Source organism: Scyliorhinus canicula, chromosome 20, assembly GCF_902713615.1.
Source record: "Scyliorhinus canicula chromosome 20, sScyCan1.1, whole genome shotgun sequence".
NCBI lineage: Eukaryota > Metazoa > Chordata > Chondrichthyes > Carcharhiniformes > Scyliorhinidae > Scyliorhinus > Scyliorhinus canicula.
Genome location: NC_052165.1, coordinates 35,216,320 through 35,629,116, shown reverse-complemented (window position 1 = coordinate 35,629,116; position 412,797 = coordinate 35,216,320). Strand labels below are relative to the sequence as shown.

At 47.2% G+C, this 412,797-nt stretch overlaps 6 protein-coding genes and 1 long non-coding RNA gene across 20 annotated transcripts; 3 read left to right on the top strand and 4 right to left on the bottom strand.

Moving 5' to 3' along the window:
• Window positions 1-40,255: 40,255 nt before the first annotated feature.
• LOC119955196 (tetratricopeptide repeat protein 41) lies at window positions 40,256-142,387 on the bottom strand. 7 transcript variants are annotated; one of them, XM_038781184.1, is made up of 16 exons: window positions 142,300-142,387; window positions 134,376-135,452; window positions 129,535-129,757; window positions 127,461-127,666; window positions 107,223-107,386; window positions 101,422-101,890; window positions 91,192-91,431; window positions 81,964-82,162; window positions 77,328-77,485; window positions 72,100-72,239; window positions 66,309-66,489; window positions 65,678-65,825; window positions 63,210-63,359; window positions 61,874-62,007; window positions 41,159-41,285; window positions 40,256-41,084 (listed from the first exon to the last, which is right to left on the bottom strand). In XM_038781184.1, exons 2-16 carry the CDS (start codon window positions 135,175-135,177, stop codon window positions 40,346-40,348), a joined length of 4,080 nt encoding a protein of 1,359 aa, XP_038637112.1. In that variant the 5' UTR covers window positions 135,178-135,452; window positions 142,300-142,387; the 3' UTR covers window positions 40,256-40,345. The 7 variants fall into 7 exon arrangements, with proteins under 7 accessions (XP_038637112.1, XP_038637119.1, XP_038637118.1 ...); XM_038781191.1 differs by having other exon boundaries at window positions 129,535-129,739; XM_038781190.1 differs by having other exon boundaries at window positions 134,376-135,449; window positions 142,300-142,371.
• Window positions 142,388-142,594: 207 nt separating this feature from the next.
• On the top strand, window positions 142,595-155,211 carry hsp90b1 (heat shock protein 90, beta (grp94), member 1). The gene is made up of 18 exons (XM_038781192.1): window positions 142,595-142,802; window positions 143,333-143,420; window positions 144,242-144,383; window positions 145,313-145,429; window positions 146,065-146,396; window positions 146,576-146,687; window positions 146,760-146,870; window positions 147,659-147,775; window positions 147,914-148,051; window positions 148,509-148,586; window positions 150,334-150,399; window positions 150,661-150,930; window positions 151,041-151,286; window positions 153,085-153,221; window positions 153,532-153,610; window positions 154,470-154,625; window positions 154,745-154,840; window positions 154,943-155,211. The coding sequence occupies exons 1-18, from the start codon at window positions 142,751-142,753 to the stop codon at window positions 154,970-154,972; spliced, it is 2,367 nt and encodes a 788-aa protein (XP_038637120.1). The 5' UTR covers window positions 142,595-142,750; the 3' UTR covers window positions 154,973-155,211.
• Window positions 155,212-160,397: 5,186 nt separating this feature from the next.
• Window positions 160,398-184,187, bottom strand: c20h12orf73 (chromosome 20 C12orf73 homolog). Of its 3 annotated transcripts, none has more exons than XM_038779974.1 (3): window positions 183,897-184,187; window positions 174,596-174,745; window positions 160,398-161,122 (listed from the first exon to the last, which is right to left on the bottom strand). In XM_038779974.1, the coding sequence occupies exons 2-3, from the start codon at window positions 174,701-174,703 to the stop codon at window positions 161,027-161,029; spliced, it is 204 nt and encodes a 67-aa protein (XP_038635902.1). In that variant the 5' UTR covers window positions 174,704-174,745; window positions 183,897-184,187; the 3' UTR covers window positions 160,398-161,026. The 3 variants fall into 3 exon arrangements, 2 of the variants coding, with proteins under 2 accessions (XP_038635902.1, XP_038635900.1); XM_038779972.1 differs by having other exon boundaries at window positions 183,784-184,181; XR_005458283.1 differs by lacking the exon at window positions 174,596-174,745 and having other exon boundaries at window positions 183,784-184,187.
• Window positions 184,188-184,418: 231 nt separating this feature from the next.
• On the top strand, window positions 184,419-221,722 carry LOC119954633 (G/T mismatch-specific thymine DNA glycosylase-like). 2 transcript variants are annotated; one of them, XM_038779970.1, is made up of 10 exons: window positions 184,419-184,576; window positions 184,678-184,796; window positions 189,829-190,061; window positions 193,588-193,657; window positions 193,796-193,931; window positions 194,015-194,097; window positions 200,323-200,417; window positions 201,254-201,425; window positions 206,384-206,512; window positions 219,298-221,722. In XM_038779970.1, exons 1-10 carry the CDS (start codon window positions 184,518-184,520, stop codon window positions 219,438-219,440), a joined length of 1,239 nt encoding a protein of 412 aa, XP_038635898.1. In that variant the 5' UTR covers window positions 184,419-184,517; the 3' UTR covers window positions 219,441-221,722. The 2 variants fall into 2 exon arrangements, with proteins under 2 accessions (XP_038635898.1, XP_038635899.1); XM_038779971.1 differs by lacking the exon at window positions 219,298-221,722 and adding an exon at window positions 211,258-211,295.
• A 5,973-nt stretch (window positions 221,723-227,695) lies between these two features.
• glt8d2 (glycosyltransferase 8 domain containing 2) lies at window positions 227,696-287,602 on the bottom strand. 3 transcript variants are annotated; one of them, XM_038780924.1, is made up of 11 exons: window positions 287,373-287,602; window positions 281,324-281,376; window positions 278,412-278,461; window positions 266,706-266,798; window positions 263,698-263,911; window positions 251,535-251,652; window positions 242,361-242,445; window positions 233,632-233,744; window positions 233,283-233,449; window positions 230,392-230,504; window positions 227,696-228,104 (listed from the first exon to the last, which is right to left on the bottom strand). In XM_038780924.1, exons 3-11 carry the CDS (start codon window positions 278,428-278,430, stop codon window positions 227,932-227,934), a joined length of 1,095 nt encoding a protein of 364 aa, XP_038636852.1. In that variant the 5' UTR covers window positions 278,431-278,461; window positions 281,324-281,376; window positions 287,373-287,602; the 3' UTR covers window positions 227,696-227,931. The 3 variants fall into 3 exon arrangements, with proteins under 3 accessions (XP_038636852.1, XP_038636850.1, XP_038636851.1); XM_038780922.1 differs by lacking the exon at window positions 281,324-281,376 and adding an exon at window positions 267,319-267,417; XM_038780923.1 differs by lacking the exon at window positions 281,324-281,376.
• A 28,477-nt stretch (window positions 287,603-316,079) lies between these two features.
• LOC119954696 lies at window positions 316,080-322,140 on the bottom strand. The gene is made up of 2 exons (XR_005458292.1): window positions 321,902-322,140; window positions 316,080-316,364 (listed from the first exon to the last, which is right to left on the bottom strand). It is a non-coding gene; the product is annotated as an uncharacterized LOC119954696 (long non-coding RNA).
• Window positions 322,124-412,507, top strand: LOC119954695 (host cell factor 2-like). 3 transcript variants are annotated; one of them, XM_038780174.1, is made up of 25 exons: window positions 322,124-322,303; window positions 325,649-325,797; window positions 332,102-332,262; window positions 337,912-338,114; window positions 352,447-352,531; window positions 353,934-354,040; window positions 355,466-355,645; window positions 356,585-356,872; window positions 358,060-358,241; window positions 363,174-363,398; window positions 374,991-375,098; window positions 380,501-380,720; window positions 386,217-386,353; window positions 386,777-386,927; window positions 388,635-388,858; window positions 390,202-390,448; window positions 392,910-393,070; window positions 394,968-395,370; window positions 396,241-396,513; window positions 397,834-397,919; window positions 398,286-398,423; window positions 399,197-399,382; window positions 399,647-399,944; window positions 409,019-409,076; window positions 410,611-412,507. In XM_038780174.1, exons 1-25 carry the CDS (start codon window positions 322,144-322,146, stop codon window positions 410,648-410,650), a joined length of 4,470 nt encoding a protein of 1,489 aa, XP_038636102.1. In that variant the 5' UTR covers window positions 322,124-322,143; the 3' UTR covers window positions 410,651-412,507. The 3 variants fall into 3 exon arrangements, with proteins under 3 accessions (XP_038636102.1, XP_038636101.1, XP_038636103.1); XM_038780173.1 differs by having other exon boundaries at window positions 358,060-358,247; XM_038780175.1 differs by lacking the exon at window positions 322,124-322,303 and adding an exon at window positions 322,391-322,538 and having other exon boundaries at window positions 358,060-358,247.
• Window positions 412,508-412,797: the final 290 nt, after the last annotated feature.

Here is a 412,797-nt window from a genome sequence, read left to right as displayed (position 1 = left end):
AATCTGGGTGGGTGTGGTTGGGGGGGGGTGGGGTGTCATGCGAGGGAGACATTAGGAACTTGGGTCCAGAAATGAGACCCTAATGTAGCAGGCAATTTAAGCATTAAACAGACGCAGGGTAAAAAAAGAACCTGCTAGCGCACAGGCGCCAGAATGTGGCGACTAGAGGTTTTTCACAGTAACGTCATTGCAGTGTTAATGTAAGCCTACTTGTGACAATAAAGATTATTATTATAGTCAGAGGGATACGCCCACACCTGGCCGAGTTACATGTTCCAGTCAGATTTAAACTTGTTAATGGGAATACACTGGATGCCCCAGATCCATTGTTCTTTGGGACACTCCTGTCTGACCAGCTATTAGACCATTACAGAGTCTGATGGACTCTTTGTCTGTCAATGGGACATTAGTTGCATATCAATAGCATGGCTCTGTTCTTTTGTATAAACAGGAGTGGGCAATCAAACAGCTCAGCTAATGCTGACGGGTTCAAGCCTCGAAACTCCAGCAGAGAACCTTTGTTTGAGCTGCTGGGTGGAACTTGGAGAGAGAGAGAGAAAGAATGCTGTTCTGAACAGTTACAGGAAAAGGCATTGGAAATCGAGAAGGTCATGAAAGTTGCCACCGAGGTTCCGGTGGCGGCAATGCGGAGCTAAGCCGCACGATCGGCAGCTCCCGCGAATAACGGACTTTGGGGCTCTTTTCAGGGCCCCCAACGGAACTTTGTCGACAAATCCCGACGTGGGAAGGGGACTGGAGTCGATCCCTAAGGTCCTATGATCCGATTAGGAGTGGGGTAAGAAGAAAAACGGTGGAAGCACCCCTGGAAAAGCAGGGAAAGAGAAACAAAATGGCGGCCGGCGGAGGCCTTGTGGAGCTGAGGTAGTGGGCGCAGGAGCAGCGGGAGACTCTGCTGCACTGCTTCCAGGAGCTTAAGGTGGAGCTGCTGGAGTAGCTGAAGGCTACCACCAGAAAGCTGATGGAGACTCAGACAGCCCAGGGGGCCGCGATCCGGGAGCTGCAGCAGCAGGCCTCCGAAAGGGAGGATGAGGCCGCGGACGTCGCGGGGAAGGTGGAGATGCATGAGGCGCTCCATAAAAGGTGGTAGGAGCGGTTTGAGGAGCTGGACAACCAGTCGAGGCGGAAGAATTTACGGATCCTGGGCCTCACGGAGGGGCTGGAGGGGTCGGACCTGGCGGCCTACGTGGTTGTTGTGCTGAACTCGCTGATGGGAGCTGGGTCCTTCCAGGGGCCCCTGGAGTTGGAGGGGGCCCACAGAATTCTGGCTAGGAGGCCCAAGCAGAACGAGCCGCCACAGGCGGTGTTGGTGCGGTTTCACCGGTTCGTGGATCGTGAGTGCGTGCTCCGGTGGGCCAAGAAGGAGCGGAGCAGCAAGTGGAAGAACACGAAGGTGCGGATCTTCCAGGACTGGATTGCGGAGGTGGCTAAGCAGAGGGCCGGGTTTAACCGGATGAAGGCGGTGCTCCACAGACGGAGCGTGAAGTTTGGCATGTTGCAGCCGGCGCGTCTGTGGGATACCTACAAGGACCGGCACCATTATTTTGAGTCCCCGGAGGAGGCGTGGGCCTTTGTGCAGGCCGAGAAACTGGACTCAAACTGAGGGTCTAGGATGGGGGATGTTGTATGATAATGTACTTGTGTTTGCTCTGTTTAATGCAAGATGTGGGTTGGCTTTAGGGTGTGTGGGGTGATGTCGTTATGTCTTTTTGTATGGGTCTGGTGGACGGGTTTGGGCAGGGAGGTAAACGGGGAGTGCGGGGAGCTGGTGGGGGGAGTGGCAATGGGAGTTGCCCTAGAGGAGGCGGGGTTGGGCAGGGCGAAAGCGCGGGCTTTTCTCTGGTTTCCCGCGCTGTGGGATGATGGGGGCGGAGTCGGGGCCGAGAAGCGCGGGCCATTGCTGGCTGTTATTTTCCTGCGCAAGAGCGGGGGGGGGGGAGGAGGGCATGCTGATGGGCACGAAGGAAGAGGGGTAGTCCCACGTGGGGAGGAGTTGGAGGTAGAGCGGGAGTCGCCGGGGTCAGCAGAAGTTAGCTGGTGCCATGAAGGGAGGGGCGCGGCTAGGTGGGGTCCTAGCCTGGGGGGGGGTTACCGGGTTGCTGCTGAAATGGTCAGGAAGGAGCTGGAGGATGCAGGGGGTGCTGGAGGGGGGGAGTTGCCGCCGTGGGGAACTGGCCAAGCGGGGGACGCTGGCCAGTGGTGGGCAGGGGATGGGAGCAGGGAGCCCTCTGATCCGGCTGATAACCTGGAATGTGAGGTGGCTGAATCGGCCGGTCAAACAGGCCTGGGTATTTGCGCACTTGAAGGCGGCTGAAGGCGGATGTGGCCATGCTCCAAGAGACACACCTGAGAGTGGTGGACCAGGTTCGGCTGTGGAAGGGATGGGTGGGCCAAGTATTTCACTCAGGGCTGGATGAGAAGAGTAGGGGGGTGGCGATCCTGGTGGGAAAGAGGGTGTTGTTTGAGGCGTCAAATGTGGTGGCTGACAGTGGCGGGAGATATGTGATGGTGAGTGGTAAGCTGCAGGGGGAGCGGGTGGTGTTGGTGAATGTTTACGCCCCAAATTGCGACGATGCGGGGTTTATGCGGCGTATGTTGGGCCGCATTCCGGACCTGGAGGTGGGGGGCCTGATCATGGGGGGGGAGACTTCAACACGGTACTGGATCCCCCATTGAATCGATCCAAGTCCCGGACGTGTAGGAGGCTAGCGGCGGCTATGGTGTTGAGGGGATTTATGGACCAGGTGGGGGGGGGGTGGATCCCTGGAGGTTTGCGAGGCCAAGGGCCAGGGAATACTCGTTTTTCTCCCACGTACATAAGGCCTATTCGAGGATTGATTTGTTTTGTCCTGAGTAGGGGGTTGGTTTCGAGGGTGGAGGATGTGGAATACTCCGCCATTGCCATTTCAGATCATGCCCCGCAATAGGTGGACCTCGGGCTGGGGGAAGAGAGGGACCAACGCCCGCTCTGGCGCTTGGAGGTGGGGCTGCTGGCAGATGAGGAGGTGGTCGAGAGGGTTCGGGGGTGTATCGAGAGGTACCTTGAGGCCAACGATAACGGGGTGGTCCGAGTGGGGACGGTCTGGGAGGCATTGAAGGCGGTGACTAGAGGGGAGTTGATTAACATAGGGAGAGGGGGGAGCAGAGGGAGAGGGAGAGACTGATAGGGGAGATGGCGAGGGTGGATAGGAGATATGCGGAGGCTCCAGAGGAGGGATTGCTGGGGGAGAGGCATAGCCTTCAGGCCAGGTTCGACCTATTGACAACCAGAAAGGCGGAAACTCAGTGGAGGAAAGCACAGGGTGCGGTGTATGAATGTGGGGAGAAGGCGAGCAGGAAGCTGGCACACCAGCTCCGAAAGCGAGGTGCGGCCAGGGAGATTGGGGGAGTGATGGATGGAGCTGGGAAGGTGGTGCGGAGGGGGGTAGATGTTAATGGGGTCTTCAGGGACTTCTATGGGGAACTGTACCGGTCTGAACCCCCAGTGGAAGGGGGTGGAATGGGGCGCTTCTTGGACAAGCTGTCCCCTTCGGGGAAGGCGCCGGGGCCGAATGGGTTTCCGGCTGAATTTTATAAAAGGTAGGCGGACTTGTTGGGCCCCCTGTTGGTCCGGACCTTTAATGAGGCAAGGGAGGGGGGGGGGGGGGCTTTGCCCCCAACTATGTCACGGGCGCTGATTTCCTTGATCCTGAAGCGGGACAAGGACCCTCTGCAGTGTGGGTCATCTAGGTCGATCTCGCTGCTATATGTAGACGCCAAGCTGCTGGCAAAGATCTTAGCCACAAGAATAGAGGATTGTGTGCCGGGGGTCATTCATGAGGACCAGACGGGGTTTGTGAAGGGAAGGCAGTTGAATACAAACGTACGAAGGCTCCTCAACGTTATTATGATGCCGGCTGTGGAAGGGGAGGCGGAGATAGTGGTGGCATTAGATGCGGAGAAGGTCTTTGATAGGATTGAGTGGGAGTATCTGTGGGAGGTGTTGGAGTGGTTTGGGTTTGGGGAGGGGTTTGTCCGTTGGGTGAGGTTGTTCTATGAGGCCCCGATGGCGAGTGTAGCCACGAATAGGAGGAGGTTGGAGTACTTTCGGCTGTACCGGCGGACGAGACAGGGGTGTCCCCTGTCCCCCTTGCTCTTTGCGTTGGCAATTGAGCCCCTGGCCATGGCGTTGAGGGAGTCAGGGAACTGGAGGGGCCTGGTGCGGGGTGGGGAGGAGCATCGAGTGTCGCTTTATGCGGACAACCTGTTGCTGTATGTGGCGGACCCGGTGGGGGGGGATGCCGGAGGTGATGAGGATTCTTAGTGAATTTGTGGGCTTCTCTGGGTATAAGCTGAACCTGGGCAAGAGCGAGTTGTTCGTGGTGCACCCGGGGGATCAGGAGGAGGGGATTGGTAGGCTCCCACTGAAGCAGGCAGGGAAGAGCTTCAGGTACCTAGGAGTCCAGGTGGCTGGGAGCTGGGGGGCCCTGCACAAGCTCAACCTCACAAGGTTGGTGGAGCAGATGGAGGAGGAGTTCAAAAGGTGGGATATGTTACCGCTGTCACTGGCGGGGAGGGTGCAGTCCGTTTAAGATGACGGTGCTCCTGAGGTTTTTGTTCCTGTAACATTGCCTCCCCATCCTTATCCCAAAGGCCTTTTTTAGGAGGGTCAACAGGAGTATCACGGGATTTGTGTGGGCGCATGGGACTCCGAGGGTGAGAAGAGTGTTCTTGGAACGGGGCAGGGATACAGGGGGGCTGGCGTTGCCCAACCTCTGTGGGTACTACTGGGCTGCCAACGCAGCGATGGTGCGTAAGTGGGTAATGGACGGGGAAGGGGCAGCATGGAAGAGGATGGGGGTGGCGTCCTGTGTGGGCACGGGCCTGGAGGCGCTGGTAACGGCGCCGTTGCCGCTACCTCCAACGAGGTATACCATGAGCCCAGTGGTGGCGGCTACCCTCAAAATTTGGGGGCAATGGAGACGGCACATGGGAGAGGTGGGGGGCTCGATGGAGGCCCCGATACGGGGGAACCATCGGTTTGTTCCAGGGAGCATTGATGGCGGATTTCTGGGCTGGCACAGGATAGGGGTTAGGAGGTTGAGGGACCTGTTTGTGGAGGGGAGGTTCGCGAGCTTGGGGGAGTTAGAGGGGAAGTTTGGGCTCCCCCGGGGAACATGTTTCGGTACATGCAGTTTAGGACGTTTGCCAGGCGGCAGGTGGAGGGGTTCCCCTTTCTGCCCCCACGTGGCGTAAGGGACGGGGTGGTCTCGGGGGTGTGGGTTGGACGAGGGAGGATTTCGGACACATACCGGGTAATGCAGGAGGTAGACGAGCCCTCGGTGGAGGAACTGAGCTGGGTGAGGGGAATGAGGAGGGGATGTGGGCGGATTCCCTGGAGAGAGTGAATTCCTCCTCTTCCTGTGCGAGGCTTAACCTCATACAGTTCAAGGTGCTGCATAGGGCCCACATGACTGGGACGAGGATGAGTAGGTTTTTCGGGGGCGAAGATAGGTGTGCTAGGTGCTCGGGGAGCCCAGCGAACCACGCCCATATGTTTTAGGCGTGCCCAGCGCTGGGGGAGTTTTGGAAGGGGGTAGCAAGGGCAGTGTCGAGGGTGGTGGGATCCAGGGTCAAGCCAGGCTGGGGACTCGCAATTTTTGGGGTTGCAGTGGAGCCGGGAGTGCAGGAGGCAAAAGAGGCTGGTGTTCTGGCCTTTGCGACCCTAGTAGCCCGGCGGAGGATTCTTCTTCAGTGGAAGGATGCGAGGCCCCCAAGCGTGGAGGCCTGGATCAATGATATGGCGGGGTTCATCAAATTGGAGACAGCGGTGGCAGCCTTTCCTGGACTTCCTGGCGGAACGGTAGGGAAATAGGCCGGCAGCAGCAGCAACCCGGGGGTGGGGGACGTGGGGGGGGTTTGGTTCGGTGGGAGGGAGAACTGTGTACATGGGTTTGTGGGATGTGGCGGGTGTTATCTCTTTCCCTTTTGTTGTTTGCTTCTTTTTTTTCTTCTTCTTTGTTTGCAGTTGCTTTTGTAGTTGGGTGGGTGTTGTTCTTGGGTTTTTACCATGGTTGTTTTGTTAATATTGTTTTGTTGTTTATATTTTGTGAAAATCTTAATAAAAATTATTTTTTAAAAAAAAGAAAGTTGCCACCGAGGCAGGTTTTGGAAAAAAGGTTCAGAACTAATGTCCCCACCAGAAGAAACATTGCTTCGTAAATGCAAGTATTACTTTTCTCTGTCTATGAAAGTGGCATGAGAGCAGCATGAGTTTTTTAATGGGAACTAGTGTGTTAAGGTTAAGACACTGCATGTGGTTGTTATTGTTAAGGTTGAAGTTTAAAAGTTTAAATATTGTTATTGCACCTGGGACAAATCGATCTTTCCGCACCGTCTTCAACCTTTAAAAAATTAGGGCATCTGGTCCAGTCACTTAGCCACTGTTGAGAGCTGACCAGGCTCGCATAACAGGGGAAAGACTCTCCACTTACTGGAGTCAGACCTACAACAAAGGGAGATGATTCTGGTTGTCGGAGGCCAATCATCTCAGTCCCAGGACATCAATGTAGGAGTTCCTCAGGGTATTGTCCGAGGCCCAAACATCTTCAGCTGCTTCATCAATGACCTTCCTTCCATTATAAGGTCAGAAGTGGGGATGTTCATTGATGTCTGCACAATGTTCAGTGCCACTCATGATGCCTCAGATACTGAAGCAGTTTGTGTCCAAATGCAGCAAGACTTGGACAATATTCAGGTTTGGGCTGATAAGTGGCAAGTAACAATCATACCACATAAGTGCTAGGCAATGACCATCTTCAACAAGAAAGATTTTAATCATCTCCTCTTGACAGTCAACGGCATTACCATTGCTGAAACCCCCATTATCAACATACTTTATAAAAATTTTAAATACCCAATTCTTTTTTTACCGTTAAGGGGCAATTTAGCATAGCCAATCCACCTACCCTGCACATCTTTGGGTTGTTGGGTGAGACCCACCCAGACTTGGGGAGAATGTGGAAACTCCACACTGACAGTGACCTGGGTCGGGATTGAACCCGGGAACCTGGGGTGGCACGGCGGCACATCCTGACTGGAAATATATTGCAGTTACCTCACTGTCTTTGGGTCAAAATTCTGGAACTCCCTTCCTAACAGCACTGTGGGTGTACCTACACAGTTTGGCCTGCAGCAGTTCAAGAAGGTGACTCACCAATACCTTCTTAATGGCAATTTAGGATGGACAATAAATGCTGGTCTTGTCAGACACACCCACATTCTGGGAAAGAATTGAAATCCTGCCAGTGAAATATTTTTGCAATTTAATCATTGTCCTTATATAGGAACCAATATGTACACACCAAGATCCCACAAACGTCAATTTTTTATGAGATAGAATTTATCATAGAATTTACAGTGCAGAAGGAGGCCATTCGGCCCACCGAGTCTGCACCGGCTCCTGGAAAGAGCACCCTACCCAAGGTCAACACCTCCACCCTATCCTCATAACCCAGTAACCCCACCCAACACTAAGGGCAATTTTGGACACTAAGGGCAATTTATCATGGCCAGTCCACCTAACCTGCACATCTTTGGACTGTGGGAGGAAACCGGAGCACCCGGAGGAAACCCACGCACACACGGGGAGGATGTGCAGACTCCGCACAGACAGTGACCCAGCCGGGAATCGAACCTGGGACCCTGGAGCTGTGAAGCAATTGTGCTATCCACAATGCTACAGTGCTGCCCTTCATGGTGATTACGAAGTAAGTGGTGGAAGAACATTATGGTATAATTCCTAAATGTAATACTTAAATATCTTGCTAATCTCGTGCAATGATAATAAAGTAAAACCCAACTGACTTCTGTTTAAGTTGGTACTTCTATTCCAACCAGGTTTTCAATTGAGCACAGCGGCTAACCACAGGAGTTGTCCATTCTGGTTGGATCCAGGATCTCCCACCACCACCCAATTACTTTAATAACCATTGTTCTGGGCACTGACTTATCTTGCCAAATTGGTACTGTAATTTCTGAGCTGCTTCTTCTGATTCCATTACTCTTGTAGTTTGGTATCATTTGTATATTTGTGTGTCAATCCAGACCCTTTATGTAAATTGGGCAGCACAGTAGCACAGTGGTTAGCCCAGTTGCTTCACAGCTCCAGGGTCCCAGGTTCAATTCCTGGCTTGGGTCACTGTGCGGAGTCTGCACATTCTCCCCCTGTCCCCCTGTCTGCTTGGATTTCCTCCAGGTGCTCCGGTTTCCTCCCACAGTCCAAAGAGGTGCAGTTTAGGTGGATTGGCTATGATAAATTGTCCTTAGTGTCCCAAAAAGGTTAGGTGGGGTTACTGGGTTACAGGAATAGGTTGGAAGTGTGGGCTTGGGTGAGGTGCTCTTTCCAAGGGCTGGTGCAGACTCGATGGGCTGAATGGCCTCCTTCTGCACTGTAAATTAAATGATAGGAACAGTACTGTCCCAGCACCAAACTTTGATGCATTCCATCCCATATGTTGGCCTTTCTCCGTTCCAACTCATTTCTGAGTTGGCAATGTTTCCTACCCTGAAGCCAGTTTCCTATCATTCTCAGGGTTTAATCCTCAAGATTAATTCCAAATCTGGCATGTGAAACTTCACTGAAAGCCTTTGGAAAGTGGACATAACCCACCTCAGAGGGCTTATCACAGTCCATTTGAAAGCCTCTTCCTGAAGAGGTTGGTCAGGCATGCTCTGCTCTTCTTTTGTTGTTGGCAAGGTTTTTGTTCTGCAGCTGATCGTCACATTCACGTTTAATCATCTATTTCGTTAATTGAATATATATTTTACGTAAGGCATATTAGTCTGCAAATGCATATATTCTGTCCCCATCTGTTCCCTTTGGAGCAGAACAAGTTAAGGAGACATACAGGTGTTGAAATATGATGAAGGGTTTTGCTGGAGTGAACATTGAAAACAGTGAAAAACTGTTTTTGATGGCAGAAGGGTCAGTAATCAGAGGACACAGATTTATGGTAATTGGCAAAAAAACAGAACAAAATGTTTCCTTTTCATGCAGCAAGCCAGGGCCAGGGCGCAAGAGAAATCATAGGCACCAGCGCTTCTCCTGTTTCTGGGCCCCTTATTCCTCCCACACCCCAAACTTTAACCCTCCCCCTCAATCATGCATGATATTTTTTCCTGTTCAAGGTTCACCAATCAACTCACCAAAGAATCGCTGAAAGATCCTGGCAGATTGATGATGCCCGTTGTTGGCATCTGGTTACAAATATTATCTGACAAAAAGGCTGCATTGGGTCATTAAAATTAAGAGAAACAATGATATAATAGTGTTAGTTTGTGTATGTTGATCCCACTGTGAAGAACAAATTTTACTTTAACAGCATCATGCAATATTATGAATATGACATTCGTTATTTATAACTGTGCTGACAATAACACTGATTTTGGTGACTGCTTCAGCCCTCATTAACATGTTCTGCACATTGCATCATATCAACACGATGACAGTAAATTTATATTTGGGGCATACATTCAATACTTGCAACCCAGATAAACTGCACAAGAATCTTTTCCATTCTCTGGTGGTAGAAGAAGACCTTTTTTTGCTTGAGTGCATGATAATTATTCAATATAATTTTTTCATATAAGGGTTGTAATTTGCTTCTATTTTACCAGTAATCTCACAGGTTCGAAAAATCAAATGACGCCTGAGCAACAAAGTGGATCGATTGAATAACATTGGACTTCACTGTCAATAGGAAGCATTGGAACCCTCAGGTGTCTCTGTGCGATATAGATTTTCGGAGACCAGTGGACAACGACTTATTGGTTCTCAATTGTATCTGTGTTTTCTTGATCAGCATAACTCTGCTGATCGCTGCTTATCATTACAATATATTTTCTATATTTTCTATGCTAAAAAACTTTATCACAATATTTCAATACCTCAAAAAATTCATAAAAATCGCCAAGATAGAGTGGAATAATAGGTAAATAGACAAAAGGACAAGATTGAAGTCAATGGAAAGGAGTCTTCAGAATCATGTGTAGTATAAAGCAGGTTACTGATTTACTGAATCTATTGTATTATGAGCAGGAGTAAACCATTTGGCCCTTCAAGCCTGCTCTGCCATTTAGTAACATTGCTTACATTATAATCAGTGACCACAACTCCAAAGTACTTCATTGGCTGTAAAACGATTTGGGCCATCATGAAAATTGCAGTGTAAATGTTGGTTTTCTCTTTCTTTCATTACACCTTCATGTGGTAGGCAAAGTGGCCCTTAATAATGGTGAACCTGGAGGCCCAATATGGAAAACTAATCACAGGGAAATCAACTGATGTTAGGAAAGTGACTACAAAGATATCACATTTTACAGAACAATTCAACTCTGCAGTTATAGAATCATGGAATTTACAGTGCAGAAGGAGGCCATTCGGCCCATCAAGTCTGCACCCAGTGACAATCCCACTGCACCACCGTCTCCCCTTAGCACCCGGAGGAAACCCACGCAGATACTGGGAGAACGTGTAGACTCTGCACAGACAGTGACCCAACGGGAAATCGAACCTGGGACCCTGGCGCTGTGAAGCCACAATGCTATCCACTTGTGCTACCGTGCTGCGCAAAATTTACAGAAGCTGGAATCCCCGCTTTCTAATTCCCAGAGGTGAAAGCAGTGATTGTATCCAGTCAGATGAGAGGCTCCCATTGCCTTGTGCTGTTTGAACCCAAGCGCTGCTGGTCAATTTCAGTCTAACCCGCCCCGAAATTCCAACATCTCCTGCTTGCATTTCCCACTCCCGCAAACCCCCGCCCTATCTTCCCACAAACCCCCGCCCTCCCAACACTAGTAATCCTGAGCCTCAAGTAATGGTTTGGGGAGCGGTTTGAATCCAACTATGGTAGTTGGTTGCATTTGAATTCGGTAGGGATCTGGATTTCAAAGTCTAACGATGACCAGAGACTATCATTGATTGTTATAAAAACCTACCTGATTGCCTAATGCTTTTTAGGGAACAAAATCTGCTGTCCTTAGGTCTGGCCTACATGTGATTCCAGATCTACAGCGATGTGTTTGATTCTTAAATGCCGCGGGCAGCACGGCAGCGCAGTGGTTAGCATTGCTGCTTCGTGGCACCAAGCACCCGGGTTCTATCCCAGTCCTGGGTCACTGTCCGTGTGGAATTTGCATATTCTCCCTGTGTCTGCGTGGGTCTCACCCACAGAACCCAAAAAGATGTGCTGGGTAGGTGAATTGGCCATGCTAAATTGTCCCTTTAAAAAAAAAATCGCGTATTCTGAATTTATATTAGAAAGAAGACTCTTTAAATGCCCTCTGAAAGGTGTTAGTAAACCATTCAGCTCGAGGGCAATTTGGGGTGGGCAATAAATGCGGGTCCAGCCAGCGATGCCCACATCCCATGAATGAATTTTTAAGAACTTCCCTCTAACTTCACCCTAAACGTTCACTCAGACTCCCCCCCCCACCACCCTCACCACCGCAAATACATACACACACACACACACACACACACATACACAAGATAATGCTCAGTGTTCCTCTAACTCTCCGCCATTGCTTTTTCTCTTCCTACACCTCTTGGTGCATGGTGTCATCTGATCACATAGCTGTTTTTTTCCTGGAACAGGTCACTAGCTTGTCGTCAGAGGCTTACAGCTTGAGGGGCACCACTCTGGAAAGAGTAAACCGTTGGATAAAGGAACTGGAGGCCGATTGGGTAAGAATTAAGGAGGGCTCCTGCATGGGGACCTCCCTCTAGGCCCTGGTCACAGCAGAGCTCCCATCCTCACCGACCAGGCACTCAATGAGCCCAGTGGTGATAGCCACACTCCGGTCGTGGAATGAACTACGACAACACATCAGTCTAACCAAGTTGACCATTAAGGCCCTATTTGCAACAACAACAGGTTCGCGCCAGCTAAAATGGATGCCACCTTCAAAATCTGGAGACAGGACAGGGGGATGTTGACAGTTAGGGATGTACACAGTCAACAGACTGACAACACTAGAGGGACTGGCAGAGAAGTTCCAACTGACCGAGGCAACAAATTAAGATATATGCAAGTCAAAACGTCTTATGTCGGGAAATAAAGACATACCCATGGCCACCACAATAATCCCTATTCGAGAACCCACTGGAAGCGGACATCTAAGGGAGGGGAAACTGCAGGGACTTGTATGGGTGACTACTGGTTTAGCACAGGGCTAAATAGCTGGCTTTTAAAGCAGACCAAGGCAGGCCAGCAGCATGGTTCAATTCCCTTACCAGCCTCCCCAAACAGGCACCGGAATGTGGCGACTAGGGGCTTTTCACAGTAGCTTCATTTGAAGCCTGCTTGTGACAATAAGCGATTTTCATTTCATTTCATTTCATTACTAGGAAGGGTGCGCAATGGACGTGACAAGGGAATAATTGGAGGAGGACCTAGGATTCAAAATAGGGTGGGGACTCTGGAGCGAAGCACTGCACAGGGTCAACTCCACCTCCAGTTGCGCGAGGCGAAGCCTAATGTAGCTGAAAGTGGTACACAGAGCCCACTTAATCAGAACCCGAATGAGTAAGTTCTTCCCGGAGGTTGAGGACAAATGTGAATGGTGCTAAGGAAGCCCGGCCAACACAGCCCACATGTTCTGGTCATACCCCAGACTTGTCGGGTTCTGGCCAGCCTTCTTTGAGGCAATTTCCAAAGTTGTGGGGGTGAGGGTGGAGCCATCCTCTTCGGGGTATCAGAACAGCCAGAACTCATTATGGGAAGGAAGGCCGATGCCCTTGCCTTTGCTTCCCTAATCGCCCGCCGGAGAATCCTGCTCGGCTGGCGATCAGCAGCACCACCCAAAGCTGCAGACTGTTTGCCCAATCTAGCTGAATTTCTCCAAATGGAGAATATCAAATTTACCATCCGGGGGTTGGAAGAGGGCTTCACCAATCTGTTCCAAGACCTATTTGTAGCCAACAGCAAATAATCCAGAAGGAGGGGGTATCCACAGAAGAACCACAGACACAAATGGAAAAGGAGGGGGGGACAGGAGGGAAGGAGGAAACAAAGAGGCACAGAACCTAACTATACCTAACATGAAACAGCATACATAGCCCCATGCCACCCCAACACTTCCAGGTTGGAGGGTCCAATGAACAAAGAAGATAGCAAGAGGGGAGGGAAATTGAGAGGAAAGCTGGGGGGGAGGGGGGGGGGGCTGGGAGCAGGAGACCTAGTCAAAATTAGGCACTTACTGGGAAATATAAATTGTAACTGATGCATATAGTGAATGGTACCCGATGTATATAGTTCCTGTGTATGTTCACGTTCACCTTTGCTTTGTATAGAAAGAAAAACCCTAATAAAAACATTTTGTTTTCAAATTACGGGATCTAGAGAAACAGAACATATGGATAACCTGCAGGAAGTTCTTTGACGGCTTTCCCGTGTCGGTGTCCAGCTGAAGTAGAGCAAATGTGTGTTCCACACTAAAATGGTGACCTATCCCAGTTACAGGGTGAACAAGGATGGTCTACACCCAATGGAGGATAAGGTTTGCACAATAAAAGGGGCCCCGACCCTGAAGAACACCACGGAACTCTGGTCGTTTTTGGGTCTGGTCAATTACTACGGGAAGTTTATTGCTAATTTGGCCGCTCCATGTGCTATTTCTCGTGCTATTATGTTATTCTGTTTAGGCTGATATCTCCTCCCCTGTCGTGAAAGTGTTAACTCTTTAATGGGATATAACTTTGTGGATGCCCTGCAGGAACTCCCCATTACCTCGTGTGACATGTGACTATTATTTGTATGTGAGTTTAACATTGAGAATTAGTAGGTAATTTTGCTGAACTCGCAGTTGGTCCAATCCAGTCCTCACCCAGTATTCAATATACCCATCCTCTCCAGTAGAGATGACGTGGTACAAGAACATTGATTTACTTTCTCTTCCCCAGTATATCCGCAGTCTGTTTTACTCTTCCCCCAATGTTATTTTCTATCAGTTTAGCTGTTGAGAATATTTCTGCCAGCATTAGAAGTTGAAATAAATCCCCTCAAGTGCACAGAAAACATTTGGGGAGGTTGTGGCATAGTGGGTATTTTCACTGAACTAGTCATTCGGAGACCCAGGGCGGGATTCTCTGCCGGCGGGATTCTCCATTTTGCCGGCGCCTGGGGGTTTCCCGACGGCGTGGGGCTGCCCCACAATGGGAAACCCCATTGACAGGCCGGTGTAACGGAGAATCCCGCCAGCGGGTCGGGGCCAAAATGTGGCGCGGCAGGGCGGAAAATCCAGCCCCCAAGGTTTGGGTACCCAGTTCGGATCAGATGCTGAAATTTAAATTCAATAAAAATCTGGAATTAAAAGCCCAATTATGACCCTAAAACCATTCTTAGTTGTTGTAAAAACCCACCTGGTTCACTGAGGTCCTTTCAGGAAGGACATCTGCCATCCTTACCTGATCTGGAGATCCACAGCAATGTGGTGGATTCTTAAATGGCCGAGCAAGCTACTCAGTTCAAGGTCAGCGACACACACATCCAATACATTTCTAAAAATGATATCTGTGAAAGTTTTCTCCCACGACACCAATAGCAAAGTAATCCCAGTGCAGTGGGAAGCTCTGACAAATTCCCCTATCATTGATTTTACTCTAGTGTAATTTATGTATGTAAGTTATAAGATATGCAGAACATTTATATTTTTCCAAATGAATATTCATATGTTTATGTGAAAATTCAAATCCATATTCTGAAATATCTAAGTACTTTTAAAACTACAATAGAATGGAAACTGCTGACAATCTCTGGACGCCTTATTTCAGAGAGTATTTTGCTGGCTATAATTATATGTATATAGTATGGAAATCATGATTTCTGCATTGCATATCTGTAAGATTGAATGATAAGGCTACAAAGTACATGCTAATCACTGAATTCAGACAGAAAGCTAATAACTTCAAATAAACTGTGCAATATTTCAATTTGTACAACGGGGCAGCACGGTGACCCACTGATTAGCACTGCTGCCTCGCAGCGCCAGGGACTCGGATTCGATTCTGTCTTGGGTGACTGACTGTGAGGAGTTTGTACATTCTCCTCGTATCTGTGTGGGGTTTCTCTCGGTGCCCAGATTTCCTCCCACAGTCTAAAGATGCGCAGGTTAGGTGCATTGGCCATGCTAAATTGCTCCTTAGTGTCCAAAGGTTAGATGGATTTACGAATATATGGCGGGGAAGTGTGCCTAGGTAGGGTGCTCTTCCAGAGGGTCGGTGAGACTTGATGGGCTCAATGGCCTCCTTCTGCACGGGAGGGTGTAGCCATCTAAGGTGACCACCTGCAAAAGGACCATGGGAATTATGGCCAACAACCCAGGACTCAGACAGATACAGAGCCAATGTGTATTTGAAACACAGGTAACCAGACCTGATCGAACCCCCCCCCCTTTTGCATTTTAATGGCCCATTTTCCAGGAAAATAGAACTCCAATCAAGAAACCGGTACAGCCACAAACTGATCGGCACCACTCCCTTTACTCAGAGAGCCCAACTGCCAAGGTCAACGACTGCTAAGGACCTGCCCAGCTACCAAGGCACCTATCCCTTTATTGGCCGATATCGAAGACAGTGATCAGAGCCCTGTCGAACTATTGGGCACAAGGTTAAGGACCGCCCCAAAGAGTGCGAAATCCCACAGGGATAAAAGAGGACACAGCCATGTGTTCTGTCTCTTGGATCCGGCCTGTGCCACACCAATTGTAGCAGGAACAGCCAGCCAAGTTTAAGACCAACGATCGCTACCTGACGGATGAGCCCAGCAGAGACAGAGCCACTTTCTTCGAACCAGCCAAGTGAAATCCAGATAAAGGCCTTATCCATTTGCACAGTGCCGGTTGCCCTGAAGTTAAGTATAGGTTATTGTAGCTGATAGGTATAGTTTAACTCGTAGTAGATATTGTGTTTGCATGTCGAGGTAACTCTTGTGTATGTAAATAAACCATCTTTTGAACTAACTCACTGGTTGTGTGGTCATTTAATCGATATAAGGGAAGGCTTGTGGTTCACCAACATCATTAATATTAGCAACAGTATTGGCGACGCTGTTGGGATCGAAATGGGCGACAAGGGATTCTATCAGAGAAAATGCCTCAGGAGAGGATATTGATTGGTATTCAAATGCCCTAATTTTGATTTGTAGAGTTTTAAAAAACATGTCATTACTCAATTAGGAAAATAAGTGTGGCCAGGTGGGGGAAACTGACTGCAGTCACTGTTGAAACAAAGTAGTCAACATCCGTGACAGCATGCACACTTCAGTCTGCCCTGTCATTCCCCTCCATCAATTAGAAAGATAAGTACGATGACCAAGAAGTATTCCTCTTGTTCTCTGAATTTATAATTCATAAATTCGGTGACTGTATCAGCAGGAGCTGTAAAAAGATGGTTCTCGAAAGTCAGTGTCCTTGGCTGTTCAGTGGGACGTGGTGTCATTATTGCAATTTTACTCTGTGGCACGTTCTCCATCTCGTGCACCATTCAGAAAAGTTCTGAATGTAGTCACGTATTTTCCTGGGAGCGAAGAACAATCAGAGGCAAAATCAACCAAGGCCACTTTCACATTAAGATCTAATTAGATCTTACCGATGGAAATATATACTTGCCTTTTGAAGGAGAGCAGTGAAGGTTCATCAAACTAATTCCTGGGATGGAGGGATTGTCCTATGAGAAAAGATTAAATAAACTGGGTCTTTATTCTCTGGAATTTAGAGGAATGATAGGTGATCTCTCGCAATCAAAGATACAAAATTCTTACAGGGCTCAGCAGGGTAGATGCAGGAGGGATGTTTTCCCCTGGCTGGGGGGCCAAGAACCAGAGGATACAATCTCAGACTATGGGGCATGGATTACCTTGGCTGGGATTCTGACTACATTATTCTAGGTGACTGAGGTACGAGGAATTTCTTCACTCAGACCATGGGGCTGTGGAGGCACAGTCATTGAGTGTGTTCAAGACCGAGATCAATAGATTTCTACATATTACAAACATCAAGGGATGCAGAGCTATTGCAGAAAAATGGGGCTGGGTTCTTCGAACTTGAGGCTGTGTCCAGAGGAAGTGTCTAGTTTTACGACAAAAAAATCGCAAGGCCCCTCCGGCCAGTGAGGGGCTAGCGGCCGCGCCACGTAAAACACATGGCCTTCATGAAATAAACAGCTGGGGAATTGCCGGATCCGTGGCTGTGCACAGCGATGACCTGAAGCGGTTGCGCCATAAAACATGGCACCAGCCGGGCGCGGCCCCAACCTGCCAGATAGTGCCCCCCCTGGTTAACCACTCGCCACCCCTCGGCCACCCCCCACCAGTCCCCCAACCCTTGCCGAAACCCCCCTGGCCAGCATCACGGCTCCCCCACGACTGTGGCGGCGCTGGACACAGTCTGCAGCAGCCACACCGGGTTCACGAAAACTGAGAGCACTAGTGAACCGTGCCGTCGGGAACTCGGCGCATGGGGGGGGGCGGAGCTAGGGCCTTCAGGTAACGACCTGAGGCGATCCCAACAGCAAGCAGTGTACTCCTCAATGATGCCGGTTTGGAGGGGCGCAGCATCTGAAAACAGGCGCCGTCCCCAATTCGATCGTAAACAAGGATTCTCCGTCCGATTGCCGATTACGATATCGGCGTTGACCAACAGGGAATCCAGCCTATGGTGTTGATGTAGAAGATGAGCCATGATCTGATTGAATGTTGGAGCGGGCTCCAAGAGCTGAATAGCCTATTTCCTGCTGAAATTTCTAATGTTATGTTCTAATTCCATGCTCCCAGTCAGGATTGGTTCTCAGTGAGAGTGTATCATGATAAATCTTGGTTGCGCAGCCTATTATTTTCCCCTCCTTAAAATTAATGGGTTGCAAGAATAACATCTGTCCGCCAAGTTCCCTGTGATCATTGATCCCCACCTGGATCATTGCATTGGTCGCACAGTTCCAAGTAGCTCAAATTTCATTCTTGGAATATTGACGTCGCTAGGTATCGATGTCCAAAAAGGTTAGGTGGGGGTACTGGGTTACGGGGATAGGGTGGAGGGGGGCTGCTCTTTCCAAGGACCCGTATAGACTCGATGGGCCAAATGGCCTCCTTCTACACTTATTCTATGATTCTGTGATAGCATTTACTTCTTGTCCCTGGTTGCACACGATAGGGTGGTAATGAGCCATCTTCGAATAAATCTGCAGGAAAAGCATCACTACCTTAAGAGAAAATAATTTCGCTTTTCCTTCAGTCAATCTAACCTAAAAAACCAAAAATGCAGTGGGTGGGTTCCCTTTGCAGTTTAGATATCTGAAACGTCTATAAGTAGAGGTTTGTCACTAAAATAGCCTTTTTCTGGCAAACTCAATTATCAAATACTGTACCTCAACTGGGTCAAGTACAAAGTATATCAGGGCCTTGATGAAAATCTAGTCAGTCTGGCACACGATTGGAAGTTGGATTACCGGGGCTGGGATTCTGACTACATTATTCTAGGTGACTGTATAAACACAGATCCTTCTCTAGGTCACCATAAGAAACCAACGTGCTAACTGGCAGTGCAGTCCTAGCTAACAAACGTACCTGAAAGCTAAGCAACATTTTGTAGTTATAAGTTTCATATTTCTCACTGGTTAAGCCCAGCAGCATCTTGATTAAAGCTGGGAATCCACTGGACCTCACTCTACTTGCTTGTACATCAACGCCATAGCCTTGATTTTAATCCTGCAGTAGATAAATTGGGCACAGAAGTTGGTACAAAATCTAGGTGAGCGCTATATTACCTAACCATAGTAGGGTGGGATTTTGGTCACTTTAACACTGAGACGACATCAGCATGTCCAGAGTTAGCAGACTGCCTGAAAAGGGCAGGAGTGACATTCACAGTTGCAGGGTACAGGGGATGGGATTCTCCGATTAGTGAGGGGCTGAACGCGGCTACCCCGGCAATTCTCCACACTCAACGGGCTGCGTGCCCGCCGAGTCACGCCGGCGTCGTTCATTTGTGGTCCTGACCAGCGGGACCTCGGCATCCTGGCTGCGGTGGATGTCCTGGTGGGGGAGGGGGGACTCGACTCCAGGGGGGGGGGGGGGCCTCCACAGTGGCCAGGCCTGCGATCGAGGGCTACCAAACGGTGGGCGGGCAGGGGGGGTGTGTTCCTCTGCGCCGGGCCCCTATAGGTCTCCGCCATGTTACGTGGGGGCCGGCGCAGAGATGACAACTCACGCGCATGCGCGGACACGCCCCGGCCGTGCTGGAATGGAGAATTCCATCCAGGGTGTTTCAGGAGATCCTACTTTCATGCATAGGTTAAAAAAATAGAAGCAGGAGGAGACCATTCGGCCCTTCGAGTCTGCTCTACCATTCATTATGATCATGGCTGATCATCAAGTTCAATACCCTGATCACGCCATCCCCACATATCCCTTGCTCCCTTTAGCCCCACGAGCTATGTCTAATTCCTTCTTGAAACTACACAATGTTTTTGCCTCGACTACGTTTTGTGTAATGAAATTCACAGATTCACCTCTCTCTGGGTGAAGAAATTTCTCTCACCTCAGTCCTAAAACCCCAGATCCTTAAATTCTGCGCCCTAGTTCGGGACACCCCCACCATCACGAACATTCTTTCTGAATCTACTTTGACTAATCATGTTAGAATTTTATAAGTTTCGAAGAGACCCCCCTCTCACTCTTCTAAACTCCAATGAATATAATCCTAACCGATTTAGTCTCTCCTCACATGACAGTCCCGCCATCCCAGGAATCAGCCTGGTAAACCTTCGCTGTACTCCCTCCATAGCAAGAACATCCTTCCTCGGGTAAGGACACCAAAACTGCACACAATACTCCAGGGGAGCGATTCTCCGAGCCCCGCGCCGGGCCGGTGAATCGCCGCAACCGTGCCAGGATGCCCCGACGCTGGCACGCGATTCTCCGAGGTGCGGAGAATCGACACCATTTGCGCCGGCGCGTTTGGACCGCCAATTCTCCAGCCCGGATGGGCCGAGCGGCCGCTGCGATACGACAGAGTCCCAACGGCGCCGTTGGCCCCTGGTTGCTGCCAGCAGGAATTCTGTGGGAATGGTCGGGGGCGGCCTGTAGGGGGGTGAGGGGATCCTTCACCGGGGGGGGGCCTCTGATGGCGTCTGGCCCGCGATCGGAGCCCACCGATCAGCAGGCCGGACTCTCCCTCCCCCGCGCCTACTTCCTGGCACGGCCGGCCCCTGAACACCGACCCCATGTTGGTCGGGGCCGGCGCGCAAAAGAAGTCCCCCACGCATGCGCAGTTTGGCGTGGCCCAACTGCGCGTGCGCGGGTTGGCGCGGTGCCCATTTGGCGCCCCCTGTGTGGGCCAGAATCGTATGTAACCAGGCCCGGTTCGTGCCGTCATGAAACGCGATGGTGTTCACGACGGTACGAACTCTTGGGCCAAATATTGGAGAATCGCCCCCTTGGTGCGGAAATTATCCGACTCCCAGCGGGAGGTCACACGGGCGATGATGGCACTCCTTTTCAAAAACGTGACGCTGGTTGCCATGGCTACCGAGGGCAAGTGAGGAAGTGAGTAGACATTTCCATTTTCAGGCATGCAGCTCCAGGGCACCAGAGCTGCTGCCCCACTGCTCGGGGATATTTGGGGGTTGGAGCATTCGGGGATCTCCACTGGGCCAGGGCTTTGCATCTGTGAGGCCTTCAAGGCATCTTTAAGTATTGTGGAAACCCATAACAGGGGCAGCTGCAGTCTGTCTGTCCAACCAAACTCTTCCAGGGAAGAACCCTGCTGGAGATTCGTTCCTGAAAGTCAATTTCACCCCCTTTGACTGAGCAGTCTATTGTTTCAGTTTCAAATGAGGAATTAGCCTTGTTAGTTGTGAGAACACTTCACACTTCTGAACTCTCAAGTGCCATCTCGAAGGCACAGGTGCCATGCCTCAGAGGATTATTATTGCACTTCATGTCCAGCAACCTTTGATGCCTGAACAGTATGGCTGAGCTCAAAAAGCATCAGTACCATGGAGGCAGCTGCCAACAATCAGAGCTTCACCACTGAGGAGCCTCTGGGCTTCCCGTCTGAGGATCCTCTCTTGACCAAAGATTAAGTATCTAGGTGAGCTTGGACAGCTGGGCATGGCCTACCTAATGTTCCCGGGTAGGTCTGGGGTCTAGGGGCTCCTAATGTGGCCAGAGGTGAGTGTGTAAAGCGAAGTTTGCCAACACAACTGACTTTCTGGATGGCACTCTGAGAGAAGGCAGGACAGTCATGTTAAGGGTGGGGGGACTTGGCAGATTTTGAGGTTCCCAGGATGGTAGCCCTGACTGATTGTTGGTCTTCCTCCTTTTCCAATTCATTCCAGATAAAATAATGTTTGCTGGTGCAGACCCTGCGGAGGCTGCCCTCGCTGTGCTTGTGGCAACTGAGGCGGGCAGACACCATCGAAGGCAGCAACGCCAACAAAGGCTGGAGGCGGCGCCACATGTGCAGGGGGGCCGCCGCATACCCTGAAGACCCGGCCATCCATCAGGCTCAGGAGGGAGCCAGAAGAGGAAGCCAGCAATGACTCAAGGTGTGCAGGCAACCTTGGTCCTTCCATGAGCTGATGGACCATATGCCACTGAAGACTGTGTCTCAGCACAGAGAGAGTGAGGCACCTGTGCCTTGACTCCGTGGAGATGGCACCCCGTGGAGGAGAAGGACATCCATTCCCAGTTGCCATGAAGGTCACTACAGCCCTAAACCTCTATGCCACCGGGTCATTTCAGGGCTCGAGCAGGGAGTGGTGTGGCATATCGCAGTCATCCGCCCACAGGTGCATCTTGGAGGTGACACTTGCTCTGGATGACCAGGCATTAGACTATATCAACTTCAACCTCAACCAGGCCCACCAAGGTGCCCAAGCTGCAGGTTTCGCCACCATTGCTAGCATGCCCCAGGTCCAGGGGGCCACTGATGGCACTCATGTCGCCCTGTGATAACCGGTGCATCAGGGAGTGCCCTATATTACAGGATGGGACTCCACTCCTTGAATGTTCAGATCGCGTGTGACCACTGCCTCAGAATGATGCACATGTGTGGCCACTGGCAATGGTGCGTGCATGGTACATCCTGGCGCACTCGGAGGTCCTCGGTGTCTTCAAGGTCACCCAGGATGACAGATTGGCTTGTGGGGGACAAGGAATACCCTCTGAGGACATGGCTGATGACGCCAGTGCGAAGGCCTGAGACAAAGGTGGAGATCCGTTATAATGAAGTCCACGTTGCCACCCGTACTGTCATTGAGCAGTGCATCGGGCTGCACAAGATGCGGTTCCGATGCTTTGACCTCTCTGGCAGAGTCCTCCTGTACACCTCCAGAGGGTCTCCCACTTTGTGGTCTGCTATGCCCTCCACAATCTGGCTCGGCAATGGGGCGACATACTGGAGGAGGAGGAGAATGCGGACCAGGAGGTGCTGAAGAACGGGCCTGAGGAGGAGTTGGAGGACAGGCTGCGGAGATGGTCTGACATATGAGGACTAGGGAGGCCCTCACCTTCTCCAGATTCTTCTAGGACAAGGCTGTGTCTATCAGATGACGAGGGAGCCAGGAATATAAGAACATAAGAACGTAAGAACTAGGAGCAGGAGTAGGCCATCTGGCCCCTCGAGCCTGCTCCGCCATTCAATGAGATCATGGCTGATCTTTTGTGGACTCAGCTCCACTTTTCAGCCCGAACACCATAACCCTTAATCCCTTTATTCTTCAAAAAACTATCTATCTTTACCTTAAAAACATTTAATGAAGGAGCCTCAACTCCTTCACTGGGCAAGGAATTCCATAGATTCACAACCCTTTGGGTGAAGAAGTTCCTCCTAAACTCAGTCCTAAATCTACTTCCCCTTATTTTGAGTTCTACTTTCACCTGCCAGTGGAAACAACCTGCCCGCATCTATCCTATCTATTCCCTTCACAATTTTATATGTTTCTATAAGATCCCCCCTCATCCTTCTAAATTCCAATGAGTACAGTCCCAATCTACTCAACCTCTCCTCGTAATCCAACCCCTTCAGCTCTGGTATTAACCTAGTGAATCTCCTCTGCACACCCTCCAGTGCCAGTACGTCCTTTCTCAAGTAAGGAGACCAAAACTGAACACAATACTCCAGGTGTGGCCTCACTAATACCTTATACAATTGCAGCATAACCTCCCTAGTCTTAAACTCCATCCCTCTAGCAATGAAGGACAAAATTCCATTTGCCTTCTTAATCACCTGTTGCACCTGTAAACCAACTTTCTGTGACTCATGCACTAGCACACCCAGGTCTCTCTGCACAGCAGCATGCTTTAATATTTTATCATTTAAATAATAATCCTTTTGCTGTTATTCCTACCAAAATAGATAACCTCACATTTGTCAACATTGTATTCCATCTGCAAGACCCTAGCCCATTCAGTTAACCTATCCAAATCCCTCTGCAGACTTCCAGTATCCTCTGCACTTTTCACTTTACCACTCATCTTAGTGTCATCTGCAAACTTGGACACATTGCCCTTGGTCCCCAACTCCAAATCATCTATGTAAATTGTGAACAATTGTGGGCCCAAATCGGATCCCTGAGGGACACCACTAGCTACTGATTGCCAACCAGAGAAACATCCATTAATCCCCACTCGTTGCTTTCTATTAATTAGCCAATCCTCTATCCATGCTACTACTTTACCCTTAATGCCATGCATCTTTATCTTATGCAGCAACCTTTTGTGTGGCACCTTGTCAAAAGCTTTTCTGGAAATCCAGATATACCACTGGTAATGTCCTCAAAAAATTCCACTAAATTAGTTAGGCATGACCTCTTTATGAACCCATGCTGCGTCTGCCCAATGGGACAATTTCTATCCAGATGCCTCGCTATTTCTTCCTTGATGGCGAAGAATGGCGAGATTCATGTGGGGGCTCATTTTTGGCAGTAAGTGCCGTTGAATACAGGCTGTGATATTGCCAGTGCAGGCGACGCAAAATACCCCGCCAAATGAGCCCAAAAGCAGACTTTAACTTTTGCTGCCGGAGTCGCGTCCCAAGCCTTTGAAAGCAAGGATTAAAATTTTAAAATTAAGGTGTGGTAGACTGGGAGTAAGCAACTGATAGATCGGTGCGTAGGGGACAGTGGTGAGGGGAGTGATGAGTTAATGTGACTTGGTGCAAGGTAGGATATGGACAGCAGTTTTGTATGAGCTTAAGTTTATATACGTGGAACATGGGAGGCTGGTCAAGGGAAGACTGGAATAGTCGAGAGTGTAGGTGACAAAACAAGGTTGAGGGTTTCAGCAGCAGATGAACGTAAGCTGCAAAGGAGACAGGCAACATTGCAAAGGTGAAAGTAGAAAATCTTGGTAACTGTGGTAAACCACTGTTGCACCAATATTAGGTGATGTATGGCAGGACCTGTACTACAGGTACGTCGGTAGTCCCTGCCTGCTTGCTCCGGAGTATAAATATGTCTGTCCTCCATGCTGCAGCCATTTCGCCATCTGCAGTGGGAGGCCACACATCTTAGAGCAATAAAGCAATAAAAACAGTAGATGAGACACTGCCCTTTCAAGTAGAGAGCGATGCCTCAGACGCCACCCTCAATCAGGCAGTCAGACCCGAGGCATTCTTTTCCCACACCCTTCATGCCTCAGAAATTCAGCACTCATCCGTCGAAAAAGAGGCCCAAGCTATCATAAGAACATAAGAACATAAGAACTAGGAGCAGGAGTAGGCCATCTGGCCCCTCGAGCCTGCTCCGCCATTCAATGAGATCATGGCTGATCTTTTGTGGACTCAGCTCCACTTTCCGGCCCGAACACCATAACATTTCGTTGAAGCTATGCAGCATTGGAGGCATTACCTGGCCGGCAGGAGATTAACTCTCCTCGCTGACCAACGGTCGGTAGCCTTCATGTTCAATAACACACAGCGGGGCAAGATCAAGAATGATAAGATCTTGAGGTGGAGGATCGAGCTCTCCACCTACAATTACGAGATTTTGTATCACCCCGGCAAGCTCAACGAGCCCCTAGACACCCTATCCCGAGGTTCATGTGCCAGCGCACAGGTAGACCGACTCCGGGCACTACACGACAGCCCTTGTCACCCGGGAGTCACTCGGTAGTACCATTTTATAAAGGCCCGCAATCTGCCCTACTCCATCGAAGAAGTACGGACAATCACCAGGGACTGCCAGGTCTGTGCGGAGTGCAAGCCGCACTTCTACCGGCCGGCCGTGCTCGCCTGGTGAAGGCCTCCCACCCCTTTGAGTGCCTCAGCGTGGATTTCAAAGCCCCACCCCCCCACCCCCCTCCACTGACAGTAACACGTATTTTCTCAGTGTGGTCGATGAGTACTCAAGATTCCCCTTCACCATACCGTGCCACCGTCATCAAAGACTTCAACATAACCTTCGCTCTGTTCGGCTTCCCCGCCTACATCCACAGTGACAGGGGATCTACATTCATGAGTATGAGCTACGTCAGTTCCTGCTCAGCAGGGGTATCGCCTCCAGCAGGACGGCAAACTATAACCCCCGGGGAAACGGACAGGTAGAGAGGGAGAACGGAACGGTATGGAAAGCCGTCCAACTGGCCCTACGGTCCAGGAACCTCCCGGTCTCCCGCTGTCAGGAGGTCCTCCCTGATGCACTATACCCCATTCGGTCACTACTGTGCACCGCCACTAACAACACACCCCATGAATGCCCTTTTTCCTTCCACAGGAAGTCCACATCCAGGGTGTCGCTCCCGACTTGACTCGCAGCTCGAGGACCCATCCTGCTCCGTAGGCACGTAGTGGAAAGGGTGCAATTGTTCCATGCCAACCCTCAGTATGCCTACGTGGCATACCCCAACGGCCGCCAGGATACTGTTTCCCTCAGGGACCTGGCACCAGCAGGTTCCACACACACACACACACACCCCTCAAGCCCGGCGCCACCCTCTCCTCCCCGGCGCTCCCAGCAGCAACGCCCTAGGACCATCCGTCCTTCCCCTGCCCACGCCCGAGGATGAAGAGGATTTCGGCACGCTCCCAGAGTCACCGAAGATCAGACCAGCATCGGCATTGCCGCCACTACTGCGTCGCTCCCAGCAGCACATCAAGGCCCCGGACCAGTTAAACCTCTAACTGGTACACTGGACTTCAAAAGACTTTTTTTTCTTTCCAATATTGTAAATGTATAACTAATTTGTTGTATATAGTTCTCCACCACCCCCGCTGGACTCAATTTTAACAGGGGGGGAATGTTATAAACCACTGTTGCACCTATATTAGGTGATGTATGGTAGGACCTGTACTACAGGTACGTCGGTAGTCCCTGCCTGCTGGCTCTGGAGTATAAATATGTGTGTCCTCCATGCTGCAGCCATTTCACCATCTGCTGTGGGAGGCCACACATCTTAGAGCAATAAAGCCTCAGTTGTACCCAACTCAAGTCTTTGTGCAATTGAATGTGCATCAATTTATTACTCTAAGATTTTCAAAAGATGGACCTCGTATCAAACCGGATCGCCTGCAGCTGGATCCGCATTCAAGCGACGCCAAAAAGGACTTTCAACACTGGCTAGCTTGTTTCGAGGTGTACACAACTCGGTGCTAAGCCCTGTCTCGGAGGCTCAGAACGTACAGATCCTGTACTCAAGGTTGAGCTCCAGCTTCTTTCCGCTAATCCAGGACACGCCGAACTACGCCGAAGCCATGACGCTTCTCAAAGAGAATTACGCTCAGAAGACGAACACGCTCTTTGCCAGGCACGTACTCGCCACTCGCTCTCAACTCCCTGGTGAGTCCATAGAAGACTTCTGGCAGGCCCTAATCCCCCTTGTCTGGGACTGTCAGGTCGTTATGGCCACTGAACATTCAAACCTCCTCATGCAGGGCACGTTTGTTACGGGGATTGGGTCAGACCTCATACACCAGCGACTGTTAGAAGGGGCCACGCATGACCTAGCAGAGACAAAGAAACTAGTGCTCTCTATGACGGTCGCCTCGCGCAACGTTCAGGCCTACACCCCCAGCGGAACGGCCCACCCCTCCTACGCATCGTGGACCCCACAGACAGCCGCCCCAGCGAACCCCCGGGGTCTCCGATGTTAGTTTTGCGCCCAGCAGAAACACCCCCGCCAACGGTGCCAGGCCCGCGCTGCCCTTTGTAAGGCTTGCGGCAAGAAGGGGCACTTCACCACGGTGTGCCAGGCCCGTGCAGTTGCCGCTATCGACCCAACCCCCTCGTTTACGGACAATGGGCGCGCCATCTTCCTTCCGAGCAACACGTGCGGCCCATGGGCGCCGCCATCTTGTTCAACCCCCATCACGTGCGGACCATGGGCACCGCCATTTTGTCCTCCTCAAGATCTTTAGGCGCCGCCATCTTGTCTCCCCGCGGCACATGGGCACCGGCAGCATTCCTGGACCTGTGCCCCCCCGGGCTCTCCATTATCCGACACCAGCGACGACCGACCATGACTTGCCTCAGTGACCATCGACCAGTCTCGTCCGCGCAACCTGGCCACCGCATCGACCAGCATTAAAATCAACGGACACGTGACCTGTCTGCTGGACTCCGGGTACACCCTGCCGATCCGGGGGTACTGTACGGTCACACTCACTGTCCAGGGCTTGGAATTCAGCGGCTTCTGCCTCTATGTCCTCCCTAACCTCTGTGCTGCGCTACTACTCAGCCTGGACTTCCAGTGCAATCTCCAAAGCCTAACCCTGAAATTCGGCGGGCCCCTACCACCACTTACTGTGTGCGGCCTCGCGTCCCTAAAGGTCGATCCTCCTTCACTCTTCGCAAATCTAACCCCGAACTGCAAACCCATCACCACCAAGAGTAGACGGTACAGCACCCAGGACAGGACCTTCATCAGGTCCGAGATCCAGCGGATGCTTCGGGAAGGTATTATCGAGGCCAGCAACAGCCCCTGGAGAGCCCGAGGTAGTAGTTTAAACTGGGGAGAAACACAGGATGGTCATTGACTACAGTCGGACCATCAATTGGTACATGCAGCTCAATGCGTACCCCCTCCCACGCATATCTGATATGGTCAATCAGATTGCACAGTACCGGGTCTTCTCAACGGTAGACCTCAAATTCGCCTACCACCAGCTCCCCATTTGTAAATCAGACCATCCATACACTGCCTTCGAGGCAGACGGTCGCCTCTATCACTTCCTCAGGGTTCCTTTCGGCGTCACCAACGGGGTCTCGGTCTTCCAAAGGGAGATGGACCGAATGGTTGATCGGTACGGTTTGCGGGCCACCTTCCCGTACCTAGACAACGTCACCATCTGCGGCCATGATCAGCAGGACCACAATGCCAATCTTGCCAAATTCCTCCCCACCGCCACTCTCCTAAACCTCACCTGCAACAAGGAGATGTGCGTGTTTAGCATGACCCGCTTAGCCATCCTCGGCTATGTGGTCCAGAACGGAGTTCTGGGTCCCGATCCTGACCACATGCGCCCCCTCATGGAGCTCCCCCTCCCCCACTGCCCTAAGGCCCTCAAATGCTGCCTGGGGTTCTTTTGAGACTGCGCCCAGTGGGTCCCAAACTATGCGGACAAGGCCCGCCCACTCATACAGTCCACCCATTTTCCCCTGACGGCTGAGGCACAACAGGCCTTCGCCCGTATCAGAGCCGATATTGCCAAGACCGGGATGCACACAGTAGATGAGACACTGCCCTTTCAAGTAGAGAGCGATGCCTCAGACGCCACCCTCAATCAGGCAGTCAGACCCGAGGCATTCTTTTCCCACACCCTTCATGCCTCAGAAATTCAGCACTCATCCGTCGAAAAAGAGGCCCAAGCTATCGTTGAAGCTATGCAGCATTGGAGGCATTACCTGGCCGGCAGGAGATTAACTCTCCTCGCTGACCAACGGTCGGTCGCCTTCATGTTCAATAACACACAGCGGGGCAAGATCAAGAATGATAAGATCTTGAGGTGGAGGATCGAGCACTCCACCTACAATTACGAGATTTTGTATCACCCCGGCAAGCTCAACGAGCCCCTAGACACCCTATCCCGAGGTTCATGTGCCAGCGCACAGGTAGACCGACTCCGGGCACTACACGACAGCCCTTGTCACCCGGGAGTCACTCGGTAGTACCATTTTATAAAGGCCCGCAATCTGCCCTACTCCATCGAAGAAGTACGGACAATCACCAGGGACTGCCAGGTCTGTGCGGAGTGCAAGCCGCACTTCTACCGGCCGGCCGTGCGCGCCTGGTGAAGGCCTCCCACCCCTTTGAGTGCCTCAGCGTGGATTTCAAAGCCCCCCCCCCCCCTCCACTGACCGTAACACGTATTTTCTCAGTGTGGTCGATGAGTACTCAAGATTCCCCTTCACCATACCGTGCCACCGTCATCAAAGACTTCAACATAACCTTCGCTCTGTTCGGCTTCCCCGCCTACATCCACAGTGACAGGGGATCTACATTCATGAGTATGAGCTACGTCAGTTCCTGCTCAGCAGGGGTATCGCCTCCAGCAGGACGGCAAACTATAACCCCCGGGGAAACGGACAGGTAGAGAGGGAGAACGGAACGGTATGGAAAGCCGTCCAACTGGCCCTACGGTCCAGGAACCTCCCGGTCTCCCGCTGTCAGGAGGTCCTCCCTGATGCACTATACCCCATTCGGTCACTACTGTGCACCGCCACTAACAACACACCCCATGAATGCCCTTTTTCCTTCCACAGGAAGTCCACATCCAGGGTGTCGCTCCCGACTTGACTCGCAGCTCGAGGACCCATCCTGCTCCGTAGGCACGTAGTGGAAAGGGTGCAATTGTTCCATGCCAACCCTCAGTATGCCTACGTGGCATACCCCAACGGCCGCCAGGATACTGTTTCCCTCAGGGACCTGGCACCAGCAGGTTCCACACACACACACACACACCCCTCAAGCCCGGCGCCACCCTCTCCTCCCCGGCGCTCCCAGCAGCAACGCCCTAGGACCATCCGTCCTTCCCCTGCCCACGCCCGAGGATGAAGAGGATTTCGGCACGCTCCCAGAGTCACCGAAGATCAGACCAGCATCGGCATTGCCGCCACTACTGCGTCGCTCCCAGCAGCACATCAAGGCCCCGGACCAGTTAAACCTCTAACTGGTACACTGGACTTCAAAAGACTTTTTTTTTCTTTCCAATATTGTAAATGTATAACTAATTTGTTGTATATAGTTCTCCACCACCCCCGCTGGACTCAATTTTAACAGGGGGGGAATGTTATAAACCACTGTTGCACCTATATTAGGTGATGTATGGTAGGACCTGTACTACAGGTACGTCGGTAGTCCCTGCCTGCTGGCTCTGGAGTATAAATATGTGTGTCCTCCATGCTGCAGCCATTTCACCATCTGCTGTGGGAGGCCACACATCTTAGAGCAATAAAGCCTCAGTTGTACCCAACTCAAGTCTTTGTGCAATTGATTGTGCATCAATTTATTACTCTAAGATTTTCAAAAGATGGACCTCGTATCAAACCGGATCGCCTGCAGCTGGATCCGCATTCAAGCGACGCCAAAAAGGACTTTCAACACTGGCTAGCTTGTTTCGAGGTGTACACAACTCGGTGCTAAGCCCTGTCTCGGAGGCTCAGAACGTACAGATCCTGTACTCAAGGTTGAGCTCCAGCTTCTTTCCGCTAATCCAGGACACGCCGAACTACGCCGAAGCCATGACGCTTCTCAAAGAGAATTACGCTCAGAAGACGAACACGCTCTTTGCCAGGCACGTACTCGCCACTCGCTCTCAACTCCCTGGTGAGTCCATAGAAGACTTCTGGCAGGCCCTAATCCCCCTTGTCTGGGACTGTCAGGTCGTTATGGCCACTGAACATTCAAACCTCCTCATGCAGGGCACGTTTGTTACGGGGATTGGGTCAGACCTCATACACCAGCGACTGTTAGAAGGGGCCACGCATGACCTAGCAGAGACAAAGAAACTAGTGCTCTCTATGACGGTCGCCTCGCGCAACGTTCAGGCCTACACCCCCAGCGGCACGGCCCACCCCTCCTACGCATCGTGGACCCCACAGACAGCCGCCCCAGCGAACCCCCGGGGTCTCCGATGTTAGTTTTGCGCCCAGCAGAAACACCCCCGCCAACGGTGCCAGGCCCGCGCTGCCCTTTGTAAGGCTTGCGGCAAGAAGGGGCACTTCACCACGGTGTGCCAGGCCCGTGCAGTTGCCGCTATCGACCCAACCCCCTCGTTTACGGACAATGGGCGCGCCATCTTCCTTCCGAGCAACACGTGCGGCCCATGGGCGCCGCCATCTTGTTCAACCCCCATCACGTGCGGACCATGGGCACCGCCATTTTGTCCTCCTCAAGATCTTTAGGCGCCGCCATCTTGTCTCCCCGCGGCACATGGGCACCGGCAGCATTCCTGGACCTGTGCCCCCCCGGGCTCTCCATTATCCGACACCAGCGACGACCGACCATGACTTGCCTCAGTGACCATCGACCAGTCTCGTCCGCGCAACCTGGCCACCGCATCGACCAGCATTAAAATCAACGGACACGTGACCTGTCTGCTGGACTCCGGGTACACCCTGCCGATCCGGGGGTACTGTACGGTCACACTCACTGTCCAGGGCTTGGAATTCAGCGGCTTCTGCCTCTATGTCCTCCCTAACCTCTGTGCTGCGCTACTACTCAGCCTGGACTTCCAGTGCAACCTCCAAAGCCTAACCCTGAAATTCGGCGGGCCCCTACCACCACTTACTGTGTGCGGCCTCGCGTCCCTAAAGGTCGATCCTCCTTCACTCTTCGCAAATCTAACCCCGAACTGCAAACCCATCACCACCAGGAGTAGACGGTACAGCACCCAGGACAGGACCTTCATCAGGTCCGAGATCCAGCGGATGCTTCGGGAAGGTATTATCGAGGCCAGCAACAGCCCCTGGAGAGCCCGAGGTAGTAGTTTAAACTGGGGAGAAACACAGGATGGTCATTGACTACAGTCGGACCATCAATTGGTACATGCAGCTCAATGCGTACCCCCTCCCACGCATATCTGATATGGTCAATCAGATTGCACAGTACCGGGTCTTCTCAACGGTAGACCTCAAATTCGCCTACCACCAGCTCCCCATTTGTAAATCAGACCATCCATACACTGCCTTCGAGGCAGACGGTCGCCTCTATCACTTCCTCAGGGTTCCTTTCGGCGTCACCAACGGGGTCTCGGTCCTCCAAAGGGAGATGGACCGAATGGTTGATCGGTACGGTTTGCGGGCCACCTTCCCGTACCTAGACAACGTCACCATCTGCGGCCATGATCAGCAGGACCACAATGCCAATCTTGCCAAATTCCTCCCCACCGCCACTCTCCTAAACCTCACCTGCAACAAGGAGATGTGCGTGTTTAGCATGACCCGCTTAGCCATCCTCGGCTATGTGGTCCAGAACGGAGTTCTGGGTCCCGATCCTGACCACATGCGCCCCCTCATGGAGCTCCCCCTCCCCCACTGCCCTAAGGCCCTCAAATGCTGCCTGGGGTTCTTTTGAGACTGCGCCCAGTGGGTCCCAAACTATGCGGACAAGGCCCGCCCACTCATACAGTCCACCCATTTTCCCCTGACGGCTGAGGCACAACAGGCCTTCGCCCGTATCAGAGCCGATATTGCCAAGACCGGGATGCACACAGTAGATGAGACACTGCCCTTTCAAGTAGAGAGCGATGCCTCAGACGCCACCCTCAATCAGGCAGTCAGACCCGAGGCATTCTTTTCCCACACCCTTCATGCCTCAGAAATTCAGCACTCATCCGTCGAAAAAGAGGCCCAAGCTATCGTTGAAGCTATGCAGCATTGGAGGCATTACCTGGCCGGCAGGAGATTAACTCTCCTCGCTGACCAACGGTCGGTCGCCTTCATGTTCAATAACACACAGCGGGGCAAGATCAAGAATGATAAGATCTTGAGGTGGAGGATCGAGCACTCCACCTACAATTACGAGATTTTGTATCACCCCGGCAAGCTCAACGAGCCCCTAGACACCCTATCCCGAGGTTCATGTGCCAGCGCACAGGTAGACCGACTCCGGGCACTACACGACAGCCCTTGTCACCCGGGAGTCACTCGGTAGTACCATTTTATAAAGGCCCGCAATCTGCCCTACTCCATCGAAGAAGTACGGACAATCACCAGGGACTGCCAGGTCTGTGCGGAGTGCAAGCCGCACTTCTACCGGCCGGCCGTGCGCGCCTGGTGAAGGCCTCCCACCCCTTTGAGTGCCTCAGCGTGGATTTCAAAGCCCCCCCCCCTCCACTGACCGTAACACGTATTTTCTCAGTGTGGTCGATGAGTACTCAAGATTCCCCTTCACCATACCGTGCCACCGTCATCAAAGCCTTCAACATAACCTTCGCTCTGTTCGGCTTCCCCGCCTACATCCACAGTGACAGGGGATCTACATTCATGAGTGATGAGCTACGTCAGTTCCTGCTCAGCAGGGGTATCGCCTCCAGCAGGACGGCAAACTATAACCCCCGGGGAAACAGACAGGGAGAGAGGGAGAACGGAACGGTATGGAAAGCCGTCCAACTGGCCCTACGGTCCAGGAACCTCCCGGTCTCCCGCTGTCAGGAGGTCCTCCCTGATGCACTATACCCCATTCGGTCACTACTGTGCACCGCCACTAACACACCCCATGAATGCCCTTTTTCCTTCCACAGGAAGTCCACATCCAGGGTGTCGCTCCCGACTTGACTCGCAGCTCCAGGACCCATCCTGCTCCGTAGGCACGTAGTGGAAAGGGTGCAATTGTTCCATGCCAACCCTCAGTATGCCTACGTGGCGTACCCCAACGGCCGCCAGGATACTGTTTCCCTCAGGGACCTGGCACCAGCAGGTTCCACACACACACACACACACCCCTCAAGCCCGGCGCCACCCTCTCCTCCCCGGCGCTCCCAGCAGCAACGCCCTAGGACCATCCGTCCTTCCCCTGCCCACGCCCGAGGATGAAGAGGATTTTGGCACGCTCCCAGAGTCACCGAAGATCAGACCAGCATCGGCATTGCCGCCACTACTGCGTCGCTCCCAGCAGCACATCAAGGCCCCGGACCAGTTAAACCTCTAACTGGTACACTGGACTTCAAAATACTTTTTTTGTCTTTCCAATATTGTAAATGTATAACTAATTTGTTGTATATAGTTCTCCACCACCCCCGCTGGACTCAATTTTAACAGGGGGGGAATGTTATAAACCACTGTTGCACCTATATTAGGTGATGTATGGTAGGACCTGTACTACAGGTACGTCGGTAGTCCCTGCCTGCTGGCTCTGGAGTATAAATATGTGTGTCCTCCATGCTGCAGCCATTTCACCATCTGCTGTGGGAAGCCACACATCTTAGAGCAATAAAGCCTCAGTTGTACCCAACTCAAGTCTTTGTGCAATTGATTGTGCATCAATTTATTACTCTAAGATTTTCAAAAGATGGACCTCGTATCAAACCGGATCGCCTGCAGCTGGATCCGCATTCAAGCGACGCCAAAAAGGACTTTCAACACTGGCTAGCTTGTTTCGAGGTGTACACAACTCGGTGCTAAGCCCTGTCTCGGAGGCTCAGAACGTACAGATCCTGTACTCAAGGTTGAGCTCCAGCTTCTTTCCGCTAATCCAGGACACGCCGAACTACGCCGAAGCCATGACGCTTCTCAAAGAGAAGTACGCTCAGAAGACGAACACGCTCTTTGCCAGGCACGTACTCGCCACTCGCTCTCAACTCCCTGGTGAGTCCATAGAAGACTTCTGGCAGGCCCTAATCCCCCTTGTCTGGGACTGTCAGGTCGTTGTGGCCACTGAACATTCAAACCTCCTCATGCAGGGCACGTTTGTTACGGGGATTGGGTCAGACCTCATACACCAGCGACTGTTAGAAGGGGCCACGCACGACCTAGCAGAGACAAAGAAACTAGTGCTCTCTATGACGGTCGCCTCGCGCAACGTTCAGGCCTACACCCCCAGCGGCACGGCCCACCCCTCATACGCATCGTGGACCCCACAGACAGCCGCCCCAGCGAACCCCCGGGGTCTCCGATGTTAGTTTTGCGGCCAGCAGAAACACCCCCGCCAACGGTGCCAGGCCCGCGCTGCCCTTTGTAAGGCTTGCGGCAAGAAGGGGCACTTCACCACGGTGTGCCAGGCCCGTGCAGTTGCCGCTATCGACCCAACCCCCTCGTTTACGGACAATGGGCGCGCCATCTTCCTTCCGAGCAACACGTGCGGCCCATGGGCGCCGCCATCTTGTTCAACCCCCATCACGTGCGGACCATGGGCACCGCCATTTTGTCCTCCTCAAGATCTTCAGGCGCCGCCATCTTGTCTCCCCGCGGCACATGGGCACCGGCAGCATTCCTGGACCTGTGCCCCCCCGGGCTCTCCATTATCCGACACCAGCGACGACCGACCATGACTCGCCTCAGTGACCATCGACCAGTCTCGTCCGCGCAACCTGGCCACCGCATCGACCAGCATTAAAATCAACGGACACGTGACCTGTCTGCTGGACTCCGGGTACACCCTGCCGATCCGGGGGTACTGTACGGTCACACTCACGGTCCAGGGCTTGGAATTCAGCGGCTTCTGCCTCTATGTCCTCCCTAACCTCTGTGCTGTGCTACTACTCAGCCTGGACTTCCAGTGCAACCTCCAAAGCCTAACCCTGAAATTCGGCGGGCCCCTACCACCACTTACTGTGTGCGGCCTCGCGTCCCTAAAGGTCGATCCTCCTTCACTCTTCGCAAATCTAACCCCGAACTGCAAACCCATCACCACCAGGAGTAGACGGTACAGCACCCAGGACAGGACCTTCATCAGGTCCGAGATCCAGCGGATGCTTCGGGAAGGTATTATCGAGGCCAGCAACAGCCCCTGGAGAGCCCGAGGTAGTAGTTTAAACTGGGGAGAAACACAGGATGGTCATTGACTACAGTCGGACCATCAATTGGTACATGCAGCTCAATGCGTACCCCCTCCCACGCATATCTGATATGGTCAATCAGATTGCACAGTACCGGGTCTTCTCAACGGTAGACCTCAAATTCGCCTACCACCAGCTCCCCATTTGTAAATCAGACCATCCATACACTGCCTTCGAGGCAGACGGTCGCCTCTATCACTTCCTCAGGGTTCCTTTCGGCGTCACCAACGGGGTCTCGGTCTTCCAAAGGGAGATGGACCGAATGGTTGATCGGTACGGTTTGCGGGCCACCTTCCCGTACCTAGACAACGTCACCATCTGCGGCCATGATCAGCAGGACCACAATGCCAATCTTGCCAAATTCCTCCACACCGCCACTCTCCTAAACCTCACCTGCAACAAGGAGATGTGCGTGTTTAGCATGACCCGCTTAGCCATCCTCGGCTATGTGGTCCAGAACGGAGTTCTGGGGCTCGATCCTGACCACATGCGCCCCCTCATGGAGCTCCCCCTCCCCCACTGCCCTAAGGCCCTCAAATGCTGCCTGGGGTTCTTTTGAGACTGCGCCCAGTGGGTCCCAAACTATGCGGACAAGGCCCGCCCACTCATACAGTCCACCCATTTTCCCCTGACGGCTGAGGCACAACAGGCCTTCGCCCGTATCAGAGCCGATATTGCCAAGGCCGGGATGCACACAGTAGATGAGACACTGCCCTTTCAAGTAGAGAGCGATGCCTCAGACGCCACCCTCAATCAGGCAGTCAGACCCGAGGCATTCTTTTCCCACACCCTTCATGCCTCAGAAATTCAGCACTCATCCGTCGAAAAAGAGGCCCAAGCTATCGTTGAAGCTATGCAGCATTGGAGGCATTACCTGGCCGGCAGGAGATTAACTCTCCTCGCTGACCAACGGTCGGTAGCCTTCATGTTCAATAACACACAGCGGGGCAAGATCAAGAATGATAAGATCTTGAGGTGGAGGATCGAGCTCTCCACCTACAATTACGAGATTTTGTATCACCCCGGCAAGCTCAACGAGCCCCTAGACACCCTATCCCGAGGTTCATGTGCCAGCGCACAGGTAGACCGACTCCGGGCACTACACGACAGCCCTTGTCACCCGGGAGTCACTCGGTAGTACCATTTTATAAAGGCCCGCAATCTGCCCTACTCCATCGAAGAAGTACGGACAATCACCAGGGACTGCCAGGTCTGTGCGGAGTGCAAGCCGCACTTCTACCGGCCGACCGTGCTCGCCTGGTGAAGGCCTCCCACCCCTTTGAGTGCCTCAGCGTGGATTTCAAAGCCCCACCCCCCCCCCCACCCCCCTCCACTGACAGTAACACGTATTTTCTCAGTGTGGTCGATGAGTACTCAAGATTCCCCTTCACCATACCGTGCCACCGTCATCAAAGCCTTCAACATAACCTTCGCTCTGTTCGGCTTCCCCGCCTACATCCAGTGACAGGGGATCTACATTCATGAGTGATGAGCTACGTCAGTTCCTGCTCAGCAGGGGTATCGCCTCCAGCAGGACGGCAAACTATAACCCCCGGGGAAACAGACAGGGAGAGAGGGAGAACGGAACGGTATGGAAAGCCGTCCAACTGGCCCTACGGTCCAGGAACCTCCCGGTCTCCCGCTGTCAGGAGGTCCTCCCTGATGCACTATACCCCATTCGGTCACTACTGTGCACCGCCACTAACAACACACCCCATGAATGCCCTTTTTCCTTCCACAGGAAGTCCACATCCAGGGTGTCGCTCCCGACTTGACTCGCAGCTCGAGGACCCATCCTGCTCCATAGGCACGTAGTGGAAAGGGTGCAATTGTTCCATGCCAACCCTCAGTATGCCTACGTGGCATACCCCAACGGCCGCCAGGATACTGTTTCCCTCAGGGACCTGGCACCAGCAGGTTCCACACACACACACACACACCCCTCAAGCCCGGCACCACCCTCTCCTCCCCGGCGCTCCCAGCAGCAACGCCCTAGGACCATCCGTCCTTCCCCTGCCCACGCCCGAGGATGAAGAGGATTTCGGCACGCTCCCAGAGTCACCGAAGATCAGACCAGCATCGGCATTGCCGCCACTACTGCGTCGCTCCCAGCAGCACATCAAGGCCCCGGACCAGTTAAACCTCTAACTGGTACATTGGACTTCAAAAGACTTTTTTTTTCTTTCCAATATTGTAAATGTATAACTAATTTGTTGTATAGAGTTCTCCACCACCCCCGCTGGACTCAATTTTAACAGGGGGGGAATGTTATAAACCACTGTTGCACCTATATTAGGTGATGTATGGTAGGACCTGTACTACAGGTACGTCGGTAGTCCCTGCCTGCTGGCTCTGGAGTATAAATATGTGTGTCCTCCATGCTGCAGCCATTTCACCATCTGCTGTGGGAGGCCACACATCTTAGAGCAATAAAGCCTCAGTTGTACCCAACTCAAGTCTTTGTGCAATTGATCGTGCATCAGTAACAAAGAGAATGCAGACTGGAAGCTTAGCTCAAGGTCAGAGCTCTGAACAGTCAGATTCAGTCGAGAAGAATCTGGTCTAAACTGAAACAGTAACTAGGGAATGAGATGGTACTGGTGGCCAGTAAACAGAGTTTGTGGCAGGGACTGAAGGCAATGGCTTTAGTCTTCCCAATATTTAATTGCAAAACTCAGTAACAGAAGTGAGAAAGAAACCCAGACAAAAATAAAATAGTTCATGACAAGAGTGGAAGATATAATTGGTCAGACAACTCTGCCATTGCATAATATGATGCAAAAGGCAAGAGTTGGTAATAAATTGTGCAATTCTCCATCAGTGTTGTGCAATTACTTTGGGTATAGAAATTAGAATTGATTCAGTTTCCATAGAAATGCTTAACTTGGTTGTTTCTGCATCAAAATAATACAGAAGAAAATTTACACCAAGCATAAAAGCATTTGTATGAAGTAGCACCAATTATAATTCTGATACTTATATGTTACATACTCAGTGTCTTGTTTTACATTCCAAATACAAAACTTGAATTTGATGGAGGGTGTTTCTTTTTCCATTGTGGTTTATTTTTATTGCTAAGGCAATCTCGCTAAATATCTAAAGTAGCAAAAGGAAGAGAAGGAGAATCTGAAGGATTCAACTCGAGCAGTTCTCCGAATGGTTATTGAACAGCTGCATTAGGAAGGATGAAAAAGACAGGTATCTTCCCCCCCCCCCCCCCCCCCCCATCCCCACAATCCCAGAAGAAAGAAAGATTTGTACTAATGCAGCACCTTTCATGACCCCATGACATCTCAAAGTGTTCCACAGCCAACAAAATACTTCTGAAGTGTAAAATAAGAATTGCAGAAGCCAATTTGCACAAAGCAAGCCTGATAACCTGTGGCAATGATACTGAGGGATAAATACTGGCCAGGTTCCCAGGGTGAACTTCCCTGCTCCATTTTGAACAGTGCTACTTTGAACATCCACTTTAGAGAGTGGGATTAATAGCTTGAGAGTATTCTGAGAAGATCTGAGAGTAGACTTGGTTTAACATCTGATAGAATCTTTTGGCTTGAGAAAGTGTGTGATGTACAAAAGAACAAAGAACAATACAGAAAGTAACAGGCCCTTTGGCCCTCCAAGCCTGTACCAATCATGATACCACCCGTGGCCAAAACCCTCAGCACTTACCAGTGCCGTATCCCTCTATACCCTCCTATCCATGTATTTGTCGAGATGCCTTTTGAACACCGTTAATGTATCTGCTTCCACGACCTCCCCTGGTAGCGCATTCCAGGCACTCGCCACCCATGTAGGAGGATATAAAAATAGGAAGGGACTCCTTTTTAAATGCATCAAATTAATTGTGACTGCAGCCTTAAAACTTTTAAATGTAGCTCCTCTCCGGTAGATTGTAACAATGCTATAGAAAATCCTTATTTACAAAGAATTCTATCTGGTAGGTTTTTCAGTGACTCTTGTACTGAATTTCATAATGGATTAAAAAAATTAAATCATGTTTGTCTCTTTACTCTTATTTATTGATTCATTACTTAGCAAACATCGACATTCAATTGCACTGCTGATAAAATGTTAGGGGATGTATTTTGTCCTCCAAACTGGTAAACAAATGCATGATATTTGTTGAGTCACTGTCCATTATTTCCTTCCTTTCAGTTTGAATAAGCACCTTGCTGTATGGTCTTCGCTAACAGCAAAGCAAGTCACGGTAATGGGAATCTCAAATGAACCTACTGTGTGATAGTCAAGAAGAAATTGAATCATATTGGATTTGAAACATTAACTTTATTTTTCTCTCTCCACAGATGCTGCCAGATCTACTGAGTTTTTCCAGCACTTTCTGGTTTTACAATTGCTAGATGGCATTGTTCAACAGTGCAGTATCATAGCCCAGATTCTGAGCTATCCCAGTATCCTTTCTGATCAGATGTCTTTTGGGCTGCTGTCCTGGTGGATGATGCCAAGCTGATTGGTAGATGTTTCTCAATCTTTCTGAGCCTACTTTGGTCCTTAATGGTGGTACTGAAGTGTTAATGCAAGGCCCAAATGTAGATGGTTTGCAGATAGTTAATGGCCTGCAGACTGAACCAGACAAGGAGCGGTTTTTGATTGGTGTTGACAAATTCCTGTTAGTAACTGGACTGCGAGATTCTTGGTGATCCGTCAGCAAAGTTGGCCTTGGAAGCAATGCATGCTTAGAAATATATAACTTCGAACCAGATTCTAAATTGCCAAAACATTCCTCTTCTAGAACGGCATTATCTTCTGGTTTACCCTGTTCGAGTACGACTGGCGCATCAGACGATACGTTAGAACCATCATCTGCTTGTGTCTTTTCTATTGAACAATCATCAGGATGTGTTGTTTTCACAGACTTGAAACTGTCAGTCACCTGCCGATTGTCAGCTTGGCTGCTAACTAAAGTCTTTGAATGAATATGGTTCTTCGATCTTTCATGAGCAGAGTGAAAACTAGGTTTTGCCTGGCTAAAATTCTTCGTTAGGGGACTGAAAGGTTTTCCAGAACTATCTGCCGCCAATCTCTTCAATAATATTTGATCTTTGTAGATTTGTATCTCTGAGTGTTTCAGCAGCCTATGAGAAGAATATATTAATGAGATATCACACTTTATATGACAGATAATCAATAAAACTCAAACATCTCATACCTTTGCACCTCCATTGTTAAGTCATGTTTAGGCCCCAACAGCTCAGTTAGTAAGCCGAATGAAAGCCGTAAGCTGTCATTTGCTTCTTTTCTCGCCTGAAAATTGCGATTATCTTGTAATAGCCTACCTATTAGAGAAATAAGAAAATGAAAAGTTCCAAAAAGCAGATTTTATGCTTTCCACTGTACAAATTATGATTTTCTGCAGGATATCCACATTTAGAACTACATGTCATCACCCAAAAGCAACAATGCATTCAAGCTTATAAAGAATTGGATTTTCACAAGGTCAGTTATTATGGACATATATTGGATCATTGGAGGAAGTCAGCCCATCTTTGTTGTCGGTGTTCTGATAGTTAAATTTAGAAAAAAGTACCAGTTATGGACACTGGAGGGACATCTAATTCAGTGGCGAAGCATGTGCTTAGTTCAAAATGTTAAATCTATTCCACCACTCTTCCTCTCTTCCAACCCCCACAAGTTCCGTCTCATCGTGGTCATTACTTTGCTATGTACATGAAGACAGGAGTATTTGTTGTAGAAACAAAAATATTTGGCAAGCCTCTTTGCTGTTTGAAAATGAGTTTCAATTTTATTTGGACGATAACGACACGCAACAAACTAATGTATTATCAGATCATACAAGCGATAAGTTTATATGTTTAGAGAGGAAAACATTTCCAAATAGTCTTTCATGAAGATGATAGCCTTTTAACAAAATAATCATCATCAGCAGCAGCACAGAAGGGTTATTTCATCAATGCTTACAAATTCAGGCATGGAACAGTGATTGTTACTTAATTGCTCACATGCACAGTGACTCTTCACACTGATATACTTGCTATTTACCTGCAATAAGAAACCTGCACAAACAAAATAATCATATTTCCTTAGCTGGAAGATCCTGCACATAATTGATCCATTGTTTACAGCAATTATCAATTGTTGAACAATTTTATAGTAAATATTTTAATGGACATGATTCTAGTGTAATAAATCTAAAACATAGTTAAAAATTAAGAAAGTTCGGAAATATAGCACAAGTCTGCCAGTATCCGTAAAAAGATGGCTGAAGATCCAAAGATGATTATCAGACCATAAGAAATAGCAACAGGAGTAGGCCAGTTGGCCCATTGACCCTGCTTCGCCATTCTATAGTCCACACACAACCGTTGGGTACCGTCTGGTTTCGGTACCATCACTATGGGTGAGCTCCATTGGCTGCATCCCTCTTCAAATATGCCATTTTTAAGCATGCTTTCAATTTCTTTGTTAACCTGTTTTAAAGGATGTTGTTTAATTGGAACAGCATTTCCCACATCTACATCATGTATAACCATTTTAGTACTTCCCAAATTATCTCCACAAACTTGCCCATATGATATCAATAACTCTTTCAGGTCAGTTCGTTTTTCCTCTGGAAGGTAACTCAACAATTTATCCCAATTTTTTTTAGAACATCCTCGTTTTAAAATTTAATTTGAGGAATGTCAAATTCAAAGTCATCTTGATTTGGTTCTTCACTTTGAGTTAGACATTAAAACCTCCTCCTTTTGCTCTCCTTCCCTTTCAAAGTACCTTTTAAGCATAGTCACATGACGCACTCGGTGAGCTTTCCTTCTATGTGGCGTTCTTACCACATAATTCACCTCACTTAATTTCCTTTCAATCTGATACGGTCCACAAAACCTTGAATTTAAAAGTTCACCTACCACTGGTAATAATACTAAAACTTTACCTCCACTAGCAAAACTACGAACTTTTGCTTTCTTGTCCACTACCCGCTTCATCACATGTTATGCAACCTTTAAACATTGTCTAGCCAATTCCCCTGCTCTATTTAATCGTTCCCTAAAATTTGACACGTAATCCAATAATGTAAGTTCCGACTGCTCACTCACCAATTTTTCCTTAATCAATTTAAGTAGACCTCTTATCTCATGACCAAAAAATAGTTCAAAAGGACTGAATTTGGTTGACTCATTAGGTGCATCCCTAATTGCAAACAGTACGAATGGAATTCCTTTATCCCAATCCTCTGGGTAATCTTGACAATAAGCCCTCATCATTAAATAAAAGAAAATTACTGCGGATGCTGGAATCTGAAACCAAAAAGAAAGTGCTGGAAAATCTGAGCAGGTCTGGCAGCATCTGTAGGGAGAGAAAAGAGTTAACGTTTCGAGTCCAATGACTCTTTGTCAAAGCTAACAGACAGAGAAAGTGGGAAATATTTATACTGTGGAGTGAGAATGAAAGCCCTCAACATTGTCTTTAATGTCTGATGTCACCTTTCTAACGCTTCCTGCGATTCTGAATGGTACGCAGTTGATTTAAATTGTTTTATTCCTAAGCTATCCATAACTTCTTTGAATAACCTTGAGGTAAAATTTGATCCTTGATCCAATTGTATTTCTGTGGGTAATCCATATCTAGTTAAGAATTTAAGTAACTCCTTCACAATCTTTCTATCTGTAATATTGCATACTGGAATGGCCTCTGGAAACCTAGTAGACACATCCATTACAGTCAAAAGATATTGATTCCCACTTTTCGTTTTAGGTAGCGGTGCTATGCAATCAATTAAGAGCCTTGTAAAAGGTTCCTCAAATGCTGGAATGGCTATTAAGGCTTTTAAGGGCACTGGTTTTATCACTGTTTGAGGTTTCTCTGTCACTCGACATGTGTGAAAAATTTAACTACAGCTTTATGTAATCCAGACCAATAAAATGTTTTTGCTTGAGTTTTCCTTCCTACCAAATGACCTCCAACTGGTACCTCATGTGCTACTCGCAACACCTCCTTTCTATACCCCACCGACAATACCATTTGATGAACGTCTGCCCACTTTTCATACGCCTGCATATGTAAAGGTCTCCATTTTCTCATCAGGACATTATTTTTATGGTAATAACATTCTGGTATACACTCAGATTCCTCTTCCGTGTATGTTTTCTGATACATCCGTTTTATTTCTAAATCTTTCTGTTGTAACTCCGCCAATTTTCCTGAACTAAAAATATCCGCCTCATCCACCATCGGTTCTTTTCCCACCATCTGATTAAAAATCATTTCTGATAATTGTACTTCAACTTTATCTTCACTCTTTGATTTCTCCTCTTGTCTTAACCTGTGACTTTGCAACCTTGTTACTACACAATCCGGAAAAATCCCAGGATATTCATCCTTCAACACATCAGTTGTCTGATTTTCCACTGGCCTCTCCAGCTGTATCATTAACCAAGATAAACTGTATTCCTGGACAAGATAGTTTCTCTATTACTCCTACTACCACTTCACCACTCTTCACTGGACTTTCCAACCTTACCTTATATAATGGAACACTACTCTTCTCACCCTGAATGCCACATATTACCACCGTTTCTGGCAATATTCCTCCCAAACTGCATAACTCATCTCTTATCATCAGATTGACTAGCCCCCACATCTCTTAAAATTGCGACTTCTTTACGTATTCCTGGTACACCTGAGTAAACTTTACCCACACAAGTAAATTCTTTAAAGAGATCTGGCACCTTCTTATCAATCACTTGATCAAACTGTACAATCATTTGCACCTACTTCGCTTCACTTGGGCTTTCCTTTATCACTTTAACAAACCTCACTGACTTATCCTGTTTTATCACATCAGCCTTACCAGTGCTTTTCTTCAACCACCAACACTGTGACTTTACATGGCCTAGTTTATTACAGTGAAAACATTTGAAACATTTCATTTCTCTTCCACCCTCGTGGATTTTTTTTTAAATCTGAGGTACACTCTCCTAATTATCTCCCATCAGATCTCCTTTACCTCTACTACTTGAGTATTTCTCTTCCTCAGTTTCTATCCCTCACAGGCTGAAACTGATGTCGGAAACCAAACTTTGGTTTATGAACTAATTCATAATCATCTGCCACTTCGCTGCTAACATTGCAGTTTTAACCTTCTGCTCTTCCACATGAGTTCTCACTACATCAGGAATTGAATATTTAAACTCCTCCAAAAGTATAATTTCTCTGAGAGCTTCATACGTTCGGTATTTTTTCAAAGCCCTTATCCACCTATCAAAATTACTCTGTTTGATCCTTTCAAACTCCATGTATGTTTGACCAGGTTCTTTCCTTAAATTTCTAAATCTTTGTCTGTAGGCTTCAGGCACTGTTCATATGCACCTAAAATGGATTTTTTCACCTCCTCATATGACTCAGATACGTCCTCTGGTAGTGATGCAAACACTTCACTAGCCCTAACTCCCAGGTTTGTTTGAAATCAGTAATATCCACATGTCCTATGGCCATTTCATTTGTTTAGCCACCTTCTCAAATGAAATGAAAAAGGCTTCTACCTCCTTCTCATCAAACCTTGGCAATGCTTGGACATATTTAAATAGATCCCCACCAAGACTTCGACTATGACACTCTTTCTCTTTATCTTTATCAATATCCTCAAACTCTACGTTTCCTTTTACATCCGCCAATTTTAACTGACTGTCATGTTTCATGGCCATTTTCTGAAGTTCAAACTCTCTCTGTATTTCCCTTTCCTCACTCACTTTTTCCCTTTCATCTCTTTTTCTTTTTCCATGATCTGTACCTCTCTTTCTCTTTCTTGATGTTCTGCTAGGGCTATTCTATCTTTTTCCCTCATTTCGTATTCAAGCTGCTTTAATTCTTTTTCATGTTTAAGTTGTTTAATCTGTAACTAAATTTTTTGCCATTTCTAATGAGTCAGACTGTAGCTCAGGCAATTTTAAATGCTCAGCAATCGCCGAAAGGACCTCTTCTTTTCGAATGCTCTCAGGTAACGTTAACTGCAATGTTTCTGCCAAATCCAAAAGTCTTCTTTTAGTCTCTGTTCGTAAGGTACTGTGTGTGACTTTCTCCACCCCCAAAAACTTCCGAGCCTCTGAAACAGCCATTGTCCACCACACACTCCCTACTTAACTGGAATACTACACCTGAAAAGCAAACACAAATATGCTCATCCAGCATTGTCTTTAAGTTCACTAAGTCAACCCAACCACGAAAGATAGACTTTTATCCCATGAGCCCCCAATTTATTATGGGCCAGGGTTTAGAGATCACCAATGTATATCATGGAGTTCACCTGACCCACAACTTTTAATAGATTTTGGTTATGGGGAGCACATTTATAGGTGTGATGCAACAGAGATCTAAAGTATTTTTAAACAAAAACAATGTTTGTTCTATGAATCCAGTTAACATTTTATAAACACACAGTCAACATCTTATCAACTACCAACATTGATACTCCCCCAATACAATACTCCATTGGTAACCCTTAATAACTTTCCTAACAACATCCATAAGTCAAAAACCCTTTTTAACAAAGACCAAGGCTTTGCATTCCTTACAGAAACAGGTATTACTTTGAAATCATCAAGTGATCTGGAGACATTTTTTGGTACGCAGAGAGAGAGATCAATACACATCTGCTTGGTTTGAATGCAGCTCTCCAACTACCTAAAATGAAAGTGAAACACAAAGCAGCTTCCAGCTCAAAACAAAAGTAAAAGACAGAATCACAGCCCTGCTCCACCCACACAATGACATCACTGCAGCCATTTGATAAAACACACTTTTCTTCAAGGGACTCTCACATGACACTGCTCACATAAACCTTGACTCTCTTGTAGATCAAAAATCTGTATAAATGAGCTTTGAATGTAATAAATGCCCTAGGCTTCACTAATCCCTGTGGAAGAGAATTACAAAGAGTAACTATCCACAGAGAGAAGTTATTCCTTCTCATCTCCGTCTTAAATGGGAAAAACCCGTATTTTAGACATAGACATAGAATTTACAGTGCAGAAGGAGGCCATTCGGCCCATCGAGTCTGCACCGGCTCCTGGACCCCACCCAAGGTCCACACCTCCACCCTATCCCCACAACCCAGTAACCCCCACCCAACACTACGGGCAATTCTGGACACTAAGGGCAATTTAGCATGGCCAATCCACCTAACCTGGACATCTTTGGACTGTGGGAGGAAACCGGAGCACCCGGAGGAATCCCACGCACACACGGGGAGGATGTGCAGACTCCGCACAGACAGTGACCCAAGCCGGAATCGAACCTGGGACCCTGGAGCTGTGAAGCAATTGGGCTATCCACAATGCTACCGTGCTGCCCGCCATTTTTAATGTTTTGTTTGTAGTCTCTCAAAAGATACGATGGCTTATAGCTCAAATTATATATTTTTTCCTTACAGGCTGCTATCCTTTTTGTGCATCATCTTGTTTTACCCATAGCTTGTGCGGTTTCTTCCACTTAAATCTAAACTACACACATGTAGAAATGTTAACAACCGTGTACAGAGACAAGTCATCAACAGTACTATCAAGCGGCACTTACTCAGCAATAACCTGCTCAAGGACACTCAATTTGGGTTCCGCCAGGGTCACTCAGCTCCTGACCTCATTATAGCCTTGGTTCAAACATGGACAGAAGAGCTGAATGCCAGAGATGAGGTGAGAGTGATTGCCCTTAACATCAAGGCAGCATTTGACGGAGTGTGGCATCAAAGAGACCTAGCTAAACTAGAGTCTATGGGGATCAGGGGGAAAATCCTTCACTGGTTGGCCTAAAGGTCGATGGTTGTGGTGATTGGAGGTCAATCATCTCAGCTCCAGGACATCACTGCAGGATTTTCTCAGAGTAATGTCCTAGACCCAAACATCTTCAGCTGCTTCATCAATGACCTCCCATCATACGGTCAGAAGTGGGGATGTTTGTGGATGACTGCACAATGTTCAGCACCATTTGCAACTCCTCAGATAATGAAGCAATCCATGTCCAAATGCAGCAAGATCTGGACCATATCCAGGCTTGGGCTGACAAGTGGCAAGTTACATTCACGCCACACAACTGCCCGGCAATGACCATCTCTTACAAGAGGATATGACCACCGTCTCTTGACATGAAATGGCATTACCATCGTTGAATCCCCCACAATCAACATCCTGGGGGATTACCGTTCAGCAGAAACTAACTAGTCATTTAATACTGTGGCTACCAGGAAAGGTCAAAGGCTAGGAATCCTATAGTGAGTAACTCACCTCCTAACCCCTCAAAGCCTGTCCACCATCTACAAGGCCCCAGTCAGAATTGTAATGGAATATTCTTCACTTGCCTGGATGTAAGGTGCAGCTCCAACAACACTCAAGAAACTCAACAGCATCCAGGACAAAGCAGTCCGCTTGGTTGCTCCCCCTTTCACAAACATTCAAACCTTCAACTATCGACGGAACAGTGGCAGCCGTACGTGCCATCAACAAGATGCACTGCAGCAACTCCCCAAAGTTCCTTAGACAGCATCTTCCAAATCCACAACCACTACCATCTAGAAGGACAAGAGCAGCAGATACTTGGGAACTCCACCAACTGGAGGATCCCTTCCAAGTCACTCACCATCCTGACTTGGGAATATATTGCCGTTCCCTCATTAACAGCACAGTGGGTGTACCTGTACCTGAAGGACTGCCACGGTTCAAGAAGGCAACTCACCATCACGTTCTGAAGGGCAACCAGTGATGGGCAATAAATGCAGGCCTAACTAACAATGCCCACATCCCGTAAATTAATTTTATAAAAAGTTTCTCAGTCTACAGTATCTTATTTTAAGTCAGTAAAAATGTAATCATGTTTTTCTGTCATTATTTGGCTTCATAAATTGCCCACCAGTGGTTTCCAGTCAATTTTACTATGTTAACTGTCACAATGTATTTGCAGACTCTGAACACCAGATGGCTCTCTGTGGAGTAGGTTTCTGCAGTTTCTCTCCTGCAACTCTGTTGCTAGTTTGTGTATGATTTTTTAAAATTAACTGGTTATTGTAAATGGAGGCGGGATTTTTTGGTCCCGTGACAGCGAGGGAAAATGTGGAGAATGGTCAAAAACCAGTTTTCCGCTGGTGTAAAGAAAGTTCATGGGCGGGATTCTCCGTCAGCCGATGACGAAGTCGGGAAAGGTGATTGAAGAGAGAATCGGTTTTGATGCCGAAATGTGGTGGGCGCCGGGTTCACGCCAAATTGCAATTCTTTGGTGCCTTGATAGCGGCATCAATGCGTTCCACTCTGCACGTACAGTAAACACCATTTGCATATCATTAGCGGGCCCGATCTGGTATTTTCCAGAGCCTCCGCGATTCTCCACCTCCACTTTGGGGAATTCCTGATGGCGAGGTTCACTTGTGCTTTTAGAAATCAAGAAACAGAACATAGCCATGATAAGGAAGTGGGTGGTGGGTACGGGTCTATCTGGGAGCGAGTGGAGGCGGCTTCGTGCAGGAGCACCACTTTGGCAGCCCTGGTCCTCCACCAGCCCGGTAGTGGGGGCAGCCCTGCGGATATGGGGCCAGTGGAGGAGGCATGTAGGGAGGTAGGTGCGTCTGTCTGGGCTCCAATATGTGATAACCATCGATTCGCCCCCGGGAACGTAGATGGAGGGTTTCGAACATGGCGGCGGGCGGGGGTGAGCGATATGTTCCTGGAGGGGAGCTTTGCGAGTTTGAGGGGCTTGGAAGAGAAATTTGGGCTGGTAAGGGGAAATGACTTTAGGTACATAAAGATGCGGGACTTTGTACGCAGACAGGTCCCATCCTTCCCACTCTCCCTGCAGACAATGGATATTGGAATTCAACCAGCAATGATGGCCTTCCCCCTTTTCCCCCTGGGGAAAGCACTGAGTCAGAGTTGCTCGAGGAGGTGGGAACTGCAGCAGCTCCAGAGGAACAGGAGGCAGCCAGTGACGATGGAGAGCCATCTGCTCAACAGGCAAAGGAAGCGCCGCATGAGTGCTTGTGTGTGCCACCACTGCATCTCATTCAAGGACCTGCCGTATCAGCATGTGGAAGACACAGGCTGAGCGGTGGAACAGTGCAACATATCTGCCCTGACAGGGGAATGTGAACAAAAGAACAAAGAACAGTACAGCACAGGAAGAGGCCCTTCAGCCTGATGTGTTGGGTACTCTGGATCTGTGGAGACTGTGTTTACCTTAGCAGTAACATAGACAGGCTTCCAACACTTGTAATAGTACAACTATATTTTATTAATTTAAGAGCTGTTGAACATACTTGCACTGTGGGTCGACACTATGTTAGATTGATTGAAGACCTATGCCTAACCTGACCAGACTATACTGCTAGCACATGGTGGATGTTTGTGCTACTGACTGTGGGCTTTGTCTGTCTCAGAGGCTGTATCCCGAATGAGCGGGAAAACTAGTGCTCTCTGGTTTTATAGTGACCGTGCCCTAACTGGTGATTGGTTACTGTATTGTGTGTGTTGATTGGTCTTGCAGTGTGTCAGTCAGTGTGCGTCTCTGCACCATCATACACTGATGTGTATATTATGACATCCCCTCTTTTTTTTTTAAAAAGTGTGTCCGTGGTAATAAATAATGTATGATGTGAATGTTCCTAATTATGTGTGGCATTTGTGAGCATATTTACAATATTATGTACATAAACTCTAAGATATTTACAGTGGAAGGTGTCTAGTGCAGATGGATAGTATGTAACAGAAAAATAACTAGAACAACAGTATGTACAAACTAGTGAGTTAATCAAACAATGCAACAAAACAATCAGTTAATGAGTTCAGAGAGTCCATGAATTCAGGCAGTTCATAAAATCAGTCTCTGAGGTGGGTGACGAATTCTGGTTGACCGCATCAAGGGTGGGTCAGCGGCCGCCTCGTCTGAAATGGGCGGGACTGTGTCAGACCCAGAGGGTGGCAGAGCGAAAGGGAGATCTGCAAAGTCCTTAACGGGCTCGTCGTGATGGCGAGGCAGGACATGATGATCTGGTGGCGAGCGAGGAAGGAGTCGTAGTGCCCGCATATTTCGGCGCAGATGAGAGCCGTCTGGTAGACGAACCAAAAATGACCTGGGGGCCACTTTTCTGAGCACCACAGCGGTGGCGGACCAGTCACCATCTGGAAGTTGGACACGGACCTCGTCATCAGGAGCCAGATCAGGGAGATCCGTGGCACGGGCGTTGTATGCAGATTTGTGCTGGGCCCAAGACAGCTGCATTCGGCGAAGGAACGGAACATTGTCCAAGTCCGGGACATGAATGGCCGGCACAGGTTTGTGAGGCCGAGGGCACGTGAGTACTCTTTCTTCTCCCACGTACATAGGGTCTACTCTCGGATAGATTTCTTCGTGGTGAGTAGGGGACTGATTCCGAGAGTGGAGGAGGCCGAGTATTCGGCCATTGCAATCTCTGACCACGCTCCGCATTGGATAGAGTTGGAAATGGGGGAGGTGCGAGACCAACGTCCATTGTGGCGGTTGGATGTGGGGCTGTTGGCGGAGGAGGAGGTGTGTAGGAGGGTCCGGGCAAATATTGAGGGGTACCTTGAGGTGAATGATACGGGGGAGGTTCAGGTGGGGATGGTCTGGGAAGCCCTGAAGGCAGTAATTCGTGGGGAGCTGATATCCATCCGGGCACACAGGGAGAGGAGCGAGAGGAGTGAGAGGGATAGACTGGTGGGAAAGATGCTGGAGGTGGACAGGAGGTATGCAGAGGCACCAGAGGAGGGACTGTTGGGGGAGAGGCGCAGCCTGCAGGCTAAATTTGATTTGCTGACCACTAGAAAGGCTGAGGCACAGTGGAGGAAGGCACAAGGGGCAGTGTACGAACATGGTGAAAAGGCGAGTAGGATGCTGGCTCATCAGCTCCGTAAGCGGGATGCGGCTAAGGAGTGAGAGACAAGAGTGGGAATGTGGTGCGGAAGGGGGTAGAGGTGAATGAGGTCTTCAAGGACTTTTACGGGGAACTGTACCAGTCGGAGCCAACGGGGGAGAGGAGGGGAATGGAGAGGTTCCTTGACAGGCTTTCTTTCCCGAAGGTGCAGGAGGAGAAGGTGGAGGGGCTGGGTGCGCCGATTGAGCTGGAGGAGCTAGTTAAGGGGATCGGGCAGATGCAGTCAGGGAAGGCACCGGGGCCGGATGGGTTCCCGGTGGAATTTTATAAAAAGTTCGTGGACCTAGTGGGCCCCTTGCTGGTGCGGACACTCAACGAAGCGTGGGAAGGGGGGACTTTGCCCCCGGCGATGTCACGGGCGCTGATCTCGTTAATTTTAAAGAAGGACAAGGACCCCCAGCAGTGTGGGTCATACAGGCCCATATCTCTCCTCAACGTGGATGCTAAGGTGCTGGCAAAAATCCTGGCCACCAGGATAGAGGACTGTGTGCCAGGGGTTGTGCATGAGGACCAGACAGGTTTTGTGAAGGGAAGGCAGCTGAACACAAATGTGCGGAGATTGCTGAATGTCATTATGATGCCGGCGATTGAGGGGGAGGCAGAGATAGTGGTGGCGCTGGATGCGGAGAAGGCCTTCGATAGAGTGGAGTGGGCGTACCTATGGGAGGTGTTGGGGAGGTTTGGATTTGGTGAAGGGTTCATTAGATGGGTAAGGCTGCTATATGAGGCCCCGATGGCGTGCGTGGCCACAAATAGGAGGAGGTCGGAGTACTTCCGGCTTTACCGAGGGACCAGGCAGGGTTGCCCCTTGTCCCCCTTGTTGTTTGCACTGGCAATCGAGCCGCTGGCAATGGCATTGAGAGATTCAGAGAGGTGGAGAGGCTTGGTGCGAGGTGGAGAGGAACATAGGGTGTCGTTGTATGCCGACGACCTGTTACTGTATGTGGCGGACCCGGTGGGAGGGATGCCGGGAGTGATGGAGTTACTAGCCGAGTTTGGGACCTTCTCAGGTTATAAATTAAACTTAGGCAAGAGCGAGGTGTTTGTGGTGCACCCTGGAGACCAGGAGGAAGGAATTGGTAGGCTCCCGCCTAGGCGGGCAGGGGAGAGCTTTAGGTACCTGGGGGTGCAAGTGGCCAGGGACTGGGGGACTCTCCACAAGCATAACTTTACCAGACTGGTAGATCAGATGGAGGAGGAGTTCAGGTGGTGGGACATGCTGCCATTGTCGTTGGCGGGGAGGGTGCAGTCCGTCAAAATGACAGTGCTTCCGAGGTTCTTGTTCCTTTTTCAGTGCCTGCCCATATTTATCCCCAGGGCCTTCTTTAGGAGAGTGACCGGCAGTATTCTGAGCTTTGTGTGGGCACATGGGACTCCGAGAGTGAGGAGGGTATTCCTGGAGCGAGGAAGGGATAGAGGCGGGCTGGCGCTGCCCAACCTTCTGGGGTACTATTGGGCAGCCAATGTGTCAATGGTGCGTAAATGGGTGATGGAGGGGGGAGGGGCGGCGTGGAAAAGAATGGAGATGGCGTCATGTAGAGGTACAAGCCTGGGTGCCATGGTAACGGCACCGTTGCCGCTCTCCCCCAAGAGGGTTACCACGAGCCCGGTGGTGGCGGCGACCCTAAGAATCTGGGGACAGTGGAGACGGCATCGGGGGGAAACAGGGGGCTCGATGGAGGCTCCACTGGGTGGCAACCATCGGTTCATCCCGGGGAACACGGATGGGGGATTCAGGGGATGGCAAAGGGCGGGCATCAGCAAATTGAGGGACCTGTTTATTGGCGGGAGGTTTGCGGGCCTGGGGGAACTGGAAGATAAATTTGGCCTTCCCCAGGGGAACATGTTCAGATACCTGCAGGTAAAGGCGTTTGCTAGGCGACAGGTAGAGGGATTCCCTTTGCTGCCCTCGCAGGGGACGATGGACAGAGTGCTTTCGGGGGTGTGGGTAGGAGAGGGGAAGGTGTCTGACATCTATAAGGTAATGCAGGAGGTGGAGGAGTCGTCAGTGGAGGAGCTGAAGGCTAAATGGGAGGAGGAACTCGGGAAGCAGATAGAGGACGGGACTTGGGCGGAGGCCTTGGAGAGAGTCAACTCCTCCTCCTCATGTGCGAGGCTTGGTCTCATCCAATTTAAGGAGCTGCACCGGGCCCATATGTCCGGGACTAGGATGAGTAGGTTCTTCGGGGGTGAGGACAGGTGCACCAGATGTTCGGGGAGTCCTGCGAACCACGCCCATATGTTCTGGGCATGCCCAGCACTGGAAGAATTCTGGAAGGGGGTGGCGGGGACGGTGTCGAGGGTGGTTGGATCCAGGGTCAAACCAGGGTGGGGACTCGCGATTTTTGGGGTTGGGGTGGAGCCGGGAGTGCAGGAGGCGAAAGAGGCCGGTGTCCTGGCCTTTGCGTCCCTAGTAGCCCGTCGAAGGATTCTGTTACAATGGAAGGATGCAAGGCCCCCAAGCGTGGAGACCTGGATCAGTGACATGGCGGGATTTATAAAATTGGAAAAGGTCAAATTTGCCCTGAGAGGATCAATACAAGGGTTCTATAAACGATGGCAGCCTTTTCTGGACTCCTGGCTCAGATGTAGGCAACTGGGTCAATAGCAGCAGCAACCCGGGGGGGGAGGGGGGGGTGCATTATTGTAGTGTTTATTCTGTAACTTTATAGTGTGTTAATTTGCGTTGTTGTTAAAATGCTGGGTTGTTCATGGGGATGGGGCGAATGTATATGATTGTTAATATTATTGTTATTTTCGGTATTTTACTAAGGTGCGTTATTGTTGTATAAAATCAAAATTTCTCAATAAAAATTATTTAAAAAAAAAAAAATGAATGGCCGGCACCGTCGTCCGTAGCGTGCGATTCATCAGTAATTGAGCTGGTGGCAGGCCGGTGGACAATGGAGCGGATCTGTAAGCAAACAAGGCAAGGTAAAAATCGAATCCTGCATCGGCCGCCTTGCACAGGAGTCGTTTTACGATGTGCACCCCCTTTTCTGCTTTGCCATTGGATTGGGGGTAATGGGGACCGGACGTGACATGCGTGAAGTTGTATTGTTTGGCAAAATTGGACCATTCCTGACTGGCAAAACACGGGCCATTGTCGGACATGACCGTGAGCGGGATGCCATGGCGGGTGAAGGTTTCCTTGCTCGCACGGATGACCGCAGTTGAGGTGAGGTCGTGCAGCCTAACTACCTCCGGGTAGTTTGAGAAATATCCACTATGAGGATGTATCCCGGCCAAGCGCTTGGAACAGGTCGATGCCCACTTTGGTCCAGGGGGACGTGACCAACTCATGGGGTTGCAAGGTTTCCCTTGGCTGAGCAGGCTGGAATCGCTGGCATGTTGGGCAGTTGAGAACGGCATTAGCTATGTCCTTGTTGATTCCAGGCCAGTACACTGCCTCACAGGCCCGTCGGCGGCATTTCTCCACTCCCTGGAGGCCCTCATGGAGCTGCTCAAGGACGAGGATGCACATGCTGTGCAGGATGACGATCCTGTCCAACTTGAGTAGAATTCCATCTACCACCGCCAGGTCCTCATTAACATTATAGAATTGAGGGCATTGGCCCATGAGCCACCCGTCTGCCACGTTGGAGCAGGGGATCGTTGGCCGTCTCGCGATGAATTTGGATGAGTCATTCATCCGTGGCGGGTAGATTGGATGCGGCGAATGCCACATGAGCATCAATCTGGCACATGAAGCCCGCTGGGTCGCAAGGTGTGGTGACAGATCGGGAGAGTGCATCGGTGACGATGAGCTCCTTACCCGGGTTGTAGACTAGCTCGAAGTCGTATCGCCTGAGTTTAAGGAGAATGCGCTGCAGGCGCAGCGTCATGTCGTTAAGATCTTTTTGAATGATATTGACCAGTGGCCTGTGGTCTGTCTCGACTATGAACTTTGGGAGTTCATAGACGTAGTCATGGAATTTGATGACTCCGGTAAGAAGGCCCAGGCACTCTTTTTCAATTTGCGCATAGCGCTGTTCGGTGGGCGTCATTGCACGTGACGCGTATGCGACAGAAGCCCATGAAGAGGCATCATCACGTTGAAGGAGCACTGCTCCAATGCCGGACTGACTGACACCCATGGAAATCTTTGTTTCTTTGGCCGGATCGAAAAATGCCGACACCGGGGCCTTGGTCAGCTTCACCCTGAGTTCCCGCCATTCTTGTTCGTGGGCGGGGAGCCATTGGAACTCTGTTGTCTTCTTGACCAGGTTCCTGAGAGCTGAGGTGTGGGAGGCGAGGTTAGGGATGAATTTCCCCAGGAAATTGACCATGCCCAGGAATCGGAGGACCGCCTTCTTGTCCTCCGGTGTCTTCATGGCCTTAATGGCCGACACCTTGTCAGCATCCGGCTGCACGCCAAACTGTGAGATGTGGTCTCCGAGGAATTTACTTTCTGTTTGACTAAAGGAGCATTTGGCCCTGTTGAAGCGGAGGCCATGCTCATGGATTCGTCGGAAGACGCGTTGGAAGCGATCAATGTGCTCCTGCGGGGTGGTAGACCAGACGATTATGTCACCCACATATACTCGAACCCCTTTGATACCTTCCATCATCTGTTCCATAATTCTGTGGAACACTTCCGATGCAGAGATGATGCCAAACGGCATCCGGTTATAACAATACCGGCCAAATGGGGTGTTAAAGGTGCAGAGCTTCCGACTGGATGCTTCGAGTTGGATCTGCCAGAACCTCTTGGATGCGTCTAGCTTGGTGAAAAATTTGGCGTGAGCCATCTCGCAGGTGAGTTCTTCACGCTTTGGAATGGAATAGTGTTCTCTCATAATATTGCGGTTGAGGTCAATACATATACGTAATTCGCCGGATGGTTTTTTCACATACACCATTGAGCTGACCCAGTCAGTCGGTTCCGTAACTTTTGAAATTACGCCCTGGTCCTGGAGGTCCTGCAGCTGCTGCTTAAGACGGTCCTTAAGGGGTGCTGGTACCCTGCGAGGAGCGTGCACCACAGGCGTGGCACTTCGTTTTAACAAGATTTTAGAAGTGTATGAGAGTTTGCCATGTCCTCGAATACACCATGGTATCGGTTGATGATGACGTTCAGCTGTGCCCGAAAGTCACCATCCTGAGATGCGGAAGCTTCAGCGGCTGACAGGGAGTGAACCCTTTGGACAAGGTTTAGGAGTTTGCACGCTTGAGCACCGAGCAGGGAGACTTTAGAGGATCCCACTATTTCGAATGGCAGGTTAGCCTTTAATGACCGGTGTGACACTTCAAGCTATCAAGAGCTACTGGCAGCAATAGCATTACCATTATAGTCCAGAAGCTGGCAGGTTGACCGCGCAATGAGGTTGGCTGAAGCGCCGGTGTCCAGGCGGAAGCGGATGCAGATCAGTTGACCGTAAGGGTGGCTCACCACTCATTGTCCGGATCAATGCTGAATATTGTGAGACTTGGCTTTTGGCTTCGGGAGCATCTTGTGTTTGGTGATAATGCCCACCCGAAATGGTGCTTTAGGGTCCTCGGTGTCAAGGTCCGGAATCAGGTCGGAGTCGGAATCGTTGACTGGTGGCTGGATGGCTCGGACATCACTGCGCGGCTGGTTGAAGCGACGAGAGGTAGTAGGTTGAGCAGACCTGCATAAGGCAGCATAGTCGCCAAGCTTGCCACATTGGAGACAGCGTCGGGATTTTGCAGGACATTGCCACTTTAAATGGGCGGAGCCACAGTTGCCATACGTCGTGACGTCAGAACGTTCGGTGCACCACTGCGCATACGCGGTGCGGTCGTACATAGTGCGCGCCTGCATAGTGCGATCTTCGGCGTCGCCGTCCCCTCGGTCAGTGCGCGCACGCGTGGGAGTCCCCAAAAAGCGCGCGAAATGGCCGCCCTCATCCAGGCCTAGGCCCTGGAGTTGTTTAATGTCTTGCACCCGCTCTGCCTCGTGGGGACCTTGCTGCGCCGTTTCAGACGCTTGAACGTGCGAGTATCGGTTAGTGGCATGTTCCTGCAGAACGCAGGTCTCGATGGCTATTGCAAGGGTGAGCTGTTTAACATTGAGGAGCAGCTGGCGTCGGGTGTCCGATTGCACGCCGAAAACGATCTGGTCACGATCATCGAATCGGAGGTGGAGCCGTAATTGCAGAACTGCACGAGGATGCGAAGGTGGGTGAGGAAAGATTGAAAAGGTTCATCCTTACCCTGCAAATGTTGTTGAAAAAGATAGCGCTCAAAACTTTCATTTACCTCGATGTCACAGTGACTGTCGAATTTGAGTAGTCTGAATTTGACTGTCTTGAACTTGGACTTGTCTTCACCTTCAGCGAAAGTGAGAGAGTTGAAGATATGGATGGCATGGTCTCCGGCCGTGGAAAGGAAGAGAGCAATCTTCCTGGCGTCTGAAGCAGCTTCCAGGTCTGTAGCTTCGAGGTAAAGCTGGAACCGTTGTTTAAAGATTTTCCAGTTCGCACCGAGGTTGCCGGTGATGGGGAGCAGCGGTGGAGGGCGGACGCGGTCCATACTACCGGATGGCTGATTGCTGGTGGAAGGCAGATCACTTGAAGGTAGGTCTATTAAACTTTAACATCACGTACTGGTACCATGAGGTGTTGGGTACTTTGGATCTGTGGAGACTGCGTTTCCCTTAGCAGTAACATAGACAGGCTACCAACACTTGTAATAGTACAACTCTATTTTGTTAACTTAAGAGCTGTTGAACATACTTGCACTGTGGGTCGACACTATGTTAGATTGATTGAAGACCTATGCCTAACCTGACAGGCCTATACTGTTCACACATGGTGGATGCTGGTGCTACTGACTGTCTGTCTGTCTCAGAGGCTGCATCCTGAATGAGCAGGAAAACTAGTGCCCTCTGGTTTTATAGTGACCGTGCCCTAACTGGTGATTGACTGCTGTGTTGTGTGTGTTGATTGGTCTTGCAGTGTGTCAGTCAGTGTGTGTCTCTGCACCATCATATACTGATGTGTATATTATGACACAGCCCTCCAAGTCTGAGCCGACCACGCTGCCCGTCTAAACTAAAATCTTCTACACTTCCTGGGTCCGTATCCCTCTACTCCCATCCTATTCATCTATTTGTCAAGATGCTCCTTAAATGGCACTATTGTCCCTGCTTCCACCACTTCCTCCGACAGCAAGTTCCAGGCACCCACTACCCTCTGTGTAAAAAACATGCCTCGTACATCTCCTCTCAACCTTGCCCCTCGCACCTTAAACCTATGCCCCCCTAGTAATTGACCCCTCTACCCTCGGAAAAAGCCTCGGACTATCCACTCTGTCTATGCCCCTCATAATTTTGGAGACCTGAAGGACACCTGCTCCCGGTAGCCGTCAAAGTGATGGTCGCCACGAAGTTCTAAGCCACATGGTCCTTCCAGACGGTGAGCGGTGAGCCAGGGGTGCACAGGTGCATCCGCGCCATCATGGAGGCCCTATTTGCCCAGTCTGAAAAATATATCCATTTCAATGTGGACCATGCCCACCAGGATGTCCGGGAGCAGGGTTTGCTGCCATCGCCGAAATGCCCAGGTCCGGGGGTGATCGTCACCCTACGAGCACCTGCAGATGGTAGTGTTCTACAGGAAGAGGGTGAACGCCAGTCATCGTTAGTTGAGGAAGACAATGGGCGGCACGGTAGTACAGTGGGTAGCACTGTTGCTTCACAGCTCCAGGGTCCCAGGTTCGATTTCCAGCTTGGGTCACTGTCTGTGTGAAGTCTGCATGTTCAGCCTGTGTCTGCGTGCGTTTCCTCCGGGTGCTCCGGTTTCCTCCCACATGTCCCGAAAGATGTGATGTTAGGTGAATTGGACATTCTGAATTTTGCCTCCGTGTACCCAAACAGACGCCGGAATGTGGCAATTCGGGATTTTTCACAGTAACTTCATGCAGTGTTAATGTAAGGCTAATTGTGACAATAAAAATTACTTTTTTAAAAAGATGCAGTGGAGGCTGAGGATGGGCAGGACATGGGGCCCAGGCAGGCACAGGAGGCCGCACAACATGTGCACCAGGGTCAACACGTATAGGAAGCTCTGATTGGGTTCACCCACTGGGAGGGGGTGGGGGGGGGGGGGGGGGGGGGGGGGCGGAGGAAACTGGGTAGGGGCATGGACACTGCAATCCACCCCATACCCTCCCCCCCTCCCAATAAACCCCCTCCATGATACATACCTGCCGTACTTTGGGGTGTGGACTGTGGGTTGGCCGTAACAGAGGGTATGGTCCATGGGATGGAAGATGATGATCAACCGTTCTGTGGGTCTGGAGCTTGGAATGGAGGATGATGATGAGTTCTGGTGCTCCACATTGTTTGACAACGTCTGACTCCTGCCCAAGGTAGCGCTTTCCACCATTCACCTGGGTGATCCCTGCATGTGAGCTGGCCATTCATCCCACAGTCCTATCAGATCTCTGGGGTGGTGATGATGGGGGTTGACACCCATGCAGTGAGCCAAGCCCACCCCCAACATCTGCCCATTTCCCATCCCCGTCCCTCTGCAGCCAGATAAGACCAGCCCACTTCTCACACCCTTCTGACAGAACACCGAGGCAGGTTGTAACATTGTGCACAGGGTGTTTAATGAGAATTTGTGCTCTAGCCCCTATCGCTAAACTGTGCCCTGCATATGTGCCAATTATCCACTTTTCTAGCCTTACGGGCCCTAACGCTATGCCTAGGTGGATCCCCAGGTGGTACATCAGGAGTGGAGGCGGCCTGCTGCGATTCTTGCCATGTGACCTGGGTTCCTCTTTGCGGCCGTCTTCTGGAGTGACCAGACCTGGATGGGCTCTGCTGCTGCTCGGGTGTCCCAGATAGCGTGGTGCCGCTCTGGTCTGACTGCTGCCCATGTGATGCACTAAGGACAGGAATGGGGGAAGGTCCGAGGTGCTGCGGGAGTCACCGGCATTGGCCCCATCATCTCCTCCTCTCTCGGCATGACCGATGGCGCCCAGGCTACTCCATGAGACGGGGGTGCAAACAGAGCTAGCCCATGAGGCCTCTCCACCACCTAGCGCTGCCAGTCAAATGCCTTCGAAATCTGGAAGTTTTGAGAGTTTAAATTTTCATTTGCCAGTACTTCCCTGCATATAACACACATTGGTTTGCATCCTGAATTGCATTGGCTCAATTAACAAAGACATTCCTGAAGAAAACATCTTCATACTGCTTTGATCTCGATTTCAATTTTTTCTTTGTTTAAAATGATCCATTTTCAGTTCTTCACAGTCCTGTTACTTTCTTGCTCGGAGCTAGGAAATAGAGAAATCTCCTCTCTGTGATTTTGCAGCAAGAACACGGTCATACAGGGTGGGTGATGTCAGAGTACATGGCCTGCTCTCTGCCGCAGCTTCTGGTGTCCAAAAGATGATCGGATGAGACAACGGGAGGGCCGACGAATCCCAGGCTGCTGTGCCATGAGATACGGCGTATTTCATGTTCATGCATATTGAACTAGCTTAAACGTGGAATATCTGGCACGGAAACATGTCACGACAGCCAGTGGGAAACGCACAACTTTTCCCAGCCCCCCAGTTACCGTAGTAGAAAATTCTGCCCAGTGTCTGCCATATAAAGGGTTAACGTGGGACTGAGAACAGTACCACCCATACAGTGATGTAAGAGAACACATGACCTGCACCTAGGGGTTAGTGTAGTGTTGGACAGAACTGTGTGTAGAACCAAGCATGGAGACAGCTCCTAGCTTAGACCTTCACTTACTCTCCGTATGTAGTTTCTAGTAGTTAATGAATACTTACTGTTGAACTACTTAATACTACAAATACCTTATAAGACTGACCCAAATATGCTCAACACCTACAAAACTGGTTGTGTGCAAAGTTGTGTGCAATTTATGATTTGTGAATAGCTCACCTTGTACCACTACTGTAAAGTGCACAGAGCGACAAGTTAAAACTATTAATGAAATTACTTATGCACGTGGAAAGAAAAGTGGCAATTATCTAAATATGTGGTTATCTTACCTAGTTTATAAATAGTAAGGGCTCGACTGAGATTGATCTGATCTCTAATTTGTGAAGATCTGGCCCGCTTCATACTGTCCTCTTGAATTTTGGCTACTTGTCTGTAAAACTCTTCTGCTTGACTCCAGTCTAAGCTGCAAATTAAGGAAACAACACTTACAGGATATAGAGACAATCTATTGAATAGCCAAGCTGCCCAATGAATAGCCTGACCTCATAAACTGCAAGCAGCAGAACCATGTGTGGTTGTGAAAGCCATACTCAAGGCTAATCTGTGGTGGAAAAGGCTCAAGAGTTATACCTTAGCTTTTATTGAATTCATTTGTATGACCTTCCTAATTGGTTTTGTTTTTCCCCGCTAGCACAAGTGGATAGCACTGTGGCTTCACAGCGCCAGGGTCCCAGGTTTGATTCCCCGCTGGGTCTCTGTCTGTGCGGAGTCTGCACATTCTCCCTGTGTCTGCGTGGGTTTCCTCCGGGTGCTCCGGTTTCCTCCCACAGTCCAAATATGTGCAGATTAGGTGGATTGGCCATGCTAAATTGCCCTTAGTGTCCAAAAGGGTTAGGGGGCTTGTTGGGTTGCGGGGATGGGGTGGAAGTGAGGGCTTAAGTGGGTGGGTGCAGACTCGATAGGCCGAGTGGCCTCCTTCTGCACTGTGTGTTCTATGTTCTATGTAGATGGAAGGGCACTCGTGGGTGTCTCCCAAGGGATTGGAGGCCCCCAGCTGCATCCCTTTTGGGTAGGGTGGTGTCCCAGAACTGCTGGTACCACTTGGGTGATAGTCTGTCACCCAGGCAGCCAAGGTACCCAAGTGGCATTGCCAAGATGCCAGGTTGTCACTGCCAAGGTGCCAAGCTGGCATTTTTTGCACACGCACGATCGGGCTAGGGTTGCCTGGCGTGTGTGTTGGGTGGTGCTGGGGGAGATGGTGGAGTACCTTCCATACTGCATTCGGGCTAGGGGGGTGAGGTCGCTGATTGTTACGGGGACCTTAAACGGGGACTTTAAAAATGGCATCACAACCTCTCGCTACAATGGGGAATTCTGGCAGACAGCTCCTCACTGGACAAAATGGGGCTATATGCGGCCTCGGCCACGTGTTGAATACCCATATGTTTCTCGGCACTGCGATTGCTGGGAAACACGCGGCTAAACGTGCTCTCAAGGGGACTTTGTTCTCTTTTGGGAGAATGACACCTATGCGACTACAGTAATGTACTTGTGCTACACAATCATGGCACTACTGCAATAAAATTGGTATCAAGTCAGATTTTCACCATAAAATATTTCACAGTTTTACTTTTTTTAGGGAGGGAGAAATATTATACCATTTACCTCCTTGCGTATTCAGGATAGCACAGCAGATCTGCCAGGGGTTCCAGAACCTCAGCAACGATGGGATGCAGTTTACCGTACCATTTTTGTCTGATATCTAAAGCCTGCTGAAAATATTGTTCGGCTTCAAAAAGTTTACTGACATGGATTCTAAAAAGAAAGAAATTTTAATTTTAATCATACATCTTATTGAGGCTTAACCTTATTTAAAAGTGATGCACTAGAATTCAAAAAGTTGGAAAAGACAAATTTAAAAGCTTTATAAAGAAAATGTGAGTTTCATTTAAATAGCACCTTACACAATTTCTGGATAGCTCAAAGCACACAAAACCAATGAAATTCTTTTGAACTGGAGAAATTGCTGTAACATTGGAAATGTAGCAACCGATTTGAGAGGTTCCACAAACAGCAATGTGATACTGACCAGGTCACTTGTTCTTTTTAGTGACATTGGTTGAGGGGTAAATGGTGACCAAATTGCTCTTCTTAAAAATAGTGCTGTGAGTGCTGGTCTTGGCCTTTAAGATGGGAATGTGAGGCTGTGAGGAATGAATGGAGCAAGACATGTTTTGAGGAGTGTTGTGCAGGAGAATTCTGAGAAAGTTGAGTGTGGAACTCGGCACCTGAAAGTGTTATGCAACTTCACCTTCTGACTCCCTGAAGTCCTTAAACCTCTTGGAGCACCGCATCCAGGATTGAAGAACCACATCTGATGCTGACATAGTCACTTCCATTGGAGCCTGCTTTGATTGACAAAACCACGGTAGCACCTTACTTTCACAACTCCAGGGTCCCAGGTTCGATTCCCAGCTGGGTCACTGTCTGTGCTGAGTCTACATTTTCTCCCCATGGGTTTCCTGAGTACTCCAGTTTCCTCCCACAAGTCCCGAAAGACGTGCTGTTAGGTAATTTGGACATTCTGAATTCTCTCTCTGTGTACCCGAACAGGCGCCGGAATGTGGCAACTAGGGGCTTTTCACAGTAACTTCATTGCAATGTGAGCTCACTTGTGACAATAAAGATTATTATGATTATTATTATTAAAATGGCTTCTTCCTCCCTCACCTCACTAAAGTCTCAGATCTCACAGCAGGACCTCTAGATAAGAGTTAGAGTCTTGTGGTTAGTGAAGCCTCAGGAACTGATGTACAGCGCAGTCATTCTGTCTCCTGCCAGGGTCCATTTAACTAGAGATCCTTCCTTTGACAGATACACACTTCATCACACACACACCCTCTGTCAAAATAGCTATGGCAAAGCCCGCTTCAATTAAAAACTACACCACTCATTAAAATGAGCAGAATGTTTATCTTCAAAAGGATCATAACTATGTGGAATTTCCTTTCCCAGAAAGCAGCGGAGGCTGGGTTATTGAATTTCTTCAAGGCAAAGTTAGACAGATTTTTGATAGACAAGGATGTGAAGTGTTATGGTGTGCTGATAGGAAAGAGCAGTTGAGACCATAACCAAAATAGCCATGGATGATGGAGCCAGTACTGGCTCTGACCTACCTTAAAGACTCGGGGGATCAGCTTGAGTTGTCACTGGGCATAAATGGGCTGTAGTCAGGATTGTTCATGATGTAGTTCACTCGGGGATGAGGTGGCAGACAGATTCTGCTGCAGAGGCCTCAGATGAAGACCTTGATGGGGTGCCATGCAGAAGAACGTTGATTGGTATGCACTCAAAGATGTTGGATGCATTGGGAGCATGGTGGACAGCTTCCTGCCACCGTCATGAAGCACAGAGGCTCCAACTGACAAGGGGCATCATGAAAATGAAAAATGAAAATCGCTTATTGTCACGAGTAGGCTTCGAATGAAGTTACTGTGAAAAGCCCCTAGTCACCACATTCCGGCGCCTATTCGGGGAGGCTGTTACGGGAATCGAACCGGGCTTGCCTGGGTCTGCTTTCAAAGCCAGCGATTTAGCCCAGTGAGCTAAACAGCCCCATATCATGTCAAGCTTGTCCATTTTGCAGCATCTATCCTTCCTGTGAGGATACAACAATTTTCCCCGTCAAAACCAGGAATCCTCCAAAAGCACTTCAGAGTACTTTCACGCACTTTGCAATAGCAAAGAGTCTTCAAAATTACTGTACTTACAACTTGGCTACCTGGCTTTTTTACATAAGTCAGTGCAGAGCACTAACATGTGCAAATTCATCGAATGAACCTGCATGGTCTAAATAGGCGTCACACAGCCAGTAAGGGTATGAAATGTCATGATAGCATGGGTCAGTTGCTTCTGGCACTCAGAAGGTCATCTGCACAACTGCCCTTCACAAGGTGGTGTGTCATATGGGCTGTGTTGGAAGCAACTGGTGACGCAGTGTGCACCCCAGGTGGACAATCGCCTTGAAAGCACCTCTCTGGCATTGACACAGATCCAAATTTCATGCCTGAATCCTTTGATGGAAAATGCAACTGAATGAAAGACAAAGAAAAATAACAAATAAACAAACTCACTTTCGGAAACCTTCAAGAATTTTTAAATTTGCTTCTGCACATGGATCACAGATCTTTTTAGTAGCTCTCCTGGCCTTATGCAGGATGTCACCAATCTCAGTTGATCCTCCTCGCATAATTAAATTAGCCAATTTAAACAACAACTGTGCTGTAAAGACAAATTAGTAATGAATTTGGTTTGTTCATTAACCAACACATTTTTAAAAATGTAACTTAAAAATGCAGCACAATTATACCAATTTATTGCTACAAATAAAGTAAATCAGTATATGCTTTGCGTGAATCCTGATGCTATTTAGCAACACAGAGACTCAGTAACGTTGTTCAATCCCATGTAGTACCTAAGACTTCCATTAATGTCCAGTTGCATTTAGGGGAAAACTGAACAAATCTTCATTCATATGCCTCAAAATGAAATCAAAGATTCAGAACAAATATATATTCCCTGCGTGAAATTAAAATCAGACTGGTGAGAGATTTGTTACATGAATTAGGAAGCCCTGATGTAAATTGGCTTATTGTGGTTTATAGTATTAACAGAATTTTCAAAAGCATTACATCTTTATTAGTGTTATCAGGAATCTGGTGCAAAATACATTTTTCAAGTGATACATAATATTACTTGCATTACCTGTGGACTTTATTATATCCAGATGTTTCCTGATACCTTTTGGTGCATAATCGATACTGTGCAAAGCCTTTCGAAAATGCTTTTCTGCGTCCTGTAAGTTGCCCACACTGACACATTGCTTTCCAATGCTGTACTGCACTTTAAAATACATTTCTGTATCCTTCAGGCTCAGAGGGCATGACTGAAATCAATAAAGCACATGTTCCATATTTAGATGCTATTAGACTTTCCAAAAAGACAAGAATGATATGTAAAGACTGTGGGCTGGATTCCCTGAGCCTCCACGCCAAAATTGCGGAGAATGGTCGCCAAACCGGAAATTCGGACCGGCGCCGCTCCCGCGATTAGGGAGCCATTGGCAGAGCCCCCCCCCCCCCCCCCCCCTCCCCGGTTAGGGAGCCATTGACAGAGGGCCCCCCCGCCATGATTCTCCTCTGGGACTCGAACCAGCTTCCTCTCTGTCCCAAGGTCAACCCCCCCTGGGCCCTATGGGCACCGACTGGAAGGAGCGGGCACTGAATGCCAACCCAGACCCACCCCATGGAGTGGCTTCTCCGAGTTCCACACCTTAGATAAGGCCATGTCTCACAGGCAGCACCCGGAACAAAGCTCCATGGCTGTGCAGCCCCAGAGACTCAGAGGACGCCTGCCGGGGCATTGAAGGCCACGGGACGAGGTAAGCATCTGATGTGCATCCTGGAGAGACACCTAGATGTATTGGTAGATCTAGGAGGGCAAAGCACATCGAGGAGCACTCAAGGTACTGGGGAGGGTTAGTTAGGGGGTGTGGGGGAGGGGGGGGGGGTGTCCACCATCGGGAGAGTGGGGAATTGTAAAACACCTAAACATCCTTGACCACAACCAGTATTATGACTCTATCACTTTCTTCCGCAATGCGAGCCAACCTCCAAACCCTTGATGCATGCCCCCCCCCCCCAATCCCCAGGCACACCACATGCAGGTGATGGGTGTGAACGAACACTCAGTAGACAGGCAGGAATCAGACTATGGCATAGATTGAGGGGCACTGGTGCTCAGCTCTGAGTGGGTTTTCCCTCGACAGTGACCCGCTGACAGCCTCAGCACCTTGGAATGCTGTTACACAGACCTGGGAGGGTGGGTGATGGGAGTGGGGGGAGGTATCGTAGACTGACCAGACCATGTCCTATGTAATCGAGTGAGCATGAGGAGCTCCCTAGCCCTCCGTGTTTTCCAGACACTCACCGCTGCCATCTGTCCTGCAACCTCCGGCTGGTGCTATAGTTCCTCCATGGGATCATCTTCCAGCCCCTGCTGTCCGGCGCTGTGTCATCATCCTCGTCCTCCTCCTCGGACGTGGCCACATTTTCCTCATCACCAGCTCCGCTGCTATGCGAGGTTGTGGAGGACACAGCAGACCACCAAAAAATGGGCGACGCTCCAGGGGTGTACTGGAGTACACCACCAGAATGGTCGAGGCACCGGAACCGCATCCTGAGTGGTCATTAGCCAGGTCCTCAGGGGGTACCCCATTTCCCCCAAGAGCCACCCATCCTAGGGTGATTCTCAAACAGGCTGTGGATGACCCAGGATGTAGCTGTCGTGGGCATGCCTCAGGAAGCGTGCACACACGTGCATGATCTTCATCTGGTGATCACACGCAAGCTGTATGTTCAGGGAGTGGAACCCCTTTCTGTTAACGTAGGGCACTCCCAGATGGCCCGGTGAGTGCAAGGCGACATGCGTGCCATCCACTACCCCCTGGACCTGTGCCATCCCAGCAATGGTGAAGGAGCTGCTTTAGCACAGTGGGCTAAATAGCTGGCAGAACAAGGCCAGCAGCGCGGGTTCAATTCCCATACCGGCCTCCGCGAACAGACGCCGGAATGTGGTGACAAGGGGCTTTTCACAGTAACTTCATTGAAGTCTACTTGTGACAACAAGTGATTATTATTATTATTATTATTATTATTATAAACCTCCTGCCCGGCATCCTGATGGGCTTGGTCAAAGTCAATGTAGTTTTCCACCCAGGCAAACAGGGCATCCATGATCCGTCGGACGCAGCTGTGGGTTGTGGCCTGCGAGAAGCCAAATAGGTCCCCGCTCGAGACCTGGAAGGATCCTTAGACGTAAAATTTCAGAGCTGTGGTGACCTTGATGGTCCTCCTTCTCTACATGGTGCCAATTCCGCAAGGACATGGCACAGGTGCCGCACCATCTTCTTGTTGAGGCGGAGCCTCCTGCGACATGCGCTGTTCCTCATCTGTTCCATTTCCTATTAGCAATAGCCTTCAGCCACATGGCCAGATGCCTCAGCAGTCAGGGGAGGCCTCACAGCTGTGACCACCTGAATGTCCTGGGGGGTCCAACAGGCCTCAAGGTTCACATGGGCATCCATTTGCCCCAACACATGATGAACCCCACTGATGCTGATATTAAGGAAGGGCGAGGGCGAGGGCAGTGACCATGTAAAGCGATGAGATGTGATGGACAGCAGGCAATTGCTGGCCACCAGAGACAGTGTAGGATAGTCAGCTTCACGGACCAGGACGACAAGGGTTATTGGAAGGGATAAAGGATCACAGGATGGATCACTTAACTGAGCGTCTCTCTTGTTCTCCCTTTCCTCCCAGATGACCAATTTGACTTGGTATGGCAGCACGGTAGCATAGTGGTCAGCACAATTGCTTCACAGCTCCAGGGTCCCAGGTTCGATTCCCGGTTTGTGTCACTGTCTGTGCGGAGTCTGCACGTTCTCCCCGTGTGTGCGTGGGTTTCCTCCGGGTGCTCCGGCTTCCTCCCACAGTCCAAAGTCCAAAGATGTGCAGGTTAGGTGGATTGGCCATGATAAATTGCCCTTAGTGTCCAAAATATCCCTTTCTGTTGGGTGGGGTTACTGGGTTATGGGAATAGGGTGGAGGTGTGGGCTTTGGTAGGGTGCTCTTTCCAAGAGCCGGTGCAGACTCGATGGGCCGAATGGCCTCCTTCTGCACTGTAAATTCTATGATCTATGATCTATGGAACCAAGTAGAGCTCACAATTTTATGGCCTCTCTCATGGTGCATTTGGAGTTAGGGAGGGAATTAATTAGGTCAGATGGTGGTATGTGCACACCCCACAACCTTCCTGTCTCCGCAACAGATTGGAAGTTAGCAAATGTAACATCACACTTCAAGAAAGCGGGAAGAGAGAAAACAGGGAATGAGAGGCCAGTTATTTTGACATCAGTCATTGGGAAAGAGCTGGAATCTCTTATTAACAAACTCTTAGCGATGGATTTAGAAATGATTAGAACAAGTCAACATGGTTTCACGAAAGGGAAATGTTTGACAATTTTATTATAGAGATTTTTGAGGAGGTAACTAGTAGGGCAGATGTAGTATACTTGTGTCTCTAAAGGTATTCAATAAAGTGTCACAAAAATGGTTAATACACAAGATAAGGGATTATGGAGTTAAGGGTGATAATATTTTTGTGGATAGAGGACTGGTAAACAGACAGGAAGCAGAGAATTGAAGCCATTTTGGTTACGTTGGGCCTGTTTTGTTCACTTTAATAATAATCTTTATTATTGTCACAAGTAGGTTTACATTAACACTGTAATGAGGGTTAGTGTGAAAATCCTCTAGTCGCCACACTCCAGCGCTTGTTTGGGTACACTGAGGGAGAATTCAGAATATCCAATTCACCTAACAAGCACATCTTTTGGGACTTGTGGGAAGAAACCGGAGCACCCAGAGGAAACCCACGCAGACAAGGTGAGAATGTGCAGACTCCACACAGTGACCCAAGCGGGAATCGATCCCGGGATCCTGGCGCTGTAAAGCAACAGTGCTAACTTATCACTTATTTGTCTTCCCGAGGGGAACTACCACGGGGGCCTCGCTTCCATCCTGGTTGAGGACACCCCCGCCGGACTTGATTTTTTAACAGGGGGTGAATGTGGTGAATGTGTAACCACTATAATTCACACTGTACATTACTGTGTCCCTGTGGGCTCCATCTGTGAGCCGTTGCGCGGCTCTGCCCACAGGAGGAGATGAGGAGCATGTACAGGGCTCCGCCTCCATCAGGAAGTATAAGTGCTGCGGTCCTGCGAGTCCGCCCTCAGTTCAGCACAGTCCCAGGCAGGCTCAGTTGTAAGCCGATTAAAGCCACAGTTTACTTCAACTCGTGTCTCTGAGTGAATTGATGGTCGCACCACAGGGTACCGGTGAAGTGTTGCAGGGATCAGTGTGAGGGTCTCAGCTATTTACAATCTTATTAATGACTTATTATCTAGGTTTGTTGATGATACAAAGCAGGTTTATGCAAGGCCCAACCTGGAATCCAGATGCGGCCCTCAGGGCGTTTAAAGAAGGTATGCCATGTCGTTGTCATACAGGGGTTTGTTTTATGAAGAGAGATTGAGCAGTTTAGGCCTATACTCTCTCGATTCAGAAGATATTGAGAGATCTAATTGACATATATTAGGGTTAAATACAGACAGTATTTTAATAAAAGCAAATTACTGCGGATGCTGGAATCTGAAACCAAAATAGAAAATGCTGGAAAATCGCAGTAGGTCTGGCATCATCTGTAGGGAGAGAAACGAGCTAACATTTTGAGTCCTTTGTCAAAACCCTAACCAGCATACTTCCTTCCCAAAAGGAGATCAACTTTCAATTTTAAAAACATTTGTTGAGTTCAAATTCCACCAGCTGCTGTGGTGAGATTTGAATCCATGTCCCAGTCCGTAAACCTAAACCACTAGTCCAGTGACATTACCATTATACCATCATCTTCCCATATTTAAGGATATACTTGCATTGGAAGAGGTACAGCGAAAGTTCACTAGTTTGCTCCCTAGAATGAGAGGGTTGCCCAATGATGAAGGGCTGAATAAATTGGGTATATATTCTCTGAAGTTTAAAAGACTAAAAGGAGATCTCTTTGAAGCATTCAAGGTTATGAAGGGACTTGTCAGGGTGGGACTAAGAACTTGTTTCCCCAGGCTGGGAAATTTAGAACAAGGGGACACAGTTTCAGGATAAGAGGCCGATCATTTAGGACTGCAATGAGGATAAACTTTTTCACTCAAAGGATTGTGAATCTTTGGAATTCTTGACCCCAGGTAGTTTTAGATGCGCAATCATTGAATATATTTAAGACTGAGATAGAAAGTTTTTTGGTGTCTCAGGGAATCGAGGGATGTGTGTGGACAGAAAATTGGAGTTGAAGTCGAAGATCTGCTATGATCATACTGAATGGTGAAGCAGGCTCGATGGGCTATATGGTTTTCTCCTACTCCTATTTCCTCTGGTCATAACGGAGCATAAAACCTCTTTCTGTGCTGAACCATTGTATGATTTATGACCCCCTAGTTTTAGATTCCCCAACAGTTTTCCTACATCTAGGCCTGAATTTTCCGGTCATTCTCTTTGGTGGGATTTTCCTGCCCCGCCAATAACAAAGCCCTGAGGTGGGTTTTGCGGCAGCAGGGGTGTATAGAATGGAAAACACTGTTGACAGCGTTCGGATCAGAGGTTTCTGGCGCCGGCCAATGGTGGGCCCACTCCACCACTGCGTAAAACATGTTCTCATTAATTAGATGTACAGTGCTTCGTGGTTTCCATATTCAGGGGTGTGAATATTTGTTCTTTTAATGGAGCTTATAATAAAATTGTACCTTAACAAAGTTTGTCATTTTATCCCAAAATATGTGAGGCCAATAATAATTATTAAAAACTGATCATAGAGGTACTAACTTATAATTCTGAATATTATACATGTATTTGAATGCAATCCTATTAAATAGTGTTAATTTTACCTCTGGTAACAAAGCTTGGGCAATTAGAAGCAATTCTCCTGCTGCTGTGGTCTTGTCAAGTTCTTTCAGAAACTCTGCAGTAAACCATATCAAAGTAGCTTGGCTGTAGCTGTCATAGCTCAACATTTCACTGTCATCATCTGTAATTACAAACATTACATTTTGCAGGTCCAGTGAGTGCTTTTCCGTTGTGAGGGATGGGTGCATGCTATGAATGAATGAACTGCTTGTAATGTGTTTAACAAAAAAAATTGCATTTATATGGCACCTTTCACAACCTCGGGCCCCCCTAAAGTGCTTTAGAGGCAATGAAGTGCTTTTTGAAGTGTTGTTGCTGTTGTGTGGGATGCAGAAGAATATCCCCCACCACAAGCTAAATGTTTTGCTGTGGAATCCCTGTGGGAACTCTCGGGAAGGGGAGGCTTGAGGATTGAGAGGTCCAGTGTAACGCTACTGTTCCTCCTGGCTTAAAAAGAAACTGAAGGAAATGTTTATTTAAACTCATCATGCTGGTACTCCTCTGGCCTGGAATGCTGTTCGTGAGATCAGAGGCCAAGCTGTACAAAGTGCAGCTTTAAAAAGTAGCCCTGCTAGCCGCTGGTGAGTATCCTTCTCTCCTGCAATTTAAAATTGCAGTTAGTTACATCAGGACAGGGTAGGATGTGGCAACATCTCCTGTTTCATTTTAACTGAACCCTCCTCCCGCCACCCCCCTCCACCCCCAACCACCCAACTTGCCTGAATTCATTCAGGCTGAGTATGGTTACAAAAACACAATCTCAAAAAATGGAAACAGAATAAAAAGTGGCAAGTAGGAAGGTAGAAAGGTAAGCAGGAAAACTGGCAAAGTGGATCAGGTACCACTGATCCAAGAGTCTGGTAGAAGAAAAAGCATCAAAGGTACTAGCCATATCATCAGTCTGGTGTTCTGATGGAGGAGTGGAACTGGGACCAATTCCAGTTTCCAACCTCTTCTTCCACTCATCTCCAGAAACACTGGCCCAGCTATCCCACACTGCCAACAAAACCTACCAGAGAAAGCTATAGTTAAGTTTTTAAAGTCAATATGAAGGCCAGAAGACAACAAAATGCTACCAGAAAGGTCCAAAATAACTTTTGAATTTGTTTGTAATACTTTTTTTAAAAATCAAGAACCTGCTACAGAAACACATATTTTGAGCTATTGATTACTTTTTAAAGATCATCAGGAAACCAAAATGAAAGGTGAAACCACCTTATAAGATATTACTATAGATGATGAAATGACAAAAGATGAAGTAAATCAGCCAGTGGTCACTAGGTGAAGCCAAGCTAGAAGATGTTTTGAGAGAAGAAAGAATGAACGATAAGGGCCCCAATATTGAAAGAGAGCATTGATAGCTGAAAAATGATTGAAGGGCTAGGCAAAACCGAGGACAGGAGATGCTGTTGAACTGCAAGACTTCATTAATATTTTTGGCTCCACTTTCTGCCCGGCACTTAGCCAGACTGACAGCCTGGTAGAGTTCCAGGCTGTGGTGAGCCTTGATTTTAACATAAGTGAGAACAAGAGCACATATGAAGGAGTGCAACACTGAGAAAAGTGGGCTATCAGTTTCAGCTCATTGGCAGCACTCCTGCCTGGGGAAGCGAATCATGAGTTAAATCACCACTCATGAGCTCATAATCTAAAATGACAGTTTGTGTAGTATTGATGGAGGGCTACATTGTTGGAGGTGCTGCCTTTTGAATGAGACACTAAGCCAAGAGCTCATCTATCCTACCAGGTGGATATATCTGAAGGACAGCAGTAGAATTCTCCCAGTATCTTAGCCAATATTTGTCCTTCATTAAAACAAAATAGCTGGTCATGTATCTCATTGCTGTTTGTGCAGCCTTTGACTACTACTTCAATCGTGCTTAATTGGCTGTAAAGCACTTTGGGACATCTTAGGCTTATGAAAGGTACTAAGAGTACAATTTTTCCAAATTTGCAGTGATGGTTCAGGTGAGGAAACCTGTGTGAAACTCGTTGGCTTCACAGATGTCTTTTCTCGCCTGATTTAACAGCACTCTCAATTTTAATATGCAATTTCAAAGTGCGGGCAAAAATCAGACAGCCAGCTGGGGGTTGGGCAGGGCTTAAACATGTGAGCAAAGCTGGGTTTTTGAGATCAGGGCACCAGTCTCAAAGTTACATTTAAGGCCCCTGTCAAAACCCTCCATGAGGAGCACGGAGAAACCATTGTCGATCTCCCCCTGGGACTCGTGGAGTACGAGCTACCCACGTAAGGGGCGGAGGCCACCTAGCTGGGGCTGGTTAGAACTCAACATAATAGCCGGCCCAGGCAGAACCCGCAATTGATGGTTGTCCTAGAGGGGACTGTGATTGCGGGGAATTACTGCCTTGGGCAGAGTATTGGAAATAGTTTAAAATACATAGAAACATTCATGGAAAATAGAAGCAGGAGGAGGCTATTCGGCCCTTCGAGCCTGTTCCGCCATTCATTATGATCATGGCTGATAATCGTTCACTACCCTGATCCCGCCTTCCCCCCATATCCCTTGACTCCTTCAGCCCCAAGAGCTGTATCTAATAAATCCTTGTTTCCCTCCCGCTGGCTTTCTCAGTCATCAAACTCACAACGAGAACAAAGGAGACTCCAGACTCATTTGTGGAAATGCACAGCCACCCTGGTTGATCACCATACCGGAACATGTGAACATAAAGTTTGAATATGCCACTATTTGTAAGCTAGAAGCCTTTAGCGCAGGGCTAGAAGATTGGAGCCAATACACTAAACATATGAGGTATTTCTTCGAGGCTAAAGGTATCTTGGCAGAAGACCGTCAGAAAGTGATCCTCCTGACCGTCTGCAGAGCCCAGACTTTTGGAATTATGAAGAGTCTCACTTACCCGGCTGCACCAGACTCCAAATCATTTGATGAGCCGGTTGCTGGCTGAACATTATGATCCTAAACCTTCTGTTATAATGCAACGGTGTAAGTTTGACACAGCCGTGCGGTCTCTGGGTGAATCAGTCACTGACTTTTTGACCTGCCTTATCACAGAACATTGAGTTTGGGCCGCCTCTCTTGAAAATATTGAGACATAGACTGTTTGGTAGAATAAACAATACGGCCACTCAAGGAAGTTGTTGGCGAAGTCACTTAGACTTGAAGAAGGCGATTGAGCTGTTGCTGTCCCGTGAACATGCAGTGAAAGGAGTGCAGGAACTGCAGGGGTCTATGGACTATGGCGTCCATAGTTTCGCCCTCTCTCTGTTTTGAACTCCCACTGTATTGCGGGGCAATGCCGGACTGCCAGATCACTTCCCAAGGGGAATTCTGGCTCTCAGGAATCGTGTTAGAGAAATTAGGCTGGTCCCCTATAAAGTTAAAATTAAAATGGAGAGTTCAGCCGAAACATGTGAACCACTCCAAGCAGTGGGAGCCTGCATTACATGACATTCAACCAGTGGCACTGACGCATCCTCCATGCTGAGAACTACCCCTCAGCCATCAGGACCCCCTAATTATGTCCCAGCGCCGCGACCAACAGGAGGGCAATGGTTCCGGCTTGGAGATGGACACAGGAGCACCTGTGCATATGGACGAATCGTGCCAGGGGCCGGTGTTCCAGTGACAACCCTTCGCAGGTCAGCCAGAAAGAGGTGGTCGATGAAGCGATATACACCACCGACCCAGAACTGCCGCCAGCAGACGTGCAGCCTCAGTCAAAGCAGCGCAGAAGGCCCCCACCATTGGCGGTAGAAGAGGAAATTTCGGACTTTGGGGAGGAGGTGTTCATAACCCCCACAAGGACCACAGGGAAACCATTTTCGATCTCCCTGTGGGACTCGTGGAGTACGACCTTCCCAGGTAAGGGGTCGAAGGCCACCCATCTGTGGCTCGTTAGAACTGAACATAAAAACCAGCCCAAGCAGGATCTGGAGTTGTTAGTTGTCCCAGCAGGGACTGTGATTGTGGCAAGTTACTGCTATGGGCAGAGTATTGTACATTGTTTAAAATAAATCCTTATTTGTCTACAGCTGACTTCCTCGGTCATTAAAACACCCTCCATCCAGAGATTGGGACTCCTCCCATGGAGATGGGATCCCCCATAAAGCATAGAGGCCCCCTACCTACCGCGCACCAACATCGGGATACACCGCCCCTCTTGCAGGCGTCAGGGCTCTCTCCCCCATCACATATAAGCGGAACCCATTGCAATTCAGGAGGGTTACTCCCCTCTTCCTTGGCACTGCCTACTCAGGTGCTCCTTTGGCACAGCTGCCTGGTAATACCAGGGAGCACCACCAGGGTGTCAGGGGGACTTGTCCCTCAACCCCTAGGCCTACAGCCACCTCCGTGCCCCGGCTAGGTCATCACAACTAGTTTTTGCTTTTGAAAAAAACAGTAGTAATTTGTGCCGACGTGATGTCACGGCGCAAGGGTGGAGGACATGTGCAGACACTATACCGTCAAGCCCATTCATTATATTAAAATCGCTGGGTGGAAACCTGATTACGTCACTGACGGGGAGGATCTCAAACAATATTTAGCGGCCATTACACCCACATCCAATGGGACCACGAGATCGCACCCTATATAACCTTTAAGAGAAATAAGAAGGGAAATACAGATAACAACAAGAATAAACGAGGAAAGGTCAAGGGAATTCCCATGAGGAAGAAGGGCAAAAAGAGCTACGATGGGAAATCAGAGTTTTTTTTATTTTTCCAATTAAGGGGCAATTTAGTGTGGCCAATCCATCTACCCTGCACATGTTTCGGTCATGCAGATGAGACCCACGCAGACACAGGAAGAATGTGCAAACACCACACAGACAGTGACCCGGAGCCGGGATTGAAGCTGAGTCCACGGCACCATAGGTAGCAGTGCTAACCACTGCACCACCGTGCCAAGATTGGAGGTTAAAAGTGAAAAAGCAACTTGTTATCAAACAAGTTTTTCTTGTATTTGGCATAAAAGTGCAAGCAATATGCGAGAAGATATTTTTAATGAATGGTGAATACACAAAATATCAGTTGAAACCAATAAGCCACCACTTAATGAAACACTGTGGAAGGTTATATAACAGAGCCGTCTGCTGGTAATTGATACATTTGTACCATTCACCAAGATTCATGTAAATTGAATGAAAGTTTAGTTTAAAGTTTTACATCAATTAATCAGGGAGAATATATTTTCATGGTAACTGTAAATGTAATTTTCAAATTTCCTACTTTCTGATACTTTGGGTGTGACCAGCAACTCATTCACCATGTCATGATAGGCAACTGCAGGATCGAACCCCGAGTCCAATAACAAATCCCAGTAATGAAAAAGGTCCAGTTTTGAATGATACGAATGCTTCGAATTCTGGTAAATTAGATCCATAATTCTAAAGAGAAATGAAAAAAATAGTGCATTTTATTTTTGAAATTTGTTTCAAATCTTACCTGTGAAAGTTAGATCATTCTGCCGGCATTGATATTAATCTCTCAAAATAAAACCCATTTTTAATATACACCTGGGCTGCTGGGCATTGAGGATGGATGGGGGAAGGGGTGATTTTGACGCCAGCAAGTTGGTGATTGAAAGCCTCTTGCTGGTTTTGATTAGATTCCCGCCCATCGTAGCAAGAATGAGGACACACTGTTTTTTACTCTTGAACATCATGAGCATTTTAGGTGGGGATGGGGCTGGAAATTGTGCCAGCCTACGGCCCTGAGGCAAACATGAGGACCAGAATTCTGGAGCAGTGAGGAGACGAGATGGTAGTGGAGGGTGCAGAAAGAGTTTGAGGAAGGCTGAAACTGTGTTCATTGGTTTAGAGTTTCCACAATGGTTCAGGAATAAAAATTATACTGTTGGAGTACTGTGTCTTCGACTGTTTGCGACAAACTTATTTTTAAAATTTAGAGTACCCAATAATTTTTTTTCCAATTAAGGGGCAATTTAGGTTGGCCAATTCACCTAACCTGCACATCTTTGGGTTGTGGGGGTGAAATCCACGCATGCACGAGCAGAATATGCAAACTCCACATGGACAGTTGCCCAGGGCCGGGATTCGAACCTGGGTCCTCAGCGCCATAGGCAGCAGTGCTAACCACTGGGCCACGTACCACCCTATTTGGGACAAACTTGATGGATCAGCCAATCTTTTCCCATCTGTCTTTTCATATGGTTGCAAGTGCATTATCGAATGATCTGTCCAAACATGCAAGTTAATTAAACCTGAAATGTTCTCTTTAAAGATCGCTACTATGTAAATAAAATGAGAAAAAACAATTTTGGTCCAGTTTCTGCTGATAGGACTTCATCACATTGGATTGGATTTGGATTTGGGTTTATGGTCACGTGTACCAAGGTACAGCAAAAAGTACTGTTCTGCGTAAAGTCCAGAGAGATAGTTCCATACTTGAAAAAACATAGGACATCCGGTGAAGCATATGGAATTTAGTACTAAGTAGAGAAGATAATATAAGGTGTAATTTTCCTAAAATTGTAGAGTGTTTGATCAGTCGAGAAAAGCTATGTGAAACTCACTGGCTTATTTAACAGCACGCCCTGCAACTTCAAAGTGCTGGAGAGGACCACACAGGCAGTTGGGGCTGGGGCCTAAAAATGCCGGCAAAGCCAGGGTTTTGAGATCCGTGCGCTGTTTTTAAAGGGCACCCCAATCTCATAGCTACATTAAAGGCCCCTCATCCCCAAACCATGGAGATCAGTACCCCAATTCCCACTGAGACCAGGACCCCCCAGGCAGCGGGGAACACCCCACCTCCTCACTTCAACAACACCGGGGCATCCCGCCCCCTACCAGACATCAGGGATCTCCCCTCCACCACACATAAGGGAAACCATCTCCCCCCATAACTCCCCCCTCCCCCCACCAGAGACACTGTGGCACTGCCAGGGGAAATGCCAGAGTGCCAGGGACACTGCCCAGCTTTGTCCCTCAACCCTTGTGGCCGACAGGCACCTCCGAGACCCCGCTGTGGACATCACGACTGTTTTTCACTTTTGTAACCCAGTCACGAATCACATCGGCGTGATGTCACGCTGCCGGGGGGGGGGGGGGGGGGGGGGGGGGGGGGGGGGGGGGTTATGTGATGGGCAGACAATACAACATCAAGCCCATTAATTATATTAAAATTTATTTAAATATGTGGAAATCACATCTAGCGCAAACCTGATTATGTCACCAGAGGGGAACGGGGAAGATTTCAACCTGAGATCGCTAGATCGAGCCCAATGTCTTTTCATTTAGACTGATAGAACTTGGGGATTTCACTCAGAAAGGTCGTTGAAATGTTAAGGTCAATTTACTGCAATCTGAGGCACTGATTTCAGTTCAGGTTAAAGTAAAAATAGGAAATGGTGAAAATACGAAGCTGGTCTGCTGGCATTTCAAAAGAAAAATAGTGGGGCATTGTGTTAGGTATAGATTTCCCATTACAATTGTTCTGATGCAGGGTTTACATCTGTACTGATAAACTACCCATTTTCATAGAAGTAACTTGCTGTGGATAAAGGGAAACTGGTGAATCTACTGTACTTAAATTTCCAGAAGGCATTTGATAACGTGCCACATTAATGGTTATTGCACAAAATAAAAGCTCACAGTGTAGGGAGTAAGATATTGATGTCACACGAGGGAATGTTTATGTGTGGGGCGCGATTCTCCGCTGCCCATGACGGGTCGGAGAATAGCGGGAGGGCCTTCCCGACATTTTTCCCGACCTCCCGCTATTCTCCCCCCCCCCCACGGCCACCCCACGACACGAATCGCTGCTCGCCGTTTTTTTACGGCGAACAGCGATTCTCCCGAGTTCCCAGGCCTTTACGGCCGTTTTCATGAACGCAAACACACCTGCTCTCACCGTTCGTGAAAACGGCCGCAAAGTGCCGTTCCCGACAACCATGGCACCGATTGGTGGCATGGGCCCGCGATCGGTCAGCACCGATCGCGGGCAGCGGGTCCGAAACCCGTGCACTCTTTGTTCCTCCGCCGCCACGCAGGATCAGTCCGCGGGGCGGCTGAGGGGCATGACGGCCCGCGCATGCGCGGGTTTGACGCATATGCATGATGATGTCACCTGCGCATGCGCGGGTTGGAGCCGTCCAATCCGCGCATGCGCGGCTGACGTCATCGTGCGCGTCAGCCGCCGTGACCCTTGGCGCACGGGCTTAGCGACGGTCGCTAAGCCTGCGATGCCATGCTTCGCGGGGCCGCGCTGCTAGCCCCTACCCGGGGGGGGGGAGAATCGGGTCCCGGGAAGGGGCGCGGAGGTTGCCGTGAAACACGGCCAGTTTCACGGCAGCCTTTACGACTCTCCGCATTTGCGGAGAATCGCGCCCATGGTATTTTTAACAAATCCTGCACAGTACCTTGCAGACTGCTGTGTGGTCATGCTACGTCAGTGCAGTCTTACAGAAACATTAGTAGCTAAGTCATTAATTTCAAAGAAAAATAGATTTTCTCATGTATCTCATTAAAGAATTAACTTAATTTATTATCAATTAGTTTGATATTTGAGGTCAGCTTCAATAAAGTTGAGTTTCAATTTAATCTATTTAAATTACTGTTTGAATACATTGGAAATAACTTCTTGGAGAAATGTTGCTAAAAATAGTAATTACAGGAAAGACACCATCAAATATTGATAAGCATCTTACGAATACAAGAGAAACTTCACAAGGCCTGAGGACTTGCTTGTCTCTCCCTGCCTCAACTCACCTTTTGCTGAAATCCTCGTTCATGCCTTCATTACCTCTAGAATTGATTATTCCAATGCCGTCTTGGCCAATCTCCCACATTCTAATACCTCAGCAGACTGGAGGTCATCCTGAACTTTGCTGCCCATAATTTAATTTGCACCGTCCCATTCCCTAACGCCCTGTGCTCAATGACCTAAATTAATTCCCAGTCAAGCAATAGCTTGATTTTAAAATTTCCATCCTTGCTTTCAAATCACTCCATGGCTTGACCTCTTCCTATCACTTCAATCTCCTCTCGCCCCACAACATTTTGAGATATCTGTGCTCCTCTCATTCTGCTTCTTCTGTGTTCCCAATTATAATTCCTCCACCATAATCATAGAATCATAGAATTTACAGCGGAGAAGAGGCCATTCGGCCCACCAAATCTGCACCGGCCCTTGCAAAAAGCACCCGACTTAAGCCCACGCCTCCACCCTATCCCCATAACCCAGTAACCCCACCTAACCTTTTTTTTTGGACACCAAGGGCAATTTAGCATGGCCAATCCACCTAACCTGTACATCATTGGACTGTGGGAGGAAACCAAAACACCCAGAGGAAACCCACGCAGACACAGGGGGAACGTGCAGACTCTGCACGGACAGTGACCCAAGCCGGGAATCGAACCTGGGACCTTGGAGCTGTGAAGCAACTGTGCTAGCCAATGTGCTGCCATGCTACCATTGATGGCTGTGCCTTTGGTTGCCTAGCTCCCAAGCTTCTAAATACTCTCTCTACCTCACTTTCCTCCTTTAAGACCCTCCCTTAATATCTCCTTATGTGGTTCAGTGTCATACTTTGTTTAATAGTGCTCCTGTGAGGCAAGTTTTATTACATTAAAGATGTCACCTAAATATAAATTGTTACTTTGTGTTCAAAGCCCTGAAAGCATTAAATTTTACAGTGTGCCAGAAGAAAATGATGAGGTAAATGAGGAAGAGAAAAACACATTATAAAATGTAATCTGTATTATAAAATGTAAAGTGAAAGCAATTTAGCAAATTTTGCAGAATGGTGTGATGCTACTTAATAACAATAGTATAATTATTTTGACTATAAGTTGCAAATGCCATAATTGAACAGTAGAACAAATAAGTGAAAGTTTTGACTTACAGAGGATCAGATACAAAGGTACACAAACCACTGAGGTTGCCACTCATTGTCAGATGCCAAGGTACTTCTTGGTAAAGCTTCAGGGTGTAATTCTGCTGTGAAAAGTACTCTGCAAGTAGTTGGTGAATATGGGTCTTTTTACAATTAAAATGACTTTGAAAGGATTTGAAAGTGCTTTCATTAACTGGGGTAATAACACCTGCAATTTAGAACAACAGACATAGAACTAAGCATAGATTTTTTTTAAAGTTACAAGCATACTTTCCTCACTGCCATCAAAAAAAAATTTGTTTAAATTCTGGAGACATTCTTTACTTTATCATTGCAAGGCCAGCTATTACTGTCCATTCCTAATTGCCTTTGAACTGAGTGGCTTGCTAGGCCCATATTCAGAGGGCAGTTAAGAGACAATTGTTGTGCGCCTGACATCATATTGTGGGCCAGACAGGAGGGCGGATTAGTGGACCAGATGGATTTTTAATGACAATCAATGATAGCTTTGCGGTCATCATTAGAGAATGAGGGCAGCACGGTGGCACAGTGGGTTATCCCTGCTGCCTCACGGCGCCGAGGTCCCAGGTTCGATCCCGGCTCTGGGTCACTGTCCGTGTGGAGTTTGCACATTCTCCCCGCGTTTGCGTGGGTTTCGCCCACAACCCAAAGATGTGCAGGGTAGGTGGATTGGTCATACTAAATTGCCCCTTAATTGGAAAAAATGAATTGGGTACTCTAAATTTATATTATAAAAAATAAAATCATTAGAGAGTGGCTTTCAGTTTAAATCCCACTAGGTGTGCTATGTGAGATTTGAACCCATGCTCTTAATTTGTGAGATATGACTATTATGAAGGAACATGCTGATGTGTTGGGTAGGCTGGATCTATGTGGACTGCGTTTGATGCAGTGTAGCGAGAGACAGACTTCCAACACTTGATGAGATGCAACACGATTTTATTTAACATCTAACTATTTTACATGCTCAACTATGGGTTGACACTATGCTGACTCGAATGGAGACCTGAGGCCAGCCTGACCAGACTAAATGACTACCACATGGTGTTTGCAATGGCTAATGCTCACGAGCTCTGACTGTCTCAGAGGCTGGATCCCAAGAGAGCAGGAAAACTGGTGCCCTCTGGCTTTATAGTGGTCGTGTCCTGTCTGGTGATTGGCTGCTGTGTGTGCTTACTGGTCATCCTGTGTGTCAATCGCTGCCTGTCTGCACTCCATTATATACATAGATGTATATTATGACACATGCAACTCAGTGATGGTGCTCTTACCTCAATGTCAGAAGGTTGTGGGTCTCATTCATGACAGATCAACACAAAATCCAGGCTGACACAACTAGTTCTGTAATGAGGGAGTGCTGCACTATTGGAGATGCCATCTTTTGGATAAGACTTTAAACTGACCCCCCTGTCCTCTCAGGTGGGCATAAAGGATCCCATAGTACTATTTCAAGGAACTAAGCGTCAGATTGGAAAATAGAAACTGTGACTCCTCAATTCAGGAACGAAGGGAGACAGAGAGCAGGAAATTACAAGCCAGCTAGTTTAACATCAGTCAGAGCGAAAGTGCTGAAGAGCTCAATTAAACGGGAAAAAAAGAATCCCGCTTTGGGCACGTTTAGTGGGTTGCTTCTCAGCGATAATGACGCTGCTATCAAACTGGGCTATGTTTCTTTTCTGGCTTCGGGAAGGAGACACCCCCAGGTGCCATTACGCCTTGTCAATGTTTGTGTGGACCAGTACTAAATGGCCCCATGGCAAGGTCTCCCAGGTATGAGCATTAGTTCTCGGGCCTCGGGAGAATCGGGCACCAACATTTTTAAGTTAGCTAACTGCTCACTTAAATATGTAAATCTGGATCAGACTCAGTGAGGGCGAGATTAAGATCTCGTTAGATCTCGCAAGGCATTCCGAGCGTTGCAAATCTTGCGAGAGGTTTAACGGCCTTGTCACGTCACTGGTTGGGCATGACGAGGCAGTTCAATTACACCAGAAAGTTATTATTAAGGAAGAAATAGTTGGGTATTTATAAGATTATAATATCTTCAGGAGTTACACAAAGAAGGTTTGGGCACGATTCTCCGGCCTCACTGGGGAATAGTAGGAGAGGCCGAAAACGAGAACCGTACTAGGTGGCAAACAGTTTGCGATGAAACCAGTACGCTCCGTAGGGGAAATCGGGATCTTGCTGTGGCGTGGCAAGAAACCAATTATCACCACTTAAGCCCTATTTTCATACAATTAACGGGAGCGACCCTCCAATGGCCTCCCCTGATGCAGCGACCTCCACAGCAAGCAATTAGTACTCCTTTTTAAAAACATGAACCTGGTGGAAGGGTTCCTGCAGGGAGCTAAGGAGGTTAGTAGCCATCTTTCCTCACAGGCAAAGAGCCCGGAGGCACAGGGCTTGCCATCCCACTGCTCGGCGGGGAGAGTGGGGCACTCTAAGCTGGGGGGGGGGGGGGGGGGGGCATCATCTGCAGGGGTGAACCATCATGGGAGAGTGGAGGGGGGTGGGGGGTGACCATGCTTGGCTACACCATGCCAACCTCTGGACCGTGTGTACCCTTTCCCTTGCCTGTCTGCCCCATCGACCACTCATAACCCCCACAGACTGTCGAGGCCTCTGGCCATGCGACAGAAGGCTATTGCTAACAGGGAACTGACAATTGTAGTCAAGTGAGCACTTCACACAACCCAAGTGGATTCCGTGGTTGGGCGGGCCATGTAGCACGTGGGAGTCATTGCCTAGCATCCTATTCAGAGCGGGATCCTGGACACTGTGCCTGCGGGAGGCAACACCACGGACACAGCAAGGTCACTGCCCACACGTGCACCCGACAGATCACGATGCCCTGTTTCCCAGACGGAGAACCATATAAAATTTGACATGGACCAAGCCGACAAGGTGCCCGCAAGGGGCTGACAGACTGTATGCATGTCGCCTTGCACACACCGGGCCATCTGGGAGTGCCGTACGTTAACAGGAGGCGGTTTCACTCTCTGAACATACAGCCGTGTGTGACCACCACATGAAGATCAAGCACGTGTGAGCATGCTTCCCAGGGAGTGTTTACGACAGTTACATCCTGGGGCAGTCAGACATCCCAGGCCTCTTCGAGGGCCACCCCAGGATGGGCAGCTGGCTTTTGGGGGATATAGGGTACCTGCTGAGGACCAGGCTAATGAGGCCAGTACGGAAGGCGGAGACCGAAGAAGAGGCTCAATACAATGAGGCCCATGTGGCCACTCAGGCTGTCATTGAATGGTGCATCGGACTGTTTAAAATGCGTTCTGCGCCTCAACCGCTCCAGTAGTGCCCTACAGTACACCCTCCGGATTGTCGCCCACTTTGTAGTAGTCTGCTGTGTCCTCCACAACCTGGTATAGCAGCGAGCGACGTGCTTGAGGTTGGGGATGAGGAACATGTGCCCACCAAGGAGGAGAAGCAAGAGTTGGACAAAGATGAGGAGGCGGGGCCAGAACCAGCAGGGGCTGGAGGGCAAGCCCAAGGATGAACCATAGGACCAGCCAGAGGCTGCAGGATAGGCGGCAGCGGCGAGGGTCCGGCAAGCCTGGAGGGCCAGGGAGGCCCTCATACTCGTCCACTTCACGTAGGTCCATCATTGCTATCTTCCGCACCGCACCCCCCCCCCCGCCCCACACCAATTTCTCCCCCTTCCAGGGTATGTGTAACATCACTAGAGGGGAACATGGATGGGTGCTTGGAGAGATGGACAAAGGGTTCCAATGAGGTCATAAATGCAGTCAGGCAGAGTCTGTTTTGTGAAAGGGAAATCATGCGTGTGATTCTCTGGAACAATATCATCTTTCACCCTCACCAATGTCAGCTGCCCAGTCTCACAGTTAAGGTAAGGGGTTGAAACTTTAAGGGCTCAATTCTCCGGAAAGACTTATAAGTGTTGTAGCGAGCGGGATCTGCTGCAGGCTTCCCAGCGCCAGCAACGCAATGAAGGCTCGCCAGCTGATTCGCCGGCACCGGACTAACAAGGTTGAGCAGCACTTAAGCAGCTCTTGCTCAGTCAACCCCAACCAGCTCACAATAATGGCACCCAGGAGACCAGCCCCATGATTCTGGAATGCAGTCCTGGGGAGGCTGCTAGATGTTGTGGAGGCCAGGAGGGATGTTCTGTTCCCCCGAGGGACCAGGAGGGTCAGCCATAGGGCAGCCAATGCTGCCTGGGACGCGGTGGCGGCGGCTGTCAGCGCCTTGAGTGTGACTAGGAGGACTCTCCTCCAGTGCAGGAAAAAGGTCAACAACATACACTGGCAGCACGAGTGAGTAAGCACCAACCCCGCCCCCAACCCCCCGCCGAGACCTATCAGCCCCCACGGGACCTTGCAGCCCCCAACTCTCCATGCCCCTCCCTCCACTCCCACCCTGTCCCTTCAAACACCAACCCTCCCTTCACAACCCCCTCTCCCACCCTGTGAACCATGCGTATTGCTCATGATGCCCTCTCTGTGTCTCCTCAGGAAAAGCTCTCCCACAATCGCCAGGAGAGGGCCCAGACTGGGTTGAGCAGGGGTTGCTTAGCTCACAGGGCTAATCGCTGGCTTTGAAAGCAGACCAAGGCAAGCCAGCAGCACGGTTCGATTCCCGTAACAGCCTCCCCGAACAGGCGCCGGAATGTGGCGACTAGGGGCTTTTCACAGTAACTTCATTTGAAGCCTACTCGTGACAATAAGCGATTTTCATTTTCATTTTCATTTTCACTGGCAGTGGTGTGCCGGACATCAAAATCCTCACCACCTTCGAGGAGCGTGCTCTGGAGGTGACTAGTGCCGAGGACAGGGCGGTCACCAATGCGGAGGCTGGCGGATGCCACACTGGTGAGGACCACCGGGCTCCACTTGGGGGAACCTGTCAAACGTGAGCTGTTATTGCTTTACTGACTGACTCATCCCTCCCACTGACCACATGTGCATTCTCCTGCAGGTCCTTCAGCCAACGGTGCTGGCCCACCCCTGGTGCATCTCTCTCTAGTCTTCCATGAGACCACCATGGAAGAGAGCTCTGAGGATGCCACTATAATAGTCGCTTTACAGCTGTGATTCCCCACCCTCCACCAGCACAGATACACACACCTCAGTGGGAAATGTTAATGGTCAGGCTTCTGATGAGCACCACACTGCTGCTGATGTACATCAGGTGGAGGCAGGAACCCCCAGGAGAGACAGCAGTTAGAGGTCTGCTGGATCCTAGGAAATAGCTGGGTCCCAGCCTGGTGCTGAGCCTGTGCAAGAGGTCATCCCGGAAGCTGTTTTCAGAGGGAGATGGCAGAACACTCCAACAGATCCATAGCCACTTATCCCCGAGGCTACGGGCGCAGGAGCTGTCACCGGCAATGCATGGCACCGAGGGTGCCATTGCTAGGGTGGCGACCGCAGTGGAGAGCCTGGAGCATCATGTTGGCACCATTAGTGAAGGTGACCAAGGTGTCGCACAGTCAATGATGGCCATGGCGGAGGGTCTCGGCAGAATGTCCGACTCGCTGGGGCACATGGCCCAGTACCAGGCTGACCTTGATGAGGTTCTGCAGGACATGTCCCGCTCTCAGATGGGCATGGCAGAGTTGCGGCGGAGCTTGCCCCAGTCACAGATGGACTTTGCAGAGCATGTCCCAATCTCTGAGGAGCATCACCGAGGGCGTTGATACAATGGTGCAGACTATGGGGAACCGCCAGGGCTGGCAGAGCCAGATGACGCAGGAGCAGCCGGAGCTCAAATCAGTGCCCTCCGTCCCAAGATGAATGCCAGGGTCTTATGGACATCATCAGGAGGAGGCGCTGGCTGCCAACTCGTCCCATGGGGTGGCGACGGTGGCCACCAGCTCCCACCGAGTTCCACCCCTCTGATGAGGTCACGTCTCGAAGTCAGCACACAGGACATGTGCCGCCGTCAAATGAGCCGGGGCTCTCCGGCCTCAGTGCCTGCAGAGGAATCCCGCCAGGGGCATCAAAGGCCGTGGGATGTGGTAAGCAGCTGGCTGCCACCACCTCAGATGTGTATCATGGGGACACACCTAGACGTGGTGGTAGAGCTAGGAGGGCAAAGCATATCAAGGATCACTGAGGATGCTGGGGGAGGGAGGGGTTGGGGGTAGGTAGGCGGTGAGGGGGCTTGAGGTGGGTGAGGGGACAGCACCATCAGGAAGGTAGGGAATTGTAAAACACAATAAACACCTTTGTGCACAACTAGTATGATGCCTCTGTCACTTTCTTCCCCAATGTGTGCCAATCTCCTAACCCTTGGTTCATCTCTCCAGCAGCATCCCACCTCCCTGCTGTACTCACCCACCCTCCAGCCATGGACATGTCCCCAGGGCTCTGTCCCATCTGTGTGTGTGGTGTTGCCTCCCACCCTGTTCCAGCATAGTGACCATGCATCAAGGTGTGATTGGGATGCTAGACAATGACTCGCACATGCCAGGTGGCCCACCCAGCCACGGGAATCCACTTGGGTTGTGCGAAGTGCTCACTTAACTACTATGCCAATTCCCTATCAGCAATAGCCTTCAGCTGCATGGCCAGAGGCCTCGGCAGTCTATGGAGGTTATGGGTCGTTGGTTCAAGGGTTGTCTCCCGGAACGGGTACACACGATCCAGGGGTTGGCACGGGGGTGCCGATAATTGGTTTCTCGCCACGCTACAGCATGATTCCGATTTTGCCTACAGGAACGGGCCGGTTACATCAAAAACTTTTGTTGACTGGTGCTTCACGTTTTCTGCCTCTCCTGTTATTCACCAGCCTCGTTTTACTTGAGCGAGAGTGTAACAAGGCCATGAATCGTGTCCCATGTCTGACTAGCTTATTCGAGTTCTTTGAGGAAGTAACAAGCAATATAAAGGGGAACCGTGTGGATGTGCTGCACTTAGATTTCCAGAAGGCATTTGACAAAGTGTCAAACCAAAAATGACTAAGCAAAATAAGCACCCGACTTACTGGTGCCATTCTGTTCTGCCCGCTGCCCTTTAGTCGGTGTCAGGAGGGGGGAAATTCGGAAGAACTAGAAACTGCCATTGTCTCCTTGGTGGCAGGCCCCAGGTTGGCCTCCAGCACTTCCTCTTCCAGTGGAGCGTATGCATGGTGCCCTGGGAGCAAGATCCTAGGAAACACGGACTAGGGAACTGAAGGATCCAGGGAAATGCGGTCCCAGGGGTGCTCTGCCCATATGGGGTGAGGTGTGGGGAGCTCGAGGCTGGGTTTGGGGTGGGGGTTAAGAGAGCCAGGATGCCATTTCTGAAAGCTGAGCTCCTCAATGTAGGAAAATTCAACCCCGCTGAGGCCCCTTTGCAGGCCTCCATCCCTATTCCCCCCCCCTTTCAGGACCCCCACACTTAACCTCCAACCTTTATGAAGCCCCTTTATACCCACCCTTCACCCTCCCACCCTTCATACCCTCCTGCATCCCCCTTTCATGGACATGGCCTCCCTCAGGCCCTGACCCTTGGCAGTGCCACCCTGGCACCCTGGCACTCCCACCCTGGGAGTGGCCTTGCCAGCCTGGCAGTGCCAAGGTGCCCAGGTGCCAGAGGGAGAAGCAACCTGCCCTATCTCCAACAACCCAGGGGTCTCCAAAGGCCGGAGAGACACCTCCCAGATTCCGTTAGGCCTGGTCCATGTTTGTGCGAACCAGTACTAAACGATGCTTGGTCCAGGCCTTGCTGGGGAGGCCCTTAGTTCCCAAGCACCGAAAGAATCCAGTGCAGACATATTGAAATGAGCCGTTCAGCTCGTTACGTCTCGTGAAGTTTGGATAAATCTCGCGAGACACCTCAGGGGTCACAAATCTCGCTTGAGGCCTCTCGCGAGTTTCATCAGCCTCGTTGCGTCACCAAGTCAGGCGTGACAACATAAGAACATAAGAATATAAGAACATAAGAACTAGGAGCAGGAGTAGGCCATCTGGCCCCTCGAGCCTACTCCGCCATTCAATGAGATCATGGCTGATCTTTTGTGGACTCAGCTCCACTTTCCGGCCTGAACACCATAACCCTTAATCCCTTTTTCTTCAAAAAACTATCTATCTTTACCTTAAAAACATGTAATGAAGGAGCCTCAACTGCTTCACTGGGCAAGGAATTCCATAGATTCACAACCCTTTGGGTGAAGAAGTTCCTCCTAAACTCAGTCCTAAATCTACTTCCCCTTATTTTGAGGCTATGCCCCCTAGTTATGCTTTGACCCGCCAGTGGAAACAACCTGCCCGCATCTATCCTATCTATTCCCTTCATAATTTTAAATGTTTCGATAAAATCCCCCTCATCCTTCTGAATTCCAACGAGTACAGTCCCAATCTACTCAACCTCTCCTCGTAGTCCAACCCCTTCAGCTCTGGGATTAACCTTGTGAATCTCCTCTGCACACCCTCCAGTGCCAGTACGTCCTTTCTCAAGTAAGGAGACCAAAACTGAACACAATACTCCAGGTGTGGCCTCACTAACACCTTATACAATTGCAGCATAACCTCCCTAGTCTTAAACTCCATCCCTCTAGCAATGAAGGACAAAATTCCATTTGCCTTCTTAATCACCTGTTGCACCTGGAACCAACTTTCTGTGATTCATGCACTAGCACACCCAGGTCTCTCTGCACAGCAGCATGCGTTAATATTTTATTGTTTAAATAATAATCCCGTTTGCTGTTATTCCTACCAAAATGGATAACCTCACATTTGTCAACATTGTATTCCATTTGCCAGACCCTAGCCCGTTCACTTAACCTATCCAAATCCCTCTGCAGACTTCCAGTATCCTCTGCACTTTTCGCTTTACCACTCATCTTAGTGTCATCTGCAAACTTGGACACATTGCCCTTGGTCCCCAACTCCAAATCATCTATGTAGATTGTGAACAATTGTGAGCCCAACACAGATCCGTGAAGGACACCACTAGCTACTGATTGCCAACCAGAGAAACACCCATTAATCAAGGACAAGGACAATGACAAGAATCATTGCATCAGGAATAGAAATTTCTTGCACCATTCTCTAAGTGTAATTGTTTACTACCGTTGCCACAGATACACATTTTACTTTGAGGTCATTGTTTACCACTTAAAGTATAAGTACAACAACAATGAACAGCTCTGTTTTTATGAATATGTCAACTGTTTGATTGAAGATAATACAAAGAAAATATGTCACAAAAAACATAATTGTTCCTTTCCAATTTTAGCATAAAACTATTTTACCTAGAAGGAGAAATTCGACAGCATCTCGTATAGTTTGGTGAGTGAAATTTAACAATCCATCCGGCCTTTCTTGTATCCATTCCATGGAGGCAGTACGAAAAACAGCCCAGTCAAAGTTACTGACCTCATTAGTCCCTTCATAGCCAAGATATTTAAGAAGCTGATGGATGTCTTTCTCATTTAATCCACACCGAGATATACTAAGCAGGCAAAGGATATCAACTATCCACCCCTTCATTCCTGCATTGTGGTGCAAAAAGAGTTACAGGAACACAAAGAAAACGGAAAAGTTTTAAGATCTGTGGTAATAATCAAAGAGTTACAGTAGGTGCAGTTGATTTTCATTCCTTTAATTCCCCTAATTCTTACTGCAACTTTCTTTTAGAGGAATGAGTAAATTTTGTTAAGCCTTGTGCCATCAGTGATTCTGCAACATAGGAACAGGAATATAAATTCAGCTCCTTGAACTTGTTCTACCATTGCATTAGATCATGGGTTCTCTGCATCTTCACTCCATGTCTCACCTTGGCTCCATTGCCCTTAATAGCCCTGCCTAACAAAAATCTGATTGATCTCAGTTTTCAAATTGAAATTGACCCCAGAGAATGTTCCATATTCCATTTTGTTTGAAGATGAGTTTTCAAGCATCGCCCTTGAATTGCCAGTCTCTCATTTTAATGAGAGATGATCCTGTGTTCTAGACTTCCCCAGCAGAATCATTTTTTCTCCACTTACCTTTTCAATACTTCTGATCGTTTTGAACACCTCAGTTAGATCACACCTTAATCTTCTTTATCCAAGGGAATACAAGCCTATTCTGACTTTCATCATTTAACCCTTTTAGCCCCAGTATTATACTGGTGAATCTGTGCAGCACCCCATCCAAGGTAAAAATATCCTTCTTTAGAACTGAATGCAATACTCTAGAGTTTATTTTACTAATATACCGTCACATTATCCCTGCAATTATTCACTGTGTTGTGGATTATATGCGACAGTGCAATACCTTACAAAATTTACTGTTATATGATAGCTGCCTATTAGCTCCATAAATATTAGCATGATTCTACTTGTTGAAGCTGATAGGGTTTGTGCGGAAGAGCAATCTTTCATTTAGAAATATTAAAAATTCTTGCAATTGCATATAGTGTTTTACATATATAATTTATAGTACAGAAAAAGGACATTTGACCCAACTACTCTGCTCTGCTGAAGCCTCCTCCCTCCCTCCTCTACCTCACCCTATTAATGTATCCTTCAATTCCTTGCTTTGTCCTATGCTTATCTAGCTTCCCTTGAAATGCTACTATCCAGTTACATTCACACAATGTAACAAGCCACATTGTTCTTTCTTCAGTAAATTTAATCTCAAATACTGTTGTATGAAAACACAAGAAGGAAAAATTAAAATAACTCATTCAGGAGTTCTCAGGCCCATTGACACCAACTGGACAACGGGGGTGCATGAAAAATCAGTCAAGGACAGGGTAGAGCTCTACTGTGCCGGTTCATATCTATATATTCCCCGTCTAGTCTGTCATACAAAAAAGGGCATGTGAGCAAGGTACTGGAAGGCAGCTAAATTCTGTTGGTAAATAATTGATTTGAAATGTTAACTCTGTTTCTATAGATTCCATAGATCCCTACAGTGCAGGAGGCCATTCGATCCATCGTGTATGCACCGAGCACCTAGGCCCAAACCTATCCCCGGAACCTCGCCTAACCTACACATGTTTGGACACTAAGGGGCAATTTAGCATGGCCAATCCGCCCAACCTGCACATCTTTGGACTGTGAAGGAAACCGGAGCACCCAGACACGGGGAGAACAAAGAGACTACATACAGTCACCCAAGGCTGGAACTGAACCCGGGGTGGTGGCGCTGTGAGGCAGAAGTGCTCTCTCCACAAATGCTGCCAATGTCTCCAACGTTTTCTGGTTTTATTTCAGATTTCCAGCATCTGTGTTGTTTCGTGTTTGAGGTTATATCAGGCGTGATTTACCAGCCCCGTCACACTTGTTAGATCGTGGGAGAGGCCAAATTCGGGAACCGCGCCAGGCGGCAACTGGTTTGCGATCTAACCGGCCTGCTCCCCTTGATGAGAACAGGATCCTACCGCGATGTGGTGAGAAATTAATAATCACCAATTGAAGCCAATCTCCATACCTTTAACTGGAACGAGCCCCTATCTAACAGCTTTCCGTGAACTAACCATTCCCAGCAAGCGTTCACGCGGCAGCCAATTAGTACACCTTTTCAAAAGGTGCTCAGTGGGCTAGATAGCTGCCGAACAAGGACGCAGTGCGGGTTCAATTTCCGTACCGACTGAGGTTATTCATGAAGGCCCACCTTCTCAACCTTGTCCCTCGCCTGAGGTATGGAGATCCTCAGGTTAAACCACCACCAGTCAGCTCTTCCCCGCAAAGGGGAAAGCAGTTTATGGTCATCTGGGCCTATGGTGACTTTACCTTAGTAGTGCCTCCTCTTGTCCGTTTTAAATCTACCACTTCTCAACCTATATTTGTGACCTCTTGTTCGACATTGGCCCACAAGTCGGAGCATTTGGTCTACATTTACTTTTTCAATCCCTTTTAGTATTTTGTATACCTCAATCAGTTCCCCTCTCATCCTTCTAAACTTCAGCGAGTGTAAGCCTATAAGCCCATTCTGTTTAATCTCTCCTCGTACGTCAACCCCATCATCCCTGGAATCAATATGGTGAACCTTCTCCGAACTGTTTCCTATGCCACCACATCCTTCCTCAAATAAGGAGACCAAAACTGGACACAATACTCCAGATGTAATCTCACCAACACCCTATACAATTGTAACAATAGTTCTCTACTTTTACATTCCAGTCCTTTTTCAATAAATGCTAATATTCCATTTGCCTTTCTTATTACATTTTGTACTGGCATACAGACTTTCTGTGATTTATAAACAAAGAAACCTTATTTCCAACTGCCCAGAGGTATTTTGAACCTGCTTTCCATTTAGTTAATAATTTGCCTGACTATTTTTTCGGCCAAAATGGATAACCTCACACTTATCTACATTAAACTCCATCTTCCAAATTTTGGCCCAATCTCCTAGCTATAGGAGATCTCTATATCTGTCTGTAAAATATGTATCTCCTCTTCACTGCCCGCTTTCCCACCTATTTTAGTATCATCCCCTCATTTAAAACACATCCAAGCAATTTTCCACTGTTGGATTGATGCTAACATCATGGGTGGGATTCTCCCGCAACCGGCGGGCTGGGCCGTACCGGCGCCAAAGAGTGGCATGAACCACTCTGGCATCGGGCCACCCAGAAGGTGCGGAATCCTCCGCACTTCCGGGGGCTAGGCCGGCGCTGGAGTGGTTGGCACCACACCAACCGGCGTCGAAGGGCCTCCGCCTGCAAGTTGGCATATGCGCAGGAGCGCAAGTGTGTTCTGGCGCATGCGCAGAACCGCTGGCATTTTTCCTCCACAGGGGGTTTCTTCTCCGTGCCATCGCAGAACCTTACACAGGCCAGCGCGGAGGGAATGAGTGCCCCCACGGCACAGGCCCGCCTGCAGATCGGTGGGCCCCGATCGCAGGCCAGGCCACCGTGATGGCCCCCCCCTGGTTCTGGATCTCCCTGCGCCCTCCTGAGGACTCTGCAAGCCACCCTCAAAGCCAGGTCCTGCCGGTATGGACCTTGTCCTTTTCACACCGGTGGGACTGGCCAAAAACAGGTGGCCGCTTGGCCCATCGGGGCCCGGAGAATCGCCGGGGTGGCCACTGCCAACAGCCCACGACCGGTGCGGCGCGATCCCCATCCCTGGCCAAAAACCGGCGCCGGAGAATTTGGCAGCCGGCGTTGGAACAACGGAGCGGGATTCACTCCGCCCCCCCCCCCCCGGTGATTCTCCGACACGGCGGCGTTCGGAGAATCCCTCCCCATAGCTGTATTGGATTAGCTTGGCTATGGCCCTGTTAGTCACAGCGTTCAGATTGTCAGCACTAGAGCTAGGATGTAGTCAAGGCTATGGCACAGCCACTCTTAACGTAACATGAATCAACCAAATGGCTAGACATTGGCAGCCATGAGAGTGAGCAAGTGGGATCAGCTTTTGCAAGCATTTCAGCCTTGTCCCTTGTTCTCACCCTTGTATACCTGATGCTGCTCCTGGTTAGCTCTTCTATACTTCCTATTAAACCATTGTTGGTCTCCAGGCTTCCTGGATGATGCACGATCAATTGCACAAAAGACTCAGATTGGATAGAACTGTGGCTTTATTGCAGTCAGATGCGTGGCCTCCTACTGCAGCTGGCGATATGGCAGATCAATGGAGGACACGCATATTTATACGGCTCTTTGTGGGCGGAGCCAGCCGGCAGGGGCTACCAGCGAACCTGTAGTACAGGTCCTACCTTACATCCCCTAATACAGGTGTACACAATGGTTCAGCACATTCACCCCCTGTTAAGAATGAGTCCGGCGGGGGTGGTGTGGAATTATATACAATGTTGTGAATTATGCACAGTGTCTCATAAAATGATGTGGAGATGCCGGCGTTGGACTGGGGTGAGCACAGTAAGAAGTCTTACAACACCAGGTTAAAGTCCAACAGGTTTGATTCAAACACGAGCTTTCAGAGCGCAGCTCCTTCCTCAGGTGGGGAAGGAAAAAAATGTCCATTTTGACAGTCCGGTGCCCATCAGAGGTCAGTCGATCTGGTGCTTTGACAGTTCGCTGGGAGCGACGTAACGGTGGCGGCAATGTCGGTGCTGGTGGTGCTGGTGTCGCCGATGTCGGTGCTGGCCAGTAGTCGGATGACCCCAGGAGCGTGCCGAAATCTTCTTTGTCCTCTTGCGTGGGCAGGGGAAGGAGGGATGGACCTGGTGGGGTTAATGTTGGTAGCGCCGGGGGAGGGGAGGGTGGCGCATGGCTGGGGAAGTGTGTTGGGGTGGAACCTGACGGTGCCAGGTCCCTGAGGGAGACAGTATTTTGGCGGCCGTTGGGGAACTCCACGTAGGCATACTGGGGGTTGGCGTGGAGCAAGTGTACCCTGTCCACCAAGGGGTCCGCCTTGTGGAGTCGGACGTGCCTACGGAGCAGGACCTGGAGCTGCGAGCCAAGTCGGGAGCGACACCCCGGATATGGACTTCCTGGGGAAGGTAAAAACAGGTTCATGGGGTGTGTTATTTGTGGTGGTGCACAGTAGTGACCGGATGGAGTGTAGTCCATCAGGGAGGACCTCCTGCCAGCGAGAGGCTGGGAGGTTCCTGGACCGTAGGGCCAGCTGGACGGCCCTCCAAACCGTCCCATTCTCTATCTCTACCTACCCATTTCCCCGGGGGTTGTAGCTGGTCGTTCTGCTGGAGGCGATACCCGTGTTGAGCAGGAAATGTCGCAGCTCATCGCTCATGAATGAGGATCCCCTGTCACTGTGGATGTAGGCGGGGAAACCGAACAGAGCGAAGATTGTGTTGAGGATCTTGGCAGACGTCATATCGGGGCATGGGATGGCGAAGGGGAATCTGGAGTGCTCATCGACCACACTGAGAATATACGTGTTGCGGTAGGTGGAGGGGAGGGGCCCTTTGAAATCCACGCTGAGACGTTCAAAGGGGCGGGAAGCCTTAATCAGGCGCACACGGTCCGGCCGGTAGAAGTGCGGCTTGCACTCCGCACAGACCTGGCAGTCTCTGGTGACTGCCCGTACTTCCTCAATGGAGTAGGGCAGGTTGTGAGCCTTGACGAGGTGGTACAGTTGTGTGACCCCTGGGTGACAAAAGCTGCCGTACAGGGCCCGGAGTTGGTCTACTTGTGCGCTGGCACATATACCTCAGTAGAGGGCGTCTGGGGGCTCGTCGAGTTTGCCGGGGTGATACAAAATCTCGTAATTATAGGTGGAGAGCTCGATTCTCCACCGCAAGATTTTATAATTTTTGATCTTGCCCCGCTGTGTGTTATTGAACATGAAGGCTACCGACCGTTGGTCAGTGAGGAGAGTGAATCGTCTGCCGGCCAGGTAATGCCTCCAATGCCGCACAGCTTCAACGATGGCTTGGGCCTCTTTTTTGACGGATGAGTGCCAAATTTCAGAGGCATGAAGGGTGCGGGAAAAGAATGCCACGGGTCTGCCTACCTGATTTAGAGTGGCGGCAAGGGCAACATCTGAAGCGTCGCTTTCTACTTGAAAGGGCAGTGTCTCGTCTACTGCGTGCATCCCGGCCTTGGCTATGTCTGCTCTGATACGGGCGAAGGCATGTTGGGCGAGATTCTCCGCAAATGTGGAGAGTCGTAAAGGCTGCCGTGAAACTGGCCGTGTTTCACAGCAGCCTTCACGCCCCTTCCCGGGACCCCATTCTCTCCCCCCCATCGGGGCTAGGAGCGGGACCCCAGGAATCACGGCATCGCGGCCTTATCGACCGTCATGCGCGGTTCCGCATTTCTCCACCGCCGCCCGACAAGATGTGGCGGCTTGATCTTGTCGGGCGTCGGAGGGGAAATAGTGCGTTCCTTTTGGACGCAGGCCCGATGATCGGTGGGCACCGATCGCGGGCCTGTCCCCTCCCGAGCACAACGGTGGTGCTCCGGACCAAAACGTGCCTCTGGATGCCCCAAACGGGCATCCAGCGCCCGTTTTTACAACGGCAGCAAGCAGGTGTGTTTGCTGCCGTGGAGTAACGGGCGTAAAGGCCCGGCCGCTCGGCCCATCGGCCGCGGAGAATCGCCGCTCGCCGTAAAAAATGGCGAGCGCCGATTCGTGACGTGGGTCGGGTGAGGTGGGGGGAGAATAGCGGTAGGGCGCAAAAAATGTCGGGAGGCACTCCCGCTATTCTCCCAACCGGCGTGGGCAGCGGAGAATCGTGCCCGTTGGTCCTCGGCCGCGAGGGGAAATTGAGTGGATTGTATGAGTGGGCGGGCCTTTTCCGCATAGTTTGGGACCCACTGGGCATAGTACGAGAAGATCCCCAGGCAGCGTTTGAGGGCCTTGGGGCAGTGGGGAAGGGGGAACTCCATGAGGGGGTGCATGCGTTCAGGATTGGTCCCCAGAAGTCTGTTTTGGACTACATAGCCGAGGATGGCTAAGCGGGTCGTGCTGAACACACATTTCTCTTTATTATACGTAAGGTTGAGAAGAGTGGCGGTGCGGAGGAATTGAGCGAGGTTGGCATCGTGGTCCTGCTGATCGTGGCCGCAGATGGTGACATTATCCAAGTACGGAAACGTGGCCCGCAAACCGTACCGGTCGACCATTCGGTCCATCTCCCTTTGGAAGACCGAGACCCCGTTAGTGACGCCAAAGGGAACCCTATGAAAATGATAGAGCCGACCGTCCACCTCGAAGGCAGTATATGGACGGTCCAATTTACGGATGGGGAGCTGGTGGTAGGCGGATTTCTGGTCAATTGTTGAGAAGACCCGGTACTGCGCAATCTGATTGACCATATCAGATATGCGTGGGAGGGGGGTACGCGTCGAGCTGCATGTACCAATTGATGGTCTGGCTCAGGTTCACAACCATTCTGTGTTTCTCCCCCGTTTTTACTACTACCACTTGGGCTCTCCAGGGGCTATTGTTGGCCTCGATGATACCCTCCTGAAGCAGCCGCTGGACCTCGGACCTGATGAAGGCCTTGTCCTGAGCGTTGTACCGTCTGCTCCTGGTGGCGATGGGTTTGCAATCTGCAGTTAGATTGGCAAAGAGGGAGGGGGGGTTCAACCTTGAGGGTCGCGAGACCGCAAACGGTGAGTGGAGGTAGGGGCCTGCCGAATTTGAGGGTGAGGATCTGGAGATTGCACAGGAAATCCAGGCCCAGCAATAGTGTAGCGCAGAGGTTGGGGAGGACGTAGAGACGGAAACCGCTGAATTCTACGCCCTGGACAGTGGGGGTGACTGTACAGAATCCTCGGATCGGGACAGAGTGGGATCCGGAGGCCAGGGAGATCCGTTGATTGGCGGGGTGAACCACGAGGGAGCAGCGCCTTACCGTATCCGGGTGTATGAAGCTTTCGGTGCTCTCGGAGTCCAGCAGGCAAGAGGTCACGTGGCCGTTGATTTTCACCACTGTCGAAGCGGTGGCCAGGTTGTGTGGACGAGACTGGTCCAGCGTCACCGAGGCGAGCTGCGGGTTGTCATCAGAGGCTTCGGATGGAGAGCGTTGGCGACCCAGATTGTGGGATGTAGTTTGCGTTCCAGCCCCGTGAGGAAGACAAGATGGCGGCGTCCGGAGGTCCTGTGGGGAACAAAATGGCGGCGCCCATTGCGGGGGTGGGACAAGATGGCGGCACCCATGGGACGCACGTTGGTGGCGCTGGGCAAGATGGCAGCACCCATGGGACGCACGTGGACTGAGCAGGGAGATGTCGGTGCCCACTGACCGCACGTGGTGGGGTGAACCACAAGAGAGCAGCGCCTTACCGTATCCGGGTGTATGAAGCTTTCGGTGCTCTCGGAGTCCAGCAGGCAAGAGGTCACGTGGCCGTTGATTTTCACCACTGTCGAAGCGGTGGCCAGGTTGTGTGGACGAGACTGGTCCAGCGTCACCGAGGCGAGCTGCGGGTTGTCATCAGAGGTTTTGGATGGAGAGCGTTGGCGACCCAGATTGTGGGATGTAGTTTGCGTTCCAGCCCCGTGAGGAAGACAAGATGGCGGCGTCCGGAGGTCCTGTGGGGAACAAAATGGCGGCGCCCATGGGGCATACATTGCGGGGGTGGGACAAGATGGCGGCACCCATGGGACGCACATTGGTGGCGCTGGGCAAGATGGCAGCACCCATGGGACGCACGTGGACTGAGCAGGGAGATGTCGGTGCCCACTGACCGCACGTGGCCCCGGGAGGAGATGATGGCGGCGCCCATTGTGCGTTTGGCAGGGGGGAGGGGGCGATAGTGGGCGTGATAGCGGCGACTGTGCGGGCCTGGCACACAGCTGCAAAGTGGCCCTTTTTACTGCAGGCCTTGCAGGTGGCAGCGCGGGCCGGGCAGCATTGGTGGGGATGCTTCGGTTGACCGCAGAAGTAGCAGCGGGGACCCCCGTGGTTCGCGGATTGGCATACGGCGCAGGCATATTGAGTAGGCAGAGCCCCAGCTGGGGGGGTCGTTTGCGGGGTCCACGAGGGGTAGGACGGGTGGACAGAGCGGCGAGAGGGGTAGGCCTGGACATTACGAGATGCAACCATCATGGAGAGCGCTAAAGTTTTTGTCTCCGCTAGGTCGAGCATGGCCCCTTCCAGCAGTCGTTGTCGGATGGTGTCCGACGCAATCCCCATTACAAACGCATCGTGCATGAGGAGATTAGAATGTTCGGTGGCCGTAACGGCCTGACAGTCACAGTCCCGGACGAGTGGGATTAGGGCTCGCCAGAAGTCTTCGATGGACTCACCAGGGAGTTGAGAGCGAGTGGCGAGTACGTGCCTGGCGACAATCGTGTTCGCTTTCTGCTCATCCCGTTTTCTTTTAGGAGTACCATCGCTTCCGCGTAACTCAGGGCGTCCTGGATCAACAGGAACACGTTGGAGCTTAACCTGGAGTACAGGACCTGTATCTTCTGAGCCTCTGTCGGCGTGGGGGTCGCAGCGTTGATGTAAGCCTCAAAACAAGCTAGCCAGTGATTAAATCCTTTCTGGCGTCGGGCGAGTGCAGATCCAGCTGCAGGCGATCTGGTTTGATTCTGATATCCATTTCGTTGAAAATCTGACTGCAATAAATTGATGCACGATCAATTGCACAAAAGACTCAGATTGGGTACAACTGTGTCTTTATTACAGTCAGATGCATGGCCTCCTACTGCAGCTGGTGAAATTGCAGATCAATGGAGGACACACATATTTATATGGCTCCTTGTGGGCGGAGCAGGCCGACAGGGTCTACCGGCGAACCTGTAGTACAGGTTACCTTACATCACCTAATACAGGTGCACACAGTGTTCACCACACTGGATGAGGTGGTTTTTACAGAGTTGACAAAGTTGAGATCACATGCAGACATTTGCTTTTTGAATAATAGCTACTTTTGATCACTAAACACTACAAAAGTGGCCTTATCCACTGTTCTTGGAAGATAATTGAATTTGGCTTTCAAGAGCAAATTAGAACACAAAATGGAACAAAGTTGCAAATTTAATAGATAAGTAACGGCTGTGTCATACCTTCTTTGTATTTATGTGAACATCTTGTCAGATTTTTTGGTGGGTTTTGCAAGCTTTACGGATTTTTTTTAAAATGTCACATAAAATATAGTTACTAACCTGAGATGGAAGAATGAGGACAGGAAGAATGAGGGATGTATTTTTCTCTGCTACCAGTTCTCTCCTCGGTAACCCAACTGTAGTCTTCAATCCACCGCCTAAATACGGCAGCCCACAACTCCTGAACAGAATGACAGTGAAGATATTCCTCCAGACAATCTGTCTCATTTCTGAATGCTCCACATACTCGAAGCTCATTAGCCAATATAACTAGGGCAAGTGGAAGTGTGCTCAATTTTCTATTCATGATATTTTGGATTTGGTGCTCATTTATCTCTTTGTGGGGCATGGCCAGATGGTTCTTGAAAATATGGATTCTGAATTTATCTTCAGTTCGATTGGAAAGCTGCACCACATTAACTTCTTCATGCTGTGACAATGATTTGTAGGCAAGATTCGAAGAGGCACTGGTTACAATAAGCTTGCAATGAGCTGGGAGGGGCCATGGAAGCCATGAGAATTCCTTTACCTGTAGGAAGAGGTGTAATTACGTTAGTAGTAATTAATTAATGGCAGGACAAGGCTTATTAGCTATTCAAAATGACCATACATTTTTTTTTCAAAACACTTTCGAAGTAGAAATAATTACTTACCAAGCTCCTTGTATTTGAACTTTGTCAAATCAATGATGAAGTCAAAATGGATCATGAATGTTACAGTCATAAACTGTGTAGCTTCTGCATATTTCTGAGACAAACACCACTTTCTTTATGTTGTCATTGAATATTAAAAGTGGAATATACAAGAGTCCCACAGCACCATTGTAATATATATTTTATTTCATATAAAGCTTGAATTTGATTCTTGGGTGAAATTTTACAGTCCTCTGGTTTGAAGGCGGCAGAGCAAGGCCTGCATGCTACTTATCTGCCCACCCTGACCTGTCTACCTTTTTACAAGGGGGCAGTGGAGGTGTTAGGTGGCCCAACTGCCCTTGGGCTTATTGAGGCCCTTAAGTAGCCAATTAATGGCTACTTAAGTACTTCATCCCTCACCCGTCACTGTTCTGTATTACCCATGGCAGGATCGGACCACATCAGACAAGTAGCCCTGCAGCTTTTACCGCTTGGGTTGATGACAGGCAAGTGTGAAGGCATCTCCTTTCGGTGTCCCCAGTGCCCATCAGAGGTACCACCCCAACAAGATCATGGACCGGATTCTCCGTTTCAGAAAATATGTGCCCCACGCCGTCGTGAAAAATCATGGGCGCGATTTTCCGCCCCCTACGCCGGGTGGGAGAATAGCGGGAGGGCCTCCCGACATTTTTCATGCCCTCCCGCTATTCTCCCCCCCACCCCCCCCACGCCCGACCCACGCCGCGAATCCTTCGAGGCCGATGGGCCGAGCGGCCGGGCCTTCACGCCCGTTTCAACACGGGAGCAAACACACCTGCTCTCTGCCGTCGTGAAACGGGCGCCAGATGCCCGTTTGGGCACGGCAGTACCACGGCCGTGCCAAGGGGGACATAGGCCCGCGATCGATGCCCTCCGTAACGGACGCACTCTTTTCCCTCCGCTGCCCCACAAGGTCAAGCCGCCACGTCTTGCGGGGTGGCTAAGGGAAAAGACGCCAACTGCGCATGCACGGGTTGGCGTTGTCCAACCTGCGCATGCGCGGCCGACACATCGGCCGCGTCAGCCGGCGTGACGCTTGACGTGCGGCCTTGACGACCGTCGTCAAGCGACTACCCGCAACTCAACGCAGTCACACTGGACCAATCGCGCCCAAAACATCTCCACAACTCTATGACGACGGTCCAAATCAATGGGTACAGTACACCATGCCTTTTCGACTCCTGGAGCACCGAGAGCTTCGTACACCCAGATCTGGTAAGACGCTGTTCGCTCCCTGTTTTTCCTGCACGGCAAACTATTTCCCTCGCTTCGGGTTCCCACTCTGTCCACATCCAAGGATGCACCATCGCGACTCTAACGATCCAAGGCGCTAGTACGTCCTGCCCGAACTCTGCGCCGCACTTTTACTGGGACTCGATTTTCAGTGCAATCTCAAGAGTCTCACCCTCAGCTTCGGCGGACCTCTACCCCCACTCACTATCTGCAGCCTAGCCACGCTGCGAATCCCCCCCCCCCCCCCTCCTCTCTTTGCCAATTTCACTCCGGACTGTAAACCCGTAGCCACTCGCAGCAGGCGGTACAGCCTAAAGGACAGGGTGTTCATTCGAACCGAGGTCCGGAGGCTCCTACGTGAGGGGATCATAGAGGCCAGTAACAGTCCCTGGAGAGCTCAGGTGGTGGTCATCAAGACCGGGGAAAAATTCCGCATGGTCGTAAACTATAGTCAGACTATTAATCGGTTTACGCTGCTCGACGTGTACCCCCTCCCCAGGATTGCAGACATGGTGAATCAGATAGCCCAGTATCAGATTTTCTCCACGGTGGATCTGAAGTCTGCATACCACCAGCTCCCAATCCGCCCGGAGGACCGCCACTTCACGGCGTTCGAGGCTGATGGCCGCCTCTTCCACTTCCTCCGGGTTCCCTTTGGCGGCACAAATGGGGTCTCGGTGTTCCAATGAGCAATGGACCGAATGGTGGACCAGTACGGGCTGCGGGCCACTTTTCCGTACTTGGACAACGTCACCATCTGCGGCTATGACCAGCAGGACAACGATGCCAACCTCCACCAATTTCTCCAGACTGCCCAGAAACTTAATCTCACGTACAACAAGAAATGCGTTTTCCGCACATCCAGACTAGCCATCCTCGGCTATGTCGTGGAGAACGGAGTCCTGGGCCCCAACCCGGACCGTATGCGCCTCTTAGAACTCCCTCTCCCTCATTGTCCCAGGGCCCTCAAACGGTGCCTGGGATTCTTTTCATATTATGCCCAGTGGGTCCCTCAATATGCGGACAAAGCCCGCCCACTCTTTAAGGCCACACTTTTTCCCCTGTCAGCTGAGGCCCGTCAGGCCTTCAACTGCATTTTTCACCCGAACCCTCTCCGCTTCGGAACTTCGATACTCCTCGGTCAAAAAGGAAGCACAAGCCATTGTGGATGCTATTCATCACTGGAGGCACTACCTCGCAGGTTGAAGGTTCACCCTCATCACCGACCAAAGATCGGTTGCCTTCATGTTTGACAACTCGCAAAGGGGCAAAATTAAAAATGATAAAATTCTGAGGTGGAGGATCGAGCTCTCCACCTACAAATACGATATTATGTATCGATCGGGGAAGCTCAATGAGCCCCCAGATGCCCTGTCCCACGGCACGTGCGCCAGCACGCAGAGCGACCGCTTAAAAGCCATCCACAATGACCTCTGCCACCCGGGGGTCACCCGGCTCGCCCACCACATTAAAGCCCGAAATCTGCCTTTCACCACCGAGGAGGTAATAGCCGTCACTAGGGATTGACCGATCTGCGCGGAGTGAAAACCGCACTTCTACAGACCAGACAGGGCCCACCTGATCAAGGCTTCTAGGCCTTTTGAACGCCTCGCTGTCAATTTCAAAGGGCCACTCCCCTCGACTAACCGGAATGTGTACTTCCTAAATGTCATCGACAAGTTCTCCCGAATCCCTTTTGCTATCCCATGCCCCGACATGACCTCCCACACAGTCATCAGGGCCCTGCATAATATCTTCACCCTGTTTGGTTTCCCCAGCTATGTACACAGCGACCGGGATTCGTCCTTCATGAGTGACGAGCTGCATCAGTACCTGCTCGACAAGGGCATCGCCTCGAGCAGGACTACCAGCTATAACCCCAGGGGGAACGGGCAGGTGGAAAGGGAGAATGCGACGGTCTGGAAGACCGTCCTACTGACCTTCCGGTCCAGAAATCTCCCGATCTCCCATTGGCAAGAAGTCCTCCCAAACGCGCTCCGCGCTATTAGGTCCCTCTTGTGTACCGCCACCAATCAGACCCCTCACGAGTGCCTCTTTATCTTTTCCAGGGGTACTACCACGGGGGTTTCGCTCCCGGCATGGTTGAAGACACCGGGCCCAGTGCTCCTCAGGAAGCACGTCAGGGCACACAAAACTGACCCGCTTGTGGAAAAAGTGCTGCTACAGTACTACACTCGAACCCCCAATACGCCTTCATAGAGTTCCCTGACGGCCGTCAGGACACCGTATCCCTCCGGGACCTAGCGCCTGCAGGATCAAACCCCACCACTACCACCGCCGAGGTACCCCTCACACTACATCCCACCCAACTCGTAGCGCCCCACGCCCCCGCGCCTACCAGTTTGCTACACATGTTCCACACGCCCACACCCGCAAGCTCCCAGCATCCCCACTCCCCAGTCGAACCAGACGAGTACGAAGCTCGGATAGAATCACCCCTGGAGTCCGCCATTGTACCCCAACCGACCGTGATCATCCAGCCACCAGAAGAGACTGCACCCCGGTGCTCCACCGATCACAACGGACAACTCGACCACCGGACAGGCTCAATCTGTAAACCATCACCCCCGTCGGACTTGATTTTTTTACAGGGGGTGAATGTGGTGAATCATAATAGCATAATTCATACTGTTATCACACATGTTGTACCATGCCTCTGTAAGCTCGGCACACGAGCAGTTGCATGGCTCTGCCCCTAGGGGGAGGTGTACTGGGAATGTACGGAAGTTTGTACTGGGCTCCACCCTTGGCTCCGCCCATGACTCCTCCCCCCCACTGGCTGTATAAAGCTTGGCAGTCGGAGCCTGCCTGCCAGTTCATCTAGAGTTCATCTCGTCACAAGCAGGCTCTGTTGTAAGACGATTAAAACCACTGTTCACTTCTAACCACGTGTCGCGTGAATTGATGGTCTCATCACCATGGATGGAAATAGTGTCCCCGATCGGCCTCACACCCGACCCAGAACGCCCGCTCAAAACGACCCCATTCCCGAAGGAGGCCTTCCCTTCCCTCCAATCGGCCCGCCTCCGTCTGTGGCGGCCACGGACTGAGTCCGCAGCCACCATGCGAAATTCCCGAACAGCAGGACCACATTATAAATATGCCGTAGTTGTGGTGAACTCCACTAGTGGTATATTATATGTATTACAAGACTGCCTGTATTTTAGAGGTACGATGGTAAATCCCTGCCTGCTAATAAAAGTGCGTGCTCTCCTGTGCTGCAGCCTTTCTGGTTCCAGCTACAGGAGGCACACATCTTGTTCAATAAAACCTCGATTGTTCCACCATTCTCGTCTCGTGGTATCTGACGGTACATAAGTCGAGAATTCGGCCGGCAGGGGGCAGGGAATAGTGGGGCGGGCCCCTGGCAATGGACTCAGGTGGTAGATACTCTGTGCGGCGTACTCTCTGAATACACCGCTTTCCGGGGCAGAGAATCGCTTAAACCGCGCCGGTCCCGATTTCATGTGGGAAACTGGATTCTCCGCCCTGTTGCTGAACGTGATTTCAGTGTCGGGGTGCGGAGAATCCAGCCCCATATCCCCCTTTTAACGCTGTCCCATAGCCTGTCAAACCCACCCCCCCCCACCCTTCTCACCCCACTGACTGTGGCCTCAGTCAGGTCCCACCGATAACCCGGACTTGGCTGAAGGCTTAACATCCATAACATTGTTTTTATTCAGGAGCTGCCAGCAGTGGCCACCTCTTCAGTCTGACACTTCTGGCACTACAACGCTGCCGGCTAATCGGTGAGACTTTCTCCCTAGGTGGGGGTGGAATTCTCGACCTGAGGTAATTAATACCCTTCCCAGGGTTAATTGCTGTGGGGCACTTCGCAGAAAACACCACCATTTGAAAAATCTTTTCTTTATTTTTAAAAAGCACCAAAGATCTGTTTTACTATCAAATTAACATTAATAATGAGAAGAATACCTGGCTTGCTGACATTCCATGAGTTCCAGTTAGTTGATCAGCACCATCTAGCACCAGCACACATGGTTTTAAACCAATCGCTGCTATGAAGGCTTCGCGGATCATCTGAAACATCCAAATATCTGTAGGATTTGCACTGAAAGCATCTGGGTGATGTTGAGCTCCTGAAATTCAATTATAAAAATGTTTCATACACACTGTGCACAAGTCATATTCACTTTTCAATGAACAAATATCGGGTGAATTCTCCCGTCTATTCCCATAGCGGGTGCCGGGATGGAGATGACAGGTCGACAGGAAATCCCGCGGTATCTTCCATCTCCAGCCTCACTAATTATGCAGCTTGGGGCTTTAATAATAATAATCTTTATTAGTGTCTTTATTAGTGTCATAAGTAGGCTTACATTAACACTGCAATGCGGTTACTATGAAAATCCCCTTGTCGCCACACTCCGCTGCATGTTCGGGTACATTGGGGGAGAATTCAGAATGTCCAATCTAACAGCAAGGGTGGGATTCTCCGACCCCCCGCCGGGTCACAAAATCACCGGCGGGGGGGTGGCTTGAATCCCGTCCCCGCCGACTGCCGAATTCTCCGGCGCCAGAGATTTGGCGGGGGCGGGAATCGCGCCGTACCGGTCGGCAGCCTCCCCCCCGGCGATTCTCCGGCCCATGATGGGCCGAGTGGCCGCCTGTTTTTTTGCTGGTCCCGCTGCCGTAAATTTGAGTAGGTCCTTACCGTCCAGACCTGGCGGCGCGGGCAGCCTCCGGGGTCCTCGGCGGGGTGCGGGGATCTGGCCCCGGGAGGTGCCCCCATGGTGGCCTGGCCCACGATCCGGGCCCACGGGCGGGCCTGTGCCGTGGGGGCACTCTAATGTTCATCGTCGGCCGCTGTGGTCCTCTGCCATGGCCGATGCGGAGATGACTCCCCACCCCCCTGCGCAGGCGCTGGGATGATGCCGGCACACACTGCCACTCACACGGATGCGCCAACTTGCACCGGCCAGCGGAAGCCCTTTGGCGCCGGTTGGCGTGGCGCCAAGCCCCTTCCCTGCTGGCCGGTGTGGCGCAAACCATTCCGGGGCCGGCCTAGCCCCTGAAGGTGCGGAGGATTCCGCACCTTAAGGGTGTCCCGACGCTGGAGTGGCTCATGCCACTCCTCGGCGCCGGGACCCCTGCGCCATGTCTTTCGGAACTTGTCTGAGGAAACCAGAGCACCCGGAGGAAACCCACGTAGACACGGCGAGAACGTGCAGACTCTGCAGACTGTGACCCAAGCCGGGAATCAAACCCGGGTCCAAGGCGCTGTGAAGCAACCACTGTGCTACCGTGTTGTGACCTGTTCCATGGTGGGGTGGGCTGAATGGCGTGTCTCCCGCCGTCATATCTAGGTGCCATTTTTAAAAAGCGCCCAGACATCCCCGCAATACTAACACTGGGATGTCTGGAAGGGGAGCTAAGAGGCTAGCCCCTAACTTTAGTGGCGCTTCCTTATGCATTCTCCTGGACCATGTGAAGGTCTGGAGGAGGCGGCGAAGCAGGGAGATCAACACTGCATGGGCCATAAGTGCCCAGGGGGTATACAGGATGTTGGCCATACAGTGTCGGTAGAGGGTGAATGACTTTATTCACTTGACCGGTGTACGTCTCATCAGATGATCACATAAACTGCAGTGTATCCACTCTGTGATGGGGTGATTACTGGGGCTCTTTCACCGTTTAATTAACATAGAACACTGCATGGAAGGATGGAGAAGCAACAGAAGGAAATTAGACTTCGGCACAGATAAAACCAGCAACCTCCACAAATCAGATCCCTGTCAGAGCCTTCCCCTTGCACGTGGATGGGCTCAGCACTCTGGAGGGGGCTGGTCCACAACCCAACGGCATAACCCAATGATGGCAGAAAATCCTGGCACAAGTGCCGCCTCTCCAAGGAGACATAGCGGCACTGTGCCATGTCCTCACAGACTTGGCATCACGTGGAGAAGGAGGACACCCACTCTCTGTGGCCGTCAAGGTGACTGCAGCCCTGAACCTTGGGAACTTCCAGGGCTCGAAGGGGGAATCTGTGTGAATCTCGCAGGCCACAGCTACAGGTGCATCCAACAGGTCACGGATGCCCTGTTTGTCCGGGTGTAAAACAATATCAACTTTGACATGGACCAAGCACAAGATGCCCGGGCAGCAGGATTTTCTGCCATCACCACGATGAACCAGGTCCAGGGCCTGATAGACTACATGCATGTCACCTTGCGCACACCAGGCCAGCTGGCAGTGTCCTACTTTAATAGGAAGGGGTTCCACTCCCTGAATATCCAGCTTGTGTGTGAACATCACATGCAGATCATGCATGCTTCCCAGGGAGTGTGCACGACAGCTACATCTTGGGGCTGTCAAACATATCTGGCCTCTTCGAGGACCACCCCAGAATGACCTGCTGGCTCATGGGGGATAAGGAGTACCTGCTGAGGGCCTGGCTGATGACACCATCTCCTGCGCCCGTAGCTTCTGAGACTTCTCCAATCGGCTATGGACCTTCTGGAGTGTCGCTGACATCTCCTTCTGAATGTCCTGTCCGCTCCCTAATGTCTCCATCGGCTTTGGGATAGAATGTTCCATAGGCGCAGAATCTGGCTGGGGCCCAGCTGCTGGAACACCTTTCGGTTTGTGTACAGTTGCCTGTCATCTGCAGGTGCTCGTAGGGCGACATGCATGCCGTCGATCACCCCTTAGTCCAGGGGCATGTTGGCGATGATGGTGAATCCTGCTGCCCAGGCATCCTGGTGGGCTTGATCCACTTTGAAATGGATGTATTGTGCCCACTGGACATATAGGGCCTTTGTGATGGCGCAGATGCACCTGTGCATCGAGCTCTGTGAGATCTTGGATAGGTCCCCACTGGGCGCCTGCAAGGACCCCGTGGCGTTCAGATTCAGGGTGATTGTCACCTTGATGGCCACCGGGGTGTGGGTGTCCTCCCGCATTTCCCTGCGGTGCCAGGTGCTCCACGATCCAACAGGAATGTCGCACAGTGCCCCTGCTCAACCAGAGCCTTCGATGACATGGCCGGTCCGGCAGGTCAGGCGCTACCGGTACACGTAAGGCCTCATGTGGTGTCTCCTTTGCACTTCCTCCTCGGCCTGTTGGGCGGCCGGCTGTCCATCATTAATAGCAGCCTCCTGCTCTGCTGCTGTACACTCTGCTGCTGCACATTCCGCTGCTGCAGCTTCCTCCTCCTCGAACAGCTCCAGGTTGTACAGCCACAGGGCATCCCCCAGGGCTGCAATGACGAGCAGGAAGGCCACCATTGCTGGTTGTATTCCAATATTCATTGACTGCAAGGCCGACATGTTTGCATGGTGCATACTCCCGTACGCAACCAGGTCCAACAGGCTACACGGTGGCCCCAGTTGGCACTGCAGACTTTGCATGTCCCTGCATGTCACCCCAAACTCCGCACTCCTGGCCTCGTCAGTGCCCAGCATCGTGGGGGCCCTCTGGCCCTGGCGCCCATCCCTGCTGCCAGCAGTGCGCTCTGCCGCACCTGCCCTGTGCCCCCGTAGGTTGCCTCTTCGGGGAGAGGCAAATCTGCCAGGAGATTTAGGAATGGTTGCCATCTCCTGAAAAACCCCTGCACTGACCCCCTTAGGGCAAATTTCACCCTCTCCAATTTAATAAACCCTGCCATATCGTTGACCCAGGCCTCCACGCTTGGGGGCCTCGCATCCTTCCACTGAAGAAGAATCCTCCGCTGGGCTACTAGGGACGCAAAGGCCAGAACACCGGCCTCTTTCCCCTCCTGCACTCCCGGCTCCACTGCAACCCCAAATATTGTGAGTCCCCAGCCTGGATTGACCCTGGATCCTACCACCCTCGATACCGTCCTTGCTGTGGTGAATGTGATTCACACTATATATAGTTGCCAATATCACTCCATGTATATATATTCGTTATCTACCCGTTGTAAGATCAATGCTGTATATAGTTGCAAATATAACTCCGTGTATATATGTTCACTATCCACCATTGTAGGTGCAGTTGCACTATCCGACCACCAGGGGGAGTCGCTCTGGGAGTACGCGAGAGTTTGTACTGGACTCCTCCCTTGGCTCCGCCCAGGACTCCTCCCCCTGGGACCGATGTATAAAGATCAGTGCCTTAGAGCCAGCCTGCCAGTTCATCTGAAGTTCAACGACGAATAGGCTGGCTCTGTTGTAAGTGTATTAAAGCCTCTGTTCAGATCCAACTACACGTGTTCGCTGAATTGATGGTTCCATCAATTTAATACACTTAAGAAGCTGCCGAAGTAAAGCATGGAATCCGCTCTAAAATCAGGACATCTAGAACTCGATCCGCAGGATGCAGAGGCGAAAGAAACCTTCTGCCACTGGCTGAAATGTTTTAAGGCCTACCTGGCCGAAATCAGCACCGCTGAAACTACGGAGGAACAAAAGCTCAGCCTACTGCACGCGAGGGTAAGCCACATAATTTCTACACAACTAAATCCAGCTGGTTCCTACACCGCAGCGCTGGCGATTTTGGACAAAATGTATATTAGGCCCATGAATGAGGTCTTTGCCCGTCATGTGTTCACGACTCGCCGACAACGGTCTACTGAAACTTTAGCTGAATTTGCACGCGAGTTGAACAATCTCTCAAATGACTGCAATTACCAGGCCGTAACCGCGGCCGAACATAGGGAGCTTGCTGTGCGGGATGTTTTTGTAGCGGGTCTTCGATCTAGCTATGTACGCCAGAGACTATTAGAAAATGGGGCCCAGGGCTTAGAGACTACCGTAGAGGCTGCTATCACGATGGAAGTTTCCTTCCGCAGCCTCAACTCGTTTCCCGCGGACCCCGCATGGGCCCCCGACCTGATGACCCCTCAAGTCTGTGCCGCAAGGCCCCCCAGCTATCGCGCTGCCACAGCCGGTCGCCCTACTGTCCCAGTCAACTACTCAAGCTATCCAGCTGCTCCAGCTAATTACTCAGCTTCCCCAGCCAGCTACTGAGCTTGCCAAACCAGTTATTCAACTGCTCCAGCCTGCCACTATTCAGCTCCCCAAACCAGTTATTCAACTGCTCCAGCCTGCCACTTCTGTGGACAAAGCCAGCACCCGCGGCAGCACTGCTCAGCCCGATCTGCGACCTGCAGCAGCTGCAGGAAGAAAGGCCACTATGCTAGAGTGTGCCTCGGCAGAAGGGCCCCAGCCCTCAACACCCCAACAGTCCAAAAACATCGCCCCCAGCACCAGCAGGTCCGCGGGGCCCGAAACGCTATGGCCTACACTCAGGCCCCGCCCCCTCCCGCCACGTGCGATCCATGGGGGCCGCCATCTTGGCAAACCTCCACCATGCGGCCGGCCACGTGCGATTCATGGGGGCCGCCATCTTGGATGCCATCTTCATCACCACCCTCCACATGCGATTCACGGGCCGTAGCTGCATCCCCAGACTCAAACAGCTCATCGGAGCAGTACGACCTTCCCGGGCAGTCAGCACATGGCCCGCAACTCAGCGCAGTGTTCCTGCATCAAGCTCGCCAGAACGCAGCGGTATCTACTCAACAGGATGCCCGATCAGAAGAATTTGACTCCCCCGGGCACCCACCACGCGGCCCGCAACTCAACGCGGTCACCCTTCGACCAATCTCGCCCCAAGTATCTGAGAAATTCGATGACGGAGGTCCAGATCAACGGGTACAACACATCGTGCCTCTTCAACACCGGGAGCACAGAGAGCTTCATACACCCAGAGCTGGTAAGACGCTGTTCCCTCCCTATTTATCCCGTCAACCAAACTATGAGCCTCGCTTCGGGCTCCCATTCCATCCAAATCCAAGGCTGCACTACAACAACGCTAACAATTCGAGGCGCTAGCTATTCCAAATTTAAACTGTATGTCTTGCCCGACCTCTGCGTGCCTCTCCTCTTAGGCTTGGATTTCCAATGTAACCTCAAGAGTCTCACCCTCAGCTTCGGCGGGCCCCTGCCCCCACTCACTATCTGCAGCCTCGCCACGCTGCGCATCGCCCCCCCTTCTCTCTTCACCAACCTCACCCCGGATTGCAAACCGGTAGCCACCCGCAGCAGGCGGTACAGCCTGCAGGATAGGATATTTATCAGAAGGGAGGTCCGAAGGCTCCTCAGTGAGGGGATCATAGAGGCCAGTAACAGTCCCTGGAGAACTCAGGTGGTGGTCATCAAGACCGGGGAAAAATTCCGCATGGTCATCGATTATAGCCAGACCATCAATTGCTTTACGCTCCTAGACGTGTATCCCCTCCCCAGAATTGCAGACATGGTAAACCAGATCACCCAATATCGGGTATTTTCCACGGTGGGTCTGAAGTCTGCATACCACCAGCTCCCAATCCGCCCGGAGGACCGCCACTACACGGCGTTCGAGGCCGATAGCCGCCTCTTCCATTTACTCCGGGTTCCCTTCGGCGTCACTAACGGGGTTTCGGTGTTCCAACGAGCAGTGGACCGAATGGTAGACCAGTACGGGCTGCGGGCCACGTTTCCGTATCTGGATAATGTTACCATCTGCGGCCATGACCAGCAGGATCACGACGCCAACCTCCACCGTTTCCTCCAGATGGCCCAAAAATTAAACCTTACATATAACAAGGAGAAATGCGTGTTCCGCACCAACAGACTAGCCATCCTCGGCTATGTCGTGGAGAACGGAGTCCTGTGCCCAGACCCGCACCGCACCACTCCCCCTCCCCCATGGCCCCAAGGCCCTCAAACGGTGCTTGGGGCTCTTTTCGTACTACGCCCAGTGGGTCCCCCAATATGCGGACAAAGCCTGCCCACTCTTCAAGGCCACACTATTTCCCATGTCTGCTGAGGCGCGCCAGGCATTCAGCTGCATCAGGGACGACATCGCCAAAGCAGCCATGCGGGCGGTGGATGAATCCACTCCCTTTCAGGTTGAGAGCGAGGCCTCAGAGGTAGCGCTAGCAGCCACTTTAAACCAAGCAGGGCGGCCCGTTGCATTTTTCTCCCGTACCCTATCCGCTTCAGAACTCCGACACTCCTCAGTCGAGAAGGAAGCACAAGCCATCGTGGAGGCTCTCTGACACTGGAGGCACTACCTCGCACGTAGGAGGTTCACCCTCATTACCGACCAACAGTCGGCCGCCTTCATGTTCGACAACTCGCAAAGGGGCAAAATTAAAAATGACAAAATTCTTCGGTGGAGGATTGAACTCTCCACCTACAATTACGATATCAAATATTGACCAGGGAAGCTCAACAAGCCCTCGGATGCCCTATCCCGTGGGACATGCGCCAGCGCGCAAATCAGCCGCCTAAAAGCCATCCACGATTACCTCTGCCACCCACGGGTCACCCGGCTCGCCCACTACATAAGAGCCCGAAACCTGCCTTTCTCCAACAAGGAGGTAAAAGCGGTCACCAGGGACTGCCCGATCTGCGCGGAGTGCAAACCGCACTTCTATAGACCAGACAGGGCCCACCTGGTCAAGGCTTCTAGGCCCTTTGAACGCCTTGCAATCGATTTCAAAGGGCCACTCCCTTCCACTAACAAAAACATTTACTTCCTTAACATTATTGACGAGTTCTCCCGATTCCCCTTTGCCATCCCATGCCCTGATATGACTTCCCACACAGTCATTAGTGCCCTGCATAGTGTCTTCACCCTGTTCGGTTTCCCCAGCTACGTGCACAGCGACCGGGGTGCGTCCTTTATTTTTTAAAATAATTTTTATTGAAAAATTTTGAATTTATACAACAACAACGAACCGTAATAAAATACCAAAAATAACAATAATATTAGCAATCATAAACATTCGCCCCACCTCCATGAACAACACAGCATATTAATAACAACGCAAATTAACACAATATTAAGTTACATAATAGAAACTACAATAAGGAACACCCCCCCCCCCCCCACCCTCCACCCCTCCCCCCCCCCAACCCTTCCTGGGTTGCTGCTGCTATTGACCAAGATACCTATCTTTGAGCCAGGAAGACCAGAAAAGGCTGCCATCGTTTATAGAACCCTTGTATTGATCCTCTCAGGGCAAATTTGACCCTTTCCAATTTTATAAATCCCGCCATGTCACTGATCCAGGTCTCCACACTTGGGGGCCCCGCATCCTTCCACTGCAGCAAGATCCTTCGTCGGGCTACTAGGGACGCAAAGGCCAGGACACCGGCCATTTTCGCCTCCTGCACTCCCGGCTCTACCGCAACTCCACAAATCGCGAGTCCCCACCCTGGTTTGACCCTGGATCCAACCACGCTCAACACCGTCCCCGCCACCCCCTTCCAGAATTCTTCCAGTGCTGTGCATGCCCAGAACATATGGGCGTGGTTCGCTGGACTCCCCGAACATCTGGTGCACCTGTCCTCACCCCCAAAGAACCTACTCATCCTAGTCCCGGACATGTGGGCCCGGTGCAGCACATTAAATTGGATGAGACTAAGCCTCGCACATGAGGAGGAAGAGTTGACTCTCTCCAAGGCATCCGCCCAAGTCCCGTCCTCTATCTGCTCCCCTAGTTCCTCCTCCCATTTAGCCTTCAGCTCCTCCACTGACGACTCCTCCACCTCTTGCATTACCTTATAAATGTCAGACACCTTCCCCTCTCCGACCCACACCCCCGAAAGCACTCTGTCCATCGTCCCCCGCGAGGGCAGCAAAGGGAATCCCTCTACCTGTCGCCTAGCAAACGCCTTTACCTGCAAGTATCTCAACATGTTCCCTTGGGGAAGCCCAAATTTATCTTCCAGTTCCCCCAGGCCCGCAAACCTCCCGCCAATAAACAGGTCCCTCAATTTACTGATGCCCACCCTTTGCCACCCCCTAAATCCCCCATCCCTGTTCCCTGGGATGAACCGATGATTGCCACCCAATGGAGCCTCCATCGAGCCCCCTGTTTCCCCCCTATGCCGTCTCCACTGTCCCCAGATTCTTAGGGTCGCCGTCACCACTGGGCTTGTGGTAAACCTCTTAGGAGAGAGTGGCAACGGAGCCGTTGCCATGGCACCCAGGCTCGTACCTCTACATGACGCCATCTCCATTCTTTTCCACGCCACCCCTCCCCCCTCCATCACCCATTTACGCACCATTGACACATTGGCCGCCCAATAGTACCCCAAAAGTATGGGCAGCGCCAGCCCGCCTCTATCCCTCCCTCGCTCCAGGAACACCCTCTTCACTCTCGGAGTCCCATGTGCCAACACAAATCTCAAAATACTGCTAGTCACTCTCCTAAAGAAGGCCCTGGGGATAAAGATGGGCAGGCACTGAAAGAGGAACAAGAACCTCGGAAGCACCGTCATTTTGACGGACTGCACCCTCCCCGCCAACGACAATGGCAGAATGTCCCACCTCTTGAACTCCTCCTCCATCTGATCTACAAGTCTGGTGAAATTATGTTTGTGAAGAGTCCCCCAGTCCCTGGCCACCTGCACACCCAGGTACCTAAAGCTCTCCCCTGCCCGCCTAAGCGGGAGCCTACCAATTCCTTCCTCTTGGTCTCCAGGGTGCACCACAAACACCTCACTCTTGCCTAAATTTAGTTTAGAACCTGAAAAGGTCCCAAACTCAGCTAGCAGCTCCATCACCCCCGGCATCCCTCCCACCGGGTCCGCCACATACAGTAACAGGTCATCGGCATACAACGACACCCTATGTTCCTCCCCACCTCGCACCAAACCTCTCCATCTCTCTGAATCCCTCAACGCCATCGCCACGGCTCGATTGCCAGTGCAAACAACAAGGGGGACAGGGGGAACCCTGCCTGGTCCCTCGGTAAAGCCGGAAGTACTCCGACCTCCTCCCATTTGTGGCCACGCACGCCATCGGGGCCTCATATAGCAGCCTTACCCATCTAATAAACACTTCACCAAATCCAAACCTCCCCAACACCTCCCATAAGTACCCCCACTCCACTCTATCGAAGGTCTTCTCCGCATCCAGCGCCACCACTATCTCTGCCTCCCCCTCAATCGGCGGCATCATGATGACATTCAACAATCTCGGCACATTTGTGTTCAGCTGCCTTCCCTTCACAAACCCTGTCTGGTCCTTGTGTACAACCCCTGGCACACAGTCCTCTATCCTGGTGGCCAGGATTTTTGCCAGCACCTTAGCATCCACGTTGAGGAGAGATATGGGCCTGTATGAACCACACTGCTGGGGGTCCTTGTCCCTCTTTAAAATTAACGAGATCAGGGCCCGCGACATCGTAGGGGGCAAAGTCCCCCCTTCCCACGCTTCATTAAGTGTCCGCACCAGCAAGGGGCCCACTAGGTCCACAAACTTATTATAAAATTCCACCAGGAACCCATCGGGCCCTGGTGCCTTCCCTGACTGCATCTTCCCGATCCCCTTAACTAGCTCCTCCAGCTCAATCGGCGCACCCAACCCCTCCACCTGCTCCTCCTGCACCTTCGGGAAAGAAAGCCCGTCGAGGAACCTCTCCATTCCCCTCCTCTCCCCCGTTGGCTCCGACCGGTACAGTTCCCCGTAAAAGTCCTTGAAGACCTCATTCACCTCTACCCCCTTCCGCACCACATTCCCACTCTTGTCTCTCACTCCAGCAATTTCCTTAGCCGCATCCCGCTTGCGGAGCTGATGAGCCAGCATCCTACTCGCCTTTTCACCATGTTCGTACACTGCCCCTTGTGCCTTCCTCCACTGTGCCTCCGCCTTTCTAGTGGTCAGCAAATCAAATTTAGCCTGCAGGCTGCGCCTCTCCCCCAACAGTCCCTCCTCTGGTGCCTCTGCGTACCTCCTGTCTATCTCCAGCATCTTTCCCACCAGTCTATCCCTCTCACTCCTCTCGCTCCTCTCCCTGTGTGTCCGGATGGATATCAGCTCCCCACGAATCACTGCCTTCAGGGCTTCGCAGATCATCCCCACCTGGACCTCCCCCGTATCATTCACCTCGAGGTACCCCTCAATACTTGCCCGGACCCTCCTACACACCTCCTCCTCCGCCAACAACCCCACATCCAACCGCCACAACGGGCGCTGGTCCCGCACCTCCCCCATCTCCAACTCTATCCAATGCGGAGCGTGGTCGGAGATTGCAATGGCCGAATACTCGGCCTCCTCCACTCTCGGAATCAGTCCCCTACTCACCACGAAGAAGTCTATCCGAGAGTGGACCCTATGTACGTGGGAGAAGAAAGAGTACTCCCGTGCCCTCGGCCTCACAAACCTCCATGGATCCACCCCACCCATCTGGTCCATAAACCCTCTCAGTACCTTGGCCGCCGCCGGCCTCCTACCCGTCCTAGAGCTGGACCGATCCAGTGATGGATCCAACACCGTATTGAAGTCCCCCCCATGATCAGACCTCCCGCCTCCAGATCCGGGACCCGTCCCAACATACGTCCCAATTTGGGGCATACACACTAACAAGTACCACCTTCTCTCCTTGTAGCCTGCCCCTAACCATAACATACCTACCCCCCCTTATCCGCCACCACCTCCGATGCCTCAAACGACACATTTTTCCCCACCAGAATCGCCACTCCCCTGTTCTTCACATCCAACCCAGAGTGGAAAACCTGCCCCACCCATCCCTTCCTCAGACGGACCTGGTCCGCCACCTTCAGGTGGGTCTCCTGAAGCATTGCCACATTTGCCGTTAGCCCCTTCAGATGAGCAAGTACCCTTGACCGCTTCACCGGCCCATTCAATCCTCTCGCATTCCAGGTGACCAACCGAATCAGAGGGTGTCCCGCCCCCCTCCCCCGCCGACTAGCCATAGCCCGTCGGCTGCCCGCCCCAGGCCAGCACCTCCTGCCCGACCCAGTCCCCACAGCGACAACACCTCACCTCTGTCCCCCCAGCCCCCACCAGCTCCTTCCTGACTCTACCAGCAGCAACCCGGTATTCCCCTTCCCCCCCCCCCCCCCCCCCCCCCCCGCTTCCCCCCCCCCCCCAGGCTAGGAACCCTCCTAACCGCGAACCGTCCTCCATTGTACTTCCGTGGGTCAGCTAACTTCTGCTGACCCCGGAAACGCCCGCCAATAACCCGACCCCTCCCAAAGTGGGATCATCCCCCAATCTATCCCTCCTCCATGCACCGCTCCAGCGCGGGGAAGTGCCAGTTAAGGCCCCGCCTCCCCCCGTCATCGTCTCCACCCCCCAGCCCCGCAGCGCGGGAAACCAGAGGAATGCCCGTGCTTTCGCACTGCTCCACCACACCCTTCTGACGCAGCTCCCAAATACCAGCCCCACTCCATACCCCCAACCCGACATAGAATACAACAAACACCCCCAACCCTCCCCGCAAGATACAAAACTCAAACAATGCCCCACAGCAAAAAAAAATAACAGAACAACACCCCCATAAATAACCGTATCAAAATTGCAAAAGTACAAAAAAAGAGAACACAGCAACAGCAGAATCCAGCACTAAAATATTACAACTGACCCCGCAACCCCCAACCCCTAGTTCAAGTCCAGTTTCTCCGTCCGCACGAAGGCCCACGCCTCCTCCGGGGAATCAAAATAATAATGCCGGTCCGAATAAGTTACCCACTGGCGCGCAGGCTGCAACTTTCCGAACTTTATCTTTTTCTTGTAAAGCACCTCTTTCGTCCGATTAAACCCGGACCGCCGCTTAGCCACCTCCGCACTCCAATCCTGGTATATCCGTACTACCCCATTCTCCCAATTGCTGCTCTTCACCTTCTTGGCCCAGCGTAGCACACACTCCCGATCACTGAACAGGTGGAACCTCACCAGCACCGCACGCGGGGGTTCATTCTCCTTAGGCCTCCTGGCCAGTACTCTGTGTGCTCCCTCCAGCTCCAAGGGCAGATGGAAAGACCCGGCCCCCACTAGCGAGCTCAGCATCGTAGCCACGTAGGTTGTCAGGTCCGACCCCTCCAGCCCCTCCGCAAGGCCCAAGATCCGCAGATTTTTCCGCCTCATGCGTTGATCAAGCTCCTCGAAGCGTTCCTGCCACTTCTTGTGGAGTGCCTCGTGCCCCTCCACCTTACTCACGAGGATCCCGGCCTCCTCCTCTCGTTCAGTGGCCTGCGTCTGCAACTCCTTGATGGCAGCACCCTAGGTCGTCTGAATCTCCGAGAGCCTTCTGTTCGTTTTCTGCAGAGAGCTCAGTACTTCAGCCCTGAAGTCTGCAAAACAGCGCAGGAGAGCAGCTTGTTGCTCCAGGGCCCACTGCTTCCACTCCTCTGGAGCTCCGCCGGCCGCCATCTTGGATTCCTTCCCCCGTTTTTTCTGGGGAGCTGCTGCCGTTTTTTCCCCCTTTCCACTCCGAGTTCGAGTCATGGACTGCGGGGAAAGTCGATCAGCACACCTTCTCCCACCGGGAGACGTCGAAAAATTTCCGCTTTGGGCTCTAAAAAGAGCCGAAAAGTCCGTTTAAAACGGGAGCTCCCAAATGTGCGGCTTCCTACGTCATCGCTGCCACCGGAACGGGGTGCGTCCTTTATGAGTGACGAGCTGCGTCAGTACCTGCTCGACAAGGGCATCGCCTCGAGCAGGACTACCAGTTACAACCCCAGGGGGAACGGACATGTGGAGAGGGAGAACGCGACGATCTGGAAGACCGTCCTACTGACCCTCAGGTCCAGGAAGCTCCAAGTTTCCCAATGGCAGGAAGTCCTCCCTGACGCGCTCCACGCAATTAGATCCCTCCTGTGTACAGCTACCAACCAAACCTCCCACGAGCGGTTCTTCATTTTTTTCAGGGGCACTACCACAGGGGTCTCACTTCCGGCGTGGCTGAGGACGCCAGGCCCGGTTCTCCTAAGGAAGCACGTCAGGGCGCACAAGACCGATCCCATTGTTGAAAAGGTGCGCCTGCTTCATTCCAACCCACAGTACGCATTTGTTGAGTTCCCGGACGGTCGCCAGGACACAGTATCCCTCCGGGACCTGGCACCCGCTGGATCCAGCCCCCCATCTACCCCCACCGAGGAACTCCTTTCCCCGTTCCCTATGCGGCCGCCCCCTTGCGCCCCTGATTCTGCGAGCTCACCCCACCAGTCCCGAGCGCCAGCACCAGCCCGGCCCCCGCGCCCCCAGTCTCCATTTGACCAGGAGGTGTATGAGGCTCGGACAAGACTCGCCCCGGAGCAGGCAACAGTACCCCAGACCTCGACGCCCGCCCAGCCACCGCAAGAGGCTGCAACACCGGTGCTCCGCAGATCAAAATGGACAATTCGTCCACCAGACAGGCTGACTCTTTGAGCCATCACCCCCGGCGGACTTGATTTTTTTAACAGGGGGTGAATGTGGTGAATGTGATTCACATTATATATAGTTGCCAATATCACTCCATGTATATATGTTCGTTATCTACCCGTTGTAATATCAATGCTGTATATAGTTGCCAATATGACTCCGTGTATATATGTTCACTATCCACCATTGTAAGGGCAGTTGCACTATCCGACCACCAGGGGGAGTCGCTCTGGGAGTACGTGAGAGTTTGTACAGGGCTCCTCCCTTGGCTCCGCCCAGGACTCCTCCCCCTGGGACCGATGTATAAAGATCAGTGCCTTAGAGCCAGCCTGCCAGTTCATCTGAAGTTCAACGACGAATAGGCTGGCTCTGTTGTAAGTGTATTAAAGCCTCTGTTCCGATCCACCTACACGTGTTCGCTGAATTGATGGTTCCATCACTTGCTACACCCTTCCAAAATTCCCCCTGCGCTGGGCATGCCCAGAACATGTGGACATGGTTTGCTGGGCTCCCTGAGCACCTAATACACCTGTCCTCGGTCCCAAAAAACCGGCTCATCCTTGTCCCGATCATATGAGCCCTATGCAGCACCTTAAACTGTCTGAGGCTAAGCCTCGCACACGAAGAGGAGGAGTTCACCCTTTTTAGGGCATCCGCCCACGTCCCCTCCTCAATCTCCTCACCCAGCTCCTCCTCCCATTTATCTTTCAGCTCCTCCACCGAGGCCTCGTCGACCTCCTGCATCACCTGGTACACTTCCGAGATCCTCCCCTCTCCAACCGATACCCCCGAGAGCACCCTGTCCTGGACCCCACGCGGCGGCAGCAGGGGGAACCCCGCCACCTGCCGCATGACAAACGCCCTTACTTGCATGTACCTAAAGGTGTTCCCTGGGGGAGCCTGAACATCCTTTCCAGCTCACCCAGGCTCACAAACTTCCCATCTATGAACAGGTCAACCAGCCTCCTGACACCTGCCCTGTGCCAACTCAGGAACCCGCCATCAATCCTCCCCGGAAAAAAACGGTGGTTCCCCCATATCGGGGACTCCATCGAGGCCCCCACCTCCCCCCTGTGCCGCCTTCATTGCCCCCAAATCTTGAGGGTAGCTGCCACCACCGGGCTCGCGGTATACGTCATCGGAGGGAGCGGCAGCGGCGCCGTTGCAAGCGCTTCCAGGCTCGTACCCACACAGGATGCCATCTCCAGCCTTTTCCATGCCGCCCCCTCCCCGTCCATTACCCACTTACGCACCATCGCTGTGTTGGCAGCCCAATAATACCCACAGAGGTTGGGCAACGCCAGCCCCCCCCCCATCCCTGCCCCGCACTAAGAACACCCGTCTCACCCTTGGAGTCCCGTGTGCCCACACAAACCCTGTAATGCTCCTGTGAACCAGCCTGAAAAAGGCCTTCGGGATAAGGATGGGGAGGCACTGGAACAGGAACAGAAACCTCGGGAGCACCGTCATCTTGACTGACTGCACCCTACCCGCAAAGACAGCGGCAGCATGTCCCACCTCTTAAACTCCTCCTCTATTTGCTCCACCAGCCTTGTGAGGTTTAGCTTATGCAAGGCCCCCCAGCTCCTGGCCACCTGAACCCCCAAGTACCTGAAGCTCCTCTCCGCCCTTTTCAGTGGGAGCCTCCCAATTCCCCCCTCCTGGTCCCCCGGTGTACCACAAACAGCTCGCTTTTCCCAAAGTTAAGCTTATACCCTGAGAAATCCCCAAATTCCCGGAGAATCCCCATCACCACCGGCATTCCCCCCACCGGGTCCGCCACATACAACAATAGGTCACCCGCATAGAGCGACACTCGGTGCACCTCCCCACCCCGGACCAGCCCCCTCCAATCCCCCGACTCCCTCAGCGCCATAGCCAGGGGTTCAATTGCCAGCGCAAAAAGTAGGGGGAACAGGGGACACCCCTGCCTCGTCCCTCGGTATAGTCGAAAATACTCCGATCTCCTCTTATTCGTGGCCACACTCGCCATCGGGGCCTCATACAACAGCCTCACCCAACTGACAAACCCCTCCCCAAACCCGAACCTTTCCAGCACCTCCCACAAGTACCCCGACTCGACCCTATCAAAGGCCTTCTACGCATCTAGCACCACCACTATCTCCGCCTCCCCTTCCACCGCCGGCGTCATAATAACGTTCAAGAGCCTCCGTATATTAGTGTTCAGCTGCCTCCCCTTCACAAACCCCGTTTGATCCTCGTGGATAACTTGCGGCACACAATCTTCTATCCTCGTGGCTAAGATCTTTGCCAACAACTTGGCGTCCACATTCAGGAGTGAGATCGGCCTGTATGACCCACACTGCAGGGGATCCTTGTCTCGCTTAAGTATCAAGGAGATCAGCGCCCGAGACATCGTCAGGGGCAAAGCCCCCCCCCCCCCCCTCGCCTTGTTGAAGGTCCTAACCAACAGGGGGCCCAGCAGGTCTGCATACGCCTTGTAAAATTCAACCGGGAACCCATCCGGCCCCGTCGCCTTCCCCGACTGCATGTTCCCTATCCCTTTAACCAGCTCCTCAAGCTCAACTGGCGCCCCCAGACCCTCCACCCGTCCCTCCTCCACCCTCGGGAATCTCAGCCGGTCCAAAAAGCGCCCCATCACCCCCTTCACCGCCGGAGGTTCTGACCGATATAGTCTCTCATAAAAGTCCCTGAAGACCCCATTAATGTCTACCCCCCTCCGCACCACATTTTGTCCCCGGTCCTTAACTCCACCAATCTCCCTAGCTGCATCCCGCTTACGGAGCTGGTGTGCCAGCATCTTACTCGCCTTCTCCCCATACTCGTACACCGCACCCTGAGCCTTTCTCCATTGAGCCTCCGCCTTTCTGGTGGTCAACAAGTCGGACTCAGCACGAAGGCTGCGCCGCTCCCTCAGCAATCCCTCCTCCGGGGCCTCTGCGTACCTCCTGTCCACCCTCACCATCTCCCCCACCAATCTCTCCCTTTCTCTCTGCTCCCCTCTCTCCCGGTGGGACCGAATGGAGATCAACTCCCCCCAAACCACCGCCTTCAGCGCCTCCCAGACCGTCCCCACTCGGACCTCCCCATTATCGTTGGCCTCCAGGTAACTCTCGATGCATCCTCGAACCCGCACCCTCACATCCTCATCCGCCAGCAGCCCCACCTCCAAGTGCCACAACGGCCGCTGGTCCATCTCCTCCCCCAGCTCGAGGGCCACCCAATGTGGGGCATGGTCAGAAATGGCTATCGCCGAGTACTCAGCGTCTACTACCCCCGCAATCAGCGCCCTACTCAAAACAAAGAAGTCGATCTGGGAGTAGGCCTTATGCACATGGGAGAAGTATGAAAATTCCCTGGCGCTCGGCCTCGCGTACCTCCAAGGATCCACCCCTCCCATCTGGTCCATAAACCCCCGCAGGCCTCCGACCCGTCCTGGAACTGGATCGATCCAGTGGCAGATCCAGCACCGTGTTGAAATCCCCCCCATTATCAGGCCCCCCACCTCCAAATCTGGAATCTGGCCCAACATGCGCCGCATGAAACCCGCATCATCCCAATTCGGGGCATGACCAGCACCACCCGCTCCCCTTGCAGCTTGCCGCTCACCATCACGTACCTCCCGCCGCTGTCTGCCACCACACTCGACGCCTCAAACGACACCCTCTTCCCCACCAGGATCGCCACGCCCCAGTTTTTTGCATCCAGCCCCGAATGCAACACTTGGTCCACCCACCCCTTCCTCAACCTGACCTGATCCGCCACCTTCTGGTGCGTCTCCTGAAGCATAGCCACATCCGCCTTCAGCCCCCTCAGGTGCGCGAACACGCGGGACCGTTTGACCGGCCCATTCAGTCCCCTCGCATTCCAGGTGATCAGCCGGATCGGAGGGCCACCTGCCCCCCTCCCCCGTCAACTAGCCATCACCCTTCCGTAGTCCGCCACGTGCCCGCGCCCCCCACTCAGTCCTCAGCGACAGACCGGCATCCTGATCCCCTCTGCACGCTCCAGCTCCTTCTTGGCCATTCCAGCAGCAACCCGGTATCCCCCCCCCCAGGCTAGGGCCCCCCCAGCTGCGTAACTCCGGTCGTTGTACTTCCGTAAGTCAGCCGACTCCTGCTGACCCCGGCTGCTCCCACCACCCAAATTACCCTCCCAGTGTCCCCCAACCATTCCCCCAATGCCGACCCCGCCCCCTGCTTCTCCAGCGCAGGAGAGAGGCCCGCGCCCCCATCCCAAGCTCCGCCCCCCCGACCCAAAACGCGGGTAGACAGGCACATGACCCAACAGGGCCACGAACCCCACCCAAACCCGTAACCAGTGAAATAATAAAAATCCCAACATGATATAAAACACCCAAGTAAACAGATAACAGTCCCGAAAAGCAGATAAGAAAAGGCAAGACAGCAAAAAAAAAAACATCGTCCAATAGAACCAAAAAGAGCGAAAGGACATCAAGGAGGACAAAGCCTCCGGGCTGCGTATAACGTTCCCCAGCCCCCTGTCCTCAGTTCAAGTCCAGCTTCTCTGCCTGGTCAAAAGTCCAAGCGTCCTCCGGGAGTCAAAATAAAGTTGGCGGTCTTTATAAGTGACCCACAGGTGTGCCGGCTGTAACAGGCCAAACTTGACCCCCTTCTTGTGGAGCACTGCCTTCGCCCGGTTAAACCCAGCCCTTCTCTTCGCCACCTCCGCACTCCAGTCCTGGTAAATCCTGATCTCCGTATTCTCCCACTTACTACTCCTCTCCCTCTTCGCCCAACGAAGCACACACTCACGGTCGACCAAGCGTTGAAATCGAACCAGCACCGCCCTGGGTGGCTCGTTCGGCCCGGGCTTCCACAGCCGCACTCAATGGGCACCCTCCAGCTCCAGGGGTCCCCGGAACGACCCCGCGCCCATCAGAGAGTTCAGCATCAGGACCACGTAGGCCCCCAAATCCGAACTTTCCAGCCCCTCCGGGAGGCCCAAAATTCGCAGATTCTTCCGGCGGGAGCGGTTCTCCACCTCCTCCATCCTTGCCAACCATTTCTTATGAAGTGCCTCGTGCGGCTCCACCTTCACCGCCAGGCCGAGGAGTTCGTCCTCGTTCTCCAAAGCCTTTTGCTGCAGCTCCCAAATCTCCGCCGCCTGAGCCGTCTGAGTCACCTGGAGCCTGTCCAGCGATGCCCTCAACGGCTCTAGGATCTCAGCTTTTAGTTCCTGGAAGGAGCGCAGCAGCAGCTCCTGCTGCTCCCTCGCCCACTGCTGCCATGCTGCCGGTTCCCCGCCTGCCACCATCTTGTCCTTTTTGCCTCGCACCTTCTTCTGCTGCAAAGTTGATTTTCTGGTCGCTCCACTTCTAGCCCAGCCCATCCACCGGCCGCCAAATGCCGAGGCTGCGGTCCCACCTGGGGAAAAATCAAATCAGCGCCGTTGCGGGCCCTTAAAAGAGCCCTTGGTGAAATATTTTCCAGTTGTTCCCTTTGATGCTAGAATCCAGCTTTCACAAGGGCCCTCAGGTCAGCTTGAGGCCTCTAACACAGCCCTTCCCCCACCAGCATGCTGAATAGGCTTTTGTCTCTCTGCTGCAGCCCCAGCCAAATCCTACACTGTTTCTGCGGGACTGAAAACCAAGAAACATATCATTCCTGGGTGAAAAACTCCTCCTACATTCACCTATACTTTTTCATAAAAATTCCACTCCATATTGCTTAAAAAAGAGCTCTTTTCTGTGATCTTAGCAGGAGCTGCCGTGTGTGTGACCACTCACTCCATGGTGCACACCGGAAGTCCCTTGCTTATCCAAATTTTTGGTTATGGTGTCCAATAGTAAACATCACCACTTATTTGACATACCTTTAGAAAAATACTTTCTACATTCAAGTACTACTGCCATCTTAACATCAAAAGGAAATGGACATATGCATGATGAACAGATGCTGAATGGCTCCATTTTTATACGAATCCAGACATGCTGTTTATACTTTATTGACTGACAAACAATATATCTTAACAATGTCCATAAATATTTATCATGCTTGATTCTCAAAAAATTATAATTACCAAAATATTCATGACGTAGTTTTAAAATACAGTGCCTCATGAAGGACATGATGTCATGGCTGGCACAGCTACTTCCCACAAAGTGAGTTATCATCAGGGTATTTGGGTTTTTCTGTGTGAAGTGTTTTAGCCAGTTGCAGATCACTGCTGACTTGCCACAGCCTTTCTCTCCGCAAAGTAATAGAACAGATGTACCACCTTTCAGTCTACAAATCAACCAGAAGAAAAAATATCAGAAAGCGATCAACTTAGAATCTTAAAAAAATTACAGCACAGGAGGCCATTCGGTCCACCTTGTCCATGCCAGCCTGAGGACACCCAGGTGCCCTTTCTAATCACACCTTCCTGCAGCCTGTCCATATCATGTAGCTTAGAACACTTAAGGTGAAAGGTCAGGTACTTTTTAAAAGAGTTTAGGGTCTCTGCCTCCACCACCAAATTGGGCAGCGAATTCCAGACTCCATCTACCTCTGTATAAAAAACTGCCTCCTCATGTCCCCTCTATACCTTCTGCCTCTTATCTTGAAACTATGTTCCCTGGTTCTAGAATTCTCCACCAAGGGAAACAATGTTATCCTTTGAAGTTTAACCCTCCCCACCTCTATTCTTTTTTTACTTTTTAAGAGTACCCATTATTTTTTTCCAATTAAGGGGCAATTTACCTGGCCAATCCATCTACCTTGCACATCTTTGGGTTGTGGGAATGAAACCCACACAGACACGGAGAATGTGCAAACTCCACAGACAGTGACCCGGGGCCGGGATTGATCCCGGGTCCCCAGCGGCGTAGGCAGCAGTGCTAACCACTAAGCCACCGTGCTGCCATTTTTACAAAATAAATTTAGAATATCCAATTTTTTTTTCTCCCCAATTAAGGGGCAATTTGGGATGGCCAATCCATCTACACTGCACATCTTTGGGCTGTGGGGGTGAGACCCACGCAGACACAGGGAGAATGTGCAAACTCCACACGGACAGTGACCCAGAGCCGGGATCGAACCTGGTACTTTGGCACTGTACGGCAGCAGTGCTAACCACTGCGCCACCGTGCTGCCCTTTACTTATTATTCTAACACGACATCCATGATGATTCCATGAAGCTGCTAATAAAGTAACTGTTCAATATGGATTTCCCGGCACTGTAGCATGGATTATTTCTCACAAATGTTTTAAATATTCTTGATCTGATCAAAGAGAAAATCGCAACAGTATATAGTTTTTTTTCTCAACGTGGTGCTCCTTCAGATCTTGTAGAGCAGTTGTAGCATCCCTACCTTTAAGCCAGGTTAATTATCAGCCTGAGAATCCTCCCAGTACGCCTGAGGGCAGGTAGTGAGAGTGGGAAATTTTCCTGGTCAACCATACAGTAGCACACATGGATCAATGCAATACAAGTTCATAGTCGCTAACACCCTCTTAGGGCATTGTGCCTGAAGGAGAAGGAGAAGGTGTTCCTTCCGGATTAAAGTATTGCTCCTTCCCTGTAATTTGTGACTTGTTTATATCCAGGACTTTATTCAGTTGGCTCGGTCAAAACAAACGTTACACTAATTCTTCATCCAGTTCTTTAGAAGGAATTTGAAGAACGATTGAATGCATAAATTTAACATTTAAACTATGTATATATTTCTGCATTTTATTGTAAAATTTCCACCTCTCCCCATTTTAAATTTCATCTTCCACAAAATCATTTTCTGGTTGCAGGAATGCATAGAAATTGATCTGCATTCATAATTGTTGTTTCACACACAAATTTATCATCATCCAGTATTGCGATCTTAGCTGCGATAGATTTGAAGTGCCAGACTAATGAAATCATTGTCATGGCAGTATTAGCACCAAGCATCAATTATTATAAAAGAACATATTAAAACTAACAGTTTGGAAAAATATTGAGAGAATTAACAGCAAGAATAAAATCGGTATCAGCGAATGGAAATGTAATAGAACAAGACCAAGAAAGGAATTCAAAATATAAAGCCACAAAGTTTAATGATCTTATGTCATGTTCTTGAACATTACAATTGCACACGCCTGAATCAAATTCAAGGTTTTCTCTTTTTGTCTACTGCACCTTGGCATCATTGTATATAAGACACTGGCACGCTTCAAGTCAGGTAATCCATTGTTGGCTTCAATTTGAATGTCACGATGGGAAGCAACGGCAAATGTGTCTAGAATTTCAAAAACCTTCTGTGTTTCTGTTGTTCGCACAAAAACTTGGCAATACCTTTGAGAAAATGCTTCATGATAACAAAGTTCTAGATAACTTTCATGATCTGAAAGAGAGAACATTCCTGGCAAGTTTCATTTATTCCAATGCTACACAGTTCAATGACAACAGTTAATATGTGCTACATTTGGTTTAATTAAAATTACTATAGGATGCTGTAATATATCTTCAATTACAATATTGCAAAGTAGACTCTATAAAGCCAATGTTCTAAGACATCCAGTCTAACAATAACACATAGACTAAAATCTTCAAAAGGTCTATTGTGGAGTTTTTATAAGTAACCTAATTTTATAATGCACTGGCTATTACTATATGACTATGTGACACACTGTTTTTTTAATTCAAGGCACCACAGCTGGACAACAGGATGAATGGTTTATCATTAGCTTCACATTACAGGCAAATCTAGAAGCTAATCTGCCGTATACTATTATCAGTGAATAATTCTTAAATCCATTCATTTCAAATGTATATTGATGGCCGTTTCATTCTCATCAAAACCAGGGGGTGGATAATATGTCTTTTGCGGGCTTTCATTCCTGCTTTCTCTCTGTAAATGTCAATTTTATTAATGTGATATGTTAACTGTCCAATCAAAATATGATTTTATGCTGTTCTGAGGAAACTGCTAGCCCAGCACCTTAAGAACTGTATGATATTTTTCACATTTCAAATTTGACTAAAATAGATGTTCCATGCTGTTTTTGTTTATACCCACCAAATAAATCCTACCTTCTGTTTAATGATTATGCAGTTATCAGTATGATAATGTAATGGCAATAATAAAGTCATGGGACGGGATGCTCCGTCCCGCCGCGCCACATTTCTGCCTCACCCCGCCAGCAGGATGCTCCGTTACGTCGGTCGGTCAATGGGGTTTCCCATTGTGGGGCAGCTCCATGCTGTCGATAAACCTATTTTGGCATCCCGGCGGCGGAGAATCCCGCCCAAGTTGTCTTAGGTTCCGCACTCCCTGAGGTTAACTTAAGCATTTACCTTTGGCTTGTAAAAAGGAAATAAGCACAACTATCAGAAGTGTTTATCAATTTATCATTAATTGTTGTTGTTTATTATTAATTTGCCTATTTATTATAGAATAATCAGGCATTATCAGAAATACCTAAATGGTGGAAAGCAAGAAACCAATAAATATATTCCCGTCATGTCTTAAGGTGTATTTATTTAATTATTTCATGGGATGTGAGTATCATTGGCTAAGCCAGCATTTATTGCCCACCCCTAATTGCTCTTGAGAAAGTGGCGGTGAGCTACCTTCTTGAACCGCAGAAGCCCATGTGGTGTAGGTACACACCCAGTGCTGTTAGGGAGAGAAATCTACAAGTAGAGAAACATTCAAATGGCCAATTTCTGCAGAACTGGCTCTGAAGTGTGGTTTGACACCATGGGCGCAATTCTCCGCAAATGCGGAGAGTCATGAAGGCTGCCGTGAAACCGGCCGTGTTTCCCGGCAGCCTCCGCGCCCCCTCCCGGGACTCGATTCTACTGCCCGGTCAGGGCTAGCAGCGGGGCCCCGTGAACCTCGGCATCGCAGGCTTAGCGGGCGCGCCAAAGTTAACGGCGGCTGACGCGCACAATGACGTCAGCTGCGCATGCGCGGATTGGACAGCTCCAACCCGCGCATGCGCGGACGACATCATCACGCATATGCGTGAAACCCGCGCATGCGCGGGCCGGTATGCCCCTCAGCCGCCCCGCGGACTGATCCAGCGGGGCAGTGGAGGAACAAAGAGTGCGCGGGGTTCGGACCCGCTGCCCGCGATCGGTGCCCACCGATCGCGGGCCCATGGCACCCTTGGCACGGCCGTGGTGCGGCCGTGCCAATCGGTGCCATGGTTACCCAGAACGGCACTTTGCGGCCGTTTTCACGAACGGTGAGAGCAGGTGTGTTGCCGTTCGTGAAAACGGCCGTAAAGGCCTAGAAAATCGGCCCATCGGCTAGGGGAGAATCGCTGCTCGCCGTAAAATAACGGCGAGCAGCGATTCGTGTCGGGGGGCGGGCGTGGGGGGGGGGGGGGGGGAGAATAGCGGGAGGTCGGGAAAAATGTCGGGAAGGCCCTCCCGCTATTCTCCGACCCGTCGTGGGGGGCGGAGAATCGCGCCCCATGGGCGAAATTCTCCCCCCCCCACGACGGGTGGGAGAATAGCGGGAGGGCCTTCCCGACTTTTTTGACGCCCTCCCGCTATTCTCCCACCCCCCCGCCGAAATCCCGACACGAATCGCTGCCGCCGTTTTTTTACGGCCGGCAGCGATTCACAGCTGTTAGAAGGGCCGAAGTCCCAGCCCTTTACGACCTTTTTACGAACGGCAAACACACCTGGTCCTGCCATTCGTAAAAACGTCGTGACCACCTGGAAAAAAATAACCATGGCACCGATTGGCACGGCAGTACCACGGCCGTGCCAAGGGTGCCATGGGCCCGCGATCGGTGCCCACCGATCGCGGGCAGCGGGCCCGATGCCCGCGCACTATTTGTCCTTCCGCCGCCCCGCAGTATCAATACGCGGGGCGGCTGAGGGGCAACCCGGACCGCGCATGCGCGGGTTTCGCGCAAAAACGCGATGACGTCACCCGCGCATGCGCGGGTGGAGTCTTCCCACCTGCGCATGCGCGGCTGACGTCATATGACGCGTCAGCCGGCGCTAAGTCCGACAAGCGGGCTTAACGATTTTCGTTAAGCCCGACTTGTCGGGGCCTCCGACGTCGGGCTGCTAGCCCCGACGGGGGACCAGAATCGGTCCCCCGTCGGGAAGGGGCGCGATGCCGTAAAACCCGCCCGGGTTTTACGGCAGTTTGACGATTTCTCCCGTTTTGGGAGAATTTCGCCCCATGTGCTTCATTTTCAATCTGGGACTGGGAACTCGGTGCCTGGATCATTTTTGGGTCCTGACTTTGCATCACCTCTCGTTTGCATCAGGATCTTTCAAATGCAGGTCTCCTATTTGGACCAGAGGCAAGTTTGTGTTCAATTAATGGTGCAGAGTGCTGCCAAGAGGTGGGAGCTGACTGCTCAGTGCAATCCTCAAAGACTGATGACAGCCAGAACTGGGCTTGCCCTCTGCCTTGCAGAATAGGGGAGGCAGGAGATCAGAAGTTCAGCAGCCTCACAGGACAGAAGTAGCCAAACAGCAAACAAAAAGATACTGCACTATTTCTGGGCCAATAACCCATTTTGCCAAAAGGTTTTGACAAACTTGACTTGATGGCTCCCCTGCATTGTAGCCAACAATGGTGCTCCAGAATGTTTGGGTCCGCCAACCTGCAATTTGAAAATTGCATTCTAGCCCTCTCCCGCCCTTTTTTAGACTGATGGGCAGTAATTGGCTGTGTTAGATTTGTTCTGTTTATTTGTCTGCATGACATGCCTGGGCAATTTTCCACATTGACGGGTAGATGCCAGCATTGTAGCTATACTGGAACAGCTTGGCCGGAGGTGCGGCATGTTCTTCAGTACTATTGCCAGAATACTGTCAGGGTCCATAATATTTATAGTACCCTGTGCCTGCAATGTTTTTTAAAATTTTAGAGTACCCAATTAATTTTTTCTAATTAAGGGGCAATTTAGCGTGTTCAATCCACCTACCATGCACATCTTTTTTTGTGTTGTGGGGACGAAACCCACGCAAACACGGGGAGAATGTGCAAACTCCACATGGACAGTGACCCAGAGCCGGGATCGAACCTGCGACCTCGGCGCCATCAGACTGCAATGCTAGCCACTGAGCCACCGTGCTGTCCTCTGCGACCGTTTTTTGATGTCACATGGAGGAATTAATCGAATTGGCTGCAGACTTGCAGTGATGATGGGGACATCTGGAGGAGGCTGAGATGGATCATCATCTGTTGTTTAATTGTTCACCATTCACGACTGGATGTGGCAGGACTGCAGCACTTAGATCAGATCCATTGGCTGTGGGATCCCTCAGTTCTATTCATCTCTTGCTGCTTTTGCTGTTTGGCATACAAGTAGTCCTGTGTTATAGCTTCACCAGGTTGACACCGTATTTTTAGGTATGCCTGGTGCTGCTCCTGACATGCCCTCCTGCACTCTCAATGATCTAGGGTTGATCCCCTGACTTGGTGATAATGGGGGCATATGCTGGCCTATGAGGTTAAAGATTGGGTTTGAGTATAATTCTGCCACTGCCGATGGCCCACGGAGCCTCATGGATGCCCAATCTTGAGTTGCTGGATCTGTTAGAAATCAAACTCATTTTGCACAGTGGTAGTGCCACACAACACGATGGAGGGATTGCTCAAGGACAGGAAGTTCTTCATATTCCATTGTCCCTCAATACCACTGACATTAATGGCAAAGAGGTGTGCAGGGCCAGTACATTCTCTTCAATGTACTTCCCATTTCATTGGCTAAATTTACAGATGTCAAACAAACATCATGAGCTATTAAATCAGCTTAGTAAAATTTTAAAATTTTCTTTTCCCTATGAGTTGATAATGTCATAATAACGATTCAGAGGAATTAATCTTTACAAACATTGACTGGGAAGTTATTTTTCACTATTTTGACTGAAGAATAACTTCCAATCTATGTCCTTCAGGAAGAAACTGCTTCAATGACACCAGTGGTCAATTGTGCTAATAGCTGAGCCAAGAATAGAACTGTAGTTGACATTGTTACACAATCACACGATAAGCTTACCTGTTTGCAAAGGAACTAAATCCATGGGATACAACTGGTCAATAACATGTCTACAGTTTATCAAGACTGCTTCTCCGAATTCTTCAATTGTCCTAAAAATTTCAACAGGTAATCCTTTATTGACTATCTTTTCTTTCAGCTCCCCCACCCGCTGTTCCTCATAATGATCCCTACTTTTATATTTACTCGCTATCATTTCCCTTTCATTTTGCGGGACATGGAGAAGAAAATTATCGATATACTGGGAATCTCGGAAATAAAAGAAGCTGAACCCAGAGTCATTCAGTAAAGCTGCTTCAGTTATCTCAAGCTCCAGCAGACTGCAGTCTTTGTAATCTTCATGCAATATCCAAGAGTAACCATTTCTTGCTGCAATATGTATATTTTTTTCTACCTTGGATAAAGCTTCCATATCTGTTCCATCTGCTGTAAAGCACTTTGCATCCGGTGAGCAATAATCACCATATTTCTGACCTAACATGCATATGAAGAAAGGTAAGCGTTTGGTGATGATGTCTAGTGAAACCTTTAGCTGGTGGGAATCTGTGCTCTGGTGATGACGTCCTTCTTGTGATGCCCAGTGCACATCTAATACCTTTAAGCAGCTTCTTCTGGTATTACAAAATTCACTTAGAAGAGGAAAAATATCATTTTCCAAATAGTTTCTTTCCTCTTGGAAATCCTCAGACGTTGAACAGAGAAAAACCTGAATGGGTGGTCTATAGGTGAAACCTGGGTGGCATGTAAGACAGTCACTTTCCTCTGTCTCAGAGTTCCTCTGTTTTTTTATATATTCATTCATTGTTGAAAATTTTAGAATATTTTCTGAAGATCTTTTGTATAAAGAATGAGCACTGTTTTCAGGGTTTTTTTAAAATCATAAAACTTGCGACTTTTCCTTTAAAATTGTAGAATGTACAAATGGAATTATATACAGCTATTTTGTTTGTGTTCATCAACTTCTGCAGCAATTCCATTGGAGATGTGAAATAAGTATAGTCCTTTGAATGGGTTCAGAATTCCTTACATAATAACTTGGATTCCATGTTGCTGATGACTTCAGCTTTTTCACAACTACTAAAATTGAATAGAAATTTGGGTTATAAGAAATCAGTGCAAATTTGTAGCTCTAATGCAAAAGGCACATATTTCCAATTTTCTTTGACAAATGTGTACTGCATTTCAACATAATTAAAGTTATTTGTAAAAAGATAGTTAGTTATTTATTTAATTACATAAGAACCCAGGAATAAGCCTCCTGAGCCTGCTTTATCATTGAATGAAATCATAACTCATCTTCAACCTCAATATCACTTTGTTGTCCTGTTCCTATATTCCTTGACTTTCTTAGTATCCACAAATCTAGAAATCTCAGGTCTTAAATAAACTCAATAACTGAGCAATAACAGTTCTCTGGCACTAAACGAACAGGCAATATACACATATTCAACTTTACACACTACTATACGTCACAAACCAATTGTACTTCTTCAAATAGATCTTGCTGGTTTAGGTGCATGCACTGACATCGCTGAAACAGTGCATTGCCACAGAATCGGAGCACCTTACAGCTTAGAAAGAGGACATTCAGCCCACTGTGCCGGAAGAAATAAGTGTACCATGAAGAAATAAGAGTACCAATGGAAGAAAGTAGGCCACTCAGTCCTTTGGGTCTGCTCTTTCCCGTTCAATTCCATAGAATGCATAGAATCCCTACAGTGCAGAAGGAGATCATTCGGCCCATCGAGTATGCACAACCCTCTGAAAGAGCACCCTACCTAATCCCACGCCCTGCCCTATCCCCACAACCCCACCTAACCTGCACATCTTAGGACATTAAGGGGAAATTTGTAGCATGGCCATTCCACCTAACCTGCACATCTTTGGACTGTGGGAGGGAACTGGAGCACCCGGAGGAAATCCACGCAGACACGGAGGGCGCGACTCTCCGAGAGAATCGCGCGAGTGCCACCCCCCCCAAAGCGGCGTGTCGCATTTTGCGACAGGCCGCTCGGAGAATCGCCGCTCGCCGTTTCTAATGGTCGAGCGGCGATTCTCCGGCACGGATGGGCCGAGCAGCCTGCCTAATCTGACCGGTTCACGGCGGCACCAACCACACCTGCACACCTGGTCGCTGCGTGAACAGCGCGTGACCGCTGCGTGTGGGGGCTGTGTGGGGGGGGGGGGGGGGGGGGGGGGGGGAGGATCGAGGTGCTCACGGCGTCTCTGAAAGATGCACTCTTTTCCCTCTGCCGCCCAGGAAGATCAATCCTCCATGTCTTGCGGAGGGGAGGACGGCAAAGGCGCATGCGTGGGTGATGTCATTTAGGCGCCGCCTGCCGCGTCATTTACCCGGCGCTGTTTTGACGCGGGCGTCAAGGCCCGGCGCGCGTAATTGGCGCGGCGCCGCTCCTCACCCCCTGGGGTGGGAGAATAGGGGGCGAGGAGCGGCCTCCCGACATTTTTCACTCCGGTTTTCACTCCGCCGTCAGCACTTTGAGAGCGATTTTCCGCCCCCCACGCCGGGTGGGAGAATAGCGGGAGGGCCTCCCGACATTTTTCACGCCCTCCCGCTATTCTCCCCCCCCCACGCCCGACCCACGCCACGAATCGCCGCTCGCCGTTTTTTACGGCGATTGCCGATTCTCCGAGGCCAAGCGGCCGGACCTTCACGCCCGTTTCAACACGGCAGCAAACACACCAGCTCACTGCCGTCGTGAAACGGGCGGCAGATGCCCGTTTGGGGCATCTGGGGGCCCGATTGGCACGGCAGTACCACGACCGTGCCAAGGGGGGCATAGGACGCACTATTTTCCCTCCGCCGCCCCGCAAGATAAAGCCGTCACGTCTTGCGGGGCGGCTGAGGGAAAAGACGGCAACTGCGCATGCGCGGGTTGGCGTTGTCCAACCTGCGCACGCGTGGCCGACGTAATCGGACGCGTCAGCCGGCGTGACGATTGACGTGTGGCCTTGTTGACCATTGTCAAGGCCGTGCCGCCGTGACGCACGGGGCCGCGCTCCTAGCCCCGCCCGGGGGGGGAGAATCGGCCCCGGAAGTGGGCAGCACGGTAGCATGGTGGTTAGCATCAATGCTTCACAGCTCCAGGGTCCCAGGTTCGATTCCCGGCTGGGGCACTGTCTGTGCGGAGTCTGCACGTCCTCCCCGTGTGTGCGTGGGTTTCCTCCGGGTGCTTCGGTTTCCTCCCACAGTCCAAAGATGTGCGGGTTAGGTGGATTGGCCAGGCTAAATTGCCCTTAGTGTCCTAAAAAAAAATAATGCAGTGGAGAAATGCGGAACCACGCATGCGCGGGTTCCGTCAATGACGTGATGACGTCACCCGCGCATGCGCGGGTTGGTGCCGGCTTGGCACGCGGCATTAATGACGGTCGTTAAGGCCACAACGCCGTGATTCCGGGGTCCCGCTCCTAGCCCCGATGGGGGGGGAATGAATCGGGTCCCGGGAACGGGCGTGAAGGCTGCCGTGAAACACGGCCAGTTTCACGGCAGCCTTTACAACTCTCCGCATTTGCGGAGAATCTCGCCCTATATATTTCAGGACTTGTGGGAGGAAACTGGAGCACTTGGAGGAACATTCTTCACATAAAGTCTTACAAAAATGCAGGGTGCCCTCTCTCAGATGCTGCCCAATATCTGTAACAGCACCTTCATAGAACTATAATAAAGGTGCTGCCTTTTTGAAGGAACTATCCAATTTAGTCCCAGCCTTTTCCCCATGGCCTCACAAATTTTTTCTATTGAGGTAGGTGTGCAATTGCTTTATAGACGTTCCAATGGATTCTGATGTTACTAGGTTTTTTTTCTGCTGTGGCTCAGTTGTAGCACTCTCGCCTCTCATAGAATAGAACAGTACAGCACAGAACAGGCCCTTCGGCCCTCGATGTTGTGCCGAGCAATGATAACCCTACTCAAACCCATGTACCCACCCTATACCCATAACCCAACAACCCCCCCCTTAACCTTACTTTTTTTTAGGACACTACGGGCAATTTAGCATGGCCAATCCACCTAACCCGCACATCTTTGGACTGTGGGAGGAAACCGGAGCACCCGGAGGAAACCCACGCACATACAGGGAGGACGTGCAGACTCCGCACAGACAGTGACCCAGCCGGGAATCGAACCTGGGACCATGGAGCTGTGAAGCATTTATGCTAACCACCATGCTACCGTGCTGCCCTCTATGTCAGAAGATAATGGGATCAAGTCCCACCACAGAGACTCAAGCAAAACCTCACCAGTAAAGTAGTGAGGGAGTGTCGGGCTATCTGAGGTGCCTTCTTTCAGGTGACCATTGAATTGAGACCCTGTCTGCCTTCTCAGGTAGACATAAGAGATCCTATTGCACTAATCAAAGAACAGTGTATTTACCAATACTTATCCCTCAAACAACATTACAAAAAAAGAAGTGTCATACAGACTCAGAATGTTAACTCAGTTTCTCTCTCCACAGATGCACCCAGACCTGCTGAGCTTTTCCAACACTTTCTGCTTTTATCACAAAGAACGCAAAGTATTTGCTCATTATCACTTTGCTGTTTGCGGAGCTTGCTGTGTGCAAACTGGCTGCCTTGTTTCCTAAATAGAACATAGAACATAGAACACTACAGCGCAGTACGGGCCCTTCGGCCCTCGATGTTGCGCCGACCTGTGAAACCATCTGAAGCCTATCTGACCTACACTATTCCATATTCATCCATATGTCTATCCAGTGACCACTTAAATACCCTTAAAGTTGGCGAGTCTACTACTATTGCAGGCAGGGCGTTCCACACCCCTACTACTCTCTGAGTAAAGAAACTGCCTCTGACATCTGTCCTATATCTCTCACCCCTCAATTTAAAGCTATGTCCCCTCGTGTTGGTCATCACCATCCGAGGAAAAAGACTCTCACTGTCCACCCTATCTAACCCTCTGACTATCTTATATGTCTCTATTAAGTCACCTCTCAGCCTTCTCCTCTCTAACGAAAACAACCTCAATTCCCTGAGCCTTTCCTCGTAAGACCTTCCCTCCATACCAGGCAACATCCTAGTAAATCTCCTCTGAACCCTTTCCAAAGCTTCCACATCCTTCCTATAATGTGGTGACCAGAACTGCACGCAGTACTCCAGGTGTGGCCGCACCAGAGTTATGTACAGCTGCAGCATGACCTTGTGGTTCCGAAACTCAATCCCCCTGCTTATAAAGGCTAGCACACCATATGCCTTCTTAACAGCCCTATTAACCTGGGTGGCAACTTTCAGGGATTTATGTACCTGGATGCCGAGATCTCTCTGTTCATCTACACTACCAAGAATCTTGCCATTAGCCCAGTACTCTGCATTCCTGTTACTCCTTCCAAAGTGAACCACCTCACACTTTTCCGCATTAAACTCCATCTGCCACCTCTCAGCCCAGCTCTGCAGCTTATCTATGTCCCTCTGTATCCTATAACATCCTTCAGCACTATCCACAACTCCACCGACCTTCGTGTCATCTGCAAATTTACTAACCCATCCTTCTACACCCTCTTCCAGGTCATTTATAAAAATGACAAACAGCAGTGGCCCCAAAACAGATCCTTGCGGTACACCACTAGTAACTGAACTCCAGGATGAACATTTGCCATCAACCACCACCCTCTGTCTTCTTTCAGCTAGCCAATTACTGATCCAAACCGCTAAATCACCTTCAATTCCATACTTCCTTATTTCTGCAATAGCCTACCGTGGGGAACCTTATCAAACGCCTTACTGAAATCCATATACACCACATCAACAGCTTTACCCTGATCCACCTGTTTGGTCACCTTCTCAAAAAACTCATTAAGGTTTGTGAGACATGACCTACCCTTCACAAAACCGTGTTGAGTATCGCTAATCAACTTGTTCTTTTCAAGATGATTATAAACCCTATCTCTTATAACCTTTTCCGACATTTTACCCACAACCGAAGTAAGGCTCACAGGTCTATAATTACCAGGGTTGTCTCTACTCCCCTTCTTGAACAAGGGGACAACATTTGCTATCCTCCAGTCTTCCGGCACTATTCCTGTCGACAAAGACGACATAAAGATCAAGGACAAAGGCTCAGCAATCTCCTCCCTGGCTTCCCAGAGAATCCTAGGATAAATCCCATCTGGCCCAGGGGACTCTACCCAGCCCCCTCATAATTTTCAACATCTCTTATTCGCTGCCTTCTTTCCAAGGAGAACAGTCCCGAACAACAAAGAACAAGGAAATGTACAGCACAGAAACAGGCCATCTGGCCCTCCAAGCCTGCGCCGACCATGCCCATTCAACCTAAAACCTGTTACACTTCCGGGGCCCGTATCACTCTATTCCCATCCTATTCATGATGTGGAGATGCCGGCGTTGGACTGGGGTGAGCACAGTAAGAAGTCTTACAACACCAGGTTAAAGTCCAACAGGTTTGATTCAAACACGAGCTTTCGGAGCGCAGCTGAGGAAGGAGCTGCGCTCCGAAAGCTCGTGTTTGAATCAAACCTGTTGGACTTTAACCTGGTGTTGTAAGACTTCTTACCATCCTATTCATGCATTTGTCAAGATGATCCTTAAACGTCACTATTGTACCTGCTTCCACCACCTTCTCTGGCAATGAGTTCCAGGCACTCACTACCCTCTGTGTAAAGGACTTCCCTCGCACATCTCCTCGAAACTTTGCCCCTCGCACCTTCTGTCCTCTAGTAATTGACTCTTCAACCCTGGGAAAAAGCTTCTGACTATCCACTCTGTCCATGCCCCTCAGACTTTGTAGACTTCTATCGGGTTGCCCCTCAACCTCCGTTGTTCCAGTGAGAACAGAGTTTATCCAACCTCTCCTCACAGCTAATGCCCTTCAAACCAAGCAACATCCTGGCAAACCACTTCTGAACTCTCCAATCTATCCCCATAATTGAAGTTTCTAATCCCTGGAACCATTCTTATAAACCTCTTCTGCACTGTCTCCAATGTGTTCACATCCTTCCTATAATGTGGCACGCAGAACAGTGAACAGTATAACTAGTGTTTGGTATAAGTTTAGCATAACCTCCTTGCTCTTGTATTCTATGCCGCTATTAATAAAGCTCAGAATACTATATGCTTTGCCAACTGCTCTCCACCTGCTATGCCAAATTCGATGATCAATGCACATTACACCCAGATCCCTCTGTTCCTGTACCCCTGAAGAATTTAACCCGTTATTTTATCTTGGGCGGGATTCTGCGGCTGTGCCCATCCAGCGACCGTAAATTTCCGCCCTTGGTCAATGGAGCTTTACACGGTCTGCGTCCCGCCCGTAGTGACCCTGCGGCGGGCAGGGCAGAAGAATCCGGTCCCTTGTCTCTCCATGTTCTTCCTGCCAGAATGCATCACTTCACACTTCTCCGCATTGAACTTCATCTGCCATCTCTCTGCCCAATCCACCAACTTGTCTGTCCTTTTGAGGTTCCCCACTGTCCTCTCCACAGTTTATAATACTTCCAGCTGGCCCTGAAAAGGCAACTCTTCCTTTTTACAAGGGGTGATCTTTTTCCTCTCCTGTCTCCCTTTTCGTTCCGTCCCTCAGAATAAAAAAACACGAACTGGACCGTCTCAGGTTAACTTTGAATCAATCGGAATCGGACATTGGCTCAACACACACTTTCCCCTTCGACCAAGAAGCAGCTCACCAGGACGGGAACCTGCTGCCTCACCCCTGCAGCCTCTGGAGCTTGGCCCGTTTCCACCGCAACCGTCTCCAAGGCCGGTTGCCATGGTAAACGACCCGGACAACCCGGGCTGAGCTGCCCCCGGAAACAAATCACAGCAGCTCCCTCAAGAACAAGAGAACGCTGCTTTCGGTGGGGGGGGGGGGGGGGATATAAATGGTGGCCATCAATGTTCAGCCGCATCCCCGTCCATCAAAATTAAAAACACCGACCAGTGCTAAGATGCAGCGGGCAGATAGCAGCTGCGACCCCGGGCCCACCGGCTGTGGCCACACCCGCCAGCTGTGACCCCGCCCCCGGGCCGTGGCCCCGCCCACAGCTGTATCTCCCCCCCCCCCCCCCCCCCCCCCCCCCCTGGCTTCTCCAATCGGCAGCAGCCACGCTCCCGACGTAGGCGATGGTACATGGAAGGCGCCGATTGGCGGAGAGGCTCCGACGGCCGCCTCCGATTGGCGAGCTTATTTTTGCGTGGTGGGCTGTGATTGGCTGCCAGAGGCCCCGCCCCTTCGCCCTCCCTTCCCCCCGCTTTTATTGAAGATTCTCAGTGAAGCGGCCACGAGAAAACCGTAGACACCGGACGGGGATCGAGCAGCACATCGCCAGCCCGTACTGAGGAAGATCAGATATAAAGATCAGGGCCTTTTCTTTCCTCACCCATCCGCCATGAAGAAGCAGGCCTGGGTTGTTGCGCTGACCTGCGCTCTCCTGGCGTTCGGTGAGTGTGGGGAGAGCACGCCCGCCTCGGTCTTTCTGGAAGCTTCCCGAGGCCATGAGGCTCTTTTCTCTTCCTCCTCCCCTGCCCGTGGGTTGAAATCAGCCGCCTCAGTTCGATCCGTCATTACCCGCAGCGGATGAGTTGTCAGGGGCGAGAGGAGGCAGTTTGAGATTCTCCCTAACCACCCCCCCACCTACCTTTCGTGCCCCTCTCCATTCCAACTCTCTTCCTTCAATCTCCTCCCCCCACAACCATCTCCTTTCCAGCGTCCCCGGGGTTGCTGCAGGGGCTGTACTCTGTCTCTGGGAGGGGGGAATTCAGCCCCCCCTCCCCATTCTGATTGTTGTTGGTTACTCCTGAGCTGAAATCAGGATTCTTCCTCTGGCCCGTGATTTGCATTTCCATTTCCCCCCTGGTGCTTCCGAGTGGTGTCACCAAAACACGTGGGCTTGTAAGCCCTGTTTGGTGATTTATTGCTGGAAAAGATGGCTGTTCATTTTTAAAAAAATCTTGTGACTTGAATTTTTCAGCTTCTGTTAGAGCTGAAGATGAAACTGTGGAGGAAGATCTTGGGAAGAGCAGGGATGGATCGCGGACGGATGATGAAGCGGTTAAAAGGTAAATGGATGTGGATGCTTGTCTTGTGATGACTTTGTTTCAAGTTCCATGGTTGAGTTTAAAACATTGCAAGCGAGTGATAACCAGCAAATGACTGATAGTTGCAGGATGTGCAAGTCCAACTGGCTTGCTAATCTCCAGGGCAAAAGAATGTGTGACTCCAGTGCCACAGATTGGTCTGTATGATGGTCAGACTTGAGAACTGAAATGTGGATGATCATGTCATTGCAAGTACATCTAGGTAGGACTAGAAAAGTTTGAATCTTGAGCAATACACATGGATGTATCAAAATCATTTTGTCTTGGTATATGAACCACAAAACTTTGTGAAATGGTTTGCCATAACTTAAGGAAAATACATTTTTGGCTGTATATTCCTATGGTAATATCTAGCACTTAAATATTTTAGGATTACTTTGCCTGGTACTTGATATTGTGCCATTTGGCTTAATTGCCCCAATATTTCAGTGTAGTGAGTCTTTTAATGTTAGTGGCTAGAATTCAGACTGACCTTGGAGCTGATCCAGTGCTGTGTAACCTTGGCAAATATGTTATTAGTATAGTATGCAGTACTCTTGGCCAACATCTTTGCTTCATAGTCATGAAGATCCAAATCAGGTTCTAGGCCAGTCAGACTCGAAATACATGGCCCCAACCTGAGGTTCAAGTAATGGAATTGAAAGAGGCTTGCAACAGTTAAGGGTGTTGTTTTTCTGCACAAGTGTTTTGAACAGGAAGAAAAACTAAAGTTGTATGCAATGTCAAGCATATTGACCCACAGTCTTAACACGTGTCCCCCTTGTCTTTTTTTTTCTTGATAGGGAGGAAGAAGCTATTCAATTAGATGGACTGAACCCTGCTCAAGTTAAAGAAATCCGGGAAAAGGCTGAAAAGTTTATGTTCCAAGCAGAAGTTAACAGAATGATGAAGTTGATCATTAATTCTCTATACAAAAACAAAGAGGTAGGTTTGTTTTGAAAAGCTTCGTGCTACTATTTTTGTATTCCGAAGTTGATTTCAAGACACTTGGTGTCCTTGTGATACATTCTAAACCTGACTCTGTTGCAGCACCAAAGAAATTAGAAATGTTCCCCAACACTTGGGCATTTGATAGTAATCACTGGATAATCCTTTTTCCTTTCCATTCTTGGGAGTAAGGGAACTACAGATTCATATATAATGGGCTGGATTCCCTGCTATTGGGATTATGTCCCCATGCCAGTGTCAAAACTGGTGTGAAAGGGCCACATATTCCCAGCGCTGCAGGAAGCTAGCTTTTGCTGCAGGTACAGGCCCCTGCACTTCTGGGTTGGAGGCTGCACCGTGCTCCATGGTGGATTCGGACCATGGAGCTGGACATTGAAAATAGACCCCCTGATCGGCCACGCGCCTGACCACCTGCACAAACATTCCCTGGGTGTGTATAAGGCCCCCCTGCCCTCTGATTGGCCTGCCCCTGACCAGGACGGCTGTGGACGTCCACATCCACAGCCACCACATCGTCGGGATTTTGGCCAATCGGGGTGGAAAATGGTGGAGCGGGCTGCCAGCAATGGCCGCAGCTAGGTCTTGGGTGGCAGAGTATGGTGTTTTTCGGGGGCCCGTAGAATCGGGGAACTGGTCCTGAATCTGAGCGGGGAAATGGATTCTCCGTGCCGGCTGCAATTTCAGCATCTGGGTGCGGAGAATCCAGCCCCATGTATTTGATGCCAACTGTTGGCTTGTGCCCATCATTTCATGGTAATTGCTGTGGTGTTCTCATAAAAATGACTTGTGATGCAACAACCAATTGCTACCATTGTAGTTCTCAAAGTTAGATACCAAGATAAAGTTCATAAATACCAGTGCATATATATTTGGCTGCAGGATATTAATTTGTTTATTGTTATCAGATATTTTTGCGTGAACTGATTTCTAATGCTTCTGATGCCCTGGACAAGATCAGATTGATATCTCTAACAAACGATACTGCACTACATGCTACGGAAGAGATGACCATTAAGATAAAGGTTTGTTTTCATTCATTAATTTTGTCTTTGAAATGTACTAAAATGCTGCTAGATTAACTGATCATTAATCAGGACTTGGTGAGGCATTAGACTCATTCAGTCCACAATATAGGTTGGCATAGCTTTCTGGCTTGTGGTAAGCTGTAAAAGGAGTATCATTGTGCCTGTCATGACATTTGGAGCTTGAGTCAGATCAGGGACTCTTTTTTTTTTTTTTTTTTTTTTTTTCTACCACTTTCACGTGGTTGACCCTGCAACCATTCTCCCAAAATTACAACTTCCAACATTTAAGTGTTGAAACTGCCTTTTTTAACTTGGCAAAGTATCTTCCAACCCCTAATATAGTTGACAGCTGCCTACAAAGTCTAAATCTATTCTAACAGCTGCTGCATTTAATTTATAAATTGTGGTTATTCATTACACATGATTTGGTGGATTTGAGATTAAGTTTGGTGCAAAATATGATGTGGTTTTCAGCACTGAACCCAATGGGGAGCAAGGGTAATAATGTCTTTTAAATTTGAGCGCATAACTGATGGAACAAATTTTCTTAGTAGATTATCTGCTTGTACAATTGAGAATACCACAGTGGTTTGGCAATAGAATATTTATGTGAGAGGACTTTTTTCCTGTAGGCTGACAAAGAGAAGAACATGCTACATGTTACTGATACTGGCGTTGGCATGACTAAAGATGAACTGATCAAAAACCTTGGCACAATTGCAAAGTCTGGAACAAGTGAATTCTTGAATAAGCTGACAGAAATGCAAAGTGATGACCAGTCTACCTCTGAACTAATTGGCCAGTTTGGTGTTGGATTCTACTCTGCTTTCTTGGTAGCAGATAAGGTCATTGTAACATCTAAGCACAACAATGGTACACAGCATATCTGGGAATCTGACTCCAATGAGTTTTCTATAATAGAGGATCCACGAGGAAATACACTAGGACGTGGTACTACTATCACGTAAGTTAAACCTTGCATACATGGTTTGGGCCTTCTAGAACAGGTAATCTAAAGTGGGAATGTTTGGCTGGTCAGAATGTGTAAAATGTGCAGCTGCTATTGCTGACGAACATTCATTACCGAAGGATCAATATTGATTTACTAAAATTAAAATGTTTGGAATGTTCTGTTTACTTTAGGTTAGTCTTGAAAGAAGAAGCATCTGACTACCTGGAACTGGAGACCATCAAAAATTTAGTGACAAAATACTCTCAATTCATCAACTTCCCCATCTATATCTGGAGTAGTAAGGTAATTGAAATGTAAATTTGGACAAGTATCACTTATCTTATTTCGAAATGTAACAAAAGCTGTTCTTAATAGACAGAAACTGTAGAAGAACCAATGGAGGAGGAGGAGGAAACTAAGGAAAAGGAAGATGATGAGGCTGCAGTTGAAGAGGAAGATGAAGAAAAGAAGGCTAAAACTAAGAAGGTATGAACATTTTGGACATTAAATGTTCAGAGAATTGTTAGGCAGCGGAGACAGACTGGATAAGAAATGTAACTGGTTGGTGTCTCCCAGCAATTTGGACTTGGACTGCAGCTTTTCCGTGTAAAATTACTAAAGTAAAGTGTACTGTTGTGACATTGTCTATACAGATGGTTGCATGCTTCTAATGCTAAGAGAGCTAGGACCAAGATTTAGTAGTTTTTTTTTTTAGCATCACATTTCGGGAAGGATATCGGAATGGAGAGGAGAACAATAGAAGATTAAGCGGTGATCTAATTGATGATAAAACTTCTCTTTTGCAGTTGTATATGCCAGAGAAAATGGGCATAATCATAGAACTGATTTTCAGGGATACCAAAACAGTGCAAGCTTGGCAGTGGTTAGCAATGCTGCCTCAGTGCCAAGGACCCAGGTTAAATCCTGACCACAGGTCCCTGTCTGTGTGGGTCTCACCACAGGATGGGTGAATTAGCCATGCTGAGAATTGGAAAACGTTTATTAAAATAAAAGCAGAGGCTGGGTCAAATCTGTTTGAAATAAATAATTCTATGGCAAATGTGAAGCCCAAGGCATGTAGAAGGAGCAGCACAGGAACAAGCCCATCAGCCTGCCAAGCCTGATGGGCATAATTAATTCAATGGCAGATCAGGTTTTGTATCAGTTGGTGGAGATGATGTCACTGAACTAGTAATCCAGACACCCAGAGTACTGCTTTGGGGTCCCAGGTCAAATTCTTGTTCCTGAGCTCATTTAAATCTCCATTCTTGCAGGTTGAGAAGACTGTTTGGGATTGGGTCCTGATGAATGACATTAAACCAATCTGGCAAAGACCAACTAAAGAAATAGAAAATGAAGAATATACTGCTTTCTACAAGACCTTTTCAAAGGTAACTTTTACTTTTGTAGCCTGTTACTGACTTCTGGAATGGGCTAAATCCAGACCAGACTGAATGGTATGCTGGTGTGGAATATAATGAACCTTCCTTTTGCACCTTTAATATTTACAAAGGCTTTTTCTTGACCAGGATTCTGATGACCCAATTGCTCATATCCACTTCACTGCTGAAGGGGAAGTGACATTCAGGTCTATTCTGTTTGTGCCTAAAAGTGCGCCCCGTGGATTATTTGATGAATATGGATCAAAGAAATCTGACTTTATTAAGGTATGCAAACTTGAGGCTTTTTTTTAAAAAATCATATTTAAATTGCTCCAACAATTTAAGAAACACTTGGATCAAGTGGTGCTTGGATGTCAACTGTGCCATAATTACTACCAGAACTAAATGCTTGCTGCCCTAGTTTACATCCACCCGTGTCAATGGGACAAAGTTTGAAGCTAGAAGTTTCCAGTATGTTAAATTAGGAATGTGAGATCCGACTAATATATTGATGTTTGCATAATGTCTTAAGGAAAACTTCACTCTTGCATTTGTTTGGCTTTTGTACACTTGGTACAAAATTTGTTCTTCTGTAGCAAGAATCATTTAATTTCCAGAATACTGAGAGAATGCCATGCATGATTACCAGCTGTTAAATATCTCTTTGCCACTGTTAATGCATATCTAACTAGAAAACTGGTAGACCATTTACCTGTGATCTAATAGTTTCTTCTTCTTCTAGTTGTTTGTTCGTAGAGTGTTTATCACAGATGACTTCCATGACATGATGCCAAAATATTTGAATTTCATCAAGGGTGTAGTAAGTAATCATTTAAATGACACTACTGCATGTGCACTGAACTGTAGAACAGACTTGCAAACAGAGTATGTAATGTCTGAACATTGGGCATGTTGAGCAAGCAAAGTAGCCACCATGATTGCCAGCTGAACCCAAATAAACCTAGAAAATCAGAGCAGGGTGTCATTTGGCCCTTCAAACCTGCTCTACCATTCATCATCATCCAGCTCAACAACATGCTTGCCTCAAATATCCATTTTGATTCCTTTCACCCCAAGAGTTACATAGATAACTCCTTAAAAGTATATAATATTTTGGCCTCCATTGCTTTCAGGCTTATCGATCTGGGTGAAGAAATTTCTCCTCTGTCCTAAGTGGTCTGCCATGTATCTTTAGTCTGATTCTCGACTCTGCCACCAATTACATCTGTCCTCGTATGTCAGTCTTGCCATCTTAGAATTCGAATGGTAAACCTTCACTACGATCCCTGAACATCTTTTGTCAGACAGGGAGACCACCTGCACCATATTAGTGATCTCACCAAGGCCCTGTATAATTGCAGCAAGACATCCCTGCTCCTGTACTTCAATCCTCCTTGCTATGAAGATCAACATATCATTTTGTCACCTTTACTGCCTGCTGCACCTGCATGTTTGTCCAGTGACTGATGTATAAGAACACTCTAGGTTTTGTTGCATGTTCCCCACACGTTATTTCTGATTATCTGCAACCAAGTGAATAATCTCATTTTTATCCACATTATAATGCATTTATCCACTTAACTTGTCCAAATATCACTGAAGTATCCTGCTCACAGATCTCCTTCCCACTCCACTTTGGGATCTGCAAATTTGGAGGTATCACATTTAGTTCTCTCTCTTCTAAATCATTAATATACATTGTGAATAGGTGGGGTACCAGCACTGATCCCTGTGGGATCACTAGTCACTGCCTGCAACTTGGAAAATAACCCATTTATTCCTACTTTGTTCCCTATCTGCTGGTATTCTATCCATGTCAATGCGTACCCCCAATCCCATGAGCTTTAATTTTACACTGGACCCTATCAACCCCCTTTCTGAAAGTCAAAATAAACCCTATACTGGCTCCCCCTCCAACTGCTAGTCACACCCTCAAAATAATTCCGCAGATTGGTCAAACTTGATTTCATTTTCATAAATCTCTGATTGTCTAATCCTGCCACTGTTTTCCAAGTGCTTTACTCTTAAATCTTTTCTAATGGACTCTAGCGTTTGCCCCACTACCAACATTAGGCTGACTGGTCTATAATTCTATTTCCTTGCTACCTCCTTTTTTTTTTTAATAGAGTATTCTCTAGTCCGTAGATTCCATAGAATCTTGACAGATGATTACCAGGATCTCAAGTACTCTAGGAATTAAATCGGGCCATGAGGAATTACCAGCCATCAATTCCCTCAACACCGTTTCCCTACTTCCCTACTAATACTGATTTCTCAGTTCCTCGCTCTCCAACATTGTCCTTTTGTGAAGATAGAATCAAAGTATGTCTTGGTTGGTCAGCCATTTTTGTTTTCCCCCATTATAAACCTGTTTCTGATTTGCCTTCACCGGTATTTTTCTCTTCACATATCTACTGAACCCCAGTTACCCAACTGTAGGCCCACTTTATGTTCCCCAACTATACAGATGTTAATTTAAAGCACATTTAAATCTTAACTCATGAAATGAGCTGTGTATAGCACTTACTTTTGCATTAGAATAAAGATGCACTCAAATGTTTTCACAGGTGGATTCTGATGATCTACCCCTGAATGTATCCCGTGAGACTTTGCAACAGCACAAACTGTTAAAGGTACATTGTATTCGTCTATCAAAACTACTTGCTGAATATCTTGTGCACTTGCAGGACAAACATTATAATTAATAGTGAGGTGTAACACTTGTTTTTAGTATATCTGACTTTTTTTGAGGCAGCTTGTCTGGCTCAATATTGGATTTTTGTCCTGGTACAGATTTGTTGCACATCTACATAAAACACTTAAGCTATTAAATACTTTACACTAGTTCTAGTGTTCTGCAATACTGGGTTTCTAATTATCCCAATTACAACTAGGTCATTAGAAAGAAGCTAGTACGCAAAACTCTGGACATGATCAAGAAGATTGCAGAAGAGAAGTATGAAGATGATTTCTGGAAAGAATTTGGGACCAACATTAAGCTGGGTGTAATTGAGGATCACTCCAATAGAACACGTTTGGCCAAATTGCTGCGTTTCCAGTCCTCTCACCATGAAACCAAACAGACTAGTTTGGAGCAGTACTTGGAAAGAATGAAAGAGAAACAAGATAAAATCTACTTCATGGCTGGAACAAGCAGACAAGAGGTGAGATGGCAGATTAACTGTCGGGAGCTCTCCCTTTGCCAAGAGAAGTGTTACTATATATACTTATTTTGACGTATAACAAGCTATTAGTGAATATTTGTTTTTTACAGGCTCAATCTTCTCCCTTTGTTGAACGACTTCTGAAGAAAGGTTATGAGGTGTTATATCTGACAGAACCTGTAGATGAATACTGTATCCAAGCTTTGCCTGAATTTGATGGAAAGCGGTTCCAGAATGTTGCCAAAGAAGGGCTGAAATTTGATGAAAGTGAAAAGGCTAAAGAAAAGCATGAAGCAATGGAGAAGGAATATGAGCCACTCTTAACCTGGCTAAAGGACAAAGCACTGAAAGATAAGGTATCTGAAATAATACCTATCATAGCAAGCTTGTTCAGATGTTTTTACTGGTATACAAAAGGCAACACAGTACTATATTGCTGTATATTTCATTTGCTTGTTGCAGTATCGCAAACCTAGCTTTACAACAGAAGGTTGTGCATGTCCGAATGGTTTCTTCATGCATTCCTAAAGTCAACTTGTTAGTGAAAAGTAGCATTAACTTGATGTGGGTGGTCTGATTAGTAAGTTTGCAGATGCCACTAAGATTAGCAAAGTTGCTGATAGTGCCGAGGATTGTCAAAGGATACAACAGGATATAGATAGATTGGATACTTGGGCACAGAAATGGCAGGTGAGAGTTTAATCCAGACAAATGAGGTGATGCATTTTGGAGGATCAAATTTTGGTATGATGTGGTTAGCACTGGAGGATCCCAGGTTCAATTCCCAGCTTGGGTTTCTCGCGTTCTGTGTCTGCATGGGTTTCCTACAAGTCCCGAAAGATGTGCTTGTTGGGTGAATTGGACATTCCTCCTCGGTGTACCCGAACAGGTGTCTGGATGTGGCAACTAGGGACTTTTCACAGTAGCTTCATTGCAGTGTTAATGTATGCTTACTTGTGACCATTGAGATTAAATGGCAGAACCGGTAGGAACATTGAGATCTGGGTGTTCAGGTCTACAGTTGCCTAAAAGTGGCAACATGGGACCAAGGTGATTAAGAAGGCATATGTATGCTTGCCTTCAGCAGCCAGGGCATTGAGTACAGGAGCTGTTGGGAAATGTTGCAGCTACATAAAATATTGGATGAGCCACATTTGGAGTTTTGCATGCAGTTCTGGTCCTCACATTATCAGATGGACATGGAAGCTTTGGAGAGAGTGCAAAGAGATTCACCAGGATGTTGCCTGGTCTCGAGGGTGTTTGCCATGAGGAGAGTGGCTACGAGGAGAGATTGAATAAACTAGGATTGGAGGCTGAGGGGAGACCTGATGAAGGTTTAAAAATTTGAGGCATTGACTGGGTGGATAGTCAGAGGCTTTTTCCAAGGATAGAAGTGTCAATTGCAAGGAGGCACAGGTTCAAAGCGAGAGAAAGTTTGAAGGGAGATGTGCCGGGTAAAGTTTTTCACTATGGCTGGAACATGCTGCCAGAGGATGTGGTGGGAGTGGGCACATTAGCAAAAAGAGCAACCTGGATTCATTCCTTCCTTTCCTCTGCTCTCTAAACTGCTAAGTGGACAGTGTTATGCAACAGTAGGTGTGATCTTGTACAAAACATCCCCACTTTTAATTGAGAGAAAGGAATATTAATTTGCCATGTCGATTATTTTGCTGTACCTGCTATCTGATTTCATGTACTAGGGTACGTAGAATACCTCTACCTCCTGCATTTAAATCTCTATTCATTACCAAGTGAACAAGTTTGCATTTGCCCATGTTGTGCTCCCATCTGTGAAATTTTGTTCACTCAACTAAACTGTTTACATCCCCTTGCCTCTTAACTTTCCTATCTGTCAGTAAAATTAGCAACCACCCTTCATCCAAATTGATAAGTTGTAAATGACTTGAGGCTTGACTGATACATTTCCTGTTGTATGGATAGAGAATTGATGTAGTAATTCTGCCTACACCATGGGTGCTTACTTTGCATAGTAACCTTTTTTGAGACACATGACAAATCCCTTCCACCTTTTATCTATGGTTGTTACACGTTTTGATATTTTAAGCCATTTCATTATTTTGGAAGGACCGACTGGATCCACTTCAGGAGTGAAAGGAGAATGGGGGAATTTAACCAAGTATTTTATTTTTAAAGATTGAAAAGGCCATACTGTCCCAGCGTCTCACAGATTCTCCAAGTGCTCTTGTGGCTAGCCAGTATGGATGGTCTGGTAATATGGAAAGAATCATGAAGGCTCAGGCCTACCAGACTGGAAAAGATATTTCAACAAAGTAAGTTAGCTTTAACTGTTTTAAATGATAACATGCAAATTTGTCAGTATTGAATCTAAACATCTTTCATATGGTTCAGAATTGTACTTTGGCTTAAGCTTTACAGCACACTATAGTGTCCTTGCACTGTAACTATTGAGCACAACTAATGCTGGCTTGTGGAATATTTAGTTGCAATACAAAAACGGGGATGATCTTTTGAGCTTTCTTAGTTCCGTTCCACTATTAAAAGCAAGCTTCAGTGTTGGTGCAAGAAAGGATGGTTCAGATTAGATCAGTACATTCTAATTAATTCTGTAAATTCTTCCAGTTACTATGCTGGTCAAAAGAAGACATTTGAAGTTAATCCAAGACATCCTTTGATTAAAGAGATACTGAAGCGAGTGAAGGTAAGTTTGTTTAAAATTGATATGTCCCAGTAGTATGTTGATTAATTAAAGGGGTACAAGCTCTGTTCCATTTGGTATTGTGCTGCCTTTTGGATAATGGGAGTTCCTGAGATGGCTTGTACAGTGGCTATTGATTTACATTGAATTCAATTGCTTCACTAAGAAATGCAAATATTATTTATTCATCTTATAAATACAGTGCAAATCTAATTAATTTGCAAGTATTGTATTATTCCTGGGTTAGCATTAAATTGTGGAGGGATGTGGAAAGCTGAATCTTTTGCACTCAATTCATTTTTTTACCCAATTAAGGGACCATGTAGTGTGGCCGATCCAACTACCCTGTACATCTTTGGGTTGTGGGGGCAAAACCCACACAACACTGGGAGAGCATAAATGCTTCACAGCTCCAGGGTCCCAGGTTCGCTTCCCGGCTTGGGTCGCTGTCTGTGTGGAGTCTGCACGTCCTCCCCATGTGTGCGTTGGTTTCCTCCGGGTGCTCCAGTTTCCTCCCACAGTCCAAAGATGTGCAGGTTAGGTGGATTGGCCATGCTAAATTGCCCGTAGTGTCCTAAAAAGTAAGGGGGGGGGGGTTGTTGGGTTACGGGTATAGGGTGGATACGTGGGTTTAAGTGGGGTGATCATTGCTCGGCACAACATCGAGGGCCGAAAGGCCTGTTCTGTGCTGTACTGTTCTATGTCTAATGTGCAAACTCCAGTGACCCAGAGCTGGGATCGAACCTGTGCCCTGAGGCAGCAATGCTAACCACTGCGCTGCCTGGAAATCTGAATCTTGGCTAGTGTTGCAAAATCCAGAACGGAGTTGCAGGCTAATGTGATGTGTTGTATTTTAATTTAGGAAAATGAAGATGACCAGACTGCTGCGGACCTTGCTATGGTATTGTTTGAGACTGCTACATTACGGTCAGGTTACCAGTTACCAGACACCAAAGCATATGGTGATAGAATTGAAAGAATGCTTCGTCTAAGCATGAACATCGACCTCGATACACAGGTATCATCGGATTTATGTACATGTTCTGTTTTTGTGCTAGAATTGTTTTCCTTTTTTGGAAAAATCTTGTCTAGTATTGTGGAAGTCGGGTGGGAATATTAATTTGCTATGTGTCTTAGGTTGAAGAATATGAAGAATTTGCAGATGAAGAGGTTGAAGAAGATGAGGTGAAAGAAGATGCCGAGGAAGATGATACAGAAGAAAAACAAACAGAGGTGGGGATTTAAATCCTGCATGTGTACTGTAATTCAAAGATCATATTCAGTTGAGGGCGTCACATTATAATTTTTCTTTATTTTCTCCCCATCTGCATCCAGGAATCTACAGATACAAAAGATGAATTGTAAGGAATTGGTAGACTACAATTTACATTGAATGGGAGGTGTAAAATACTGGGACAAGAAACCATTGAACAGGATGTTGAACAAACAATTCACTTATCCCGATAAAGGGTCTGGGAGGGCAAAGGAGTTTTTGTATGTTACTTGCATTCCTTCAAGTGAAATGACTGTAAATTTGTAATATTTAAAATGACAATTGTGAAAACTCGTCATGTAAACCATAATAAAACTTTTCCACAAACTCATTCAAGCATGACTTTGATATCTTTAAGTTTGCAACATTGACATTTGATTTCAACTGAAGATGCAGCATGGCAATGTTGCCAGGATTGGAATTGCAGCAATGAGATTTAAATAGGGGGTTATTCTCAGAGGCTGAGAGGAGATGGAGTGTATGGGTAGGGTTAATTTACTTGGCAGAGGGGTCAATGTAGCGGCCTAGGTAGAAAGTTCAGATTATTTTCCCCCTCACAGGGTATCTGGAACTGAGGCAAAAACCCTCCACTGGGTAATTTCAGCTAGCAGATATTTGGGCCCAGTGGTGACTTAGAAGTTAGTGCAATGCTATTGAATATCACATCAGTATGATTATAGCCGTGCCACTAAAAATCTCAATTGCATGGATGAAGATTTCAGTGTGCTGGTGTTTTGGGCCAAACTGAGCTCTACCTCCTTTTATAAATCTTCCTTGTCGCTGTAGACAGGCCAACAAGGGGCGAGGCCACATTGGATTTGGTACTGGGTAATGAACCCGGCCAGGTGTTAGATTTAGATGTAGGTGAGCACTTTGGTGATAGTGATCACAACTCGGTTATGTTTACTTTAGCAATGGGCAGGGATAGGTATATACCGCAAGGCAAGAATTATAGCTGGGGGAAAGGCAATTATGATACTATTCGGCAAGATTTAGGAGGTATAGGATGGGGAAGGAAACTGCAGGGGATGGGTACAATCGAAATGTGGAGCTTTTTCAAGGAACAGCTACTGCGTGTCCTTGATAAGTATGTACCTGTCAGGCAGGGAGGAAGTTGTCGAGCAAGGGAGCCGTGGTTTACTAAGGAAGTTGAAGCACTTGTCAAGAGGAAGAAGAAGGCTTATGTTAGGATGAGACATGAAGGCTCAGTTAGGGCACTTGAGAGTTACAAGTTAGCCAGGAAGGACCTAAAGGGAGAGTTAAGAAGAGCGAGGAGAGGACACGAAAAGTCGTTGGCGGATAGGATCAAGGAAAACCCTAAGGCTTTCTATAGGTATATCAGGAACAAAAGAATGACTCGAGTAAGATTAGGGCCAATCAAGGATAGTAGTGGAAAGTTGTGTGTGGAATCAGAGGAGATAGGGGAAGCATTAAATGGGTATTTTTCGTCAGTGTTTACACTGGAGAAAGACAATGTTGTCGAGGAGAACACTCTGGTTCAGTCGACCAGGCTAGATGGAATTGAGGTTCAAAAGGAGGTGTTAGCAATTTTAGAAAATGTCAAAATAGATAAGTCCCCTGGGCCAGATGGGATTTATCCTAGGATTCTCTGGGAAGCCAGGGAGGAGATTGCAGAGCCTTTGTCCTTGATCTTTATGTCGTCTTTGTCGACAGGAATAGTGCCGGAAGACTGGAGGATAGCAAATGTTGTCCCCTTGTTCAAGAAGGGGAGTAGAGAAAACCCTGGTAATTATAGACCTGTGAGCCTTACTTCGGTTGTGGGTAAAATGTTGGAAAAGGTTATAAGAGATAGGGTTTATAATCATCTTGAAAAGAACAAGTTGATTAGCGATACTCAACACGGTTTTGTGAAGGGTAGGTCATGTCTCACAAACCTTATTGAGTTTTTTGAGAAGGTGACCAAACAGGTGGATCAGGGTAAAGCTGTTGATGTGGTGTATATGGATTTCAGTAAGGCGTTTGATAAGGTTCCCCACGGTAGGCTATTGCAGAAAATAAGGAAGTATGGAATTGAAGGTGATTTAGTGGTTTGGATCAGTAATTGGCTAGCTGAAAGAAGACAGAGGGTGGTGGTTGATGGCAAATGTTCATCCTGGAGTTCAGTTACTAGTGGTGTACCGCAAGGATCTGTTTTGGGGCCACTGCTGTTTGTCATTTTTATAAATGACCTGGAAGAGGGTGTAGAAGGATGGGTTAGTAAATTTGCAGATGACACGAAGGTCGGTGGAGTTGTGGATAGTGCTGAAGGATGTTATAGGATACAGAGGGACATAGATAAGCTGCAGAGCTGGGCTGAGAGGTGGCAGATGGAGTTTAATGCGGAAAAGTGTGAGGTGGTTCACTTTGGAAGGAGTAACAGGAATGCAGAGTACTGGGCTAATGGCAAGATTCTTGGTAGTGTAGATGAACAGAGAGATCTCGGCATCCAGGTACATAAATCCCTGAAAGTTGCCACCCAGGTTAATAGGGCTGTTAAGAAGGCATATGGTGTGCTAGCCTTTATAAGCAGGGGGATTGAGTTTCGGAACCACAAGGTCATGCTGCAGCTGTACATAACTCTGGTGCGGCCACACCTGGAGTACTGCGTGCAGTTCTGGTCACCACATTATAGGAAGGATGTGGAAGCTTTGGAAAGGGTTCAGAGGAGATTTACTAGGATGTTGCCTGGTATGGAGGGAAGGTCTTACGAGGAAAGGCTCAGGGAATTGAGGTTGTTTTCGTTAGAGAGGAGAAGGCTGAGAGGTGACTTAATAGAGACATATAAGATAGTCAGAGGGTTAGATAGGGTGGACAGTGAGAGTCTTTTTCCTCGGATGGTGATGACCAACACGAGGGGACATAGCTTTAAATTGAGGGGTGAGAGATATAGGACAGATGTCAGAGGCAGTTTCTTTACTCAGAGAGTAGTAGGGGTGTGGAACGCCCTGCCTGCAATAGTAGTAGACTCGCCAACTTTAAGGGCATTTAAGTGGTCACTGGATAGACATATGGATGAAAATGGAATAGTGTAGGTCAGATAGGCTTCAGATGGTTTCACAGGTCGGCGCAACATCGAGGGCCGAAGGGCCCGTACTGCGCTGTAGTGTTCTATGTTCTATGTTGTGTTTATACCTATTCAACACCACCCTGATCACAATTGTCATTGGGAAACTTGAATGCTTTTCAGTTACCTTAAATCTGTCCCACTGATTACAACTGGCCTTATAATTCCATCGATTCCCTACCCTCAAGATTACCTCTCCGCCTTAAATAAGGCAACCTCATACTCCGATTATGCCCTCTGATCCTAGATTCTGCTACAAGAGGAAACATTCTGTCCGCATCTACCATGTTAAGCCACCATGCTCATTCAGTACATGCCCATTCAATCTACTCAGCATCAACCTAGTGAACCTTCTCTGGACTGTCCAATGGCAGTATAGCTTGCCTTGGACAAAAGACTTGGTGTGGCCTAACTAGTTGTATAGTTGGCAGGACTTTCTATTTTTATACTCTTCCCTTTTGAAATATAGGCCAACATTCTGACTTCCCAGTTACCTGCTGAGCCTGCAGCCAGCTTTGTGAATGAGGACCCCCACACCCACTAAGTCCTGTGCTGCAGTCTTTGCTGATTTAAATATTCAGCTCCTTTTTTATTCTTCCTACTGAAGTGCACAACGTCACATTTTCCTACATTGTATTCCATCTGTCAAGATTTTGCCCACTTACCTAACCTGTCAATATAGTCCACTGTACTCAGTAGCTAAATTGTGGCCCTAGACTGGATCCCTGTGGCAATCCACTAGTTAGAGGTTACATTTTAAAAAGATTGTATTTTATTAGAAACTTATCAAAACAGGTTACAGCAAATAAACACCAGGAAACATACTTCCAACAACTATGTAGGCTGTTTTGTTTTCCCTTTTCCTAGAGGTTACCATCCTGACTCTGCCTATTTTCCCAACTCAGTCAGCCAATCCTCTATCCATGCTAATATACTGTCCCAGCATCATGGGCTCTTATTATGTAGCCTTTGGTGTGGCACCTTAATACATTTTGGAAATCCAAATATAATACTGGTTCCCCATTTATCTTGCTCATTACTGTCTCAATTATAATTTGTCAGGCATAATTTCCCTTGAATGAAGCTATGCTGACTGGTTTATATTTTATATTGTGTCTAAATGCTCTGATTACATCCTTTATAATGAACTCTTAACACTTTCTCAATGACAGAAGTTAAGCTAACTGGCCTTAACTGTATTAGCTTTTTGACTCCCTTTCAAATAAAGGTGTTAACTTAGCAGTTTTCTGGGTCTTTTTCAGATTCTTGTAAGATTACTACCTCTGTACCCACTATCTCTTTAGCTACTTTCTTTAATATCCAGGACGTAACAGCCTGTAGACCTATTAGTTTAACTACCTTGGTGATTGCTATTGTATTTCTTTTCCTCTGCCCCCCCCCCCCCCCTTGGATTATTTATTTTTAGAATGGTCTTCGTGTTTTAAACAAATTTCAACTAGAGTTGCCAAGTTAGGGTTTCAACTCAGAAGATGAGTTTATAGTAGATTTTTTGTTTAACTTTGCTTCCAAGGTTATTTAGATTTTGATTACTCATGAAACAATAAATGGGAATGCACAGATGTGATGGGGTCAAAACCAACTCGTTTGAGGCATTGGGCACCTGAGTTAAACTTGTGGTATAAGCCAGGGTGACAACTTAAATGAGCTGGCTGCTCTGCTGAGACAGCTATTTGTAGAGTCCAGATCCTTCAGTGGCAGCACAGGTGTAAATCGTGGTGAAGAAAGCATATGGCATGCTTGCCTTCGTAGGACGAGATACCGAGTATAGAAGCTTGAAGATTGTTACAATTATATAGAACATTTGGAATACTATGTCCAATTCTGGTCACCACACTACCAGAAGGGCATGGAGGCTTTGGAGAGAATACAGAAAAGATGTACCAGGATATTGCCTGGTATGGAGGGTATTAGCTATGAGGTGAGATTGAATAAAGTGGGATTGTTATCCTTAGAGAGACAGAGGCTGAGGGACGACCTGATAGAAGTTTATAAAATTATTAGGGGTATAGATAGGGTGAACAGTTGGAGGCTTTTTCCCAGGGTGGAAATGACAATTACAAGGGGCACAAGTTCAAGGTGAGGGGGGGAAAGGTTCAGTGGAAGTTTTTTTTTTACACACGGTGGGGGTGGCCTGGAATGCACGGTCAGGTGAGGTGGTTGAAGCAGATACATTAGCGATCTTTAAGACTTATCTGGACAGGCACAGGGTATAGGACACAGGTGGTTGGTCTAGATAGGACACGTGATCAGTGCAGGTTTGGCGGACCAAAGGGTCTGTTCCTGTGCTGCTTTGTTCTTTGAGTCATTCATTATCACAATAGTTGAGCAAGTCCTAGATCTCTTGAACTATGACAATTGATGTCCAGTAGGTGCCACAATTGGGTATGTTGATTAGAAAACAAGATCCAGTAGTGACTCAACTGAAATAAACATGCTCACAAATTCACTTCAATTTATTTGTAATACTTTCACTAATTATCTGAACAAAACATGTGGAGATCTTCCATAAGCCATATTTCAAATGAAAATAGCATCCTTTACCATTTGTTTAAATGGATAAGCCATCGGAGTTGTTTCAGTGAGGCATTTTCCTTTATCACTGTGCATTGCGAGGAAAAACAATTTCTCATTCCAATATCCAGTTAGTCTTGGAAAGATGTATAAACCACCTTTGTTTGCACTTAATACATTAGGTCAAAGACTGAAACCTAAGGTTTTTAAAAGTGCTTGTTTCATTTTTACTTCCAACACAAGGAAAATAAATGGGAGATGGGTGTACGGTTCTGCTTTCCTGCAGTTAGTCATCAGCAGTGGAAGAATTATACCAGTTTAATTAACCTTTTTATCCCTCAATGGTTCATGCATCACCAATCTTCGAACAGTTTAACAGCCCAGAAAAAACTGGAAATATAGAAAAAAAACATTACCTGTTGAGAATGCAGAACATCATGCCCACATCTTTTAAAATATAGGTCTAATGTCATCTATATTTAAACAAACAAGTTGAATCATAGCTGTCCAGTATACTTTATGAAGAACATGAATCTTCTATACCACTTTGTCAATGTTTTTCAGAATTTTGAGTTTGCACTTTGCTTTTCAGACCCAGCAGTTCTGTTTTAAGCTCGCCTGGTTTAGGTGGAATTTCTGGTATACTCTAAAAGAAAGCAAAATTGGAATCATACCGTTAGTCTTTAAACAGGGATGTTCAAAATTAAGTTCTTTGACTCACATAGTCCCAGTAATATAACTTGACACTATATAGTTCAGTGGTAGGCCACATGTGCCCATCTGGGTTCTGAGTGCAGCTCACAAGACAGCTTTTGTTAAATAAACATTGTGTTTTTTTTGGCATTGTAACAGCAGCAATATAAACAATGTACATGAGACTATAAACATAGTGCAAATACCACCTCCCTCCCCAACAGGTCCCACCATTAATTAACCCCCTAATCTACACTAACCTAAGCCCCCGCCCACCCCCACCTTCTGCTGACGATTCATCGACTTCTTCGCGGAGAATTAATGGTTGCCACCTCTGGGTGAACCCTAACAGTGACCCTCAAGTCGAACTTAATTTTCTCCAAACAGAAAGCTAGCCATGTCCGATAGCCAGGTCTCAGACTACGGGGGCTTTGAGTCCCTCCATGCTAGCAATATCCGCCTCCGGGCTACCAGGGAAGCAAAGGTCAGAACGTCTGTGATGTGTTCGGCAGGTTGGTTCGACGTTGACTGCAACAGGATGCAGGGAAGCTAGAAACAAACGTCTGACACCAAAGATGATCCAACACGGTTTCATTTAACTATGAACTGCTGTACATGTTCAGCTGCGGGTTGACACTATTAATCCTACTGATGGCCTCTTACTGGCTCGACCAGACTTACTAGCTACCACATGGCAGTAGTGCCCACTAACTTGTGCACTCTGACTGTCTCAGTATCTGGGCCCCGAGAGAGCGGGAGTCTTAATGCCCTGTGTGCTTTATAGTGCTGGTGTCCTGGCTGGCGATTAGTCATCCTGTGTGTCAATCACTGCCTGTCTGCATCTCATTATATACACACACACACACGCGCGCGCGCGCGAGTGGATATTAGGAAATCTCCCCCCTTTAAAAAAAAAAGTTGTGGAATGTGAACGTATACATGCCTGACTATGTACAAGTGGTGAGTTAATGAACATATATACATGGGAAGGTGTCTATCGTGCAGATACAGAGCAAACTGAACAAAATTTACAAAAGTTAAGTCTATCGATTCAGTCTTTTGAGGCGGGCGACAAATTCTTGTCGATCGCTGCAGAGGTGGAACAGGAGGCGCTGGCACTTCGACAGGCGGGATTGCTGGCATTGCAGCGTTGTCGTGGACAGGCGGGATCGGTGGCAGATCAGTGGCCTCGTGGCAGGAGACATCCGGAGGAGGCATAAGCGGCAGAGCTAGGCAGTGGGCCCTCCTGTTGCGCCGGAGAATGGAGCAGTCAGCCATTTGAACAATGAAAGACCTTGGGGCGGCTTTCCTGACAACACCTGGGGCCGACCAACCTCCCTCATGCAACTGGACGCGAACAACATCTGTTGGAGCCAGCGCAGGCAGATCCGTGACATGAGCATCATACGTGATCTTCTGCTGGTCCCTGGACCGATGCACTTTTGCAGCACCGTGAGGTGGTCAAGGTCTGGAATATGGATGGCTGGAACAGTCGTCCTCAGGTTGTGGTTCATGAGCATCTGCGCCGGAGACAAACCAGTCGACAGAGGGGTTGCCCTGTAAGCCAGCGGCGCCAAGTTGAAATCGGAGGCCGAGTCTGCAGCCTTGCACAACACCCGCTTGACGATATGGACCCCTTTCTCGGCCTTCCCGTTTGATTGTGGGTAATGGGGGCTGGAGGTGATGTGTCTGAAGTTGTAGGATCGTGCAAAATCGGACCACTCCTGGCTGTAGAAACATGGACCGTTGTCACTCATTACTGTGAGTGGTATCTCGTGCCTGGCAAACTTCTCTTTGCAGATGACGGACCTAGACGTGAGGTCCGACAATTTCACCACTCCCGGGTAACTGGAGAAGTAGTCCACCAAGAGCACGTAATCACACCCATTGACGTGAAAGAGGTCTACCCCCACTTTAGACCACAGAGATGTCACAATCTCGTGCCATTGCAGTGTTTCTTTGGGCTGAGCCGCTTGAAACTTCTGGCAGGTTGGGCAATTGAGGACCGTGTCGGCAATGTCCTGGTTGATGCCCGGCCAATAAACCGCCTCCCAAGCTCTGCGTCGACATTTTCCGACCCCAAGGTGACCCTCATGGATCTGTCCGAGCACCACAGCTCGCATGCTTTGAGGACTGACGATCCTATCCAGTTTAAGAAGGATTCCCTCAATGACCATTAACTCGTCCTTAACGTTAAAGAACTGGGGACATTGCCCCTTTTGCCAGCCATGGGCGAGGTGTTGCATCACGTGCTGCAGTAGAGGATCCTTGGCAGTTTCATCACATATTTGTTCATCAGTGGCTGGTAGGTTGCTGGCACACAACTGCACCTGTGCCTCTATGTGGCAGATGAAGTTACCCTGTTCACACGGTGTGGTGATGGACCGGGATAGGGCATCCACGATGATCAATTCTTTACCAGGTGTGTAGACGAGCTCAGAGTCATATCGGCAGAGACGAAGAAGAAGTCACTGTAGCCGAGGTGTCATGTCATTTAAATCCTTCTGGATTAAGTGGACTAAAGGCCTATTGTCTGTTTCCACCGTGAATTTCGGCAGGCCGAATCCGTAGTCATGAAACTTGACTATTCCTGTCAGGAGACCCAAGCACTCCTTCTCGATCTGGGCATACCGTTGCTCGGTCGGCGTCATGGCCCTGGAGGCATATGCCACTGGAGCCCAGGACGAGGAGTCGTCTCGCTGGAGGAGCACCACCCAAATGCCGTCCTGGCTAGCGTCAGTAGATATCTTGGTGTCCTTAGTTGGGTCAAAGAACGCCAGTACTGGGGCTGTGGTGAGCTTCGCCTTTAGCTCAAGCCACTCCTTTTCATGTGCGGGCAGCCACTGGAACACTGTTGACTTCTTTACGAGATGCCAGATGGCCTTGGTGTGGGCTGCCAAATTGGGAATGAATTTCCTGAGAAAAATTACCATCCCGAGGAAGCGGAGGACTGCCTTCTTGTCCTCTGGGGTATTCATGCCGTTGATCGCCAGCACCTTGGCAGCGTCAGGTTGCAAACCCGGCTGTGAAATGTGGTCACCCAGAAACTTGTTAGCGGATTGACCAAATGAGCATTTGGCCCTATTGAGCTGGAGGCCATTTTCATGAATCCGCTGGAAGACCTGTTTGACGCGGGCAATGTGATCGTCGGGCGGTGTGGACCAGATGATCATGTCGTCCACATAGACTCGCACCCCCTCAATGCCCTCCATGATGCGATGAAATACTTTGGAAGCTGATATGATACAGAAGGGCACGCGGTTGTAGCAATAGCGGCCGAACGGATTGTTAAATGTGCACAGCTTCCGACTGGACGCATCCAGCTATATTTGACAGAAACCATGGGAGGCGTCCAGCTTGGTGAAGAATTTGGCATGTGCCATCTCACTGATTAACTCTTCAAGCTTCGGGATCGGGTAGTGCTCTCGCATGATGTTGCAGTTCAGGTCTTGGGATCAATACAAATGCGGAGTTCACCAGAGGGTTTTTTTACACAGACCATGGAGCTGACCCAGTCTGTTGGTTCCGTGACCTTTGAGATGCAGCCCTGGTCTTGGAGGTCTTGTAGCTACTTTTTTAGACTATCCTTGAGAGGAGCTGGCACCCGCCGTGGTGCATGGATAACTGGGGTGGCGTTCGGCTCGAGCAAAGGTTTGTAGCGATATGGGAGCGTGCCCATTCCATCAAACACGTTGTGGTATTGTGTGAGAATGTCGTCCATCTCAGCCTGGAGATTCACATAGGGTGAGGCAGTCGCCGGTGTCGAGGACATGGTGTGGACTCGCTGGACCAGATTCAGGAGCTTGCAGGCGTGAGCTCTGAGCAGGGGCGCCCTGTCAGGCCGGACGATCTTGAATCGTAAAGTTGCCTTGATTTCCTTGTGAGATACCCACTAGCCGACACGATCCACTGGCATTGCCATTATAGTCAAGGGGTTGTTAGGCTAGTGGAAGAATGCTTGGTTGGTCATGGATGCCGTCGAGATCTGACTGTGATATGAGGTTTGCAGACGTGCCGGTGTCCAGTTTAAATCAGATGCGAGCCTGGTTGACTGTGAGGATAGCACACCACTCGTTGTCGGGATCCACACTGAGGATCAAAAGGCGGGTTGCAGGTGCCGTGGAGACCAGCTCGCGTGTGGTTATGATGCCCACCAGATATGGAGACTCAAGGCAGTCAGCATCGGGGTCCGTTGGGATGTCGGAATCAGAATCCTGCATGTCTTGTACCGAGCGGACACTTCTGCGCCGTGTCTGGGAACGCTGGCTGATAATTAGTGGAGCTGACCTGTAGCAGGCCACGTAATGGCCAGGCTTCCCACACTGTAGGCATCGCTGTCCTTTGGCTGGATATTGCTGCTTTAAATGGGCGGAGCCACAATTCAGACACGTCATAACGCTGACGTCAGCACGTTCCGTGTGCCAACGTGCATGTGCAATGAGGTCGGCCGACGTACGCACCTGCACATTAGGGTTTTCAGCCTCGTCGTCCACCCGGTCGTGGCGTGCATGCGTAGGGACCCGGGAAAAGCGCGCGAAACAACCACTCTCCTCGATACTCAGGCCTTGCATTTTTGCAATGGCCTGCACCCGTTCTGCCTCATGGGTGGCCAGTTTTGCAGTTTCTGCCGCCCTGATTCTTGGCATGCTCATGGACTACGCACGTCTCGATAGCGACGGAGAGGGTGAGCTGTTTGATTTTGAGGAGCCGCCGCCGCAGGGAATCGGGGTGGACCCCGAAAACGCTCGGAGCCCGGATCATGGAATCAGCAATCGAGCCATAATTACATGACTGCGCCAGGATGCGGAGATGGGTCAGGAAGGACTGAAAAGATTCATTCTTACCCTGCAGCCTCTGTTGGAAAATGTACCGTTCAAAGCTCTCATTCACTTTAATATCGCAGTGGTTGTCGAATTTTAGCAGAACTGTTTTGAACTTTGTCTCGTCTTCGCCGTCAGCAAACGTAAGCGAGTTGTAGATATGGATGGCGTGATCCCCCGCGGTCGAGAGAAATAGCGCGATCTTCCTTGCATGCGATGCTGCCTCGAGGTTGGAGGCCTCGATATACAGGAGGAACTTCTGCTTGAAGATTTTCCAATTGGCGGCGAGGTTGCCGGAGATGCGGAGCTGCAGAGGCTGGATGTTTTCCATTTCGCTGGATGGCCGCTTGCTGGTCGTTGCAGATTCACTCGAGGTAGGTTCAACAGGATTAATAGCACTCTGGTACCATGATGTGTTAGGCAGGTTGGTTCAACGTTGACTGCAACAGGATGCAGGGAAGCTAGAAACAAACATCTGACAGCGGAAATGATCCAACACTGTTTTATTTAACTATGAACTGCTGTACATGTTCAGCTGTGGGTTGACTCTAATCCTACTGATGACCTCTTACTGGCTTTACCAGACTTACTAGCTACCACATGGCAGTAGTGCCCACTAACTTGTGCACTCTGACTATCTCAGTATCTGGGTCCCGAGAGAGCGGGAGTCTTAATGCCCTGTGGGCTTTATAGTGGTGGTGTCCTGTCTGGTGATTGGTTGTTCTGTATTGTGGTGCTCATTGGTCATCCTGTGTGTCAATCACTGTCTGTCTGCATCTCATTATATACATGAGTGGATATTGTGACAGTCTGCTTATTTCTCCTCTTGGATTCCCGGATCCTGTGACAGCCCGAAAATCACCAGTTCTGGACTTCATTTCATTTTTCAATGCCTCCCTTGTTTTTGGACATACCTTGGGACATGATATCAGCAAACCCCTGCCAAAATCCCCTCAGCTTTGGACATGCCCAGAACATGAGGACATAGTTCACTAGTACTCCCATACATTTTGCACACCTGTCTTCCACCCCAAAGAATCTGCTCATCTGGGCCACTGTCATGTGAGCCAGGTGAAGGACCTTGAATTGTATCAGGCTGAGCCTGGCACAAGTTGCAGTCGCGTTGACTCTACTCAACGTGTCTGCCCAAAGGCCCTCCTCTGTCTCTTCCCACAGCTCCTCCTCCCACGTGTGCTTCAGCTCCTCGGTCTGCATCTCCTCTGATCCCATAAGTTCCTTGTAAAAGTCAGAAACACTCCCTCACCTATGCATCCTCTAGAAACTACCCTGTCCTGAATCCCCCTTCGTGGCAGGAGTGGGAAGGTTGATACCCGTCTAAGCAGAAAGTCCCACACCTGCAGATATCGAAATTCGTTTCCCCCCCCCCCCCCCCCCTCACCAATGCAAACTTCTCCTCCAGCACCCTCATACTCAGAAAGCACCCCTCTATAAACAAGTCCCCCATCCTCTCAATCCCCATTCTCCACCATATTCGGAACCCTCCGTCTATCCTCCCCGGGGCAAACCGGTGATTATAGCAGATTGGGGACTAGACTGATGCTCCCACGGTTCCCACATATCTCCTCCATTGCCCCCAGACTCTCAAGGCCGCCAGCACCACAGGGCTGGTGGAGTACCATGCCGGCGGGAACGGCAGAGGCACAGTTACCAGCGCCCCCAAACTTGTGCCCTTGCAAGAAGCTGCCTCCATACACACCCATGCCGACCCCCCACCAGCCACTTCCTAATCATAGCTATGTTAGCCGCCCAGGAATAATTGCTAAAGTTCGGCAGCGTCAGCTCTCCCCTTCCTTGACTCTGCTCAAGCATTATCCTCCTCACTCGCAGAGACCTGCCCCCCCCCCCCCCCCCCCCGCACGAAGCCCGCGATAACTTTATTGACCCGCTTAAAAAAGGACCGCGGAATGAAGATGGGGAGACACTGAAATACAAACAAGGATCTCGGGAGGTCTGTCATTTTCACCGTTTGGACTCTCCCAGCTAGAGACAATGGGAGTGCCTTCCATCTCCGGAAACCATCTTTCACCTGATCCACCAGCCGGGCCAAGTTCAATTTATGTAGCCGGTCCCAATCCCACACCACTTGAATACCTAGATACCTGAAACTGTCCACCACCCCCTGCCAGCAAGGCTCTACCCAAAACAAAGAAATCGATCCGAGAGTATACCTTATGCACGTGGGAGTAGAAGGAGAACTCCTTCACCCTGGGCTGCCTAAATCTCCATGGATCCAACCCCCCCATCTGCTCCATTAACCCTTTCAGTTCCTTTGCCATTGCTGGCAACTTGCCTGTTTTCGAGCATGACCGATCCAGGTCAGGATCAATAACTGTATTAAAGTCCACTCCCATGACCAGCTTTTCCGGGTCCAAGTATCTTCCCCAACATCCTCTTTATAAATTCCACGTCATCCCAATTTGCCGCATATACATTAACCAGCACTACCTTCATCCCCTCCAGCTTACCACTAACCATAATATATCGACCCCCCCACATCTGAAACTATTCTAACCACCTCAAATATCACCCGCTTATTAATCAAGATCACAACCCCTCTAGTCTTTGTGTCCAGCTCAGAGTGGAAGACCTGACTGACCCAACCTTTCCTCAATCTAACCTGGTCCACATAAGGTGCATCTCCTACAGCATTACCACGTCCGCCTTCCACACCCCCTCAGGTGCGTGAACACACATGCCCTCTTCACCGGCCCATTTAACCCTCAAACATTCCAGGTGATCAGCCTAGTTGGGGGGCAGGGTGCCCCCCCCCCCCCCCTCCCCTCCTCCTCCACCGGTCAGCCATCCCCTTTCTTGGGCCCGCCTCCAACCCATGCGCTGTGCCTCCTCCGGCACGCCCTCTGGCAGCCCCGGCCCCGACCTCATCTCTGTCCCTCAACCGAAGTCCCTCCTTCGCCAGCAGAACAACTACCCCCTCTATCAACACCACTCTGAAACCTAACCCATACAATAAACTAAACATATGCACACCACCCCACTGTGCTTCCGTGAGCTAGCTCACCCAGCTAGCTTGGTGGCCCCACCCCCAAAAAGACTCCCACTTGTTTGCTCACTCCCCTCCCCCACTGCTCATACAAACAAATTCCCTCATCTAACGATCCCCACACAATCACCCAGCTGAAAAAAACACCAAAACCCAAACAAGCACGTCTCCATCCCACAAAAGTGCACATCAAAGAACAAGGCATTGCCAACATTCACCAAAAAAAGAAAGCCCGAAAACGAAAATACTCCCTCCCCCCCCTTTCTTAAACAGAACTCAAAACAGTAGAGAACATTTTTTTAAAAAAACAATATAAGCCAACAAGTTGCATCAAAGTTCGAGAGTTCTCAGCCCACCACCAGTCCTTCTCTTTTCGCGAAGTCTGGCGTGTCTTCGGGCAACTCAAAATAATGATGCTGGTCCTCATATGTGACCCAGATACAACAGTCCAAACTTTTCTTGAAGAAGATTGACCTAACTTGGTTGAAGCCTGCCCTTTTCCTGGCCATCTCCACTCAAGTCCTGGTACACCCGTAGGATTCTGTTGTCCCATTTACAGCTCCACGTTCGCTTGGCCCACTGAAGAATACATTCCTTGTCCAGGAACCTGTGGAATCTCACCACCATTCGCGGCTTCCTCGCAAGCACTCTGTACGCCCTGTCCACCTCCAATGGTCGGGAGAATGTCCCCTCCCCCAGCAGCTTTTCAAACATACCCGCTACGTATGCCCCAGCGTCAGCTCCCTCAGACAACCCAACAATTATTAAGTTCTGCCGGCGGGACCTATTCTCTAGGTCCTCCACCTTCTCCAGAAGCCTTTTTTGCTGGTCCCGCAGCATCCCCACCTCAGTTTGATGCTGCTCTTGCTCAGCCAGCGCCTTCTCAACCTTCTGGATCGCCTGATCCTGGGCATCCAATCTGTGCTCCAGCCAATCAATCGACTCGGGTCCAGGCAGTCCCGTTTCTGCTTGGCAAAGCCGTCCTGGATGACCTGCATCAACTGCTCCGTTGATCGCTGGGCCGATACACCAGGGGTCCTTGGCCATGCTGTCTCCTGCTGCAGTTTCAGCACAGCTCTTGCCTATCTTTCTATTTCTGCCTTTTCGTGCACTTCTGGTTCTTTTCTCCATACACCGATACGTGGAAACGGTGCCCAATTGCCTCAGCCTTCAGATTTACAGCTTAAAACCGGAAAAAGTCGAAGGAAAAGGTCCAAAAGTCCGACCAGAGCGAGAGCCCCAGAGCGAGAGCCACCAAATGTGCGACTTACTCCTTCATAGCCGCCACCGGAAGTCGCACAAGACAGTTCGTTGACTGTTGCTCATGACAGGATTGCTAAAGGTGGAGGACGGAGGGACACTGACAGTCAGGGACCTATACACGGACGGCAGGATCGCTACACTGGACGAACTGACAGAGAAATTTCGGCTAGCCAGGGGGAACGAGCTAAGGTATCTGCAGCTCAAAAACTTCTTACGAAAGGAGACAAGGACGTACCCACAACCGCCACTACTGGAAGACCTACTGGACACAAGTATCCTAGATAAAGGGAACTGTAGTGACATGTATGACCGACTGGTAGAAAGGGCCGACACCGTACTGGACGCAACAAGAAAGAAATGAGAGGAGGACCTGGGGATTGAGATAGGGTGGGGACTCTGGAACGAGGCACTGCATAGGGTCAACTCCACCGCCACGTGCGCAAGGCTCAGCCTGACGCAACTAAAAGTGGTACATAGAGCCCACTTAAGAAGAACCCGCATGGGTAGATTCTTAACGGAGGTGGAGGACAGATGTGAACGGTGCCAAAGAGGCCCGGCCAACTACGCCCACATGTTCTGGTCTTGCCCCAGACTTGTGGAGTACTGGACAGCCTTCTTTGAGGCTATGTCCAAAGTGGTGGGGGAGGGTAGAGCCATGCCCGATAGTGGCGGTCTTCGGGGTTTCAGACCAGCCAGATCTATTCCTGGGGAGGAGGGCGGACGCCCTTGCCTTTGCCTCCCTGATCGCCCACCGTAGAATCCCGTTTGGCTGGCGGTCAGCAGCACCACCCGGAGCTGCAGACTGGCTGTCCGACCTCTCGGAATCTCTCCAAATGGAAAAAATCAAATTCGCCATCCGAGGGTCAGACGACGGCTTCCACAGAACGTGGGGGCCATTCATGCAACTGTTCCGGGACCTGTTTGTGGCCAACTAACAAGAGGAAGAATAGCTGGGTGGCCAAGAATTAGGGGAAAATGGTCGGGAGTCGGGGGAAGGTAGCCGGGGCATGGAGGGGGGAGATCGACTGTGGCGGGGGGGGGGGGGCACACAGCAAATATCGCACACTGTGATTTTCTCCCCGGCACCCAAAGGTGTGCTTGCCCCACCAGTCCCTGCCCCCCCCCCCCCCCCCCCCCCCCCCCCCGCAGGCAGTCAGCTACTTATGTGGAGTGGGTAATTTTGCCAGATGTACAGAGATGCCGCTGTGGAGCTGGTGCACAATACCCCACCAGTTATTCCATTTCATATGTTATGGTATTTTTTTTTATGTTAGGGTGTGCCCTTCTCCTCTAAATGTGTGTGTGTATATATATATATATATATAAATATATATATATGTTTCTTATTCTGTGTACATAGCGGTAATTATACCTTGTTCAAAAAAAACCCCAATAAAAACGTTTATAAAAAAATGACAGGATTGCTTGAATTCGGCTAATATCTACCCACAATCTTTTTCCTACTAGTGTGATTGAAGTGATACGCAAGGGCAAGTGAGGCGCGTGCTGATTACACACGACACTGATTGTGAGCTCCCTCGGTGTTCGAAGTGCAAATATTTGTTTTTATCATTTAGAACATAGAACGATACAGCGCAGTACAGGCCCTTCGGCCCACGATGTTGCCGATAAGGCCATCTAACCTACACTATGCCCTTATCATCCATATGCTTATCCAATAAACTTTTAAATGCCCTCAATGTTGGCGAGTTCACTACTGTTGCAGGTAGGGCATTCCACGGCCTCACCACTCTTTGCGTAAAAAACCCACCTCTGACCTCTGTCCTATATCTATTACCCCTCAATTTAAGGCTATGTCCCCTCGTGCTAGCCACCCCCATCCGCGGGAGAAGGCTCTCGCTGTCCACCCTATCTAACCCTCTGATGATTTTGTATGCCTCTATTAAGTCACCTCTTAACCTTCTTCTCTCTAACGAAAACAACCTCAAGTCCATCAGCCTTTCCTCATAAGATTTTCCCTCCATACCAGGCAACATCCTGGTAAATCTCCTCTGCACCCGTTCCAAAGCTTCCACGTCCTTCCTATAATGAGGCGACCAGAACTGTACGCAATACTCCAAATGCGGCCGTACTAGAGTTTTGTACAACTGCAACATGACCTCATGGCTCCGGAACTCAATCCCTCTACCAATAAAGGCCAACACACCATAGGCCTTCTTCACAACCCTATCTACCTGGGTGGCAACTTTCAGGGATCTATGTACATGGACACCAAGATCCCTCTGCTCATCCACACTACCAAGAATTTTACCATTAGCCAAATATTCCGCATTCCTGTTATTCTTTCCAAAGTGAATCACCTCACACTTCTCCACATTAAACTCCATTTGCCACCTCTCAGCCCAGCTCTGCAGCTTATCTATGTCCCTCTGTAACCTGCAACATCCTTCCGCACTGTCTACAACTCCACCGACTTTAGTGTCGTCTGCAAATTTACTCACCCATCCTTCTGCGCCCTCCTCTAGGTCATTTATAAAAATGACAAACAGCAACGGCCCCAGAACAGATCCTTGTGGTACGCCACTCGTAACTGAACTCCATTCTGAACATTTCCCATCAACTACCACTCTCTGTCTTCTTTCAACTAGCCAATTTCTGATCCACATCTCTTAATCACCCTCAATCCCCAGCCTACGTATTTTCTGCAATAGCCGACCGTGGGGAACCTTATCAAACGCTTTACTGAAATCCATATACACCACATCAACTGCTCTACCCTCGTCTACCTGTTCTGTCACCTTCTCAAAGAACTCAATAAGGTTTGTGAGGCATGACCTACCCTTCACAAAACCATGCTGACTATCCCTAATCATATTATTCCTATCTAGATGATTATAAATCGTATCTTTTATAACCCTCTCCAAGACCTTACCCACCACAGACGTTAGGCTCACCGGCCTATAGTTACCGGTCCTTTGGCACTATTCCTGTAGCCAATGATGACCTAAAAATCAAAGCCAAAGGCTCAGCAATCTCTTCCCTGGCTTCCCAGAGAATCCTAGGATAAATCCCATCAGGCCCCGGGGACTTATCTATTTTCACCTTGTCCAGAATTGCCAACACTTCTTCCCTAAGCACCTCAATGCCATCTATTCTAATAGCCTGGGTCTCAGCATTCTCCTCCACAATATTATCTTTTTCTTGAGTGAATACTGACGAAAAGTATTCATTTAGTATCTCGCTTATCTCCTCAGCCTCCACACACAACTTCCCACCACTGTCCTTGACTGGCCCTACTCTTACCCTAGTCATTCTTTTATTCCTGACATACCTATAGAAAGCTTTTGGGTTTTCCTTGATCCTACCTGCCAAAGACTTCTCATGTCCCCTCCTTGCTCGTCTCAGCTCTCTCTTTAGATCCTTCCTCGCTTCCTTGTAACTATCAAGCGCCCCAAGTGAAACTTCATGCCTCATCTTCACATAGGCCTCCTTCTTCCTCTTAACAAGAGATTCCACTTCTTTGGTAAACCACGGTTCCCTCGCTCGACCCCTTCCTCCCTGCCTGACTGGTACGTACTTATCAAGAACATGCAATAGCTGTTCCTTGAACAAGCTCCACATATCCAGTGTGCCCAACCCTTGCAGCCTACTTCTCCAACCAACACATCCTAAGTCATGTTAAGTTAATTTGAAGTTGATAGTTCTATAGTATTAAATGTATTTAATTTTATTCATGGGATAATGGTTAGCGAACAAGCCCGATTTCAATCTTGCAACCCACTGAGATGGAGAGTCACTCACTAGTCTAGTTTGTCTACGGCAGCACGGTAACACAGTGGTTAACATAGTTGCTTCACAGCTTCAGGGACCTAGGTTCGATTCCCAGCTTGGGTCACTGTATGTGTGGAGTCTGCACTTTCTGTCCGTGTATGCATGGGTTTCCTCCGGGTGCTCCGGTTTCCTCCCACAGTCCAAAGATGTGTAGGTTTGGTGGATTGGCCATGCTAAATTGTCCTTCATGTCCAAAAAAGGTAGGTTACGGGGATAGGTTGGAAGCGTGCGCTTAAGTGGGGTACTCTTTCCAAGGGCCGGTGCAGACTCGAAGGGCCGAATGGCTTCCTTCTGCACTGTAAATTGTATGTAAAAAATTGTCCACACTGCGTTAGTTTATGGTTACAAGCTTCATTGTCGTCTTATGGCACAATGGATAGTGTCCCTGCCTCTGAGCCAGAAGCTCTGGATTTAAGTTCCACCCGAAGACTTGATGATGATCATGTTACCAGCCTACCCCTTCCCAGCAAGGGGACATCAATAGCGAGGAGTAAGGAGGCGAACTAAACGTACAAGACTTCTCACTCACCAAATCTGGTCTGTAGTACCTGTGTACTACTTCTGCTCCTGCAAACATTGCTAAAATGCTTGATCCCAGCATCTTCAGATAACGAGGCCAGGACACCCCTGCTGGCATTTTTATTTGCTAAAACAGTCTCCTAATTCATAGTATTGTTGACTGTAAAACAAACATTGGACATTATTAGATATTTAATGAAACAACTGCAATGATCAATCACTAAAGTGGTTAATGTTTAACAATTTGCATTTTAAGTGATCTGGCAAGATTTTTGAAACTGAATATTCTGACTAAAGAAATTAATTTGGATACAGTGAAATATATTTAAGGTCTTCCCACAGCTGCTTGCAGCTACCCCTACCAGGAGATCTATTGTCTTGCTATTTCATACTTGCCTTTCTTGCGCTATCCTCACATCACTGCAGTTCATCTGCACCCATTTTTTGACATCAGTCATCCCATGACGCCTGGTTTAACATCCCTTTTTGCTGCCCTCAGCTTTGCCCTTTAGGAGAGATCTCCCAGTGTCTGCGTGGTCCCACCCCCACAACCCAAAAAGATGTAGGTGAATTGGCCATCCTAAATTGCCCCTTAATTGGAAAAGAAAAGATTCTAAATTTAAAAAAACAAAAAAAAAGAGAAATCTAGTTTTCCAGCTCTGATCAAATGGCCAAAATACTAACATTTTCTCTTCTGGATGTCAGAGTTTTTGTTCTCGCAATTTCAAGCACCTCCTTTATTTTATGGTCTGTATATAGAATTTTAAGCATATGTCTGAGCAGCCACGTTTTAAAGGCCTCTATTTTCTTCCACAGCTCTTATTGTCCAGATTTATGGAACATACAGGAAAGTAGATAGACTGTGGCATCTTCTGAGTTTTTTTTTGTTAACTCATTTCCTCGTCTTCGGGAAATTATTTCTGACTTCAACATCACACTACCATCTTCTGTTTTAACTTGTCCTAAATAATCAAACTTATCTATTTGTTCTGGGATAACATTATTCACTTCAATCTTAATTCATTATTTCTAATGTATTCCTTCTGTCTCCCATTGTTTTTGTCTTTTTGGTGTTCATCCATATTCTCAACTTCAAAATGTTACTTATCTATGATATTTTGTGTGACCGTTTCTGATTCTGCAATTAATGCTGTGTTGTCAGCATGCCATTAGGTTATTGCTGTAGTGATATCATGGCTGTGTTGTAATTTACTGACTGGCCACTAGGAGTCTCACTAGTATATATGTGAATGTTAGAGTCAGCTGACCTCAGATTGGCTAGATAAAGCTGGAGAGAGGTTGCTTGTGCTTGATCTTACTGTTATTCATCTGTAGTTTTGTGTATAGTTTACCCACACTTAATATTAATAAATCATTTATAGCTTTAGTTACAAGTGTTCTTGCAATATAAATCAAGAACATAACACCTGCCTCCATTTTGTAGTCCTGAAAGGAAATCTTATTCAATGAATATTTGTTCTGTGGATAGATTGAATAATTTTGGTAACAGTACACAGATTTGTCATACTACTTGAAACATACCTGATCATCCATCTTCCAGTCTGATATTCATTATTTGGTTCCAAGATAGCCTCGGAATAAATCTCACACCTTTACTGTCAGTCACATTTCTGTAACATCAGCATTTGATGATAAACGCAACTGAATACTTTTTCATAGCCAATGAACCATAACTAAATGTCCTTATTTACTCATAGATATTTATCAAAGATTATTCTCAAGTTAAATATTCACTCTCTTGTTCCTACTCTAAAAAGTCTAAATCCAGAATGTGTTTCAGCAATTTCTGCTTCAAATACATTATTTCTAGTATGATGTCCAAGATCCCCTTCATGAGATGACACGTTACGGATTAGGTTCTAAAATCTAAGATTTTTCACTGAACCAAAATTATACTGTATTGTGCAAACAATTGGACTGATTCAGATTGCATTTTTGAATTACAGTACAGATCAGAAATAAATTATTTCAGTCCATATATATCACATAAGCCTCCATTCCACTTCAACTTACTATATGCAGATCCTTTTATCAATTTCCCCACATGTTTTTCTAGGTTCATTTTAAAGTCATATGTACTACATAGTTTTCTTTGTGATTTGATGGCTGGTAACAAAACATATTCAGTAAGTTTTGCTACAAGTGTCAATTGTTTCCTCTTAAAAGGGTAAAGCATGACTACATTAGAATCTAAATTTAACATACATTTTTGATTGAACAAAGCCTCAAGTGAGAATATAAGAACCAATAACTAAACTTTTAATAGATAATCTGGCAATTTCCTAAATACAATTCAACTAGATTTGTGGAATGTCAATTATAACACATTATACATTTTAAGCTACAAAATTGCATCCCTTTCCTAACAGCACTGCACGTTGCCACAGGGACTGCAGCAGTTCAAGACGGCAGCTTACCATCATCTTTGAGGGCAATTAAGAACAGGCAACAAATGAGTTGCCTTGCCAGTGATGCTCACATACCATGAAAGAATGAAAAAATGAAAACTTCACCAGATGTAATTCTGTCTTAAAATAAAACTTGTAGCTATAGGATTGGGCCCAAGCATACATAGGGGAACAAACTTCAGAATCATACAGATTATGTGCAAAGCAAAAGGATGTACTATTTTCTTTATACTCTTCATTCAGAGGGCTAGGAATCTTTGGAATTCTCCATCCAACAGGGTTGTGATTGCTCAGTTGTTGGATACTTACGACTTTATGAATAGATTTTGGATTCTTAAAGGAATCAAGAGATGTGGAGATTGGGCAGCAAAGTAGAGTTGTGGTAGATGCACAGCCATAAATGATATTGTTGAATGGCAAAGCGCACACGAGGGGTCATACATACAAATTAGGTGCAGGTCTACTCCTAATTCTTAAGATCTCTAGGGATATTAATGTCTGAAGCATGATGACACTTAGCTGCTATCTCAGCCTGTTCGTTTATGAGCACTTAGTCACATGTTCCCGTGGGTGACTGATATATCAGGGGGGTAACTGAGATTACAGCTGGAAATTTCTCTAGATTGGCAGCTGCATGGTAGCTGCCAAGCAATCTTACAATTAGGAAAACAGGACAAGATATAGCTGCTTTTCTTTCATTTTTGATTTTTTTTTCTAAAAGTTAAGTTGAGATTCTTGCATCAAACATTTGTTAGAAAATTATGAAAATAGAAAATTCTATTATTTGGGTAGGTGTGATGAACAAGTGAACTGGAATTCAAATGGCATGTTCCCCAACCTCAGCCAATTATTACCATTAGCTGCCTGTAAGCTTCTCTGACCTGATAAGTGTCTGAAGTATCTGCAATAGTTTTGGTTAATTAAGAGCACAGCCACGGAGGGTGATTGGACCATACATCCCATCCCTGTATTATGAATTCTACAGGGAGGAAAGGGCAACTCTTTAACTCTACACACCCCGGTGGTGGCGGCGACCCTAAGAATCTGGGGACAGTGGAGACGGCATCAGGGGGAAACAGAGGGCTCGATGGAGGCTCCACTGGGTGGCAACCATCGGTTCATCCCGGGGAACACGGATGGGGGATTTAGGGGGTGGCAAAGGGCAGGCATCAGCAAATTGAGGGACCTGTTTATTGGCGGGAGGTTTGCGGGCCTGGGGGAACTGGAAGATAAATTTGGCCTTCCCCAAGGGAACATGTTCAGATACCTGCAGGTAAAGGCGTTTGCTAGGCGACAGGTAGAGGGATTCCCTTTGCTGCCCTCGCAGGGGACGATGGACAGAGTGCTTTCGGGGGTGTGGGTTGGAGAGGGGAAGGTGTCTGACATCTATAAGGTAATGCAGGAGGTGGAGGAGTCGTCAGTGGACGAGCTGAAGGCTAAATGGGAGGAGGAACTCGGGGAAGCAGATAGAGGACGGGACTTGGGCGGATGCCTTAGAGAGAGTTAACTCTTCCTCCTCATGTGCGAGGCTTAGTCTCATCCAATTTAAGGTGCTGCACCGGGCCCACATGTCCGGGACCAGGATGAGTAAGTTCTTTGGGGGTGAGGATAGGTGCACCAGATGTTCGGGGAGTCCAGCGAACCACGCCCATATGTTCTGGGCATGCCCAGCACTGGAAGAATTCTGGATATGATTTGATTGTGATTACTGAGACGTGGTTACAAGGAGATCAGATCTGGGAATTGAATATCCAAGGGCATTCAGTATTTTGGAAAGATGGACTGTAAGGAAAAGGAGATGGTGTAGCTTTGCCGGTGAAGAAAAGGATCAGTGCTGCAGTGAGAAAGAATATATGCACTGGAGATCAAAATGCGGTATCAGTCTGGGTAGAAATAAGAAATAGCAAAGGGAAGAAGTCCCTGGTAGGAGTAGTCTATAGGTCCCCAAACAGTAGTTCCACAGTGGGGCACAGTATAAACCAGGAAATACTGGGACTTGTAAGAAAGGTACGGCTATAATCATAGGTGATTTTAATGTGAACATAATAATCGCTTATTGTCACAAGTAGGATTCAAATGAAGTTACTGTGAAAAGTCCCTAGTCGCCACATTCCGGCGGCTGTTCGGGGAGGCCGGTACGGGAATTGAACCCGCACTGCTGGCCTTGTCCTGCATTACAAGCCAGCTGTTTAGCCCACTGTGCTAAACCAGCCCCATAGACTGGATTAATCAAATTGGTATGGGTAGCCTCGAGTAAGAGTTCATTGAATGTATAAGAGATTGTTTCTTGGAACGATATGTTGTGGAACCAACCAGGGAGCAGGCTACTCTGGATTTGGTATTGTGTAATGAAGAGGGATTAATTGATGACCACATAGTTAAAGATGCAGCGCTAACTCATTTTGTTCTGAATGCTTTGTGCATTTAGATACAAAGCTTTTAAATTTGTTCTATTGTCAAAATACTCTTTTATAATTCCTTGTTGCAAAAAGACATTCAGCCATTCTGTCCCTCACCTTTATTTTCTGGTAACCGTCCGCCACATCACTAACCTGCACTCCTACCTCCTCTTTTAATTTGTGTTGTTTCCAGTTCGTCCACTCAGAGGCTGGCATCTCTACTATCTAGCCTCTGATTGGACGAGCTGGAAGCAGCTTGTCCACTGCAATTATATCAATCAGGGTAATGCAGAGTGAGGCCTGCGAGGACCGGGCCAGGGGGGAGAGAAAAGCTGAAAATTAGAGCTGAAAGTGCACAATGAGAGACTGCATGTGACGGAATCCACGTGGTGGGTGAGAATGAGACAGCATGCAAAAAAGATGAGAATGAGTATGTGAGATGAGTGCTGGGGCGGCACAGTGATCAGCACTGCTGCTCAGCGCCGTCGACCCGAGTTCAATTCCAGCCTCGGGTGACTGTGTGAAGTTTGCACTTTCTAATTGTGTCTGCACAGCTTTTCTCCAGGTACTCCTGTATCATCTCACAGTCCAAAGCTGTGCAGGTTAGGTGGATTGGTCATGATAAAATTGTCCATTAACTATCCAGGGATGTGCAGAATAGGTGGGGTTACCAGAATAGAGGGGCCTAGGTAGAGTTCTCCTTTGAGCGGGTTGGTGCAGACTCTAGTCTCCTTCTGCACTGTCGGGATTCTATATGAGAGAGGAGAGGGAGTATGCATGCAAGAGAATGCATGAGATGCCGTGGTGGGGTTTGATCCCATGTCCCCAGAGCATTAGGCTGGGCCATTTAGTTGCTACAGTAAGAAGTCTTACAACACCAGGTTAAAGTCCAACAGGTTTGTTTCGAATCACTAGCTTTTGGAGCACAGCTCTTTCCTCAGGTGAATGAAGAGGTGGGTTCCAGAAACACACATATATCACATATATATAGACAAAGTCAAAGAACCAAGACAATACTTTGAATTTGAGTCTTTGCAGGCAATTAAGTCTTTACATGTCCAGATGGAACAACTGGAGAGAGGGATAATCACAGGTTAAAGAGGTGTGAATTGTCTCCAGCTGGGACAGTTGGTAGGATTTTGCAAACCCAGGCCAGATGGTGGGGGGTGAATGTAATGCGACATGAATCCAAGGTCCCGGTTGAGGCCGTACTCGTGTGTGGAACTTGGCTATAAGTTTCTGCTCGGTGATTCTGTGTTGGAGAACGCTTACCCGAATATCAGAGGCCGAATGCCCTTGACTGCTGAAGTGTTCCCCGACTGGAAGGGAACATTTCTGCCTGGCAATTGTTGCGCGATGTCCGTTCATCAATTGTCACAGAGTCTGCATGGTCTCGCCTATGTACCACACTGCGGGACATCCTTTCCTGCAGCGTATGAGGTAGACAACGTTGGCAGACCGAGTTGCCCAAGTAGGTACCACGTACCTGGTGTTCTCATGTGTAATGGCGGTACCCATGTCGATGATCTGGCACATCTTGAAGAGATTGCCATGGCAGGGTTCTGTGGTGTCGTGGTCGCTGTTCTGAAGGCTGGGTAGTTTGCTGCAATAAATGGTCTGTTGCGCGGATGTTTGAAGGCAAGTACTTGGGTGTGTGGGGGTGACCTTGGCGAGATGGTCGTCTTCATCGATGATGTGTTGAAAGGCTGCGAAGAAGGTTGCAGTTTCTCCGCTCCGGCCTTCAAGATATGTGACAACGCAGAATCGCCGAGCAGAAACTCATAGCCAAGTTCCGCACACGAGTATGGCCTCAACCGGAACCTTGGATTCATGTTGCAACCCCCACCATCTGGCCTGGTCTTGTGAAATCCTACCAACTGTCCTGGGCCGAGACAATTCACACCTCTTTAACCTGTGATTATCCTTCTCTCCAGTTGCTCCATCTAGACCTGTAAAGACCTAATTACCTGCAAAGACTCACATTCAAAGGTGGGCTTCCGGTTGCGGCTATGCGGAGCTGAGCCGCACGTTCAGCAGCTCCCGCTAGAAATGGACTTTGGAGCTCTTTTCAGGGCCCCCAGCGGCGCTTTATAGACGATTCCAGACGTGGGAAGGGGTCTGCAGTAGATCCCCAGGGTTCTATGGTCCGGACCAGGAGTGGGGCGTGCAGAAAAGCGGTGGCAGTGCCTCTGGAAAAACGGGGGAAGGAAAACAAAATGGAGACCGGCGGAGCCCTCAAGGAGTGGAGGAAGTGGGCGCAGGAGCAACAGGAGACTCTTCGGCGCTGCTTTCAGGAGCTTAAGGTGGAGCTGCTGGAGTCTACCACTGGTAAGCTGCTGGAGACTCAGACAGCCCAGGGGGCCGCAATCTGGGAGCAGCAGGCCTCTGAAAGGGAGGATGAGGCCGCGGCCCTCGCGGGGAAAGTGGAGATGCACGAGGCGCTCCATAAAAAGAGTCAGGAGCGGTTCGAGGAGATGGACAACCGGTCGAGGCGGAAACGTTTACGGATCCTGGGCCTCACAGAGGGGCTGGAGGGGTCGGACCTGGCGGCCTATGTGGTCGTTTCGTTGAACTCGCTGATGGGAGCTGGGTCCTTCCAGGGGCCCACAGAATACTGGCCAGGAGGCCCAAGCCGAATGAGCCGCCACGGGCGGTGCTAGTGCGGTTCCACCGGTTCGCTGACCAGGAGTGCGTGCTTCGGTGGGCCAAGGAGCGGAGCAGCAAGTGGGAGAACACGGTGGTGCGGATCTACTGTGCCACCGTGCTGCCCTCTTTGGTTGTTTTGTTAATATTGTTTATATTTTGTGAAAATCTTAATAAAAATTCTTTTTTTTAAAAAAAAGATTCACATTCAAAGTATCGTCTTCTTTGACTTTGTCTATGTATATGTTTCTGGAATCCACCTCTTCATTCACTTGAAAATGAAAATCGCTTATTGTCACGAGTAGGCTTCAATGAAGTTACTGTGAAAAGCCCCTAGTCGCCACATTCCGGCGCCTGTTCGGGGAGGCTGGTACGGGAATTGAACCATGCTGCTGACCTGCCTTAATCTGCTTACAAAGCCAGCGATTTAGCCTAGTGTGCTAAACCAGCCCACTTGCGGAAGGAGCTGTGCTCTGAAAGCTAGTGATTCGAAACAAACCTGTTGGATTTTAACCTGGTGTTGTAAGACTTCTTACTGTGCTCACCCCAGTCCACCGCCGGTATCTCCATATCATGTTTAGGTACTAGACTAGTGACATTACCACTATGCGACCATCGCTTTCATCTTTAGTGAGGACAAGAAGTTAAGAGAGAGACAGCTGAGGATAGGGTCAGAGTTAAAATATGGTGGGATGGGGTGAAAGGATTAATGGTGGCAGCAAGGTGGCACAGTGGTTAGCACTGCTGCCTCTCAACTCCAGGGACCCGGGTTCAATTCCGGTCTCGGGTGACTGTATAGAGTTTTTACTTCATCCCCATGTCTACTTGGGTTTCCTCCGGGTGCTCTGGTTTCCTCCCACAGTCCACAGGTTAGGTGGATTGGTAGATGCTAAATTGCCCTTAAAGTGTCCAAAAAGATTGGGTTGGGTGGGGCTACTGGGATAGGGTGGGGGCTTAGGTAAGGTGCACTTTCCAAGGGCCAGTGCCGATTCGATGGCCGAATGGCCTCCTTCTGCACTGTAAATTCTATGATTCTATGAGATGAGTGTGTCCAACATGAGGATCCAGCAGCATTCTTCCTATTTGAACCAAAGGGGCAGCAACAGTTCCCCATTAAAAATGACAAAAGGGTAACACCCAAATACATTTAATAAAATAACTTTTAAATTATAGTTAACATAAGATTTCTATAAATTACTTTTTTATATGCATGCACTTATTGCACTGAAACAATCTTTATTGGTGGATTGGCTCTTCAACACAATAAGAATGTTTCTTCGGGCAGCACGGTAGCATGGTGGTTAGCATAAATGCTTCACAGCTCCAGGGTCCCAGGTTCAGGGCCCGGCTGGGTCACTGTGCGGAGTCTGCACGTCCTCCCCGTGTGTGCGTGGGTTTCCTCCGGGTGCTCCGGTTTCCTCCCACAGTCCAAAGATGTGCGGGTTAGGTAGATTGGCCATGCTAAATTGCCCGTAGTGTCCTAAAAAGTAAGGTTAAGGGGGGTATAGGGTGGATACTTGGATTTGAGTAGGGTGATCATTGCTCGGCACAACATCGAGGGCCGAAGGGCCTGTTCTGTGCTGTACTGTTCTATGTTCTTTGAAGGTCAACAGGGTTAGTGGCTGGAAAGGTTTGGGAAACACTGATCTAATGCTCTCTTGAATGTTCGTTGCATTTTACCTAATTTGTTTGTGTAGCTTCCCCTCAAGTCTAACTCTACGACTCACCTCGCCTGGTAGCCAGTTCCACATCCTCATCACTCTCTTGGTGCACAAGTTTCTTCCGAATTCCCAGTCACCAATCAGCCGGAATGGCGAGACAGCCCCCTGCTGACACTTACCACCACCGCCGTTCCTCCCAGCGCTTTAACCTGGGGGGGGGGGGGGGGGGGGGATGTGCTTCACTTACAAACGTCCCCTCCCCGCGACACCAACATTCGTTCCGCCCTTCGGAAACAGCCGTACGCCGGCTGCTGTTTACTCCCTTCGTTAACCAGAGCCCGCTTTTAAACAAAACAAAAATGCGTTACTGGCCGAGCCCAATTCCCAACCTCCTCCAGTCTCCATTCCCCCCCACAGCCTCAGTTTCTCACACGCCGGGGGCTGACTGTTAGGAATGGAACCTTCGGCCCAGTTCGAACAGGCTTCAAGATATACCAATATTAAAAAGGGGGAAACGCGAGACACTAGATGTGAATAATCTGACTTCCAAGACAGTAAGTGAAGTTGCATTCACCTATTATTAAAACATTCATTTTACACACTTTTTAATCACTATTATGCGAGTCGATGCTTGACTTTCATGATCTTTCTTGCTCTGGGGTTTTCGTCTCCCCCTCCAGGTGTGGAGGGGGTGAGTTTGGTGGAGTCGGGCCCGCGTGCGCCCCCTGCGGCGGTGGGCGGGTGGCCCCTTTTGTTTGGCGGGGCTGAGACGCGTTCGCTGTTTCCTCATTGAGACAGTGATGGAGGCTCAGCGGCAGCTTGTAGGCCCGGGGCTGCCCTCAGAATACTTCCAGAATTGGTGAGTGAGCTGGATCGATCCCGCCTCACGCCGGGTGTCTTTTCCTCCTCCCGATCCTGGAGCACTGCCTAACCATCTCTCCCCTTTGTGTTAACCTTCAGGTCCAGTAACACCGGCCCGCCGGAACCGCCTCTCCAACCGGCCCGGGCCCAGCTGCCGATAGGACCCGATCCCGTCAACGTGGAGGAGGCCGTCGTCCCGCCGCCAGAGGCCGGGCAGGGTAAGAGTCTCCAGGCGTGAACCGGGGCGTTTTATATGATGAAAGGCACCGCACACAGCAAATATTAACGCCCGGAATGTGCTTTTAAATAAAAGATAAAATCATCGCACTTTCTGCCACTTGTTGACTGTCTCTCGGTGCTGTGTGTGGGGGGAAGTTACCTGGTTCAGATAAAACAACAAGAAACTGGAGCTTTCTTCTCATATTAACATCTTTAATATATAATTAAACGTCCCAAGGTCCTTAAGAAACATAAGAGAATGACACTCAGCCACGTAAGGTGATTTTAAGTCAGTTCACCAAAAACTTGGGCAACGAGGTAGGTTTTAAGGGACATAATAAAGGAGGAAAGCGAGAGCTGCTGAGCCACCAATAAGGAAGGTGATGGGGCATTTAAAATGGGGATGCTCAAGAAATTGGAGGAGAGCAGATATTTTGGAGGGTTGTAATTGGGGTGGGGGTTCAGAGGGTTAGGCCATGGGGGTGATTTTTAAAAATAGGGTGTTACTTAATCAGTAAATCAAAGTAGATCATCGATATCTTGTTTGAGTGGACAGAGAAGTGGCAAATTGAATTCAATCTGGAAAAGTGAGGAGACGGTCAAAAACGGGTGGGGGGTTGGAAGCAAAGTAATGGAATATTCGAATGGTAAGATATTGATTAAGGAAGTGAGAGACCTTGGACTGCATGTCAACAGGTGGACAAGAAATCTTATGGAATAAATTTCTTTATTGGGCAAGATATTAAATTCAAAAGCAGCGATATAATGGTCGAACTGTATAAAATGCTGGTTAGGCCACAGCTGCAGTTTTGTGCACAGGTCACCACATTACAGGAAGGACATAATTGCTTTGGAGAGTAGAGGAGATTTAAGAGAATGTTATCAGGTCTTGAAAATTGTAGCCATGTAGAGAGATTCAATAGGCTAGGGTTGATTTGCTCAATACAGCGGGGGTGTGTGTGACTTAATTGTGGTATATTAAATTATGAGGGCCTAGCTGAGAGTCAATTACCAAGGGACACTAATTTAAGGTGATTGGTAAAAAGATTAAAGGGGACATGAGGTAAAACTATTTCACCCAGAGGACAGCTGAATTCACTGCCTAAGTTGTTTGAGGCTAGAATGCTCAACTAATTTAAAAGGTATTTGGATCTGTATGTGAAGTGCTGTAACCTGCAAGGCTGTGGACCAGATGCAGAAAGTGAGATTAAAACGGATGGTTAAGTTTCTTTTTATGGGCTGAATGGCTTCTTTCTGCGCCATGATTTTCCATGGTTGAAGCCAGCGAGAACAAGGATGATGGGTAAACAAGACTTGTTTTTAATCATAAGCAGCTACAAATTTTGGGTGACATAGGTTTACATAGGGCAGAAAGTAGGAGGTTGGCCAGAAGTATGTCAATCTAGCACATTCTAGAGGTAACAGCTGAACAAGCAGTTTGACCTCTGAGAGATGGCAGAGATTTAAGAGAGTTGGTATGTCTCATCAGCATTTATGTGGAAGGTGGTGCTGTGTTTTTCCATGATGTTTCTGAGAGGCGGTATGTGGGTGAGAAATAGGATGAAGGATAGACCCTTGCGAACACCATAGATAATGGTGCAATAGCACGAAGCAAAGCTGATGGAAGTGATACCCTGGCTACAATTAGATAGCTACAATTGCAGCCAGGTGAGCATAGTCTCAGCCAGCACACTGTTTTGGATGAGGAAGATTTGGTCGACTTTCAAATGGCTGCAAGCATGTTGAGAGAACAAGGATGATTCACCATTGTCAAAGTCACATAGAATGTTCTGGGAGCAATAGCATGTTCAAAGACTTTGTAGTGAAAAGGGATGTTGGAGATGGGTCATTTGCAAGACTGGGGGGGGGTCACGGTTGGTTTTCTGACAAGATGGGTGATGACAGCAGTTTTGAAGGAGAGGGGGCAGTACCTGAGGAGAGCTCCAAAACCAACAGGAGTCAACAGCATCATCAAATATCTTAATCTTTGGCATTTTATTATGTCACTAACATTTACTAGCTTTTCTTTATATTTTGACATGTTTTATATATAAAAATTGTATTTTATGCAACTACAAATGTAGGACTTCAATAAATGCTAAATCCATCTCGTGAGGTAGAGGGAAATCTATAATACAAATAACGCAAGCAATTTTTGGGAGTGCATAACAATGTTCTGTAAAGCGATTTTAAAAAAAAAACAAATATGTCTGTCAGCTCTGTATCTTTTTAGCCTCTATCGTATGAAATAATTTCCTCTTATATTAACAACCTATTCTGCTCCTGGAACGTTACTGTTGTATTAAATGCACCGCAGTAAAGATCAGAAAATGTTGAATTAGATTAATTCTTTTCCTTACCCCTCCCCCTCCATTTGTGACATCTGTTTACTTTTAAATCACAAATTGAACAAGAAGTGCTAACTCGTGGGTTATTCAGCAGAATAATTCATCTATAAACTGGTGCTATGCATACAAATTTAGAGGTGGTAACAAAGAACAGTACAGCACAGGAACAGACCCTTCGGCCCTCCAAGCCTGCTCCGATCATGATGCCCCTCTAAACTAAAACTGTCTGCACTTGCAGGGTTCGTATCCCCATTCCCATCCTACTTGTCAAGACGCCTCTTAAACGTTACTATCGTCCCTGCTTCCACCACCTCTCCCAGCAGCGAGTTTCAGGCACTCACCACTCTGTGTAATAAACCTGCCTTGCACAAATCCTCTAAACAGTGTTGTATTGAGTCATTTTGCAAACCATTTTTTTTACATGCGATAGTTACTGACTTGCAAATTTGTATTTTTTAATCCTGCTACGAGCAGCAATTCTGACTCTGGCAGTAATATAAACAAAACATCTTTCAACAGTATGGAAACTTGCCGTGATATTTTCTTTCTAATTGGGAAGTAATTATGAATAGGTAATTTGCTGGTTCCACTATTTTATTCCAGCTGTGAATAACCAGCCTGGTAAACTGTTATTGTTATTTGTGTGTCACTGGCGTATAGTGGACGCCCAAGAAGATATTTGGTCAGAAACTTGAGAATTATAATTGATTTTAATTTTGCAAATATTCTTATCAAAATATAGCTTCAATGTCCTTGAGTAATGTCTACTTAAGTACATAACTTTGCCAAAGTATCATTCTAGGTCTGTGCCTGATTGTAAGACTTGTCAAAGTCAGTGATGTGATTGATCATTAAGTCATAAGATATAAGAGCAGGCCATTAGGCCAATCAAACCTCCGCCTTTCAGTCGGATTGTGACAGATCTGACTGTGGCTTTAATTCTACTTTCTGCCCTTAACTTCCTTGTAAATCTGAAGTCTGTCTGACTCAACCTCGAGTATATTCAATGAGTCAATCTCCACTGCCTTCTGGGAGAGAATCTCAAAGACTAGTGACTTGAGAGAAGCTTCTCCTCCTCTCCCTTAAATGGGAGACCACTTATTTTTTTAACTGTTCCCCCTAGTTTTGGATCTCTTTCCCCCCCCCCCCCCCCCCCCCCCCCATGGTGTAACACCCTCTCAGTGTGTAGTCTGTCAAGCCTCCTCAATGTTTTATGTTTCAGTATGATTGCCTCTCATTCTTCTAAACTCCAGTGAGTAAAAGGCCCAACCTTTCCTCTTAAGACAACTGTTTCGTCCCAGGCCCAACCTAGTGAACCTTCTCTGAGCTAATAATAATAACTTATTATCACAAGTAGGCTTCAATGAAGTTACTGTGAAAAGCCCCAAGTCGCCACATTCCAGCGCCTGTTCGGGAGGCCGGTACGAGAATTGAACCCGCACGCTGCTGGCTGTGTTCTGCATTACAAGTCAGCGATTTAGCCCACTGTGCTAAACCAGCGCCGTACTGCTACCAATCAAGTATACTGCTTCTTAAGTAAAGAGAGCAAACTGGACACAGTATTCTAGGTGTGGTCTCACCAATGCCCTGTACAGTTGTAGCAAGACTTACCTACTTTTATACTCCGTCCCCCTTGCAATGAAGGTCAATATTCCATTTGCTTTCCTAACTATTTGAGATTCATGTACATGGACACCAAAATTCCTCAGCGGTATTCTACAATCTCTCCATTTAAATAATATTCTGGTTTTCTATTCATCCTGCCAAAGTGGGCAATCTTACATTTTCACACATAAAACTCCATCTGCCAAATTTTTACCCACTCACTTAACCTATACTGTATTAACTCAGTTGGCTGGGCAGCCCAGGTTCAATTCCCATACCGACTGAGGTTATTGTGGATTTTTATAATTTGCTTTCCCTACCTATCTTGTATTATCAGCAAGTTTGGCTACAATACAGTTGGTCCTTTCATTCATATAGATTGCAACTAATTTAGGCTCCAGTTCTGATCCCTATGGCCTGCCACTTGTTATAATTTGCCAACCTAGGGGCAGCACGATGGCGCAGTGATTAACACTGCTACATCACTGCCGAGGACCCGGGTTCAATCCTGGCCCTGGGTCACTCTCCGTGTGAAATTTGCACATTTTCCTTGCGTGGGTCTCAGCCCAAAATCCAAAGATGTGAAGCATAGATGGATTGGCCACACTTTGGGGGGGGGGTTTGCCAACCTGAAAAACGATCCATTTAACCTGTTAGTTAGCCAATCCTGTATCCATGCTAATATATCACCCCCATCATGAGCTCTTATCTTGTGCAATGACTTTTTTTGAATGCCGTTTGGAAATCCAAATATATTTCAACTGGTTTCCCTTTATCTATCTTGCTTGTTACATCCCCAAATAACTCTTAAAAAATATGACAAACGCCACATCCCTTTCACAAACCGTGTTGACTGATTATATTATGATTTTCAAAGTTTCCTGCTATTACCTCATTGTACCACTGCCAACGGTAATTGGCTGGTAGTCTCCTACTTCCTTCCTCCTTCCTTTCTTGAATAGAGTTTTTACTTTTATGGTTTTCCAAATTATTGGGGCATTTCCAGAATCTAGGGAACTTTAATTGCATACAAAAACTACAAACTGTTTCAAGATTTGGTGTTCCTGTGTTCTTTCAGCGGCTCCAAAACGTAAAAGAGGAAGACCTCCGGGGTCGCAGAAAAATAAGGCTGAGGGAGCAAGCACCAAACGAGGCAAAACCGATGGGAAATCAGGTGGAAAACAAGAAAAGATCACCAATGCTTTTAAAGTTACGAAAAGAAAAATTGATCGATTCAATGGAACAACTGAAGCTGAGCTTTTAACAAAAACCCTACCGGATATATTGACCTACGGTCTAGACATTGTGATTGTGAGTTAACATTTTCCATTATTTTTAAGTTTAATTTAGTCCAATTGCAATCAGCAGAGGTTTAGTAAAGATTACGGTTAAGAAAAATGTTCAAGGACGGCAATCTGTCCGGTATTTGAATGTTAACAGTGCAGAAGCAGGCCATCTGGCATATCGAGTCTGAACCAACCCCCTCCCCCCAATCTTTGGACTTTGTGTGGAAACTGGAGCACCCAAAGAAACCACACGCAGACACGTGAAGAAGTGCAAATTGCACAGTCACCCAAGGTCGGAATTGAACACGGGTCCCTGGTGCTGTGATGCAACAGGGCTAACCACTGTACTCCCCAACTTCAGCAAGGTAGTTGAGCTTCAGGTGGCTTTTGTTGTCTCCTTTTCGGGGGGAGGGGTTTAAAGATGAACTCTAAACCAATGTTGTCATGCAGTTACCCAAGTAATCAGGTGACTAATAAATAAAACATTCCACTTTAAAAGTCTGTAGCCTGAGAGTGATCAAATTGTGAGAAGGCCTTAGAACAATTGGCTACCATCGGATAACTGCCACAGTAAATCCAATCATTTCAGTCATTTTGGGTTGGACATGGCTACCTATTCATTTGTTCAAACTAACAAAATTTAATTGTCTAGTATTGTTTTATCGGTGAAAAAATGTTTCCCATTTCAAGGTTTATTTCTAAAATCATTGCTGCATAATTAAATGACGCATAAGTGTATTACGAATAGTCAAAAGAAGGGTGGGGCTGATTAGGGACCAAAATAGAGATCTTTGGAAGGAGGAATAGGACATGGCTGAGATACTAAATCAGTACTTTGCAGCTGTTTTCACTAAAGAAGAGAATGCTGTCAAAGTTGCAGTAAAGGAGGAAGTAATAGAGACATTGGATAGGATAGATAGAGAAGTTACTTAAAAGAGGGCTGACAGCACTCTTAGAAAGGTCACCCAATCTGTGTGCATTTTATGTTGCTGAGCAGACTAAAAAGGTGGAAAATGGCAGAGAATCTAGCCACAATCTTCCCATCTTCCTTAGATATGGAAGTAGTGACAGAGGACTGGAAAATTGCAACGGTTACACCCTGCTCCAAAACTGAAGAGGAATAAACTTAACAATTACAAGTTTGTCAGCCTAATGTCAGTAGTGGGAGAACTTTTGGTAACATTAATCGGGCAAAATTAAGTTACTTTTTTAAAAAACGGTCAGTAAATGAAAATCACGATTTGTTAAAGGCTTTTCATGTTTGGTCTTTCATGAAGTAACAGAGTGGGTGAATGAGGGTGCTGTAGTCGATATTGTGGATATAGATTTACGAAAGGTTTGGTATGTATCACCTAATTGAACAGCACACAATAAAAGTTTAAATTCATGGGATTACGGGGGCTATGGCTGAGAGACAGAAAGCAGAGAGTAGCACAAGTCTTTGAAGGTGGTCGGACAAGTAGAAAAAACTGTTAAAGGAACATTTGGGATTCATGGCTGTATATATGGAGGCATAGACAACAAAATCATGGCAGTTATACTAATCCTTCATAAAATACAGTTTAGATCCAAATGGCTAATGCAGGATACTGTTCTTTAGAAGGCCTTCGAGAAATTGCAGAGAAAATTTACTGAAAGATAAGTAAAAGTACAATTATGTGGAGAAACTGGCAGTAGTCTCCTTAAGGCCAAGAAGGTTAGTTTTGATAGAGATGTTCAAAGCCATGAAAAATGCTGAGAACATGAATGAAGGAAAACGGTTTCCAGTATCAGATAACCAGAGAACACCAGTTTAAGGTAATTGGCAGAAACACCAGAGGTGATAAAAATAAACTTTTTTGGTACAGTAAATTGTTGAAATAAGAATCTTTATTATTGTCACAAGTAGGCTTACATTAACACTGCAATGAATTTACTGAGAAAATCTCCTCGACGCCACATTCTGGCATCTGTTCGGGTACATTGAGGGAGAATTCAAAATGTCCAAATTTCCTAACAGCAAATCTGAAATGCATTACCTGAAAGGTTGGTGGATGTAGAATCAGCAACTTTCAAAAGGCAGATAAATATCTGACAAGCAAAGATTTGTTGGACAATGTAGGAAGAAACAAACTGGATAACTCTTTCAAAAAACTTACATCAGCACGGTGGACTGAACGGTCTCCCTCTGTACGGTATAATTCTATGAAGTATCCAATGAACATCACTTTTCTGAATATTATAATAGGTAAAGTAACTTTTTTCTTAATTACAATTCTAAGATGACAAAGTGATTTATCATGCTAATTTAATGTAGGCAGTATATTAACGAGAAACATTGAATTGCCTAGTGCAATTGAAAGGCGGAATTGGTTTACTTGCTATTACAGGGCGATTAACTGTTACAGTGTGGGGGGAAATAAGTTGTATTTTGTTACTGGGTCTATTTGCTTAGCATTTTAGGACTCATTGCTGCAGATTCCATGATTGCCACTTAGAGGTGCTGGTGATCTTTTGAAAATCGATGTTCAATATGTGTTTTTGAATCCTAAAGTTATTCAAATTGCTAATGTAATGCCTTTCCTGTTAACTAAAATATTTAAGAAACTTTAGTAGGACATGCTATCTAATCAGTAGTTCTTCTGTTGAAGCTGTTAGCTAGGATTCATTAGTATTTGTTGTGTTCTAAAATAGCTTAATATACTCAGAGTCATAGAACTTTACAGCACAAAAAAAGACCCTTTGGCGCATTTAGGGCACTCGCCAATCAACCATCTATTTGTTCTGATCCAATTCTCCACGATTTGGTTCGTAGCCTTGTACTGTGAGGGAATGAGATTTATCTTTACGGGTTTCTGAACTAAAATTCCCAAATGGAGAGGGGGCGGCTTTATTGCTTTATCAGTAAATGAGTAGAGCTTTAAAAGTGGTCTTTGAAAAGAAATATACTGGAAACAAGATTATTTCTGTATTGCGTTGTCACTGAATCCAAACTGTTCTTCTCTATTGGTGCATAGAATAAAACTATTTTGAAGTGGATATTTCAGCCCAAGTCTTCGTAACTTATATTCTGTCATAAGAAAAGAGTATTGCTAAAAAAAATTTCTTCGTGTCTTGAATAATACATCACATCTGGAAAGTAATTTAAGTATTTTTGGCCAAAATTCCATAGAAAGTCTTTGAATATTGTTGAATTTTTCCTCAATGTGACGAGTCCCCTGTGCAGAATGCGTTGCAAGATAAAAAAATATGCTTGGTTTCCTGCTTCCCACTGCTGGAAATACTTAGTGAGGGCAGTATTGGGCTCAACAGTGATGCTCTTCTCCTGGTGGACTATTTTGCAAATACTTCATATCAAAGTTGTCACGTGAGTTATTAGACATTTCTGCAAGGATGCCTAGCACCATTGCAACTGCAATCTCTTTATGGGTGTGTGACAGAGAAGCACCGTCTATTGTCATCAAATTCCTCTGGAAAGCATGATTACTAAGTGTTTTGGCTTGATTTTGTTTTCATGGCCCACTGGTTGTAATTTCCTTTCCAATCTAAACTGAATCTGCTCTTTGTTTTAGATTGGAATTAACCCGGGGCTGATGGCAGCATACAAAGGGCATCATTACCCAGGACCAGGAAATCATTTTTGTAAGTTCTTTTATGAACAGAAATCCTATTGGATGTTCTTAAATCTTTTAGGCCTTTTGATGTTTGTTGGGTACATATTTTCACTTTCCGGTTCTTGCTATATATTCAAACTTTCACACATGCTTCTTTCTTCTGTAGGGAAATGCTTGTTTTTGTCCGGTCTTATTGATAAGCCTTTAAATCATGTGGATGATACTATGTTACCAGAGAATTATGGAATAGGTTTCACAAACATGGTGGAGAGGACTACTCCAGGAAGCAAGGACCTCAAAAGGTGATTAATGAATGTAAATTAAAATTCCAATTTTTGGTTTGATTTGGAAAGAAAATGGAATTTATAAATTCTTTGCATTTCAGTAAAGAGATTCGAGAAGGAGGGAAAATACTTCTGCAAAAACTGCAGAAATTTAAGCCAAGGATTGCTGTTTTTAATGGAAAATGTGAGTACATGTGTGGAAAATCTAAAATCAAACTTTTCACCATTTCAATGTCTTAATGTCTCAAATGATTGTTTGGTTCCTGCAAATTGTGGGTGTTAGTGCGAGGGAATAATACCCAGTGTTAATATCAAACATTCCCAGATCATGTGTAACAAATAGTATAAAATGTCCTCTGTCTCAACCAAGAGAACACTGCTATTTCACCCCATCAGTCTGGGCTAAATTTAAGACAAAGTCTCAAAGGTGAAAGGCCTCTCTACTACCCAATACCCCAAAAATTATAAAATTACACTTGGAGTACTGAGTCTTGCTTTGGTCTCTTTACTTGGGAGTAATATACTTGCATTGAGGCAGTTCAGAGATGATTCACTGGGCTGGTTCCTGGAATCAAGTAATTCTTTTTGAAGATCATTCATGTCAGTAAAGAACGCGGAGAGAGAGGCAAGACTTCATTAAAGAGTGTGGAGAGAGGGACGAGACTTCAGTAAAGAGTGCGGAGAGAGGACGAGATTTCATTTGGGAATTTGAAGCAGAGCGGGAATTAATTTGGGGGGAAAAATCAGGGAGCATTCTGGGAAGGTAGGTGATATTAAAAATCTATCTTGGCATCTGTGGTGAAAATGAAGGTAAGAATTTTAAAGTTTAGAAATTAAAGTTTAAAATCTAAATCTGTATAATAAGGAGAGATATAAAAACAAGTTTTAAAAAAATAACAATATATAAGTTAATTTAAAGGTTAAGACATGTCAGGAGAACTCAGACCCGTGCCATGCTCAACGTGTTCGATGTGGTAATTCAGGGATGCTGTCGATGTCCCTGACTCCTTTATGTGCTGGAAGTGTGTCCAGCTGCAGATAGACCGTGTTAGACCGCTTGATGGCTCTGGAGCTGCGGGTGGACTCGCTTGGAAACATCCGCAATGCTGAGGACGTCGTGGATATCACACCGCAAGTGAAAATTGCTGAGGAAGATAGAAAATGGATGACCAAAAGACAGCAAGAGTAGGAAGGCACTGCAGGTGTTCCCTGCGGTCACCTCCCTGCAAAACAGATATACTGTTTAGTATACTGTTGTGGGAGATGGCTCACCAGGGGAAGGCAGCAGCAGCCAGGTTCATGGCACCGTGGCTGGCTCTGCTGCACAGGAGGGCAGGAAGTAGAATGGCAGAGCTATAGTGATAGGGGACTCAATCGTAAGGGGAATAGGCAGGCGGTTCTGCTAAGCAATTGAGACTCCAGGATGGTATGTTGCCTCCCTGGTGCAAGGGTCAAGGATGTCTCTAAGCGGCTGCAGGACATTCTGAGGGGGGAGGGTGAACAACCAGCTGTGGTGTTGCATATAGGCACCAATGATTATAGGTAGAATACGGAGTGAGGTCCTGCAAGCTGAATTCAGAGAGTCAGGAGTTAAACTAAAAAGTAGGACCTCAAAGGTAGTAATGTTGGGGCATTAGGGCAGCAGGGTAGCATGGTGGTTAGCATAAATGCTTCACAGCTCCAGGGTCCCAGGTTCGATTCCCGGCTGGGTCACTGTCTGTGTGGAGTCTGCACGTCCTCCCCCTGTGTGCGTGGGTTTCCTCCGGGTGCTCCGGTTTCCTCCCACAGTCCAAAGATGTGCGGGTTAGGTGGATTGGCCATGCTAAATTGCCCGTAGTGTCCTAAAAAAAAAAAAAAAGTAAGGTTAACGGGGGGGCTTGTTGGGTTACGGGTATAGGGTGGATACGTGGGTTTGAGTAGGGTGATCATGGCTCGGCACAACATTGAGGGCCGAAGGGCCTGTTCTGTGCTGTACTGTTCTATGTTCTAATGTCAGGGTAGATGGGGATGAATGCGTGGCTAGAGAGATGGTGCAAGAGGGAGGGATTCAAATTCCTGGGGCATTGGAACCAGTTCTGGGGAGGTGAGACCAGTGCAAACCGGACCGTCTTCTCCTGGGCAGGACTGGAACAAATGTCCTTGGGGAGGTGTTTGCTAGTGCTGGGGGAGGGTTTAAACTAATGTGGCAGGGGGTTGGGAACCAATCCAGGAAGTCGGAGGGATGTAAAACGGGGACGGAAACAAAATGTAGTAAGGGGGAAAGTGTAAGGCAGAGAAGCCATGGTCAGAAATTTAAAAGGGCCACAGTACAGGGTACAGTGACTGAGGACAGCTCAGTGAATAGGCGCAGTAATACTAAAAGGAATAAAACGGGAAGTAAAAACAAATGGAAAGCGAAGCAGCAGGTTATTACATGAAGACATGGGTTCAACGATAAGGAAAATTAAGAGAAACATTAAAAGGAAAAATAACTTGGGAGAGGTTACTGAAAGAGGTGTTAATATTCAAAATGGAGGTATAAAAGCCAATATAAGGGTACTTTACCTGAATGCTCGTAGTATTTGGAATAAGGTAAATGAGTTGATGGCACAAATCATCGTGAATGACTATGAGTTAGTGGCCATTACTGAAACATGGTTAAAGGATGGTCACGACGGGGAGTTAAATATCCACGGGTATCAAACTATTCGGAAGGGCCGAGTGGATGGTAAGTCAGGTGGTGTACCTCTTGCAGGAAGGAAAGTGGAATCATGGTCAGAAATGATCTTATTGACTGGAGAAGCAAACTTACGTGGCAACATCACCGTCTCCTGTTTTATTTCTTGTATTATCCTTAAATAAAATGGTCTAGAAATAGTTGTTTGGTAGCACAGAATTTTGAGTATTCCTGAAAAGAGACCTGTAGTTGAAGCTTTTTGTCTTGCAATCACAAGAATACCAAATTTCAAAGAGATCAACAATTTTGTACTCCATGAGAAACGGGTGCTGATTGGTTGGCAAGTTGATTTTGGTCACTGTGTCGCCATGGAGAAAGCACTAGGGAATTTGTTCCCCAAGCTTTTGTTTAATTGAAAAGAAAGCTCAATGTCTGGATGTGTTCTATTTGCTGGCAGAGGACAGGTCCCTGTGTATGAATACATGTAACTTATGGCAAGGGTCAATGAGTCACATTGGAGCCCAACTGGTGATCTTTTCAAATTGGCAGGCAGTAACTAGTGGGGTGCCAAAGGGATCGTTGATGGGACCCCAGCTATTTACAATATATATATTAATGATTTGGATAAGGGACCATAATGTAACATCTCAAAGTTTGCAGATGATACCAAGTTGGGCGAGAGTGTGAACTGTGACGAATATGCAGGGATCCTACAGCATGATCTGGACAGGTTGGCGAGTGCGCAAATCCGTGGCAGATGCAGTATAATTTGGATAAGTTATATCCAAGGTTATTCACTTTGGAAGCAAAAACAGGAAGGCAGATTACTACCTGAATGGTTGTAAATTGGGGGAGGGGTGTGTGCAGCAGAACCTCGGTGTCCTTGTGCACCAGTTGCTGAAGGTGAGCATGCAGGTGCAGCAGGTGGTAAAGAGGGCTAATGGTATGTTGGCCTTCATTGCGAGAGGTTTTGTGTACAGAAGCAGGAATGTGTTACTGCAATTCTACAGGGCCTTGGTGAGGCCACTCCTAGAATATAGTGTCTTGCACTCCCTGGAGAGCAAGAACATACTCCCTCAGAAAAGGAGACCAAAACTGATTTGTCTTGCAATCACAAGAATACCAAATTTCAAAGAGATCAACAATTTTGTACTCCATGAGAAACGGGTGCTGATTGGTTGGCAAGTTGATTTTGGTCACTGTGTTGCCTTCTCCATGGCAACACAGTGACCAAAATCAACTTGCCAACCAATCAGCACCCGTTTCTCATGGAGTATAAAATTGTTGATCTCTTTGAAATTTGGTATTCTTGTGATTGCAAGACAAAAAGCTTCAACTACAGGTCTCTTTTCAGGAATACTCAAATTCTGTTTGAATTGAGAATTCTGAGAGAGTGTCTTGCTCTCCAGGGAGTGCAGCGAAGGCTTATCAGACTGATTCCAGGGATGGCGCGACAGTCACATGAGGAGAGATTGACTCGGTTAGGATTATTCTCGCTGGAGTTCAGAAGAATGAGGGGGGAATCTCATAGAGACTTATAAAATTCTAACAGGACTAGGCAGGGAAGATGTTACCATTGATTGGTGTGTCCAGAACCAGGGGTCACAGTCTGAGGATTCAAGGTAAACCATTTCGGACAGAGATGAGGAGACATTTCTTCACCCAAAGAGTGGTGAGCCTGTGGAATTCATTATCACAAGAACTGTGGGCAGCACAGTGGTTAGCACAGTTGCTTCACCGCTCCAGGGTCCTAGGTTTGAATCCTGGCTTGGGTCACTGTGGAGTCTGCACATTCTCCCCGTGTCTGCATGGGTGCTCCGGTTTCTTCCCACAGTCCAAAGATGTGCAGGGTAGGTGGATTGGCCATTCTAAATTGCCCTTCGTGTCCAAAAAGGTTAAGTCTGATTGCAGGGTTTGGATGGAGGCGTGGGCTTAAGTAGGGTGCTCTTTCCAAGGGCAGGTGTAGACTCGATGGGCTGAATGGCCTACCTCTGCCCTGTAAATTCTATGAAATAGTTGATACTAAAACATTGAATATATTCAAGATGCGGCTAGATATAGCACTTGGGGAGAATGGGATCAAAGGCTATAGAGAGAAAGCAGGATTAGGCTTTGGAGTTGGATGATCAGCCATGATCGTGATAAATGACTGAGCAGGCTTGAAGGGCCAAAAGGTCTCCTCCTGCTCCTATCTTCTAAGTATCTACGTATGTACCTTAAATAGGTTGGTAGTGTAATTCTTGGCACACTCAGGTTATTCAGCAAGTACTGCCGAATCACGGCATCCCATCTAACATAGCTATTGGGCTGTAACTTCTGAGCTCCAAGGCACTAACTAGGCAGTAACCTAAAGATGTTGGGTAAGGATTGCATGGGAAGTACAAATGTGCATTGGGCAACTGCTCTCCACTGTTTGAAAAGTTTTAAAAATCAAGCTCCTGGGTAACTATTATGCAGATACTGCCCGCCTCCCCCGAGGTGAAGCTCCCATTTCCGACACTGCTGCAGCCAGCTTCCCCCTCCCCAATTAGTGCTGTAGAAAAGGTGGGTAATGTACTTAGCTGCGACTGAGCTGCCCTTGACTGTAGGCTTCGAGTCAGATCTCGCCGAGCCTAATCTGGAATGTCAGGTGGACTAGGATCATAGTTTCCAGGCAATTACAGTTGCCATTCTGTTGGAAGTTACAGCCTGTTATGTTCTGCATTTTGCAAGCACAGGCTGGTTGAGTACGGTCAGTACTCTGACTATTGCAAACAGCTAAAGGGATGTGCTGTTTGATTTGATCCATCTGTTGCTGGGACATAGCCTATGTACCTGAAAGTTAACATACCATATTATTAATTTGTGTGAACGGGCAAGGTATGTCAAAATTTTGAGCAACAGGTGAAGCTCGCTGTTCATGATGCTACTATGCAGTAACAACAAGAGTGGTATTTTCCACCACCAGGATGCTGACGTCAAGCCAGGAGGATGTTCTGCTTACCACGCACGAGTAATGTCATAGAAGAGTGCAGACGGCTATTTGGCTCATCGAGTCTGCACCAACCTCTGAAAGAGCACTCTTACCTAAGCACATTCCCCCCGCCCTATCACTGTATCCCCATGCATTGATCATGACCAATCCACCTGACCTGCACATCTTTGGACTGTGGGAGGAAATTAAGCACCTGGAGGAAATCCACTGGGAGAACTTGCAAACTCCACACAGGCAGTCACCCAAGGTCAGAATCAGGTCCCTGGAGCTGTGAAGGAGCAGTGCTAACAACTGTGCCTGATATACAAATTCTTTTGCAGGAACCTGTTCTCTGTAGGCTCCCCAAAAATGTCCAAGCATTGTGATTTTTTTTTGAAGTCAACAAAAGAATTGGGAGGGGGTGGCACTAGTTCGCTCCCGCATTCTCCATGGCAATGCCTCAACCAATCAGAAGGAGCTTGCCAGCCAATTGTGTAAATTGTTGCTCCCATTGAAATATGGCATTCTTGCATCTGTCCTAATGAATGCAAGATGAAAAGCTTTGACAGCATGTCTCTTCAGACCTAGAAATACTCACCTCAATTAATAATTCTGTATGTACTTAATGGCATAACAAGGAAGTATTGTGCGTGGAAGATCACTTCTGCCTAAGCAATTAGCAGAATTGACAACCACTAGGAAAGAGTTTGCATTGAAAAGAATTGATGCTTTAGAAGCTGATTAGTAGAACCTGACCTGGTGAATTTGGGAAATTTGATTTTGCTTATCATTTGTTGCAGGCATCTATGAAATTTTTAGCAAAGAAGTGTTTGGAGTTAAGGTCAAGAAATTGGAGTTTGGACAACAGCCACACACAATCCCTGATGGAGAAACGGTAAGCACTGGATTCACTTATTTTACACGCACAATTCTGAAGTAAAAAATCTCGGTTCCTGTTGGAAAACTCTTCATTTCTCTTCCTCAGCCCCCCCCCACCCCCCCAAAAACAAAAAATCTGCGTCTGATGACTTTAACCTGTTGCTCCTGAATTTCTGTCTATACTTAGTTTGGTCATTACTAGATTAGGTGAAGTGTTTCTAAAATTCAACATTTTTTTAGCAGTAAGTCGTCCAGATTCACTTTTCAATGCATGACCAAACTAAGGAATCTGTTCCCTTCATTGAAACTTGAGTTTCCTAGAATAATTCTTATGTTTGCTGAAGAAAATTATCTTGCGTCTCATAGCCCAGTGATCTGATTTGAGATTACCTTTGGACAGTGCAGTTTCTAATATGGTTCCCCATCCTAGCTAGTAATGAGTTCATATTAAATCCTGATTCAATTGTCTTCTAAAATTCCAGATTGTTTCTCTCTGGCCTCTCTGTCCCAAAGCTTTGCTTGCACCCCCTCCCCGCCTCCAACTCAAACACAACCTTTGTACATCTGCTAGTTCTGTATCCTCCACCATAGTCACCATGAGATACAGAACAAGCTCAGTTTCCTTCCCAAGCCTTTCAATTGCCTTAAGTTCTGTAATATCTGGCTTTCGTTTGCCTCAAGTTTTCCATCCTATGTTTTGTATCTTGATCTCATTGTTCCTTGCCACTTGCTGTTGGTACCACCTTCAAATATGCAAGTCGCAGCAACACTGCCTCATACTCGTTTACACTTACTTTCCTCTGGTGAGCTTTCCTGTAAAGCTAAATACATAATTGTAACTTTATTTTCAAGGTGGTTTTTGTCATGCCTTCTTCCAGTGCAAGGTGTGCACAGTTTCCTCGGGCCCAGGACAAGGTACATTATTACATCAAGCTAAAGGAACTGCGAAATCATTTGAAGGGCATTAGAACCGCTACAGAGGTCACTGAAGTAGAATACTCATTTGACTTGCAAAAAGCTCAAGGTAAATAGACTGCAGTTGTAGTTCACGCACCTCCTTCAGATGAACACTTTTTAGGGAGCAACTCAATGTCTACGACCTTATTCTTTAATGCTTAGTCTTAAAACTTCCCTTACTTATTAACTATTTATGAAATGTTGTTGCTGGGAGTAACTTGCTTGAATTGAATTAATGATCGTATTTCTATAGATTGCATCGCAACCAATATTTATTTATAGCTGAATAGAAATATGAAGTGCAAAACTTAGTGCAGTTGATTTTGTGCATTATGTAACCATACATAAAATAAGCTATTTGTAAGGACTTTGGGAAAATAACTCTCATTTTGATTGTTAAAGACCTGGTTACTAACACAGGGGAATTCAGCTTTTAACAGCCCATCATATATAATGCTGTATCCCTCAAATGTAAGCTATGACTCCTGAAGATATTTAGAACTTTTAATTTTAGTTTTTTTTGCATCTGAATTCTCTTATATTTGGCTTTTCAAGCAAATTTAAAGAATATTGCAATTGCAAATTCATAAGCCAATGTATATGCATTAATACATAATGTAATAGCGAATTAATTCCAAAAGATTCCCCTTTCCTTACCCCCTACATTATATCTGGACAGATTAATTTTGCCAAATTTAACAACTAATTGACAAGAGTTTTGAAGCATGCGGGGTGACCTAAGAGATGTTTTTTTAGAGAAGCTTGTCACAGAGGGAACAGGTAGTTCTGGATTTGGTGATGTGTAATGAGGCAGACTTGATTAAGGTGACCTTTAGGGAGCAGTGACCACAATACAATAGAATTTACCCTGCAGTTTGAGATAGAAGCTGGAATCAGATGTAATGGTGTTCCAATTAAATAAGGGTAACTACAAAGACATGAGGGAGGAGCTGGCCACAGTTGATTGGAAAAGGAGCCGAGCAGGGAAGGCAGTGGAACAGTAAAGGCAGGAGTTTTGGGGGCTTATTCAGGAGGCACAACAGAAATTAATCCCAAGGGGGAGGAAACATGCTTGGGGGGGGGGGGGGGGGGGCAACAACATGGTTAACAAGGGAAGTCGAGGTCTGGATAAAAGCAAAAGAAAAAGCATACAAAGTGGCGGGGATTAGTGAGACGCCAGAGAATTGGGAATTCTTTAAAAGCGAGCAGAGGACAACAAAAAAAACAATAAGGGGGGGAGAAGATGAAATATGAGTGCGTGCTAGCTAATAATATAAAAGAAGATCGGAAGAGTTTTTTTCAATATATAAAAGGTAAGAGAGAGGCAAAAATAGATATTGGACCATTGGAAAATGTGGCTGGAGAAGTAATAGTATGAAACAAAGAAATGGCAGACGTACTGAATAGTTACTTTGCATCAGTCTTCACGGTGGAAGTCATCAGTGGGATGCCAGAGCCCCAGGAGAATCAGGGGGTTGAGGTGAGTGCAGTAGCCATCACTAAGGAGGTTCTGGGGAAACTGAAAGGTCTGAAGGTGGATAAATCACCTGGACCGACTACACCCCAGGGTTCTAAAAGAGATAGCTGAGAAGATTATGGAGGCATTGGTGGTGATCTTTCAGGAATCACTGGAGGCAGGAAGGATCCCAGATGACTGGAAGGAGGCTAATGTAACACTGCTGTTTAAGAAGGGAGGGAGCAGAAGACGGGAAATTATAGGCCGGTTAGCCTGACTTTGGTCATTGATAAGATTTTAGAGTCCGTTATTAAAGATGAGATCGTGGAGTACTTGGAAGTGTATGGTAAAATAGGACTGAGTCAGCACGGCTTTGTCAAAGGGAGGTCATGTCTGACAAATCTGTTAAGAGTTCTTTGAGGCGGTAACAAGGAAATTAAATAAAGCAGAAACAGTGGATGTGATTTATTTAGATTTCCAGAAGGCCTTTGACAAGGTGCTGCGGAGGAGACTGTAGGGCAGCACGGTAGCGTAGTGGTTAGCACAGTTGCTTCACAGCTCCAGGGCCCCAGGTTCGATTCCAGGCAGGGTCTCTGTGCGGAATCTTCACGGTCTCCCCTTGTCTGCGTGGGTTTCCTGCCGGTGCTCCGGTTTCCTCCCACAGTCCAAAGGTGTGCGGGTTAGGTGGACTGTGGGAGGAATTGCCCTTAGTGTCCAAAAAAGGTTAAGTGGGGTTACAGGGATAGGGTAGATATGTGGGCTTGAGTGGGGTGCTCTTTGTGAAGGCTGGTGCAGACTTGATGGGCCGAATGGCCTCCTGTACTGTAAATTCTATAATTTTATGTTAAATAAGTTAAGAGCCCATGGTGTTAAGGGTAAGATCCTGGCATGGATAGAGGATTGGCTGTGGCAGAAGGCAGAGAGTGGGGATAAAGGGATCTTTTTCAGGATGGCAGCCTGTGACTAGTGGTGTGCCTCGGGTCTGTGCTGGGACCACTACTTTTCACAATATACATTAATGATCTAGAAGAAGGAACTGAAGGCACTGTTGCTAAGTTTGCAGATGATACAAAGATCTGTAGAGGGACATGTAATATTGAAGAAGCAAGGGGGCTGCAGAAGGATTTGGCTAAGAGAGTGGACAGTGAAGTGATAGATGAAATACAATGTGGAAAAGTGTGAGGTTACGCACTTTGGAAAAAGGAATTTCGGCATAGACTCTTTCTAAATGGGAAAATGCTTAGGAAATCAGAAGTACAAAGGGGCTTGGGAGTCCTTGTTCACGATTGTCTTAAGGTTAACATGCAGGTTCAGTCGTCGGTTAGGAAGGCATATGCAATGTTAGCATTCATGTCGAGAGGACTAGAATACAAGAGCAGAGATGTACTTCTGAGGCTGTATAAGGCTCTAGTCAGACCCCATTTGGAGTATTGTGAGCAGTTGCAGGCCCTGTATCAAAGGAAGGATGTGCTGGCCTTGGAAAGAGTCCAGAGGAGGTTCACAAGAATGATCCCTGGAATTAAAAGCTTGTCATTTGAAGAATGGTTGAGGACTCTGGGTCTGTACTCGTTAGGAGTTTAGAAGGATAAACTGAAACTTGCAGGAAACTGCGAGGCCTGGATACAGTGGATGTGGCGAGGATATTTCCACTTGTAGGAAAATCAAGAACCAGAGTACAAAGGGATGATCCTTTAAAACTGAGATGAGGAGGAATTTCTTCAACCAGAGGGTGGTGAATCTGTGGAACTCTTGCCGCAGAAGGTTTGGAGGCCAAATCACCCGGTGTCTTTAAGACAGAGATAGATAGGTTCTTGGTTAATAAAGGGATCAGGGATTATGGGGAAAAGGCAGGAGAATGGGGATGAGAAAAATATCAGACATGATTGAATGGTGGAGCAGAGTGACCTAATTCTGCTCCTATGTCTTATGGTCTTCTGGACCTCATTGAAATTTTAAAATTCTTACAGAGCACGGCATGGTAAATGTCGATAAAATATTTTCCACTGGCTGACGAGTCTAAAAGCAGAGAACATAATCTCGGGACACGAAGGCCATTTAGATAGATGAGGAAGAATTTCTTCATTCAGTGGTGAAATCTTTGGAAATCTATACGATACAGAGCATGTTCAAGGCAGAAATTGATAGATTTCTGGAGACCAGTGACATTAAGGGATATGGAGATGGTGCGGGGAAATGGCTTTGAGGTAGACAATCAGCTCTGATCAAATTGATTGGTGGAGCAGGTTCGACGGGCTGAATGGCCAAACCCTGTTCCTAATAAATCAACTCTTTTCAGCTAGTTGGGAACCTTCTGTTTGCATCAACTGTTTTAAACCCGGGACCTGAGTTAATTGGTTGAATCTTGCGAGCCGTGCCAATCACCATAGGATTGCCACTCCACTGTTTTTTTTATCTTAAGGCTCTGCGTTTCTGAATCAAAGTTCTGGAGATATGCAGAACGTACCTGTCCCTGGGAGTCATCCTTCATAGTACATGGTTGTAAGGGGAAGCCAAATTCCAATAGAGAGTTTAAGCCACTTGAGAAGCAATGGAGAGAAGGTGAATGGATGAGGGGATTGGGTGGCGGGTGAATGGGTTAGTGGGTAGGGTGGCTGTTTGTTGAGTGAGGAGTTAAGGTGGATTGCCAGAGGTTGTTGGATGGGTAACTAAATCAGGGCGTTGAGGTCCATTGGGGAGTCAGGATGTCCGTTGTATGTTTACCTGGGAGTTAATAACTGGTTTTAATCATTCTAACTTTTCTGGGTAACTGTTCTGCTAAGTGAATTGGAACCGTCCAAAGTCTCAAACTTTAACTTCAGAGTTCTGTAGGGTTCCAGACGCTGGGGAATTGCCCGTTGCAAGTCCAAACTTCCAGGATAATTCCCACGTAGTCAATGCATCTGGGCCTCCAAGGGGTTCACCCAGTGCATCTTTTGGAGTACCTCTGGGGTCCAACCATCCAGAGATTGGAAGTTGTAGGCCGAGAGAGACCTTTGTCTGCCATTGATATATGAAGTGAGTGAACCGAACTTACGAATAGTATAAGCTCAAACCTATACACTTTCAAAAACATCCCAATTTGGCTCACTCTTTTTCCCTCAGTACCCAAAGGATTTTAATTGGGTAAAACTGATTCTAATATTTTTCTTAGATGAACAATTTAGATACGATTGGTTATTTCATTGATGGATAGGAAGAACTGCTGTCAAACAAAAATATTTCCCAAGTAAGAGTGCACCCAATTAAAATAATTGCAACACACTTGAGGGTTAAAATTAAGTTATTGTAATTTTTTTTGCTGTAAGCGTTTTAACTTTATACCCAGTTTATGTCAAAATGAATGTTAATACCAAATTGGTATCAGTGTTCACTATAGTATTAGAATGTTAGATTCTAATTAATCAGACAGAGGCTGAATCCTAAGCTTTATTGTCAGGATTGGTGAGTTCTTGTTTGTCCACAATTTGTAGTAATTCAATAAAGCACCTCTGAAGTTTTTTTTATTACAGTTTCAAATCAAAATCTTTTTTTAATTTTAAAGCTTGATAATGTTCTGATTCTCCCCTTAGTGGAAGCCAAGAAAATGGCAATTAAAGAGGAAAAACATGACCCTGGTTATGACGCTGCTTATGGAGGTACATATGTGGAAAAATCCACTGAAAGCAATGGGCAGTGCCATTTTGCTACGACGGAACCAGGTAAATGTACAAAATGATTTCCATTGTTATCAAATCAGCTTGGGACTTTACAGTTTATATTGATGTGATCTATATACTAAGTGCCAAACATTCTAGTAACCTGCAGGAAGGTACTATATGTAGATGTTTGGCAATGATGTAACTCTTACAAAAATGCTGTTAATTAGCTACTGTTATAATTTATGAGTCAATGAAGGAAGCATGCTACCTTCCTCACAGCATCACCAATATTTGCACTTTTTAAAGTTAAATAATTCTTCTTGGAGAAAAGTTACAAACTTTGTTGTAATTCCTAAACCACACCTTGATTGCAACCTATGATTCTGGCAGATTTGGTGCTTCCGGTGTGGACCATGGAGTAAGTGGTCACACACAAGGCAGCTCCTGCCCAAGGTTACAGAAAAGAGCTCCTTTTAATCAATACGGGGTGGAATTTTGATGAAAAGATGTAGGTGAATGTTGGAGGAGTACTTTCCCCCAGGAATGGTATGTCTCTTGGTTACCAGACCCGGCAGAAACCGTGAAAGATTTGGCTGGAGCTGCAGCAAAGACAAAAGCCTCTTCCAGCAGGCAGGCGGGGGAAGAGCAAGCTTGTAGGCTTCAAACTGACTTGAGGGCCTTTATTAAAGCTGAATTCCAGCAGCAGAGGGAACAACTGTGAAAAGATCTCACCAAGGCCATTGAAGGAAGCGTTGACGAGACTTCCGGTGGAGCCTATGGAGGAGTAGGTCGTGCATTCGGCAGCTCCCGTCTGGAATGGACTCTCGGACCTTTTTCAGGAGTTTTCACGGACTTTTTGGGGCAGATTGGTGAAGCGAACACTGCCAAAAGGATTCCCTCTCTGTTGTATGGATAGCTGGACCAGGAGTGGCCGGGTGAAGTGTTTAAGTCCCAGTAAGCAGAAGCGTGCGGAGCGGGCGCCGAGGCACGGCATGGCGGCCGGTATAGACCAGGGTGCATGGGCACAGGAGCAACAGGAGTTCCTTAGGGGCTGCTTTGTTGATCTTAAAAAGGACATGCTGACCCTGATGAAAGCATCAGCAGACCAAATGATCGCAACTCAGGTGACACAAGGGAAAGCGATTAAGGAGATGGGGAAAAGCTATGCGGCCATGAGGACGAGTTGGTTGTATTGGCCCTTAAGGTGGAGAGGCTGGAGGACCTAAAAAACAGGTCCAGGAGACAGAACTTGAGAATTGTGGGCCTTCCCGAAGGTGTGGAGGGGTTGGATGCGGGAGCATTTGTGTCCAAGATGTTGGAGACACTGATAGGGACGGGGGTATTCCCTCGACCCCTGGAGCTGGACGGGGCACACACAGCCCTCGCAAGGAAGCCCAAGGTGAATGAACCGCCGGGGGCCATGGTGGTGAGACTTCATCGCTTCTCGGACAAGGAACTTGTCTTGCGGTGGGCAAAAATCGAACGGAGCAGCAGGTGGGAGAACAGCATGATACACATCTACCAGGACTTGGGTGCAGAGCTGGCCAAGAAGCGTGCTGGATTCAACCGGGTGAAGGCGACCCTCTTCAGCAAGGGTGTGAAATTTGGGATGCTACACCCAGCATGCTACACGTGACCCTAATTTGGGTCACGTACAAGGAACGGCATCACTATTTTGAGACGCCGGATGAGGTGTGGTCATTCGTCAAACAAGGAAAGCTGGACTCAAATTAAAGGACCGATAAGCTTTGGTGGAATGCGGCGGTTGGGCTGGGTAACACGGTACCCTTTCTAATACAAGATTATATACAATGTTGGATGCGTATAAGGGCTGTGGTGGTGGCTGGAGGGTGCAGTGTTTTCGGCAAAGTTGAGATACGGAGGGGGGAGGGGGCCCTGTACTTAGTGCGATTTTTCGGGAAGTTGGGACCTTGGTTCAACACGTGTCTCCTCACGGGGTAATGTTAGTGTCTTCTGTTTATTTTTTGTTTCATATTACTATTTACTCACTGGGGCTTGAGAGGTTGTTTAATTGGTTTATTCATGTGGGGAGAGGGGTCCGGACAATGAGACGACAGTCTGATCGGCACCAGGAGTGGGAGTTGCCAGGATCAGCATGGGTCAGCTGACTCTCGGGAGAGTGTTGGGGGGTGAGCAAGTGCCCAGCTGATGCTTGGCGGGGGGTTTTGGGTTGAGGGGCTGTTGGGGGAAGGGAAGGGGGAATGCTGCTTTGCTGACAGAGGAGGTATCAATTTCAGGGTACCAATTGAGGGTCGGGGACGGCGGCTCCCTGTGGGGGCACTCGAGGAAGCGAAGGGCGAGGGCTCGAGGTTGGCCAAGAAAGGGCGATGGCTAGTCAGCGGGGGGGGGGGGGGGGGGGGGGGGGTTAGCCCCCCGTCCAGGCTGATCACGTGGAATGTGAGGGATTTGAATGGGCCGGTCAAAACAGCGCGCGTGTTCGTGCATCTAAAGGGGTTAAAGGCAGGCGTAGCAATGCTTCAGGAGACACATTTAAAGCTCGCAGATCACACTAGATTGAGAAAGGGATGGGTAGGCCAGGTGTTCCATTCAGGGTTGAATTCGAAGACCGGGGGGTAGCAATTCTGATCCGTAAGGGTGTTGCATTCGAGGCTGGGAGAATTGTGGCAGATAAGGGGGTGCGGGTGTATAATGGTGAGTGGGAAGGGGTCCGGGCGGTGTTTGTGAACGTCTATGCTCCAAATTGGGATGATGTGGAACTTATGAGACGCATGCGAGGCAAAATCCCGGACTTAGAGTCACACAACCTGATCATGGGAGGAGACTTTAACATAGTCATTGACCCTGAGATGGACCGGTCAAAGTCCAGGACAGGGAAGCGACCGGCAGAGGCTAAGGAACTGAAGGGTTTTATTTGGGGGGGGGGGGGGGATCCCTGGAGGTTCACGCGGCCGAGAGCGAAGGGGTTCTCTTCTTTTTCTCCCACGTTCATAAGGTTTATTCCCGCAGAGACCTCTTTGTCTTGAGCAGGGCGTTAATCCCAAAGGTGGTGGGGACAGAATACTCAGCAATCACAGTCTCGAACCATGCCCCGCAGTGGGTGGACCTGCGGCTTAGTGAGGAGAGAGGGCAGCGCCCACTCTGGAGACTGGATGTAGGGCTGCTGGCGGACGAGGAGGTTTGCGGGCGGATTAGCAGGAACATCCAGGATTACCTGGAAACAAACAATACGGGTGAGATAGCAGCGGCAATGGTCTGGGAGGCTCTGAAGGCAGTTGTCATCTCAATTCGATCCCATAGGGAAAAAAGAGAAAGAGCAGAGAGGGAGCGACTGGTGGAGGGGATAATCTGAGTGGACAGGAGATATGCGGAGGCCCCCCGAGGCGGGGCTACTGAGGGAGCGGCGGAATCTGCAGGTGGAGTTTGAACTGCTCACCACAGGGAAAGCGGTAGCACAGCTGAGGAAGGCAAGGGGGGCAGTCTATGAGTACAGGGAGAAAGCGAGTAGAATGCTGGCACACCAACTGCGAAAGAGGGAGGCGGCCAGGGAAATTGAGGGAGTAAAGAATAAGGAGGGTAACACGGTATTGGATCCAGGGAGGATGTATGGAGTCTTTCAGGAATTCTATAGTAAGCTATACTAGTCGGAGCCCCCGACGGGAGTGGAAGGGATGAGGCAAATTTTGGACCAGTTGAGGTTTCCCAAAGGTGGAAGAGGACCTGGTGGAGGGGCTGGGGCCCCAGATTGAATTGGGGGAGATTGTCACGGGTATAGAGGACATGCAATCGGGTAAAGCCCTGGGGCCGGATGGTTACCAGATAGAATTCTATAAGAAATTTTAGGAAATATTGAGCCCACTCCTGATGAGGACCTTCAATGAGGCTAGAGAGAAAGGAACCCTCCCCCCAACAATGTCACAGGCCTTGACCTCACTCATTCTTAAACGATGGAAGGACCCGGAACATTGTGGGTCATTCAGGCTGGTTTCGCTTTTAAACATGGATGCCAAATTGCTAGCTAAGATTCTGGCCACAAGAATTGAGGAAGACCAGACTGGATTTGTTAAAGGCAGACAACTCAATACCAATGTCTGGAGACTTTTGAATATTATTATGATGCCCTCAGAGGGAGGGGAGGCGGAGGTGGTAACAGCGATGGGTACAGAGAAAGCCTTTGACCGGGTGGAGTGGGAGTACCTGTGGGAAACGCTAGGGAGGTTTGGGTTTGGTGACGGCTTTATTGGCTGGGTGAAATTGCTGTAGCAAGTGTATGTACAAACCAGCTGAGGTCGGGATACTTTGAGCTCCACCGGTTAACGAGGCAGGGGTGTCCCCTCTCCCCGTTACTATTTGCCCTAGCTACAGAACACTAGCTATGGAGCTGAGAGCCTCGAGCCTGGTGGGGACTGGTTTTGGGGGGGGGGGGGGGGTTGGAACATCGGGTCTCGCTATACACGGATGATTTGCTCCTGTACATTTCGGACCCTGTGGAGGGGGTGGGGGACGTTCTGCGGATCCTGAGGGATTTTGGTAGTTTTTCAGGGTACAAACTGAACATGGGAAAGAGCGAGTTGTTTGTGATCCAGGCCAAGGCGCAGGAGGAGAGACTGAAAGAGCTGCCACTCAGGATGGCAGAGAAAAGTTTTCGTTACCTGGGTATACAGGTGACCAGGAAATGGGATGCCCTGCACAGGCTCAACCTGACTCGGTTGGTGGAGCAAATGGAAGGGGACTTTAAAAGGTGGGACATGCTCCCACTGTCACTGGGAGGGAGGGTGCAGACTGTGCAAATGACTGTCCTCCCCAGATTTTTGTTTGTCTTTCAGTGCCTCCCTATCTTCATCCCTAAAGGCCTTTTTTAAGCGGGTGAGTAGGATCATTACGGGCTTTGTGTTGGCGAATAAGACCCCGCGAGTAAGGAGATCGCTGTTGGAGTGCAGTCGGTGGGGTTGGGGGGGGCGGCGTGGGAGCAGCTGGAGCGCACAACATGTAACGGTACAAGTCTGGGAGCTTTGATAACGGCTCCTTTGCCGTTCTCGCCGACCCGTTACTCCACAAGTCCAGTGGTGGTGGCGACACTGCAGGTCTGGGGACAGTGGAGGAGGTACAAGAAGGTGGGGGGAGCGTCGGTCTGGACCCCGATATGCAACAGCCATAGGTTTGTCCTGGGTAGGATAGATTGTGGGTTCCTGAGTTGGCAGTGGGCAGGCATCAGAAGGATAAGAGATCTGTTTATAGACTGAAGCTTTCCCAGTTTGAACGCACTAGAGGACAAATTTAATCTGCCACCAGGAAACGCCTTTAAATATCTGCAAGTACGAGCCTTTCTGAAAAAACAGGTAGTGGCCTTTCCGATGCTGCCGCCATTGAGGGTACAGGACAGGGTGGTCTCCGGCACCTGGGTGGGGGAGGGGAGGGTTTTGGATATCTACCAGGAACTACAGGAGGCGGAGGAAACCCCGGTGGAGGAGCTCACGGGCAAGTGGGAGGAGGAGCAAGGTGAGGAGTTGGAAGCCGGTCTGTGGGAACAGGTCCTGTGCAGGGTTAATTCCTCCTCATCATGTGCCAGGCTCAGTCTAATTCAATTTAAGGTGACAGCAGCGAAAATGAGCGAGTTTTTCGGGGTAGAAGACTTGTATGAGGTGCAAGGGCAGCCCTGCAAACCATGTCCACATGTTTTGGGCATGCCCGGAGCTTAGAGTGCTCTGGCAAGGGTTTGCGAGGGCAATGTCCAAGGTGCTTAACACACGGGTGGTGCCAAGTCCAGAGATGGCGATCTTTGGAGTGTCAGAAGACCTGGGAGTTCAGGGGGCAAAAGAGGCCGACGTCTTGGCCTTTGCCTCCCTGGTTGCCCGGAGACAGATTTTATTAATGTGGAGGGACTCGAAGCCCCCGAGGGTAAAGACTTGGGTTAACGACATTGCTGGATTTCTCGGCCTCGAGAAAATAAAGTTTGCCTTAAGAGGGTCTACGCTAGGGTTCTCTCGGAGGTGGCAGCCGTTCGTCGACTTTCTCGGGGAAAATTAAAATATCAGCAGCAGCAGCAATTCGTGGGTGGGGGGGGGGGGGTGGAGTGCTTCATTGGGATGGTGAGGGAAGACTGCGTCCCGTGGGTTAATGTCTATTTAATTGTTATTGTATATTCTCTTTTTACACTATGTTAATGTTCACTCTAGCTTTTGTTATTATGGTTACTACTGTTTTATTATGAAAAATTCTGCAAAACCTTAATAAAAATACTTTAAAAAAAAAAAAAAAGATTCTGGCAATCTTTGTATAGCCAAATACCTCCCTCCTGACATCCGTTTGTCTGTATAAAATAGTTGAATAAGGAAGCAGTTCAGGCTCAAATGGCTGAATGACCTCCTCTTTGTTTCTATATTTAAAAGGAGTAACCTGTAAAGTACCAGTTATTTAGAGATTGAAATTAGAAATTACCAATTGTCCTTTTGAAAACTTAGCCATTGCTACATCAATGTTGCCCCTATTGCACTAACCTATGTTTTGGGAGTATTCTAATCTTACTTTTTTTGAATGAGTTGTGGGAATATTCTAGTCTACTTACTTTTTTAAATGAGTTGGTTTGGAGCTGCATGCAACAACTGGTATAATTTGGAGGTAGTTGGCGGCATATAAACCATGTACAAAGGATTACAAAGCACCATTAAAAGCACCTTGCAATATAAAAACCTGAAGGAAATTATGTATGTTATGATATATATTGAACACTGTGGCCTGCATTCTGTACAGACCGGTTTCATTAGATGGGAGTACAATGACTAGATATACTTTGCCAACAAGCAACTTCAGCTTGTCCAGAACAGTAGAACCAGAGAATACTGCCTGTATTTGAAGTGAGGGTTAAATTCTAAACAAATCTGTTAAAATTATGTATTAGCAAGTGGTCAGTCTAGAATAGGTCCCTAGGACTTCCAGTTGCAGCGATGCAGTGCTAAGCCGCACATTTGGTGGCTCCCGCTACTTTTGGGACTTTCGGGCTCTTTTAAGGGCCCGCAGCGGCGCTGTTTTAACTTTTCCCCGGGTGGGAACGCAGCCTCTGTGCTTGGCGGCCGGTGGATGGGCTGGACTAGAAGTGGAGCGACCAGAAAATCAACTTTGCAGCAGAAGAAGGTGCGAGGCAGAAAGGACAAGATGGCGGCGGGCGGGGAACCTGCAGCGTGGCAGCAGTGGGCGAGGGAGCAGCAGGAGCTGCTGCTGCGCTCCTTCCAGAAACTAACGGCTGAGATTCTGGAGCCGTTGAGGGCATCGCTCGACAGGCTCGGGGCGACTCAGATGGCTCAGGCTGTGGAGATTCAGGAGCTGCAGCAGAAGGCTTCGGAGAACGAGGACGAACTCCTGGGCATGGCGGTGAAGGTGGAGTCGCACAAGGCGTTTCACAAGAAATGGTTGGCAAGGATGGAGGAGATGGAGAATCGCTCCCGCCGGAAGAATCTGCGGATTTTGGGCCACCCGGAGGGGCTGGAAGGTTCGGATTTGGGGTCCTACGTGGTCCTGATGCTGAACTTGCTGATGGGCGCGGGTCGTTCCGGGGAAACCTGGAGCTGGAGCGTGCTGCGGAAGCCCAGGCCGTACGAGTTGCCCAGGGCGGTGCTGGTCTGCTTTCAACGCTTGGTCGACCGTGAGTGTGTGCTTCGTTGGGCGAAGAGGGAGAGGAGTAGCAAGTGGGAGAATACGGAGATCAGGATCTACCAGGACTGGAGTGCGGAGGTGGCGAAGAGAAGGGCTGGGTTTAACTGGGCGAAGGCAGTGCTCCACGAGAAGGGGGTCAAGTTTGGCCTGTTGCAGCCGGCACGCCTGTGGGTCACTTATAAAGACCGCCAACTTTATTTTGACTCCCCGGAGGAGGCCTGGACTTTTGTCCAGGCAGAGAAGCTGGACTTGAACTGGGGGCTGGTGAACGTTGTACGCAGCCCGGAGGTTTTGTCCTCCTCGATATCCTTTCGCTTTTCTTGATTCTATTGGACGATGTTTTTTTGCTGTTTTTTTTTCTTTTCTGCTTTTCGGGACTGTTATCTGATTACTTGGTTGTTTTTTCATATCATGTTGGGATTTTTATTATTTCACTGGTTGCGGGTTTGGGTGGGGTTCGCGGCCCTGTTGGGTCATGTGCCTGTCTTACGGTGTTTTGGGTCGGGGGGGGGGCTTGGAATGGGGGCGCAGGCTTTTCTCCCACACTGGAGAAGCAGGGGGCGGGGTCGGCATTGGGGGAATGGGTGTGTGACACTGGGGAGGGTAATTGGGGTGGCGGGAGCAGCCGGGATCAGCAGGAGTCGGCTGACTTACGGAAGTACAATGACTGGAGTTACGCAGCTGGGGGGGGCCTAGCTTGGGGTGTGGGGGGATACCGGGTTGCTGCTGGAATGGCCAAGAAGGAGCTGGAGCGTGCAGAGGGAGTCGGGATGGGGGTCTGTCATTGTGGGGAATGGGCTGAGCGGGGGGCGCGGGCACGTGGCGGATTACGGAAAGGGTGATGGCTAGTTGACGGGGGAGGGGGCAAGTGGCCCTCCGATCTGGCTGATCACCTGGAATGTGAGGGGACTGAATGGGCCGGTCAAACGGTCCCGCATGTTCACGCACCTGAGGGGGCTGAAGGCGGACGTGGCTATGCTTCAGGAGACTCACCTGAAGGTGGCGAATCAGGTTAGGTTGAGAGTGGGCCAAGTGTTTCATTCGGGGCTGGATGCTAAAAACCGGGGGTGGCAATCATGGTGGGGAAGAGGGTGTTGTTTGAGGCGTCGAGTGTGGTGGCAGACAGCGGCGGGAGGTGATGGTGAGCGGCAAGCTACAAGGGGAGCGGGTAGTGCTGGTCAATGTATACGCCCCGAATTGGGATGATGCGGGTTTCATGCGGCGCATGTTGGGCCGGATTCCAGATTTGGAGGCGGAGAGCCTGATAATGGGGGAAGATTTCAACACGGTGCTGGATCCGCCACTGGATCAATCCAGTTCCAGGACTGGCAGGAGGCCTGCGGTGGCTAAGGTTCTGAGGGGGTTTATGGACCAGATGGGAGGGGTGGATCCATGGAGGTTCGCGAGGCCGAGGGCCAGGGAATTTTCATACTTCTCCCATGTGCATAAGGCCTACTCCCGGGTTGATTTTTTCGTTTTGAGTAGGGCGCTGATTGCGAGGGTAGTAGACGCGGAGTACTCGGTGATAGCCATTTCGGACCATGCCCTGCATTGGATGGACCTCGAGCTGGGGGAGGAGAGGGACCAGCGCCCGTAGTGGTGCTTGGAGGTGGGGCTGCTGGCGGACGAGGTGGTGAGGGGGCGGGTTCAAGGATGTATCGAGAAGTATCTAGAGGCCAACGATAATGGGGAGATCTGAGTGGGGACGGTCTGGGAGGCGCTGAAGGCGGTGGTTCGGGGGGAGTTGATCTCCATTCGGGCCCACGGAGAGAGGGGAGCAGAGAGAAAGGGAGAGATTGGTGGGGGAGATGGTGAGGGTAGACAGGAGGTACGCGGAGGCCCAGGAGGAGGGATTGCTGAGGGAGAGGCGCAGCCTTCGGGCTGAGTTTGACTTGTTGGCCACCAGAAAGGGGAGGCTCAATGGAGAAAGGCTCCGGGTGCGGTGTACGAGTATGGGGAGAAGGCGAGCAGGATGCTGGCACACCAGCTCCGTAAGCGGGATGCGGCCAGGGAGATTGGTGGTGTTACGGATCAGGGAGGAAATGTGGTGCAGAGGGGGGTAGACATTAATGGGGTCTTCAGGGACTTTTATGAGAGTCTGTATCGGTCCGAACCTCCGGCGGAGATGGGGCGCTTTTTGGACCGGCTGAGATTCCCGAGGGTGGAGGAGGGACGTGTGGAGGGTCTGGGGGCGCCAGTTGAGCTTGAGGAGCTGGTTAAAGGGATAGGGAACATGCAGTCGGGGAAGGCGCTGGGGCCGGATGGGTTCCCGGTTGAATTTTACAAGATGTATGCAGACCTGCTGGGCCCCCTGTTGGTTAGGACCTTCAACGAGGCAAGGGAGGGGGGGGGGGGGCTTTAGCCCCCGACGATGTCTCGGGCGCTGATCTCCTTGATTCTTAAGCGAGACAAGGATCCCCTGCAGTGTGGGTCATACAGGCCAATCTCACTTGAATGTGGACGCCAAGTTGTTGGCAAAGATCTTAGCCACGAGGATAGAGAACTGTGTGCCGCAGGTTATCCACGAGGATCAAATGGGGTTTGTGAAGGGGAGGCAGCTGAACACTAATATACGGAGGCTCTTGAACATTATAATGATGCCGGCAGTAGAAGGGGAGGCGGCGATAGTGGTGGCGCTAGATGCATAGAAGGCCTTTGATAGGGTCGAGTGGGGGTACTTGTGGGAGGTGCTGGAAAGGTTCGGGTTTGGGGAGGGGTTTGTCAGTTGGGTGAGGCTGTTGTATGAGGCCCCGATGGCGAGTGTGGCCACAAATAAGAGGAGGTCGGAGTATTTTCGATTATATCGTGGGACAAGGCAGGGGTGTCCCCTGTCCCCCCTACTTTATCCGCTGGCAATTGAACCCCTGGCTATGGCGCTGAGGGAGTCGGGGGATTGGAGGAGGCTGGTCCGGGGTGGGGAGGAGCACCGAGTGTCGTTCTACGCGGACGACCTTTTGTTGTATGTGGCGGACCCGGTGGGGGGAATGCCGGTGGTGATGGGGATTCTCCAGGAATTTGGGGATTTCTCAGGGTATAAGCTTAACTTTTGGGAAAAGCGAGCTGTTTGTGGTACACCCGGGGGACCAGGAGGGGGGAATTGGGAGGCTCCCACTGAAAAGGGCGGAGAGGAGCTTCAGGTACTTGGGGGTTCAGGTGGCCAGGAGCTGGGGGGCCTTGCATAAGCTTAACCTCACAAGGCTGGTGGAGCAAATGGAGGAGGAGTTTAAGAGGTGGGACACCCTGTCCAGGTAGGGTGCAGTCAGTCATAATGACGGTGCTCCCGAGGTTTCTGTTCCTGTTCCAGTGCCTCCCCATCCTTAACCCGAAGGCCTTTTTTAGGCAGGTTAACAGGAGCATTACGGGCTTTGTGTGGGCACACGGGACTCCAAGGGTGAGACGGATGTTCTTGGAGCAGGGCAGGGATGGGGGGGGCTGGCGTTGCCCAACCTCTGTGGGTATTATTGGGCTGCCAATGCAGCGATGGTGCGTAAGTGGGTAATGGACGGGGAGGGGGCAGCATGGAAGAGGATAGAGATGGCATCCTGTGGGCTCGAGCCTGGAAGCGCTGGTAATGGCGCCGCTGCAGCTCCCTCCAACAAGGTATACCACGAGCCTGGTGGTGGCAGCTACCATCAAGATTTGGGGGCAGTGGAGACGGCACAGGGGGGAGGTGGGGGCCTCGATGGGGTCCCCGATATGGGGGAACCACCGGTTTGTTCCTGGGAGAATTGATGGGTTCCTGAGTTGGCACAGGGCAGGTGTCAGGAGGCTGGGGGACCTCTTCATAGACGGGAAGTTTGCGAGCCTGGGTGCGCTGGAAGGGAAGTTTGGGCTCACCCCGGGGAACACCTTTAGGTCCATGCAAGTAAGAGCGTTTTTCAGGTGGCGGGGTTCCCTCTGCTGCCGCTGCGTGGGGTTCAGGACAGGGTGCTCTCGGGGGTGTGGTTTGGAGAGGGGAGGATCTCGGAAGCGTACCACGTGATGCAGGAGGTAGACGAGGCCTCAGTGGAGGAGCTGAAAGGTAAATGGGAGGAGGAGCTGGGTGAGGAGATTGAGGAGGGAACGTGGGCGGATGCCCTGGAAAGGGTGAACTCCTCTTCTTGTGTGAGGCTTAGCCTCATACAGTTTAAGGTGCTGCATAGGGCTCATATGACCGGGACAAGGATGAGCTGTTTTTTTGGGAGCGAGGACAGGTGTATTAGGTGCTCTGGGGGCCCAGCAAACCATGTCCACATGTTCTGGGCATGCCCAGCGCTGGGGGAATTTTGGAAGGGTGTAGCAAGGACGGTATCGAGGTTGGTAGGATCCAGGGTCAATCCAGGCTGGGGACTCGCAATATTTGGGGTTGCAGTGGAGCCGGGAGTGCAGGAGGCGAAAGAGACCGGTGTTCTGGCCTTTGCGTCCCTAGTAGCCCGGCGGAGGATTCTTCTTCAGTGGAAGGATGCGGGGGGGGCGTTTATTTATTGTTTCTCTTTTGTATATGGGGGGGGGGGTTTGTTCTTAGAGTTTTCTGTTACTGTTTTTTGTGAAAATTTGAATTAAAATTATTTTTTAGAATATGTCCCTAGTTAGACTGATTCATTCAAATTCATAGGTGGATTTTCAGTAAATAATATTTGAGATACAGTATAAGTAATTTGAGACATTATGTGGTATGTTGGAATAGTTGTGGTTGGGAGGTGAGGGGAGGGAAGAAAAATGTGACGTTTGACCTGTATGTCCCAAAGTCTCCACTACTGGGATTTTTCTCATGTAATTTCTGTTTGTTGTAGATTAATTAAATGCTGACTAATCATCTAATCATAGTAATTAATTAATCTCTGTCAATGTTGTATTGTGGAGAATAGCAGAAGTCATGTTAGAGGGCCCATGGTCTCATTTCATTGAGCAAATCCTATGGTAATTTGTGGTTGCAAATATAGTGCAAAACTTAATGAATTCCATGGTGACTCCAAATGTTTTCCTGATGTTTGTCTTGAACTATGACATGTTCCAAACTTTTGTATGTTGAAGTTACAAAAGTTAGTAACATTACAATATTAAATGCTTTCATCTTGAGTTTACATTTTAAACTTCAGTTCAATATTTCTTGATTGCAGCTGTATTTATCTAAGCACATGGCTCAGTGTACTTCTTCTACAGTTATATTTATGAATCATTTTCAGATTTATTTTGGAAAATGGCACTAAGTTACTTTGATTCAATTTGATTTGTAGCAGCAGCCAGCAACTCCGAATACAGCATGGGATCAACGTTTTGCCAAGTTCCTGACGGTCAGTGGATGACTCAGTCATTTGCAGATCAGATTCCTTCAATCAACAATTACTGCACACAGTCTCAAGAAGGAAATAGTACATAATATTTTGACAGGTTTGCAGAACTTCGTTACTGCAGTTTTATTGCAGTCTTAAAAGTACTGTACCTCAGTTTGTGAACTGAAGAGGTTTTGGGATAATATTTCTTTTTACTGTTTTAAGTCTAGAATTATGTGTAAAAGTAATGATGTAGTAAAGGTCAGAAAGCTGAACTCTTGAACTTTTAGAATTAAACTTTTCCCAAAATATTTATAGATGGAAGAAATAGTTTTAAATTAACTTGTATGTTTTTTTTTATTTATATGGTCAAGTGCTCATTTTATTCCTGTAATGCAGTTAGTTGGGGTTTCTTGCGAGTACAGATTCTCTTTTGATCAAGTATTTAAATTGTAAGGCTCTTAGGCTATTCAGAAATTCTTTCTGAAAATGCTAGCAATAGACTGGGTGCAGTGAAGCATTTATTGGTCTAGGTAAAAGTAGTGGGAGTTCAACAAAAACCATCGTGTAACCTTTTAAACTGAATTGAAACGATGCTGTTTAAGATCTTGTTTATTTGAAGCTATTTTAACATTTGCATTTTTCAGGATATGTTGAAGTTCTAACAATAGCAGTTTCAATTTCAGACCTGTTCAGCAAACCACTTTAATTTAAAATTTATTAGACCAAAGGGTGCAAGTTTTTTTTTAAATTATACAATGATTATGGGTCCAGGTGTCCCATTTGCTTATGCAAATTCAACACAGGATCAGAGCAGTTTCAATTCATTATTTTAAACCGTTTTGAAATGTTATGACGCTTCTCCATAGAAAATTAAAACTAAATTAAGCAAGATGAAATTATTTTTTCCATTGACTGTATCTTTTCATTATGTCTTTAAGGACAAGAAGGGTGCTATTGTGCTGTAAAAATAATAAGTAGCATAAATAATCATGTTTTACAATTGAATAGATGTTCTTTAATACTTAAGTATACACTTTACTCAAAGTTGCTTAATTTAACTTCTGGTTCATAGTTTAGCAGTAAATTCCCCCACTGTGTTGCTACTTTAACAATATTACTTTAATACAAATGATGATACAAAGCAATTTTAAATATCGGGAGTAGACAGTTTGGCAAGTTGACAATGGTGCACAAGAACAACCAGAGAATAGGCTCTCTGGAAAATCTTCTACTTAGGTTTAAATATGAGTCAGCAACAGTACCGTTGCCTTCAGCGTTTGGGGTTTTAATGTTTTTGTATGAACTGCAAAAGATAGTTTTCCATTGAAAATTGTTTGGATATTAAATGGAGCGTTCAAAATTCTGGCTCACATGCATTCCAAAGCACTTTTCCTTCAAGCTAAACTTGTGTAACAATTTTCTTTTGACCTGATTTAAATTGAATAAAGAGAATCAAATTTTTTCTGTGGGTCCTTGTAGAGAAATGGAGCTCACTAGCCCAGACTTTAACCCCCACAGGCAGTGAGAATGAGTGCAAGGCAGTTTAAATTCTTGCAGCAGCTAATTTGGCCAATCTCTGCCATTTTAACAGGTGTGCTCTGGTTATTTACCTCAAGGCAGCTGCTTTCAGAGCCCAGTATTTAGCTCGTCATGGACCCCAGCTGCAAAGACGTAGAAGGGTCAAAAGAGACCATTTTATTTTTACAGGTATTCTCTTTGGCTGGGGTAAGCAGGGGTGAATCTCCCAAGGAAATCTGGGGTTTTGGGCTTCCTTTTGATTGCCTACTCAATTACCATCCCCTCCTCTTATCCCTTCATACTTCGCTAACTGACTGGAGATTGTGCCTGCAAGTTGCTGGCCTTGGCTCCTGTCATGCTTGTGAGGCTCCTGACTGCTAACGTTAAGTCATTGATGCTGGATTTGTGCAGAAATCTGGTCTAACCTGCCTCGTGCCTGCCAGCTCCACACTCCCCCCTGTTAAAATCCAGGTTATCGATTTTATGTATAAGTTCATACATATGAGACATCACACTTATGTAAAATGCCTTAAAGGTTTATTAAGGAAACTATTGTAACTGACCTGCATGAGTGTTTTCAACAAAGCATTTGTAAGACTGTCTTTAGTGACTTAAAGCTGTTGTACAGGACTTTTTCAGGTTACACCCGCATCACATGTTCTAGTATGTAAAATGTGCCTGTGGGAATATATACAAGTAAATGTACTCTGACTTGAAGTGAATGGGCGGCTACTGGAAACTTTTTTTCAAATGTTAAAATGATACTGTTTACAACTTGTACATTTGGTGCTCAATCCTCTTGAAAGAGAGGGAAGGTTTTGAAAGTTGGCAAAAAAAATTCAATAAAAATCACAATGAATACTTTTTACTTTTTTTGTTTGCATTTTACATTGAAATGTTTATGCTCATTTACTTATGTAAATCTTTGAATACATTTTGGAGAAGTCTGATCTTGCAACAGTAACTCGTGTTTCTGCACATCTCCAAGCTAAGCAGGACAGTTCATACTTTCTGTGCAGGGATTGATTTTATCTGCTGTTTTTCACACAAACTACGTGCACACCCAGCTGAAAAATTAACTTTGTTTTGCCACACAATTTAGATAATTTTCTATATTGTTTATTTAGTTTTCATCCATCCAGAAGGTAAATGGCACTAGGATAACAAATCTAATTTTTCACACGATCTACATGGTTTCTTTGGAGTTTGGAAGTGCTTGAGAGTACAAAGCTTAATATTAAAAAGAGAAAAATGGGTTGCAATATATTAGAGGGATGTGTTTGGTTGTCCATCAATTTTGATCTGTTTAATATATTTACCTTCTAAACACATTACCTCAACCACCTGGAAGGACAAGGACAACAGATGCATGGGAATACTACCACCTGCAAGTTCCCTTCCAAGTCCCACACCATCCTGACTTGGAAATATATTGCCATTGCTTCACTATCGCTGGGTCAAAACCCAGAACTCCCTCTCAGCACAGTGTGTGTCCTTATCTAACATGGGCTGCAGGGCTTCAAGAAGGTGGCTCATTCCTTTCTCATGAGTAATTAGGGGTGGGCAATAAATGCTGGCTGAGCCAGTGACGCCTATGAAATAATAAAATATAATTTATTCAGTTTGCCATATATCTGTTCCGACAAATCTAAACTCTTTTGTGAATCCATTGTTGCTTGTTTTTCATATTTTTCTCACTAATTCAGACAGATTACAGTTAGGTTCTAGATTATTTATGTGTTTGAAGTGGGCTCGTCCTGCTTTTTAGAAACTGTTTCTTTGAGAGGAAAAGTCTGCACTTAATTAAACTTTTCAAAACAAGATTTTCTACTTCTTTTGGAATAGAAGATTCATCTTAGCCTTAAACTAGTAGTAGAGATTTCTTAAAAACCTGTTCTCAGTATATGGACATGAACAAGATTGTGTAGATTGCCCACTGCTACTTTCCTGAACTCTGAAGACATTTGGGCAGCACGATAGCACAAGTGGATAGCACTGTGGCTTCACAGTGCTAGGGTCTCCGGTTCAATTCCCCGCTGGGTCACTGTCTGGGCGGAGTCCCTGTGTCTGCGTGGGTATCCTCCGGGTGCTCCGGTTTCCTCCCACAGTCCAAAGAAGTGCAGGTTAGGTAGATTGGCCATGATAAATTGCCCTTAGTGACCAAAACGATTAGGACGGGTTATTGGGTTGAAAATGAAATGAAAATTGCATATTGTCACGAGTAGGCTTCAATGCAGTTACTGTGAAAAGCCCCTAATCGCCACATTCCGACGCCTGTTCAGGGAGGCTGGTATGGGAATTGAACCGTGCTGCTGGCCTGCCTTGGTCTGCTTTAAAAGCTAGTGATTTAGCCCAGTGTGCTAAACCAGCGGGTATAGGGTGGAAGTGAGTGCTTAAGTGGGTGGGTGCAGACTGGATGGGCCGAAAGGCCTCCTTCTGCACTGTATTTTCTATTTCTCAGGATAATAAGAGTCAACAACATTGTACTGGACTGGAGTCTCACGTAGGGCAAATTCTGGCAGATTCCCGTAGACAGAAAGGCTTTTCTTAATAATGTGCCTTTTAATGACAAAAGCGGGAACAGCTCCAATGGTTATTTTATGATGCAGGCCCACAATCCACAGATAATGAATCAGTCCATATCCAAATGCAGCAAGACCTGGACAATATTCACACTGGGGTTGACAAGTGGCAAGTTACTTTTGTATCACACAACTGCCAGGCAATGACCATCTCCTATAAGAGAGGATCTAACCTTCGCTGAATGCCCCATAATCAACATCCTGGGTGTTACCATTGATCAGAAACTAAACTGGACTAGCCACATTACTACTGTGGCTACCAGGGCAGGTCAAAGGCTAGGAATCCCACGGCAAGTAACTCATCTCTTGACCCCCCCCCCCCCCCCCGCCAAAAGTCTGTCCACATTCTACAAGGCACAAGTCAGCAGTGTAATATGCTCCAATAATACTTAAGAAGCTTGACATCATCCAGGACAAAGCAGCCCGCTTGATTGATCCTACTTCCACAAACATTCATATCCTCTACCACCGATGTTGTGTACCATCTACATGATGCGCTATAGTAACTCACCCAGGTTCCTTAGACAGCATCTTCCAAACCCACTACCCATCTAGAAGGACAAGCACAACAGATACTTGGAACCCCACCACCTGGAGGTTCCCCTCTAAGTCAGTCACCACTCCGACTTGTAAATATATTGTCGTTCCTTCACTGTCGCTGGGGCAAAATCCTGGAACTCCCTAACAGCATAGTGGGTGTACCTGAAGGATTGCAGCGGTTCAAGAAGGAAACTCACCACCACCTTCTGAACGGCAAGTAGGGATGGGCAATAAATGCTGGCTTAACTAGTGACGCCACATCCTGTAAATTGATTTTTTTTTTTTAAATTATTGTATTTCTTGAATTCTGTTCCACAATTTGCTCTAGCTAAGATCTGAACTGTCAAGCACCACTTTACTAGTGAAATGCCAAAACTGCTATACTTTTACACTCAGAAACAGGAGGCAGCAATTACAGCCTTTCAAGTTTATTTTGCCATTCAGTTAGATAATGACTGTTCTGTATCTCGACTCTGCCCACTTGGGCTCAATATCCTTTAATAAAATTCTACCAATCCTCACTTTTGACATTTTCAATTGGTCCCCAATCTCTGGGGACGAGTGTTGCAAATTACCATTACCCTTTAAAAGAAGAGTGCATTTGGCCCTCTGAGCCTGCTCCATGATTCATAAAATCATGGCTGATTCCGTTGTGGCCTCGGCTCCAAATTCCTTGACTTAAAAGAAATCTGTCTTGACTCTGCCTTGAATAAATTGAAAGACCCAACCTTCACTAGTTTCTCAAGAAGAGAATTTTACACATCAATGACACTTCGGGAATTCCCCCAATAAGGGGAAAGATTCTCTTCATATCCACCTTATCAAGTCTGCCCAAGACCTTGTATGTTTTTCATAGAATCCTTACAGTGCAGAAGGAGGCCATTCGGCCTTTCGAATCTGCACAGACCCCTCAAAAATCACCCTACCTAGGCCCAATCCACCGCCCTATTCCTGTAACCTCCACCCTAAGGGACAATTTAGCATAGCTAATCCATCTAACCTGTACATCTTTGGACTGTGGGAGGAAACCCATGCAGACACGCAGAACAAGCAAACTCCACACAGTCACCCAAGAATGGAATCTAACCCGGTTCCCTGGTGCTGTGAGGCAGCAGTGCAAGCCACTTTGCTACTGTGCCACCCTGTTTCAATAAGATCACCTCTCATTCTTTTTTAAATAAATTTAGTGTACCAATTCATTTCTTTGAATTGAGGGGCAGTTTAGCATGGCCAATCCACCTAGCCTGCACATCTTTGGGTTGTGGGGGCAAAACCCACGCAAACACAGGGAGAATGTGCAAGCTCCACACGGACAGTGAACCAGAGCCGTGATCGAACCTGGGACCTCGGCGCCGTGAGACTACTGGGCTAACCCACTGCGCCACCGTGCTGCCCACTTCTTATTCTTCTAAACATCAATGGGGTTTAGGCCTAGCTTGTTCAACCCTTCATAATTCCCATCTCCATTCCTGGAATGAGTCCAGTGAATCTCTGAACTTTTATTCATTCATGGAATGTCGATGCTGGTGGTTCGGCCAACATTTATTACCCATCCCTACTTATCCTTGATAAAATGTTGGTGAGCTGCCTTCTTGAACTGCTGCTTCCCAGGTGGTGTAGGTACATCCACAGTACACTTGGGGAAAGAATTCCAATTTTGTCACAGCATCTGAAGGAAAAGTGATAAACTTTCAAGCCAAGATGATGTATAGCTTGGAGGGGAGCCTCCAGAGGGTGGTGTTTCCATGTGTCTGCTGCCCTTGTCCTTCTAGATGGCATCAGTCATGGATTTGGAGGTGCTGTCGAAGGTACCTTGGTGGGTGCCTGCAGTGTATCTTGTGGATGGTACACACTGCTGCTCATGTGGCGAGAGTAAATATTTATGGATGAACTGCTTCTAAAGCAATTATATAGTTTTAAATGAGACCAAAACTGCACAGTAATCCCAAGTTGTCTCAGCAAGGCTGTGTAAAGCTCTGTAAGCTTCTCTACATTTATATTCCATTTCCCTCACGATGAAATGCCAACATTCCATTTGCCCTCCTAATTTCTTGCTGTACCTGCATAATTACTTTGTGATTCAGGTACCAGGACACCTAGATCAATCTGGTAGAGTTCTGAAATCTTTCCCCGTTTAAATAGTCTACAGCTTTTCATAGAATCCTTACAGTGCAGAAGGTGGCCATTCGGCCCATCGAGTGCACCGGTATCCGAAAGAGCACCCAACCTAGGCTTACTGCCCCGCTCTATCCCTGTAACCCCATCTAACCTTTGGCCATTAAGGGGAAAGTTTGTATAGCCAATCCACCTAACCTGCAGATCTTTTAACTGTTGGAGGAAAGCTACCCAGTCACGGAGAATGTGCAAGCTCCAAACGGACAGTTACCCAGAGCTGGGAACGAATCTGGGACCTCGGCACCGTCAGACAGCGGTGCTAACCACTGCACCACCATGCTGCCCTCTATAAATTCTAACAGAAACATGATTTCCATTTCATGTTGACTGATCAAATTGTGATTATCCAAATAACCTTAATAATGGATTCTAGCACCCCCAGGACAGCTGTTAGACTAACTGACTTATAGTTTCCTGATTTCTGCTTCTTGTCATTTATTGAATAAAGATGTTACCTTTGCTATTTTCTAATGCATTGGAACCTTTTTAAAATCTTAAGAAACTTTGGATGGTTATTACTATCTGTGCTGCCACTTTTAAGATCGTTGCTGGCCATCCAGCCCCGGGGACTAGTCAGCTTTTAGGTCTAATACTTTTCCTAGTGATGGTGATTGTATTAAGTTTAATCCTTCCTATCACCTTTTGACTTTCAGGGATTTCTGAGATGTTTTCTAAGTCCTCTTCCGTAAAGACAGACGCAAAATACCTGTTCACGACCACTGCTATTTCTTTACTTTCCCTCATGAATTCCCCAGACTCTCTCTCTCTCGAGGTCCAACGGCAGCTTTAGTTTCTCTTTTCCCATTCAAATTCTTGTAGAAATTTTAACTATCTGTTTTAAATTACTTGCTATCTGCCTCTAATATTCTGCTTTCTGCCTCTTCATTTTTTCTTTAGTAATTCTTTGCTGGAAATGCTTCTTGATATCCCTGAAGGTCCCAGCTCTAACTTTAAGGTTATTCCCAGGATTTGGATTTATACCATCCTAAATTTATAAACTATAAATGTGTTACTGAAAGTTAAGCAAATACTGATTTAACCATTTTTCACATTTGTAGAATACATTGCTTTTTAACTTTACCTCTCAAGTACAGAAAAGCAATTATGAAGACTTTGATGCAGTCACAGAATTTCCAGCACAGAAGGAAACCATTCAGCCTGTCGAGTATGCATTGGCCCTTGGAAAGAGCACCCCACTATACCGCCTATACCGCCACCCCATCCCCATAACCCAGTAACCCCACCTAACCTTTTCTGACACGAAGGGGCAATTTAGAGTGGCCAATTCAACTAACCTGCACATCTTTGGACTGTGGGAGGAAACCAGAGTACCCGGAGGATACACACGCAGACACGGGGAGAACGCACAGACAGCAGAGAGTGACCCAAGTGGGGAATCAAACCCAGGTCCCTGGTGCTGTGAAGCAGTGCTAACCACTGTGCTACCGTGCCGCCCACTATTCAAAAAGGTTAAGTATGAAATATTTATCAAATTGCATTATACCAAAATATAACAAAATCTCCCTCTGCTGAAAGTACTGAAGTTATTATGCAAGACTAAATTTTATTTTCTGTTGTGAAAATGTTTTCACTGAATAATACTGATTATTTAATTATTTTTTAAACAGTTGAATCTCAATTCCATCACAACAAGTTCTGCTACCATTTAATTCACAGAAACAAAACAAAAGTATGGAGAGTGGATTACTTAACTGCCGCATGCCTATAAGCACACTTAATTGGACGAAGAAATATCAATTCTATACATGATATAGAGTTCTTAATTGTTGGGTCGCACTAATCTAAACCGTCCTGTTGGATCAGGAAGATACCATCTTTCCCAGAGTTCCACGTGTGCAGTGGGATAATCCCAAGGTTTAAACCTTCCATTCCAATGTAGTAATTTAGCCTCAGAAAGGAAGTGTTCAGAATATCTGTCATCGGGACTCCAGCCTACAGAAACAGAATTGAAAAATATAGAAATTACACTCTTGAGCTATTCGGCGAAACGGAGGAACCTGCCAATGGAGAATCTCGCAGATGGGGTGCAATCTACCCGAGTAGGAACAGAGTTCCATAGCTTGTAATTAGCCGAGGCTGCACTTAGTCCCATTTTCTGCAGTGAGGAGCTCTGGTCTCGATCCCCTGACGCAACCCCCGAACCCGCCAACACCAACTCGCCGATCAGGGGGCACCTTGACCTTGGCAGTGCCAGGCTGGCATCCAAGTGGCACTGTCAGGCTGTCCTGGCAGGGTGCCACCCTGCCCAGAAGGAGACCCCCACGAGTGTTGTTCCATCTGGTCTGCATTCGTGGATACTAGCTCCGAAAGCACTCGTCCAAGGCGAGGAGGTTAAATCTTACACTTCAGTTAGATCTCGGGAATGCATATTAGAGTGGGACTAGCTGTCTCACCCTAATATGCCAGAAAGTGATCCTGTGCATAATGGGCAGGATTCACATTGCCATGTCTTGCGCGATCTCCCGGCATCTACAAGCGCGCTGCTTTTCGGGTGCAACGCGGTGAGCAGATCTTGCACAAGATGTCTTATATTTACCACATAGGTGACTCCTCAGGGTTCTACTTTCTGGTGCTAAGAACATTTTTTTCCTTCAATCCACATAGATCACCTGGTTTTTATTATCAAACTGGATCAAATATCTTTGGCGTGTTTCTCAGACTTTGATTAATTTTTCACTATAACATTAAGTCTTGTGCTGTAAGTAAATACACCTGGTATTTCAATCTTATTTTGTAGGTAAAGTTGTGGAGCACCCTTTTTATTTTTAGGCTAATAACTCAGAATGAGCGAACTTTGGTAGAATATAAAACAATTTTTAGAAAGCGTAATGTCAGCGTATACTGACATCATTTTATTATACTAAGAATCAGATAGATTAAAAGAACAGTTCCAAAACAACCCATTGTATTGTTTTGCACAGTTCATTGTTCTTAGGCAGAATTATATTTTGCCTCCTGCTCCATGTCTCTAACTTAGTCATCAATTGCCATTGTGCAACATTATCAAAAGCTTTCTGAAAATCCAAGGATAGAATATATACTGTATTCTCCTTTTGACTACGTTAGTAGTGTCAAAAGGAAGTCTTGTTAATTTAACTTGCCTCCCTTTCTTGATTGCTTTTTAACAATTCATGCTTTTCCACGTGTTCATCTACAGACTGCGTCAAATTTTTTTAAGCACTCTTGTCTGAGCCAGAATATTTCCAATTCAACCCTCCCTCCTGGACTTCACATAGTTGAGGCTAGCACTTCATTGCAGCACTGAGAGTGTAAACAAAGATCAGGAGTCGCACATTCGGCCCATCGAGCCTGCTCTGCCATTTTTAAAAGGGGAATGGTGTGTCGCTTTTTAAATGAGACGTTGAATCAATTCTCTATCTGCCTGTCTAGGTGGATGTAAAAATAGACCATGGCACTATCTGAACAAAAAGGAGGGAGTTGCCCAGCACTCCACCATAATGAACTAACTGATTACTAATTTGCTGTGTATAGGACTTGGCTTTGAAAATTAGCTGCCGCTTTTGTCTGCAAAATAACAGTCACTGTATTTCAAAGTTCATGCATTAGCTATGCAGAGCTTTGGGATGCCCAGAGGACAAGAAAGTTGTTCTATAACTGAAAGTTTCTTTATATGTACCTAGAATGTTACTGAAAAAGCTTGGCTAACGCAAGAAAGCTGTGTGAGAGATTTGGTATGCAATTTAGAATTATCGTGTGTTCTTGACTGTATACAGTCTGCCATATTCTGCAAAACTACTGTACAACTGTTAATAGGAGCTTTCCATTGCATGTTTTGATTATAAAGGGTAAGATTGAGTGGGGAATCTAGACCATGAATATATCAGTTAAACAGGTGCATTGGGGTCAATTTCTGTCTTCGTGTTTTGGTCAGGCACCTGGTGGAACAGAGTGGTATCCTTTTAGTGAACCCGTCCAATTTGTGTTCAATTGATTAGAACAGATAAAAGCCAGGCGGGTTGAGTAAGGGGTGGACAATCCACTCCATTGGCCGAGGCAGTGAAGACAATCTCAACGCCATTATCTTAAAAGAACTGCAGGAGCTATAAGAGTATTTTATTCTATTCCAATTTGAGTTAAATAGTTAGAGTTCCCGAGTTACATCCAGTGATTAAAAAAACTCAACTACTCAGTAAAATGTCCTTTTCAGCTTCATTAGTATCTTTAAAAAGAACTGACCAGAGCAAGGGTAGACTCTTACCAAGGTGCCGAATATGCCATAATGGGTTCAATAAAGAGTGTTTATTGTGAAATACGATTAACATAGGGGGGGTCACTACTCCTTCAGCTAGTGCACTGCTGTACAGGTTCTCCCTGTAAAAGAATAGAAACCCAGATGAGTGAGTTAGAATACCATACAGACACCACTCATATACCGGTAAGAGATACAAAACCTAGTTCTGACAACAATAGTAGAAGAATACACCATTAATTATCACAAACCTTGTTTGCAAAATAGAAGATGTATCACGGCAAGTGTTAACCAATAAAATTCTCATCCAATGGTTCAAATCCCTGTGTGGCCTCACCCATCCTTATCATTGTAACTCCCTCAACAACCAAGAAGGACAAGGGCAGTAAATATATGAGAACATCACCACCTACAAATTCCCCTCCAAGCCCCATATCATCCTGACTTTGGCCTTTATTGCAAAGGGGTAGGAGTTTAAAAATGGGGAGGTTATGTTGCAATTGTACAGGGTGTTGGTGAAGCCTCACCTGGAAAACTGCGTACAGTTTTGGTCCCCTTATCTAAAAAGGGCTTTAGTAACATTGGAGGCGGTCTAAAGGAAAAACACCAGGCTAATTTGTTGGATGAGAGGGTTGTCCTATCAAGACAAACTAAATTGTCTGGGTCTGTATTCCTTGGAGTTTAGAAGAGTAAGGAGCGACCTTATTCAAATATATAAAATCCTGAGAGGGCTTGACAGAGTAGATGGTGAGATATTTTGACTAGTGGGAGTCTCGAACAAGGGGACATAGCTACAAGATAAAGGGACGATCATTTAAAACTGAGATATGCAGAACTTTCTTCTCGCAGAAGGTGTGAATCTCTGGAACTCTCTGCCCCAGAGGGTGGTGGAGGCTAGATCTTTATAAGTATTTAAAGTGGAGAAGGATAAATATTTGATAGATTGAGGAATAGAGCGCTATGGGGAAATGGCACAAAAAGAAGTTGAGGCCGGCATAGAGCAGCTGTGAAAGGCGGGGCAGGCTTGAAGGGCCTGGTGGCCTACTCCCATTTCTAAATCTTGTGTGTTCTTGAGTTCTTAGCAACCAGAGGCCACTTTTAGGGAAAATATATTTTTGAGTTTAGTTTTAACTGGAAGCCAGAGTAGAAGGAGCTTAGCAGTGAGAGAGGAAACATCTCTCACAACTTTGCTGGAAGAAAAGGCATACAATGGAGTAAGTGGAAAATGCCAGAAATCTAAAGAACAGCTAGTTAAGGAAACTAGAGAAATTGAGAACGTGAAATTAAAGCAACAGAGGGGTACATTTTCCCACCGCATTGTGCCTGGCGCCGATCCGGACACGTCAGGTGAATTTTGGGAAAGGCCCAAATCGAGATTCGCACCAAACGCAAACCACTTTTCGATATTGCATTGGGCCGTCAGGGGGGGTTGGGTTGTTGGGGAAGGCTGGAGGGGTTCAGGTCGTGTGTCGCCCCTGGGCCGGGCTGGGGGGGTGCGTGGGGGGGGGGGGGGGGGGGGGGGGCTTCCAGCCATCTTTAAGTATTGTGGAGATCCATAACAGGGGCAACCAAGGCCGACGTCTGTCTGTCCTGTCAAACTCTCTCAGGACAGAGTACTGCTGCAGCGTCTCTCATGAAAGTTCATTCCACCCACTTTGACTGTGTGCAGCCTTTAGCTTAACAGCTTCGATATCGGGGATAGGTGTAAATGTGGAGTTGAGGTTGAAAATATGGAGTGAGGTTGCAACCAGATCAGCCATGATCTTACTGAAAGGCGGAGCAGGCTTAAGCAGCTGAGTGGCCTACTCCTGCTCCTAATTTGCATGTTTGTATGTAAGACTATTCAGAGGAAGCTGCTTATTGTCAGTGATTTAACTCTCAAAACTGCTGGGGAAGTTGCCACATTTATGGAGCTTGCAACTGGAGAAGCTTCACAGATAGAGGCTGGAGCGAAGATCGACCTCCAGGAACAAAGACTGCAAAGGTGCAACCACGTCACCATCGTACACAGGTTGGACACACAGTGGGGGACTACATACAAGAACTGTGGCAAGAAGGGCCACAATGCCACGGCATGTTGGGCACAGGAAACATCTCCGACACCAAGAAGATGCACAAACAAAAACACAGTTAAACAATCTAGTTGTGTCTACCAATTAGTGGCCGAAGCTTAAGATCACTCAAAAGATAGAGCAACTGAGCTGCTGTAAAGCGAGGTGTCTTGTCAATGCAGGGCATATTCTATGTTTTGGGGCATATTCAAAACTTGACGGTCATGAAATTAAATGATACGGGTGCAGCTGTATTGTTAATACCTGAGATAATTTATCATCAAAAGCTGACGCATCTTCTTTTAAAACATCAAATGTAATCCTGAGGACCTACATTGAAGAGGTTGTACTATTAAAAGGATACATTATATGAAAGTAGAAGCAAATGGACAGATGGTGAAGTTCCTCTTCAGGTTGTCCAGGGAACCTTCCTTGTTCTATTTGGCAGAGCATGATTGGCAATATTAGGCTTAACTGGGATACAGTCAATGAATTAGTGGATTCAAAGAACAACTTCTGAAGAAGTACTAGAAGGTATTCAAAGATTTGTGAGGCTCCTAAATGATACACCTAAAATGTCTCACACCCAAAGAGGCTTCCACTGGAATAAGTGCAGAAAGCAGGGCAGAATCTATGATTTGAAATTGGGGACTCAATTTCATTTGTGTACCCTAATCCAATTAACCCCAACCCCAAACCTAGCCCTGAAATTTACTTGTCCTCAGAAAACACGGCTGTGAATCTGCTGAGATTGTTCACTCAGGCAGGAGGGGCCCTTTCACTGAAGAAAAATATCAAGACATTGTGTTGTATAAAGGTATGAATATATGAAAAAAGCGCATAACTTACTCTACATTGGTCACCAGCCATTTTTCCAATTGCTTGGTAACCCGCTGTCGTTTCCATTCTGTAACGTTCGCAACAAACACGCCAACATTAAAGGAACACGTCATGGGATTTATCCCCAGCCCTCTGATTGTTGCCTTCCGGTAGTCCAGATGTCCCATGTACGTGGTCTGGAAAGAAAATGGGTCAAAATTTTAGCTGCATTTCTTTATAGAATAAATTTGGCAGGGGGAAGGGTGGGTGCTGAATCTTTCATTGATAAAAATGCAAGCTAAATGAATAATGGTACATTTTCTTCACAGGTGCATGCATTGTTACCAACACACAGTTTAGGCCGGGTTGCAGAAGTTACCTGCATTCCCATACTCCTAACCATCTCGTGAGTTGAGGTCAGATCACAATCCGTTGAGAAGGCGGCAGCGTGGCCAGGGTTCAGGGCAGTATCGTATAAGTCCTGGATATCACCTGTGGTTAGAACCGGTCCAAATTCAGATAACAAGATGTGGCTACAACAAGAAAGTCGGCAGTTTAACAATAAGATGTTTGTCAATTATTGTTACGTGAGAGCAGGGCAAACAGGAAGCAGAATAATTAGAGAAACCAAATTACAAAACAGCATAGTCAAAATTCCCCACAATCTTAGCAGAACTTTGATTGAAAAGTATATGAAAACGGTATTGAAATGTTTAAGCAATAATCAGCCATCTCGAAATCCATCCAATCAGAGTGGAAGCAAGTCATTGTCAATCCCGAGGGACTTCCTAAGAAGAAGATAAACATAAGAATGTGCCTTTAGTTTCAAATGTGGAATACGTCAAGTAGATCTAAAGGGGTTGTAGTGGTCATGCCACTGGACTAGTATTCCAGAGACCCAGATTGTTGCTCTGGGGCCATGGGTTCAAATCCCACCACGGCAGCTGGTGGAATTTTAATTCAATTAATAGTAACGATAACCATAACAGCTGCCTGTGATTGTTATAAAATCCCACTTGGTTCACTAATGTACTTCAGGGAAGGAAATCTGCTGTCTCTACCTGGCCTGGCCTACATGTGACTCCAGATCCACAGCAATGTGGTTGACTCTTAACTTCCCCCTGAAATGACCTAGCAAGCCACTCAGTTCAAGGGCAATTAGGGATGGGCAACAAATGCTGGATTTTTGTTTAAACTTCAAATGTGAAATAAAAACAGAATTTTCTGGAAAAGCTCAGCAGGTCAGTAGCAGCAGCACCAACGTCTCGTTCTGAATAAGAGTCATATTGGACTCAAAATGTTAATTCTGTGCAGGGTTCTCTGGCTGCGCTTGCCCGGCAACCCGAAATCCCGCCCGAGGCCAATGGACTTCTCCATTGTCCGCGTCTCGCCAGTGGTGTTCTTGCGGCTGGAATAATCCAGTCTTCTTCTCTCTCCACAGGTGCTGCCAAGCCCATCTGAGTTTCTACCAGCATGTCCTTCTCTTCTTGCAGATCTCCAGTTTCCACAGTATTTTGCTTTTATTCAAAAGTGGATGGTTAGGAAGCCTTTCAGGATTATGTATGCATTGATTTAACACTTACTGTAATATCAATTGACACTCATGAAGAATTCCTCAGCCGATTGAGTCAACGTGTGCCAGCCCAATTATTCTGCTAATTGTCACAATGGAATGTCTTTTTGTTTTGTAAATTTAGAGTACCCAATTAGTTTTTTTCCCAATTAAGAGGGAATTTAGCATGGCCAATCCACCTAACCTGCACATCTTTGGGTTGTGGGGGTGAAACCCACGCCGGCACAGGGAGAATATGCAAACTCCACACGGACAGTGACCCAGAGCCGGGATCGAACCCTAGTCCTCAGCGCCACAGGCAGCAGTGCTAACCACTGCGCCACCGTGCCCACCTCAATGGAATGTCTAATAGTGTTTTATTGAAGGGATACTGTGATGTTTTCACAACAGAGGAGGGCTGTTCTTAGAGCTACATGTCCCCACATCCACACACAGACCAGAAGCAGGGTTTCTCTCTCCAAAGTCCTTCTGAGGTTTAGAATACAGTGAACACAGTGAGTTGAACTGTGCACAAATTACCCCTGTAAACTGTTTTGGTCACTATTAGAAGAATGCCTCTGAAGAAGGTGGAGTAGCAAAGTGCTTTAAAGCAAGATATTAGTACTGAGTAAGGTGCTCAGTGCCAGTGGTTTGTCGAGTGTATCTTACTCAAATAAGCTATTTTTTGAAGCTCAGATACTTTAATGAGGAACATGAATTTGATAGGTATTGGACTATTCTGGGAACCAACTTAACAGCATCGTTAACTTAAGCCTTGAACCAGAAGGCGTCGCTAGAAGGGATCAAAGCAAAGTAGGAGGAAGAGTTGGAAGAGGGTATGGAGGAGGGGTTCTAGTGTGAGGTGCTCCGGAGGGTGAACTCTCCACCTTGTGTGTGAGGTTGGGGCTGATACAGCTGAAGGTGGTGTATAGAGTGCACCTTACAAGGGCGAGGATGAGCCGGCTCTTTGAGGGGGTAGAAGATGTGTGTGAGCATTGCGGAGGGGGGGGGGGGGGGGGGGAGAAGGCCGCATTCATATGTTCTGGTCCTGTCCAAGGGTGAAGGATTACTGAAGGAGGTGTTTAGGGTAATCTCTAAAGTGGTTTGTTTGTAAAATTTACAAACGTTTCAAAGTGGCCATCCCACAAAGTGCAATAATATTCAGGTTCTCTACATAGATCATAGAGGTGCTTCAATATAGCCAAAAAAAATCAAAGACATTTCAAAATAGTCATTACAAAGGGTAATATTATTTAAATTGTTTACATAGGTCAAGTTGCACTGAGGTGCTCCCATACAACCATCCCTAATGCCCTTGAACCTAGTGATTTGTTGGACCATTTCAGAGGGCAGTTTAGAGTCAACCATATTGTTGTGGGTCTGGAGTCACATTTAGGTTAGATGAGGTAGACTTCCTTCCCAACGTCCTTCCCTAAAAGGCAGCAGCGAATCAGATGGGTTTTTACGATAATTGAAGATCGTTTCACAGTCGCCATTACTGAGACTAGCTGTATATTCCAGATTTATTCATTGAATTTAAATTCCACCAGCTGCCATGGTGGGGTTTGAACCAGAGTCCCTCGAGTTTTAAGCTGGGCCTCAGGATAAGCAGTCCAATGACATTAGCATTCTGCCACTATCTGCCCCTAAATTGTTATATTATGTGCACTGAAACCTAAGCAGAGTAGCCCAACTGTGTCCAGTGTAGCAGAGGATCAACGCAATGCTCCACAAATGTCAGGTTCTGCTTCAATGCTCCCATTTGTTAACTACTCACACAAGCTCAACCTTTCAATGTGCTGCTAGGTAGGGGCAAAGTGTTCTAGCTGGGCTTGTACTGCTTCTGCACATTCGGTACTCCAGCCACGCATGTGTACCCACCGAACCCATACAGCAATGCACATGCCTACACATACCTAGTACTGAGGTACTACATTCAGTGCTGGGCACCAGAACACAGGACGGTTTTATTGATTTTGGAGTGGATGATGTGCAGTTTTTCCAGAATGCTACTGCGCGGCAAAGAGTTACAAATATAAGGACCAGTTGCATAGACTGGGCTTGTAGTCCATTGAAAATAGAAGATTCAAGGGTGATCTAATTGAGCTGTTTCAGACAATTACAGGATTTGTTTGGGTGGATGCAGAAAAACTATTTCTTGTGGCGGGGAGGCCCCGTACACAGGGGACAGAACTGTAAACATAGATCTAGGATTGAGGTCAAGAAGCACTTCTTGACAAAAAAAGGTATGAGAAATCAGGAACTTCCTCCCAATAAAAGCTTTCGAGACCGGGGATCAATTGAAAATGTCAAAAACTGACTTCCGGTGGCGGCTATGAAGGAGTAAGTCGCACATTTGGTGGCTCCCGCTCGGGTCGGACTTTTGGACCTTTTCCCCCCTGATTTTCTCCCGGACTTGAATTGTAAAACTGGTGACAGAGGCAATTGTGTACTGAATGCCCACATCGGTGCATGGAGAGAAGGACTAGAAGTGCTCGTAAAGGCAGAAACAGAAAGACAGAGAAAGCTTGGGCTGAAGCTGCAACAGGAAACAGCATGGCGGAGGACCGGACCTCTGGTTTGTCAACTCAGCGCAGCTGAGTTATAACAGAGCAGCTGATGCAAGTTATTCAGGAAGGCTTTGCTAAGCAGAAACGGGACTGCTTGGACCCAATAAAAGAGTCAATTGAGCAGCTGGAGCTTAGATTGGACGGCCAACATCGGGAGATCCAGAAGATAGGGAAGGCGCTGGCTGAGCAGGAGGAACATCAAACTGCGTTTGAGTTGGAGGTGGGGATGCTGAGAGACCAGCAGAAGAAGCTCCTGGAGAAGGTGCAGGACCTAGAGAATAGGTCCCGCCGGCAGAACTTGAGAATCGTTGGGCTCCCGGAGGGATCCGAAGGAGCGGACGCTGGGGCATGCATTGCAGACATGTTTGAGAAGCTGCTGGGGGATGGGGCATTTTGCCGGCCCTTAGAGGTGGACAGGGCTCATAGAGCACTCGCGAGGAAGCCGCAAATGGGAGACCCCCCCCCCCCCCCCCCCCCGAGGGAAATGGTGGTGTGAGTCCACAGGTACTTGGATAAGGAGCTTATTCTACAGTGGGCCAAGCAGACACAGAGCTGTAAGTGGGACAACAGTATCCTGCGGGTTTACCAAGACATGAGTGTGGTGGTGGCCAGAAGAGCAGGCTTCAACCAGATTAGGTCGATCCTTTTTAAGGAAAAAGTTCGGACTGTTGTATCAGGCCCGTCTCTGGGTCATGCACGAGGAACAGCACTTTTATTTTGAGTCGCCTGAGGACACGCTGGACTTCGCGAAAAGGAAAGGACTGGTGGTGGACTGAGAACTTTTGAACTTTGCTGCAACGTTCATGTTTTTTTTTCTGTTCTTTTAAGAAAAGTTTCTCATTTTCAGTTTTGTGGAAGCTGTTTGTAATGCCTTTTGCATTGATTTGGGACCAGCGGCAGAGCTGAGTGAGTTAAGGTTTTCATTTGCACTGTCGGGGAATGGAGGTGTGCTTGTTTAGATATTGGTGTTTTTTCTGTCGGGCAATTGTGTGGGGATTGTTTGATGTTGGAGTATGTTTGAATGAGTGGGGGGGGTGGGAGGGTGGGGAGGGAACAATAGGTGGGAGACTATCCAGCGCCAGGGATGGGGGCCACCAAGCTAGCTGGGCAGGCTAGCTCTTGGAAGCGCAGTGGGGTGTGTGCATATGTTCGGTGTATTAAAGGGGTTGGGTTACAGACTGTTGTTACTGGGGGGGGGGGTAAATGTTCTGCTGACGAGGGAGGGACTTGGGCTAAGGGACAGAGAGGAGGTTGGGGGCGGAGGCTGCCTGGTGGCAGGTTGGTGGAGACGCGGAGCATGGGCTGGAGGCGGGCCCAAAAAACAGGATGGCGGATCGGCGAAGTGGGGGGAGGGGCAATGAGACCCCCAACTAGGCTGATCACCTGGAATGTTCGAGGGGTAAATCAGCCGGTCAATAGCGCATGTGTTCGTGCATCTTAGGGGACTGAAGGCGGACGTGGTATGTCGCAGGACACGCACCTTAGTGTAACTGACCAAATTAGATTGAGGAAAGGCTGGGTCAGTCAGGTCTTTCAATCGGGACTAGGCTCAAAGACTAGAGGGGTCATGATCCTGATCAATAAGCAGGTGGTGTTTGAGGCGGGTAGAATAGTCTCGGATGTGGGAGGTCAGTACATTATGGTCAGTGGGAAACTGGAGAGGGTGCAGGTGGTATTAGTAAATGTGTATGCGCCAAATGGGGATGATGTGGAGTTTATAAAGAGGATGGTGGGGAAGATACCGGTCCTGGACTCGCACAGGTTGGTCATGGGAGGGGACTTCAACACAGTTATTGACCCTGGCTTGGACCGGTCAAGCTCGAAAACGGGCAGGGAGCCAGCAATGACAAAGGAACTAAAAGGGTTCATGGAGCAGATGGGGGGGGTGGATCCATGGAGATTTGGGCAGCCGAGGGTGAAGGAGTCCTCCTTCCCCTCACATGTGGATAAAGTGTACAAGAGTCGGCAGGTCATGTTAAAGTTGTATAGGACTTTGGTTCGGCCCCTCGGGTAAGGCCCCGGGGCCGGACGGGTACCCTGTGGAGTTTTACAAAACGTTCTCTGGGATATTGGGGCCAGTGTTGATCAAGATGTTTGATGAGGCAAGGGAAAGAGGGGTGTTGCCCCCGACGATGTCACAGGCCACAATTTCACTGATTCTGAACTGGGACAAGAACCCGGAGCTGTGTGGGTCCTACAGGCCGATAATCCCTGTTAAATGTGGATCCCAAATTGCTGGCCAAAATGTTGTTCTCCAGGATTGAGGATTGTGTTCCGGATGTTATTGGGGAAGACCATACGGGGTTTGTTAAGGGTAGGCAGTTGGTGGCCAATGTAAGAGGGTTACTAAACGTGATCATGATGCTCCCGGAAGGTAGGGAGGTGGTGGTAATGTTTGCAATGGATGCAGAAATGGCTTTTGATTGGGTAGAATGAGATTATCTGTGGGAGTACTGGGACAGTTCGGATTTGGGCGGAGCTTTATTGACTGGGTCAGGTTGCTGTATCAGGCTCCTGTGGCAAGTGTACGGACGAATAGGACAACATCAGACTATTTTAGACTGCACCGGGGGACGAGACAGGGATGCCCCCTCTCCCCACTGTTGTTCGTGCTAGCTATAGAGCTGTTGGCAATTGCTCTGAGAGCCTCAAGGGGCTGGAATGGCTGGTCCGGGGGAGGGGGAGCACAGAGTCCCGCTCTATGCAGACGACCTGCTTTTGTATGCATCGGACCCAATAGAGGAGATGGAAGAAATCATGAGGATTCTAGGGAAATTTGGCCGGTTTTCAGAGTATAAACCAAATATGGGGAAAAGTGAGATGTTTGCGGTCCAGGCGAGGGTCCAGGAGAGGCGATTGGGTGATATGCTGTTTAGATTAGTAGGGGGAAGCTTTCGGTACCTAGGCATTCAAGTGGCGCAGAAATGGGACCGGCTGCATAAATTAAATCTGGCCCGACTAGTTTACCAAATGAAGGACGATTTCCGAAGGTGGGATGCGCTCCCGTTGTCATTAGCTGGGAGGGTGCAGACGGTGAAGATGACGGTCCTCCCGAGATTCCTGTTCGTGTTTCAATGTCTCCCCATCTTTATTCCGCGGTTCTTTTTTAAACGGGTCAACAAAATGATCACTGGCTTTGTTTGGGCGGGCAAGACCTCGCGAGTAAGGATGGTAATGCTTGAGCAGAGTCGGGGAGAGGGCGGGCTGGCGCTGCCAAATTTTAGTGACTATTACTGGGCAGCGAATATAGCCACGATATTGAAGTGGGTGGTGGGGAAGGGGTCGGCATGGGAGCGTATGGAGGCGGCTTCATGCAAGGGCACCAATCTGGGGGCATTGGTAACTGCACCTCTGTCGTTCCTGCCGGCACGGTACTCCACCAGCCCCATGGTGGTGGCGGCCCTGAGAGTCTGTAGGCAATTGAGGAGACATGTGGGAGCAGAGGGAGCATCATTCTGGTCCCCAATCTGTAATAATCACCGGTTTGCCCCGGGAAGTATGGATGGGGGGTTCCGGATATGGCGGAGAGCAGGGATTGAGAGGATGGGGGGTATGTTTATAGAGGGGAGCTTTCCGAGTATGAGGGCGCTGGAGGAGAAGTTTGGGTTGGCGAGGGGAAACTAATTCAGGTATCTGCAGGTGCGGGACTTCCTACGTAAACAGGTGTCAACCTTCCCGCTCCTACCGCTAAGGGGGATTCAGGACAGGGTAGTTTCCAGAGGGTGGGTAGGAGAAGGGAAGGTCTCTGACGTTTACAAGGAACTTATGGGGTCAGAGGAGACGCAGACTGAGGAGCTGAAGTGCAAGTAGGAGGAGGAGCTGGGAGGAGAGATAGAGGATAGTCTATGGGCGGACGCGTTGAGTAGAGTCAACGCGTCCGCAACATGTGCCAGGCTCAGCCTGGTACAATTCAAGGTCGTTCATTGGGCTCACATGACAGTGGCCCGGACGAACAGATTCTTCGGGGTAGAAGACAGGTGTGCGAAATGTGCGGGTGGACCAGCGAACCACGTCCACATGTTCTGGACATGCACGAAGCTTAGGGGATTTTAGCAGAGGTTTGCAGATGTCATGTCCACGGTGTTAAAAACAAGCGTGACACTGAGTCCAGAGGTGGCGATTTTCGGGGTATCAGAAGACCCAGGAATCCAGGAGGAGAAAGACGCAGACGTTCTGGCCTTTGCTTCCCTGGTAGCCCGGAGACGGATACTATTAGCTTGGAGGGACTCAAAGGCCCCGAAGTCGGAGACCTGGCTATCGGACATGGTGAGCTTTCTCTGTTTGGAGAAAATCAAGTTCGCCTTGAGGGTCACTGTTAGGGTTCGCCCGGAGGTGGCAACCGTTCGTCGACTTCTTTGCGGAAAATTAATCATCAGCAGACGGTGGGAGGGGTTTAGTTTAGCTTAGAGTAGTGGGTAACTAAAGGTGGGACCTGTAAGGGAGGGAGACGGCTTTTGCACTATGTTTATAGTTTAATGTACATTGTTTATTTTGTTGTTGTTACAATACCAAAAATACCTCAATAAAATGTTTATTAAAAAAGAAAATGTCAAAAACTGAGATTGACAGATATTTGTTAATTAAGGGAATCAGGAGTATGAAGCAAAGGCAATTAAATTGGTAAAGATACAGATCAGCCATGATTGAATTGAATGGTGAAACCAGGCTCAAGGCTGAGGAAACAAGGTTCAGACAGGGCACTAGAGGGATACAAGATAGCCAGGAGGGAACTGAAGAAAGGGATTAGGAGAGCTAAGAGAGGGCATGAAAAATCTTTGGCAGGTAGGACCAAGGAAAACTCCTCTTCCTGTAATCCTAGAGTGATGCTCCGGGTTTCAAAGGAAGCTTTACTACTCAGTATGTGCAGCCACACGCAGGCCAGCAGGACCAAGTGCATTGAACAATGTTCTTCTGGTGTGGAAACCAATTCTGCCTTATGAGGTATAAAATAGAACTGGTCAGAAAATCTTGTCAGTGTGAAAATACCTTGTATAATAACATCATCGTCCAAGTATATCACCTTCTCGTGATCACGAATAAGATATGGAATGAAGTAGCGGACAAAGTTGAGCTGAAATAGAAAAATATTCCATGAGAAGGTAATACCACATGAAAATAAACAAGAAACGTGAATGGGAGGAGTGTGAAGCAGGTCAGGATCACTGTGAAGCCGACTGGGAGGAATGTGAAATAGATCGAGGTCACTATGAAGCAGACCGGATGGAGTGTTAAACATGTCGGGGTTACTGTGACGCAGACTGGGAGGAATGTGAAGCAGGTCAGGAGGAGTGTGAAGCAGATCGAGGAAGACTGAGAGGGGTTTCAAGTGGGGTTCCACACGGCTCAGTGTTGGGACCCCTGCTGTTTGTTTTATATATTAACGAATCCGACTTGAACGTGGGCGTCACGATTGGGAAATTTGCAGACGACACAGAAGTTGACCGTGTAGTGGATAGCATAGAGGATAGCTGTATGCTCCAAAATGATATAGATGGGTTGGCGGAGTGGGCAGGAATAGGAAAGGAGCAGACACCTTGTTGGGAGTTTTCTTTAGGCCCCCCAATAGCAGCAGAGATGTGGAGGAACAGATTGGGAAACAGATTTTGGAAAGGTGCAGAAGTCACAGGGTCGTAGTCATGGGTGACTTCAACTTCCCAAATATTGGGTGGAAACTCTTCAGCTCAAATAGTTTGGATGGGGTGGTGTTTGTGCAGTGTGTCCAGGAAACTTTTCTAACACAGTATGTAGATTGTCTGACCAGAGGAGAGGCCATATTGGATTTGGTACTTGGTAATGAACCAGGGCAAGTGATAGATTTGTTAGTGGGGAGCATTTTGGAGATAGTGACCACAATTTTGGGACTTTCACTTTAGTAATGGAGAGGGAGAGGTGAGTGCAACAGGGCAAGGTTTACAATTGGGGGAAAGGTAAATACGATGCTGTCAGACAAGAACTGAAGTGCATAAGTGGGAACACAGGCTGTCAGGGAAGGGCATAATTGAAATGTGGAACTTGTTCAACGAACAGATACTACGTGTCCTTGATATCTATGTCCCTGTCAGGCAGGGAAGAGATGGTCGAGTGAGGGAACCTGGTTGACAAGAGAGGTTGAATGTCTTGCTAAGAGGAAGAAGGATACTTATGTAAGGCTGAGGAAACAAGGTTCAGACAGGGCACTAGAGGGATACAAGATAGCCAGGAGGGAACTGAAGAAAGGGATTAGGAGAGCTAAGAGAGGGCATGAAAAATCTTTGGCAGGTAGGATCAAGGAAAACCCCAAGGCTTTTTACACATATGTGAAAAATATGAGAATGACTAGAGCGAGAGTAGATCCGATCAAGGACAGTAGCGGGAGATTGTGTATTGAGTCTGAAGAGATAGGAGAGGTCTTCAACGAGTACTTTTCTTCAGTATTTACGAATGAGAAGGGCCATATTGTTGGAGAGGACAGTGTGAAACAGACTGGTAAGCTCAAGGAGATACTTTTTAGGAAGGAAGATGTGTTGGGCATTTTGAAAAACTTGAGGATAGACAAGTCCCCCGGGCCTGATGGGATATATCCAAGGATTCTATGGGAAGCAAGAGATGAAATTGCAGAGCCGTTGGCAATAATCTTTCCGTCCTCACTGTCAACAGGGGTGGTACCAGGGGATTGGAGAGTGGCGAATGTCGTGCCCCTGTTCAAAAAAGGGAACAGGGATAACCCTGGGAATTACAGGCCAGTTAGTCTAATTCGGTGGTAGGCAAAGTAATGGAAAGATTACTGAGGGATAGGATTTCTGAACATCTGGAAAGACACTGCTTGATCAGGGATAGTCAGCACGGATTTGTGAGGGGTAGGTCTTGCCTCACAAGTCTTATTGAATTCTTTGAGGAGGTGACCAAGCATGTGGGTGAAGGTAAAGAAGTGGCTGTAGTGTACATGGATTTTAGTAAGGCATTTGATAAGGTTCCCCATGGTAGGCTTATGCAGAAAGTAAGGGGGCATGGGACAGTGGGAATTTTGGCCAGTTGGATAACGAACTGGCTAACCAATAGAAGTCAGAGAGTGGTGGTGGATGGCAAATATTCAGCCTGGAGCTCAGTTACCAGTGGTGTACCACAGGGATCAATTCTGGGTCCTCTGCTGTTTGTGATTTTCATTAATGACTTGGATGAGGGTGTTCAAGGGTGGGTCAGTAAATTTGCAGACGATCCGAAGATTGGTGGAGTTGTGGATTGTGAGGAGGGCTGTTGTTGGCTGCAAAGAGACAAAGATAAGATGCAGAGCTGGGCTGAGAAGTGGCGGATGGAGTTTAACCCCGAAAAATGTGAGGTTGTCCATTTTGGAAGGACAAATATGAACGCGGAATACAGGGTTAACGGTAGGGTTCTTGGCAATGTGGAGGAGCAAAAAGACTTTGGGGTCTATGTTCATAGATCTTTGAAAGTTGCCACTCAAGTGGATAGAGCTGTGAAGAAGGCCTATGGTGTGCTAGCATTCATTAGCAGAGGGATTGAATTTAAGAGCCGAGGTGATGGTGCAGCTGTACAAAACCTTGGTAAGGCCACATTTGGAGTACTGTGAGCAGTTCTGGCCGCCTCATTTTAGGAAGGATGTGGAAGCTTTGGAAAAGGTGCAAAGGAGATTTATCAGGATGTTGTCTGGAATGGAGAGTAGGTCTTATGAGGAAAGGTTGAGAGTGCTAGGCCTTTTCTCATTAAAAGGGAGAAGGATGAGGGGGCGACTTGATAGAGGTTTTTTAAGATGATCGGGGAATAGATAGACAGTCAGAGACTTTTTCCTCGGGTGGAACAAACCATTACAAGGGGACATAAATTTCAGGTGAATGGTGGAAGATATGGGGGGGATGTCAGAGGTTGGTTCTTTACCCAGAGAGTATGGGGACATCGAATACACTGCCTTGAGTCGGAAACATTAGGCTACTGGATAGGTACATGGATTACAGTAGAATGCTGGAGTGTAGATTGATTTGTTCTTAATCTAGGACAAAAGTTCGGCACAATATCGTGGGCCGAAGGGCCTGTTCTGTGCCGTATTTTGTATGTTCTATCTTCTGTGAAAGTGGCAGATGGTGTTCAACTCTGAGAAGTGTGAGGTAATGCATTTAGGGAGGTTAAACAGTAAAAGGGAATATACAATAAATGGGAATATACTGAAAAGTAGATGAATGAAAGATCTTGACATGCAAGTGCACAGGCCCCTAAAGGTAGCAGTACAGTTCGATAAGATTGAAAAGACACATGGAATGCTCTCCTTCATTGGCAGAAATATAGAATCCATAAGTTTATTCTCCTCTTTCACATTTTCATCCAGATTTACACGCACCAACAAACAATCAACGGTACCAAATACAATGTCAATCCCCTGGCCAACAATTCCTCCCTCCCACCAACCCCCAAACAACCCTCAACATTTTAAATACAAACATCAAAGAAAAGGATTCAGGAATCCACCATCCACCCATGTATAGTCACCAACAACATACACAGTCTAACCGCCCCCCCCCCCCCACACACCCCATTTCCCCCCCCAATGTTCGATGTCATCCAATTCTTGAAAGTGCATAATAAACAAAGCTCATGAATTGTAGAACCCTTCCATCCTTCCCAACAACTCAAACTTCACCTTCTCGAGTGTTAAAAACTCCAACAGATCCCCCCCCCCCCCCCCCCCCCGCGGCCATGCCAGGGCACAGAGTGGAGAAACTGATAAGCAGGGATATAATGATGAAACTGTAAGACACTGGTGAGGCCACAACTGGAGTACCGTGTGCAGTTCTGGTCACCATATCACAGGAAGCATGTAATTGTTCTGGAGAGAGTGCAGACAAGATTTACTGGAATGTTGCCAAGGCTGGTGAACTGTAGCTACGAGGAGAGATTGGACAAGTTGGTGTTGTTTTCCATGGAACAGAGAAGGCTGAGGGGTGACATGATTGAAGTAAACAAAATTGTGAGGGGTAGAGATAGAGTAGTTAGGGTGAACCTGTTTCCCTTGGCAGAGAGTTAAAGAACCGGGGTCATAGATTCAAACTAAGCAGCAGAGGGGACATGAGGAGAAACATATTCACACAGAGAGTGGTGGGTGTCTGGAATTTGCTGCCTCAGTTGGTGGTGGAGGCAGAGGCCTAATCCCTTTTTAAAAGTGCCTGGACCTACGCCTCAAATGCTGTAAGCTGCAGAGCTATGGGCCGTGAGCAGGAAGATGGGATTACAAAGGGCACCTGGGTGTCTTTGGAGCGGCATGGACAAAATGGCCTCCTCCTGTGCTGTATTCTTTCTATTGTTCTATGAATTGTGAAGTAGGTCAGGTTCACTGTGTTCGTCATTCGGTCACGCCTATTTGGGGCAGGGTTCTGAGTCCGAAGTCTCGCGTGACTTTGGTGAATCCCGGAGGCGCGGAGCCTGTCGGGAGGCTCGCTGGAGGCCTCTCCCGGCATTTTCCAGCCGCATTGCACTCAAGCGAGAAGAATTCAACGCAGCTGGAGATTCGGGCCTATAGTTCCAAGTTAGAATGTTGTGGATGTAGGTGGTGGTGTTTTGCTGCCTTTGTCCTTCTAGATAGTAGAGGCCGTGGGTTTGCAAAGTGCTATCGAAATTGCTGCCACGCATCTTGTAGTTTCGACACACTGTTGCCAGTGTGCGGCGATCGTGGAGGAAGTGAATGTTTAAAGTGGTGGTTGTGATGCCAAACAAGCGGGCTGCTTCGATCAGGATTATATCGGGGCAGCAGCCACAAGCGGGCTGCTTCGATCAGGATTATATCGGGGCAGCAGCCACAAGCGGGCTGCTTCGTTCAGGATTATATCGGGGCAGCAGCCACAAGCGGGCTGCTTCGTTCAGGATTATATCGGGGCAGCAGACACGAGCGGGCTGCTTCGATCAGGATTATATCGGGGCAGCAGACACAAGCGGGCTGCTTCGTTCAGGATTATATCGGGGCAGCAGACACGAGCGGGCTGCTTCGATCAGGATTATATCGGGGCAGCAGACACAAGTGGGCTGCTTCGATCAGGATTATATCGGGGCAGCAGCCACAAGCGGGCTGCTTCGATCAGGATTATATCGGGGCAGCAGCCACAAGCGGGCTGCTTCGTTCAGGATTATATCGGGGCAGCAGCCACAAGCGGGCTGCTTCGATCAGGATTATATCGGAGCAGCAGCCACAAGCGGGCTGCTTCGATCAGGATTATATCGGGGCAGCAGCCACAAGCGGGCTGCTTCGATCAGGATTATATCGGGGCAGCAGCCACAAGCGGGCTGCTTCGATCAGGATTATATCGGGGCAGCAGACACGAGCGGGCTGCTTCGATCAGGATTATATCGGGGCAGCAGACACGAGCGGGCTGCTTCGATCAGGATTATATCGGGGCAGCAGCCACAAGCGGGCTGCTTCGTTCAGGATTATATCGGGGCAGCAGCCACAAGCGGGCTGCTTCGATCAGGATTATATCGGGGCAGCAGCCACAAGCGGGCTGCTTCGATCAGGATTATATCGGGGCAGCAGCCACAAGCGGGCTGCTTCGATCAGGATTATATCGGGGCAGCAGCCACAAGCGGGCTGCTTCGATCAGGATTATATCGGGGCAGCAGCCACAAGCGGGCTGCTTCGATCAGGATTATATCGGGGCAGCAGCCACAAGCGGGCTGCTTCGATCAGGATTATATCGGGGCAGCAGACACAAGCGGGCTGCTTCGATCAGGATTATATCGGGGCAGCAGACACAAGCGGGCTGCTTCGATCAGGATTATATCGGGGCAGCAGCCACGAGCGGGCTGCTTCGTTCAGGATTATATCGGGGCAGCAGCCACAAGCGGGCTGCTTCGATCAGGATTATATCGAGGCAGCCATGGGATCACTTTCATTTCCAGATTCCCCTCCTAGTCACACACACTATCTTGACCTGGACATACAGCCTGTGGTATTTTTAAAGAATAGGCTTGCAGACCATAAAGGTACAAACAAACAAGAGCTTTATTAGAAAGGTGTTTTTCTCTGCAGGCTGCCAGAATAGACAGACTGTTAGCCCGCCCAAATTGGCAATAACATCATCAGTATGTCAATTGATTGAACTCTTCAAGTTACCCTGTTTCAACTAGAGACAAACATAAATACACAACAGTTTCCTCCCCTTTTAATCAGAGATTCCTGTAATGAAACACACGTATCGTTAACATTAATAATTTACAATATGTACAATTAACAAACACAACAGTCAATTTCAATTCCTGAGTTGTTGTCGGTGAACCTCGGGTGTTTGCTTTCTCGTGTTGACTGTAACCGCTGGTGTTTCTGATGTAGTGTGGACGTTGTCCGTTGTTTCCTCAACCGGAGTTGACGTATGGTTTGGAGGTTGACTCAGTGTTGAAATGTCTGCAACTGAGGTACTGTCTTCCACAGTTGTTTCAGCTATTGTCAGGTTCCCATTTGGCACAGTTTGTTGCAGATTCTGCCTCTGGCAACCTTGCTCTAGCTGCTCCATGTTGGCCAGCTTGGCTTCTGCACACATCATGGTCGCGAGTCTGAACGGTGGAGGACACCGGTTCTGTCTGTGCCAATTCGATGACAGATATCCACTTCTCACTGGCAGAAAAGTGAGTTGCCAATACTTCATGACCTTTATGAAAGCATAGCGTTTAGCCCTGTTCCACGTTGCAAAACCATACTTTGTTGTTTCCTCTCAATAATCTCTCTTGTTTTAGACGGCTTCAGCAGATCAAACACTGTACATGACTGATGTTTTATCATGAGTAATGCCGGAAAACTTTGTGTTGTATTCCTGTATGTCATCAGGGATTGCCTCAGTTGTTTTGACAATGATCCTTGCTCACTTGTTACCTTCAATGAATGCTTCATTGTTTGAACAACATTTCAGCCAGCCCATTTGTGGCAGGATGATAAGAAGCAGATCAGATGTGTTGGATTCCAGTCTCCTTTAGATAATTTGCGAGCTCTTAAGAAATGAACTGTGGAGACATTGTCACTAACAAATTGTTCAGGGTAGCTGAACCTTGCAAAATTCTCACCCAGTCTTTCTATTGTTCTCTCTGAGGACACGGTCTTCATAATGGCAGCTTCAGGCCCTTCTGGCCATTCACATGGGCGTAATGGCACTGGTGTGGCAAGTTTTGATCCCTTGCACAAGCCAAACACATGTTCACCTTCTCTTCAATTTTTCTATCGAGCCCTGGCCACCCAAAAATAGCTTCCGGCTACCTCCTTCATTCTTACTATCCCACAAGGGCCTTCAGGAATTTGGTTTAGGATACGTTCCCTGAACAATGGTGGAATAATGACCTTTATTCTCCAGAGGAGACGTTCAGCCTGTATGGCTGGTTCAGGTCTTTGGGTAAAATATGGCTTCAACTCCGGATTTGCTCCTGCGGTCTCGGCAGGAAGCACCATGTCCATAACTTCTGACAGGAGTGAATCATTTCTGGTATACTTCTTGTCCTGCAGTTACAGGAGTGTTATTGACTTCATCAAAACAGAAAATGTTACCACTTGAACTATCCATTGACGGCTTGCTAGGTAAAGGTAGTCTAGAGAGTACATCAGCTTTTCCATGGAGATTTGATTTACAAAATTTTATTGCATATGTATGTACCGCCAACAGCAATGCCCATCTCTGCATCTGACTCGCTGCTAGAGATGGAATACAGCTATAAGGCCTGGTATCGTTGTCACTGGTCGATTATCTGTTAATAAAGTAGATTTCAGGCAGCACGGTGGTGCAGAAGTTAGCACTGCTGCCTCACGGCGCCAAGGTCCCAGGTTCGATCCTGACTGGGTCACTGTCCGTGTGGAGTTTGCACATTCTCCCCATGTTTGCATGGGTTTCGCCCCCACAACCCAAAGACAAGGGGCGGGATTCTCCGACCCCCCGCCGGGTTGGAGAATCGCCCGGGGCCAGAGTCAATCCCGCCCCCGCCGTGTACTGAATTCTCCGCCACCCGAGAATCGGCGGGGGCGGGAATCGCGCCGGTCGGCGGGCCCCCCGCGACGATTCTCCGGCCCATGATGGGGGCCGAAGTCCCGCCGCTGACAAGCCTCCCCCACCGGCGTGCATTGAACCACCTCTGATACCGGCGGGATTGGCGGCGCGGACCGGCGCTGGGGTCCTGGGAGGGGCGCGGGCCATTTGACTCGGGGGGGTGCCCCCACAGTGGCCTGGCCCGCGATCGGGGTTCACCAATCAGCGGGCGGGCCTGTGCTGTGGGAGCACTCTTTTTCTTCTGCCTTCGCCATGGTCTTCACCATGGCGGAGGCGGAAGAGACCCCCTCCCCTGCGCATGCGCCGGGATGGCGTCAGCAGCCGCTGACGCTCTGGAGCATGCATGGACTTACGCCGGCCGGCGAAGTCCTTTCGGCCCCAGCTGGCATGGCGCCAAAGGCCGTTCACGCCAGCCGGCGGAGCGGGAACCACTCCGGCATGGGCCTAGCCCCTCAATGTGAGGGCTTGGCCCCTAACGGTGCAGAGAATTCCGCACCTTTGGGGAGGCACGACGCCTGGGTGGTTGACACCACTCTAATACGCCGGGACCCCCCACCCCGCCGGGTAAGGGAGAATCCCGCCCAGGCAGTGGAAGATGGAGATTTAGACATGAAAAGCGTGCAATTGAAACTTTGTTAGTTTACAGTTCAACAAGTTGTCTTTAGAGAGAAATATATAGTGCAGGATGCCATTTGACCTGCCAAGCCTCTGTCAGTTCTTCAGTAGATCTATCCTGATTAATCCCACATTTTTTTCCCAACACCCTGCATATGATTTCCCTTCAAGTATTTATCAAATTCCTATCAATCACTCTCCAGATAATGTACAGCTTGCTGCGCTAAAATAAAATACTTCCTCATCTCACCTTCCACCAATCACCTTAAATGTGCATTCTCTACTCCTTCTGCCAATGGAAACGGTTTCTCCTCATTTACTCCAACAAAATTCTTCAAGATATTGTAAAACATTGTAAAACCTCCCAGGAAGCTTCACGGGAGTGCTATCGAATGACCATGCCACATAAGTTTGATCAATGAGATAGGTTTTAAAGAACATATTAAACAAATCTATCACACACTGTATGAAGCGTGTCCCTGAGCTCCAGGCACCATCCACAAACATTGAGGGACATGTTAGCTCTTCCGAAATTACCCATACTCACAGGCTGCAGTAACTCTGGCCTCGCGGAGTCTGGTCTTATTTTCCCCTGCAGTACAGCAGCATTGAATTCCAACACTTTGTAGCGGATGCCTTTCAGTTTTGTATTTTCAATCCATTTGCTAACGGAGGTGGAAGGAGGAATAGAAAAAAAGTAATAAGATGTCCATCAGTCAGTAGGAATGATGATGTGAAGAGGTGGGGGCGAGCACACAATAGTAAACAAAGTCAGAACTTTGTGAGGGTTATGTTCCCTCTTATGGTGTTTTTTTTTTTAAATTTAGTGTATCCAATTATTTTTTTCCCAATTAAGGGGCAATTTAGTGTGGCCAATCCACCTAGCCTGCACATCTTTGTGGGGGTGAAACCCACCCAAACACAGGGAGAATGTGCAAACTCCACACGGACAGTGACCCAGAGCCAGGATCAATCCTGGGACCTCGGCGCCATGAGGCTGTAGTGCTAACCAGTGCGCCACCGTGCTGCCCCCCCCCCCCCTCCTATGCCCCCCTCCTTCATTACCTCCAATAGAACCTATCTGCATTCCTTCCACTAATACTAAATAGTTGGGATGTCAAGACACATTTTGTATTTTGCTCAATCTCATGTTAAGTGTCTATGAATTATTTACAACAGTGACATAGTGATATTGTCAGTGGTATTGTCAGTGGACTAGTGTCCCAGAGATGCAGGGTAATGCTCTTGGGTCCCGGGTTCGAATCCCACTATGACAGATGGTGGAGTTGAAATTCAATAAAAATCTGGAATTAAAAGTCTAATGATAACCATGAAGCCATTGTTGATTTAAAAACCCATCAGGTTCACTGATGTCCTTTAGGGTTAGAAACCTGCCATTCTTACCTAGTCTGACCTACATGCGACTCCAGAACCACACCAATGTGGTTGACTCTTGAATACTCACTGGCAAGCTACTCAGTTGAAACTGGACAGACCATGCAGCATCAACCTTGGCATGGAAACGACAATGGCAAATTCAGCTCTGTTAATCCTGCAATTTCCTCCTGACTAACGTCTGGGGGCTTGTGACAAAATTGAGAGAGCTGTCTCACAGACCAGCCAAGCCACAGCAACCCCCTCCCACAGCTGATGAATCAATACTCCTCCATGTAGAACACAACTTGGAGGAAGCACTGAGACTGGTAAGTGCAAAGAATATACTCTGGGTGGGGTGCTTCAATGTCCATCACCAGGGGTGGTTCAGTAGCACCAATCCAAGATGGCCAAGTCCTAAAGGACATAGGTGCTAGGCTGGGTCGTAGAAGGTAGTGAGTGAACCAACAAGAGGGAAAAAACATACTTGATCTCATCCTTACCAAACTGCCTGCCACAGATACATCTGTTCATGGCAGTATTAGTAGGAGTGACACTTCTGTGTTGTGTGGGACTACCACTGTGCTAAATGGAATAGGCTTCAAACAGATCTAGCAACTCAAGACTGGGCATCCATGAGGCGCTGCGGCCAATAGCTGCAGCAGATTGTACTTGACCATAACCTGTAACCTCAAGACCCAGCATATTCCCCACTACACTTTTGCCATCCTGGATTTTTCACTGATGTTCAGCACCAAATGCAGCAAGACTTGGACAAATCCAGACCTGGGCTGACAAGTGGCAAATAACATTCAAGCCAGGCAATGACCATCTCCAACAAGAGAGAATCTAACCATTCCCCCTTTGAAATTCAATGGCATTAGCATCACTGAATCTCCCACTATTAACATCTTAGGGATTACCATTGGCCAGAAACTGAACTGGACGAGTCATATAAATACTGTGACTCGAAGAGCAGGTTAGAGGCTAGGAATCTATAGAGGCTATAGGGTGGAGATGGAAGGATACGGACTCCGTAGGTGCAGACAGTTTTAGTTTAGTCGGCACAGGCTTGGAGGGCGGAAAGGCCTGTTCTTGTGCTGTATTATTCTTTGTTCTTTATATCCTGCGGTGGGTAACTCACCTCCCGACTCCTGAAAGTCTGTCCACCATCTGAAAGGCTCAAGTCAGGAGTGTGACGGAATATTCCCCACTTGCCGAGGTGAGTGCAACTCCAATAGCACTCAAGAAACTCAAAACCGTCCAGGACAAAGCAGCCCGCTTGATTGGCAGCCCTTCCACAAACATTCACTCCCTCCACCACTAACAAACAGTAGCAGCAGTGTGTGCCATCGACAATATGCACTGCAGCAACTCACCAAGGCTTCTTTGGCAGCACCTTCCAAACTCATGATTGCTACGATCTGGAAGGACAAGGGCAGCAGGTACCTTGGAACACCATCACCTGGATGTTCCCTTCTGAGTTGTTCATCAGCCTGACTGTGTTTCTTCATTGTTGTTGGGTCAAGATCCTGGAACACCCTCTCTAACAGCACTGTGGGTGTACCTACACCACACTGACTGCAGCGGTTCAAGAAGGCAGCTCAACACCACCTTCTCAAGGGCAATTAGCAATGGTCAATAGGTGTCAGCGATGGCCACAACCCAAAAGTGAATTTTCAAAAATACACCACCAGTTTCTGTCAATACCAAACTGAACACTGCCCTCAGGGAAAGCTGGTAAACGTCAACTTTAAAGACTAGAATTGAGGACATAGGGAAAATAGGTTTGGAATCGGGATCTGATATGACTCCATCTGTACCTCAAACCTCTGGTGCTCGAGAGCTCACGTCCTTCTAGTATCCAAATTATCAAGGCCATTTGACACAGTTGTCTGACTTCCATTTCACATCGCTGCACAGCAGAATTCACTGCTCCCTTAGTATGATCTCACCACCAGGAGTGAAGGAACTGCCAGTGGGTACAAGGTGGGACAGGAATGGGGTCATTCCAAATATTATCATCTGGATGGCATTGTGGTATTGCGGACTGGCCACCAGTATCAAGCCCGCCTTATTTTCATTCAATTGAAACAAGATTACATCAAGTTTACAGCACAGAAACAGGCCATTCAGCCTAACAAGTCCAAATTAGCATTCATACTCCACTTGAGCATCCTACCACCCTTTCTCATCTAAATCTATCATCATAATATACTATTCATTCCTCCTCAGGTGCGTATATGCTTTCCCTTTGAATACATCTACACTATTTGCCTTAACCACTGCCTTTGGTAAGTAGTTCCACATTCTCATCAAGCATAGTGGTAAAGAAGTATTTTCTGAATTCCTTACTTTATTTCTTGCTGACGAGTTTACATGAAGAGCTTTGGGCTATGCTCTTTTCCATGTGTATCTGTGTCAAATGTATCAAGTTCTTCCACAATTTCAAATTTCATTTGTACATTTTCTCTATTCAACATCTGTTCTTGCATTTGTGATACCAGCATTAGTAATACTTTTTGCACTTTCTCAAGAGCAGTTATATCATGTCTACAACATGGTAACCAGAAATGGACACAGTATTCCACGTGTGATACATGTCATTTACATGGATTGATGTAATTTGCACCAATGCATGATGCCAGGCAGTTCATGTGACTCAATTACGTCAACAGGACAGGCACTGAGTTACACGCCAGAAATGTTCTCCCAGGGAGAGATGAAATCAACCCGTCATTCCACATCACCATCACTGGCGTTGGTTTAGGAGGGAATATGGAGAATGAATGGATTACATGAGTGGCCGCGTTCTGTGTTCTCTTTGTACACTGTCAGGTTCGTACTGTACTATTTTAATGGCAGATGTAAATCCTTAATTTTTAAATTTATTTACAGCCTTCTGATTTAATGTGGTATTCACACTGCTGTGTACGTTTCATCTGTTCAGGAACTATTAGATTTCTAGTCACAACCTGGGAGTTGGAAAGGTTCTGCCAAGGCCAAAATTTGTTGCCCATCCTTTACAGCCCTTGAGAAGATGGTGGTGAGCTGCCATCTTGGACCAGTCCATGTGGTGTACATACATAGCAAGCAACAAAAGATTCACAAAGGCTTTAGATCTGTTGGAACAGATATATGGCAAACTGAATAAATTATTTTTTATTCTTTCCGGAATGTGGCCGTTGCTGAGGCTAGCTAGTTAGCACAGTGGTTAGCACTGTTGCTTTACAGCTCCAGGGTCCCAGGTTCGATTTCCGGCTTGAGTCACTGTCTGTGTGGAGTCTGCACGTTCTCCCCGCGTCTTCTTGGGTTTCCTCCGGGTGCTCCGGTTTCCTCAAAAGCCCCGAAAAGCGTACTGTTAGGTGATGCACTATCAATTACTACGAGAGTAGAGAATAATCGAGGCTTTATTAAGCAGAGATGTGTGGCCTCCTGCAGCTGCTACCAGAATGGAAGCAGCTCGGGTGTGCACACACATTTATACTCCGCCTACTGGGCGGAGCCAGCAGGCAGGGATTTACCCCGGTACCTGTAGTACAGGAGCCTTATCCTATTACCTCTAACAATCATCATTACAACTACTATACAATCAGTGGTGACTACCACATTAGGTAATTTGAACATTCTGAATTATCTGTGTACCGAAACAGACGCCAGAATGGACGACGAGGGAATGTTCACAGTAATTTCATTGCAGTGTTAATGTGAGCCTACTTGTGACAATAAAGATTATTATTATTATTATTATACTGCCCATTCCTAATTGCCCTTGAGTAGACGTTGCTGAACTGTCTTTTTGAATCACTGCAGTCCATGTCATGTAGCTACATCCACAGTGCTGTTAGGGACAGAATTCCAGGATTTTGACCCAGCAATAGTGAAGGAACGGCGATATATTTCCAAGTCAGGATGGTGTGCAGCTTGGAAGGTGGTGAAGTTCTCATTTTCCCATAATTTATCAGTGTCAGGCTCTAACTGAAAACCGGCGTGTTTCTCCCTGGCCCAGTGCCAACCTGAGCGGGGCAGTGCTCGGCATGCCCCTCTTCCCCTTGGAGGCTATAATAATCTTGGCACCATTGGCGGGGATCCCTCAACTGTTTCCCCATCTTCGTAAAGCTGTTTGTGAATGTCATGTAGGGGAGGGTTTGAATATTGAGCGAGGAGGGAGTATGTGGAGTGTAGGTCTTTTAATAATATGTAACTTAATTTAAATGACCTTCCCACTCTATGTCTCCAGCAAGGGACAAGGAAAATCAGGAAACGAGATCTCGCTGGCAAGAATCTTGTTTTCCAACACTTGAGATTTTGCCCCCGCATGGTCATTCTCGCTGATGGAGTACGCGGGCGCAAAATCCACCTCCCCCCCCCCCCCCCCCCTCCCATGTGCCTGCTATCCTTGCCCTTCTAGGTAGTTGTAATATTGTCCATTCACCAGTTAGGCAAACAACAACTGCAACATTTATTTACATGCAACTACAATGCAGGGGCTTGTAGCCTCATGGCTGCAGGTCAGCTCCCAGGTTCAAACTGATACACAAACCTGCGCTTGCTAAGGTGATCCTCCCCCCTTATCACTGATTGGTTACCCGGGCCATGTAACTCTCTCGGCAGATCACCCCATAAAGGAGGCAATCACCACATCTCTCCCTCTCCTTTTCCGCTGATGATAATTAAGTTACTTGGTCCCCAATAATTAGAACATTAAACACATGCAATCAGTCCATCATAAATTGAGTCGTTCAAGTGGTTTCCAATTTCTAGAGGAGCAGAGTAATTCCCCTGTTGGGGGTGCTTCCACTGGGGTGTTTTCTGCAGAAACCACTATCCCTGGCATCTCCTCCTGGTAACTCAGCTTCACCTGTTTCCATGGTGATGACAGACTCGCCTGTCTCAGGCTGGCTCGGTACTTCAGTGCCTGGGTAGTCAACGACGTTTCTTGCTGACAACATGGTTTTAGGCAGCAGTACGGGCTGCTGGGACAACTCTCGTCCTCGTAAATGGTCGACGTGCTTCCGGACGATTCTTCATTGTAAATCCACTTCATAAGACAAAGGTCCTGTTTTTGATACAACTCAACTCAAGCTACTTCCTGAAAATGCCCTTGTTGATTTGCCTGAATCATGATTTTTTTTTTCATCTGACTGCTGTGACTGGCCTCTACCCTCCCCGGCAAATTCGGAAACGCCAGACTTAGTCTAGTACTAAGAAGCCGGCCCATGAACAACTCTGCACGGTAGCACAGTGGTTAGCACGGTTACTTCACAGCACCAGGTCCCAGGTTCAATTACCAGCATGGCTCACTGTCTGTGCGGAGTCTGCATGTTCTCCCCGTGTCTGCGTGGGTTTCCTCCGGGTGCTCCGGTTTCCTCCCACAAGTCCCGAAAGACGTGCTTTTTGTGTGAATCGGACATTCTGAATTCTCCCTCAGTGTACCCGAACAGGGGCCTGTTATTGACGACTCGGGGATTTTCACAGTCACTTCGTTGCAGTGTTAATGTAAGCCTACTGTGACACTAATAAAGATGTATTTATTTAGAAGCCCTCCCGTTGTAGACAACAGCATAGCCCTACTGGTCCAATACTTGATTTGCTGTGCCGAAACTGGAGACATGTCCAAGAAATTCAACACCAAAACAATTTTCTGCAGTACTGGGGGAGTTGCTACACTCTCTGATAAAGTCCATCCGCATTTTGATCTGCGTTCCAAGCCGATGCTTGAATGTATTTTTTAAAAATAAATTTAGAATATCCAATTCTTGTTTTTCCCAATTAAGGGGAAATTTAACATGGCCAATTCACCTACGCTGCACATCTTTTTGGGCTGTGGGGGTGAGATCCACGCGGACACAGGGAGAATGTGCAGGGACAACAGTGACCCTGGGCCAGAATTGAACCCGAGTCCTCAGCGCCGTGAGGCAGCAGTGCTAACCACTGCGTCACCATGCCGCCTTTTGAATGTATAGTCATAGATGGACAGAATTAACACCCAACGCTGAATTCTTGCAGATGTATTTTGCGGAATAGCCTTATAATTCTGTAAAAAGACCCAAGAGTTATTTGTGGTCTGCAACAATAGTAAAGTGCCTCCCATATACATACTGGTGGAACCTCTTTACTCCATGTACTATTGACAAGCCTTCTTTTTCAATCTGAAAGTAGCCCTTTTCGGCCTCTGGGAGGGTTCTTGAGATATCCCTATCGGTCTTTTAGATCCGTGGTCCACAATACAGCACTGATGCCATATGGAAAGGTGTCACAGGTTAACACCAATTCCTTAGGTGGGTCGAAATGCACCAATAAACTTGATGAGTGTAACAATTATTTTACTCTGATAAAGCTTCTCTCTTTCCAATGCTGGTGTTTCTTTAGTAGCGTATGCAAAGAGGCCAATAATGTCAACAAATTTGGCAGAAAACGCCCATAGTAATTCACCATTCCAAAGCATGACTTGAGCTCAGATGCATTTCTGGGGGCCGATACCTCCTTTACAGCTCTGACCTTGTCTTCCATGGGGTGTAAACACAGGTTAGCACTGCTGCCTCAAAGTGCCAGGGACCAGGGTTCAATTCCGGCCTCAGGTGACTGTCCAAATGGAAGTTGCGCTTTCTCCCCGTGTCTACGTGGGTTTCCTTCGGGTGCTCCGGTTTCCTCCAACAGTCCAAAGATGCGTAGGTCAGGTGGATTAGCTTGCTAAATTGCCCCTTTGTGTCTAAAGATGTGCAGGTTAGGTGGGGGTTAGGTAGGGTGCTCTTCTAGAGGGGCGGTGTAGACCCAATGGGCTGAATGGCCTCCTTCTGCACTGTAGGAATTCTATGGTAACCTTGTGCATCGATGCAATATCCCAGATAGGCGAACTCAGTAGCTTGAAAAGTAGATTTTTCCTTCTTGAGGTGTGTTCCAGACTCTAAATTTTTAAAACACCTCCTCTAAGGTGGCTAGGTGCTCAGCCTCTGATATCCAGTTATCAAAACACCATTCAGGTACACAACGCTTCGCGGTAGGCCTTGCAATAGACTTTACATTGTTCTCTGGAAAATAGCACATGCTGACGACACACTAAAGGTTAGGCGTGTATACTGAAACAAATCTTTCTGCGTGTTTATCGTAACATAACAGAGGAGCAATTGTTTCACACAAGAGGGTGGTGAGTGTCTGGAACAAACTACCCGGGGCAGTAGTAGAGACGGGTACAATTTTGTCTTTTAAAAAGCATTTAGACAGTTATATCGGTAAGATGGGTATAGAGGAATAGGGGCCCAGTGGGGCAATTGGGACTAGCTTAGTGGTTAAAAACTAGGCGACATGGACAAGTTGAGCTGAAGGGCCTGTTTCCATCCTCTATGACTCTATAACCTAGGGAAGCCTCATCTAACTCAAGTTGCTGATATACGTGGCTCATTTCTAACATTGTATAAGACTGACCTCCAGCCAGATTTGGGTACAAGTCTTCAACCTTGGGGATTGGTTACTTATCTAACTTGGCGGGCTGATTAACTGTTAATTTGTAGTCTCCAAAGATGCGCACAGTCTTGTCAGGCTTAATCACGGGAACTATGGGTGCTACCCACTCTGCAAATCGAACTGGTTGGATAATACCCAGTTCTTCCAATCTCTTCGATTCCGTTTGCAACCTTTCTCACAAGGTATGGTACTGGTCTTGCTCCAATGAAAACAAGGGCTGCCTCTGGATCTACATATATCTTCACCAGGAGAGGCCTTATTTTATGTAACTCGTTGCAAAAAACATTTCCATTTTTCTTCATTAACTCAGGCAGTCCCTCTTCCTGGGCGGGATTCTCTGACCCTCCGCTCCAAAATCGCGCTTGGCGCTGGACGGAGAATTACCCAAAATAGGGCCCCAGGCCAGCAAGCGATTCTCCGGCGACCGGAGAATCATCGCCATTCACGCATGCGCGATCGATGCAGCACCGGTCGGAGGCCGTTGGAAAAGGCAACCCTGGCTGTTCTCCGCGCTCGATGGGCCGAGTGCCCGCCGGTGTGGTTCTAATGTTGTTCCACCCGGTGGGAACTCGGAGCTGCGGCTGATGTGGGTGTTATGGTGGGGGGGGGGGGGGATCAGACACCGGGTGGGGCCTGGATGATCGGCGGGCCATCGCGATCCGGGAGCTACCTATCTTCCTCCGCGTGGTCCCATGCCGCTGTGTGCACGCACGGACCCGCTTGCGGCCGCTGTGCGCATGTGTGGCTGCGCGGTCTGTCCAGCAGGGCCCCGCCGGCAGCCAGAGCTGCGGGACGCACGCCGGAGGCCTGCTAGCTCTCTGGAGAACGGGGAATCACCCTGGACTTTCGAGGAAAAAGTCCGAAGTGATTCTCGCCCATTTTCTGGCGGGCGTGGGGACTTAGTCCCCCAAAGGGAGAATCCCGCCCCCATGTATTTGGTAGATGTCCATCCAGTTCAACTTGATAAACTTGAATCAATCATGGCCCAAAGACATGGTCCATGGCCTGACACTATTATTATTGGGAGTTGAGCACGGTGCTACTGATAGCTCACTCGTACTGTGGTAGTACCCTTTATCTTGCTGGCTTCTCCTGAGTAAGTTGTTAGTTTTGCTGTGAGGCCTCTCAAACGCAATAGCTGGTCTCCTTCTTGTAAATATCAAAATGCATGTTCTCCTGTCACTGTGGCAGAGGCTCTTGTGTCAAATTCCATCTTTCTGGGCCTACCATTGTAATCCCTCACCCTGGTTCCTGATTCGTTACCCAGGCCACAGGACTCTCTCTGCAATTGCCTCTGAAAGCAGACAAACACCATAGTGGTGAAGGTCACAGGTTTGGAAGTATGTTGACAAAGGTGCTTTGGTGAGTTGCTGCATCTTGGAGATGACTCACACTGCTGCCCCTGTACAGTGGTGGTGGAGGGAGTGGGGTACCCATCAATGGCTGATAGTGTCCTGGATGGTGTTGAGCGTCATGGAATCATAAAATCCCTACAGTGCAGAAAGAGGCCATTCTGTTCATCAAGTCTGCACCTACTCTTGAAAGAGCACCCTGCCTAGACCAACTCCATCACCCTATTTCCGTAACCCCACTTAACCTGCACATCCCTGGACACTAAGGGTTAATTTATATCATGACTAATCCACCTGTGGGGCTGTGGGAGGAAACCAGAGCACCCGGAGGAAACCCATGCAGACACGGGGAGAACGCGCAAACTCCACATAGACAGTCACCAAGGATGGAATTGAATCCGGGTCCATGGAGCTGGAAGGCAACAGTGCTAACCACTCTGCCACCGTGCTTCTTGAGTGTGGTTGGAACTGCGCTCATCCAGGCAAGTGGAGAATATTTCATCATACTGAAAGGTCATTGATCTGAAACATTGGGCTGGATTTTCCAGCAGTTCCTGCTGGTGAGATCTTCCGGTCCCACCGATGGCAAACCCCAGCATGAGTTCCCTGGCAGCAGAGGGTGCAAACAACGTGAATCCTCGGTGACAGTGGCCGGGCTGCAAGATCTCGCTACCGGTTAATGGCAAGCCACCTCCACCATCCCAACACATGACACAGGTGGGATGGAAAATCCTGTCTGTTTACTCTTTTTTTCTATCCATAGATCGGCTGAGTGTTTCCTGCATTAGCCATTATTAAATCCGATTCCCAGTATCCACAGTATTCTATAATTCACATTCACTCCAGATTTTCCAATCCATCCACAGTTTAAACATATTTCTCATTCCAAATTAGCAATCAGTTCAAACACAGTGAACATGTTAATTATGTTCTTTTATTCTTTCATGGGATGTGCACATCACTGACAAGGTCAGCATTTGTTGTCCATCCCTAATTGCCCCTTGAACTGAGTGACTTGCTTGGCCATTTCGGGGGCAGTCAAGTGTCAACCACATTGCTGTGGGTCTGGATTCACATGTAAGACAGACAGGCCATGTAAGGACAACACATTTGCTTCCCTGAAAGGACATTAGTGATCCAGATGGGTTTTTAAAACAATCAATGATAGTTTCATGGTCACCACCACCAAGACTCGCTTTCAATTCCAGATTTATGAATTGAATTCATGTTCCACCAGCTTCCACGATGGGATTCAAATCCATATCCCCAAGTAATTCACCTGGGCCTCTGAATATAGTCCAGTGACAGACATTATGAGAAGCAATGCCAATTTATGATGTATCTCATTTAACAATGGAGATGGTGTCTTTTTTCCTCCGTGACAAAATTCCCCACAGAGAGCCGTCATTAGCTCATCGTGTCCACGTCAGTTCTCTGCAGAAGTAATCTAGATAGTCCCACTTTCCCATCCTTTCCTCATATATAGATAGAATTTACAGTGCAGAATGAGGCCATTCGGCCCATCGAGTCTGCACCGGCTCTTGGAAAGAGCACCCTACCCAAGCCCATACCTCCACCATATCCCCATAACCCAGTAACCCCACCTAACACTAAGGGCAATTTGGACCCTGAGGGCAATTTAGCCTGGCCAATTCACCTAACCTGCACATCTTTGGACTGTGGGAGGAAACCGGAGTACCCGGAGGAAACCCACGCACACACGGGGAGAACGTGCAGACTCCACACAGACAGTGACCCAAGCCGGGATTCGAACCTGGGACCCTGGAGCTGTGAAGCATTTGTGCTAACCACTATGCTACCGTGCTGCCCTGAAATGATATATCATTTCAAATATATCCCTTCAGATAATTATCCCATTCCTTTTGAAAGGTGATTGAATCTGTCTCTGCCAACCATCCAGGCAGCGTATTCCAGATCCTTACCACTTGCTATGTAAAAAGTGTTTTTCCTCATGTCACCATTGCTTCTTTTTGCCAATCACCTAAAATCGCTGTCTTCTGGTTCACAAACCTTTCTACCAATGGGAACAGTATCTCCCTATCTACTCTGTCTTATGATTTTGAACACCTTTGTTAAAATAGTCTCTGCTCTAAGGACACTGTAATAACCAGCACGGGACATATGTGGGGATGATTGTTTGCCCCATGTTCCTCGAGGAGTATGAGCTCTCCCACTAGGGTGGGGTAGCTTACCCGTACTTGTATAAAAGGTCGGCCAGTGTGGAACCGACAGAGAGACAGGGCGGGAGCGAGAGAGAGTACACGGTGAGGTTTAACCAGGCCTCATGTATATACTGGTTATTTCAATAAATGTATTTTATTTTTACTCACTGTGGACTTCCTGTGCCTTACTAAAAACAGCCCCAGCTTCTCCAATCTATCTGCTCAACTGAAGCCCCCTCATTCCTGGAACCATGCTTATATATCTTTGTTTCGTCCTTGTCATTAATTCACTGAATAAAAAAAGATCTGAAATCAAAAGTTATGACAAATACCTTACCTAAAATGAACAAGGGAGTCTCGAAGTGTAATTATGTAGAAAACGATGTTGGCATTAGTGTTGCTATAAATACTGTTGATTGTTGCTATTGTTCCAGCCAATCGATCTTCTGCAGCACATATTATAATTGGTATCACATTTTCTGGAGCAGTAAATTTGCTTTGTTTTATTGTATGGATTGCACTGTAGACAGTTGGAGGTTTGGGTTCTTCCACTGAATCGTAAATGCAGAGAATTAGTTTAATCAATTGGCTGGACATCCACTTAATGATTACTACATTATACGGAATTTTACAGCTCAGGTACATTCATCCAAAAAGGTCCATGCCAGCATTTGTGCTACACACAACTCTCCCAAAACAGTGGGCAGCACGGTGGTACAGTGATTAGCACCGCTACCTCACAGAGCCAGGAACCCAGATTCGATTCAGACCTCGGGTGATTGTCTGTGCGGTGTTTGCACATTCTCCCCATATCTGCGTGAGTTTCCTCCGGGTGTTTCGGTTTCTTCCCACAGTCCAGGTTAGATGGATTGGCCACGATAAATTGCCCCTAAATGTCCAAGGGTTAGATGCTGTTATGGAGATGGGGTGGTAGATTGGGCATAGGTGGGGTGCTCTTTCGAGGGGTCGGTGCAAACTCCTTCTACATTGTAGGCATTCTATGATTCCTTCAACCTTACATCATCTAACACTCTCAGAAATCTCCATTCCTTTCTCCCTTGCGTGTTTATCTAACTTTCCCTCAAATGCACCAATATCATTCACCCCAACGCCTCTCCGTGACAGCGAGTTCCACATACTAACTGCTCTCAGGGTGAAGAGGTTTCTCTTGAATTGCTATTGGATTTATGAGTCTTTATCTTGTATCTACGGCTCTCATCTTTGGACTTCCTCACAAGTTTATACATCTTCTCCAAATCCACCCCTTCAAAACCCTTCATAACTTTCAGGATCTCTATTAGGTTGCCCTTTCCAGAGAAAAGCCCACCACCCTATTAAGTCTTTCCTAAGAGTTTTACCCATCCTAGCTCTGGTAATTTATTTGCACTTTCTCAGGCTTTATTTAGTTAAGTATCAATTTTCCTATCCAGCAATGGTTCTGGGGTTTCCTGGGAGAAGTACATCTTTCTGGAAGTTCCAATAAGAATCACAGTGGTCATATGGAAAATCTAGGGATGCGGTGATAGAGGAAAGAAAGTCGAGAGAAGATTTGTTGGAGATGTTCAAAATGATGAAGGGGTTTGATAGAGTAAATAAGGAGAAACTGTTTTCATAGGCTGGAGGGTCAGTAACCAGAGAGACACAGCTTAAATACAAGTGGAAAAGGAACCTAGGGGAAGATGAGAATCATTTTACATTGTGAGTTGTTATGAACCAGAATGCATTGTCTGAAAGGACAGTGGAAACATATTCAATAGTAACTTTCAAAAGTGAATTGGATAAATATTCGAAGGGGAAAATTTGTAGGGTTATCAGGAAAGGGCTTAGGAGTCGGCTTCATTGGATGTTTCAAAGTGCCAGCATGTGGGATTAAGGGGGGGAGGGAGGTGAGTGCCTACAAGGGCCAAGACTAGTGGATAATAGCTAACTCAAAATCCCAAATCTCCATCCGCACAAGTGAATGGTCATGGCTGACATGGTCTCGTGTGGTTAGTCTTTCTATGCTGCCAAAGCAATGGACTCTCTATTGAATCTTGAGGGTCGTGAAGGCAAGTGAATAGCGTCAGAGGGAGACCTCTCGCACATGACTCTCATTACTCTGGTCACAAGAGCAATGTCTCCATGCACAAGCATATATCAATGGGAGGAACACCCATCTCCGGATGTCCTTTGTCTGGAAGGGATGGGGTGGGGATACCAGACCTAGACAGAGGCAAGGTGAAGCTTAGAACTGGCTTTGAGATGTATGGAAACCTGTAAAGAACATGCTCACTAAATTTATCATTTCAATTTGTTCACAGATCCATTGGGGACTCAATGATGCAGGCAATCTTCAGTATGGAGAAGGGGGTGGGAGGGGGGTGGAAGCGCTTTACAGAGGTACATCTGAAGTGTAATCACTGTTGTAATGTAGGAAATCTAACAGCCAATTTGCACACTGCAAGTTCCCACAAACAGCAATATTGCTGGAATAAATATTGGCTGGGATACCTTTTTAAAAAATTAATTTACGGGATGTGGGCGTCACTGGTTAGGCCAGCATTTATTGCCCATCCCTAGTTGCCCTTGAGAAGGTGGGAGTGAGTTGCCTTCTTGAACCGCTGCAGTCCCTGAGGTGTAGGTATACCGGATGTGCTGTCAGGGGGGCGGTTCCAGGATTTTGCCCGAGCGACAGTGAAGGAACGTCAATAGCTTTCCAAGTTGGGGTGGTGAGGGACTTGGAGGATAACCTCCAGGTGTTGGGGTTCCCAGGTATCTGTTGCTCTTGATCTTGCAGGTGGTAGTGGTCTTGGGTTTGGAAGGTGCTGCCTAAGGAACCTTGGCGAGTTCCTGCAGTGCATCTGGTAGATGGTACACCCTGCTGCTACTGTGCATTGGTGGTGGAGAGATTGAATGTTTGTGGAAGGGGTAGCAATCAAGCGGGCTGCTTTGTCCTTGATGGTGGTGAGTTTCTTGAGCGTTGAGGGAGCTGCACTCCTCCAGATAAGTGAAGAGTATTCCATTACCAGAGAGAACTCGCCTGCTCTTTTTCCAAATAGTGCTGTGGGATCTTTGAAGTCCACCCGATGGCAGATTGTGTTTCAGTTTACCAAATGACCTAAAAGGTGGTACCTCTGGCAAGGTAGCTTTCTCTCAGTACTGCAATGGGAAATGTACACTTGATTATGCAGAATGGGGTCTGGACCTCCAATCTTTGACTTGGAGAGAGAGGGGGGGGGTTCAGCCAGCCTGCCCCAGATGACAGCAAATAATCCAACTAAATGTCAAATTACTTCAAATCTAAATATTTTTGTAATATCTTCTTCCTCCAACTTCCCCACCCTCAAACAACAGAGGAATACCTACCTGCTTCCTCCTTGTGGGGCGATACATTGTGAAATTTGTTATAGAGAACCAGGCAGAATGTCAGAATGACTAGGAACAGCAAACCCTGATTAACTGGAAAAAAAAACATAAAGGGGAAAAAAATCAAACAGAAACAGAGCACTTAAAGTTAAGTATCTATCCAGAGAAAAGAAAACCCAAAAGAATCAATCATTGTCTCACAAGTAAACAAAGTTTGTGAGAAAGAAATCATGGATTTCATTTGATAAAATTAAAACATGATATTAAAAATATTTTTTATTTCCTGAACTTGTCATCTTATTGATGTTATGAACTTCAAAAACATTTCAAACAATCAGCATACGTGAGATGAGTTGTGAAAGTACCCCCAGTATTCCATGATTGCTGATTAACTCAATCTCAACACCAGCACCTTGTGATATTGCCAGCATTAAAATAGTACAAATTGGAAAATTTAGGCTCAGGAATAAGCCTTGTACTCTACCAGCGAGAATCCTCGACTAACTGGCATGTCTGATGTTCTCCCGATAAGAACCATCACTTTACCAACTAGAAGCAACTACAAAAGGTGTCTGGAACCCCAACCTGCAGACTGTATTATTTCATACTTTACGTTTTAATGTACTGTTGACGATTAGTAGTAAAAAGAACAGGGTTCTCTGCTTCCTGAGTACTTCCATATTAATTCATGATGTAAGTATTGAGCTGGATTCTGTTGGTAAATGAAACTCACCGTTAACAGATTTTTAATTAACCTGCACCACCCATTCCAGCGCATGTCGGAGAATGAAGACTTTACTGCAATTTATTAGGGCAACTAATATGACAACTTGCATTCATCTAACACCTTTAATGTAGTAAAACATTCACTGGGGTATCACTGAGCTGCACAGAAAACATTAGGGCCAATAATCAATAGCTTAATCAAAGAGATAGATTTCAAGAGGTGTCTTAAAGGAGGAAAGCGAGGAGGATGTTGTGTTCTTTACTATTTAAAGTTGTCCACTTCTGGTAGCATGTTGTTCTCTATTTTGCTTTATCTGGATGGCTTGGGTGCGTAGTGTTGAATAAAGAACACAAATTTATTACACTCCTAATTAAGATTCGATCACATTCCTAAAGTAGACGGTTTCTCTATGAAACTATGCTATATCTAACTAGCAGACTTTCTCTGGAGCTTTTTAAAAAAAAATTTTTTTTAAAGTACCCGATTCTTTTTTTCCAATTAAGGGGCAATTTAGCATGGCCAATCCACCTAGCTTGCACGTTTTTGGGTTGTGGGGTCAAAACCCACGCAAACACAGAGAGAATGTGTAAACTCCACACGGACAGTGACCCGGAGCCGGGATCGAACCTGGGTCCTCAGCGCCGTGAGGCCACAGTACTAACCCACTGCTGCCCTAACTAGCAGACTTTCTCAAGTAGGACTGCTCTCTCTCTCTCTCATGCCTCACTATCTTTTCCCAGAATCCCCAAGTCACATGATATATATATATGACTGTTCTGTGGTTCCCTCCAGTGATAAGAAGCATTATCATTAACATGTTAACTTTTTACATCCCAGTCAATATACATATCATTACATCCCCCTTTTTTCAAAATTGTTTGGAGACTTTTGCAAACATATGTAGAGTAAGAAGCATTGTATGTTCTTTACATGTAATTGATTTCTGAAATTGTACAGTAGTTAACCATTTAAAAAAACTTTTTACAGTCCACAAATTGAGTCTGTACTTAGTCTTCACTGTGGTAGTGTATTACAGTACCAAAACGTCAGCAGTCCAAATCGATCAGGTGTTTGACTAGTTTAACAACTTTACTTGTCTGACCTGGTCTTTTTTCTGTGCTTGTGGTGTCAGTTTTGTGTGCCTTTGCCCTAAAAACCTATTTGGTATTTTTTTTTTCAGCAAGAACGAACTCTTCTAGACCGTTGGAACGTCGTTGTTTCTTTCCAAACAATGTACCATGATGGAACTTTCCACTCCTGTGATTCCTGACATTGGTGCCATTATGCGTGAAGTTTGTATTGTCTACACATGCATTTGTCTATGTTACGTCGATCTGTAGCTGTGTTTTTACACACTGTCCTGCATTCCCTTGCTCGGTTGCCATCTGGGTTGCTTTCCATCTTGCATGGTCTGTCCAGTGTGACTGCAGGTTTTAACACTTTGTCGTCATTCAAGCGCCATGTGTCATTGAATTGTCCTTTGATAGTATAGTCGTACCTTTGAGTATATACTGTAGTACCATAACTATTCTTGGTGCGCTCAGGATCAGTTCCTTGTTGTTTGGTTGATTCAATGTTAACTTGTTTACCATCCGTGTCCTTAGGATTATCTGATATCTCGTCAGGCTTTGTGATATCAGTTCCTGTTGGATGCATGAAATCTTGATGCTCCTCATCTAGAGTCATCTTGTCCAAGATGTCATTTTCATGTGGGCTGTTCGCGATTGATGCACTCTCAATTAATCTGTTCACTGTTGTACTTTCATTGTTTTGCTCTTGTTGGCTGTTCGCCATTGGCGAGTTCTCAGTTGATTTGGTCACTGTTGCACTCTGATTGTCAGCCTTTGTAGAGTCCAGCTGAGATCTATCAGTGTCGCTATTGTCCTGCACAGCTTGTATGCTACTTGTGATCACTTTGTCACTAGTTGCAAATAAAGTGGATAGACCTTCAAAGTCTTATTCATGCTGCTCTTCTGTTGTCTGTTTCTTCACTGTTGTCCTTATTGGCAAATACAGTGGATAGACCTTCAGAGTCTTTTTTTTTGGCTCAGCAAATGTACGAGATAGACCTTCATAGTCTGCTTCTTTTGGCTCAGGAACTAAACTAGATAGACTGTCATAGTCTTCTTCTGGCTCAGCAAATAACTTAGAGAGATCCTCATAGTCTTCCTCTTCTTGTTGTTCATTTGTCAGATTACTGTCATCCGATGTCACAATGATCTGCCATTCCATCAATGTATTGGATTCATCTACCTTTATTAGTGTGGTATTTAGCTTTTCAATCGTGTTGTTAACGGAATGATCAGTTAAGCTAAATATTTCTGCCATATCTGAATGTATGAGTTACCTTCTGTATTCTCATATGGGTTGAAATCATCTCTTTTCACTGCTCTCTTTCTGGAGTCTTTCATTGCTCTCTCTCTCTGGAGTCTTTCAGTGCTCTTGCTGTGAAGTCTATTATTGCTCTTCCTATGGAATCTTGTTCACTGCTGCTGTAGAAGTCTTCTTTTTCAGCTGTTAGTTTAAATTCAGGAAATGTTCTTCCATGCGAGGTAACATTCTTGTTTGGTGCCTTTTAAACTTGGGTTTCTGATTGCCGGACATTTTTTTCTTAAGTGGGCAGGGCCACTACATCCCGACGTCATCACGTCCGTGACGTCATGCGCAAACTTCCACTATGCATACGCAAATCGATCCTCGTCCGGAGCGCACTTTTTTCAAGTGCGCATGTGCAAACTGGTCCCGCACATGCGCAGGATGTTCATAATCCGAATTGCACGTTAACTGTGTGTGTCTGAAATGTCCGACTTCTGCAGCACGCGTTTTTTTCGGGTGCGCTTGCGCAGATTGGCTTTCTTTTCTAGCGTGATGAAATTTTACAGCTTCAATGGAGACCCAAAAAAAATGTACTTTGCCGATTCAACATTTCACCACTTCTATTTTTAGATTCTTTACTCACACTGGACATTTTTAATTGAATCTTCCAGCATTATTTTTTGTTTCTTTTGCAGTTGTTTACTGAGCCTTTCATTTTTAAGCTCAAAATTGTTATCAAATTTTGCAACAACCACTTCAAACTTATTTTTTTCAACTTAATTCTCAAAGTGGAATGAATTATACACTTCTATAGCCTGATGTCCAACCATTAGTAGTAATAAAGTAGTTTTTCGCTTATCACTGGCAGTTTCTACTTTTGAGGATGAGCGATACAGTTCAAACTTGTTTGAAAACTTTCCAGTTTACATCTACTTTACCTGATATCCTGAATAACTTTGGAGTCTGCAGGCCTTCTATGAAGCTTCGGTTGGGTATTTCTTTTTGTGATGTTACTGGTTATTGCTGGAGTCTGATTGTTGCTACTGGAGTCTGGTTGAGATTTCTTTTTTACACGTTTTTTTCCTTTCTTTGAACAGATTCTTTCTTTCTCTCTAAACCTTACTAATCTACACTAGGATCCACTCTTGGTGCCATGTTGTGTTCTTTACTATTTAAACTTGTCCACTTCTGGTAGCATGTTGTTCTCTATTTTGCTTTATCTAGATGGCTTGGATGCTTAGTGTTGAATAAAGAACAAAAATTTACTACATTACTAACTAAGATTCAACCACATTCCTAAAGTAAGTTTCTCTATTAAACTATGCTATCTCTAACTAGCAGACTTTCACAAGTACAACTGCTCACCCTCTCATGCCTCACTCTCTTCTCCCAGAATCCCCAAGTCACATGATATAAATATTTATATATATGACTGTTCTGTGGTTCCCTCTAGTGGTTATTATCATTAACTTGTTAACTCTTTACATCCCAGTCAATATACATATCAGTACAGTAGAGAGACCAAGAGTGCAAGGTCTCGGAAGAGATGGCCGCAAATGATGAAGCGATTAAAACTGGGGATGCATAACAGGCCAGAAATGGACAAACACAGAGGTCTGGGAGACTCGAGGGTTGGATAGTAGTGGAGTTTATTGTGACATGGAATGGTAAGATAAGGTGTTATAACCGGCATGAGACCAAATACAAGCTCCCCCAATAAAAGGATGGGGATCCCGAGGACAGTAATGATTGAGTTCAGTATAAAGTAGGCCAGGCCAGGAACGGATGGATCAGACCCAGCTAGGATCTGATGTATAATGTAAATAGAATTGCTTTGCAATAAACCTAGTTTTAATTTGACCATCTCAGATCAGACTAGTTTGTGGCCCACTAAATAAGGGTTTAGACCTTCATGTCAAAAAGGCCAACTCTGGTGGAATTATTGAGCATGGCCCAGACAGTACATCATACAAAACAATTGAGCACAGCAGGCTATCATGAGAAAGACACAGGCAGACTCCTGGCAGCTCTTTCACATAGAATTATATAATGGTTACTATGGAAGCAGATTGCTTGGCCCAGTCTGTCTATGTTGGAGTTCATCCACCACATCAGCAATCATCCTAAACCCGAGTATGTGCCTGGTCCCAGTATCCCGTTAATCCCCTTTACCTCAACCACCCATCTAACCACATCTTAAATGTTGACAAAAGGACTGTTTACATAGAATCATAGAATATCTACAATGCAGAAGAAGGCCATTTGGCCCATCAAGTCTACACCAGCCCTCTGAAAGAGCACCCTGCCTAGGCCCCTACCCTATCCCTATAACCCGATCTATGCATTTTGACACTAAGGGCAATTTAGTATTGCCAATCCACCTAACCTACTCGTCTTTGGACTGTGGGAGGAAAACCATGCATGCAAGGGGAGATTGTGCAAACTCCACACAGTCACCCAAGGACAGATCCAAATCCAGGTTCCTGGCGTTGTGAGGCAGCAGTGCCAACCACTGTACTGCCTCCTTGAGCCTGCTCCGCTATTCCACAAGATTACTGCTGATCTCATTCCACTGTCCTCCCCTCAGCAACCCCCACTCCCAGCCCCCGCAACTCACCTACATCACCTGATGCTGTTTTTAATCAAAAAAGATGCTGCGTGGTCCGTCCAATTTCAACCAAGTGGCTTGCTAGTGGACATTTAAGAATTAACCACATTGCTGTGATTCTGGAGTGACATATCGGCCAGAGCAGGTAAAGACAGTAGATTCCCTTTCTTTTATTTTACAGTGGGCAAAACATAAGAGTAGACTGAGTATGACGAGAAACACTTCCGTTAATATTCCAATGTGAAAGTATGTAATCAACACCCTTATACTACCCTTTACTTAATAAAAGAACACACTCTTCCGCACCGGAGCAGGGGGGAAACTCTATGCTGTTTGGAGTTATACCTGGCACAAAGGAAGATAGTTGTGATGGTTGGAGGTCAATCTTCTCAGCTCTAGGACATCACTGCCTGAGTTCCTCAGGGTAGTGTCCTAAGCCCAGCCATCTTCAGCTGCTTCATCAATTACCTCCCTTCCATCATAAGGTCAGAAGTGGGGATGTTTTCAGATGACTACACAATGTTCAGCACCATTCGCAACTCCTCAGATAATGAAGCAGTTCATGTCAAAATGCCGCAAGACCTGGACAATATCCAGGCTTGGGCTGACAAGTGGCAAGTTACAAGTACCGGGCAATGACCATCTCCTGCAAGAGAAAATCTAACCAACCATCGCCCCTTGACATTCAATGGCATCATCATTGCTGAATTCCCCATAATCAACAACCTGGGGGTTACCATTGATCAGAAACAGAACTGGACTAACCACATTAATAAATACTGTGGCTACCAGGGCAGGGCAAAGGCTAGGAATCCTACAGCGAGTAACTCACCTCCTGACCCCCTTAAAGCATCCCACCATCTACAATGCACGTCAGGAGTCTAATGAAATACTCTCCACTTGCCTGGATGACTGCAGCTCCAACACAACTCAAGAAGCTCAACACCATCCAGGACAAATCAGCCTGCTTGATTGCTCCTCCTTCCTCAAACATTCAAAAACTCTCAACCACAGACTAACAGTGACTGTCGTGTGTACCATCTACAAGATGCACTGCAGTAACTAACCAAGGTTCCTTAGACAGCACCTTCCAAACCCACGACCACTACCACCTGGAAGGACAAGAGCAGCAGATACCTGGAAACCCCACCAGCTGGACGTTCCCCTCCAAGTCACGCACTTGGAAATATATTGCCATTCCTTCACTGTCGTTGGGGCAAAATCCTGGAACTCCCTGCCTTTCAGCACAGTGGGTGCACCTATACCTCAAGGATTGTAGAAGGGCAGCAAGGGATGGGCAATAAATGCTGGCCCAACCAACGACGCCAACATCAAATAAATGAATTTTAAAAATATTGTTTCTTTTGTGAACCTGGAATAATTCAAGGATTGGCAACCACCAAGTTTAGTAACTAAATAAACTATATATTATAAAGAATAAACTATGTACAGAGTATTAGCTACCTACCACTTCGACTTCAGTCCCAGACTGCCTGGAGAAACCCACCCTCAGCTCCAGGATTCTTGATCTCTGGCTCGATTAGCCAATTGAGCCCCCCCCCCCCCCCCCCCCCCCTCAGGTTTGCCCTCTCAAAGTGGCTCATTACTACCATCCCTCCCCTCCTTAAGTCCTTTATTACCATATTTAAATCAAAGTTTAACCATTTACAATATAGCAACAACAAACAGGTTCTCTAACACAGGCCATCATAAGCTCAGCTCGTCGGAAGTGTTCTCTTCCATTGGGCGCGACGTAGTTCAGCAGGTGGTGTCTCCGCAGCAGAGATAGCTTCACTTTGATTTTCAGAAAATTGGATTCTCAGGTTGTAACGGTGAATCTGTGCTTCTTACTTCTTCAATTCCCGCAGGAACACTGTTAGGCTCTTCCTCAGGTTGACTTGCTTCTACACGTCTTTCACTCACAATAACATTATTGGCAGATATATTTAGAGCAGACTGTCCCACTGGTTCTCTACGTGACTCCCTTCTTCTCAAGTGGTCTAAATGCTTTTATAGGATTCTATCTTAAACGTCCATCTCATATGATACCTGGCCCGTTCTGGCCACAACACCCAGGACCCAACTGGGGCCAGTCTCAAGATGTTTTACATATACCAGGTCATCTATTTCAAATGTCCTCCCAATTCTTGTTGAATCATGATTCTTTTTTTGAACACTTTGCTTTGCCTCGACCCTCCCACCAAAGTGGGAAACATCAGGTTTAACCTAGTTCTCATATGCCTACCAATCAACAACTCAGCAGGAGTAACTCCAGTGGTCAAGTCTTGTGTTGTCCTATAGTAAATGAGAAAACCTGACAATTTTGTCTGCAAGGATGCTGGTGGTTGCTTTTTATGGCTGCCTTTAAGGTTTGTACAACCCTCTCAGCATGTCCATTCGAAGATGGAAGGTAAGGTGTGGTATGTATATATATGTTTACTGCCGTCGAAGCGGCACGGTGGTGCAGTGGTTAGCACTGCTGCCTCACCGCACCAAGGACCCGGGTTCAATGTCAGCCACTGGTCACTGTCCCAGTGGAGTTTGCGCATTCTCTCCCTGTCTGGGTCTCATCTCCACAACCCAAAGATGTTCAGGGTGGTTAGATTGCCCATGCCAAATTGTCCCTTAATTGGGAGAAAAAATGTAATAATTTTTTTTAAATGTTTAATACCATTGGACAACACAAATGTTGGAACTACTCACTGGTAAATGTTTTTCCATTGTCTGAAACCAACACCTCTGGCATCACATGGTGGCAAAGCTTTGCTTTAACTTTTCCACTGTTGCAAAATAATTTGTGGACTTCATTTCATAAATATCCAGCCAATTTGATTATGCGACCACTATAAGTAGGAACATTATACCCATAAATTAGCCTATAAAGTCCACATGATGTGTCGGCCATGTCCGACCTGGCCATTCCCAAGAGTGCAACGGGCTGCAGATGGTAACTTTTATTGCACCTGGCATTGGTCACACTGCTTAACCATGCTCTCTGTCTGCATCTATCCCAAGCCACATTTTTAAACTTTGATACACCTGGGTAATTCATCACGTAACAACTTCTTGCCAGGCATTGGAAGGACAATACTCACTCTACACAGGACGCCATCTTCACAGCTCAGTTCACCCTTCCTTGTTTGAAACGTTTTTAGCTGTTCAGGCATTTTATCATAATGCCAGCCATGAAGAATCTTACTTTGGGTAATATTGATTCTCTGAGTCCAGTTTTGACCTGCCGTGCAAACACTACATTGTACTGCATGTCCTGAAAATTTAAGGCTAAGATAAATTCTTGTGACACTTCTGGGGCAGCATATTTTCTGGCAATGGGAGATGGCTCAAGGCATCTGCATTTGTCTCTGGCTGACGTTGGAAGGTGTATTCCTAGGCGGCCAACAATAAAGACCAAAGCTGTGATTAATGGAGGGATTGCATTAACTTCTCTAAATTGCCCTATTAAGGTCCCAATCAGTAATTAAGGTAAAATGCCGGTAAAATGCCGGCCATAAATATATTGGTGGAATTTTTTAATCCTGAAAATGACAGCCGAATCCTCTTTCTCGATCTGTGAGTATTGCTTTTTCTGCATCAGTTAGGGTCCTTGAAGTGTAGCCAATGTGCCTTTCTGATCCGTCATTCTGTTAATGTGACAAAACAGCTCCAATTCTATAAGGTGATGCGTCACAAGCGAGTATAATTTCTTTAGAAGGGTCGAAGTGGACTAAGGCAGTTTGACTGTAGGGTTTGTTTCTCTTGTCTGAAGGCTCCTTTTTGCTGTGATTTCCAGTGACATCTTTGGAGTTTTTTTAATAATGCCTGTAATGGGGCTAACATCATTGACAAATTTGGAATGAATCTACCAGAGTAATTTACCATTCCAAGGAAAGATTGTAGCTCGGATGTATTCTTCGGTGCTGGTGCTTCATATCTTCCATCGGATACAATTCTTCTGCATCCACTCTAAAGCCCCAATAAGTCACCTCACTTACCTGAAAAGTACATTTCCCTCTTTTTAGTCTTACTCCAGCTTTCTGGAACCTTTTTAAAACCTCCTCCAGGTTAGTTAGGTGCTCCTCTTCTGTGGCTCTTGTGATTAGTACATCATCCAAATAGACAACCACCATAAGCAAATCTTGTAATAGGCTCTCCATTGTGCATTGAAAAATTGCACAAGCAGACGAGACTCTAAAGAGCAATCTGGTGCGCTGGTACAAGCCCCTATATGTATTAATATAGGCCAACTTTGCGTGTAAGTCTTCTATTTTAGGTATACAGTACCTGCTTAATTTTGCTGCCCAGTTTATTGTTAATTTGTAGTCTCCGCATATCATTACGGTGTTATTCAGCTTGACCACTGGCACAATGAGACCTGCCACTCCCCAAAATGTATGGATTTTTTGATACCAAATTTTCTAATCATCTAAGATTGGTCTCCACCTCCTGCAATGAATAAGGCACAGGTCTGACTCTATAGAATTTTGGTGTAGTCTCCGAATCCACGTGAATTTTGGCTTTCATATCTTAGATTTTGCCCAATTCTTTTTGAAATACCTTTTGGTACTCCCTGAGGGCTTCACGTAACCCCTCTTCATTAATTAAATTTTTTGAGCCGATTTAGTTACATTTCCTGAAGCCAATCTCTGTATAGCAGTATTATTTACCCCACACACTAGATGGTCTCTCAACATATCAAGGGCAAGCCCAAATTCATAATGTTCAGCTGTTTGCGTCAATCTCGCCACGAAAGCTGTTTATTGTTTCCCCAGAGGTTTTTGCTGTTGAACTTATATCTCTGCATCATTATCAAGGGCTTCGGGTGATAATGCCTTTTTACTATTTCTACTAGCTCCTCAATGGTTTTAGAGTCAGGGAGTCTGGAGAAGTCAAGCTCCTTATTAAATTGTAGGTTTTGGTACCGCGGGCTGTTCGCATTATTACGCTCTTTTACTCCTCCCCCACTATTTTGTTTGCTTTGAAAAAACATTGCAAGCATTTGATGCGTTGAGCCTAATCTTCCGAATTTAGGGTCAAAGGGCTCTAATTTTCTGAATAGAGACATTGTTGTAACTTACTGAGTCTTGAATGGATCTAGCTTGAATGACTTGCACACAGTCTTTCTTTGTGACAATTTGAAGGCGCTCCCGTTGATCATCGTCACCAATGTAACAATTCAAGGATGGGCAACCACCAAGTTTTGGAACTAAACAAACTATTTATTAAAAGGAATAAACTATGTACAGAATATAATAAATGGGCTACTGACTCCAGTAGCTTCGACTCCAGTTCCAGACTGCCTGGAAAGCTCAGCACCAGGATACGTGCTCTCCGGTCTGACTGGCTGGCTGGCTGGGTCACATGCCCCCCCCCCCACACACACACACACACTCCACTCCTCTCCACCAGCAATGGCTATCTGGGGCTCTCTACGACAGAACCAAATGGGGTTTCACGACAATTGAAAATGGTTTCCCGATCGTCATTAGACTTTTAATTGCAATTTCTATTGAAGTCCACCATCGGCCGTGGTGGGATTTGAACCTGGGTCCCCACAGCATTACCCTGGGTCTCTGAATTACTAGCCCAGTGATAATACAATTATGCCACTGCCTCCCCTAAGGCCAGCAAAGACTTGTAAAGCTTGGGGAAACAATTCGTTGAGCAGGGCACCCCTCTCAAAACGCATGGTAAAAGGCTATTGAAGTTCTAATGGTCCAGGAGGAGTCTGATTCACATTCACACATGAAACATCGACCTGAATTAAATGGTATTCTCAACCACTTCTAAACTACTGGCATTTTAAAAAATTCACAGAATGAATAACTATAAAAACCGCAGATCTGAAATAAAAACAGAAGGTACTGGGAAATGTCAGCAGATCCGGCAGGTTCTGTAGAGAGAGAAACAGTTAACATTTCGAGTCCAATGTGACTCTTCTTCAGAACCATTTCTTTTCAGCTAAGGAACAACCTGGTTGCCACCTTTATGAAGAATCTATCCCAATGTCTGTTTAAAGTCAACAAATGTGAGAATCGTTGCTTTGTTGCATACTTACTTTTTCTAATTAATGCCATCCTTTCCCCGTCACTTAGCAAATGCCACAACCTGTAAGTCAAGAGAATGATGAATTAACAAAAAGCCTGAAAAATGAATCACACACCAATAAAATCTCATTATGGCCCTGAGGAGATTGTGGCCTTATGACCCTTCGAGCCTGCTCCCCCATTCATGACGATCATGGTTGATCTTTTATCTCAACTCCATGTATTATTCCCAAATCCCTGAATTCCCTGTTGAGTCCAAAAATCTATCTCTCTTGAATATACTCAACAACTGTGCATCGACTCCTCTCTGGGCAGAGAACTCAATTTTTACAACGGAGTGAAGGAATTTCTCCTTATCGCAGTCCTAAATGGGCATCCCCTTATCCTGAGATTGTGAGCCCTAGTTCTAAATTCTCCAGCCAAGGGAAACAGATAGGCTGTCAAGCCCTCAGAGAATCGTGTAAGTCTCATTCTACTCAATCTCTCCTCATAGGACTGTCCTCTAATCTTGGGAATGAGTCTAATGAACCTGTATTGCACCTCTCTAAGACAAATATCTATTTCTTGGGTAAGGTGTCCAAACCTGCATAAAGTACTCCTAATGTGAATTTACCAAAAATCCTAAAGAATTTTTTTTTTTGGAATATTTTTATTGGCATTTTCAATTATCCACAGTAAAACTTTGTGTCCAATATTTACAGTTCGTGCAGTTCTTATGTACATACAATCGTTCTTGATGTTTTCTCCCCCCCTTCCCCCTCTCCTTACCCCCTCTCCCCTCCCTGACGCCTTCCTGGCAACCCCTCTTTAGTTCTGGGTGTTCTGTCTCCTAGCTCCTATTCTCCTCTCTCCCCCCTTCACTTTGTGTTTTCTGTTACAGGCCTTGTGGGTTTAGGAGAGGCATCTTCCTGCCCCCTCCCCGTCCCACCCCCACGCTTCTCCCTGTATTTCCTCTGAGCTTCTCCCTCTCTTCCTTCCCTTCCTCTCTTCCTTCCCTTCCTCTCTTCCTTCCCCCTTCCCCTTAGAGTTGTGTCTCTCTGTCTGCTTTCTTCCGTCTCACTTTTTCCCTCGTCGCTGTTGGTCTCTAACAGGTCTTGGAACAGGCCGACGAATTGCCCCCACGCTATGTGGAAGCCCTCTTCCGACCCTCGGATGGTGAATTTGATCTTCTCCAGGTGGAGAAATTCCAGCAAGTCTCCCAGCCAGTCCGCAGCTGTAGGTGGTGCTGCTGATCGCCAGCTGAGCAAGATTCTCCGGCGTGCGATTAGGGAAGTGAAAGCAAGGGCGCGGCCCTCTTCTCCACGTGTAGCTCTGACTGTTCTGATATCCTGAAGCTTGCCACTCTCGGGCACGACTCCACCCTCACCCCACAACCTTGGACATTGCCTCGAAGAAGGCTGTCAGAACTCTACATGTTTGGGGAAAGCCCACAAGTAGGTGTGATTGGCTGGGCCTCCCTGGCATAGTTCACATTTATCTTCCACCACTGGAAAAATCTGTTCATTCGGGTTCTGGTTAGGTGCTCTCTGTGCACCACTTTGAACTGCATGAGGCTGAGCCTTGCGCAGAAGGAAGTGGCATGGACCCTGCTCAGTGCTTCGCTCCAGAGTCCCCAGTCCAATTCTATCTCCAGTTCGTCTCCCCATTTTCATCTGGCTTCGTCCAGCGGCAGTCAAATCCTGTCCAGGAACTGTCTGTAGATTTTCCCGCAGTTTCCCCCTTCCTTACTGTCCGTGTTCATCAGGTCCTCTAATAATGTGGTTCTTGGGGCCCTGGGGTATCCTACTGTCTCCTTGCGGAGAAAGTGCTTTATCGGGAGGTGTCTAAACTCCTGTCCTGTTGGTAGTTCCAGGTCCTCCGTCAGTTCGCTCAGTGTTGCTAGTCTGTCCCCCATGTAAAAGTCCCTGACTGGGAGCATCCTCCCGTCCTGTCTCCATTTTTTGAAAGTGGTGTCGAGCATGGCTGGTGGGAACTTATGGTTTTTGAAGATGGGGGCCATGGGGGACATCTCGGCCAAACCAAAATGTTGCCTCATCTGGTTCCATGTCCTTACCACCACTGGACAAGATGTGTGTTTCTTCAGGGCAAGATTTCCTTACTCTTGTACTCCAAAACCCTTGCAATAAAAGCAAACATACCATTTTCCTTACAATCCTGCAATCCAGTAGAGGGGGTTTCAAGCACACTAGCACAAGGCCAGAATTTTTTGGCAGACCTTTGGAAGCATTTCTGCTCTTCCTTGACCCACAAAAATGTCCAGTATATATCCTGAACGGAAAAACTTGCAGGATAGTATAACATCTCTTCCACCTCCATTTTGTCACCCTGCCCAAGTTGAGTTTCAACTCCCCACCCCCCTCTCTCTATCTATGTATAAAATTGTATTGCCCAACTATCAGCATAATGTGATGCCTTTTCTTACTATTCAAAAGGTGAGGAGAGGTACCTCCTTCTGCCTTTTATACGAGATGATAACCAGGTGGACTTGAAAGATGCCAAATGCTCCACACCCAAATTAAGTACTTTAAAAAAAATGTGTAGTCAAAGTAGTGGTAATGTAGCAATCTGTGCACAAGCTCCCACAACTAACAATCTCATAATGCTAGAATGTGTTAATTGAAGGATAAATCCTGGTGAAGACAGCAGAGAGAAAGCCCTGTTCTTCTTCAAAATAGCATCAAAAGATATTTTACACCCACTTGAGAGAGCCAGCGTGTAAAGTCTTAACAAAAGTCATCACTTCCGCCAGTCCAATAATCCCTCAGGTCCTGCAGAAGAAATGTCAGCTGAGCTTTATGGGCTCAAGTCTTAGGAGAGGGTCCTGAAACCCCGACATTCTGACTCATAGTGCTACCTTGGAAGAAGGAACAGAACGGTAAAGCAAATAAAGATGCAGTAAAACGATTAATATCTTATTGTATACCTATCTTTAGGAACTCTGTTCACTGAACCCCAAACTACTGCAGATGCTGGAATCTGAAACAGAAAATGCAGGAAAATCTCAGCAGATCAGATTGCATTGGTGGAGATAGAAACAGTTAATGTTTGCAGTCTGGGTGACTCTTCATCAGAGCTGTTTTCTCCCCAAACTAATGTTAATTAATTTTAATTTTTTGAATACAAAGTTAGAGTACCCAATTCCTTTTTTTTCCAATTAGGGGGAAATTTAGCATGGCCAATCCGCCTACCCTACACATCACCAGAGATGGTTAACAGCTTCAAATTCCTAGGAGTGCACATCACCAAAAATCTGTCCAGGTCCACCCATGTCAACGCTACCACCAAGAAAGCACAACAGCGCCTATACTTCCTCAGGAAACTAAGGAAATTCGGCATGTCCACAGTGACTCTTATCAACTTTTACAGATGCACCATAGGAAGCAACCTATCTGGCTGCATCACAGCCTGTAATGGCAACTGCTTGGCCCAAGACCGCAAGAAACTTCAGAGAGTCGTGAACACAGCCCAGTCTATCACACAAACCTGCCCCCCATCCATTGACTCTATCTACACCTGTTGCTGCCTGGGAAAAGCGGGCAGCATAATCACTCTTCCAACTTCTTCCATCGAGCAGGAGATACAAAAGTCTAAGAACACGGACGAACAGATTCAAAAACAGCTTCTTCCCCACTGTTACCGGACTCCTGAACGACCCTCTTATGGACTGACCTGATTCATACTACACTCCTGTATGCTTCACCTGATGCCGATGTCTATGTATTTGCATTGTGGACCTTGTGTTGCCCTTTTATGTATTTTCTTTTTATTTTATTTTCATGTACTAAATAATCTGTTTGAGCTGCTCGCAGAAAAATACTTTTCACCGTTCCTTGCTACACATGACAATAAACAAATCCAATCCAATCTTTTTGGATTGTGAGGGTGAGTCACGCAGACATGGGGAGAATGTGCAAACTCCACATGAACAGTGACCCAGAGTCAGGATCGAACTCGGGTCCTCGGCGCCGTGAGACAGCAGTGCTCACCACCGTGCCACCGTGCCGCCTTAAACTAATGTTAATTGATATTACATTTTGTAAAAGTTTGCAGCCATGAAATAGCTAACTACATTTTCAATGTTATCTTATGTGCAATAGGAAAAGCAAGTGATAAAGGACATAAGAAACAGGAGTAGAAATAGGCCTTGAGCCTGCTCTGCCATTCAGTAAGATTATGATTGATCTGATCTTGGCTTCAACTCCACTTTCTTGCCTGTTCCCAGACCCCTCAATTTCCCTTTGGTTCGAGAATCTGTCTGTTTCAGCCTCAAATATACTCTCCGGCATAGAGAATTCCAAAGCTTTACCACCTCCTTGGGGAACAAATCCCTCCTATCTCCATCTTAAATGGGTGACACTTTATTCTAAAACTGTGCGGCCGCCCCTCCCTCAAGTTCTAGATTTCCTCAAGTGAGGAAACATCCTCCCAGCATCCATCTTGTTAGCCCTTCTCATTCTTTTAAACTCTAATGAGTAATAGCCCAACCTTCCCTCATTATATGAAAATCAGGAATTTACCACTAATCCTTCAGAAAGTCTGGTCCCATTTGTGGCCGTCAGAGATTTTACTTCTGGATAAAATGCATATCCGCCCAGTGATGGAATCTTGGCAGATCGCAAACAGAACCCAAGCATTTGCTCAATCACAGTACAGTCAAAAAAGTCTGCCGATGAATAGGCTTATTGACATGCCAGGGTACAGCATCTCCAGTCAACAATGATATATTTGCATTGTTGAGATACTGTTGTAAACCCTTTTTGTCTGTCCTGTGTTCTCCTTTTTATCCTCGCCCTGCTGCCTGTCTTCTGGTTAAGCTGCTACAACGTTGCTACACCATCTGGGATTTCTGTTTAAACTACAGATTTTAGGCAGAGTTGGAACCCCTATTGTGATGGACCAAGCCAAGACATTCCCATTAGGTTCTGTGGTATAACCGGTGTTGATGATTTGATAGACTTGGCAAGCAGCCAATCGGAAATGTCCAATTTCCTATTGGGGCCTGTGATTGGTGGGGCCAGATGAAAGTTCCAATAAGAAGGCAGATCTTGTGAAGAGTGCCATATTGTTTTTGGGTGTGTGCTGTGAAGAGACCGGGCAATAATAATAATCTTTATTGTCACAAGTAGGCTTACATTAACATTGCAATGAAGCTACTGTGAAAAGCCCCTAGTCGCCACATTCCAGCGCCTGTTCGGGTACGGTACCGTGCCATGGGGGGCACAGTAGCACAGTGGTTAGCACAGTTGCTTCACAGCTCCAGGGCCCCAGGTTCGATTCTCGCCTTGGGTCACTGTCTGCGGAGTTTGCACTTTCTCCCCGTGTCTACGTGGGGTTTCCTTCGGGTGTTCCGGTTTCCTCCCACAGTCCAAACATGTGCAGGTTAGGTGGATTGGCCAGGATAAGTTGCCCTTAGTGTCCAAAAAGGTTAGATGGGGTTGCTGGGATAGGATGGAGGTGTTGGCTTGCGTAGGGTGCTCTTTCCAAGGGCTGGTGCAGACTCAATGGGCTGAATGGCCTCCTTCTGCACTGTAAGTTCTATGATTCTATAATACAGGAGGGAGAATTCAGAATGTCCAAATTACCTAACAGTGCGTCTTTCGGGACTTGTGGGAGGTTTTAAATCTCTCTCTCTCTGCCGTTGATTTAGAGAGCTTACAGCTTACAGTTTCTGATTGGATACCTGATTAGGAGATCGCTGGCTACAAAGAACTACGTCAGCAGCAAAGACGAATCTCATAACTATTAATCCCTTTTTCAGTTTAAACCTTTCCCCTCCATTCCCGCCATGTGTGTGAGTTCTGTACGTCCGGGTGGAGGTGGGTTTTGGGGATTCGGTAGATTGTTAGACCATTGTTCTGTTAATACTTTGTATATTCACCTTTTTCTCTTGGTATTAATAAATAGTTTGTTAACTTTTTAACTTACAAATCTGGTGCGTGCATCTCATTGCAGCAGTGTAGGGCCAAAATCTCGATAAGTTAATAAGAATTATTTGTTAATTCACTTATGCTGCGCTCCCGGTCGAGAGGGACTGGAACTGACTGCGCGCTTGCCCAGGGTGTTGTGACAGCATTTGCAAGAAGATGAATACTACAGCGCCACAAATATTTATTAACATTTAAATCCAAACCCTTATCTTTCTGCTTTGAACATAAGAGATGCTGGAGTCAGATTTTAACATTCAGTATCAATCGAAAAACTCTGCATTAGGATATGAATTTAGTGGTAGGGCTCTTGCCCTTGAGTCAAAAGATTGTGGGTTCAAATTCCACTTGGGCAGTACTGAGGGAGCAGTGCACTGGCGAAGAGACCCCCTTTCAGATGAGATGTTAAACCAAGGTTTCATATGTAAAAGATCACTTGGCTTCAAAGGGAAAAGTTCATCCTGGCTAACATCTGTCCCTCAATAATCACCCAAATTGTCACATTGCCTTTTTAATCATTCATGCATTGGCTGGGCCAGCATTTATTGTCCATCCTGAATTAACCACATTGCTGTGGATCTGGGGTCACATGTAGGCCAGACCAGGTAAGGACGGCAGGTTTTCTTCCCTGAAGGACAATCGATAATGGTTTTGACTAATGCCAGATCTTATTGCGTTCAAATTTCATCCATCTACAGTGGCAGGATTTGAACCTGGGTCCCCAGAGCAGTACTCTGGGTCTCTGGTTTACTAAACCAGTGACAATACCGCTATGGCACCACCTCCCATTGCTGACTGTGGGAGCTTGCTGTGCAGAAACTGGCTACCATGCTTTCTACATTACAACAGGTACTTTACTGTCACAGACTTTGAAGTCGTGAAAGGCAAGAGTTGGTTATCCGAGATTTTGAACTTGTGTGAAGACAGGGCCACAGATTTACATCTCATCCAAAGGATGAATGTGTTGCCAACAGTGCAACACTCCTTCAGTGCTGCATTGGATTATCACCCTGGATTCTTTACTGGAGTGGGACTTAAGCCTACAATCTTCTGATTTAGAGGAAGCATGCTACCATTGAGCCATGATTAACTCTTTAACCGGTACCTTTATATTCGATACAGTTTTTGGATTAGTCCTTGAGTTGACATTATTTCTCTTTGCTACGAAGCTTTCTTCTCCATATGTGAGACATATAAGACAGAGGTTCAGGGGCAGCACGGTGGCGCAGTGGGTTAGCCCTGCTGCCTCACGGCGCCGAGGTCCCAGGTTCAATCCCGGCTCTGGATCACTGTCCGTGTGGAGTTTACACATTCTCCCCGTGTTTGTGTGGGTTTAACCCCCACAACTCAAAGATGTGCAGGCTAGGTGGACTGGCCATGCTAAATTGTCCCTTAATTGGAAAAAATGAATTGGATACTCTAAATTTATTTTAAAAAGACAGAAGTTCAAAAGCAGAGTTAATTAGCACTAACTGATACAGCCTCATTAGGTGACTGGAAATTTGTTTCCCATCAGGATCAGAGTACGAAAAATTCTTAATCCATTTTCTGCAGCCATCCAGAGTCTCCTCTGTGACATATATCTATAACCACTCTTTTTTTTAAGTTCATGCATGGGATGTGGGTGTCACTGGTAAGGCTAGCATTCGTTGTCCATCCCTAATGGTCTTTGAACTGAGTGGCTTGCCAAGCCATTTTAGAGGGCAGTTCAGAGTGTATCTGGAATCACATGCACAATGGCAGATTTCCTTCCCTAGAGGACATTAGTGAACTAGATCAGTCTTTACAACAATCGACAATGATTTCAAGGTCATCATAAGACTTTGAATTTCAGATATTTTTATTGAATTCAAATTTCACCATCTGCCGTGGCAGGATTCAAACCCGGATCCTCAGAGCATTGCTCTAAGCTACTAGTCCAGTTACAATACAACTATGACATCACCTCCACCTGCTTGTGCTATGCTACCTTTATCTATTCTACAAATGCTTACTTTGGAACTTTTGCTAAATTCCAGACATCAACGTTGCATAAGAATTTGTATCAGGCGCCTTAATGAAACATCACAAGGTGCTTCACAGGAGTGTTAGCATAAAAAAAATAGCTAATCTAAAATATACTCTTTTTTTTTAACGAGAGGGAAACCTGCTTATTCCAGACTTTGAGATAACCGCGAGAAGATGTTGAGCTACCGAAGGGTCTCCCAAGCAGTAGATAAGTGGAATACTAGCCGGCAAGGAAACCAAGGGCTGAATGGCCTGCTCCTGCGCTGCACCTACTGTATAATTCTCGCTCTCTGGCAAGGGGAATGCCAAAGATTTACCGCCCCCTCGGCGAACAAATTCTAAGATGATCTTGGTGACAGGGGAAGCAGGCTCGATGGGGCTGAAAGGCCGCGCCTGGTCCCTATGGGCTGTTGCAGCAGCAATAATTTAACTGGGAATATCACAATTGAGGGGGGTGGGTTTCACCGAAATGGCCTCACAGGAACAGATCAGGTCAATAGCTGAACATTATCACCGTGCACATCAGACACTAGACAAACCGTGAGCAACATCAGAGGAAAGCAGCCTTTAAATATGGAGTGGGGGATCTCGATACAGGGACGAGAAACCTTTCAATAAGAAAGATTCTTTTTTAAAAAAACAAGAATATGCATGGGAGTGTTTTTACAACTTTGTGACAAGTGACGATGGGGGTTGACAGCGACACAAGTGCTCACAGAAACAAAACTGGCTGTAAATTATTCAGAACCAGGCGGCCCCTTCTGTTTGTGGTGTTTGGTTTTTAAACCTTGAACCTGCAAAACCCCTCAAAACCCCGCGTTAAAAATGTTTTGATCCCAGGCGATTGCCTGCAGGGGCGAACGTCGTGCTGACGCTGAGTAATTCCACTCAACAAGGCGGCATTTCACAAAAGTAAAGGCTTAACTTTACATGTCAGGCTGCAGCCAGCTGCTGGGGTCCTACTGAAACAGAAACAAAAACAGAGGGGGGGGAATCCCCTGAAGATTTGTAACTGTCCATATTAAGCTGCCCTCACTTTACCTCAGGTCACGTCCAGACTCCAGCTGAATTCGTCGGCATCAATTTTCCCCCTCCTAATCAGCTTCCTGGCCCCCCTTCTTGCAATATTTTCCCTTTATAGGTAAACAAAACTGAAAAAAAAACTTTTTTTCGCAAACTTTGCAAGCTGAGGCAGGGCGGATGTGGCGATTGCTGCCTCAGTTCCACGCGAGCAGTCGGGAAGAGAGATCCAGCAGAAATGAGGACCAGATGTCTCTGGCAATTCCCCATGCAGATCCTGTTGTTCCATTTCCCTTTCTCGCTGTCTCTCTATCTCCCGTCCCTCCCTCTGCAAATTCCATCTGTGGGCTGCACATAGCCCAGATCAGGAGCCAGGAGTGAGTGCTGGGCACCTCCCAAGCAAATGCAGACTTATTCAGAATGTGAGCCACTTCCAGCTGCCTCAACCCTCAATTAAAATAAACACAGCATTGCATGAGCTTGTGCTTAAATCTCGCTTTTAACATTTTACAAAAATGGGAGCTTCCAGGTAGTCTAGTGGTAAATGCACCAATAATCCTGAGCACCAAATTAATGCTCTGATGATATAAATTTGAAATATAGAGCTGGTCACAGTAATGGTGACCCTGAAACTATATTCTTCTCATTAAAAAAAACCCATCTGGTTGATTAATGTCCTTTAGGGAAGGAAATCTGCCATTCTTACCTGGTCTGGCCTACCAGTGACTCCAGACCCACAACAATGTGGTTTACTCTTAACTTCTCACTGAAATAGGGGCAGCACGGTGGCAGTATTGCTGCCTCACAGCGCTGAGGTCCCAGGTTCAATCCCAGCCCTGCGTCACTGTGGAGTTTGTACATTCTCCCTGTGTTTGTGTGGGTTTCACCCCCACAACCCAAAGGTGTGCAGGTTAGGTGGATTGGCCACACCAAATTGCCCCTTAATTGGCAAAATGTATCGGGTATTGTAAATTTATTTTTAAAACCTTCTCACTGAAATGGTCCAGCAAGCCACTCAAATAAAAGGCAGTTAGGAATGGGAAACAAATGTTGACCTTGCCAGAGGAAGTCCACATCCCATGAATTAATAAAGGGGGGAAATAAAAGACTCACATTAAAACAGTGCCTTTCATTACTTTATGAAACCCCAAGGCTCTTTACAGCCAATGAAGTAAGTACTCTTTGAAGCATAGTCACCATTTTAATGGAGGAAACACAGCAAAGCAAGCTCTCACAAACGTGATCATCTGTTTCGAGTGATGTTGGTTGAAGGATAAAATTAGCCAAGGCATCAGGAAGAATTCTATTGGTCTTTGAAATGGTGCCAAGCAGATCTTTAACATTCACCCAAGAGGGCCTCAGATCAATATCTCATCTGGGAGACAGCACCTCCACCAGTACTCCCTTAGTATTCCACTGGGATGAGAACAGAGATTTTGTACTCAAGACCCTGGAGTGGGACTTGAATCCACAGCCTCCGGACTACCTGAGTTAGGACTGACAAGTAGAAGAAGTGCTGTGGCTGCCATGTCGTCCAAGAGATTTCTCATTGACTGCTTGCAGCTGCGTCCAAGAGGTTAATCGCTATTCCTGGAAATTCCAGGAGAAACCTTTTATTCATTCACGAGATGTGGCTGTCCCTGGCAAGGACTGCATCTATAGCCTATCCTTAACTGCTTGAGGAGGTGGTGGCAAGTTGCATTCCTGAACTCCTGCAGTCCATTTATTGAAGGTACTCCCAATCTTGGAAGGTTGCTAACTAGATCAACCATAGAACCTGCGTTTTATTTATTTAAAAAAATATATATTTATTCAAATTTTCAACAATTTTCAACAAAACTCCAAACAGAAAAAGGAATAAAGCACAAAACAAGCAAAAATTATACATGGGATTTCCAACAAGATACAATAACCCCCATTTAACAAATAAACACGGCAGTAAGGAAAATGCTCCGCTCTAATCTAAACAAAAAAGAAAAGCCAACCCCCCCCCCCCCCCCCCCCCGGGGGTTAGAACATAGCACAGAACAGGCCCTTCGGCCCTCAAGGTTAGACCATAAGACCATAAGACATAGGAGTGGAAGTAAGGCCATTCGGCCCATCGAGTCCACTCCGCCATTCAATCATGGCTGATGGGCATTTCAACTCCACCTACCAGCATTCTCCCCGTAGCCCTTAATTCCTCGCGACATCAAGAATTTATCTATCTCTGCCTTGAAGCCATTTAGCGTCCCGGCCTCCACTGCACTCTGCGGCAATGAATTCCACAGGCCCACCACTCTCTGGCTGAAGAAATGTCTCCGCATTTCTGTTCTGAATTTACCCCCTCTAATTCTAAGGCTGTGCCCACGGGTCCTCGTCTCCTCGCCTAACGGAAACAGTTTCTTTGCATCCACCCTTTCTAAGCCATGTATTATCTTGTAAGTTTCTATTAGATCTCCCCTTAACCTTCTAAACTCCAATGAATACAATCCCAGGATCCTCAGCCGTTCATCATATGTTAGACCCGCCATTCCAGGGATCATCCGTGTGAATCTCCGCTGGACACGCTCCAGTGCCAGTATGTCCTTCCTGAGATGTGGGGCCCAAAACTGGACACAGTACTCCAAATGGGGCCTAACCAGAGCCTTATAAAGGCTCAGTAGCACATCGCTGCTTTTATATTCCAACCCTCTTGAGATAAATGACAACATTGCATTCGCTTTCTTAATCACAGATTCAACCTGCATGTTTACCTTGAGGGAATCCTCGACTAGCACTCCCAGATCCCTTTGTACTTTGGCATTATGAATTTTCTCACCGTTTAGAAAGTAGTCTATGCTTGGATTCTTTTTTCCAAAGTGCAAGACCTCACATTTTCTCACGTTGAATTGCATCAGCCATTTCCTGCACCACTCTCCCAAACTGTCTAGATCCTTCTGCAGCCTCCCCACTTCCTCAGCACTACCTGCCTGACCACCTAACTTCGTATCATCGGCAAACTTCGCTAGAATGCCCCCAGTCCCTTCATCCAGATCATTAATATATATGGTGAACAGCTGCGGCCCCAACACTGAACCCTGTGGGACACCGCTGGTCACCGGCTGCCATTCCGAAAAAGAACCTTTTATCCCAACTCTCTGCCTTCTGTCAGACAGCCAATCCTCAACCCATGCCAGTAGCTCACCTCGAACACCATGGGCCCTCACCTTACTCAGCAGCCTCCTGTGTGGCACCTTATCAAAGGCCTTTTGGAAATCCAGATAGACCACGTCCACTGGGTTTCCCTGGTCTAACCTACTTGTCACCTCCTCAAAGAATTCTAACAGGTTCGTCAGGCACGACCTCCCCTTACTAAATCCATGTTGACTTGTTCTAATCCGACCCTGCTCTTCCAAGAATTTAGAAATCTCATCCTTAACGATCGATTCTAGAATTTTACCAACAACCGAGGTTAGGCTAATTGGCCTATAATTTTCCATCTTTTGTCTTGATCCTTTCTTGAACAAGGGGGTTACAACAGCGATCTTCCAATCGTCCGGGACTTTCCCTGACTCCAGTGATTTTTGAAAGATCTCAACCAACGCTTCCGCTATTTCTTCAGCCACCTCTCTCAGAAGGTTGTGCCGAGCCATGATCACCCCACTCAAACCCACGCATCCACCCCATACCCGTAACCCAACAACCCCCCCCTTAACGTTACTTTTATTAGGACACTACGGGCAATTTAGCATGGCCAATCCACCTAACCCGCACATCTTTGGACTGTGGGAGGAAACCGGAGCACCCGGAGGAAACCCACGCACACAGGGGGAGGACGTGCAGACTCCACACAGACAGTGACCCAGCTGGGAATCGAACCTGGGACCCTGGAGCTGTGAAGCATTTATGCTAACCACCATGCTACCCTGCTGCCCTGGGTTGCTGCTGCTGTTGACCTCCACCTAACGTTCCGCGAGAAAGTCTAGGAACGGTTGCCACCGCCTGGAGAACCCTGCACAGACCCTCGCAAGGCAAACTTTATCCTTTCCAGCTTGATGAACCCTGCCATATCGTTAATCCAGGCTTCCACGCTTGGGGGCTTCGCATCCCTCCACATTAGTAGAATCCTCCGCCGGGCTACGAGGGACGCAAAGGCCAGAACACCGGTCTCTTTCGGCTCCTGCACTCCCGGCTCGTCCGATACCCCAAATAATGCTATCCCCCAGCTCGGCTTGACCCGGGTGTTCACCACTTTGGACAAAGTCCTCGCAAAGCCCCTCCAGAACCCCTCCAGCGCCGGACACGTCCAGAACATATGGCCGTGATTTGCTGGGCTCCCCGAGCACCTCACACACCTGTCCACCCCAAAAAACCTACTCATCCTCGTCCCCGTCATATGCGCCCTATGAACAACTTTGAACTGTATTACGCTGAGCCTGGCGCAAGAGGAAGAGGAATTAACCCTACTCAGGGCATCAGCCCACAGATCCTCATCCAGCTCCTCCCCGAGCTCCTCCTCCCACTTGCCCTTTAACTCCTCCACCGAGGCCTTCTCCACTTCCTGCAGTTCCTGTTAGATCGCCGAGACCTTGCCTGCGCCACTACACCACCATCTCACCATGGATTAGCACAGTCGGCTAAACAGCTGGCTTGTAATGCAGAGCAATGCCAGGAGTGTGGATTCAATTCCCATACCGGCCTCCCCGAACAGATGCCGGAATGTGGTGACTTGGGGCTTTTCACAGTAACTTCATTGAAGCCTACCTGTGAAAAATGGTCATTGCATAGACATATGGATGATAAGGGTGTGGTAGTATGACTAGGGGTATTACGGTACCTGGGAGTGTGAGCTGTCATTGGTGCAGAGGGCTCGCTGCCCATTGGCCCAGGTATCGTGTGCCTCTTATCCCTATTGGCTAAGAGGAAGATAGCTCCGCCTACGAGGCAGGGTATAAGAACCCGTGTTCCCCTGCAGCCAGGCCATTTCCTGTACATCTGCTGCCGGGCTCACTTCTTGCTAATTAAATCCTTTCGTTTCAGACTTCACCTACGTTTCGTGTCCATTGATTGTGCCTCAAAGGGAATAGTGTAGATGGGCTTTAGAGTTGTTTCACAGGTCGGCGCAACATCGAGGGCTGAAGGGCCTGTACTGCGCTGTAATGTTCGATGTTCTCCAACACATACGCCCAAAATCACCCTGTCCTGAATCCTTCGTGCTGGGAGCAGCGGAAATTCCCTCACCTGCCGTCTCACAAACGCCCTCACTTGCATGTACCTAAAAGCATTCCTGGGAGGTAACCCAAATTTCTCCTCTAGCGCCCCGAGGCTCGCAAAAGTCCCATCGATGAATAGGTCCCCCATTCTTTTAATCCCTGCCCAATGCCAGCTCAGAAACTCCCCATCCATCCTACCCGGAACAAATCTGTGGTTTTCTTGTATCGGGGACCAGACCGAGGCCCCCACCTCGCCCCGATGTCGCCTCCACTGCCCCCATATCTTCAGAGTCGCCACCACCACCGGACCCGTGGTGTACCTTGTCGGCGGGAGCGGCAATGGTGCCGCCACCATCGCCCCCAGACTCGTACCCACACAAGACGCCACCTCTAGCCTCTTCCACGCTATCCCCTCTCCCTCCATTACCCACTCATGGATCATCGCCACATTAGCTGCCCAATAATAACCACATAGATTCAGCAGCGCCAGCCCCCCTCTGTCGCTGCTACAGTCCAAAAACACCCTCTTCACCCTCGGGGTCTTATTCGCCCATACAAATCCCATAATGCTCCTGCTTATCCGTTTAAAAAAAGCCTTGGGAATTAGGGTGGGCAGGCACAAACACAAACAGGAACCTCAGGAGGACCATCATCTTGACCGACTGCACCCTACCAGCCAGGGAGAGTGGCAGCATATCCCATCTTTTTAAATCCTCCTCCATCTGTTCCACCAACCATGCCAAATTGACCTTATGCAGGGCCCCCCAGTTCCTAGCTACCTGGATCCCCAGGTATCGAAAGCTCCTCTCCGGCCTCTACAGTGGTAGCTCGCCTATCCCTCTTCCCTGGTCCCCTGCATGCACCACAAAGAGCTCACTCTTCCCCACGTTGAGCTTATAACCCGAAAAGTCCCCAAACTCCCCAAGGATCTGCATAACCGCCACCATTCCCTCCACTGGGTCGGCAACATATAACAGCAGGTCATCAGCATATAACGACACCCGGTATTCCTCCGCCGCAACCTCCCCCCCCCCTCAACGGACCAATCCCCTCCAGTTCCTAGACTCCCTCTGTGCCATGGCCAGCGGCTCAATTGCTAGTGCAAACAACAAGGGAGATAAGGGACACCCCTGCCTCGTCCCGCGGTACAACCTAAAGTACTCCGACCTCCGCTGGTTCGTAGCCACACTCGCCACTGGGGCCCTATATGACAGCCTGACCCACCTTATGAACCCTTCCCTGAACACAAACCTCCTAAGCACTTCCCAGAGATACTCCCACTCCACCTGATCGAAGGCCTTCTCCGCATGCATGGCCACCGATACCTCTGCTTCCCGCTCCGAGGGCATCATGATCACATTTAAGAGCCTCCGCACATTCGTGTTTAACTGCCTGCCCTTCACAAACCCAGTCTGGTCCTCATGGATCATCCCGGGACACAGTCCTCAATCCGCGTAGCCAGAACCTTCGCCAATAACTTAGCATCTATATTGAGGAGCAAAATCGGCCTATAAGGGCAGCACGGTGGCACAGTGGGTAGCATTACTGCCTACGACGCTGAGGACCGGGGTTCGAATCCTGACCCTGGTCACTGTCAGTGTGGAGTTTGCACATTCTCGCCGTGTCTGCGTGGGTTTCGCCCCCACAACCCAAAGATGTGCAGGTTAGGTGAATTGGCCACGCTAAATTGCCCCTTAATTGGAAAAAATAATTGGGTACTCTAAATTGGGCCGATACGATCCACATTGCAATGGTTCCTTGTCCCGCTTCAAAATCAGTGTGTTCAGTGCCCGGGACATTGTCGGGGGCAGGGTCCCCTCCTCCCTTGCCTCATTAAAAGTTCTCACCAGCAACGGGCCCAGCACGTCCACATATTTTCTGTAAAATTCAACCGGGAACCCGTCCAGTCCCGGAGCCTTCCCCGCCTGCATGCTCCCCAATCTCTTAACCAGCTCCTCCAGCCCAATCGGCGCCCCCAAACCAGCCACCTGCTCCTCCTCCACCCTCGGGAACCTCAGTTGATCCAAGAATTGCCGCATCCCCCCCCCCCCCCCCCCCCCCCCCCCGGGGCTCAGACCCATACAGATCCCCATAGAAGTCCCTTAATACCTCGTTTATTCACACCGCACTCCGCACCGTATTCCCCCCTCTATCTCTAATTCCACCAATCTCCCTCGCTGCCTCCCTCTTACAAAGCTGATGTGCCAGCATCCGGCTCGCCTTCTCCCCATACTCATAATCCGCCCCCTGCATTTTCCTCCACTACGCCTCTGCTTTTCCCGTGGTCAATAGATCAAATTCCATTTGGAGGATTCGTCGTTCCCTAAGCAGTCCCTACTCGGAGGCCTCTGCATAGCTCCTGTCCACCCTTAATATCTCCCCCACCAATCTCTCCCTCTCCCTCCTCTCTCTCTTCTCCCTATGGGCCCTAATGGAAATTAGCTCTTCTTAGTATGTACTAGATGCTGTGGTATGAAGAGGCAAGAGTTCAGCTCCTTTTTCACCAACACACCTTTAATGGTTCAAACTCACTCTGCACAGAACTCTACAGATCATCACAAGCTCCAGAGTCCACCTGAAGCCCCTTTACATATCAGTGTCAATCATTGAACACTTAACATAAATGAGACAACTAATTGCAATGTCTCTTAACCCATTACTTAACAGTCTCCCCTTCCTTGGAGAAAAAAAACAATGAGGTAAAAACAAAATTTCAAGAAACTAAAATTTCAAGAAACTAAAACACACACCTGATTCCCCCCCCTTTTTTTTTAAGTAGAAAAAAAACATTCACAGAAACAGGCGCCCTTCATTCACGATATCTAAAAGTTTCTGTGAACTAGCCCCTCTTTTCGTGAAACAGTCTGACAGTTGATAGCTACTGTCAACCCATTTAATTTTTGTTATTTCCCCTCTGTCCAACATCTGCTTTAAACTTGCGATGTCTATCCGTAACCTCTTTTCATTGACACTTTTTGTAGAGTGCACATTTTCCCACAGAGATTTATTGTCAATGTGACAGTCAATAGGTATATTACCTAAATCCTCTAATCCCAAAATTTCTGTCAATATCTGACTTATATAAAAGGCCATATCCACCGCTTCCACTAAGCTTAATGTCTCAGCAGCCAAAGTGCTTTTGATCACTCTCCTTATTTTCTTTGTTTCCCACACAAGAGGGCAACATTTACCATTGTTCCCCATTATAAAAATTATAAAACCTCCTGCGCTTGAAACTCCATCACATAAATTTGCATAGGACGCATCACTATAAACTATGAGTTTCAAATGCCTAGGATCACCTAAAACAGGGAACTTCAAAACACACTCCTGCATTTTTAGTTTGGCCAACACTTTATTTGCTCTTATTATGTCTTCCACTTTGGGATCATTCACCTTTGTACTCAACTCTAAAACATCAAAACTCACGTCCGGTCTAGTCTGTCTTCCTAACCAGTTCAGTTGCCCAATTAAACTTCACAGTTGCTCTTTTTCTATCTTCAAAACCATTGCGTCTTTTTGTGAAACCCGGCCACGACTAATTGCTATTGGACTGATGCTTTCCAAGTAAGATTGCTGACGTAAAGTTGCCCCTAACTGAGTCTGTCCGATTTCCAAACCAATATATTTAAATGCACCGGAAGCCTGACTTCCAACCCTGAATTCTTTCCTCAAACCAGAGATTACAATAGCTTCAAAATCACTAGTCCCACCCCACAAAAAATCTTCGACATGTATCATGAAAATGCCAGCAAGATTTCCTTTATAGTGCCAGTAAAACATTGCAGGATCTGCTTTCAACTGGCAACAGCCTAACTTTAACAAGACTGACCTCACCGAAAAGTACCACACTCTAGATACATCATTTAATCCATATACACATTTGTTCAACTTCCACAGTACCCCTTCTGTGTTAGCTGCTTCTTTAGGAGGACAGAGAAAAATGTCTCTCTGGAGCTGATGCCCCTGCAAAAAGGCAGCTTTTATATCTATAGATTTGCATTCCCATGCCTTTGTGGCTAATAGAGGCAAGAAGATCTTTAAAATAACCTTTCCTGCTGTAGGTGAATCGACCCTTAAGTCCTGATCTTCTAAGTTTTCTTCAAATCCCCTTGCCACAAGCCTGGCCTTTGCCTTATAAGTTCCATCTGGAAGAACCTTTTCTGTACAAATCCATCTGTGAGATAGAACTTTTTGTCCCCTATCTGGTACTTCCGTGTATACCCCAAATTCACTCCAACTATGCAATTCTTGCTGTTTAGCATCTTTGATAACTTTTTCATCTAATTTATTTGAAGCCACCAAAATCTCACGTGCATGTGGGCTTCTACTTCTATTAGTATTCGTAGTCTTACTCCTGTTCCGAGATCTTGATAAACTACGTCCCCTCTCCCGCCTGGTATCTCGTTCTGTACTGCTACTGCTTGATCTTTCTCTTCTGTAGCGGGATGTCCTTTCAATAGTTCTCGACCTTTTCCTGCGAACCTGTTCACTATCCGATGTACTATCTGAACTGGCACTGCGTTTCTGTGCCCTCCATTTTTGAACTTCGTTTTCCCAATCTATTGTCTTAACTTCCTCCCCTGAATGCTGTACATTCAACCAATGTTTATACTTTCCAGTGGCCTTCCCTGCTCTACTAATAACAGTTGCATCCTTCCATTGACTAGACCCTTCAGGCAAGTATGTCACTTTTGTACAGTAGTCCCCCGTTATACCGCTCTCCGCAATACCGCGGTTCGCGATATACCGCGGGGGGCTTATGGACCCCAACTGTCAGTTGTGTCAATTTCAGCGGCCGGCTCACTTTGATCCGGAGAGGGAAGCTGCTCTCTCACTGAAACAATCAGCCGGCCGCTGAAATTGACACTGCCGGCTGCTCTCTCCCTCCAATCCAACTTTTAAGTTTTAATGTTTCTGATTGGAGGGAGAGAGCAGCCGGCAGTGTCAATTTCAGCGGCCGGCTGATTGTTTCAGTGAGTGAGCAGCTTCCCTCTCCGGCCGCTGAAATTGACACTGTTTTAATTAGATCCACGATGGGGGTTTTAAATTTATTTAAAACTATGCTAGCGCTTCCCATTGTGAGTCTACGGGGGTCTGACCTCTCCCCCCGCCCCCCGTAGACTCACAAGGGGAAGCGCTAGCATAGATTTTAAAATAAATTAAAAACCCCCATTGTGGATATCCGCGGCTCGGATACAACGCGGGTGGCTGTCTTGGACCCCAACACCCGCGTTATAAAGGGGGACTACTGTACCAACCTTTGGCAGTTGCCCTTTCGGAAAAATGGCCTGATCTAATTTATCAGAAGTGTCGTGTACCTCTACAGAAACTCTGTCTATATCAGTTAACTGGTCCTCATAGTTCTGTAACACATGCGTACCAGATGACTCTGGTTCCTCGCCTTGTCTGTCTGCTCTGTCTAAATTTGAAAATTTGTAATCGGTACCCATTATCCTTGATGAATGTACCCTAACAGTTTGATTACCATGTTGCAAAATAAATGTTTTGCCATCTATGCCTATGATCTTCCCTAGGCCTTTCCATTCATTAGAAATGTCTCTCTTATAGTATACCATTTCCCCTTGTTGAAAAATGGCTTCTAATGGCCCTACATTATGTCCTAAAGCTCTGCGAATTCTTTCAGAGACTTCTGCTTCCAAAAAAGCTTTTCTACTGCTATGTAACACGTTTAAATGTTCAGCAAAACCTGAGCTAATTGTAGTCCCTTCCCACCCTGGAGGCTGGTCATCCAAAATGGAGGGAATTTTAGGATTTCTACCAAACACTAATTGGTAAGAACTATAGCCCCCAACCATCTGCAATGAATTCTTTGCATGTACTGCCCATGCTAAAGCTTAATTTAGCGTGCAGTTTGGTCAATCTCCCAAAATTTTCCGAAGCATATCATTGATAAAAGCATGATTTCTTTCGCAGACACCATTACTAAACGGGCTTTTGGCAGCCGTGTTCATAACTCTGATATTCATGTTTTCACACATATCCCTAAACTCATCATTAGCAAATTCTCCCTCATTGTCCGGAAAGAATTTTGCTGGTGGACCCATTCCTGTCCCGATCCATTTTTCCACAATTTTGTCCAAAATTACTCTCTTTTCTTTACTTCGTACAATCGTTGATTGACTAAATCTGGTAGCTAAATCTACCAAATGCAAAATAAATATATTATTTGCTTTATCCCAGATCTTAAGGTCCATGGCCACAATGTCATTAAAATCCCTGGCCAAAGGTAGGGTTACTATCGGTCGTGCTAGTGTCCTTCTGTACTTCCTGCAAACTTCACAGCGATCACTAACCTGTTCTATCAGCTTAGAATAGTCATCATCCCTTACCCCTGCATCCTTTAATAAATTTTTTAGCCTCCGAGGAGACGGATGCGCAAATTGCCTATGCAGTTTTACTACAATAAGCTTTTTACCAGCTAAAGTCGCATTATCAACTGTCATTAATACATCCTTAACCACTCTTCTTGAAACATTATTTGTCAATAATGGAATACAATAATGTCCCAACTGTGTAAATTGTAAGTCCACCGTCTTTCCAAAAACTATTGTCTTATCCTGTTCCATATCCAGCTTCATGTGTGCTTTCTTCATCGACGGTCTGCTCAGAAGCAAAGGTATCTCACTTGATACAACATCCGTGCAAATAAAATGATTCACTTCAGCAATATTGCAAGGGATCACCACTCTTTTCATCGACTTCAGAGTATTATCATCCCCAAACCTGAAACTTGTGGAATTTTTAAATTCCTTAACCTTGTTACGATTTTCAGCTTCCAAAGAGTCCAGATAACATTTTAACCAGTCAATCCCTCACACAGTAGATGTGGAGCCACTGTCCAATACAGCACAGTTAAAAGATTCTGCAACCAACACTCGCATTACCGGCGTAAAACAGCTTGTTAATAAGACAATGCCTTATTTCTGGTCACTATCTTTTTCCTCTTCTGACTCTTCCGTGTCATGTGTCGCTTCAAATACTCTATCATAACGAGTTGGACAGTTGAAAGCATAATGGTATTGAGAGTCACATCGAAAACATCGATTTATCATGCCCTGTGCATTTCTGGGGTTCATCCTCCTATTGTAGGTTCTAACTGGGTTTCTGTCTTCATAATTTCCTCGTCTCGGTCTTCTTTTAAAGTCTTGAGGCCTGTTCGTAGCCATACGATTTTGCCATCCTGTTAGTAGTGTATCTTCCATATTTTGCCTTATAGCAGGCTGACCTATTTGGGTCATCAGAGCCATTGGAATCAAATGTTTCCCCAAAAACTTTTTTTAAGCTGTTGTCATCTGTTCGAATAAGGTATCGTTATCCGTAAACTGAACTCCTGTCAAAACCAGGAGCCTATCCATGTTGCTCACTCTAGCACAGTCAAGTAATTTAAAGGCCAACACAGACTGTGGAAATTCCAGCCTGTGTTTCTGCAGCCTTTTATATAGTCTGCCAAATTCCATTATATAGTCTTCCATAGATAAATCCTCCATTTTCCGGAACTTATCAAAATCCGACCATGCTTCATACGCACTTAACAAGTCATCTTTCTTATAAATCTTGTCCATATAAAGTAATAAAGTCGCCAGACCTTCTTCTGAGTCTAACTCTTCCAACTCCAGCTCAGAAAGCACTTTGTTTCGGATTTTACTGCCATATGGTAAAGAAAGAGCCAATGCCATACCTTGTTTTCTCTTTCCTAAAGCAGTCACCTTAGTCCACATAACTACTGCACTTCTCCATTGGTCGTATGATTCCCTTTCAGAAAATAGGGGAGGATAATCATAACCAGCCATCTTTGTCCTGGATTCAGCCTTGTTTCCATTTTTTTTCACTCCTTGGTTTGATCTGGAAAAATTGTATATTTCAAGCCTTCACATTTACACAGCAACCATCGACTGCTACCATTGTTAGTATGTACTAGATGCTGTGGTATGAAGAGGCAAGAGTTCAGCTACTTTTTCACCAACACACCTTTAATGGTTCAAACTCACTCTGCACAGAACTCTACAGATCATCACAAGCTCCAGAGTCCACCTGAAGCCCCTTTACATATCAGTGTCAATCATTGAACACTTAACATAAATGAGACAATCATTGAACACTTAACATAAATGAGACAACTAAGTGCAATGTCTCTTAACCCATTACTTAACAGCTCTCCCCTAACCACCGTCTTCAAAGCCTCCCAGACTACCCCCACCTGCACCTCCCCATTATCGTTGGCCTCCATGTATCTTTGAATACACCCCCGGATCCACCCGCACACCTCCTCATCTGCCAACAGTCCCACATTGAGGTGCCATAACGGGCGCTGGTCCCTCTCCTCCCCTAACTCCAGCTCCACCCAATGAGGGGCGTGGTCCAAGAGGGCTATAGCCGAATATTCCGTTCCCTCCACTTTCGGGATTAGTACCCTACTCATTATAAAGAAATCTATCCGGGAATAGGCTTTATGGACTTGGGAGAAAAAAGAAAATTCTCTGGCCACCGGCCTGGCAAACCTCCATGGATCCACTCCCGCCATCTGGTCCATAAACCCCCTGAGCACCTTGGCCGCAGCCGGCCTCTTACCCGTCCTGGACCTGGAACGGTCCAGTGCTGGGTCCAGCACCGTGTTGAAGTCCCCCCCCATTATCAAGCTCCCTGCCTCCAGATCTGGGATCCGACTCAACATACATTTCATAAATCCGGCATCATCCCAATTCGGGGCATAAACGTTCACCAGTACCACCCGCGTCCCCTGCAACCTACCACTCACCATCACGTATCGACCTCCATTATCCGCCACAATATTCATCGCCTCAAATGACACCCGCTTCCCCACCAGTATCGCAACCCCTCCATTCTTCGCATCCAGCCCCGAGTGAAAGACCTGCCCTACCCATCCCTTTCTCAGCCTGACCTGATCTGCCATCTTTAAGTGTGTCTCCTGAAGCATGACCACGTCTGCCTTCAGTCCCTTTAAATGCGCGAACACCGGGGCCCTCTTGACCGGCCCATTCAGGCCCCTCACATTGCATGTTGATGTGACCATCAATTCATTCAAAGACACGAGTGAAGTAAACTGTGGCTTTAATCAACTTACAACTGAGCCTGCCTGCGACTAAACTGAACTGAAGGCGGGCTCGTAAGACCGCAGCACTTTATACTTCCTGCTGGGGGCGGAGCCAAGGGCAGAGCCCTGTACATGCTCCTCATCTCCCCCTGTGGGCAGAGCCGCGCAAAGGCTCACAGATGAAGCCAACAGGGACACAGTAATATACAGTGTGGATTTATAGGTTATACATTCACCACACATGATATCAGCCGGATCAGGGGGCTATTCGCCACCCCCCTCCCCCTGCCGACTAGCCAGCCCCTTTTTTAGGCCAGCGAACTTGCATTTTATAGGATGTTCAGGGTTGGATGGTCAACACTCACCACCACAACTTCAAATCACCATTGAGGGAGTTAAAGTTAGTGTTAGATATATTTCAGTCTGGCAAGGCTGCACATATATCCGATTGATGGCAAGATTTAGTTACCAGTAGAGTTTCTTTCATTTGATAGGGCTTGTTTTCTTGGAGACAATGGGGATTCATTTTGCACTGCTTCTCATTTTACCCTACAGTACCACATCTCCAGTTCCCCAAAACTGACCAACAACAATAACTTGAACTTTAATAGCATCCTTAACGTAGTGAAAACTTCCAGGGGCATCACAGACCACCGCCAGGCCCTCCTTCTCGATCTGCCCTTTTCCACTGCAGTCAATGTGCGGGAGGCGAAAGCTATCGGCCGCTCGGCCTCGTTCTCCATCTTGTGGGACAGGACGGCCCCAATACCATACGGGGATGTATCACATGTGATGAGCAAATGAGGGGGCAGCACGGTAGCATGGTGGTTAGCATAAATGCTTCACAGCTCCAGGGTCCCAGGTTCGATTCCCGGCTGGGTCACTGTCTGTGCGGAGTCTGTACGTCCTCCCCGTGTGTGCGTGGGTTTCCTCCGGTTTCCTCCCACAGTCCAAAGATGTGCGGGTTAGGTGGATTGGCCATGCTAAATTGCCCGTAGTGTCCTAAAAAGTAAGCTTAAGGGGGGGGGGGGGGGTTGTTGGGTTACGGGTATAGGGTGGATACGTGGGTTTGAGTAGGGTGATCATTGCTCGGCACAACATCGAGGGCCGGAGGGCCTGTTCTGTGCTGTACTGTTCTATCTACCAAAGGTGTTCCAGGTACACAGTGGGTTAGTAACCCAGACGACGACAATTGTTGTTTTACCCGCCGGAAAGCAGTTTCTTGCGGCTGACCCCAAACCCAGGTGTGAGTCTTCTTTCGCAGAAGGTGCAACGGGGCCAGCGCAGTTGCCAGATTCGGGAGGAACTTCCCGTAATAGTTTACGAGGCCGAGAAAAGAACGAAGATGCCAAGTGTCAGTCGGGGCGGGGGCCTGTTGAATCGTGCGCACCTTCTCTGCGACGGGGTGCAAACCTTCGTGGTCCACCCGATAACCCAGGTAGACTACTTCCTTCGCCTGAAAGACGCACTTTGTGCGATGTAAACGGACTCCAGCCTCCGAAAAACGTCTAAGGACTGCCTCCAAATTTCCAAATGTTCCTGCTCCGACGTTCCTGTAATCAAAATGTTGTCTAAGTGGACAGCAACACGCGGTTAACCTCTCAAAATTCCCCCCATGACGCGTTGAAAAATAGTGCAGACAGAGGGCCCAAAAGACAACCGTGTATATTTATACAGGCCCTGGTGTGTATTAATCATTACATATGGCCAGGAGGCAGGGTCCTGATAATACCCAAAGTCTCCAAACGAGTGAGCTCCCCTTCTACCTCCTCGAGCAAGGCGTAAGGCACTGGGCGCGCCCGGAAATAGGCTCCTGGTTCGACTAGGATATGGGCTCCGGCCCCTTTTTTCGCCAAACCGGGCTGGAATAGATCTGGGTATCCTAGCATCTCAGTCAACCCTCCAGAAACTGTTTGGAGGATGTGCTGCCACTGCAGCTGCAAATGGCACAACAAGTCCCGACCCAACAGGCTGGGCCCGTGGCCGCGCACCACGATAAGTGGGAAACGCCCCTCCTGGCGTCCATAAACAACAGGGGCCATCGTAGTTCCTGCAATGTACAATGGTTCCCCCCTGTAGGTGGCCAACCTGGCCTGTGTGTCAGTTAATGTAAGGGTCTGTATACCCTGCTTGATGCGGTCGAATGTCCTCTGGGCGATCACGGAGACCGCTGCGCGAGTGTCCAACTCCATCTCAAGCGGGTGACCATTGACCCGTACTGTCACTTTAATGGGGGCCACATGGGGAGCTGCCACACAATACAGCTGCAGGCAGTCGTCCTCCGTCTCCACATCCTCGGGAGTAGTCGCCGCAGGTTCATCCAAATGGAAGGTACGGCCCTGGGCTGGCCTCTGTTTCTGTCGGAACGACGGCGCCTCTGGCGCCCCCAGGACCGGCGTCTGCGACGGGGTCGGCGCCTACAAGTCTGACACGGACATGGCTCTTCATCCATTGGTTCTGGAGAAGGCTCCCTTCGGGGAGGAATGTCCGACGGCCACTGGCGTCGATCCGGACGTCGCCTCGCCCAAGGTACCGCAGGGGTGCGGGGGGACGCTTTCGGACGGAAGGGGTTGCGCCCCAAGGTGCGCACCTCCATTCCCTGGAGCTCCTGCACTCCCCGCTCTGCGCTCTCTCGGGACAATGCTATTTGAATGGCCTGTTGAAAAGTCAATGTTGGCTCAGCTAATAACTTTCTCTGGGTGGCCGCATTGTTAATACCCCAAACTAAACAGTCGCGTAACATTTCTGACAAGGTCTCACCATAGTCACAGTATTCTGCAATCCTGCGTAGCCTGGATAGAAAGTCAGCAAGGGATTCTCCTGGAGTCCTCTCAGCGGTATTAAACCGGTAACGCTGGACTATCATGGTAGGAGTTGGGTTAAAATGTTGCCCCACTAAGTTCACAAGTTCATCAAACATTTTGGTGTCCGGCGCAGCTCAGTACGTAAGGCTCCTAATCACCCCAAACATATGCAGCCCACAGGTGGTGAGCAATATGACCACCTGGCGCTCGTTTTCGGTGATGTTGTTTGTCCGGAAATTGTAACGCATCCGTTGTGCGTACTGGTTCCAGCTTTCCAGCGCAGCGTCAAAAACATCCAAACGTCCATACAGAGGCATGATGTAATAGAAAACAACTTCCAACCTGTATCCAACAAAAATCCAGGGAGGTGGCTTCAGCAGTGTAGACAGCTATTCACTTTAACCCTCGTCGCCAGTTTTGTGAGGGCCACGAAGAATCCAGCACAAATTGAAGGATAGAAAGAAATAACATTTATTTACAATAACATATATATATATATATATATACAACAGCAGCAGCAGCAGCAACTCCTTTGCTGCTCACTCTCCTCTAGCTGGTTCCAAACTGGCCAGCTTTATTTATGCAGGGAATCTGCTAATGATTTCTCCGCCCCCTCATTGGGGAACTCATACTCCCAAAGGATTGTGGGGTTGCCATTAGTCCCCAACCAATGGTAAACAGGCAGGTTATAACAAAAAGAAAACCGTAGGATATACATAAATACACAATGTAAATACATAGACACAGGCAGCGGGTGAAGTTTACGGAGTGTAGACGTCGGATTTCTGAAAAATTACTTTCAGTGCATGCCTCTTGAAATCATTCTTTCGTCCAAACTCTGGATGGACTTCTAATCTCCAGCGAATATAATTCTAACTGACTCAATTTCTCCTCATACATCAGTGTGTGAATATAGGATCTTCAGATATATATTATTTGTATTTGGTGCAGTAAGGGTTAAATACTTGGGTTAGTATGACTGCTGCAGTAGTGTTTAAAAAATCCTGTTCAAAAAGCAACTATGTTGCTGGGAGCCAGAGGTGCAATTAAAGTACCGTAAATGCTTGGGCTAATGGAATTTTCTTTGACTTAAGATGGTTCCCTGTGGAGCAGTTAATTAGATACATTGGGCTGGATTCTCCGTCCCACCTTGCCATATTTCTGGTTCAGCACACCAGCGGGATGCTCCGTTTCGCCAGCTGGTCAATGCGGTTCCCCATTGTGGGGCAGTACCTCACCGTCGGGAAACCTCCGGGCCATCGGCAAAATGGAGCATCCCGATGGCGGAGAATGCAGCACATTGTGTTTCAGTTTGGGAAGATTATGTAATTAATAGGAGGAGCTGGAGTACCAGACATTTTGCAGAAAAGCAGTTTAGTTGAGTTTTAGATTGGGATGTGAGCAGAAGTCACCCATCTGCTCTCACTGCAGTTCAGTTAAAGATTTGACTGGGGGCAGACCAGATGCAGATTAATCTGTGGTTGGGATAGGCAGTTTCAGCAGTGAGTTAGACAGACAGGGGTTTGCAGTTGGTTCTGGAAGTGAAATTGTGAAGACAGTTTCTGAATACTTTAGCTAGAGATCCTGCATTGTTCTGACATGATTCAGGTCTATCTCTTAAAATATTTTCAAAGAACATCTCTTAAGCATGTATGCCTGGATCTACGAACTGTACTGGATTGCGAGCTGAGATGGTTTTGTTGTTTAAGTGGGAATAAAGATAGCATTTAAGGGTCCAGAAATCAGTCTGATAAACCTTTGCTGCACTCCCTCCATAGCAAGAACATCCTTCCTCAGATAAGGAGTCCAATACTGCGGACAATATTCCATGTGAGGTCTCACCCAGGCCCTGTATAACTGCAGTGACATCCCTGTACTTGAATCCTCTCGCTATGAAGACCAACATATCATTTGCCTTCTTTACCGCTTGCTGCACCTACATGTTTACTTTCAGAGAGTGGTGTACAAGGATACCTAGGTCTCATTGCACATTCCCCTCTCTCAATCTATATTCAGATAATAATCTGCCTTCCTGTTCTTGCTACCAAAGTGGATACATCACATTTATCCACATTATACTGCATTTGCCAGGCATTTACCCACTCATTCAACTTGTCCAAATCACACTGAAGTATCTCTGCATCCTCCTTACAGCTCACCTTCCCACCCAGCTTTGTGTGATGTGCAAATTTGCAGATATTATATTTAATTCCCTCATCTAAATCATTAATATACATTGTTAATAGCTGGGGTGCTACCGCTGATCCCTGTGGTACCCCACTGGTCACTGCCTGCCACTTGCAAAAAGACCCATGTATTCCCATTCTTTGGGCGAAATTCTCCGCACCCGCGGAAAGTCGTAAAACCGTCGTAAAAATCAGGAGCGTTTTACGACGGTCGCGAAGGCTTCATTTCCCGACGGATTCACTTTCTGGAAATGGGCTAGTAGCGCGGCCGCGTCAATTACGTGCGTGATGACGACGGAACGCGACGACGACACGATCACGCCCGCGTGACGCCGCCCGACGCCGTAAAAAGGCGCGGGCGACCACAGAATCTGTCGGGCAGGATGTCGGAGCCGAGGAGAGCTGCTCCTCGCTTTGTAGATGCTGACGTCGAGGCGCTGCTCGATGCCGTGGAGCAGAGGAGGGGCATCATCCGCCCGCGGAGAGGGCATCGCCAACCTGCCAGCGCGGTACGCCAGGCCTGGCGTGACGTGGCTGCTGCCGTCAGTGCTGTGGGGCAGACCCCTCGCTCAGCAGAGCAATGTAGGAAGAAGCTACACGACCTCACCAGGTCTGCCAGGGTAAGTGCCATGAGGGTGCCCCCTAGTCACAACCATCCCTCCCCCTTAACTTAAGCACCCCCCCCCCCCCACCCCCCGGCACGGGAGGGGGGGGGGGGAGAGGGATTGGGGCAGAGTTATTTGAGGGTGGTTCACAAAGTTGTCACAGACCCAGCGCCCTGGCCCCAAGGAGAGATGCAATCGTCTTATGACAACTTGCCCCCCAAACTGTGCCAGTATCTGAACGGACTGCTGATACCTACCATTTTGTAATGATCTACCTATGTTCCCTCCCCCAACAGGCCAAGGCCGCTCATAACCACCATGAGCGGCACAAGACTGGAGGGGGTTCGCCCAACCTGCACCCCCTCAGCACCTTTGAACAGAGGGCCCTGGACCTTGTTGGGGGGTCTGCCACCCGCGATATCGCGCAATGCGAGGTTGGCGGAACTGCAGCAAGTGAGACAACCCTCCCTGACAAACACTCACCCCTCCCCCATCCTCTGTCCCTTCACACACCCTGCCCACTGGGACACCTCCCCCATCCTCTGTCCCTTCACACACCCTGCCCAGTGGGACACCTCCCCCATCCTCTGTCCCTTCACACACCCTGCCCACTGGGACACCTCCCCCATCCTCTGTCCCTTCACACACCCTGCCCACTGGGACACCTCCCCCATCCTCTGTCCCTTCACAAACCCTGCCCACTGGGACCGTCCAGCGGCCTGCCGAGCAAATCGAAATAACCCGTCTCATTCTCTTCCCTAGGACGTGATGCCGAACGACCAGGGCCGTCTGCCTCCAGACGGAGACAGGAATCTGCCGCCACCTCACCCGGGGCCTCACAACAGAGGGTGCCCGATCAGCGGGCAGCCCTATCCGCCCCAACCCAATCTGCGGACCAGGACGCACAGAGGGTTCGAAGTCCACCACCACCACCAGAAATGGCCAGGGACAACCCTCCTGTCGCTGAGCAGCCCCACACCCTGGAGGAGGCCCTAAACATTGAGAGCGTCGGGCTTGCGGCACTGCTTTCTCCCACCACATCCATCATCCCAGAGACACACACCCCGGCGGGCCTATTTAGTGATGAGTCTCCTGGGGCACAGTCTGGTTGGCACATCACAGCTGAGCAGGTACAGCAGGTGGAGGTCGGAGCAACAGAGGGCCCGGACTCGCAGAGGCCAGACCAGGCCCAGGATGCAGCTGGCTCCCAGACGTTTTCTGAGTTCCTGGATCAACCCACCCGCACAGCCGATGCCTCAGGAAACCTAGGGAAACAATGGCGGGAGGAGGGCAGCCTTCCTGGCTCTGCAGACGCTGTTAGAGGAGTCGAACCGCGTCCAAGAGCAGGGAGTGGTGCCGCTCATGGCAGAGACCCAGTCCGACACCGCACGGGTGGCATCCGCGGTGGAGGCAATGGGTCAGGTTATGCAAGACGTTGGGGTTAATGTGCACGCGTCATCCTCGGCCCTGGACAGGGTTGCCCTCTCACAGGCAGCAATGTGCCAGAGCCAAAACGACATTGCCGGCGCCCTGCGGGCCATGGCCGAGTCTCAGCAGGTCATGTCCCAGTCGCAGCAGTCGGTCGCGGAGACAATCAACCGCCTGACACATGTGCTGGATGGCGTCGTGCACACACAGGTTGAGATCGCACAGTCCCTGGCAGGAATGTCTAACTCCCTGGACTCCGTCTCTGCAAACCTTCGGATCCTGGTGGATACCGTTGCAGGCCTCCAGGACTGGCAGCGCCAGGTGTCGGTGGTGCGACGGGGCACCTCCCCGCTCGCACCTCTGTCCCAAAGTGAGGCCCGGGGGCCACCGAGCTCCCCGAGGGAGGAGGAGGTTTCGGGGCCCGTCCCATTAACTCCATCACGGGACGTCCCGGAATTCTCGGCCTCCCCCCGTCCCATCCCTGGTGCATCGGGTGGGCAGCAGGCAGAGCAGGGTGGCACAATGTCACCCGAGACGCCCGCAGAGCAGCCTGGCCCATCAAGGCCTGGTCGCCCCAGGAAACGCTTAGCCAAGGAGAAACGAGTCGAGGGGGGCGATTCGCAGCAATCCTCCTCCACTCCTGCTGTATCATCTGGGGAGTCACTTAGACGTAGTGGTAGGGCCCGTAAGGCAACTAAGATAGACACTGAGTAAGTTGGCACGGGTGAAGGGCACAGTTTAGTTGTAGGGGCTAGGGCACCTGTAAATAATTGTTAATATTAAACGCACTGTTCCACCTTACTTGTAATACCGTGTGATTGTTCCACAGCCACAGGAATCGTGATGGTGACCGAGTGTCGCTGGGGGTGACGGGTGGTGAAACCTCAGTGCCGGGTGTGCAGTCCCTGCCCCTACCCCCTCCCACAGCTAGCCCACGCGGGCACGTGATGGAGTGTCAGTGACGAACTCAGCGGCCACCAAGGTGGATGGTTCAGCTATTGCCATGGGTCAGACTCTCTCTAACGATTCTGAGCTCACAGCTCTTCGCAGAGCGGGCTGTCATCATTCCACATGGCACTGATCACACCCGCTGACACAGCCATCAATGTTGTGCCATTCCGTCTGCACCCAGTGATAAGCGTCATGTCGAAGTGGAGCAGTGTACACTGAGGGGGGGGGGGGGGGGGGGGGGGGGGGGGGGGGGGGGGGGGGGGGTTGTGGTGGTGGCAGTTGTGTGGTGACCCTCTGCATGACTAGCGATGCAGGTGGTGGTTTGGTGTTCATCGGGGACGTCACATGCGATGCGTGAACCGTGCTGCCACCAGGGCGTCGCGTGCCCGCCGTCCTTGCCGGGTCTGTCGTGCCGCCTCCTGGACATCACCAGAACCTGGGTCGTGTCTGCGTTCTGCGCCCGCCACTCCGCCAGCCTCCTCCTCCTCCTCCTCCTCCTCCTCCTCGCCTCCTCCTCCTCCTCCTCCTCCTCTGTGCTGGCACCACTGCCACTAGCTTCTCCCTCCGCCTCCTGCAACAGGTCATCTCCCCTCTGCATCGCGATGTTGTGCAGCGCACAGCAGACCACTACAATGCGAGCGACCCTGTCGGCAGGGCCCCTCCGGAGCGGTCCAGGCACCTGAATCTCATCTTCAGGAGGCCAAGGCAGCGCTCCACCACACCCCTGGTTGCTGCATGGGCCTCGTTGTATCGTGTTTCCGCATTGGTCTGAGGCCTCCGTATAGGCGTCATCAGCCAAGACCTCAGCGGATAACCCCTGTCGCCTAGCAACCAGCCCCTCAGCCGGGGGGGACGTCCCTCAAATATCGCAGGGATGAACGACTGCGCTAGTATGTAGGAGTCATGCACACTCCCTGGGAACCTTGCACAGACGTTCATGAACCTCATGTGGGGGTCGCATACCACCTGGACATTAATGGAGTATGTCCCCCTCCTGTTTGTGAACACTTCCTTGTCCACAGCAGGCGGGCGCATGGGGACGTGAACACAGTCGATTGACCCCTGAACCCTCGGTATCCCGGCCACACTGGCAAATCCACGGGCTCGTGAGTCTTGACTTGCTTGGTCCTCGGGAAAGGTGATGTAGAGGTCCGCGATGGCATAGAGGGCGTCGGTCACATCCCGGATGCACCTGTGCACCGATGACTGGGAGATCCCGGAGACGTCCCCGCTCGGAGGCTGGAAGGAGCTGGTAGCATAGAAGTTCAGAGCGACCGTCACCTTGATGGCAACCGGGATCGCGTGTCCTCCCCCCGTTCCACGTGGGGCGAGGTGCGACAGGAGTTGGCAGATATGTATCACCGTCTGCCTACTCAGCCGGAGTCTTCTCCTGCAGGTGATGTCCGGCATTGTTAGGAAAGAGACCCGGACACGGTACACCCTCGGCTTTGGTCGTCGCCTCTGGCGCCGTGGCTGCACCCTCACTCTCTCCTCTTCCTCTTCCTCCTCCTCCTCCCCCCCATTCTGCTCGACGACTGGCAACTCCTCGGCCCTTCCCTCTGCTGCTGCAGCTGGCCCTGCAGCCACTGCGGGTTGTGGGTGTGGATGCTGCTGCATCTCCAAATCCAGTAGAGCGGCCCCAACCACTGCGCAGAACATCGCCGTTCTGTTCCCATACATCGTGCTAACCTACAGAAGGGTGGTGGGAGGCAGAGAAACGGGACATGTTAGACGGAGGTTAGTCGACACCTCGGCAGCCGCCAGCCATGGGATACCAGTGTGTCCCGGTGGCCTGGTCGCGCTGCTGACACGCGGTCAGCCTAACCCCTGGTCACTTTCTGCATCCAACGGCCAGTAAACTATGGCCTCCTCACGGGTGCGTCAGTGGCCTGTGTCCGGAAGCCACAGGGGAACCAGCGGCCGTGTCCTCGTCACCGGCACACCATGGCATGCTGGCAGACATTTTGTTACGGGGTTGGACGGCTCACTCTCTACCTAACCCCCCCCCTCCGTCGCCCCCCACTGCCTCCCCCGTCTCCCCCACTGCCTCCCCGTCGCCCCCACTGCCTCCCCCGTCGCCCCCCACTGCCTCCCCCGTCGCCCCCCACTGCCTCCCCCGTCTCCCCCACTGCCTCCCCCGTCGCCCCCCACGTCGCCCCCCACTGCCTCCCCCGTCTCCCCCACTGCCTCCCCCGTCGCCCCCCACTGCCTCCCCCGTCTCCCCCCACTGCCTCCCCGTCTCCCCCACTGCCTCCCCCGTCTCCCCCACTGCCTCCCTGTCTCCCCCACTGCCTCCCCCGTCTCCCCCACTGCCTCCCCCGTCGCCCCCCACTGCCTCCCCCGTCTCCCCCCACTGCCTCCCCCGTCTCCCCCGTCGCCCCCCACTGCCTCCCCCGTCGCCCCACACTCCCCCCGCTCTGGACCCCCTCCCGTTCTCAGGGATGCCTTCCCCGTTGTGGCCAGACTCGAGCGGTGCGCTGAGCGGTGCGTTGAGCGGTGCGCTGAGTGGTGCCCTGACCTCCTCCAAGCTGTCGTCAGCCAGGCCGACTGGTTGACGAATTTAAAAAGCAGGTGTGTTTCACGACGTGCAAACAGGGCGCCATGACGTCGGGACTTCGGCCCATCCGGGCCGGTGAATAGCGGGGGGGGCTATCAGTGGCGATTCTGGTCGTGTCAGGGGCGGGAAGGAGGCGTTTGTCGGGAATGGCGACTCCGACATTTTGCGGGGTTCGGAGAATAGCGGGAGGGCGTCGGAACAGCGTCGCCGTAAAAAATTTCCGACGCCCGCTATTCTCCGACCCGTCGTGAGTCCGGAGAATCTCGCCCCTAGTTTCCTGTCTGCCAACCAGTTTTCTATCCATCTCAAAACACTACCCCAAATCCCATGGGCTTTCATTTAAATGCTAATTATGTGAGATCTTGTCGAACCCCTTTCTGAAAGTCCAAATAAACCTCATCCACTGGCTCTCTCACAGGTAATTACCTCAAAGATTGTGTGTCATGTCCCAGTTATTTGTCTTTAATTTTAAGCATGTTTGCTAGGGGTGGTTTTGTGGTGCAGTGGCAGTGTCCCAGCACTGGGTTTAAGTTCACGTCAGGACTTGATGGCCATGGAAGGCGCATCCATAATGTCCCCAAACAGGTTGATTATCAGCCTGCAAATCCTTTGAATATACCTGATGGCAGGTGGTAAAGAATTGGAGAGTCTCCTGGTCAGACATACTGCAGAGGGAAATGGCAAACCACTGCTAAACTTTACCAAGCATAATCATGCACCAATCCAGTATGGGGTGCTAACACTCTCCTTAGGGCATGGTACCTGAAGGAGGAAGATGGTAAAGTCTCCAAGAATTTGTAGAGATTCAGCGTTGCAACTTGATTTCTTTTGATCTGTGACAAAGAAATTTATGTGCAGTATATGAAGTTTGATGGAAAATTGTACAGGGTTGTAAATGTAATAGGCAATTTAAGGATTAAAGGCCTGGGGTTAAAATGTGTTTGTTTTAAAAGAATTCTGTTGTGCAGGGTCTGGGTGGGTTTCCCTGGGGAAATTGACAAAGGAGTGTGTTTTTCAGTCTGGGCTAATGCATAGTGGTTTGCCTGGGGAAGTCCCTGGGAAGTTAATGTGCTTTGCAGATTGCAGAGATTAGTTGTTTTTCAGCGTAGGGGGATGGGCGGAACCAAGAAAGGCAGAGAATCATTTTGAAAGTATTAGAAAGAGAGTTGGTGAAGAAGCTTTGCAGAGAGCAGTTGTCTTCTGCTGAGTCCAGTATTCTCCCATAGTAAGATAGATTGAGATATGTATGTTACATTTCTTGTTATTTAATGGGAAATTGTAAAGTTGGGGTAAGGTGTAAATTGTAAACTGTTTTTTTTGGGTGTGAAGTCCAAATGTTTAATATTGTACTTATAACAAAGTTTTGTTTTTAAAATAACACGCCATGTTTCTGCATGCAATCACTCCTGAAATGAATCATTCTTTCCCAACCCCTAAAATGTTGCGGTTCCGGTCCAGTATCCTAGCCACTGTTGGGGTCTTTACTCACCGCATGCTCGCTGATTAAAGTCTCTGGTTTACAGCTGGTAATGGTCCTCCTTGCAGAGTCATTCGTACAATACAGCACTTACAGGCAGCAGGCTTTCTGAAGAGACATTTTATTTCTGGATCTTCAGCTTGAGGTTCACATTCAGGCCTCTATCTTTCTGTATGGACACTTTATTTCACATCAAACCTGGCTTTCAACTCGTGGTTTTATTTCAAGCTTCTTCAGTCTCAAGGGAATGACACCCAGACTTGCTGAAGAGTCAGCCCTCACAGTGGCCTTATGGAGAGGATTGATCAGATCTTTTTGGAGTTAGTTGGAACCCTCCATCCAGGCTGCAGAACCAAAAATTAAACCCAGCTGCAACCTCGTGATTCTGAAAACATTTCATTGGAATAATTGAACAAAAACATTGGATCGGATCCAATCACCGCCTGTTCCCGGGCAGAACGCAGCCCTTTGGGCCAACTCATTGGCCACTAGCCAAATCAATCAAACCAAGTCACTGATGTCAGCCAGTCTAAAACAGCACAGCCTTCTGGATCCTTCTGTTTGAATTAAAAGGCACAGGCTGCCTTCAGAACATATATCCACAAATCATCCATGGATCAAAAATGTAACAGCAAAAATAAAAGAAATGGGAAGTAACAGAATAAACAGGAACAAAGAGGAAGGACCCTTACAATCTGGAATTCAAAGCTCGTCTCAGTAATGGTGACCATGACAACTTTCAATTGTTGTAAAAACCAACCTGGTTCACTAATGCCCTTTAAGCAGGGCTTTTCAAGTGCAGGTCATGATCCGCAGGTGGGTTGCAAGAGGGTGTCAGGCGGGTTGCAAAGCGATTGAAAAGCAGCGTTCCTGAGATGGTCTTGATTGCAGGATAAGCACCCAACAGCTGCTACCAACCTTTAAAATGAGAATGGCAGCCGCTACCAGCTTTAAAATGAGAACAAAATAAGGCTGTGTGCAGTCTTCCGACCTTAAGTGGCAGCAGTGAGCAGGTTAGCGCGCCCTCACAAACATTTGACGTCATACTCCCTTAATGTACCAGATTTTGATGCCAAATCATGGAGAGCTTCTCCATTTTCTAGCTGCTAGCATGCAAGGCAAGAGACTGTGAAGGTGAATAATTTGATTATGAGGAAGAGATGGGCAGAGACACAAATAGGCAGTGTACCTACTGGCCAGGATCTCACATCAGAATATACTGGCGCGAGTTGCTGAGGCGAATCCACGGCAGGAAGAGTGGTGTTGTGTTATCTCTGTACAGAGCTCCAGGGCTTCAAGTGAACAGCCACATAGAAGAAACTTAACTTGGGAACAAAGCAGTATAAAGATAATTTCTTGAGGTATGGTTTTGTCAATTATGTCAATGCAAATATGGATGCAAAGCCCATGTGTGTTATATGAGAAGTACTGGCAAATGGGAGGTTTCAGATTTTGAAAGAGAAGTGGTGGGTGAAAAATCCATCTTGAGATGGAGACCCCAGAGTCAGTTATTAACTTACAGCTGAGTCCAAATGAAAAGACTAACCTGTTGTACCTGACCTGCGACAGCACATTAAAAACATGCCAAAAGTCCATGAGGCTGCAAAAATTCTGGAGTAGCATCTCCCAGGAGTATCCAGTGCTGAGTAAAGCAAGCATTTTGTTGCTATTGCCCTTCACAGTGACCTACATGGGCGATGTTGGATATTTTTCCCCCACAAAGGTGAAGACAGCACAAAGGAACTGGCTGAACTCTGCACCTGATATGCGCATTGCCCTCTCCTCCTGTGAACCTGACTGGAGTGAGATCATGAGGACCAAGCAGGCTCCCCTTTTGCATTAAAGGTAAGTGAAAATGGCGTATATCGCTAGGGTCAGCTGGCATGAGCCATAAAGGACGGCTGGTGTGGGTCTCAAAGGTCGGCTGGTTGACAAAAGTGGGTCCCGGGAAATAAACATTTGAAAAGCACTGCTTTAGGGGAAGGAAATCTGCTGCCAATATCTGGTCTGGCCTACACGTGACTCCAGACCCACAGCAATGTAGTTAACTCTTAACTGCTCTCTGTCGTGGTCGATCAAGATCAGTTTGGGATGGACATCAAATGCTGGCCCTGCCTGCGGTGCTCACATCCCATGAAAGAATAAAAAAAGATCCTTTCTGAAGATGGATTTGTGTCCCTTTATTGCAGCAGGTTTTACATATTGTTTCGTAAGCACAGCTCCAGACCATGCTTAAATATTGTTTAATCAAGGAACTTGATCCAGGAAAAAGGGATCTGAAATGGATAGATTTTTGGGAACTAAGGGAATCAACAGATGTGGGTAGGAAAAGAAAGTTTAGGTGGAAGATCAACCATGATCTAATTGAATGGCAGAGCAGGTTGAGGGGCCGAATGGCTCCTATTTTCTTATGAATCCACTTTCTAAGTTGAAAAGCGTCATTTGTTTCATTCAAAATCAAACACAGCAGTAAGGAACATTTTTATTGTTTGTAATGCCCTTGTGTCAGCATGTTGCATATGCAATGTGACATCTGTATGTCTTCATAAGGTTTTGAATGCATTATGCTGGCTCAGAAATCTTGATACAGGATGAGGAAACGCACATTTACTGAGAAAAATCACTGTGTTCTTTGCAAACACTCTTATTTTTTTGAATTGTGACGACAAACTAAGTAGCACACAGGCTATGCCATCACTTCTGGGCTTGGCTGATAGGTTATGTCATCACTCCCCTTCCTTTCTCTTCACTCTCTCTGGAATTACAATTAAGAAATTGGTAATAGCATTAGCATTAATCTTGTTTTCAAATCACTTGGAAAAACAAATAAACGTTTGAGAGCTTGCTATCACATGCTACAAACTGTCAGTTGAAAGAATCAAACTTATTTATGCTGGTAAATTCTCCACTTGCTCTGATGGCTGGCATTATTGTAGATGGCAACTCCCATTTAGCTTTTAGAGTGATCGGTCAAGAAAGGTGTGATGCAGAACACAACAATCATGTTAAAATGGCAATGAAGGTACTTAAAACACAAGGGTAAGTTTAATTATGTTTTCATGTCACTTGGAATTTTTAAATATCCTTAAGATGTGAGATAAAACACAGGGGGCGAAATTCTCCGCCCCCCACGACGGGTGGGAGAATAGCGGGAGGGCCTTCCCGACATTTTTGCCGCCCTCCCGCTATTCTCCCACCCCCCCCCGCCGAAGTCCCGACCCGAATCGCTGCCGCCGTTTTTTTACGGCCGGCAGCAATTCTCAGCTGTTAGATGGGCCGAAGTCCCAGCCCTTTCCGCCGTTTTTACGAACGGCAAACACACCTGGTCTTGCCGTTCGTAAAAACGGCGTCACAAACTCGCTATTAATAACCATGGCACCGATTGGCACGGCCATACCAAGGGTGCCATGGGCCCGATGCCCGCGCACTACTTGTCCTTCCGCCGCCCCGCAGTATCCATTCGCGGGGCGGCTGAGGGGCAACCCGGCCCGCGCATGCGCGGGTTTCGCGCAAAAACGCGATGACGTCACCCGCGCATGCGCAGGTTTGAGTCTTCCAAACTGCGCATGCGCGGCTGACGTCATATGACGCGTCAGCCGGCGCTAACTCCGGCAAGCGGGCTTAACGGCGTCGGGCTGCTAGCCCCGACCGGGGGACCAGAATCGGTCCCCGGTCGGGAAGGGGCGCGCTGCCGTAAAACCCGCCCGGGTTTTACGCCAGCTTTACGATTTCTCCCGCTTTGGGAGAATCTCGCCCAGGGTATTTGATCTTTGCCACCATCAGAAACTGGTTATGATTTTTGAAAACATTTGAGAGATATGCTCGGTTCAGTTTCAGCGTTTTTATTGGTTGATCTTCATAACTTCTCGTAAGTTTTCTTATTTCTGTCTCCACTATAAATACAAAATAAAATGAAAATCGCTTATTGTCACGAGTAGGCTTCAATGAAGTTACTGTGAAAAGCCCTTAGTCGCCACATTCCGGTGCCTGATCGGGGAGGCTGGTACGGGAATTGAACTGTGCTGCTGGCCTGCCTTGGTCTGCTTTAAAAGCCAGCGATTTAGCCCAGTGTGCTGTCCCATATGAGATGGGAGCATGACACAGGGAGCCTGGACTGAACAATATTGGATAGAAGACAAAATAGACAATATGCACAATAGATAGGACACAGATCGACATTGTAATGCCTGAAGTGCAATGGGTAGGGAACAGATAGACAATAGAATGCCTGAAAATAACTGATTGGACACAGATAGACAGTATGAAGTGTAACAAAAAGGAAGTGTATGTAGTGCGATAGATAGGAAACATGGGTCAATGTACCAGACTCTTTGTATTACTAGCAATCTCCCATAGCACAGCTCCGAGTGAATTAGACTGTTTATTACTTTATTTGAACTGGAACATTTGACCATGTAATGTACTGTTGCTAAGATGCAGTTCTATCATTTAAGATTACAAAGAAAAGAGACTTGCATTTAAACAGCAGTTTTCATGACCACTGAACATCTCTACTTTACAGTCACTTAAATGTTGCATAGTTGGTACGGTGGCACAGTGGCTAGCACTGCTGCTTCATAGCACCAGGGACCCGGGTTTAATTCCAGCCTTGGGTCACTGTCTTGTGGAGTTTGTAGTTCTCCCCGTGTCTGCATGGGTTTCCTCCGGGTGCTCCGGTTTCCTCCCACAGTCCAAAGATTTGCAGGTTAGGTGGATTGGCTATGCTAAATTGCCCCTTACCAAAAAGATTAGATGGGGTTACTGGGTTATGGGGATAGGAAGGGTGCTCTTTCAGAGGGCCAAGGCTGACTCAATAGGCCGAATGTTCTCCTTCTGCATTGGAGGGATTCTATGATAGCCACTGTTGTAATGTCAGAAACCCAGCAGCCAATTTGCACACAGCAAACTTCCACAAACATCAAAATATGATAAGGAGCAGATAACATGTTTTCTTGTGGTGTTAATTGAGGAATTAGCCAGGACACGGCAAGAACTCCCCTGAAATAGTGCCATGGGATCTTTTACATCCACCTGAACAGGCAGATACCTGAAAGATGGATGTCCAACATTGCAGTAGCTCCCTCAGCATAGCATAGCATGTGAGTTAGTTTTGATTTTTGTGCTCAAATTCTAGAATGGACAGAGGCCAAATGGCAAAGGGGGGGGGGGGGGGGGGGGGGGGGGGGGGGGGAAGGGCACCGCTCACATATAAATTGTAGATAACTGCCCATTGTACAGTAAGGGATCCAGGAAAGGACCCTGAAACAACAAATGAAGGGGGTGGGAGGGCAACCAAGGGGGGTGGGAGGGGAGGGGGGATCGGCACAGAGGAAAATGACTTGCACATTGTAACCAATGCATTTATCCTTATCGAATGTATTGTGTATAAAATGTAAAAACTTAAATTAAAAACATTAAAAAAGAAAATTCTAGAATGGGACTTGAACTCGGAAACTTCTGACTCAGGGCAAAAGTACTTCCAAATAATCAGGGTTGATACTCAACATCCAATTGCTGCTAAGTAAACAAAGAGCAAGCTTTGTGCAGCAATTATTTTATATGCAGATAGATCTGCAGCAACATTAATTTTTTTCATCTTTTTAAAATGTTTCATTTCTATGGTCCAGTAAATGGCTGCAGCTAATCATTTTTTAAAATAAATTTGGAGTAACCAATTCATTTTTCCAATTAAGGGGCAATTTAGCATGGCCAATCCACCTAGCCTGCACATCTTTTGGGTTGTGGGGGTGAAACCCACGCAGACACGGGAATAATGTGCAAACTGCTCACGGACAGGGCCGGGATCAAACCTGGGACCTCGGCTCCGTGAGGCAGCAGTGCTAACCACTGTGCCACCATGCTGCCCCGGCTACTGCTGATCCTTATGAATTATTTTAGAAAATACATTTGGTTGCTTAAAAGCAGAATACAATGGATGGTGCAAAGCTGAAATACCAACAGTGGAGGAATTTTGCACTTCCATTTTTGGAGGCAGGATCGGCGGCAGGATTTCCTGTTCCAAGTGCACCTGCCTATGACGTAACAGGAATCCTGACGTTTAACATCGGGATCCCTATTTGAATATATTTAAATACAATTATTAGGCCTTTAAGCTTGACAGCCCCCATGTTAGATTATCCGTTCACATCAGCAGTCAATTGCAACAGGTCCCCACCCCCCCAGCATGTCAATCACAACAGGTCCCCCTCCCACCCACCCAACAATGTGCACCTTGCAAGCTGAACCCGCCAGAAGCAGGCAGGTTGGTACATCACCCAGGGGAGCGAGGGTCATTCCTAGGCAGTATCCTGGCACTAGGGGGAAGTACAAGGGGAAGTACAATGTTGCATGGGGATGGAGTTCTAGTTTTAATTTTTTACATCTGGCACATAAAAACGGAGATGCTGGGAGCCCGTCCCACCAGCGTAATGTCATGGGACCTTCCCCTTCATTTTCTTCGGCTATATGCTGAACAATGCTCCAGGAAAGGCTGCCTTTGGAGCTGGTGGCTTCCTCATCGTTTCTCCCACCTGCTGCACCACTCCACCTGAAATCCACCCAGTGCTTTTTCGTCTCCCTCAGTTGAGTTTACAGAATCATTACAGCCATTCAGTCCATCGTATGTGGGAAGGCTCACCGAATGAGGAATTCACCCAAGTGCCATTCCCCCACTTTCTCCTTGTAGCCTTGCATCCATCCTTTTCAAATAATCCAGTTCCTTCCTGAATATCTCGGTTGAACTTGACACCCCACACAATCAGGCAACATATTCCAGAAATCAATTATTCGCTGCCTGAAGAAGTTTCTTCTCAGGTCTCTTGCTTCTTTCGCCAACTACCTTAAATCTGTGCGCTCACATTCTCAATCCTTTTACCAGTGGGAACAGCTTTTCCCTAGCTACTCTGTCCCAATCCCTCAAACAAATCTCCTCTCAACCTTCTCTTCTCCAAGGAACACAGTCCCAAATTCTCCAATCTTTCTAGGCAGCTAAAATTCTTTCATCCTAGAACCATTCTCATTAATATTTTTTGCTCTCCCTAATGCTATCACATCTATCCTAACATTTGGTGATGGGAACAGAATTCCATTGAGGTTATATAGAACAGTACAGCACAGAACAGGCCCTTCGGCCCTCGATGTTGTGCCGAGCAATGATCACCCTACTCAAACCCACGTATCCACCCTATACCCATAACCCAACAACCCCCCCCCCCCCCCTTAACCTTACTGGTTGTGTAAAACACTGGTTGAACCAGTGTTTTACACAAGTTTAATTTTCTCTTGCAGTCTGTGCCTATTATTAAAACTTTGGCTGCTGTATATACTATGCTCTCAGCCTGTCCTACCACCTTCAATGACTTATATACATATACTCCCAGATCCCTCACTCCTGCATCCTCTTCAGAATTGTGCCTTTTATTTTGTTGTCCCTCTGTATTCTTCTTACCAAAACGAATTACCTCACACTTCACCACATTGATCATCTGCCACTTGTCTACCCGTTCCACCAGCTTGTCAATGTCCTTTGAAACTCTACACCATCCTCCTCGAAGTTCACAATGCTTTCAAGGTTTGTATCATCTGCAAATTTTGAAATTGTAAACTGTACACAACGGTCTAGGTCATTAATATATACCAGGAACAACAAGGTTTCCAATACGGACCCCTGGGAAAAACAATTTCAAACATGCCTCTAGTCCACATAAAATCCACTAACCATTACCCTTTGTTTCCTGTCACTCAGCCAATTTTGTATCCCTTTTATTCTATGAACTATAACTTCGCTCGCAGCTGTTGTGTGGCATTGTATCATAGACTATCATAGAATCTACAGTGGAGAAGGAGACCATTTGGCCCATCAAGTCTGCACCGCCCCTTGGAAAGAGTACCCAACCGAAGCTCACACCTCCACCCTATCCCGTAACCCCACCCCACCTTTTTGGACACTTAGGGCAATTTAGCATCACCAATCCACCTAACCTGCACATCTTTGGACTGTGGGAGGAAACAGAGCACCCAGAGGAAACCCACGCAGACACAGGAAGAACGTGCAGACTCCGCACAGACAGTAACCCAAGACAGGAATCGAACCTGGGATCCTGGAACTGTGAAGCAACTGTGCTACCCACGGTATCAATTGCTCTTTGGAAATCCATTACATCACATCAACAGTATGGCCCTCAATAACCGTTATATGCTGGCTTTCCAACATTAGCCCTCCTCTGCCCATGCGACTTGTTAATTGTCTCCCAGGTTATGTTTTTCCCCACCACCAAATATAAACGGACAGACCTGTAGTTGCGAGACTTATCTTTACGCCCTTTTTTAAACATGGGTGTAACATTTTTTATTGGGCAGTGCTATGGCACTAAGTCTGATGAAGATTGGAACATTACTGAGGAATAGACTTGTTTCGAACACTCCCTTGTTGCCCTGAGTACCGATCTACACAGGGATCCCTCTCTGAGACACGCGGTGCACCCTGGGCAGGGGGAGGTCTGGCCCGCGGTGGATTCTGGGCAGGGTGCAGTAAGATGGCGGCTCCCTCTCCCAAATGGAGACGGGTAACCGGAGCCACCGGACCGGTTCCGCGGCCCCGACACGGTCATCGGGTGGTGGCGATCAAAGAGTTGATGATCATATTCGGCGGTGGGAACGAGGGGATCGTGGACGAGCTGCACGTCTACAATACAGGTGGGGTTTGTGTGTATATGAGAGAGACAAAAAAAAACCCGATCGGGAGGGAAGGCGCCATTGATGCCAGTGTCCAAGATGGCGGCCGCTGGCGCCGAGCGGCCCGGATTTGAACAGAATCGGTTTATTCCCGGCGAGTGAAGGTTCCGCGAGCCAGGGGGGAGGCAACCTGGGGCTATCCCTCGGGCTCTTGTCTCATCTCCGGCTAGTGACAATGTGGCGATTTATCGAGAAGGTGGTTGTTGTTGATTGAAGGGAGCGGGGGGGAGGGGCGACGGGGTTATCGGAGTTGCTGGAGGGGGGTGTTCTCGAGGAAAAGGAGATGTGGGGAGAAACAGAGGGACACCCTTTACCCCCGAAGACCGGGGGGTCGGGTCGGGTCGGTGTGACGACCCTTCACGGATACTGGGGTTGGTAACTGCCCCGCTAGCAGACGAGAGCCTGAGATGGGCGAACGGGGGGTGGGGAGCCACGACAACTACAACTACCGGCTATGTTATTTAATTATTTATTTGTAATTATAATAAGGACCATTTCCCGTTACCCACAGGCCGGGCCGTGGCTTCACCGGGGTTTCAGTTGTTGCTGTTGACAGTGGGCGGGACCTGGTTCCGGGGCTCTGTTAAGCCGGGAGGCGGAGCTCCAGCAGAAAGTGAGCGCCTCTCTTTGTTTACACTGAGGCTGAGTTGAGCCCTGGACCTTTCACCTTCACCCTTCAATCACCCAGCCTCTCTCATAAAGAGGATTGCGTTCTGGCCACTTCGTTTTAAACACAAGTGGTGTTACTTACTCTACCACCCACCACTCCTCAAAATGTCTTTCGCTGCACTTTTTGGTATAAAATTCAAGCCTTTGGTTCTCTAGATTTATTTTCATGTATGCGACTTTTATTTGAGCAATCGCTTGTACGATGCGCCGAGACATTTCATTGTTCAAGGCGCTATCTAAATGCAAGTTCTTATTCCGAAATATTGCACGCTGTGTTGTGATATGTAGCAATTTATGGCTTTGTTTGACCGAGAAGGGTGAATTTCTTTTAAAGACTGGATCACGACATTATTATATTGGGCGGTGCACCATATTGTGTGTCATTTTCATTCGCTCTATGTTTACATTTTTTTGACGTGCCTTCATTCTTACTGTGCTCACCCCAGTCCAACGCCGGCATCTCCACTTCATATCTGCTGTTTGGAGTTAGCCCAGGAACTGACATTTTGTGTCGGGCTCCCCCTGTTGTGAACTTCCCCATGAATGAGAATTGCTGCCGCGATTCGCAGTAGAATCGCAGTAATCATCACATCAAGATTCTCGCTCAGCTTTGTCTCTAATTTGCGGGCTCTAAGCAGAAAACTAAGTAGTGAAGGATGACAGAAAGACAGCATTAGGATTAGAAAACAGAAGCCCGGAGAAGCTGCAAGCAGTCGATCGATCAGTCAACATCTGTATCAAGAAAAAAAGAGTTAATGAGAGTTAATGACAGATCTCCGTGTCCAGAATTGTCTCTCTTTGTTTAGGATCTTTCTGTTATTAATGTAATACAGATTTTAAACTTTTATTTTGTAGAAATTTAATTTAACATGGAGATTTAATTTGTATGCAGTCTTAAATTCTGGATTAGTATCCGCTTTACTTTATATGTCTAGAATGAGCTATAACAAATTTCGTTTGCAGATTGCTTATGGGCCAACGCAAGAACATTAAACTCAAACACTTTCTTAAATTTAATGATAAACTTCAATAATAAAATGCCCATGCTGAATTTCTTTTTCTCATAGATATCTTTAATCGCATTTGAAATATTTCATTTGGAAACCTTTTAAAATCACTTCAGATTTTGTACTATTTCCCAGAAATAGTAAAATCTCCAGTTTTTGTCCTCTTGTCTTTGTTAGGGACGTAACATCATAGGAACAGGAGCGGTCTAAATAACTCTTGGAGCCTGTTCCTCAGTGTTTGGCTTGCCCGGTTCAGTTTCTGGTCACTGGTAGCCCCCACAGAATGTTGATAGTGGGGGGATTCAGTGATAGTAATGCCATTGAATTGTCATGGGGAGATAATTAGATTCACCCTTGTTGGAGATGGTAATTTCCTGGCGTTTGTGCGGCAGGAATGCCCTTGTCAGCCCAAGTCTGAATATTGTCCAGGTCTTGCTGGATATGGACACAGACTGCTATTTCTGAGGAGTTGTGAATGCTAACTGGAGTTGTGAATGCTTTTTTAAAAAAGTTTAGAGTATCCAATTCTTTTTTTGCCCAATTAAGTAGCCAGTTCACATACCCTGCACATCTTTATGGGTTGGTGGGGATGAGACAGGGGCAGAATGTGTTAACTCCACACGGACAGTGACCCAGGGCCGGGATCGAACATGGATCCTCTGTGCCATTAACCACTGGATCTTCAACATACTGAATCACCTAGACGCTACAGTCTTCTGCGGTAAAGAAATCCACAGATTAGCACCCCCTAACTCTTGAGATTATGCCCTCTAGTCCTAGATTCTCCCACAAGCCTCTCAGCAGCTATCCTATCAAGCCCCCTGAGAATCCTATAGTTGAAATACTTGGCCCTGACAAGTAAATTTATTATTATGGGCCTCAAAGACAAAAATAATCATGTCCTTGATGCGAGGATTTAAATGTTTGTTTTCAGACCATTGTAAGTTTACCATTGAAAGTATGGCATTGCTTGTTTCAAATTCATCACAACTAGTGTGACGTAAAGTCGGTCATATTGCAAGTTCACCAGTATAAAGGTGAATATTAAAGTGTTAATATTCTTAGAAAAAATATGCAGTCAAATTATATTAATTTGAACTTGGGTTATAATGAAAAATTGGGGAGAGAAGTGGAGCTCCAATTCCAGAACTTCAGAATCGCAGAAGAATTCTACACCATATTTGCACGGAGGCAGAATTGTAAAATAAATGCTGTGCTGAGGACCTGGCTAATGCATACAACAAATTGAGTACTTAAGAGTTGACTTTTATGAAGCCATGGATGATTACACATTAGCAATTCAAAACAAAGAGGATTTTTAAGTTCCTTATTATAATCGAGGGCTGATATGTTATAGACCAGGATTTTTTAAACAGACATTGGAAGACTTCAAGAGAACATTGACCTTTAATCCAGAGTTTAAAGATGCAAGATTGAGTCTTGAACGGACACTAATAGATAAAAATGAGAAAGAAAATAGAGGAGACTAGAGATACAGCAGGTGGATTGCAAACATTGGTTTTGTGTATGTACAATTTTGAAGTAAAAAAAAAACGCAATTCCAAATAAATAAACAATGAAAAGTTGGTTTTATTTATTCCTTAATGTGGTTTTATTTTGTGAAATATAGCCACAAACCAGTGGTTCATCCCTGCAGTTAGAGGAGATATCCCACCAGGCTGTGCAGCTTATGGCTTCATCTGTGATGGCACCAGGATTCTGGTATTTGGAGGAATGGTAGAATATGGAAAATACAGCAATGATCTATTTGAACTGCAGGTGAGCGATTGTTTCAAGTGCTGCAATTATTTCTGTGCTGTTAAAACTCCATCATGACTTCATAATCTTAATTTCCTTTGTTCCCAAAATCTGTATCTCCATTTTTCTTCCCTCCTTCAAAAATCTTTGACTAAGCTTTTGGTTATCTGGCCTAATCATAGAATTTACAGTGCAGAAGGAGGCCATTCGGCCCAACGAGTCTACACCGGCCCTTACAAAGAGCACCCTACTCAAGGCCACGTATCTACCCTATCCCCGTAACCCAGCAACTTGGAAACTAAGCGCAATTTAGCATGTCCAATCCACCTGACCTGCACATCTTTGGACTGTGGGAGGAAACCGGAGCACCCGGAGGAAACCCACGTAGACACGGGGAGAATGTGTAGACTCTGCACAGACAGTGACCCAGCCGGGAATTGAACCTGGGACCCTGGAGCTGTGAAGCAATTGTGCTAACCACTATGCTACCGTGCTGCCATATCTCCATATGTGCCTTGGTATCAAATTCTGATACATAACGCTCTGTAAAATGTCGTGGGAAATTTTGTTATGTTAAAGGGCATCATCATAAATGCAAGGTGTTGCTTACTTTTTAAAAAAAATAATTTTTATTGAAAAATTTTGAATTTATACAACAACGAACCATAATAAAATAACAATAATATTAGCAATCATAAACATTTGCCCCACCTCCATGAACAACATAGCATTTTAACAACAACGCAAATTAACACAATATTAAGTTACATAATGGAAACTACAAAAAGGAACAGCCCCCCCCCCCCCTTGGGTTGCTGCTGCTATTGACCAAGATACTTATCTTCGAGTCAGGAAGTCCAGAAAAGGCTGCCATCATTTATAGAACCCTTGTATTGATCCTCTCAGGGCAAATTTGACCCGTTCCAATTTTATAAATCCCGCCATGTCACTGATCCAGGTCTCCTCACTTGGGGGCCTCGCATCCTTCCGCTGTAGCAAGATCCTTCGTCGGGCTACTAGGGACGCAAAGGCCAGGACACCGGCCTCTTTCGCCTCCTGCACTCCCGGCTCTACCGCAACTCCAAAAATCGCGAGTCCCCACCCTGGTTTGACCCTGGAACCAACCACCCTCGACACCGTCCCCGCCACCCCCTTCCAGAATTCTTCCAGTGCTGGGCATGCCCAGAACATATGGGCGTGGTTCGCTGGACTCCCCGAACATCTGGTGCACCTGTCCTCACCCCCCAAAGAACCTACTCATCCTAGTCCCGGACATGTGGGCCCGGTGCAGCACCTTAAATTGGATGAGACTAAGCCTCGCACATGAGGAGGAAGAGTTGACTCTCTCCAAGGCATCCGCCCAAGTTCTGTACTCTATCTGCTCCCCGAGTTCCTCCTCCCATTTAGCCTTCAGCTCTTCCACTGATGACTCCTCCACCTCCTGCATTACCTTATAGATGTCAGACACCTTCCCCTCTCCGACCCACACCCCCAAAAGCACTCTGTCCATCGTCCCCCGCGAGGGCAGCAAAGGGAATCCCTCTACCTGTCGCCTAGTAAACGCCTTTACCTGCAAGTATCTGAACATGTTCCCTTGGGGAAGCCCAAATTTATCTTCCAGTTCCCCCAGGCCCGCAAACCTCCCACCAATAAACAGGTCCCTCAATTTACTGATGCCCACCTTTTGCCACCCCCTAAATCTCCCATCTCTGTTCCCTGGGATGAACCGATGATTGCCACCCAATGGAGCCTCCATCGAGCCCCCTGTTTCCCCCCTATGCCGTCTCCACTGTCCCCAGATTGTTAGGGTCACCGCCACCACCGGGCTCGTGGTAAACCTCTTAGGGGAGAGCGGCAACGGCGCCGTTACCATGGCACCCAGGCTCGTACCTCCACATGACGCCATCTCCATTCTTTTCCACACCGCCCCTCCCCCCTCCATCACCCATTTACGCACCATTGACACATTGGCCGCCCAATAGTACCCCAGAAGGTTGGGCAGCGCCAGCCCGCCTCTATCCCTCCCTCGCTCCAGGAACACCCTCTTCACTCTCGGAGTCCCATGTGCCCACACAAAGCTCAAAATACTGCTAGTCACTCTCCTAAAGAAGGCCCTGGGGATAAAGATGGACAGGCACTGAAAGAGGAACAAGAACCTCGGAAGCACCGTCATTTTGACGGACTGCACCCTCCCCGCCAACGACAATGGCAGCATGTCCCACCTCTTGAACTCCTCCTCCATCTGATCTACAAGTCTGGTGAAATTATGTTTGTGAAGAGTCCCCCAGTCCCTGGCCACCTGCACCCCCAGGTACCTAAAGCTCTCCCCTGCCCGCCTAAGCGGGAGCCTATCAATTCCTTCCTCCTGGTCTCCAGGTTGCACCACAAACACCTCACTTGCCTAAATTTAGTTTATAACCTGAAAAGGTCCCAAACTCAGCTAGCAGCTCCATCACCCCCGGCATCCCTCCCACAGGGTCCGCCACATACAGTAACAGGTCATCGGCATAAAACGACACCCTATGTTCCTCCCCACCTCGCACCAAACCTCTCCACCTCTCTGAATCCCTCAACGCCATCGCCAGCGGCTCGATTGCCAGCGCAAACAACAAGGGGGACAGGGGGTCCCTCGGTAAAGCCGGAAGTATACCGACCTCCTCCCATTCGTGGCCACACACGCCATCGGGGCCTCATATAGCAGCCGTACCCATTTAATGAACCCTTCACCAAATCCAAACCTCCCCAACACCTCCCATAAGTACCCCCACTCCACTCTATTGAAGGCCTTCTCCGCATCCAGCGCCACCACTATCTCTGCCTCCCCCTCAATCGCCGGCATCATGATGACATTCAACAATCTCTGCACATTCATGTTCAGCTGCCTTCCCTTCACAAAACCTGTCTGGTCCTCGTGCACAACCCCTGGCACACAGTCCTCTATCCTGGTGGCCAGGATTTTTGCCAGCACCGTGGCATCTATGTTGAGGAGAGATATGGGCCTGTATGAACCACACTGCTGGGGGTCCTTGTCCCTCTTTAAAATTAACGAGATCAGTGCCCGCGACATCGTCGGGGGCAAAGTCCCCCCTTCCCACGCTTCATTAAGTGTCCGCACCAGCAAGGGGCCCACTAGGTCCACAAACTTTTTATAAAATTCCACCGGGAACCCATCCGGCCCCGGTGCCTTCCCTGACTGCATCTGCCCGATCCCCTTAACTAGCTCCTCCAGCTCAATCGGCGCACCCAACCCCTCCTCCTGCTCCTCCTTTGGGAAAGAAAGCCCGTCGAGGAACCTCTCCATTCCCCTCCTCTCCCCCGTTGGCTCCGACCGGTACAGTTCCCCGTAAAAGTCCTTGAAGACCTCATTCACCTCTACCCCCTTCCGCACCACATTCCCACTCTTGTCTCTCACTCCAGCAATTTCCTTAGCCGCATCCCGCTTGCGGATCTGATGAGCCAGCATCCTACTCGCCTTTTCACCATGTTCGTACACTGCCCCTTGTGCCTTCCTCCACTGTGCCTCCGCCTTTCTAGTGGTCAGCAAATCAAATTTAGCCTGCAGGCTGCTCCTCTCCCCCAACAGTCCCTCCTCTGGTGCCTCTGCGTACCTCCTGTCCACCTCCAGCATCTTTCCCACCAGTCTATCCCTCTCACTTCTCTCGCTCCTCTCCCTGTGTGCCCGGATGGATATCAGCTCCCCACGAATCACTGCCTTCAGGGCTTCCCAGACCACCCCCACCTGAACCTCCCCTGTATCATTCACCTCGAGGTACCCCTCAATACTTGCCCGGACCCTCCTACACACCTCCTCCTCCGCCAACAACCCCACATCCAACCGCCACAACGGGCGCTGGTCCCGCACCTCTCCCATCTCCAACTCTATCCAATGCGGAGCGTGGTCGGAGAATACTCGGCCTCCTCCACTCTCGGAATCAGTCCCCTACTCACCACGAAGTAGTCTATCCGAGAGTAGACCCTATGTACGTGGGAGAAGAAAGAGTACTCCCGTGCCCTCGGCCTCACAAACCTCCATGGATCCACCCCACCCATCTGGTTCATAAACCCTCTCAGTACCTTGGCCACCGCTGGCCTCCTACCTGTCCTAGAGCTGGACCGATCCAGTGAAGGATCCAGCACCGCATTGAAGTTCCCCTCCCCCATGATCAGATCTCCCGCCTCCAGGTCCGGGACCCGTCCCAACATACGCCTCATAAAGCCCGCATCGTCCCAATTTGGGGCATACACACTAGCAAGTACCACCTTCTCTCCTTGTAGCCTGCCCCTAACATACCTACCCCCCTTATCCGCCACCACCTCCGATGCCTCAAACGACACATTTTTCCCCACCAGAATCGCCGCTCCCCGGTTCTTCACATCCAACCCAGAGTGGAAAACCTGCCCCACCCATCCCGTCCTCAGACGGACCTGGTCCGCCACCTTCAGGTGGGTCTCCTGAAGCATTGCCATATCTGCCTTTAGCCCCTTCAGATGAGCAAGTACCCTCGACCGCTTCACCGGCCCATTTAATCCTCTCGCATTCCAGGTGACCAACCGAATCGGAGGGCGTCCCGCCCCCCTCCCCCCGTCGACTAGCCATAACCCGTCGACTGCCCGCCCCAGGCCAGCACCCCCCGCCCGACCCAGTCCCCACAGCGACAACACCTCACCTCTGTCCCCCCAGCCCCCACCAGCTCCTTCCTGGCTCTACCAGCAGCAACCCGGTATTCCACACTCCCCCCCCCCCCCCCCCCCCCCCCCCCCCCCCCCCCCGGCTAGGAACCCTCCTAGCCGCGAACCGTCCTCCATTGTACTTCCGTGGGTCAGCTAACTTCTGCTGTCCCCAGAAACTCCCGCCAATAACCCGACCCCTCCCAAAGTGGGATCATCCCCCAATCTATCCCTCCTCCAGTCACTGCTCCAGCGCGGGGAAGAACCAGTTAAGGCCCCGCCTCCCCCCGTCATTGTCTCCACCCCCCAGCTCCGCAGCGCGGGAAACCAGAGGAAAGCCTGCGCTTTTGCACTGCCCCACCACACCCTTCTGACGCAGCTCCCAAATACCAGCCCCACTCCATACCCCCAACCCGACATAGAATACAACAAACCCCCCCAACCCTCCCTGCAAGATACAAAACTCAAACAATACCTCACAGCAAAAAAGAATAACAGAACAACACCCCCATAAATAACCATATCAAAATTGCAAAAGTACAAAAAAAAAGAGAACACTGCAACAGCAGAATCCAGCAATAAAGTATTACAACCGACCCCGCAACCCCCAACCCCTAGTTCAAGTCCAGTTTCTCCGTCCGCACGAAGGCCCACGCCTCCTCCGGGGAATCGAAATAATAATGCCGGTCCGAATAAGTTACCCACAGGCGCGCGGGCTGCAACATTCCGAACTTTATCTTTTTCCTGTAAAGCACCTCTTTCGTCCGATTAAATCCGGACCGCCGCTTAGCCACCTCCGCACTCCAATCCTGGTAGACCCGTGCTACCCCATTCTCCCAATTGCTGCTCCACCTTCTTGGCCCAGCGCAGCACACACTCCCGATCACTGAACCGGTGGAACCTCACCAGCACCGCACGCCGGGGTTCATTCTCCTTAGGCCTCCTGGCCAGTTCTCTGTGTGCTCCCTCCATCTCCAAGGGCAGATGGAAAGACCCGGCCCCCAGTAGCGAGTTCAGCATCGTAGCCACGTAGGTTGTCAGGTCCGACCCCTCCAACCCCTCCGCAAGGCCCAAGATCCGCAGATTTCTCCGCCTCATGCGGTGACAAGCACCTCAAAGCGTTCCTGCCACTTCTTGTGGAGTGCCTCGTGCCCCTCCACCTTACTCACGAGGATCCCGGCCTCCTCCTCTCGTTCAGTGGCCTGCGTCTGCAACTCCTTGATGGCAGCACCCTGGGTCGTCTGTATCTCCGAGAGCCTTCTGTTCGTTTCCTGCAGAGAGCTCAGTACCTCAGCCTTGAAGTCTGCAAAACAGCGCAGGAGAGCAGCTTGTTGCTCCAGGGCCCACTACTTCCACTCCTCTGGATCTCCACTGGCCGCCATCTTGGATTCCTTCCCCTGTTTTTTCTGGGGAGCTGCTGCCGTTTTTTCCCCCTTTCCACTCCGAGTTCGAGTCATGGACTGCAGGGAAAGTCGATCAGCACACCTTCTCCCACCGGGAGACGTTGAAAAATTTCCGTTTTGGGCTCTAAAAAGAGCCGAAAAGTCCGTTCAAAACGGGAGCTCCCAAATGTGCAGCTTCCTACGTCATCGCCGCCACCGGAAGTCCCCACGGTGTTGCTTACTTAATTGTAAAAATTCAATTATGTTTCTTACAGGCGAGCAGATGGGAGTGGAAGAAACTAAAACCAAAACCTCCCAAAAATGGACCACAGCCATGTCCCCGCCTTGGTCACACCTTGTGTTTGGTTGGGAATAAGTGTTATTTATTTGGTGGCCTGGCTAATGACAGTGAAGACCCAAAGAATAATATTCCCAGGTACTCCACTCATGTTTCTAATAGCAATTTGCATTGTAATGTTACAATACCTGGTGCATCAGTTGATCATGGGCTGTTGTATTATTACATTTTACTGTGTTTCATATGGATTTATACTGGGAATTTAAATAAATTTTTAGTAGCCAATGGTCAAGGGTAATTTACTGTAATTTTGGAAATTCACAACTTGTAAATCTCTTTGAAATGATTTGTGACTCTATCCACTTGTAAAGTGAGATTGGAAATGTGGTTTTCATGGGACACATGGAGGTAACTGTTAGTGTAATGCATAACGAGAAGGAGACTTTTGGACATCATCCGACAGAATATATTGGTAGAATCAGAAAATTTAGTTTGGTTATGTTAACCTTCAATTGCCTGAATCCACCTCTTTTTCACCAGCATTTCCTTGTAGGAGATTTCCCAAGATGTTTCATGCAGGAGAAAAAGGAGATGGGAAATGGATATCTAACAAGTGGGATAAAAATGGAATAGAATGAATGAATGGTCAGAAAAATAGTTCAGTGGGAGATGGTGGCATACTGGTAATGTTACTGAACTAGTAATCCAGTGGCCCAGGCTAATCCTCTGGGGACATGGATTAAAATCCAAATTTAAATAAATCTGGAATATAAAGTTGGCATCCGTAACTATGACAACTATCATGGTTGTAATAAAGAACTGTCTGGTTCACTAATGTTGCTTAGAGAAGGAATTCTGCTGTAGCTGGTCTATCTTATATGTGACTCCAGAACCATGTTAATATGGTCGATTCTTACCTATCCTCTGAAATATCCTCAGGGCACTTCGTTCAAGGGCAATGACGGATGAGTTTGCCAGTGATGCTTACATCTATAATAATAATGATCTTCATTGTCACAAGTAGGCAAATATTAACACTGCAATGAAGTTACTGTGAAAAGCCCCTAGTCACCACATTCCGGCACCTGTTCGAGTACACAGAGGGAGAATTCAGAATGTCCAATTCACCTAACAGCATGTCTTTCGGGACTTGTGGGAGGAAACTGGAGCACCCGGAGGAAACGCATGCAGACACTGGGTGAACGTGCAGACTCCGCACAGACAGTGACCCAAGCCGGGAATTGAAGCAACAGTGCTACCCACTGTGCTTTCGTGCTGCCCTTAGAAAGAATGATGAAAAAAACACCCCGAGAAGACTTATTCAAATGGGCATGTCCTATTGAAGAAAGGCTTAGAGAGGCAGTTTTGATGTGTTTAACAGTGGAGCGGGGAGTGAGAAGCTCAAAGATCATGGAGGATATATTAGAACATAGAACATAGAACAGTACAGCACAGAACAGGCCCTTCGGCCCTCAATGTTGTGCCGAGCCATGATCACCCTACTCAAACCCACGTATCCACCCTATACCCGTAACCCAACAACCTCCCCTTAACCCTACTTTTATTAGGACACTACGGGCAATTTAGCATGACCAATCCACCTAACCCGCACATCTTTGGACTGTGGGAGGAAACCGGAGCACCCGGAGGAAACCCACGCACACAGGGGGAGGACGTGCAGACTCCACACAGACAGTGACCCAGCCGGGAATCGAACCTGGGACCCTGGAGCTGTGAAGCATTTATGCTAACCACCATGCTACCCTGCTGCCCCAGGTTAGGCTCCGAGTTTGAGGAGATTGATGGGTTAGGTGGGGTAATGTATGCAGAGATTACAGTTGTCTGCCAATTAATGAACTGGTGATCTGGAACCCACCCAATTAAAGAACAGGATGGGCATTGAGCTGTTTGACTAATGGTGATGAATGCAGGAAATTGTTATCTATTGCATTTTCTCTCTTGCTGTAGTCATGTTATTAAAAACCCGAGGTTCAAATTCATACAGGCAGTATGTCTGCTAAAACTCTGATTAAGGGGTCATAAAGCTGAGGTAGTCATTTATTTTAATCATTTACATATTTACATAATGGAATATTGTTTATGTTTCGGAGATTCTCCGGGGTGTAGATGATTTACGAGGATATCTTTAGTCCTGGTGGGACATCTTAGTGGGAGGAAACTGGAGAATGCCTTATGTTTGGGTTACAAGGCAGCACGGTGGCCTAGTGGTTAGCACAGCTGCCTCACGGCGCTGAGGTCCCACGTTCGAACCCGGCTCTGGGTCACTGTCCGTGTGAATTCTCCCCGTGTCTGCGTGGGTTTCGTTCCCACAACCCAAAAATGTGCAGAGCCATTGGATTGGCCACACTAAATTGCCCCTTAATTGGAAAAAATAATTGGGTAATCAAAATTTATTTTAAAAATATGTTTGGGTTACAGATTATGTAATTAATGGGAGGAGCATGTCTGTCTGTAGTTTTGCAGTCTGGTTTAAGATTTTAAGTTGAAGAGCAGTTTGCCATAGAATTTTAGCCTTGACAAGGCAGAAGGATTTTCAGTTTGTTCCTGAAAGGTTTTTTCCCCCCAAAGGTCTGAATGGAGAAATAAGTAATCCTGATTGTTAACTTTATTTATGTGGCATTTATAAGTGGCATTCGAACGGTGTTGTGCTGCTTAGTGGCAGGTGAAGGCAGAGAGTTAAAGTGTTTTCCCTTTTATTTAAGAACTGTTTTAATTGTTAATTGTAAAACTATTACTGTGTTGCTAATGTGATTGATTTTGTGTTTAAATTAAAGTTCGTTTTAACATAAAATATATCTTTTGGTCAGTGTTATCACTCCTGTGGTTTAGCAGTCTTCCAAATTGCAAATTGTTGGATTCTCATACGGGAGTCCTCACACAATGGTTACAGCAGGTGCAGTATCCTATTAACTCCGCTAAATTGCAAACCCTGCATCTATAATATTACCAATATCCTTTATCTCCACTTCTGTGGTATTATAACAACCAGGAGTAGGCTATCTGGCCTCTTGAGCCTGCTATTCAATAAGATCATGGCTGATCTTTTTGTGGACTCAGCTCCACTTACCCACCCACTCACCATAACCCTTAATTCCTTTACTGTCCAAACATCTAACTATCTTTGCCTTAAATATATTCAACGAGGTAGCTTCAACTGCTTTACTGGGCAGGGAATTCCACAGATTTACAATCCTTTGAGTGAAGAAGTTTCTCCTTAACTCAGTCCCACATCTGCTCCCCCTTATTTTGGATCTGCCTTCCATACTACTTGCTCCCACCATTACAGAAATCCTTGCTTGTATCTTTGTCACTTCCAAACCTCCTGTTCCACTCCTCATTTGTTGGCCTTTCTAACTCTAAAAACATTAGGCAAACCAGAACTCCATTACCTGCATCCTATCCTGTAAGGTCACTTAATGTCTTTGGAATCACTGATCTCCACCTGCCCCCATTATCCTCTTGACCTAATAATCTGCTTCCTTTGTGTCCCTCCCCCACCCCAACCCACAGCTGGTAACCTGTTTTAACAACTTCCAATAACCTATAACCCTTTACTAGCCTCTTACCAACGTCTATCCATCCCAGCCATTAGCAACACAGTTATAGTTTTACAATTCACAATTATAACAGTTCTTAAATAAAAGGGAAAAAAACTTTAACTTCCGAACTACACCTGCCACTGTATGATCCAATTAAGCAACACAATACAGTTCAAATGCCACTTATAAATGCCATATAAATAAAGTTAACAATCGGGGCGTACTTAATTCTCTATTTAGACCTTTGGGGAAAAACACCTTTCAGGAACAAACTATAAATTCTTCTGTCTTGTCAAGGCTAAAATTCTATGGCAAACTGGTGTTCAACTTAAAATCTTATACCAGGCTGCAAAACTACAGACACATGTGCTCCTCCCATTAATTACATCATCTGTATCCCAAACATAGTTTCCTCCCACTAAGATGTCTCACCAGGCGTAAACATAACCTCGTGAGTGTACTTGATGATGGAGTGTCCACAACCTTCCCAGGTAGTTAACTCCAAAGATTCACTGAGTGAAATAATTTATCCTCACTCTCTCCAGTCGCTCCATCTGGACCTGTAAAGACTTAATTACCTACGAAGACTCTCATTCAAAGTATCATCTTGCATCATTGACTTTGTCTGTGTATGTAGTTTTGGAACCCACCTCTTCACTCACCTGATGAAGGAGCTGTGCTCCGAAAACTAGTGATTCACAACAAACCTGCTGAACTTTAACGTGGTGTTGTAAGACTTCTTACTGTGCCTACCCCAGTCCAACGTCGGCATCTCCACATCGGTCTTAAATTATTAGCCCCTTATCCTGAGGCTCTGGTGCCTTATTTTAGATTCCCAGCCTGGTATGTCTTGGCTCTATAAGCCCTTTAGCATTTTTTAGGTTTCAATGAGATCTCTTCGCATTCTTCTAAACTCCAGAAAGTATATGCCCACTTACTTAACCTCTCATGATAGGACAACCCCCTCATCCCAGGGACCAATTAGTGAACCATCATTGTACCATATCCAATGCAAGCATATTCTTTCTTAAATGTGAAGGCCAAATCTGCACACCATATTCCAGATTGGACTCAAACTCTGCTTGACCTGCTTCCCCTTCTACCATCTAAACAGTTTAGATGGGTTACCATTCCTGTGCTCTAACCTTTGTCCCACAACAACAAAATATTCTGCCTTGTTGGCTTCAGCGCTTTCCTCAACCCACTTTTCTCTTGTTGGTCTCCAGCTGCACAGTCCTCCATCATCGCTGGTTCATTTATTAATTTCCACATTCCACCCGGTCATGCTTCATCCGAAAACTATGGTCGTTTTCTACTTCCAGTACATATCACTACAGGAGATTGATTGTGTTAAAAACATTAGATCTGTCAGCCCCCATTGGTGAGGTAGCATAAATTCTGTAGGAAAAGTTTACATAAGTGATTTCAGTTATAAATGACAACATATGAATTTATAATGGAAATATAACAATTTAAAATGAGGGAGGCTGAATTGCACATGTGCATCTCTTACAATTATTCCCTGCTCTTTGATCCAACTTTAACTGAAGAATAATGTTAGTAAATGTGGTCGAGTCTGAATAATAATCTTTATTCATGTAACAAGTAGGCTTACATTACAGTTACTATGAAAATCCGCGAGTTGCAACAATATGGCCCCTGGGTGGGTACACAGAGAGAATTCAGAATGTCCAATTCGCCTAATAAGTGCGTGTTTTGGGACTTGTGGGAGGAAACTGGAGCACCCGAAGGAAACCCACGCAGACACAGCAAGAACGTGCAGACTCGGCACGGACAGTGACCCAAGCCGGGAATCAAGCCCAGATCCCTGCCGCTGTGAAGCAACAGCGCTAACCACTTCTACCGTGCCGCCAGAACATATTGTGCATAGTTTTTGGAAAGAATAGATAGGGTCATCCGATTGTATGTTTTGAGAGTGTAAGACTCAGACGCTTTTTTCCAAGAGTGATCAGATGTAATTAAAACTGCCCAAACTTTTGCCAATGCCAGTTCAATTTGCTTGAGGAACAAAATGAAACTTTATTTATTGCTTCTGGTACCTGACTTGCTTTCTTTGCTGACTGACAGTTCGAGTGCTGCCACTGATGTAGTGGGCAGCCAATCCATTTTGAAATTTGCTGTAAATGCAAGTTACTGGTTTTCTCAATTGCCATAGTACGCTGTTAAATGTGCACTATTGTCTAATTTTTGTTTGCTGTATTTGAAGGTACTTGAATGACTTGTACACTGTGGAACTTAGGACTGGATCAGGGGTGGTAGGATGGGACATCCCTGTCACTCATGGTACTCCACCTCCTCCAAGAGAATCTCACACAGCTGTTGTTTATAAAGATTCAAAGAAACCAAAGATGATCATTTATGGAGGGATGAGTGGTTGTAGACTTGGTGACCTTTGGATACTGGATGTTGGTAAGTGCACTACAGGCTTAAAGTCCATCTAAATGTTTAAGGGCTCAATTGAGGTGTTTGTTCAGAAAGTATGGGATGTTTTTAAAAACTAGCATTTGTCCTGAAAGGCGATATCACTAAAATCTGCAGTAGAGCACGTGGAGGGAGACAGTGCTAGTTCTTCTAATCTTTTCAGTCAAGCTCCTCTTAGACGCTCTTCAAACAGATGCAATGGGCTATCATCAAGAGTGCTTGAGACCAGGACATAATTTAAGGATAGAAAATCTAGATAGTATAATAGATTGATGGACTTCTTGGATATCAAATGGGATGAAGGGCTACCTTCATCCAAACCTATCTTGTGAAGCATCATCAGTTTAGATTGTGTTTCAGATGTTTACAAAATGATGTGAACCTTTATTAATTTACACTGACATCAAGGTCAAACCATATCACATGTCTGGTTCAAGCAAAAACATTGAAGGTATTTATCCAGACATCCCACTTTCCATAGAAAAACTTGTATGCAAAATTGTTTGCAAGTTACCCCACATACATAGTCCATAGAGAAAATTATCATGATCTTTCAAATTTGTCTGTCCCCACACAAGAGTTTCACACATGATCCTTAATCTCGTTTATGTTTGACCAAGAAAACACTCTTGTCTTCCTCAGACTAGATTTGATTCCTTAAATAAAAATAAAATACTGCAGATGCTGGAGATCTGAAATAAAACCAAAGTGCTGGGAAAGCCCAGCAGTTCTGGCAGTAACTGGAGAGAGAAATAGAATTAATGTTTCAAGTCCAATATGACTCTTCTTCAGAACTCTCAACAGAAGCTACCAGACATGCTGAGTTTTTCCAGCATTCCCTGTTTTTATTACGTGGATGCAGCCCGGCATTTATTTTCTCCTCATCCTTTGCTCAGGATGCCATCTTGGGAAACCTCTTCATTTCTACATGCCCAGTACTCTTTAAAGCAACAGGTGTGCCCTTGATGGTTTCATGCCATCCTTTCATTACAACTTCCTGTCATGTGTGTTTCAGCTCATCATGTAGTTTACTTGATCTGAGCAAGATGCTTGGCTGTCAGATTCAATGTCTCTCTGGGTTGATGACTTCCAGAGCATACTTCACGCAATTCACATCAACAGCTTCCTTCACAGAGTCTGTAGCTCTTGATAATGTACATTTGCTTCCCTTGTTTGTACTTCACTTGCAAGTGATATGTTTACAAATGAATAAATATAATTTGTAAATGATTTGGAGCAGATAGATCCGGTTTGGCAAAGATGCTTTGGAGTGGTTTGTGGTCAGACTCTACCATTGTTGTCTCACTCCCTAACAGGTACTGATTGAAAAACTCACAAGCAAACACAATAGCCAGGAACTCTTTCTTGATCTGTGCACAGGTTTGTTCGATTTGTGTCAAAGTACTGGATGCAAACAATACTGCTTGTCTTTGCTGCATGAGGGTTGCTCCAAGTAAGGGCAGTTTTCCCATCAATACTCTTCAGCAGTCTAACGTCAAATGAAGAGTTTCTGCACACATCAATAGCTTTCTTGAAAGTAAGTTTCTCGTCTCTCGGCAGAGAAACCTCACTGCAGAGTATTTAGTACCTAAGACTATTCTTCTCCAAATGGATAATTTTGTTGTCCAAATGCTCAAGACTCAGTCAGACATCTCAGGACAATCACATATTGGATCAATGTTCTCCCTCTCTTCTTGAGCGCCTGGGTCAAATGCATAGCGTTTATACATGACATTATATAACATACCATGACATTAGTAGAGGTCTAGCTTTTATTCAAAGTGAGATCAAGGAGCAATACAGCTTGTAACACTCTTCCCCATCAATGGTCAGAGAGTTGCTATCTTATCTGTTATGGTTTCTTGTCCAACCCTATGTAAATCTCATAACTTTACGATTGAGATGGGAAGAATTGCCAATTCCCCCTCAAATCTCTCTAGTTATGTCCATAGGAGCAGGTACTAGAAAATTCAAAGCCATGCTGACGTAACCAACCGTCAATGTCCTGTGGCTCCTTGCAAAAATCTCACGGGGGCATTGAGGGTTCCTAATACACTAATCTCACTTGCATGCATGCACGTGGCCAGGCTCTAGCAACTCAAAAGTTCTCCTCAAAATTGCACTAAAACTTTCCTTGCTGGCACTCCACATGGCATAATTATTCTCTGATGTTTTAATTTCTGTTGCTGTCTGACAGCTGACATGCCTCAAACTAAAGACCATCAAAATTCCAGTGACTCACTTCTGACTCCATGTTTCATGCGGTGAATAAAATGGCGAGAGTCTTTATTAATTTACATTGATACGTCAGCAGTCACACCAAGTCACATGTCTACCGCAAGCCAAAGCATGCAATGATATTTACCCAAATAGACTAAGCAGTGACTTTGAAGGTCACAAGCTTTTTCATTGCATAAATTGAAATTGCCTCCCTATCTGGTTCAGGGAAGAGTGTAATGTACAAGTATAAATTCAACACATTCTTAGCTTAATTGCAGTTCTGTACAATCATCTCGACGGTTATTTCAAAATGATCATTGCCATGAAAATGAATAATTCATTAAGTTAGTCTCAATTCATTTAACAGTGAACATAAATTCAGAATGCAAACTCCCCCCTGTAATTAAGCATTAGTTAGGCAAATGTATCTGAGATGCCTTAAGAATGGATGATTGAGTTCTCAAATTCCCACTTCACAGCAGAATGTTTCATTTTGTGACTTGGATTAAAAATTCGTAGCAATGTTACCCTGCACTTGCACTATAGCTGATTTTAATACGATGTTGGCATGTGGTAGTTGGAATGGAAAGAAAAATCTCAGCATTGATCTCCCTCAGTGATGTTTTTGTATGATATTGTTCTGTGAAATTGACCCTTGAATGATTTATGTTATATATTTTCTTGCAAGCCCCGAGTGCGGAAATTGCCCTGCCATATTTGTCCATACTGATCACAGTCTCTGTTAAACCATTGGGGAATCAGCCCAGGCAAAGAAATTAGCATGGATGCAACACACAACAGGGATCAATAGCTTTATCATCAGGGACTTTGGGCAGACTGGGATCAGTGATCAGAATTTGCCAGCCTTATTTAGTGCAATGCTTCAGTGTTTGGGGAAGTTGTTGATTCCCAGTTATGTAATTAGGTTTGTAATATTTTATTCTAACATTAAGCTACTGAGTACAGCAATCTTTGCTCCATTGATACAAAGCAACTTTCAATGTCTGTCATACTCACCTAACTTGAATTCCCTCTGTCCATTTGGCCGCCCTTTGAATAGGGGTTAATTTCTATCTCCTTTGCTTTCTCTCGCTCTTTGCTCTCTGCTCTCTGTCTCCTCTGCTGCCTGTTGCCCATCATACTACCTTCCATTTCTCTCCTCTTGGGTACATCGGCCCCACCAATCACCAGCCTAGCCTATCTCTACTTTGCCATTGTACACTCCTACCATTCCATGCAGGAATCCCCTTTGAATAAGGCCACAGCCATGCCTTGTGCCTATCTTGGCATTCTCTGAAGGACCCATGGAGTCACTGATTGCTACCTCCTCTCCAACAACAACTCCATTCCCTTGGCTTGCCTTCCTTGCTGCCTTTCATAATGAAGGTGAGTAAGTTGGCCAACCTTCTTCCCATCACACTCATCCCACCCATCATTATGCTCAGGGATTCTGTCCCACTCTGCATTTCCTCCAGAACATTTGAACTTGCCATTGTTTGTGATTCCATTGACATCGTGGCTTTGACTAAAACTTGTCTCACAGACAGTGACTCCTTACCTCCTAGCAAAGCCTCCCCACATCACCTGCTCCCCAAACTGCTGTGGTGATGTTGTACATCGTATTTGGTAACTTGTCCTCCTTTAAGTCCTTTGCCTTGTTTATTGTCCCTTCCAAATCTCATTTGAACTCTGATTCACAGAGTTATCCTCCTCCTCCTTTCCTGCTATTGGACTCTGAACTGAGCAACATTTCATATGGATGATTTCAAACTTCATCTCGGCCTCCCTTTCTCCATCTCTTCCGAGTTCATTTCCTCCCAATAATCTCTAACCTTCATATAAACTCTGGTAATCCATTCATAGCCATTCCCTCAATTTTTCCATATTCTGTGGTGTCTATGGTCCTGATAATTGACAAAGCTATCTCTGACTTCTTCTTAGTACCAGTTGTCCCACCTACTTCAATTGCAACTCTACCTGCAGCTGGAAAAAGCATTCTTCCCTGTGCCATTGACAGCTGCAGTTTCAGATTTCCAACTGCCTTTATCAGCTCCTCACCTACATCTGCTGTGCTTATGTCTGCAAAACCTTTACTGCCAAGTTGTTGTGCAAGTGTGGCGTCTCTCTTTGCATTATCAAGTTCAAGTGGTGCAGACTTGAACACAGAGTCATTGTCATAGAGTCATTTATTTTTTTCTATTCATTTATGGGATGTGGGCACCTCTGGTTAAGCCTGCATTTATTGCCCATCCCTAGTTGTCCTTCAGAACTGCTGCAGTCCTTGAGGTGAAGGTACACCCACTGTGCTGTTAGGGAGGGAGTTCCAGGATGTTGCCCCAGCGACAGAGAAGAAATGGCGATATATTTCCAAGTCAGGGTGGTGAGTGACTTGGAGGGGAACCTCAAGGTGGTGGTGTTCCCAGGTATCCATTGCTCATGTCCATCCAGATGGTAGTGGTTGTGGGTTTGGAAGGTGCTGTCTAAGGAACCTTGGTGAGTTACTGTATTGCATCTTGTAGATGGTATACATGACTGCCACTGATCGTCATACAGTACAGAAGAAGCCCTTTTGCCCATCAACTCTGCACCTATAAAACTACACTCAATCTACACTAATTCTACTTTCCAGCATTTGGCCCATAGCCTTTAATGTTATGATATTTCAAGTGCTCATCCATATCCATTTTAAAGGTTGCAAGGTTTGTCACCTCTACTACCCTCCCAGGTAGGGCATTCCAGACTTCCACCACCCTCTGGGTGAAAAACATTTTACGCCAATCTCCTTTAAACCTCCTATCTCTTAAAATTATGCGCCCTTATACGCCAATATTTTTATTGAGGCATTTTTTATACACACCAAACATAACCATACAGAAGAGCAAGCAAACAGGATTACAAATAACCAAAGAAAATAAATATCTAACACCCCGTCTCCTGCTCCCCACCTTTTTAAACGCCCCCCGTCCCCACCCATTGCTGACACCGTAACTATTTTCGTAGTCGATGAACGGCTGCCATCTCCGGGCAAACTCCTCCATACACCCTCTCACGGCGAACTTAATCTTTTCCAGCCTGAGGGATTCTGCTAGGGCGCTCACCCGAACCCCCGGTTTTGGTGGCCCTAAGATCCATCTCCGGGCTACCAGGGAGGCAAAGGCCAAGACATCGGCCTCTCTCTCCTCCTGGACTCCCGGGTCTTCTGACACTCCAAAGATAGCCACTTCTGGATTCAGGACCACCTTCACCCTCAAGATCTCCGACATAATGTCAGCAAACATCCGCCAGAATCTCTCCAGCTTCGTAAAGACCCAAAATGTGTGGACATAATTTGCGGGCCTGCCCCGTGCATTGCCCACGCCTATCCTCCACCCCTCAAAAAACCTACTCATCCTGGCCACAATCATATGTGCCCGGTGGACCACCTTCAACTGAATAAACCTTACACATGAAGAGGATGCGTTCACTCTCCTCAGAGCCTCCTCCCACAGCCCAGCCTCCAACTCCCAGCTCTTCCTCTCACTTACACTTCAGTACAGTAGTCCCCCGTTATACCGCGCCCCGCAATACCGCGGTTCGCGACATACGGCGGGGGGGGGCTTATGGACCCCAACTGTCAGTTTCCCTCTCCGGATCAAAGTGAGCCGGCCGCTGAAGGTGACACTGCCGGCTGATTGGAGGGAGATTCAGTCAGAGAGGAGCAGCTCACACAGCGTCCGGAAGTGGATATTGCACAGCTACAGCTGCCTCAACCCTGCACAGCAGACAGGTTCTTTAAACCGGTGGCGGTCAGAACATATTTTTGAAAGGCAATCCTTTCCTCCAGTTTGGTGAAACCCACCAGAGTTCCTGGTAAGTTTCTGTGGGTTTCCCTCTGGAATAACTCCCAGCCTCATTCTGTGGCAATCAGAGAGCTTGTTTTAATTAGATCCACGATGGGGGTTTTAAATTTATTTTAAAATCTAGGCATGCGCTTCCCATTGTGAGTCTACGGGGGTCTGACCTCTCCCCCCGCACCCTGTAGACTCACAATGGGAAGCGCATGCATAGATTTTTAAATAAATTTAAAACCCCCATCGTGGATATCAGCGGCTCGGATGCAACACGGGTGGATGTCTTGGACCCCAACACCCGCGTTATAACGGGCGACTACTGTACCCCTATCGGGGCTCCCTACCAGTCCATTACCTCTTTATAGATATCCAACACTCTGCCCTCAACCACCCCTGTTTTTGACACCATCTTGTCTTGTAACTCTGGATGCGGCAGGTGGGGAAAGGTCAGCACCTGCTTTCTAACAAAATCCCTCACCCGCAAATACCAGAACCCATTCCCGCTGGGCAGCTCAAATTCCTCCACCAAGCTCGAGAAGCTGCCCCCAACGAATAGGTCACCAAAAAGCTCAAGCCCCACTCATCACCAACCCTGAAACCACCCGTCCAGCTCCTCCCAAAGCAAACCTATGATTCTTGCAGATTGGTGCCCAAACCGAGGCCCACCTCCAACCTCAGGTGCTGCCGCCACTGTCCCCACAGGGCTGGTGGAGTACCTGGCCAGCAAAAACAGTAGAGGCCCCTCCCCCATTACCGACTTCCTAACCATGGCTATATTCGCCGTCCAATAATAATTCATCAAGTTTGAAAGAGACAACCCACCCCTCTCCCTCGTCTCTGCTCAAGTAGCACTTTCGATACTCATGGGGCTTTATCCACCCAGATAAACCCCAAAATCAGTGCATTAACCCTCCTTAAAAAAGAGCCTTTGGATCGGCAGATTTTGGAACATAAACAAGAACCTCGTGGAACCGTCATTTTCACCAACTGCACCCGTTCCGCCATTGACAATGGGAGCACATCCCACCTCCTAAAATCCCCCTTCATTAGCTCCACCAGCCAAGCCAAATTCAGCTTCTTTAGCTGCTCCCACCCCCGCACCGCCTGAATACCCAAGTACTTGAAACTTGCCCCCACTACTTTAAAGGGCAACTCCTCCAATCTTCTGCCCCATCGCCTGGTTCGGGAAAACATCACTCTTCCCCATATTCAATTTGTACCCCGAGAATCAGCCGAATTCCTCCACTATGCCCATTATTCCCTCAATATCTTCCAAAATGTTCGATATACAGAGCAGTAGATCGTCCGCATACAGCGAGAACCTATGCTGCATCCACCCACCCCCGCACTATCTCCTGCCAATCCCTTGACGCCCTAAGCGCCTTCGCCAGTGGCTCTATCGCCAAGGCAAAGAGCAATGGGGAGAGTGGGCATCACTGCCTCCCATGGTGCAACCTGAAGTACTCAGAACTCACCTGGTTCATCCCCATACTCGCTGCCGGCGCCCAGTACAACAGCCGGACCCAATCCACAAACCCCTGCCAAAACCCAAACCGCCCCAACACCTTCCACAAATAGTCCCACTCCACCCGGTCGAAGGCCTTCTCTTTGTCGATAGCGACTGCCACCTCCACATTTCATCCCTCCGGGGGCATCATTACAACATTTAACAAACGCCTAATATTGGCCGACAGATGCCTCCCCTTTACAAACCCTGTCTGATCCTCTTCTATCACCCCCGGCACACAGCTCTCAATCCGTGAGACCACGATCCTGGCCAGCAATTTCGCGTCCACATTTAGTAATAAAATTGGCTGGTAGGACTCTCACTGCTCTGGATCCATATCCTTCTTTAAAATTAAGGAAATCGAGGCCTGCGATAACATTTGGGGGCGGGGGCGCTCCTCCCTCTCCCCCCTCTCCTTTAACTCATTCAATGCCCTTACCAGCAGGGGCCCCAGGTCCCCCAAAAACATATTATAAAATTCTACCGGGAACCCATCCGGGCCTGCCCCCCGCCAGCCCCCTGCATCACTCCCATACCCTCCATCGCCTCCACACCTTCCATCACCACCAATCCAATGGGAACAGCTGATTCCTATCCACACTTTTTTTTAAGAATTAGAATTAGAACAGTACAGCACAGAACAGGCCCTTCGGCCCTCAATGTTGTGCCGAGCAATGATCAATGATACACCGCATTATACACCTCATTCAGCCCCCCTCCTCCAAGCCTTCTCTGCTCCAAAGGAAACAACCCAAACCTATCCAGCCTCCCTTCATAGCTCATATTATAGCTTATAGAACATATCTTATCCACAGTGGTTTAAGCCAGTCATCATCATAGATAGCTGGGCCACATCAAGCTCTATTGAGACTCATTGACCTCTACCAAATATACCCATTACACTCGGATTATCCAGTCGGGGTGGAAAAAAAAGATAACCACACAGTCTTTGTTCTCCATTACCACTCTTAAATCCTCTCTCTCTGCCCCTCCACCTTCACTTCTACCAATAAATAGCAGGGGCTCATGGATATTAAGATTGAGATCATCATTCCAGCTTCTCCCACTTTTTCCACCAAGCTTTATTGTTGGTGATTGCACTAACACCCTGGCTTGACTAAAATGTGCTTCTTGCCTCTTTCTGATACCTCCCACATAGCTTTACTTTCCATCACGTACTCCACCCAAAATGCTGCTGTGTCTCCTCCCCCATTCCCTGCAGTTTCCTTGTGCCTAGCACTGAATCTGTATCCCATTCTAGCTTCCCTCCTGCCATCTCTCATTCACTCTCAAAATACCTCTGAGCCATGAGATCTACAGCACGATCAGTTAACCTCATTCCCCAGTAAACTGACTATCCAAACTCCCTTCCTGCTCCCTCCACCCCCCCCCCCATAGTAGTTCACATTGTCAATAGTTTCTCCACAACATTCACTGCTCCACTCCTTTTCAAAACTGTCTTCATGCCCGCTTTTCAAAAATATCCAGCCTTGACCCATGTGTCTTTGCAAACTGCTATCTTGTTTTCCTCTCAACTCCTTGACTGTGTAGTCATCTCCCAAGCCATTTCTTTCTTTCTCTCTACCTCTCTTTGACTAGGTTTTCACACACAGCACAGCACTTAAATACTCAAATGACAACCCCTGTGAACGATTGGTAAGGAAGGTGCCTTACCATCCCTTAACCTCTCTGTAGCCTTTGACATAGTTTAACCACATCATGTCATTTGGGGCTATTCTTACTTAGTTCAGCTATTGCCTGATCGTGGATGGAAATCTGCAGCACTGGTTTCTCTTTTATCATCCTGCTACCTTATTTCTCCCCACCCCCCCACACCCAAGCATGAGCAGCTGATGGCATCAGCCTTCTCACCCCGCACAGTCGATTCCTTCATAGGTTCTACTGTCTGGACTGTTTATTTGACATCCAATCTCGGCTGTGCTGCAATTTTTACAGTTGAGCAGTAATAAGACTGAAGTCATCTGTTGTAAAAAAATTGGCACTGATGGTATCTCCATCCCGGCCAGTGTCTCTTGTTGAATTGTTGTTTGCTGCCGAGTATCTTATTCAACCCTGAGCTGAATTCTTGGCGACATATTCTCTTTATCTCAAAAGCTGTCCAGTTGTATCTCCACTACATTACCCATCTCCGCTTCACCTCCAGATTCAATTATTCCATGCTCTTCCGGTTAGCCTACAATGCTGCAGCCTCAATAACCTTCAATTAACTATTCCCAGGTATGCCCTGTTCACAAAAAGCAGGACAAATCCAACCAAGCCAATTACTGCCCCATCAGCCTACTCTTGATTATCAGCCAAGTGACCAAAGGGGTTGTCAACAGCACTAACAAACGGCACTTACACCAATAACTTTCTCACTGATGTGCAGTTTGGATTCCTCTTGGCCACTCAGCTCCTGACTTCATTACAGCCGCGGTCCAAACATGGACAATAGTGCTGAACTTATTTTTACGGAACAAGTAAATAGATTATTGAGAAGCAAGGGGCTGAAAGATTATGGGGGTGGGCAGGAAAGTGGAGTTGAAGTTACAATCAAATTAACCATGACACTATTGAATGGCAGAGCAGGCATGAAGAACTGAGTGACCTACTCCTCCTAATACATATGTCCTTCTGCACGTAACTCAAGAGATGAGGTGAAAGTGACTGCCCTTGACATCAAGGCAGTATTTGACCGAATGTGGCTTCAAGGAGCCCTAGCAAAACTGGAGTCAATTGAAATCAGTGGAGGAATAGTTCTCCACTGGTTTTAGTCACACCTAGGACAAAGAACAATGGTTGTTGTTGTTGGAAGTCATTCATCTTCATCTTGGGACATTGCTGCAAGAGCTCCTCAGGCCTAACCATTTTCAGCTGCTTCATCATTAGCTCTCCTTCCAAGATAAAGTCAGAGTGGGATGTTCCCTGCTGACTGAAAAATATTTAGCATCATTCATGACTCAAGATATTGAAGCAATCCATGTCTGTATGCAGCAATACATGGACAATATTTATACTTGAGCTGATAAGTGGCGAGTAAAATTTAGGGACCATCTATCAGATGCACTCCAGCAACTAACCAAGGCTCCTTTGACAGCACCTTCCAAATTCCCGATCTCTGCCACCTCGAAGGACAAGGTTATCTAATGGATGGGAACACTACCACCTGCAAGTTCCCTTCCCAACCTTGGGCTGCACAATAGCACAGTGGTTAGCACTGTTGCTTCACAGCTCCAGCGTCCCAGGTTCAATTCCTGGCTTGGGTCACTGACTGCGGAGTCTGCACGTTCTCTGCATGGGTTTTCTCCCACAGTCCAAAGGTGTGCAGGTTAGGTGGATTGGCCATACTAAATTGCCCTGAGTGCCCAAAAAGTTTAGGTGGGGTTGCTGGGTTATGGGGATAGAGTGGTGTGGTCTTAAGTGGGGTGCTCTTTCCAAGGCCTGGTACAGATTTGATGGCCTCCTTCTGCATTGTAAATTCTATGATCTGTGAACCACACATCATCCTGACTTGGAAGTATATCTGCCAAACTGCTGGCTAAGATACTGGCCACAAAGATAGAGGACTGTATCCCGGGGGTGATAGGGGAAGACCAGATGGGATTTGTTAAGGGCAGGCAACTCCTGGCCAATGTTTGAAGGCTTCTAAATGGTATTATGTTGCCCTCAGAAAGAGAGGAGGCGGAAGTGGTGGTAGCGATGGATGGGGAGAAGGCTTTTGATCGGGTGGAGTGGAATTACCTGTGGGAGGCGCTGGAAAGGTTTGGGTTTGGTTGAGGGCTTTATTGACTGGGTGCGGTTGCTCTATGAGGCACCAGTGGCGAGTATGCATACGAACCAGCTGAGGTTGGGGTATTTTGAACTACACCGAGAGACCAGGCAAAGGTGCCCCCTCTCTCAGTTACTATTTGCCCTGGCCATTGGCCATGGCGTTAAGAGCCTCTAGGAACTGGAAAGGGCTGGTTCGTGGGAGGGGGGTGGAGCACAGGGTCTCTCTCTACGCATGTGACCTGCTCTTGTACATTTCGGATCCGTTGGAGGGGATGGGGGAAGTAATGCGAATCTTGGGGGAATTTGGCAATTTTTCGGGGTATAAATTGAACATGGGGAAAAGCGAGATGTTTGTGATCCAGGCAAGAGGACAGGAGGAGAGACTGGGAGAGCTGCCACTTAGAATGGCAGGGAAGAGCTTTCGATATCTGGGAATCCAGGTGGCCCAGAAATGGGAGGTACTACACAAGTTAAACCTATCCCGGTTGATAGAACAAATGGAAGAGGACTTTAAGAGATGGGAAATGTTCCCATTTTCACGGGCGGGGAGGGTACAGACCATGAAAATGACAGTCCTCCCCAGATTTCTGTGGTCTTTCAGTGCCTCCCAATCTTCATTCCTAAGGCCTTTTTCAAGCGGGTGAATAAGATTATTTCAGACTTTGTGAGGGTGAGTAAAACCCCGCGAGTGAAGAAAGTGTTGCTGGAGCACAGTCGGCGGGAGGGTGGGTTGGCACTGTCGAACTTCTGCAATTACTACTGGGCGGCTAAAATAGCCATGATCAGGAAGTGGGTAGTGGGGGTAGGGTCGGCATGGGAGCAGATGGAGGCGGCGTCCTGTAAAGACACCAGTCTGGGAGCATTGGTAACAGCACCTCTGCTGCTCTTGCTGGCCCGGTACTCCACTAGCCCGGTGGTAGTGGTGGCTCTGAGGATCTAGGGGCAGTGGAGGAGATATATGAGAGTGGAGGGAGCATCGATTTGGACCCCGATTTATAACAACCATAGTTTGTACCGGGTAGGCTAGATGGCGGGTTCCAGAGTTGGCAGAGGACAGGAATTAGAAGGATGGGGGATCTATTTATAGATGGGAGCTTACCCAGCTTGAAAGCTTTGGAGGATAAATTTAAATTGCCAGCAGGGAATGGTTTTAGGTATTTGCAGGTGTGCGACTTCCTGAGAAAACAGGTGCCGGCCTTTCCGCTGCTGCCGCCACGGGGGATACAGGATAGAGTAGTCTCCAGTACCTGGTGGGAGAGGGGAAGATATTGGATATTTACCAGGAGCTTTTGGAGGCGGTGGAAACCCCGGTGGAGGAGCTTCAGGGCAAGTGGGAGGACGAGCTAGGAGGAGAGATAGAGGCGGGTCTATGGGTGGATGCCCTAAGCAGGGTTAATACCTCCTCATCGTGCGCCAGGCTTAGCCTGATACAATTTAAGGTAGTCCACCAGGCACACATTACAGCGGCTAGGATGAGCAAGTTTTTCGGGATGGAGGATAGGTGTGCAAGGTGCGCAGGAAGCCCAGCAAATCATGTCCACATGTCTTGGGCATGCCCGAAGATTAGAGGGTTTTGCTGAGGCAATATCCACGGTGCTAAAAACACGGGTGGTGCCGGGTCTGGAGGTAGCGATCTTTGGAGTGTCGGAAGATCTGGGAGTTCAGGGGGTGAAAGAGGCTGACGTCCTGGCCTTTGCCTCCTTGGTAGCCCAGAGGCGGATCTTATTAATGTGGAGGGACTCAAAGCCCCCGAGTGTAGAGACCTGGGTTAGTGACATGGCTGGGTTTCTCAGTCTTGAGAAAATAAAGTTTGCCTTAAGAGGGTCAGTGTTAGGGTTCGCCGCTCATCGACTTTCTCAGGGAAAATTAAAAATGTCAGCAGATGCAGTATTCCAAGGGCGGGGGGAGCGGGCGGATTGTTGTATTGTTGAGGCGTGTGAAGATTGGGCTGGGGGAGTTATGGTTGAGGTGTGTGAAGATTGGGCTGGGGGGGGGGAATGCTTATGTTACCATGTTGATGTCATTGTTTTTGTTACTGTTATAAAAATGTTCAAATACCTTAATAAAATATTATTTAACAAAAAGACTTGGAACTATATCGCTGTTCCTTCATTGTCACTGGGCCAAAATCTTGGAACTCCCTAATAGCACAGTGGGTGTACCTACACCAGATGAGACTGCAGTTGCACAAGAAAGCGGCTCATCATCACCACCTCGAGGATGATTTGAGATGTGCAATAAATGCTGGCCCAGCCAATGGCGCCTATAAAAGAATTTACAAAAAAACGGCCAACCCATAATCTGTCTCTCTTCTCCCTATAACATAGCCAAAAGTTTCAGGTAACATTCACGTGTATAAGTTCATGACCATACTCCTTCATCTTAGGAATCCCCTTTCAAACCTGCAATCACCCCTTCCAACACTGTTCATTTGTCTCTGGCCTTGTGCATCCCGCCCCATGTTTCCCTAACTTTAGTGGCCATGACATTCAGACTCCTTGGACCATGCTCTGGAATTCCTTCGCTAAGCTTTGCTTTCTGAACATCCCTCTCTCTTTAAGACACTTCTAAACAGCCACATTCTCAACCAAGCTTTTGGTGGCCATTGTAACATCTCCAACTTTGACTCAGCATCCAATTTTTCAAGTATGCCTCGATGAAGCATCTTCCAGTGTTTATTCTGTGTTAAATATGCCATACAAATGCAAATTGTTTTGTATTGGCACCTTACTATAGTTTCAATTTGATGAAATGTAGACTGATGTGTAAATCTTTGCAAGAATGATTAAATTGCTTGACTTCACTTTAATGTATTCCTTAACCATAGAAAAGTACAAAGCTGATAGCGCTTGGCTATAACAATAAATGGAATACAGTCTGAGAATGACCCATCGGAAACTATATTGTTTTAGGACTCCTATGTTACTTGACCAAAAGCACTGCACTGATAGATTTACAGTAAACTGTCAAGTATTTCTTCCTTTGTTTACAGAAAGCTTGGTTTGGACAAAGCCAGCAACCAAGGGTTCAACGCCACTCCCTCGGAGTTTGCATTCTGCTACTGTTATTGGAAATAAGTAAGTGTTCTGCTGCTAACTGAGTATTGTTCCAAATAGTCAGTAATGAACAAGAAAGCATGTGGTGCGAGAGGAGCATTCTGTCCATGGCCTCTTTGCAGGATAATGACTGGGTGTCATTTCTCATGAGTTTAGTGGAATCGTACTACTATAATCGGAATGATTAATTGCTCTATTTAAAATAATGTGCAAGGGCGAGGGAGAGAAATTGTTTAAAATATGTTCTGATTCATCTTTACTGGGGTCTTCACTATAGCAGGTATGTATTGTGAATGGTGAGTACTTAAGTGATACACTGGTATTTTGGTGGCTTTTAAAACACTTTACAAATATCTAATTACATGTACAGTAGTTAAGCTCTGAAGAACATTCCTTTCCCATTCCCAACTTCTAGAAATGATTTGCTTCCAGCTGGAAAATTTGTGGTGGAGATGGAAAAGTGGTGAATAAATTGGTCACATCAGTGCAAATTCATAATGCATCTAGCTCCTGTGATTATAACCTTGTGCATTTTGAATATTTGTCAAATGTAATATATTCATCCCAGGAGTACGTGCTTAGCACAACACTAAACGTTCTTACTAGTAGCAAATCCTTGCTGATTTCCCATCACTGAAACAGGTTTGAGGTTGCAGCAATTAAAAACATGATGTACAGTAAAATTGCAGCCTAAATGATCAGCATTGAATCTGAGGCCATCTCCAGGCAGATGTCTCGCAGTTTCATTTTTTTGTATCATTTGCAGTATAACTTTGCAAGCCACTTGGAGTGGTTTAGGGCATTCAGTATGATTGTTAATTAATCATATTATCACGTGAAGTTTATAGGCTTCACAGCGAACCTTTAATTGATCTGCTAATCCCACATTTGAAATAAATTATCACGGAGACTAAACTGGAAATGTAAACGGCCTTTAATGTTCTATCTGATGTTATTTTTCACCTAATTATATTATGTTGATACATTTTTGTTTATTAAATTGTAATGATCACTGTTTAGCACTTCATCTGTTATGTAGCACATTTCCAAATTAGGTGCTAGAATCCTCTTATGGTCTTTTTAGTTTCCATAAACTATTATCTGTATTTGTCGTTTTGATGATTATGTATTCGTTTAAATCTTTTTATTAATTAGAAGGTCAATTGTCCAAATTTTTTGCTCGTCCATTTCTGATTGAGCTTTTCAGATGTATGTTTTCACAGTGTAAATATATCTGAACACTCCAAATTTCCCATAGGTTTGGATAATTGACATTCTGTTGCATTTAAACAGCACAAACCGTGCTGATTGTGTTTTCCTTGTTAAGTCTGATATATCTGTTTTAAAGACAATGCACAGTTTTGTTGTAAATAGTTTTCAGCACAACCTGTTTATGTTTTTGTCTGTATTTATTTTTCTTTAGAATGTTTGTCTTTGGTGGCTGGGTACCACTTGTGATGGATGATGTGAAAGTTGCCACTCATGAAAAGGAATGGAAGTGCACAAATACACTTGCTTACTTACATTTAGGTCAGTCTCTTGAGTTTCCTACTTAAGCGACTAATGGGTATGAAATCAAACCGCATTTTCCCCTCCTGCTTTCTCCAGCCATTGTTAAAGATTGTAGTGAAAAATGGCATGTTTTTCATTTCCATTTTTTGTGCAGATAAAAGTGTTGTCCATTCGGTGTGTGCTGTGGCTCAGTCAATTATGCACATGACTCTGAGTCAGAATGCCACAGGGTCAAGACTCCAAAGATTTGAGCACACAATCTTGGCTGACAGTGCAGTGCTGTACCGAGTCAGTGCTGTCTTTCGAATTAAATGTTAAACCAAGACTTTCTGGAAATAGATGCATTAATGACCAGCAGTACTTTATTTAATATTCATATGTTTCAGTCAAGAGAATTATTCAAACTAGAAAGTAGGCAAGAATGTAGCAATCGAATTTCCCTACAGAAGATTTCAAGCTAACTTTTCTGTCAGAATTATTGAGCAATTTGTTCAAGAAGCAATTTTGCAATTTCAATCATTTGCTTGCTTCCTCTAAAGTTAAGAAATAACATGTACATATTTGAGGAGATCATTCTTCATGATTGTACTTAACCTTTTTGCAATGTTCTAATAAAGAGAAACTGAAATTTCCTTGAACTTCCATATTTATATTGATTGCCAATTATTTTAACTGGTCCTAGGCTTGGGTATTTTTTACTCATCGACTCTAGACTTCTATAAAGATTCAGCAGATATATCCGATTTAGACGTGGCCAAAATGAGTTGCATATTGGCAATATATTACCAATTCTACCTGATTATTATTGCATTAAGTCTATTCCTATACATGTTTTAGTTTATGCAGCCCTATGTGAAGTGTAGCACAGTAGCTTATTTTTCCATCAAGGCACAGGCGGGGCATTTTTCTTTACATGCTTTAGGGACAATGGTGCTTTAATAATTTTGTACGCCACTTAGTCATAGAGTGCAGTGTCATTTAGTAAATTTTTTTTAATGAAAGATTCAAATGATCAATTTCAATCAGTTTCAGATAGCATGGTCTTCATGCATGTTACCATAGAACCTTTTACTGTGTAGTTAGTTCAAATATTTTAGAAGCAGTGATTTCTAGATTGCCAGTATAACTCCTTAATGTTAACTGATTGCCATTACTAGGCAGTTAACTTTTCATAAGCTAATTCACAAAGTGTATCCACAAATAAATAGTATACACTAGTGTATACTTCAAATATAACCTGATTCAATTTAGGGTAAAATATGTGTACTTTTTTTAAAAACTTGCATTTAACATTTCTTGTGTTGAGTGTGTAGGTGTTTCAGTAATATTGAAGTATATATCAAAATGGAACTATTTAATTGCGTTGTGTTTACTATTATATAGATGGTGTAATATTTTTAAACATGGGCAAAATGAATTAAGTTAGTGGTATATTTCTGGCAGATGGCAATATGTGGACACCTATAGTTTCGGACACATTGGAGGACAATGTACCAAGGGCCAGGGCTGGCCACTGTGCTGTTGCTATTCATACTCGTCTTTATATCTGGAGTGGGAGAGATGGCTACCGGAAGGCTTGGAATAATCAAGTTTGCTGTAAAGATCTTTGGTATTTGGAAACTGGTGAGTGTTGCATGGCCCTTAAAGGTAAACTTGGGCTGACGAATTAGAGATTTTTTTTGTTTGATGTGTTTAAAATTTCTGTAACAGTAAATGGCGAGGGACAGCACGGTGGTGCAGTGGTTAGCACTGGTGCCTCACGGCGCCAGGGACCCAGGTTCGATTCCGTCCCCGGGTCACTGTCTGTGTGGAGTTTGCACATTCTCCCCGTGTCTGCGTGGGTCTCGCCCCCACAACCCAAAAAGATGTGCAGGATAGGTGGGTTGGCCACGCTAAATTTCCCCTTAATTGGGAAAAAAAACATTGGATTTATTTTTTTTTAAAGTAAATGGTGAGAGTATGGGTTCAAATGTCAAAGGGATAATTTAGGACTAATATCAGGAAGTTTTTCTTCATGCCATTTGAAATGTGAAACATACCAGCTGAATTAGCACTGGAGGCAAAAATCTTGAGGTCACTTAAAAAAAAAAGTTGGGTGCTGCACTTGCAAGAGAAATGTAAGGTATTTCTGGATGGATGAATGAACTTTCTCATCTATAAATATATTGTGTATTTCCATTTCAGTTGCTTGATTTTTATTTCAAAAGAAGGGAAGTATTTATTTTCATGACCATAAATGTTAGGTAGCAGAGCTGGAACTTAACATGGCATGTTTTTAAAAACTAGTGGTCGAAGTAGGAAATTATTTGAGAGTTGGAATCTAGATCAACAACATGAAACGAATTTCATGGTGAGCCATTATCAGTCTACACCAATTCATTTTGAGATAAAGTTGACACTGGAATGATGGAGGGCAGCAATTTAGCTTGCACATTTTCTTCCAAGAATGTTTCTTGAAAATTGAGACAGCAGAAAAGTGAGCCTGGATACAGGCATGTGAGTGAAATATTGAAATACAGTTTTCCTAACTATAACTTGAAACACTGTTTTGTTTGTCTTTAGAAAAGCCCCCTGCACCATCCCGTGTACAATTGGTTCGAGCCAGCACAAATTCACTTGAAGTGTGTTGGGGTGCTGTTCCAACCGCAGATGCCTACCTTCTTCAGCTGCAAAAGTATGATATGCCGCCATCAACTACCACCACCACCATGGCAACTCCATCATTGAGCAACACCGCACTGCCTCAGAAGACTCCATGCAGCCCTATTTCTCCTACACCTGCTTCTCCTGCCACACTCCCTGTTTCTAAAGTAGCCTCCCCCACTAGTGCGCTGGTTCCTGGAATGACGAGTAAGCCTCAAAGTACTTTTAACCGTTTTAATTGTCACCATTTGTTTAGCAAATGGTGGCCAATCACGGAACCATATCTAATGTTGTACACTATGTTTTGAGTTTTGCAAGCACGGGCTGGTTGGGTACAGTTAGTACTTTGCCTTTTGTGAGCAGCTGGAAGTGCGTGTTTGATACAATCGTCAGTGGTTGGGATATATGGCCTACATACCTGGCACTGAAATTCATATACAACGTTACTTGTTTGTGTGATAGACAGAATTTTATTTGGCTTGACAGCAGCACACTGTTAGTGGAAAATACTATTTGTGTTGCCACTACATAATTTTAAAAATAAATAAATTTAGAGTTTCCAATTAAGGGGCAATTTAGAGTGCCAATCCACCTAACCTGCACATCTTTGGGTTGTGGTTGTGTCCCCGCACACACAGGGAGAATGCAAACTCCACACAGACAGTGACCCAGGGCCAGGATCGAACCGGGGACCTCGGCACTGTAGGCAGCAGTGCTAGCCATGTTGCCACTGCATAACAGCAGTGTGAAACAGCTAGCTTCATTTGTTGCTCAAATCTTTGAGACAATTTGCCCTTCCAGGGTAATCTGAGGTAGACAGGGTACTTTTCAGGACAAAAATAATTTAAAAATCAGCAGCACCAAAATAACCTTGCTACAAAATCAGCATCATCAAAATAAACCTTGCTGCGTGGGAGGAATGTAATTAATAGCATCCCAATGTTTGTAAATATGAGCCTTAAATATTTTCTTGTCCAACTGTCTATGAAACTGCGGAAGACAAAGACCAATCAGAATTTACCTTCCTGGTTTAAATTTAGACAAATGCTTGGTGGTTAACTGTTTGCTGGTGCATTGTCCATCGCAATGCTTCGACTAATCAGAGTCCACTTGCCAACCAATCAGCACTCTCTTCTCGTGCAGTTTAAACGGTTGTTCCTTTTACAGTTGGTATTCTTACAAATCTGTCCTAATAAGTGCAAGACCAAAAGCTTCGACAGCATGTCTCTTTTTTTCAGCTATACTGGAGTTCTGTACTACCAAGTGACTATCTATTGCAACAGTCTGAACTGAGGAACATATTTCATTTGGAGTAATATTCTAGAACTTCAATTAATCGTTCAGTTTTTGGTTTCTGCAGTGCCGTACATATTTCTACTTTGTATTCCATAAAGGTGCTGTGACTACCGTGCAAGTCCCTGCTGCTCAGGTATCTGGAATGTCTTCAGCAGCCACCCAGCTGGTTACAGTCTCCCAGCAAGCTGTGCAGACAGTAAAAGCTGCAGTTTCATCCTTACCTGCTGGTGTCCGTCTGGTTGTCCCAGCTCAAAGCGCCACTAATGCTGTTCCCTCTGTAGTAAGTGTGAGTATTCATTTTTCTTTCTCTCTTATTTACCAGTTGAATCAATTTAATTTTGATCATGAGGTTTGAAGTTCAGTGAGAGGGAAAATTCAGTGTTGTAGTTAGTGGAGTTATAACGTTCTGTTAAGGGTGACTTTATAGTGGTGATAAATTAGAAATGTAGGATGGTATATTTGTGGGGAAGCAAGACAAATTAGATTGCGTGATTGGGTCTCCCAAAAAGGAGGAAGTGTATTGTCCCACACTGTTAAACTAATAAATGATTGCCCAATGATTGAAGGGATGTGTTAAGTCATCAAAATGTATCTTAATCAAAGCTTGGCTTAAGAAAATTAAGGTTTATAATCAATGTTCCCTGTAATTTCTTTAGGTGTGCAGTCCCTTTAATATTTTTATGTGTGATAATTTAAAAGGGCTGACTTGTGTTCTGCCTGCGCAGGGACTTTTGGGTTGCTGTGTGTCCACGCAGCTTAGAGGGAACATTGGCTACAGGAACGCTGGAGCACCACTTGGCAGCATTCAAGGAGTCTGAAGCATAATTCTCATACTTGTTTAAAAACAATTCCAATTAAGGGGCATTTTACCATGGCCTATCCACCTACCCTGCACATTTGTGGTTGGCGGGGTGAGGCCCATTCAGACACAGGGAGAATGTGCAAACTCCTCATGGACAGTGACCCAAGACCGGGATCTAACCCAGGTCCTCGGCACCGCGAGGCAGCAATGCTAACCACTGCGCCACCGTGCCGCCCCTTTAATTCTGATACTTAACCACTAACCTGGCTTATCTGTATGAGGCCAACGTTGTGGAAAAGTGGCTTAATTAGGAATGGCTTGAAGTTAGTTAGAGACTGATTGCTTTTATTGCAGGTTTCTCTAGACTCGTATATCTCCTGTGGCCATGCACGTTATAAATCAGATGAGACACTATTTTATGACTGGAGTATTCTAAATGTTGTTTGGAAGCAGCATCTCGCATGCCAATGAGGCCACAAATTCTAAAAAGCACCTCCTACTCCATTTATCAAACTTGCATCCTTGTATTTGAATAAGGGAAAAAATAATTACAGGGCTATTGGGAAAAAGTAGGGGAATGGAACCAATTGGACAGCTCTACAGAAGAGCTGGCACAGGCATGATCACAGAATGGTTAAGGTACAGAAGGAGGCCATGTGGCCTGAACCATTCGCTGTGTGAAAAAGATTTTTCTCACATCACATTTGTTTCTTTTGCAAATCACGTTAAATCTGTGCTCTCTCATTCCTGATCCTTTTACGAGTGGGAAACATTTTTGGCACCTACTCTGTCTAGCCCCCCTCATGATTTTGAACATCTCTATCAAATCTCTCAGCCTTTTTCTCCCAAAGGAGAACAGCCCCAACCCTCCAATCTACTCTCATAACTCTAGTTGCTCATCACTGGGACCATTCTTGTAAACTGCTTCTGCGCTCTCTCCATTAGTGTGGCGCCCAGACTGTACACAGTACTCCAGCTGAGGTCTAACTGTATAAGTTCCACATAACTTCCTTACTCTTGCATGCTATGCCCTTATTAATGAAGCCCAGAATACTATATGATTTATTAACTGCTCTTTCTAACTCTCCTGCCACCTTCAATGACCTATGCACATATACACCCAGGTCCCTCTGCTTCTGCACCCATTTAGGAATTTTACCCCTTATTTTATTTGTCTTTCCATGTTCTTCTGACCAATATGCATCACCATTCACTCATCCACATTGACCTTCATCTGCCACCTATCTGCCCACTCCAATTCATCTACATCCTATTGAAGTTCTACACTGTCCTCTTCACAGTTTACAATAGTTTCAAGTTTTGTATCTTCTGAAAACCAAGATCTAGATCATTAATATCAGGAAAAGAAAGGCCCCCCGGGGAACACCACTACAAACCTTCCACGAGCCTAAAAAATATCCAATGACTATTACTCTCTGCTTCCTCATATTTGGCCAATTTTGTATTTGTGTTGCTTTTCTCAAGTCAATTGTGTAGCACTGTATCGAGCGCCTTTTGAAAGTCTATGTGGCTGCACGGTGGCGCAGTGGTTAGCACTGCGGCCTCACGGCGCTGAGGACCCGAGTTCAATCCCGACCCCGGATCACTGTGAAAAATTTAAAATCGCTTATTGTCACAAGTAGGCTTCAAATGAAGTCACTGTGAAAATCCCCTAGTCGCCACATTCCGGCACCTGTTCGGGGAGGCTGTTACGGGAATTGAACCGTACTGCTGGCCTGCCTGGGTCTGCTTTCAAAGCCAGTGATTTAGCCCTGTGCTAAACAATGTGCGTGTGGCGTTTGCACATTCTTCACATGTTTGTGTGGGTCTCATCCCCACAACGCAAAGATGTGCAGGCTAGGTGGATTGACCACGTTAAATTGCCCCATAATTGGGTTCTTGAATTTAAAAAAAAATTAAAGTCCATGTACACATCAACAGCATTACCCTCATCGATCCATCTTCCAAAAACTCCAGTAAGTTAGTTAAACACTATTTCCCCTTTAGAAATCCATGCTGGCTGTCTTCTAATAGATTCATATGACTACTGATTCTATACCGAATAATTGTTTCAAAAGCTTACCCATCACTGATATTAAATTGACTGGTCTGTAATTGCAGGGGCTATCCGTACAATCTTTTTTGAACAAGGGAGTAACATTTACAAATCTCCACTCATCTGGCATCTTCCCTGAGTCTAGAGAAGACGAAGATTATGGTCAGCACCGCTGCAATTTTCTTCTCGCTTCCTTTGGTATCCTTGGATGCATAATGGTGCATTGATAAACCGATTGGCCACCATTTTTGCTGTATTATTCTGTGATTCTTTGATACGAGCAGAGATATAATTCCCAGTCAGCAGTGTGCTCCAGAATGGCAACACAGAGCAGTCGCATACAAGTGAGAATATATTCCACTGTGCCCAAAGTTGAGGGTGGGAGGAGAAGCTGCTATTAGCTATGGTCTGCTGATAATTAGATTGCAACCAAGCGAGGCAGTCAAGTGGACTAGGCAGCAGAGAAGAGAGCGAGCTGTGAGATTAACTGTTGAAAACTGCAGAGGTCATGGGGAACAAGGGTAAATGATGTGCTATGGTAATAGCCACCATTGTTAGTGCCATTTTGGTGTTGTGGGAAAGGCAGAAAGCTGAAAAGAGAGATTCATGCAGAGTGCCAAGAGAGTTGAGCACAGTTTTGGGATGCAAAAATGTGCCAAAGAATCTTGGTGAGGAAAAGCAGTTTAGAGATGGATTGATAGTTTGATAGGACAAGAGAGATTATTGCTGAGGGAAGAGTGTATGATGAAGGCAGATTTGAATGGTAGCAGTATAATTGGCAAGGAAAGGAAATTATTTTCTGTGATATCTGAAATGGGAGGCAGGAAGCGAAGTTGGATGTTTCATCCTTGGCAGTCCCTCGATTTGAGATGACGTTTGCTGAGGGTTGTGAGTTTTTGTCATGGATCGTCATGTTACCCAACAGGTTTGCAGGTCTTTGGGCACATTGGACAGGATATCTAGTGGGATCAGGAGAGCAGGAATTGCTTCCTTTCCTTCTGTGGTGCTGCTCTGCCTCATCATTGGGTGTTTGGTCTTGAAGCATGATGCAGCTTTATGGACAAATTATTGCCATTTTGAACAGTTGGTAGATGGCAAAATTCCTGAAAAATCAACTAAAGTCAACTGGACACTGTGTCCAGATGGCCAAAAACATCTCCCACTCCCTGTCCTGCACCCCGCAGACTACACACGTGCACACAAACACACATACCGTTTTCTCAACTCTCAAAGGGCCAGCATTCCAGGTGAAGACGAAGAAAATGCTTTTAAAAGAAAAATTTGAGTACCCAATTTTTCCAATTAAGGGGCAAATTAGAGTGGTCAATTAACCTACTCTGCTCATCCTTTTGGATTGCGGGGGTGAGACCCACGTAGACAGAGGGAGAATGTGCAAACTCCACACGGACAGTGACCAGGGGCCAGGATCGAACCCGGGTCCTCAGAACCATGAGGCAGCAGTGCTAGCCCCTACACCACTGTGCTAGAAAACACTTAAAATATATTCTGAAGCTCTCTTTGAAGTCCACCAACATTGACATTAATGACTGGGAGGAACTTGCTATCAATTGTTCAAAGTTAATGTTGATTGGGAATGGGGTTGAGGGAGCAAGAAGGTAGGTCACCCTTTTCTAAATATTCATGGGGAATTATACATTAAATAATAGCAGATGTTTCTTCCTTTCTTTCCTATCGGAATAAAATCCTCTGATCTGAATGTTGCTTTTTTTCACCAGGGTAGAGGAACGTCTGTTTAACTGTAAGCTTGTGTTTTTATCAAGAAGTAATTGCATGAAAAGAGCATGGAATATTAGATAGTAAATATTTTTTTTTAAAGTGCAAAATCTGGCTGCAAATTTCAATGTTCCTATGTTTTTTATTCACAGTGACCTTTTTTTTAGGGTTAATTGCAGGTGGGAGAAATCATCAGCCCCTCATTGGTGAAAAATTAAGCTATTGCTAGCTGAATTTCTCCATAACACAACAGAGAGTGTGGAGTTCTTGGGAGGATATTGTGTTCACAAATGTTAGATCTATTTGTAAATTACCTATATTTTAAAAGTTAGCTATAATAAACATTGACCTTACTATTCATTTGTATGGAGCACTTATTCCATGCAGTATATCAGGTATATTTTTCATTATTGACAGAATGGGGGAATGGTGATTTCTATGAAGCAAAGGCAAACAAAATGAATTTTTCTCTTCATGTGGGTGAAGAAGATTATGGTATTTAATTGTGAAATAAATGTTTTTTGCCAGTGAGCCATAATGGACAGGTTTGTGTGAAAGAACATCTAAAAATGTACCGTAATTCTGCAACAGCTGTGTTAAAGTACCTTTTTGTTGTGCAGGTGAACACGCCGGCCACAACAATGCTGAAGACAGCAGCTGCACAAGTGGCAACATCATCTGGCTCTCTTGGCTCTGCTTCATCGCGACCTATTATAACTGTACATAAATCTGGTGCATTGACTGTAGCTCAACAGACTCAAGTTGTCACCACTGTCGTGGGCGGTGTCACCAAAACGTTCACGCTGGTCAAAAGCCCTATTCAAGTTGGTGGTGGAGGATCCCTGGTAATTAGCACTTCAAAATTATTAGATCGCTTTGCATGCCAGATTTTTGCTGATGGATTAATGAAGCCTCTCTGTGATTTCTCCTCATTAAATGCTGAGGTTTTGGTTCTCATTGACATTAATCTGGCCTTGTGGCTTGCTGGCCCCTGAAGAGGGGCCAATGAAATGTGAGTGAAGTCACGAGTAGCTGATCTGTAATAGCAGTTTTACCCATGAATGGCAGATTGAAAATCTTGCCTTGATGACCTGAACATGTGTGGCTGGCCACTGCCGCAAAAATGTGCTGCATAGTAAAAAAAAATGAAATAAAAATTGCTTATTGTCACAAGTAGGCTTCAAATGAAGTTACTGTGAAAAGCCCCTAGTTGACACATTCCAGCGCCTGTTCGGGGAGGCTGGTACGAGAATTGAACCGTGCTGCTGGCCTGCCTTGGTCTGCTTTAAAAGCCAGCGATTTAGCCCAGTGTGCTAAACCAGCCCCTGCAGTATAGGTTGGTAACAGAGAGGTTGGAGATGGGGGTTAGTGGAAGATAACCTTTCCCCTCCAAAACATAATTTAAAGGGCCTTATCCTTACATTTTGGGAAAAAGAAAATGCTCTCATCTTTGGGGATTCAGGCCTTGGCCTGAACCTTAAAGGATGGAGATGAATATGTAGATGAATATGAAGATGGAGGGGACTCAATCGTAAGGGGAATAGACAGGCGGTTCTGCGGACACAATCAAGACTCCAGGATAGTATGTTGCCTCCCCGTTGCAAGGGTCAAGAATGTCTCGGAGTGGCTGCAGGGTATTCTGGGAGGGGAGGGGGGGGGTGAACAGCCAGCTGTTGTGGTGCACATAGGCACCAACGATATAGGTAAAAAAACAGGACGAGGTCCTACAAGCTGAATTCAGGGAGTTAGGAGTTAAACTAAAAAGTAGGACCTCAAAGGTAGTAATCTCAGGATTGCTACAAGTGCCACGAGCTAGTCAGAGTAGGAATGTCAGGATAGATAGGATGAATGCGTGGCTCGAGAGATGGTGCAAGAGGGAAGGATTCAAATTCCTGGGGCATTGGAACCGGTTCTGGGGGAGGTGGGACCAATACAAACCGACGGTCTGCACCTGGGCAGGACTGGAACCGATGTCCTGGGAGGGGGGGGGGGTTTGCTAGAGCTGTTGGGGAGGGTTTAAACTAATGTGGCAGGGGGATGGGAACCGATGCAGGAAGTTGGACGGTAGTAAAACAGGGACAGAAGCAAAAGGAAGTAAGGGGGAAAGTGTAAGGCAGAGAAGCCATAGTCAAAAATCAAAAAGGGCGACAGTACAAAGTACAGTGACTGAGGGGGGCTCGGTGAATAGGCCGTAATACTAAAAGGAATAAAACGGGAAGTAAAAACATTAATGGTAAGTGACGCGGCAGGTTGTTACATGAAGATATGGGTTCAACGACAAGGAAAATTAGGAGAAAAGTTAAGAGGAAATATAACTTAGGCGAGGTTACTGATCGAGGTGTTAAGATTCAAAACGGAGGTAAAAAAGCCAACATAAGTACTTTACCTGAATGCTCGTAGTATGCGGAATAAGGTAAATGAGTTGATGGCGCAAATCATCGTGAATGACTATGATTTAGTGGCCATTACTGAAACATGGTTAAAGGATGGTCACAACTGGGAGTTAAATATCTGAGGGAAACTATTCGGAAGGACAGAGTGGATGGTAAGGGAGGTGGTGTAGCTCTGTTATTTAAGGATGACATCCGGGCAATAGTAAGGGATGACATCGGTGCTATGGAGGATAAGGTTGAATCCATTTGGGTGGAAATCAGGAATAGTAAGGCGTAAAAGTCACTGATAAGAGTAGTCTATAGGCCACCAAATAGTAACGTTATGGTGGGACAGGCAATAAACAAACAAATAACGGATGCATGTAGAAATGGTACAGCAGTTATCATGGGGGATTTTAATCTACATGTCGATTGGTTTAACCAGGTAGGTCAAGGCAGCCTTGAGGAGGAGTTTATAGAATGTATCCGTGATAGTTTCCTAGAACAGTATGTAATGGAACCTAGATCCATTATAAGCGGTCCTAGATCTTGTCCTGTGTAATGAGACAGGATTGATTCATGATCTCATAGTTAGGGATCCCCTCGGAAGGAGCGATCACAATATGGTGGAACTTAAAATACAGATGGAGGGTGAGAAGGTAAAATCAAATACTCTTGATTTGTGCTTAAACAAAGGAGATTACAATGGGATGAGAGAAGAACTAGCTAAGGTAGACTGGGAGCAAAGACTTTATGGTGGAACAGTGGAGAACCTTCCAAGCGATTTTTCACAGTGATCAGCAAAGGTTTGTACCAACAAAAAGGAAGGATGGTAGAAAGAGGGAAAATCGACCGTGGATGCCTAAGGAAATAAGGGAGAGTATCAAATTGAAGGAAAAAGCATACAAAGTGGCAAAGATTAGTGAGAGAGTAGAGGACTGGGAAATCTTTAGGGGTCAACAGAAAGCTACCAATAAAGCTATAAAGAAGAGTAAGATAGATTATGAGAGTAAACTTGCTCAGAATATAAAAATAGATAGTAGAAGTTTCTACAAATATATAAAACAAAAAAGAGTGGCTACGGTAAACATTGGTCCTTTAGAGGATGAGAACGGAGTTTTAATAATGGGAGATGAGGAAATGGCTGAGGAACTGAGCAGGTTTTTTGGGTCGGTCTTCACAGTGGAAGACACAAATACTATGCCAGTGACAGAAATGAGGCTATGACAGGTGAGGACCTTGAGAGGATTGTTATCACTAAGCAGGCAGTGATGGGCAAGCTAATGGGGCTAACGGTAGACAAGTCTCCTGGCCCTGATGGAATGCATCCCAGAGTGCTAAAAGAGATGGCTAGGGAAATTGCAAATGCACTAGTGATAATTTACCAAAATTCACTAGACTCTGGTGTGGTCCCGGGGGATTGGAAATTAGCAAACGTGACACCATTGTTTAAAAAAGGAGGTAGTCAGAGAGCGGGTAATTATAGGCCAGTGAGCTTAACTTCGGTAGTAGGGAAGATGCTGGAATCTATCATCAAGTAAGAAATAGCAAGGCATCTGGATAGAAATTGTCCCATTGAAATGAAATGAAAATCACTTATTGTCACGAGTAGCCTTCAATGAAGTTACTGTGAAAAGCCCCTAGTCGCCACATTCCGGCGCCTGTCCGCAGACGCAGCATGGGTTCATAAAGGGCAGGTCGTGCCTAACTAATTGAGTGGAATTTTTTGAGGATATTACCAGCACAGTAGATAACGGGGAGCCAATGGATGTGGTATATCTGGATTTCCAGAAAGCCTTTGACAAGGTGCCACACAAAAGGTTGTTGGATATGATAAAGATGCATGGCATTAAGGGTGATGTAGCATGAATTGGTTAATTAGTAGAAAGCAAAGAGTGGGGATTAATGGGTGTTTCTCTGGTTGGCAGTCAGTAGCTAGTGGTGTCCCTCAGGGATCAGTGTTAGTCCCACAATTGTTCACAATTTGCGTAGATGATTTGGAGTTGGGGACCAAGGGCAATGCGTCCAAGTTTGCAGACGACACTTAAGATGAGTGGTAAAGCAAAAAGTGCAGAGGATACTGGAAGTCTGCAGAGGGATTTGGACAGGTTAAGTGAATGGGCTAGGGTCTGGCAGATGGAATACAATGTTGCCAAATGTGAGGTTATACATTTTGGTAGGAATAACAGCAAACGGGATTATTATTTAAATGATAAAATATTAAAGCATGCTGGCACTGGAGGGTGTGCAGAGGAGATTCACTAGGTTAATCCCAGAGTTGAAGGGGTTGGATTACGAGGAGAGGTTGAATAGACTGGGACTGTACTCGTTGGAATTTAGAAGGATGAGGGGGGATCTTATAGAAACATAAAATTATGAAGGGAATAGATAGGATAGATGCGGGCAGGTTGTTTCCACTGGCGGGTGAAAGCAAAACTGGGGGGGGGGGGGGGGGGGGGGGCATAGCCTCAAAATAAGGGGAAGTAGATTTAGGACTGAGTTTAGGAGGAACTTCTTCACCCAAAGGGTTGTGAATCTATGGAATTCCTTGCCCAGTGAAGCAGTAGAGGCTCCTTCATTAAATGTTTTTAAGATAAAGATAGATAGTTTTTTGAAGAATAAAGGGATTGAGGGTTATGATGTTCGGGCTGGAAAGTGGAGCTGAGACCACAAAAGATCAGCCATGATCTCATTGAATGGCGGGGCAGGCTCAAGGGGCCAGATGGCCTACTCCTGCTCCTAGTTCTTATGTTCTAATATGTACCTGCATCCCGTATAATATTGGATCCCATGTAAGCCATTGGCGCAGGACTGTCAGTGTTGGAAGCCCTCAACCCACTTATTGTTCTTTGGGTGCAGACGACGCGGTTGTCACAATGTTTGACTCTCCTTTTGCACCAACATTTCTTCAGTTTTGTTTCCTAAACAAACTGGATTCCTATGTGCCTTGTAGCAAAGTGGTAGGACACATGTGATTGCTTGATATTTCCTACCTGATGAATTCTTGATCTCATCTGTACCATCACAGGAACTGGGTGGAGAGGAGAGAAAATTAGAGAAAAAATGCATTTACTACAGCTCATTGCAGAGGCCTTAGGATAGGCCCCCTTTTCATTTAGTTAATTGATGCATTATATGATTAAACCTGGAGAGATCAATGGCAATTGTGCGTACATGGCTTTATTTATCCTGATTTACATTTTGCCAAGTTTTAAGATTTGTTATTTTAAAGAGCCATGAAAATTTGTACAGCAGGAACAATTTGTTTAATGTGTTTGATATTTCTAACTTCCTGGAGAAAACAAGATGATCTTTTGTAACATTTGCCATTTTGTTTTGCTGGATTGTAGGTTTTTTTTTTAAACAAACAATTTTATTGAGGTTTTTTTTGGCATTGTAAACAGTTCCAGATAACAGAAATATGCAAACATTAACGTAAAACCAATACTTCAATCAAACCATAATGCACATACCCGCTCCTCTCCCATAGACACTACCCGCCTATTTGTCCCTCCTACTCTGGTCTAATCTCTCCCCCCCCCCCTCTCCTGATGTTCACTCTCCCACGAAGAAGTCGATGAATGGTTGCCACCTTCGGGCAAACCTCAGTACAGATCCCCTCACGGCGAACTTAATTTTTTCCATACCCAGAAACCTTGACGTGTCCGAAAGCCATAGTTCGGTCTTCGGGGGTTTTGAGTCCCTCCATGCCAGCAGTACTCGTCACCAGACTATTAGGGAAAGTAAAGGCCAGAACATCTGCCTCTTTCTTCCCCTGGACTCCCGGGTCTTCCGAAACCCTGAAAATTGCCATCGCTGGACTCATCACCACCCTTGTTTTCAGCACCCGGGACATGACCCCTGCAAATCCCTCCCAGTACCCCCTAAGCTTAGGACATGAATGTGAACGTGGTTCGCTGGTCCTCCTACGCATTTAGCGCACTTGTCCTCTACCCCAAAGAATTTGCTCATCCGAGCTACCGTCATGTGGGCCCGGTGAACGACCTTAAATTGAATCAGGCCGAACCTGGCACATGTTTCGGTTGAGTTTATCCGACTCAGGGCTTCCGCCCACAGCCTGTCCTCCATCTCCCCGCCAAGCTCCTCCTCCCATTTGAGTTTCAGTTCCTCCGTCTGGGACACTTTCCCCTTCATGAGCACCGTGTAAATATCCAAGACTCTACCCTCTCCTCCTTCTCCTCTAGAGACTATTCTGTCCTGGATCCCTATTGGCGGGAGGCGTGGGAAGGATGGGACCTGTCTGCGTACAAAGTCCCGCATCTGTAAGTACCTAAAGTCATTTCCCCTTACCAGCCCAAATTTCTCCTCCAAACCCCTCAGACTCGCAAAGCTCCCCTCCAGGAACATTTCGCTCACCCCCGCCCGCCGCCATGTTCGAAACCCTCCATCCATGTTCCCAGGGGCGAATCGATGGTTATCACATTGGAGCCCAGACAGACACACCCACCTCCCCTACATGCCTCCTCCACTGGCCCCATATCCGCAGGGCCGCCTCCACTACCGGGCTGGTGGAGTACCTGGCCGGCGACAGCGGTAGGGGAGCCGTGACCAGGGCTGCCAAACTGGTGCCCCTGCACGAAACCGCCTCCACTCGCTCCCAGATAGACCCCACACCCACAATCCGGCTATGTTAGCCGCCCAGTAGTAGTTGATCAGGCTCTGCAATGCCAGTCCTTCCTTGCTGCGGCTCCTTTCAAGCATCGCCTTCTTCGCCCGCGGGGAATTTCCTGCGCAGACAAAGCTCATGATGATTTTGCCAGTCCTTTTGAAGAAGGACTGTGGGATAAAGATCGGGAGGCACTGGAAGATGAACAGGAATCTAGGGAGGATTGTCATCTTTACAGTCTGCACCCTCCCCGCCAGTGACAGCGGGAGTGCATCCCATCTCCGAAACTCCCTCTTCATTTGTTCCACCACTCTAGTCAAATTTAACTTATGCAACCTGCCCCAGTCTCGTGCCACCTGTATCCCCAAGTACCGTAAACTTTCCTCAACCAGCCTAAATGGCAGCCCCTTCAGCCTGTTCTCCTGGCCCCTTGCCTGCACCACAAACATCTCACTCTTGGCCATATTTAATTTGTACCCTGAGAACCGGCCAAACTTCCTCAATGTTTCCAGTATATTTTCCATCCCGGCAGTGGGTCCGACACGTACAGGAGCAGGTCGTCCGCATAGAGAGAGAGAGACCCTGTGTTCCACACCCCCCCCTCCCCCAGTCATTCCCTCTACCCCTTCGCAGCTCTCAACGCAATCGCCAACGGCTCTATGGCCAGCGCGAACAGCAACGGGGAGAGTGGGCATCCCTGTCCGGTCCCACGATGTAGTCTGAAATAATCTGACATTATCCTGTTCGTCCTAGCGCTAGCTTTTGGGGCCTGGTACAATAGTCTGACCCAATTAGCCAGTCTCTCCCCGAACCCAAACCGTCCAAGCACCTCCCATAAATAACCCCACTCCACCCGGTCGAAGGTCTTCTCAGCGTCTATTGCCACCACTACCTCCACCTCCTTGCCCGTCGGGGCATCGCCACATTAAGCAATCTTCTCAAGTTAGCTGTCAGCTGCCTGCCTTTCACAAACCCTGTCTGATCGTCCCCAATCACCTCCGGTACGCAGTCCTCAATTCTAATCGCCAGGAGCTTGGCATCCACATTGATCAGGGAGATTGGCCTGTATGACCCGCAGGATTCCGGGTCCTTGTCCCGCTTCAATATCAGCGAGATGGTGGCTTGCGACATCGGCGGCGGCAGGGTCCCTCTGTCCCTTGCCTCATTAAAAACCCGAGTCAGGACTGTTCCCACTATCTCCGAGAACTTCTTGTAAAACTCTACTGGGTATCCATCCGGCCCCTGGGCTTTCCCCAACTGCATGGCCTTGAGGCCCCCCAATACCTCCTCCGCTCTAATCTGGGCCCCCAGCCCGTCCACTAGTCCCCTGCCTACTTTTGGGAAGGTTAGTCCATCCAGGAACCTTTTCAACTCCTCCGGCTCTTCCAGGGGTTCTGAGGTGTACAGCTTACTACAGAAGTCCCGAAATACCTTATTCAGTCCTGCCGGGTCCTCCACTCTGCTCCCCTCCCCATCAACCACTCTACTTATTTCCCTGGCCGCCTCCCTCTTCCTGAGTTGCTGCGCTAGCAATCTGCTGGCCTTCTCCCCATGCTCATACACCACTCCCCTCGCCTTCCTAAGTTGTTCCACGGCCCTACTCGTGGATAGCACCCCCAGTTCCGCCTGCAATCTCCGTCTCTCCCTGAGTAGTTCCTCCCCCGGGGACCACGCATGCTCTTCGTTTATCCGGTAAATCTCCCGAACCAATTTGTCATTTCTGCTCTGTCCGCCCTGACCCTGTGAGCCCGAATTCAGATCAGCTCCCCCCTCACTGCTACCTTCAGCGCCTCCCACAGGGTCACTGCTGAAACCTCCCCCGTATCGTTCACCTACAAGTAGTTTTGCATACACTTCCCAAGTCTCTCACATATCCCCTCCTCCGGCAACAATCCTCTGTCTAACCTCCATTGCGGGCGTTAGTAATTCGCCCCCCCTAACCTGCAGGTCCACCCAATGCGGGACATGGTCCAAGATAGTGATTGCTGAGTATTCCATATTCTTTACCTCCCCAACTCCCCTACACAGTCCCTGCTCAAGATTAAAAAAAATCAATCCTAGAATATACTTTATGAACATGCGAGTAAAGCGAGTAGCCCCTTCCCTGGGTCCACTGCCCCCATTTGCTCCATGAACCCTTTCAGCTCCCTTGCCAAAGCTGGGAGTCCACCCGTTCTGGGACATGACCGGTCCAACACCGGGTCAAGGACCGCATCCCCCCCCCCCCCCCCCCCATTATCAACTTGCGTGAGTCTAGGTCCGGGATCTTCCCCAGCACTCTTGTTAAAGTCAACATCGTCCCAGTTCGGAGCATATATGTTCACCAGCACCACTCTTTTCCCCTCCAGCTTACCCCTTACCATAAGGAATCTGCCCCCGCCATCTGAGACTACGCCCTCCGCCTCAAATTGAACCCGCTTATTGATCATAATTGCTACCCCACCTGGACGCAGAATCCAAGTCCGATTGGAAGACCTGGCTGATCCAGCCCTTCCTTAGCCTAGTCTGGTTAGACACTTTCAGATGCGTCTCCTGCAACATAATTATGTCCGCCTTTAGAGCCCGCAAATGCGCGAACACACGTCCCCTTTTAACTGGCCCATTTAGTCCCCTGACATTCCAAGTGATCAGCCTGGTTGGGGGGCCCAACCTCTCCTCCCCCCCCCACCCGGCCACGCCCCACGCCGGTCAGCCATAACCTTTCTTGGGCTTGCCCATGTGCCGTGCCATTCTTGGCTTGCCTCAACCCCTGACCTCCTTTCCATTACCTACTTTAGATCACCCCCACGTCAGCAGAATAACTCTTCCCCCCCCCCTTTTTTTTTTAAAATAATTTTTATTGAAACTTTTACAAAATATAAACAACTCAACTCTTTTAACAAAACAGCCACGGTAACACCCCAAGAACAATACCCACCCAACTTCAAAAGCAACTACAAACAAAAGAAAAAAAACCAAAAGAACACCCAAACAACAGAAGGGAAAGAGATAACACCCGCCACATCCCACAAACCCACGTACACAGTTCTCCCTCCCCCTGATCCAAATCCCCCCCCCCCCGGGTTGCTGCTGCTGCCGGCCTATTTCCCTACCGTTCCGCCAGGAAGTCCAGGAAAGGCTGCCACCATCTTCTCCAATTTAATGAACCCCGCCATATCATTGATCCAGGCCTTCAACTCTCTCTCTCTCTCTCTCTCTCTCCTCCCCCCCCCCCCCCCCCCCACTCTTGACATCCCCCGACAACCCCACCCCTTCAATCTACTGGTTGTATTCTCTCTTTCTCCCCCCCCCCCCCCCCCCCCCCCCCCCCATCTGACTCCCTTGACTAGCCAATCTGCTAGCCCGGTGACTCATCGCTCCAGCGCCCACTTGTCTCACTCCCATTGTTTCCCCAACCTCATCTCCCCACTCCTCAGCACACCATCCCCCACTCTGACCCACTGGAGCAGCCTCACTAAGGTGGGAAAGATCAAACAAGATGTAAACATGAAACAGCACCGTGAGGCTGCTCCAGGTACAATATAGTTCCAGCTGTGTACACAGAAAAGTGTTTCCCACGTCCCTTTCTGAGCGTTAATAAAATAACCCCGCAATAACCCAGTACCCGTATATCACCCATCCAAAACAAACATAAAAACCATAGACATAAATGAAACGAAAACCCCCAACCAACATCTTTAATCCCTATTGGTGACCGGCCACCCTTTTGTTACAATACAGGCTCCAGCGCACCCAGAGAGCCCAACAAAAGGTACCCACCACAGTAGGAAAAAAAGAGAAAAAAAACAACAAAAAAGGAAAAAGACCATACGAATCCCCTCCCCCCCTGCACCCCCCACAGGCAAAAGCTGCCCACAAAAAAAATACACCACATGGCACCTTTAAAGCAGTAAACAGTCGACCAGCAGTCGAGGCACAGTAGGCATCCCCTCAAACGGTAAATCTCGGACCCTAGCTTGCATCCGTCGGTCCTTTTTTCGAGACCAGCCCCTGATCCCTCGCGAAGTCCATCGCTTCTTCGGGTTCGGAGAAGTAGTGGTGTTAGCCCTGATGCGTAACCCAAAGACGGCCGGGAAGAGCAGACTAAACTTCACGTTTTTTGAATAACACCTCCTTAACTTGTTTAAAGGCTGCTTGCCGCCTGGCCACCTCCTGGCTTAGGTCCTGGTAAATGTGAAGAACACTGTTGTTCCACGTGCTGCTCTTAGCGCTCTTTGCCCACTGCAGCACACGCTCCTTCTCTACAAACCTGTGGAACCTAATCACCATCGGACAGGGGGGACCCCCCGCGCGCATCTGTCTCACCTGTACTCTGTGTGCCCCCTCCAGCTCCGGCGGTCGCGGAAAGGCTTCAGCCCCCATTAGATGCATCAACAGGTCCGCCACAAACGCTGTGGCATCACCTCCCTCCAGGAGGCCGATGGTCCTCCGATTTTGTCTGCGGGCTCTATTTTCCAGCTCCTCTACTCTGTCCAGCAGTCTTCTCTGTCTCTCCTTCAATCCATCGACTTCTAGCGCAGCAATCGTCTGCGCGTCCGCCTGCTCCTCCGCCACCTCTCCCAGCTCCTTAACTTTTTCGTTCTGGGCATCCAGTCTCTGGTTCAACTGATCCACTGCCTTCTGAAGTGGGTCCAAGTTATCCCGCTTCAACGACTCAAAACTGCTTTTAATCACTTGCAGCATGTTTTCTAGCGCTTTCTGGATCGCTAGGTCTGTAGGTCCACCATCTTTGCTCCCGGGTCAGCTTCCCCTGCACCTTGCCTTTGTCCCTTCCTCTCCCATTTTCGCTGCTTTCTGCTCTCCCTCGGTTCCATCCAGCTCTGCTCACTCCTCAGCACCTCTGTGGCCGCCCTTTCAGCGCTCCACAGTTCCGCAAAACCGGGGAACCAGGTCCTCAAATCCTGCCGGAGTGAGAGCCCCCAAATGTACGGCTCACTCACTCATTGCCGCCACTGAAAGTGACTGGATTATATATAGGTTAACAGTAATTTTAACTTGCATATGGTCTGATGTGTGAACATAAAGCAAATTTGTTTTGTGTATGTTGAACTGGAAATTTGTAGGAAACCATCTTTAGTTCTCAGAGAAAATTGTGTATTTGCAACATCAAGCACAACTTTAAGATAATATTATGTTGGTCATAAATTCCTTAGCATGAATAGATAAACATTTAGCGTGTCCTTGGCTCCACTTTCTGGAATTACTTCTCTAAACTCCATCATCTTTCCCACTATTCTGACATTTTAAAACATCATATCTGTCCTTTCGACTATGGTCCCCTCTCCTGACCCTTGCTCTATGGCTGGTTGTTCATTTTATCTTTTTAACACACCCCTGTAAAGCTCGATGAATTATTTTCTGTCTTTAAAGGCTTTATGTAAGTGCTGTCTGCAATTGTTGTTGACCATATGTGATCAGTTAAAATTTGTTCTGTTTAGATCTCCAATCTGGGAAAAATGATGACGCTTGTTCAGACAGCCCCTGTGCAAACTGGTGCTCCAATCACTGGCCAGGCGACTGCTGGGTCTTTGGCACAGTTCATTCAGGTATGTTGTGTTACATTTTCATAATCATAACTTGGAATGGCCGATAGTGCATAAACTAACTGCGTGTTGAGCAGTTTTAATGTATCTGTTTAAATAGCAGACAGAAGAATGCTAAGAGTCAGTGCTAAGTTATCAGTGATACTGCGCAGTTATTTCTAGGAGCATGTGTTTTTACATTTATAGAAAATCTATGGATCCATGTCTGTGTTAAAAACGTTGCAATAGGTGCACTCTTCAGCCTACAAATGTTACATCCTGTTGTTACGCTGAATTAATTGTTCAACTATTTCCATTTCATTTTGTTCTTTCAACCATCACAGAATGGTTGCAGACTGTAGCCACGAGATGGACCTGATCTCTGAAATCTTCCCAAACCAGTTACCACCTTTGATTTAAAAAAAAAAGATCTTTATCAATTTACTGTTCATAGATATATATTATTTTAGTAATTTACTGGTTTTCTTTGCAGTTTCTATGTTGTTATTCCTCACTGCTGCTGCTTTCTGCCATGTTTCTTCCATTTGGTAGATCAGATGACATAATTTGCATCACAGATTTTACTGTGGCTCTTGTCAATGCTCCACTATATTTCAGCAGGTTGGAACAGATCAGTCCAGTTCTCTGTCCCTTTATTCCCTCAAGGGTGCACACAGAATGATAGCCGAGCACTCAGCAAGCATTTTAGGATTAAACAGCAGAACTTGTACTGTGTGTGCATAGTCAAATTCAAATATAGTTCAGGGCCTGCATTCTAACTTGTGACAGGTCACTTTCCTTTAAAAACATGATTTCACACCACACTGTGATGACACGAGACATGTATCCTTATGTGGAAGACCAGCGACTAGAGGGTCTTGCGCTACTTTCTGTCAGTGTACTTGACAGAAAGGTGAAGATCTGACTCCTGAGTTACATTAATGAGTTTGTATCGATGTGTTGTTGGGCATTTTATAAACTTGAAATACTTGAAGAGATAGGACAGCGCTATCTCTCTGGCAGATGCTGACTGCCAGCATTAAAAATTCACCTACTAGGGAACAAAACACTGCTTAGATATATATATAACCTCCTTTATTGCTGGGAAAAATATTCTGTATATTGAGGTTCAACGACAGTGTAGTTCGATATTCTGATCACTATATTTCATGTAGTAGCACCCGTTTTATAATGGCATTGCTGAGTGCAGCAAAACAGTTTCACATTATAGAACAGTTTTTAGTTGCTTTCCTTACAAAACGGACCAAATTCGTATTTTTTATTGTAGTTCCATAATTGTTAAATGGATCTTCAGCATTTACCAATTACTAGAAAAGTATCAAATCTAGAGAATAGTTATTCAGCTGAGATGATTATTGTCATAGAATTTACAGTGCAGAAGGAGGCCATAACGACCCATCGCGTCTGCACTGGCCTTTGGAACGAGCATCCTACTTAACCCCACACCTTCACCCTATCCCAGTAACCCCTCCAAATCTTTTGGACACTAAGGGGCAATTTAGCTTGGCCAATCCACCTAACCTGCACATCTTCGGACTGCGGGACGTAACTGGAGCACCCGGAAGAAACCCACGCAGACACCGGGGGGGGGGGGGGGTGCAAACTCCACATAGACAGTCGCCCGAGGTTAGAATTGAACCAGTGGTAACCACCATGCAGCCCTGTTCCTGCAATTTTCGCTGGTTGTTGTTCTGCGGGATTTGGGTTTTCAAGTACACAAATCACAAAAACCTGATGCAAAAATAATCAAAAAGGCTATAGGAGTGGCCATGTTGAAAATATCGAGGCAATTTCAGCAGCATTTTAGGTTAAGGGCGGGATTGAAGTTGGTGCCGATCCGAGGGACCCATGGGTTTGAGCCAATGAGGATGGATGATAGGTTTCGGGCATGGGAGATGGAAATGAAGGACCTATTTCTGGAAGGGCAGTTTGCGAGTTTGGAGGAGTTGCGCGAGACGTTTGGGATCCCACATGGGGAGGTTAGGAGTGGGGGTGGAGGGATCGGGTAATGCCATCTTGGCGATCCGTGGGAGGATTTTGGAGGAGGATACGGTGTGTCTGGAGGGGTTTAAGGTCAAGTGGAAGGAGGAGCTGGGGATGGCACTAGAGGAGGGATTGAGGTGCGAGCTGCTGCAGAGGGTGAATGCCATAACTACGTATGTGAAGCTGGGGTTGATACAACTAAAGGTGGTACATAGAGCGCACCTGACAAAGTTGAGGATGAGCCGGTTGTTTGAAGGCATAGAGATACTTGTGAGCGGTGTGGGAGGGGCCCGGCCAATTGCACGCATATATTCTGGTCCTGCCCTAAGATGGAGAAATTGTGGAGTAGTTCTTCAGCACCATGTCGGTAGTCTTGCACGTGGATTTGGAACCCAGTCCCCTGGGGGCCATATTTAAGGTGTCGGAACTGCAGACAGAAGTGAGAGCTGATTTCCTGCAGGCAGGTCCTGTTGTGTTGGAGGTCAGTTGCTCCACTCTGTACCTTGGTGTGGCTGGGGGATCTAATTGAGGTTTTTTATTTGGAAAAGGTGAAATTTGCTTTGAGGGGGCCGAGTGAAGGGTTCAACAAGAGATGGGTTTGTTTGTACTACATTTCAAGGAGCTGTTAAGGGGGAGTGGGGACAAAATGGGGTGTTTGATTGAGGTTACGGGGGGGGGGGGGGGGGGGTGTTTTTTCTTTGCTGCGTTGTGTGTTTTCAGATGTTAAAATATCAAAAACCTGAATAAAAATTTTTTTTAAAAGGACTATTGGAATGTGGGTCTTTATCTCAAGAAGATTAGAATACAAAAGGGGAGGGAATTATGCTTCAGTTGTGTGCTGAGGCCCAATCTGGAGTATCACATTTTGTTTGGACACTGCAATTTAGTAAGGAGAGGGTACAGTAGAATGAGACTGGGACTTAAATTGGATTGGTTTTAATTTATTGTCACGTATCGAGGTACAATGAAAATTATTGTTCTGCATACAGTCCAGGCAGATCGTTCCAGATATGAAAAAACATGGGACATGCATAAATACACATACATAGGCACAGGCATTGGGTGAGCATGCAGAGTGTAGTACTACTCAGTAAAGATGATATGTGAAGATATCAGTTCAGTCCATAAGACGGTCATTCAGGAGTCTAGTAACAGCGGGGAAGAAGCTGTTAGTGCAGGTTTCTCAGACTTTTGTCTTTCCTGTCCGCTGGAAGATGTTGGAAAAGTGAATAACACGAGTAGGAGGGGCCTTTGATTATGCTGCCCGCTTTCCAAGGCGGAGGAAGATGTAGACAGAGTCAGTGGATGGGAGAGGGAATTTGTGTGATGGACTGGGCTGTGTTCACGACTCTGTAGTTTCTTACGGTCTTGGGCTGAGCAGTTGCCATAGCAGGCTGTGATGCAGCCAGATAGCATGCTTTCCATGGTATATCTGTAAACATTGGTAAGAGTCAATGTGGGCATGCCGAATTTCCTTAGTTCCCAGAGGCAGTATAGGCGCTGTTGTACTTTCTTGGCCGTAGCGCCAATGTAGGTGGCCAGGACAGATTGTTGGGGATGTGCACACCTAGGAATTTAAGCTGCCATCCATCTTCACCTTGGCATCATTGATGCAGACAGGGGTGTGTACGATACTTTACTTCCTGAAGTCAATGACCAGCTCCTTAGTTTTGCTGATGCTGAGGGAGAGATTGTTGTTACACCACGGCACTAGGTTCTCTATCTCCCTCCTGTACTCTGACTCATCGTTGGTCGCGATCCAACCCACAACGGTCGTGTCATCAGCAAACCTGTAGATGGAGTTGGAGCCAATTTTTGCCACACAGTCGTGTATGTATAGGGAGTATAGTAGGGGCTAAGTATGCAGGCTTGCAGGGTCCCCATATTAAGGACTATCGTGGAGGAGGTGTTGTTTATCCTTACTGAGTGTAATCAATGGTCAGGAAATCAAGGGTCCAGTTGCAGAGGGAGGAGCCAAGTCCTAGGTTTTGGAGTTTTGATATCAGCTTGGCTAAGATTATGGTGTTGAAGGCGGAGCTGTCATCAGTGAATAGTGGTTTGACGTAGAAGTCCTTATTATCAAAATGTTCCAGGGATGAGTGTAGGGCCAGGGAGATGACATCTGTTGTGGACTGGTTGTGGTGAATTGCAGTGGATCAAAGCATTCCGGGAGTATGGAGTTGATGTCTCATGTTCAACCTCTCAAAGCACCATAATGATAGCTGACAAGTCCACCGGATGGTAGTCGTTGAGGCACATTACCTGGTTGTTCTTTGGCACCAGTATGATGGTGGTCTTCTTGAAGCAGGTGGGAACCTCGGAACAGAGTAGGGAGAGGTTGAAGTCTCTTACTTCCCTCTGAGAGGTAAATCTAGCTTCAGCTCATGCAGCTTGTTTTCGATCATGTTACATGTTATGGGGAGCTTGCATTTCCTTCATTTTAGAAATGATAATAGAATTTGATGCAGTAAATGTAGAGAAGCCATTTTCTCTGACGGGGAAAACCAGATGGGAATCTATGTTAAAGTTAGAGCTGGGCTATAAAGGAGCGGCAGCATTCACACTAAGGGTAGTGGAAATGTAGAATTCTCTGCTTTGAAAGGATGTGGACACCGGGTTCATTTAAATTTTTGAAACTGAGATTGGAAAATATTTGTTCGGTCTAGGTAGTGGGCAGAATGGGTCAGCCATGATCAAATTCAATGGTAGCATAGGCTGGAGGGATTGAATGACCAACCACTGTTCCGATATTCCATTAATTCACGCAAATTTATAATTGTGTTTTAGCTGTCCAATACGGACTACCGTAGTTGTTGCGATGAATTCCTGAATTTGTTTTTAAAACATTGTTTTGAGCTTCACCTCATAACTGGTGATCATTTAAAAATAGGATCAATATCTATAGAAATTTGTTGATTACTCTGGTCAGTCACAAATAAGTGTGCTTTCAGCAATATTTTGAGTTAGCCAAAAAAGTATAAAACATTGCTTAGAAACAGAATAGCTGGAAGAGCAATGAATATTTGAGAAATTTGGTGCGAGTGAAATGTGTAGATAAAGTTTGCATATATGCAGATTCAGCAGCAGGATCATTGTCTGCTATATCACGTTGCATTGGCTTGTTTCTGTGACTGCTCCCATTACCTGCCTGCCTATCTACAGTGTTTGCTTAATAAACACAGTAAAATATTGCAAAATTTCAACATCGGAAAACAGGCAAAAATCGATTCTGGAAAATCACAGCCGATCATCTCTATTTTAAACTAATTTGAGTTTTTATCGCAGGAACAATACTATGAATTGGATGGTGTATTTTCTTATATATAACAATGTGTTAGAAAGTAATGATACAATTGTTTCTGCCATGGCTTTTATCATTTTGTTTTCCATTTGACAAATATTTTGATTTTTGACATCTGAAGGCAAAAGGTCCCTTTCCTCCGGGGACTATTGTGAGACTTGTAACAGCAGCAGATGGTAAACCAGCAACAATAATCACAACCTCGCAAGCTGGTGGAATAGCTACGAAGCAAACAATCCTGGGTCTTGGCAGTGTTTCACCAACTAGCAACAAACCTGGAGCAACCACCATCATAAAAACCATCCCTGTTTCAGCACTAATGCATCAACCTAATGTTACAGGTAAAAAATGGAAGCTTCCAGGTTTCCTATTAAATTTTCATGAATATTTGTGTAAGAGAGATGTGTTCAGCAGTTGTTTTTTTGCTTAAAAGCTTTTTTTAGAAGAAAGTTCTGCTGTACACATTAGATCTTTTGTTTATATAACGACTAATTAGATGCGGCTCTTTAGTTAGTCACCTTCTGTAAGATTTCATATTGAAAGCCGGTGACCCTGATTTTTGTCCTTGGGTTGAGTTCAGAGTCTGGAGACTTCTTGGCTCAGCAAACCCAACCTTTAAAGATGGGCGCCTGCGGATCAGATTTTTGGTTGGTCGGAAAGTCAAATGGGAGTCTGATGGACCACCCCGGATTAAATGCAAAGGCTGCTGGGTGTTGTTCTGGGTACAAGGTCTGCCTCTGTGCTCTGGCACTGTTTCAATTTTTAAAATATAATAAAACACCAGCCACTCCCTTTGCCCCCACAGCACACCCCCCTTCCAAAACCATGGTCCCCTCGTATCACCTATGTCAACCCTGCCCATCTACCCACCCTCCATGGTCCCGCACACCCCCTAACCCAACTCATGCCACCCCATACCCATCCCCTTTGCACATACACCCTCCATGTCAATTTACCTAGCATCCTTTGACACTTTCCAGACAGCCTGTCAATTCCAGTGAGTTTGTGTAAGGCGAATAATCATGTTTAATTTTTTTTTTTACAAATTTAGCATACCCAATTCATTTTTTCCAATTAAGGGGCAATTTAGCGTGGCCAATCCACCTAGCTTGCACATTTTTAGGTTATCGGGGCGAAACCCATGCAAACATGGGGGGAATGTGCAAACTCCACATGGTCAGTGACCCAGAGCTGGGATCGAACCTGGGACCTCGGTGCCGTGAGGCAACAGTGCTACTCACTGCGCCACCGTGCTGCCCTAATCATGTTTAATTCTAACAATTCCAACGGGTGCCATACCTTTCCCAAAGTGTCCCGGGACCCGATCCAAAAAAGTACCATATCATTCCAAAGGTGTAAGTTCAGACCACCTCCTACCTATCTGCTCTGTGCATTCCAGGATTCACACAGCCAGGATTAAAAAATCAGAAGCCAGGGGAGGCAACTGGTCATTCCAGTGGCTAGCTTCCTCTGCAAAATGCTTATAGGTGAACCCCAGCCTGATTCCAGTCCTGCCCCCGCAAAGATGGGCAATTCGAGGTTTGAAATTTGGTTCATTTCCAGGATTTTCACCAAGACAAAAATGTTCTCCCTGCTTGCCAATGTAAGTGTGGGCGGCACAGCAGCATAGTGGTTAGCACAGTGTCTTCGTAGTGCCAGGGACCCAGGTTTGATTTCCGGCTTGGGTCATTGGCTGTGCGGAGTCTGCACGTTCTCTCCGTGTCTGCGTGGGTTTCCTCCGAGTGCGTCGATTTCAAAGAAGAACAAAGACAAGTACAGCACAGGACCAGGCCCTTCGGTCCACCAAACCCACGTCGACCATTCTGCCCATCTAAACTAAAATATTCTACACTTCCAGGGTCCGTATCCCTCTATTCCCATCCTATTCATGTATTTGTCACGGTGCCCGTTAAACGTCACTATCGTCCCTGCTTCCACCACCTCCTGCGGCACCGAGTTCCAGGCACCACTACCCTCTGTGTAAAATAAATAAATAAATAAAATTTACCTCGTACATCTCCTCTGAACCTTGCCCCTCGCACCTTAAACCTATGCCCCCTAGTAGTTGACCCCTCTACCCTGGGAAAAGGTCTCTGACTATCCACCCTATCTATGCCCCTCATAATTTTATAGACCTCCTTCAGGTCGCCACTCAACTTCCTTCGTTCCAGTGAGAACAAACCAAGTTTATTCAAACTCTCCTCATAGCTAATGCCCTCCATACCAGGCAACATCCAGGTAAATCTCTTCTGCACCCTCTCTAAAGCCTCCACGTCCTTCTGATAGTGTGGTGAACAGAATTGAACACTATACTCGACTATGTGGCGACTAGGGAATTTTCTCAGTAACTTCATTGCAGTGTTAATGTAAGCCTACTTATGACACTAATAAAGATTAAAATTTTAAAAACAAAATAGATGGATTTGAGGAGAGTTGAAAATTATTTTTCACTGAATTAATTCAGTGTTAACTGGAGTTAGCTTTTAGGATCCTACTTGGCAAGTATTTTGGTATATCTTTGGAGTCAGAGTCATTCTGGTACAGAAGGAAGCCATTTACCCATTGTGTCAATGCTGGATTTAATTCCATAAATCCCACTTGCTTCTCAAACGTGAAGCCTAGTCTGTGCTTTACTTTGCCATATTAGTTGTTTAAAAACCGTGTGTATTTTGTGAAAGGAGTTAACTAGGTGAACCAGTTTCCCACTTCAGTTTTTACAATTCACCTGATGTAAGGGGGACATAAGTTACTTGCTTATCCATACATCATTCCTATACAGTACAGTGGTTTATTTATTTAAAAAATAATTTATACCTGTTTGGTCAGAGTTGAACAATAACAGAGCTATTATATTCGGTGCACTTTGTAGGTCGCCAGGTAGGAGGAAGGAAATAGACAAATAAATTTCTGAAAGGTACAATACTACAGAGCAGTGCTAATTGGAGGCTTTTACTGCCCTAATGTTGAATTGAACAGTGATTGTATCAAGGGCATAAGGGGGGTGGGGGAGGAGTTTCTGCATTGTGTTCAGATGAATTTTCCTAATCAATATCTTTCCTGCCTAACCATGGAGATATTGCTGGATCTAGTGGGTCAAATAGAGTATTATACAGTGGGGGAACATCTTGGGAATAGTAATCATAGTATCATTAGTTATGGAGGAGGGCAAGGAGAAATCTAGACTAAAAAGCAACTGAAAGAGGACTAATATGAGCAAATTGAGGAAAGATCTGGCACAGGGTTAATGGAGTCAAAGACTGCCACGCAGCTATGTAATGGAGTAATGGGCATCCTTTTAAAGAGGGCATATTTTGAGATGATTGACAAAAGAACCAAAGATACCATGGTGACAACATTTTTGTGTAAAGAATGGTTAGGATTTGGAATGCACTGCCTAATCGCATAGTGGTTACATACTCAGAAATAGCCTTCAAAAGGGAAGTGGATAAATATTTGGTGTAACAGAAATTGCAGAAAAATGTGGACAATGCAGGGAGTGGGACTAACTCCATGAAAGAGCCAGCATCAACTCAAAGAGCTTAATGGCTTCTACCTGGAAACCTTTCAAAGTGAGTACAATATGGGACAGCTGCACATCATCAGGCTTGGCTGCAGCAAGAGGAATCTCTAGAAATGCAATTGTTCTACAGAATTTTCTAGATGGTTCATGTTGTACTGTTTGTGTTTTTTGTTCATTCTTGGGCTGTGAGCCCATCCCTAATTGATCTTGAGATGGTGGTGAGCAACCTTCTTGAACCGCTGCAGCTCATGTGGCGTTGGTTCACCCGCAGGCAATTTGTTTCTATGTCAGGGTGGTGTGTGACGTGGAAGAGAACTTGCAGGTGGTGTTCCCATGCATCTGCTACCTTTGTTCTTCTCGGTGGTAGAGGTTGCGGCTTTAGAAAATCCTGTTTAAGGTGCCTTGGTGAGTTTCTGTGATGTAGGTCTCGTATATGGTACCCACTGCTGCCAGTAGCGGAGGGAATGAATGTTTAAGGTGATGATTGGGGAGCCAATCAAGCGAGTTGCTTTGTCCTGGTTGGCGTCAGGTTTCTTTGCGTGTTGTTGGCACTGTAGTCCTCCACACTCCTGACTTGTACCTTGTAGATAGTGGACAGGCTTTGGGGAGTTGGAAAATTAGTTAATCACTGTAGAATTCCCAGCCTCTGGCCTGCTCTTGTAGCCACAGTATTTATATGTACTTTCTTTAAGTCAACAGATACACAAAGCATTGATTCATGAATGGATATATTTGATGTATTAAACCTTGTCAAATGGTTTATTGCCCGTAGCCAGTTGGAATAGTTTAAAAAGGATATTCGGGGAAGTGGAGCAAAGGTGGGGGTGGATGAAGTTGCAATACAGATCAGTCATGATCTCATTGAATGCTATGGTCCACTCCTAAACCTGTCTTTCTAATAGTGAGTTATCTCCTGTTATTTGCCTTAGTAATTCACTCTTCCAGCCTCTTTCCTCTGCCCCTCGTCCTCTGCCATTATTCTGTAGGGCAGGGTATTCCTATTGGGTAGACCAAGGCTTTTCCCACCTTTCCCTTGGCAACCCTCTTCCCAGTTGAAGAGGATTTGTCTTTTGCTGGGTCTAGTGGGGGATATTTTGGGTACATATGGTCATATCCTCGCAGCGGAGTCAGCTCCCGAGTGAAGTGAGGGCGAAATGGGAGAGTAAGTTGGGTTCCATTCTGGATGATGAGGTATGCAGTGAGGCCCTTCACAGGGTCACCTCCACGTCTTTATGTGCTCGGCTAAATCATATTCAAGGTGGTGCACAGGGAACATCTGACTAAAGCAAGGATGAGTGGATTTTTCTCAGGGGTGGAGGATAAGTGTGAACGTTGCTGTTGGGCCGGCTAATCACACTCCTATGTTCTTGTCTCAACTTGGTAAGCGTATGGGCCTCTTTCTTCAACAACATGTCGGAAACACTCAATGTTGGTTTGGATCCATGTTCGCTGGTGACCATATTTGGGGTATCAGACACACCGGTGCTTCTGACGGAGGTGAAGGTGGATGTCTTTGACTTCACCTCGTTAATAGCCCGGAGACGGTTTCTGTTTGGGTGGAGGAATCCTACTCCATCCAGCACCTCGGCTTAGTTTTTTGGGCTTAAGTTAATATGTGCCGTTGCTCATTAGTCTTCTCCTTTGATTGTAACTGGTTTGTATCATTTTGTTTATTATGAAAACATTTCTTAAAAATCCAGCTCGAGCTTGTCATTCGCATGAGGAATAGCTTTGTAAATGAACAAGAGATGTTTTCAGCAGATGTTTATGAAGTACTGTAAATAATCAAAGAAATTACCATGTAGCAATGTTTTCATGTAAAGTTGGTGTAAAGGTTCCTCAAAATACTGGCACAATGTCAAACTTACATTATCGTAATGCCAAAATGTTCCAGGAAATTCCAGGCCAGGATTTCCAAAAGGAGATTTTCACATGTAATCACGATTTGTTATCTTTTTAGCTGCACCTTGTATTCTTCCTTATTGATATATGAGAACAATTTATTGACATTTTTTTCACTCTTTGTGTCTTGACCTGTTGTGATGCATTTTCATGATAATCTTGTATTTTCCTGATAATCGTGTCTGTGAGTCTTTTTACGCTCTGGGTTAAAGAGCAGTATGAGGAAGAATTTAATTGTGCTTAATTAGTTTTCCTGATATCTATTCCCAATAGTCAAAGAAAAAGATTAACAAAAGGCAGCCAGTGATCTAAAGGAAGAAGTAATGTAAATATAAACTTTAAACTGCATATAGAAAAGTGAATGTTTGAACATCATTTGCAAATCCTAAACAGTGACTTATGCATTTTGCCCCAGGTGTATCCGCATCCCCTGGCATGAAATCTCCAATAACAATCATTACAACAAAAGTAGTCACATCAGGAACTGGAGCTCCTGCAAAAATCATTACAGCTGTGCCAAAATTTACTACAGGACAGCCTGGAATGACACAGGTATGGAGATAATTCCATTCCATGCTTCCAGTTTGCATATATTTGCAGGAAAGAGCCTTCTAGTCAAGGCTGCAATTGAAATTTGTTCTAACCGAATAAACATGCAACAGGTTATTTTATGGATGGACGGATAGATTCATAGTGTGAAGTGATACTGAATCAGACTGAGAAGTGAGGGACAAAAGGCCTCCTCCTGCTCCTATCTTCTGTGTATACATCTTGTCAGTGTATGGCTTGTTCTCTATCATTCAGCATTGAGGAGTGTTTTAATTGTCTTCAACATCCTGAGGCTAAGGGAGGGAATAATTTGAGCAAAGCTCTGGCTTGTATATGCTGTCAGTCATCCTGCTTGATCAGATAATCAAATTACCCTAATCAATAGAATGGGTGTTAGTCTTTTGATTTTCAATTGTCACTTTTCAGGTGGTTCTGAAGACACCAGGAACACCTGGTACCATCCTACGAACAGTTGGTGGAACCCCTGTCACAGTTAGTGGAGTCAGATTGGTTACACCTGTCACTGTGTCTTCAAGCAAGCCTACTGTCTCAACCTTGCTAGTGAAAGGAACCACAGGTACTTATTATAATTTGTATTTACCCATATATAGTTGAGATTGATTACACAGTTCTGTAGACAGCAGAATTTTTAAAAAACCTACCATAGTTAAAAGTATGCAGAAATATGTTATAGCCTCCTAAATTAATTGCTACAAGCTAATTGCAATTAAATCTAACAGATACTGATCTGTGTTGGACTGATGGGAGTCTGTGCTTTAGAAAAAGATAGTGTATCTGGTTGAGATTGTTGTCCCAAATCCGGTTACAATCCACGTGTTTCCAATTTGTCAGGACTGTTGGATTCCACTGGTCCGTGCAGGCTGGAATGTAGTGCAGTAAATGAGCATCCCCTCTACACAGCTGGCTGGAAGCCATGACATGCCAAGCATTCCTCTCCAGTTGAATTCTTATCCTAGTCAGCAGTTATCATTTGGATTATAAATCCTGTATGTTTTCTCTCCAGCCACCCAGGTCTCATGAGGCATGATGGCTGAGAGGGCAGTTAACCTCACTCCCAAGCTTCAAGTGATGCTGCTGAGCTAGCTGTTGGCAAAGATCTATGATGTGGCAATGGTACCTAGCCTTTGTCTGCTATATAATTTCTGAAGTGCGGACAAGAGCAGAAACAGGGTGATTTTTGGTGACAATGTTTTACAATAGTGATGTGTTACTTGTCTTTCACTAGTTTGTGTTCGTCCTTCTAAGCTTTCTTAATATAATAGTTCTTTTTTCATGGCTGGATAATGACCTCAAAATTAATCAAATGTAACTATTCCCCAACAGTAAATCTTGAGTGGTTGTTGGATGACCCCTCTTTTGCTTCCCCATGGAGACGAGAAGTGATTACAAGCACTTTCAAAAATATGATGGGTTAGGTAGATAACCCTGAATCTGATTCTTTAAACCCCCTTTTAGAGTTTCTTTGCAAGTTTTTTGAAATTTTCTTCAAAAGAGCTGTCTTCTGATAGTACAGAGTTAATGAGGTAGCTCATACCTCACCCAGCTCTTCAAAATGCCTTTTGATATTCTGAAGTGCTGCCAGTTCCATACTTGCAATGACACTGAACTTCACTGAGCTTGAATGTTGGCTGGATTTGCAAGAAGTAGGTGGGAACGTTGTAAAAATTCTTTACTTGGCTCTCTTCTATATAATATTGAACACACAATTATCCAGGCCTCAATGGGTCTGGGCTTGGATATGAAACAGAGATAGACATTTGGGCGACAGAGCAGGGAAAAGCTTTCCGCTGTGTTAGTCAGGATGTCCAACAATACCCAAGTGACCTATTTTCTTTCCCCCGCTCCAGCTCCCCAGATAAGATGCCTGACTTCACAGGGCAACAGCTGACATCCAATCCTATAATGGGCTAAAAGGCAGTTTCCTGACGGAAACCTCTGAAGCATTTGTGCCGTGTTCAGCAGCAACAGTATTCTGATTGAATGCAATTAATGTTGTTGAATGTTCAGTCTGAATATTTAACACTGATAACCTAGATTAGCTGCATTCAGCATGCAACCTGCATCTTTGTTCTACACGTAACTCGCTGCTCGCTAAAATAAAATATGTAAAGCACAGAGGAGGAAATATTTTATATTCTAATCATGGCATGTTGGTGACTGTAACTGCAATTTAGACTCGTGTCATGAAGACCAAAATTGTTTTGGGTTTCTTAAGCTTTTAATAGTTCTTGAAAGCTTCCTGTTGTAATCTAATACCATGCAGGTGTTACTACATTGGGTTCTGTGACTGCTGCAGCGACTACAATTCACGCTGGAGCAACTGGTCTTGCATCATCAAACTTCACAACACCAGTCACTGCTTTGGCTAGAGTAACAGCATTGCCCACTCAAGGGATTAGCACAACTAGGGATCCTTTGGCTGTGGCACCAACAACATTAAAGGTTACACCAGGAATTGTCCCAACTTCTTCTGTAGTTAACACTGAGGTAATTGATTTATCTTATTGATGGTTTGTATTTTTGTCTTTTGCTAAATAAATTAAGTTTAATTTACACCTCAATCTCATCCTTTTGCATCAGTTTGTGGCCACCCTGCTTCCAATCTCCTTAATCTCTAGCTCGTTCATGCCACGCCTCCTCTCACAAAGCTTTCCATTCTTCTCACTTTGGTCACTTGTGCAACCCCTTCACCTCCTTTCGTCCCTCCTTTGGTGACCGTGCATTTAGCCACTTAGATGTCACACTCTGAAATTCCATCTTTTGAACCCCTATTCCCCATCCTCCTTTAAGTTCCTCGTTAAAACCTAGACTTTTGCTCATCTTTACCCCTCCAAATATCTCCCAAGCTCAATATTTTTTTTTACGCAGCGCCTCGGGTTTTTTTATTTTTACTTTGAAGGGACAATGTAAATGCCATTGAGTGTCTTTAAGACAGAAATGGATAAATTCTTGATTTCTTGAGGAATTAAGGGCTATGGTGAGAGAGTGGGTAAATGGAGTTGAAATCAACCATGATTGAATGGTGGAGTGGACTCGATGGGCCGAATGGCCTTACTTCCACTCCTATGTCTTATGGTCTTATAGTGTGGCAATTGTCACTGGCTCCCTGTCAGTTTGATCCTTTCCCTCATCTTCAAATTCCTCCCTGATCTCTACAATCTTCAATCAACAGCCTTCTGAACAAATGACAAATGCTGCTACAGCTGTGGTCTACTGATTCTCTCTCTCTCTCTCTCTCTCTCTCTCTCTCTCTCTCTCTCTCTCTCTCTCTCTCTTCCCCCCCCCCCCCCCCCCCAACAAACCAATATTTGAGATAGAACCTTAACTGTTACATCCGCTGCACACTACTAATTTTCTTCCTACCCCCCCTTGCTTCAGTTCCTTCATCGCTATCATCAACAACCTTTCAGAAAATATATGTACGTGACCATGCCTTTGGTCACCCACCCTAGCTTCTTTCCTACTTTCTGCCAGATTTCCCTTTGGAATTTATTTCTGGCTGTTTTGTCATGTGAAAGATAAAATGCAAGTGTAACTTGTGTTACTGTTCTGGGTATGGCTAATTTACATTGATTTCCAGAGTTTTTCCAGCACTAACACTCCTTGTTTTGAAACACATATTCACCAAAATTATGAATCTGAAGTATTGAAGCACAGCAAGGTTTTGGTATGAATGTAAGGTGTTTATATTGGGAGTTGCTTTCCTGGTTATAGATTATTATGGTCCTTTACATTGAATGTTTACAGTTAAAAGTAACAATTGTATTCACATTTACAAATGTAATCACAGGTTAATACTTTCTAGCTGTCTATGTTTTGTGTTTTGACAGCCCATATTTGTGATATCAGGAGAAGCAGTGTCTCCTCGAGTAACTGGCTTGGTTGCACACACTACTGAAACTCCGGTGCCAGTAGCTATAGAACAAACTACAACTGCAGTAGTTGTTTCAGAGAATAGTGTGCAAACATCAGATCAACAGGTGCAACCAGCAACAGAAGAGCCGGCCCATGAAACCACAGAAACAAATACTACAAATACAGCTACCTCCAGTACAGCAAATATATCTCTAAATCAAAGTGAGTAGGCAAAACAAAAGTTGGGTATCTAAGATTAAGAACCCTATTTAAAGGAGCGATGTTTATTAATGTTGAGGATGGGGATATTTGTGGAGCCTCCTTCTCCAGTGAGTTGTTTACTTGTCCACCACCATTCACGGCTGGATGTGGCTGGACTACAGATCTTTGATCTGATGTGTTTGTTGTGGAATCGCTTAGCACTGTCTATTACTTGCTGCTTATGCTGTTTTGCGGCACACAGTTAGTCCTGTGTTGCAGCTTCACCAGGTTGACACCTCATTTTCCGGTATGCCTGAAGAGCTCCTGGCATGTCCTCAAGCACTGTTTATTGAACCGAGGTTGATCCCCTGGCTTGGTGGTAGTGGTAGAGTGGGGGATATGGCAGACCATTAGTTGCAGATTGTGGTTGAATATAATGTTGCTGCTACGGCACACAGTGCCTCATGGACTCCCAGTATTGAGTTGCTATATCTGTTCGAAGTCTATCCCGTTTAGCTCGGTGGTAGTGCCACACAACACGATGGAGGGTATCCTCAATGTGAAGACAGGACTTTGTTGCCCCAAGGACTGTGCCGTGGTCACTTCTACCAATACTGTCATGGACAGATGCATCTGCAGCAGGCAAATTGGTGAGGATGAGGTCAAGTATGTTTTTCCTTGGTTCCCTCACCACTAGCTGCAATCCCAGTAGCAGCTATGCCCTTTTGGACATGGCCAGCTCGGTCTGTGGTGGTACTACCAAACCACTCTTGGTGATGGACATTGAAGTCTCTCCCCCCACCCTCAGTGCTTTGTTCAAGTGGTATTCAACATGGAGGACTACTGATTTATTAGCCAATGGTGGCCGGGACGGTAATCAGAAGGAGGTTTCCTTACCCATGTTTAACCTGAAGCCATGAGACTTCATGGGGTCCAGAGTTGATGTTGAGCACTCCCAGAGCAACTCCCTCCCCACTGTACACCACTGTGCCACCACCTCTGCTGGGTCTGTCCTGCCGGTGAGACAGGACATACCCAGAAATGGTGATAGTGGTGTCTGGGACATTGTCTGTAAGGTATGATTCAGTGAGTATGACTATGTCAGGCTGTTGCGTGACTGGTCTGTGAGACAGCTCACCCAACTTTGGCACAAGCCCGCAGATGTTAGTGAGGAGGATTTTGCAGTGTCGGCGAGAGCTGGGTTTGCCGTTGTCGTTTCCGGTGCCTGGTTCGATGTCAGGTGGTCCGTCTGGTTTCATTCCATTTTTGTGTTTTTGTAACGGTTGAATACAACTGAGTGGCTTGATGGGGCATTTCAGAGGGCATTTAAGAGTCAACCACATTGCTGTGGGTCTAGAGTCACAGGTAGGCCGGACAAGGTAAGGATGGCAGATTTCCTTCCTCAAAGGACATTAGTGAACCAGATAGAATTTTACAACAATCGACAATGGTTTCATGGTTATCATTAGACTTTTAATTTGAGATATTTTATTGAGTTTAAATTCCATCACCTGGGGTGGTGCGGTTCAAACCTGGGTCCCCAAATCATTATCTTGAGTCTCTGGATGACCACTATGCCACCACCTCCCCAAATATGTAAATCTTCAATTGGATGTACTGGGGGATTGGGAGTCAGCTTAGATTAGTGAAGATTGAGGCTGTGGACTAACGGAACTTGGTGCAAGATCAAATGTAGGCAACACAGTTTTGAATAAGCTAATTTATGGAAAGTGGAAGAAGGGATGCTGACCAGGAGATCATTGAAAGAGTCGAGTCTGGAGGTGGTCCTCTGAATCAAAAGGCTCAAGATGGAGAACAGGGTGAAATGGGATCATATACCACAGTCACAGAGAATGTCATATCAAATACGTACAAAATATCATTCAAGGTGAAGGACTGGGAAAGCAATAAATTTTAATAATTCTATGTTTTTAATCAACTTGACTTATAGAAAGATCTTGTTTGCAATTTCACAAAAATCTGTGTGTGGATATGTGAATATCTTCCATTGTTATATTCCAACACGGTTGGATTGGGCAAAAAAGTAAAATGAACACTATGGAGTTTCGGAACATTCTCTAATGAGAAAACAACTGGGACAATGCAGAATGAGGTTTATTCTGTATCTCTATTCCCAGAATTAGGTAAAAAGTTCAACCCCATAGTCTCGTTGTGAGTATAGAAAATATCAAATTTAACATGGACTTTCCCAATTTAGTTTTCTCAAAGAGATTAAGGGGGGGGTTGTTGGGTTACGGGTATAGGGTGGATACGTGGGTTTGAGTAGGGTGATCATGGCTCAGCACAATATTGAGGGCTGAAGGGCCTGTTCTGTGCTGTACTGTTCTATGTTCTATGATTGGTCACTAAAATATCACCTGCGATCCACAAAAAAAAGCAAGCAGAATTCTATGATAATTTGTTATTCTTATTAAACCATACACTGCTTTTTTGTTCACCTATTGGGGTATATATGTCACAGTTCAGCCACCAGACACAAGTAACAATGGTATGCCAGAAAGTGTACACGGAGAAACAGCAACTGCGGGAACAACCAATACAGCAACCACTGTCTCAGCCGCATGCACTGGAGCAGTGACCACTGTTACACAATCCACACCAACTCCAGGTCCTTCATTGCAGGTAAGAAAATAAAATTATTCTGTTTTGACTAGTGCAACAATGAGCATTGTTTTTAATCTTCAACATACCAGAGGATGTTTGGAGAGGGTGCTCTATCCATCAATCTGTCTTCGTGTGCTACCCAATCTCTTGGATTTAACAATCCACACAGCAAGGCTTTGTTTTGGGAGGGGAGCTTTTGCACACTTACCATATGTGCAACAAGACCTGGGAAATATTGAGGCTTGGACTGACCAGTAACATTCGCACCACACAAGTGCCAGGCAAAGACCATCTTCAACTCGAGAGGATTTAGCCACCTTCCCATGATAGTCAATGGCAATACGTTTTACAAAATCTCCAACCACCAACATCCTTGTGGGGGTCATCATTGACCAGAAACTCAAGTACACCAGCCATATAAATGCCATGGCTACTCGAGCAGCTCAGAGGCTGGGTGTTTTCCAACAATTGGTACCTCCAAGCTTCTTCACTATCTACAAGGTACAAGTCAAGAGTATGATGGAATACTCTCCATGTTCTTGGGTGGGTTCAGGTGCAACAGCACTCTTGTGTCCTAACACGTGGCAAAGCAATCCACTTGATTAGCAGCCCACCTAGGAGTTCAAACAATCCCTCAACCACAAGTAAGGTGGCTGCAGCATAATATCAATAAGATGAACTGCAGAAGTCACCAAAGTTTTATCAGGCACATCTCCCAAACGTGAGATCTCTACCATCTAGACCACAACACATATCAGAACACCTCTCAAGTTCTCCTGTCAAATCCTGATGGGTATATTTTATCACTGGATGAAAATCCTGGCATTTTCTCCTTAATGGTATTATGGCAGTACTGTATCATAGGAATTACAAGACAAACCTGCATCTTCTCAAGGAAATCTAGAGATGAACTGTAAATGCAAGACACTTCAGTAATGCCCATAACCTGACAATAAAGAAAAGTAAGTCCAGTTTGGGTAACGAAGTCCACAAAAAAAAAACACAAGTGAGCTCTTCTCGACTGAACCATTGAAATTTTTTTCTGCAATTAGTCTGTTTAAAGGATAGAATTAAATAGAGATGATGTTTTGGTGCTTTAACATTCATTTTTCCTCAGAACTAAAACTGGAAATGACCTGATGATACAACTGAGCAAATGCTTATCACATTTGTATAATTATGCTATCTTTTTTTAAATTTGAAATATTAGCATAATCAATTATTTTTTTAGCATCTCAGATTAATCATGATATGATCCATATTCCCCTTGTATGAATCTTATCACTGCCTCATAAATCTTTCCTTTCTCGCCCACTTGAAATATTTCCAACTGTGGACATATCTGCTCTACAGTTTATATTTAATTCAGGTTTGCTTAATTCAAATTATCTGATCATTCAATTTTTTGTACCAAAGTCCTATTATTTACTTTGTTATAAAAATTAGAGAAGAATGATACAATGCAGAAGGAGGCCATTCAGCCCACCAAGCCTGTGTCAGCTTTTTGTTAAACTATCCAATTTAACCCTACCCCTCTGCTTTTTCCTCATAGTCTTGCATTTTGTTCCCCTGACGTATTTATCTGACTGTCTTTTGAAAGTTTGTGTTAAATCTTTTTCACGCCCTTTCAGGCAAGGCATCCCAGAGCATAACATCTCATTATTTCCTCCTGTTGCGTCTGATTCTTTTGGCAATTGCACTGAATCTGCATCTTCTGATTACCAACCTTTCTGCCACGGGAAACAGTTGTTCCATATTTACTCAATTGGATAATGCAGGTTATTAGCACAAACATTATTATAACTATCAGGAGTATTTTATATTTGCTTTATATAAAAGAGATAAACTGATGAATACATTACTTAGGTTTTGTATTCATACCCACAGTCTCAACTTTTCACTTTCCATTAACCAGGCTACCTCGACAGCGTCAGATGTTACTTCAAGCAGTAGTACGTCTTTTTCGGATTTGAGCACGCCACAGGTGGCACCCACTGCAGAGACTGTCCAAAATCCAGGGAGTTCTGAGCTTCAGACTTCTTCCGAACAGACATTGAAGAACTTTGCTCGGGCAGTAACCCCACAGCCACCTGAGAGTCAGCAGCCTGATCAGTCGGAGGCCTTCCAGGGTCCACAAGAGAAAGTGGAAAGTGGTAAAGCACAGGAACAGTTGAGTCAAAACCCAGTGCAGCAGCAACAGAGCCAACACCATGTCACTGGAACTGAGCCTTTTGTTACTGAAACAAAACCAGTAGACAGTATCCAACACACAACGACTGCTGGGGTTGTTCCAACATCTTCAGTGCCAAAAGTTACAGGTAAGCACCATATTTTAAAAAAGTAACTTAAATGTAGTTCAGGAATAGGCTGACATTGTTCTCAAAAAGAGAATAGTAGCTATAATTGTTATCATGAAAAGGACTTCTTGGGGGCGCCACGATGCCACAGTGGTTAGCGCTGCTGCCTCACAGTTCCAGGGACCCAGGTTCAATTCCAGCCTCTGGTGACTCTGTGTGGAGTTTGCACTTTCTCCCGTGTCTGCGTGGGTTTCCTCCAGGGGCTCAGGTTTCCTCCCACAGTCCAAAGATGTGCAGGTCAGGAGAATAGGCCATGCTAAATTGCCCCTTAGCATCAAAAAAGTTGAGAGTTACTGGGTTATGGGGATAGGGTGGAGGCTATTATTTGTCATCAGGGAGAAGCTAGAACTCCATTTTATGCTGAGAGACCTTTTGTTCTTGGATTAATTCTGCAGATTTGTGCAACAAGATTAAAAATATTCCTTTAACCCACTATTACAAAAACAGTTTTTAGGCAAGCCTGAGTAGCAATCAAAAATGTGAAATCTGCGGTCTTAGAGACAATACTATTATATTCATTGCTTTTCTTTAATCGGGACAGATTGCTAACAAAGAAATGTGACTGTTTAGATTGTTGCAACCTTTTCAGCATCTGATTTCTAAAATAATCCAACCTCTTGGATAAAGTTGCATTCTGTACTTTGCATGTGTAAAGTTCAGATTTCATTTTTAAAGTGTGTTAGGTATATTTTGTTTACATCACAGGGCTGCTTCTGGATGTATAAAAGGATTCCACTCTTTTCTAAACATTATGCACAATGTAGTAATCAGTTACATCGAATCTTTGTTTTCAGAATTACCTTTTCCGAACTGCTTGTTTTGTTATTTTAGATTGCAATTCTGTAAAACCTCCCTCAGAAGATGTTGCTTCAGAACCAGGTGTGCCTAACATCGTGTCTTCTCAGCATTTGCAACAATGCCAGAAGCTTGTGACTCAGACCCCAGAGCAACCAGCACAACAAAAGGATGCATTGCAGCCTCTGGTGCCACTGAGCACACTGAGTGCTCCTCCTCAAGCAGCAGTGCTGAGTCCCAATGATACAAACATGCAAAGCAGTCAGCAAGGCCAGGTGACAGAGGACACTCACCAACCTACCACTTCAAGTATGTTTAACTGGCTGGGAATGTTATCATGCATATTCTATTCGTGTTTCCACTTTAGTATTTGTAATTGCAAACCCGTGGTTGTACTACATCCTGTGTGCAGCTACTAACCCAGTTGCACTGGGCGCTGCGTGTTGCAATCGATTCAATGCAGGTATCTGTGAGCACACACAGACTGGTAATTTTCAATGTCAGGAAAGTAAAGAAAAAAAGGTGGCAGCATAGCATCAGTTTTGCAACAAATTGATTCAGAAAGTTGCTGGATATCAGAATCAATTTGCTAGCCATTTTTAAAATGTGACTGGAGTTATACAGCTGGTGGGGGTCAGTTAGCTCAGTTGGCTTGAGTATGATGCAGAATGATGCCAATGGTTTGGGTTCAAAACCCAGACCAGGTGCGGTAGTTTATGAACATACGGTGCTCCTCAAGCTCTATAATCAATTGTCTCGCTCAATGGTCCTTCTAGCCTAGGGCTAAATTACATATACTACAGCCGATTTGAAATGAAAGCAGTTTGAGACTACCTGCTGGGGGTGTTCTCACATCTCTTGGCTTTACTGCATTGGCAGTTGAATCAAGGCCTAGTGCTTTAGCATTAATTTAGCAGCAGAACATGTCTAATCTTTTGACTTTGTATTGTTTCTGAATAGGAATTTTTAAAATTACCTCCGTCACAATATATGTATATCTCAATATTTGAATTATATAAATTTAATGGAAAAATTCTGATTCCAATATTTAGTTATATTAAGTATATAATTGAAAAGGTAAGATTCTTCAAATATGTTTCATATATGTCTGTATCCACTATTTAATGGTATTTACAAAGATGAGGAATACTCAGGAAAAATGTGATATATATATTACGGAATTGCCCATGTTTTAGCAAAGTGATAATTTTGTTCTCTGAGCTAAGCGGGCAGGATCATACATCTGATATTCTAAGGAGTCAGTACTAATGTTAATAGATGCATCACTTTAAATATTTTTATGTGCTGTCATTAAGCTTAATACATGGTAAAATTGATTGAATTCGGGCAGCACGGTGGTACAGTGGTTAGCATTGCTGCCTCATGGCGCCGAGGTCCCAGGTTCGATCCCGGCTCTGGGTCACTGTCCGTGTGGAGTTTGCACATTCTCCCCATGTTTCCGTGGATTCCTCCCCACACAACCCAAAGATGTGCAGGCTAGGTGGATTGGCCATGTTAAATTGCCCCTTAATTGGAAAAAATAAATTGGGTACTCTAAAATTTTTTTAAAAGATTGATTGAATTCACATCTATCTCTCAGAAAATAACCTTGTAGTTTTCTGTTTCTAGGTCCTGCAAGTTCACTTCCACCATCTTCCAGCACGGCAGCTGTGACACCAAATGAAGTCTCCAATAGTAATCCACTGGCAAATGGGGTAAACAGAGTTACTATTATTACCTCAACTACAGATCCGCTGGTTTAACAGGTTCCCAGGACAATAGATTTTACATAGTCATTATAGAACTAAAGTTGCACATTCTGCCTGAATCTTAAAATATGATATGATGCCTACACAACAGGTAATGGCATGCCATCAACTAATTGTTGAGGATAACCTAAATATGGTTAAACTGTGTAAGATCATGCAGCTAATCTCTGGATTGATGTTTTGTGTTCATAACTGTAAATAACATGTTGCTGCTGCAGCTGATTTTCAAACTTTCTGGGCACCAGTTGGTTTTTCAGTGATGCATTTGCAGCAGATGCAAAACCTGATTCAAGGTTCCTTTTTGCTTTTCAGAAACAAGAAAATTCTCATGCACCGTTAAAGGTAACACCAAAGAAAGAAGGCAATGCTTGGTATGATGTAGGAATCATCAAAGGAACCAACTCTGTGGTAATTCATTATCACTTGCCACCAGAGGGCAGTCCCGGCGAGGTGAGTGAAAATCAAATAGCCAATTTGAAAGTTATTTTGTGCTTGCCATTACTTGTGAGATAATGGTTTACAGAAGTCTAGATTTTCCTTTAGTTCTTGGTAATAAACCGGCTCAAATGCAGAACTTGAATAATAATAATCTTTATTAGTGTCACACTTAGGCTTACATTAACACTGCAATGAAGTTACTGTGAAAATCCCCTAGTCGCCACACTCCGGCGCCTGTTCGGGTACACTGAGGGAGAATTCAGAACGTCCAATTCACCTAACAAGTACGTCTTTCGGGACTTATGGGAGGAAACCGGAGCACCCGGAAGAAACCCACGCAGACACGGGGTGAACATGCAGACTCCTCACAGACAGTGACCCAAGCCGGGAATCAAACCTGGGGCCCTGGCGCTGTGAAGCAACAGCGTTAACCACTGTGCTACCGTGCTACCCATATTGCTGAAAAGACATGTTGCCGAAGCTTCTTGTCTTGCACTCATCAGGACAAAGGCAAGAATGCCAAATTTCAAACAGTCAGAAGAATTTGCAGGCTCCTATAGTAGAACCCCAGGACTTTCTTTTTTAGAGGCAATCTTGTTGATACCTTCAGCTGAAAAATGGATGCATCAATAACATTTTTAGCATAACTAAATGACTTGAGAAAAACAGTATTTGAGGTAAAATTACAGATGAGACTAACTCCTAATAACTGGTATGAACCTTTCTTTTTAAAGAAAGGCATTACAAAACAAAAATAAGTTTAAATATTCCTCTGTTTGTTTTAGGATGCGAGTGCTAACACCACAGATTACAGCATGCTGAAGAAGCAAGAACTCCTCCCAGGCACTGCATATAAGTTCAGAGTTGCTGGAATTAATGCATGTGGAAGGGGTTCTTTCAGTGAAATATGTGCATTTAAAACCTGTCTCCCTGGATTTCCTGGAGCTCCATCTGCTATCAAAATTACCAAGGTACAAAGAGATTGCAGTTTACAATAAACGTATAGTTAGAAAGATTGTTATTTATTGAGTTTTGTAAGCTTTTCTTTATAAAAACCATTTTGCTGCAGCTGAAAATGTAAGGTTGAGGAGGTGGGGAAGCTGCTGCTGCAATATTAAGTTAACGTTTTCTGACGTAAAATCTAATTAGCTTGAAACTGTCAAGAAATGCCGAGGAAAAATGTGTTGAAGTGAGCACTGATTTTAATTTCTCAATTCTGTTACCCCTTTTCACAGAGTGTAGATGGTGCGCACCTTACCTGGGAACCACCTGCTACAACTGCTGGCAAAATTCTGGAGTACTCTGTTTATTTGGCAGTGCGCAGCATTCAGGTGACCGAATCGAAATCTGGAAGCCCAGCCCAATTGGCCTTTATGCGAGTGTACTGTGGTGCTAAGCCATCTTGTGTGGTGTCCTCATCACATCTTGCAAATGCACATATTGATTGTACAACAAAGCCTGCCATTATTTTTAGGATTGCAGCGCGAAATGAGAAGGGATACGGACCAGCTACACAAGTTCGATGGCTTCAAGGTAACACCGTTTTAATGCAATTTGGGCATCTGCGCAATGTATCTTACTGGCTTGTAGATGTCAAAATTCCATCATTTCTGAGAAAGAAAATCTGGGTTACGTGCTACTTTAAATGCAGTTTTGCTGGTTGATGTGCATTTGACAAAGAGATGTACTTTTCTATATTTTTTACTTTGCTGGCTGGTAAATTTGTAGTAAAAGAGCATAAAGTCTGGATTTACACTGGATGATCAAAGGACGTTAGAATGAATATTCCTACTCAAAGCAATTTTTTTTAAAGTCCTTTTATTGGTTTGGATTTATTGTAATATTGTAAGGAATATTGTATATTAATGGGGCAGCACGGTAGCATTGTGGTTAGCACAGTTGCTTCACAGCTCCATGGTTCCAGGTTCGATTCCCGGCTTGGACCACTGTCTGTGCAGAGTCTGCACGTTCTCCCCATGTGTGCGTGGGTTTCCTCCCACAGTCCAAAAATGTGCAGGTTAGGTGGATTGGCCATGCTAAATTGCCCATAGTGTCCAAAATTGCCTTTAGTGTTGGGTGGGGCTACTGGGTTATGGGGATCGGGTGGAGGTGTGGACCTTGGGTAGGGTGTTCTTTCCAAGAGCTGGTGCAGACTCGATGGGCTGAATGGCCTCCTCTGCACTGTACATTCTATGATGATGATATCTACAGAATGGATATGTACAATAACAAAGAAAGAAAAACAAAAAAAATTATAGAAACATGCACAAATATATATATATATAGGGTCACCTGTTGTTGGCTATCCCCTCCATATATGTGTCACCTCCGGTATTATAACATACCAGGGGTGTGTTTGGCACCACCTGGGTGTACTTTTGGTGTGATCGTACCCGTGTATCTCCTCCTCCTTGAACCTCTCGGGCTCCTCTGCCTTGCTCGCCCTGCGTCCTGGTTGGTGTCTTTTCTCCTCTCTTCCCCCTACCCCACTTCCTTTGTTCTGCTTATCCAACCCGGTTCTGGTTTCCCCCCCCCTTATTGGTTGTTGTTTACAAACAGTTGTTGGAACAGGCTGGTGAATTGTGTTGTGGAAGCCTTCCTCCGATCCCGTATGGAGAATTTTATCTTTTTCAATTTGAGGAATTCCGCAGTCCACCCCGTGGGTGGTGCTGCCGATCTCCAGCCGGGCAGGAGTCTCAGGCGGATGATAAGGGAGGCGAAAGCTAGGATGTCTGCCTCTCTTCCCGTAAAGAGTTCTGGCTGTTCCGATAGCCCGAAGACTGCCACTAGTGAGCATGGCTCCACCCTCATTCCCAAAACCTTGGACATGGCCTCGAAGAAGACGGTCTGTACCCAACAAGTCTGGGACAAGACAAAACATGTGGGTGTGGTTGCTCAGGCCTCCCTAGCACTGTTCACACCTCCACCCCAGGAAGAACCCGCTTATGCGTGTTCTTGTCAAGTGTGCCCTGTACATCACTTTCAACTGCGTTAGATTCAACCCTGTGCATGAGGAGGTGGAGTTCGCCCTATTCAGTACTTCACTCCAGAGTTCTCCCCCTATCTCTATGCCTAGCTCTTCCTCCCATTTCTCCCTTGTCTCATCCAGTGGTGATCGTATCTCCTCGTGTGGCCGTCCATACATGTCTGCAGTTACCACCCTAGTTGCCCGCAGTTAGTAGTCTGTCCAGTAGGTAGTACTCTGGTAGCTGGGGAATGTTGTTGTCTCCTTGCGGAGGAAGTTCCTTAATTGCATGTATTGCAACTCGTTCCCTTTCGTGAGCTGGAACTTGTCACTTCCCCCAGGGTCGCTACTTTGCCATCTATGTAAAGGGCCCCCACTATTAGTGTCTCTTCATCCTGTCGCCACCTTTTAAAGGTGGCGTCTATTGTTGCTGGGGAGAATTTATGGTTCTTGCATATGGGAGACATGGTGGACATTGCTACCAATCCGAGTGGTGCCTGAGTTGATTCCACGTTCTGTGCGAGGCCACCACCGCTGGGTTTCCTGAGTACTTTGCTAGGGGAATGGGAGCCAGGCTGTGGCCAGTGCTCGGAACGATGTTCCCGGACAGGAGCTCTTCTCTGTTCTTACCCATTCGGCACCAGACTCCTTGACCCATCCCCGTACTCTCTCTGCGGTGTCTGCCCAGTGGTAGAGTTGAAGGTTCGGAAGGGCCAGCCCTCCCATATTCTTCCTTCTCTGTAAGACGCTCTTGTGGATCCTAGGAAAGCCCTTCCACGTATGCACCCACGGACAACCTGAAAAGGCTCCAAATTTCCCTAGTAGTGGCCCGATTGCCAGGGCAAACAGCAGCGGGCACAATGGGCATCCTTGCCTCGTGTTTCTGTTCAGCCCAAATTATTCAGAGCTGGTGGTGTTTTGTCCGTACACTCGCCATGGGGAGCGCTGTACAAGTAGTTTCATCCACGAGGGGAACCTTTGGCCAAACCCAAACCATTCTAGTACCTCCATGAGGTACCTCCATTTGACTCTGACGAAGGCCTTCTCTGCGCCCAGGGAGATGATCGTTTCTGGTGTCTCCTCCACGAGTGAGGTCATGATCACATTCAGCAGGTGTCTGTGATTTGCTGTTAGATGTCTACCCTTGACAAAGCCCTCCGCAACTACCTCTGACATGCCTCGCCAGGCCTTCCACAGAACTTTGGTCAATGTTGAAGAGTGAGATGGGTCTGTATGACCCTCACTCCGTCGAGTCTTTGTCTCCTTCCGAGATCAGCGATATCGAGGCCTGTGCCAGTGTGGACGTGCAAGGACCCTCTGGATAGCGAGTCATTGAACAGGCCGGTGCTGCCACAAATGTTTTTTATAGAAGTCCACCAGGAATCGTTCTGTACCCTTTACCTTCCCTGGCTACATGGAGTTGATGCTGTCCATGACTTCGAGGTGACTATTCTCATTGACGTTTCTGAGGCCCCCTTCTGTGTGGTCAGCCATATTTGCCTCATGGCTGTCCCCTTGCATGCCGGAGTTTCTCTTTGTTTGTGAGCCATCCAAGATGGTCACCGTTGACTTCTCTGTTCCAGCAGTTGGGACATGTGCGACATGTTGTTAGCGCAACATGTTGTTAGCATTCTAAACACCCCCTCCCACCACTGCCCTTCTTTCCCCTGACTTGGTGTTTTGTCCCCCCTTCTGCCAGGTGCTTGCTCCCTTTCGAGAGTCCAACCCCCCCCCCCCCCCCCCCCCCCAAATTCCTTTTGCTTCCTTGTACTAGCATGTTTGTATCAATGGTCCATGTGTGTTCATCATTGCTGTTTTCCCAGCCCGTTTTTCCAGCTGAACTCATCTTGCCGGTTACATCATCCCGAGGGGAGCTCGATGTGGTCGGTAGATCCTGGGTGAAACCTCCTGCAGGCACTCGCGTAAGTCGGCCTACTTACCCGGTATCTACCAGCATCCCTGGATCCATTGGCCTCCCCAGGAGGGCCACAGTCGATCAACATTCAGTACTGGTCCACACAAACGTGGACTAGGCGGAATGGCATCCGGGGAGGAGGGGGAAAGGAGGGTGGTCTCCCAGGCCCCTGGGTGGCCAAGGATAGTGTAGGGTGTTCCCCTGGAATCTGTGCACTGCCAAGGTGGCAGGAGCACTGGCAGAGTGACAGTGCAAAAGTGCCCAGATGCCAGCGTGGCACTGCCCATGGGAAGGGCCATGCCCATAAAAGTAGGTTGAAGGGGGGTATGAAGGGTGTGGGGGGTGCAAGACAGGTAAGAAGGGGCCTCAAGAGGTTGGGGAAGGTGATGGGTAGGGACTTGGAAGGGGGGACCTGAAAGGGAGTGTGGGGGAGAGGGTTGTGAAGATCAGGGGCCAGGGACCCCATAGCAGGGTGCCCTCACTTTGCAGGGGGGGGGGGGAGACGTGTCCATATGTGTGGGGGGTGACACTTGAACATGGGCGCGGGATGTGGGGGACCCACAAGCTCACTTGGAGATCGGGGCACCTTTTGAAATGGCAGTTCGGTCTCTTGAGTTCAGCTCCCCGGTGATGAAAAAAATTCTGAGTGTGAGCTAAACTGGTGAAAAACTCCTCGGGGCCCAAAAAGTGACTATGTGTCGTTAGATAGCGGTGGGGAACATGCCAGCAGAGCCTGCGGAAATCTCCCAGCAAAACCTGCCACAAATAACACTTGGAAATTTTCCCGTTAAATCGTGCCCTGCACCTTGTTATTGAAGAATGTCGCCTTGGCCGCATTGAACTCCACCCACCACTTGGTCAGGTTGGCCCCCAATGTCCTGGTATATACGGATTGTATGCCATTCCCATTTTCAGGACCATGTGCTTCTTGCCCAGTTCAGGCTTGGCTCCTCCTTGTCTTGGAATCTGTGGAGCTTTGCAATAATTGCCCATGGTGTTTCTCCTGTTTTGGGCCTCTGCTGGAGCAACCTGTGGGCCCTGTCCACCTCTGGGGGCTTGGGGAAGCTTTCTCCCCCAGCCAGCTTTCCTAGCACCTGTGCTACATATTCTGTTGGGTTTCTGGCCTCTGTGCCCTCGGGTAATCTGACAATCCTGAGGTTCAGGCAGTGAGACCTGGTCTTCCACCTTACCCTTGAGCACACACTGGGCAGCCACCAACCTTGCCACTTCTTACTTGAGCAAGGTGACCCGATCACGCTGGTCAATGGCCACTTTTTCAAATTCCCGCACTGTTGCCTCCTGGGTCTCCCATCGCTGCTCCTTCCTCTCCAACGCCTCCTTGAAGGGGGTCAAAATGATTACTATCACCAACTTCACGCTCAGCATGAAGTCCTCCTTAGTGGAGTCCCTATATTTTAGGAGCTCTTGTGTAAGGAGCTCCATCCACTGCCCTGTTGGTGGGTGGGCCAGCGTTTGTGTTGGCGGTCCCTCTTGGTCCGTCATGTCCTGCTCCACTTAACTCCTCGTGTCTGTAGGCTTGATCTTCCTCTTTGACTCTTCTTGATTCAGAGACCGCAATCAGTACGGATAAACAACGACACCTCCTCCACGATGGTCCTCCATATCGGGGCCCTGCAAGACTGTGTTCTTCACCCCTACTATACTCACTGTGTGGCAAAATTTGGTTCCAACTACATCTGCAAGTTTGCTGATGACACGATCATAGTGGGTCGGATCTCAAACAACGACAATTATGATTACAGGAGGGAGATGGAGAACGTAGTGGCGTGTCGTAACAACAACAATCTCTCCCTCAATATCAGCAAAACTAAGGAACTGGTCATCGACTTCAGGAAGCGAAGTGTCGTACACGCCCCTGACTGTATCAGTGGTGCTGAGGTGGAGATGGTGGACAGCTTCAAATTCCTAGGTGTAAACATCACAAACAATCTGTCCCAGTCCACCCACGTCGATGCTACGACCAAGAAAGCACAACAGCGCCTATACTTCCTCAGGAAATTAAGGAAATTTGACATGTCCACAATGACTCTTACCAATTTTTACAGATGTACCATAGAAAGCATCCTATCTGGCTGCATCACAGCCTGGTATGTCAACTGTTCGGTCCAAGACTGTAAGAAACTACAGAGTCCATCACGCAAACCCACCTCCCATCCATTGACTGTCAACACCTCCCGCTGCCTTGGGAAAGTGGGCAGAATAATCAGTGACGCCTCCCACCCCGGTTATTCTCTCTTCCATCCTCTTCCATGAGGCAGAAGACACAAAAGCTTGAGAATATGCACTAATAGATTCAAAAACAGCTCCTTCCCCTCTGTTACCAGACTCCTGAATGGCCCTCTTACGAAGTGAATTGATCTTTCTACGCATCTTCTCCACAGTTGTAGCACTATATTTTGTATGCTTTGCTGAATAGTTGTGTTTATGCATTTACATTGTGTATTCACCATATGATCTATGTTTTTATGTTAGAGAGCGATCTGTCTGGACTGTAGGCAGAACAATACTTTTTACTGTATCTCGGTACACGTGAGAAATCTAAACCTTGCTGTGTTTGATGTCCTCCCGGCTCCTTGGCTGACTTGAGTTCATTTCCTCAGGTGGTTGTTAGTTTGGTTGGCGGGGGAGGGAGGAGAAGAGAAGAGTACGGCGGCAGTGGGTTTGTTGGTTTAATGACAAATTTTCGGGTTAAAAGGACCTAACCAGACGAGAACCACCTTTCATGCGCATGTTCAACACATCGCTGCCATTTGAAGTCCATTCCGAGCATTGTGAAAACGTGGAATACTTTAGCATAAATACTCTTTGAGGCAAATTTCAAATAGAATTTGATTTGTACATTAAAAGAATATAAATGAGCAAAGAAATGGGATTAGACAGGATAGCTCCTGTCTAAAGGCAGCACGGTAGCATGGTGGTTAGCATAAATGCTTCACAGCTCCAGGGTCCCAGGTTCGATTCCCGGCTGGGTCACTGTCTGTGCGGAGTCTGCACGTCCTCCCCGTGTGTGCGTGGGTTTCCTCTGGGTGCTCCAGTTTCCTCCCACAGTCCAAAGATGTGCGGGTTAGGTGGATTGGCCATGCTAAATTGCCCGTAGTGTCCTAATAGTAAGGTTAAGGGGGGGGGAGTTGTTGGGTTGCGGGTATAGGATGGATACGTGGGTTTGAGTAGGGTGATCATTGCTCGGCACAACATTGAGGGCCGAAGGGCCTGTTCTGTGCTGTACTGTTCTATGTTCTATGAAGAACTCTCACTGACAGGTACAGTGGGACCAAATGGCTTGTGCTACAATTTGTGATAGAGCAAAGTATTAATTGCCTATATACTAAACTTGAAAAATATACAGCCATAGTATAATTTGTTCTTTTAGATTAATAAATACAAGGTACATGCTGCAAAATGTGTTTTACAACTGTTAAAATGTCTGATTGTTTGTTTATAATTGATAACAATTGTACAGTGTCAGCTTTGGTGTTAAATTTGATTTAAAATAGCATGAGGGCTGGGTGTTGCAAAGGAACTAAATGACTTATTAAGCATGATCAGGCATGGAGAATCTTTTTGTTCATCTGAAGCAAAAATCTTAAACATAATTGCTTTAAAAAGTAGGATTCTCAGAGGAACAGATGGATCTTGGCGTTCTTGTTCACATGCAACACTTGCCTTTATCAAATGTGGAATAGAATATATGAACAAGGAGGTTAAGTTGGAGCTGTACAGAATGTTGTTTAGACCACAACTGGAGTGCAGTTCTGGTCACCTCACTATAGTAATGAAGATTTGGACTGGAGGGGATACAAAGGAGATTCACCAGGATGTTGCCTGGGGTGGAGCATCTGAGCTATAAGGAGATGTTAAATAGGCTAGGATTGTTTTCTTTAGAGCAGAGAAGGCTGAAGGGGGATATGATTGAGGTGTATAAGGTTGAGGGGTTTGGGCAGGGTAAATAGAAACTGCTGTTATCCTTGGTTGAAGGGTCAATCACAAGGGGGCATAGTTTTAGGGTGAGGGGCAGAAGTTTCCAAGGAAATTTGAGAGAAAAGAAATTTGCTCTGTGGGTCGTGAGCATCTGGAATGAACTGCCTGGGAAGGTAGTGGAGGCTGGAAAACTTACAACTTTTAAAAAGCACTTGGATCAGCACTAGAAACAACATCGCATTCAAGAATATGCTGATAAGTGGGATTAGTGAGGGATATGGGGTAGTTATTGTCGGTGCAGACTCGATGGGCTGAAGAGCATTTTCTGCACTGTACAACTCTATGACTCTTAAGTCCTTAATAGTTTTCTGTAAGGCCTGTGTCTCCACACAATTCCTTTCAGACTCAAACGTGCTTTGATTTGGGCTGTAAATGTCTGATTCAGTAGGCTAGTAATATGTGGGCTGAATCTTGTCAGTATGGCAGGGGCCCTGAGCCAGAAAGCTGGGAGCAACACCACCTAAGCCTTCTACAGGATCCCTGGGTGCATCTTTTTGCACACAGGCGCCTGTCCTCCACCTTCACAGAGGCTAATGAAATTCCATGCTGTTGGAAAGACATCTGGCACGTCACCCATGCCAAATTACACTCTGGCCCCCTCCCAGCATGTCGATATAGGGCAGGAAAAATTCAGCCCATGTAAGTGCTCAGATTTGTGGTTTTCGGGCGGCACAGTGGTTAGCACTGCTACCTCACGACACCAAGGTCCCAGTTTTGATCCTGGCCCTGGGTCACATTCTCCCTGTGTCTGTGTGGGGTCTTACCCCCCCACAATCTAAAGATGCGCGGTGCAGGTGGATTGGTCACGCTAAATTGCCCCTTAATTGGAAAAATAAAAAATTGGATATTCTAAAAAAAAATTTAAAAATTTAATTTGTTGTTTTCACAGAAAAATGGGGTGAAATTGCACAATTTGATTTCCCCCCCATCCCAAAAAACTCTGTTTTTAAAAAAAAAACTTGAATTCAATAGCATGTAAATCAAAAATACTTATTCAGCCATTGCAATCATCATTAATGGAGGAAAACTGCTGTCGTTGCCTGGCCTGGCCTACATGTGACTCCAGACCCACACCAATGTGGTTGACTCTTAAATGCCCTCTGATATGGCCTGGCAAGCCACTCAGTTGTATAGGAAGGTCTATATACGCTTTTCTTGCCAGCAATGCCCAAATCACTTAGTTTCTTTAAGTTCTGTCGTAACCTGGTTTTGAGCTGAAAACCTTTCAGTTGTGGTTTGTAATCTAGCAAGTTGGAAGTGGTGATCTCTGGAATATGAAATCTTAGACAGATGGCATTGTGATACTAAGCACCAAATATTAAAGTGGGCAACTCTAGGTTTTTTCAGAACCATCACTATTTAGTTGTACTGAACAAATTCTTGAGTTCTCATTGTGTATAAGCTGCACTGGTTCAACTAGTTGAGTGCATGAGAAATGCAGCTTGATTTATTGTGAAATGTTAAACATTTTTCATTTCTTTGCTCATGTAACTTCAGATAGCTTATTGTAAATTCCTGCCAATATTTGGTTTCAACTTGAACCAAATTAAGATGCTGAAGTGTCGTAATGATTTCCTGACATAGCGCCAGAATGTTTATGCTATATTTTATTTGGATTTAGATTTTGTCCTGGTGGAAATTTTTGGAATTGTTGAGTTAATTATTGTAATGTTGAAAAGGGATCTGTGTCAGGGAAATTTTAACAACCCAGCCTTTTATATTCTTTAGACGCAGGTGTACAAGGAACCAAAGGCACTGTGAAACGGCCTACAGCATCACCAGACAAGTAAGTGAGATACTGTGAGGGAACTGCATGGAGAGGCTTTTGTGAGCATTGTTCTTATTGAATAATGAGATTAAACATTTGCAGTAACTACACAAACTCATAGTGGGGCAATGGACCACAAACAATCTTGTGAATTGACGGTCCTTTTTGCAACCCTTGTGATTTTTCTTTTCCATTGAAATTAACAGAAAAGAGAATTGGAGACTATATACCTGTCTGCACATTTGCTACAAGTCCATATTGCATTCCTTTTTTTTTTAAATGCAAGCTTTGATTAGCACTGTTAATTTATTAAGGGGCGTTACACATCCAAACAAACATAGTTGAAATATTCTTTTCACAAACTGGTTTTCATAAGGCAGGTTTTTCATCACTGAAATGTCTGGGTTCCATTATGTGCAAAAAAATTATTGTTCACTGGAATGGCCATCACCAGTTTTGCACCCATAGCACTTCTGTATTGTGTTTTAACTGAAAGAACATAGGTTTGAGTTCCAGAACTGTCTGTACCTTAAACATATTTGACTTGGGTCAATAATTTCTGTTCCTAATCTGTTTAATTGTTATATATGAATTGGGTTTACTTCATTGGACCTTGGGTCACTGCCCTTTAAGAAATTTGCATCCCGTCTGATCTGGTATCTTGCCTGCTTTGCTTGGCATGAGGCATTATTCTTGCATCAGTTCTTCAAACTTTTCTACCATATTTGGCAGCACTTTTCTGACCTGTAAAAAATATTTGTTGCTTCCAGGTTTGATGTTCAAAATAGTTAACGTATATGCAAGAATGAATATTTGAGACAGACCAATTGTAGGGGCCTGATGGCACCTAATTGAAGAAAACGTACAGGTGAATGTTCTCACATTCCCCATTCTCCTGAAATTCTAGATAAAAATTTGCACACCACTCTCAGCGGTGGTCACAAAGTGCTAACATTTTTCTGGGCAGCAGCCTTCCTAAATGTATCAAACATTAACCACCTGTACCATCCTCACCAAAATCCACCATAGAGCAATGTAGCTGGATTAGAACAGAGAAGTATTAGCATGTGTTCAATTTATCAGCAACCGGCATGGGACTGATTCATTAGTTTCAGTGCCTTTCAAATCTGGCATTGGTTCATGGTAAATTTTGGAGATAAAATGTCTGATGCCGTCAATGGAAGTGTTGAAATGAGCTATCACTTGGATTTTAGATGCATGGAACCACAGTGATTCTGCTCCAGATTTCATGGTGGACCTAGAAAGCTCCTAAGTTTGCTTGCAGGGGAGGTTTATGTGCATCTTATTCTCTTGTGCCTTGATTGCGACTGGATTTGGGCAGAAACAAATGTGATTCTTGTAACTTATTAGTAGCCAAGGAAACCTTGGCCCTCAGCCCTCCTGGCCATCAGTATTCAGAGATGCATGGCAGCAAATGGCACAATTCAGAAGGAAACAGATGGTGGGGGACGAAGGGGAAATAATTGAGGGTATATTGTAACATATGACACAGTGAAAAACGGTTAACACAAAGCCCTGAATTTCATTGCAGCACTAAAAGTGGCGGTGCCAAGAAGTCCAAGTCCGAATGATGAATAGAAGAACTTTTCTATTTGCTGAATGAAAGTAGTAAAGTACCGTTGGATAGTATTTGTATTTATTTTGTAAATGTTTTGTAATATGTTTCTGTTATACTCTTAATCCCTATAACTTGTGAGCTTCTTAGAGAAGGAATTTAATTTGTATTAATTGTACAAAGTACATTTCTTGTTTTAGAACTGTGACAATAGGCTTCAGGCAAGTTTTAAATGATAGCTTTTTAGAAACATAATGTAGATTTTAAATTTGTATTAACATTACTGTGTAGAGTTCATGTAGGTGGCTTGTTTCTAAAGTGGCTTATTCTGAAATCACTACAGTAGTGACTGGATGTTTGCCGTGCAAGCAGTGGTTTAAAGAGTTTTCAAAGAAATGTTGGTGTTTCACCTTGTTGCAGGTGGATTAGGTAGGTCTTTAAAGCATGTTTATATGTGGATGACGTTTGGGACCAAAAAGGCACTACGGAGAAGCAGCTTCCTTCTCAGAGTAGCACTTACACAGATTCTGAATCACCATTAGAAACAAAAGTTATTGAACAATTTTTCTTTGTGTGTGCGCGCGCGACCAAGTGACATTGTTGTGCATGATTTGTGATGAAAAATTAAAACTGCTTTTTTATTTTTGATTTTTATACAAATATAAAAATGATTGAAGATGTATTGGGTATATAGGAGTTGTATGACCCCACTGCTTAGTAAAGTTCTTATGAAAACATTCTACCATAATCATCTCTTGTTGGCCCAAAAGGAATTTTCAACAGTATTTTGCAGCAGCAATGGTTAGGTTTTTTCCAAATTTAAAGACTTGCCCTATACACACAATTATTCCCATATAGAAATGGCGGGGAAAATCTAGGAAAGGTGTATGGCAAGGGCATTGATTACAGTATTCCAGCAGACGGTGATGACTAACTATAGAGCAGCATAAGCAAAACAATTGCTTTAAATGCTTTGTTTCAATTGTATAGATTAGATAAATTGAAGTCACTTTTCTGAGAGCTTCCTGTTTTGGAGAGCACTGTTAATTTCTGGAAGGTTGTGGGGTCATGCAACTTTAAGGATTCATAACTCGAGCATTTTGTTGGACTGGTTGAGGTTGAAAATTAATGCTTTAATACTGGCTAATTTCTTCATAAAATTGTATAAGTCAGAGGATTACCTTTGCTATAGCTAACCAGTGGATTTGTATTTGTTAGTGAACTCAGTAGTTGATAATTTCTTGCATTTTTCTTTTCTATTTGCTTTCCAATTTTTTTTTACCTTGGTTAACCTGTTCACCAAGTTAATAACGCAGAGATGGGGAGAAATTCTGAGCTGAATTTTAAGCAATGCACACAGATCTACACTCAGCATTTCCGTTAATTCCACACTAACAGTTTCAGCTTTAATGAGGTGCATTGGGAAGTGTCAGTCCAGAGGACAGTTAAGTTTTATTCACATTGCTCTTGTATCTTTCTGCAGGTATATATTATGTATAATATCATTGGAGTAATCTTTATTTGGTAAGATTTGTTAAGTTTTCTTTTTGCAGTAAATACTGCTTTAAACAATTTTGTGCAGTTTAGTTAATTGAAAAGCTACATTTCCACCAATGGATGGATCATTTGGTATATTTCCTCACGCATTGTAATTGGATATTCGCTTTATACCTTTAACTCAATAAGAAGTCAACATAATTTTTTAATTTAAAAAGATGAGGCAGATTTTATAAACTAGGCTAGTTCAACAGAGCCCTTTTAAGACAAGTTTCTAATTTTCGATGATAAAGTGTGACCTGAAGTAGGATTTACTCAGCCATTCATGTTAGGTATCTGATGTAATGAAAAATAAAGAAGAAAGTTGCCGAATCTGAATGCTACTCTCTCGACCGTAATATACAGCTCCAACCATTCACAGCAGCAAGTGGTTCAGATTGAAAGGTACATTTAAATATCTTTAATATAGTGTACATTGAAACTACATACTTTTTATATTCTTGAAATATTAAGATCTAATTGATGAGCACACCCCTTAACAATGGTGTGCTCAAGACATAATAGAACTCCAGCAACTTTGTTCGATTTCTCTATGACCAGAGTTGAAAGCGAGGCAATGTTTGTTGTCCCCCAAAGTATATTTGTTATTTTGATCAGGGTACCCTA

Excerpts from the sequence above, each read along its gene's own strand:
- LOC119955196 (XM_038781184.1), bottom strand. The coding sequence starts at position 135,177 with ATGAATGAATATATAAAAAAACAGAGGAACTCTGAGACAGAGGAAAGT. Across the intron at positions 66,490-72,099 it reads CCCAAGCTTTGTTACCAGAG|TCATGCCCTCTGAGCCTGAA; the intron begins GTAAAATTAACA and ends TATTGATTTCAG. Across the intron at positions 41,085-41,158 it reads TTAACAATGGAGGTGCAAAG|GCTGCTGAAACACTCAGAGA; the intron begins GTATGAGATGTT and ends TTCTTCTCATAG.
- hsp90b1 (XM_038781192.1), top strand. The coding sequence starts at position 142,751 with ATGAAGAAGCAGGCCTGGGTTGTTGCGCTGACCTGCGCTCTCCTGGCG. Across the intron at positions 147,776-147,913 it reads TCTACAAGACCTTTTCAAAG|GATTCTGATGACCCAATTGC; the intron begins GTAACTTTTACT and ends TTTCTTGACCAG. Across the intron at positions 150,400-150,660 it reads AACAGCACAAACTGTTAAAG|GTCATTAGAAAGAAGCTAGT; the intron begins GTACATTGTATT and ends AATTACAACTAG.
- c20h12orf73 (XM_038779974.1), bottom strand. The coding sequence starts at position 174,703 with ATGCCAGCAGGGGTGTCCTGGCCTCGTTATCTGAAGATGCTGGGATCA. Across the intron at positions 161,123-174,595 it reads GGTACTACAGACCAGATTTG|AGTATACCAGAAATTCCACC; the intron begins GTGAGTGAGAAG and ends GCTTTCTTTTAG.
- LOC119954633 (XM_038779970.1), top strand. The coding sequence starts at position 184,518 with ATGGAGGCTCAGCGGCAGCTTGTAGGCCCGGGGCTGCCCTCAGAATAC. Across the intron at positions 184,577-184,677 it reads TCAGAATACTTCCAGAATTG|GTCCAGTAACACCGGCCCGC; the intron begins GTGAGTGAGCTG and ends GTTAACCTTCAG. Across the intron at positions 193,932-194,014 it reads GGAAGCAAGGACCTCAAAAG|TAAAGAGATTCGAGAAGGAG; the intron begins GTGATTAATGAA and ends TTTGCATTTCAG.
- glt8d2 (XM_038780922.1), bottom strand. The coding sequence starts at position 267,385 with ATGGAAGTACTCAGGAAGCAGAGAACCCTGTTCTTTTTACTACTAATC. Across the intron at positions 233,745-242,360 it reads CGATGATGTTATTATACAAG|GTGATATCCAGGACTTATAC; the intron begins GTATTTTCACAC and ends TTCTAACCACAG. Across the intron at positions 228,105-230,391 it reads ATGGCATATTCGGCACCTTG|GCTGGAGTCCCGATGACAGA; the intron begins GTAAGAGTCTAC and ends CTGTTTCTGTAG.
- LOC119954695 (XM_038780173.1), top strand. The coding sequence starts at position 322,144 with ATGGCGGCTCCCTCTCCCAAATGGAGACGGGTAACCGGAGCCACCGGA. Across the intron at positions 354,041-355,465 it reads ACTTGCTTACTTACATTTAG|ATGGCAATATGTGGACACCT; the intron begins GTCAGTCTCTTG and ends TATTTCTGGCAG. Across the intron at positions 396,514-397,833 it reads TCACCAACCTACCACTTCAA|GTCCTGCAAGTTCACTTCCA; the intron begins GTATGTTTAACT and ends TTCTGTTTCTAG.